This window comes from Meriones unguiculatus, chromosome 12, assembly GCF_030254825.1.
Source record: "Meriones unguiculatus strain TT.TT164.6M chromosome 12, Bangor_MerUng_6.1, whole genome shotgun sequence".
In the NCBI taxonomy this organism is placed as follows: Eukaryota; Metazoa; Chordata; class Mammalia; order Rodentia; family Muridae; genus Meriones; species Meriones unguiculatus.
In genome coordinates, this window is record NC_083360.1 from 66,176,071 (window position 1) to 66,752,786 (window position 576,716).

Consider the following 576,716-nt stretch of genomic DNA (forward strand, 5'->3'; position numbering starts at 1 on the left):
TATGCAAGGGCTTTACCAATGAACAGGTCCACCAAAATTATATAAAGATTTGTTTTTAACGTTTTATTTTTTTTTTAATTGAGTATAGATTCCTGGAGCCCTTAGACATCAGGTGTCTGATCCCTTGGGACTGGAGTTTTAGATGGCTGTCAGCTGCTGTGAAGGTGCTGGGAATTGATTGCTGGTCGTCTGGAATTACAGCTACTGCTCTTAGCCTCTAAGCCATCTCTTCAGACCACTACCTACTTTCAAATTTTGGATTGTTAGGTCTCTTATTGGTGATTTGTGCCTCTAACCCCAACACTATGAAAGCAGAGAAAGGATGATCACCGGTTCTTGCCAGCTTGGTCTACATAGTAAATGCCTGGACAAGCAGGAGAGCCTGCTTGCCATAGTAAGGGCCTGTCTCAAGTAAACAAACAAACAAATGAGATTGGAGTGGTAGAACTTGTATGTGATACTGAGGTATTTTCTGGACACAGGCTTTCATTGTAAAAATGAAGCCCAGGCTGATGTTAAACTCTATATTGTTGCTGAGGATGACTGCTGATCTGTATGCCTCCACCTCTCAAGTGCTGAGATTATCAGACCTGTGCCACCACCAATCTGATCTTAGAGGTCCTTATTTTTAATTATTTTAGTTCTTATATTAGGTCATTTGTCCACATGCCGAGTGGATGTCCTAATGTGTCTCTCCCAGAGGTGGGATCAGCCTCATTTTTGCACGTAGGTATCTAGTTGTTCAAGCATTACATGTGATGGGAGCTCCACCTCACAGCTTTTGCACTTACGGTATGGGTTGTCTCTGCATACTTGACCTGTTTCTATGTCTGTCCAGTGCCAATTCACATTGTTTTGGTTACCGTAATCTAAGATTCCAAGAATGGGGCTTGTAATACTAACACTCAGGAAACAGCAGAGGGAGAGTCATAGATTCCAGGCTAGCCTCCACAAACTAGCAAGACCTCATCATCGCAACACATACACGCACACCACATTACTTACCTATGAGTGAGTGTGTGGGCCACATAGGGAAACCCTGTCTTAAAACAGACGAGCAAGGTGGTGCATGCCTTTAGCTCTCTGGAGGTAGAGGCAGGCAGATCTCTGTGAGTTTAAGGCCTGCTTGGTCTACAGAGTGAGTTCCAGGACACACAGAGCTATGTAGAGAAAGCCTATCTCAAAAAACCAAAGAGAAAGAGAGAGAAGAGGGGAGGAAGGGAGGGAAGGAGGGGGAGAAAGGATAACAGGAATGAGTCCTGTGATCTGTTTTGAATTGTGTGTTGCTTGGTGGTTAAATAGGATCTGGAACTTGGGGGCATACCTATCCCCCGGTCTTGGTTTCTAAATTCTATGGCCTACCCAAAAACCCAAGCATTCTCTAGCAAATTTCACTCATTCCAGATTTGGGGCAGATACACAACAAAGTAAATCTAAAATATTTGTTCCAGAAGGAAAGTAATATCTCAAAAACAAATGGACTTATGTTAAAAAGGCAAAGGAGTAAGGGTTTCTGACTGATTATGAGGAAAGCCATGGAACCAATTCAGAATGTGTGCTGGTCTACATAACAGCTGATTTGACCTTTTAAAAATTAGTATTATATGTCTGCTTGGTGGTACACATCTGCCATCACTGTAGCATTTAGAAGATGAGGCAGGAAGATTAGGAGTGTGAGGTCAGTCCTAGCTACATAGCAAGTATGGAGGCTTGTCCCTTAGTTTCTATGAGTTGGTTTAATGAACACTGTAGATACCAAGTTCCATAGATTCTCCAGTCCTTTATGTAAAATAGCATAACATTGAGTGCTTATATAGTGACACATCTGACTTCATATGTACTGCCTAATACAGTATAAATGCTACGTGAATAGTTTTTTTTTGTTGTTTTTTTTTTGTGTTTTTGTATTTTTAGAAGTATAATGGCAAGAGAATGTTTACAAATGTTCACTATTTGTACAGGTTTTTTTTCTCAAATAATCAAGATAAATGTATCTAGAAATGCAGATATCATGGATATAGAGGATCACTGTACAGAGGAAAAGGAAACACCAACCAGAAATGGTGTGCATGCCTGTAGTCCAGGACAACGCATGCTTCAACAGGAGGATCAATAGTTCAAGGCCAGCCTCAACCATAGAAGGCATTGAGGCCACTCTGGACTAGCTGAGAATCAGTTAGCCAGTCAACCCCGGTGGATGGGTGTTTCTAGTTCCAGTATCTGGGAAGTGAGACCCTTTCTCAAACAAAACAACAATAAAACACAGAAAGAGAAGTTGTAGAACAGGAAATGGGTTCTAGTGTCTCAGAGAGCTGTTCCTTTTTAACCTAGTCTTGGAAATAGAGAGGGAGACACAGAGGCAGGCAGACAGAGACAAATAGAAACAGATCGACAAAAACACAGAGACAGAGGGATGAAGAATAATTTTCAACACAAAGTTCAATTTTAAGTGCAATCTCTATTTTTTCTTTTTTGTGTGCTCTCTTTTTAAATTTTTATTTATTTATTTATTACAGTTTATTCACTTTGTATCTCAGCTGTAGCCCCCTCCATCTCCTCCCAGTCCCACCCACCCTCCCTCTTCTCCACCCATGCCCCTCCCCCAGTCCACTGCTAGGGGAGGTCCTCCTCCTCCCCTTCTATCTGACCCTAGCCTATCAAGTTGTAATCGGTTGGCTGCATCCTCTTCCTCTGTGGCCTTACATAGCTGCAATGCCCTCCCAGGGGGAGGTGATCAGAGAGCCTGCCACTGAGTTCATGTCAGAGACAGCCCCTTCCCCTTACTAGGTAAGGAACCCACTTGGAAACTGAGCAGGGGGTCTAGGTCCTCTCCATGCATGGTCCTTGGTTAGAGTATCTGTCTCTGAAGGACCCCCTGGCCCAGATTTTTTGGCTCTGTTGGTCTCCTTGTGCAGTTCAGGTCCCCTCCAGGTCTTTCTATCTCCCTTTTCTTCTGTAAGGTTTCCTGCACTCTGCCCAAAGTTTGGCTATGAGTCTCAGCATCTCCTTCCATGCAATCTCTACTTACAAGGAAGTAACTAACATCATGACACTCTTTATCCACATACACAAAAAGGAAAGTTGGAAGCCCCTTGGAATCACTTCTGTAACTTCTCAGGAGCAAGAATTGCTATGGATCACTCATTCTTTGGATCAGGGACTAACAGACATTCTTACAGTGGTGTAGAAGATCTGCCATATTGCTTGTGTGTCTCTGTGTCCATGTTTCTGTCTTTTGAAGAATCGTGTCACTTAACCTAAGCTGCACTCAAACTTGCTGTATAGCTGAGGGTAGCCTTGAACTTCTGACCCCCATCTCTGGCTTCTGAGTACTGGGATTATAGGTGAATAGCACTGTGCCTGAAAGATCTGGTATTTGATTGTTGGGTGTTTTATCTACATGGATGTCTGTGCAGCACATTTGTGCCTGGTGCTCTCAGTGGTCAGAAGAGGGCATCAGATCCTCTGTAACAGATATAATAATGTTTCTGAGGTGCTTTGGGGGTTCTAGAGGAACACAGGTCCTCTGGAAGAGAAGTCAGTTCTCTTAACCACTGAGCCGCTGGCATATGTTTATTAATGCCCTAGATGACAGAGAAAAATGCAAGACTGAGTATTTTCAAATATGAAGATTCACTGTGTGTGTGTCTTCATGCACAGGTGTCCTTGGAGGCTAGAAGGGGCATCAGATTCCCTCAACCTAGAGTTATAGGCTGTTGTGAGCCACCTAACATGGGTGCTAGTAAACAAACTTGTCCTTTGCAAAAGCAGCAAATGCTCTTAACTACTGAGCCATCTCTTCAGTTCCTGAATGAATCTTATGTGTGACATTGAGTCCATATATGAAGGCAGCCTCGTCCCTATGTCCCCATGTATTTCTTTCTATGTCCCCATGTATTTCATTTCTCTTTTGAGAAGAGGATGAGATCTGAGACAGGGTAGGGTGTCTCACTGACCTTGGAACTGACTAATTCAGCTGGGATAGCTGACCAGCAACCTCCGGGGATCCGCCTATCTCTGCCTCATTTGTCCTGGAGTTATAGATGCATATCACCCCACACAGCTTCTTAGGTAGATGCTGGAACCCAAATTCAGACTCTCATACTTGTGTAGTAAGCACTTCACACACCCGGGACCATCTCCTCATTGCCTAGTAACTGTTTATAACCTTGGGCAAACTCTTGCTCTTTATGTGCCTTAGTTTCCTCAAAATGAAGACACTACCTTCTCCGTAGCACTCTTGTCAGAGATCAGTGCTTTAACATCTGAAAAAAAAGAAAGAAAAAAACAAAACAAAACAAAACAAAAAACTTGAGTTCTTGGGATGCAATAGACCATCAGTGAATGTTGGCTTTTCTCTTTGTGGAGTTTGAATGAGAATGGCCGCCATTGGCTCATATTGTTTGAATACTTGGACCCAAATGCTGGAAGCACTAGGAGGTGTGGCCTTGTTGGAGGGAGGTGTGTCACTAGGGACAGGCTTTGAGATTTCAAAAGACTTGCACCTTTCCCAGTGTTCTGTCTCTGCCTCCTACTTGTAGAGCAAGACGTGAGCTCTCAGCTGTCCCTGCTGCTTGCTAATGCCTTTGCTCTACCATCACAAACTCTAACCCGTTGAAACTATAATCCCAGTTTTAAGCACTTTCTTGTATAAGTTGCCTTGGAAATGGTGTTTGTCACAGCAGTAGGAAAGTAACTGAGACACTCATCACCACCGCCATCATTCCATTATCCTAGTGCTGTTGATTTTGCTTATGTTAGCCTTTCTGATAGCAATCAACCCTTCCTCCTTTTCAACTACCTGGTTTAAATTTAACAGCCTCTGGGATCTTTCCTTAAAGTTCTCAAACCAAGTTGGCCTTGCTGCAGAGAAGAGATGGAAGCTTGAGCTTGGTGTTGAGCAACTGTTCTGCATTTGTGCAGAGATGCTGGACAGCCCTGGGGAGTTCTCAACATCTTTCCACAGATTTGTGTTATGCACCTACTTCACGGTAATCTAGGCCAGAGGCAGGAAATACAGATAAAAAGTATTGATCTTTGCTTTCTGGGAATGTCTTATCTAATGAAGGAACAAACACATAAGTAGTCAAGAGGGACCAGACGGTGGGAGCCTGTAATCTCACTACTGAGAAGGCTGAAGCAGGAGAATCACAAGCTCAAGACTTATCTAAGCTATTGAGTGAATTCAAGGACAGCCTGGGTAATTTAAGAGAGACCTGTCTCAAAATAAACTTGCAGAAAATGGGGGAGTGAGACAGGGACTAGGGCTGAAGTTGAGTAGAAAACTATTTGTTTGGGATGCATGAGGTCCTGGATTTGGGTCCAAAACTAGGAAGAATGGAAGCAAAGAAGGGAGGCAGGCAGACATAAGGAGGTATATATAACAGAAATTTAAAGATAAACTAAATATAGCAAAGGCAAGAAATAATTCAAGTGTTGAAATCACTCCCTTGTCGTCCACGGGCCTAAAACCATTTTGAAGTACTTTCTGTCTTCAAAAGTTTCGTCCTTGTGCTGGAGAGATGGCTCAGAGGTACTGACTGTTCTAAAGATTCTGAGTTCAATTCCCAGCAGCCACATGGTGGCTCATAACCATCTATAATGAGATCTGGTGCCCTCTTCTGACCTGCTGGCACACATGCAGACAGAATACTGTGTAAATAATAAATCAATAAATCTTTAAAAGTTCCATACTTGGGGCTAGAGAGATGGCTCAGCAGTTAAGAGTATTTGGCTGCTCTTTCAGAGGTCCTGACTTCAATTCGTAGCAACAGCATGGTGACTCATAACCATCTATGATGAGATTTGGTGCTCTCTGCTGGCATCTAGTTGTATATGCAGATAGAGCATTCATATGCATAAAATACTTAAAGTTCCATTCTGACTAAACAATTTCCTCTAGCTATCATTTCCTTGAGATTTTTCATAGCGGGGCAGTTGAGATACAGTCTTTCCATGGCCCTGGCTGTCCTGGAACTTGCTTTATAGACCAGGCTGGCCTTGAACTCAGAGAACTCTTATCTCTGCCTCCGGAGTGCTGAGATTAAAGGCGTGCACCACCACACCTTGTTTACAAGAGACACTAAAATGACTTTTCATTTTAAGAAAGAAAATTATTTGAGCCAGAACTCATTCCCGCATAAAGGTAGGAGAAGTCTTAAAAAAAAAAAAAAAAAGCAAAAGTCTAATTTTTCATATGTATGTGTGTATATCTGTATTTGTTATTTGAGACAGGGTTTCTATGTATTCCAAGACAGACTTGAACTGAAAAGCTTCATGCTTTAGCCTTCTCAGTTCTGAAATGACAGGCCCATGCCGCCATACCAGGCTAAAATATATATATTTTTTGAGACAGGCGCACTTTGTAGACCAAGCTGGCCTCACACTCAGAGATCTACCCGCTGTTGGGATTAAAGGTGTGTACCATCGCACCCTGAAGAAAGAAAAGAAATGCACCCAGGTGTGGAGGTGCATGACTGTAACCCCAGTACATGGAAAGTGGAGGCCGGGCAGTAAGTATGAGGCCAGGCTCATCTCCCATGCTAAAAATAACCTCTTCTGTATAAATGGAAGTTTTCAGTAACTCCATTTAGGGAGCCACCAAGGATTTCTAGATTGAAGTTTCTTCAAATATTCACACTTGAGAGGAGCAGCAATTGTCCCTTAACTAAAATATCATTTGTTCCCAAGGTTGCATTTGCTAGTAAGACTCAGACCCTTTGCTCTAGGTGTCTAGTCTGTAACTTTCCAGGAGCAGCTGACCACCCCCAAATATACTGTGTTTCAGCGCCATGCCTTTCCTGTCACAGTGGCCAGAGAAATCCCAGTCCCAGTCCCAAGAGATCCAACATCCTCTCACAAACACACATGCAGGTAAAACACCTGATTTACATGCAATTAAAAATAACTAAATCTTTAAAAAGACAGTCTGAGTTTATTGATCCCAGTCTTTTCCATTATTTTCAAGTTTGAGGTTTCAAGTTTGAGGTGTGAGAGGGACACCTCAAATTTGCAGTAGACAGTATTTTCTTCCCATTTTTTTCTGCTTTCTTTTGTTTTTCTTTCACCCTTTCTTTAGTGGGTGTGTGTGTTTCCTAGATACATACAGAGGTCAGAGGTCAATTATGGGTGATGGTTTTCTCCTTTCCCCTTGTTTCAGGGATTAAATCCAGGTCACTAAGTTTGTACAGCAAGCAGCACTTTTTTTTTTTTTAAAGATTATTTATTTCATTATGTATACAATGTTCTGCCTGCATGTACATCTGGACACCAGAAGAGGGCACTAGATCTCATTACAGATGGTTGTGAGCCACCATGTGGTTGCTGGGAATTGAACTCATGACCTCTGGAAGAGCAAGCAGTGCTCTTAACCTCTGAGCCATCTCTCCAGCCCAGCAAGCAGCACTTTTATCAGTGTGACAACTCTCCTGTATGCTCCCTCCCTTTCCTTTGTCTTTAGACAGGGTCTCACTATATAGGCCTGGCTGGCATGGAATCTGCTGTGTAGACCATGCTGGCCTCAAACACGCAGAGATCCACTGACTTCTGCCACCTGAGTGCTGGAATTAAAGGTATGCATCACCGTGCCTGGGTTCTTTTACATTTTAATTTATTTATTTACCTATTTTGTTGATTTTTGTTTTGAAACATGGTCTCTATATGTAGCCTTGACTGTCCTGAAACTTACCATGTAGACCAGGCTGGCCTTGAACTCACAGAGGTCTGCCTGCTTCTGCCTCCTGAGTTTGGGGATTAAAGCGTGTGCCAATACTACACTCAGATCTTTCACATTTTAGAATGCTTCTACTCAAGCTCCCTTTTCTTTGGGCTCTACTTTCCCCCAAACTTTTCTATGCAGAAGGAACACCCCATATCCCTTAAGCTGTGGCTTTCCATACACATGACTTCCTTCTGAGTCATATAAATGCAACCTGCTTTTTGATAACACTTTACTTCTCTGGGTTTGTCCCTCTTTGTTTTCTCCTTCAGTGCCAATCCTGCTTCCCTCCGGTGTTTCCTGGTCTTTGGCAGAGTGAGTAAACATGAAGTGGTTAGGCTACCTTCACCGAGCCAGCTTCCAGAGGTAAGATATGTCAGTGTTAGCTCCCTCACAACCCAGCTTCAACATTCCCCTGGACTGGAGACTGTGACACTTACTAGTTCCCAACTTTCGGAACATGTCTGTGGCCACTGAACCATTTAGACCCACCCAGGGTGCTGATAGTAGCCTGTTCACTGGAGCTGCCCCCGTGTCCAGACCTTCCCAGTAAGAGAGTGAGTGATGTGTTCTCACGTAGGATAACCTTTGGCTGCTTTGCTTGTGTTCTCTGGGGTAAAGATGAAAGATAATAACAAGAAGCTGGACCTGAAACCGCCTTTGCCACTAACTTGAACTTCTGTTGGTCTTGGGTATGAGATGCATTTGGAGATAGTCTATTTGTTTCTGAAAACAATGTAAATGTGTACCAAGTAAAAACAACCAGACCTGACCCTTCCCCATTATTGCAATACTAATCTCACTTGCTCTACTTTATCTAAATACTTTATCTCTAAGCGAGTTTTATTTCTTTGTTTGTTTCTTTGTTTATTTTGAGTTTGATCAGATTTACCTTTATAGGGTCCCAAGGTTTAGGAACTCATAAAGTTGTTACCTTTCAGGGAGTTCTGTGCCCTTCTGCAGTGAATTCTCTCTCCCATCCCTAGGCAGCCACATACATGCTTTCTTCTATAGATTTATCTTTGCCAGAATGAAGCCGTGGTAGTCTTTTATAAGCCCACCTTTTAAGACATAACTTTTGGGGGCTGGAGAGTTGGCTTGGTGATGAAGAGCACTGGCTGCTCTCCCAGAGGTTTTGTGTTCAGTTTCCAGCACCGGCATGGCAGCTCACAACTGTCTGTAATTCCAGTCACAGGAGATATTCTCACACAGACATACAAACTCTAGCTCAACATGTACCACACCCAGACTCACTAAGTCACAGCGATTCTGCTGCACAGGTCGGTAGTGAGAAGTAGTTTTGACTGTTTAGCTGCCACCATGCTTACCCCCACCATCCTCCTTCCGAGCCGGCTGCCCTCTTTACATCCCTCTGCTCAATGGCCAGGCTCTCTAGATGTCCCACGCCCAAGGGGATGCTGTCCTACTGCCCATCCTCTTCCCCTGCTCCAGCTTTCATGTGTCTCATCCCCACCCTCTACAAATCTCTCTAATCCCAATGTGTTCTTAATCTCCCAGCGCGCCTTGTCAGTGGCCAGAGCGGTGTCTTTTCAGATATCAATCCTGCACCCTGGCTCAAGTCAAATCTAAGTCCTGTTTCTCCTTTTATCTGATCTTTGGGCTAGTAACCTACTTTTTGAAATTGTCTTCATTTCTCCCCACTCTTTCATGCCCTGATTTCCTTATAGAGATTTGGCTTTTTTAACTCTCCGTGCTTGCTAGCCTTCACTAAGTCCCCTTGGGGTGAGAGAGCAAAGCCTCCATGTCAGTAGTTTGCAACATAACACAACTTGCCCAAGTTGTGTTGGTATTGGCCAAGTATTTGTCCCAAGCTCTGCTTTGCTTCATGGATTTTCTTTATTCTAAGCTGCAGGCCAAAGAACAGTCCCAGTTGTGGACATAACAGGAAAAAAACATAGTCAAACCCCAGTTCAGGTATGACACAAATTAATTCCAGTTGGCCCTAACAAGTGACAGGCCAAGACCTGTCCCGTAGGTTTGAAAGTGTGTTAGCTAGCCTCAAACTCACAGAGATCTGTTGGCCTCTGCCCCACAGGTGCTGAGATTAAGGGTGTTCACTTCAATTTTTATCAATTAAAAATAAATTAATTTTTGCACTTTTTTATTTAAATGAGTGTCACTTTGTGGCTCTGCCTCATCTGGAACTCACTATTAAGCCAATTTGGTTTCAAATTTTCAGCAAGCCTCTTGCCTCTACATTGTTTGTGCTGGGGTTATAGAGAACTGTTATTACATCCAGCTATTGGATTAGGTCTTTGAGGCCCAGAGCAGTCTTTTTATTGGTCTTATCTTATTCACCACTTAATATGAAGATGCTTAAAACTTTCTTGTTAAATCTTTGCAAGCCAGAGCCAGTTAACAGCCCTCTCTTCAGAAGCATTAGACCAAAAAAAAAAAAAAACAAAAAACAAAAAACAAAAAAAACCCAAAACAAACAAACAAACAAAAACAAAAACAAAAACAAAACTGAAAAGCAGACCTTTTCTCTCCTTCCCTGGTTATTTTTGAGACAGGATCTCTTGAAGCCCAAGCCAGTCTCAGATTCACTGTGCAACCAATGATGACCTTGAACTTTTGATCCTCCTGCCTTCATCTTCCAAAGGCTGAGATACAGGTGTGTGCTACCGCACCCAGTTTTTATGCTGCTGGGGATGATATCCAGGGCCTCACATACATGGCAATGAAGCTTGCTAGACAGGCATCCTACCAACTGACCTACAGCCTCAACCTCAAAACCACTTATTTTTTATTTTTCATCCAGTCCTAACCTTGTAGTTTTTCAGCACAGATTACAATCAGAAGAGAGACACTTCTAGAAGCCATCAAGGGCTTGTCAGCAAATAAGTAGCAGGCACCTGACCTGACAATCAAGGTGCCTACTGCAGCTGCAGTGTTTCCTAGCAAGGGGCTGCTGCCACCTCTCTCTCTTCTCTCCTTTTTCTCTTCTTTCTTTCTTTCTTTCTTTCTTTCTTTCTTTCTTTCTTTCTTTCTTTCTTTCTTTCTTTTCCTTCCTTCCTTCCTTCCTTCCTTCCTTCCTTTCTTTCTTTCTTTCTTTCTTTCTTTCTTTCTTTCTTTCTTTCTTTTCTTTCTTCTTTTCTTCCTTCAGTCCTTTCCTCTTCTTCTACTTCTTTTTCTTCTTCTTCCTCTTCTTTGTTCTTCTTCTTCTCTTTCTTCCCCATTCTCCTCCTCCTCTTCTTTGTCTCTTCCTCCTCCTTTTCTTTTTTGGTGCAGGGTTTTGTACATGACACATATACACTTTACCACTGAGTAATAACCGGCCTTCTCCCTCATTTCTGAGCCTAGACTCTCAAATGAAAAGCAAAGAGTAAGTTATGGGGGTGCATGCTGTCATCCTACCACTCCTGAGGCAGAGGCAAGAGGAGCATGAGCAAGTAATGGGTTTCAGTATGACATTTTCAATATACATGTTTTAATTATTGCTCTTGTTGCTGTAGCCAAATAATCTGACAAAAGGTTATGCCATGGGGAACGGGCTTACTTTGGGTCACAGTTCATAGAAATATAGTCCATTACAGAAGGACTATTACGTGGTAATGTGAGCATAAGGCAAGCTGGTCAGGGGCTGGTGCTCCGCTTGGTTGCTTCCCTTTTCATTCAGTCTGCGACCACAGCCTGCGGGACCTGTGCATACTCAGGGTGCGTCTTCCTTCTTCTGTATGTCCTTGGTGATTCCAAGTCCAGCCGAGGTGACAAAGAAGATCAGCCTTTATATTTGTCACCGTCCATTGCTCTCATTCAGCTCCTCACCGACTGTTAGATTTGGCTTTTTAAAGAATCAAAGTTCAGAGTGAAAGTATACCCTTTTTACACACTTCTTGAAAGTGCCCAGTATGTCTGTGGTAGGTGCTGGGCAATTTGCATATCTGAAAAGTTCCCTGCTGGGGTTGCTGTTGCTGGCCTTATCCTGAGGATGAACCACCAGCCTGAGCCAACGGAGCAGCATAGACCTCCAGCCAAACAGGAAAATGCAGAGAATTTCATTCTTGATCAGGCACGTCTTGCCTCACTTACTCAGGTGCCTACTATTTTTTTTTCCCCATAAAGATTCTGTGATTTGATAAATTTCACCCGTGGAACCAGCTGAGCTAGATTCTATTCCTATCTGATTATTCTATTCCTATCTGATATTTGCTTACGTAAATATTGCTGTACAGTAAGTAAAAATTCCAGAATGTCATGGGCATGTTGGCTTGCTTACATGATGACTCTCCAGATCCTGGTCTCATGACTCTACCAGTGATTCATATTTAGACCAAAGGTTCAATAAGTAAACTCACCGCCCCCTCCCCCCAAGATATCAGAATTGAGAATGAAACTATTGACTGTGTTAAAGCATCAAAGCTCAGTCTCAAAATTGGTTACCTGACAATATCTACTGATGTTAAATTAGTGCATTATAGTTATTGTTAGCATCAGGAAATTTTTAATATTTGTCAGCGGACCAACACCGGTGTCACTGGAAGGTTCTCTAACTTTAGTGTTCTCTGCCACTCACTCACCCACAGCTCACACTGTGTGTAACGAGAAGGTGTTAAAAAGGCTAGAGTGTTAAGGCGGAAAATGCTGGGCTTGTATATTGATCCTTTCAAGCTGAAATCACTTAAGGAATGTACCCTCATAGAGAGCCATTCGGCCTTTCCCCTATATGCAGCAAGCCATAAGGATTCTTTGGCAGACAGCTTGAAATGTAGTAGGACATGTGTTTAGCATGCTTAGGGTCCCAGATTCTCTCCCCAGCACCACAGAAACCCAAACCTGAAAATTTTGGTGGGAGAAGAGTGTCCTTGGCATACCAAGACTAGAGAACTAGAGTATGGTGATGTGAACTCAAATAAAGAAGTTCTTTGTGTAAGCTGAATCTTCTATTGGTGCCTATATCCTTCTGTAACATATTTCTCTTATTAGCAGCCCCTAGATCAGTGGTTCGCAACCTTCCTAATGCAGCGACCCTTTAATACAACTCCTCATGTTGTGGTGATCCCCAACCATAAAATTATTTTCATTGCTACTTCATAACTGTAATTTTGCCACCGTTATGAGTTGCGATGTAAATATATGATATGCAGATGGTCTTAGGCAACTTCTGTAAACGGTCATTTAACCCCCAAAAGGGTTGTGACCCACAAGTTGAGAACCGCTGACCTAGATCCACTGTCTACTCTCTTCATAAAGTTATCGCTTTTAGGCTGGGCATGGTGGTTCATGCCTTTAATTCCATCAGTGCAGGCGCATCTCTGTGAGTTCAAGGCCAGCCAGGTCTTATTTCAAAAAAAATGTTATTGCTCTAGTGTAATACAAACATATCATTCTTTGAGAATTTCTCCAGACTTCACTCCCTTGTGAAGACCCGCAGGCACATGTGAAATTAACAAAATTTTTATGCTTCTCTCCTGTTGGCTTTTGTATTGATTGGAATCCTAAATCTAGCCAAAGACCCTACATAAGGACCAAAGGGGGTGAAAGAGCTTGCTCTCTCCCACAGTAGTGGACTTTGATCTTAAACCTGAGTTGTTTCAGACAATATGCACTCCAGTGGAGGGCTGGAGAGATGGCTCAGTGGTTAAGAGCACTGGCTGTTCTTCCAGAGGATTTGGGTTTAATTCCCAGCACCCACATGGCAGCTCATAATCATTTGTAATTCCAGTTCCGGGGGCCCAAATGGCCCTCTTCTGGCCTCCATGGTCACTGCACACTTGCAGTGGACAGGCAAACATGTAGGCAGGCAAAACAACCATGCACATAAAAATAAATAAATAGCTAAATAAATAAATAAATAGAATAAAATATTTAAAATATTGAGGACATGGGGGCTAGGGAGGGACGAATCAGTGGTTAAGGGTGCTTGCAATGCAATCACGAAGAGCAGAATTCAGGTCCCAGAACTCAGGTGAGTCATTCACATGTACAGTCATTCACCTGGTGAATGAGAGTAACCCGGCTCTGAGGAGACAGACGCAGAAGATCAGTACTGGGGTTTGCTGGCTACCAGCCTAGTCAAGGAAATGCAAACCCCAAGTTCAGGGAGAGACCGTGTCTTAAAGGTAAAGGCAGAGCGTGGTAGAGTATACAGTTGACACCCTGTTGGAGCCTCTCCACGCTCAAACAGGTTTGTGTAGCACTCCCCATGTGTGCATACACTCACATGGACACCATCTTATGGTAATCAGTCTTTAACAAAGTATTGAGGACCCTGATTAATCTTCGTTTATGGGGATCTAGCATCTCTCTTTTTTACCTCCCTGCCTATCATCTGTCAACATTTTTACAATGCTAGGAATTCAACCTGAGGTATTTAATGCCTATACATGCATAAACTCGTTCTATTGGGTGTCCATACATCACAGTGCACGTCTGGAAAGCTACAATGCACATTCCTTAAAAGAGAGAGAGAGAGAGAGAGAGAGAGAGAGAGAGAGAGAGCTGGATGTGGTGGTATATGCCTATAAATTCCAGCGTTTTACAGGCCAGCCTTGGCTACATAGGGCCCTGTCTCAAAAAAATTAAAAACAAAAATGATGCAAACATTTAGATAAAACATTTTGACCATGTGGACCACAATTGGAGAAAATTGGCACATATTATAACTCCTTTATATTATTAGAGTGGGTGGATGTGGATAGTGTTTTTTGGGGGGTGATTACGAGCATGTGATGCCACATGCAGCTTATTTTCACCTAAGCTATTGGGAGTAGTCAAATATGAGCACCTGAGAAGGCAGTTCTGTTGCTGGGCAGTTGGTGTTCAATATACAACAGCGAGGGCGACATGAACAGTGCCTCTTTCTTTTGTGGCTCTGGCCTGCTCACTCTTGCTAGATAACTGACCCCAGAAGAAGGTGGCAGTGTAGGCTTTCCTCCCTGGGTTCCTCCCTGGAGACAGTCAGAAGTGGCTCTAGAGAAGGAAGAGGGGTTAATGAAGACGCCAGGAGTGGGTTGGCCCCTAGGGAATAAAGCTGAATTTCCTGGTGAACATGAGGTGGAGACCCAAAGCTTCTGCCAGCCGTGGAGACAATGGGTGTGTGGGTGTCTCTGGAAGAGAAACACCCAGGAACTGCTTACAGGTGCTCCAGCTAGGGCAGAAGGCCGGCCTGCCCGAGCAAGGAAACGACAACCAGTGTAGATTGCTGCAGAAACGCTCGCCTGGGGAGTGGGTGGCCCAGGCTGCTTTGGATGGGTCCAGAGAACCTGTTGCTACAACCTGGAGGAGGGTCTTTCTATCCTAGCCAGCAGCGAGTCGCGTCTGGTAGAGCCATCCTGCCTTCAAGAGGAGCAAGAGCCTTCCTCAGGTGTGTGAACTGGCGTCCCGAGCGCAGTGAAGCAGAACTCCCTTGGAGTCCAACTGGGTCCGGGTCTCCGTTCATTTCTCCATGTTTTACATTTTTACGCCCTAGTGTTCTTTACACAACCTGGACGCACGCGGATAAGCGCGACCCTCAAGGCCTTTGCCACCAGCTCGGCACCGGAGAGAGCTGGTGACTTCAGTCCCTGCTTCCACCCCGCCCCCGCCCCTACTGCTCCGGTCCTCCGGGGTCCTCTGCCGGTCAGGACCCGCCCCGGGTGGGCGTGACCGCCGAGCTCCGGGACTCCCGGGGGCGGGGCCGGGGCGGGTCTGCAGCGCCGGTGGCGGGCGGGTGCAGCCGGGGGCTGGGGAGGCCGGCGGGGAGGCGCCGCGTCCGGAGGAGGCTGCCCCGCACCGCATAAAGTGGCAGACGCGCGGTGTGTCCCGCAGCCTCTCGGGCCGGTAGCCACTGCGGAGAAGCTGCTCCGATGCTCCGGAGCGGCCATGGGCGCCCCGCACTGGTGGGACCAGCTGCGGGCTGGCAGCTCTGAGGTGGATTGGTGCGAGGACAACTACACCATCGTGCCTGCCATCGCCGAGTTCTACAACACGGTGCGGGACGCGGGAGCCGGAGGGCAGGCGGGCGGAGGAAGGGGGCTGTCCCCGCGGCTGCGGCGCCTGGAAGCAGGCGGCTGGGTGACCGTGGATGTCCCAGGCAGGAGTCGCTCCACGCCCCTTCTCCGGGCGCTACTTGCAGCTCCTTTTCTGCACCCTGCTCCAGTCCCTATCCAGGGCATATGAGCGCCTCCAGCTCTTCCTGTCATTTTTCTTCTTAAGGCTCCATTGTCTTGTTTGTCTCCTGTAGTCCGGGAGCTCAGGGGTCTGCGTCAACCCATTCTTCCACTTTGGGTCATTTGGGGACGTGAATCCACCGACAGGGGCAGCTCCCTTCCCCCCTGCCTGGGATCTTTGTGGCGTGACGCACCTGAATCTCATTGTGCGTTTTTGCGCTGAGTACCTGCTTTGGGTGCCCTGGGAAAGGGGAGCCCTTGGGCGCGTCCAGGAGCTGGGCTCACTCCCACAAGTTAGCATGTCCTTTCCACTAAACTATGACAATGTTGATCGAATTGTTTTAGTCCAGGATCAAGTTAATTGCTATCAGTTCTTTTTCTTGTTGCTTTTGGAGTCCGGTTTTGAGCCAGCTCCTGCTGGTGACAGTGATATTTGGGAGTGATGAGGGGTGGATTTTCTAGACTTGCCTAGGTCCCTAGATATGGACAAAGCGGAAATTTACAGAATCCTGGGATTTGGGGCTTTGTGAGAGGGAAAGGTTGTCTCTAGGAGAGGAAATGTCTCTGCTTTTCCCCTGTGCCGGTTTCTCAGGACTCTGGTACCCAATGTGACTTTGCATGATCATTTTTCTGGCTTATCTTTTTTGCTGTTCAGACACAGAAAACAGGAACTCCTAGTTTGAGTCATTGTGAGTTTGAGATTGTTATTTAGGATTTTCTTTCTTTCTCCCCCCCCCCCTTGGATTTCTGAAAAGAACCAAGAACCAGGCATTATTCTTGCCCCTGGTCCCTTTTATTCCCCCGTCCTTTACTTTTGATCCCCCACCTCCCCGTTCTTGTTTGTATTGCTCTTTTATTCCCGCGGCGAAAAGACTGGGCTATTGATCGAGCAGCAAGCTGTCATGCCCACGCGCTGGTATGTCTGGGGCTACGACCCAGAATTCTCCACCGTGCCTCACCTCAGTCAGTGCTAAAATACAGGGCTATCATCAGCCTCAGCATCTCTGCTTCTTGTTATATAGCCGGGTCAGCGGCTCGAGGGACCCAGACCTTTGACATGCAGAGACATAGGAAAAGATCTAGTTAGCGGAAGTGGCCATACCTCATTCTTATACAACCTGGTGGGGTATACTGCCAAGAAGTATACTCGGGCGCCAACAGAAGGGGCTGGAGCAGGGCAGCGGGGTTGGAGGGTAGGGGGGTGGGGGCTGGTACTTTCAAGGAGGAGAAGCATCAGTGGTAGCAAGTGAAGAATTGCTGAGAAATATTAAAGATTTTACCAGAGTTGAAGGAACGGCAGGTTCTTGCACACCCACCATGGCAGTTTCTGTGGAGTGTGCAGCTTCTTAGACTCGGTCAGCCCTGTCCTAAGGTCCCCCAATGCTCATGTATAGCTGCTCTAAGCCAGCCTCGAAAACTCCTCAGTGCTGGAGTGGGGGGGGCATTGACCTTCCTCTCCCTTCCTTCTTCCCTCCTCTTCTCTCCCCTCCCCTTTGGCCTCTCCTCGTCGCTTTCTCTTTCTGACAAGGGTCTTTCTGTGTAGCCCAGGCTGACGTTAAACTAGAGGTCCTCCTATGTCAGCTTCTCAGGAGGCCTGTGCATCTGGCTGCTGCTTGTTCATTTCAGTCTCACCCACATTGGGGCTGTATACAGTGAGTACCCAACTGTTTTGTAGCAGAGCTGCAGTGTTTGTGGCTGCTTCATCTAGCCCAGCTACCTGACGAACTTTTTCCTTGGGATTTAGAAGCCACTGCATTTTCTCTGCAATGTGGAGGGTCACAGAGAAACAGCTGGTCAGCTGGTTGGTGAGCGCCAGCTTCCTCCAAAGCGTTTCCTTCTCACGGTGGCTCTGCTGACCTGGGGGAGCTACCCCAGGGCTTCCCTGAGCCTTTCTTTCTTTCTCATGCATAAAGAATGCCAATGAATTGTTGATGCTAAACCTCTCCTAAGGTAGTAAGACAGCTGGTTTCTTTCTCTCCCCAACCCCCCTTTGGAGACAGGGTTTCTCTGTGTAGCCTTGGCTGTCCTGGACTCACTCTGTAGGCCAGCCTGGCCGCAAACTCACAGAGATCTCCCTGCCTCTGCCTCCAGAGTGCTAAGATTAAAGGTGTACACCACCTTGCTCATCTCATTTATTTTGTTTTAAGACAGGGTCACCCTATTGCCCAGGCTGGATGTTGTAATATCTAAAAAAAAAAAAAAAGGCTGTTGGGCTATCTAATGTTTATTATTAGCCCTAAGATTATCGCAGTATCATTTAACCTGCTAACACAAAAAATAAGACACAGGCACCTGTTAGATTTATAATTGCCTTATTTGTCTTGGGCCGGGCAGATATTTCACCTACACTGTCTCATATCCTCACCATCCATCTCCCAGCCCCCTCCAATGCCATCCACCTTAATCCTCCTCATCTGAACTATCTTCCATCCATAACCATACAAAACTTGCTTGTATTCTTCATCTGGGGCTTTTCATGCCATCATTGGAGTCCTTCCTCCAGGCCCACGTGATTTCTTCTGCATGCTAACCCATTGTGGTGTCCTCCTTCTTCCTCTCTTCTGTCCATCTGTCCATCTGTCTCCCATGATTCTCTCTTCGCTGTAAAAGGCCAGGAACATTAGCCACACCTACCCCATTCTACCCTGCCCAGTTATAGGCTGTCTAATCAGCCAATCAGGTAGGTTTACACAACAAGACTAGGTGTGCCCAGATCTTGAGGGGTAGTAACATGCATCAGACCAACCTCCAACAATTTACCTTTTCTGTCTAAATAAAAAGGCCATTTTTTTACAGTAAGAATAATTATGAAATGATTATAAAAACTAATATATATATACATAATGTCTAGTCTAAACGTATTTGGCAATCTTAAAGAAAATACCTATCTATGAGCGTCTAAGGTTTTGTACCTAAGTTATTTTTATAGTTTGTATCTATCAACCTAAAAACTTCTATCTAGACCTAACACATATTTTTAATTCCTAAGCAACTAAGCTAAGTGTAATATTATGACTATTTGGTCTTCAACCCCATTAGAGAATAGAATTAATTACTTGAGTAAATAGGAAGTACATGTTAGCAGCTTCCAAAAATTAGAAAATTGACAGAGACAGATGGACTTGAACTTACTGTGTAGCCCGTAATGTGTAGCCCATACTGTCCTCAGATACAGATCCTCTTGCCTCTGGCTCCAGAACACTGGGATTTCCGGCATGTGCTATCATGCCTAGCTTAATTAGCTATTTTGTAAGACATTGATAATTACTATCAATTTTGAGAAAAAAGTTAAAGGAGTTGAAAAAAAAAACACAATTGACAATTAAAGCAGGAGAGGACTTGGGGAGGATTTAGAACCTTGTTAAGGAGTCTAACTGGGTAATAGGTGACTACTAAAACTTTAGTAACTACTGGCCACTCTTAGCTGTTTGCTGTATGTTGGAGCGCCATTGCGTACTCTGCCATCACCACAGCCATCCATGGGCCATGTATCCATCAGCTAAAGAAGGGAAATCAGGGCCCACTGAGGTTATATCACTTGCTGAAGTAAAAAAATGACAGAGATGGAGCTACCGCTTAGCCCTTTGGACTCTACCAAGAGTTCTCTTGTAAATAAGCGCAAATGCTTCCGTAAGAAGCACTGCGCAGATGTGTTAGGTCTAGAGAGAAGTTTTTAGGTTGAAGTATTTATGTGCTTAGCATAGTATATGTTGTTCAGTTGGTGCATAACTTTTAAAGTACCTCTATTGGAACCAGCCTATTTTCAGAAGAACACACACATTTGCTTGATTTAAAAAACAGTTGGTTCCAGCCAGGTGGTGGTGCTGTACATGTTTCATCCCAGCACTCAGGAGGCAGACACAGCCAGATCTCTGAGTCCGAGGCCAGCCTGGTTTACAGAGCAAGGTGCAGGCCGGCAGAGCTCTACAGAGAAACCCTCTCGTGAAAATCCAGAACCCCAAAAAAAAGAAGCAGTTTGTTCAAAGCACTTTTTGATAGAAAAGTAATAATATGATCATGGTAGTCTAGAATCCGGATGTTACAGAGAAACATAGTATCCTCTGCTTCTTCTCAGACATTTCCGAGGCATGTACGAAGCACATGGAGAGGCTAAGGAAGTAAGTCAGAGGAATAGTGCTTGGCTGGCAGGCACGGGGCTTGGGTTATGTGCAAAATATGAATATTGCATGTGCAACACACTCAAAATTGTTTTTCAGTTCAACTGAAATCACAGTGTATAAACCGCATGGGCCTTGCTTCTTTTCTAAGTAATTTTTGGAGATGGTCATTTGTGCGGGTCTTTGCCAATGCCACGGCCAGCTGAGTAATGGTCCACGTGAGGCAAGAAGGAAATCCGGTTCACCAGGACTCAATATTGGGTGTTGGTTCAAACTTGTAGAGTCTGACACCAGGTAGTCTATTTTAGGCATATTTATGTACAGTGAAATTCATAAAAAGTTTCCGGTCTTGCGTGCATGAGGAGGCATAATTGCATGGAAACTCTTCTCAAAGTACCTGTGGCTTCTTCCTTGAAGGTGGGTCCTATAGATAGGATACAGGCATTATCTTAAGGCCTAGGGGAGGAGCTGGTATGGTCTTGGTCATGTAGATAGCACCAGAGGTCATCTTGGCTATTAGCCACCACTGGTCCTGTTTGTGGGTGTCTGGGGGAGCCCCTGGACACACAGATAGCACAAGTATTACCTAGCCTATTAGCCACCTCCATTCCTAGCCTTCTGGGTGGAAAACAGGTTATGCATGTCTTCCATTGAAGAGACAACCCTGCACGTTTAACATTCCTGGATTCCTGTCTGGGCAAGGACCTCTGGGCAACCAGCAGTCATACTGGCTACACAGAGCTATGTCCCTCTTCGTATTGTCTGGGTCATGCTCCCTGTAGTGGATTGGCCACAGTTCTCTTAGCCAGTTAAAGTCTTCTCAATGAACATTCGAGGGATGTTTCTGGATGCTTTATTGTTTTCATTTTGGCTTTTGAAGAGGGATACAGAGAAAGTCTACACATCTGAATATGTTTTTTTTTCATCTCTGGGAATCAACCCTAAGGCCTTCTGCATGCTAGACAAGCATTCTGCTTCTGAGCTATAACGTGGCCCACACAGATGTGTTTTACAACTCTTAATTCTCATTGGAGAATTGTTGTGTTGAGGAGAATGTTCATTGTTTTTTTTTCTGTCTTTAGTTTTGAAATACAGTTTTACCAGTCACTAGTCCTGACTGGTCTGGAACCTGCTAATACATAACACACAGACCTAAAACTTCCAGCCATCCTCCTGCCTTAGCGCCTACAGTACTGGGACTGCATACATGTAAACACGTCTTTACTTTATTATATTTATTTTTTTTCTTTAAAAACACTATCTCATGTGGCTCAGATTGAGTTCACACTCCTTATGTAACCAAGGATGACATTAAATACCTGGTTCTCTTGCCTCTACTCCCCGAGTGCTGGAATTACAGGTGTAAGTAGTCAGGTCTGGAGGATGTCCACTGTGAATGCTGATCCCTATGGCCAGATGGTCCACCAAAGAGAGGGCACACTTTCTTCCACTCTGTGACTGCCGCCTCGGTCTCTCTGTTCATCCTTGGCTTCAGACCAGCGCGGGTATCTCTTCCGAGCTCACTCATCACTTTAACCTAGCGTGGTGGCACACACCTTCATTCCTAGCACTCAGGAGGCAGAGGCAGGCGGGACTCGGAGAGGTCCAGGCTAGCGTGGTATAAACAGCAAGTTGCAGGTCAGCCAGGGCTACACTGTTCTAAAAACAAAAAGAACTCAATCTTTCCCATCACTTGTTCACCTAGGATACTGTTTTCTCTACCTACAACCTTTACTGGGTTGACTGATGTGGGTTTGTTTGTTTTGATTTTTAAGACAGAGTCTTGTCTTTAGCCTAATGTGGCCTAGAACTCACTCTATAGTCTAGGCTGGCCTTGGACTCAAAGAAATGATGGTCTACCAGATGCGAGCCAACATGCCTGGCTCCTTTGGGAGCTCCTACCACACAGGTCCTTTGGAGAAAAGTGCAGTCTGCTTTGTGACCACTGGGTCTGGTCTTTAAAGGCTCTGGGCTGACCAGTGACTTGGGAAGCAGAAACCAACAGGTATTGAAATAAAGTGAAATACATGCATAAAACCAGTCCATGGCCTCTTACTTCCTCCTCTGTACTCAACTATCTCAAAAAAAAGAAGGCTTAACTTTCTTTATGTGTCCAAGTCTGGGTCTTCCTATCTCATGAACAGAATATGTCTGGCTGAAGGCCTGCCTTACCATTTACTGCTGTGTGCCTGTCACAGAAACCAGATCTGGAAATAGTCACTGGGCATTGGGGTTCATAATAGTAGCGTATACAACCTGATGAGTTGTTGTTAGTACACTGCATGGGGGAGGGGGTGCACTGTGGGGCTGGGAGGGGAGTTGCGAGCAAACATCTGAGTGAACACCCTAAGTATCTTGCTTGAAGATTTTAATTAATGTCAAAAACATTTCCACTTGCTTATTTTAATTTCTTTATATTTTATTTCATGTGTGTATCTGAGTGTTTGCTTCTTTGTGTATCCATCATATGTGTGCAGTGACCATGGAGGCCAGAAGAGGGCATCAGACCCCCCCCCCCCCCCCCCCCCCGTCTGGAACTGGAGATACAGAAAGAAGGTGGTGAGCTGCTGTGCTGGGAACCTAACCTGAGTCCTCTGCAAGAGCAGCACTCTTAACCGCTAGCTATATCTCTACATCTATCTGTCTGTCTGTCTGTCTGTCTGTCTGTCTATCTATCTATCTGTGTGTACATGTGGAAGTCAGTTCTCTCCTCATACCGTTTGGGTTTAGGGATAGAACTCAGGTCCTTGAGTGTGGCAGCAAGCAACTCTCCTGCCCAATTTTCTTGTATTTTTAGAAGTGGAGGTCCTGTGCCTTGGAAGACCCTCTGAGCCTGGCAAACCAGGACATGCGGCCACTCCACAGACAGGAGTGGGACAGTGCAGTGGAGGACTAGGAGTCTGCACACAATTGAGACGCACAGACGATACGCTTAGCCAGGGTGACACCTTAGGCCGGTCCCAAACCTACGCTCAGCAAGCTCCTGCCGGTGCCTTGGTCAGGGCTCCCTGCTTCTATGGGAAAGGCTCATTCCGATGCATCAGAACCAGAGCAGGGTGTGTCCTTGACATGACTTTGGAACAAAGGCTGGATACGAATCCACGGAATAAGGAGCTCTTAAAGAAAACAATGCGTTTTGAAATTGTAATTTTCCTTAGTTAAAAAAAAAAAAAAGCCCGTAGACAGGGATCAAATCCAACCTTCAAGGGACAATTCAGCGGTGAACTTAGAACAGGCTCCCTTTGGCCCGACTATGCTACAGCCTTAGAGACCCACATCGCCTTGAAGGAGTGAGCTTGTTTCTCTGTAGAGACAGGGCCACAGAGTCTGCCTTTAGCCATAACTCATTTGTCTTTCTGTATTTATTTTGGTATTCCTTCCTCTTTTTGTTTTGAGAACAACCACCCTCTAATTCCGGCTTTTCCTTTCCTTATATTGATGTCTTTAAAAGGAATGGTAGTAGCCAGCAAGCCTTGGTAGTTAGGCTGTTCAGAAGTTGAAAAAAATGTGATTTTGGTGTTAGCAGGCAGCATAGATCAAAAGAGTGCCTCGAACAGTGCTTATATGTGGACTTAAAAATAATGTGGAGTGGTGGAAAATGCCTGTAATCCCAGAATTTAACAGCCTGAAGCAGGAGATTGCTATGGCTTGAGACCAGCCCAGGCTATACTATGAGACCCTTCTCAAAAGCTTAAAAAATAATAATGCAGGTACAGTAAAGAAACTCATGCCTTCATGAATAGCATATGAACGCATTTATGTGTGACAGGAGTGTTCCTTGCCTCTGGTAATAAGACTCTTTAGAGCCATGTTAATAGACAGCTTGGCAGTCATAGTTGCACTTGGCTGAAGCAAGGGCTATTGATAGGCCTTCGGGTGACGAAGATACACTGGAGTAAAAGTCAAGATGCATGCGTGATAGAACAGGACATGTTGTAGCACACCTGTAACTGCAGTACTAGGCAGGTAGAGGAATCAGGAGTTGAAGGTTATCCTCGGCTACCTCGTGAGTTCAAGTCCAGTCCGAGCTGAGATCCTTCCATAAACAAGCAAGCACACTGTATTTCCCAGCCTTGTAAAGGAGACTCTAAGTTGGTGCTCTTTCCCCTGAAAAGTAGGTAAAACAAAACAAAATAAACAAAACAAGAAACCCTCCTGCTATCTCCACCAGTGTACAGCAGTGAGCCAAATCCATGTGCACCAAGATAAAAAGGTTAACAGGATGATGGTGTTGCAATATGGGACGCATTTTCTTTTAGTCATATAAATGCAAAGAAAAGGATTGAGGGTTTTCATCCAGAACAGGTTTTATCTCTGGGAAAAAAGGTAGAAAGGAGTTTTTAACCTCATAGGCTGTTCCTGAGAGGAGGTGCCTGTCCACAAACATGAGGGAGAACGATTAAGCTACAATTCAATTTCTCTACTCCTTCTCTGTCTTTGCTTCCCCTTCACCACCTTCCATTTCATCTACTATTCCCCCCACCATATCAAACTCAAATTTAAGTCACGTGATAAGGCTTTGAGAGCACAGTTCTTCGATACCAGTGAAAGGAAAAGACAAGAAGTGCCTGTGTGAATGGCACAGTTGGAGGTGAAACCTGGGTGGGGCAGTGGGAGGAGGCTGCTGGCTGGCTGGCTCTGGGTAGTGCTGCTAGTAGCCAGCCTTGGAGACTTTCTGAGTCTTCATATCCTTAAGGCAAGGGATGGCTTTGAAGACCTTTCAGCTTCACACTGAAGGGTAGCTGGCTCTTTAAAATGTTCCACTAGAAGTGAGAAGCTGTGCCCAGAGCATGAGCAGAAACCTCTGTATGGAGTAAGTCCTATTTCACCTTTTTTTATTTTTTTAATTTCCAGGTGCTGGGGATTGAACCCAGGGCCTCATGCATGCTGAGCAAGGACTGTACCCTTGAGCTTTATCCTCAGCCCTCACTTCTTTTTTGTTTTAAACATGTTTTTTAAGTTATTCTTTATACAATAAAAAAATCATATGTATGGGTATTTTGCCTATACTGAATCTATGTACCACGTGCATGCTTTGTGCTCATAGCTGCCAGGGAGGGTGTTGGGTCTTTTGGAGGTGGAATTACAGATGGTTGTGAGCAGCCGCTGGGAACTGAACTCTGGGTCCTCTGGAAGAGCATCAAGTGCTCTTAACTACTGAGCCATCTCTCTCACTCCTCACTTAGTTCGTATAAATGAGAACAGTTCTTTCTCTGAGCCTGAGAAAAAGAACATTTACTCAGTTTCACTCAAGGTCGTCAATAGTACATAAAGAGTCTGTTTTCTCAGTTTATTATTCTCTTATTTCTGTTCTTTCTAAAATCCTGTATCATCTCCAAGGGGTGCCCGAGTTCTGAGGTTTGCTAAGATATTTTTCTCTCTCTCTGTATGCGCGCACATGGATGCACGGCATATGTGCATGCACATGTGTGTGTGTAGGCCAGAGTTTAAAGTTGGCTGCTGTCCTTAATCCCCTTCTACTTTATTGTCTGTGGGACCCAGAGCTCACTGATTTGGCTTGACCCACTGCAACCAAGCCTGAAAAATCCTCCTGTCTCTACCTCCCTAGCACTTGCATTAAAGCGTGAAACCCAGCTTCTCACGTGGGTGCAGGAGTGCTGGGTGTCCAGGCTTAAGCCCTCCTGCTTGTGCGGCAAGCACCTCGATGACTAAGCCATCTTCCCAGCCCCTACTGTGACCTCTTTTATTGGGATGGTACCTGTGTGGTTTCTGAGCTGTGTGTGTGTGGGGGGGGAGCCCTTCTGCCCTGCTGTCTGGAGTTCAGGTGCCCACATGGTTCCTTTGAGCCGTCCTCAAACTCACATTTCTATATTAGCCAACAGGTGTGGTCATGTCCTTTCTTTGTGTGTGTGGATGTGTGCCTACTGTAGCACGTATGTAGAGGTCAGAGGACGACTTAAGGAAGTTGGTTCTTCCCTTCCACCAGGTGGTCCCGGGAACTGAACTCTGATTGTCAGGCTTAGTGGCAAGTGCCTTTATTCATTGAGACACCTTGCCAGCCTTGCTCTCTTGATCTTTCAATTTTGAGGCAGGGTCTCACTAATTGGCCCAGGCTGGCTGTTAATTCACACTGCAGCCTAGCAAGGCTTACTTGTGATCCTTTTGGCTCACCCCCAGAGTATCTGGGATTATACGTATGAGCAGCCAGGCCTTGCTCTTTTTATTTTTTAAATATGTATTATTATTATTTAAGATTTATTTGTTCTCTATGTGTATGAGTGTTTTGTCTCCATGTATATATGTGTATTACATACATGTCTAGTGCTTGAGGAGGTTAGAAGAGGGTGTTGGATTGCCTGGAACTGCAGTTAAGGATGGCTGTGAACTTTCATGTGGTTCCTGGGAACTGAGCCAGGATCCTCTGTAAAAGCAGCAGGTGCTCTTAACCACTGAGCCATCTCTCTAGCCTTTTTATTATTTTAAGCATGCGTGTGTGTGTGTGTGTGTGTGTGTGTGTGTGAATGTAGTGCCTTCTGAGGTCAGAGGCATGGTATTCTCTGGAGCTGGAGTTGCTGCAAGAGCCACCTAATGTGGGTGCTGCGAAGCCTGGTCTCTGAAGCAATGGCCCATGTTCTGAACTGCAGTCACTTGTTTTGTTTCTTGAAGTCTCTCGCCTCCCACCTCACCTCCAGTGTTAAAGCCCATGTAGACTTAGAGGTTATCTTTACATTCTCCACGCACAGGCCTGGGCCAACAGCTCCTCATTCAGCAACTGGGGACCACGCTTAGAAAGCTGACTGTCAGGGGAAGGGAGGAGAGGAAGGAGGCGGCGCCCTTGGGCCGAATGTCCCTACCGTTGTATACCTACTGGGATGGCCTGACTTTAAAAATGAACAACAGAGTATAATACGGTCCAGTAAGGGCACACTGTTGGTGGGGCTGTAGAACAAAAGCGAAACGCCTCAAAAGCCCACTGGTGAGAGCACAATTACAAAAACACTGGTGCCAAGTCCGCCTCTGCTCCGATAACAAGTACCTTAAATCCAGCCATTTACAGCACCACAGTTCTGCAGCCTGAAAATGCAGCCTGGAGCCAGCAGATCAGTTGTCTGAGGAGCTCATGGCCTCTCTGCTGCTGCCTCTTGCCTTTTCTTTCTGTCTTCCCACCCTCCTGCTCCCCTTCTTCCTCCTTTTGATCTATACATTCATTTCATTTGACTTGTTTTTGTGGTGATTCTGGTGATTTGAAGTCAGGGCCTTACCAATGCCAGACAAGCATCCTACAACTGAGATGTACTGAGCCAGGTTGTTGAACTGTGCTTTACAGCGTGGCTTGTGAGCACAGATGTGGCTAAAAACTAAGACTTGTCGTATCTGTGACATTTACACTGGGTTTAAAAGAATGTGGACTAATTAATCGTTATTTTTATTCAGGGCATATTTTCCTTTATTGATTTACTGGCTTATTTTTTTAAAGATTTATTTATTTTTTATTTTGTGTGTATGGGTGTTCTGCCTGCACGTTATGGCTGCGCATTGCATACATGCATTGCCCATGGAGGCCAGAAGAGGGCATCCGACCCTCTGCCCTCTGGAACGGAATGGGAGGGAAGGTTGTGACTTTTAACATGGGTTCTGGGAATCAAACCCAGCTCATCTAGAAGAGTAGACTGTGCTTTTAATTGCTAAGCTATCCCCCCGGCTCCTGGTTTGTGTGTGTGTTTGTTTGTTTGTTTAGGTTGCCTATATTTAACTAATCAAATTCACTCCTTCTAGCCTCAGTTTCCCAAGAAGCTGGGATCTAGGTACAAGCTGTCTTGCTAGGCTAATGATATTTTAGTAGTGATTACAAATTCAGACAACAATATTTATACTATGTTACATTAGATAAAACATTATTAATTTTTTTTAAAAAAAGAATTGAGTGTTTCTTGGAGACATAATAGATTTAAGTGCAAATAAAATTTGCAAGTTATAATACAAATTTCTCTCTCCTTTTTTCTGGGCTGCTAGAACAGTTTCATAATGCAGCACATATGACCTAGGCTCATTAAGTGGCTGAATCTCTCCTTGAACTCCTGCCCTTCCTGCCTCCGTCTGAGTGCTGGTATCACTAGCCTGCGCCACCAGGCCTGGCAGCTCTCCTGCTCTCATGACCCCGAAGCATATAAACTTGATTTTCTTCTAATAGCTTTTGATTAGGGTCAGAAAACTGACCGGGTAACTGAGAGGTACCTTGGAAAGATTGATTTCCTCGTGTGGAAAGCCAGAGTTGTTGGTTCTTTGAATCAGGAAAGAAGTTTAGGACATTTTCACAGCTTGAAGCATTCATGTGTCCCCACCCCACCTCCCTGTTGATTGAGTCCAGGGTTTGATGCTAGGCCGGGGCTCTAGCCTACAGGATGCTGATTACAGTCGCTTCTATGATCATAAGAGGCAGCAAGGAGCCTCCTACATGGTCTTCGAGACGTTCTGAGTCTCTGTGTCCCGTCCTCCGCACTCACCCCTAACCCCACCACGCTTGCGCTGTGTGTCTGCAATTTAAAAAAAACACAGCGCTTGCGCAAGATGGCACAGTCACCGTCACTCCAGTGTGCCGGGGACACACCTGGAACACACAGCTTTACTTCTCTAGGCTTTTTCTTAAGGCTAATCTTTTCGTGCTTCTCTCCCCTCCAGATCAGCAACTTCTTGTTCTTCATTTTACCGCCCATCTGCATGTGCCTGTTCCGACAGTATGCGACGTGCTTCAACAGCGGCATCTACCTAATATGGACTCTGCTGGTGGTAGTGGGTAAGCGGAGTCCTGTGAGAGCAGCGATTGAAAGGGAGGAAGTAGGACCCCGCATATTTCCTGTCCCCTCTGAACATGATGTTTTGTAAACTGGAGTCGCTCTGACGTCTTAGCCACTGCTCCCCTGATGCCAAAAGAACTCTTGAGTGCTGGCCTGATAACAAGGCTGCCTGTAATTGTCACATACCGGCGCTCAGCCTCTGTGGGGTAGCCACTGGTGGTGTGCCAGCGTGGCTCTCTGAGAACTTCTGAAGAACCTCTGAAACAATTGAAGTCCGATGAGATGTGGCTCCAAAGGACTTAAAGAAAAATATTTAGACGCTGGGTCCCTCATTGTTCTGTGAAATACTTGTGTGATTCCCGTTTCCTCTCCGGCTGTTTGGGAATTCTTGACAGGGAGATAGTGTCGACTTTTATTTACTGCCTGTTATCGTGAAGGTTCAGAGGACGGAGACAGAGTGTGCCTGACTGTGGAATTCTTACTGTTGTAATGTGCTGACGTTTGAGCCCAACCTGAAACCCTCTTTCCAGCCTCTAGGTCTGCATTGAGTTTCTCTTTGTTTGTTTCTTTTCTTTCTTTCTCCACTCCCCCCGGCCCGTCTCTGTCTGTCTCTGTGTCTTTCTCTCTCAAGAGTGAGCTCGTGATTCCTGTAGCACCTGAAGAATGGCTATCCTGAAGCTGTCTGTTTGGCATTAATCTTTATTTTTTTTTTTGTTGGTTGTGATTGCTCCTAGGAATTGGCTCTGTCTACTTCCATGCAACTCTTAGTTTCCTGGGTCAGATGCTTGATGAGCTTGCCATCCTTTGGGTTCTGATGTGTGCTTTGGCCATGTGGTTTCCAAGGAGGTATTTACCAAAGATCTTTCGGAATGACAGGTAAGTTTGTGTTAAAGGCCTTTGCTAGATGTGGCTGTCGATGTAAGACACTCATCAAGCAAATCACTGTGTGAGTGGGCTCAGCTAGTGACAAGCTCAGCACACACTTGCTTATCATCCACCAGTTTAATGATGCGACTGTACATTTGAGCCGACAGATAAGAGAAGAAATGCTTGGGGAAGAATGTACATTATGTTAGAGACTAAAAAGCCAGAGATCTCATTTGTGTGATATGAGCAAGAGTGAAAACGCTTCCAATGGAAGAGAATCTTTTTTGGGTTTCCTTTGGTTTCCTGCTAGAATGTGTCCTCAAGTGTAAACCAATCCACCAGGTTCATACACATGAAGCAGGTTTTTGCTGATGACTGTTCTTTAAGATACAGAGGTAGCTTTAGATTGCATCATATTGGCTTTTTGTTTGTTTCTTTGTTTTTTTTTTATTATAACACATACAGATAAACACCATTGTACACTCTCTCTCTCTGTGTGTGTGTGTGTGTGTGTGTATGAGAAAGAGAGAGACTCAGAGCTGGAAACCTAGAATTTCAGGAAAGGGTGCATTTCAATAGCTATTGTGTTAGAATTACATGTTCATTTGTTTGATGATTTATTTATTATTTATACAGTATTCTGTCTGCATGTGTGCCTGCAGGCCAGAAGAGGGCACCAGACCTCATTATAGATGGTTGTGAGCCACCATGTGGTTGCTGGGAATTGACCTCAGGACCTTTGGAAGAGCAGCCAGTGTTCTTAACCTCTGAGCCACCTCTCCAACCCGATTTTATGGTTATTAAGCAAGTATTTTGAACACTTATTTTATGCTATGTGTTTTTTCTCAACCCTAAGATAAACAATAAACAGGGCAACAGTGTCTTCCTCTAATGCTCCTCCACCGAACCCAGGCTGGGGTGATTGCAAATCAACACACAAATAAGGGTGATGAGTGTCACGCTGGGAACGGGAGCTGGTGGCCTAAGCCAGTGACGGCTATGCTGATTTCTAGTTTGATCAGAGGGAGCCCAACTGGGAAGCTATGTGAGGTCAGTTCTCATTTGAAGGCAGAGAGAAGATCAGCCCACTGAAGATGAGAAGTGAACCCAAACGTGTTAATACAGATTCACCTTCAGGATACTCTGTTTTGTCAAAATACATATAGAATATGGATAAACAGTTGATCTATAATACATATAGAATATGGATAAAAAATTGTAGTCAGTGAAGCAAGCTATGCCTGTCCAGGGAAGAGTTATATCAGAACAAATAAAGCAATTAATGATAATTTCTGTGCGTGTTGGAAAGGGGCAGGAGCTATGCAGTTATTAAAAATGAAGATTTCAGGGGCTGGAGCAATGGCTCAGTGATTAAGAGCGTGGACTGGTCTTGCTGAGGACCCAAGTTCAGTTCCCAGAACTCATGTCAGGTTGTTCACAATTGCCTGTAACTCCAGCTCTGGGAGGTCCAAGACCTCTGAGCCCCGTGAGCACCTGCACTCATACTTATTTAGATAGATATAGTTATTTAGATTTACTAAGCTCATCTTCAACTACTAATCTTATTTGTAATTTTCTGATTAGTGTCAATAATATGTTTGAATTGGATCACATTTTAAAAAAAATAATTCACTTATTACTCATAGAATTTGTGTTTCTTCCTGACATTAGCATTCTGTGATTCTGTGATATGTTTAATGAATGGCAGTTTTAAATATTTATTATTACTTTTACTTTATTATCTGTGCATCTGTCTGAAAGTATGCCACATGTGTTCATTTTCTATCGAACCAGAGAGGATGGTGGATTTTCTGTAGCTGAGTTGCCTGAAGTGGAAACTCTGTTCCCAGTTCAGTTTCTCTAAAACAGCAGCAAGTGCTCTTAACGGCTGAGCCAGCTCTCCCGTCTATAAGTCATGTTTTTAATTTTGGTTCTTGGAATTGAATTTCGGGCCTTGAGGATGTTAAGCAAATAGTTTGCGTTGTATCTCCTGGGTCACTTTCTAAAAATACAAACAAGCAAACAAACACCAGCCACCACCAACAAAACAAAACAACACCAAAAAACAGAGAGAAATCGCATTTCTTTAGAGTATATTTACATCCACAGTGAAATTGAACAGCATGTACAGCTCTTCGCATAACTTCCTTGATTCATTATCAACACCAGCTCTCAACCAAGAGGTGCCTTGTTACTGTTGACCAGCCTATAGTAATACACTTTTTTTTTTTTGGCTCAAATTTCAAAACATATATGTGAAGTGTTTTACTTATTTTTATGGCATATCATTCATTTACTCTCATTTTATTTTCTCAGCTGCCTCTTGGATTTTAGAATTTTTTAGTAATTATTCTAGAACATAGAAACACACATTAGTAGCTAATCCAAGTCTGCTCTAAAATCACACAAAACACGCTCTCTGTGTTGTGTGATATACTACATCAAGGTATGTGTAAGTATCATTACTTACTCATACATGTAATTAAGAATAAAATAAATAGAAAAAAAAAGATTGTTTGTTTTTTGAAGCCTGAATCAGAAGAATATTTGTGGCTACAGAAAACACATGGTACAATTCTGTGTGCATGTGATAGCCTACTTTTAGGATCAATTGAGTGGATTCCATACACGCATACATATATCCGCATATAAAACAACATACATTTACTATTATTTTGATGTACTTATTTGTATTTATGTGCATGTCTGTCTAGTGTGTGCATGTAGGCCAGAAGAGGGTACCTCGTCCTCTGGACCTGGCATTATGATGGCTGTGAGCCGCCATGTGGATGCTGGGAATAGAACTGGGCTTTCAGGGAGAGTAGATAATTGTCTTTTTGAAATGTTTGTTTTATTTTTAATTATGTGTTTATGTGTGGGAATGTGCACATGTGCATGCAGTTGCCCGTGGAGTCCAGAGAGAGCTGTCAGCTTCCCTGGAGCTGGAGTTACGTCCAGGTTACTGTGAACTGACTAAGGTGGATGCTGGGAACGGAATTTGGGTCCTTTGTAAGAGCAATATGCATTCTTGACCACGGAGCATCCGGCCCTCATGCTTTCATTTTTGTTGTTGTTGTTGTTTCGCTTTTTTTTTTTAAATTACAGTTTATTCACTTTATAACCCAGATGTAGTCCCCTCCCAATCTCACAATTCTTCCCTCATTTCCTCCCATGCCCCTCCCCCAGTCCCCTATTTATAAATGGGAAAAAAAAATGAGAAAGAGCAAGTTGGTATTAGAGCTTTATCTTACCTTCTAATTAGAAGAGAAAAGTATGCTCTAAGGTCCCTCCATTCCTTCTTTTTTCCCTGCCTTTTTTTCTGCCTATGTCTGTCTGTTACTGGGAACTGAACTTAGAACTTTGCACACACTCTGCACCTTAACTACAACCCAAGCTGCAGAAAGTGTGCTTAATAATGTGCTCATTGTAAAGTACTATGCTGACCCACCACAGGATCTCCTGTAAAACTCAGACCATCTCAGGAGAAGCCACATAAGTGCAAGGTAGAAACCAAGAGCATACAGCAAATGCCACAGGCAGTTTTGCAGGTGAGAACTTTTAACTTTACCCACCAGCTCCTGGGGTGCCACTGCTCACCTCTGCTGTTGCACTCTGCAAGGCTCAGGGACTGACCTATGGGAATGAAGAAACGACAGACACATAGACAGAAAAGTTGGGATCCGGAGCCATGGGTCTGATGGAGATGTACCCATAGCAGCAGCAACTTGGAAGTTCTTTCTTTTTTATACATTTGAATGAGTCAGGGTTACTGTATATATCTGAAGCAGGAGGCAGATACTGTAAACAGCTAAGCAGGAGTCAGGGCTACTGTATACAGCCAAGCAGGAGGCAGGATTAGTTAATCTCGGCAGGAGGTCTTTGTACAGGAGCAGTCTCAGGCTGTAAATACAGAGAGGAGGAAGCCGCTGTGGACATATTCTGCATGTAAGTCAACATCCACACATGGACCAGGGGAAGCCTTTGCCATTCCCATGAGTCTGAGTCACTGTGGTCCTAATTTGACCATGCTTATGTCATCCACACATACACTCAGAACTTCATCAGCCCCTTATACACTCTGGTGTGTGTTAGTTTCTGCATTGAGATCTTTCAGGTATTGGGATCTGATTGAGAAACTGAAGAAATGAGAAAAAGGATTTTCTCTGTTTGTGGCATTCTGTAGTCCCAGGTTGAAATTCCAATCAGCAGTTTTTACATAATGCTTTGAGTTTATGTCCTAGGGCTGCAAAATAAAAATTTTTTAAAAGAGAAAACAAAATTAAAAAAAAAGTATATAGACTATCTTGCTTCACAGAGAATGAAGATTCTTCTGTGCAAGAAGCTGCTATAAAACACAGTAAGATGTACATTCATAAGATGTCCTAATTGGGTTTCAGTTGCTCTGATGAGCACCATGACCAAAAGCAACTTGGGGAAGAAAGGGTTTATTTCAGCCTATAGCGGGATTCCATCGTGAAAGGAAGTCAGGGCAGGAACTGCAGGCTGGAAGCAGACTGTGGGAAATGCTGCTTTCTGGCTTGCTCCCCAGGCTCACTGTCAATTACTTTCCTTACACCTCCCAGCACCCCCTGCCCAGCAACCCATAGTGGCTGGGCCCTCCTCTCCCACACCAATCACTAATCAGGAACGTGCCTCCAGAGACAGACCAGTCAGTGGGATCACCTTCTCAGCTAAGGTTTCCTCTTCTCCAATGAGTCTAGTTGACAAAAAAATTAATCAGCAACAAAAGGCAATGCTATCTATACAAAGTTAGTATTCATTATACCAATAGAATACAATTGATAGGTTAGGAAAAAACAGAGTCTCATTTTGCTTAGAAATCCCAGGACTTTTCAGAATATACACTTAACTAATGGCTATGAATACTTTAAATTTTTTCATTTTCAAAGTAAGAAAAAAAAAGGGTTATTATAGGCTAATGTAATGCACTTCCCAAAAAACCTCTCGTATGTGCTTTTTACGATCTCTCTTTACAAAACCTAGAGCCAGCTCTCTTTTGGATTCTACTTTATTTTTAGTATCCTGAGTGGCTAGGAACAGGCTAGGCCCTGCCTGTCTCAGCACACGGAAGGCTAGAAGCCTACACTCTCTGGGCCTTGGTCCTCCCTTATGAAGCAACAGGGCCCCGTGAGCTCCCTGAGGCCCTTCCCAGGCCTGGTGTTGCAGCATCAGGGATAGCAAGGGCTGGCTGCTCTAAGTGATTTACTTTCCGATGGCTGACACTAGTCCTAACCATCTTAGGGGACATCTCAGAAGTTTGTGGACATGGTTTCATCATTCAGAAAGTCCGTCTCAGTTTATAGGAATAAAGGTGACATTACCAAGTACTAAATATATATAAACAGGATCAGTGAAGGTTGAAAACTGCTGTTACTCCCTTAAAGAGGAGTAGATAATGGTAACAGTAACAGCTTTATTACGAGATTATGGTCAGGAAATTGGGTTGCTAGATTTGGGTTTGGACACTACAGAGTAGAGAGGTACTAATGGTTACATTACTGTGTGCTCTGGCATGGGTCTATCTGTGCTGGTGGAACCACCAGCCATCACAGTTTAGGACACACACCCTCAGGGCCTCTGGTGACACTTGCTCGGGCATGCTGGGCTGGCCAGCCACGTGGCCTCTGTTTACTTCAACTGGTTGCAAAATTGTGTGCACGCACAGGATGTCCTCACCGTCCGGGACATTCCTGCACTCCCTCTGGACCCAGTGTGGGGAGGTGTCTGTGCCTGTCTCCCAAAGCACAAGCCTTTAAACTATTTGGCAGTATTATACAGAGTCTTTGGGGAATTATAGTGGCTGTTCAGCCTGCTATTCTTCAGAAGATATTACCAACAATAATATTTGTTTCTTTTTTTTTGTTTGCGTTCTGTTTCATTTTGAGACATGGTCACACTCTTAGTCTAGCTGGCCTCAACTCATAGCAATCCTCCTGCCTCAGCCTCCCAAATGCTGGGTTTACAGATATGAATCCCAATGGCCAGCTCAACAACAGTGATATTATTAACGTAGTATTTATTCTGAAAAAGGTGGTGATAATGGGTCTTATGGGCACATTACGTGCACTGGGCTTTGTATTAAGCACTGTAGTGCTCCCAGGAATGCCACAGGTGCTAGCAGTTCAGTTTCAAGTGGGAAAATCTGGAGGAGTTAAGCTTCTTGCGAAGGACCCGCAGCCACTGAACAGGGGCCAGGGTTTGTGAGTGCATTTGTCCATCTGAAACATCTGCGCTTTTAATTACTGTATTCTTCCCTCTAACCTGTGCTTGAATCCCAGCCACTGGGTATCGACTACCATACCTTGGAACCTTATTTTCTCCCTCCTCCCAGCTTCTCCTTTTCCTTTCTTTCTTTCTTTCTTTCTTTCTTTCTTTCTTTCTTTCTTTCTTTCTTTCTTTCTTCCTTTCTTTTTAGAAACAAAACAAAACCAAAACAAAATAACAACAATAAAAACCAAGGTCTCCAGTGTCCCAGTCTGGCTCCAAGCTTGCTAGCTGAAGATGATTTTGATCTTCTAATCCTCCTGCCTCCTCCTTTCATGTACTAGGATCACAAATATGCAGGACCACACCCAGTTTTTGAGATGCAATGGATGGACCCAGGGCTTCGTGCATGCTAGGCAGGCACTATGCTACTTCAGCTACATCTCCAGCCTGTGAACCTCTGGTTACATGCTTCCAATTGAAGGGTGTGTGTGTGTGTGTGTGTGTGTGTGTGTGTGTGTGCAAAACAATGTACAGATGTGGTGTACCTCGAGAAGAGAAGGAAACACATGGGCTTGTCCTGTGATAGCAAGAGGAGAGGGAAGGAACAGAGACAGACCAGCAAAAGGCCCTGGCCTTGCTGTGTCAGGAGCTTTCAGGGAGAGTTGCTCAGGGCCCAGAGGACATGTGCCTGGTATTGGTGGGGGCTGTCCTCAGGCTGGACAGACAGCTTTGCTTCCGGTGGCTGAGTTCTGGCCTGTCAGGAAGAAAACACGAGTCTCTTGAGATTTTGCTGCCTGCTTCCTTTCACATACATCTGTTCCCCTATGGTTTAGAGCTACAAAGCCTGCTCATTGCAGTTAGAAGGCTGGCAGCTTGATCAATGATTTCCTGTGCCTTGATGGTAAATGCTTTTCTCCTTTAGAAGATGCATTTGTATTTTGAAGGACCGATACCCTTTGATTTCTTTATAATAGAACTTCATTCCGATCAGTTTCCTAACTGTGACCTGTTCCGGGGCTCTTGGCCAAAACAAATTCTGCTAATGACAGAAAACAGAAAGTACAGGAAAATCATGTGCTCCTTAATTTAAGCCGTGGATAAGGCCTCTGAGAGTGGCTAGGCCAGGGCCTTTTTTGCTCTATACTTCAGGAAACGGGGTTGCTGGAGAGAGGAAGAAGCATGTCCAGGATCACGTCGCCACTTCTGGCTGGCTCCACTTCTCTGAAGGCTGTGAAGAGAGTGTTATTGATCTGTCATGTTAAAATCATGTCAAGATAAACTTCCAGTTTATGACAGACCTACAGGCTGCCAGGAAATATTCATCTTATTTGAAGAAAATTTTTTTCACAAGACTTTTAGTTTTGTAGGCTGGGCACACAGGGTTTTTTTTTTTTTTTTAGTAGTAATGTTTATGCTTTATAAATGTCTCATAAAAGTCATGCATATTGACTTGTTAGAACTCCTTGGGGCTTAATGAATTCTATGATGTTTTTTCAGTTCATAGGCATGCATATTCCTGAGTTTATCTTTGTAAAGGCAGGGTTGAGTAGCTGCAGCGAAGAGCTTAGGACCTGCAACACCTAAAATGCTTCTGATCCTTCACAGGGTCTCAAAACAGGCGATGTAGCTGAGGCTGGTCTTGAACTCCTGATTCTCCTGCCTCTACCTCCCAAGTGCTGGGATTGTAGTCATGTGCTACTGTGTCTGGCTTCTACAGAAAGGGCTTGTCAAGTCCTGCAGAAGAACATCTGAAGACACACAGAAAGAAGAGCAAGGAAATCATTCCCAGTCTCTCCCCCAGAGGTTGATAGTGGTTTAACCATTTTCACAGCTAACTGTTTCCAAAGTCTTTGATTTCCCAACAGTCAGCTCCTAGAAGTAGAGCAGACGGCTTTCAGCTCTGGCTCATTTTTCACCTAACAATACTTAATGTAGAACAGGGCTTCTCGATCACTGTGGGTCACAACCCCACCACAAATCAGATAATCTGCGTATCAGATATTTACTTCACTACTCATCACAGTAGCAAAGTTACAGTTATGAGGTAGCAACAAAAATAATTTTATGTTTAGAGTCCCGACGACGTGAGAAACTATTAAAGAGTTGCAGCCTTAGGATGGTTGAGAACCACTGTGGTAGAAGTTCTCAATGTGCACAAATAGTGCTGGCTGCAGCCTCCCCAGCAGTGGCAAGCAGTGGGAGCATACTCGCCCAGCATGCGCAAGGCCTTGGGTTCAATCCTCAGCGTGTGGTCAGGGGGGCATGTTAAACAGATGTTTAAATGCTAATGCATTTTGTTTAACTTCCACCGGTTTAGGGGCAGGTTCAAGGCGGCGGTCTGTGTCCTGTCTGCGGTTACAACATGCCTGGCGTTTGTAAAGCCCGCCATCAACAATATCTCTCTGATGAGTCTCGGGGTTCCATGTACTGCGCTGCTCATTGCAGAGCTGAAGAGGTGGGTACCATTCGCACAGTCTTACGTTGCCTGGGTAACCATCTTCTTCTGGGAAGTCGCAGATGAAGACTTCAAGTTCAGATGAAGAAACATTTTTTTTAATTTGTTTTTTATTCTTAATATATATTTAAAAAATCTCTATGTATTTTATTTTGTGTGTATGTGTATTCTCCTGAATGTATGTATCACACCATGTGTGTGCAGGAACCCTCAGAGATTAAAAGAGTAGTCTGACCCCCAGACCTGGAGCTGTGGGTTGCCTGATATTGTACTGAGGCCAAACCTGGGTTCTCTGGATAGAGCGGTAAATGCTCTTGACTTCTGAACCATCTAGATCCTGAGCCCTTCCAGAAATACTTTCTGGGGGCTAGAGATGCGGCTGTGTGGTTAAGAGCACTGGTTAAGAGTGCTTATCCTTGGCTTTCTTGCCAGCACCTACATGGTGCCTCCCAAGCATCCAACACCCAATCCTGACCTCTGCAGGCACCAGGAAGGTACGTGGCACACATACATTCAAGCAAAACATTCATGCACACAACATTAAAATACTGGAAAAAGCCAATTTTTTTTTTAGGTATTGTATATGGGTCTTCTAACCACTGAATACATATGAACATTTTTTCTCATTTTAAGATTTGCTGAAAACATTTGTTTTTTGTTGTAGTTACTTTAAAAACGTATTTGAATCCAGCCGGGCACTGTGGTACACACCTATAATCCCAGCACTCAGAGGCAGGCAGATCTCTGTGAGTTCAAGGCCAGGCTGGTCTACAAAGTGAGTCCAGGACAGCCAAGGTTACACAGAGAAACCATGTCTCATAAAACAAACAAACAAATAAAAAATGTATTTTTTTTCCAGACAGGGTTTCTCTGTGAAGCCTTGGCTGTCCTGGACTCCCTTTGTAGACTGGCCTTGCACTCACGGAGATCCGCCTGCCTCTGCCTTCTTGAATGCTGGGATTACAAGTGCCTACTACCGCGCCTGGCTCATACTACTCTTGTTATAAGCTCTGAATGTCTGGATGTTTAGAAACCAGCTCCTGCTATGTAGCTGAGGCTGGCCATGCTGGGGGCTTACTCATATCGATCTTCACATCATAGCTCCCTTAGTGCTGAGATTATACGTGTCAGATACCATGCCCATGAGTGACTTTAAATTTTTTTTTTAAATGCAGCATTTTATGTGTATGGGTGCTTTGTATATATGTCTGTGTACCACTTGCACACCTGGTACTTGAGGAAGCCCGAGGAGGAAGGCATCAGATTTCCTGGAACTGGAGTTAAAAATGCTTGTGACCCATCATATAGATGCTGGAAGTTGAACATGGGTCCTGTGGAAGAGCAGCCAGTGCTCTTAACCTCTGAACCATCTTTCTAGCCCCCGAATGTTTTTTTTTTTTTTTTCCAGACAGTTTCTCTGTGTAGCCCTGACTGTCTTAGAACTTGCTCTGTAGACCAGGCTAGCCTCGAATTCAGAGATCTTCCTGCCTCTGCCTCCCGGGATTAAAGGTGTGTCCCCCCCCCCACACTGGGTTTAGGCTGTTTTTCTTACCTTTAGTTTCTGATCTGCTGAGCTGCTTACCTGACTCCTGCAATTGCAGGAGTCACAAGTTTCGAGAGTTCAAGTTGACAAACCAGGTTCCTTACCTGTTTTCCCCATTCCTAGTTTTCTTTGTAGTGTTTCCAGTTGTCCTAAATAGGAGTACACTGTCCAGATGTCCAAGTCAGAAGCTATCTTTCCCTGGACATCTCCTCAGGTTTCTGTCATTGTTCTATTTGTTGGCAAGGCAATAGCAATACAATTCAAAGTTTTTACACACATCTCTGCTGCCCCGTAAGTTGAGGGTATCCTCCCCTGCCCCCCAACATGCACGTTTGAAGCTTCCCCTTGTCTGTTCTCTACCATTCTGACTTCTTTGTCTTCATTTGAGCCCAGGTCCCTCTAGCTCCAGGCCCTTGGTCACACTAACCTGTTTCTGACTTTTGGTGTGGTTAACTGTCCTGGTCCTTTAGTTTGGGGCTCGGCCATTTATGTGTACTCGTATTGTCCTCCTTTACAGCACTCACTGCAACCATGATTAGAAAGTAATTTAAGAAGTTTTGTTCAACTTCTGCTTGACACAGAGGGACAAAGCGACACTGCATAGACATAGCTCAGCTCTTTTTTGTTCCCTGCTGTAACTCAGTTACTGCCCAAATCTCAGTAAGGAAAAGGAAAGGAAAGGTTCCCTGCTTTGATAATATTCCCAGAAAAAAGGGTGCTCTTGGCCCTCTGTGCATTTCCTTCCAACGTCTTCCCTGTTCTCACATGACATGTCAGGTCCAAGCCATTCTCTCATTGTGCCTTGCTTTGCCTGGGGGGACAAAGAGGAAGGACTGTTTTATCGCTCTGTTTCTCTCTAGCCTTCCTTCCTGAAGGTGTCTGGCCTTTAGAGTTTCAGTGTCTGGACCCTCCCTCAGCAGGAGAAAATGAAAGTTTATTCTGAGTCAGGGTCATGACCTGATATTGCTGAACTTTGGGATGTTTAATTCACGTTGCCAAGAGACTTTCCTGCATTTAAACTGCTTTAAAAACAACCTTCTATGGGGCCTGGAGAGAGAGAGGCTCAGTGGGTGAAAGCTCTTGTAGAGGCTTTCGATTCCCAGCACCCACGTGATGGTTCACAGCCATTGTAATAACTCCAGTTCCAGGGGACCGGACACTCTCTTCAGGAGACTTTTCGAATCAAGTCACGCACTTGGTGCATATGTACACACGCAGGCAAAATGCTCAGATGCATAAAGTAGATACATCTAAAACATTTTTTAAAAAAATGATATTTAATAGAAAGGTATCGTTTTCTGATTCTAAGAATGATTCTTTTATTCTTAAGAAGCACCTTGAGAATACAATAGAGGAGGCTGGGTGTGATAGTACATGCCTTTAATCCCAGCACCAGGGAGGCAGAGACAGGAAAACCTCTGTGAGTTCAAGGCCAGCTTGGTCTGCAATTTCAGGACAGCCAGCCGGGCTACAGCATGCGAGTCTGTCTCAAAAGCCAAACAAAACAACCGCCACCCCACCACCACTAAAGGATCAATAAGAGAAGAAATAGTGGGCACTGCTCTCAGGATTTTGTATTTGAAGCCCAGTCCTGTTGCATACATTAATTCCGTACAAGTTTCCTTCTGAAACTTGGCCTCGCATTGATATTCTGATGAAAGCCCTGACAATGAGGCCAAAAGCTAGCAAACCGGGGTTTGGACAGTCCTGAGCTGACCTGAGCTTCCTGACCAGCAGCTGTAGCAGGACCTGCATCCTCAGGAGTAGAGGGAGGCACTGCCTTGGGCCCCTGGCTCTCCACTGATTTCCGTCTCCTCTGCCATCCCCCAGTCACTCAAACTGGCACCCTTTCACTGCTTTCGCTGACACTGCCCACAGTATCTGTCAACCATATCACTCTGTTTTGGTGTGGTCCTTAAGCAAAATTTCTAAATTTAAATGGATTGGGTGTTCATGGAAACTTTCTGTAAAAATAATGATTTGTAAAAAAAATTTTTTTTTTTTTTAGTAAATTTTTGTTTCGTTTTATATGAGACATGGTTTCTCTATGTAGTCCTGGCTGTCCTGGAACTGGCTTTGTAGATCAGGTGGACTCAAACTTAGAGGTACATCTGCTTCTGTCTCCTAAGTGTTGGGATCAAAGACATCCATTACCATGCCTGGCTTATTTTCCCTTTTTATTACTTCCCTTCCTCAGCCTTAATTCTTTCCACTTTCTTTCTTTTTTCTTTTTTTCTTGTCCCTTGATGACATTTTATTATACAGCCCTAATCTGGCTTTGGATGAGTCTGCAGTCCTAGGACTTGGGAAGTGAGAGCAGAAGACTACATAATGACTTTGAAGCCAGCTTGGACTACAGGACGTGTCTCAAGAGTTTGAGGCCAGCCTGGTCTACAAAGAGAGTCCAGGACAGCCAAGGCTACACAGACAAAGCCTGTCTCTGAAAAACTAAAGCAAAAAAACCAAACCAAACCAAACCAAACTAAATAAAATAAAATAAAATAAAATAAAATAAAATATTTTACCCAAATTACTGGAGTCCAGCTAAAATTGTCCCTGCACTTTTTAATTTTATTGATTCATTCAGCAAGCATTTATTTAACCCCTGCTTTGGGCCAGGAACTCTTTCTAGACACTAGGTATCCATTGGTGAAGGAGCAGGTGTCGTTCTTACTGTCTTTGACCTTTTATACATGAAGCAAATCATTGCACAAATAATATGCAGTTTCAGCTTTTGATAACAGGGTTCAATGACAAGATGCAATATGAAGATATGGCCATGGAGAGGGCGCAGTTCAGGAAGTATTGAAATTGAGGCGGGAGGAGGCCATGAGCTCATGGTAGATGCTCTTTGGAAGCTTTGTTTTACTCACAGGAGGACTAGAATGTTTTTTGTTTTGTTTTGACAGGGTCTCAATATGTAATCCTGGCTATTTATAAACCAGGCTGGCCTTGAATTTATAAAGAACCACCTGCCTCTGCCTTCCACATGCTGGGGTTAAAGGCATGTGCCACTGCACCTGGCTTATTCTCTCTCTCTCTCTGGGTGTTTTTCCTGCATGTATGTCTGTGTGCCACATGCATGCCTGGTGCCCTCAGAGACCAGAGAGGGTGTTGGATCCCCTGGAACTGGAGTTACAGAGTATTGTGAGCCTCCATGTGGGTGCTGGGAATGGAACCCAAGTCCTCTGGAAGAGCAGCCAGCACTCTTAACCACGGACCCATCTTTCCTGCCCCTTAGTTTTTGTCTTAAATGTTGGAAGTGCTTAAGGTTGCTGCTGGTGTGTGGCACTAGTCAAGGGTGGAGTCTTATGGAGGGAAGGCATTTCCTTGAAGGTGACTTTGGGACCCTGTCTGGTCCTGTGTCTTTGCTATCTGGCGATCATGAAGTAAGTAGCTTTGCCTGGCCTCATTTTCCCTGTCCTGTTGAGCCAAGGGCAAAAGGGCCAGGGGGCCATGGCTTGAAACACATAAAACTATGACTCAATATTATTCTTTCCTCTTTTTAAGTCACTTGTTTCAAGTATTTTGTTACAGTGATGGTTTACTGGTAAGGTTTTTGTTTGTTTTTTCAAGACAGGGTTTCTCTGTGTAGCCTTGATGTGCTGGACGCTTTGTAGATAAGGCTTGCCTCTTGCTTTGTAGATCTGCCTGCCTCTCCCTTCCTGAGTGCTGGGATTACAAGGCGTGCACCACTGTGCCTGGCCTGGTATTTTTTTTTTTTCCTTTTTTTCTGTCAAGTTGGCACAAGCTAGAGTCATCTGAGAAGAGGGAAACACAATTAAAAATGTTTCCACCATGATGGCCTGTAGGCAAGCCTCGGGGGCATTTTCTTGATTGACGATTGATGTGAGCGCTGTCAACCCTAGGGAGATGCAAACCATAAAGAGCAAGCCAGTAAGCCGTGTTCCTCCATGGTCCCTGTTCAGTTTCTGTCTCCAGAGTTTTGCTTTGAGTTCCCACTTTGGCTTCTCTCCAGGCCTGGAACCTGGGGGTTGTAAGGTGTAATAAACCTTTTCTCCCCAGATTGTTTTTGGTTGTGGTGTTTTGCCACTGCAATAGGAAACAATCTAGGTCAGATGGAAGTTAATGGTTTCTCTGTGACATGGCCCTTTATTTGTTTTTTTTTTTTTTTTTTCCAGAAATACTTTTCAAATGTGGCATTCAACCTTCCTGTGAGAGAGCATTTTTTGTTTTGTTTTGTTTTAAAACAGAGCCTGTGAACTGCTATCTTATCCCGTCTTCACCGAAGCTTTTGCTTATGTTTCCGTCAGGAAGTCGGAATAGTGGTGGCGTGTTGGGCACTTGACAGCTTTCCTTTTCTTGGCTGCTGAGCCCCTGTAAGACCCTAACTGACTCAGGAGTGGTCTACTGAGGACAAAGGTCCTGGAAGGAAGGTGTAGAACCTCTTCAGCCCCCAGCCGTCAGTGGGTTCACTGGACATTCTTCCCCAGGAATAGAAATTTTCCAATTTAGGAACAGTTCCATAAGGAGGAAAAAGAACTGTCGCAGGTTTCTCATAAGCAGAAGGACTTATTTCAGAAGAATGTTAGTCTGTGCAAGAAATATATATATATTTAAGATTTCTTGAGAGTTTTTTTTTTTCCCCAGTACTGTTTCAGTGCTGAGGACACTGTAGAGAACAGCTCTGTGTCAACAGAGAACAAACAGCAAAATAGGTGTCAGGAGAATTACATTAAAGGAGGAATGGGCCAGGCAGTGGAGGCTCATGCCTTTAATCCCAGCACTTGGGAGACAAAGGCAGGAGGATCTCTGTGAGTTCGAGACCAGGCTGGTCTACAGAAAGAGTTCTCTGTCTTAAAAAACTTAAAATTTTTTTTTTCGCTGTATTAGTTATCTTTCTATTGCTGTGAGAAAATACCATGAAAAAGGCAACTTATTTTTTTTCTTTTATTGAAAATAGATGTTCTTTTAAAATAAACACTGTTAAGGATTTATTTATTATCTATACAGTATTCTGCCTGCATGTGTGCCAGAAGAGGGCACCAGATCTCATTATAGATCGTTGTGAGCCACCCAGTGGTTGCTGGGAATTGAACTCAGGACCTTAACCTCTGTTGGCTCTTAACCTCTGAGCCAACTCCCCAGCCCAAAATAGATGTTTCTGTGTACAGAATATTCTGATTACACTTTCCCCTCCTCCTACTCCTTCCAGTTCTTCCCGGCATCCCCTTCTATCCAGATCCACACCCTTTCTGTTCCTTGTTAGAGGACAGACATCTAAGGAATGATAACAAAATAAAATACAATTAGAGAAATAAAAAACAAAGACACTGGGATATGACAAAACAGCCAAACGAGAAAAAGACCCAAAGAAAAAGCATAAGAGATTCTTGTAGATAGAGAGTCATGTAATCTCACAGGACTCCTATAAAAACCCAAAAGTGGAAGCCATACTATACGTGCAAAGGCCCTGGCTTAACAGTATGTGACAAAGACCCTGCAAAGATGGGCTCGTGCCTGTTTTGTGTTGATTGTCTACTGCTTGGCACGGGACCCCACCCTGAAGAGCATTTTGTTTCCCCATGTGAGACTCCCTTGGAGAAAACTAATTTTTTCTTTTTAGAGTTTTAAAAGTTATTATTTAAAAGTTTTTAAATTTAAAAACTGTATTTTGATCATATTCTTTCCCTCCCCCAAGTCCTTCCAGATCCTCACCTGCCCCCTACCCACCTAACTTTTAAGTTCTTTCTCAAGAAACAAGCAAAAAACAAACAAACAAACAAAAAAACCCAAACACCTCAGTACAACAAGTGGCTATCAGTTGGACTTAGCTTTTGGGTGAGGCATAGAGGAGTGTGCTCACTTCAGCTCTAGGGCACCATCTGCTGTGCACCCGTGCAGGCCCTGTGCCTGCTGCCACAGTCTCTGTGAGCTCATATGTGCATTAGTCCTGTTGAATTTAGAAGGCCTTGTTTCCTTGGTGTTGTTCATCTCCTCTGGCTCTTACAGTCTTTCTTTCCGCATCATCTTCTACACAGTTACCTGAGCCCTGAGGGGAGGGATGTGATGGAGACGTCCCTTTTAAGGCTGAGTGTGCTAAAGGCGCCCAATCTCCAAATATTGTCTGGCTGTGGGTCTTTGTATTTGTGAGTCTCTGATTGCTGTAGGAGGGAGCTTCTCTGATGATGGCTGAGCAATGATTCTCATAGATGGTATCTATGAGAATAGGAGTCAGGAGTCATTATATTGCTACCTTCCTGGAGCAGGACAGGAGTGTTAGGTTTTCCCCTAGGTTCTTGGGCAGTCTAGTCTCAGGTTCTTGTCTATGTAAGCAATGTCCACGGAAGCAATGGCTTCCATCTCGTGGAGATATTGGTTGGCTATTGCCACATGTTTTGTGCCACTATTATGCCAGCGTATCTTGCAGGCAGGTCATTTGTGTGGATTGAAGGGTTTGTAACTGGTGTGGTGTTTCTCTCTCTCCGTTGGAAGCACACAGAGCACCTCCAGTGTTGTGAATACTAGTCCACAGGAGTGAAGGTTCTAGGTAGGCAGCTTGACTCGTGTGTGTGTGTGTGTGTGTGTGTGTGTGTGTGTGTGTCTTCAGCAATAGGGCCTTACTATCAGTGTGTAGAGAGCCAAGGCAAGCCTGCCTCCAGTGACATAATTCCTTCAACAAGGCCATACCTTCTAAACTTCCCAAACAGCACCACCATCTGGGGACTGTTTTAGTCATCCAACGAGACAGTCTCATTCAAACCAGTACAGGCTGCCTGAATGATGTCGCACAAGCACTCGAAGACAAACGAACTGCATTGCTGTGTGAGGTCAGGGCACCCCTGGCAGAGGCAAAGCAAGTGGGAAAAGCCTAGGGTCCATTCGTGCTTCGCCACAGTGGGGTGTTTGAGGAACAGCATAGCTCTACCGTAGCAAAGGTGGTGAGGGTTGCAATATGGAAAGAAAACAAAAAGGAAGGGCAAGCCCACACACCTGGGGCCACCTTGTGGCCACTGTGAATGCTTTGGCTCTCTCTCTCATTAAAGCCCGGGACTTTTTTTGCCAAGTGACTACAAGGACAAAGGTGAGAGTGGGTTAGAGAGGAGGAGATGATGGGGGCCTGGACCCGCATGGCCGGAGGGCAGACCAGATGTGGGGTCTGCGGGCAGGAAGAAAGACTAGCTGTTCTGTATCTGTATTAGACATCAGGGTACCCTTTCAAGATGGTGGGTGGTTCTACGCATCTGGAGTCAGGGGCCAGGCCTGTGTGGAAGATAAGATTATGGAAGTCCCGTGTGTACATGTGATATTTACTTCCGTGAGTCTGTGTTCAGAAGGACGCCAATGCCTAGAGCTGGGGTGAATGAGACCTTTTGGAGACACAGGAGAGGTAGCTAGCAAAGCATGTGGAAGCCAGAACCGACAGACCTTCTCTCTCCCTTCTCCCCTACAGGTGTGACAACGTACGCGTGTTTAAGCTGGGCCTCTTCTCCGGCCTCTGGTGGACTCTCGCCCTCTTCTGCTGGATCAGTGACCGAGCTTTCTGTGAGCTGCTCTCATCCTTTCACTTCCCGTACCTGCATTGTGTGTGGTAAGTAAACTCCCGCCCTGGGGTGACGGTGTTGGCACTGGTGTCCTCCCTTGCTGCCGGGGCTGGGTGCAGGTGGGTTCAGGGAAAGGGCATGGAGGCGATCTTCCAGGCTCTTTCTCTCTTGCGTCAGACATTTTAAAAGAAACAATGAAAGTGAGATAGAGTGTGAAAATAGCCCCGGGGAGCTGGTTTAGCCAGAACTAACCGTCGAAAAGACCTAATTGTTATAGGTTGGCAGCCTCTCCTTAATTAGTACAGAGAACTGAAAACGGAGACTGCAACCCGAGCAGGTCTGGTAGATGGTGGGGGCGGGGGAGCTGGCGATTGGCTGGTTCTCAATAGGAACCACGCCCTCAGGGCCCCTGTGGCCAGGTGAAAGCCACACGGGCCCGCTAAGGACAGTCTCACCTGTTCTTTTTCCGGTTACAGGTAAAGCCTAGGGGACCTAAAGTCTGTTGTTGAATAGCACTCCCACAGTTTGGTCAGAAGGAAGCAGAGCATCTATAGATTTGGGGAAGCCTGGGAATGACTCTGACGTTCAAAGAAAAGAAAATGGTGGTTCCAAAAAATGACGTACAGAATCCACACTCGGGAAGGGGAGGAAACGGTGGAAAGGTGGAAGGTGTGGCTCGGTGGTAGAGTGCCCACTTGGCATGTACAAGCGCCTGGGCTCAAACTCCAGCAGAAAAGGAGGACCTGGGATGGGGAGGGGCTTTCTTCCTAGGAAATACTTCAGCTCCAAACTCAGGACAAGGCAGTGTTTCTGTCCTCATGGCTGCTCAATACAGAGCGGGGCAGGGAATAAGATAAATAGTTGTCTCGTTTCATGGTAGATTGGGAGCATCCTGGGGAAGTTCTGTAGGTTTTTATTAACCCACAGCCAGAGCCATCTTCAGCTCCCAGTGTGAGCTGGGCATGGTGGTTCACACTTGCCATCTTTGCACCTGAGAAACTGAGGCAGGAAGTCCACTACAAGATTCAGGTTAGTATGGACTACGCACGCAGTAAGATTCTATACACCCCCTCCCCCCCCACAGCACGCACGCACACACTTTCACACACCAAACAGGAAATTCTTTGCTCAAGTGAACTTGAGCTTGTGTGTACACACAGAGCTGGAGTTTGGAGTTGGAGTGATTTTAATGTAGATTTTTAAGGAGGAGGGTTAAGAGGTAGTGAGGTGCTCAGTGAAGAACACAGCATACCCAAGCATAGGTGTGGGCTTCTCCAGGGAGAATTGCCACGCAGTTACGCTGAGAAGTGTAAGTTTTGGAGGCTTCTAGAACCACTTTCAAAGGACCAAACCAAATAAAATATACAAGCTGAGGCGTTCACTCACAGGATCTGCTTTGTTTTTCAAGGTTGAACCATCTCTTCTTCCCCACTATGAAGTGATTTTGCTCATGTAGGGTGGGTGTTTGGCACATGCATGTTGTAGCCTGTGTGAGTGTGTGTGTGTGTGTATACCTATGCACTCTCATGTGTTTGCTCTCTGCATCTGCCATGTGGATGCCAGGAATCTAACTTATCATCAGACTTGACGGAAATGCCTTTGCCCACCTAGCCATGTTGCCAGATACATACACTAAAATTTTTTAAATTTAATTTTATTTGTATGAGTGTTTTGCCTGCAAGTGTGTCCCTAGGCCACATGCCTGCAGTACCCAAAGAGAACAGAAGAGGGAGTTGGGGCCTCTGGTACTGGAGTTAGAGGCAGATGTGAGCCATCAGGTAGGTGCTGGGAGTCAAAGTCCTCTGTAAGAGCAGCAAGTTCTCTTAATCAGTTAGTCATCTCTCCACGGAGTGATTTTTGAATAATAGTTTTAAACAGCACGGACGTATAGAAAATGACTCTCACAGTCCTACTCCCCAAAGAAAGATATTAACAACCTGAAGTATATTTTTGCAGATTTTATAGTATATAAACACATTCCTCAAGAAAGTTCTGTTCCTCCTACATTGCTGGTGAAAAAAATGAAGGAGAAAAGAAATGAGAACCTAGGTCTGGCGGCACACGTTTTTAATAGCAGCAAGGTTGGAGGCAAGCAGCGTCTATGAACTAAAAGCTAACCAGGTCTACATAGTGGGTTCTGGGCCAGCCAGTGCTACATAGTTAGACCATGTCTCAAAACAAAACAAAACAACAACAACAAAAAAACCAACAATAAGGAACTTTTTCGTCTTCTATCTATCTACAACCAGATACCCACGAGTCATTCTGTTTCTAGAAAACTACAATGGCACCTTTCTGCATGTGATGCAAAATTGTTCTATTTTTAAAGCAAACTCTTATAGAGCATGTCCAGCCAGTGAGTGGCCCCAGGCCCACATGCGCCCACAGACCTCCCAGGATGGGTGTGAATGTGACCCAACACTGTTGTCGATGACAATATCCTATTACATTGTAAAAGTGTTAGCTAAGCCTGTGTTTAGAGCATGCCCACCCCTCTCCTTTAGGACAGCAGTGTCCTAAAGTAGAGCTTTGTGCTCGTTGCACACAAGAGGATGACTTTGAACTCCTGATCCTTTTAACTCCGTCTCTTAAGTACTGAGATTCTCTCTGGGCTTGTGGAACTGAACCTAGGACTTCACACATGCTAGGCTAGTGCTCTGCCAGCTCAGCTCCTTTCCGCATCTGTCTGTCTGTCTATCTATCTATCTATCTATCTATCTATCCATCCATCCATCCATCTATCATCTATCTATGAAGCTTTATTTTGTTCTATTTAGTACTTCATTACATAGATGTTCTATAATTCACCTCGCCAATCTGTCTATTAGTAAGTGTCAGGGTCTTTGTGTGTACGAACGGTGTGTGTGTGTGTGTGTGTGTGTGTGTTGCATACATATGAATGTGCAGGTATGAATGAACATGTCCATACATGTGAAAGCTGTTAGGTCTCTTCCTGCTGAAGGGTGTGGCTGGCATACCCTGCCTTGCCTTGGGATAGGCCTCTCCTCTCTCAGAGGCTCTTCACTGTATAATCTAGACATTTTGGTTCCACCTGCCCCTTTTCTCCCTCTCCCCGCTTTTCCTCTTTTTCCCCTTCTTGCTCTCTTTTCCTGGCTTCCCATTTTCCTTTCCCCACCCCTTCCCATGCTGTTCCAATAAACCTGCATTTATATAATATAGCTTCACCTCTCCATTAGCTCATTACGTTTTTTTTTTTTTTTTTTTTTATTTCTTTATTTTATGTATACAGGCGTTCTCTCTGCATTTAGACCTGCCAGAAGAGGGAATCAGTTCACATTCTAGATGGTTGTGAGCCACCATGTGGTTGCTGAAAATTGAACTCATGACCTTTGGAAGAGCACTTAACCACTGAGCCATCTCTCCAGCCCCCTAGCTCATTCATTATGTTTTATTTAATCAATCAAAAGCCACAGCAGGGCATTGGTTATTTTTCTCTATTGCTTTCTGCTTTCTTGCCTTGGAGACAGTGTCTGTCACTGAACCAGAAACTTGCTTTTTCAGCTAGGCTGGTTATCTAGCAAGCTCTTAGGATCTGTTTTGCTGTTCTTCAGTGTTGGGATTTCAGGCACACACAGCCATGCTCAGCTTTCTACGTGGATGCTGGAGATTTGAACTCAGATCCTCATGCTTACAGAACAAGAATTCTTCCTTCCTTTGTTCCTTCCTTCGTTTGTTTGTTCTTTCCTTCCTTTCTTTTTCTTTTTGGTTTTTAAAGACAGGGTTTCTCTGTGTAGTCCTGGCTGTCCAGGAACTCACTCTGTAGACCAGGCTGGCCTGGAACTCAGAGATCTTTTTTTTTTTTTAAACAGATTTTTCTGTAAAGCTTCGAGTGCTAATTTTCAGTGAAAAGCACAAGCTGTACACATTGCCGAGGTGAGAAGCGATGAGCTGGGATCTAATTCTGGGCTCAGCCATTTCCACCTTGGTACTTCTGGTTTCGTCCTTTTCCTTTAGTTTTTCTGGGAAGGCCCTAAATGTATTTGGTCCAATCATCTAGTAAGATATATATATATATATATATATATATTTTTTTTTTTTTTTTTTTTTTTCTTCTTGAACTGTGGCTCTGGCTGGCTTTGAACTCATGGTGTAGCCTTGAGCTTGTGACACTCCTCTTTTTTTTTTTTTTCAATGCAGTTTATTCAGGAACATTGAACAATCCTCGGACCCCGGGGAAAGCCAGCCCACAGCTTAAATAGCCTCTGGGTAGCCAACCCAGGCGTGCCACGGGGGCAATGCAGATAGGTCCACACACACGGAAGCAAGCCAGATCCTCGGCCGTAGCCAAATGTGGAGTTGTTCGTGACAGAGAGCACTCACCATCGGGAAGGTGGAAGGCGGAAACCAGCTCCATCTTTAAGGCGCGGCATTCCGCAGCTCTCTACAGTTCCCCCTTTTTGTTTTAGACGCATCAGGCAAGAGTAGAGGTCTGATCTCTGATATTAGTAATAAATTGGGACTTTGTACAGATGTTCATTTAGGTGTCATCCACCCAAAGAGCATCAGACCCGTCCGATACCTTTTTCTCAGAGGCGGGACCTGGGGCATCAACCCGCATGCAATCAGACATGCTCTTCTCTGGGTTCAAAGCGGCTGACCCTGAGTGCAGTGCTTAGCCTCGCATCCTGAGCGTATCATTTTAGCTTTTTGTGGTATCCAACCATGCTTGGGGAGAGTGTCCTGCTTCAATGGCTGTAAAGGCCTGAATGATCATGGCTGCATCACACTGTTGTGAGACTCTAATCTTGCATATATACCACAGGCAAACCAAGGAGACCAACACCAGAAGGCCTGCTAACGCTCCCATGCCCGCCCATTCCTTCAGATGATTCATGGCTGCAGCAATCCATGTTGATAATCTGTGGCTAGTCCTGCGTCCGCTCCGGTAGAATTTACTGTGACAATGGCCACTCTCAGCTGCTCCATCGTAGTATCGAATTCTCCAGTCCAATTACCTAAAATATAGCTCGACAATTGTTTAGACAGATTTGCAGCACAGGAAAAATTCTCATGTTGTATGCCAGTGACACAAAGTCCCGCATACTTTCATTGACAACCAGGTTGAGCGATTTGCCATAGGGTATCAATTTGCTCCTGCAAGAGGTCAATCCTCTGATTGAACACCATCAAGCTTCCTTTTAGTTGAGCATTAATTCCTTTATGTACAACTAAGGCATGAGCTACATTGGCTAAATGATTATTCAGGGTCTGAGCAGTCTGCCCAGTATGACTCATGGCTAATGCCCTGGTGGTAGCTCCAACAGCCACCAATGAGATGGTAGTAACAATGGTGGCTGTAGTTCCAAGATCCCTTTTCTGTCTGAAGAGAGTCATAGCGTGAGGGGCATCAATGGGCACAGGTACCCAGTGAGGCATGCGAGTAACCAGGGCATACCTAAATTTACTAGCATTCCAGCATTGGGCAAAAAAGCAAGTATCATTACCATAATTACTTGGCTCTATCTGGCTAATAATGAATAAAAATGGGGGATATAGACAAACAGGTGTGGGCTTATAGGAAATATTATGAGAAGCCTTAACCCCTCGTTGGAACATCCTGCGTCAGTTCTAGAGCTAGCAGTGGTGGTGTCCGAGGTCTGAGTAGGTTCAGGAGACCATTGCCCCCAGGGGCGAGACGTGCTCCATGCCAATTGACTAACTCCATGTTTTCCTCCAATTTTGAAAGTCATTTAAGGTTCTTAAATTATTTTTTTCCCTTTTTTCTTAAATTTTTCATCAATTACACTTTATTCATTCTGCATCCCCCCATAAGCCCCTCCCTCCTCTCCTCCCAATCCCACCCTCCCTCCTCCCTCTGCTTGCATGCCACTCCCCAAGTCCACTAATAGGGGAGGTTCTCCTCTCCTTTCTGATCTTAGTCTGTCAGTTCACATCAAAAGTGGCTGTATTGTCCTCTACTGTGGCCTGGTAAGGCTGCTCCCCCCCCCCCAGAGGGAGGTGATCAAAGAGCAGGCCAATCAGATTATGTCAGAGGCAGTCCCTCTTCACATTACTATGTAACCCAATTGGACTCTGAACTGCCCTGGGCTACATCTGTGCAGGGGTTCTAGGTTATCTCCATGAATAGTCCTTGGTTGGAGTATGAGTCTCTGGGAAGTTCCCTATGTTCAAATTTTCTTGTTCTGTTGCTCTCCTTGTGGAGACCCTGTCCTCTCCAGCTCTTACTATTTCCCAGTTCTTACCTAAAATTCCATTCACCTGCCCAACAGTTGCCCATCCGGCTCAGCATCTGCTTTGATAGTCTGAAGGGCAGAGGCTTTCAGAGGCCCTCTGTGGTAGGTTCCTAGGTTGTTTCCTGTTTTCTTCTTCTTCTGATGTCCATCCTCTTTGCCTTTCTGGATGGGGATTGGACGTTTTAGTTAGGGTCCTCTCTCTTGCTTAGTTTCTTTAGATGCACAGGTTTTAGTGGGTTTGTCCTATGTTGTATGTCTATATGAGTGAGTATATACCATGTGTGTCTTTTTGCTTCTGGGACAACTCACTCAGGATGATCCTTTCCAGATCCCACCATTTACCTGCAAATTTCATGATTTCCTTATTTTTCATTGCTGAGTAATATTCCATTGTGTAGATGTACCACAATTTCTGCATCCATTCTTCAGTTGAGGGGCATCTGGGTTGTTTCCAGCTTCTGGCTATTACAAATAAAGCTGCTACAAACATGGTTGAGCAAATGTCCTTTTTGTGTACTTGAGCCTCTTTTGGATATATGCCCAGGAGTGGTATGGCTGGATCTTGAGGAAGTGCTATTCCTAGTTGTCTGAGAAAGCGCCAGATTGATTTCCAGAGTGGTTGTACAAGTTTACATTCCCACCAGCAGTGGAGAAGGGTTCCCCTTTCTCCACAACCTCTCCAGCATGTGTTGTCACTTGAGTTTTTGATCTTGGCCATTCTCATGGGGTGACACTCCTCTTGAGTTGGCCTCCCAGAGTGCTAGAATTACAGATCTGAACCATGATGCCATTTCAAGTGGAAATGTTTTGTGTTTTAGGACAATCTTAAGACTTATCATACCTCTTTTGGCTTGGTTGGCTGTCTCACCCTTTCTCCGTCATATATGCCCTCTGGATGAAAGTGACAGCGTGGAAGGTGGGTGGCCCAAGGAAAATTGCTGTGTCCGGCTCAACTTCTCTCTCTTTTTCAGGCACATCCTCATCTGCCTTGCTGCATACCTGGGCTGTGTGTGCTTTGCCTACTTTGACGCTGTCTCAGAGATACCTGAACAAGGACCAGTCATTCGATTCTGGCCCAGCGAGAAGTGGGCTTTTATTGGTGTCCCCTATGTGTCCCTCCTCTGTGCCCACAAGAAGTCGCCAGTCAAGATCACGTGATGGCAAGGCAGTGGTTGACTTCCCTACCTATTTCCCTTCATGCACTGGGCTTCGTTTGCTAGCAGAGGTAGCCAAGGGGGTTGAAGAATCAGTATGGGTGTGTCTCTTTAAACTTCTGTTCCTTTGGACTCTTACTGGACCATTGTGCCTAGGAAGGAGGGTCCATCCTTTTTTCCAGGTTGGGAAATGGAGGGCTCATGGACACTAAGAGTATCTTACTCAGCATTCCTTCCAGGCACGTAGGCTTGATGAATGTCAGTGGCAAAGTAGTTCTTTGGGAGACCCGGGGTAGCCCAAAGCTTCTTGCTGGAGAAGGTAGCTTGTTGTAGATCTCACCATTCCCAGGCTCTCTGATTATGAAGGAGTCAGCCCCTCTGATACACAAGACCTTCTGAGTTTCGATGGAAGGTGCCAGAGCAAAGTTCATTTTGTGGGGAAAAAATTGTCCTTCAACAAAACCAAGCGGACAAAATGCGCATGGGGGTTGTGGCTAAGGGAGGTGGCTCGTCAGTTGCACCTCTGAGCTTTCCCAGGTTTTCCACATGCTTGTGAATCCTTCTTCTACTACCTCTGCTGAAAGATGGAGCCTTGTCTTCAGAGGGCAAAGCCAGTAACACCCTCTGTGCCAAAACCTACACTCCGCTTCAAGCACACATTAGATCCTGACGTTGTTTCTGCTCTTCCTGAAGTTCAGCAGCCTCAGACCCTCAGAGAACTGTTCTGGTGTGAAGAGTCCACACACAGCCCCCTCAGCTTGCCACTTGAGCTCTGCGAGAGCACCAGAGACCCATGTCAGTCACCGAGGCAGCTCTGGTTTTGACTGTGGCACACGTGTGAAGCTTTTGGAAAGTGTTTCGTGTTGGAAGCTTCCAGTATGGTGTTACCTCCAAGACTCTGACCCCATTTCTCTACTGTTTTCCAGGGCATGGGGGCCTCCTGGGAAATGTAGCCTCCTGGGGATATGGGTCTCCTGCTGTTGCTTTCCCAGTACCTGGTGCTAACAGGCTTCTCAGAGCACTTGACGGTTGGCTCTTCTCGATGCTGGGCAGTCACTGCACTCTGATTGGCTGGTTGGGGGTCGAGGGTGGGCAAGGGGAAGACTCTGGCCTGAATGTTTTCTCACCTTCCTCACACTGTCTTCACTGGGCTGACTTGAGGGTATGAGGTAGGATGGGGTATCTCAGGGATGTTTGTAACTCAGGCGCCTTCTGCTTTCTGACATTCCATTGTGGGGAGTGGGGCAGAGCTCAGGGGGTGGGGGTCACACCACTGTCCGGAGTCCGGAGAAGCTAGCTGTTTCTAGCCCTTCCAGGAACTCTTACCCTGTTTAGAATCTCACAGGGTCCAAAGGGGAAACTGAACTTAGGGTTTTTAAATGAATAGATTTCATTCTACTTTTATGGCTTTGAAGCTTTATGAGTAACTTGTATAAGTTACACAAGTCATCTGATTGGTGATTTCCAAGGCAGAAATACTTAGTTTTGAGTGATAAACTAACTTGATGTATGTTATTTTACTGTAGCTTAACATATATACAAAATGATTTTCAATTGAATATTTGTGGTAACCTAGGGATTCATGGACCAGAACTCTTGCTGAGTCCTTTGGTTTTTGAGTCTAGACTTTTTCAGAGGCAAAATCAAACCATCCCTTATTTCCAGTTCATCTTACCAGGCATGGGGTCTATTGTTATCTCTTTTACACTAGATAGATGGCCTGAAGATGACACCTAGTTGCCTTAATCTGGAAGGGCTGCCTGGGGCTAGAGAGTTGGTTCAGGAGTTAAGAACATGTGTTGCTCTCCCAAGAACCTGGATTTGATTTCCAGCATGCACATGAAGCTCAGAACCTGTAACTCCAGTCCCAGGGGATCCGATGCCCTCTTCTGACCTCCAAGGGCACCGGGCACGCATGTGGTGCACATACATACAGGCAGGCAAAACATTCATACACATAATGTAATAAGTGAATACATTAAAAAGATGGCTATAGGAGAGGATTTTTAGATGCAAAATTTAATTTGTCCCAGGGGCCCTTTCATGACAGTGCTGTTGTCCTCAAAGTCAGGGAAGAATCATTTCTTTTTATCAGGGAAAGAAATCTTTCCCTTGGGCCTCTACCCACACCCCTAGGAATAGGGATAAAATATTGATGGATGTACTTGAACACAACTTGGTGAAAGGCAATGAGCACCCGACTCTGTGACTCAGTGGGCAACTTCTCCAAGCTTGTGCCACTGTACGTGGCTTGGGATGGAGTTTATTTGGGGGCAAACAGAACTTTATTTTTTTCTTTTGCCTGAGACAGAGCTTTGCTCTTTTTTTGTGGCTCAGGCTGGCATCAGTACTCACTAGCCTCCAACTGATGGTAACTCCCAGATTCGGTCTTTCAAATGCTCGGCGTGGTTATAGCTGTGAGTGACCACACCCATCTCAAACAGAAATCTCTACAGCTTGCCAGCATAGGCAGACTAATCAAGGGAGTGGATATATATGAATCTAATTTTGAGCTGGGCTTTGGGCATTGTTCATATTTACATTAAAGCTCTACATGTTCACAGGAAATGGGACGCTACAGAAAAGCAGCAGAAGAAAAAGGTCATTCATACCTCTATTGCCTCCGAGCATCCTTTGGCCAGTATTTTGGCTCTTGGGTGTGTTTCCTTCCTATCCTTTCTGTCCAACTACAGCTATAATTAGATGTCATTTAGACCATTTATCCTTGAATGGAATACACATGCCAGCGTTTTCAGGGAGAGCTGGCATGGAGTACACTCAAGCTGACTTCCTCTTGGATGCTGATTGCTGGATTCTGAACTCACTGCCGGAGCTACCTTTTCCGTGAAGCCTGACTTGAGTGGCCCCTGAGACAGGAAATGATTTTGGCTTTGCGATGTGGCTGGCACTTCACATTTGGAACTCTGAGCCATAGTAAATGGCTGTTAAAGCTGCAGCATCATGGATTTTAACGTGTTGAGCGTGGTCAAAACAAGCTGAGTTCACTAGCTGATGTGCAGACTAGAATCTGCTTCCTCCTGGGAGAGTTGACCTTGATGAGTGATGTCATGGCCACTGTTACCAGTGTGGGTGTCAGGCTCTGTTCTCTTCCAGATTTACCTGAGATCACAAGACATAGGAAAACATGAATGTGATCATCTCTGTCAGTGACTTCACAGTTTCCATCCATCATTGAGTCTTAGAGTCTTAGAACTCTTCTTTCTTTAGTATCCATCCCGTGATGCCAAAGCCAGCTCTTCAGAAGAGCTTTGTCTGCATCCGTTTGTGTCATGATCCATGTGAGGGAAGTCGGTGCCTATCCAGTGAAAAGTGCCTGAAACAGTCACGGTGGCTCAACAGTGTTGAGTGGAAGGACGAAGCTGGATGGTTGTCAAATGTGGGCTTTGTAAAAATAGAACGCCACCTATTCTGTTAACCAAGAGATTTCTCAGGGGCCTGAAGCTCTCCTCACAGTCCTCCTCCCCCAGTCCACCCAGAGCCAGCACTGGGATTTGAACCTTCTCTGGGTCTACTTCCCTCAGGTCTGACAACTAACCATCTCTGGGGACAGGCAAGGCCTGGAGCTTGGCTACCAGGACCTCTCTTACAGCCTCTTTCTCCAGCTGAAACTGGATTCTTCCAAACCAGGGCTTGACCTGGGTACTGTTGGTTCCACTGGCCAATGACACATCTTTGGCCAGATTGGGATTCTCAATAGATTTTATAGACACTAATCTCCTACAGACTTTAAAAACATACCCCTTGCTTCAAAAGGCTTAAATCTTTTCCTGTCGAGTCAGATCTAAAACTATTTTATAACCACAATAAGTAGAACAAGCAAATAGAGTATTTTCACATACATGCCGTGTTTTATGCTTTAGGTAGGGTGTGCCATGGACAGGTGGAATGTACCCTGGCTGAGGTAGTATTAATCATTGCTCTGGGGGAGGGGGGATTTACAGACCTTTTGCACTTTATGCTTTATTGTGAAATCTGATAACCATGGTTAATATTAAAGCCATTAACTGGCATTTTCTGTGAATAAACATGCGTATGTATCTATTTCTGAGATGATTTCTTTTTTAAACATTATTATTATCTCTGTGTGCCTATATGTATGCACATCTGTACATGTATGTGTGTACATGTACATTACATATATATGCACGCATGCATGCATGCACGTGTGTGTGTGTATGTATCTATATGTGTATGATCTGTATGAATGAAAGGCAGCACTTACTTTGGAACAGGTCTCTCCTGCCTTTATGCGGGTCCCAGGAGTTGAACTCAGGTGGACAGGCTTGGGTAGCAAATGCCTTTACCCACTGAGCCTGTTAAACCGTTTGCTGTTCACCCCCTCACCCCCTTTAGACACAGGAAGCACAGACTGGTCTTGAAGTCACATATAGTGAGGACAACCCTGCACTTCTGATCCTCCTGCCTCTACCTCCCAAGTGCTGGGATTCGGGGTGGTGGTTTGCATGTGAGTGGCCTTCATAGGCTCAAATGTTTGAATACTTGGACCCCAGTTGATGAAGCTCTTTGGGAAGGAGTAGGTATGGCCTTGTTGGAGCTGTGTCGATGTGGGCAGGCTTTAGGTTTCAAAACAAACAAACAAACAAACAAACAAACAAACACTATTCTCTGTACTTTTTTGCCTCTTGCTTGTGGATCAAGATATGAGCTCAGCTGTTCCTGTCATCATGTCTTGGCTCCATCATCAAGGATTATAACCCTCTGAAACTGTAGGCCCAACTGAATACTTTTATAAGTTGCCTCGGCCATGGTGTTTTATTTCAGCAATAGAAATAAATAGCCACAGTGCCTAGATCATCAAAATTATTTCTGAACTATGTGTAATGAAAATTTATTTTTTCCTTCTTTCCTCCCTCCTCTCCCTTCCTTGAGACAGGATCTCATATTGTAGCGTAGGCTGGCCTAGAGCACTTTGTAGCCCCGGCTGACCTCAAACTCTCAGTGATCATTAATTATCTCAGACTCCTGAATGTGTGAATTACAGACAGGAGTCCTTACTCTGAACAAGACTGCAAGCTCATGGGCTGTGAAGCTTGGTGTATTTGCCCGAGTCCTTTTGTAAGAGGTTCGGGCATTTGTGACCACACATGCTTCAAAGTTAATTGCTGATTTCTTCTGGGCTGTGAAGCCAACACACCAAAAACGTTTCAAGCACAGAATACCAAACAGCAGCGTGCATTGCCACATGCACATAATTTGCCATGTACAACCTCACTCAAATGACACTTCCTGTAGTCACTGGAGGTAACGTCTTGTGACATTTTGAAACTGTCACCAACTTTGGCGGCAGCACCTGCATTTTCCTACCTGCTTACTGTCATTAACTCTGTGACAGTCATTTCAACTTAAAGATTCATTGGTCAACAAGGTTAAATAAGATGACCAATATTATCAAGATCATTACAGTGGGCCCGTCAGACTTTCCCTGGTTAATGGGAAGAGACACTGGGGGCCCTGATGTGATGTCTTGTGATGTCTGATGAGGCTGGGCCTTCCTTCTAGGGTGAAGTGCCTGTGTGTGATTTCCTGGGGAATGCCTCTCTATGAAGAGTCTACTCTGTGGTAAGACTAAGCAAGGATCTGTTTCTGAAATTGTTCCCTTGATCCTAAAAATAGGATCTTCATTCTCTTTTGAAGTTGGGCAGTGGAGACAGGAGCTAGATAGTAGGGAGAACAGCTGGGGACACTTCCTGCGTGGGACAGAAGCTGGGAAGGGTGAATGGTCTGTGTTCAGGAGACAGTGCAGAGTGTACCCTCGGACATCCTTGCAAGTTCCAGGACAGCTAGGGCTACAGAGTGAGGTTTTGTTTAGAGGAAAAAGAAAGAGAGAAAGAGAGAAAGAACCAAGAGAGGAAGCAGACTGGGTACGGTGGCACATACTTTTAATCCCAGCACTTGGGAGGCAGAGGTAGGCAGAGCTCTGAGTTCAAGGCCAGCCCAGTCTATAAAGTGAGTCCAGGACAGCCAGGGCTACACAGAGAAACCCTGTCTCAAACAAACAAAAACAAACACACACACAAACAAAAACCCGATAAAACAAAACCGAGACAGAGCGAGAGAAAGAGAGAGAAGAAAAAGAAAGAAAAGCATAAAACCCCAAAGATGTGCATTACATTACCTTGCCAATATGAGGAGCTGGTGAGAGGGCTCGCTGGGAAAAGGCACTGTTGTCAAGCCTCCTGACCAGAGTTCAATCCCCAGGATCTATGTGTGTGTGTGGGAAGACTTCTCACACACACACACACACACACACACACACACACACACAAACACACACCAGCAACAACTAAAATGTAATTTAAAAAAAGACTCTAATATGAGACCAAAGATTTCAAAAAATAAAAAATGAAATCATATGTCAGAGAGGCTCCTGTGCTCCCAACTCCACTGTAGCACTATTCACAATTGCCAGGACACAGAATCAACCATGCAGAGGAGGCTGCCCACCATGAGGTGGACAGGAAAGAGCTTTTGAGGAAAGGGCTACAGACAAAATATTTTTCCAGGATGCACCATCAGTGACTACTTCCTCCAACTGGACCCCAGCTCCTACTTTGCACTGCCTCCTGAAGGTGCCATTAAATTATGAATCTATCAGCATGTTAATTCATCGATGAAGTCAGAGCGCTCATGATCCAATCACTCCCCAAAGTCCCATCAGCCTGCAGCCAAGCCTTTAGCATAGGAGCTTTCAGATCAAACCATAGCAACCGTGATGGCTACTGACCACTCTTCTGCTCCAGGTCTTTGAGACACTGTTTTAGTTTTTTTGTTTTGTTTTGTTTTGTTTTCAGCTTTTACACTCAGGGACATGCAGTACTGTTCTTTACGTGCGTGCCTGGCTTATTTCGCTTAACATGATGTCCTCCAGTTCCTTCAACTGCCACAAATGGCAAGATTTCATTCTTTTTTCTTTACTTTTTTTCTTTTTAATGGCTGAGTAATATTCTCTTACGTTTATGTCACCTGATGGCTAGCTAGTGGGCCATCAGCTGACGCTTGGGACTTCCTTTTGTGCCTCGAGCATTTTGTCTCAGCTACAGAGAGCTGACTGACACAGAAGGGTGGCGTTTGCAGTAGCACATGTGGATAGTGACACAGTCGGGACATTTCTAATGTGCCGTCGCACAGCACAGTGAGGATAATTTACAACAATTTGTCATACACTTTAGAAAGAACTGGGAGAGAGGAACTGAGTCCTCAGGCCCCCAGCACAAAGGAATGTTGGATGTTCACTCGGATGGGAGTGCTAGATACCGTGGTTTTGTTGCCACATGCCATATCATGGCATTATCATGTGTTAACATGCATTATCATGGCGTGTTCCATTAATATGTACAATTATGATATGCCAATTAAGGAGGACTTCGTATTACATTCAGAGATTTTCAAGGACTAAATAAGACTGGGGAGGGGCAGGCCAGAGTGTCCTGGACAAAGAGGGAGCTTAATTTTCTGCAAGGCTTCTTTCTAGGTTTACAGATTAGACACTCCTTAACATGGACTGTGGTTTGGGATTTGTCCTATATTCTGTGTTTCATATATTGTCATATATTCTAGTTTCATACTGTTGAATTTTTTTATAATTTAAAAATACAGCATCTGCATTGCATTGCCTGCTCCAGGTAGGTTAGATTTTCCTTTCTGCTCCCCCCCACCCCCATTGTTTTTGGAGACAGGGATAAGCTGTATTGCCCTGGCTGGACTAGAACTCTTGGCCTCAAGTGGTCCTCCTGCCTCAGCCTTTGGAGCAGCTGGGGCCTCCTGGACCACGCCTCTGCCGCTTTTTAGGGTTCTGGTAGCCCCCTCCTCCCTTGTCTCAAATGGCAATTTTGTCTCTGACCATCTGGCCAGTGACCACCAATAAAAGTGTGAAAATGACTGACTATAGGGCCAGAAGCACAAAATGTTAAAATAAGATGATAGATAGATAGATAGATAGATAGATAGATAGATAGATAGATAGATAGATAGATAGATAGATAGATAGAATAGATAATAAGGCACTGATGGTGTTTTCTACTCTGAGAACAAAGCGAGCCTAATAACCGCGGGGCCTGCCGGGTGGAAACTAATGGAGTATTTGCGCCACCGTGTGACTCCATGTGGTATTGCAAATAGTGGTGCCTGCTTGTCTCCAAACTCAATGTCTCCAAAGTCTGACAAATTTGGCAAGCCTTTTCAGGGCCCGTGTATGTTTCCTTAGATTGTTTACAATCATATCTCTGCCCTCATTTCCCTCTTAACTTCCATCAGCAACTCATTTTTAATGGCCTAGAGTATTAGATCTTATTAAAAATTTTAGAACCTGCTCAGCGTAATAAAGCAAATATTTTTCTGCATGTAAAATCGACTTAATATAGATGTGATCTAGGGGAAGCTTTTGTCTGTCTGTATGTCTGTCAGTCGGTCTCATGCTTGTCTAGCTCACTTTGGCATCAACCTCAGTATTAATTACTTTATGTATGTTCCAGGATGACCTGCAATTTCTGATCCTCCTGCCCCCACCTTCTAAGGCTGGGCCGAGGGTACATGTGTGGGTCGCTTGGTTTATTGAGGGGTTTGGTTGTTGTTGGTTTTATAATATTTGTTTATTTTATGTGTGTGAATGTTTTGCCTGAATGTGTGACTAGTGCCTTTACGGGCCAGAAGAGGGTGTCAGATCCCCAGAAACTGGAGTCATGGAGGACTTGGGGGCTGCCAGGTGGTGCTGGGAATGGAACCTGGTCCTTTGTAAGAACAGCAAGTGCCCCTTAACCGTGGAGCCATGGCTGCAGCCCCCAGGAGGAGCCCCCTCTTCCCCCACCCAGGCTGCACTTACACATGCTAAACACTTCCACACCGATCCAGTAAAGACCGAGTCCTGTGCTGGGAACGGAGCCTCACTTTCGCTGTTGCTTGAGACACCCAGCAGCCTCCGCTGAGAGCTCACACGGGCTATGAATCCTGGCCTGGCCTGGCCTTCTTCCTGTGTGTTGTGTTTTGAGCTTTCTGACTTGGTCCCCTTAAGAGAATCTTCTGAGAAGAGTGAGGTGGCACATGACTTTTAGCACTCAGGAGGCAGAGGCAAGCAGATGCCTGTGTGTTCAAGGCCAGCCTAGTCTACACAGTGAGTTCTAGGACAGCCAGGGCTACACAGAGAAACCCGGTGTCAAGAGAAAAAGATAGGGGTTTTGAAGGTATAATTAGTTGAAGCAAAGACACACTGGATTCAGAGGGACCCTAAACACAGTGACCGGCATCTTTTTAAGGCAAATATTTTCCTGCATGTAAAACTGACTTAATATAGATGTGATCTATATTATATTATATTATATTATATTATGAGGACACTTTTGTCTGTCTGTCTCTTTGTCTGAGAAGAGAAGGAGATTTGGGCACAAGAAGGACAGGGAAAAAGTCACATGACCATACAAACAGGAAGCAGTGCACCTATGAAGTCGCACTTGGTCTGGGTGACTGTGAAGGGGGAACAGCTTTTCCATCTACTCCAGGGTCTCTATAAAATGCTTCCTACATCAGCTGAAAATGTGGGATCCCCTGCCCACTGTTAGACTCTCTATCAAAATTGATTTGGAAAAGACAGCAGTCTTTTGATTTGCCTCTCCCTGATGGCTAAGGACGTTGAGCATCTCTTTAAGTGTTTCTCTGCCTTTCTATATTGCTCTACAGAGAATTCTCTGTTTAGCTCTGTAACCCATTTTTTAATTGGGTTGCTTGAATTATTTCTTTAGTTCTTCATATATTGCGGATTTAAGGTAAGGGCATCATGAACCCTAAACCACCCTTTTCCTCTTTTCTCGGGGTCTTTTTCCAGGGAGACCCCACGGACTCCTTGGGATCTTTCTAGTCCTAAGGGGTCAGGAAACCTGGCTTCCAATGAGAAGCCAGAGCTTTCGGCTCCTACGGCTGGCCACTAGGTGTCACTAGTGGTCGGATCCGGTGGAGGAAGGCGGCAGGTGGCAGCGGGGAATCCGGAGAAGGGGGAGCCGGTCTGGAACGGTTGGAACCTGGACAGTGTGAGGGACGCCCTACGGCCTCCTGCATTGCTGGGTTATCCTAAGAGAGCTCTCTGCCTCTCTCCTGCTGCGATCCAGCGGAGATCGGGAGTGATCTCCCCGGGCAAGGGGATTGATTTCAGTGCTCAGCCCAAAGATGAAGGCTTAGCTTTCTCCGAGGTCGTTCACAGCCTCGGTGAGTGAAAGTCTCAGAGCAGAGGTGAGAGAGGGTCTTTTCCTCCTCATGCGCACAGCCGCGGCCTCTGGTGTGGCTCATGGCGGGTGGGGGTGGGGGCTGCCGTTGGCCGCCGTGCTTGTGCCTCAGAAAAGACCTGCCACACATTTGGCAACTTTTTACCCTTGCCTCTAAAATGATCTTTTAATTTCCTGCTCACCGAGCGGACCGTCGGGCCTCACACAGCCGCTAGCCGAGTGAATACGTGGTTGACAGGGATCATCCCCAGTTTTCTGGAGCCACAGAGACAGGGCTGAAGCGATCAGCTCCAATTGGCTGCTCTTAGCCTGGGTCTCCCCACATGTAAAATTAGGGCGGCACCCACCTTTCAGATGTGTGATCATTGATTTTTTACAAACGCTTGGAGGGATCAGGCCCGTCCTGATGGCCAGACATCCTTGGTTTTAGAGTATGTTTGGCCGGTAGACTTTGAGTAAAGCAGATCCCTTGATGGCTGGAGCTCACTAATCAACTGAGAAAAAAAGCCTGGCTTCCTCTGAGCGAGAGAAACCTTCCCTCACACACGCTTCTTGAAGACACCAGCCACTATGTGGCTCCTTCTTCCTCGCTGGACAGTATCAACTGTTCTGGTCTCCAGTGGAACCACACAGCCTCGGCTCTTTTGTGTCTCCGGGCTACCGGGTCCCCTGCAGATTCTAGACTTACCAGTTTATGTAAGTGTGTGAGAAGTTTTCTTATAATAAATCCCTTTTCTGTCTCACAAAAAAAAAATCACGAGTTCTGTTTCTCCGGCGACCCCTTACTATCCAGGAGTATTAACTGGAAAGTAGAGTTTTAAACCAAAGTGACTAGTGCCTCATGCAACTAGTTCTGTTTCTCCGGCGACCCCTTACTATCCAGGAGTATTAACTGGAAAGTAGAGTTTTAAACCAAAGTGACTAGTGCTGCAAAACATGCAGCATCTCGTTGGTGCCTCTTGGCGATCCAGCTGAACAGTGGGCCATCTCTTGCTCAAACCTTAAAACGATGCCTAAATCCATAGACTCAAGGCGTTAGAGATTACCTTGGAGGCGCATTGGACAGTGTCGCATTAAGGAAATAAATCAAAGTACTCCGTCTTCGAGAGTTTGAGCAAGAGTGAGCCCAAACTTGAATTCTCAACTTCTCCCCCTGTGTCTTCTCTCTCTCTCTCTCTCAAACTTGCAGTCTCTGGCTTGTCTGGAATCTGTCTATTGGGTGTCTGTGTACGCCTGTATGAGGTAGGATGGCCTGTCCCTTTGTCCGTGTTCCCAATAAAAGAATTTTGCTCTGCATTTATTGAACAGCACAGAAAGCGTCACACGGTAAAGGAAATCTTAACAAAGTTTTACAGGGGATTAAGTCACTGACTCCAGCTGGCTCAGACAACAAACAGTAATCTGTTCATGCTGTTTGTCGGGCTAGACTCACATGTTAGTTCCAGCATTTACGAGGTATTTATTATACAGGTTTCCTTTCACTTGTTTGCAGTTTCCAGCAATTTATCACCATAACACACACATATACACTCATGCGTCCCTCTTGGTCAAGGCATGGAAGAACATATAACTTAAGATTAACGTTATACATTAGCTTAGGTTGTAAAAGCTGATGATGTGGGAAATCCAAGGCATGCATGGTTGGTTTTTGCATTGTTCTCTGTCTCTGTCTTTCTCTCTCTCTCGTTTGTTTTTTTCAAGACAGGGCTTCTTTGTGTAGCCCTCACTGTTCTGGAACTTGTTTTATAGATCAGGCTGGCCTCAGACTCACAGAGATCCTCCTACCTCTGCCTCCTGAGTGCTGGGGTTACAGGCGTGTGCCACATCGAGGCAGGTTAAACAGACAGGCCGAGTATTCAGTAGGCTAGCACTCTTCAATCTTAAATGACCTCAAGATGTGTTGAGGTCAAAGTCCAGCAAAAGTTGCAGTGCCCTAGAATGTAAGAGATAGGTTTATAAGACCACATTGTCACATCTAAGGAGAGAAAGCGCTCTTCCTGTGAACTTGGACATGCATTGGCCAATCTTCCAACATTTCCTACTATGAATAGATTGACCACTGGGCTTCTGTTACATTATTCCTTCGAGGGGAACACTTTCCTTGTTTCTCCCTTAACCCCTGGCTCCAGTCTCTTGAGCTTTGGAATGTGAAGTAGATGGCTGTCTCTCTTCCTTGTCACAAGTTTCTTGGGGTTGGTAAGAGTGGGAAGCAGCAGCTCCCTTCTCCTCCCCTCACTCATATTCCCTATTCAGTCACATGAACATCAGAGCATGGAAGATGAGGGGGTGGGTACTTATACTTTTTCAGATATAGACTTTTTTTTTTTTTAAGACAGTGCTTGATAGCAATTAACAGAATCATTTTTAGCAGATTTAAGAACTTTCCTGTCCCTCATGCACTTTGGGAATCTAGAACACTTTTCTACAGTTAACTTCTCCCTATTTTTAATTAGCATTGTAATAAAAGCCACACAAGATCACACTCAGGTCCCTTTAGGATACTAACTGATACACCTCAGGTTCCAGGGACCACGTAACATATGACCACACGTAAGAAAGCTCCTGTTTGCTGCCCTCTAGTTTCATGGTTCAGAATTCTGCACACGTTTCTCTTGCTCAGGCCTTCTGAGCCGGGTGGTTTTGTTTTCAAAAATTGTTAAATAATAACATGTTTATGTGCCATACATGCATGTTCTAAAGGTCCAAAGAGCACCATCACCAACAATATACAGGGACTGGAGAGATGCTTTAGTGGTTTAGAACACGGGCTGTCCTTGTGGAGGACCCACGCGTGTAAAGGGGATCTCACACCGTATCCCATTGATGATTTGTTTTCCCCCTCGTCATTTGTAGGCTTCATCTTACTGATGTGTGCAGGCATAGTTCGCCCAGCCTCCCTAGCGACTAATTCTCTCTTAGTAAATGTAGCAGTGTCCCCATTCCTCACTGTCAACAGAACGCAGCCTCTGTTACTGTGAGCAGTGCCACTCAAAGCACTCTTAGATGTCCCCTGGCACAAAAGGACAAGATGTTTTCAAGAACGTAGAAAGCAGTCTTTCAACGGCTGGCCTGCCAAGGGCCAGAACTCCATAAACCCCGCTGATCTAGTGAAACCCTGGGCATATGCCTGATTGCTCCAACGCTGGATGCCAGAAGTTCCCAAGACTCGACTCCCTGTCACTTCCTTCTCATTCCCCCTGATTATGAATCAGCCAATTGTGTCGGACTGGGAGGTCAAGTTCCACCACTGAGGTGACACAGTCACCATCCTGCATTAGGATAAAAGCTAAGTGAACGTGGACATCCTGCCCTGTGTCCTTGCTTGCTTGGATTCTTGTGTTTCCTGTTGCAAAACTAAACCTCCTCGCTGAGTTACTTTCGCTTGGTTGTTTGTGCCACACTGGAAATAGTCTTTTTCTAACGTTCTTTACTTGAGACACACCGTTAGAGGATAAGATATGTATATCTTTCACCTTACCCACAAATACAGATTTGCTTTGTTTTTATGAAAAAGTGGTGTTGTAAATTATTCAAAGAACAGTCAGCTGCTCTTGACAGAAAATGGCTTCTCAGCATCGACTCCTCCACTCTTCCTTGGCTGGATCCTCGCATCTTCCCCTTTGTCTTGACCAGGTATTATAGTTGTCATGGTCTGGACTCATGGTGCTCCATCCCCTGTGTTTGAATTCCTAACGCTGATGCTCTCAGCCAGCCTGCCACATACACTCTAGCTGGATGTGTGAGGATTCCTCAGGCTTTGTCTTTCACGAGTCATCCTATGTTCCAAATTTCGTCTAAAAGAATTATCATTATCATTATTACTATTTTGTTGTAAACATTGGGAGATGTTAGAGAATAGGGACAAGGCAAGGCAGGAAGCCATCAATTGATTTTTTTGTATGTCTGGCATCCATGCTGGCTTCATGTCCTAAATTTGCTACTTCTGGGCAAATTCTATCTTTGGAGAGTCTGTCTCTCTCTGCTCAACAGGGATAATGAATGACTGGCTCATGTGGATGCCCCGAGAATAAACAGATTGAACAGAGCATCTTAAAATTGACTATCCATTCATTTGAATGACTGGAGGAGTTTTTTTTTTTCTTGTTTTTTTTTTTTCTTTTTTAAATTGCAGTACCAGGAAGCACCCAGATCAATTAAATTAAACTTTCTGGGTGTGGAAGCCCAGCCATCAGTCTTAATTTTCCTATATTCTCAGTGTTCAGCCAAATATGTGACAGTGAGACAGTGCTTCTAATAACCATTCAATGAGCAATAGCTGATTTTGGGAATATAACCAAAAGTTGACCAAGAATCTCTCAGAGCTAACAGACCTTAAGAGCCCAATTCATTTTCTTTTGAATGAATTCATCCAAAAGTATCTGAGCCTTCTCTGTGAGCCAGGCTCTGTGCCCAAGTGTCCCTTTCCAATTCAGAATAAAAAGCTCCTTTTATTTTCAAGAGAAAATTTAAAGACCAGAGAGACACAGTTTATTTATAAAAGTGCTTGACGCTTGCCCCAGTTGGCTTTGACTGTCAACTTGACAGAACCTAGAGTCACCTGAGAAGGGAGTCTCAAATGAAAGCTTGCCCAGATCAAATTGGCTTATGAGCATGTCTACAGGGGATTGTCTTGATTGGTAATTTATGTAGGAAGGTCCAGCCCACTGTCGGTGGCAGCATTCCCTGGGCAAGTGGTCCTGAGCTATATAAGAAAGCTGGCAGAGCATGAGCTGCAATGATCCAGGAAGCAGCATTTCTCTCTCTTGCTCCGTGTGTGTTTTCTGTTCTTCCTTGGCTGTGAGTGGAGCTCCTGGGTCAAAGATAACGCAGTGTGCAATAGCAACACGCCTGTCATCAAGTTCCTTCCCTGACTTTCCACAATGATGGACTATAAATTAAAGATGAGATAAACCCTTCTTTCCCCTAAATTGCTTTTTGTCAGAGTGTTTCACTCCCCGGGCAAGTTGTCCTGGGGTGTGGAGGAAAAGCAGCTGCGTGAAGCTTGAGGAGCAAGCCAGCCAGCAGTGTTTCTTCTACGTTACTGCTTCAGTTTCCTGCCTTGGCTTCTCTTGACAATAGTCTGTGTAACGTAAGTAGAAATAAACCCTTCCCTCCTCCAGGCTGCTTTTGATCAGTGTTTTCCCACAGTAACACAAAGTCAACTGGGACAAAAACTGGTACCAGAAGTGGGTTATTGCTGTGACAGACCTGACCATGTTGTTTTGGAAGTAGTGTTGCGGTGCTTAGAACTCTGGGCCAAGAAAGTCATTGAGTGCTCAGTCCTTAATGAGCTGTTCTCTGGGAGGACGGAAGATAGTCAGAAGAGTGGTGTAGATGGTGGAAGGCTGGCTTGTTTCAGAGTGCCTTCAAAACTTTATTGGTGCCATCTTGTGATATTTTCAAATTAAGAATTGTTGCAACAGAAGCCATCACTCTATGAGGATAATAAATGCTGCTTAGAGCTGAAAAGTCCACCATGATTAATAAAAGTCCAGAATATTCGAGATCCAGATCTTCTGAGAATTGTTTTTTTCCTTGTCGGCACACAGAAGCTGTGGTCCAGCACAGGGCTCGGGCTACATGTCACGTTGGCAGCTGAACTTAGTACTGTGTAGGGGTCACCTACCACGGGATTGGTTTTGAAAGCACGGACGGATCATGGAACCCAGCTGAGGCTTCGCACTATGCGGTGAGGATTTTAGCCTCCTTGAAGAGAGGCCGGGGGAGGTGCAGGTGAAGGCGCAGCTTCAGTTGCAGTGGAAATCCCAGAACCGGAGGGGTCGTGAAGAGAAGCTGAGGCTTGGTGCTGTCGGCAGGGTGGGAGTCCCTGAAGAAGCTGCCGGAGAAGATGCGGCCTCAGTTGTAGTAGAGGCCTGCTGTACGTTGGCTATGCTACCCCCTGGGATGACCACCAAGGACAACAGAAAGTGTCGAGTAGAGCCAGCCCAATTCCATCAGACAAGATGTGTGTGCTTCAGATGGCAGAGCTGGAAACACGGAGCCAGTCAAGCCCTTTGGAGCCCAGAAAATCATAACTGAGCCCCAGATGTCAGACACTGAGCTCAAGATGTGCAGATACACAGATGGAATATTTATTTATTTATTTATCTATCTATTTATTTATTTTCTTAAGTCTGGTTATTTTTATGCCCTGTTTCTTTCCCTTTGAAATAAGAAAGTATTTAATTTGTTTCTGATTTTGCAGAAACCCACAGTTAAGAGACTGGGTATTTTAAAGAAACTTAGAACTTTTTTGAAGATGTAGCTTTTAAAGTTATACTGTTTTATACTGTGATATTAACATGAGATCATGAGGATAAACAGGAAAGAAAATATTATGGCTTAGTAATGATGTGTTTGTGGTGTCAAGTCGGCAAGAAGTAAATTGTGCTGGTTAGTTTTTGCCAACTGGACACAAACTAGTCACCTGGGAAGAGAAAAACCTCAAGTAAGAAATTGCCTTATGAGATTAGCCTATGGGCAAATTTGTGGGGGGTATTTTCTAGATTAATGATTGGCGTTGGAGGGCCCAGGCCGCTGTGTGTGCTGCCATACTTGGGTGTAGTCCTGTATTGTATCAGAAAGGAAGGGATCAAGCCAGGAAGCAGTATCCCTTCCATGGGTCTCTGTTTAAGTTCCTGCCTCCAGCTTCCTGTCTTGAGCTCCTGTCCTGGTTTCCCTCAGTGATGGCCTGTATCCTGTAAAATGAAATAAACACTTTCCTCTTTTAATTTGCTTTTGGTCAGTGTTTTATCACAACAACAGAGTGTAACATAATCCCTTAAACAAGCTCATGAATGGAAGGCTTTGTTTGGGCATTGCTGGTTAGGAAGGCACGAATCTCACAGATGTCTTAATCTGTTGACTTTGTAGCTGAAAGAGCCAGGAGGAGAATGGGCCTGATTGGAGGAAGTAGGTCCTTGGAGGGGGTGACACCGAGGGATCTGGTCTGTCTTCCATCCCCCTTCTCTGTTTTTCTCTGCTTTCCAGCACCTCTACACTTGATGTACTTGTGTGTCCCTATGGCTCACAGCGACGGTAACAAGTCGTTCTTGACAGATACCTCTGATGCTGTGACAAGTGACAAGTCCTTCCTCCTCCTATTTGCTATTTCCTCTGTGAGGAAAAGCTGACAAGCATCCCTGTATGTGCACATTTCTCTCGTCAGCTTGACACAGAAGCCATCTTGTTATGATGCATGGGATGAAACCATTAAGAGCGGGAGCAAAACCACAGCCATAAAACAGGCTCTCTGAAGCGAGGCGTTTGCTTCTCGATCTGCTGGAGAGCAAACAGCAGTGCAAGTGTGCAAAACACGCCAAACACAGCTAATCACATGGAGTTCAGGCACCCCAGTCCCCTACAGGTGATGGAGAGGAGGAAGAAAACCTTTAAGCAACTACTTCTCAAGCATCCCTGTGCCATAGGGCTACCAGGCTGATTTGTGATGTTATTTTATCCAGCCTCACATCCTGCATTGCTAATTTTCCTAGATGTTTTTTTTTTTTTTTTTTTTTTTTTTTTGAAGAGGTGGTTAGGCACACACTCCTAGGATCGGTGCCTCATCTTAGAGAAGGTTTTGGGTTCAAAGACAATGTTTAAAAACAAAACTATATAACAACAGTATCTGACTGCCATGGACCGTCAGAACATCTAATTGACCAAAGAGGAACCATGGCAGCCCTGACTGTGGATGGGCAGGCACACAGGGCTATGTTTGAATATTCTCACAGGCTGTAGAACTCTGAAATAACAAAGAGAATCCGAGGCCACCTAGTCCAACTCTTTCCTTTTTATAGATAAAGACAGTGAAGTGGTGTATTTTCTACAGCGGCCAAGACAGACTGAAACCTGAATCTTTCAATGCATTAACATGGCTACTTTTCAAAAGACAAATGGGATGGACATTGGAAGTAGGAGGAAACAAGAAACAGGACAGGAGCCTACCATAGAGGGCTTCTGAAAGACTCTGCCTAGCAGTGTATCAAAGCAGATGCTGAGACTCATAACCAAACCTTTGGCAGAGTGCAGGGAATCATATGAAAGAAGGGGGAATTAGTATGACCTGGAGAGGACAGGAGCTCCACAAGGACCTAATATATCAGGCACAGGGGTCTTTTATGAGACTGTTTCTCCAACCAAGGACCATGTATGGATATAACCTAGAACCCCTGCTTGGATGCAGCCCATGGTAGCTCAGTGTCCAAGTGGATACCCTAGTAAGGAGAACAGGGACTGTTTCTGACATGAACTCAATGGTTGGCTCTTTGACACCCCCCCCTGCCCCTGAGGGAGGAGTAGCCTTGCTAGGCTACAGAGATGGACATTTCAGCCAGTCCTGAAGATAACTGATAAACCAGGGTCAGATAAAAGGGGAGGAGGACCTCTCCTAGGAGTGGACTTAGAGAGGGGCAGGAAGGAGATGAGGGATTGGGAGAGAATGAGGGAACCGGCTACAGCTGGGATACAAAGTTAATAAACTGTAACTAATACTTAAAAAATAAAAGAAAAAAAGAAAAAAAAACATGGCTACTTTTCTCTTAAAATGCAGAGGGTACAGCACTCAGTCTAGCCAAGGCCCTTGTGTGTGTGTGTGTGTGTGTCTGTGAGAGAGAGAGAGAGAGAGAGAGAGAGAGAGAGAGAGAGAGAGAGAGATGAGGCAGCACCAGTTGAAAATGAAATGTGCAGGGGCTGGAGAGATGGTTCAGTGGTTAAGAGTACTGTCTGTTCTTCCAGAGGACCTGGGTTCAATTCCCAGGAACCACATGGCAGCTCACAACTGTCTGTAACTCCAGTTCCAAGGGATCTGACACCTTCACACTGATGCACATAAAATTAAATAAAAAAAAAAAAAGAAAATGAAATGTGCATTTGATGCACGTGAACAGCACAGATGATTGTGGTCCATGCTGATATTTCTGTCTATGCATGCTTTGTGCATTGATATGCTAATCTACCCTCCCTCCTCTTTCTGCTCACCCTAGCTACTTTCCTGTCCCTAAAAGACCCTCTTAATTTCTTTCTGTTCCCGTTTCCTTTCCCTGACTCAGGGTCTACTGTTTAATTTCTATACATGATCAAGAACATGTGATTCTTCCCGAGTTTGCCTCATTTTACTCAATATAATGTTCTCCAGTTGCATCCATGTTGCTGAAAATGACATGATTTAATTCTTTTTCATGGCCAAGTACTATTCCATTGTGTAACTATACCACATCTTTATTCACTCATTGCTGAAGAGCATCTGGGTTGGTGCTTTCTTTTGGCATAATGTCCCCGTCTGATAGTGCTCTGGAGTCAGGGGACCTGGAACCTGATTTGTCAAGTGGGCAGGGTAAAGCAGTGCCAGGGATACCTCTGATAGAGGGACTTCATGCTGTGTGCACTGAGTGGTGTGCAAGAATTATTACGCTTCATGCTCTAGGATGAGAGAGGTCAGAGAGGTGACCTTGTGAGACCTTCCTGCTTGCTCAGTCTGTCCCCTGCTGGCCACAATGGCCCTTTCTCCATCTCTCCATGGCAGACATCATTAATCCACTATAATTATTCTTGCAGAGCCAAACTCGGTATCAGGGTCCTCCAACCAACTGTGTGGGCAGCCACTTTGGGGTGTAGAGTTAGCACGAGAGGAGACATGTTTGCAAGCCTGCTTCTGAGTGAATTTATCTGAAAGCAATTCTAACTATTCAGGTGGCTCCTGCCTGGAATCCCAGCACTCAGGAGGCTGAAGCAGGAGGTCATGGCGAGTTTGAGGCCAGCCTAAGCTACACAGCGAGTTCCAGGCCATGCTGGAATGGGTTGCAGAAAAGATCCTGTCTCAGACAAAAAGCAATGAAAAGCAATTGTAAAACCCATGTGCAGCGATTAAGGCTCTCGTTGTGGAGGGAGCAGGTACAGAGTTAGGGCTCAGAGCCGCCCTGCCCACTCGTGACATGCTGGCTGCTGAAGAGCACGGGAATCTCCTCTCTTCACTGTATTTCCCACTACTCTGTAAGTGTCAGGCACTTTCCCACCACTGTGGCAAAGTACTTGAGGGAAAAATCAGTTTAAAGGAGGACATGTTTTGTTTTGGCTCATAGTTTCAGAGGGATCAGTGCATGGAAATTTGGCCTTAATTGTTTCTGGGAGGGCAGGTCATTGTGATGCAAAACTGCTCACTTAATGGAGGCCAGAAAAGGGAGGGGAAAGGATGAGGTGAGGGAGGAGAGGAAAAGAGAGGAGAGAGAGAGAGAGAGAGAGAGAGAGAGAGAGAGAGAGAGAGAGAAGAACAAGATAAGCTTGTTCTTCTAAGCTGCATTGGGAACTAGGCCTTCAGCACTGGAGCTTTAGAGAAACATTTCAGTTTCAACTTATAGCAGTGTGTATGCATGACAGATAAAGCAAAGGCCTCATCATCCAGTGTGGTCCATTGACACTCCCTGGCAGCTTGTCAGAAGCTGGCCTTGAGATGTGTTCGCCTATGCTTGCTTTGCGTCGCTTGTTTTTTGTTTGTTTGGAGAAGGTCTCACTACGTAGCCCTAGTTTACATGGAGCTTGCTATGTAGACCAGGCTGGCCTTAAACTCACAGAGATCCACCTGCCTCTGCCTTCCAACTGCTAGGACTAAAGGCGTGCACCACCATGCCTGCCTCTCTTCCCTCTATTGTCCTTCCATCATTCATGTTTCGTAGCATGGGCTCCAAGACCCAGCCTCCAGGATTCCTTCCACTGCTTTTGGTGGCTGTGGGTGGGGCTTGCCATCATTTCCCACTCTCACTTTCATTGTCTCCACCGGCTTCCTGCTGGCTTTGCAGAACACGCTGATATGGCTCCCCCCATCTAGCTGCGATGAATTTGCTGATTCTGTCGGAGTCCATTGCCGCTCCGCTCTTGTCATTTCTGGGCCTGTGGTGAGGCCTGGGCCTGCTGCCCACATCTCTGGCTCTGAATCACAGGCAATTAAGAGGCAAGCACAGAGCAGAATGCATGAGGGGACTTGTCTGCAGATAAGAGACTGTTACATCCCATTGTCCCTTTAATTGGAGCTCTTTCGCTTGTTCTGGGATCTCTCACACACCCTTTGGATTTCCCATGTAAGTGGGTACCAGTGGCTAAGTGACAAGTGTCAGTTACACTAACCAGATGGCACACACTGCTGTCCACCGTCCTTATCTGTAGACATAGTAAGGCTAGATGGCTGTTATCCTGCTAGGTTCATTGTCAGCTGTCAAGTCAGTGGTGGATCTGTTTGATTCTATTCTCTTGGCATTTAGAAGAGCGGCGATTAGAAGAAATGAGAAAGAGTGTCTCTTAGTCCATCAAGTGAATAAGCAACGACCTGTTGAAATGGTACCATTTGCCTCCACCGCCCTCGTCAGTCCATTAGTGCGTGACACCGGGCACCTCACAGCCATCATCCTTGGCTTCTGCTGGCCGCCGGTGTTCACAAAGGCAGGCCTCTTCAAATCCGAGTAACCGAGTCTGTGGATAAGTTGTCTGTCTTTAGACACAGTAAAGATTCTGTCAGCATCTCCATTTAAGAAAAGATCAGTGAATAACCTGACAAGTTGGGGGGGGGGGGAGAGAGAGAGAGAGAGAGAGAGAGAGAGAAAGATTGGCTTCTCCTGCAAATACTATCAGAGTTCACTCTTAACCACTTTTTGTATAAAACTACATCACCCTCCACTGTGTCATAGAATAACTATTAACCCCATGTGGATATTTTAAATAAATTAATCATGAAGGAAGGCTTTAGTACCCAAATGCATCCTCTGCACCGTTACAAGTGCCCTAGAACCCCCTGGGCCTAGAAGTAACAGATAAAGGCTATTTCCACCACTGCGAAGCGTTCCTTTAGATGCTGCTGACAGAGGCTTGGTGGGATTTATGAGACTATAGTCTTCTGGTTCTAATGGGACTTGGTCCAAAGCTCATTTCTTTTCTGAAGAGCTGAAGGACCAAGCATGCCACTTGACTGCCCTGAGGTCTCAGCTCCTGAGGCTCCTGTTGAGTGATCTGAGAGCCTCCCAGCAGTGTGAGGATGAGGCGGGACAGTCCTTCTGAGAGAGCCCGCTGTGTCACTGCATCAATGTTTTTTACTCATGTAGGACAGCCTGGTTTCAGGGAGATGATTGCTATGTAGATGAACTCAGGGTCCCTGCATTACCGAGGAGGTATTTTTTCCCCTGTAATGTATTGGCTTTTACTAGCGTTGACAGGAGAACGGGTCTCATCTCAAAGGGAACAAGAGAGTTTTTGTTGGCATTAAACAGGAGTGACCACGACAGGAGAACACAGATTTGTTTCCCTTAGCCCCATTTTCCAGTGTTGTAACTGCTTCAGGATCTCTCTCTCTCTCTCTCTCTTTTTTTTTTTTACAGAAACAGACCAAAAAAAAAAGTTAGAAATTGAGATCTTTTTCAAATATTGGGTTGGTGGGTTGCAGCAAAGTGGGGAAATCTCTGTTATCCATTCTTAGCTTTTGAGTTGGTGGAAGCTGTAGGCCTGTTTATATATCCCAACAGGATTTACCTAGTAGTCACAGGATGTTAAGTCACAGGTAAAGGTGAGCAAGAAAGTCTCTTTAGGAGTCTAAAAACAGCTCACGATAATTTGATTCTCTCTAATAATCTGTCTGCCCACAGTCAGCCAATCAGCCCTGTAGAAGTCCTAATGCTGTGGAGACCTTTTCTTGGGAACTTTAGTCTAGTCCACCTGCATAGCTCAGGAATGCACGTTGTAAATTACCTTCTTTCTCTCAAGCAGGCAGCAGTGGGCTGTTGGACATGAGTGGAAGTATTTGAGAAAAGGTGGCTTGGTGGCCAAAGCAAGGCCTTCTGGGTGTTTGGCCTCCTAGCACTTAGAGCACCACGGTCCTTTTCCGTCACGTCATTTCGTGTCACTAGCCTTGCCAGATGATGTGCCAGAGTCACGGAACAACTTCAAAACATTTGCATATTGTTTGCATTTTAATATATTGTTTTCATCGGGTGTACATGTGTGTTTCTGTGTGGCGTGTGTTGCAACTGTGTGCTAGGGGAACTGTGTCCAGGGGAACTTGCAGGGCAATTTCCACCCCGTGGGCCCCTGAGGGATTAAACTCAGGACATCGGGACAAAGGTGCAGCAAGCACCTTTAGCCGGTGAGTCATCTCCTCTGAAAATTTGCATACAGCTTCAAATGTCCCCAGGCAGGCCACTCTGCTCCTTTTTGTAAGATCCCTTGAGAACCCACATGCAATCGGATTTATCTTCAATGGCTGTATCTCTTGCCTTTTCTGATACTATTCCGATGACAGCTGGCTCTCTGGATCCCCCGTTTCTGTTCTCTGTTCAGCCTGGGCCAACTGGTACATCCTCTCCCTGAGACTGGGGACCAGCTGCAAAATACACTATTTTGCCAGCAGAGGGCAGCATCACCAAGAACTTCTTTGCAACCTAACCGCGTGGGCGGGCCGTCAGCCTGGTATCTCTCTGTTCCCCTGTCCCTCTTCTCACCTCGCACAGAAGGGATATTTTCAAAGTGACTCTGTTGTCCCAGCAACTGATGGCCAGGAGGGTGGCCCGGAAAGCTGCAGCGGCATTGGCTGAAGGCCCGCCTACTCTTTTGACCGGGTCTCTACACAGCCTACAACTGGCAACTCTCTGGCCCTGCAGGAGGTGGCTGTCTGGGAGGCCCATGGCAGCTGCCCGCTCCTCAGACTTTGCTCGCAAATCTCCCCCAGCCCGTGTGTTCCTGTCCCTAAATGCCTCTTTCCAGAAAGAACCTGAGTCAGTCTCTTGTCATTAAATTAGTTCTTGCTAAACTGTGACGGATGTCAAAGCAGCTGGTGAAATGATTATATTCTCCCTGCCCCCATGCTAACAGGCAAAGGCAGGTACAGCACAAGAGGGAGAAAGAGGGAGAAAGCTGTCAGAAGTTCAGAGCAGGGAGATGCTTCGTTTGGACAGTTGAACATCCAGCCTTCCGGGCAGAGAAGAGTCCCACTCAACGCCCTGTCTGAACAGCCTCCAGTCTTTGAGTTTAACGTTGCTTTAGAATGAACCACCCTCTCCCTCTATTATCCTCCCCCCATTCCTTCCCGGCAAAAAAAAAAAAAAAAATCCACCCTTTGGCTTGGTCTGTGTGGCTGTGTGTTTACAGAAGTCATGGATCTCTGAGGAGATTTTCTTGGTCTAGACTGAGTGTTCTGTCCTGGGGACACAGGAACTTCCTTCCTTCCTTCCTTCCTTCCTTCCTTCCTTCCTTCCTTCCTCCCTCCTTCCTTCCTTTCTTCCTGTCTGTCTTTCTTATGTATACAGCTTTCTGACACCGGCTCTTACCTGGGTGAGCATATACATTCCAGTTCTTCTTATTCTCAAACTTTCAGTCTGTGACTCTGGACCCTCCTCCTGGGGCTCACAGGGGCTGGGGCTTCTCTCTGAAACCTGTGCAGGTCACTCTCAGTGGTTCCAGGGTCTGATTTATTTGGGACTCTCCCGTGGTGATTCCACTCTTGCCCATGACTCGGGCCCTGGGTTGAACTTTCTTAAGGATATGTGATGTATGTGAGATCCAAGACAACACACAGAGCACTTAAAACCCCAGAAAACTCCTTCTCTTTCAGGATGCCAAGTAGGCTCCAGGAAGCCATGGGGTCACTTGCACCTTCTTGGTGGGGATGAATCAGTTAGCAATGTCCCCTCAAAATTCCTGTCAAATATTGGGTGACAGAAAAGGTACTACCTTAGAGTGCTTATGAAACTCTCCTCAGTTACCAGCAACCAGACAGGAGAGCAGAAATGGACAGGGTGGGAGGTGGCTAGCTGATATAGGGATGTGTCCCTCTGTTCTTGGCTTCTCTGACTCCTCTCCTCAGGCATCTCCTGTCTCTTCCTCCCTTGTCAAAATCATCTTCCAAATTGAAGTACAAAGAAGAGTGACAGGGATGGGGGTGGTGGTTAGAAGGGAGTGAGGAGGTGGGAAGATGGGGCAGAGGTGTGTGTTGGAATTACTTGTTTTTATGCATGCTCTAGCTCCCACTATGATGCAGAGACCTGTTACATTTATAATAAGCTTCAAGCATCATAACTGGGCAGATAATTATCTATTCTATTTATGCTAGCCTGGCTGTTGTGACTTTCTTAACCTGCTTAAACTCTATAGCCTCTCCTTTGAGATCTACTTTATCTTTTTTTTTCCAGATTTCCCTTTTTATTTATTTATTTTTATTTATTACAATTTATTCACTTTGTATCCCAGTTGTAGCTCCCTCCCTTGTCCCCAATCCCACCCTCCCTCCCTCTTCTCATTCCATGCCCCTCCCCTAGTCCACTGATAGGGGAGGTCCTCCTCCCCTTCCATCTGACCCTAGCCTATCACCTCTCATCAGGAGTGGCTCTTCTTCCTCTGTGGCCTGGTAACCAAGTCCTTTATCATTTTGCATCATAGCCCACCAGTTTTCAGTTTAACCCATTTCCCTTGTTCCATCACACATGTCAATTCTAAGTTCACAGCCTCATCAACTTCCTTTTTAAAAATTTTTATTATTAGTTACATTTTATTACCTCTGTATTCCAGCTGTATCCTGCTCCCTCATTCCCTCTCAATTCCACCCTCCCTCTCTCATCTCCTCCCTCCCTCATCTCCTCCCTGCCCCTTTCCAAGTCCACTGATTGGAGAGGACCTCCTCCTCTTTCATCTGAACCTGTTTTATCAGGTATGAGATCTACTTTAGATCTTAGTGTAACTGTAGCTCCTCTGTTAACACCTGCTATTGCCTTTACCATATCAGAAGCCATTTTGCCTCCAAGTTTCCATTTTGATTATAAGGTAAAATAGAGTTCAGGTTTTCTGACCCTACCTGCCTGAGAACAGAATATAATTCAATAGTTCAATACTTACTGCTTAAAATAAAACAACAGATCATACATGCGTGTTCTGCTTGAGTTAAAGGTAAATGTATGTTCTGTTAGAGTTAAGAAGGAAGCGCCCTGCTACATTCCTTTCTCCTGGATTGGTGGGGAACTGGAAAGTCCCTAAGCCTGTATCCTAGCCAATCAACTTAAAACGCTTTGTCTAGCTACCTAGATGCAATGTACTTGGAACAAACTTGATTATATTTAGTTACTTAAAATGATGTAATGCTCCATCGTAGTATCGAATTCTCCAGTCCAATTACCTAAAATATAGCTAGACAATTGTTTAGACATATTTGCAGCACAGGAAAAATTCTCATGTTATATGCTAGTGACTCAAAGTCCAGCATATTTTCATTGACAGTCAAGTTGAGCAATTTGCCATAGGGTATCAATTTGCTCCTGCACGAGGTCAATCCTCTGATTGAACACCTAAATGAACATCGGTACAAAGTCCCAATTTATTTCTAATATCAGAGATCAGACCTCTACTCTTGCCTGATGCGTCTAAAACAAAAAGGGGGAACTATAGAGAGCTGCGGAATGCTATGCCTTAAAGATGGAGCTGGTTTTCGCCTTCCACCTTCCCGTTGGTGAGTGCTCTCTGTCACGAACAATTCCACATTTGGCTAAGGCTGAGGATCTGGCTTGCTTCCATGTATGTGGACCTATCTGCATTGCCCACGTGGCACGCCTGGGTTGGCTACCCAGAGGCTATTTAAGCTGTGGGCTGGCTTTCCCCAGGGTCCGAGGATTGTTCAAGGTTCCTGAATAAACTGCATTGAAAAAAAATGATGTAATGCTGTCCCTCTTGCTTCCTATAGCTGGTTACCTGGTTGTTACTTGGTTTTGGTTTTTCCATATAAAAAGCTTGCCTTAGAAACATAGGTGTCACAATCTGGCTCCCAAAAGCAGATTGCATCCCTGACTGGTCAGTCTTTGTTCCGTGTTCAGTAAACTTCCATCAGGGTCAGGGTGTGGCTATTCCTGAACCCTTAACGTGGCCTATAACCTAGCCACGTGCACCATGCCTTCTAGTCTAGCCCCAGCTGCTCTTGCTCCATCTCCATTCTCATGGTGACCCTTCATGGCCTGGGGACCTTCTCCCTGCCTCCCTCACTTGGGTTCCCTGATTGGGAAAAGAAGTCCTGCCTACTGTCTCCTCTGCCCAGTCATAGGCTCTTCAGCTTCTTTACTAACCAATCAGAGATAACTGGGGGGTAATTTTTACATAACACTGAGACGGGAGATTCCTCAATAGCAATGACCTCGCCAGAATCTGTTAGCATTTAGCTTGCAGTTAACAATACAAAGACAGGCCTTAATACTATGTGAGCAAAGGTCACCTCTATGGGGGAGGGAGTGGGCAGAGTGGGGGTGCAGTGGAAGCTCATAACTTTGGAGAGCTTGGTGCTCCTGTAGAGCACCAGAGTTTGGTTTTTACTGTGCTGGGAGGTTTATAACTACTTGTAACTCCAGAGGGGATCCAGTACCCTCTTGGGCCCCCATGAGCACCTTCAGACGCTTTCTCCCCTACACATACACACAGGTTAAAAAGAAAAGGAAAAGATGGATTGTTTTCTCTGGCCACCCTTTTAAGATATTAGTTTGTAACGGAAAGCTTCTGCCCAACACAGGCAGGGTTCCACTCTCGGCAGTGCTCGATCCGCAGACTCTTCTCGCACCCCCAAATTATTCTAAGGCAAGTCCTAGCCATTTCTTACCAGCATGTCCCTGCTGGTGAAGCACTGTGGTGGCAGAAGAGTGTCCAGGCTGTTTCCCTCTCTGATGTGGTACTGCCCACTTTTTCAGGCCCCATTTCTCTTAGCTTCCCTCCCTCACCACGCTGAACTGTGCCCCCCTGAAGAATACTTTGCCCCATCTATTGCTGGGAATATTTTTTTTCTCAGACCTCTCATTCTTCTGCTGTACCTCAGGGACCATCCCTTTTCTGGAACATTCTTTGGACCCTCCCCAGATGAAGCCAGCCCTCCTGTGAGAGACAATGGCACAGAAATTCTTATTTACAGCAATTCTAGGCAGTGTGTATAGCTTGCCACACCCTCGGCAGTGTTCTAGGAGGCTTTCAATGGACATCCCCGATTGAAGCATGTAAAACAATTAGAGGTTATAATCAGGGAAAGGGAGGCAGAGGCGTTCCAGCTGCTCAGTACGTAAGTGGCAGAGCTGGAATTACAGGCTCAGGCAGTCTGGCTGCTTACTCAAGTTCAAGGCTGTATTTGATGGCCATTTGCACGTCTGTAGTCTGTGTAGATAGAAACAGGATTGAGGATTTACTCTCTTCTGCACTCTAGGGTTGAAAGCCTACCTGGCTGGACCGCACATTTGTTGCTGAAAGCGTGTAGAGTGACGTAGGGCTCTGTGTGCTATTGTCTGGAGAAATTTCCAGGCATTGGCTTCCTAGGTCCTGCTGTAATCCCTTAGCTGACGAGACTCTTAACCTTTTTGTTAATTCCCAACACTAGTTATGACCTTCTTCAACAGAGGCAGTCTGCAGCTCTCACCTGGCCAGGGCTCAGTTTTGCATGCACTGTTTAAAAAGCTTCCAGGTGCCTCTGATTTGAATACAGATGCAGCCTCGTGGTCGGCCCGTCTTGAACTGGAGAGACAAGACACCAGAATGAAGTTCTAGCAATGAGTCAGAGATGGAGGAATTTGAGGATGCTGAAATGGACGGGTTTCTCTCTCCACCTCCAGGCTCTTCTCAAGACCATGCCAGGTCAAGGGTGAGAGACCAAAAGATAAGCAGCAATTGTTAACACTATGTAGAGTAGACGCGGTATAGCAGTAAGTTCCCTGAGGGGAGAGCTACCTCGCTGCATTCTTTCCCGCCTTCCCTGTTCTGGGTACGTGACTTAACTACGGCTTTGTTCAAACCACCCAATCAGACCCCTGTAACTATGCTTCTCACTTCTGTAACCGCGCTTCCTGCTCCCGAGCCCTATAAAAACCCGTCACCCCAACCGAGAGGCGCGCAAGTCTTCCGAGAGACTTTGTCGCCCCGGGTACCAGTGTACTCAATAAAGCCTCTTGCTGGTTGCATCCGAACAACTGGACTCGTTGATCTTTGGGTACGGGGTCTCCCTGATGGAAGACAACCTTTGGGGGGTCTTTCATTTGGGGGCTCGTCCGGGATTTGAGACCCTTGCCCAGGGACCACCGACCCAGCGTCGGGAGGTAAGACTGCCGGCTTTTTGTTCTGTGAGTCTTGTGTATCGTTGTGTTAAACGGTCTATCTTTGTGAGTTCGTTTCCAGGGGGTTCGAGTCCCCCTGTGGTCTGGACTTGGCCAGGTCATCTGTATCAGACGGAAACTAGAAGGAGCCGATGGGCTCGGACTTCTTTTCCGTGCCTCCTGGGAGACGTCTCAGGAGTGCCTGGTAGGGGAATCATTTGCTTCCCCGTCTGAAAGGTAACCCTTCTTGGGTTCCCTCCTGTCTGGAAACACGAGCCGAATGGGACTCTTTGGGGCGACGCCCCTGAGAGAAGGCTACATGCTTCATCTGGGAGATGGAGGAACCGGACCTCCAACACGGTCTCCATCTGAATTTTTGTTTTCGCTGTACCGTGCGGTTTGTGTTGTCTTCTGTCTGCATGATTTTTGTCATAAGTGTGGTGAGTGTTGTTTGTCTGTCTACTTTTTGTTTTCTGTTCTGAAAGGCCTCACGAAATTTGTTTAAAATGTGTGCCTATGCGCTTTATTAGATCCATAAGCGCATATTGTATAGGTTGCCACGTGGTCTAAAGTGTCTCAGTGTCTCGCCGCCATCTTGACTTCACCACGTGATTTTATAATGTAACCGCCATCTTGGTATGGGTAAAAAAAAAAAAAAGAAAGAAAAACCTTGGTCAAATCTCATTTCCTTCTAGGTTAAAAGGATAGCTTATTTTAAATTGGTATTGGTTTTAAAAATTAAATTGCTTGCACTGGTAAATTCTGGTTTTAAAATCTGGTTTTAATTTTAAAGATTATGTTTATGGCTTGTGACTTCTACAAAAGGGGTACTTTGTTTTAATATTGCAAAAACGGGTTTTAAAAAATTGTTTAAAGTTTATCAGACATTTGGGTATGACAATGACTGAGAAAATTGCAGTTTTTAAAATGTATCTTATGGAGAGCTGTTTGTTTGATAAGCTGCTTTGTTTATAAAAAACATGTTTACACCCTGTTCTTTATCTTGAGACAAAGAAAAGGGGAAGTTTCACCAAGTTCCTTAAAGCTTGTTCTAAGTTCCTTAGAGTTTGTTTATCTTTATGTTATCAGATACAGGAAAGTTATTTTAAAAAAATTTGGCAGTTTCAGAATTCCTCTTTATAATAATGTAACTTGCTTTTGCTTTGCCTATAAAAAGCAAATCGTACGTAGACTCTGGGCTTCAGCAGGATCATGTCAGAATGGAAAGGATTTTAGTGAGAGTTTTTATGTTGTCTGAAAAGCAAGAAAGAGAGCAAAAAAAGTAAGCATGTCTGGTTAAGCCAGAAAAGAAAAGCTAGAAACCTGAAGGTATATATAGCATGTTGCAGAAGGTTAGTGGATGTGTTATAAAAAGCCAGAGAGTTAATATGATTTAAAGAAAAACTGTATTTTAAAATGTCATACTTCATTTAAAAGGCTGGTGATTCCTCGTTACAAAATGTTTTTTATGCTCTTTTAAGGAAAAAATTCTAGCTGATAGGTTTGGTATGGCTAAAATAATTACAGTTTAAAATTGTTCTGTTATGCAGTTGGTTCTAAAGCTTGTTTGATTACTGGGAACTTTTGGTTGTGGGGGATTATGGAAGCTCCGAAGTGTTTGTTGTATCATCAGCACCTAATGGCCATGTTTGGTATTGTCAGTCACAGCCTGTGCTAATGCTAGCACATGGCCAGCCGCCATGATGGTTCAGCAATGGAGAGCTCGTAAAGCTGTAGTTTGGCTGCCATATTTGTTTAAGACTTCCAGCTGAGTTCAGTTACACGTGGCCAGCCGCCATGCTGGTCCGGAGATATGTTTAGTCATTAGTGCTAAATGCAAAGCTTTTTAATGTTCAATTTTAATGCAAGTGGTAGGAGCAGCAAGATTAGCTAGCCTCTCTATAAACTGTATCCGATTAAAAGGTTTGCTTTGATTTTAGTTCAGAAAGTACAGATTTAAAGTCATGCTAAATACTGCAGTTGAGCCTTACCTAGTCTCTTGTCTATTTGTCTTAAAATATATACTTCTAGGACATGCATCTCGAAAATATGCTAGAATCAGAGATCATAGCATTCTGTTTTATAGGACACAGTTTAGAGCAGATGATAAAAACAGAGTAACTCGGATATGCTGGCCCTCAAGCTTGTCAGAAATCTGAATTAGGCATTTTAACATGTGTAAGCTTATTGTGACAGGAAGTCCCGCAATCCTGGCAGTAGCTCCCCCAAGGTCTCCGAGAAGATTTGGGCACAACGACAGATGACTGCAACTCTGGATTGTGGTATGCTAACCACTGGGCAATACTGCCTCAACTGGCCCACTGTTAGGGCCCAGCCAAAACTGTGGACACCTGGAGTCAATGTTTCACATTGCTAAGGGCGAGGTGAGGCCATTCTCTCGTTTCTTTCTCCACAGAAACAGTCTCTTATTTTATGTGCCTGGCAGAACTGCGTCTGTTCAGGATGCTGAAACACAGGAGCCAGGGACACTGCTTAGGTAATGGGCTAACTAGTCATCCCTGTCATTTTGATTGGCACATGGATTGGTATTTATTTAGCTTATAATTTATCCTTCTCAGGTCTCTGAACACCTTGACGGCTATGCTAAGCTTACGGTAGCTTTGCAGCTAGAGAAAAGACAATTAGATCGACTCTTAGCTCATTGATCAGCTCATTAGCTAGAACCACAGAGTACTAGATACCTTATTTAGAAAAAAAGACAGGTTTGCCTTGCTCACAGGACTCATATCTTAAGATAAATAAGTGGAGCTTATATAGGGTCTGAAAATATAGGAGTTTAGGTTATAAAAATCTAGAGTGTTATTATTTAGTTTAAAAAATGTTTCAGGGTTGATAAATTCAAAAGATTGGAGAGTCTAAGTAGTTTTTTTAAGATATAATTATAAGTTATAAAGAGATAAATATTTTAAAGCAGATTAAAAATGGGAAATATTTTAAATTTCTCCCCCCTCTTTGCTACTGTTGTGCTTATGTTATAAAATTTTAAAAGTTCAGAGTTTTGGCATTGATCAATAGAGTTCTGATAAGTTGATGAAGCAATAACTGCTTATTATTCAGTCACCAGGTTAATATTTTAATTTCCTTTGTTGGCTTCTAAAGATAGACTAAAGGTGCTTCTCGTTATTTTAAAAACATCTGTTTAATGTGTGTATCTGACCCAAAAGTCATAGCTTTTAGTATGGTATTCTTAATATCTGCCATTTCTGGGGTAGATTTTGACACAGAAATATCCTAAACCTATTCCTTCTAGTTGCTTTGTTAAGGAAAGTCCAAGCATCCAGGGTTTAGCACTAAAAGCCAGTAATATATTTCTGCCTAACTTTCCAGTGTAAACATAAAAGTAAAAGTGAAAACTAAAAGTATATGCTGAGTGTATAAAAATGGCCAAGCTTCATTCGTGACTAATTACAAACAGCTATGCCCACAGAAAAAAAAATGTTACTGTGGACACACTTAGGTTGTGTATAAAGGTTATAAAACAAACAGCTAACTGATACTCATTCAGTGGGATGCAGTTTTACCTGTTACTCTCAAAATGTTTGATTTGCTGATATGTTACTTTTCTGAGTATTTAAAATTATGTATATTTCCTTTTGTGTACTAAAATTTCATATGAGTTTCAGGATGTGACCTGGATCTGGCATAGCTCAAAAGGATCGCAGATGAGACTTTCCCTGATCTTTCCCATTTAATAGACAAATTTTAACTTCTGTCTCCAGTCTGAATTTGTCTCAGCAGATCTTCACCTGTTTAACTCTGTCCGGGATCAGCTGTGGACTGCAAGCTGAGATCTGGACTTCCTGGAAACTGACATGATTGCTCCCTGCCTCTTCGGGTGGATCAATGAACCAGATGCTTGGGACTTCCCCATTGCCCAGCCTTTGACTGGCATTTCAGCCTTCCTAGCCCCTGATGCCTACGGTCCAACAGTCAGCTCGAAGAAGCTCCAGAAGACGGATCTACACCCAAATCCCCCCTAGCAGGCTGAAATGCTAAGTCAAAAGGGGCTCCCTGGCATTAGCTATTGTCTCGGACATCTGCTTAGCTGAAATGGACACTAATATTGCAGCAACTGGGCTAAAAGCCTAGAGAGATCCTGTAATAGTTCTCCTTGGCTTACTACCCCTATATCCACCCTGAAGGGACCCCAGATCCCATTATAAAAAAAAATAAATCTATAAGATACAAGGGGTCATATCTGGAAGACCCAAGATTGGGTCGTCAAATGATCATAGGAAAGGGGGAAATGAGAGACCAAAAGATAAGCAGCGATTGTTAACACTATGTAGAGTAGGCGAGGTATAGCAGTAAGTTCCCTGAGGGGAGAGCTACCTCGCTGCATTCTTTCCCGCCTTCCCGGTTCCGGGTACGTGACTTGGCTCACAATCTGCCTTCCCGCCTTCCCTGTTCTGGGTACGTGACTTAACTACGGCTTTGTTCAAACCACCCAATCAGACCCCTGTAACTATGCTTCTCGCTTCTGTAACCGCGCTTCCTGCTCCCGAGCCCTATAAAAACCCATCACCCCAACCGAGAGGCGCGCAAGTCTTCCGAGAGACTTTGTCGCCCCGGGTACCAGTGTACTCAATAAAGCCTCTTGCTGGTTGCATCCGAACAACTGGACTCGTTGATCTTTGGGTACGGGGTCTCCCTGACGGAAGACAACCTTCGGGGGTCTTTCAAAGGGGAATGAATGTCATTTTCATTGTGGTAAACTATTTTTTTTTATTACCCCTGAGGTCCATCACAGCCACAATTGCCATGGATAGCATGTCCAGGTGAGCACATAGGAGGAACCAGATACAGTCAAATGTGCGTAACCTTCCCTGACCTGAGTCAGTGGCAAGGACATGGCTCATTGCTATGGGAGGCAGGCAGAGCTGTACGCCTCCATCCCAACAGTTTTGTGACTATACAATGTAGAAAATATAAATAGATAATAACGTTTATTATTAAGACCTGTAAATATTACAGCAGTATAACCTAACCTGCTATCACAATCAATAAAAGACACAGACATGTGTCGTATTTTAAAGAAGCCATATTTCATCTGGGGCAGGGCAGATATTAACCTCCTCAACTACCCTTTATCTCTTAGTCTCATATCTTATGCCAGTTGCTCTCATCATTCCTACCTGGGCTAATTCTCATCCACAATCCATGACTACTTGTACATGCTCCTTATCTGGGCTGGTTTCCTCCATCTGTGCTGATCTGGCCATGCTACCCCATGGTGGCTCTTCCTGTTTCTCCTGTACCTGTCTCCTCCTCCTTCCTGTGATCCTCTAGCCCTCCAAGCTCCTGAACCTTGGTCATGCCTCCCTAACTTCTGCCCAGATGCCTTGATTCTGACACAAACATGGAAGACCAAGACAGTGCACCCACTTCAGAAGCCAGCAACAACATTGTAATAGGCCTCAGGAAAAGCAATCTAGTTGAAGTGCAAGACAAAACAAAAATTAGGAAAATGTCCAAGGACCTTACAGAGGAAATCGACAAATGCCTTAATAAAGACTGTGAAAACACAAGCAAACAGATGAAGAAAACAATGAAAACAATTCAAGATATGAATGTAGAATTTGACAGAGAAATAGAATTGCCAAAGAAAAGCTAATGCAAAATAAAACTCAAAATGAAAACCTTAGGAACTGAGATGATCTTCACCAACAGATTATAAAACATGGAAAAGAGAATTTCAGGTCTGACAACAAGGTAGAAGAAATAGTTAGCTCAGTCAAAGTATATGTTAAGTCGAAAAGAATAGAGGCACAAAATACCTAGGAAAAATCTGAAACAGTATGAAAACACCAGGTCAAAGGCACAGAAATATTTTTAACAAAATCATAGAAGAAAGTTTCCCCAATATAAAGAAAGAGATGCTTACCAAGATGCAAGAGGCACATAGAACACATAGAACACCAAATAGAGAGGACCAGAAAAGAAACTTCTTATGACACATAATAGTCAAAAATACTAAAGGTACAAAAAAAAAAGGATATTAAAAGACCACAGATACCAGCCCAGACTACTACACCCAACAAAAATAGCAATCAGAATTGACAGAGAAAGAAAAACATTTCATTATATAAAAAATTTAAGTAATTTCTGTCCACCAAGCCAGCTCTACAGAAGGCATTAGAAGGAAAACTTGAGCCTGAAGAGAAGGTTAACTACACCCAAGAGGACGCAAGAACAAAACAGCAAAAGAGAGACAGTAGAAGAGAGACACTTGAGTGCCTGCCCCAGGTCCCATGGTGGGTGCCACTTTGATGAAAGAATGTGTAATGGAGATATGGGAAAGAGGGAGTACGTGGGAGAAAATGCAAAACCCAGTGGTTTGTGCACTGTGGAGACAGGTGAAACTGGAGACTCAAGGGTGATGAGGAACAGGCAAATATGAGGAGCCTGTGCAGCCAACTGGGGCCATAGTGATGTCTGGGCCTGGTCTGTGCTGATGTCTGTGGCCCAAATTACCACCAAAGGCCACGTGGATGTCAGTGATCAGGTCTGCCACTTGAGATCATGTGGATGTCTGAGGGCCATGCTGCCACTGGGGGACATACTGACTTGCATTGCACTTGAGGCCATGGTAACATCCGGGTCCATGCTTCTGCCTGAGGCTGTGTTGGTGTCTGAGCATTGTACTGAGCTGGCCCTGTCCCTTGTGTGTGATAGGGAGAGCTGTCCCTGCCCCTCACTGGTCACCACACTCAGGAGAGCTGATCCTGTCCCTCACCTGGGCAGCATGGGAGAGCTGGCCCCGATGAAGTGAGTGCGGGAGAGCTGTCTCTACCCCTCACTGGCTGTAGTGCTTGGGAGAATGGGCTCTGCGTCTTGCCTGGGCAGCACAGAAGAGCTATCCTTGGTGGCAGCAGTGCAGGTTAGCCAGCCCTGTTCCTCGCCAGCTATCACGCTTGGAAGAGACCACCTCTACTTCTTGTCTGCTGTGTAGAGGGAGAGATGCCCTCCCTCTCCACTGAAGCGGGCAGGTGAGCTGGCCCCACGGGCATGAGAGCAGGAGAGCTGTCCCCACCCCTCGCCTGGGCAAAAGAAAAAGCTGGCCCTGGTGGTATGGGCACAGGACAGCTGGGAGATGAGCAACTCAGCTTCCACCCAGGCCTAGATCCAGGGCTCCGAGTTGGCTCACCCCAATATCCACGCAGTCTATGAATTGCTGGAGCACTCGAAATGGCTGTTCCTGTAGATTCAAAGCTGCAGGGTCTCCATGACACTGGGCAACAATGAGATGTCTCAGAGGAATCCCAGTGAGGCGCCAGTAGTGACTGTGTCAGAAGCCAAAGGCCTCTAACCACACCAATGGGTGACCCAGTGAACATTTGCAAGCAAAGTTGTATAGGAAAACGACTCTACTGTATAATGCACTATGACACACCACAGCTTCCCTGGGGAGGTGTTTTTCCATTAGTGGGGGAGGACACAAGGGCAGAGGGTAGATACGACAGGGAAATGAGTGGGATTTGGGTTCATGAAGTGAAATTCACAAATAATCAATAAAATTGTAATTAAAAAATAATAATCCCCAAACAGTTAATCAAAAGAGGGGAAAACACACCACCACAATAAAATAACAGACATTAATAAGCATTGCTCATTGATAATGGTCAATATTGGTGGTCTTAATTCCCCTGTAAAAAGAGTAAGAGATTGTGTTAGAAACAGGATGCATATTTCTCTTGTATCCAAAAAATACACCTCAACGTCAAGGATAGACATTACCTCAGGATAAAAGGATGGAAAAAAGTATTCTAAGCAAATAAAATTAGGAAAGAACCAGGTGTAACTATTTTAGTATCTGACAAAATAACTTTAAATAAAGACTAATAAGCAGAGATAAAGAAGGACACTACAAACTCCTTCGAAGAAAAATCCACAGAGAAGATGTTGCAACTCTAAACATCTCTGCACTAAACACAAGACCACCCAGCTTCATAAAAGAAACACTGCTATAGCCTAAATCGCATATTGGCCCTTACACAGTCATAGCGGATGGCTTCAATACTTCAGTTTGAAAGAATACAGGTTTTTAGTTAGGGTCCATTGCTGTGAAGAGACACCATGACCACAGCAACTCTTATAAAGAAGAACATTTTATTGGGTGTCTTAGAGTTCGGAGGTTTAGTCCATTATTGTCATGATGGGAAACACGGCAGCATGGTGGCTCACAACCATCTATAATGTGGTTTGATGCCCTTTTCTGGCAGGCAGGTGTACATGCAGATAGAGCACTCACATACATAAAAATAAATAAGTAAGGAAAAGAAACATAGAGCTAACTAGAGTTCCGAAAGGATAAAACACAAATGGCTGAGAATGCTTTAAAAAGTTCAACATCCTTAGCTATCATTAAAATGCAAATTAAAATTACTTTGAGATTTCAACTTATCCCTGTCAGAATGTCCAGGATTAATAAGTCAAATGACACCCCATGGTGGTTAGGATTTGAGGAAGGGGAGCACTTATTCCTTTCTGGTGGAAGTGCAAACAGGCTTCACACTAAGGTAGTGTGAAAGTTCCTCAAAAAGCTGGAAACCAATCTTCTACAAGATCCAGCTACACCACTCTTGGCCATAGATTCCAAAGACTCTATATTTTTCAACAGAGATATGTGTTCATCATGTTCATTGCTTCTCCACTCATAATATCCAGAAACTGGAAACAGCCTAGAAGTCTATTGACTAATGAATGGGTAATGGGATTCTGGTACATTTATACAATGGGATATTATTCAGCTATTAAGAACATTTCAGGTAAGTGGATTGAACTAGAAACAGTCATTCTGAGTTGGGTAAGTCAGACTCCCCCCCAAATTTTGCATGTTTTCTTTTATATGTGGTATTAGAATATAAGCTTTAGAGATGGGTATTTCAATTAGAATATTTACAGAGGTTAGGTAGCTAGTAAGGGACTGTGGACAGGCGAGGAGGTGGGTGGGAAGGAACGTTCCAAGGGGGAGAAATAGAATACAGTGTTATAAAGAGATAAACGAGAAACTGGAATAGGAAGATCAAGCAGTGGGGTGTGGGAGGGTAGGGCAAAGGTGAAAATATGGGAAGGGACAGCTAGCCCTTCTTGAAAAGCTAGATGGAAACACCACTGTAGAAGTGTCCTAAAATGCACACTTAAGTAAAAGGAATTTAAGTGGAGTCATATAGTAGGGGAGAAATTGCCCTGAACTAGGCAGCATATGCCACCAAATAAACCCTTAGTGTAAGGAACAGGCTACACCTTGCTGAGCCATTGACCAAAGGGGCCCCTAGACCCCCCCAAACATCACAGTTTTTTGCCACCCTTCCAATTTGATGGTAAGGCCCCAACTGCTGAAGACAATACTTGCATTTGTCATTGAATGTGGAGGAATTGAGATGGTGTCCAACTGTAAGATTCACTCCCCGCCCCCCGCCCCCAACTAGCATTCATGGTGCTGCTGGAAGGTGCTTTGAATGCTACTCGAGAAGAAAAGTAGTCATCAGTATCATCCAGCTACAAACCCTGTGACCTACAACAAGATATACTAGTGCAATTGTGGCGTACATAGTGTAAGAGTGACCAACCACCTTTTGATTGGATTTAAAGCCCACTTCATGAGATGGAACCCATACCCAGCTAAGGTGGCCAGTATAGAGCACATGAGGTCCTTGTGTGCATGGTTTAGCGCTGGGGAATCCAGGAATGTTAAACATGCAGTTTCCTATCCAGAAGGCTGGGAATAGACCTCGGCAAACAGCCTGGTCACTTCTGTGCTGTCCCTATGGCCAGGCAACACCTTTTTATGTTAATCTCGGTCATCCTCCCTAGATCCTTATCTTGAGCATTGTTTCTCAGTTAATTTATAGGACCCATCCTTATGGAAATGTTACGAGTACTTTACAGATGGGACTGGAGGTGGCTTATAGCCTGGTGACCTTTAGAGTTACCTGTATGACTGTGACCATACCAGATCATTTCCCTAGACCCTTAAAATACCTCATGTAGTCAATCTACAGAACCCCCTTTCTGAAAGAGGTCACACACACTTTACAAAGAATTTCGATGAAGCTTTGCCTTCAGCTTTATTGTGCACACAGGATTGAGTTAATTATCACCAAGAAACTCTTTTTTTTTTTTTTTTTTTACCCAAATTGTGCTATACTTAAATACACCTAAAATAAATTGCTGGTGTTAGATTATTTTTTAATCAATTAATTAATTAATTTCAAGACAGCGTTTCTCTGTGTAGCCTTGGCTGTCTTGGACTTGCTTTGTAGACCAGGCTGGCCTTGAACTCACAGAGATCCCCCTGCCTCTGCTGGGATTACAGGCCTGAGCCACCATGCCTGGCTGGTGTTAGACTCTTGAAGTTCAAACTAACAACGTCTACTGAGCAGTACTGAATTGGACTTCCTTCTTTCCTCACAAGGACCGACACTCTGTTGACTGTGGTGTTTGCAAAGACCCCGGGCCAAAAACCTGAGACTAGATAGGTTATGGGCCTGGGGAGACATCTGACGCTCTTCTTCTGGTGGGACACAGCTATCAGACGTGTTGCTTAATGACGTGTTGCTATAGCCATAGAGCAAGAACACTGCTCAGCCCTCATCGGAGAAGCTCCTTCTTACAGTAGACGGTGATTAACACAGGGATCCGTACCTGGACAATGTGCAGAGAGTGACAGACTTGGGGTCACTCATCCCGAAGGGTATATCTTTACCAAACTCCTTCCCTCCGGGCTCAGGGATCAGTGCAGAAGAGTAGGTGGAGAGATTGTAAGAAACAGAGGTGGTGGTGAATGAGCATCTGCCGGACACAAGAGCGCTGATGTGCATAGAAACTCCCAGAGACCGTGGCATCATGTACCAGACCTACACAGGCTCAATCCAGGCAGGGTCCCAGCACTGAGAGTGGACGTGGGTTCCCACCTCTAACCGGGAAGCTATTTTCATTTGATACCTTCTGGCAAAGAAAAATCAGTTTTCTACCACGGAGTGGGCCTGGGTGTAGCGATCACATTCCAGGGCAGGTCCTATGCCTGGGAATAGTTGGCTAAAACAAAATGGACTGTCTTTCTTTGCTTGTTTGTTTGTGAGATCTTTGTTTTGTTTTGGTATTGTTGTCTTATTTGTTTTCTGTTTATTTTGGGTTGATTATCACTTTTTATTTGAGGGGGAGGGAGGGAAGATGTGAAGTTGGGTTAGAGAATAGAGGATCTGGGAGAAATGAGGGGAGGTAAGATACAATTAAGATTTGTTGTATAAAATAAAAAAATATATACAAGGGCAAGATTTTTAAATTTAAAGGCAGCTTTATTTGGAATGAAAATATCACATATACTCTCAAAAAGAAGAACCTGATATTTCTATTTCAATGTCTTCAAAGGCTTGAACTCCATTTGTAAGGAGAGATAATTTTAAAGAGATGATACACAGGGAAGATCAGCTAAGAAATCCCTCAGGGCCCTTTCCAACTAAGGCCCTAGAGAATATTTTATGATCTGGAGCGGTGCGGGCATTTGAACACGTACCATATAAGAGGCAATAAGAACTGGCAATATTTGAGAGTGGAAAAATTGCATAGTCTCAAGAATAATAACGAGAGCTTTCATCATGAAACCGTTATTCTGTGCTCAGCACAGGCATAAGCATTTAATTCAACCATCCTGGAAGTCAGGTGTTAGGAATTCACATTTCCAGACTATAGGAGAAAGTTGTGAGCCCAGGCAACTTAACTCCAAAGCATGTGCTCTTACCTGAAGTGCACGCACGCATGCAGTATTTTATTTTCATTTTATATGCACTTTGTGTTTTGCCTGCCTGTGTTTCTATGTGAAGGGTTACAGACAGTTGTGAGATGACATGGGGGGAGGGAAATCGAAGCTGGGTCTCCAGGAAGAGCAGTCAGTGCTCTTAACCTCTTAAGCCATCTCCCCTGCCCAACTGAACTATGATTTTAAATCTGGCTCCATGAAGCAACACTTCAGGAAGACTGATATCTTACTTCCTGTATTAAGGATTTTCTATTAGCCAGCAATACCCAGAACCTTCCACATGAGGTAATGAGGGCGTGGCTAGCAATGGCCAGAACCATTTGTGGAGCATCTGGTCATGGGCAAATAGAGACAATTAGAGTCCTTTATAACTCTGAAGCTCTGGGACAGTATTATATAACCCAGAACCCTCAGTTTTCAGGGCTTTCTTTATGAATACACCTTACTGTATATCATATATTACATTCATTTCTCTACGTGATATGTCACTCTGAATATAGCAGCAAAGGGAGGAACGCCCCGGAAGCCACCTTCTTCTCCTTTACATGTCTTGCGTGTCATGACATAGATGATAAGAAATCAGGTGACCCAAGGCTCAGGGATCATTGTGGAATATGGGGCAGAAAGAAGGATATGGGACAGAGGTGGTAGAAATTTCATCTTCTGAACACAACAAGGGAGCCGAATGTGTGGACCCATGACGGCTGTCATAACATGCAAAACCTGAGCAAGCCCACACCAGGCCAAATGTCATCATGGACCAGGGATGTGGGCATACAACATCGCCCGGCAGCAATTGTTAGCTGCTTGGAGACAGAGACAGTAGTAGACCAGGATCGTTCATGAAGAAAGACCATACCTCCATGGATCTTTGGGCAAGGTATGTCTTTCAGGATTAAAAAAAAAAAAGGACAGAAATCTGGCTGTGTAATGAAGGGGCTGGGCAAAGGAAGGGGTGGGGGAGGGTATGATCAAAATATGGTATGTGAAACTTGCAAAGAAGTAAAATTGTTGCAATAGAAATTTAAAAATTTTTCAGTCTTTCTGAGACACAGTGTCATGTAGCTGAATTGGCTTTGAACTTACTACGTAGCCAGGGATGACCTTGAAGTCCCGATCCTCCTGCTTCCACTTTCCAAGTGCTGGGGTCATAGGCGAATGCCACCATGCCCTGATCTAGAGCACAACTTTGTCTATTTTTAATAACGAGACTCACAAATTGACCTCCAAGACAGGTAACAGTGGCTTTTAGATTTTATCCTTCCAATATATTTAATTAAAGCCTAGTTTCCTAGGAGCAGATTTCTTAGTGAACAAATGACCACAGACACATAAAAGCTAGGGGAGACTGGCAAACGTTCAAGAAGAGAAAGATACAACCAACGGTAACTGCATGCACCCAGGTAGGGTCCCTACAAGGAAACTCCCACTACTGCATGTTTATTTCATGAGATTCTGTGTGGAGACTTGTGACAGGTAAGGCTCAACCCCCCTCACCCCCAAAAAAGACCCCACACTCTTTTTGGAGTCAATTGTTTTATTGTTATTATTTTTACACTGAGGAGGACTTAGTTACACAAAGTGTATTTCAGTAAGTTGGTTATCAGTAGTACGAGCATGAGGAGGCAGACAGTGGAACACGAAGGAACGGCCTTTCTCAGGGTGAGTGAGACCGCATGACTGAAGCCCAGCCCTCCAAACAGCCTATGTACAGGTGCAATCCGAATTCCAGTTATGTGCAGACGGAGTCCTAGCCTAAGTGACACAGGGTCGCTGTACATCCAGCCAGCCGGCGAAAACTGCTCACAACAAACACACAAAATGACAACAATGGCTTTGCACTGGAGTCTTGAGGGGTGAAGGTGAGGGCTGAGATCCTTCTTTAAAATGCAGGCAAACAAAGGCGGTGTGAGACCCTGACTTCGGCTAAAAAGATCCTTCACAAAAAATGGCATTCCAATATATTTGGGTTCTTCCAAGATAGATTCATTAAAAATGCTAAAACTTGTTTTATTCTTTTGATGGGCGTAGTGATTGTATGTGTTTATGGGGTGTAATATCCTGACCAAATCTGGGTCATAGGCTCTGTTGTGCGTGAAAAGGTATGGGCGGCAGTAACTGATTGTGTAGCTCAGAACAGAAGATCCTGACTACATTTTGATATTTTAAACACAAACCACTTAAAAGACAGGTTATACTTTGTAGGGTATATATCTATTCTATTTTAGATAAATAAATCAATGATATTTTATATTTAAAAATATGCAAATAATAAACACATAACTTATTTTTTTCTTTAGTGCTAGCAGTGTCTTCACTGAACCAGAAGGGTAGTGTTGCTTATCTTACTTTTTAGTTATTTTTAAGACGGGGTCTCATGTAGCCAAAGCTGGCCAGGAGCTTCCGATCCTCCTGCTCTACCTACCTCCTAAATTCTGGGATTGCAGGAGTGCCGTCATGCCTGGTTTACCAGTGGTAATTTTTTCATGCACCTCTCTGTGTTTGCACTGTGAAGACGGAAGCTGTTGCTTGTGGAGACTTATAGAAACAACGTTAGGTAGAGGGGCCATGGTGGATTCTGTGCAGAGTTCAACAACAGAAGCTCCCTCTATTCTTGATGGATAGTCTGACTCTTTGAGAGCCTTGGGTTTCCACATGGCCTGGGATAGAGGAACATCACCGACTCTGCATTCAGGTATTTTTCTTTAGGGCAACTTGCCTGTTTAGGCCTAAGACTGATGAGGTTGCTTAATTTAATACATGTGGTCTTATGTAGTTGACTTAAATACCTTTTGTGGTGCATTGTTCTGGGCCATTATGTGCCTTTCAGTCATTATCTTAGCTCTCACTCCAACTGTATTACAAAGCAAAACATTAAAGGTTATTCGTGAGAACATCTATGCATATAAGTATGTGAACAACCCACCACGCCCAGTCAGAAACTGTATCTTAACAGAAGAGGAAATTAACCACCCACTGCACCATAAGGCTGTTGTTTTCACTTGTCCTCCCAGGGACATATACAAAATTAGGTATATTATCAACAGGTTGTGTATTGCCATTTTTATAAGGGAACTTCTTAGACCCATCATATAATTACATAAAATCACAAAACACCCCAATTTTTCCACACATATTTGCTAATCATTCACTTTAATCTCCACGTGGGTGAATCTTGCTTAACATAGCAAATGGACTCCTGGAAAAATAACCTAGGATTTTTTAAAAGGAAACATTTTCAGTGTAATAGTGCAACTTGCTATTTAAAGAAACCATGCAGCGAGCTACTTTGAAAATGAAGAGTGCTTCCATGAAACGAGTAATTTCTTTGATTTTCAAAGTTTCATTAAAATATACACCTAAAATTTATTAGTAGACTAGGGTTGTCTATAACAGTAGTTGTAAGCAATAAAAAACAGAACAGAGAAACTTCATTTTACAATGAACAATACATAGAATGACTCGTGGACTGTTTATTGACTATATTCAGAAGCCCTGAATATATGCATTATTGGTATTTTATGGCTTTAATTAAGACAATTGTCTCTTATGAAATACTATAAAGTGCAATATTAAAAAAATTAAAAAACCCAAAAGGCATCCATTGTCCTTCAGCGTTATCTGATGATAAGAATTGGAGACTCACTGAATTGACTGGCAAGGAATCATCTGCCCTCGATTTGTGCATGCAATTTCATTCTGGAAATGATCTTATTCTCAGATTCGGACTTATTTCACTTTTTTCTTGTTTGTGTGTATATAACATGAGTTAAGAAAATCAGTACTCTCTTTTGGCAAGCTGAGTATTTAAGAGACTTGTCAGTGTCCAAGGCCTTCCTTCCTTATATATATATCTATTGTAAAGAAATTGTGACGGAAAAGAAAATTTTTTGGTGACCAGTTTCCTGGTCAGGAAGTGACCTTTCTGTTTCTATCACCTACTGCAGGAGGAAGTAAAGACATGGTGGGACTCAGAACAAGAGGTGCTCCAACCCTTTCTCTGACTTCCCATGTGAAATGAAAATGTTACTTCCTCTTGGTCTCAGTGCAAGCAAACCCAGAGTCTGGGAACGATCTAACTGGCTCCTTTCCTTTTTAGCTTTGGGACTATGGAACAAAGATGCAGGAAGAGCTGTGACCTTGATCTCACCTGTGCTCTATGATAATGCTGTGCCCCATGTTCTTCTGGACACCAGACAACCAGTCCCCATTGGTCCCTTATTCAAGTCTGCTGGTCCTTGGAAGGCATTTGTATTATTGTGCTTCTCTGCAGTTATGGGTTCTGCCTGCCATTCAACAGCAATTAGAAGGGACTCTTCCAGGGAGCAGTCATGCACAGAAAAGTTGTTTTGGGAAAACAGTGACAGCAGCAGGAAAAAAAAAAGGAAGAAGAGAAAAAGGAGGAGGAGAAAGAGGAGAAGGAAGAAGAGAAAGAGGAGAAAAAGGAGGAAGAGGATGAAGGAGAAGAAGAGGAGGAGAAGGAAGAGGCGAAGGAGGAGGAGGAGGAGGAGGAGGAGAAGGAGGAGGAGGTGGAGGAGGAGGAAGAGGAGGAGGAAGAGGAGGAGGAGGAGGAGGAGGAGGAGGAGAAGAAGAAGAAGAAGAAGAAGAAAAAGAAGAAGAAGAAGAAGAAGAAGAAGAAGAAGAAGAAACTACCCAAACAACAAAATATATTTAAGGACGCTTCTGATGAGAATAGGTAGAGGGTCCCACAGTGGAAACTTCCAACCATGCCATGGATAAAGATGAAAAAGTGCCCAAAAGCTGTTGTTTTCTACCACAAGGGAGGGGGCAGCCAAACAAACAAACAAACAAACAACCCAGGTGAAGTCATCAGCTGGAAGGTCTTAGGGTTAAGCCAGATGGGGACCTTTCTGTCACTGTTAAACACTGACCTTGGTTACACTAAGAACTCTTTGCTGATATCCCATGATGCTTTACGACTGGTGGTCCTTTGTACTTTACTGACCAGCAGATAGATTCCCCTACTGAAATCAGTCCTGCACTCTTTCATCCTTTGGTATTTATTAATTTTCCAGTCCAGCCCATCAGTCTTTCGGAAAAAGTGCTTTGGCTCGGGCAATAGGCTTCTCCCTTCAGTCCCTCACTATACGCTGTACACTAACTTGAGCCCAGCTGCCTAAGCTTTCAGGAATAGCTTGGCCTCTCAAAAGCTGGTTAGATTTGTCTGTCTTTTGTGTGGCCCCCTCTCCCACTCTTTTCTTAAGATCACAAGCAAGATTAAAGACTTTGGTGCCATTCAGGTAGTTCGGCTTGAGGCTGATTGTCTACGTATGAGAAAGACAAGTGGATGCATGCTGTCTGGGAGGTCTAGGTGAAGAGCAAGCTACTTCCAGATGTAGCGAGCGTGAGTACATCTGTGATTCCACAGAAGTCCGTGTCCTCCTGTGGCTGAGGCACCACAGCCTGTGTGGACCCAAGGTGCCCAGTGCCATGAAAGAAATATTTCAAAGGTGCAATCGTATGTGCTGGATCTGAGCTGGCTGTATTTCCTTTATTGCTTTTCTTGGTAGCTATGTATTTTAAGGAATATGGAGCTGTGAGATTAAAAAGGATCACAGAGATCCAGAGGCAGTGAACTAAACTCAGACAGACACTGGGGCAAGGCACAAGTACCTTTCTTTCCGGAGTCCTTCTTAACGTGCGATTTTCAACCCAGGACATGTATAAAGTCTAGCAATTGTTTAAAAAGTCTGCTATTTGTAAGCACATTAAAGATACCTTTCAGTTGCTTCCTTAGAAATCCTACTACAAGTAAATGATTTTTTTTTCTTCCCCCTCTTTTGATTTTTGTATTTTTCTACCAACTCTCTCTTAATGGGAAGGTCTTGCCTGCTAATTGAAGAAAATGTTGTGAAGGAGGCAAGGGAGTTGAGGATGGTTAGCTTTAAATTTTTTTTAGGACAGGTGTGTGTGTGTAAGCCACTGAAATTCCCCTACATGCTTCATTCAGACAAGTCTCAGGCCCTATCAAATGCTCCAATGCAACGATCTCAATAGAATACTTCATACTCCATCTTCCCCTCCGTTTGGTCAGCAGCTCTAACAGTTTTCTCTTCTGTGACCAATTTTCTGTTAAGGTGGTCTGGGTCTGGATAACCTTCTTTTGTAGGCCCTATCTAACTTCACTTCAGGTCAAAGAGGCATTTAAAAGATGTGGGAAGTGGTGGTCATAGGGGAGTCGGTCAACTTGCTCTGGCCAGGAGCAGGTGTATGTTAATGTTACCAAAATTTAATCATCGAGGCAGCTGTGTTTTGCTGAAAGGCCTCCAAACCACCTGATTCATGTCTTCACTCTAACATAAACTCTAATGGTCACTGTCAGGTGACACCGTGAAAGGCGTTGAGAACCATGTTCCTTGAATATAAAACAGTTCTTGCCTCTTTTCATAACACTAAGAGGCTTCAGACATTCTTCCTCATCTGTGGAGCTGAGACACAGCCCCATCCCCGAGGCCCTGGACACGTACTCTGCTTCGCTGACTCTGCCTGTCAGCTTTAGGACCTGGGAAGTTTAATAACACCATTAACCTCATGCTTCATGCCATCAGGAACTGGCTGGGTCCAGAGAGCAGGTGGGTATGTCACAGGCATTCTGAGATGCCAATCTAGGAATTTCTATTTTAGAGTCCACTGTCTGAACCAAGTTTCTCTCCTGCTCCAGGGTTGCCTAGGGCTATAGGAGAGGTGACAGCAAGCAAGACTGGCTTGGTTTTCTGTGAGCAAATCGCCCCATTTGGGGACAACTCCTTTATTTTAGGAGGAGTGGTAAAATTTTGGCTTGAACTTTTGATATTATTTTATACCCTGCTCCAGATAAACAAAAGGAAAGTAGTCTAATATTTTTCTCCCATGCATCTTGCTGCATATTTTTGCCTCTCTGTAAGCATTAGGGATACAGCTGGCCTTTTCCTGTTCTGTGGGTTGTGATAGTTGAGTGGTATGCGAATGTTTGTGTGGATAGATGCATAGAATTAAAAAAAATCCTTTGCTCTTAAATGTTCACTTTGGTTGCTGTGCCTGAGTTTTCTTTTCCTTTTGACGGATGCTCTTTGCTTTGGAATTCCAAAAGTGATGGAGCCAAAAGGGTGATGATGTAATTGATATTGTATGTCATCAGATCTGGTATACTTGCCCACACTGATGTACAAGAAGGAAATTAGAGATGACCTGAAACCAGCATGTAGAAAGCAGCTTAACAATGACTGAATGATTCCAAGACAATATATGGCCACATAACCCACACTCTCCTCAGTGAAGGCAGCAAGAGCCAACGGGGGATGGAGCCTGCAGCTCTCAGTGATGGGGAACACCATAGAGGTGGGGCCTGGCTTTGGGAATGTTGTCTTCTCAAAGCAACTTTTCATTTAACACCACCACAGTCCCAATGAAGCAGAACTCCCAGCTCTTAGGCACCTGGAGTGCTTCTGGGCTTCTTGGTGAGGAGGTGAGAGGAGCAAGGAATAGTAATGGTGGGACCAGACATTCTGTGACCTTCCTTACTTTGTGGTCTATTTGTAATTGGCTTAAAAAAAACTATCCTTTTAAAGCAATAAACCAACCAGAAATAAGAATTTATCCAACAGTCATCATGCTGTCATTCAAGAAGCCAGAACAAGATCTGAGATTTTGAAACTGAAAACTCAGGTTTCCTGTTTTTTCTTTCTACAGAAGCAGCATAAACGCTTGCTTCATACAAAGGCCAACCCTCAATGAGTGGGGTGTGGATTTCTCTTTCATCACTGAAAACCCAACTTTGCATTGTTGGGGAGACTTAAAAGCCAGTTTCTTAGATGGCAGACCTTTTGATTTCTGTGTCCTCAGGGGCCTCCACTCTGAAGTGCCTTTTGCTTATGAGTGAAGAGAGGTGATGGGCTTGGCTTAGCCTGCTGTTGCCATGCTCTGTGAATGAATGGAGGGTTTGTGGAGGGAATGCTGAACTTGACCTGGGGTATTGGGTTACTCAGTTTTCTAATTCAGCTTTGAGTCCTGTGTTCTGCCTCCCTATGTTAAAAGCTGTTCACCAAATAATCAGGAAAGGCACAGTGACAGATCAGGACCTGAATGTGTGATGACTTTCTTCATGCATGATGCATGCCAATTTCCACACAGGGGGCCACTCTCTATTTACTTTTCCAATTGATTTGTAAGGAGAAAGCATGGTTTAGGGAAATCGAAAACCTCCGAGTATTTTTTTTTTTTTCAATTTAATTGGTCCTGCTGCTGCCCACCAGTCTCATTTTCTACTGCAATAAACTTAGGAAGTCACACAAGATGTCAGCCAGGGCTTGGGGACACTCGGTGAATGTGATGATCCCGCGTGAAGCTGAGGAAAATCAGTAAACCGTAACACCAGAGTGACTGCTTCAAAGTGGTGTAAAGGAACTATGGCAGATAGTCTCCCCTGAACTCTGAACATTAGAGTTCCAGACAGGGTTATGGTGGGAGGAGGGGCAAAGATGATACATGGGTCTTCACCAAATCCATGACACAGGAAACTGTTCTGGGGAGCACACCAAAATGGGTAAATACTTATGAACAAAATGAAACCCAAAACCAAAAACCTGAACTGCCTCAACCGAGCACTGTCAGTCATTAGTTTGTATCTATTGGGAACGATTCTTAGACTCCCCCCCAACCCCCCGTAAGCATTAGGGAGCCCTTTGTGGCCACACTGGGAAATGCTCTCAGGAGCTCTGCCCTTGTGTCCCCCATCAGGCGGCAGCTCCCGCTGAGCACCTCTGTGGGACGGTGTTTCTCGCCACACATCTCAGCTCTCTTGGACTGTATCTGAGCCCTTCGCATTAAAGCACGTCAAATGACAATAACGGCTAAGATTGCCCTTGTTCTTTTGATGATAATGGGCCATGCACTGGAATGTGATAGGCTCAGTTTGTATCATTTTGCTGTCCTAGAAAAGCACTAATTTGGTTTTTCATTCATATCATCTACTTGCATGCTATGGCATTACAAGAAACGAAATGAAACAAAACAAAACAGCCTAACCCTCACCAGCTCCCCCTTGGTTGCCACCCAGTCTGAGTTTTACCTATCTTACAGAATCTCATGTGTCAAAGAGCACCCCAGGGGGGATGAACATACGGGGTTCTTTTTGGCTTATAAGAGTATTTTAGAGGTTATAACTGGGGCCCCTGCAGACACCCTCTATTAAGCCCTCCTCTCTGCAAACTGTTTCACTAAATTCAGTACATCCAAAGCAAGCTGGAGATCACAGCAAAGAGGGCTTTGCCTGCTGACGCTGTGAATTCACCTTTTGCACTTGAGAGGCAAAGCACAAACTGAAGGTTGGAGGTTGATGCCCCTCTTTAAATAGGTACTATAAATATGCTAGAGCTATCCCTGAAAAGATGCATTTGCACTTAAATATATATGTTTTTTTATATATAATTTTTCTTTCCATTGTGTACAGTTATATATTAATCTATAGGTATAGCAAGAGAGGTATAGTACAGAAACAGGCAGGATTTGTATGCTCATGTGTATATATTTATAATATTTATATGTATGTATAGCCTCTGTCCTCTTTTGCGTCATCACAATGAACGTACCTCCGACCAGCGAGGAGTACCTGTCAGTGGTGATGGAGAGACGGTTCTCTTTGTCTCTTACATGGAGTCATTTCAGCAGGCAAGGGTGAGGCGCCTGGAAGTGAATGGCCCCATGAGAATCCATCCTTCCTCCAACCCTCCAAGGAGGGACACTTGCCTCCCAGGGCTGTGTACAAGCTGTCTCTTCTCAAGACTGCAAGGAGCCTGGAGCCCAGAACCGGGAGGGACCATCCATGCTGTTGGTTTAAGATATGGCTTTTCCATTAGATGGAGACAGGGCACTCGAGAACTCTGTCTTCCAGGAGGACGCTGACCACCAAGAACACGAAGTAGAGGCCGAACATGATGAAGCCGAGGATTTTGTTCATCCGCCATTTGCAGAGGGCGATGGAGAGGATGACGAAAAGCAACATGATGAAGAGGAGGACGATGGCGCAGAAGAGGCCGTTGCTACTGACAGTCACTGGCTTGAATCTGTGGATGACGGTGTAGAGGAGCCAGGGCAGTGGGAGCCTGAGAGGGAGAGAAGCAGGCAGGAGGTGTTGGACAGGGAGCAGCCAGGTGTGGTGAAGAAGCACCAGAAAGTAACCGTCTATGGCATGAGGAGGATGACGCCTTCGGGTCACCAAGAGAAATGACTGGACTGGGAAACTATGGAAAGATGTCAGGGGGACCTCTGGAATTTTGACCAGTTTCCTGACTCATATGTTCTCTAGTGGACAACATCCAGGTTTTGACTGTTACAGGTGACCTCTGGATTTGATCTAAATTCATTTTTGTTTTCTTTCTAGGGGAGGTTACAAAGTGCTTCCAGCCTAACAGGGTGAACCAAGATTTGCATGGGGTGAAGGGAGGAGAGGACAGCAGAAAAGGGTACAGGAATGAATGAATAGTGAAAATGGAGAAGAGATACTCTAATTTTCAGAATGGAGAGAGAGAAGCAAGGCCTTCTTTGAGAACCTAAGATGCAGTGAGGTTGCATTTTGGTAGTAGGGACTGAGGCACAATGTGGCAGACTGAAGTTTATTCTGAGAAAGATGGTGATCATTTACCAGAAGGGTCTTAGGCTGGGCATAGCGGCACATGCCTTTAATCCCAGCACTCAGGAGGCAGAGGCAGGCCTATCTCTGGCCAGCCTGGTCTACATAGTGATTTCCAGCACAGTTAGAACTATTTAGTGAGACCTTGTCTCAAACAAACAAACAAACAAACAAACCAAACCAACCAACCAAGCAAAAGAGCTGTACATTTATTATGAATTTCAAAACTTTATTATAAAATTTCCCACCATGTTTCTTGCTTTGATCTGTCTTGAAATCTGACAATAAACATTGTTTCCTAGTCAGAGTTCTGACTCTGATAAACATGAGGAAGAGGAATTCCTGGCAAGATACAGGTGTTAGTTGACTGGGCCTTGCAGGGAAAGAAACAGGGAGGAAAACATCTGGTTCCTGCGGTGTGCGCCCTCTGCAGGCCGGTCTGTGGCATGCAGCCAGTTACCAGCTGAGTATAGATAGGAAGGTTCAGCCAGCTGTGGCCAGGGACGTAGCGGGGAGAAAGTAACTGTTTGAATCACAAAGTTTTTGAATGAAAAAGCAAAGAGGACATAAGCATTTTTTTGAAGCCAACAGCCGGTCTCTGTGAGTTCAAGGCCAGCCTGGTCTACAAAGTGACCCACACTATGCATATATTTTGAATTCCCAGGCCTAGAACATGCAGACACCCAGGGTTGCTATAAAGACTTTGGCAAAGCTCATGTGATTGACACCATGGCTGGTGAGGTCAAAACAGATCTTTGCTCACTAGAGCCTGGTGGGAGATGCTTACTTCAGTGGATCTTGCTGGGCTAGGGCAAACCAAAACACTTTATCTCCATTAAACTTCGTCTTATAGCTGGATCTTGAACATGTCCTAAAGGCCATCTGTTAAAGGTTTGGTCTCCAGCCTGAGGCTCTTGAGAGGTGACAGAACCTTTAGGAGGTAGGGTGAAAGGAAGCTAGGCCACTGGGGTCATGACCTTGACTGGGATTTTGGGACCCTGGCCCCTTTCTGCTGCTTTCTTTGCTACCTGGCCACAACTGAGGTACACAGGCTTTCCCTGCCATGTGCGTGCTGTGATACCCTGGCTGCCCAAAGCAACAGGGACAAGAGGCCACAGGTGGACACCGCTGAAGCCATAACTCAAAGGAAACTTCTCCTTTAAGGTATAGGGCTTAGATAATTTGTCATTGGGCAGAAAGCTGAACAGCCCACAGTCACACAGGTACATACACACAACTGATCTTGGTAAAGTTGAGACAGGTGGCCATTTACATAGTTTGTGAAGCTCTTCAGGGAGTGACATTTCCACACCTCCTGATCTGTCAACTCGAATGTCAGTGATCAGTCCTAAGCAGAGAGTGAGCTAGAAATGCTACTTTATTAAGCAAAATGATCATTTCAGTCTTATTTGAGTGAAAAGTTGGGGATCTTTTTCTAATTTCTAGCAATAAGGAACTAGTTAGATCATGAGTAAGCCAATGTAATGTTATGTGGCTATTTAAAACCACAAGCTTAGAGACTGGGACTACAGAGCAGCTGAAAGAGTGCTTGCCTAGCGTGCAAGATGCTCTGGCTTCAGCAGCATTGCCTAAGACAGATGTGGTGCCTGTAAAGCCAGCACCTGGGATGTGGAGGCAGGAGGGTCAAGAGTTCAAAGTCATTCTCTGCTTCATAAGCACTCTGAGGCCAGCTTGAGACCATGACCAAGCCAAGCCAAGCCAAACCACCAACCAAACCAAACTAAACCAAACCAAACCACAACTGAAGGAGTCTGGTAATAGGAATTCTGCCTCCTGGTCTTGGCAGATGCGGGTCTTATCCATAATTCCATTTCTCAGAGACTGTCCTTAGCGGTCTCTGTAGGTGGGGTGCTCTGAAGCCTGAGAAGTAGATAGCAAGCTCCCTGCAACCTTGGGAACCAGATAGAGGACTTTGTGTGACCTTGAGTGAATTCCTGCATGCTTTGCCAGGTGGCACAGATGTGTTGCTACTGTGAAAAAAAATTGTTTGTACCCTTTGCTTGATAAGTGTTGTTTGCATGTTCAGTAAACTGAGACTTGATCAGGAATCTGCCGTCTCCATTCTTCTTGTCTCTGCCCCCCAATTTCCACTCCCTCTTTCAGGTGGACCCTGTTCGACTAGTCTGCAGGTCGGGTCACATCGAACTTATCAAGCCTTACAGTATTAAGAAAAAACTTATGGTGAAATTTTAATTTAGTCTTTCTTCTCCCTCTTTCTCTCTTTCTTCTTGAGATAGGGTCCGGTGTAACCCAGGCTGTCTGTGAATTTGCTATTTGGCTGAGAATAATACCGGACTCCTGTTTCCACCCCTCACCTGACATCTATTTATTGGACTGCTTGGATTAAATGCAGGATCTTGTATATAATTTTAACTAAAAAAAATTAAGGGCACACATCAAACCAGAAATGCAATTTCAATCATGCAAAATGTACATATTTTGAGTGGTGGTAGATCATCACTGATTTCAGTTGTCTTCAAAAACCCTTATCTACCACTTATATGTGTAAAAGAAAACGTTGGCAGGACTATGGAGAAATGTTACATTCACTATATTGTTAATGACACACTCAATCTGCTAATAATAACAACATAAAATTGAACAAATTTTGAGAAAGATTTTTTTTAGAAAAGAAATATATAAACCATATCAGTATCCATGAAAATATAGAGATTAAAAACCTTTAGCCTGTTGATGCTGCTTTAAGGGATTTATTCTAATGAAATAATTAAAAGAGAATTTTCTACAAAGAGGTATTCATAAGATACCTATAATAGGGCTGGAGAGATGGGTGGTTAAGAGCACTGTCTGCTCTGCCAAAGGTCCTGAGTTCCTAGCAACCACATGGTGGCTCATAACCATCTGATCTGATGGTCTCTTCTAGTGTGCCAGTGTACATGCAGATAGAGCACTCATATATGTAAAATAAATAAATATTAAAAAAGAAAACAAAGCAAAAATATATTTATAAAAAAAAGATACCTATAATGGCATAAAGCAAAATAAAGATAAGATCTACTAAAAGACACTGGTTAAACTGGAATGCAAAAGGATGAAACACCTGAAGTCTGAGTGTTGGTTCCAAGTGCTACAAAAACACTGAGCAGAGTGGATCTCGTGGCCTTCCAGGTTACCGGGAGAAGCCATTTCATGCCAGGCCTATGTGGCTCTAAGTTGAAAAAGGTAAGTGCCCTCTGAGAGACTGCAATGGAATATTCTCCAAGAAAAATTATTAAGTATTTTCAAAAGAAGATCAAAAAATAAAGGGCTTTTGGTAGCAGCACTAGGGGAGATTTTTTGAGAAACTTTCCTTTGTATAATATGAATAGTTTATATAATAATTTAGTAACAATGACAAAGAGCATGTTGTAATTTGTTAGAGTACGTACCTGGAGAAAACACGTTTATCTGAATATGAATACTTGTTAGATTGTGGTAGACTTTTTTCTTTTTTACACTATCAAACACTCTCCCTTCACCTTCTTCCTGGACCCACTCAGTTGAACATAAATTTGTAAGCAGCAGAGCTGACAATGGAGTTTACTCCAGAACAACCTCTGTGAAAACACCCATTTATCTGTTCATTTTACAAGCACTTTTGAGATGCTTCCATGCATTAGATAATGGGCCAGGCTTTGGTGAGTTTGTTAGGGAGATGCCCAAAGGGCTTACAGACTGGCAGAGAAGAAATAATCATAGTGAGAATATAATACCCAGAGTAAAAAAAAAGCAGGAGTCCTGGGGATTTGAACAGACACTGGAAAGACAAGTCAAGAGTTTCCGGTAGACAGATGAGGAGGCTCTTTAGTGGGCAGCTAGCAAAGGCACAAGGCCCCAAGAGAGGGCACCTTGGTGACTGACAGCAGATTCAGACACTGGAAACTCATAGCCGTGTTTCACTCTGAGATAAAGAACCTGTCCTCAAAGACCCTATCTTAGTCTCAGCTACCTCATTTACCAGCTGCACCAGCTCTGTGTCCTCCAGTTTCAACATTCAGAGACAAGGTTCATAATACATTATCTATGTGATAGTTGTGTGTTTTAAGTTGCTAACTGTAAGCACTATATGAACAATGATAAATATATGTATAATGGCTTAATGAAAAGGAACAACAAGATGTTCATTGAGAAAGTGGATTCATTTTAGTTAATTTTTCACTTCCAGGTTCAAGAGCCCTATTACCCTGGGAAAATAGAGACCGTGTAACTTAAGGAACTTAAGTTTCTTAGAAGCTGATAATCAGGGTCATTTGTCAAATACTTTTGACAAGTTATATGAATGGTAGAGATAACAGAGTCCCTGCAAATCTGGCTCACTACAGATTATTGCTACCAAGAACACCTGTTTGCTCAACCAGGAGAATGGAGCTCATTTTATGCCTTTCAAAAAGCCTAGGCTGCCCCTAGTTTCCAAGCAAGGAGACAGGATGTCAACACTGGTCCTGAGTGTGTCCCAAGCTGCCTTTGAATCCAATCTTACATGGTCATGTTAGTAATCAGAGAGTGGAAAAAAAATACCATGAAACTATCAGAGCATCCCAGCCCTACCTGGACAGTGCACATTCATAATTTGTGGTGAGTGAAGTTATGTAAGTAAAATTCTTATTTTCTAGAACATTCTGTATGTAAGTATGTGTTTCTGCGGGTTTAGAGATAACTTAGTTTTTATTAAGTTCCTTAAAAATAGAAAGTTAGCTGGTGAAATGGAATGGCGCTTCCGGGCCTAAGTTTCAGTTGGAACTTGGGTAAGTTTTTGGTTCAGAGAGGCAGCTCACGTTCCTACAGTTTCTAGGATGACAAAGACAGGTATGACAAAGAACTGGTATACATGCTTATACTCACCCCACAGTGATGTCAAAGATGTTGCTTCCAACAGAGCTGGACACAGCCATGTCCCCCAGGCCCTTCCGGGCCACTATGACACTGGTGATAAGATCAGGGATAGAGGTCCCGGCAGCCAAGATGGTCAGACCCATGATCTCCTCACTAATGCCGATTGTCTCTCCAACCTGAATGTCACAGCAGGGAAAAATATGAGTGTTGAAAGTCCCAGAGCCCCCATCACTATGGGACCCCTTCTTAATGGGTCCCTCCTCTGTTTTAGGATAAGTGCTGATATAATAAAAATGAACAAGCCATAATCACTGAGAAGGGAAATAATTTGCTCTGCTTTAACAGCCACACCCAGGAAGTTGGCCAGACTAATAATAGAGAGCTATAGAGACCCCTGAGTGTAGCCACCATACTGTATCTTCTAAGACAGCGTAAGAAAGGCTGCAGAATTCATTTGAAAAGCCAATGGACTTTGTACCTAATGGCACCTGACAGTGCCATTGAGTCCCAGGGCTCTTCAATCTACTATTGAGTGTTAAGATGGTGTCCCAATTTTTCTTAATACCTCCACTTACTTCTATCACTCTAAAACTCCTGTAATTTCTACTGTTTCCACAGGGAACTTGACACAAGCTTGGAAATATGAATCTAAGTCAACAAAACAGTTATGCAGAACCAATAGCAATAAATCAGAGGACTTTGGTCCCAGAGCTGCCTTAAGGACTTCACCAACTGGTAAGTGTTCCCTGATTCTTGAATTCTTAGCCATCAAGTATGGATGATAATCATTACCTTACAACGAAGTTGTGGGCTAAATGACAGTCTTCAGGAAAGCCCTTGTAATGGTGCACCATTACTGAAAAGTGAGAAGGTACAGTATTCTATTTAATTATGGTCTTTATTTAAGACCTGAGTTGTGTTTGGATGGTTGGCCTAGCCTCAGCTAGAGGCTCCATCCATCCGTCCGTCTGTCCGTCCGTCCGTTCGTCCATCCATCCATCCATCCATCCATCCATCCATCCATCCTGGGGATCAAACTCAGGTCATTTCATTGCACATGCTGGGTAAGCACTCTACCATTAGGCTATGGACCCAGCCATGGTTTCTTTCAGACAGCATCTTATTATATAGCCTAGGCTAGCTTTGAACTTGGGATCCTCTTGCTCCTGAGTTCTGGCTCAGTGACTGTAAGCCACCACAGTTTTTTTGTTTTGTTTTGTTTGTTTTTGTTTCTTCAGCACCTTGTGTTGTGGGGACTTTTAGCATTATATGTTTTCTGGAGCTGGCGAATTACTGCTCTCAAAAATTTGAGGCAATATGTCTAAAGACAAAAATGTTTTTCAATAGATTATGACATCCAGAGATGTTTTTTGAAATAGTTTAGTGAGTAAAATAACAGAGAAATAAAGGATTTTAGATAATAGAATGCTTATTTCTAAATCTCCTTTTTGATTTATAAGTACATACTATCTTGGTTCCTGGTAACTGAAAAGCACAGTAAAAAGTGGGTTTTATTTTGATAGTCTGCTCCAAGTCTATTGAGCTGACTTAGTCCTCCAGGCACACAGACTCACTGCCCTCCCTCCCTTAGAAAACGCATTCCATGGCAGGAAAAGACACTTGCCACCAAGCCTATAACCTGAGTTACATATCCAAGACCCACATGGTAGAAGAAGAGAAACAACTCAGCCACTCTCTTTGCTGCTCTCATACACAATCATAAATGTAATAAAAATTTATAAAAAAGAAAAAGTATTCTACATGCAAGCAACGCCCTTAGTGAGGATTATATTGCGTTAGAATATTAGGTTATAAAAATTGCTCTTTGAGTTGCTGACTTGGCTTTCTTAAAAATTTTGTTAAATGGGGGCCTGGTGAGATTGCTCAGTGGGCAAAGGTGCTTGCTGCCAACCCTGATGACCTGATCCCCTACATGGTGGAGGAGAGAGGTGACGGCACACTGCCCTCTGACCCCTGCCTGTGTGCTGCGGCATGTGTGTGCCTCTCTCTGCCCAAATACATAAAGCAAATGAAAAAAAAAAGTGAGATAAATTCTGTCTAGCTTAGGATCAGGGCAGAATTTATAACCACTTCTGCAGCAGTCCTACCACAGTGTAGGACTCCCACCGCATTATACTGCATTTCTGTGTGATGCAGTGTCCTCAGGCAATTAGTGATCAACTCTGAAAGTCACTGAAGATGTTCTCTGTCCTGCAGCATCGCATAGTCTTCTAAGATTTAATGCTAATGCAACAACACACAAGCCCAATCCCTCTGAAAAGCGTGCACGTCGCTTTCACCTTTAACAGATGATAAAAGTATACACACACCAAGAAATTGTTTCCCAATACATTTCTTGATTTTTTTTCCATCAGCAAATGTTTGACTTGTGCATTTGTTTTATAGGGCAACATTTCTGGGGTTGTGTAGGAAATTTCTTGGGCAAGAAGAGTCCTAAGAAGAAACAGGTTAATCTGCTGTGGGCTCTGAGCACCTGCTTGCTACATGACCAGGTTGAGCCTCTCCCTGGGAAACGGACGTGTCCAGTTTGCACAGAAGGGTCTCCTTCACTCTGATTTTCACCCTCAGCATGTTGCAATTGCTTTCACACATTCCTAATAATTTAAATTCATAGAGGGAAAGCTGCCGCAGCGATCATTTAAAACCACACCATTGATATTTGGAGTTTGAATGCCACTCCCAACAGGCGGGAAGCATGGCGGTGAGGTCAAGGACATGGTGTAACTCCTTTCAGGTCTCAGATGAGGCTAGCCTGCCTTGACTGCTCAAGTGCTCGGACTTCAAACGTGGACCACAATGCCCGGCTGCTGGGGCATCTTTCTCATCAGTTTTAGACTCGATTCCTTTATCTGCAGATTGTTGATAATGATCATGTCCCCTCATAGCATCCAAATCTATGTACAAGATTAAAAACAAAAGTAAAAGGACAAAGGGACACAAACTTCTCACTCAACAGACAGTTCCCACTCTCAGCTGTGAGTATGGAAGCCCTGGAATCTCACTCTCATGTTTTCAAGCAGTAGTTACTGAGATCTTGTTTTGGGATCAGCATCTGACTGGTACTGAGTGAAATAAATGTGACAAAAATGACATACATCATTACATTTACAACTTGAAGCTCAAGGAAGAGCATTTTTGTCTTCAGGATCTTTCTTAATAACTATTGTTAAGTGTTGGTGAAGGCTGAGGAGGTGGCTTAGTGCGCAAGACCAGTTATTGCATAAGAATGAGTGCAGATCCAAGCGTCCGTGTGAAAGGCCTGTAACCCCAGCATGGGGATTGGTGGTGGAGACAGGAAGAACACTGGGGTGTGCTGCCTTCCAGCTTAGCTGAAAAATGGCAAGCTATAGGTTTAGTGAGAGACCCTGTCTCCGGGTCATGTGAGGTAGGGAATGATAAAGAAGAACCCAGAAGACTTCCTTCCTATGACCACCACATGGACTCACACACAAGTGCACACATGCACATAACACACACACACACACACACACACACACACACACACACACACACACACACACACACAGAGCTGGGGTCAGCCACACTGATTTGTTTACTCAAAACAAAATAAAGAAAATAAAGACACTGAGGTAGGCAGAATCTTGACTTTCTTCCCAGCCCTGGTTGACCAGGCTTTAGGTGACAGCAAGAAGCAGCCAGGCTTGCCCTCCTCCACATAGCTGTCTGACAGCGACGCTGATTTGATTTCTGACCACAAAGATAGGCCTGGAGAGTAGGAAAATCCTTTCCTGAAATGTGACTTGTCTGTACCACACTCAGTATTGTGACAGTTTCAAAAGGCAAACACATTGATTAACCGTTTGACACTAGAGTGGAGATAAAGAAGGCAGGTGGGGGCCACTGGCAGTCTTACCTGGTGCGCCCACCAAACCATCAGGTAAGAGAAAACTGCAATCCAAGTGATGGAGCCAAAGAATGTGATAGGGAAGAACTTCCTGGAAGCCTGCCAGACAATCGGAGAAGAAGAGTGTCAGTATTGCCCTCTGCGGTGGGGTGACAGCCCAAAGCCAAAGCCTTTTTGCCACTGGCATGATTTCTCCCACATTTCCTACTTCTTGGTAGGATTAGCAATCAATAGATGCCATCTACTCCTAATCAAAGTGGGAGAGGAAAATTAATTTCTGGAAATTAAAATTGGTGGTAGCTGAATGGATGTAGAACTGGGAAAGAAATCTTTCTCTCTCTCTTCCTCCTCCTTCCTCTACTTCTCTCTCTGAGATAGGGGATCATAGCCCAGGATAGCCCAGAATTCACTATGTAGCCCAGGTTGGCCTCAAAGCCCATCTTCCTGTCTCAGCATTCCACGTGCTGTGACATGTGCCACTGTGATGGACTCTGGAAGCCACCTGAAAGAATGTCCGTTCATGCCCCTAGCTAAATGCCCAATGCCCTCTGCCCCTGCCCTTTATAAGGTCTGGATTCTTTGTCATTCCTTCTGTTAAACATCTTGCATCCTTCTTCTATCTCTCCCCTTTTCTTTAGTTTGCTCCCATGTTCTTTGGAATCAGGACCTCAGAATCTACTGCTGGCAAACCATGTGTCATAATAATCTACATGCCAAACCTCTTATGTGACTGAGCACATGAAACGAAATGGGAAGGATTAGGAAGGTTGAAAATAGGTTCTTCATCTTAGAGTCCCACAAATCATCAGGAAAGCCACCACCACAGATGGTTGGTGATGGCTACTCTCTAGGACACTAACCACACACATCAGCTCAAGTGGACAGAGGTGGAGGTGGGGTCAGGGTGATCTCCATTAGGGAGGGGCAGATCAGCCATCATTCTCGGGAATGAGATCTTTCCTGTGTGCCACTCTGCTTTCCACACTGGCCTCTATGCCACCTTGGGCTCATACAGTGTGAGGACACTCAAAGTTCCCTCAGAACACCAGGCAAAAACCAGACACTGAGAAATGTAATCTTTCAGGGCTAATAAGATAGCCCAGTGGGTCAATGCCTGCTGCCAAGCCAGACTACCCATGTTCTATCCCTAAAATCCAGGTAGCGAAAGGAGAAAACCAACTCCTTAGGCTGTTTCTGATCACGTGGACTAAATGAGTGATTAAATAAATAAATAAATAAACAAATAAATAGTTGCTGCTGATTCCCTTGATGGAAGACATGGAACATGCTTAGACATCAGACTGTTGTTCGAGGGCCCACCGCCTATTTTTTTAATTAAATTTTTATTTTTATATTACTTACATTTTATTCACTTTGTATCCCAGCTGTAGCCCCCTCCCTCCTAATTCTACCTTCCCTCCCTCATCTCCTCCCATGCCCCTCTCCAAGTTCACTGACAGAGGAGATCCTCCTCCTCTTCCATCTGACCCTAGCCTATCAGGACTGGCTGCATTGTTTTCCTCTGTGGCCTGGCAAGACTGCTCCCATATCGGGGGGGGGGGGTTGGCCAAAGAGCCAGCCACTGAGTTCATGTCAGAGACAGTCCCTGTTCCCCTCACCAGGGAACCCATTTGGATACTGAGCTGCCATGGGCTACCTCTGAGCAGGGGTTCTAGGTTATCTCCGTGAATGGTCCTTGGTTGGAGTATCAGTCTCAGAAAAGACCCATGTGCCCAGATATTTTGTTTCTGTTGTTCTCCTTGTGGCACTTCTGACCTCTCTAGGTCCCACTATCTCCCTCTTCTTTCATAAGATTCCCTGCACTCTGCCCAAAGTTTGGTTAAGAGTCTCAGCATCTGCTTTGATACCCTGCTGGGTAGAGTCTTTCAGTGGCCCTCTGTGGTAGACTCCTGTCCTGTTTCCTGTTTTCTCCTTCTTCCAATGTCCATCCTGTTTGTCTTTCTGAGTGAGGATTGATCATCTTACCCAGAGACCTCCTTCTTGCTTAGCTTCTTTAGGTGTACAGATTTCAGTATGTTTATCCTATTCTACAGGTCTAGTATCCACTTATAAGTGAGTATACACCATGTATGTCTTTTTGTTTCTGGGATACCTCACTCAGGATGATCTTCTCTAGTGCCCACCATTTGCCTGCAAATTTCATGATTTCCTTGTTTTTAATTGCTGAGTAGTATCCCACTGTGTAAATGTACCACAATTTCTGTATCCATTCCTCTGTTGAGGGACATCTGGGTTGTTTCCAGGTTCTGGCTATTACGAATAAAGCCGCTATGAACATCCCACCACCTATTCTTGCCAACACTTCATTTCAAAGCTTTCCATGGTGAGAAAACCACACTTTGCGCTTTGTTTGACAATTTCATCCGGTTTTGTTAAGGGCAATGGCTTCTACAGTTGATGCAGACAGGGCCAGTTTCAGTTGTATGAAGAGCTGAACCGGGGCAGTGGCAGGGTCCACTCTGTCACGGCACTTGAAGGCTCATCCGAGGAAACAAACGAATGAACTCGTGTGTGGCAGCCTCTTACATATGAAGCACAGTGCTAGGCTCTACGGGTCCAGACTAGGCTTGCATCATTCTCTTTGTCAATGTCAAGCTTTGAGTAAGTCATTTTTATTATCATTTACATAGTCCATAGACTACTGTTTGTTTGTTTGTTTTTTTCTCTCTCTTGAAATGAATGTTGCTTTGGAGGGGAGCATTCTCTGGAATGGATTGTAAGACCAAATGGGCATGCTCAGTTGGGAGAGAGCATCATGTCATAGACGGCAGGCCAAATGTCACCCTTAAATGCTTCCTTATGCTCCTTCTCTTTCCTAGAAGGGAAGTATTTTGGATAAGGACTCTAGTCTCTCTTGCAGCGCTGAGCACTTCAGTGGGTGATGAAGGAACCCACTCCCTTACCCCCCTAAAAAAAATAGCTTATGCCTTCTCTTCTCAAGGCAGATTTCTTGAAGGCTGGCAACTGGATTCCTGAGATAAGATTCCCCCCGCAGACTAGACACCAAGCCTGTCCAGGCAGGGCACTGAGCTGACTGGCCTTTTGAGCTTTTTTTCCTTCTGACTGTGAGTCATTATTTTAGGATTCTAAGTGGGATGCAGGTTTCAGCCTCCCGGGGTCATTCTCTGTCACAGGAGGAAAAGGGCAACTCTTGCTACACAAGGCCACCCCTGATTCCAGCATCAACCAGATGAAGATTCTGAGTGTGTCATGAGAAGCACAGACAGCTGTTATCTACTTTCTGCTGAGGTATCTATACCCTGTGCCCTGGAGTGTCTTCACAGAATCTTCTATTTCCAGTGTATTCATTTGCTAAATGTATACTTATTGTTTATTGTTCACTTAATACATTTTAAAATTTCCCTTCTGTATGTCTGCTCACTGAGATGACACCATCAATCAGAACTGAAAGACTCTCACTGAACTGTAGAACATTCCCAGACAAATGGACAAGGCCAGGGGTGAGACTGGGGATGTAAAGCAACCAAACGCAAATCAACCCATTATGGAAACCCGCCCAATTTGATATTTGGCACTTAAGATTCTTAATTAGGATACCAATTAATAATTAATTGGCATCAAAAAGTAGCAAACATTGAATTAGAGACTTAGGTAAAAAAAACAAACCTCTTAAAAACAAATATTCTCATTAAATATCAAACATCATTTACTAGGACCAGGTGAAGACTTGGTACCTACTCTGTCTCCAGATCTTCAACTAGGGATGAAATTCCAGTTGGCTGACAACACAGCATGTGTGCCTAACACGTCTCTTTTACCAACCCTTCCTGAAGAAAGCAGGGGCAAGCGGCTCAAAATACACCCAGCCAGAGGCAGAGCTTTATTCCCAACGTCAGAAAATAATAATAATAATAAAGAAGCATCCAGGAAGCAGAGGCCGGTGTTCCAGCTGTTTGGCCATCTGCCTCCCCAGCCTCCCATATTGTTTTTGCCTCGGAAGTTGCAAACCTTCATGCACCAGTAGTTTGGCTAATTGTTTCTCCGTCAAACTGCCTTATCAAGCCCTGGTCTCACAACCCAGGAAATCACTTCTCTCATTTGGGTCTGGACCATTCTCCTCATTTGGACTCCATGGTTTCATTCTGGACATCACTGCCCCGGAGCATCTGTACAGGTATTAGGTTACCAGTCTCATTGGAAGAGAGAAAATAGCCCTGGAAGCCAAGGTCTAACACATTAGGTTATGGTCAGTGATGGTGGCTCATTCTGACATCTGTTAGGATCAGCCTCATACCAATTAGCAAATGAACAAATTGTGTCCATGTGCCGTCCATTTTGTTTCCAATGTAATGGTTAGGTACCTAATTGACAGCTAATGTTCCCATTAGAAGCTTTTACTTGAACAGTGTGATACTGGCTTGAAAAAAGTCACCGGCTGGCTGAGCAAACCGGCCGTGTCCTTGCTGTTCTAAACTTAATAGTCACTGCGCACCCACTCCGTGCAATGTTCTGAAGAATCCACTCTAGGTGGAAGGGAATGGGAGCCTTTCTATGTAGCCCAGCATAGTTTCAAATTTATAATTGTCTTGCCTTGGTCTTCTGAGCAGCTGTGGTCACAGGAATTGACCACAAATCTGGATTGAAGCATACATTTTTACACTCACGCATTTACTTATTATCTGTTCATTCATTCACTTATTTGATGTGTTTGTGTGTATGTGTAAGGGTCTGAGAACAACTTGTAGGAATCTGTTATCTCTTTCTATCACGTGAGGCCTGGGGATCAAACTCAGACCATAAGGCTTGACCATCACGTTCACCTGCTGAGCTCTTGTTAAGCCCTGAAGTAAACTTTTGCGTGGCTGTGGATGTCTGGTACGGTGGGAGTCTTGGCTCTCCTCTTAGCAGCTAGCTGTGATTGAACCAATCACCAAATCTCCTTGAGTCTCAATCACTTCATTCTTGCTACATCACATTTGGCTTCTGCTGGATAACCAATAAAGCGTTGGTGAACCTGCAGACCTCCGGGTGGGTGTTCATGCTCCTTCTCAGCTCTAACGAATCATGTTTTCCTGTCTCGAGAGATGGGCCCCTCCTTCGTATGAACACCCACCTCAGGCCATGAGAGAAAATAACATCGGGTGTTTTATTGTTTATTATCTTCAATTTCCATCAAAGGTATATTTCTAATCAAGATTTATACTCTTCCCTTTTCAAACAAAGTTGTTAATTCAAGAAAACTATAAGTGTGAAGCTCCTACTTAACATCTCAGCTGAAAGTATGTGTGATCTAATAAACATGGCCATAAAATTTGCATAGAAATGATGTGAGAATGAAAACAAGTGGGAGTAATATTTATTCTGAAATTAGAACTACACGTGTAGTGAGAATTTTGATTTCTTAAAAAAAAAACCCCACTTATGTTATGCGATTTTTTTTTTATCCCAAGTGTGGGATATGGGTACTACTTCAGTTTGTCTCCTACTCTAGGAGGAGCATGGTTTTTGCCAGCTTCAGATGGTTTAATTCTGGGGACGCTGGAGAAGGTGTAAATGGGAGGGCCATGGGAGGGCCTGTGACGGTTGCTGTTCCTCTGCTGCTGTTCCTGCTGCTGCTCCAGGTCTCTGCTGTTGCTGGTCCACAGTGTTTTTGGTCCCTGTGGTTCTTGGTCCCTGCTGTTGCTGGTCCCTGCTGCTGTGTTTCCTTTTGCTATTGCTGGCTTGCTGGATTGGCTAGACATTCTGTTGTTGAGGACTGGATTCGTCCTTAGGAACCTGATGCCCTTTATTCAGCAGGGAGTAGTCTAAAGAGGTCTACATTTCATCTCCCCTTCTTTCTGGCCTACCATGTTGGGGGTTTGGAAGGGATTAGAGTGAATTAGGATGGTAGATACGAGAACCCAATAAAAAAATCTGAATGTATGCTTACAATCATGCTTTCCCTGTAATTATTGGTAAGGTTTAGTATTTTTCATATCCATGAGGAATTTAAAAAACTAGTGAAGAGACAAAGCTGGTGGGCCCTACAGGGGAGCAAATATATGTTAGTTATTTTTCCTATTCTTTTCCCTCTCCCTTGATATTACCTCCAGTGACCTTTGTGGACACATATAAGGTCTGTGGTAGGACAAACAAACAAGCCAAACAACAACAACAACAGCAACAACAAAAAACATTAGTCTGCCTCTCTGAATAAATGAGCTCTATTTCTCTACTCTCAGGTCTGGGCTGAGAGTAAGTGTATGTTGGCAATGAAGGAGTACAAATTCCAAACTAGACCTCAAGAGGGTTTTGGAGTTTTCATTCCTGTAGCTCTTGGTCTTTTGCTATCTGTGACTAAGTCCAGGCCAGACTGCTTAAAGATTAGAGACCATGATCAGTAGCTCTCTCAGATGAAAGGCTCCTATGGCAACCAGCCCCAGGAAAACTGTCCAACCGGGCCTACCTCAGATTTCAGGTCTTCAGAGTCACGGGCTGAAACACATTTGTTTTAAGCTGTCTTTGAAATGTGTTACAGCACCAAAAAGAAAATTGACATAAACAATCTAATAAAACGCCTCTGTAATAAATGATCAGGAAACATCTTGATGGCTTGGGTATCTACTGGCACGGTTTATTTCATTTGGCCTCTTGTACGGGCAGGGAGGGCCACCTATCTTCCAACCAGTATGCTCTCAAGTCTAAGCTGCGACTATCATAGACAAGCTGGGTACACAGTCACCTTCAATTTACCCTATGGTATTGAGGCTGATCAACTGATTTATGCTTTTTCTCAATCACAGAATGGCAAAGCTGGTAGAGAATCTAGAGATCTTAGAAACCTTTATTAAGAGTGGACAAAAGTGGGGTCCAGAGGAGCGCATTTCCCAAAGTTGCTCAGCTTATAAGGTAGGACATGGAGAACAAACTACCCGCATCAGGGGAGTGGAATGAAAATGATCTGGAGTAGAAGACTTTGGCTTGAGTCTCCTTTTACTGTTGCTGTGAAACCTTGCTTTGAGTTATATGTAAACGTCTCAGTTAGGGTTACTATTGTTGTGATGAAACACTATAAAGCCCTTCTCTCCCATTTCCCTGCTTTGCTAAAACTCATTACATTCCTAAAGCGAGCACCAAGGTCTATTCCCTTATTCGGACACTTCCCCCTCTTGAGGCTGACTACCAAGGTCCAGCTATCAAAGTATTTAAGCCCAGCAATCAACAGCCCCTTTGGCTTATCTAATTAACATGGCCAATTAAATTAAACACTTCATCCTAACACAGGGTTCCCTTGTAACTTTATAAACTGTCATTTTCTTATGGGCCACTCCTGTCTCCTCTCTATCCAGAGGCAGTCCTTTGTCCCATTCCCCTCTGGGACAAATATCCCTGCCTCCTATCCCTTGATCCCTTCCCCTTTTCCTTCTTCCTCTATGTCCTGTCCCTGTCTCTGTTCCCTTCCCTTTGTCCCTCTGGGGCAAATAAATCTCCTTAGTGCTGAGAAGTTGGTCTTTGGGGTCCTGGGCTGATACTTTTCCTTTTACCAACAACACATGTATCCCTACCACAGATGTTTCCAGAGATCCCACGATGTAGTTTATTGAAAATATTGGTGCAGAAGCTGATGCATGATAGGTACGTGTGAGTGTGTGATGTGAGTGTACCCTTTTCCTCTCCTTATCTTTTCTACCTCTAGTGCAAAAATTCATGATTCAAGAACCTAGTTTACCAACCCTGGAAGGGAATGGTCCTTTGATTAGCCTACACATACTAGGGTGGTATTGCATTCACAGCCCTTGACATCTGACAATATTAAACAATAGTATTGGTTATAGTGATGACAATAAAATTGTAGAAGGAATACCATATATGTGGGCATTTGCATTTCTTTAAATTATTTTTTAAAAATAATCCACATAAGAAAATTCAAGGAAATACAGAGTGGCTTGGACCTTGAGGTATACCTCTTAAGAGAAAACTGCTCCAGTGGTTCCAAGTTTGACATTTTTCTCATTAAGAGGTTTATATGGCACATGACTGGCATATTTTAGGTCAACTAATTTTTTTAAGGTTTAATTTTCTAAAAATTGTGTATCTATGTATGTTTCTATGTTGGGGTTTGTAAACACCTTGTACAGGTGCCCTCAGAATCCGGAAGAGGGCATCCCCAGAGCTGGAGTTCCAACTGGCTGTGAGTCTCTTAATGTGGCTTCTGAGAACTGAACTCAGGTCCTCTGCAAGAGCCACATGTGCTCTTAACCACTGAGTCATTTTTCTTGCTGCTAGGCAAACTCCAACCCTCCTCCCTTTTTTAAATGATAGGCTCTCTCTACATATCTCTGGCTGTCCTAGAACTCACGATGTACATCAGGCTGGCCTTGAACTCACAGATATCTACCTGCCTCTGTTCCCCAAGTGCTGGGATTGAAAGCATGTGCCACTCTGCCCTTTTAATTACAGCTCATTCTTGGGTGTGTTGGCTAAGAAAGTATAATTGAATTTTCACTACAGAACTCCAGAGACAAGGGAAGCAAGGACCATGGAACTTCTGCCTTATGCTGCTACAACCCTCACTCTTGGAGGTCTGATCTCTTGTGTAGGACATTGGACTATCCTGAGGCCATCATGCTGTGAGGAAACAAATTGCAGAGACAATGTTTGGGTAATCTGGTAGACAATCCTGCCTTCAATGCATCTCTGCCTAGGTGCCAAAAACATTAGCAAAGAAGCCTCTAGATGAATATGGTCCCCCAGATCTAAGTCACCCCCTAACCATCCAAATCTTTCCAGCTGGAGTCCTGGGCTTGCTGGGGCAGAGAAACACCATCCCCAGTGAACCCTGCTTCAATTCCCATCCCCCAGGATCCGTGAGCAGAAGAAAGATGGCGATTGCTTCATATTTTTAAGTTCTGGGGTGGTTCAAGTTTGCTAGTGACTCAGCAATCACTGTGACTGAAGTCTCAGGTATGTGTGAGAAGAGACATGCCTCCACGTCACCTCACCTTTCCCTTCTAACACAACTGGAGGTAGACTATGGCGGCCACCCTGCTTTTTACAAGGCAGCTGTCTGGACAGTGGTTCACTCACAGGTTTGCGGACATCCGGTAAGGTGATCCAGAGAGGGAGGACGATGGGCAGAACAATCAGGAATGTGACCTGCTTGCGGGTGTTGGATGGCCAGGACAGGCTGAGGGGCTGGTCATCCTCTTCCTCAGCAGTCTCTGTGGCCTGCTGTAGAACAAGAGGACACAGATATAAACGGGCAGAAACAAGGGGAGTCATGGGCCACCAATGGCAAGACTGCAGAGCAAGCAGGGGTGGGCCAGAGCCCTACTAGGTCTTTTTCAAAGCCACCCCAGCTGCTTCCCCAGGCGTTCTTTTTGTAGGAGCACCCCATCTGTCACAGACTGAGGCTCAGGAACAAACAGTCTTTCACCCCGCCAGAACACTGTAGACTTTCTTTTCGTTCTTTGGGTACCTTATGGCTTTTCATATTTATCAATTGATTATTTAACATCAACCATAGTTACTACTCATGCCTTTTTTTTTTTTTTTGGATCCATCTGCTTTTCATATTCAACTGTACGAAGTAATGGGTTTGTTATTGTATTTGCATACATGCATATAATACATTTTGATATGATTCACCTTATCATTCCAAAAGATCTCCCTTTATGAACATTTTATGATTAACAATATTTGCTGATCTTTTGGCCTGTGACCCCATTTCCTTTTCCCTTGGGCTATGATTCAGAGACCTTGAGAGGAAGGACAGAGGTGAAACATTAAAATCCCTTGCTTCCCCCTTTCATCCCTCTCTCCTCTCTTTCCCTCCAACCTATATTCCCCAGACACACGAAGCTCACTTCAGGAGCAGTTCAGCGATAATCCTGAGAGGTCCTGGCTACCTCCCATCCACCCAAGAACCCACTTAGCAATTTCTGCATGGGTGTTCATAACTTTCTTAATCAACTGGGTGAATTTTAGACCATTTCACTTGTCGTTAAAGGCAAGTTTTATTCAGACACACGTGTCAGGACTCAGAGAAATGGGGTTAAAGGCTGGTACGGCATTGACCCTGCCTGGCATCTCAGAGGCAGGGTACAAGTTCTCAGTCTCCAATGTGGCAGTGTGCTGCCAGCGTTTTGGTGGCCTCTACCGCAGTCAGCAGCTCTGAAGCCCCAGGGGCAGAAGAGACAAAAGGTGGGTCTGCCCAGCAGGATGACCACTGGTCCCTGAGATGGGGACCCAGAAGCACCACCATGGTACTGCTGACACCACCTAGCCCTGGCCACCCTGCTTGTTTAGAAATGAAACAGCAGCAGCAGGAGTAAGCCCCGGATCTAAAAATCTCAAGAGGAGCATTTGCAGTGACATTTCTTTAGGTACCACAGAAAGCTTCTTGCAGGCTTCTAGCACCAGCAGTGGTTCCTAGCCACCTCATCGTCCTTGGATGAGAGGTGACCCACAGAGCAAACCATCTCCTATGGGCCCACATACCTACAGTGCCATGTGGACACAAGAATGATAACCATGGGCAGTGAAGACTGAAAAGGCTGGGGGCATACTGAGTGTTCTTCCAATGAGGTTCTTCCTCATATAACCAAATGAATGACTTGCCCTTCCACACCTGGGAGTAGGTACCAAGAAGTGGGCAAGGAGAGCTGAGGTTCTCTACCAGCCTTCATGAGCACCTCATCTCATACCAACTACTGGTTTAACCCAACAGACGACTGGCTGTCCTGAAGACCAAGAAGCTAAATCCAATGAGCTCACCAAGCTCCTCTTTCTTCCTGGGCAGTGTCCCCTCCCAACTCTGTCCCTACCCCCATCCACAATTTAGCAACTTCTCTACACTCCAAGCTATCCCTCCACCCCTTTTTTGGGAAAAAACCAAAAGCAACTCTTTATGACTCATATCATTTTAATGACACCAACAGATGGTGACATTTCATCAATAACCCTTCTGCTTGTAACCTACGGATTAGCTCTTTTCTCCATCTGCCAAGGTCACCAGGCAGGCAGCGCCGCTGGCAAATAGCAGAAAGTGATTGTCTGTTTGGATGCCTAAGCTCTAAACACATGGGTGTCCAGTGAAAACAGTTAGCTGTGTTGTATGGGGTCCAAGGGTGACATTTAAGGAGGCTGTTGCTAGGGCAGGAGTGGACTAGGAGTCTGTGTCTTAGGCTATGCCAGCAAGAATCTTTACTTTTTATGTGTTTGGGGGGTGGTGTGGGGGAACAGGGCAATTCCTGCTGCAAGGAAGTGAAGGGGCCTAGAACCCTGGGATGGATGTGAGGTGCCTTAGGATCAAGCTCTCTGAACACCTCAGAAGAAATTCTTTCTGTCTTCTTGCCAAGGAAATCTCACTCTGGCTCAATGGGCAACAGCTTGCAGGCTGGTTAGAGACACAGCAGAAGAACACGCTGTTCCAAGTTTAAGGCCTATTTTGTCTTTGCCTGAGCAGAAGGAGCCGCAATGCTAACATTAGGTTTGGCCCCAAGCAAGAGGCCGTTGAGGTCAGGACAATGAGTTTCAACTTTTACTAGAGCTATGGCATGCCAGCTTTGACCTTGTGATGACCCACTCCTAAAGTGTCTGAAGAGTTACCTAAGAAAACAAGGCAGGGAGAGCTGGCCACAGCTGTCTACGCCAGAAAGAACCTAAGCGATTTTTTTGATATAAAGGCTTAACATGGCTTCTTAGCTGCTGGTGTTCCCTATGAGCCCTATAAAACTAGGCTAGTGACTAGCTCTTCAGGACATTATAATTTCTGATATAAAATAACCTTACAGGAAAACACCTTACTCAGTGAGAGTTTATACCTGTAATCCTAATACTCTAGAAAGCTTGAGGATTCCAGTCTTTATGGCCAGTCTGGGCTATATAGGGAGTAGCAGATTAGCCTGGGCTGTACAGAGAAATGCTTAACGCGCGCACACACACACACACACACGCACACACACACACACACACACACACGCACCACACTCACACCTCTCCAAGTAGCTTCCAAGTGACAAGTGATGGGTCGTGCACTGGCCCTCAGAACTAGCAGGATGTGGGGAGCAGGCAGCAGAGTCAGAACTGGCAAGCTCCAGTTTCCAGATTTCTCAGGCGCCCTCTCCCATCACCTGAAGATTCCTGAGGGCCTTTACATATGAAGCTAATCTTGAAAGTCTAGGGGTCCTGCCCTCAGGGCATCCTGCATTTAAAAGAAGACACAAAAAGAGATGATCCCAAAGCACCTGCTCTCGGCCTCTTGTTGGTTCTGCGGCATCAGGCCTTTAGCATCTTTGCATCTACACTGTATGGATTCACCAGTCCAGAGGTTACCTCTGAAGCCAGAACACTATTTCTTAGAAGGAACTTAGCTTCTCACTTTCGCCTGTGAAGAGCAGGTACCGGATTCCACTGTGAGGGCAAACCATTCTCATACAATCTCTTCTTTCAGGGAATTAAAATTAAAACAAAACAAAACCACCCAAGAACGATCTGTAAATAAGCTACTTTTAGATTCAGCCTCACTGGTTAGTGGCAAAGCCTCACCACCAGGTCACAGGGAGCGGCCTCAGGATTGCCAGGGTCGGGCTCCAGCTCAGCTCAGTTGAGTTGTGCTTCAAATCAGAAGCAAAAATCTTCCTCCCTTGTCCTTTCTCACTTCACTGCCTCTTCCCACTGGCAGTTCCTCAGTGTGGCATTACGTCAGCCCTTCAGAGTCTGCAAGGCTCAAGAGATGGCATTCCATCACCTGCAGACACGACTTTTAAACCATGTCATCATGAGGCTGAGCTTTTTTTTTTTTTGTCCCTGCTGAGGGACTACCTCCCTGAGGAACTGTCAGTCAAGCTCAAAGATCACAAAAGTCAACTGTTGTTAAGCACTGGGGTGTTTTTAGCAAAGGAGCTTTAGGCACCAAGGGAAGCTACTCCAGAAGTTGGAAGCACCCTCACATTCGAGACCATCTGTCGCGGTTGACGGATGAGGCCCCTGACATGACGTGACCTGTTGAAAGAAGGTCCCAATGCCAGGCCAGGCCTGAGTGACCCCTTTCCTCTCCATTCTACACTGCCTCCTATTTTCAGTGCTACAAAGCAAGCATTTGTGACCTGTGACATGAGGCTTCCCAGCTTTGTTTTGTAACAAATCCAACCTATTGTGGGTATGAGCCTTGGAGCTCCTGGGTTCAGCTATACTGTCTAGTTAACGATTTCTAGAGACCTGCCTGTCTCTGGCCCCCCACCCACCCCAGTGCTGGGGTTACAGATGTGCACCACCACATCTGGCTTTTACTTGGATAATGTGGATCTGCTCTTAGATCTTTATGCTTCCATGGCAGGTACTTTAGGACTGTGCTATCTCTCCAGCCCTGGAACCTAGTTTAAGAATACAGTGTTTCTGGCCTCTGCAGGCACTGCACACTCTCTCTCTGTCTCTCTGTCTTTCTTCTTCCCTCCTTCCCTCTCTTTCTCTCTCTCTCCTTCTACCCGCCCCCCACTTAAAAATAAAAAAATTTAAAAGCCCAGCTGTAGCAAACACTAGCACTTAGTGGACATTTTCCTGTTCTTGTCTTGAGCCGAAAACAGATTTTTTTTAATATTTTGAATATCTTACATTAAAAAAAAAAGAGTTGACCCTGCCAGTTCACATCCCCTCCATTTTCTCTGTGCTGTGTAGCATTCCCAGCAGCACTCAAGGGACAGGAGGGGAAGTTTGGGGGCATCGACAGGAGAAGCTGTTTCCTTAGCTCCAGGCTCTAGGAGGAACATTTAAAAACGATCATTTATCTTATCATCTACAACTTAAGTGTTGCACTTAAGGCCCAGGGAATACCTCAAAAGAGGGGGCGGAAAGGTTGTAAGATTCAGAGGACCAGGAAATCTGCTGGTGAGACTGTGTGTCCCAGAAATGACAGGGAAGATTCATCCATGATGCCTCAACAATGTGACTGCCAAGAGAAGAGCTGAACAAGGGCAACACCAATAGACATGCTGACAAGGGAGAGGAAATCTCACGGGGCCCCACTCATAGACAAAGCTGAGAGCAGGAGAAATCGTCAGTCCCTAATCAGCTATCCAATACCAAGTGGACGCCCCTGAAATCACATATACACAAGCAACACTGAATGGACTGAGCAAGTTGTATTTATGTGTCGATGCACATACACGTATGTAAAAATAACAAATAAAAAGAGGTCATAAATTTGTGGGAACATGCAAGATTTTGGAGGAGGGTGAGGGAAGGGAGGAGTGGTCTAATTTAATTTCAAAAAATTGAAAAGAAATGAAATGCAGGCACTAAAGACACCAGTGAGGATCAGGCTCTCAGACACAGGCAAAGAGGACGGACTTTGCCCTCTGCACCTGCTTTCCCCAGGGTCACTGATGGGGAAGGTGACAGCTAAGCCCAACAATGAGATTTTATGTGGGCTTCATTGCTTAATGCCACCCCAGACTCCCATAACTGTGGATAATCCCATTTTGGCTAGCTTTAAAATGGATATCTAGCGACACTGTAGAAAATGAATGAAACCCTTTACAATCATAAAGCTTCCTGAGACTAATGTCAGCAAGGGCTGCTGAAACGGGAGTTGGGTCGGTTTCAGAGTCCATCATTAAGTGTTTGAAGGCCGTGATGCCTTTGGGGAAGGGCGTGCACAAGAAAACAGCACCGTCTTTCTCGTGGGGCCACCCCTGTCCCTTTTCATGCTTGAAGCATTAAAAAGAAGCTCTTTGGTAACATGCGTCATCTCTCAAAGTAGGTCTCCATAGGAACCGGTGAAAAGGTGTGTGGGTGTGGGCAGTGAGCCTGGAAAGTGCTCCCAGAGGACATCCTGATGGAGCCTTATCTAATGACGGGGCAGCTGCAGAAAGGCTCAGTCGACACAGATCCACTCTTCATGTGCCTCCTATGAAATAGGAAGTCAGACAGAAAGCTGTTAAAAGGTGAATCTGGTCCAGAAGGTTCCTTCACAGCACTGGTGCTGTTGAAGACCTGCTTGAAATAATTCACGAAAAGGACTTAGAACAGTGTTTGGCACACAGCAGACACTCAAAACATGGCTGTTATCACGCTTACAAATAAATAGTCGAGAAAATAATTTCTTCTAGGAGAAAGAAATTTGATTAGATGAATTTTAATATAATTTCCAACAATAAAGTCCTACAATTCAATTATTTGATATGAAAGTGGAAACTGCAATGACTTCCCCCCATCTGTTCACTCATCCAATATTTATTGAGCATTTGTTGACTGCACTGATACCAACAACCTAATTTTTTCTCTCTTAGTTAAAATGGATAAATAGAAGGCTCTGTAAACAAAAGGGAAGGGGAAGTTCCACAGCTCTGAGGAGACCCAGAACTTTATTCAGTAGGTAGCTTTGGGATGGCTTTCTATTGAAAACTAAGCTTCTAAGTAGATGATAAGACTCATAATATTGTGACACCTTGACTCTGAGCTCTGTGCAGACTTAAAACGACACCAGTGCTGAGATTTTTAAGGCAAAATTACCCCACATGCACAGTGACTCTTTAAAAACAGTCAACGGTTCTACGGTCAACAACTGATTGGCTAGTAGAAAGTGCCTTGAGACAGCGTGCTCCTTGTTGTGTAAACACCAGCCTACCTGTGGCAATGGTGCAAGCTGGCTGGCTCCACTCTCCCACCAAATGTTCTGGCCAATTCTTGGAAGCTAACATACTAACAGGCATCCTTGCTGACCGACTTCAGAAATAGAACTTGGGTTATGGACAAGACTGACCCACTGTCCTGACTAGTTTTAGTCAACTTGACACCAGCTAGAGTTATCTGAAAGGAGGGAACTTAAATTGAGAAAATGCTTCCATAAGATCAGGTTGTAGGTAGGCTCCTTGTAAAGCATTTTCTTAATTAGTGATCATTGGGAGAGGGCCCAGCCCACTGTGGGTGGTGCCGTCCCTGGATCCTATAAGAAAGCAGGCTGAGCAAGCCATGGAGAGCAAGCCAGGAAGCAGCACCTCTCCATGACATGCCTCAAGTTCCTACCCTTCAGGTGTTTCTGTCCTCATTGTTTTTGATGTTGACCTGTTATATGTAACTGTGATTGAAATAAACGCTTTCCTTCCTGCTCTTTGGTAATGGTGTTTCGCCACAGCAATAGTAACCCTAACTAAGACACCCGCCTAAACATTAACCATTGGCTTATGGATCATTTTAGTTTCGTAGACTCGAAAATCTCCTCATCACCATGGGACCCGAACTTTTGGTATTTCAAAATGTAGTTTTTGGACATGTCAAACAAGGTGTGCTGAGTTATGTTCAAAGCCATCTCAAAGTTCTGCGATGGTTCTCTGAAGAACTCAGCCCTCCACGGTATAAAATTTCACTTGCTTTTCCTCTGTGAAAAGGCAACCAAACCAAGAAAGTCTTGAAGGAGAAAAATTTTTAGAGCAGGTGATGGTAAGCCAGACAGCTATATAGGAAAACTCTAGTTTTCAGAAGGGAGGCATTGGGTCCTGGATAAATACAAAACACTGCAGATATGTCAAGACCTCCCCTATGCAGGGAACTGTGTTTGGAAATGGAAACCCTGAGGAATTAGTTATGGTTAAATGAGGTTGTGAGGATGGAGCCCTGATCTAAAAGAGATCATAGAGTGCTTGTTCTCTGGAGTGTCCCTTACTCCTAGGCTTCTCTTTCTTCTTTTTCTGTCTCCCCTTACTCCTGCAGGTGCGAACACACTGAGGAAAGGTCATGTGAGGGCTCAGTAAGAAGCGAGAGAGAGTGAGAGAGCACAAGAGAGCAAGTGAGAGAGCAAGAGATGCATACACACACACAGAGCAAGAGAGAGAGAGAGAGAGAGAGAGAGGAGAGAGAGAGAGAGAGAGAGAGAGAGAGAGAGAGAGAGAGAGAGGTGCCTCGGCCAGAGGTCTGAAACTTGTAAGCCTTAGAACTGTGAGAAAACAAGTTCGTGTTACGTAAGTCAGCCCATCCGCGGCGTTTTTATGGTTGGCCTGAGCAGACTAATATGATGGCCATACAGGTATCTATCCATTTCCAGCATTTCATTGTGGAGTAGATGCTTTGGCTTGGAAAGAAATTGTGTTGTTTACTTAATTTAATCTGCTTTTCAACTGTCCTTTGCAAACTCAGTTTTGAGCCTTAGAACAACCTACTTTTGTGTTCCGAGAGTCTTGCATTCGTATTTTCTGCCAACATCCCTTATTCTCTGTAATTTGTCCTTAGCCTCTGGGCCCTATCCCTTGTCTCTTATACACAAAGTAAGCTGAAAAGAGACTGAACCAAACTCCATTCCTTTTTAGAAGAGAAGCACCATCTGAGACATTTGCCTTGCCTTCTGTGTGGATATCCTGAACTGACAGAACTAATCTTTAACTAGAAAACAGATTTCCTTAAAAAACAAACAAACAAACAAACAAACAAACCCCAACACATTTGCTACAGGTGATAGGAAGGAATTCACTCTCCTTATAATGACATAATTGGTCTGCTTTACATACAGAAAAAAAATTCCTGCATCAGACACTTAGCACATGAAACACCAAATAAAGGTCCCCTGAGCAGTGGCATCCCCCAGATTTCATCTTGCGCTTGTGCTGAACGGAAACCAAGGTTTCAACATATATTGCTGGGAGTGATGGTGGAGCTGCTGGGAGTGATGGAGCTTCAGGAAGGCAAGGAACCATTTCTTTTTTTTTTTTAATTCTTTATTAATTACACTTTATTTACTTTGTATCCCTCCTGTGGTTCCCTCTCTTCTCCCGTCCCAATCCCTTCCTTCCTTCTCCCTCTGCATGTATGCCCCTCCCCAAGTCCATTGACAGGGGAGGACTTCTTTTCCTTCCTTCTGATCCTAGTCAATTAGGTCTCATTGTCTTCTTCTGTGGCCTGGTAATTAAAGAGCAGGCCAATCAGTTCATGTCAGAGGCAGTCCCTGTTCCTATTACAATGGAACCCACTTGGATACTGAACTGCCATGGGCTACATCTGTGCAGGGGTCTTAGGTTATCTCCATGCATAGTCCTTGGTTGGAGTATCAGTCTCAGAAAAGACCTGTCTGCTCAGATTTTTTGGTTCTGTTGCTCTCCTTGTGGAGTTCCTGTCCTCTCCAGATCTTACTGTTTCCCACTTCTTTCCTAAGATTCCCTGCACTCTGCCCAAAGGTTTCCCATAAATCTCAGCATCTGCATTGATAGTCTGCAGGGCAGAGCCTTTCAGAGGTCCTCTGTGTCAGGCTCCTGACTTGTTCCCTCTTTTCTCCTTCTTCTGATTTTAATCTGTTCTTGGGTAAGGTAAGTGTGACAGTTAACTTTGATTGTCAACTTGAGTACGTTAAGAAATGCCTAGGCAGTGGGACATGGTAGCACATGCCTGTAATCCCAGAACTTGGTGGATGTGGATCTCTGTGAGTTGGAGGCCAGCCTGGTGTACAAAGTGAGTCTAGGACAGCCAATATTACAGACAGAAACCCTGTCTCAAAAAAAAAAAGACAGAAAAAATGAAAGAAAGGAAGAAAGGGAAAAAGGAAGGAAGGAGAAAGGGAGAGAGGAAAGAAAGAGAAAGAAAGAAGAAAGAAAGAAAGAAAGAAAGAGGGAGGGAGGGAGGGAGGGAGGGAGGGAGGAAGGAAGGAAGGAAGGAAGGAAGGAAGGAAGGAAAGAGAGAAAAGAAGATGCCTAGGGCCAGCCACTAGCACATAGAACATTAGGAGAGGAATACAATAGAGGAGAATGTAAGTTAGAGAGGAGAAGGAAGGAAGCTAGAAGAGAGAAATGAGGTGGATGTGAGTATATCTTATATGTTCTTATATACTTAATTGACAAGGTTCTCAGTGAATAGGGTGTGATTCTTTGTCAATATTCAAGTTTAGGAAGACCGTCAGGAGCCTTAACTTTATATCTACTTCATTCTTAAACTATGTTAAAAGGGCTCAGTTATCTGTAAGGGGCTGGCCACTGGGAGTGTGAGTATGCTCCAATGAGTATTTGGGCAATACAAATTGTACTGGGTGTATATTATTCTTAATTTCTTCCTTGAGGGGAAGGGCACAAGGGGAAATGAGAAGCCTGTGTAACTGGGGTGCACAGTGTGAAACTCTCAAATGCTTAAGAAAAAATATTATGTTGGAAAAATAAGCTAAAAGGCCCCTGAGTGAATCTTGAGCACTTGGTAAATATTATCCAGGTCAAGAGATACAGGAAACAGATCTCAAGTTTTCACTAAAAAAAAATAACTGACAGAAAAGTATTATCTACCCTGGAAACGGCCTGCTCAGCAACAGCCCTTAAGCTCTGCCTGTTTTGTAGTTACTGCTGAGTTTTCTTCTGACACAAACGGTTTCTTTTCTACGGAAGTCATCCAGCCAAATGCACTGGGATTTTGACATCCCATTGCCTTCCCAGTGAAGCGCGGCCCCTTCTCCCACTACTGCCCTCTGGCCTGTGTCAGACATGGCGACACAGTCCACTCCCCACCACTTCATGGTTATTAGAATCCCCTCGCTGTGCTCGACGGGTGTTCCAAGAGACAGACAGCTTCACTAACAGGGGAGAATGAAGCTGCTTCCAAACCTCCATGGTGCTGTACCTGTTCTCCTTCACAGGCATCCCCGCTGATTAGCAGGAGAGTGTGAGGTCCCTGTGCTGACCCCCACCACTGTGGAAAGAGATGTTGGCTGTTACGTTACCTTACGGGTAATGATTTTTAGAAGAAACTGAAAATACGGATCCCAGGTACCACCTGCATGGGTAATTTTGAAAATTCCCAAGACACCTGGCAGTCTGAGCTACTTGCTTTATCACGCCTTTCCAGGGAGCCCTCAGATCCCAGCAGCGCCAATCTGCAATAAATGATAAACCTTGAAAATGGTACTTTGTTTTTCTAAAGCACCCTTGGAAACTTAAGTTTAAGAGGCAGGAGATATTTTTAAGCATTTAATTTCTTTTTTAAGAAGAGATTTAAACATACAGTCGCTTCTATCACATTTCCTCTTTCCATCCTTTAATTAGTCACTGAATGGGGATTGCAGAAATCAGGTCCTGAAAACTCTACTGGGTTTAGGGAAGGCAGCCCTGGGAAGAAATACGTCAGACCTGAGTTCTAAAATGCAAAAAAGATGGCTTTAACACAGTAAGGTGATATTCAAATTATAAGCTGAGGAAATAAGAACAGAGCCTGTATTTTACAGATCCTGTGTCTGTTTTTCATTCTCCACATCATCCATCCATCCACCTGTCCATCCACCTGTCAATCCACTGATCCATCCATTGATCCATCCCTCTACCCACCCACCCAATCATTCTTATATGCATGGATGTAGTTTTCTTACATGAATTTCCTTACCCATGGATATACTTAGGCCACATCCAAAACAAAGACAATTAAGACTTTCTTTCTTAAGGAGAGGGAAATATCAGGCTAAATGAAATCAGAGCCGAGAGCAGAAAAATAAGTCGCTTTATGGTGCCTTTCCAGGCATGGCCACTTTAATCCCAGTACTCAGAGGAAGAGGCAGGTGGATTTCTGAGTTCGAGGCAAGCCTGGTCTACAAAGTGAGTTCCAGGACATCCAGGGCTATATAGCAAGACCCTGCCTCAAAGTAAAATAAAAAGCAGGCACAATTTACACCAGGGAGCTTTTTAGCTAGAGCCTGGACTTTGCTGAGTGTACCTGCAGGATTTATATGCATCATAGCAGCAAGGACGGCACTGCAGCTAGGAGTCAGCATTACAGGGCGTGTGGCCAACGGCCATCACGTGGGTGTTGTCTAGATTGGCCAAACTGAAACGCAGCTAGGAGGTGTCCACGACTCCTCAGTTCTGGGGCTCTTACCCAGGGCCTCATCACACAGGCTCGGCAAGCTCTTCCACAGACTGGCAAAATTAAGATCTAAAGATCCGTGCTTCGGGGAATTATCCACACTGGATATTTGGGCGGGGGGGACGGGTGGCAACTCATGGCAGCTCCGATCTACTTCTCTGTGCAGCACTAGGACAACATGGGAAGAAGAGAATCCAAGCTGAAGTGTGCGACAGGCCGTGTCCTCTGTGGTTGCATGGACTATCATGCAGAAAGTCCTCTGCTGCACAGGGCTTGTGTTCTCCACGAGAGCATCTTTCATACGCTCTTCTCAGCCATAGGTCACAGAACGTTTGTGCTGGAGAAAGCTCTGAGCCAAGGTTGTCAAGGTTAGCTCACTGGCGACTCAGGGTTTTTAATATAGCATCTCAATTAAGGAGATGCGCTAAGCTCTCAGGAGCATACCAGCAATGAGTGTGCTTCATGGGCTTAGGAGTCCTAAGAATGAAGCTGGGACGCACACTTGTCCTGGAATGTGATAAAAATACAACTTAGAAAGACACAAAACTAAGAAGACGGAGGCACTGAGCCATTTCTGCAAGTCTGCGCCAAGAGGCCTGAGTGCAAATCTTGATTTATTTTTACCCTGGAGCTGTAACCCTGATTCCACCAATCACCCAGTCTCCCCGGTCAGGTAACCTCAGCCTTCTCTATAGCGCTTTCCTGCTTCTCTATGGTCAGTGTTTGTCATAGCTTTTCAATTCTGGCTCGGACATAGCTCCGAGCTCCAGCCACGCTTTACCCTATAACCAATACTTGGTCAAAAGCCTTGTCACCTGTACTACTTAATAGCCACCGAAAAGAATTTTTCTAAGTGTTACCGACTTTAATGAATCCCTGTGAGGTGCTCCCTGCCCATCCAGAACTGTTTAAAGAACAACCTGACATTGTAAGATAAGCATTTTTAAGGAAAGTTACCGTTTCACAGATAAGGAATGTGGAGAGCAGAGAGGTTTGGTACTTGGTTCTAGGCCACACATTTGGCGAGGAAAGGACTGGGATTCGGATTCCAGCAACGGCCTGCCACCGTTGCTTGTTGAATGACTAAGGGATACCCATCTTCATCACCGTCATCATCATCATCACGAACTGGAGGATGAGTTTGAACTTCTGATTCTTTTGCTTCCACCTCCCAAATGCTGGGATTACGGGCATCCCCTTTTTGTGGTGTTGGCGGTGGAAGCCAGGGCTCTGTACACGCTAGGCAAGCACTGTACTTACTGGGCTACATCACTCCTCCCAATCTAACCCATTATTATTTTTGTTGCTGTTGCTCTATTTTTTTTTTTTTTTGACCAGGCAACACAATTAGTTGGTTCAAGATGCAAAACGCACAGAAAGGAACATGTTGAGAAGTCTCTGGAGGTAACCGACATAGCCCAACAAAGGCTTCCCCGCGGCTGCCTTCCTTTTCCCTTCAGCGCATCAGACAGCGTTTCGTCCTATCTCACAATCTAGGATATGCTTTGGCACGGCGCCTTTTCAACTTCACAACACACACCGAGGATCGTTCCAAGCCCGTATAGGAGAGCTTTCTCTTTAAAGACTACAGATGGTCTATATTGGGCACCAGCGGCACCCCTCCCCCGCGCTCCACAAAGGGCTAGACAGTAAATATTTCAGGCTTTGGGGTCCATATGGTCCCTGTTCCATATGCTCCTGCTTCCCTTTTCACAAAAACATTTTGAAAAATGTATAAACCATTCTAGCCTTTTGGGTCAGATAGACACAGCCAATAGGCCACACGGGCTTATGGGCCCCCAGCATGCTAATCCCCAAGCTTCTGGGTTCTTGACTCACTCTTCGGTGTCTGCTCTTTTTCTATACCCCCTCCCCCTTATTTTTGTGGTGCCTGGCATGGAACCCACGGCCTGTGCATGCTGTGCAACTGTTCTACTACTGACCTACATCTACAACAAGCCACCTGGTCACTCCTTGAACAAGATAAGCTATCTTCCTAAAAAACATCCAAAAGTTGCCATTGCTCCCTAAATCCTTCTAGGCTCCTCGATCTCAAGAGGTGGAAAGCATGTTTCGTGACACACACTTATCTCTCTGACTTGGTCTATTCCAGTACCCCAAGGTCCATTACTGTCCCCCTTCCCCCTAAGACCTCTCTGCCTCTCTATTGCCCTAAGTGCAGTCTGATGCAGCCTTGGGGACATTCTGGTAGTGCCAATCACCTCTGATGTCCACTGGCTTGTTGCTGCCCAAGAAGAACCAACATTCCACCATCTAAAGGCCAGCCTCCCTGTTCTGCTGTTTCCTTCTCTTGGCTCCCTCTGTCTCCAACCATGCCAAACTCATTTTTGCCTCCTGCTGCTGTGCCTTTGGCAGGCTCCTGCCACAGGTTCACACTCAGTTTGAAGGACACCTCTTCAGCAAGGCTGTCCAGAGGGCTCTGCATTCTCCTGTGCCGTTATCCTCCTTTGCTCTCTGTGACCCTGTGGCCATCAGTCTCAGCTCTGCTGGTACATGTGGACAGCTCAGTGCCTAGTACATTGTCTGGCCCCGATGAACACTGAGAGCTTTCTGATGTGATGGATGGGTGAAGAACCTCAAGCCAGTTTACACTTCCTGGGTATTTTTCCTTAGCTATTTTTTTTTTAGTCTCCAGATCTACCATCTTGCTCAGCAATCACTAAACATGAGTTTTTGGAAACCTGCACAGGTTGCCATTTAATTTCTTTCTTTCTTTCTTTTTTTTTTTGAGAGACAAATTCCTACCATCCATTATACCTGGCTCAAATGTTATGTGTTCTACAGAGTTTTCATATCTTCCCCAGCTAGGATCCATTTATTTATTTTTTTGGCATGCTCCCAGAGCACTGTGCACAGAAACCTCCATGATCACTCTGGGCCATGACTAGCTACCAAATGTTTGTTGGCTGACTTATTTATATCCCTAATAGTCCCCCAAATCTATGCCTATACAGGACCTTTTCACTCTTCTACAAGGAATCCTTCAAGGAAGGCGTGAAGGCTGTCTAGGCAGCAAGTTTGGGCAGATGAGGTAAGTAGCAGAGCAAGCAGCTCTATGCCAAAGGCACATTTAGCTTTCACCATAGCACCACTGAGGTGATATTTTCAGGATTTGTGCTTTAAAGTGGAGGAGGTGGGAGTGAGTGCCGGGTCAGGCTGGCAACTCGCCCTGTGGCTTTGGGATGCACCAGCAGGTCACCCTGTAAGCAGCTGTAGTGATGGCTTTTTGACAGCCCGGCTGCTCTCCAGTCGAGCAGCACAGCACACAAATCCGCCCATCTCCCTGGGGCATCTCTACAGACGGGAGTCAGAGAGACTTTCGCTCCCCGGCAGCAAGGTCCTCTTTTGAAGGGACACAGATGTCCCCTGGCCAGCCAGATGGAGTGCCATGGTGATGAGGTATCCCTCTGCACACCTGTGACTGTGCCAGCCCCAAGGGCAGCCAGCTGTCCTTGGGGGCCTGCCTCCTGCCACCACATGCTGCTTATCCATGTGGACATAAGCTGCTCTGCCAGATCACTACTGAGATGACGGGGGGGGGGGCAGCCCAGGGCTCTGGGTGAGAAGGTGGAAATCAGAGGACACAAGGGCAGAGAGAGCTGAGCTCTCCTCACAGAAATGGAGAGACTCTCCTAATTTACTCTCAAAGATGATGGGCAACAAGGAAGAAGCAACACGCTTTTCCCAGGGGGCAGAATGCCCCCGTTGCAGAGGGTGTCCTCATATAAAGGAAGGAGGTGCTAGAACACACTGGCTGTAGGCTTGGTTCTCTTCGTGCGTCCTGTGTAACAGCTCATTGAGGAAATTCTGGGACATGGCTGGCTTGCGATTGGAGCAGCCTGGGCATTGCATTTACACAGGCCTGAGAGGCAGTCTCAGCTCACTCCTTGCAGCGAGGTAACTCAGTTAACCATTTCATCTCATCCAGCCTGGCTTCCTCAACTACACAGCGGAGGTGCTGATGCCTGAGCCTTATGGTGTTTGACAAATGCTAGGTGTTATTATTACTTGTAGGAAGAACAGTTCATTGGTTGTAGTTCAAAGAGTATTGATTTCAACCACAGAGATAAAAGATCTCACGAAGGTGTGACGACTGCGTTTTCTGTTACTTAGCACTGAATTTAGAAACACAGCCATCACGCATTATCATATATGTTATCATATATCACATATGTGCCTTTTTTGCCCCTATACTTGTATATACCTGCCCTCCCCTTCACCCTTGGGTAGAGAATTTGTGTGTTCATTCAATGTACACAGAGGTTGCCCCATGTGAGGTCCTGGGAAAGACACATACACGAATCAGCCCTCTCTTGGTGTCCACCCAACTGGGAGCTGGGCCACCAAGCAACGTGTACTGTCATGCTCAGCCATCCTACCGGGGCATCTGCAGCTTCGATGCTGTGGGAGAGGTTTCCATTCTGCACAGGTTCTGAAGCTTCACTCGATGGTGTCATTTCGACCTCTGTGCTCGTGCTGTTGGGGAGCTCAATTTTTTCTACGGCATAATGTAAATACAGAGAAAACAATCAGAATTTATGGGTATAATGGGCCATGTTATAATGAACTTCTAAAAAGGTGATCAGAAGGTGAGGGGAAGGCATCTGAGACCCGAAGCTGGTGTTAGGCACTGGCAAAGGGTTTTCACCATTCACCCAGTACTGCCTACTGTGCTGTCCTTGCCCTTTCCATAGCTCTGGCTTCTACTGGAGGCCCTATGTGACGGACCATGCGAGGACACAGATATATATTTTTAGACATTTAGATACAGACCGTGAGCTATGTGGCTCACCCCTGTAACTGTACCCCCATGCAAGGGACACTGGCTAGGGTAACATGTTCTAGGCTATAATCTGCCATGACTGGGTTGCCATCTTTGAAAGGCCCCTTTTCCTCTAGGTTGGGACACCTCCTTTATGAAGTGAGTGGTTCACTGTGGCTAACGGCCAGCCAGGGTCCACTGCTTTCAGCTCTAATAGTCTCAGTCGTAAACTGCCAGTGCTGGGAGAGGAGGAGGGAGGCAGAGGAAAGGAGGACTTGGCCACCTGTCTCTTCTTACAATCCTGAGAACACTCATAGCACATTCTGCACTGAGTGTCCTGTTCCAAGAAAAGCAAGAAGGAGCTGAGACAAGGAACACGGCCCAAGTCTGCGACACTCCTGAGAGCGTGAGCTAGAGAGAAACTACAAATGCAAATGCAGTCATGTTTTTCTAAGACAGGAGAAGAGGCTCGAAGACCCTCATCAGGCCTTGGGACTGTAATGCTGGGAACCAGACGGACTTGTGTTTTTATTCTCACTCTACAGCTTATGCTGTATGTCCTTCAGCAAGTGCCTCAACCTCTGTGGCACTCAGTTTCCTCACCTGGAGAAGCTAGGTGGTGCTAACAGTGCCACTACTGCCATTAATGCTACTGCTGCTTCCACTGTCTTACCTGCAGAGGGGCAGGAAAGTGCATGTAAAGCACCCAGAAAAGAGCCCGGAAAAGCCAGAAATGAATGGGCTGAACCTCTCTCACTGTAATTGCTTTTTTTTTTTAAATAAAGTAAATTTTTCTTTATTTTATGTGTATCAGTGTGAAGGTGTCAAATCTCTTGGAGTTACAGAGAGTTGTGAGCTGCCATGTGGGTACTGGGAGTCGAACCTGGGTTGTTTGGAAGAGCAGACAGTGCTCTCAATCACTGAGCCATCTCTCCAGCCCCGCAACTGCTTTTTGAAAGCTATTTTTCCAGGGCTAAGAGAAGCACCTCTAGGTGACCAGTGCTCAGGCTCCATTAGGTTCAACTGGAACTTAAGATGGAGTGAAACAGAAAGTCTCCCATTGACACTGGAAAGATTGCTCAGCAGTTGAGAACATTCACTGCTCTTTCAGAGAACTGGGTCTAGCTCCCAGCATCCATATTGGGCAGATCACAACTGTCCTTATCTACAGATCTAGGTGTTTCAATGCTCTGTTATGGGCAACATGGGCACAGGTGGATACATAAAAATAAACATAAATGTTTACAGTAAAGCAAGAAAAAGAGTTGTTGGCATCAGCTCTGTTCAGGGTCAGCAGGGAATGCTTGTGTGGTGTTGAGTCAGGTGTTAGGGTTGGTGGCTGGACAGCAGTCGGCTGAGCGGTGCTAGATGTGAGCAATCACAGGATGCTCATGGAAAAACAGAAGTATTTTTCCCCCTAGCAATTTCAGAAAGACCAAATATTTCTGTCATTAGTGTATAATAAGATAGAGCCTCAGATCTCAGCACTTGGTAGGTAGATGCAGGAGGATAATCGTAAGTTCAAGGCCAGGCTGGGTTATATAGCGAGACCCTCTTATGGCCCCCAACAGAAAGAACTCCACAGAAATGTTTGGTCTGAAGTGCTCAAATACTGCATATCCTAGGGAAGTGCTCACGAATTCAGTTGTGGTATCCTGAGGCACAAGTGCAGGTAGGGAAAGTGGAGGAATATGGGCTTCCCTGATCCAGCCATCATTGATGGTGTCAGTGGTGTGGGATGCTCTGTTGTCAGTAGCCATGCCAGAGTATGTCCGTTTCATTCAGTTATTTGAACTACAACATACTAAGCACCTGGGGGACAAAAAGCCCTCATACACCCTTAGGAACAGATCTCTGAGGCCAAACTTGATTCCAGAATCACAGGGTACAGGGATCCAAAAGGGTTTTTAGACGCTCCAGGGTAGACACAGACAAATAAAACCGTACCTCCCAGGCACGGCCTCTAAATTGAGTGTGCTTTTAAACCACAGTCTTTATTGTCACAGAAAATATGAAAATAATCCCGAGGTTAGTTTGGAAAGCATAGATTTCCGATACACACTCCTTTTGTTACCCCATCAGCAGGGCATTCTTTGCATTTATATGTTGTGGATGATTAAATGTAAGCCTACAGTCATCGGTCTGCAAAAGGAGGTCTGGGAATGAACCTAGCCACACAAACCTCCTGTTCCAAGCTACTTCACCCCACAAAAGAAAAACCAACAAGCAGAGTAGGAAAAGTAGCCCTTGTAACTGAACCAAAAAAATCACATGCAGAGTTTAACCAGGCAATAACTTTTCTTGTTGACTTTACATTACAAAACCAAAACTCTTCTCATTATGAAAAATGTGCCCAGGTTCAGGGAAAGAGAGAGGATCAGACAAAAACCTGTAACTCATAACCCAGTCCTAGTTAACATTTGAACTGATTCCTGTCCACTTTCTCCATAAATACTCAGTTGACTCTTGACGGTTCTTTGGCTGAAATGTTGCCTGGGCTAGAATTCAGGCTGGTAGGAGAGGCAGGAGCTCTTCTTCTATGGAGTATTTTGAGGGCAAAACCGTTGAGATTTGTCTGTAGATAATTTTAGTCACTTGGGCAATAGCTTCGTTTACAGCATGGATCCAGATTAGGTTAAATTTAGTCTGAATTTAGAATCGGGAGCTATATTATAGTTACAGACAGGAGAAAAGGAACATGATGCCCCAAGTTAAAATAAGACGCCTGAATGTCACAATCTGGTCACACAGGAGTTCTAGAAAAGTCAGCCAAGATAGACCTAGGCTGATTTTGCCTAACTTTATTTTTTGGGGCCTGTGGATATGTGTGTGGTGTGAGTACGTGTGTACATGTGTTCACATGTCTGTGTGTCGTACATGTGTGCACATGTGTATGAAAGCCAAAGGCTGAAATCCACTTTATTTATTGAGGCAAGGTCTCGTGAGGGAGCCCAGAGTTTGCCAGTCTAGCTAGCTATCTTGCCCTAGGGAATATTCTTACCCTGGCTCCTTCGCGCTGAGATTATGGGTGGGGTCACCATGTAGGTGCTGGGATCTGGACTAGGTCCTCAGACTTACGTAGCAAGCACTTTATCTGCTGATACATCTCCCCAGTCCTGATGCTGCTGGAATTCTTAGGAAAGAGGAGATGATATGGATTTAAAAGGACTCTGTTGGGGTGAGTGAGCGGTGATTTGGGGGTGGGGGTGGTGCTGTGTCAGAGCCCATACAGTCTGATCGCCAGTCAAATGTACAGAGCCAGGACTCTCACCTCTGGCTAAACATTAATGACTTGGGTATGTCTCTTTCTCTCTCTTCTGTGGCTTTCTGAACCCTGTCTCCCGACAGAATACAATTACTATGCCCTGGGGATGCCCCTTGTGTTATTGGAGACATACATGTGCTGTCCCAGGGAGAGAAGGGCTCATTTCATTTTTCAGGAAGGGCTTGAACTGGCACGGGGTCAGGGTTTCCCCACACAGGTCTGTCTGTTTCCCCCTCACCTGCAGTCCCTCCAGGGAAGGACAAAGGATAGGCATCTCTCACTCACCCACGTGATTGGCAGCCCCATTCTGCCTCTCATTCTCATCCACTTGGCATTTCTTCTTGGCGATCTTGTGGAGGATTGAAGCTTTTTCTCTGAACCTCCCTGAAGCAACAGAAAGTGGCAGGAAAGACAGAGAGTGAGGAGGAAGAATTGCCAAAGCAGGTGTGCGGCCTCTCTGCTGACGCTGCGCTACAGTGCCAACCACACATTCCGGCCAACCCAAATGTCCTTCAACCTATAGGGAGGGAACTTTCTTACCTTGGTGGATGCTTCAGTCCGGTTCTCTGAATGCTGCAAGTTGCTGGGCCACGAGGAGAGGTGTGACATGGACCTCTTCCTTCCCTCCCAGGTACTCACAAAATGCACGAGAACACCAAGCACCCCCCACACCACCCCTACCTTCGAGACCCCAAACGAAGACCCACAGCTACTTTGGGAATTAAATGCTCATCCCAGATCTGCTTTGGACAATGGCTGGGGAGGAAAGCCAAGCCCAGCAGTCCTTCGGCTTGACTTTGGTTTTCAAGCATTTGTCATGATTGCAGCTTCCAAAGGAGCCAGGGACAGACATCACAGCTCTCCAGATAAGCTGAGTCAGCTGCAATTAAAGCACCAAGGCGGCGACTGATTCCATTTGGGGATTTAGGGCAAAGAATGATCAACCGAGCATGTTGGTGATGAGACACTTTGGGAAAGGTGCTGGAAAAAAAATACCATGCTCAAAGCAATCACTGTAAACAGCTGTGCCACAAGTGTAGAGCCTCATGTCTCCCTCATTATTGACACAATTAATGGGTAAATGCATGCGACAAGCACACAAAATTGGCATGCAAAGTGAAGCGATTAGGGACACGAAGCACATGTTTCTTTTTAAATCTTTGATTTTCTTCCTTGGGAATATTCAAGGTACAAAAGATGCTCATTTTAAACCGATTTCTGCCTAGATTCCAGCATGATTGTGTTCCTTACAATACCCTCAGCCCCACAATTTCCTACTGGGCTTTTTTGTTGGCTGTGTTACCTAGCAGCGTATTATCGGGGGGGGGGGGTCTTATTCTACTTTTCAAGTTAGAAGGAAATCAGATGAAAAGATTTCCCTTGGAGACTACCTCCTCCAAGGCTGGGCATGGTGGGTGAGTACCCACAGCTCTCTCTTCCCCATGTATGGGAATCATGGCAGCCCACAATGATGACTTCTACCATGGGCTCAGAGCGACAGATCATGTGAATGCCTACGTGAAGGTGATGCAGGATGACGTCATTTCTGCTCACAGCATCATTAGCCACTACCCTAAACATTTCCTCCCTCCCTCCCTCCCTCCCTCCCTCCCTCCCTTCCTTCTTTCTCTCTCTCTTTCTTCCTTTTAGTGTTTTGAGAACATTATAAGCCCCTGAATTTAAATTTACCTTCTGTTTTAATCCATTGTATTTAAAAAAAATTTCCTAGTTGGGAGGGCATATGTATGCTGTGACACACATGTGGAGATCAGAGGACACTTCATGGGAATGAGTTTTCTCTTTCTACCATGTTCTGGGGATTGAAGTCAGGTTGACAGGTTTGGTGGTCAGCCCTTTATCCACGAAGCCATCTTGCCAACCCCTACCTAAATTTCTTACCATACAAAGGTGTCACTCTAGGCAAAGAGTTCCCTGCACAACTGTGCTCCCAAAGGCATCAGGGGGCAACGAGAAACAGAAGGTATGGTCAGAATGTGGCTTGTACTGTGTGATAGCTAATTTTGATGGTCAGCTTGGTTGGCTAAATGATATCCCCCACTTCTGGTGTCTGAGTGCATTTTAGAATTCTTGCCTTCTCAGTGCTCTGCTTCATTGATGGATTAGACACGTAAGGAGGCCAGCGGAGGTGGTGGGAACTGTGGCAGACAAAGTGTCATTGGAGGAGTCTGTGGCTCTGAAGGGATAGCTAGGTCCTAGCCCTTTCCTGTCACTTCTCTTTGCTTCCTGGCACTACAAAGTGAGCAGCCTTTGCCACAGGTTTCACTGCCACGATGTTCTGTCTCCCCTGGGATCCAGGCAAAGGATCCAGGTGATGGAGAGCCCAAGCTCTAAAACCAGGAGCCAAAATAAATCTTAGCTCATTTTAAGTTGTTTTTCCACAGAACTTCGTCACTGTGATGGAGAACGGACTAACTCAGATGCCGTAAGGGATGAAAAGGAAGGATGAGAGGATGGGCAGGTGCTCATCCTGGAAGGCGATTTGAACTTCTCTGTTTTTATTTAATCTCCATGGTAAACTGGGGGAAGAAAAGGGGGAGGAAGAAAAGACATTCTGGGGACTGGGAAAAGGAGGAGGTGAAAGGAAGCATGGGAAGGGAGAGAAAATTAGAAATATAAAGGAGGTAGGTAGGGGTACAACTGCCTGGAGGTGGTCCACCAGATGCCAGGCACTTCCTGGCTGCCCAGTGGTCTTCTCTGAGCACTAGACAGGGAAGAGGGTGTCCGTTAGGGCCTTGCAACCTTACGCCAAAAAAGGTTACTTTTCATGGAAGACAATTCAAAGGAGTCTCCAAATCATGTGTTTTGCACCCAGGAGAGGCAGAAGGGGCTTCTGCAACTTCACTGGCGTTTCCACTAACAAAAATCTTCCTGCTATGGTAGTGATCCACCTTTGAGATGATATCACTTTGTATGTCTACGAAATAAAGAGATCAGCTACATTGCTTTGAAACTGTGTATAACACAGTGACAAAGTAGAGAAGGCTGCAGAAGAAGCAAGCCAGTGTGAACCAACCCAACCCAATTACTGCCCTCAAGTCACAAATCACAGCAGAGAAGATGCACAGGAAAGCAGCTCTCACGGATTGTTCATGCTTGCAAGATTCCTTCCATGGCTTATATACGCGCCAGGGAGGAATGATTTAAAAATGGACTCCTAACATGTCTGGCGGAAGCCACTCATTTTGCCACAAAGCATCTGTCAACAGACAGTTGGAAATACCTGGTGTAGTTTTCCTAAATTCTGCAGGAACTATGGCAGATACAAAGGGGAGTGACGGCGGTGGGGTAGAGTGGAGTGTTAGGGCTCTTAATCATGTGAGCATCAGTGAGGGTTTTACTTGCGTGTCACTGTTTTCTTTCCTGCAGCATGTCTAGTTTTCTGTGCTATTAAAAGACGGTCCTTTTCTCTTGGGGCATGGGCCAAGCAAATCTCTCAAGGTTGGGCAAGGAATTCTTCAATCCCTTTCCTTCGCATCCTTCCCCTGTCTTAAGTCCTACTGTTCTGACCTGGGCACTATCTCATTCTGAGGGCTGACGATGGCAGGCACCCTTTTTTGAGAGGATTTTGCCTTGAAGTTTAGGTTTTAGCGAGGCCCACCGTCAGCACTCAGTACACACACTCTTGAGGGTGGAAGGCAGGGCCCGACAAAGGAAGGCATGCTCAGTTCAGCTTGTTGATTGGCGCTCGAGTTTCAGGGAATCCTCTAAAAATCACCTCTACGTGTGAGGCACACGTGTGTGTGGGGGGCACGGAGAATGGGCGTAAGAAACAACCATGCTGCTTTGTGTCTGGCAAGAAAGAATCAAGACACCTTTGACTACTTTTCAAGGTGAGCCACAGAGTGATTTTTCAGCCCGATTCAAAGCAGCTTTAAAAATATCCCTGCTGTGGTGCAAACCCTGAAGGTGTTTGTCTTTTTATACAGCTACAGATATTTGTATACTTAGAAGCCCCGGAAATAGAAAACTCGGCTGGGATCGTGAGGCACCTACGTCAAACCTGGCACACAGTCTTAGTATAGTTTAGTTTGATCTGAAATGTGCAAGCGTACCAGCTGAGCGTCCTCACAGGAGGGTGCATTGAGGGGGTGGTCAGAAAGCTCGGAAGGAAAAGATGGGAGCTGAGAGCTTCCTGGGAATGAGGAATGAACTGGGGAAAAACAGCCACGCAAACCCATGGCTGGATCACTCCGAGGCAAAGCAGAAGCCTCAAGCTCTACTGTGAGATAACCTTGAGGTCTGTTCATGTCGGGGAGGTAAACATGGCTTCTGTCCTGCCATTAAATGATGGACACAGCGCTCCCCCCGAAATCCCTTCACATTTTCCCCAGAAAGCCTGTCAGAGGCAAGTGCCAAAAGGAACCCTTTGGACTTGTGACCAGATTAGGTCCAGACTGTCACAGCCTGAGCACCAGGATTGCAGGGAAAAAAAAATGGGGCAAAAGAGACAGCTGTGAAGGGAGCCAGCCACTTGGAGAGAGAGAGAGAGGAAAAAAAAACAACGGGGGGAGGGTTGAAACTTGAAAACAAGTCTTTTCAAGTCTATTTCTGTGTTTTCAATTCTGTCTTTTCTGTCTCTTTCTTTGAAGTCCAGGGCTTGGCAGGCGGCTTCGAAAGCCAAAGGTCACCTGAGCTCCTATCCCCACACCTGTCTATTACTTCTTTGTCTTTCTTTATGAAAGCTCAGATGGATCAAGCACACAGGCCCTCCTCATTCTGACAAGGCTTTGCAGGAACCGAGGGGTGCCCTGGGTCAGCCTAAGCACCTCTTTCTCCTATGCCATCCATCAGCAAGTCAGCTGTTTCTATTTTCACATTACGTCAGCCCACTTCTCCCTCCAGCCCTCACTTCCTGAGTCCCACCAACTACTCCCCACAGGAGCAATTCAGCCAGCTGGTGTGTCCTGTCCCTTCTCCCCTTACCTCTCTGTCACCCTAGCACCGCCAGGGATGGATAAATTAGGTCATGTTAATCCTTTCTAGGGTGAACAGTCTGCAGGGTATCTCCAGATCAAACTGAAGGGCCAGGTCCTTACAGCCGCCTGCAGGGTCCCATCACCCTGACCCTGTGCTCAACCCCCCTGCTCTACCCAGGTTACTCCCTACCTCTGTTTCCTAAGAACACTGTGCAATCTTCCACTTTGGACCATGACACTGGCTGGCCTGCTCTGTGCAAAGGTGTCCCCTCAGAAACCAGGGGCTCACTGTCACATCTCCTAGCATCTTCTCAGATGTCACCATTTCATACCCTGGCTTCCCTGAGCACCCCCTCTCTACCATTTCCTACCCCCCAACTTCTGTCCTCTAAAGTGGCTATTTCCATTATTGTTATTACTGCTGTTGATGTACTGTTTTCCACTGGTGGAAAAGCAGGGTGGGGGCAGGGATTTTTACTGTTGTTCCTCCTTGCTCCACTCTCACCACCCAGTAGAGCTCAATAAACCTCGAGCTCATCGTCTGTAGGCAAGTAGATAAGGTTAGACTTCCTTCCCATTGGCCATCACCTACACTCAGTCTTATTAGAACCTTTCAAGGTTATGGCTGTGGTGGAATGGAGAGATCTTCCAAGCCGACAACTTTCTACTATTGATAATTAGGAGATAACTGGGATATACTGAGTACTTGTAGTCCAGGGATTAAAGGCACAGGCCAGGCCATTTGTTCTCCAGCCCTGTGAATTTCCAGGGCCAATGAGGTTTGGGGAGTGTTGTGAAGAGCAGGGGAGAGAAGGTTGGGTCCTTGCTCCTCCTTTTCTGTGTGGATCCTCATTTCTGAGGGGCTGCCCTGAAGGCTCTGGTTCGGGACTCACCCTGACTTCAGAATCATTGGTTGGTCCCATGGCACTTGGCCACCAGTCAGTCCTGGCCACACACCCATTTTCACCACTAGAGAGTAGACTTCACTGAGAAGGCGTCTTCTCCCAGCCATCTTCTGCCCCTCAGTGATGCCCAGCTTGGGGGATGGAGAGACGGCTCAGTGGTTAAAAGCAACAATGCCAGGCTCATCAGATGCACAGTGTACGGAACTCTCCCTAAAAGCTCAAGCCGCTCTTGGAAATCTTAAGCAAACCTGCGCTTTGATTGTGGAGGTGTTTGGAATGTTCGCCGGGTACCCCAGAGCCATCAAAGCCTGGATTAGTTACGAGCTGCACTCACTGTAGAGGCCTTCCAGACGTCCGGTGTGTGTCGTGCACACGAGGTGTGTGTGAATGTGCACGTGGTGTGAGAGTGCATGTATTCTGTGCGATTGTGTGTGTGCACAGGTGTGTGCATGAAGCTGTGTGTGCACGAGCACGTATGCATTTGTGCCTGCCTGTGTGTGTGAGCTCAGGGAATAAAAGTGAATGGCCCCTTGGCACAGAGACCACCTAGCAGCTAGGATGGACAAATGCATCAATTTACAAACTCCGTGAAACAGTAATTTTTTAAAGATCGGGCCTGGCTTGATTTTTATTCTTTAAAAATAAAACGTTAGGGGCCGGAGAGGTGGCTCAGAGGTTAAGAGCACTGGCTGCTCTTCCAGAGGTCCTGAATTCAAATCCCAGAAACCACATGGTGGCTCATGACCCAATCATAATGGGATCTGATTCCCTCTCCTTGTGTGCATGAAAACAAAGCACTATACATAAAATAAATAAGTAAATTAAAAAAATCCTAAAAAATAAAAACTTAGATACTTTTTAAAATTTAAAGACAATAATTTTATCTTAAACAAAGCACAGGATTTTGATTCACTCCTGAATCTGTTTTTGAAATACAGCCTCCAGGTTATATCCCTCACTCTGGGAATACTCATCATATACACCCTCTATTATATACTACGTTGATATTAATGAAATTCAATTATTATTATTGAGTTAGTTGTGACTGAACGTCATAGTGATCAACACAATTCACCTGTCAATACATTTACAGGTATGGCCATAGGAGTAGCTCTGTAATGAATGAGAATGCATACATTTGTCCAATATGAATTTCATATGTTATATCCCTGAGCTAGTTTCCTGTAAACACACTGAAAAATGTTTCCATCAGTTTACAAATGCTGGTATTTAAATACTGGCATTTTTGCTCTTAATGTTTCCAGTTTACAGACTTTTCTCTCACAGACGTATCATCTTCACTTTTCAGTCTCTGCCTCCTCTCTCAAGTTCAAGGTCATGACACAGTCCCTGTGGGACCTTCAGTTCCCACTGGCATTGCCCTCTCACCTTCCCCTTGCAGGCACCCCACTTGGAACACCTGGCTGTGCTGGTGCCTGTGTCGTGACCTTTGCGCCCGGTGTCTGTCAACATTGCTCGGTGAACCTGCCCTTGGTTATTTTGTGCCTCCATATGACCCGATTTATCTGTAGCATTTCGCTTCCTTTATCCCATCCTCAAAATCATCTTTAATTTTCAAAACCTCTAGGAACCTCTTCAAATGTCAGTAACCCTCAGAGCTCCTCCTGGCCCCTCTCCCCCATTCTTTCTTCTCCCTAGAGGACCCAACTGCTTGCTACCTGAATGCCCACAAGTCCTGAAGCCCAGATCCCTGTTCTCCAGAAGGCTGACTGACACCTTCACTCAGGAGTGTCTCTGACAAACTCAAGTGCTCCAAATGTCATGTGTCATCCTTCTTCCTGGGAGTCTGCTCTTCCACCTGTGCAAACCATTGCTGATGTCTACACTATAGCTTCCTGCCCCCTGGAGGACAGTATCTTAGCTCTCTCTTTCCAGGGCTAACACCCCATCAATGCCAAGATTTTTTGACTCTACCTTTGAATCTTTTATGCTAAGGCCCCTAGCATCTTCCTTGGATTCCAGTTTCCCTAGTGTCTCCTGCATCTCCATTCATCTTCCACATGGCTCCCAATGCTCCAGAAACTAAGTGCTTTCTCTTACTCTGCCAGACTCCATCGTGGGCATCCTAGTCATCAGAGACCCTTCAAGACATTTTCCTTTCCCTAGCTGGAATTTGGGCATCAAGCACAGGACTGTCCCCCAGTGCTAGCCTTGTTCTAACATTGGAGGCTGGTGGATATGGTATCGTTACTAAAAACAACAGAAAAGGGGTTGGCAGGAAGGATGTTGGATTGTTGTTTCAAACCCAATTCTGAGTTTATTTTAGGAGGAAAAGCCCAAAGGTACGTGGCAGAAGCCTCAGGGTACTGTGTGCGTAAGCTCACACTTTTGGTAGATTTCCAAAGTTTAGCAGCATTAACAGATCATGTTGTCGTCTGAAAAGTGGTATTTAACGAAATGCAGGGGAAAATTTGAAGTTAACAAGAGAAAGGCCCTGTGGCAGGTCTACCACAACGTTTCAGGTGAACTAGGACCCCTGGAGAGGCCTATCGGGAACTTTCTCTGTTTCAGGAATTTTATTCTGTGACCATTTCCAGCTCTCAGGGAAACAGGTCTCAACGAAGCCTGATTCTTGGATTTGGGTTTCTGAGTTTGGTGGGCTATAGATGGACCCTTTAAAATTTTTCTTGGTTTCCATCTCCTAGGTCCTTGGTGAGAGCTGAGAGAGTAATGGATAAAGAGACAGTACTGACAAAATAGGCTACACATCCATCCAGGGGCTCGCCAGCATTTAACCCAAGTATTTTCTAACAGCTGGTGTGACATCTTGCCCCAGGCTGCTCATTAAGGCTTGGACCTGGACTGCATCTCTGCATATTGGTGGTAAGAACCCAGAATCTAACAAAATTCTCTTTCTGCTGATGTAACATAAAAGATGTTAGATTTGCTAAAACTTAACCTGGCAGTAGTTAGTATTTTGTGCCTTTTTTTTTCTTTTGTGTAATTTGTTGTTACATGTATTTCCTGTGTATAAGAGTTGGCACTTAATTTGAATTCCTGGTTTTTCTGGTTTTGTTTTTGTTTTGTTTTTCTGTTTTTCATTCCCCTCCACTATACACTGCAGTCTAGTACCTGCAAATATCATGGATTTGCAGCAGAAATGCCAGCCCAGGCTGGAACTTCTTAACTCAAGGCATAGAGGCCCATGACTGAAATGAGACAATTCAGTTCATCTTAGCATTAATCACAGGAGATTATCCATGCTTAACTGAACATGCCAGCTTCCTTTGGGAATGGTTTTTCTTTATTTCCTTCCTCCCCTTCTTCATTCTTTCCTTCCTTCCTTTCTCTCATTTATTTATGAGCACAGGCGTTTTGCCTGCATCTCTGTTTGTACACCATGTGTGCGTGGTGCCCATTTCAGCCAGAAGAGGGCATCAGGTCTGCTGGGATGGGAGTTACAGACAGTAGTGAGCCGCCATGAGAATTGAACACAGGTCCTCTGGAAGACCAGCCAGAGCACTTAAGTGCTGAGCCATCTCCCCAACCCTCTTTCTCTCTTTTCAGAGAAAGACAGAGCTCTTTGTGTTTTGGAAGAATAATTAATTTAGAATAACAGTATTCTGGTTTGACTGACGAAGGCAAGGCAACCTAACATCCTGAGTTCTAGGGATGTCAGAAACAGACAGCGTGCAGCATCCACAATTTGCCTTCTGCTGCCATTTAACACCTTCTGCATATGCAGAGCGGCAAAATCAGCCTGAGCTTGCCAAGTCTGATCTTTCTGCTTTTACTGCTGACAGTTTAGATCAGGAAAATAAGATGCAATGCATTTGAGCAGCAGATGTATTCACATAGGAAGAACTCCCTGGTCCCAGTCTTCAGTAGGATGGCAGCTTTGCCCACAGGGCTGGCTGGTCTCTCTGACAGACCCAGGACCCGGCACGAGCTGCTTAGCTTGGTTATGCACGTTTGCTGTTTGTCTTCTTAAGATCCAGTCCCAGGGAGACACTTGCCAGAATACATCCCTGAAGAAGTCATGGTGAGTTCAGACATTTGTTTTCTGGACGAAGCCCAGCCTTCCAGAAAGCATCTGTTCAAGTGCCCCCCAATTCCCTGGACATGGAAAGTTGGCCTGGATGGATTTAACCATGAACTGGAATGAATGAAACGTAACACAGTACTGGAAATGGTGTCTGTGCATGGGCTCCTGCCTCGGTCACTGGAAGGTGGAGAGGGCAACGGTGCTGTGCACAGCCTCCCTCACGGGAATGTAGAGAGGTAGCTGCAATGTGCTTTTCAGACTTTCTGTGAGGAGGTCAGGAGGTCTGGAATGAAACTAGAAAACTGGATAGCCTGTGTAGAGGAATGGTCTTGTTACTTAACTGTGGGGGCAACCACTTTCAACCAGAGCTGTTCTTTGGCTTTAACTCAACTCTGCTGAAAATTCAGGTCTCTAAAACAAGAAGGTAGCTCCGTTACAATGTCTATTTGCTTTGCAATGGAGTCAGGAAACATCTCACTTCAAAGGGACAATTTAAATCTTGCCTTTGAGGCTCTCCTGGGCACTGCAGATAGGAACATAAATTGGTGAGGCCACCCTGCACACATGTAGCCAATGGGCTGAGTTTTCTTTATATGGGTCGCCTGGCGAGTGGATGGGGCAGGGCTGTTTCTAACGTGGACTCTATTGCCTGCTTTTGGATCACTTCCACCTGGCAGGACTGCCTTGTCTGGCCTCAGGGGATGAACATATGCTCAGTTCTGATGTGACTTGTTGTGCTGGGGAAGGTTGATATGGGGAGAGGGGGATGTTCATGTTCTAGGGGGAAAAGGAAAAGAATGGGGAAAAGGGGAAAGAGGGAACTCGGAGGAAGGGAGGGAGGGGGCACTCTTGGGATGTAAAATAAATAAGAGAAAATAAAAATAAATTGAAAAAATTGGTGAGGCCATTACTCTGAAAGTGTCATGTGTATGCATACTCTTTGATCTAGCCTATCTGTTAGAGAATATTTGTATTATGTATTTGTATTATGCAGCTACCTGTGGGTTGTGGCCTCTTTGGGGACTGAATGACCCTTTCCCAGGGGTTGCCTAAGACCACCAGAAAACAAAGACATTTACATTATGATTCACGACACCAGAAAAATTTAAGTTATGTTTGGGGGTCACTATAAAATAAGGAACTGCATTAAAGGGTCACTGCTTTAGGAAGGTTGAGGACTGTTGCCAGGATAAGAAAATTATAGGGAAGAAAGGACACTCCCTGGCCTTCTCTTATGGAGTATCTCTTTTTACTTTTGTGTGTATCTAATGTTTTTATAAAAAATAGTTTTAATGAATTTAAAATTAACTTGTGATTAACATTTCTACTCTGGTAAAAGTTTGGATTACTAGTGAAAAGGGAATATAGCACCTTCTATTCTTTTAAAGGTCTAGCAGCTCTTCTACTTGTGAACTGGACCAAACAATACTTAAGATTTTTGCCTTAGGTGTGTGACCCAGGAGACACCCCCGCTTAACCAGTGACAAGACCAGGATTTTAGAAGCTGCAGTGAGTGGCAAGCCATCGAGTGATGTCATACTTCCTAAGGGACAGTCATGTATATAAGTGACGGGTATGGGTGTCCATCATCTGAACACTCTTCTCCAGAGAGGGGACTTGTACCTTTCTAAGCTAGGCCACCCTGCCTTTGGGTGTGTCTGAGAAGAAAGACTTTCCTAGGCTGGGCTGAATTTTCTCTTTGAGTTGAGGAAGGCTGAGTTCTTTCCCTAGGCATGACACTACCACCAGCTGGTCCCCAAAGGACCCGAAGTCCTCCCTTCTGACAAGATAGACACTGCTTTCCCATGACAGATGGACCACGGGCTCATTCCAAGAAAGAGGTGAGCTAGCTGTTCCTCAACATCCTATCATCCCAGTAGGATGTCTGGATCACTCATCAGCATCTGGATCCCTATCTCCAGACGGCTTTGAATGTTCCTAGCCTGACACAACCTCCTGGTCATGAAGGCAGCAAGCCCCCATCGTCCTTGACTTCTGCTCAAGCTTTACTTTCTCCCATCTCAAGCGCCTCCTTGTCCAGAAGCCCCTTCTTCATCGGCAGCCTTTGAAACAACCTCCATTCCCTTCTTGCTGTTGGAGCCTCCTCCTCAGCCAGTAACCCCACCTCCTTTACACCGCAAAGCCCAACTCACTCCTCCTTTTAGTTTCCCTGTAGGTTTTAGACCTTTTCATCATGGTTTTCTCTATTATTACTCTTGCTATCAATGTAACAGGATCATGGCAAGAGCACACAGGAGAGCCCCACCCTCCTCAGCCCCTTCCTGCCACAGTCCACACATTTCCAGCCACATTTCCCTTTCTGTCGCTTATCCCTCCACTGCCTTAAAGCTGACATCACTGACCCCTCACCACCTCCCAAACTGGCCTTTCTACCAATGCGATGCCCTGTTTTCACTGTCCCACTCATTGCTACTCTCATCTGACAGCCACCCCCCTTTTAGAATGTGATCTTCCCTTGCTTTTTTGGGACAGCTTCCTCACCCGGTGGCCTTCCAACTTGGGCCGTCTCTTCCTTTGCAGATTCACAACTTTGGAGTCACTAACACCCAGTCTGCTGCCATCTTTTTCCATCTACAAGTTATTCAGTTGTATAACTTTAAAGAATATATGTATGACTTGCAAATTTTACAACTATAGCTTTGTCTGACAGCTCTTCCAAGCTCAGCCTTTTAGAAAACCCTTCTCAGTGTCTCTGCTTGGTTGTCTCCTGGAACTCCCAGTTGCCACGAGCTCTTGATTTCTCACACATAGCTTGCCTCCATCTCAACCTTCCTAACCCACTCATAGGCATCTGAAACGTGAGATTTCCCTGTCATGAGCCCTCAAGTTGCCTATCCTGTTTTCATAATCCTAATGGTTTATGACTTAATTATTAAGGGCAATAATTTGCCAAGTTTTTTTTTTTAAACTACATTTCCAGTTTGTCTTGAAACTTGCCATGTGCTAAGGCTTGGTTCATAGTTAGGAATGGTGGAGGAGAATTAAAATTGTAAAGATCTATTGACGTTCGGGGAAGGTCCCTTGAAATAAAAAGAAAATATGTATCTGAGGGGAAGAGGTGCTTATCTGATGGGGTTGGGCTGTGCATGCCTGAGGGTGTGGGGTGGGGCTATGAATACACGAGGGAAAGCAGGGCTATGGAAGCATTCTGACCTTTTCCCTATCTAGGGCTATGGATGTGATCCTGGGGCTTCCGCAGGAGATATCTGGGACCTTGAGAAACCCTTAAGGCTCCTCAGGGTGTTGAAGCAGCAGGTGGGTGGAAGGAGCTTGGGTTTTGAATTATTTTAGGGTTATCACATCTTCCAGGTCCTACACTTGAGAAAACAAAACAAAACAAAAAACCGAACTTCTGCCTGATTAAATTATTGTTAATCTGGATTTTCTGCTCTTTATTGTTGAACCAAACCTGTCTGATAATACCAGTGTATATGACCCGATCATACATATTCAAGCAATGATTAAAATGCATAGGAATGGCAGCAGATAACCTAAGGACTCACTGCCATGGTTTTACAGGATGCATGTGGGGCATCGGAGAACACTGCTGAACAGTATTCCAAAACTCAGCTGTCTCTGAGAGAGAAGTGTGCTAGCTCACAGCTAGAACACTGAACGGCTGAAGGACTACGTGAGGGCTTGGTGCTTTTGTTTCTCTGAAACAATGTGTTTTGTTGTTTTTTGTTTGTTTGTTTGTTTTTAATTTAGCCACTTATCTAGTTTAGGATCCCATGATTCATGAAAAATATTAATAGCTTCTTAGTTAGGTAAAGGGACTGTTAGTTGCCATGAAACAGGCTTTAAATTTCATCAGGAAAAGGTCTCCATAATTTTTGTTGTCTCTGCCACAACTTTTTCTATCTTTTACTTACACAAATGAACAATGACTGAATACTTTGGTGAAATCTTCTGTTCTGAAAATGGCTTTGTTAAGTGGCAATGATTTCAGGACAACAAGATGCAGGCAGTTTTGGCCATAGAGTATGGCTTTCAATGATGTCAGTCAAGGTAACAGTCCAGCAACCTCCTGGTCTCTATAAAATGATGATCTCCAAGGAGCAAAAATGGATTACTTATGTATATTGCCTTTGCTTTAAGTGTATTATATAAACCAAGGCTGGGGAGAGCAGGTCATTTTGTGATTGAGTGCTTGCCTAGTATACTTGAGACAATGGGTTCAGATAGAAAAAAATATGTTGAGATAATTTTTCGTTTTTACATTTTTTTTTTCAGGGCAGGAAGCTTGTGCCACCATGTGTATCTGGAGATCAGAGGGCAAATTGATGCTCTCTTTCCAACACGTGGGTCCTGGCATGTCTCAAGACAACAGACTAGGCAGCAAGCGCCTTTACCTGCTGAGCCATCTCGCTGCCTTTGAACTAGTTTTATATGTTTGCTTTCAGAGAAATGTTAAGGAAAGAAGTCACAGTCAATGTATTGAGAATCCTCCGATGTGAGAATGATATGAAATCTGGGTGTATGCAAATAAGAAATAAATAATGGATTACTGACTCTAAAGATCTGAAGTGGCTCTTCCATGGATATGCAGTGTTGTTTTCTGAGGAGACAAGAAGGTGGTATCTCTTCTTGCCCTCCCCACCGCCCCTTCTCTGTCTCTGTCTCTCCTTCTCTCTCTCTCTCTCTGTGTGAAGCTGAGGTCACGGAAAAACAATTAGGGTTATTCAGTTGAATTTCCATAGATGCCATTTTCTAAAAGCAAATACAGTCCCTGGGAAAAGCAAAACTTATGTCTGTAAAATACTTCCTATACAGTTATTACTGAGGCAACACATTGGTTAGATAGTTTATTATCATGGGAACAGGAGTGTAACTGCGGAGAGTGTTTGATTGGGGTAGACGGGGGCTTCCGGGCCCCTGCCTGCTCTAGGTTCCCAAAGCTGGAAGATGGACCCTGCTGCTCTCTCCAGACTTACTGTCTAACAGCCTTCACCTCTCATGTCTCCCACTAGCCAGAAGTTCTCAAGAAGACTGTCTTTGATAGCCATAGCTCCCAATCCTGCCCTAGCACCACATCTATCCTCAGGCTGATGAAGAGATGGCTTAGGCTGTTGCATCTGTTGTTGGGGTACTTTGTTACAGAGACAAAGAAGAAACCAAGGTGATGGTTGACAGGAACTTGAATGGCAGTGCTCCCCAGAGGTACCTGCATAAGGCAGGGCTTTGTTGTGACATGTGTTGAGTTCAGGCCCTCCATCATCACTTGCTGTCTCTATTCCCAGATGATTCACTTTGCTCCTCTGAACCTCAGTGTCTTTGAGTACTTAAATATTTCTATGAGCCTTGATTTTTTTCCCACTGTCATTACAGCCTACCCCTGTGGTCATGCTGCTGGGGGCAAAAAACCCACAGGTCTGTACCAGGCACCTCACAGCACTGGAGTGGCCTCCCCTCTCATCTTTCTCTCAGCCCAGTCAGTTGGTCCTTGCCTTCTTTCTTCTCTAGTTTATTCCATATCTACTGACCTATTAGGGTTCATTCAACGACCACCTTCTCCCTTCCCCACTGAAAATCTTCTCCCTTCCCCACTGGCAGACATCTTTTCTACACCATCTTCTGAACTTCTCTGGTATTTACCATTTTCTTCTTGTGCCTCAGTCATTCTCTATTACTGCTCCCTCTTGTCTATGAGCTTCATGTGAACAAACTGCCTGCTCTTCAGTCTTGTTTCCTCAGAGGGCCCAGTAGGATGCCTAGCACAAGTAGGTATATAACTATAATACACCAACTGTGTGTAGGACAGTTCTGTGTGTTTAACGTCTCTATTCCATTCTTCTCTGGAAATGAGATGGCATGTATAATGCATCTTTCCATTTGATCCATTGAAGGAGGACAAAAAGGATTTGCTGCAAGTAGCTATCATACATCGTATCCAGAGAATGCCTGTAGATAGTTACAAATGATGACTCATCACATGAGCCAACATAATAAAGCCTTACTGGGGGGATGGTCACAGTGCTAAACTGGAAAACTGCTTAAGTGGAGCAGAGGATTTCCCAAAGGTGTTTGCCCCAAACACTCCATCTTTATTACACTCCCTTAAATTGCATAGCATGGAGGGTCATAAATCCCAGTTGTGATTATTATTTGAAAGTGAGAGATGAGAAGCCCTTGAGAATGTCTATTGTCAGGTATGAGGGATCTAAGCTGACTTTGCATCTCTTTGATAGAATCCAAGAATGAGGTTTAAACCAAGTTTGGCTTGTCCTGACAAATAGTGTGGTCTGGTAGGGTTGAACCTCTGTTCCACAATACCCTTTATATTGGTACCTCAAAGGGACTGCTATGTGTTTGCAAGACTATTCACTTTTAGGGGTTTCATTCCAGATGAAAGGTCAACCTCAGGTAGCATTTCCAGGATTGTCCCACAAGAAGATCCATGGAAGAAAGACTTCTCCGAGCAAAGAAGCCTGAGAACCCTGCACACCTGAGCCTTCTGCATGATCCTCTGGTGTCTGACAGGACAGCCAAGGATCAAGAGTCACCTGGGAAAGAAATCCAAGTCAAAAGTCTCTTTGTGCTTTAACTATGGCTCCCTTCCTCCCTCGATGTTGAGATATACCTAGTAACATTACAGGGGACTAGTTCATGGAATGCTGCCGTAAGTATTATTTGCTGATCATAACGGGAACACATGTTTAGCTAAGAATGAGACAGTGGGAAATACATGAGGGGAGAGAAAGTCGAAGTAATAAAGAATGTTAAAGGTGATCCACAAGGCCACCAAAATGCAAGTGGTGAAGCTTCCTAATCTAATTATTGTCCTCATTTCTTAGTCAAGTTCTTGACTTTTGTCTTCTTCCTCCAAATCCCAGTCATCAGCAAGTAACGTCACCCGACTGCAAGGGCCACTGCTGCATCTCCACGTGATCTAATCTGGGGGAGCAGCGACGGAGGGAGAGGCTGCATGACATTTGCTCAGATGGTTGTAGAAAGAGGAAGGGAAGAAACAGAAAGAGAGAAAGGGAGAGTGAAGAGACAGGGAGACAAGAGGGAGTTGGGGATGGTAGGCCATGGGCAGGGTGCTGTAAAGGACACAGTGGAGATTATTGAGAGGCCAGCAGAAGTTAACAAACCCTCTCCCCGAAGCCAAGAGTCAAATAATAGCCAGGCTAGGGGCTCCCTTCAATGTGGAGAGGACTCTTTCTATCCCCTGGTAGAAGGGCACTTGTCCTGATAGGCAGCCTTATGTTCTTGGGCCTCTCGGGTTGCTGACAGGACTCTGTCTGGATCTTCTTAGTGGCCAGATGACTTAGTCACATTGCAGTGGTTAACCAGAAACCCATAAGAGCAATGGAGAAAGGCTAAGGAATGTACAGAAGCCAGAACTGGAAGGGGCTGAGAAGGGGTTTTCTCTTATCTAGGATTGTTAGATGGTCCACTTTGTGCATGTGAAACAACTAGGAGACCTTTGGCAAACTAAGGCAGCTAAGCTGAACTCAAGATATGCAACACACTTGGGGATTTATTGTGCTGGAAAGACATGGTAGGTACCTTCTGATTGCTTGTATCAGAGAAAGAATAAAAACTCCAAATGTTTTTTTTTTTTTTAAGAAATAAATATTATGTATCCTCAAAATGTGAAGATATGTTTGGAATAGCAGCTAGTATGAGAATACAACCCCTTTTCTAAGAATTCAAATTTTCAAATTGTTGTTCTATGATGCTGTTCCAGAATTAAATAATTACGAAACGTGATTTTTGCCTGGGACAAGGTTACTTATTCTCTGAGATAGGGGCCGGAATTCATTAGTAAGTATATTTTAAAGTAAATCTCAACTTAGGAAATTGCTCAGGTGACTCACCCAACCTCACAGAGCGGGAGCTTCACATATACAAGCCTGGTGCCTGAAATGGTGGCTCTGGCCTATCAGATGCAGGTTCTTGAAGCTGAGTTGGCAGGGATGGCCTGAAGGCACATGTCCACAGCATACTGCCTGAGAACTGGGTTTTAGGCTCCTTTAAGGTGTATACACTACTTTAGGTCTTTCATTGCTTTTGCACAAACAATAAATCTATCAGAACCTAATCTCCCTCTGAAATGCAGGGCATCTCGGGAGAGTGCTGGGGAACGTTTCTGGTATGTTCCTGTGAGCATGTGGGTGTTGGTTTGTGCTTGCATTGCTGACACCATTTCTCTGCGTGTGTTATATAATTGGGATGGTTTGATTGTTTGAATGGAATAACACAATTACCCATGGTATTGCACGTCTCTAATTCCAACTAAACACAATGGCAAAAACTAGACAAAAATGCAGAACTCAAAAAACAAAAACAAAAAAATTAAAAAAAAAAAAACAACAAAAAAAACCACACAATGTTACTGAGGTCATGCAAAGAAGAAAGTAAAGAGGTTAGAACATGGGCAAGCAACAGACACCGTAAATGAAAGAAGGAAAAGAAAAAGCCAAATGGCATACAATTCTGAAATCATTCTTACCTTCTTCAGTCATTGTGTCATAATATTTTAGTTTTCCATATGATCCAAGTTCTACAACATCACAGTAAAAGACACAAAGATAAGGAACGAGCTATAATGCAAGAACTTTGTTTTTACACATTCTTAATTAATCAGACTCAGAGTTACACTGTCAAATTCAGCGATCGTAACTATATGGAGATGTGCAAACACGAGCCATGTGGCAGACGGCTCCGCGGCCCATTTTCAGAATCACTGAAGATATATTATTCAACTGAGGGTGGGCTGGGCTGTGCATTATAGATTAGGACGTATTAGTTTAACACTCAACAAAACAGAATACTCGGCAAAGGTGCTTCGGCCCAGGCCTTGCCTAACCTCACAACTTTTAAAAAGGTGACACACTCCAGGAGAAAAGGACTGAGCAAGAACAGCCATCTAGAACCGGAGAACCTTGTAGACCACTGGCCGTGTTCACTACATGGCTTTTCAAAGCCCCCGATAGAATCATTTCTTAGAGAATAAGGAGGCGACCTGGAGAGACGCTTTAGGAACGGCCCAGTTTTAACTCTCCTGTCACCGAGAATCTCATATTTTAGATAAAACACGGGGTGTCATGCTTGCAGGATGCTGGACAAGCTGCCAGAGGCCCTCAGGGCACTGGGAGTGCCAGTGAGGCATCTTCCCAGGGAAGCCCACCTGGCTTGGAACAAGTGAGAGAGTAGCACAACTTGGGGGTCAAGGCATGGCCTGCTGTGGAGCAAAGAGCAGGGGCAGGGGACCAGTTTTCTGGCTTGTGAATGTAGAAAACCCTGAAGACCCATCTGTACTGGAGATAATGGCGAGTCAAGGATGTTAGGGTCAGCTGGGGACACACGACTAGGTTAGGAGAGAGGCTAGGGATGTATTTCTTTTTCTTTTCTTTTTCTTCCTCTAGTTTCAAAACAGAAACTTTGATTTATTTATTTATTTTTTGTTCTTTTCAAAATCCCAGATTATTTTGAGCAACGTTGTAAGAAGATTAAAACTGTTGTTCTTGGTCATTATAACATTCTCCCCATAAACTTCAAGAGATTAATTAGACTCTAGAGACACTTTTGTGACTCCACAGAATTTGTCTATGGTCCACTGCCTTGGACAGATGCTGAAAACTCGCATGTGAAGCCACTTGTAATTGATGAGTCTGTGTGAGATGCAGGAGCCTGCCTGAACCAGATGACAAGCATTCCTGCATTGGATATTTATACCATACATTCTCTTCTCTATATAGTTCTCTCTCCATGTCTAATTTTATCTAAAGCTATTTTAATACACCAGTGTAAAATTATGATTGTGGGGAGAAAAATCGCCCCATCTAAAAGTTTTTACGAATCTCATCTATTTTTCTCTTTGTTAGAATCATTACAAAAGATGCAGGTGCCTCAATGAGAAGTTGAATTTTATGTAAATAAGAATTTGTGTGTTGGTGTGTGTGATTTCTGGGTATTTCTTTTAGAGAAATATTTTTTTTCTGTTATTTTAAAAACATTTGGTGTACATGTGTATGTATGTGTGTTTACATAAGAGTAGAATTCTTGTGGTCTACATATTTCATAAATATTAATCATATGTTCATAGTGGCTTTATGAAATAGGCATGTCTGTGTGTACTCTTGCGGTAAATTGATAAATTCTGTCAGCCAACAAATAGTTTTTTTTGTAGGCTCCCTTCCTTTCGCCAGGTAAAGCAGAGGAATAAACAGCTGGAACCCACCATTATCTGCTCAGGAAACAGGATGTGGTGGCTCTGTGTTTGCAAAGTTGCCTGTCACCCGTGTTCTCACTGTGTTAGTGGGTCCATCTTTTCAGATGCAAACCTTTCTGTACGCACACACCCATTTCCACGCGTCGATCCCAACCCGTGAAACATTTGTTTGTGGCAGGTGATATTGTTTTGAACTTTATCTCTAGTGGAACCATGTTTCATAAATACAATCGCATTATTTAATTGTCACTTTATGGTGACACAGAACAGGAGCTGTTCACATAGAACAACCTCAAACATTCTTTCAATATCTAGATTGTTTCTGAGATGCTTCCTCAGATGATGAATGGTACACAGGAACGAGAACAGGACACACTTCATGGGGAAAAAAAAATAAGGCAAACAATGGGGAATGAGGGCCATGAAAGGCTGTACAGCGACAGTTTACATGGCTAGTCAAGCAGTAGGAAGGAGGAAGCCGAAGGAAATAGTATCCACTCATGCAGAGGGGACCATGTTTTCAGGAGAGGATCGAGGACGTAATCAGCTGATTGAAACATAAATAGTCTTCGCCGTTGGTAGGCATGGGATGGTGAGATTGTGGGTTCAGCAGCCACATCCCGAGGGAATCAGGGCAACATCTTCATGAGCCAGACAATCCCATTCCCTGATCCTGGGGTTGTGGGTCGTGCAGGATGAGGGATGCAACATGCCAGCAGGACAAACACAGTGTGCATGCAGAAGCCAGAGCTCCTCACATGTCTGGTTATTGTCCTAGAGGACAGGGATGCTGCACCCTGCCCACCTACCCCCGAAAGTGGCCTCAGCCACTGTTTGTTGACAGCATGTGACCAGGCCTAACCTGGCTGTAAGGGCCCAGAAGGCATAATGAAAACTCACCTGTATAAGAATTTGACTTCCCAACCACCCACCACTCAGTCCATGACACCTTCTCAAGCCACCTTCAACTTGTTCTTTTTCAACTTGTTTTTCATCTATCTATCTATCTATCTATCTATCTATCTATCTATCTATCTATCTATCTATCTATCTATATCTATCCTATCTATCTCTAGCTGTATATCTATCTCTATCTTTCTATCACCCATTTACCTCTATCTGCATATCTACATATCTTTCTATTATCTATCTAATCTTTTTATCTGCATATCTATCTTTTTAGCATCTATCTTTCATAATCTGATTATCATCTATCTATCTATCTCTATCTATCTGAATATCTATCTCTTTCTATCATCTATCTAATCCATCTTTATCTGCCTATCTATCTATCTATCTATCTATCTATCTATCTATCTATCTATCTATCTATCTATCTATCTATCTACTTTTCTTTGTGTAGCCCTGGCTGTCCTGTTACTTTCTCTGTAGACCAGGCTGGCCTTGAACCCACAGATATGCTTGCTTCTGCCACCCGTGCTGCAATTGAAGGTGTGCATGACCACTACCCTGCTACCTTTAACTTATTTGGATTAGGAACCAACTGAGAGTCTCTTGACGAAAAGAGAGAAGAGGCTTGGAAAGCTTAGAAGGTCACTGTTTGGTCCCAGCTATTAGCGTTCACTGTAGCCGTTGAACAAGAGGCAGCAGGGACTGGAAGAGTGGTGTGTTATCCTTGTTTCCATTCTGGGAATCACCTAATGCCTCTTCTTGGAAAGGTTTCTCTAAGAACACCATGTGGCCTGGTGGGGGTGGGGCATGTAGTCCAAACCCATTGGTTTGTGTTTAGGATGAACCTAAATCTGACCGTGGATGCTTCCTAGCACAGTGCTATACAAACTCACTGATGTATGCTTTCAAGGAGCTTAAAAAATGATCACTGATGTTCCCAGTACAGAGCAGAGCTGAGGACCCAGGATTCGAATTGTCTATACATCCAAGGAACTGAATGCTCCATTTTTTCTTTTACCACCCTGATCCAGGCTTGTCAGCAATATCCTCAGCTGACTTTAAGGTTCTGGCCTCTGAGCTCTTGTCTGTACTTGACACTGAACAAAATCAGAGTAGGGGTTTTGTTTCCAATTTTTAAAAAAGAATCAGTGAGTAAAAATTAGTATTTGGGGCTCATGGCTTCTTCCTTTCTCAAGAAAAACATGGACACAGGTTTACCCTTCCTCACTTTATTCTGAGGCCTTTGGCATTTTTCATCCCAAAGCTTCCCCCAAACCTTAGAGATAGGAACAACAGAAAAAGGACTTCTCATGTCTGCGTTTTAAAATTGAGGTGTGTGAAATGGAAGGTCAATAGAAGGGTCTATGCTGAGTTCATTTGATTTGAATGAGAACTAGAGGTGGAGAAATAGCAAGAACACACATTTATTATTTAGGTGTCATCTGACAGAAAAAAAATTAATGACTAGTTCTTTATTCTTTTCAAAGACTTAGCTTCATTTCTGGGTATGGGTTTGACCTTTTCATGACAATCTGAAAATCAAGGCTTTCTTAGTCTTGACTGCAGTTTCTTGGTGAAGCTGTCCAGCGTTTATCAAGATGTATGCATGGGTACTGGCTTGCACTGGAGGGTTATGTTCGGCATACAGTGCAAGGGAGAAAATGAGATTTGAAGATGTGATCTGCTGCTTAAGAGACGTGTGACTCAGAGCAAGGCATGTCCTCTCTCTGAATGCTGGCATCCTCCGCTGTGGAACTGCATGGGAATTGCTCCATCCTACAAACACAGTGGCACTGAAGGGCATGCAGGATGACCCACAGGAGGCAGAACATGAGAGGCCGTCATTATTGTAAGTGCCACAAAGATGAGAACCCCTAGGATGTGGAACAAGGCAGTGAGACGACTTGGGACCTTATCCAAGCTTGTGAAGACAAATTCAATATGACCAAGAGGTTTAAATAGAAATTTGTTGTTCAATAGCAAAGGATATTCATCATGTTGGGGCCAATATTTAAAAACATCTCTTCATTAATTCTGCACATCTGCTCTCAGGTTGAAGGAAAATCAAAGCACAGACCAAAAGGAGAGAGAGGATGTGAATGTGGTCCTTCTTCATCTGACTATCAGGACAGATAGGAGCCCGGACATTTTTCCCTTTTGAGCATTTGCCAGCGAGCTGGTTTCTGGCTAGCTTGTCTTATGTTGGGAGCAAAGACACTATCTCACATTAAATCTGTCTAAAACAGAAAACCCACATCCTCCCACCACATGCTCAGCTCTCCTCACTTCAACAGATAAAAATATTCAAATGCACAGCTCTGCAGCGACAGTGACATTCAGGATGCTTTGGTGTGTTGAGTTTTTCTGGACCTGATAAAGCCAAGAAGGTCAACACTGATGCCTGAGTTTTTCAACTGTGGCCATTAAAACATTGCTAGAGAGCTTAAGAGGCCTTCTGAGTAACACTCAGTGGACAGCTCAAAGACAGGTTCTACTAGTGATGAGCTGAATATCCCTGCCCCCTTGTCTCTGTTCAATGAGGTGGGGCACTGGAGGAGGCAATTATTTGCTAAGAGTGTTTTCATAGGATCAGATGAGTTGGTCTATAAAGCACTTTGGATCAATTATAAACATCTTTAGCAAGTGGTCTCCTTCCATTTTCTGCTGAAGGTCTAGCAAGAATCTATGGAATTCAGCTTAGTGGAAAGTAGTTAAATTCCATCCAAAGGCTGGATATTTTTGTGGGTGGCTGTGAGATGAGCACTGTGAGATGTGCAAATGAAAAACGAATTACCTATAATTTTTCCCCTTATATACAGAGACTGGTAAAGGATGCCCTGGAAAACTTCCAGAAACATGTCTGTAATGCATTAATTTAGCCTCAGAATGAGGCTGTTTTGTCTATCCTAGAAATCTGGGTACTTCCTTTAACCATGAAGTAAATGTTTGCTTTGAAAGTTTTATTTATTTCATATTACTTTGGGATTTTAAGACAGTGACTCATGTTGCCCAAGCTGGTCTCAAACTCACTACTTAGCTGAGCTCAGCCTGGAACTCCTGATCTTCTTGCGTCTACCCAAGTGTTGAGATTAGAGGCATGCATCCGATATCCAGAGAGAATGTTTCAAAATGGCAGGATGAAGGTTGATGATCTGTAATTTCTCATCATAGATAGCACTGGCACTGTTTGTAGATCTTATGATTACTCTGTGGGATGTTTGGAATAAATTGGTTACTAGTATCTTTTTTTTTTAAAAAAATGTGTCCTTATTTGAGAAATTTTCTTCACACTAAACATAAGTTCTTAGCTAAAATATATTTTCTAGTTCATTTTATTTTGGTTGAATTTTTCCTTAAAAACCAATTTGTATGAACTACCAAAATTAACGGCTTTCTTAAAAGTTTTTTTTTTTTTGGCCATTATCCTTATGTATCAAATGTTCCTGGCCAACAGAAGTGATATTTTATCTTTAAAAAATTTTATATTAATTATAGTTTATTCACTTTGTATCCCAACTGTAGCCCCCTCCCTCATCTCCTCCCATGTGCCTCTCCAAGTCCACTAATAGGGGAGGTCCTTCTCCCCTTTCATTTTGACCTTAACCTATCAGGTCTTATCAGGACTGGCTGTATTGTCCTCCTCTGTTGCCTGGCAAGGCTGCTCCCCGCTCAGGGTGAGGTGATCAAAGAGCCAGCCACTGAGTTCATGTCAGAGATAGTCCCTGTTCCCCTTACTAGGAAACCCACTTGGATACTGAGCTGCCATGGGCTACATTTGAGCTTTGTTAGAGAAAAACAAAACAAAATCCAAACTACTTAAGAGATGGAGGTTAAATGAGGAAACAGCCACGAATCCCACTTCCTACTCAAGTGAGAAGGGAAGGAATATTTTAACCTTCAAATTCAAAAGCTTTCAAAGCTTTCTAAGTACTGACTCATTACAGAAGCTCTGCATGGCATTCTGTGGGAGACTGACAATCGAGATGAGCTTCTCTAAGCGGCTCTTCAACAAGTACACGGTACACAGGTGCCTGGTGACAGCTGAACTCAACATGTGGCACATATATGTCACACAAGAGGTGTTAGCAGAGAGGGACTTTGCCCCATGGAGAGTTCTTTCCTCACTCAAATCTTCCAAACCTATGCCGAAAGATACTTCTTTTTGTTCTATGAGATTACAACTTCTCACTTAGGTTTTTCAAAGCAAGGCAAGAACTTGGCAAATGAAAATAAAGAGCTAAATTTGTTTGGGATGGGTTCTCCTGAAGTCATGAATTGTAACTTAATTTCTAATAAGATGAAATCGGGAGTTGGGGTCTTTCAAGATGAGTTCAGGCCATGAGAATAGATTCTTCTGGAATAGATGCATGCCATTACAAAAAGAATCATGGGAGTGGTTCTCTCCTTGCTTTTGTGAGCAACATTCAATGCCGCCAGAAGACATGTGCTAAAGGTGCCATCTTGAAAGCACAGAGCCAGCCCTCACCAGACACCAGATCTCCAGACCCAGGAGCAACTGAGCAACACAGTTCTGTACTTTGTAAATTACCCAGTCTTAGGCAATCTGGTGAAACATCACAAAAAAAACCAGGGACAGTAATCCTATATTAGCTACTGAGTTCCAATTAGGATGTATAAACTGGATGGACACACACACACACACACACACACACACACACACTCTCAGCCCTTTGATCTCTTACAGAGATTTTCATGCTCTCTGAATCTAGCCCTTTTGTGAAATTCTTACTGTGCAGTCTCAACCAAGCCTCCTGGGTTGTTACCACCAACATTTTTTTTTTTTTTTAAATTTCATTTTATTTACATTTGTGTTTTGTTTCCATGTATGTCTATGTGAGATTGTCAGATGCCCTGGAACTGGAGTTTCAGACAGTTGTGAACTGCCACATGGATGCTGGGATTTGAACCCAGGTCCTTTGGAAGAGTAGCCAATGCTCTTAACCACTGTGCCATCTCACCAGCCCTATCACCAACATTTTTTTTGTCTCCTCATTCATTTGCTTCCTGGTTCATGTACATATGTAAATGACTACTGTAAATGAAGTATTCACTTAACCTTAATACGAGTGGGACCTGCATAACAAATCTTGACTTTTCGAGTGTTGTCGACAAATTCAAAATTTAAAAACAACCTATTAAATTTGAGTAATATTTGGCTCATCAATTTTGTAACTCTTGCTTTAAAATCATATTGTTTAGTCCAGTCAGGTGGCTGGGCCTAGGCGGTATGCTTGCCAGACACTTTTCTTCAGCGGTCTAGACTTGCTTCTTTGTACCCCAATCAGGACTTTGCTGACTGAGAACTAGGCTGACTCTTGTGACGGCTTCCTCTGGGGTACTGTAGGCGTCCACACTGGGAAACCTGAGCAATGACGGCACAATGACTGGTTCCCTCTACATTCCGGGTACAGCTCCACCACCGTGCGAGTGGAGAGCAGAAAGTGACATTTCTTACTTGGTTTTAAATTTTATTTTGGGGGGGTGGGGAATGGAAATTGCTCATTAGGTCTAACTGTCCTCTGTTATTTTGCAGAGTAATACCTGGATTAGGCAAAGCCTAGTGGAAGATTTTGAAAGCTAGGTTAGGCTCACAGGGGGGAGGCGTCAACATAATTAGACGGGAATTAGCAGCCTTGAACAGTGAGCAATAATGTGTGGTCATTACTGTAGATCATCCAGATGGCTCATCATAAAATGTCCGTGCAAGTCCCCTGACGTTCCCTAATTTTCAGCCAGCTTCTCTGTGGTGTTGCTTAGCAATGTCAAAGTGCTTGCCGAGCTCTGTCCTCTGAGGGGCTGTCTCAGCTCATATTTCACCATATTTCACATGCTCTGGATGATCAGGCAAGAAAAAGAGGCCCTGGATGTGTGGTTCTGGGAAGGGAGAAGGGACAGAGCAGAATAAGCATTTTCCTGGGAAGAACTTTCTTTCAGAAAACAAACAAGCAAACAAATAAAAGGAAGCAACGGCTATCCTAAGACCCAGCCTAACACAAGCATAATTGGAAAGACGCCCATCTCTTATGAGCATCCTTTTAACTGAACCATCTCAGGCCTCAACAACAACAATCTTCAGATGGTTTCACACCCTGACATGTTGCTAGAGTGTGGTTTGTTCTTTTTTTCCCAAAGCCAAGGTGAAAAACAGGTGATGATACAGTATGATACCTCTGTGCACAGCTCTCAGGTCTGCCCTTCCTGGCCAAGAGGTGTGTGTGTGTCAGTCCCACTATCTAATCTCCCTGAAACTCAATTTGCATCATCCTGTAGATGGGAACAATCATAGCATCTTGTAGAATGGTTGAGGATTACAGGTATTTATTGGTTTTAAGAACTTGTTTGGATCTTCTTTTTTTAATTTTAATTTTATTTTTATTAATAATAGTTTATTTACTTTGTATCCCAGCTGTAGTCCCCTCCCCCACTCCCTTACCCCTCTCTCTATCCCACCCTCCCTCCCTCTTCTTATCCTATGCCCCTCCCCTAGTCCAATGATAGGGGAGGTCCTCCTCCCCTTCCATCTGACCCTAGTCTATCAGGTCTCATGAGGACTGGCTTCATTGTCTTCCTCTGTGGCCTGGTAAGGCTGCACCCCCCTGAGGTGGAGGTGATCAAAGAGCTAGCCTGTGAGTTCATGTCAGAGACAGTCCCTGTTCCTATTACTGGGGAACCCTCTTGGACACTGAGCTGCCATGGGCTACATCTGTGCAGGGGTTCTAGATTATTGCCATGCATGGTCCTAGTATCAGTCTCACAAAAGACCCCTGTGCCTAGATTTTTTGTCCTGTTTTTCTCCTTGTGGAGCTCCTGTCCTCTCCAGGTCTTTCTATCTCCCCTTCTTTCATAAGATTCCCTGAACTCTGCCCAAAGTTTGGCTATGAGTCTCAGTATATGTTTTGATACCCTGCTGGGTAGAGTCTTTGAGATGCCCTCTGTGGTAGGCTCTTGTCCTGTTCCCTGTTTTCTCCCTCTTCCAATGTCTGTCCCATTTGCCTTTCTGAATGAAGATTGAGCATCTTACCCAGGGTCCTTCTTATTGATTAGCTTCCCTTAGGTGTACAGATTTTAGTATGTATATCCTATATTATATGTCTAATATCCACTTATAAGTGAGTATATACCGTGTGTGTCTCTCTGCTTCTGGGATACCTCACTCAGGATGATCTTTTCTAGATCCCACCATTTGCCTGCAAATTTCATGATTTCTTTGTTTTTAATTGCTGAGTAGTATTCCATTGTGTAAATGTACCACAATTTCTGTATCCATTCCTCAACTAAGGGACATCTAGGTTGTTTCCAGATTCTGGCTATTACAAATAAAGCTGCTATGAACACAGTTGAACAAATGTCCTTGTTGTTCTAATAACACATTTCTAAAATGCAGTCTTAACAATTTTTAGGGGCCTGGGAGGAGGTTTGGAAAGCTAAGCTTTTCACTGATAATCTTTGAAGCTCTTCCCTTCAAATATCTTGGCTACATTTTTACATCTCTGTACACTGAATGGTTGTGTTTACAAAATCAAGCAAAAGGCAACCTGTGATTCGGTTCTACCAAATATAAGGGCTCTTAGATGCGTTTGATTCTGGCCTTAAAACTGGTAAAATATTCAGTTCTCCTGATTTTTTTTTTTTAGACTTCTGAGATGGTCCATATAGATGGTCCAACATATTTCATAAAAATATAGATTTGAGTAAGATCTATGGCTGGGGGAATGGCAGCCAAGGCATGCTGGGATTCTCAGGGGATTGTGTAGAGCCTTCAGGCTCAGGGATATGTTTCCCAGTTCTGTCCCCATTTCTGCTTGGTCCTCCCTGGCCTGCCCTATTTGAGGTCTGTGTGTTCTTCTGCAATTCGGTCTTATCCGAATTCTGCTCTCCTGATTTTTTATACCACTTGTCAACCCCCAGCATTTTCTTTGATTTTTCTTTTTTAAATCAGGGTAATCTTTTCAAAAGACAAAACAAAACCCTAGTATTTCTTAACCCTACACATACTATCTTCTTGTTTCTGGAACTTTATTGAATCTCCCAATTTATTCCCCTCCTCAAAACCATGCTTTGAGGGCCCCTCCTCTAGGCCTCACTCCCCAAACACCCCTCCCTGCAGCATAAGGCATTTTTCTCTTGTTTGCCTATGTCAAGCACTTGCTTCTGCTGTTGTGCTTGGCAAATCTTTCCTAACCTGTTTGCTTTACACCCTTTAGGGCAAGGAGCCACCTTAATTCCGACTCTAGCAGAGTTCTGGGGAGCTCTGCAGGTGAACAACAATTAAATCCCCATTTAAAGTGCTGTCTCCTTCCAGCCTTGTCTTTGGTACTTCTGCCTAAGATTCTTTTACCGCTCCAACTCTGCAGGTTCTATTAGTAATAGAACATCCATGGGGAGGAAGTCTGTTAAGGGCAGAATGTCCATGGCATTACCCTCAGAACTCTGGTTATTGCCTCTACCTTGGGAGGAGTTACATCATGCAAATACAGGGGCAGGAGTTCCATCAGGCAAAAGGGACATAAATCAGAGAGACTTCAGCACACAGACAACACCTAGGAAGTGGGAGGGAAGACCCTGCTGAGAAGCATAGATCCTGCACCCTGGCTGGAGAACAGGTGGGCTTGCTCCCGAATTTCTTCCCAGGGCTTGGCTGGACTCAGTGGTTTGTGCCACACAGAGAATCTGAGTTAAAGTACATCCAGATATTGGACCAGCACAGGCAGGCCTCTACCCTCTGACACATGATTAGAGAAAGTATTCAAAGGTGGGGGATGGAGGATGGGAGGGAAGAAAACAAAACAAACAAAATCTCATCATCCAAGAGAAAACAAAGGCAAAGGGTAAGACAGAATGTGAAAGTTGAGAGAGGATCTGAGAACAATGCTTCCAAGGGTCAGAAGACACAACAGAAAAACAACTAATGAGAGAAACAAGCATCCTTAGAATTCTTTATGCTATAGGACAGTATTGCCCTGGCTGCTATTTCACTACATACTTAGCTCCTGACCACAGAAGAAATAAGCAGACCACATGAGGACAAACTTAGAAGACTTGGAGGAAGGCAAACATGATCCTCTAAAATTTCATCATCTATTCCAAGCCTAAGTCCATTCATTAGCACCATTTCTTTAAACACTGTCTATGTGACAAAAACCATACATACAGGAGGGGGCTGAAATATGTTTCACGATAGTCTATTATATACCTGAAGTTAAGCAGCAAATTTGATGATGCAAGAGGCAGAAAGAAGTACAGTAATCTTATAGCTCCAGTGGATTCTAAGGGTAGCCCGGGAACGAGTAGGCAGGATTTAAAAATTAGTGCAGTAACTGCTTTTCTAGTTTTTTTTTTTTTTTTAATCATCGATATGCTGGAAATAGTTTTTTTTGTTTGTTTGTTTGTTTTTGTTCTTTCTTCTTTTTAATGTCTGCTGACTATACTAAGATACGCATTCCGGGTGAAATTCAGAGCTTTCAATGAAAACAAGTAAAGGACCATGCCACATAATTTCCTCACAGTGGCTCTAGCTTTGCAGCTACTGGACATCTTCTGCCCAGCTGGAAGGTGAATGACAGAAACTCAGCCATGCTGCTGTTACAAGGGAAAATACTGAAGAGGAGAATCCAAGAATTTATTTTGTAGTATTTGGGACTGAACCTAGAGCCTCAAGCATGCTTATCTGGTACTCTACCACCGAGCTAGTCACACCCTTAGAACCCCTACAGCTTCTAATTTCCACTCGAGCTCTTACTAAGTTGTCCTGGCTGGTCCCAACCTCCTAAAAAACTGCGTTTGGCAGTTTGAATAAAAATGTCCCTCCTATATGAACACTTGCTCCTCTGTCGGCGGCAATATTTGGAAAAGTTGTGGAAACTTTGAAAGGTAGTATTTTTTTTTAATACTTATGAGTGTATTTTACCTGCACCTACACATGCGTACCACATGTGTGCAATGCCCAAAGAAGTCAGAGAAGGACGTCAGACCCACTGGAACTGCAGTTACGGATGGGTATGAGCTACCAAGTGGGTGCTGGGAACTGAACCCAGGTCCTCTGCAAGAGCATCCAGTGCTCTCAGCACTGAACTATCTCTCCAGCTCCTGGGAGGTCGAGTGCTGATGGAAGAAGCACATCATTGGCGTGGTCCTTGGGTATTTACAGTCCTCTTCCTTTTCCCACTGCTGCTCTCTCTCTGCTCCCTGCTCCTGCCTCCATGCCTGTTGCGTTCTGCCAAACCTCTCTCTCACAGGGAAGAATTTTCTTCTCAAATAGTTTTTTGATGTGAGAGCCTCACCACTGAATTCAACTCCCGCTGATGACAAGTGTTTTGGCCTAAAGGGTTTTTAAGTTAAAGCAGAGTTCCTTCCATCGTTAGTTATGTGGGCATGAAAACTGCGACTCTGGGAGTCAGATGAAAGTAGCTGTGTAGACAACAGCAACTCTGTTTCCAAAGGTCAGGCTCAACCATGGCACTTGAGCTGGCCGTCCAGAGGTAGTCTGGGGCAAGCATGGGCAAACAGTACCCCAGAAACTTGGGTACAGTGAGAGTTCCCAAAAGAAAATGTTCTGAATAGGGTTGCCACTCATGCCAGCTTATGAAAGAAAAGTGTTTTGTGAATGAATGCGTAGATGTGTAGAGCACTCTGCCCCATCAATCTGATTTAGATCTGAGAGCTTTACATAAGCAAAAAGGTGTTTTTTTTTTAATTAAAAAAAAACATGCATGTATGAGTATGTAGAATAGTCTCATTTGAGGACAAACAACCTGTAAGGGACCATGTGGCTTAGGTGAAGGCATGATTTTAATGACTGACATAAAGAAGCCAGACCTGGCAGACTTGATTGTGTAAGGTCAGGAAGGACATGAGCTTGAAGCTCTAAATTCTAAATGGGATCAGCTTCCCTAGAATAGTGGCTGGCACTTCCCAAATGGATGGGACAAGGAGAAAGGGTCAACTCCCTCCTGAATGCAGGCATTCAGCTCAAATGCCTTTCCTTTGGAAGGAAACCTTGAACAGGCTATGCCACAAATGATATTCATGTATGCATCTGCATTTTGAAAATGCCTTTTCACCTTCAGGATTGCCTCTGTCGTTTGCCCCACCCCTGTATCCAAGGACTGTCTGGAAAACTGCTTTCATCTCTTAGACTCTGAGTCCTCCCTTATAAAAAAGCGGCCATTGGAGAATTCCAAAGAAGCAAATGAGGTGCAACCTTGTGCTTTATAGTCGGTCTCCTTCATGCTACGTTTAATCTCAAATGCAAGCAAAATAAATTGTTGGCCAGTGAGAGGAAGAGGGGAGAGGAAAAACTATTCCCATACATACTCAAAAGCATTTATTTCAGGAAGCCTACCCACATTCCCTTATGCCCTAATTGATATTTACTTATAATGTGTACAACACAAGGAGTGCTTCTATTTTAATCATTATGATGTTCAAATAGAGACATAGCGTATTATCTCCTAAAAAGTGGGGTTAGCCAACATGTCCTGCTCACAGCCTGCTCTCCTCTATCTGGAGATTTAAGGTTTTTACTACTATCATCTTATTAAACTGTAGCCAGTGGATTGCATTTTCTCCTCTAGGGAGTTTTCTCCCTCCTGTTGCCTATTCACTTCCTTGGCTGAGGCTGAGTGCAAACATTTTTCTTGCTAATTTAAACTGATGTATAACTTGGGACAGAAAGAAAGGTTATGCTGCTGCTTTCAGGGACACCTCCATAGTTTGAATGAAACAGGCATGAAATGACTTTCTTTGGGGATCAAATGAAAATTTGTAAAAGCTCATTTCGTAGCTCCTTTGCTTTAATAAACAGAAGCCGGGAGAAATAAACAGCAGGCTCCCGTGTCTGGTAAGACAAAAGAAAACCCAGCAGGAGAGGGAAAGTTGAATCTTCGTGTCAGCTCCTCGTTGACATTCACATATGTTGGAGAACTGGAAGGTTCTGGGATACAGACAGATGGCTCCGTGCGGAGATGACAGGCGTGTGCGACTGTGGACAAGAGTCCTGTGTGGGTGCAAATGCTTTAGCTCCAAGCCAAGCTTCAGGCCTGGGTGGCTGCTAGCAATCACAATGTTTTTGAATGTGTTTCCTCAGAGACATAACACTTCTACAATCTTAACACCCCTGCCGAGAGAATCCCACAGATGACCATCAGCTGTGTGAAGGGGAGCAGGGACTCAAAAGTTCCAGTCTTGAGGCCAAGGAGATGGCTCAGTCAATGGAGTGAGCACTCCCAAGCCTGAGACCCGAGTTTAGGTCTCTGGCACCCACACAAGCGGGGAGGAGCAGCTGATGTCTGAGTCACAGAGCTGAGATGGACAGAACAGAAAGACCATGGGGGGCTCACTGACCAGTCACTCCAGACAGTTGGGTAGCTCCAGGTTCAGTGAGGCCCTACCTTAAAATTAGGCTGGAGAGCAATAGGAGAAGACAGCCAACATCAGCCTTTGACTTCTATAGGTACACACACACACACACACACACACTCACTCATGCGTGCATTTGCGTACACAAATACACACACAGAAAACATGCGAATACACACAGACATACACACACAGGAACACAAATGCATACACACATACACTGAGACACACAGACACAGGCACATGCACTCACACAGACATACAAGGCACATATGCAATACCCTCATGTATACATAGGCACACATACATGCATGTGCACACAGGAGAACAAAGACACAAGAGGTACACACACAGGCATGGGCTCTTCTTACTTAGTTTACATACATTTACAAATCAAACTAGGAGGTTTCACGCAATGTCTTTTTGGGATTTCAATCAGGATTCTGCTGCCTTTCGAGTTTAACTTGGAAAGGACGGACATCTCCCTATTTCATTGCCTTTTATTTTGGTATTGTGTATAACCAATTATTTTGCCACAAAATAATTTGTTCAATTATTTCAGTTATTTTGTGTCATTGTTGTTTGCCTCTGTTCTTTCACTCTTACTGCTGTGCTATAGGGAGGCTACGTAGGTAGACTGAGAAGCCAATGTAGGCTGTCAGGAGTTATAATCGTTCAAAGACTTAGTTACTCTTCCATGTGGGAATTTCTTTGAATAACAACAACAAAAACTCTGCTGTTAAAAAAAAAAAGTATACTACAGGGAAGACTGTGAAAAAAAGTATTCACTTTTCATTTGTGAAGCTTTGATATCAAGACATTCCGGAATTTAGGACACTGATGCCACCTGCTTACCACCCTGAACCATCGGGCTGGCATGTAGCAATCAGAGAGAAAAAAAGCAACGAGGGCACAAAGGGTCCCGTTGAAAGGCATGGTGTGGCCAGTCTGCAGGAAGGTGAGGCGGCTGTGCTGCCTGGAAGAGATCTTGCACAGGGGAAATCTGCCTAACTGCAAACAAAGAACTTGTCCTCTGGGTAAGGCGGAGCCAGCTGAAGGCACCCCATCACAGCATTCTGAAGGGTCTGTCATGAAAAGCAGCCTCAAGGCGTCTACTTGGGGCTCCTTTGGGACCTGCTGCTGTCCTAAACCTCCTCAGCCTTGTCTCAGCTAACGACGTTTTCATTGATGGCCAGCTCACAAGGCAACGGTGATTTTACTTTTGTGCTCGGGAAGTATTTACTGTACTTACTTCATACATATTGCTATGACTAATAAAACTGTCAAAAATGAAACAAATGCAAGCCCAATTTTTAATCTCCACAGAATGAAGAAAATACTGGACTTAGAAATGGGTCAGAGCAATGGAAGAGGCTCTGCTTTTGTGCCTGAAGATCACCTTAACCCCAATTCATGCTCTGGGGTGTGTGCACTGAGTGACGGGCTCAGACAACCAGCTTCTTAGACTTGTGAACTATTTTGATTTGTAAAACCAAGTCCATGGAATGCAATAGTGAAAGGGCCAGTTTTAAAAGGAAGGAAAGGAAAGACAATGAAAAGAGAAGAAAGTATTTGGAAGGGTTTTGGGTGCATGAGGAAGTGAGAAGCGGAGTGAGGCTGTTTCTCCCTGTAGAAGCAACGGAAGGAAGGGTTCCTCTAACCACCCAGCGAGGGCAGAGCAGAAGTGCGTTATGAAGGTGCCATGCAGAAGGCTGTGGAAACAAAGGGAGACAAAGCACAGAAGGTTGCTTCTTATTACTATAAGATGAACAACAACTGAGTAGAACTTTGTCCATCACAACAAAAGAGCCCTTTACCAGAGCATAACAATACACAAAGTTGTTCAGCAGAAAAAGTTATAAAAGCCAGTGTTCATTCTATTCAGCCAACAAATATATATTGGGGTCTGCTTGAACCAAGCTTTGAGGGTAGAACCCTGCTTGTCTCAGTCCTGTCCTATTGCTCATGTAAGTGGAGACATGGTTGGGAAACAATAAATTAATGTAATAAGTGTTATGGAGGGAAAATAAAAGACCGGGAACTGTGATTTATTGCCATTGTTTTATTTGGATGCAGTTTTTAAGGTTAATTAAGGCCTCTCTGATTAGGGTGCATTTGGGAGCTGACTCCACGGAAGAGAGAACAGGAGACTTCTGGATATCTGGGGGCAGAGGGAATGTGCGGGAAAGCCCTGAGAGAAAAGTTTTCTTGGAGTTTGTAAGTGGCCAGAGGTGTATAACAAAGAAAAAAACAAGTCAGAGAAGAGAGAAACAGGTAGTGACAAAGGGAGATGAAGGGAGACAGAAGGGGAGAGGAGGAGCAGGAACAGGAGAGAGGAGGAGGGAGGCAAGGAGGGCTGGGAAGAGGGGCAGTTAGGCGGGACACAGTAGACCCTGCTTAGGCTTTGTACAGAGGTGGGTCATGACTTTGTTGCTTTCCTGTTGCTGTGATGAAAACCAAAAGCAACTTGGGGAGGAAAGGGTTTATTTGGCTTACACATCCTTATTGCTGTCCCTCACTGAAGAAAGTCAGGACAGGAACCTGGAGAACCTGGAGGCAGGAACTTAAGCAGAGACTGTGGAAGAATGCTGCTTACTGGCTTGCTTCCCATGGCTTGTTCAGCCTGTTCCCCCCTTTTATTTATTTATTGAAAATTATTACAATTTATTCACTTTGTATCCCAGCTGTAGCCCCCTCCCTTGTCCCTTCTCCCACCCCTCCTCCCTCTTCTCCCTCCTATGTCCTTTCCTTAGTCCCCTGAAGGACCTTCTCCTCTTCTATCTGACCCTAGCCTATAAGGTCTCATCAAGGCTGGCTGCATCATCTTCCTCTGTGGCCTGGCAAGGCTGCACCCCACAGGGGGAGGTGATCAAGAGCTGACCACTGAGTTCATGTCAGAGCCATCGCCTGCTTTACTGCACAGTATCATATATCTAGGGGCAGTCTTGCTTACAGAGGGCAAGGCCCTCCCACATCAGTTGTTAAGAAAATGCCCCCATAAACTTGCCTACAGGACAATCTGATATAGATATTTTCTTAATTGAGGTTCTCACTTTACAGATGACTATTCTAGAGGTGTTAAGCTGACAAAAACAAAAACAAAACAAAACAAAACCACCTAACCATTACAATATATATTCTAAAAATGGCCCAGTGAGACCAATGAAATAGGTAGTAGTATTCTTATTTTACAGATGAAGGCTCTCACACAGCTGGTAAGGAACAGAACTAGGTTTGGAACCACAGGGCCTGGGTCTAGTCAGTCTACTTTGCTATGAAATCCAGAGCTAGACTTATCCTGTGATGAGTCAATGCCCACAGGAAGCAACCTGTATCTCCTTGAGTACTGTCCATAATCTCCTATGTTTGTTTGGTACCCTAAGTACTGTGTGTAATCTTATATGTTTGGTACTATTCCTCAGCTAGTACACAAGTCCCTAGGGGAAGGACTTTGGGAATTCTCCAGTATTGGTATAGATTAATGTCCAACTGGTCAGGCCACCAAAATGATCTTGGCCTTGATATATCCAGAAAATGGAGGTGATGGTGTTTGCATGAGTTTATAGACAAGTGTTCAGAGAGTGGAGTCTCCTATCGCTAATGACAATTATATTGCATTCTGTTCAGCAAAATAACCTCCATTTTAGTCAGTGCCATTTATTGTTATTTTTAAATAATTTTGCTGCCTGTTTGGCCCAGGAAGGAATTTTTAAAAATTTGTCATGTATTTAATGCTGATATTTTACATTTGGAACATATACCATCATCATGAACATCCAGGCCAATCTGTTTTAACTTGTCACTCCAGCGTGCGTATCCTTGAGTCTTTACCAGTCATCTTTCCCTGTGGTGACTTTGTCTGATCAATTGAAAGAACTGTAGTACCTCTTCCTCTTTGGAGAAAGATGGTCACCTGCCCGACAGACTTTGCCTAGAGAAGCGAGTCTGGGCATCAGAAGCCCAGGATTGGCTCAAGACAAACTGTGTAGTTCTCACTTCCAGGAAACACAACTAAGGCACCACAGGACCAGCAGACTGTGCAAAGCTGGGAGCAGGAAAGCTGCACCGTGTTTTCCAGTGCTCCTTTTCCTACACCTTTATAGTCAGAATTATTTTTCATTGTCCAAAAACCAGAGGCAAAGAGAGTTTTTCTCCTTTCTGGAAAAGCAAGCACTTCAAGTCTTTCTGAGTTACAATGACAGTAGCAAGAATAAGTGGCAAGAATAACAAGAATAAGACGCCAATGCTGTCTTCCAGACCTCCACACTCCGCTTGTCCTTGCCAAGCACACCCTACTGTTGCTTCTGGATCCTCTGGGCATGGGGTGGTCACATAGCCCTGTTCTGGCTCTACTGTGGCAAGTGGAACAGCAGTTGCACGAATCCTCATTGTGATTTGCTGATTATACCTGCCCTCCTAGGATACAGAAACGATGGTGGGGAGTTTGCCACCCTACAGTGCCACCCTACAGTGATGACAATGAGGGACAACAGTATAGATGGACGAATGAAGAAGAGATGGGCTCTTGAGGCTGGGGCAGGAAGAATGGAAGTTCTACGCCAGTGTGGGGAGCTCTTTCTTTCCTTTCTTCTCCCTCTCTCTCTCTCTCTCTCTCTCTTTTTCTTTCTTTCGATGGGGAGAAAAAGAGGAATGTGATGTGACCAGGATCCTAAAGGTAGGAACTTGCTTTTACTACTGGGCTCTGGCTAAATAAGAGTAATGAAATCCTTAAAGAATTTTAAATTAAATGGAGTCCATTACATGACACTGGACTCATTAACAAATCACAATTGATAGTGGACATGGAGCACGCCTTCTGCTCCTGATGAGTTACTGCATTGGATCTTCACCACAAACTTTTGATAGTGGCTCTCTCAGCATGTCCTTGTACATCCAAGGAAACCAAGTCCTGAAGAGGCTGCCTAACACTCATCACACAAGTGTGCTTGTGGTGTAATAGATGATCTATGCTAACAAGGTCCAGTGGAGGTCCAATGGGGTCAAGTGATTTGCTCAGGCTCTCAGGAAGGATCTGAGCACAGATGGTCTTAGACGTGGATCACACACAGCCCAGGTGTACATGGACTATGATTTCATCCCACGTTTGTTTTCCAGTGTCATCACTAGGTCATGAGCTATTCCAGAAATGCCTTGTTGGGTTGTGGGGGTTTCCACATTCTTTTACTCCTCAAATATAAATCTAGCTGAACTTTGCTTTTTCCTTCTTTTCTTTTTTCTTTGTGGTACTGGGGATTGAATTTATGGCCTTGTGTAAGCAAGACAAGCCACCTCTCACTGAAACCTGGAAAGCAGAGATATAGGGTTCCTTTCCTGACGTAAACAATCTCCATGCCACTGTAAACAGGCAGACCAATGGTAACTTTGCACATGAGAGAAGAAAAAGAGCTTGGACATAAGCTAAGAGGAGAGGAGGGTTAGCTGCGGAAGTATGAGGCATGGGAAAGTGAGGAAGGGACTTTAGGCCTTGCTGTGAGGGAAGATGTGTGGGAAAGCCAAATCTTGTGAACTGAACTGAAAATACAAAGTCCAGGGATGTGCTGGAGCCCCAGGATTCAGTCTGTTGTCAACACCAGGAATACAGTGAGCACTGAGTTAGACATGAAATGACACAGGAGGCTGATGGATTGAACACACTGTAGCCCCCCGGCCTCTTGTGGAGACAGTCTCTTGCCTGACACGTGTTCCTACCTAGAGAAGGGGGTTTGAGCATCATAAGCTTACAGGAGTGGCTCAAAACACAAGGCCAAACAAACTCGGAGCAAGGCAGATAACGTTTCAGATCCTGGCTCTGCCGTTCTGTTCCTGCAGGTTACTTTTAGGCAGTACCTGGCTCCTCTTCCCTCTCTGCCCCCTGCATGATGGAGAGGGTCTGGGACAGGGTGAAACTCTGGTTCACACTGAGGTCTTAACAGAGTGCCTGGGCTGCAGGAAGCACCCTGCAAAAGTGCATATTTCATTATCAGATACATCTCAAGAAGAGGGTGTTTCCCACTGCAAAACATTCCACCCAGCATCTATGTTTTAGGTCAGCAAAGATGGCTTGTTTAGAAGAGTGTTTACAGAAATCAATATAGAACAGCGACTTTATTAGAATGATCAATTCAGACAGTTGTGGTATAGTCTCAAAACCTGAGAATTCTGGTTCCCCAGGACTTTCTTATGAAGGAAAAAAAAGTTTTTTGGTCATTTCCCTCTTATTTTTCTACCCTCTTTTTGGTTTTTGATACTGGGTTTTACTTCATAAAAATTGGCCTGGAAGCAGCAGCTATTCTCCTGTCTTGGTTTATTTTAACGATCTTAAGAGCCATAGGCTGAGCCTGATGCCTGAGAACAATGCATGCTCATAGTTTTATGTTCCTACAAAGACACAGGTCAGCTTTGTTTTGCAAACTCTCTATGGCTTGTCTTTCCAACACAGTGTGGATTGCTTCTAGCACACTGAACGACCATGAACAGGTAAATAAAATAGCCTGTGCTAGAATGGTAGATGGTTTCAAGCTTTCTGGCATTGCTCTCTTGAGAGGGGGAGCCTGGCCCAGCCTTTGTAATGGTCAACTGAGGGATGTAGTGGAAGCAAGGTTCTGGGACTTCCAAGACTGGGTTTCCCGGAAGGTCTACTCTTAGAACCCGTAGGCATCAAATGGGACATCTGGCTATATGTATAAAGCCAAAGATAACATGAAGAGTCAGAGATCTCAGTGAGCCTAGACTTCCTTCAAAAGATTACATGTGAGGGAGGACCTCCTGGACCTTCCAACCTATTTGCTGGCCAGCTAGATACCACTAAAATACCTTCATCAACGCTATATGAAGCAGAGAATTGCCCAGATGATTCCTGACCAAATACCCATCAAAGCTCCAGGTCCTGGATGCTTTACGATACATCAGTGAAAGGTGGCTATACACACACAGTTGGATTGTGGGACTCAGGCCTAAAGGCTAAACCAGCCGCTGACCAAGGGTTCGCCAGGGCTCGTCAATCCACCTGTGTAACACAGATGTGACTGGGAGATATATGTGTCCCTACAGGCCGTCTGCTCTAAATCTTTTCAGTGAAACTGAATACTCCCCCTTACGAATGTTGGCTGCACACCAGTGGTGTCAATGCGCCTCTGAGGACCAGGAGCATCAGCGAACTTTCCAGATATGGTGGTTGTTACCACGTTCGTAGGGGTCAGTCTGGCAACGGAACCAGAATGTTTCTATATTCTTCAAAGGTTACAACCTGGCACAGGACATGGGACTTCAGGTGATGAGACTTAAACTAAGAGAGGTGGCTATTTCTGAGAGAGTAGTGGCTTAAGTTTTTGGCTGTTCTTGAAATGGAAGGTGAATGTGATGTGTGTGTGTGTGTGTGTGTGTGTGTACGCATGGCAGGGTGTGGGGTGTGGGGGTGTCCCAGAGCAAGCGTTTCTTGGCTGTGTGCAATGGAGCAATTTTAAAGCTTCAAAGTGCTTCTCCTATTTTCCAATCACTCAAGTCCAAAACTGATTACGGGCTCTCAGCATCTCTCGCATTCACGCTCCGGGAGCCCTTGTCTTTCAGGGAAAGGTTTCACCTTGAAAGCTGGTGCCCAGATTCAAAAGGCATTTCTTGCTACAGCAGCAGGAGCAAACAGCTTAATTGCAGCTTAGCGCCACAAGGACCAGGTGTTTGGGAAAATCACTGGTGGCCCAACTCCGAGACAGCCCAAGATTCACTTTCTCTTATCTCACAAAAACAAAACACAACCTCCTCTCTAAGCAAAAAACAAAAACAAGCCCTTTCTGAAATGGAATCCTTCAACTAAAGAGATATTTAGACTGCTCAGGCCTGTGGATAAAGACCACACACACACACACACACACACACACACACACACACACACACCATACACATGCTCACTTACTCACGATAGAACGTCTCTAAAAGAAGCCCCAAGTACCTGAAAACAATGGTTTCCTTGAAGGAGGATTAGAGAGTTGGAGAAAAGAAAAGGGGAGTGGACAGTTGATAGAGGAGAAAGGCTTTCCTCCATAAGAACCTTTTGAACACCTAAAAGTTTGAAAGCCCCAAACACTGTATGAGCTCATCACAATAATGTAGGCAAAGAGCCCCAAACCTATTTAGCATGCTGGCAGTGTATTGCGTTCTCTGTGTACTCATGCCTTTATTCTTACAGAAGCTTTACAGTGCAGGCATCATTATCATTCTGATTTTACAGATGAAGAAACTGAGGCGGAGAGAAGGAAGGAAGCTGTTCAAGGTCACATAGCTAGTATATGCAGGGGTGAGATCCAGAACATCCGTGCCTGGAGCCTTTCTTCGTTACTACATAATAGTGCCTTGTCAAAATCAAACTCCTCAGCAGATGGCCATGACAGATCCAAGGCAGAAATGATTGTTTTCTTTCCTTTTCTCAGTTGCTTCTTCAGGGCAATAGGAGTAGAGAAGATGGTGTCTCAAAATAACCAGTGAACAATTTATTGACAGCTTCAAGCCTGAATGGCTTTTGGGGGCTTTAGGACTGTAAATGATTTTGGCCAAGTTGACTGGCCTGCTTGAACCTTAGTATCAATGCGCTGGATACTCTGCTAGGTTTAGGGACAACTGCTGAATGACACAGCACCCATGGCTCTCAAGAACCTATGCGTTAGGAAACAACCAGAGGGACTGCCATCGGTGCTGTAAAGAAGCCAGAAAGGGTTTTTCCCTCATGCCCGGGTGAGGGGGAGAGGTTCTGATCTGCGCTGGATGGTCTGAGGGCTGACGAGTGGAAGGGAGGTGAGTGAGGGAAGGTGGGAGAGGAGGGGAGGGCAAGGAGAAAGTTCTGGTGACAGGAACAGTAAAGATGGTGAGACTGGCGAGAACAGCTATCTGAAGATGGGGGTCCCACATGCCTTACATAAAACAAGTCCCTCTGAGTTTGGAATGGGAAGCATATCCTGGGGACTGTGTGAGGGTTTCGTAGTTTTCCTAAGAACCCCGGCAAGCACTAAAGGTTGTTAAGGAGGGGCTTATGTAACCTTGTTGACTTTTAAAGATGATCTGGTGGAGGCTGTGCGAAAGGAGAAGCTCTGAAGCCGCACAGGAAGCAGGAAGATGGCTCAAAGAACATGGCGGCAAAGGGTCAGCATTAGGCACAGTTGGGATCTCTGTTGGTGGTACAATATCCCATGGAAGGAAAATGGTATTAGTCATGCAGTGTTCTGGTGGAACATAAATTCACAGGGGTGAGAATGCCCTCTTGAAATGTCCAATAAAGAGAAGTGCTACAACAGATGAAGAAGCCACATTCTAGAGAGAGACCCTGACTTGCCCAAAGTCACACGACTGCATGGCGGCAGGAATAAGTGAAAATAATTCCCTTATTTCTTTTGCTGGGGATGAAAGAAAAGAAGGCGGGTGGCTGTGTCTAATTCCCTTATTAACTGGACCACTGGGTGTTCAGGGTAATGGTATCTCAGCTGTTCCCACGGGGAAGAAGAGCTTGTGTGGTTAGAACCAGGAATATGAAGCCTAGCTTCTTGGGGAGCATCACACTAACTGAGTGGCCCAGTGGTAGAACGGGTGCTTTGTAACGGAAATGCTCAGTGTTCTTATGTGAGATGTGACCTGTGGTTCCACTTACTAATATGAATGAGAGGCTCATGTCCAATGGGACAGACAGAGGAGCCAGTCTTTTGGTCCCTCGCTGTCCTTTATACCATGTCATCTTGAGTGCCTCCAGCTTGGAAAGGCCTCAGAAGAGGCTGGTTTTTGGTAAGACCGCTGACATATGTACTATGACTGGCAATCAGATCTCTGGGGTCTGTTTAGTGACATGTGCCTACCTCCTGCTCTACTCTTCCCTCAATCCCTGTTAGCTTCTGTAGGCCAGATGGTAAAAAAAAATTCGGGGGTGGAAGGATAGTCTCGGCTGTATCTGAACTTCTCGCTTGTGGCAGAGCTCTGGTTACTTGTTTAGTCACGCCAGATAGATGTCTATCTGCTACAAGTAACACTTTTAGGATATGTGTACAATCGAAGAAACAAAGTATATTTGGCTTTGTAAAACTGGAAAGACATAATATTGGATTCTTTATAATGGTTCTTACAATCACCCTGAGATGTGAACCAGGTCTTTTGGGTCTCTGGTGACTGGTCCCAAGGAGTTATGCTGGGTTCTTTCAATGCCAAAAAAATAGTACCATTTCACTGATCTTTAGAGATCACCATTCCCCAAACCATTCACAGCCCTCCCCTGGAATACAGTTCTTTTTTCTATTTTTTTTAAGGTACACAATTTATCCTCACACACAACTTTGCATTGAAAGTGATAAAGGAAAATACTAGACGGAGGGAGACCTTTCTGCCCCCTGCCTCATAACCAACTGTGTTCATGCCAGAGGCATCAAAAGACAGAATCAGCCCACGGAACTAATATTCTGCTCCTGTCATAAAACCACCCCGCCATCAACTGAGTGGCGGTGAATAAAGCACACAGAAGAGTTAGGCTTCACCCGGTGATATTAACCAAGAGGAGCCTGACAGGTGCGTGTGACCTCAGCATGCATATGCATTCTTGAAGCCAAGTCTTTCACATCCCCAACACAATGCTCCCAAGGCAAAGCCTGACTGTTACCTTCTGCCAGTGGATCAAGGGTGTGTATCATGAGCTGGAAGATGCTATTCCTCATGAGACTGTTGTGGAGGGAGGCGGAGCTCCCACCTCGCTGGAGGCGCGGCTTAGCCTGAACAGAGAAACCAAAGATGCTGTTAGTTCTCTGAAACGAACGTCGAGCGCATCACAGAGAAGAGCCTTGCCCAGTCTCTGGTCACTCATTTATGTTACATGGTCATAAACAGTTGAGCCAAAGAATTTCAAAGCACATTTCAAATGTCCCAAAGTAATGGCTTTTCTCTGAAATGAATCAGTTTCGCCCACCCTCCCCCACTCCCTTTTAACAAAAGAGATTAGTACCAGGCAGGCAATGTTTGGCATGCTTCATACTGCTCATTCATTTCATTCTCAGGATAGTCTCATGAGATCCATCCTGTCAGCACTAACTTTTGGCAGACCATGAAATCTCTGAGAAGTAAAATGAGTTTCTGGGTCACGCGGACAAAGATGGAGGTATGAATTCCAGGCTTGCTTTTCTTAAAGACTCTATAACCAACCTAACAGCCAGTCTTTAAAATTTTTGGATTGTGTTTTGTCAACAAGATCTTTGTTTATATGTATCTATGACAACAGACTTGTCTACACTCACATCATCTTACATGTTTTCTGGGGTTCCAATCTCTATCCTCTGATCCAGAAAGCTTTGTGGTCTATGTTAAGCGAGAGAATGAAAGAGAGAGTTTCCTATTGTGACTCCATCAAGAGCCTTCCTGGCTTCCAGGGCGCCTCCTTGGCACAGAGTCCTATAAGCTGTGATTTTTGCCCCAATAACTGGACCTGAAACACCGAGTTAACTTCAAGAGATGGGGTTACCAACAAGCTTGTATTTCTTTCTCCAAAAGCAAACTGTGTTAAATCAAACTGAAGCCACCCAACCCCTCTTCATTTAGACAGCTTTTTAATTCTAACAATGGCTTCCTTCTTTGTGGTTGATTCTGCACTGCTGTGCCCAGAGACAGCCAAGCCTTATCGACAGACTTATGGTGGAGGGCTGCTATAAGTATATTAATTTCTTTTCTTTTCTGAGGCAGGGCTTCTCTGTGTAGCCCTAGAGGTCCTGGGATTCATTTTGTAGTCCAGGCTCTGCCTGCTTCTACCTCCTGAATGCTGTGACTACAGTTATACACCACCATGCCTAGCTTAGACTACTCTTTTTTTTTTTTAATTGAAATTTTGGTCCAAAAACTGGACAAGGAAATTTTATGTGGTCTGATAAAATTAAAACTCTATTCTCTGATTTTAATTTTATTTCAAAATAAAATTTTATTTTAAAATGAAAACATTTTCACCAAGCTTTCCAAACTTCTCCATCACAGATTTCCCATCAGAGACTCCATAATTGAACATATTTGGACAGGCTGATGCCTTCAAGAACAACTCATATTTAGACTCCTCAGACTTAGGTCAGACATCATCCGGTGATGTACAAAAGTATCAGGGTCATTTTAACCACTGTGGCATTATTTCCGAGTTACTGACCCTATGGCTCTTACTCCAGACAATACTTATTAAGGGTCATGGTTCAAAACTTTGGTGGTAAACCCAAAACCCTTTGTAAGCTTAAAGTACAGGTAAAATCTCAGAAGGAGAAATCAGTAGTGATTTTATTATAATTGATATTCTATTCAAGCTGTATTCCTCAGCCAGCAGAATCTGGAGATGAAGGAAAGAGAATACCGGTGTCTCAATGACGGACAACATTCTGAGTTCTTCAAAAGTAGCCTGGAGTTTGAGCTGTACCTTGGTCTTGAGTCTAGTATATCCTCTGGGCACTCAGTGAATGTCATGTCTCTGCTCTGAGTGCTAAGGAGAAGAAGTATTACAGGGTCCCAAATATTTTCATGACTTAAAAGCCTGTAACATTTTAAGACGCATTGTGGCATTTAGTTATAGGGGATTCAGATCAGCAAGGCCCAAAACATTCTAGGGACAAAGGTAGCAGACTTAGAGCCAGTGGAAGTGTAGTAACAGTTGAACACAAAAAACTTATAAGGTCATTTCCTTGCCAGGCAGCACGATATGAAATGTCATGTGTTAATTGGAAAGCAACTGAAAAATGTGGTCCTTGTTAATAATTTGTCATAATAACCACTGCCACTACGGTTGTTATTCTGGGAAACCACAAGAAGTCTGTCGTGTGTATCTTCTTCATTCCTGAATTATGTCTATGGAAGACACCAAAGCATTCTTTCGGGTGGTGTTGGATACACTGAATATATACATCTCAGAGCATTTCAGAGGAGGTGTGCATGCAGACACACAAAGAAAACAGTTCTCAAGCATTAGATTCCACACCGTCCCCACATATCAGCCAACATCCCTTGGAATGGAATTCAGACATTTCTTATCCCTTCAACACCTAGAAAAGTTTATGTCCAATGGAAGAAATAATTCATGATTTTGAACCATAAGGTTAGAAATATTTTGAGTGAGTGCCAGAGATAAGTTGTTACTAATTGTAGGAGAGAATTATACAACTCTCCACCAGTGTGTCAAACCACAAGTATTCCAAGGGAGAGGAAGATTTTCAAGCATAGAGCTCCCTTCCCACCCCTGCCACACACTCTCCACAGGCACAGGAACAGACAGGGCTACTGCTCCCTACCGGTAAAGATGGTTCTTCCTTGTCTCCTGCTGTAGACGACTGCATAAGAGAAAAAGGCAAAAACAAAAGACAAAGAAATAAATAACAAATTCCACACAGGATTTACATTTAATAACACTCACCAATGCAGAGACGGCTATTTCTGCCCTCATAGGAGCTGAGTCAAAGTAGGTGCACACAGTGTAAATTCCTGACAATATTAATGGTTTATTTAGGTATGTGACCCATTCCCTCGGAAAGTAAAACTTGGATGTCCAACTCTGATGTCCAGTAATAAAGAGCAGTGAAATAAACCATGGCCCAGTCATGCAGTGGAATATCACACAATCATTAAAGAAGATGAGATAAATTCACACATACTGAAATGAAAAAATATATTAAGTATAAAATATGTTTAAAACCATATTTATTACCTCACTTCATCAAAGAGAAGTCAGTAATATCTTAGCATATGTAAAGGAAAAGATTCTGCAAGACTTAGAGTCATGAATGGTTATTGTAGAGTGATAGGATTACAAGGAAATGTCACTTTCCATGTTTTGAAGGGAGTTTATATCCGCTGCCCCACATACGGTTAGTGAAATAATACCTGAAGAAGTCAGGCCACTGATTAGCACACATGGAACCCAGACAACCCACCATTTTACAGGTACTATTCTAAAAACAGAAATCTCTGTTCACGTAGGACATGTTCAGTAGAACAGAGGGTACATGATGATTGTCAGCCTGGAGAGAACATCACACAACAGGACACTGGTGCGACCCAACTGGATGGCTTTGCTACCCAATCTCAAAGGGGATTTCCTTCTGACATAGAGTGGGGGCCATTCTGGGGCTTTTCTAGTGCTTTGTGAGTCACACATGCTTAGATCACTTCCCCTCTCATTTTACCCCAACTGTGGGTGGTTACTGTAAGAACAAACCAGAACCTGACTATCCCTCCTTGCTCTCCTGTGGTCCACAGGGAGCCTACGCAGACAGGAGCCTGTGGGAATAATCACACACGTGAAGAGGAGGGGGCGTGGTGCTGTTTAAATATCTTCACTAGCTGCATGCTCTCCAGTTTTAGGTCATACCACGCACATCGTATAAGGAATGATATGCTTCCATTTCCCATATGCAATGTGTACCCGTGTGGGAAAGATGGAGAGGATCCTTTTAAGTTAAAATAGCCAGCTATGGGCCACTTATGATTGGCATGCTCAGAACCTTGGAAAATGAAAAAAATTGAATCCACAGTTTGTTCTCATGTGTGATATAACAAGATAGCTTTTAATCTTTAAAAATATTTATTTTATGTGTATGGGTGTTTTATAGGCATGTATGTCTGTGTGCCATGTGTATGCTTGGTGTCCTAAGATTTGAGTGTGGGGTCCTCTGGGACTGGAGTTATAGACAATTGCAAGTCGCAATGTGGGTGATTGGGACTGAACTGGCATCTTTTGGAAGAACAGCTCTTAACAGTTGAGCCATCTCTTTCTAGGATGGATCTTTCTGATTCATCTTTTCATTTCTATGTGTGATATATTTTTTAAGACATACAAATTTATTATTTAATAAGGTTGATATTAAATATTTCATAGACATTCAACCAAATATTTTATAATCTTTAATTTTGTTGAGATACTTTTTTTGGACCCTGGAATCAAAGCAATGTATGCGTCCTTCTGTTTGTAAACATCATTATAGGTCCATGTAGAACTTGTGTGTGTCAGATACAGATAGACAGAGAAAAAGACAGAGACAGACAGACAGACAAGTTCTGGGTTGGTGTAATTTCCCAGAACAAAACCTGCAGATATCACTAAATTTGCTATAATTTCTTTTTTTGGGATTATCTTTCTGTGGCTTCTTGAAAAATACTACAGGAAAATATCTTTGATGCCCTAGTTCCCAAGAACAAGATTGGAAATGGAAGTGGACTGGAAGTTGTCCTTTGATTTCTCTCTCTGCTCTGAAAGGCACCCCGTGAGTCCATTTCTCTAAGGCAGGTTCTTTGTTCTTCCACATCAGACAGCTCAACAAATGGCTCCACATTCTAGAGAGTAACCCTCTGGGGAAATTTCCCAGGGCAGTGAGCTCAGCCTTTGGACATACTTCGAGACTAGCTGTCAGAACACGCCTTTACAGTTAGCAAATTTATACCTTGTGGCTAAATAGGAAGCCAATAACTATGAGCCAGATTGATATCCCAGTGATACCACCGAACATGAAAGAACAGAGTGCAACTGAGGAATAATGAAGAGTGGGCTTCAGAAAAGCAAATATCCTCAGTCAAGTGTTTGATATTTCAAAGATGTATGTAATGAAATTATTTGAGAAAGAAAAATAAAATCCCAAACTACATTTTGGTCTGAATGAAATAATTTTTTTTCTTTTTTACCCCAGTGACTTCTTTTTTCTCTTACAAGCTAGAAGGACCATAAAGTAAGTAAGCTGAAGGAACAGGCCTAGCACACCGATTCCCCAAAGAACAAAGAGTATACAGTCTGGGGTCTTTCCAAAGCGTCCTACTGTTTAATGTCAACATAAGTTTTTTCTTTCAAGCGTGATTTGCAGACTTGACTAGGCATCAGGTTACAGCATATTAAATGTAGGTGACACACAAATGGCAGGGGAGTCTGTTTGGACTGACCTGCCACTTTCATGTAGTCTGTTGAGAAGTGTGACGTGTGATCAAGACTATCTCCTACCCCATGGTGATTTCCTGTGCTCACCTTACTCAGGTGCGCAATCCTGACAGCATGCTACTGATTAAGTTCAGTGGTAAAGGGGCTTTAATGACACTGAAAGAAAACAAATGACAAAGAAATTGTGTATAGCTGTATGTCATGTGTATGGCTGACTTTGGTGTCAGAGATTTATTTTCGGGGCTATCGAACCCCTTAGGAGTTTATTGTATTGGATGTTAAAGATGACTAATAAGACTTCAATTTTTTTTTTTCAATACAGGGCTTCTCTGTGTAGCCTTGGCTGTCCTGGATTCACTTTTATAGACCAAGTTGGCCTCGAACTCACAGAGATCCTCCTGCCTCTGCCTCCCAGAGTGCTGGGATCACAGGCCTGTGCCACCATGCGTGCCCGCAATCTCGGCATTCTTATTGTGGATTTTTTTTTAATCTAAATTTTAACACAATCCATTGTCTCTTGATAATATATATCAATATCATCAACTTGGACTGCACTAATTTGAAAGCCCCATTTTTGAGGTCAGTTCAAAGACTGTGCCACATACAGGTGAGAACTGGGTAGCCAGTCTGCAGCACACAAGGTAGTTCTCCAGCTTATTTAGGAGGCTACGAAAAGGACACTCTGAAGTTTCTTAGGCCAAAGCAGGACCCTCTCTCCTAACCAGGCCAGGGCGTTAGAAAGAATTCTGCAATTAAATATTTTCTTTAATATAAATGGGCCCTTCCGTCATTATTTCGCATTAGTCCTTTGGTGGCTGCCTTGAACTTTAGCAAATTGGATGATGCAGTATCCGATGTCTTCCTTAGAAAAAATGCTTCTTGTGCATGGGATTATTATTATTATTATTATTATTATTATTATTATTATTATTAATTCACTTTGTATTCCAGTTGTAGTCCGCTCCCTCCTCTCTTCCCAGTTCCACTCTCCCTCTCTCTTCCTCCCCTGTCCGTCTCCCCTAGTCCACTGATAGGGGGCATCCTCCTCTCCTATATCTGATCCTAGCCTATCATGTCTTATTAGTTCTGCCTGGATCTCTTCCTCTGTGGGCTGGCTAGGTCACTGTGCCAGGGGAAAATGATCAAAGAACAGGCAACCATGTTCATCTTAGAGACTGCCCCTACTCCCTTTACTAGGGAACCCACCTGGAGACTATCTGCCTATGGGCTACATCTAACAGGGGGTCTAGGTCCTCTCTATACATGGTCCTTGGTTGAGCCATCAGTCTCTGAAGACCCTTCTGGGACCAGAATTGTTGGCTTTTTTAGTCTCTCTGTGGAGGTCCTGTCCCCTCTAGGTATTTCTATCTTCCCCTTCTTCCACAATACTCTCTGCCCTCTGTCTAAAGTTTGGCTGTGAGTCTCCCCATACTGCTTTTATTCCATGCTGGGTGGAGTCTTTCAGAGGGCATCTGTAGTAGGCTCCCATCCTGTTCCTCCTCTTCTACTGCTTCCATTAGTTACTTATAATTGTTTTGAAGGTGCTCTGATCCCAGAGAAGAAAACCTATACCCCATTTGGAAAAGTTTTAGATAGAAATTCCCCTCAAGTCTTTGGTGCATCTCCTTTTTCAGCTGGCCCTAGGAAGTCATTGGCTGGAAAATGGCTTCACTGTAAGGCATATGCAGTTTTGATGTAACTCGGTATACAGCTTTACCGCTCCCCCACTCTTTTCCTGGCATGTGAAAATGAAGCAAATGTTGCCTAGTCTAGCTGCTTTGAACCACACAGTGAGATATACCTGTGATTCACTCAGGCTTGCAATTACCTGCACATTATACAACCAAGTAGGTCACCACAAAAGCTTCATATGTCAACAGACAAGTCTTAAAAATGAGAGGTGGTTTTCCCAGCCAGTGACTAGGCACAGGATATCAAGGAGACATAGGAACTTTCTGAATGATGCACCAACAATTATTAACTTCTATTTCCAAAACTGTCTACCAAGCCCGAAATATTCCAAAAGAACAGGCGGCACTTAATAAAGGACATCTAGACAAACTTAAAGGTCTTTTTTTTTTTGTCATAAATGTGACCCAAGCCATATAGTCTAGTAATTAAAATGTGACTCTAATATTTAACTGACATTAATTTTAACATCCTAGGATTGAGAAGGCTCACCAAGAGGAGGTTTGACTGACTGACATTCATTAAAAATGGTGTATCCTTTTTCTGTCAATGTACTTTTCTGTTATAAAAACACAGTTAGATTACCTTTCCTGGATAAAGATGAATAAACCTCAAAGCCTATTGGGAAGATGAGGTAACAGGTGCAAGACCTTAAACTTAAAATTAGGAAAGAAAGACGTCCCACCCCTCTAGACAGAAACCCATTTCCTGTTCTACCAAGCACCAGCATATTCCTCAAGACACAGCACAGGGGAAGTTAAGTAACCGTTTAGCAAAAGAAAAAAAAAAAAGATGAAAAGATCCAGATCACTTTGGACTGTGTACTCATACCAATCCTTCCAGGAAGTAAGATTTTTTTTTTTTAAATGTGTGGCTGAAACTGGTAGCCAAGGATGATGGAATATCCCTGTCACAGTTCTGCTTTACAGAGACATTACATGGGAGGAAGGCTCGAAATGATCCAAGTAAGAAACGTTATCAAAGAAGCTTATGTTCCATAAGGAAAGCCTTTTGATCGTCTGTCTGGATAGATCATCTCCATCATCACGAAATATGTGGAGGAGCAGAAAGAGATCTGAAAATAGATAAGGCCTGAATGGAGGGAGCAGAAGATAAACTGAACAGTTAAAGAACATCATTTTTTTTTTCTCATTGGACAAGAGAATAAGTCAAGTCTGCTGAGAAGTGGCTATCACATGGAATTCAGGGCCAGTGTTGGTGTTTGTGTTTTTTTGGCTTTTTCTCAGCTGTAGGACCTTGAGGAAGTGACCTAATTGCTCTATGATTTAGCTCCTTCAACTGTGAAATGGGGTAAGAATACAGAGCTGTGACAAGACAAGGGATAACAGCTTCAAGTAGTTCAAGGCCGTGAATTAGACTTGGAAGCAGGGTGGCTTCTATGGGAAGCAGGCATGTTCATTGATGAGGGTGGAGGATGGTGACTTAAGTAGGAATCTAGGGCAGGACAGACCACTTAGCCGTGTCCTAGCTTGGTGTCTGTGGAAGCAAATGACACAACTAATTCTATTTTCTTGACTTGGCTCCTGACCTCATCCCTATATCTTCTGAAGGTCATAGCAGGTGAGATCAGCAGCTCATATTTTTTATGCCCAAGGCTCTCAGGAGGTGGAAGACTGAGAGAAGATAGAATGCAGACCAGAGGCCACAGAATCTCAAAATTTGATCATTCTCTGATGTCTTCCCATAGGTAAGGCTATTGTATAATTCAAAGGCTGATTTCTGTATCCCCCATATCTGTTTGCAATCTTTGTTCTGAGAATTTTCTGTCTCAATGTTGGGTAAACATTGTTCCCCTGATATGCCAATAAAGCGGCTTCCAGCCAATCACTGAGCAGGGGAGAGAATAGGTCTGGACTTCCAGCCATCCAGGGGAGGGGGAGTTAGGAAAGGAAACAGGTGAATCAGCTACAGGCAGAGAGATGTCCACGGACCAGGAGAGAGAGCTCATCAAAGAAGCTATAAAGTGCAAGTATCTCTGGGATGCACGCTAGGAGAAAGCCAGATTAGCTCAGAGGGTTAAGAACAGAGTTGAAACTGCTCAGTTCTTGTGCTGTGAAGCTTGTTTAAATAATATAATAGAGTCTCAATTATTTGTGAGATAGCCATGTTAAGAGAGAAACAGAGAAGCACAGTTTTATAAAAATAACTTTAACACTTTCTCCAGTAGAATGCTGCTCACACAGGTGGAAAAGGAAGTATAGGACCAGAAAGCTGTGGGCCCATCTTGAATTTAGGCTCTGAAGGAGCATTTTCTTCTCTGGCTAGATTCTCCGTTAGAGGTTCCCACAAGCAGGAAGCTATTCTGTACACAGATGACTCATGAGACTGTCTGGTACAGGCAAACATGGGAGTGCTGGCTGTCTCTTAAAAGCCATGATTTGGCTAAAGAGGAAAATAAAATCCCATCACAACTTAGAAAGAAGCTTACTGTGCAAGGGGCAGACCGTTATTCTAGAGGTGAGAAGAGGCATTGCTTGGACTAGACTACGATCATTAGGAAATGTAATTTGGGAATGATCAGTAAGTAAGGCAGACACCAGGGTAATGCTGGGATACAGGCCTGGACTATTATCAACAAATGTATAAATTGTTTATGATTAATGTTGCAAACTGTTGATCATACATGATTATCAGAAGCACTTAACAATTATGGACATTGACTCTTGAAAATCCACACTTCCTTCTATATACCTGTTACCTATCAGTTATATCTATCTATCTATCTATCTATCTATCTATCTATCTATCATCTATATATCAATTATCTATCATCTATATATCAATATATCAATTATCTATCTATCATCTATATATCAACAATTATCTATCTATCATCTATATATCAATTATCTATCATCTATATATCAATATATCAATTATCTATCTGTCATCTATATATCAACATCTATCTATCATCTATATATCAATTATCTATCTATCATCTATATATCAATTATCTATCTATCATCTATATATCAATTATCTATCTATCATCTATATATCAATATCCATCTATGTATCTATGTATCTATGTATCTATCTATCTATCTATCTATCTATCTATCTATCTATCATACTTCTATCCTATTGTATATCCTTATGTATCATATATCCATTACTATCAACCATTAAGTAAACATAGACTGACTTCTTTACTCAATTAGTAATAATTATTGTTGTGTATGTTCACACATCACAGCTTAAGTGTGGAGGTGTGGAAGATGACTTGTACAAGTTTGTTTTTTAACTTTGTCCCTGGGGACTGAAGTCAAGCCATCAAGCTTGGTGTAAGTATCTTTACCTGATGAACCATCTGGCTGACTCTCTTTTTTTTAAACATTTTTTGTTTTTAATTTTTTCTCATAATTTTTAATTTTTTTATATTAACTGAAGTTTATTCACTTTGTATCACAGCTGTAGCTCCCTCTCCCAATCCCATCTTCCCTCTCTCATCTCTTCCCATGCCCCTCTCCAAGTCCACTGATAGGGGAGGTCCTCTTCCCCTTCCCTCTGACCCTAGCCTATCAGGTCTCATCAAAACTGGCTGCATTGTTTTCCTCTTGGTATGGTAAGGCTGCTCCCTGCTCAGGGGGAGGAGATCAAAGAGCCAGCCACTGAGTTCATGTCAGAGACAGTCCCTGTTCCCCTTACTAGGGAACCCACAAATGGTGCTGGTCTAACTGGACGTCTACATGTAGAAACATGCAAATAGATCCATATTTATCATTCTGCACAAAACTAAAGTCCAAGTGACTCTCTTTCTTGAAAGATGAAAATAGAAGCCATCCTAATATTTTCTTCTTGCTTTCCAAATAGTCATCTTGTACACACTCCACCAATCTTTAAATAGGACTTCTTTAAATACCTTTAGCAGAACTGACAAGCTATAGTGGGTGCATCAAGACCCAGCTCCTCCACAGAGCCTCCCAAATACCAGAAGTTGTAAGATCTTTGTGAACAGAATTCACGTCTGTGCTTTCCACGGTCTCTGACTGTGGCAACTTAAAACGCAACCAGGTGGCATGCTTGAGCGAATCGCTCAGGTGCAACAGGAGCTGTGAGCTTCTGTGTCAGCAAGAGAAGCTCCCCGGCTGCCGGTGACACCGCCGAAATTAATAGTCATGGTGATTATTTAGGCCCACTTCTTCAATGACTACTTAATCTTTCTTATTAAGTAGGTACATGGAAGACAGTTATCTGTGCTTTACAAATGGAGAGTGAGAGGCAGGAAGGGCCTCGGGCTGTTTCTGTGCTCAGGATATGCGGCACCAATGCCAAGTCATTTAATTTAGGAATTAACAGTCCATCTACTACTGCTGTCTCTTGCCTTCTGCTGAAAAATCCAGATGCTGCTAATTTACTTTATTGTATTGTTTGAGCAATTCTCATAATTGCTAATGAACAATTTTGATATGCCAACCAAATGCAGTCTGTTAGTATTGGTCTGGTATAAAACAGGCACATGGGTCTTGTCTAGTTAGGAACCCAAAACACAGTCATACATTGTCTCCATTGCTCTACTTTATCCATTTGTAGTGCTGAAGATAAAACTCAAGGTCTCACATGTGCTTGACAAGAATTCTACCACTGAGCTGGACCCCTGACTTCCTTCATTTTAAGAGTTTCCAAGAGGCTGTGTGTGTGTGTGTGTGTGTGTGTGTATGTGTGTTTACAGATGGTGCATACATGTAGCTGTATGACTAGAACTTCACACAAGGCGCCTTCTATTATCATTCCCAATCTCATTAGTTCAACTAGATTAGCTGGCCAGGGAGCTTTTCAGGGTTCCGTTTGTTCCCACATCCCCAGAGCTGGGGTTCATGCTACTACCATCTTTATTTTTCATATGGGCGCTAGGGATCTGAACTCAGGTCTTCATGCTTGGGCAGCAACCACTTTACTGACTGAGCCCTCTCCCCTGCCCTGATTTCTTCTAAAAGTCCAGTAAATGCTAGTGATGGACAAAAATTATGTTACTCAAATTAGGCACTCTTCAGTGAACACAGGTATTATTTATGGAAAGTACAGTCTATGCCAAATGTATATGAAATACCTTACCAAATCTTTAAAAAACAATAAGTGATATAATCATGTCGATCCCCTTTACTAGAAAAAGATCCCAAGACTGGGTGGTTTATCCAAATTCCCATGGCCAGTGCAAGGCACAACTGTGATCTGGAGCGTTCTTGAGCGTTATTAAACAAGAAAGTAGAATTTTCCTTACAGTAACCCGTGAAGAAAGTGGCAAGCAGCAGAACTCCAAATGCAGTGAAGATATTAAGAACTGTTTATGAACTTGGACTTCTAATGGAAGCCAGATGATGCCAAGTTAATTGTTGGGAATTTAGGGTGACAGGTTTTATTGGTATTCATTACATACACATTTGTTTTGCTGGGAATTGTGAGCGAGTGCTCTGGAGTAGAGAAAGTATAGAATAATTTTCTTGTCATTTTTTTTTTCTCCTCTAGAATTATAATCTAGACTTCCTCACAACTGTCACAGTGTTTTTAAAATGTAATTTCTGTCTCTGGCAGGTCATGGAGGCACTTTATGTGACCTTCACAATGTAACAAGTGCAAGCGTGTTTCTTCGTAATCAAGTCGACTTGCATTAGGACTCAGTAACTCAGAAATAGGTAGGAAGAGGGGCTGTCTGGCCGGCTCGCTCACCCTACAGCCAGAACCAGAGCGTGCTCTGTATATTGTTCATTTAGGAGCACATGGGTGTCTAATCTTCAATGAATTTCTGGGACTCCGAAGACTAGTGCTGTTCCTATGTAAAAAGCTATGAAATAAGCTCAGAAAACGAAGTAATTAGCCTTAATGTTTGAAGCACCACTAGAGACTATGAGTATCAAGATATGAATAAAGAAAACTATTTATTCATTCAACACTATCTATTTGGCAATATTTATCGCACTCTTAATACCATGCCAGGCTGCTTTGCAGGCTCTAGGATTTTTAGGTGTGACAAAAACTGACAAGAGTCTCTGCTCTTACGGACCTCACGCCAGAACATGTTATAAAATGAAAGAGAAAGGGTGGGTAGTAGTTGCAGAGCTTAAAATTAAGGTATATTTGCAGATATGCCAAGCAGGTTACATAGAATCTAACCACCATGTCTGTAATTGTACTTTGCGACTGATCTTTAATCCTGGACTTAACACTTACTCTCATTTGGGGAGATGTTGGTAAAGACAATTAAATATGAAGAACACGACTTTGCCTATGGAGGTATAAAAGTCATTGTACAGCAAGATTCATGGATTAAAAGGAACCAGATGCCTAAAGCACTGATATAAGTGAAACTGAAAACATTTCAAGTGTCACTTAACTTTTCATATCAGTGTTAGCAAAGTTCCTTGCTAACATTTTTTAGAAACAAAAGACTACAGGGAAAGCTGTGCACTGCAGTTAGTTAGTGTATGCAGTATAGAACTTTTCATAGAGACTTAGTAAGGCCAGGTGTTCATCCTTCACACATTAAACTCTCCATCCTACAGATGCTGCTTGCGCCATGCCCACCCCTGGTTCCCGTGGCACGATACAATGTCCACAAGTGCAGCCAAATTAGAGACACCCTGGATTTCAGTTTAGGGATTTCCAGAAATCAAAGAAATACAACGCAGTCCAATTTGAATGCTTAATTGTAGTGAAAATTTTGGTTTCTTAAAAAAGCCCAGTTATGTCACGTGAATGCGTTTTTGCTTCACTCTCAGGTGTGGGATAGGAGGCGGCTTCAGATTGTCCACAGCCACGAACCATGGTTTGTCTTCTGCTCTGGCAGGGGTGTGATTTTGCCAGCTGCAGACAGTTTATGTTTGGAATTCTGGAGGCTCTTGAGAGGGCATACACTCAAGAGCCTCTGAGAGCGCCTCTGGTGGCTGTTCCCCTGATTCCCCACTGCTGCCTGTCCCTGCCCCTGCAGGTTCCTGCTGCTGTTTTTGTTATTGCTGGATTGCTGCTTGCTGTTATTCTGATGATGAAGATGGATATTGTCTCAAGGAACTCAATACCCCTAACCAGCAGAAAGTAGTCCGAAGAGGTCCACATCCCTTTCCCCCTCTAATCTTTCTCACATACCTAGTGTTGGGGGGTTCAGAAGGGATTGGGATGGAGAAGTGTGGTAGATATAAAGACCCAGTAAAGTAGCCAAAAAGCCTGGCTACACTTCATAACAGCAGTGTTAACAAAAACACATGCTGGAGAAAACAACGAAAGGCACAAATACCAGGCAGAACCGGTGGCACCTTTTTTTTTTGATATAATTTTTTTATTTTTTTATATTAATTACAGTTTATTTACTTTGTGTCCCAGCTGTAGCCCCCTCCCTCATTCCCTCCCAGCCCCACCCTCTGTCTCTCATCTCCTCCTTGCCCCTTCCATCCCCTCCTCCCCTTCCATCTGACCCTAGCTTATCAGGTCTCATCAGGCAGGACTGGCTGCAATGTCCTCCTCTGTGGCCTAGCAAGGCTGCTATCCCACTGCGGTGGGGGGGGTTGGGGAGGTCAAGGAGCTAGCCATAGAGTTCATGCCAGAGAACAGTCCCTGTTGCCCTTACTAGGGAAGCCACTTGAGTCTCCAACCAGGGACCATGTATGGATATAACCTAGAACCCCTGATCGGATGTATCCCATGGCAGCTCAGTATCCAGTGGCACCTTTTGATCTGCTCTTTTGTTTGTGGTTGAGGCCAGGAGGCAGCTAAAGCCATTTCCACCACAGCTGTGAACGGAAGTGAGACACAAGCATGTGGTGTTTTCCAGTATGCCATTCACCCTGGGCTTACTGTCTCCTCTCTAGTGTGTTCTGCAGTGTTTATCTCATCTCTCTTTTCCATCATGGACCATCCTTTTGACAGCACACCTCATTTTTATTTTACTTTATCTCTCAGAATATGATGCAGTGGTGTTAGAGGCTCAGTAAATGCATGCTCAATAACAGATAACATCACCATCACCGAGCCACATGCTCATCTATGATAACTAGTGGGCTGACATGAAGCCCATGGACTTATCTTCCTGGGGTCTGTGCATTGCATAAAATATGTCTATCCTGTATTATACAAATAAAACCCGCTTATAAGTGAGCATATACCATGTGTGTCTTTATGGGGTCATACCTCACAGAGGATGATCTTTTCAAGTTTACCCATTTGCCTGCAAATTTCATGATTTCCTTGTTTTTAATGGCTGAGTAGTATTCCATTGGGTAAATGTATTACAGCTTCTTTATCCATTCTTCAGTTGAGGGACATCTGCGTTGTTTCCAGTGTCTGGAAATTATGAATAAAGCTGCAATGAACATGGTTGAGCAAACGTCCTTGTTGTACGGTGGAGCATCCTTTGGATATATGCCAAGGAGTAGTGTAGCAGGGTCTTGAGGAATGGCTATTCCCAGTTTTCTGAGAAAGTGCCAGATTGATTTCCAAAGTGGTTGTACAAGTTTGTACTCACACCAGCAATGGAGAAGCATTTCCCTTTCTCCACAACTTCGCCAGCATGTTTTGTCACTTGAGTTTCTGACAAGTTTAAGATGGAAACTCAGAGTCATTTTGATTTGCATTTCCCTGATGACTAAGGACATTGAGCATTTCTTTAAGTGTTTCTCCAACATTTGAGATTTCTTTATTGAGAATTCTCTGTTTAGCTCTGTATCTCATGTTTTAATTGGATTATTTGGGGTTTTTTTGGTGTTTAATTTTTTGAGTTCTTTACATAGTCTGTATATTAGGCCTTTGTCATATGTAGGGTTGGTGAGGATCTTTTCACAATGTTTAGACTGCTATTTCATTCTATTGACATTGAAGCTTTTCATTTCAAAAGCTTTTTGAATTTTTTTTCATAAGCTTTTCAGTTTCAAGAGGTCCCATTTATTAATTGTAGATCTTAGGGCCTGAGCTGTTGGTGTTCTGTTCAGGAAGTTGTCTCTTGTGCCAATGACTTCAAGGTTCTTACCCACTTTCTCTTCTAGCAGATTTAGTGTATCTGGTTTTATGTTGAGGTTTTTGATCCACTTGGACTTCCTGTTCATTTTTGAAACAAATTTCAAACAAATCTTTGCATAAACATAAATTTTATCTGGGATTTATGCTAAGCATACAATTTCTGGGTATTATTATAAGACCACTTTTAGTTTTAAGAGGATCATTACACTATTTTCCATAGTTGCTAGCTGTATCATTTTACAGTGTCACCAGCAATGATCAGGGTTTTCTTCATTCTGGCCAGCATTGCGTATTATCATTATTTTTTTTTTAGATAGTTATTTGTGGTATTACTCTGGCTTTCTTGAATGGTTTTTATGAAGAACATCTTTTCATATGCTTATTTGTCAACTGTAGATTCTTTTCATTGAACTGTTTGTGCACATCCTTCGCCTGCCCTCTACCTGGATTGTTTATTTCTTTTAGTGTTATATTTTGCAAATTATATGTATACTATCTGTAAACTTTGTCAGATTTGAAGAATATTTCTCCTATTCTGTAAATTGTCCTATTAGACTCTATTTTTAAAAAGATTTATTGACTTATTATTTATACAGCATTCTGCCTGCATGTGTGCCTCTGCACAAGAAGAGAGCACCAGATCTCATTATAGATGGTTGTGAGCCACCATGTGGTTGCTAGGAATTGAACTCAGGACCCTGTGGTTGCTAGGAATTGAACTCAGGACCTTTAGGAAGAATAGCTAGTGCTCTTAACCTCTGAGCCATCTCTCCAGACCCCTGTTAGACTCTAAATCAAGTTTTTCTTGTGTCAAAACAAATTTGTGATATCAAATTTTCCTTGTGTGATTTTTAGATGGTCTGTCTTTTTCTTTTTTGGAGATGGATGCTCAACTGTTATTATGCATGTTCAGTTTTGTGTTTGTGTAGGTGCAGGTACATGTGTGTTAGGGTGTGTGTGTGTAGGCCAGAGGACAACTCTTGGGCGTTGGTTCTCCCTTGCTACTCTGTGGGGTCTGGGAATGAAACTCAGATCATCAGGTCTGCGTGGGAGTGCCTCTATCTACAAAGCTCTCACACATTCTAGAGAGGAAGGTGAGTGTGGTTAACAGACTCACCCTCAGATTATAAAGGTAGTATGTGTGGGCTGGAATTAGAAAAACACGAAGTCTGAATTTAAACCGTCTGCTTCTCCTCCCCTCATGTGTCTGCCCTGCTTGACAGGAGTGCTGAGGACTGAGTCTACAGCCTCCTGAGTGCCGGGTAAGCACAATGACGCCTACTCTTAATGACCAGATTCTCTGGGTCTGTCACTCTCTTTGCATTCCCCAAGTAGACATAAAACACACTCTGAATCTACCTTCCTGGCATTATAGTAAAATGTAGTTAGAAAGCATAACCCCTGATCTTCACAGGAATATTTGAGGAAACCCAGAGCTTTAGTCATTGATTTTGCTTTGAACAAAACGTACAGGGTTTAAAAAACAAACTTTATTATTTTCAATGACATAAATCGTTCTAATCTTATAAGATGGGATTTATCCTTATAAAGTATAAAAGGAAAACCAGCGATGAAGTTGATGTTTGACACTAGGATAGCATTTCATATTTGCTGAAAATGTTGAAGGTTTAGCCTTGAAAAAAAAATCTGGTTCCAGGCAGTGGCTTCTGTCTCCCAGGGCCTGTCTTATCTGTTATCTGTCAATAGAACAACGGAAATTGTGTGCAATTGAAAACAGACGTAGCCCGGCAGGAACAGAAATGGAAAGATGTGTTCTGGAAGGCCTTCCTGCCTTACTGTCACAAGTAGCCAAGAACTGACCAGTATTACATCAGCAGTGTCTTCGCGGTCAGAGAGTCAGCACTATTTCAGTTCTGGAATTAAAAATCCAGGCTGGAAGAAAATGACGCAAAAATCTCCTAATGACTGGTGGTCTCAAGCCTCGGCTCACCCGTGGTGGATCTTTAAGGTGGTTTCAGGAGCTTGGAGGAGCGGCGTTCACACGCAGGTGCTTCCTGCTCAGGCAGAACCTCACGGGCTGAGAATAACCATCAGGCTGGGTGGAATCAGCCGTTTAGCCAGTGGTAGCAGTGCTGGATGTCTCTGGACAGGACTCCAGTAAGCCGTAAACAATACACTGGTGCTGTGGGCTGATCAAGGAGATCCAGTCCCAAAGCAAAGGCTGTACTAGTGTCGACACTTCTCTCCAGATTATGTGTCTTCGGTCATTTTTTAAAAATTTTATAATGAGAAATGCCAATCCAAGGAAAATTTCAGAATAGCCATGTTTGGGCCCCTTTAGCAAAATCACTGTTATTTTCTGTACCTGTTTTATTAACATGGGCATTATTTTTTTTTTCCTGAAGAAGTTAAAGCAAATGATAGATATCATAATATCTTTAGCCCGGAACATTTCACAGGTTTGTGTGAGGGGTGTATGCATGTATGGTAATGAGGTGTGTGGGGGGCACAACCTAATGGTGGTGCTGTTTATTTCTTGCCAACACTGTCAGTTTTGTCTCATACTTCTGTCCCGTCTAGTTACATAACAAGGAACAACACCACTTGTTAAGGCTTCTTTCTTTCCCGGTTTTTATACTTCCTCATGAGAACAGATAGTCAAACGCCACTTAATCCATTAAAAAGTTTGCTTTGACATAAGCACTCTGTTTTAGAAGGGTTTAAAAATTTTTTTTATTACAATTTATTCACTTTGTATCCCAGCTGTAGCCCCCTACCTCATTCCCTCCCAATCCCACCCTGCCTCCCTCAGGCCCCTCTCCAAGTCCACTGATAGGGGAGGTCTTCCTCCCCTTCCATCTGACCCTAGCTTATTAGAAGGTTTTAAAATTGCATTTACTTTATTGTGTGTGTATGTTGATGGGCCTGCCCTTGCCATGGTGCATGTGTGTAGGTCAGAGGTAACCTTGCAGGAAGTTGGTTCTTTCCTTCAACCCTGTGGGTCTTGGAGCTCAAACTTGGGTCCTCAGGCTTAGCAGCCAGAGCCTTTACCCACCGAGTCATCGGTTGGTTTGACATAAGTACAGTTTTACTGACCAATGTTTGGTATTTACTTACTGCTGAATAATACTATTCCCAAAGTTATATATATAAACATTATATCCTTCCATGACTTTTTTTTTTTTTTTTTTTTAAACAGGAAAGGAGCTAGTTTGTTACAAGGGACATAGAGGCCTGGAAATGTGTAACGCCTTGCCTGTGACTTGCCTCTAAGGGCAAGAATAGAAAGAGGCCACTGCTCTATATTCTAAATCTGGGGAAAAGAGGATTGTGGAAGTTTTAGCCTGGCTAAGCGTTGAGTGCATATGAATTTTCAGGGGACAGAAGAACGAATGTACAAAGCTTGCAACAGATTCTAAAAACTGTCCAGACCAACCCCTCAAAGGCTAAAAATCATGAGCTTGATGGTTTCAAAATACTTGTCCTTTGGAGGCCGGAAGATATACTTCCAGAGGTCACAAGGGATCACTGCTCATCGAAGCTTGGAAAGGACCCTGCCAGCCCATGGGATCTGGCTGAGGTGAGGGAGAGCAGAAGGCAGCATGGAGCATTCTACACACAGTCAAGTTCTCAATTAGTTCACACTCTTCAGGAAAAACCTGGAATGTCGCTGCAGATGGTCTTACTCTCTTCAGTGGGCACAGACTGGGCAGGCTGCCATGGTCTGCTCTGGGCATCCGCCACCTCTCGGGACTCTGTTCTAGCTGCTGCCTCTCGGCAGGCACTAGCAGCTTTGAGGGCAGTTCACATGTGGTTGCACTGGGCTTTGAAGACACACAAGAGGGAAGGCAGACTCCCTAAACAGCCAAGAAAACCCAAAACACAAGAAAAAACTGAAGGCCTCCCTTTTCACTTATCCCTCCTCATCGGTACCAAAGGGACTAAAACAAGGATTTAGAGAAACACCAAGCATCATGTTAGGGTTTTCCCCTGGCTTTAAAGGAATTAGTACTTTCCCTAGAATCTCTTTTTGAGAGTTAGAAGGAAGTGAAGCTCAAAATGATGAAGTACCAGGACTGGGTTAAGGCCAGCCAGTGACTCAGCAGATGAGGCCGGAGCTCACGCTGTATCTGCTGAGTGCAGCTTCCCACCCAGCCCACAGTGTTCGTAGATACACAGCACCACAGGCCAGCTGGAGATGGGACCAAGAAGGGTCAGCCTGCATGGTGGGGCAGTCAGCTTGTCCACCTTTGTGCTACCTTTGGTTGAAAAACAGACAGAGAGATAGATCTTTAGCACTTAGCATTTGAACCAGTTGATTTACATGGTCTCATAAAATATTTATAGCGTTCTGAGCGTCACTAATCCCATTTTACTGTCAGAGAAAGAGAGATATGAGACCAAGGTCACAGACGTGGTACCTGGTGAAGCTAGGGTTCACATCCAGCTATGTGGCTAAAGAGTTGGGGTTCTCTGTCCTTGCAGGGTTGATACTATGGGACAGGTAACCTTGACCTTAATAAACCATTAACCTTTCAGGAGGGCACAAAGTCACAGATCGTTGAAAGCACTTCACTGCATGAAGAAAATGTTCTTTTCTCCGAGGGAATCCCTTCAATCCAGTGCACACATTCTTAGCAAGTTTTGTGGGAAATCAAATTTTAGCAAAGTGAATTTATTATTATCAGCAGATATTAGTTTACCAGGATAATCTTAATACTTTTAATGCTTTTTAGCTCTTCTGCTTATTAAATTGGAGATCCATGCACAATCGTTTAAATATATTGGAGGACCTGAGGGAATCTTGGTTTTGTTCTTTTTTTTTTTTTTTTTTTTTTTTTAGTAATGGGATAATTATTTCCCAATGGGTTTGATTTTTGATATTTGAATTTTTTCCTTTTGTGGGGTGGACAGGGTCTCACTATGCAGCTGTGGATAGCCTTGAACTCACAGAAGTTTGCCTGCCTGGTCTCCTAAATGCTGGGATTAAAGGTATGTGTCACCATACCTCTCTTGATATTAGTATTTCTATAACTTTTAGGTATTAAGCATGTAAATGAAACACGGTAAGGCTGGGGAGAAGACTCCGTTTGTAAAGCACCCACCACAAAACATGAACACCTGCATTCAGGTCCCCAGAACCACCATGAAAAGTCAGGCATGCGTGATGGTGAGTGTGGTTAAGTGCTGCTGGGGTGGGGCTGAGGTCTCAGGGCAGAGATGGACAGATCTCCCAGAGTCACTGGCTAGCCAGTTTGGTTCAACTGATAAGCCTCAGGTTCGGCGAGGAAGCCTTTCTAAAAAATAAAGGTGGAGAGCTAGCAAAGAAAAACTCCTAACATTTAGCTCTGGACTCCCCACGTTTGCATGCATAAGTGCATATGGATATAGTAAAAAGTACATATGCCACACACTGTATATGTATGTATAACATATTATACTATTTGGTGTTTGACGCATATATATTATATAACAAATATATGTACATCAAACACCAAAATACTGTAATTCAGAAGGGTGAAGCTGAGGGTAACACTAGAAAAACAGTGCATTCAGAGGCCTCCTGCCAGTTCCTCTGTCTGTGACCTCCAGTTGGATACCAGAGCGAGGTAAGCCTTAGAAATTACACATGTAGAATGTAGATGGATGCTACCTTAGAAGACTGATTACTTATTCGGTTACAAAAGGCAACATATGTACAGTCCTCTCCCTACAGACACTCAGTATACATACATGAGGCATGAAATGACAAGAATCTCTGAACTTGGTTTCCAAACTCATTGTGGCTAAAGGCCACATTGGAATGTCTACCTCAGAATGAATCTTTCCAAAGCTTTAGCTTAAAGTTTCAGTTTCATAAAGCTATGGAGAAAGGGTAAGTCAGCTGTTATCTTCTGATAACAGCCTTACTGGATGGACTTGTAGGTCATATTAGCAATGGATCTAGATAACCAATTTCCATTATTCACACCAACAGCATTTTGTCTTAGCAAATCTCAGCTCTCAAGTAAGGCAGCATGAATAGACAGTTATGTGAAAGCTCACCTTAAGACCTTCATTCTAATCTAGTATAAACTTAGCTGTAATGAGAATCAATCCAGTTTGTAGGCTTGGCTGAATGCATTCATCCACAACTAATTCACAACAGGAGCAAACCAATCTTTAAAACATAAGGCATAGGCTGCAGAAGAAAGGGGAAAAACCAAGAGAGGGGAAACTTCTTGCTAACCTGGAAAACACACATATTTATTCTGTAAATCAAACCTCAGACTGTATGTTAAAAGTACAATGTTAAATTGATTTATAAGCTCCTCCATGCTCCAGCACAGTAACTGGAGCTTACTAGATGAAAGAACAAAATTTAGCATGCTTGTTTCTTTCAGTTGTTCACCTGGTCAATAGAAAATGCCTTTCTTGATTCTATTTGCATTGGGTAATATAGAGGCACATATGGGTCAAAAGTGCTCAGAGTACATGACTGTTGAGTCTTGAGCCACACTGAGACATCTTCATCATTTCCTCCAAGCCTCAGAGAATCACAGAGGAGATTCTCTGAGGAGGCAGAAAGAGTTCAAGAGCCAGAGGATGGGAGGAGGTGCTGTAGGATGCTGACTTCTGGACATGACATGGCTATCACACTCACGAACACATAACAGCAGTGAATGGCTACCTGCAGAAGACCTGAACAAAACAAGATCCGGTAACATTCCAGAATGGTGAGGGGAAGGGACTCATACAGCTCCACTCTCCCCGGAGCTGCTAAAGGCAGTTCACAGCAGCTGGTGGAGGCAGTCACCGCTTCAGTGAAGCCATTAGTAAGAGGCCTTGCTCAGATAAACAGCCTTCACCCTGCTCATGCAGTCAACCTGAAGTAAATGCAGTGGGGTGAAATACAGAAAAAAATTTAAAAAAGACACAAAAACAAAGAGAAAAGACTTGCTGAGAAGAAGGGTTAAAAGGGAGGGGGAAGTAGATAAAAGAAGTTAATGGAGGATTGAAGTACACAATACTTGTGTATAAAATTGTGAAAGAAAAATAAAAGAGAATAAGAATAAATAAATAAGAGAAAAGAAAAACTTTCTGTTGGAGAAATCGCAAGATAAAATTATGATCCTAACATATTTAAGCTGTCAAAAAGCAGGATGTCTTCTGCATCTTTAATTTGCCTGGAGCTTTTCCATGGAAGCATCATCGGCTTCATCTGAAAATGGCTCTCCTGCTGTTCCTAATCCACCGCCTCTGAGGATTCTCAGCAAGGGGAAGATCAGATCCAGTGGCAAAACTAAAAGCTTTCCCCTGTTTCACTGTGAAAGTTGGGTGTGTTTCTGTCTGTACTGATGGGCAAAACTTCTCCATATCCTTGGATTTATTTTAGGTTGCTGAATTATTTTTTGAAAGCACTGACTAGAATTTATATTTTTTGATGATGAAGAGAACATATACTCTCTGGGAAGTATAGATAGGTCCTGAGGCAAACATAGGGATCTGGTGAATGTTTCACTGGCCTCCTACACAGTTGTAAAAGGGCACCAGAAAAACCTAAAAAATCAGACACCAAACCAAACCATCCAACCAACAAAAATACCAAATAAAGTCAAACCAAGCAAAGAGCCCAAAACAACTTCATAATACAGAGACAAATGACATTAACATTAAAAATGGTGTAACACCAAAACCCCCATCATCAATGCAAAAAATTAATGATTTTAAATAAAGAGAGCCTTCTACCTCTGTGCTTGCATGAGCCTTCCTTGCTCACCTTAACCCTAATCTGGACCCTGGTTCCAATAAAGCTTCATAAAACCATGAGGCTAGACTGACAGGTTATACTTGTCAATTCATGTTTTCAAAATATTTCACTGAGTCAAAGGGAGATTTCAAGCTCTATTACATTTTGTGCCTGAGTGGCTTGTTCATCACCTAATAGGTACAGCCTGGAGTTGTATATTTGATTCTCAGTTTAAGGCATGAGCTAATGAATCTGTTTCATGGCTACCAGCATTTGATTTTAAAAAGATGCCTTTGACTCATGTGTAGATTGGAAGGAGAATGATAAAACACAATGGTGATAATCAAGAATGCTAGTGATAAGAGTAACACACCAGACTACAGATTCTTTTGTGGTCCAACTCACTAAGGACCACAGATAGAAGGATGGCAACCACTGATCTCATGTGTCACATAACTTCCTCCCATTGCCTAATTCCTGAGATTCCTCTTGTCATCCTCCTGCCTTACTGACTTCTCCTAAGCCACATGAAATTTACTTTGGTTGATTCTTAAATGATCCTGTATCCTTCAGTTCTCTTAATAAATCTCTAGTCCTGACTTTGCACACTCAGAATATGTAGCTCTGTCTGTCCATCTGCCATGTCCAGTCAGTGTCTATTGAGCATGACAAACTTAACTTTCAATGGATGTCAGAAGAGTCCTCTGTGCTGGTGGGATTAGTCTCATCACTAATTTGGATGTTACAAAATATTTCATTTCTTTGTGTTATGATTCTTAAACATTTTTAAAGACTTTAGATTTTGTATGTGTATGTTTCTGTCTGTATGTGCCCCACAGCATTCAGGTACTAGGGGAGGTCAGAAGAAGGCATTAGATCTTGAACCTGGTTTTATAGGTGTTTATAAGCCACCTGATATATGTGCCAATAATTAAATCTAGGTCTTCTGCAAGAGCAACAAGCCTCTTAACCACTGAGCCATCTCTAGACTCTTGAAAACATTAAAAAAGAAAAAAAAAACAAAACAATTAAAGTAACTCATGTGTTGAAATGATTAAAACAATTCATGTTCATTGGGAAACTTTGACTTTTGACTCCCTAAGTCCAAATATATTAATCTGCTATGTCATATCTAGGAGATGAAATGTCACTAATCCTGTTTGGCTGTTTAAGAAGAAGAAAATCTCTTGATTCCTATTTTCCATCTTCCCCAACACTTATTTTATCAACAAGTGCCACAGATTCTATTAAAATATCTCTCCATTTTTTTTTCTGAAATAAAATCAGCACCTAAACTAGTCCTAGAAAGGACATAGCTCCCACAAGTGTAGGGTAGAATCTACCCCCGAAAAAGAAACGGGTTGGGGAGGAAGGAAGGAGAGTATAAATAGGAGTGCTCAATTTCCTTATAGACAGGGCCACTAGCTTGGCTTTGGGAAGGCAAAACCTCACAGCGGTGACAACTGCTTTATGTGCCCAGGCTTCCCGGGTAAGACAAAAGTTAGAAGATGTCCCAGTGTTTTGGCCTACGGCACACTTCTATCCTGTCAGTTTTATGCATCTATCTGGATATCTGGATATGAGACAAAAGGAGGGAATGTTCCAGCAGGCACACAGATAGACGCCAGGCCTCATGGCTCTTGAGGAGACCACGATGATTTCAATGGCACTGTGTCTTGTTTTGCCACCACCTGGCAAGAATCTTGAGTAGAGAGGAGTGTCCACATACTCAGTATCCATGGCTGAGGCCAGATGGATGCTGCAATCACAGGATCAGTTTCCCAAGCCAAGAGCATATTTCTCTGGGAGCCAACTTCAGTTATACGAAGTCGACTTAACCTGTAGTTATGGCAAACTGGTCCTGATTCCACAAAACAAACAGAGATTGTCTTGACAGCTGGATTGGATTTTGTTATTCTATGGTTTTCCATGTTTTGTGACTGCAAGATCCTGCTTCTAGAGATTGTATGTATCTGTTATTTTATTTTATTTTATTTTATGAATCTAAATATATCCAGCAATCATCTGCCCACTTATAAAAAAAAAATCAGTGAATCTGGTTCAGTAGCTACTGATCAGTGTGCCATTTGCATATCAAATGTAAGCTGCCAAACCCTATTAAGAAGAAATTTTCTTCTACATGTTAACTGTTTTAAAGATCATAGAAAATGGGCTTTACTTATATTGGCATATTATTAATTCAGGGGACACTAAAGCATAAAAGTCTTATATTGAATCTCCCCTTCCCACTGAAATGTCATTTTCATTAATATTACTTTCTGAAATGTCTCTAGCTAATTTTTTTATTCATTATCACCATTATTTATGTGCGTGTTTATGATGTGTTGGGGGCATGTGTGCCAAGGTCTATGTGTGGGGTCTGGGGACAAATTTTGGGAGTTGGTTCTCTCCTTCCACTTTAGAAGCTTGGGGTAGAATTTAGCTCATCAAGGTTGCACAGCCTGTGCTCTTACTACCCGAGCCCTCTAGTTTTGTGTGTGTGTGTGTGTGTGTGTGTGTGTGATTTTTATCTTTTAATTAGCACACATGAGGTTTCCTTGTTTACTTTTGGTGGATCTCTACCTCCTCTACTGTCTTGGCACGGTGCTGCTGCTCTACACATCGCCATCAACATTAAATCAAGGAGTCCCTGGAGGTATCTACACAACACAGGCTATTTCCACAGCTCTTGACTGCCCATCTGAACTAGATATTAAGACTTTATTGGTTGCAGGCCATAGAAAACTGAACTTAGGTAGAAGACAGGCTTCTGAGGGCACTCTGACGTTTATAACTTTAAGTTAACAGGTACTAAGTGCTTGCTAGAACAAAACAGAAGGTATATATTTTATTTAAGTTCACTTACTGAATCCTTACAACCAGCCTGTGAGAGGAGATGGAGAAACTGAGGAAGTGGATAATTAGATCTGTTGCTCAAAGCAGATGACAAGGGTAAGAGCTGGGAGCTGAACACCGGTGGGAGCACCTCAGGTCCTGAACACAGAGGATATGCCTCGTGTTTGAGGGTCTGTGCCCTCAATCAGCAAGGTGCCCTCAACATTCGCGTTCAGTTTCAATATGGTTTTTGTTTTTCTTGTTTGACCCCAGCTTATATAAATTTTCATGCAAAATAATATGACTGTGAAGTAATAACACACGTGTGTTTGGAAGAGCACGGATTTTCAGGTTTCGGGTCCTGAATGCTCGTCTCTGGTTGCTCGTACAGAATATCTGCCAGCAGTTCTTGTTTACACGGGAGCTCCTCCGAGCCTGTGACTACATTCGTTTTTCTCATTCTGCGAGCTCCCAAGCCTAAAAGCATATCTACCTAAACGAGGGCTTTCTCTCTGTGCTAACCGCAGTGAAAAATTTCAGAACAAATTACGAGCGAACATGAAACTAAACAAGGAGATTAAAGAGAGCTCAGAACTTGCTGGTGAGAAACCAGCCCACTCTTTTATTATATCGTTTCGTAAAGTTCCTCTAAATCGGTGGTTCTCAACCTGTGGGTTAAGACACCGCGATCGGGGTCTCATATCTGATACTTACATTACAATTCACCACAGTAGCAAAATTACAGTTATGAGGTAGCAGCAAAATAATTGTATGGCTCTGGGTCACCACAACATGAGGAACTGTAATAAAGGATCGCAGCTTTAGGAAGGTTGAGAAACACTGTCCTAGATGCTCCCTGAAGAGAATATATTAAGTTTTCAAGCTGGATACTGTAGAAGCAGTATAAAGAATTAGAGCAGCTAGCCGGCCAGACACCTTGGTGTATTATAAGTGCTACTCCTAGAGGTCACACTTAAGTGATAATAACATAATTCTATTTACATTCACCTGGAAAAGTCAAGCTAGAACTTCCACCGCATTAGGAATTTCATATGCTAGTGGTTGGCTGTAAAACAGACATAACTTTTTTTTCTTAACATCTCTGCTTTCATTCACTGTTCAGAATTGTATTAATAATAAACCAGGGCTATAATATTCATAAAAGTAAGTTTAGAGCATACGGTTGCATGAGAAAATGGGGATATTTCATAATAAACTCTCCAAATATAATAAACATAGTATGCCTTTTCAACATGATAGCAAGAATAAATGTACTTAAAAAATGTGGTGCCAAAGAGCCAGGCCCTGAGTTTATGTCAGAGACAGTCCCTGTTCCCCTTACTAGGGTACCCACTTGGAGACTGAGCTGCCATGGGCTACATCTGAGCAGCTGTTCTAGGTTATCTCCATGAATGGTCCTTGGTTGGAGTATCAGTCTCAGAAAAGACCCCTGTGCCCAGACATTTTGGTTCTGTTGCTCTCTTTGTAGAGCTCATGTCCCCTCCAGGTCTTTCTATCTCCCACTTCTTTCATAAGATTTCCTGCACTCTGCCCAAAGTTTGGCAATGAGTCTCAGCATCTGCTTTGATACCCTGATGGGTAGAATTTGATTACCTCCCCCTGAGGGGGAAACAGCCTTACCAAGCCACAGAGGAGGACAGTGAAGCCAGTCCAGATGAGACCTGATAGACTAGGGTCAGATGGTAGGGGAGGGGACCTCCCCTATCAGTGGATGGGAGGGGGAAGGAGGAGGGGCATGGGAGGACATGAGGGAGGTAGGGTGAGATTGGGAGGGGATGAGGGAGGGGTTATAGTGGGGATATAAAATGAATAAACTGTAATTAATAAAGATATAAACAAATTAAAAAAATTAAAAAATGTGGTGCCTGCCACTTACTGGCTGCAGCACTTGGGAGAGTGAGCCCTGCACCTCGCCTGGACAGCACAGTAGAGCTGGTGCTGGAGGAGGGGGGCATGGGTGAGCCAGCCTGAGTGTGTGATAGAGGCAGAGCTGGCCTCACCACTCCTCTGCTATGAGGTGTCTTGGTTGGAGGTAGAGGGTTAAGGGAGTGGGTTGGGGGAACAGCCCTCTGTCCCCTCACCTCTCATCACCTGTGGCAGTCGGGAGAGCTGGCCCTGTCCCTCGATGGCTGCAGCATTCAGGGAGAGTGGGCTCTGCACCTCACCCAGGCAGCACGGTAGGGCTGGCCCTGCTGGAGGGGGCTCAGGTGATCTAGTCCTAAGCATGTGAGAGTGGGAGAGCTGGCCAGCCGCAGCACTTGGGTTCACACCTTGACTGGGCAGCAAAGTAGAGGTAGCTCTGGAGCGATGGGTGCAGGTGAGCAACCCCATAGGGTTACCTAAAACTTACTACGTATTCAACTGCTAACTGGTTGCTCCTCCAAGATCATCGCTACTTTATGAGCGAATCCTCACCTATCCAAGATGGCACTGTGTAAACCTTGTCTCCCAAATTATCCCTGATTGAATAATGGAAAGGTTAACTGCTCATAGCTGGGCAGAGAGAGAAGTGGAAGACAGGACTTCCTGGGATAGAGAGAAGAACTCTGGGAAGGGGAAAGAGGAAGAGCCTTTTCGCCAGAAGACAGGAGAGGAGATGAACATGACTACAGTCCTGGAAGGCTGGAGGGGGCTAGGTGGTTGGGCTAGGCTTAACTTAGATGAACTAGTTGAGAGTCTGCCCAGCTAAGCTTTGAAATAGTAAAAGGTCTTGGCATCTTTATTTATTTATTTATTTATTTATTTTTAGAAATTTAATTTATCTTACTAAGAAAAAAATAATACACTAAAACAGTGTCTTGCTCTGAAGGCTTTGGTGGCCTGGAACTCACCATGTAGTCCAGGCTGGGTCAAACTCCTGACAGTCCTCTGGCTCCTCCCCCAGTCCTCCTGTGGCAACCCCTGGAGCTCTGGGATTACAGGTGTGGACTATGCCAGTCCCATGCTTAATTTTTTTTAATTACACTTTATTTACTTTGTACCCCCCTTTTAGTTCCCTCCCTCCTCCCCTCCCAACCCCTCCTTTCCTGCCCCTTCTCTACAAACTCCACCCCCCCCAAGTCCACTGGTAGGGGAGGGTTTCTTTTTCTTCCTTCTGATCCTAGTCTGTTAGGTCTCATCAGGAGTGGCTGCATTGTCTTCCTCTGTGGCCTGGTAAGTCTGTTCCCCCCTCAGGGGGAGCTGATCAAAGAGCAGGCCAATCAGTTCATGTCAGAAGCAATTCCTGTTCCCATTATACTCTAACCAAGTACCATGCATGGAGATAACCTAGAACCCCTGCACAGATGTAGCCCATGGCAGTTCACTCTCCAAGTAGGTTCCATAGTAATGGGAACAGGGCATCTTTATTTTTATGGTCTAAGGGCCACCCTGGGTTTTAGGCCTTTCCACCAGAAGACAGAAAACACTGGTCTTCTATAACACTGGAGGCGATGAGAACAGGAGACCTGACCCTACCTTCTGCCGATAGTGACCTTGGGTGGCCTAACCCAGAACAGTGCTGGAGAGCTCACCCTGGTGGTGTGGATAAGAAAGAACCTATGCAGGGTGATAAATACGGGTCTGCTTGCATTTCTCTACATGTAGACACCCATCTGTTGAAGATGCAGTCTTTTTTCCATTGTATGGTTTTGGCTTCTTTGTCAAAAATCAAGTATCCGTAGGTCTGTGGGTTTATTTCTGGGTCTTTGATTCAATTCCACTGATCCACCAGTCTGTTTCTATGCCAGTACCATGCAGTTTTTATTACTATCGCTCCATAGTACAGCTTGAGATCAGGGATGGAGACACTTCCAAAAGATCTTTAATTGTACAGGATTTTTTTTTTTTTTTTTAGCTATTCTGAGTTTTTTGTTTTTCCATATGAAATTGAAAATTGTTCGTTCAAGTTCTGTAAAAAAAAATTGTGTTGGTTTTTTGATGGGAATTACATTAGATCTGTAGATTGCTTTTGGTAGGATGGCCATTTTCACTATGTTAATCCTACTGATCCACGAGCATGGAAGATCTTTCCATCTTCTGATATCTTCTTCAATTTCTTTCTTCAGAGACATGACATTTTTTTTTTCATATAGATCTTTCACTTGTTTGGTTAGAGTCACACTAAGGTCTTTTGTGGCTATTTTAAAGAATGTTGTTTCCCTAATTTCTTTCTCAGCCCTTTTGTCTTTTGTATATAGGAGGACTTCAGATTTTTTTTTTTAGTTACTTTCATATCCAGCCACTTTGCTGAAGGTGTTTATCAGCTGAAGGAGTTCTTTGGTAAATTTTTTTTTGGGTCACTTATGTATATTATCATATCATCTGTGAATAGTGATACTTTGACTTATTCCTCTCCAATTTGTATTCCCTTGATCTCTTTTAGTTTTCTTATTGCTCTAGCTAGGACTTCAAGAAATGATGAAGAGATAAGGAGAGAGTGGGAAGCCTGGCCTTGTCCCTGATTTCAGTAGGATTAATTTAAGTTTCTCTCCATTTAGTTTGATGTTGGCTATAGGCTTGCTGTATATTGCTTTTACTATGTTTAGATATGTGCCTTGGATCCCTGATCTCTCCAAGACTTTAAACATGAATGGGTGTTGGATATATCCAAAATGTGCTCAACCATACAATAAGGACATTTGCTCAACTTTGTTCATAGCAGCTCTATTTGTAATAGCCAGAATCAGGAAACAACACAGATGTCCCTCAACTGAAGAATGGATACAGAAATTGTGGTACATTTACATAATGGACTACTACTCAGCAATTAAAAACAAGAAATTTATGAAATTTGCAGGCAAATGGAACTAGAAAAGATTATCCTGAGTGAGGTAACCCAGAAGCAGAAAGCTACATATGGCATATTCTCATTTATAAGTGTATATTAGCCATATAATATAGGATGAACAAACTAAAATCTATAGTTCTAAAGAAGCTAAACAACAAGGAGGACCCTAGAGAAGAGGTTGAAAGCTCATTCAGAAGGGCAAACAGATAAGACATTGGAAGTAGGAGAAGATAGGGAACAGGATAGGAGCCTTCCACAGGAGGCCTCTGAAAGACTCTACCCATCAGGGTCTTGAAGGAGATGCTGAGACTCATAGCCAAACTTTGGGCAGAGTGTAGGGAACCTTATGGAAGAAAGGGGAGCTAGAAAGACCTGGAGGGAACAGGAGCTCCACAAGGAGACCAACAGAGCCAAAAAACCTGAGCCCTGGGGGAGCCTGCAGAGACTGATTTCAACCAAGGACCATACAGGGAGAAGACCTAGAACCCCTGCTCAGATGAAGCCCAAAGGCATCTCATTCCCCAAATGGGTACCCTAGTAAGGGGTACAGTGGCTGTCTCTGACATGAACTCAGTGGCTGGATCTTTGACCACCTCTCCCGGTGTGTGTGTGTGTGTGTGTGTGTGTGTGAAGCCTTGCCAGACCACAAAAGAAGAAGATGCATCCAGCCCTGATGAGACCTGATAGGCTAGGGTCAGATAGAAGGGGATAAAGATCTTACTTATCAGTGAGGGGCACAGGGGGAGAAGAGGCAGGGAGGGTGGGACTGGGAGGAGACAAGGGCATGGCTACAGCTGGGATACAAAGTGAATAAATTGTGATAAATAATAAATAAATAAATTACTAAAAATAAAAGAAAGAACCTAGGCACTGACCAGCTCAACTACCCAGATCAGATCTAGGGCACTGAGTTGGCCCACCCCCAAATCCATATCATCTGTGAATGACTGGGACACATAAAAGGGCCTGCCCTGCTGAACCAGAGCTGCAGGATCTCCATGACACAGGATAGCCAGGAGCAGTCATGGTGAAGATCCAATATCGATGCTGTCCCAGAAGGCAGAGCTCTTGAACCTCACCAATGACTCATTACAATGAACATTTGCAAGTGAAGATGTGCGGACAGAGGGATATACTGTAGGACACACTGTGACATAGTACAGCGTCCACGATGAGAGGTCTTTTATGCTTTGTGTGTGTGTGTTTATTGGGGGGGGGGTTGCAAACTTGAAGGGTAGATATGGGGGTATAGAGAGATGAGCAGGAGTAGGGTACTCACAAAGAATCAATACAAAGTTAAAAAAATGTGGTGCCAAAGAGGGTTAGGTACGAAGGAGTAGAGTTAAGGAATAAAGGCGGGAAGGATAATGGTCCTGAGGCTGCAGAGAGTTCAGCTTGGAGAGGGAGGCACTGCCAATGGTCCAATCACCCAGGTCCAAGCATGCCCATACCTTACTCCTGAGTGTTCTACACTTCTCCTGAAAAGAAGCCTTCACACCCATTTCTTTAAATCATTAATAACAAGACTTTCTAGGGTTATAAGGAGCCTCTAAGGGAATTCTTTTTTTTTTTTTCTTAAGATTTATTTACTCTTATTTTTTGTAGGTATGAGTGCTTTGCCTGCACACCACATGCATGCAGTGCTCATACAGGCCAGAGGAGGGCGATAGATCCTCTTGGAACTGGAGTACAGACCGTTGTTAGCTGCTTGTGAGTGTTGGGACTTGAACCTGGATCCCTTCCAGAAGAGCAACCAGAGCCATCTCTACTGTCCCATCTGAGAGAGTGTTCTTGTTTAGTCCTTTAGTTTTATAGGAAGGAAATGATCTCTGGGCAGGTGGTGGTGGGAGGGTGGGGGATGGGTGAGTTTAATGTGCAAAAGGCACTAGATCTAGGTAAGATGATTGGCTTGGAGTCTTTTCTGCTTCTTCCTACCCACGTGACATTGGGAGCTCCATTGGCTTCCCTGGTATCAGCTTTCCCCTCGAGACCATGAAAAATGTCCTATAGGACACAGGATGTACCTCTTACGTTAGTGCAATTTCAAACAGAAAGGAGCGTAGCTGCGCCTTCTGTGCTACCTAGCCTAGATCTCATTCAGACACAAAGACACACAGGATTTGAGCCAAAATGCAAGGAATTCTGGCCATTTTGTGTAACCACAGTCCAACGAGAGTTTTCTAGTGCCTAGAAAACTACCTGCTTCTTTTCCTCATGAAGAGAAAAAAACAGCTGGGTTTCTCGCCTGCTTTTGGAATCCCCTTGCAGATTCCAAGATGTGTGCTTTCACCCAGCAGGTCATGTCTGTCCTCTAAAATTGGCCTTGCCACAGATGATCACAAAAACTGCATCGTTCCTGGCAGCGAGCAGGGGGTGTGGTGGGATGTCATCTGGAGACCGACAGATTTCCCTCCCCCCTCTTTTTCTTTTCCTTCAGAGAGAAATTCCTCTCAAGCTCTGTATGCCTGACTTCAGCATCACTGATGTCAGGCCAGGTTTGTCTTTGAAGAAAGGTCATCACTGTGAGGGACAGATAGGTGTGGATCTGTGCACAGGGCCTCAGATTGGGGTGCGGGGTTGACAGGCACACACGGCACAAGAAGCTTCCAATTGTAACGGTGTGCACCATCAGATGGGAACAAGAGAGAAACACACTTTCGTCTTCCTTCACAACCTTAGTGCTTACAATGGAAATAACGTTCTATGGTCTGAACACGCAGCTTTAACAAAGCTTTCAATCTGTTCTCTCATACACACACACACACACACACACACACACACACATACACTCACACACGCATGCAGGCACGCACACATACATAACCCACCTTGAAGGAAGAGTGTGAGCAAAGCACTCATGCCTACAATCAGCTGGTCCCTTAAATGGAGTATTTTTCTTGGTCATCTCTCTGTAGAAGTCTAAATGTCATCCTTTCTTTACTGACATCTTTCAATATGAGTCTTCCAAGATTTTCCCATCTAAAATTAATTCCTTTTTCCATGCTACCATGAAGATTCTCTCTAGTGTCGCAGCGGCGTTCACAGCCTGCTTTCATTAGCAATTGATTTCCATATTACTAATTTGAAAATCAGGATGCCATGAACTCTTCATCGGTAAGATCAGGGATCTATGTCTTGCCCACAGAAAATGAGTATTTCACACAGCAACACAGAACTATCGAGTTTTCAAAGCGATCTTAAAAAAATGACATAAAAAAATCTTTGTGTTTATGCGCACACATGCATGCATGAACACACATGCATTCATGTGCCATGATGCACACTTACGGGAGTCTGTTCTCTCCACCTCGTGGGGTCTGGGGAGCAAACTCAGGCTGTCAAGCTAGGCAGGTGCCTGCCTTCTCAAAGAGGCATTTCACTGGCCCCAAACCATGGCTTTGATATCAGAGGACTTACAGATGTCGTCTGTGAGGCTTTCCAAATAGCATTTATTGAGAAATTCAGTGAAAGAGGATTGGCTCATAAGTATGTCTTTAAAATGAGAGAAGTAAGGAGTGCTGGGCAGGATGAGGAAGGTGTGGCTGTTGATGACTATGTCATCCTGTGACAGATTTCCCCGAGAGAGGGTGGAGCTGCAAGCTCTGCTCCGGTTAGTAGGGCTGTCTCTGGTGTACCTCGTAGGGGACAGGAATGGTGGTCTTCAGATGTAAACAAGACAGAAACACAGTACTTATTGATTTTCTCCCCTTCTCCACGGTCACCACCGTGAAAGTTAATTAACAAGTAGGGCAATGTGAACACATACAAACAAAAGAAGTGCATTTTCTGGGCATGCTGGTGAGTTTTTTTTCTCTCTCACTCTCTCTGTCAACTTGATACAAACTAGATTTGCCTGCAAAGACAACCTCAACTAAAAAAAAAAAAATAAATGCCTCCATCCGAGTGACCTGTAGGCAATTTTGTGGGGTATATTTTTGAGTAATGATTGATGTGGGAGGGCCCAGCCCACTGTGGGCGGTGTTACTCTTGAGCAGGTATTCCTGGGTTATATGAAAAAGCAAGCTGAGGGAACCGTGAAGAACAAGTTAATAAACAGTGTTTCTCCACGGTCTCTGCTTCAGTTCCTGCCCCCAGGCTCCTGCCTTGGCTTCTATTTAGTGTGTGTGAGCCACACAGGAGCTTTCCTCGCCACGTTGCTTTTGGTCTTGGTATTTTCTCACAGTAATAGAAAGCAAACTAAGACACTGAAATAATTAGAGAGAGAGAGAGAGAGAGAGAGAGAGAGAGAGAGAGAGAGAGAATAAGATTTATTCTCAGCAGGAAAGGGTAACTACCAAATTAACTAGAGAGCTCTGTCTCTAAGTGTCACCTCCTCACTTTCAGGTGAATGTAGGTTGCTCATAAGAATCACGAGCTCCTATCATAGGCATGAAAACACTTGATTCACAAGCAACTAAGGTTTGCAATAAGCGAGATGATAAGGTGCCTCAGTTAAGCTGTTTAAGACAAGCTCACAGTGCACATCCGTGTAGGATGGTGAGCTCTTGAGCTGGAACCCCCTTTTCCCTTCACAGTGTAGTAGAAGGCATTAAAGGAGGAAAAAGATAAGACAAAAAGCCAAGTAGCCAAGACAGAACCACTCACTTGTTCTCATGGCTAAAAACAGCACTAACATTAACTTCCACACCAACAGTGTATCAGGCATACATAGCCATTAGTTCATATGAGAGTCATAACAACCATTCAAGTTACCTACTATGGACTTCGTTTTATAGGTGGGGAGTTGAGGTACCTGTTCCCTGCTCTAACGTCATCCAGGTAATAAATGCACTGCGGTGGGTGTTTAATTTGAAAGAAAATCTGCCAAATTGGGATAATATAATTCAAACAAGCTCTATAAAATAAATCCATTGAAGAATAAGGAGACTCGATGAAGAGATTAAAAGCAAAACAATCCTAAAAATAAAAAGGAAACCTCTAAACATCTAAAGAAGTTGGATGTTATGGATGAAGACAACAGGAAAACACAACATGAAAGCAAGGGACCAAATCAAGTAAGTTAGGTTTAGAGCCTGCACAATATAACACAGGATGCTTTGAAGCAAGGAAGCAGAATGAGGTCATCTAAGGAGACCAGAAGGAAACAGGAGTCAAAGGGTAAACAATTTTTTAAAGATTTATTTATTATTTATACATTATTCTGCCTGCATGTACATGCCAGAAGAGGGCACGGGATCTCATCATAGATGGCTGTGAGCCACCATGTGGTTGCTGGGAATTGAACTCAGGACCTTTGGTAGAACAGCCAGTGCTCTTAACCTCTGAGCCATCTCTCCAGCCCAAGGGTAAACAATTTTAAAGCAGGAATTGGATTGGAGAAAGCATCATTTAAGTCTCCTCGGCAGAGAAAAAAACAAGGCAAACATACCACTGGCATGGAGGGACAGCTAATGAGAAGGCATTTTTTGAAGACTGAAGGGCTAGGATTGGCTATTGAGCTTCACGCTTCTGAAATATCTATAAAAAGTGTTGATCAGCATTTTGGTTCACAGACAATATGTTCCCCACATGTATTGGCAGATTGGGAATGCTACAAATAGGGGAGGAAGTGACTCAGTTTGTTGTTGTTTCTTTCTCTCTTTTTTATTTTTAAATAAAGTTGATTTCATTCAAATTGTCTCAGGCTAGAGATACTTATTTCAAACTAATAGAACTTAGTAAATTTTACCCTTATTGATTAAGAATAAGAACTGATAAGAAGATAAGAAGATGTGAGCATTGTATAGGAAAGTTCAAAAGTCAAGGGATTGGTCAGCTCAGTTAAAAACTAGAGAAATATCAGTGGTGTAACTGTAGGACCTCTAAACTGGGTAAGTGGTTAGAGGTATGAGGTTAAGGCAGAAAAATGTTAATAATCTAAGAATGCCAAACTGTGTCTTGAGGTGGGAGAGTAGGGTGGGGTTTTGTATTTTTATAATTAAACGGTGGAGACTGTTAAGCTTTTCTTTTGTCGTCTCCCCCCCCCCCCGCCCCAGATAATATAGTTGATCTGCAGTTGGAACAAACATATACAAAAATGGAAGATAAGAGAGCCACATGTCTACAATAAAGGGCACTAGGGCTGGTGGGAGTACTAGGTGTCAACTTCAACGTGGGTCTTCTTTTGGCATTTGAAAATCACTCTAAGAAATAAGGTCTAGGACACACTGATGTTTGAAGAGAGTACAACTGGATCAAAGGCTTCACTGGACACAGATTTTTATTTGCTCACCAAGCTCAGCATGTCTAAGCACACGTGTTTCTTTGGTCCAAGCATTGTCTACTTATTCCCAGTGGCCTGGGATTCGACAGAGAAGCATAAAAGTATCTGGTGCTATGATTTGACTACTGGCACTGAAAGAGAGTGTTCAGTTAGGACAGTTTGCCAAGGTACATCTTGGATGTACCTCAGATAACAGTGATATAGTCAAAGTGGAGTACATTTGCAGTAGGCCTCAGTTGTCAGCTACTATGTTCAGTGTGCTAGCGTAGCAAGTACGTCTTAAGCATCATGGTGAAGCAGCACAGCCTGCAAGCAGGAGCTGGATCCTACTCACTCTGACAACTCAACTTCTCTAAACCTTGGTTTTCAGCGGCAAGACAGAAAACTGTTTTATCTCACATGCTGATTTGATATACAGAGTCTTGGTATGTGGTGAGTACTCAGTACTTAGTGTGAGACTTTGTTTTTGGAAATTCTTATTGTTAAACTTGATGTTTTACTTTTAAACATACATACTCATTTAATTTTTAATAATTTTTAATTTTTTTGAGAATCTCATATGGGTCCTGTATTTGAATCATTTTCTCCTCCCTCCCCTCACTCCAACTCCTCCTCTGTCTCTGCTCATCTTGTCTTTTTCTTTTTCTTATTTTTACATTTTTTTTTACAATTTATTCATTATATATCATGATTGAAGCCTCCTCCCTCAACTCCTCCCAGTCCCATCCTCCCTTCTTCTTACCCTTATCCCCTTCCCCTCTTCCACTGAAAGGGGGAGTTCTCCTTCTCTGCCATTTGCCCATAGCTTGTCAAGTCTCATCAATACTGCCTGGATCCTCTTCCTCTGTGGCCTGGCAAGGCTGCATTGCCAGGGGCAAGTGATCAAAGAACAGGCAATCGAGTTCATGACAGAGGCAGCCTCTGCTCCCTTACTTGGGAACCCACATAGAGACTGAGCTGCCAATCAGTTACATCTGAGCAGGGGGTCTTGTCCTTTTCAAATTCATTACCTCTTATCCTTTAATTATTATTGTTACATATAAATATATAAACACAACTTCTTGAGGCCATTTAGTTTTGTTCATGTGTACACATGTTTAGAGCTGACCACTTGGTATTGGAGAACCAATCTGGGGGCTCTGCATTCCGTGGACACCCTTATATCCACGGATAAATGTAGCTTGCATGCCTGCTCAGAATAATCTCTTTCTGCGATAGACAGAGAACATCACAGAACACCAACCACAAGCGGTCAACATGCAGAGAACAACTGAGTGTAGGCTGCTTAGCCCAGAGTTACAACCTAACTCCTACACCTAAGGCTCAGGGAACATTTTGGAAGAGTGGGTGGGAAGACTGTAAGAGCCAGAGGACTCTGTCAGATTGTGTTTTCTATGTATGATGGGGACGATGTCAGCAGCATGGCTGCTTGAACAAGGCTTGAGCAATGACACCATCAGTTGACATGCCAATGTGGATGGGGGGAATCTCACCAGATTCCACCCTAAGATGAAGAGCTAATGGCAATTAATGTGGCGAGAGAAGGAGACTCAGTCAGCGCTCGCTTTGGTAACAGGCTCAAGAGCTGAAAAAAAAGTGTAGGAGATGTTAAAGCACCTTCTTCTGACAGAAGCAACTGTTACGAACTGGGTTACAGGGGTATGTGCTAGCCATAAAGAGATGGAATGATGGAATCATTTAGTCAGTTGGACAGAGAGAACCTCAAATGTATTCCTGCAAAGACTCACCCCAGGGTTGTTTAAAAAGCGCTCACAGGAGCACAAAGCTGGGCATAGCAGTGAGTCTAGCTGTCACTTCTCTACGTCTCTGGCCCAGTGTAGAGCCTGGCCTGTGGTCTTGTAGCCATCCCCAATAATCTGCTTTACCTACCATCCTCCCACTCTGCTGAGACAGCTTGGATTTCATAATTAGGGAGCAGCCTAGCCTGTGGCTACAAGCAAAACTAGCTGGCTAAATGGGAATTGAAACTGTGACCTTGGCCTCATTAGAAACAGCAATGTCCTTGCCTGGACCACTTTCACACAAACAATCTGGCCACCTTCAGAGAGAAACCCAGCATGCAAACACTCATGGATCAAAATACACAAATAGCCCTGACTCACAACTAAAATAAAAACTAGTTCACGGGTATCTTACAAATCGGCTTCTAGTCTAGCGTGTGCCAGCACCCAGAGGACTTCTGTGAATCCTGCTGGCAGGCTTCAAATGTCCCTGAAGTAGAGAGAGCTGTTGCTGCCATTTGCATTTGTAGAAACCTCATAGTTAAGCAGTCGGTTTGCATTGGTAGTATCTACATGCCTCAGAGGTAAAGAATGTGCTGCCACCTAAAATATGAAAATGAAAAAATTAGCACCGCTCCAGAAAAACAAGCTCAGGTGGGAATGTGACAGGATCAGGTCTGAAGCCTTGATCACTTCATTTGTCTTGATCACATTCATTCGTTACAGTAGTACCCACTCTTTCAAGGACCATATTACTTAGTTGGATTCCTGGGTCTATCTGATGAAAAAGGTGATGGAGAGAAGTTAGCTAACTAACCAGTCCAGCTGTGTCTGGTGAGTGGGATGAGTGGGAGGCCTCATTCAATAGCTACCCACTAACCCCGTCACTTCCTGTCAGTTGGGCTCCTGGGAAAAACTGACATTAGGAATTAAGGGACAGACAGCCTGCTGCACGGACACCCACACCCATCTTCAGGCTTCTCTCTTCATTTTCCTGATTTTCTTTCCATACTGTTACTTCTGTGAGGTTAAGTCTTTGGAAGAGTTAGAAAAAAAAATCAAAAAGTAAAAAATCCAAAACTAAGACCAAACAAACAAACAAAAATCTGACGTCCAACAAAATATGCAAAGCAAAGCAAACCAACTATACAAAACCACCAAATAAAAAAAAACAACCCTTAAAACAATGAACAAACAAACAAAACAAATTACCACTAACAAAACCACAAGATACCAAAATGGGAGGAGCCCTGTAGATGATACAACCAACACATTTGTTTCACAGATGAGGGGACCCAAGGGTGAAGCCAAGGTTCTTCACGAAGGTTCTAAAATATTATTGGGTCTTCCAGCTGAAGACTTGTGTCTTCCGTGTGCTTCCGTGTCCACATCTGTTCTCAGTTCTCTATAGGCTTCAGCCCCTCTCCCTGATTATCCTAATTTCTCCCTTTCTTACTATAAGAATATAATATAATCATCAATATAAAAAGAACTGAGTTTGACTGAGACCTTTTCACATATGTGGTAATAGCTTGTTCTTTTTCACCTCATCTGACCTCCCCAACTTTCCTCTTCCTTCTTCTTGCTGGGTTTCCTCCTCCCCTGAGATAGTCCTTCCTTCTGCTTTTGTTTTTGTAGCCCTGGCTGTCCTGAAACTTGCTACATAGACTAGGCTAGCCTCTACCCCAGAGAAATCCTACAGGCTCTGCCTCCTGAGAGCATGTACCACCACACCTGGCTTTCCATTTTATGTTATGACACATGTATCTCATGACCCTCTCTAGTCTAATTAATGTAGAAAGACTAATATCATTTTACAGGTCCCTTTTCTCTCAGAGGTTATAACTGTACTTTCTTTTGCTTTGGAGAGAGTAAGTTTCTTCTAGCCACGGCTTTTAGTTGAATGAAGGAAAAAAAAAAAGAATAGATTTGACATTACCTCAACTGGCTGAAGAATGGTCCCCATCCTAACCCCAGAAATCTATGAATTCTTTCTGTGGCAAAGAAGCCTTTTGTATGTGGTTAAATTAAGCATTTTGAAATGGGGGGGGGGAATGACATCAGATTATCTGGTTCCTAGTGTAATCATAAGGTCTCTTATATGGGAAGCAGAATTAAGAGAAGGGAAGGTGTGACCATAAATGCAGGGCTGAGGTAATGGACTTTGATGATATAGAAGAAGATACAGGCTGAATCTTGAGAAAAGGGAGCATGAGTAGAACCCTTCTGAAGTGAGTTTTACCTAAATGTATGTTTGTGTACCAGGTGTGTGCAGTGTCCGAGGGAGCCAGGAGAAGGTAACAAATACCCTGGAACTGGAATTGCAGATGTTTGTGAGTGTTGGGAGTCAAGCCTGGATCCTTTGGAAGAGCAGCCCGTGCTCTTAACTGCTGAGCCAGGACATAATCATAAACGTTCCCCACCTCATATTATCCACTGCCCAGCCGGCCAGCCTTGGACACATACATCTGTACTGTAGATGATTCCACCGAGGATCCAGGGTTAGGTAACACAGAGACAAGAGTAAATAAGATTGTCTCTCAGCAGTCCAGTGAGAAGTTCACACTCTCCAGCCCTGCAGACCAGTGGGTGCCCTCTGAGATACTTCAGGTTGGGCCGCCTTTGCTCATGGTGTCTAGTGCTATTCATTTTTACCTTCTATCCCTGAGCAGTTCTGTTTCATCTGGGGACCCATTCATATATGTGCCATCTTTCATGCCCAGGAATACACTGAATGAAGGAGACTATAGAAGCTGGCATATCCCTGCCTAGAGTACAGAATCCTCAGAATCTGCAACTCAGACTAGTAGTTACATTAGTTAGCTTTTTTTCTTGCTCCAACATAAGCAGCTTGAGAGAGGGAGGATTTTGGCTCACATTTCAGAGGGTAACAGTTCATCATGCTGGAGAAAGCAAAACAAAGTGGCTCTGCCCGCGACAGTGAGAGCATGTGACATTGTTCACATGCCATAAATTAGGAAGTAGCCTGAACTAGGAGCAGGTGGAACCTTGAAAGGCTCATCCCCAGTGACCTAATGTTCACATACAGCCACAGATACCTATGAATGTAGCTCAACAGGAATCATAGTTTGCTTAAACAGGAAATGTTCTTTTGAAAAAAAAATTTTTTTTCAATTCAGTTGTTGAAGTTTTCAAGCATGAATTTTGTAGAGGCCCATGTTTTTTTCATAGTGTGAAAAGGTTGCCTCCACAGCACTGAAATTACCACCAGAAGAGGAGGGAAAAAATGCTGAAATACTAAAGCTGTTTTTTTTTTTTTTTTTAAATCTGGAAAACTGATCTTTATAAGTTACCCAAATGATCATGCTGATAACTTGGATTTAGGGGCATTCAAATATCAGTGGAATCATGCAGCTGAGTTTAGTTTTGTTCACAACCTTTTTTTTAAAATTATTTATCTATCATCACTGTATGCTTTGGCTTAGCACAGGGCCTGGGATTTAGTGGATATGCAATATACACGGAGTAAGAACATTTCTGTGGCCAGCAGCAGGCACTGCATCTGTGTGTACTCAGCCTCACCTGCAGGTCTTTAGAGCTGCAGCCTGATGTGGAGCTATTTTGTAGGTGATCCCACCTGTATGCCAAGCCTACAGATAGGAAAATTTAAAAATGAACCCTTTTTGGGCATAATTTACATGCAAGCAACCCATCCATACTAAATGCACTATTCCATAAGTTTCAGCAAATGTCAAGGGGGTGTAACCACTACGCTTACGATATAAAACATTTCTACCATTTCAAGAGATTTCCTCATGCGCCTTTGTAAGTCATCTCCTCATCTCGTCTCAGGACGACTGGTCTGCCTTTTGTTATCGTAGTTTTGACTTTTCTAGACATTCATTTAAATGGACTCACACAGAATGTAAGTTCTTTTTCTCTCCTCTCTCTTTCTCTCTCCAGTACTAGGGACCAAGTTCAGTTTGCGCATGCTAGGCAAGTACTCTATCACTGAGGCATATCCCCAGCCCTTAGTTGTTTTTCTGACAGGTCTTGCTACAAAGCCCAGGTTGGCCTTGACCTTGGGAACCCCTCTCTCTGCCTCTGAGTGCTAAGATTATGGGACTGTGTCACCGTGCCTCAACAGACTGTAGTCTGTGATGCTTGGTTATTTCACATGCTTTTGAGATGCATCCATTCTTCTGCTTCCCAGTGTTCACAGGTCTATTCTTTGCCTTGGCTAGACCATCAGCTTGGCGTAGTCTTGATATCTGTGGTGATGTCTTATCCCTCAGTGCCTGTGTGCCCTGGGGAAGATCAGGGATTCTAAATCATAGGACTGTCTGTCATGTAACAGACAAGTCCCACCACCTGGAGAAACTGCCCTTCTCACTCAGACGACTTTCTGCCTACCCTGTGGTCACGTGAGGAATGTACAGTTCACCACCCATCTTCCTTTCCTTAAACATCTTCTCTGTAGATTTTATTTCTGGTAATAACAAAGGGGTCATGACAAAATGTGGTGAGCCGTTTTCCTAACAATGTCCGTTTGGTAGGCCTGAGGACTTGTGCACTGGCTGGCAATGCTTTGGTAGGTGTAGATCCCCTTTGGATGTACCCACAGTGTCCCGAATGACTTTATCACCCTCGTTGTGCCTTCCCATTGAGATCCAGCTGCCTTGTTAAGCCCACGACTCACTCCTGAACCGGAGACAGTGAAAGGGATCTTAAAGACAATGTCTGAAGCATGCACACGTGGGATCATTCCTTCATTCCCTCGGGCCCCCATTTGGAAAGGACACTCACTCTCGATATGGACACTTGCTTATTGACTTTAACCTAGTTACAATGATGGTTCAAAACAAGTAATGCAAACAGAACAAAAAATTCAAGTCATGCCTAAACATTCCACTAATCTCAAAATTACAATTTAAGGAACTCATGCTTTACAAAACAGCTGGAAATTCAGGAGCATGTTAAAGAAGTATCTATTATATACCTCACCAGTCATTTTGGCACAGGGGAAATTAGGTAAATAACAGTCTTATTTTTCTGGGGTCTTTGGTAACCTTCACTTTTCCTAAGGAGCCTCAGAGAGAAAACTGAAAGATGATGAGGCTGTAGAATCTGCCCCTCTGCTCTATTTCTCTAACAGTGCAGGAGATGCTTTTAAGGAAAGATTGAGTTCCGCTCGGACACCGATACATATGCACAAAATATTTTCATGAACGTTCAAAAGTGAGGGATAAGTTGAACAAATGTTAAATTATGGCCAACACACTCCATTTCCTACGCAGGGAAGCTTAATGAATTCTCCCAAGAGAGCATTCCAGCAGAAATGGCCCCAAAGGGAAAAGGTCTCAGTTTTCTAGAAAATTCACTCATTTAAAATTTTTAGACTTAGGGGTGGATAAAGGAGGTGTCAGCGAGTCTTCACCAGCAAATGACGGATTTTCTTCCTGGCACAATGAGCTGCAGCCGTCTCAACTCGTTCAAAGGCGGCACAGAAAGAAATCTCCTGAAGGCTGGCAGCAAACGGGCTTCAGCTCCCCCACCGGTTACACCCGGTGGTGTAGGGTCTCCGAAACGCTGCCCTGAGAGCATTTCTGAGTTCATATATGGTTGAGCTCGGCGGAGGGGTACGGAAGGAGCACACCATAGGTTGGAAAAACCACAGTTAACATTCCAGGCTGAAGGGGCAGTACTCGCTTGTGGTGTGGTGGGGAAGAATCGCAGGATGAACTGTTCCTCCTGGTTGGATTTTCAGGGTAAGTGGACACTTTCAGAACTGTGTGTGGCAGCCCTTCGACTGGTGGCTCCAATGCTGCAAACTGGATTGTGCTTCTCTCTGAAACTGGGTGTGTGTGGGGGCACATCATTTCCTTGGTGAGAGAGAGCGCTTTCATAGAAGTCAAATTGTCATGTCGGTTACCACAATGCACAGAATACAAAGTCTTCGTGGTTGCCAAGACTACAGCCAGCATAAAAAAATGAAAATAGAAACACTAGAGACATACCTGGGAAGCCCGGATTGCTATGTGAGTTCGCCCCCTACTTGTGGCAGCCATAACCTATATTTCTGTGGCCTTCAAAACACTGGTGCTGTCTTCTTTCATGTTTTTTTTTTCCCTTAATGTCTCATGTTTCTATCCAAGTCTTTGTTTTCATTCGGCTGTGATTATTTTTATTTTGTGTAATTAAAGATTTACTGTCCTCTAACAAATTTTAGTTTTCAGTTTTATTACATAACATTTCTCAGCTTAACAACATCTTCTTGAAAATGTCATACATGAGCTAGCAATGCTTCCATTGGGGGTGGAGAGATGGCTTCATAATGAAGAGCGCTGGCTCAGAGAACCCAGGTTTGACTTCCAGCATCCACAAACATCTGTAACTCCATTTCTAAGAGGTCCAACAACTCAAGCACTAAACCCAAACGTGTGAAGCACAGGCACACACGAAGGCAAAACACACATGCACATAAAATAGAATAAAATAATTTAAAGTTATTAAATAATGCCACTCTTAAATGAAGATAAAAACTTAAGGAAACCCTGATCTCTGACATAGGAAACAACCAGTCCATTTAAATAGATCATTATAAAAAGAGGCAGAACATTTCACTTTGTTTAAAGAGCCACTTATTTTACTTTTGTATGTGCATGAGAGTTTGCCTGTATATAAGTATAGGCACCATGTGTGTCCTGAGGTCAGAAGATTATACTGAATCCCTTGGAACTGGAGTTACAGATGGTTGTGAGCCACCATTGGGGTCCTGAGAACAGAACCAAAGTCCTCTGAAAGAGATACAAGTGCTCTTAACCGCGGGGCCGTCTCTTCAGTCCCCAGGCAGAACACTGGTGAGTGCCTTGATTCTGGAGACCTTCCATGAAATGTTTTTTCAACCCTTCCTCCTATTTACAGATTCCTATTTTTTTCTATATGGAGATCATCTATGTGGCTTACATATCATATAAATCTATGTGATTTATATGCCTTACCTTCAGAGACCATCAGAGTCACACTGCTCCTGTGTTCCTTATTTGTGTGCAAATCCCCCCCCCCAGATCAGCTGCCTCTTTTGTAGCTTGACACACTGCTCTGCCATCCACTGTCTTATTCTGCCTATTTGCAGCAGTGGTCCTGGGCATACCTGTTCTGTTGTCCCTGCCATTACCCCAGCTGCTCCACCTTGTGGCTTCTTACCGGCATGGATCCCTTTCCAGCCCCCAGGGTTTGCCATGCTGACCTGCAGGGCCTCTTTCTTCCCCGGGCTTCCTTCTATTGGGGTGACTGTCCACATAGGTTTACTGAGTACTTGTCTTTGGCACGTGATGGTCTGTAACCCTGCGTTTCTAGGAGTCTGCCGACCCCTGAATTCTAAGGATTACTCCTGTCAGTTCTAGGCTGTAATTCTAGCTCATTCTCAGATGCATCCTTAAATAACCAGGAGTAGGTAAGTGGGGTCATGATGAGAAGAGTCCATTTACAATTGGAGTATTAGAGACATATTATTTTGGCCCAGGGAGCAGTATACTTGTTCCATTTTAAGTGTTGGTTAAGCTTTAAGTAGACATTCAGTCTCCTTTTCCCCATAAGCTTCTATTGTCCTCCCTCTACCTCCATAACCCAGTTTGCTCCATTTCCTCGCAGTTCCCTGTCTGTTCTCTGCACAGCTCCATTTTTGACCTTCCATAGTCTCTTGTTTAATTAATGAATTAATGTTTGTGTGTGTTAGTACGTGCCTGGGTGTGCCAGAAGAGGGTGTGGCATTTCCTGAAGCCAAAGTTATAAGCAGCTGGGAAAAGACTTCGCGTCCTTTGCAGAAGCAGTAAGAATTCTTAACCTCTGAGCCATCTTTCAAGCGCCCTCCTTCTACCTTTATTATGAAAATCACCATGCCTTTTCCCAGTCAGCCCTTGGCCAGCACTGGCCCAAACTACTGAAGAATGTTCAGTTGAGTTGAGGACTTGGGAAGTAGAGAATAAAGCTGAGCATAGCATGTCAGTTCACACACTGAACCTTTGTGTCAATTCACAGTGTGAAATCGGACCTTCTCACTTAGTAGGTTCATATGGCAGTAGCAAGGAGGTGGAGTCATTTGGAGAGCTCACAAGAAAACAATAACACTTATTACAATATGCTGGGTGGCAAATTAATAATCCTATGAAGTAGCCACTAATATTATCCCCAATGTGCTGCCAGAAAAATGGAAGCTTGCAAGAGCTAACTACTCATTTTCTCCTCATTTCCCCATACCCACTGTTCCTCCATTATTCCTGTCGCATAACCCAGGAGAATAATCTTCAGTCACTGTATCAGTGGGCTCCTGACCTTGAGTTTTCTGTTGGTTCAGCCAGGGTGAGGCACTAACATGAGCGCCAGAAGATCCAACTGGGAAAAGAAGTCAGAACATTGATTTTTCCCAACTCCTTCCCTGGTAGCCAGGGACAGCCAAAGGCTGTTATTCTCTCCTCAAGATCTCAACTTCTGTCCAATAAACCTCTGTCTCTTATGTTCCAATTCAATCAACAGAAGGACCCTAGAGTACCACGGATCCTTGGCGTTTTCCCTAAACCCCACCATTCTGAAATTCGAATGCATGGAATCTCAGAATGTTCATATTTGCAAAGAGTTATTTTGGGTATAAAGAGATTAGGAGGAGGGAGGTCAGTGTCTAATATGGCGGTTGTTCTGTTAAGAAGACAGCCTGAGCAGGAGAGGAGGTAGTGAAAAGAGTCTGTATACAACATTATAGGTCGATGGGAGGGATTATCTCTGATGTTCTGTTCCACACTAGAGTGACTGACTGCAGCTAACATCAGTTCATTGTGTATGTCAAGACAGCTGAAAGAAAGGACTTTTATGTTCTCATAACAAAGAAATTATCATTACTCTGAATTTATCATTACAAAATATCTAAATATTGAAACATCACGTTTGTAACCCACAAACATGTTCTAGTACGTGACAATCAAAAATAAAAATGAAATAATAAAGAAGAGAGTTGAGCGAAGGCAGACAGAACAGGCTGGACAATCAAGGCAGAGAGATTCCAAGTTTTCCAAGGAACACCAAAGACCGCTGGAAACTAACAGGAGGCAAGCTACGGCTTCCCTTTGGGTTTCAGGCAGGAGTAGAACCCTCTGGCATCTTAGTTTTACTACTATCTAGAGCTGTGAGGCAACAGACCTCTTTTGTAAGTCATTCTGTCTGTGGTCCTTTGTTATAGTGTAAGAAACATTTTGTGTGTGCTTTCTACTGCCCACCCTCACTTTATGGGTAAATCTTGTACTGGGCTGTTATCCAGTCGCTAGTGCCACTAATGTCCAGTGCTGAAGGCCTGCCTTCTGTGTTAACTGGCAAAGCTTTGATGAAGAGGAAGTACACGAGAAAGGTGATCTCCGAAGAGGTATGCAGATATGCAGAACGGTGCAAGTGAGAGTCAGGGTCCCTGGAGGTTCAGGGTTTCCAAAGGTGCTCACAGCTTCCCATGAAAGTTAGCAGATCACCAGGTCGGGGTGCAGGTCCCCACCTTTGTGAACATCAAGGCCTTGGACTTCAGGGACTGTCCTCATTTCTAAGGTGGACAGTAGGAGATAGTGAGGGAACTAAGTCCCTTTTAAATGCAAATAGGCTATGTTGTAAGTACCATTTTTTTTTTCCAATGAAAAAAGAATAAAAGGCAGATAAAAGGTGTAGAGCTGAAGGTTTCCTGTGCCACAAAGCAGCCCCTCAATGTTCTCCTCTCTGGACCTTCTCTGGCCCCTGTCTTTAGCATCCCAGTTCCTGCCCAGGTGAGCAAGCGACGGAAGCAGCTGTCTGAGTAATTGCTGCTCTACCATTTCTTCTTAAGGATGCCACTATTTTTAGCAGGAGTGACTCATTCAAACAAGTAGGTACCCAGGGTGGGGATGTAATAATTTAACCTCTACGTATAGGGGTGTTTATATCCATCCTTAAATTTTTTTTTCTTTCTCTTGATATTCACTACAGGCGAGAGCACCAACAAAGATATATACATTTTTTTTTTCTTGAAATTGCAGCATATTTGTGAAACGGGAAAATTCTAAAAAAAAAAAAATGTAGCCAGAAGTGAAGGTGAATAAAAAAGAGAACAGTGAATGTACAGTGGGGTTCCCAATCTTCCCCAGATACAGGCTAAAAGTTGATGAGCGGCCAAGAGTGGGGACACAGACTGTTACTTTCTCCTTTCTCCTGGAGAACGGGGAGCACATCCAGAAGCTTCGGGTTGAGAATCGCTGGGAGAGGCCTTTAGGCTGACTCAAAGGCTCTATTTTTCTCTTCTCAGAGAGAGGTTGTACTGGCCCCCCAAGACAACCAAATGCACCACCCTGGCCTGCACAAAGCATTTTGAAGACACTCTCCTGTACTCTTCCAACAGGCTTAAGAGACTGGCCACGTTGTTAGCAGTGTTACATCATAATAGAAGACAGGCTGGAACCTTGGTCTCTCTGAGCTCAGACATCCAGTAATTCTGGCCCCCGTTGGGTACACCTAGCACATCAGAGCTCACAAAAAGTGATTCTGCCGCAAAAGCCAGTCTCATTTCCCCAGAGCTTCCCACGTGGAATTCCCCGGCCCCCTCCATCTATGTGCTTTGTCGGTTTGCTAGATGAAAGTATGCTAGACCTCCAGCCATTTCTGGTGCTCAGATGTAACCTCGCTTATGACTGCACTTCATCCAACACGAGTCAATTGACCAAGATCACGTATTTTATCTCAGCGTATTTTGCATAGTTATTATTCAGCCGACATGCCCCCCCTAACAACCAGGTAGTCTGCTGTGTCTACACCACAGAGTGTTCCATATAAACATGTCCTAGAAGACTCTGACACAGTGCTGGGCAAATCTTGCATTATCATTCTTTGCATGGGTAGGGGAAAAAAAGGCAGAGTTAATTATAAAATTAATTACTTCAAAAGCAAGAATTAAAAATGAAACATGTTGGATGAATTCAGCTCGGTATTTCTTGCCGATGAGTAGACTGTTACGTTTTAGCCCTCATGTCAAAAGACCCCCATAGGCGTGGCTGATTCCTCATCCTTATCTCCTGTGAATACACACATATATTTATAGTAATAAGAGGGTGCTGGGTTAAGAAAGTCCAAATAGAGGATGTAGCAAGAAATCAACTTTTTAATTTTCTAAAACTTTAGTTATACTAGCACAGTTTGATTTCTCTCTAAGGAACTTCTTGAGTACAAAGCCACCAACAATAAAAGGTTAGAGAACCTCTCTTTGTAAACATCCACCATTTCTGCCAGTGACAGACACTTCTGTCTTCTGCCAACATAAAGCCTATCATCCTATCTGATGCAGATTCCTAAGGGTGTATTTTGTCAAAATACTGCTGAGGGTTTTCACACGCTTCTACAGATGGCCACATGTGGTTCCTAACCAGACCTCAGCCGTCCCACCTTGGCCCTGATGTTCATCCTGCTCTGTCCTCCAGAAATCCTTCCTAGCTTTCTTTCAGCTGAGCCCTGCATATCCCCACAGCAGCGTTCAAGCCTTTTCTGCCCTTCCAGACCTCTGACCACACCAGCACTGCCCAACAGGAACGCACTGGGGGCCATATATGTCACTCTTAAATTTTAGTTTAAAAGGTGATGAGAAACAGGTGAAGCTAGTTTTCACCTTATATTTTACTTGCTAAAACACATCCACATTATTATAATTTTAGCATGTCGTCATTATACAAGTTAGTGACAATAGGGGAGATACTGGCGCCAACAACTCTTTAGATAACAAAGCATACATCATCTCAGCGCATCTCCATTGGGATGAGCCGCATCAGTCCCTCATTCTGGAAAATGCAACGCTAGACCACACGTATTTAGAAGACAGGAGTAGTGCCAAGCACAAAGCAGGCCTCAAAGTCTGCTTTTCCAACCTGTCTTCTCTAATTATTCTCATTTCTGTTAGGGCACGTAATACTCCTCGTGCCCTGTGCCAGCCACCCTCCAAGGCACGCACAAGCCTCCTCTCCTCGAGACCCAGGAATGCACTTTGATTCTCTCATAGTACATGAGATACTTGTGGCCTCTGAGCCTGGAGCAGTACCACAGTGCTCCTGTCTCTGGACATGGTGTTACTACTACCTGGGATGCTCTTACTACTTTTTTTTTTTTGGAAGAGAACACCTGTTCTCAAACACCATCCTGTCATCTCCCACCTCTCAATTTTATTTAACGCCTATTTTCTGACCACTGTCCATTAAATTTATGTCGTACTCTCATGATTAATGTGTTCATTTATCTCATTGATGGATGAGTGGTTTCATGCAAGCATGCACACGTGTGTGTGCAATCCACATCTTAGTGATCCCACATCACTAATAAGCAACCATACTATAAAACTGTTCTAGAAACAGCACATAGTATATGCTAAATAAAAATATGGGTTGATCTTTACTTTATTGACCAAAAAAGCTTTTGATTACAATAGAGTCTACACTCAGGATCTTCCACTCATGCAAGTGGCTAGGTAGTGCATGTATTTATCCATTGCTTGGAGTAAGAGAAAAGATGGATCTCCACCTGTGCTATCTCATTAAGCCCTATGACCACCCTGAAGAGGAGATATCATTACTTCTACTAATAAGTGCCAAAGAAAAGATGAGAAGAAAAGGGCTCAGAGTCCAAGAGATTTGTTCAAGGTGTCATGACCAGTGAGTGCCACTAGGGAAATTTGAGCTCAGGTCTGTTTCTGAGGATGCTGTTTGTGTCCAGGCCTCAATTCTAGCAAAGCTCTGAACCAAGAGCTTTGGATTACTACAGACAAACTGTAGCTGTGGACACTGGTCATCCAGAGCAGTGGTTCTCAACCTGTGTGTCACGACCCCTTTGGAGGTCAAACAACCCTTTCACAGGGGTCACCTAAGGCCATCGGCAAACACAGGTATTTGCATTACAACTCATAACAGTAGCAAAATTACAGTTATGAAGTGACAACGAAAATAATTTTATGGTTGGGGGATCACCACAGCAAGAGGAACTGTCCTAAAGGGTCACAGCAGTAGAAAGGTTGAGAAGCACTGCTCTAGAGCACCGAGAAGCACAAGGTCCAACCTCGTGCCGCTTCGTGTCCACTGTCAACCAGGACAAGTCCTTCCCTGCTCTGTCAGAAACGAAGGTGAGTGGCAGAAGATGCTTCCTGATGCAGGTAAATATACCTCCGAGATCAGATTTACATCTATGTCTTGTAGCCTCTTGGCCCCTCAGGAAAACAACAAAAACAAAAACAAAAAACCAGAGGCACCTGGCTTTGTTTCACAAGGATTTGATGCTTTCTTCCTGGCTGTTTTGCCTGCATGTCTCTCTGTGTACCACATGTGTTCCTGGTGCACACAGAGAACAGAAGAGGACATCTGAATTCCTGGGGATGGAATTATAGATGTTTGTGAACCACTGTGGGGGTGCTGGGAATTGAATTGGAATCTCTGGAAGAGAAGCCAAAGTTCTTCACTGCCATCTCTCCAGCCCCTCTGCAGGGAATCTTCTACTGACGTGTCTTATTAATCTCTAGATATCAAGATCCCTGTTTTTATTCCCTGAAATGAATGTAAAAAAATCATGGCGGAAACTGCATTGCATAGAATTGTTAAGGATGAGTGAAAGCATACTCCAATAAAGAAAAATTGTTTCCTAGTTGTCTGAGGAACTACAAAGCTCCCGTCATGTTTAGTGCAGGAGTTTTATAATTTTGGCTGAGAAGATGAGGCAGATGAATGAGAGCTGGATGGTTCAGAGGATCCGTATTTCCTTACTTGCAACGATTCAAGAGAACAGCATGTACCAGTCATGAAATAACACCTTCTCTCTCCTAACAGACTCCCCCTTCCTCCCAGGGTGGCAGAAACCATCAGGTTCTGTCTGGTGCTGTACATTTTGTCCTTTTCCCAAGGTGACAGTGTGTGGCGCTTTTCAGGGTTTCAGAGAGTGAATTCTCCCAGGGTGGGGTTATATTCTCTCCCTCTCGCCCCCTTCTTCCCTCTTTCCCCCCTCCCTCCCCTCTTCTTCTCTCCCTCCCTCCCCTCCTCCCCTTCTCTCTGAGACATTTTATCTCTTCAGAGGCACAGTGTCCAGCATGGCAGGTGCCATTTATATGCACACTCTCAGAACTACACAAATAACAATTCTCATTCTTTCTCTGAAACACTGAAGAGGAAGTGCTCAGTACACATCACTAAAGACCAGGCACGCTTTAGTTAATGTTCCCAGGGCCTGTTTCTTTCAGGAGAGATACCAACGAGTCTGTATGCCACTATTATGAGAAACTCGATTTCCATTTCCTTTAAAAACATGACTTACATGATTTTATTCTAGAAAAAGAAAATAAACTCTTGAGTTAAGCATTATTGTGAAAGGAGTAAATTGCTGACTCAGTGACAGAGATCTTGCTGAAGCCCTTTCCACTCCAACTTGTCTGTTGCCCTCCTGCTCCTGCCCCCACCATTTTCCCCTCAGGCATTTTAAAACAAATTATTCAAAAGGGAATGACCCACGACTTACCCTGCCCCACTCAGATATGCCCTGCCCCCCACATTTCTTGTTTTGGTTAATGACCCATTATCTGAGTTTGCTTTCTAATACTGTGAGAAAATATCGTGGCCAAAAACCACTCGGAGAGGTAGAGGCTTATTTGGATCAGAGGCTGCAGTGTGTCATCAGGAGAAGCCAAGGCAGGACACTGGAGGCAGGAACTCAAATGGACACGACAGAGGAGTGCTGCTTAGTGGCTTGCTCTCCATGGTCCACTCAAACTGCTTTCTTGTACCTTTCAGGACCACCTGCCTAAAGGTGGCACCACTCAGAGGGCTGGGCCCTGTTACATCAGTCACAGAATTGCCTACAGGACAATCTTCTGAGGACATTTCCTCAACTAAGGGTCTCTCTTCCCAGATGACAACTAACGAGCACGCTCACTGTGGACCCAGAAGCCTAGTGTCCTGAACAGCTTCGTTGTCACTGCCTGAGTCGACAGCTGCCATAGCATGGTACTTCTGCCTCCCACTGTCCTTCACACTCTGTCCTCCTTCTCCATGCTCGCCTCTGCCCTGAGTGCTCAGGGACCCTTTAGTGATCTCTTGCTTCCTGCCTTGCTGTTCTTCCATATGCCCTCTGCGGCAGCGCCAAGGCTCTCTGAACTGACCTCTTCTCCTTGGAAGCAACACTGGACCAGACTGACAGGGCAGCACCTTGAGGGGCCCAAGAACCTATGAGAAAGGTCTCCTCCTCTGGTGGAGTCTCATGTTTAGCTGGTCCCTGCCAGGGCTGTTTCACTCTTCCTGCAGCCTCCAAGCTCTGTATCTTCCTGCTCTCTCTCTCTGCCTGGAAACGTTTTCCTCCATATTGTCAACCCAGGAAATGGACTAAACTTTTTACAAGTTCTGATGGTTCTCCAGGAAGCCTTCTGGATCTGTTCTCTCAGTGTCCCCTGGGTCCTGACCTTATTCAATACTTATGTTTGGTTTTTAAGACCTTAGTTTACATATCTACCGGCCATACTGGAAGTTCCTAGGATATAGAAACTGCTTCTGATTCATGGTTGCCTCCTCGGCACACTCCAACTGATTAAAATGGGCTGAGGAGAAGGAGCAGACCTGGCTCATAGGGTTCAGGGCGAGATAACCGTTCTCTGTCCCCCATCTTCACTGCCCAGGCAGCAGGAGGGAGATGAACTCTATTATCTGTATGGAATAAGCCTTGTGGACTTCTAAGGAACATTTCTGACTTCCTGGAGAGAAACTCTCATTCTAGCCACTCGTGGCAAGTCTTACTGTCTATTGGGATGTTTTGTTTTTATCCACAGTGAAGGTAATCCTCCTTATTTTATACGAAGGGTAGGGCACATTTTAAAAGAGTTTTTTTTTTTCTGCTTTATGTTTCTCCGTAGCCTGTCTCATCTTTGAACTGTCTCTTTAGTCAGCCACCCCACTTGCAGCTTGAGCTAGCAGTGGGCTGTTGGGGGCAGTACAGACAGACAGCCACCTGGTCCTGCAGAACCAGTTCTCTCTGGGATTTCCGTGTCCTCATTTCTTCTTTTTCCTGATTCATACTTTTCTGGAGGCAAGATGCTCCTCAGGCAGCACAACAAAATAAATAAAATTATGAAATAAAATAAATAAAATAAAAATGGTGGAGAAAGCTGAGTGCACCAATACTGAAGCTTTGGCTATTCTTTTCTCTTTCTTTCCTTTTTCTTTCCTTCCTTCCTTTCTTTGCTTTTCTTTTCTCCCTTCCTTCCTTCCTCCTTCCTTCCTTCCTTCCTTTCCTTTTTGTTTCTTCTCTTTCTTTCTTTTCTCTCTCTCTCTCTCTCTCTCTCTCTCTCTCTCTCTCTCTCTCTCCCTCTCTGTATAGATGTGCGCTTTGGCTGTTTTTATCTTTGTTCCCAGTAACCACAAGCATTTCAGATACATAACAAGGATCTTTATATCACTAAGTGGGAGAGATAATTTGGTTTTATTTTCTAGAGTCTCAGTATGTCAGTCTTTATCCAGAGAACGGGATTATTTGCTGGATGTTAGAGAAAGGAGTGAGAAGCAAGGGCTTCTACAAACAACTTCTTTGTGTAAAGGGAAGAGACGCTGCTCCGGTTCCAGGAGGTGATTTATCATCATTGCTTTTGCCTAAACCCGCTAGCTGATTTCACTGTTGACATTTCCTGTGCTCCTCTCTCTGCCACAGGTTAATTGGAACTGGGACTTGGCCAGGGGCCTCTGAAACTCATTATCTGGTATCAGGGATGTGCTTTACCAGAGATGAGACTATAATTATAACAACGCTGCCTTCAGTGATGGACATCCAGAAGTCTTCCCTGACTGGGACTCAGTTTCTCAATGTCTAAGACAACACATGTGAAACTATGTCTTCTGTTCCCCCTGGTACTGACAGTAGTGGCCTACGGATTAGAGATAACACAAAGCAAGGTTTTCAGTATTTTGGATGCCTGTCTGGGGGCAGCACAAGAAGTCAACCTGTGTGCGAATAAAGGGGCCAGCTCCCCACAGTAGCAGTAAGAAGTCATTTGTTGCTGTCTCTGTCTCCTCAAAAGAAAGTTTTACCTACAATGGTAAAGGGGAACACCTTCAGCAGAAAACTAGAAGTCTGCAGCCTCAGCCTCTGTTGCCATGGAACAGAGAAAACAACAAAACAGTGACGACGATAACAGGCCATTTCCACAACACAACAGAAACACCACATTGTCACAGCAATTCCCAGGTGGGAGAGTCACACAGTAGGGAGGGCTAGCTTTAAACACAGGGGCACATCGGAGGAGGCATCATCTCTATCTGCGACCAAACATGCGCTTGTAGCTGACCTTAGATCATTACTGTCAGGACTAATTCATGCTATTCTAAGCAGGTGACACGAGATGTGGGAGAGTTTTGAAGGTAGGTCATTGGGAAACCCTCGAGAAGTCACTGCTTACATCCTTCCTCCTTTAGCTATTGACTGTCTCAGAGTGAGATAGATTAAAAATCAAAACAAAGCTGAAAGAAGCTGTTCCCAAAAGGTTTATTTACTGGAAAAGAAAAAGATTGAACAAAGAAAAGTACGTGAAGTCTGCAGGAGGGCTCTGAATCCATAATGAAAATGTACTCCAAAACGCATTCTTAGCATCATTCTGATAGAAGACACTATACAGGATATTTACTAAAGAGAGGAGCTAGTAAGGCATACTATGAAGACCTTTTAAAGAACAGTAAATTAACTATTGAGTGCTTCTCAGCTATGCCAGACATATATCTAAGTGCTTCATTGAAATACTACAGGCAAAAGTCCCAAGACAAGGAGATTAGGGCTTGGCGGGAGAGACAGCTAGCTGAAACAGAATCAACCATGAAACTGGCACTAAGAAACACGGAGCTATTTGCAAGCAGACACTGGAGCAGAGGGCAAGGAAGATGGTCCTGGCATGGGCTTACGAGGGATGCTGCGGATACAGATCATCCTGGCACAACTTTAAGAGGGATGCTGCACATACAGAGCTAGGAGGGATGCCATGGTTGCAGAGCTGCATCTTAGAGGATGCAGATGAACTGACTGTGTTGGAACTGATAAAAGCTTGAGGCAAGTGAGTGGCACTTGGCCTCACCAGAGAAAATAATTTTTAAAAAGTAGGGTCTTGTATTGTAATCTTCCCACTTCTGGGGTGAATATTTTAGAAAGCTGTTGGTGATGTGATGCACAGGACTCCCAGAACGAAGCCACAGTCCTGAGCACATGGGATACACACTTCCTCTCCCGACCCCAACTTCTGCAGCTCCTCTCTGTGTCTCTGGCTCCTTACCGTCTCACCTTTTGGGGAGTAGACTTCAAAACTCTAAGATTATGAGCAAAAGAAACCTTCTCCTTAAGATGAAAAAGGGGAGTTCTTGATGGAGGGAGACAAGGAATTGCATTTGGAAACGATTTGCAAAGGGTCTTCTGGAAATTCAAGCTGCAGGATCTGTTTGGCAATCCTACCAAACGGTCTCCAATTACTCTTCCCAATTTTATGCCATTTCACTCATTTTTTAAGTGCCCAGGAGAAAGACAGAAACTCTTCCATGGCCTATTCCAGTTACACTATAAGAGGCAGCACCCCCAAATTTAATGGTAGTAAGAATGCTGCCCTGGAGGAATGCCCCAACCAGCCAAGGCCCTTCTTCTTGCACCCTTAGGACATCATCCTTAGAGGAAACTCTGGTTCTTTCCTAATGGAGCCTTCTGGACCAACAGGATCAAGAAACATGACCACGCTGCTCTAGGAGAAATGGCATTTTTTTTTTGGGGGGGGCGAACATGTTGCTGAGAAAGCAGTGCTTTTCAGGAACTATTGCCAAGATGGTGACAAAAAAATCTATAAGGGGACATCCAAATCTATCTGATGAGTAAAGTGGTCTTTGATGGTTTGGGACTGGGTTTCAGGGTGTTGAATTTCTTTTAGGGTTGTTGAATAGGAACCTTCCCCTTATAGAAGCCAGATTGTGAAAAGAACCCTAGAAAAACTTGATGCCAGAAGATGGTAGGATGACAGGGGTGGAGAGCCAAGTTCTAGCCTGATCTGTGGATGGGTGGGACAGATTCACTGTGTTCTGGGGTGGAATATATAAAATGGACTGTTACCTGTTTTTGCAAGCATAGCCCTGAACTCCCTAAGAAAATGTGAACTATCTTAAGAATTCATGGCATCCACTTGGAGGTGAAACAGTAAGGGAGAAACAGAAACACAAAACCTTTGGCTCACTTGGGTGGCCATACGCCTTAGGTGATGGCACCTGGATCACATTCTTTGCATGTTCTGGTGTGTCTCAGGTCATGTACCTTAACTTGTTTCTGAGCTTCTGTGTTTTGGGTCTCCTGCTCACTTTCCTGTCTGGGGTCTTGCTTTGCCTGTGGCACCTGATCTTTGCCTTGCAATCTTCTCACCAAGTATGGCTCATTTTCTCACCAGTTGCTAGTTCCAGCTCTCTTGATCAGCACCACCAATTTAAAGGACTGGTTTGGATCCCTGTTGCTTAAGTAACAAAATGCTCTAATCGGGTGTCTTCACCTCTGCAGAGGACCCACACCATATCCGACAAAGCTCAGGCTATGTAAATATGAATTCAGTCAAGTAGGACAGTATATGTGTGTGTGGTCAACCTCTCACAACTTGTGTGTCTTCTATTGTTTATGCATAAACACTCTGTAGTTCCCAATAGTTTCTCCTTGCTTTTTCCATTTCATTAAACTGCCAGGCAATATTTTAGTATGTTATTGAAAGAGGCCGCTTTCAGTGGTGGGTGAAATGATTTCTAAAAATAACTTGCAAATCAATTTGCTCAGCTTGTAGAAATCTTGATAAAGAAAGGTGCTATTAAATGTGTGGAATAAAAAGGCCCCTATTCAGTTTGAGGCACACTACTAATACTCTGTGAAAATGCCCTGGGTGCAGAGAAATGCAGCTTGGGACTGAATAATCCCAGCTTCACAGATAACTGACTGTGTGGCTTTAGGCAAATCATAAAACCTCTTTGGAACATCAGATTCTTCAGTTGTAAAGTGAGGAAATGCTTTCTCTCTCATTGTATTGTGGCAATACATGTTTTTGTCAAACCTTGCCATGTTTTTTCCAAAAGGTGATTTTTTTTTGGTTTATTTAGTCTAGTCTTAGTGTGACCGACACAGCTCTGATGGTTTGACATTATCATTAGCAAGCGGAACGAGTGAAAAAGTCTTGGCCCAGGGAACTACTAGGCTCCTCTTTCAATGCATCAGAATAACCTTAAAAATATTCATTATATTGAAGGGTAGTGTGACATAAGACGTCGTGTTCACCCTAGTTTACCATAGGTCAGCTCACGTAGTGGAGGGGGACTCACAAATATGGCACAGCGGATACAATCTTCATATAAACAAAAGCTTTTATTTCTGGCTGTGCTCGTGTGAAAGGCTTTCAGCTGTTCTGATGCTTCCTTCTACCCAGCATCTAACCTTTTTCTCTTTGCAAACAATGCCTCTACAGTCTTAGAGAACCTCATTGTGTGATTAATTCAGTGTGTCCAAACTGGGATAACTGATGAAGAGAGAATGGTTAAAACATTATTGCCATGAGTTTTTGTGAGGGTGTTTAGAGAGAACAAAGATGTCTGTAAAAGTGAGGACAGTAAGTGCTAGGGTACTTGCAAGAATGAAATGGAGCAACATCCATGAAGGTGCCAGCTTCTGTGTGAAAACCAAGCACCTGTCCATCTGTGGACTGCTGCATGAATGGAACCTTTAGTTGGCACATAAGGTATACAGTGGGTACTGATCACTTTATTTTGTTAGTGCTCACGAACTACTACAGAACATAATTATTTCTTCTCTGGCTGCTGATGTCCCTGCCTAAAGCCAAGGACAAAAATAATAAAATAAAATAAAATCAACAGATAGAAACATTGGCTTTATGTAGTCAAACTTTTACCCTTTAAATATCTGAAGGAAGAAGAGCTTTAAAAACACAGTGGTCTCCACAGTCAAGTTCATTTGGAGGACAAAATAAGCACAGGACACTGACAAGACAGACAACTGAAGTCATCCTTTTGTCCCTCCTGAAAGGTCAGTTTTGTTTTTGAGTTTCTTCTCAAACAAAGAAGAGAGTGCCACAATAAGAGGGATTGAATTTTTAGAGGAATGATTTCTGAGGCACACTCTTTTTTTTTTTTTTTTCCTTAAACCAACTTCCCTTATTCTTCTTCTCCCTACCTCTCTTTTGGTTTTACTCATTAATAAGAATTAAATTAAGTTTGGGTTATATTTTTCACTCAAGGAAAGTATCTTAAAAAAAAAAAAGGTTTGTTTGGAGGTTTAAACAATAGTCAATGATAATCTTTCTTAAAAGATAAACATTTAAACCATTTTCAAATTTGGAATTTTCAAAAATCTTACCAGTAAGGAAAAATGAACTACGTGAATTTATAAAAGAATTATAATTCCCATTTAAGTATGGCTAACCAGATTGCTGTAAACTAGTAGTTCTCAACCTCTTTGGTCATGACTTCTTTGGGGGTTCAAATAGCCCTTTCACAGGGGTGGCATATCAGCTTTCCTGCACATCAGATATTTGCATTATGATTCCTAACAGTAGCAAAATTACAACGAAAATAATTTTATGGTTGGGATCACCACAGCATGAGAAACTGTATTAAAGGATCACAGACTTAGGAAGAACCAGCCCTCTCAATAAACAAACAAACAAACAAGCATACATCTAAAAAAAAAAAAACAACCTAAAAAAACCCTGGTAGAACTGGAGAGACTGCTCAGTTGTTTGTAGCTCTGACTTCTCTTCCCGAGGACCTGGGCTTTATTTCCAGCACTACAGGGTAGCTCACAACGATCCGTAACTCCAGGCCCAGGAGAGTCAAAGCTTCCTTCCAGCCTTGGTGGTCACCAGGCACACACACGATATACAGACGTACAAGCAGCTAAGACACACATACATAAAAAATAAAATAATAAAAGACACCTCAAACCATTTCACTGTTCATCCCAGATAAAGATATTTTTAAAACATTAGGAAAATAATAAAATCTGCACCAAAATACTAGATGAAGTAGTAAATACCGGCTTAAAGGTATTTGTTCCTACACAATGTTATTTTAGCAATTGCTTTAACAATGTCCCACACAGTTTAGACACACCAAAAAAGGTGTTCTATGTAATGAAAGGTCTACATTGAAGTTTTACAAAGTGCACTGAGAAGAGCACACACTCTAACAGAAGATTTATTTTCACTTTCACATCAGCTTTATTCTGGGAAAATCTATTTTATAATTTTTTTTTTTTATTTTTAGGATTGACTGCTTATTTTACTAAGGATGAGAAAGCTACAGGAAATGAACACGACAAAGTGTTTCTTAAGATAAAGACTGACCAAAGAAAAGAACTTTGGGCAGGTGAGTGAGCCCTTCACAGAGCAAAGTTTGAAATGTATATATTGAGAAACATATTTGAAGCTGAACATATCTATAGTTTTTTTTCTTTTACCTTATTTCTTGTACATGTACACATGACACACGTACCTATGGAGGCCATAGGACACGATTTGTGGAATCTGTTCTCTCATGTGGGTTCTAGCGATTGAGTTCAGCTATTCAGACTTGGAAGGAAGAGCCTTTACCTGCTTGGTCACCTCGCCAGTCTGGCATGCATTTAAAGGCAGGTTTTAGACTTGTCTCATGAAAGAATTCACACACACGCAGAGACACATTCTAAAGTCATACCAATGTTGGTTAGATAGAGAGATCCGTAAACCTGTATTTCCCACCCCATATGAACCAACCCTATGGAGACAAGAAATCGGGGGAGGCGTCGGGGTCACGGATGCCGGAAGTGGTTAAGGGAAGTGTGGAGTGCCGAATGGGCGTGGTGGCTAGGAGGAAGCTACACCCGGATCTCATCAAGCCGACTTCCTTCCATCAAGGGAAAGATAGAATAGCTTATGTGGAGAAAGCAAGTGGAACCAGAGAAAAGTCCTTTGAGGTCTTAAATTTGGGGAAAATAAGTGGTCACCCCGCCATGTGTTTGTCCAAGAGTGGCCATTTCCAAGTGCAAGTCGGGGGCCCGTTTAGGACCTATTTTGATTGCTAAGACTGGAGGGCTATGCTACTGAACCCAATGGACAGAGGCCCAGGGAAGCTGCTCAACTCTGCAGAGCATGCAGCCAGCCCTCCCAGCAGAATCCTACCCCCCCAGAGGCCAAATGTCACAGAGTGAAGCCTGCAGCCAACTTGTTCATGCCCTCGTCACTCATGCTTCCCTTCAAACTGCTCAATTACAGATGGCGAGCCTTTTATCAGACACTTAAGTAAAGCCCTCAAAATGTTAAAGTCAGAGTAAAGAAGATATAAACATCAACCTAACAATAAAAACATCCAAAATTAAAAAAAAAAAATCAGAGGCACCAGAGATCATGAAAAAACATACAAAGAGAAATTATGGTAAGTACAACTAACGGGAAATGCAATTTGGCAACACCCAGGAAAGCAGAACAAAGATGGGTCCTAGTTACTCTTTGTGCAGGGGCCTTATCTCAGAGAAACTGTTAGCCATCACTGGACATGTGTACACATTACTATGTACTAGCATGACTGAGCAGTCACAAACACATAAAATCAATTCAGCAGTTTACCAAATAAATAATGGACAGATTAACTGCAGTCTATCCCATAATTAATACTACCAGTCACTTAAAGCAAATGGTATATAGGAGGCATTTAAATGTAGATAAGCTTCACAAATATGATAACGACAATGTATTGAAATGTCACACTGTACCCTGTCAATATGGACAATTATGTGCCAATTAAAAACACTGCAGAATCCCACACTCAGGAAGATGCCATCTATTTAAAGCTGAAGATCAGGCAGAAACTTTATGTCCTTTGAATCATTCCTCATCTCCATAAGCAGATCCTTCTAGCTCTTTGTCAGACCATGAAGGAAAGCTCCCTGAAAGACAATAATACTTGAAAAGGTGCAGAGAACTTCAACTAGTCATATTTTATTTCTTTACATGCATTTTGGACTTCCTAGTGCTTGTTATATATACATATATATATGTATATATAATATATATTATATATATAATATAATATATAATATTTTTAGTATGCCATAGATTATATTAAATACCATCTTTAGAAAGAGAAAAGAGAATATTGTACCTAGTAAATGGTGTGATCTGGTTCAAGAAGTAAGAATATAATTTAAAAAATGTAATAGTTACAAAAAAAGTCCCAACATGTATAGTGCTTATTAAATGCCTTAAAATATGACATATCTGGCTGGAGAGATGGCTCAGCAGTTCAGAGCACTGGCTGCTCTTCCAGAGATCCTGGATTTGATCACCAGCATCTGCATGGTGCCAGAAATATCTATAACTCTAGAATCAGGGTATTTGATGCTCTCTTCTGGCCTCCATGGGTATTGTACAGATATACACAGGCAAACCACCCATATGCATAAAATAAAAATAAAGGAAAAGTAATATACATACATATATATATATATATATATAAAACATAGAAAAAAGTAGAATTTATATGTATTCTTTAAAAATGTCATTTAATTTCAAATACAAACTTAAATTTAATCACAGTGGTGTCACTTTAGAATTGAGTTTTCTTTTCTTATAACATGAAATAAATTGGCCCTGTGCCTTTGAAAGTTACATGGGCTACATGCCAGAAGGTGTGACATGCCCACTTATAACGTTACACCAACCAAGAGTTGAGATAAACTATTCATTGCTATAGAAGATAAGCATTATTTTTGAGGCAGTTAGCAGTTATGGTACATTGTATAAATGAGGGAAATTAAGACAAATACACCCATCAGTACTTTGAGACTTCACTGATGAACTAAGCCTAGAGGCAAGTGGCTACATCAATGTTTTTAAAACTGTAACAACTTCTGCAATTATTTAACAAATACATTTTTCTCTGGCACTACAGAACTCAGTTGGAATTTGAGGAAGTCTAAAAATTGTCACTTAGTATTTAAGTGATAAAAACAGAATTGAGAACTGGGTAAGTGAACATTTTAATTTTGTTATACCAGTTTATCTAAAATTATCATTTTATTCATTTGGTTGCAAATGTTGTATTATTATAACAAGTAGTGAAATATTTAAAAAATACACATGACTAGTTGAAATACTCACACTCATTATTTCAGTAAAAAGAGCCCTAAATTGACACAGCCAAGAGTTATTTATTTTATTTCTTTTTTTAATTTTCCAGAGGCTTCAAGTACTCATTCAGAGAAATTAGCTTCAGGAATAGAAATAAGTTCACATTTAAAAAAAAAAAAAAAAACAGGGCTGCAAATTTCATCAGGAAAAAGTTGATTTCTAGCATAATTGTACCTTTATGGTATGAATCCTGTCAGAGTGGAGCATTATACTTCTGAAATCTATAAATGGATATTAAAAACATGGCCAGTAACAAAGCAAAACAAAATGACTAAAAATGGTTTTACTAAAACATTTTAAAATTAAATGCTTATTCCATTTTTCACACTAGTTACTGAAATCATTTTATTGAAATAATTTGAGTTTTTTCTCAATTTAAATTTAAATTTTAATTAAATTTAAACTTTCTCATAGGTTCTTAGGAGGCAAAAAAAATGCTTAGGTAGATGTTTACAAGAGTCAAATGGAAACTGAGATTCCTGAATGAGCTCTGTGAGAGCTGCTTCAGTGGTGCACAGTCCTGAACTCATCCTGCCCATCACTGGTGATGGCCAAAACCCATCCCTCCCTCACCTCACTTCCTTGGACTTCCAATGGGCCATGAGATTCCAGAGAAGAAGAAACCAAAGGAGATGTGATCTACTTAGAGCACACAGAGCAGGGAATGGATGCCCTATACCTGAGACATGGGATTCTGCTAGAAGGGAAAAAAAAAAGATTACTGCCCAGGTGCTGTGCATGTACAAGGTGGTTGTGTGGGGAATTTGTCCCATTTCACTGGTGCCGGGTTTCTATTCGTGTCTAGGTGAAGACCCTGTAGGACAGAGAGGTGGCCCAACTTAAAGTCAAGAAACAGTTCAGAAGCTTTTAAAAAAGTAGAGAGCTGCGGAATGCTGTGCCTTAAAAGATGGAGCTGGTTTCCGCCTTCCACCTTCCCGATGGTGAGTGCTCTCTGTCACGAACAATTCCACATTTGGCTAAGGCTGAGGATCTGGCTTGCTTCCATGTATGTGGACCTATCTGCATTGCCCATGTGGCACGCTGGGGTTGGCTACCCAGAGGCTATTTAAGCTGAGGGCTGGCTTTCCCCAGGGTCAGATGATTGTTTAAGGTTCCTGAATAAACTGCATTGAAAAAAAAAACAACATTCAAAAACGGAGAAGCTGGCCCCACCGTCTACTGCTACGGAGATCTGAGCGTCACGTTTTGGTGTAGAGCTGCAGCATCACCTGTAACAGCTTTGATGGGGGATAACTACGGTCACATCAGGCAAACACTGTTTCATTCACAAAGCATCACGGTGCATGAAGCAGTCTGCTAAAACATCCCGCAGAAGCGGTCTCACCCCACCTAACACTACTGTAAAACCACTATACCCACAGCACGATCCCTCTTTTTCTAAAAGTGCGACGTGCCTACAAGTGCACACGACAAACACGAGAAGGATGCAGGAAATGAATGCCTATGATAAGTTTCAGGTGGTGAGAATACATGTGATCTTCATTGTTTCCATTTCTAGAGTTGCAAACATTTCTCTGTCTGTGTGTGTGTGTACATGCATACAGAGGCCATAGGATAACTTCTGTTGACAATCTTCATGCTTCTCTTTTTTTCTTTCTTCTTTCTTCTTTCTTTCTTTCTTTTCTTTCTTTCTTTCTTTCTTTCTTTCTTTCTTTCTTTCTTTCTTTCTTTCTTTTTCTCTCTTCCTCTTTCTTTCTTTCTTTCTTTCTTTCTTTCTTTCCTTCCCTCTTTCCTTCCTTCCTTCCTTCCTTCCTTCCTTCCTTCCTTCCTTCCTTCCTTCCTTCCTTCCTTTCTTCTTGAGACAAGATAGCATGTAGCCCAGGTTGGCCTTGAACTCTCTTTAAAGCCAGGGCTACTCTAGAACTACTGATCCTTCTGCCTCCACCTTCCAAATGCAGGGGTAACAGGTCTACATCACCATTCCTCCTTTCCAGGGCTCTTTTTAAGGCCCTGCTTTCATCTTCAAAAGCCTCAGAGTAATACCTCCAACTTTCTCTGTGGCTCTGACGGGATGTCTCTCTTTTACAAAACCCTTGAGATTTCTTTGGGTCTACTTGCATAATCCAACATAATCTTTCCATCCCAAGATCCTTAACTTAATCAGATATGTGAAGTCCACCATATATATATATATATATATATATATATATATATATATATATATATGGTGGCCACTAATATAAGGCCACTAATTCCCAAGCTTTGGGATTAGAACCTGTACAGGGACCACTACCAGGACTATTATATGAGCAATTTATGCCATTTCCCCAAACTTCCTCCCAGGGAAAAAGGTGACCTGCGCCATCATGGTAGAAGGAAGCAGTGGGAAGTCAGGTGGTAATCTGACTTAGACAAGATGATACAGAGTTCCATTTTAGTGGCTGAGACATTAGGTTAGCCAGTAGAAACGGTGGTTAGAGTTGTAGGGTGTCTCTAAGGCAGAGTTGCTCAGACATGCTGGAAACCATCGTTAATGAAACAAACAAAAGATCCAAAGGACATTGCCTTCATTCAAAGGATGAGACTAATTCCCACCCCAGGGGCAGGTCTGTAAGTCCCGAAGGATCCTGAAATGTCTCAAACACTAGCTCACATTTTCCTTCTCGGAAATCATCTCACAGTGTGCACTTTCCATCTTGCAGACAGGCTCTCTTGCAAATGTACCTCCATCACTGTTATTTGAAGCAAACTCTACTATTCCTCCTATTTTGTAGTCAAACCAGAAACCAGAGGAGTTAAATAACTCGCCTAAGATCCCACAGACAATGGCAGAAGCAGAGGTTAGCACTAAGCTGCTTCAATTCTGAAGCTGAAAAATTTTCCCCTCACATTTTCTTGCTTTGGTTCTGATCGCTGAGGAGAAAGGACCAGAACTCTCCAAGTCTCCTGGAAATGAGCTTTGGTCCACACTTTGGTCTACTTCACCAGATGTTTGCTCAACACCCTTTGCAGTGAAGTCTCATTCCTTTCTACTCTTTTCCAAGAAACAATGCCAGATGCCATATCAATCCCACTTAATTACATTCATTCCCCCAACTTAATCTAGTTTATATAATTTAATCTCACTTTTGCACAAGTCAAATCTGGAATCCTTGAGTCAAATTGTGTAACAGCCTCAGATAAGCAAGGAAAGTGGAATGTTCCAGGCACCTATGCAGTATGGAAATCAACGGTGAATTATCTAGTTAATAGAGTATGCATCTTTTATTTCTTATTCTACCTACAAATTCCATATGGCATTAAGACCCAATTCCATAATCTCTCTTACTTTATTTCTTTTTTTCCTTTCATTTATAATTTGATAGTTTCATATACATATAGCTTTTGTTTGTTTGTTTTTGAGACAGGGTTGCTCTGTGTAATCTTGGCTGTGTCCTGGACTTGCTTTGTAGACCAGGCTGGCCTTAAACACACAAAGATCCACCTGCCCCTGCCTCCCAGAGTGCTGGGATTACAGGCATGTGCCAAAGCACCCAGCTACATATAATGTATTTTGATCTTATTCATTCCCAGTCTCATTCCCACTGAACCTGATTTTCTTCCCAACATCTTATTTCATTTCTTCGTAGGGAGGTAGAATTAATAAAACCTGTTCACCACTGGGAGATTTTATAAGGTTAAAGGAAAACCTCTACGTGAATTTGCTTTGACTTTTAATACAATGGTAGTAATCACAGTGACTCATAGCCTAATAAGTTTGTTTTTCTAATGAATGAGGAGTTGAGTCAAGCTTTTCCTAGCAAATGACTGCAATTCCTTAAATTTGGTTGTTCTAGATAATTAGATCACTATCTTGTGGTGGAGCAAGCTATTCATTTTCTCTCAGTTGGAACGAGAATATGTTGAACTATCTACCCTGGTTACCTTAATGAACTCATCGACTACATTGATATTGAATATCTTTATCAGAAACAAGCTATGCTCTCTCTGCTTTTTGGACACTTCTGAAAGGGAAACAATGGACGATGTAATGGGTTTAACTGTCAACTTGACAGTCTAGAGCTGCTTGGGAAGGGATTCTCAATGAAGGACTGTCTAGATTAGGTTTGACTATGGACATGCTGGTGGAGGACTATCCTGCTTATTATAAGGAATTGAGGCAGGAAAACCCAGGACCTGTGGAGAGGACCACTGTCCGGACAGGAGATTCTGACCCATGTAGGAGTGGAGAGAGCAAGCGGAGAGCAAGCACATAGGCATTAATTTAGTGTTTTCTGCTCCTGACTCTGGCTGCCATGTCCTAAGCATGGGCTCTAACCTGGAATTGTGAGCCAAATAAGCTGATTTCCCCCAAAATTTTCTTGTCAGGTTGTTAGATACCAAAGCAACAGGAAACAAATCCAAGACCGATAACTATTTGTTAACCAACAGAAGACTTGTCCATTTTGTCTATTTCCCACACAGGTAGTTTTTAGCGTGACTCTATTATGTCTGAGGCTTGCTAGGCAGGAAACAACAGAACCAGTCAACTAGCAGATTACATCATAAAAGCTAAGATAACAACTGATGTCTGCATGTTGCCTCACCTACAGGTACATGCTTCTTAAACCAGTCATTTTTAACAGCACGAGGGTGTGCTACGCTTTTATAATTTAAATGCTTTATAACTGATAAAGATTTTGGTGTTAAGTTGCATTCTTTACCTAAGTAAATTTATTTTGAATGTAAACCTGCCTAGCGCAGCAGTGTATTCCCAGCACTTGGAGAGGCAGAGGCAGGCAGATCTCTGTGAGTTCGAGGCCAGCCTAGTCTACAAAGCGAGTCCAGGATACCGAAGGCTACACAGAGAAACCCTGTCTCAAAAAACCAAGAACCAAAATAAACAACAAAAAAGTGAAGTTTGGGAGCGAGGAGATGGCACAGCGCACAGTGGTTCCAAGCACTTTCTGCAGCTCTACCAGAGGACCAGAGCTTTGACCCCACCCACCCACATCAAGAGGCTTGCAAATATTTGTTACTCCAGCCTCAAGGGATTTGATGTCTCTTCTGGTTTCCATCAGCACATGGGCACGCACGCTTGCACATACATGGACATAAAATAAAATAAATCTTAAAAAGAGCAAACTATATATCATACAGTAGCAAACTATATATTCTATTTCTATTACTCAAACACAGTATTTCTTAAATAGGAGGTAAATAAATACACCAACCTAGTCATAGACGTATGTTTAACGTACCTTGTCTGTGTAGGGTGGACCTTACAGGAATTAGGGGAAACAGTGAGGAGTGAATATGATCAGAATACATTGTGTGAAACTCTCAATGATTAAAATACTATATAAAAGCATAATATTATAAATATACCTCTACACACTTTATTTATATATTTTAATATTAATATTAATTTTTAGGATAGAAACAAATACTATGAAGAAAGTCTAAAGCATCTCTTCCTTGAGTGTATGTGTGTGTATATATATATATATATATATATATATATATATTTGTATATATAGAAGAAACTCATTTGTATCAGTCAGAATTTGGAGACAAGCTATAATATGGGATGTTCTAACAAAGCTAGGTGAGGGGACCTGTTAAAACAGACCGTGATCTTAATTCACATCAAAAGTTAAGTGACATTTAAGTAAACCCTGAAGATATTGTTCCTATTTTATAGATGACAAGACCAGAGCTCCTGGAGCTCAAAATGAGTCACTCGAGGATTATAAAGTGGTGAATTGCAGAATAAGAGACTCAAAGAGTAAGCTCTTCCCACCATATCCAGTCCTTTGCCTGGAAGGAGGGGCGTGTCTGAGGACCTGAGTCAAACACTGATAATCCTTCTCCATCACTTATAATCAGGTCAAGGAGGTGAGAAGCACCAAGTGATGTGTCTATACGGCATTCAGAGAAACTAGGTAAGTGTGCTTTGGGATAAGTGACTCAGAGAAAAACGGTGTTTGTCAAGTGAGCTCACTGCAACTTGGATTGTTAGGAATGAGTCTGGGAATGTGGGAGTGATATCACTGTTGTATGCAGAACCGGAGAACTTGAAGGGCAGAGGGAAAATCATCTCAAATAATAGTGTGATACCATTCAACAAAAACGTTAAAAAAAAGCTGAGCTTTGGGTCACTGTGGATTGGGGAAGACACAGGCTTGTTAGAAATTGCCATGGCCACTTAGACAGTTTTACGTGTTCCCCAGTGCAGTAAGTGGTATTACTTAGTGCTCTAGACTCTTTAAAAATGAACTCTTTATTTCCTTTAAGTATGCATAGTATCAGCTTCCAGTGTCTGTGCTTTAGGATATTGCTGAGGGATGTGTGCTCATATTTTTAAGGAGGCCCTGTATCTTTACTGGGAAGCTATACAGCTCTCTAATGTTTGGCAATTGAACTGTGTTGACACTGTGATTCTGTGCGGTGTTCATAAAGAAAGTGAGCCTCTGCTGCTGAAATATGGTCCTTGGACCATACCATGCCTTTACCTGGAGCTTGTTAAAATGCAGTTTTCAGGGCAGAGGTGTGAGGGGTCTCTGGGATGCTGCCTCTGCAGTTAAGTTTTCTAGTGACTATCACAGCATTGAAGTGTGAGCCAGAGGACGGAGACACAGACAGAGAGCAGTAATAGTAAGAAAGAGGTTGGCTTCACGCAAAGAAATACAAAGGCTTAAAAATGTATAACTTCAGATGACAGGGAGACAAAACACAAAACAAATGAGAATATATACCCAAATAATGGTGAGACACAAGAAATGATTTATACTTTCCTGACTGATTTGTACTTTATATTACTAACTTGCCTTTTAAAAAATAAAAATGAGTCTAGAGAGATTGCACAGTGGTTAAGAACACTTGGTACTCTTGCACTGGACCCAGATTCAGTTTCTAGTACCCTTATAGCAGCTCACAACCACTGGAAGTCCAAGTCCTCTTCTGGCCTTCACAGGTGCTGCATGCTGTGTGTGTGTGTGTGTGTGTGTGAGAGAGAGAGAGAGAGAGAGAGAGAGAGACAGACAGACAGACAGACAGACAGAGACACAGAAACAGACACAGAGACAGAGACAGAGACAAAGAGAGCACCAATCTATCTTTTTCTCTTTCAACAAGGTCACAAAGATACAGGAACGGACATTTTCAAGACTGCCAGCTGAGAAAATACTTTTATGACGACCAGCTCCGTTTTCTGAACGATTATTTTCAGTGGCTTTATTTTAAGCTCTGCTTGGGATGATCCCAGCAGTGTCTCTCAGGTTCAAAGAGGCCCCAGCTGCTTTTGAAATGACTCTTCCCCTGCATGCTCACTTGGAAAATTTACCTTACACGTGCTCATTTCTTGCAGTTCTCCCTCACTCTGGTGATTCCCCCTTTCAGCACACAGTAACAGGAATATGATTCAAAATCCCAGCTTCAGTATTTTCTAGCTGTTGGGGTACTTGGGTAATAAAAAGTAAAAAGCCCACAGTCCTTCAAATGGGGGGGAGTGAGGAGCACTTTAGGACTAAGCGAAATAATTAACACCGAGCATAAAAGGAGTCTTAAAAGTTGACTGATTCATTAATTTCCTCTTTAACAACTTTGTAACATGCATTCAGGCTGAGGACATGAATGACTTCAGCCATACTCCCTTATTTGGGATATTTTGAGGTACCCTACAAGTTAAGTGCTACCATAATGAAAAGGTCAGAGGGAGGGAAAGTATGTGTATGTGTATACACGCACACATAAAAAATAAAAATGTATATATTCACACATATAATCATAAGTATTTGACTGTAGTGATATAATGAAAATATCTCTTGACTCCAAAAAGTCTCAACTTTTGCTAGGCTTTACAGCCAAGTGGCTTTGAGGTCACTTAAGACTATGTACTTAACAGCCTGCCCTACTGCACCCTCAGCCCATTTAAGTTCAGCTTGCCTGAAAGAGAATAATGTAATCAATTTTACTAAATCTTGAGTTTCCCATTCCACCAGCTTTTATAATCCAAGCTAAATTCTCAGACTTGATCTTAATTTATAATCTTTTCTATGCCTGAATCAGGATAATGTGTGTTGTAATCATTTGCTGAAATCAGCCAACCAGCAGAAAGCAACCTTAATACATCAAATAGTCACCATAAATGTTAGAAGCCATATGTGGATACAGGTTGATAATATTTGCTTACGGTTCTGAGTGCTGGGTCATTTTTGCTGTGTTAAAGAGTTCTGTAAAGAGTCCCTCATTCTGAAGGGAAATGGGCACACAGTATGGCCTCTAACCAAGAAGCTATTTGTAACTGATAGCTTCTGGAGAGGAAAAAAAAAATCTGTTTTCTCCAATGCTGTGATTCACACAGTGAGGGGAGGACCTCATGCTCAAGTGTTGTCAGTAAGCCAATGCAAAACAGGCTCCCATGTTTATTTCTCTGCTTTTTTTGTGCATTTTTTGGTTTGGTAGGGTTATTATTGTTATTAATTATTATTATTTTGTGTATATGTGTTTGTGTGTGTGTGAGAGTGAGAGAAAGAGATGGAGACAAAGAAAGAGAGATCATGAAGTGTGTGGGTAGGAGGGGGAGTCCTGGGCACAGAAATAATATCATTAAAATATCTTGTGTTTAAAAATAGTAAAGAACCCTTCATTTGTTCCCCATGCCATATTTCCTGTGTTGTTTACTAAATACAGAGCAAAGTTCTTTGTTTGGGTCAGATAGAAGACAGGAGGAGAAGCAGAGAATTCTAATTTGGTCTGCTCTTGTTCAAACTAGTCCTAGAGGAAGCTGCTTCATTTTCATTCCTTAATGAGCTATTGACAAATAATAGGAGGACCAAATTTCACTGTAGGGGCAGGAACGGTAATGGAGTCTTTCCAGGTAAAGTGACAACACTTCCTGGATCTGAGGAACCAATAGGCTTTGGTCAGGATGGCTGGAAGCTTCTGGACAGTGGGAAGGACACATTTGAGGGCTCAAACAGGAGAATGAGGTCACATGCTTAGATAAACCTTTAGCTAACTGAAAGTGGGTAGGAGATGAGCTTGTGGGTAGAGGGTATGGGCAGCAGAGAGAAGGAAGCAATAATGAAGGTGTCTACAGAGCCTAGTCATGCATGGGCCCTGTGAGCCTTTCAGAGAAGTTTCACTTCACCCAAAGGGTGGTGGGAAAGGTCAAGGTCAAACATGATCCATGTGACAGCTTGGGAAGGTTGCCCTGGCTACATGACTGGGGTCAAGATTGGAGAACACCAACTGCAGGCTGTGGACTGCAGGGTGGTGGTTGACTTTGAGGTTTCTGCAAGAAGACAGGAGAGAGCAGATTCCATCCTGAAGTAGGTGTGTGGAGATGGACTGAGGCCAGCATTTGACTGGAAGAGATTGTGTGATGGGATAGGTACCAGTAAAGTCCTTAACACATTCTTAGTTAAAAGTAACTAAAAATAAAATCCTATAAACAAACACTCTCTGGGATCCTCCTTTCCTCTCTCTGGAGATCTACTAACTACTTCAGGCCAAGGGAAGATTAACTTAGTGGTACTGAAAACTACCTGTCTCTTTTTAGCATTTCTCAAAGTAAGATCTAAGGATTTTTTCCATTAAATATAAAAACTATGTTTATAATACTAAGATGCTATATTTGGCTCACTGTAGCTGCAACCGAATAGGAGGTAAAGTGGTGAATTGTATTTTTATTAAATGTGCAGATTTTTTTTTGTCATTTCTTAATACTATACAGGAAATGTATAATTCATTTTGTATGGGGTATTATACGTAATGCACAGATGATTTAAAGCAGATAGGGGAACTGTAGGTTATAGGCAAACATTATGTTATATAAAGGACTTGATTCTTGGTATCAAACCTCTCTCAGACACCAAGAGACAACTACATTTTCCTGTTTGGTTTTCTTCTTTCAGGAACACACAGAGTTTTCCAAAGGCTGTGTAATATGTGATGATGTCATTGTTCTCATGGCTGATACCCTGAATTAAGCTCCAAATGTCCTGAGTTTTAATTTGTAGTATGGTAAATACAGAGAGATAAAATTCTATAAACAAAAGCTCTTTGGGAACCTCAGTGACATTTAAGGTGTTTTAGGGATGAAAGCCTTCATCAAAAAAGCCATTTAAAGGCCAGCCATTACCTAGAGTATGGAAAATTGAGAGAAGGCAAACAGTGCTGATTGAAGAAGCTGATTTCTAACTTAGCTTTGTTGTCTCTTCAAATCAGAGCCGCTGCCTTTCCAGCACAAGGATAAAGCCTGTAAGTGGAAATATAAAATCTATGTCTGCAATTCAGAGGATTCTTTGTTCCTTAAACAAAGTTAGAAAACAGAGCAAGTGAGTAATACCCAGAGATCAGAACAAGGTCCGTTGTGTGGGCAGGAAAGCAGGGGGCTGTGATGTGAGCAGGTGGAAAATAACACAGAGATGAGAAGCGATGCAGTGGCCACCCGGAGCCCGCACTGAACACAGTCCTTATGGACTAGCATCTCGAGACCTCTTACCACTGTTATTTTTTTTTTGAACACTCTTTTTCAAAACTAAGGGCAATGTACTAACTAAGCCAGCATGTTCCAGCCATCAACCATACACCATCTATAGAGGACAGGAGAAAGCATATGCTTTCTGCCCTGAACAATCCTGGGGTCTCCATCCTTCCCAGAAGCCTCTCTCAGAAACCAAGGGACAACCACGTTTTCCTGTTGGGTTCTATTCTTTCAGGAACACACTGTTTTCTAGAGCTGTGTGATATGTGATGGTGTCATTGTTCTGATGGAGACTCTCGGCATGAAAAGCCTGAGGTAGGTCAGAAGAAAAGCATATGGATGTACAGGAAATGATCCAGGAGACGGAGGGCAGGGCAGAGTCCAGGCTGAACACTAAGACTCCATGGACTTTCAGGAAGGTGTTTTGTACCTTATTTGACTCCAATAACGTACATTCAAAGATCCAAAAGAGTAGGAGCTACCTTGGTGGTGAAGGTGCTTCCAATGTTTCAATGGAGTGATTTTTCTAAAGTGTTAGACAGCCAACTCTAAGATGCCCCATCAATGGGCAAGATGGGGCAAGATGGACTCACTCTATATGTAAGTGAGTACGTGAAACTCCTGTTTCTCATGAAACCCTGGAGTCAGTTACCTACAAAATCTAGCAAACCCAGCCTGGTCTCCTAGGAGAGGTATGTGACAGGATCTGGAGTGAGAAGCAGAGTTAGAGAGAGAAGAGACAGAGGTCTTGAGTGCTACGACAGGGTTCAGCCCTCAACTGTCTTTCAAATCCGTGTTCTGCTGTCTAGCCTTTTGTTAGGAGGCTCCAGTCACAGAGGCCTTCTCAGCCTTTCCTGAACATTCCAGCGAGTTCCTGTCTCACTGCACTGTGCTATATTTGCTGTCTTGTTAGCCTGGAATGTTCTTTCCCAGTCCAACTTTTAGGTTGGATGATTCTTTGTCCTGTGCATTTAAGATGTTTAAGTGGGTGGAAAGATGGCTCCATGAGTGAAAACACTTGTGCAAGTACGAGGACCTGATTTGGAATCCCGAGTGTACACGTAAAAGCTGAACATGCAGTCCAAGTATCAGTCATTCCTTCGGGGAGATGGGAAAGTGAAACCAAAGAATCCCTGGAAGCCTGTGGGTCACTCAGTCTGGCACACACAGTCGAAAAACAGCACAGAGACTGCCTCATACAAAGTGGAAGATGAGGACAGAAACTGGAAGCTATCCTCTGAACTCCACAGTATGCCATGTCACAGAGTACCCCCCCCCCCCACACTCCTGGCCTCTGTATAGCAAAAGTCACTAGCAACCCCACCCTTGGCTGTGACAATTAAAACATTCCAAAAGCCAAATGTCCCTTGAGAGCCAAAGTCACCCCTGGTTAGGAATCACTGCCCTAGATATCTGCCTGATTCAATCTGTCACTTAATTTAGGTCTGTACTCAAATTTCACCTCCAGGGAAACTTTCTCAAGACCCAGTCTAAAACAGAAGCCCTCCCTCCATCTGCTCTCCCCTGTTCCTATCTTATTTTCTTCCTATTATTTATCACAACCCATTGTTACACTAGATATTTTGCTGTGTATCTACTTGTTTCACTTGCTACTTAAACCTACTCATAGAACTGGGAGATGTTTTGGTGAAAGAGGAAGGAACAAGGTACCGGTACTGTTTCATGACTCCAAAGATGGACGGAGGGAATGAGAACTTCCTACAATTGAAGAAAAGGTTCAATTAACCTGTTAAAAATTGCATCGGTCATTGTTTACATTATGATAAGGTTTTAGGGATGCTCTAATAGAGGTACACTGTCACCCACTCTCTTGAAAACGGTGCTTTGAAAGCAGAAACAAGTTATTGTCAAGCATTTTTTGTGAACAATGTACACGTTTGAGACCTAAAATTTCAGTCATTTCCCACCATCAAAAGGCAGTGTTCCCAACCAATATTTACACCGACGTCTGCTCGCCACAGGGCAAAAATCATGCTGATTGTTAGCAAACTATCTGATTAGAGGCCGGCCTCCTTTTCCTCATTCTTCTAAGTTTGAAGTGCGTTTCTCTGAGGTCTATCTAAGCAGCACCACCACACAATCCCAGCAGGTCAATAACAATCGCGCTAGCCCTGGCAATCGAAGTCATGCTCTGAAGTCTTTACTTAATAGCAAGACCGAGATCCCCCTTGACAAAGCCTTGATGCCATCTTCCTGATTCCTTAAAGCACACTGGACTCATTTCTAGGATGCTGACTCCCCTTGGAAGGAACTTCAAGTGCTGAAGAGAAATCATAAGTGCCAAGTAAGTTTCACATTTTGGGGACGCTAAAGGCAGCTCCTCTTTGACTGCTGGCAGATATTAAGAACAATCAGAGAATCCATCCTCCTAAGACTGGGGTTTAGTCAGCTATTAAAAGACATTTTATTGCAGCGCAGCTCCTGAGAACCTCCAGGGAATAAGGACTTCTAAACACATTAAATATAACTTCTCAAAATTAAATAATTCCATGCTCGCATGTAAGTGGATGGAAGTGTTTTGGTAACACTTTTTAAAGACAATAATAGAAATATAGAACTCTGGAGCGAATGAGGAAGGGAGGGAATGTGTGTGTGTGTGTGTGTGTGTGTGTGTGTGTGTGTGTGAAGTGCTACTGACATATGCTCATTCCTCAGCAAAAATTTACATCCGCACAACTGAAGGTGGGTGCAGGTATGACAATTTGAGACCCTGAGTATCCCTCAAGCTTGCTTTTTCCTGGAAGGGCTCATGCAGGACACCTGGAGGCATGAGGGCTATGCAGCACCCCACCTTTTAAAAACTGACTGCCTAGTCAAAGGCTGACAGGACCCCTTCCCTTCGCGGGTTATCCTGATCTCAAATACATCGGCTTCTTCTTTATTGTTTTTAGTCTTGTCTTTGGTTTTTCACTGTTGGTCCTCTGGGGGACCATCACTCATCTGTTTCCCATCAGTGTTTGAATGGAGCGGATGGATAGTCATCATTACTTGGATAATTTTTACAAATAAATTATTGTGTATATCTAAGGTATATAACACGATGCTATTATGTACTCATATCAAGTGAAATGCCTTTTTCCTTTTTTTTTTTTTTTGACAATGAAACAAAGTTAACCTGTGTTACCTTGCATGATTTCTCTTCTTCCTGTGGAAAGAACACCCGGACTCTATTACACTACTTGTAAAAAGATTGCATTAGATATATCTGTCGTATTTTATGTGCACGAGTGTCTTTGCATGCATGTATGTACATGTACTATCTGTGTGCCTGGTGTCCTCAGAGTCCAGAGGCATCTAAATTTTTGGAACTGGAGTTACATATGGATGGTTGTGAGAGACTATGTGGATGCTAGGAATTAAACCTGCGCCCTCTACAAGAATTACAAATGTTTTCTATCAATAGAAGCACCTCTCCAGCTCCTGCTCTATTGTAATTATTTTTTTCTTTTGGAGCCAGGCTGCGACGGTTAGGGTTAGTGCTAATAGACTTGAGAGAATCTAGAGTCACAGGGAGGCATGCCTGGGAGGGGTTATTTTGAATATGTTAAGTGATGTGGGAAGGCCCACTCAGTGTGGGTGGGTCCATTCCTCAGCTGGAGAGAGGGAGCTGAGCGCTGTGCTCATTGGTTCCCCTTTGCTTCCTGACTGATGTAATGTGAGCAGCTATTTCATGCTCCTGTAGCCTTGACTTTCCTGAACTCTAGCCATGTACCACAAACCAGAAGAAGCCCCTTTTCCCTTAGGTTGCTTTTGGCAGTATTTTTCCCCCCACAGTATCAAGAAAAGAAACAAAGACACAGTGCACCTCACTGTAGCCTAGGGTGGATTCAAACTCACTGCAATCTTCTGGCCTGCCTCAGTCTCCCAGGTGCTGGAATTAAAAGAATGCGCCACCACAGCTGGTCTTTAATATCCTATTTTTAACTGCAATTATCATGTTGAAAATTAGGCTTTTAGGCTTGTTCATCCCATATATCTGCTGCTTTGTATAGAGACAGAGAATAAACAATGGTTGGTTATTGGAAAGATGGAAAGGGAGGAAAGAGCTGTAGGTTGAAGGGCACAAAACAGGCTAAGATTTTGGGTGAAAGGAGGTTTAGAAAACCCTGCTATACAGTGCCTCAGACCCTCTGTTCAGTTCCACCCTTACAGATAGCAGACAGTACCACCAGAAAATGAAGATGAGGACTTCTCGACATTTGGCCCCTGTCTTAGTGTTTTTATCGCTGCAAAGAGACACCATGATCACAGCAACCCGTATAAAGAAAAACATTTAATTGAGGCTGGATTACACATTTAGTCCATTATTGTCATGGCAAGAAGCATGAAAGTGTGCAGACGGTCATGATGCTCAGGAAGGAGCTGGGAGTTCTGCATATGATCCGCAGGTACCAGCTTGAGCACATATGACCTCAAAGCCCACCTCCACAGTGACACACTTCCTCCAACAAGGCCCCAGCTACTCCAGCAAGTAGTGCCACTTCCCATGGTCCAGGCATTCAAACACATGAGTCAATGGGGGCCATATCTATTCAAAACGCCACAGTGCCAGTCTGTATTGTTCTGAGACCTTCAAATCTAGTTTTGTACAGAGTTCCAGATATCTAAGAAATGACCTTTAGTGCATAGTGAGTTGGGCATTTTGTATAGTATTTTCGAGACACACCAAGTTCCCTTTGTATTTTGCTCTTAGGTGATGCACTGATAGACAGGAAGATGATAAAAGAGAGCAACCCTGCCCTTCACAGTTAGCACTGTAATTGTGTAGCTGGACTCCAATTTAGAAGGTACTAGCAGAAAACACTCATTACCCGACTCTGGAGAAGTGTATTTATCATTAAAAGGCTGCTGTCAAAATGTTTGCTTTGGAGACCAGTAAGGACATTATAGCAATTTAAAAAAATCTGTTTGTGTGATTATGTTTTAAGGATTTTAGCAAAAAGAATCAGCACAAACTCACTGCACTTGAAGGCTCAACTGTTCAACAACATGCTTATGTTGAATGGCTCAGCACCTTGCTCAAGATTCTATTATTATTTTAATTGCTCAAAAGAGCCCCCTCCTCTCTCTCTCTCTCTCTCTCTCTCTCTCTCTCGACTAAAAACTCCAAAGCCTCTTGCAGTGACCACGCCATTTTAAGCAATTCCATACAAGAGTTGTCAAAGGTTTAGCTTTAGCTTTTCAGTGCTTTAACTAAATGAAAGTCCTGCTAAAATTTAGTTGCAAGAAGAAAGTGCACGTGAGTTGTAAGATCTAAGGTGACCAGGCTGTATGAAGGTAAGTGTAAATTGGGTATCAGTTGGATGTGTGAAGTGTGTATCAGTTAGATTCAGCCAGGGGTATCTCCCATGGTTATAACATCACTGTCACTTGGATAAGCACCTTGGCCCTTACTGCCAACCAGGTTTTGGTATTAAGGACACAGCAAGACTAGACCCAGAAGTGGAACTCATGTATGTCTAAACACTTGTGTCCAATGTGGGAATATCTTTCTCTCTTTTCATTAAAAGAAAAAAAAAGGTGAATAATTTGAGAGAGAGCAAGGGGGTTTATGGGATGCATTGGAGGGAGGAAAGGAAAGGGGGGAAACTATATTATATTGTAAAGAATTAATACAAATATTATTTTTAAAAAATGGTGACCCATTTTTACTTCTCTCCAACGTGGGCTCTTTGGAGTATGATGTCAACTTATTTCCCCCATGACTCTTTCCAAATTTATACTGGCGTTTTGCTTTTTGAAATTTTAGTGCTGGTCTGAGAAAGTGGGACACATTTCCCTTGACATACTTCAAGATATATGAAAAGGAAAGACCCATCTGCAATAAGCTGTTCAACTGAATATTGGCAGAAAGCAATCAAGTCCTCCGCAGAGTGGATCTTACCCAACTCTCCTCCGCCCACACTTCACATGACACCCCAAATGTGAAGGCTCATTCTGAATCCTCCTTCTGGGCACGAAATACTAAGAGTTGATTGACTAGTGGAACATTCAGGTGCATAGCTTGCCGGCCTTGCGTTTGCAGCGACAAGATCCTATGTCTTGGTTTCCGGCTCTGTGCTTTGGGAGGGAACAGCTTCCTATTGCTTAGTACACTTATTGCAGCATTCTTATCACCAAATTAGCGGACAAGGAAGTATGGCTAACCTCTTAAGACCTTTGGGACAATTACCTAACCCATTCCAGTCACTTTAGCGTCTGTATGATTCACATCTGAAATGCACTGTTCACTATTATCATTTGATTTACGGGTCCTTTGAAGGCATTTTATTTACTTACTCTATTCAGGGCTGGAGGGCATAGGGCAAAGCATGTGTGTGGAGGTCACATGATAGCTTTCGGGAGTTGCTTCTCTCCACTGGGTGGGTTCTGGGAACTGAACTCGGTTCCCTGGGCTTGGCAGCAAGTACACTGAACTCACTGGCTCAGTGAGTTCTTTAGTCAGCTCCCAGATAAGATGAGCTAATGATCACCTTGTAAATCGAACTTTGGCTTATTTCCTTATGGTCAGGGTATTGTAGTTTATAGAAATTCTGCTCCTCTGTACTTTTTTTTTTTGTGATGGCCTTGTAAGACAGTTCTAAAAACTATGGTAACAATTTTGGCTTGTATGATAAAGAGGAATCACCCATAATTAAGATGGCAAATCCCTGTTACATCTGTCTAATCAGGGCATTTGAAGGTCATTTGTGTTTCGTATGTGTTATCTGTCACAGACCAGAGCATATATTTAAGGCCATCTCACTACTATTTCACGTCTGCTCTGCCTTAGATCATCGTGCTTCCTGGACCTTCACTGTTGATGGCAGCGGAAGCTGAGACACAAGAGAAACTGGCTTTGGTGAGGATCTTCATTACAGCCCCCACTGATGGGAGGAGAAATAGTCTCCAGTGAGAAGCAGTTCAGGCAAAGAAGGGATCCGCCTAGTAAGCCGTTGAGTTTAGGGGTTTACAGAAACTTTTCTCCTCTCCCTCTCTGACTTTCTCCCCCTCCCCCTCTGTTTTTTTGTATCTCTGTCTCTCCCTAGCTCTGTAGGACATAGGGTCTCGCTATGTAGCCCAGGTTGACCTTGAACTTGAATTTGCTGCAATCTTTCTATTTCATCCTACCAAATGCTAAGGCCTTTTCTTCATTTTGTAATTAAGGTAAATGCTTGAATACTTTTTAATCTATTTTCATTTTATTGTGGCTCTTTTAGATAGGGCCTCACTATTTATCCCTGACTAGACTTAGAACTTGCTATGCAGGCCAGGCTGACTTTGAATCCATCTGCCTGCCTCTGCTTCATGCATGCTGGGATCAAAGGCATGGGCCACCACTCCTGGCTTACTTCAAACCCACAAACAACAAACCACCAGTTTAGAGATGAAGTAAAATGGAGTTTAAACCCAGAAAAATTGATAAAAACTCCTTGATGACTCAGAAGACTTTATCCCATATTATCACTCATGCTCTGTGCCTATAGCTTTATCTGTCAATATGGCTCAGCTTGGTCACCTAGGAAGGGAATCTCAAATGAGGGTTACCAGGTCAGACTGGCCTGTGGGAGATTGTCTTGATTGCTAATTGATTTACCAGAGCCCAGCCCACTTCGGATGACATAATTCTCTGGGCATTCTGTCTTGGGCTGGATAAGAAAGCTATAAAAGCGGGCGCAAGGCAGCAAACAGTGAGTCTCCATGGCTTCTGCTTCAAGCTCCTGCTTGAGTGTCTACCCTGACTCCCTTCCATGATGGACTGTGACCGGGCATGTAAGCCAGTTAAACCCTTTCCTCCTGTAAGCAGCTTTTGGTTAGAGTGCTTTGTCACAGCAACGGGAATCAAACTGGATCCAGGTTCTCTTTAGCACACACAACGGAAACTGTTCAGAATACGTGCCGACGCATGGACTGTTTTGTGACATAGAGCACTGTACTTAAGCTTTCTGGGTCTTGGTCTTCGTCCAAGACAGTTCTCAAGTTCCTGTGGATCCTAGTGGAGCTCTGTGGGGCCAGGGAGGACACATAAATGAAGAGTACAGGCGGCTTGTTGCGAGAGCTGTGACCAAGAAATGCAAGCAGTCCTTACACTGTATCTTCAAAGACCCCCAGGTGTGAAAGAAAGGTCTGATCTGAGGGCTTCTGAGTCATCAGTTTGACTTACTCTGCATTAAGGTACCGGGTATTTTGAACAGAATCACGGAAGATGATACACAAATGTCAGCGAATAAGTAAAGACGGAAGTATCAGTTTGAGGCAGCCCTGTCTGAAAACGGAAGCGTGGAGCTACACAGTGAACAGGCAGATTGCAAGATCGGAATGAATTCCTCACCGGCCCTCAAGGGTTGTTAAACTACAGACCTGTCGGAAGCGGGCTGTGGCTGACACTCATCCACAAGTCATAGTCTTTACATGTGACTTTTCAAAGTCTGTGGTGAGGAACATCTCATACTGAACACATGCTTTGTGCGCCAAAAGGAAGAAGCTAATAGGGAAAAACCTCTGTCACATTACCTGCTATAGTTTAAGATACAGCATATTAGTGACTCAACAGAAAACACTGAAACAGAGCTCATCCTGGCTTATTCTCTGTTGTTCTGAAATAGCTCTCCCTTTCCCTTTTATTTTCGGTGTGTAAAGCGGTGTGTGTGCGTGTGTGTAGAGTAGTGTGTGTAGAATGGGGTGTGTGTGTGAAGTGGTGCATATGTATGTATGGAGTTGTGTGTATATGTAGACTGTTGTGTGTGCGTGTGGTGTCATGTATAGGGTGATCTGTGTAGAGAGTGGTGTGTTTGTGCATAGAACGGTGTGTGTTCATAGTGGTGTATGTATGTATAGAGGAGCGCATGTGTGCAGAGCGGTGTGTGTGTGCAGAAGAGGGTGTGTGTGTGTGAGTGTGTGCGTGTGTGTGTGTGTAAGGAGTGGTGTGTGTGTGTGTGTGTGTGTGTGAGTTGCATCTCTGTATTTACCCACTGCTAATATTATCATGCTTTTATTGTCTTCTTTTCCAAAATAGAGTGCTTGACACAAGCACTTATGTGTAGCCATAATTCTTCTCTGGTTTCAGACCTTTCTCTCTGACTGCTATATTCCATGGCAACTGTTTCCTTTTGTAAATCTTAAAAACATTGCTTGTCTTGGAATGAAGGGAATTTAAAATCTTTTACTGCAATCTAAAACAAAACAAAAAAACCCAAACCAAAACAAACAAACAAACAAAAAAACAAAACAAAACAGGAGAAACAAAGGAAAAGGAAAAAAATGTTTTAAAAATAGTACCTAATTCAGATAATTTCCAACTCTGAAAAGTTCATTCTAAAAGTACACTCATGTGGGTTATATAGAAAACAAACACCAAACCTATATATTCATACAGACTCAGCATGATGACCTCAGCTGGATCTCAGGCACATATCCTTTATGGTATAAATATTCTGCAAGCTGATCTCTGTTGACTCTGGCTAGAGAAGCTTTTGTGTGCATCTGGAATTGTTTTTCACTTTGCAGCTAATGTTTTGCCTTAATTGGAGTACCAACAGCAAAAGAAGGAAAACACAGAGACAAAAATATGCTCAATAAAAAATAAGCAAACATTAATGTCGTCTCCCTGTTTTGAAAATGAAGTTTAAAAGCTTTGCTCATGAAATGATAATAAATTTGATGAAATCAATGAGGTTAATTAAGAAATTAAGTAATAAATGGAAAGAAATCCTAACCAGCACTGAAACAGGAGGCTCTTAAGTGTGCATTCGATTTCCATGTGCCAAAGACTTGTATCTCCTTATTCCTACTACTTCCTAATAAAACATTTTATTAAGCAATCATTTCTACTATAGAACATCTTCATTTTGAGGGTGTTTATCTAAGATTAATCTTTGCATTCTTAGGTTTATTTTTACTAAAATTTTATGTCTGTGTATTTATAGAGAAAATGTTGGTTACCATATTCATATAACTGCATAGAGGAAATAATCACTAGATTAATGAAATTTCCCTTCCTTCCTTCCTTCCTTCCTTCCTTCCTTCCTTCCTTCCTTCCTTCCTTCCTTCCTTTCTTCCTCAGAGAAATAGGCTTCGTTCCTCTACCTAACTCCAGGGCACCCTTTATTCTTCATCTTCTAATATAAGATGATTTCCCATAAAACCTTTCAAAATTCCTCCCACCCCATTGGCTACACAGTCTTTTTGAGAGGAGAAAGCATTGTAGAAACCAGCAGCTGCTCCTCGGCTTTGTGTGTCTGTTACTTTCACAGTCGGGATCAAATCACATGGAAATTGTAGAGAGGGTCTTAAGACATTTCATGTGTAGCATGAGGGCACAGCGAACTAAGGAATCCTGAAGCAGATTAAATCAGACGCTGATATCTATAATGTCTCATACTCTAGGACTATTGACATGATATAAAAACATTGCCTCTCAAGAGGTAATTTAGCTGAACCGTGAACATCAGGTTTGAGACATATATATATTTTAAATAAAGATATATTGCCTTCTTTGGTACAATTGTATCTGTAACAAAAAAGGTGAAAACAGTTAATATTTGGTTTGTAGTTCTTATGCAATATCTAAAACTGAATGACACATGAAGGTAGGCATCATGGGGTATTTCATGAGGAAGAAGCAGCATGCCCAGATGCCCATCAGGACAGAAATGTGAATTGGGACATGGGTTAGTTATCAGAGACATAAGGATATTCCAGTCCCATCTTCTAGGCTCTTGCTCTCATCTTTAAAAAGCCTTTGCGATAATACAGTGTGAGTATCAGAATCACACGCAAGCAGAACAATGGAGAAGATGACTTCCAAAGAACCTTCAAACATTCTTCTTACCGAATCTTGCTGGGAAAATAAAGGAGAAGAGAAATGTCAAAGAAAGAGTTTCTAGAACATTTAGTGGTACTAGAATCAGGTAAAGGCAGGATGGGAAGACAGGTTTAAGTGATGTTGTTAAGGGCTATTTTCCTGCCCTAATAGAATCTGGAAGGTCACCTCGGAAAGTAATGAAATCTTTTCTGCAGTGCAATAAGATTGTTCAATTTTTAATTCAAGGAAAATCCCAAAGCAAAAAGCACATAAAATACAGAGACTTGGGGGAGGTGGTGATAAAATTATCATCAAAATTTAAAGAGCTGCCAATCTAAGCAGTGCATACGGATCCATTTTTAAATAAATTATATTGTTTTTGAAATGACAGATGCCACTTTTATCATGCCCATTTCTGCAATCTGATTCACAATGAAGCTGCAAATAGCTTGTGACAATAATTTTCAGTAGTGCTTTATCTAGCCCTTGTGTTGTTTGCTCTTTCTATTTTTGTTGCACAGTTGTGAAGGAGTTTTAGTTTATTTCATACTTTTACGCAAAAACAAAGGAAAATAAGATGCACCAAAAAGAGTGAGCCCACAGAACATCTGGTACACCTTCCTCGTTTTAAAAATAACACTTAATGTAGGTGTTTCTAGTCTAAGTATTCTACCACTTTCCGCCTAATTCACAACCCAGGCTTTTCCCTTGCTCTCTGCCGCAAATTGCATCTTTCATCAACTCAGGATGACTTCATCACAGTCTTTCTGAAATAAGACAGTTTTGCCATATGCCTTTGGGATCTGCTGTAATACTACAAGGGACCCTAGGGGAGTATGAGGGCTATTATCGCATCTCTCTCTAGAGATGGATCAAAGAGTCAGACCATTTACTGTCCTGTTCACGGGATACCCCCCCAAGCTTAACTTGAAGGAAATTTTTGTGCATAATTAATAATAGAAATTCAGCCATAGTCAAAGAAAGAAAGAAAAGAAACCTCAATACAATGAAATTCATCTTGAAAAGCCTTCCACATATTGTTGCTAGGATAGAAATTGGCATACATGGCTTAAGTAATTCAACAAGAACTTTTTAAGTGTTTACTCAACATGTAATCTGAACATGTAAATACATAATGTATGTATGTATACACATTGTATATATATGATCACATTTCATATCTTTTGTGAAAACATCTGGATTATACACACACATACACCCATGTGTGTATATATATGTATGTATATATATATGTACATATATGTTTATATGTATATACACATCTATGTATATAGCATGCATATATATCTGTATATATGTACATATGTTTATATGTATGTTCATACATATGTAGGTATGTATATATGTACATGCCACATACATACATAAATATATATGATACAATTTGATTTATGATTTTAGGCATGCCACTGAAAATAGGTCAGTAATATTTCCAGATCTATCTTTCATGATGTTTAGCTCAAGTTGCACACAACTGTGAAGAACATGAGACATGATGTCAGTTCTATACTGTGAACTACTAGAAGTATTCTGGTCACATGAAAGCATCCACAGGAATGGGATGACGAGAAGACAATTATCTGAGGCTGTTTAGTATCAGTGATCCCCAATATGAAACATTCCGTCCATGAGGGAAGCTCTTTCAGACTAGGAATGTTCTACCGGGAGGCTGCTTAGGAAGGACTCAAGAAGTGAACATCCATTCACCATGGGTGAGGTATGTGTTTAGTGATACCAGCATTTCCCCCACACAGATCATTTCTTAGTGACACGTTTATTTACATTTTCCTGAAGGTACTTGATATTTAGATGTATGAAATGTAATCCAACTCATGATTTCATCTGACTTGTAGTGCATCCTTAGTGAGGTTTAGTATCTGCTATATGCCTATGCTTTAATTTGCCAAACAGTCGAACTGGTAAAGACACAGTTAGTATCCATGAAGGACGATGACAACTCTCTGAAGGTCGAGTTCTTAGAAGACTTCTGTGAATGATCCAGAGCCACAATATTTGGTGAGCACAGGGTCACAACTGGCTACATATGTGGTTAAATGTACAGCTTTGAGTTGCTCAATCAAACTCTGGGGGTGACGCTAGAAAGAAGAGAATGCCACTCCCACGTAGCAGCATGTGATAGTGTCTGATTTTCCAACATGATAAAATTTAGCAAGTTACTTCCTTTGAGGAGGAAGATTTCAAAGTTAAGATTAAATGGAAGATTCACTAAGTGTTTGCGAAACAACTGTGCACAAGTTTGTTCCCCAAACAATGAGTTGGGAAACAGTGTAAAGTATTTCAGCAGTGTAGAATGCAATGGATTTTTTTTTTCTTTCTGTGGGGGACTGAAGGGTGAGAAAAAAGTCCTTTTATAAGGTCACATTATGGACATGGGGTCATACATGTCATTCCCCTTTCGGCCAATGTCCACACGGCATTTATGAATGGGGAGCACTGTGCATATACTCAATCCACTTACTTCAGATGCTTTTACTCCTTATATCATTAAGTTCAGAAATCATTCAGTCTTCATTTAAAGCAGGAGATAAAAAAAGGATTCAAGTCTTCCCAGGCCTTCATTTGTGACTACGTTCCAATTTTTGTATATTTAAAAGTTTAAATTGAGAGGACATACTTTAAACACCCAAACCTAGTTAGACTATGTACTACTAAAGTAAAACCAGCCAGCAAGCCACAGGTTTTAACTTAAAAAATATTTTAACGAGTTCAAGGGCCTTCCCTGGTGGGCAATCCCCCATCCCCAGCATCTTCACAGTTCTCGTCTGCACCACTGGATAAACCTGTCTTACATTGAGGTTATTTTTACCCACTGTGGTATGTACCATGATTTTGCTTCCTCCTCCCCTACAGGAGCATTCTGCAATGTCTGGAGGTACTCATGGTCCTTCTGACCAGAAGATGAGTGTGTTGTTGGGGTCATGTGAATGAGGTTGGACACGGTGTTGAGTGGCTCAGGGTACTTGGCACAGTGCCCCATGACAAAGAAACTATACCCAGTTTGAGAGAGTCGCGACATCTACCTTGCACGCCAAACATCTAGTAAGTAGTTAATTTCACGCTGCACATTTTAACTACATGTGATCCAGTCAGGTGTTCTGCTCCCCTGCCCCAGCCCCCAACCACAACACACAGTTAAAACAACCAGTGCCAATCCACACACGCCTCCTTCAGAATGAGCGACTAGTTTAGGTGAGAGAGTTTGGCTCAACATTTTGTTTTCACTATATTTTGGCTTACGATGGAATGTGTACAATCTCTGTTGAATGTTTTGATAAAGTTCTCGGATTTGGAAGTAAACTGTCTACAAAAGAAGCCGTGTTTCCAGTTTCATTTATACACACCATGACGTTTTATTTCATTTTACTTGGAGAACTTTTTCACGAACACATTTTTTTTTTTCTGTTTTAAAGGAAATACCACAAACGCGACGAGATGGTATATGAATAAAGACTGCAGCATCAGCAATCTGAAGAAGGGGCTGTGACTACAGTATTTACGGGCTGAGCGCCTGAGGGGAATAGATTCATTGCGTCTGTCACATCTCCGAACTCTTCTTACAGGAATGGGTGGGAGAAACCAGAATGCACAAGAGGGCACTGAGTACAGCCTGTCACAGAGCCTGGCCCTCACCGGCAGTCACACCTCAAGCTGAAGTTGCTTCTGGGGTAACAGAAGACTTGAGAAAGAAAAGTCTAGCTACCATTGTGTCCTGGCAATTTATGTTTGGATTAGAATGGTGTGGGGCAACCCCCCCCAAAAAAAATAACCCCAAAAAGTTCTTATGCTTTCAGTGTACCTGCTGCTGCCCTTATTCCTCGTCCTCCCCAATCTTCCACTCTTCTCCTTTAAAGGTGGCCTCATCACATAGGCCAGCCTATCACCTTCACATTTGTGGCAACCCTCGTCTCTCAGCCTCCACAGAGCTGGGACCACACCCGGCGACACCTGTTTCTTAGCAATGTGGGTTTGTGAATGTGGCCACTGCTTGTCTTTAGACTCGAACACAGCTCTGTCGTTGAAATAAAAATAATATGGGGCTATCTATGTTTATTGTTAACCTTATAATTATTTCTGCAGCATTATTTAACCTGCTATTATCATCAGTAAGACACCTGTTAGATTTTATAATTGCCTTAAAACACCCTGGGCTAGGCAGGTAATTCTATCTATGCTATTTCAATAATCTCACCATCCACCTTCCAGCCCCATCCAATGCCATCCTCCTTAACCATTTTCATCTGGGCCATCTTCCATCCATAATCTTAGAAACGCTTGCTTGTATTCTTCACCTGGACCTTTCCACACCATTATTTTGAGTCCTTCCTCCCAGCCCAGGTGCTTTCTTCTCCACAATAACCCATGGTGGTGTCCTCCTTCCTCCTTCCTGTCCATCTGTTTCCTGTGGTTCTCTTGAACCCAAAGCCTAGAAACCTTAGCCACACCTACCCCATTCCGCCCTGCCCAGACTTTAATCAACCAATCAGGTATAATATCTTAGGCAGGCTTACACAACTAGGATATGATCATCCAGGTAGAAACCAGATCTTGAGGGCCAGTAATCAGCAACAAAATAAAAGCATCAGTTCAACTCCCAACACAGCTCCAAGGAAACCACAACCTCACCAAGGAATGAAAGAATGAAGAACCATGTGTCTGCATCAAAGTTTCTGCTTTGGACTTTATAGCACTCCTCCCAGCATTGGGGCAGGCACAGGTAGGCTGATCTCTGTGAGTTCAATGCCAGCCTGGTTTAAAAGGCAAGTCCAGGACAGCCAAGGCTATACAGAGAAAATCTGTCTCAAAAACAACAAAACTTTAGAGCATCCCAAAACTCATTTTCCTGGAATCACCCACCTTGTGACAAGAATCAACTAATATGTATGAAAAATCCCATACAGAAACCAACCTAGGGCTGGAGATATAGATCAGAGGTTAAGAGCACTGGTTGCTCTTCCAGAGGTCCTGAGTTCAATTCCCAGCAACTACATGGTGGCTCACAACCATCTATACTGAGATCTGGTGTCCTCTTCTGGTGTGCAGGCACACATGCAGGCAGAATGCTGTATACATAATAAATAAATAAATCTAAAAAAAAGAAACCAACCTAAAAAATAAAATACTTCAAAAAATTACATAGGACTGTACTTCCACTCAACAGGTAGATTTCTTGCTGATGAACTATGATTGCCTGGGAGATACTGGGACTTCGAGAATATAACCAAAAGGTTGTCAGAATCTAGTTCCAAAACCAAGGCACCATCTTCCTCATATATTAGTATAAATTTGTGTTATTCTCATGAACATCGTTTTTGCTGTAAAGCTTAAACTGCTATGTGGTTCCAAACAGCAGTCAGGAGGCCCAGAACCCCTCCTGAAGCTGGAGAAAGAACAGAAGGCCTTGGTGCCTGACAACCTGAGTGATCTTCTCCAGACTGAAGAGGGAGTGATGTGAGGCTGGCTAACACACCCATTTGGCATTAAACATCCTCTTCTCGTCATGAGGATGACTCACTTCAAATCAGTGCAGGACTCCTTCTTCACATATGCTTCGCATAGATGAATTCATCTGCAGTTTGCCAACTGTTCTATAGAATAATTTTGTACCCTGTGGAATCGATCTGTTTACCTCAAGGCAAATCAACGTGATATATACTTTCTTAAAAAAAAATAGAGACGGAAAGTTTCTGGGCTAGCTTTAAAGTTCTAATAAAGGCTCTTGGGCACATTCTGCTTCCTTTTTCCTGTGAGAATGAAGACATTTCGTTTACTGCTTGGTGCGCGGCAGCTCGTCGAGCGGCCAAGCTTCCCTACCCTCAATCCCAGCATGGTTGTGCTTCGTTCCATTTTACTGAGCCTTCTCAGTATTTTGGGAAGAAACTTTGCCAACAGTGAAGAAGTTAAGATGGTGCCTCATGTATTAGGCAAGCATAAAGGGGAGTTTTGTATATCCACAAGCCTCACCACGGCTGTGTTCTCATCAAGAAAAGCTGTTCATCTTTAAATGCTCTACTTTCTACTTTTAAGTCGCCACCCCCCCCCCCAAATTAGACATTCCTATGTTATAGACCTAAGAATGGGGATCTCTACAGAGTGACATTTTTATTGTCCTCACAAAATAAAGTACAAAGAAGGTGTCAATGTAAGCCGGATGGGTAAAGAACAGCCTCACTACGCATGATGTCATTTCACAGGAAAGCCTGACCATAATTCTTACACCCTTTGCCTTTCTTTTCTCCTCTGTAAGAAAAAGTTCCATCGTCCTCTGTACTTTATGATTTATTTATTTAGCTTGTATTGTCTGTCTCCTCTAAAGTATGAAAACTCCAAGAGGGTGGTGGGCCTTTGGACTAACACTTCTTTTCTTACAGGAGTGTGAGCAAGAGAGCAAAGGCAGGCACAAGCCGGCTGGATTCTACCGTATTCAAATAACTTTGTTGCAAACCCATAGCTTTTATAAAGTACACATACCTTAATTATTAAAAAGAGGCAGTTTTTTTTTTTTGAGAAATACCTCATATCCACACAGTCTGTTTACTTTAACACTTACTTAAAAACATGGCTAATTACTACAAAAAACCAGAAACAATACACACAGGCAATTCCCTTCTACCTTCGGGTAAAGTGGTTGTTTGCAGTGTTAACGGCACAGTCTCAAATTCATCACAGGGAGAGGAGCAGTTCACCCAGAAGGCCTAGATAGCTCTGGGAAGCAGGTGAGAGAGCTCAGAGGCAGGACATCTCTGCTGCTAAGCCAGGTGAGGGTGTGTGTGTTTGGAAGACACATCCAATCCTTGGCACATCAAATCCAGCCCAGACCTGGGGCATACAGCTACTTTGCTCTTTTGTGTATTTAAGGATTTTGGAAAAGCAGATGGCCTTTCTTGAGTTGCTTTGTGTGACTGACATTTCTAATGAATTACCGACAGAAAAATTAGATGGACTCACTCCCAGATGGATCATTGCAAAAATGCCAAATTCAGAAGAAGAGTATCTCACAAATCCAGACAAATGGGCATTAAGGAGGCTGAGTTGGCTGCGCTTGAATACAGCACACTGGCATTTCCCAGTGCTCCAGCTCAGGGACTATCCTTTTCATCAAACATTTTTTTTTATTCTTACATTTTGTTACAGCGAAAAATATCTTAGTTGCCACACGTGTAATTATAGAAGATTTTGCACTGTAGGGGAAAGTGGGTCAAACAGGTAAGTTCAATTTTTAAAGACTGCAGCATGGTTCAAAATGTAAAAGGCTGCTGATTTTACATTGTTTGCATAAAAGGGTTCAGCTAGAAAAACTTATGATAAGGAGGCTCCAGATATTAGGAGGTTCCTTAAGTTTTACACATCCTGTGAACGGCAGTCTAAATGATCCTGCTCACTGAGGAGGTGAAGGGCATCCTGAACCAAAATCTCTTTGTATTTGTTTGACCTGAAGCTTGGACTTAAAAAGCAAAGAAATACACCAATAGTGAGCCTTGCTGTTTATAAACCAAATGGTAAAACAACTGCCTACCAATGCCCAGAATGCTGCTCCACAGGATGGCGTTAATTTATTTAGTGGAAACATGAAAAAATACCTACTTAACACATTGATTGTGGATTCTAATACCCAAGAGGTTCCCTGTACAAATACATTGGTGTATATTGACACTAGCTTTGATATATTTCCTAGTGCTCGAATTGATAAAAAATATACATACTATACATTTGCCTTAAAGGCTTTAGATATAATACGATTTGACAAATAACTCTGCCTGTATGAGTACATTTAAATTCACATTGAACAGTGTTTTAAACCACCACTTCTTATCCCTTCTATCCTTAAATCATAAATATCTTTGCCTTTGGTCATAAATGTTTCTGACAATGTAAAAAGACTCATTTCCCAGGAATTAGATGTGTATGAAGCTGTCACAGTTTTCTATGCATTTTGCAATTATTCTTAATATTATTCTGACTGAAGTGCTGTTGATTCGTTGTGAGTACATCTTTTGAAACAAGCCCACAGAAGGCAAACTAGCATGAGCTATTCTGTCACCAAGCACTTGTCACCCTTCTTCTTACTTACTGTCCAGATGTTATGCCACTGAGCTATGCTCAGGGAATGACCTAGCTAGTGGAAAAGTACAGATTTTGTCATCATGTCTCAGTCTGAAACCTGTCTCTGCTGTGAGAGACCAGCATGAAACACCTCCTCAGAGCTTCAGCGTCTCCATCTGTAAAATGTGTTTTGTGTAGGGTTCTATGAGAGTGCTATGGATTGAATGTGTCCTCCTTAAATGCGCACGTAAGCTTTAGTCCCAACATGGCTGTATTTGGAAGCAGGAACTCTGAGGAAGCAACTTAGTTAAACAAAACAGTGAGGGTAGATAGAGACCTGACCCAGAATATTTGATGTTCTTATATGAAAAAGACACTGGAAACATTCATTCTCTCTCTCTGTCTCTCCCTCTCCCCATCCCTCCTTCTCCCTCTTGCTGAAATGAGGGAGCCATCCTCAATCCAGGAAAACAAAACAAAACAAAACAGAATCACCTGGCACCTTGGTCTCGGACTTCAAGGTACAGAACCATGAGAAATAAACTCGTGGTACTTAAGACACCCAGTTCATGGTATTTTGGGATAGCAGCCTAGGCTCAGATCACACCTCTGTTAAACACTACTAGCACATGACTGACTCTAAGTAAGTGACTTCAGGCACCCGTACTACACTTCTCCCCACACCCTATCACTGGAACTATTGGGATCAAACCGGCCTCAGTGTGCTTGGCAGCAACTTCAGAAATAACGCAGTGAATACTGTATACTTGGAATTAATATATTAAATATCACACGATTCATGTGCTGCAATTACTTTATTAACACATTCAAAAATCTAAGCATGTCACTAAAGTCTATCATCACTCTAGTTACTAGCAATAATACAATTGTTACTGAAAACAGCACTAATAACGATGAAAATGAATACGCGAAGTTTGTTGTCATCAGTCCATTTAAATGAACATGCTTTCAGTTTTGACACAGTGGACACAGTGTCCTTGAATGAAAGTCTGTGGAGGCTGGAGAGCGGGCTTGGTAATTAAGAGCATGTGCCAGTGTCAGGTGGCTCACCACTGCCTTCAACTCTATCTCCAAAGGATCTGACACTCTCATCTGGCCTCCTCACGTGCACGTTCATGCGTGCATGCGTGCCTCCAGCTAAAATGATTGTCTTGGCATTCTATAGTCTTTGCCTCATAGAGAAAGACTGCAAAGAGGGTTGTAACTCGACAAAGCTTGAATGACACTTACAGAAGAGGAGAATGTTCCCCACACAAGCTGCATCCAAAATGGAGAGATGGCAAACTCAGTTGCCTAAGCGCTTGTGGAGAAAGAGCAGCAGCCCAATACCTATCAGCTAACAGTAAGGGGCACTGAGCTGTCAGACCAATGGTCTCAAGTGTGCGGGCTAGTTTTGCAACAGGCACCTGTGAGTCAGTTTCTTTAGCTACTTCTACATATGCTCTATGTGGTCTGTGTAATGGATAGAATAGCATCTACCAGGACAGTGAGAACTCGGGAACAAGAAAAGCACCAGGGTAGTGTCGGCACACTGCAAGTACACAGGTGATGCCCGCCACCACCATTTTATACCCACAGAAAAAAAAAGGGACAGACTGAGACAGCTTACTCAGCCCAGAACCCGACCGGTTATGTCTGCTCCCCAATCAGTCCAAGTGGTTAAGCCTTGCTGGCCAGCATCGATGAGACAGAGGTTGTGATATTAACTTCCACACACTCCAATTAGCTTACAGAGAAAACCCTTAGGTATAGCTTGGATTGGCACAGTACCCCGAGACCACTCATTGCAGAAATGCTAGAATTAACTGGGTTTTTTAAACAGCATGAGAACACCTCTCCATGCAATTCCATCAGGGCTGGCAGCCCTTAATGAGGCTTCAACAGTGTGAGGTGCACATTAAGATATAATCCTAACACCAGCCTGAGGGATATCTCTTCCCCACAGCTGTTCTGGATCTTTTTTTTTTTTTTCCTCATCCACCCACCCAGTCACATCCCTTATACAGAACTCAGGCCTGGCTGTCTCAGGGTAGACCACTGAACACCAACCCTGGCAGTTAGGGTCGCTTGTCTTTCCAGGGCCAGCTGCCTTCGCATCTGTCTGTGAGGTTGGAGGAAACGCTGAGAGCAGAAAAGGTGAAAACAATACAGCCTCGCTACTTGAAACGAACAGACAAGAATTCCCAGTATCTCAACTGCCATTTTTGTACGAGCAATTCGGCCTGTGACTTTGTCTGAGGACAGGGCCCTTGGGGGTGTTAGGTCGTGGCTGTCTGCATGTGAGCGGGTACCTGGATGAGCTTTATGCGTACCACATGTGTGCGAGTGCCCAAGGAAGCCAGGGGCACTAGATCCCCCGCACCGGGAGTTATAGGTAGTGGTGATGCTGCCTGATGAGGTGCTGGGAATCAAACCCAAGTCAGGTCTCCGGCCCTGTGACTGCTACGTTTTTTTGTTTTGTTTTGATTCTTTTGATTTTTCATTTGTTGGTTTTTGCCTTAAAGACTAATTACAGCCCCGAGTAAACACTGGGCATACGAGATGCTGTTGCCCAGGACCTTGGCTGAAATTTCCAGGCATGGTGGTCTCTGGTTTCTGAATCTGCAGAATGAATTTAACAGGGAATTGTAGATCCAGAGCTGTGAGTATAGAGTATTATGGGTCAGCTCTCAGAATCTTTCCATGTAAATACCCCGTGGGAAATTTTCCCCTGCCTCACTGTTGCTGTTCTGGAGACATCAGGCTCAAAGCTCTTGACTCTTTCAGCCCAAGAATGCTTCTTGGACAATGGAGTCCATTGCCATCCAGCTCCTACCCCTCATCCCTCCACCCAGGTACTGTTTTCAGTGTGATCACTGCAGGAAGTCATGGAGAAGGCTGCGTTTACCCCATGCAGCAGGGCAGCTAGCTCGGCACTCAGCTCCTCGACTGCCACCCCGGACCTGCACAGGTACTCAGGAAGTAGTGAACAACCGAAAAAAATATGCATAGGGGAAATCTGCACAATTACATACTTCTGCAGTGCTTTTCATATCCCTCCCAAACGTTCTCGACATTAAAATCCTATGGTTTTGTGGGTCGAACGTCTAATGCTATGAGGGGGAGTGGTTTTGTCCTTGACTGGCATCTCTTATCCACTTCTGATTAAATATACGTTTATCAAGTGCCAACAAGGCAGACACAGTCCTACCCTTCGGAAACTTAATGCAAAACCCAGCCCCCAACAAATACATACTGTGGCATCATGCAGGAAGTTCATGAAGAAAAGGAAATGGAACAATAAGGAGGTGGAAAGGGAGGATCCTTTTATTAGGATGGTGCTGGCAAAGGACACTGAGGAAGAAACACTGATGTAGACAGGAGAAGGGCAGTTTAAGCCATGCCAAGGTGATACTAGGATTAAAATGTGACAAAAGTACCATGAAAAACAGAGAGGATTATATGGGATCAAACTAGTCTAGAGTTTTTAGTGCATGCTACCAGGAACGTGGTAACTAATATATCTAGTAAACTGAACATGCATTATGTGTTTGTGTGTGTGTGTGTGTGTGTGTGTGTGTGTGTGTTTATGTGTGTGTGAACCACAGCCATGTGTGGAAACAGGAGAGTCTTAGATATTGATCCTCACCTTCCACCTTGTTTGAGGCAATGCTCTTTGTGATTGTTGTTGTTTGCCACCGGACTGTGTGTGCCAGACCGGCTGGCTCAGAAGCCTCCAGGATTCTCCTGTGTCACCTACCATTTTGCCTTAGGACCACAGAGATTACAGGTGTGCATCACTGCACTGGGCTTTTCCATGAGGATTTGAACACGGATTGTCACACTTGCATGGTAACCACTTTATACACTAAGAAATCACCCGGTCCTTTTCTACAGTTTCAGTTGGAAGACTCAAAATATAATATTTGATCAATGCAAAAAAAAAAAAATAGCAAGCACCAGAAAGAAGCAGAACCTGGACACATAGGAAATAAGATAACGCATTTAAACACCAAACATACCCATAATTACATTAGATTAGAGTAGACTAAATATTTAAAGATAAAGATTTTAAATGACAGGTTACAAACAGAATCCAATCACCTGTATAGAGCTTACAAGAGACATTTTAAATATGACAGAGTGGAAAGTAGAATAGTAGAAAATTACAGACAAACATTAAGAAAAAAAGGCCTGGCTTACTATAAACCATATCAATGATCAGCACAGCATGACACAAAAATCTCACAGGTGCAGTGGCGGCAAGACATTCTCGGTAGCAACCAACAGGTTTCTAATTGGACTTAAGACTTAAAATCTATTCAACAAGACAATTACCATGCCTGTTCCTAGAAACCTAGGTAACCACTCAGTGCTAGTGAAATCATGGTTATTGGAAGAGAATCTACAGCCGCTAATTTACAAAACCAGCATAATTCTTAACAACAACCTATAAACAGTTGACCTTTTACCCATAGATAAGTGTGGTCTTCAGCCCTCATCAAAGAAACTTCTCTTTTCAACTGATAGAGACCATTACAGAAAAATCACAACCAAATCAGAATGAAGAGTTGTGGTGCCCAGCCCATTAAATACATCTACACCTAAGGCTCAGGTGTGGGTTGCAGAAGAAGGTGTGGAAAGAACATAAAGGATCAGGGAGCTTGCTGTGAGGTAGTGTATCACTGCAGCATCAGAAGCTATAGAAGTCTCACTAACGTGAGCTCACAAACATGAGCTGGACAAGAATGATACCAACAAACATGCGAAATTGGATGGGGAAAAGCCCAGAGGCCTCAACCCCACAGCGAACTCCCGCCAACCAAAGAGAGCTGAGAGCAGATGAGGTGGTCCTCCCCAGGGAAGAGCACACCAACTGGTTGTTCAACACTCAACAGTCAGCCCTGAAAATATGGGCTAACAGCTATATCTAGGAATACACACACACACACACACACACACACACACACACACGTATACACACACACAAATACAGACACCAATGTAATGATGAAGAATGAGGAAGGGTATGTTGGAGGGTTTAGAAGAAGGAGGGAAGACAGAAATGCAATTAAATTTCAATCTCAAAAATAAACAACAAAAGGAAGTTCAGCTTAGCAATATTAAAAATGAATGAAGTAGACTTTAAAGCCAGAGCAGTCATTACAATCAAGAGGGCCATTACACAACAATAGGGTTAGCCCAGCATGAGGACTTAATTCCTAACTTATAATGTATTTGACAACAATAGAGTCAAAATATACACAGCAGAAATACACAGCTGGAGAAACAAGCACAGTGAGGCCTTCTAGAAGGTGACAGGAAGAGCATAAAGACGCCAAAGCGGAATAACTGAAGATTTATTTGAATTTATCGCATGAGCAACAAGGGTACCCAATGCCTTTTCTGCTTTGTAACTTTGAACCAAGGTCTTTGTCAGATCCACCAAGGCTCATCTGTGAGAACAGCAAGACAAATGGAGTTCTGTGTTCCACATACCTAAATATGTTAGCATAATAAATCAAGCTAAGACACTGTCAAGATATGCTCTTCCTTCCTACATTGATGAACGGACCTGGGCAAAAGAAATATAATACTATCATTAACACATGACTAAAAATATCAAAGATGGCAGAATATTAAAGATGATAATATTTAATTATTATGGTCTGTACCCAGATGTCCTGCTGTCCTGTTGGGCATGTTTGTGTAACAAAATTAAGAGAGAATAAGTCATCAGTGATTACATATTTATTTAAAAAAATCTAATACCTTTATATTAGTAAGCCTCTCATCATAAAGAGATTTTAATTTAGCTGATAAATTCTGACAGTAATGACTTAAAAGATAAAAGTAACATGTAATTACCCTCCAGATGAGTAAGTTTTATTTTATTACTAATTTTTATATCCTGACTGCAATTTCCCCTTTTCATTCTCTTCCCAGTCCCTCCCTCCACCTCCCCTCTGCACCCCCTTCCCTGCCCACTTCTCCTCTATTCCTCTTCAGAAAAGGGTTGGCCTACCATGGATATCAGCCAAACATGGCGTATCAAGTTGCAGTAAGACTAGGCTCGACTATTTAAGGCTTGACTGAGGCAACACAGCAGGAGAAAAAGGGTCCCAGGAGCTGTCAAGAGTCAGAGACAGGCCCCAATCCCACCGTTAGAAGTCCCACAAGCAGACCGAGCTACACAACTGTAACATATACGAAGAGGGCTTAGGTCAGTCCCATGTAGGCTCCACGGTTGTCAGCTCAGTCTCGGGGAGCCCCTAGGAGCCCAGGTTAGTTGCTTCTGTACGTTTTCTTGTGGGATGAAAGAGTTTTGACATATTTTGTTTAAAAAAAATAAGCTAGTTTTTGCCGCTTAAAATGTAATTTTTCTTTGAAAAGTTTCATTATTGCATATTAAAATAAAAAGAATGATACAAAGTAATTCGTAAATTTAAAATTTTCAAATAAAAATTCTTAAGTAAAGCTGAAATTTGATTTCTGAAAATTTTACTTGGTTTTGTAAAAATTGAGCTTGCTTTTATTTCAAAGATGTAGGGTAAGGGATCTAGAGAACTGCTTTTCTGGAGGAGACTGCTACAGTAAAGATGTTACGGTAAAAATGAGCATTTAGAGTAACAAATTTCAAATGATACTGTCCACATCCAGCATGCACTTAGGATGGTCTAAAAGCAATAGTGATTTTAACCAAGCAATAAGGCAAGAAAAAGAAGTGAAAGGCAAAAGAGTTGGAAAGACACAAATAGAGACAATGTCAAAGGTGGTAGCCAATATGACTGTACATGTGTGTAGAGAGAAATCACACAATTATCTCAAATAAGTTACTTGAGTTACCATAAATAGCAAATCAACTGCCATATACTAACAAAAACAAAATAAAATTTATTCCACTTAAGGTATCACAAGCTGTGTCTAGAAATGAACTTAATTAATAACTTACATGGCTTCTGCACAGAGAATTGTCTTATTCAGAGAAAATGAAGCTATTTAGATCAAAGAAAGGGCACAAAATATTTATGAACAGAATGTGTTGTAAAGAAGCCATTTCTAGAGAAATTGTAGGCTGAACTTAATCCTACTTAAAACTACCAGACACTTTGAAAATTGACAAACTAACTTCAAATGTATGTAAAAATTTCAAAAGGCCAAGAAAGTTCTGAAGAAAAAAGTTTATGAATGTGTACTAGGGGTTGGAGAGATGATGGATCAGTGGTTAAGAGGACTTGCTGTTCTTTCAGAAAACCCACGTTTGGTTCGTAGCGTCCACACCGTCACTTACAGCTCTCTGTAACTCCGGAGGATCCGATGCCTTTCGGACCCCAAGGACATTACCTACATGTGGTTCAAAGACATACATGCAGGCAAAACACTCATACACCCAAAATGCGAATAAATAAAATATATAAAAAAGAATTTTCAGAAGAACCCGACATGGCGCTCCGGACAGCTGAGCCAACTGTCAGTCGGAGCGAGGGGCCTAGTGTCGCCGCCATGAAGAAGGTGGTTCAGCAGCTCCGGCTGGAGGCAGGGCTCAACTGTGCGGTTTCCCAGGCAGCTGCAGACTTGAAACAGTTCTGTCTGCAGAAGGCTCAGCATGACCCTCTGCTGACTGGAATGTCTTCAAGTGCAAATCCCTTCAGACCCCAGAAAGTCTGCTCCTTTCTGTAGTCATACATCTTGAGGTTTCTCAAACCACTTTTCATGAGCCAGTGAATATTGAAGATAACTAAATTTGAAGTCTGCACAAAAGCTTCTCTATCGCATGGGCCGTAATATACTCCAGTGTTCTGCTTGTCTGTCCTTAACATCTACCTCTCTGAATTTTCATGGATTTCTGTTTTACAAGGTTTAACTAATATCCCAATTTCTATTATGATGAAGCTAGCATGGTATCCACACAGGGATATACAGCTTGAGAAGCCAGAAACAGATTCCTATCTGTCCACACTATCAATTTATGATAAAGGAGAAAGTCACAGTGAGGAAAAGCTAGTTTTTCCACTACATGGTGGTAGGTCAATCTATCTCACTTCACAAAGTTCAGCTGCAGGTAGATTACAGACCCAAATGGAGGAGGCAAGGCCTCACATCAAACAGGACTGAATAAGAAAATAACTACCGAAGAAGGGGGGATAGAAGGACATAGAAGGGACAGGAACCCCACAAGGAGATCAACAAAGCTAAAAATTCCTGAGTTCAGGGGGTCCTGCAGAGACTGATGCACCAACCAAAGACCTTGGAGAGGACCTAGACCCCCTGCTCAGATGTAGCCTACTGGCAGCTCAGTCTCCATGTGGGTTCCCGAGTAAGAGGAGCAGGGGCTGCCTCTGTCATGAACTCAATTACCTGCTCTTTGATTATTTGGCCCTGGTGATGTGGCCTTCCCAGGCCACAGAGGAAGAGGATCCAAGCAGTCCTAATGAGACTTGATAAGCTATGGGCAGATGGCAAAGGAGGGGAACTCCCCCTTCCAGTGGAGTAGGGGAATGGAATGAGGGGAAGAGGAAGGAAGGGAGGGACTGAGAGGAGTTGAGGGAGGTAGCCACAATAATGAATAAATTGTAAAAACATAAAAAATTAAAAAGAAACTAACTACAAAAAGTCTGATATATTGAATTACACTAGAATTATGGATTTTATTATTTAAAAACCATCAAGAGAATGAGAAAGTTACAGTGGAAGAAAATATCTGCAGAGTTCATGTCCCACCAAAAAATAATATTCTGAATATGCAAACACAAATCAGTGAGAAAAATATAACGTGAACATTTTACAAAACACATTCAGCTATGAAGTTAAGCAGCCATCAGATAATGTACTCATTGAGGAAATGCAAACTAAAGTGAGAATGAAATATGATATATCTCATGAAACAGCTAAAATAAAAAGTAGAGACATCAAATATTGACTCATGAAGCAACAAGAGTTAATAGAAGATAAACTGATTTAATTATATTCAAAACCCTTAGGTGATATTTATTAAGTTGAATTCATCCATATCCTAAGACGTATTTTGACATGTTTCAACAGAAATGTAGACAAATATATATTAGAGACATGTGTGTCCAGACTGTTTACAGTTGTATTGTTTCTAAGAGCCAAAGGTGGGAAACAACACAGGTATCCATGGGGCAAAGAGTGGAGAAAACAGGGATACCCTACAATGCATCACTACAAGACCGTGATATGAAATGAAATACGGTCACACACAGCAATATGGGTAGACCTTATCAATAATGTTGAACTGAATTTAGATCAGAATATGCAGAAGAAACAAAACCAGACTCCTTTCTCTCACCCAGCATGAAAACCAACTCAAAATGGATGAAAGACTGTAAGACCCAAGACTCTGAACCTATTAGAAGAAAAAGTAGAAAAAAATATTTCAAGACATTGATAAAAGACTTTCTGAATAATACTCAAGGAAGGTAAGATATAATGCCAACAACTGATGAATGTGTGAGGTTCTCCAGTTTAAAAGACGGGGTTCAAGAGAAGAACAGAATTGGATCCATTGTCAGGCAAGGGTTTACTGGAACTGACAAAGACAGGTTGGAAGGAAAGCCCCAGCTTAGCCCAGGGAGAGTGGAAGGGGTCCATGGGCACTGGACAGCACCTAAATTAGACAGAGATATCATATCTTCTCATAGCCCCAAGGACAGCCCTGGATGAGGGGCTAGACCTAGTCAGTATGCAATGTGGCAGCGGTTACTTGTCCTCTTTAGGGCTTTGCTACATGGAAGGGCAATTCTCAGGATTGAGGCTGGGTGAGGATTCGGCTCTTGAAGAGCTGTAGGGGAGAAAGGCTTGGGTGGGCATGGCCTGTCAGCTCTTACAGCCTCTGTGAGAAAGTACATCTGTATCCAGAGGGTCTGGGCTCTAACAGAGTGGTATCTTAAGAAATTCAAAAGCTTCTGTACAATAGAGGGAATAAGTGAGGGAAGAGATAGCCTATGGAATGAAAGAAAGTTCTTTTTTTTTTTTTGCCAGCAACACACTTGACAGAAGATCAATATCTAGAATGCATAAAAGAATAGAAATGTTAAATAACAAGAATTAAACAACCCAGTCAATAAATAAGCTAATGAAAAGAGCAGAAAGTTCTAAAAAATAAAATCTTCAAGTGGCCGATAAACATGAAAGAAACGTTCACCATCACTAGCCATTATGGAAATGCAAATTAAAACTGTAATGAGATTCTATTCCACCCCACTCAAAACAGCAGCCATTAAGAAAACAACAAAAACTTGTGCATATGCAGACAAAAGCAAACCCTTGAATGCTGCTGATGGGAATGTAAACTACACAAGTTTGGGACTGATATAGTGTTCCTCAAAAAGTGAGAGGGATTCCAAAGCTGCACATCAACGTTTATTACAGTGCTGTCCATAAGAGCTAACTCACCGAATCATCAACAGAGGAAGACATAAAGAAAATGTGGTATATATACACAATGGAATTATTTTAGCCATAAAAAAACAAAGTTGTGTTGCTTTTGGGAAATTTTGTGGAACTGGAAAGAGTCTTGGTAAACAAATTAACTCAGTCTGAGAAAGACAAGGATTGGGTTTTTTTTTCCCCTCTCACGTGGGTCATAAACTTTTATATAGATATATAAAAACCATATGTGTATAGATGACATGAGAGTAGGAGAGTGAATAGAACTACTGGGAAGGGGAGCAGAGGAAAGGGAGTGGGACATGGAGGAGGAATACACACAAAGAAAATGTACTTAGGCATCTGGCACACGTCTGTGATCCCAGCACTCAAGAGAGGCAGAGGCAGGCGGATCTCTGTGAGTTCAAGGCCAGCCTGGTCTACAAAATGAGTCCAGGACAGCCAAGGCTACACAGAGAAATCTTGTCTCAAAAAAACCCAAATAACAAAACAAAAACTTCATCAAGTGGCAATTAAACACTGAATAGTTTGTGAATGACAGTTCAATGGAAAGCTGAAAGGGACATGGAAATTGTTTGATGACACAGGGTGGAAAAATACTCCTGATTGTTACAGGTGGACATGCAAGTTCAGTGTGCTCAGTTTTTGTACATTTGAAACTTTTCATTACAAAAGGAACAACAATAACGTATTTGTTGAGTCTTACAATAGCCGTGTGATGATTTTACAGCCTTCTTTCAAATTAGATTTACTGGCTTTATTTGAAGTATACAGACACTGTTAAAACTGTCACTTAGGGAAAACAATTAAGATTCTAAAGGCTTTTCCTAGCACCTGGTCTCTGCATCTTAGGTTAGTCTCCAGCGGGATGGCCTTGGGGCTATGACTATAAGTACCTCTCAGCCCTCATTCTGCCCTGTATTCTTGCTTTATGACACTGGAGAGGGACTCCACAAATTTCCTTTTCTTTACCTTCTGGACTCCTGGTTCTTTTAAAAATGAGATGCTTTGATAGTCTGCAGGGCAGAGCCTTTCGGAGGCCCTCTGGGGCAGGTTCCTAGGTTGTTTCCTGCTTTCTTCTTCTTCTGATGTCCATCCTCTTTGCCTTTCAGGATGGGGATTGAGCGTTTTAGTCAGGGTCCTCTCTCTTGATTAGTTTCTTTAGATGTACAGATTTTAGTAGGTTTATCCTATGTTATATGTCTATATGAGTGAGTATATATCGTGTGTGTCTTTCTGCTTCTGGGACAGCTCACTCAGGATGATCCTTTCCAGGTCCCACCATTTACCTGCAAATTTCATGATTTCCTTATTTTTCATTGCAGAGTAATACTCCATTGTGTAGATGTACCACAATTTCTGCATCCATTCTTCAGTTGAGGGGCATCTGGGCTAGACTTATGGCCAACTATTGGGCAGAGTGCATGGAATCTCATGTAAGAAGTGGGAAATAGTAAGATCTGGAGAGGACAGGAACCCCACAAGGAGAGCAACACAACCAGAAAATTTAAACACAAGGGTCTTCCCAGAGACTCATACTCCAACCAAGTACCAGGCCTGGAGATAACCTAAAACCCCTGCAAAGATGTAGCCCAGGGCAGTTCAGAGTCCAATTGGGTTACATAGTAATGGGAAGAGGGACTGCCTCTGACATGAACTGATTGGCCTGCTCTTTGATCACCTTTCCCTGAGGGGGGACAGCCTTACCAGGCCACAGAAGATGACAATGCAGCCACTCCTGATGAGATCTGATAGACTAAGATCAGAAGGAAGGAGAGGAGGACCTCCCCTATCAGTGGACTTGGGGAGGGGCATTCGTGAAGAAAGGGAGGGGAGGATGGGGCCAGGAGGGGAGGAGGGAGGGGCTTAAGGGGAGATACAAAGTGAATAAGTGTAATTAATAAAAAAAATGGGATGCTTACGGGAGAGCAGAAGTTTATAAGAGGAAGCAGGAAGTTGGGATTAGTTCTGTGCTTTTTACTTCCTGTGCATTTATTTCCTGTTTCCTGAGCCTTTCTGTTTCACCCTAGGGGTGACAGTGTCTCTTTGCAGCAGCTGAATCAAGTGCACAGATTTCCTAACACTCACGGGAGCGGTTTTATCACTCTGTGCTGTAAACACTAGCTGAGCCACTGGCTCCTCTGAGTTTTTTGGTTTTAGTAATTCTAGTATCTTCCTTTTGTTTCCCCAGTCCCTGGAGTGGCAGCTGCTGCCTGCAATTTCATCTCTCTGGTACCTTAAAGTTCCCTTTCATTTGAGATAATTAACAGCTCTCTACCTAGTTAACAATTCTTTATGGGAGGCCTGCCTTGTTTAAATAGCAGGTGTAATTTCTGCCTCCTAATTGGATCCAGACTGACAGACCTTCAAGAGTCACATTCTGTTCTTGCTTGCTGCTCTTGTGACTCCACATAGAATTATTGATTATCTTTTTATATCGGGCACACATTTGCATAGAAAGTCAACAACCTCTTTGTTTTTACTGCAGCCATGCTCCCACTCTAGGCACACAGAACAATTTTATCTGTTGGAAAATTCAGTTATCTCAATTAGCATTTTAAAACACGACCGCTGAAAATGAAGCCATTAAGCTTAAACAATATTGTGGTTACCCAGTATGTAAAATGGGATAACCTGAGCTAAAAGCCACACGTCTCTCACATGTTTACACCGTTTCTTGCAAGGCTTCTCACTGTCAATGAAACTGATCAGGTGTTAACTTGAGATTCACAGATCAGAAAGCCAACTTCCATCTTGAATTAATTTCCATTAAAGTTCGGGTGCCACTCAGTATGCGGAAGCTACCCAGGAGCTGCTGAATTTACAAGTGAGTGAGAGGAAAGAAAGTTGCGCAGTGATGAGTGAATACTGCCCAGAGCCAAAAGCTCCACATTGGGAGTTTAGTCACAATGCACCTTGAAAAGATGGGCAGGCATTATCCTCGGGGAAAAAATTCAATAAACGATAATGAATTCTCCTGGATTAGACTAACTTCAAATGAAAGACAAGAGATTGGCAGCTCAGCTCCTCCATATTAACAGTCTGTTCTCAGTGTTCCATCTTTTCTGAGGTCTTAAAGACAGGAAATGAGGTCCTCAGTTGTATAGAAATTCCACTAGAGCTTTCTTGACCCAGTACATATTCCTCAGCTAGAAACCTGGGGGAAGACCTCACTTTTTCCGTTTTCATTGGGTCATAAAAAGACACATAATCGACTGTTCAGAAAAAAAAAGAAGTCCTGAACCGATTTGGAAATGCATCCACCTCTGACAGTCTAATTAACAACAGAAAATATACATGCACTGATTGCCCTCTCCAAAGGGCAGATTTGCTAGTGTGGCCCTGGTGAATATCCACAGCACTCCTACAGAATAAGCATGTTCTCTGCTACCTTTTCTTTTCTTTTTTTAAAGTTATTTCTCGTGATGAAAAGACTTAGCTGTCTGTTTTTCTAGGGGAAAAACAAAACAAAAAAAAAAAAAAACAAAAAACAGGTCACAACTCTGTTCTTTTGAGAAACAAAGGAATTCTGTATTTAACACCTCTTTTACAAAGTAATAGCCTGCAAAAAGTTGTATTTCCCTTGCAGGAATCAGCGTTGAAAGAATCTGCTGATGAAGTAGTTAGGGCTGAGCTAGCTGATTACTGCTGAGGTGATGTCATGAGGTCAATCCGTTTATCACTTCTGTTCAAAGCATGCTTGATCATGCTCTCCTTTGTAATTCACCTGATAAATTATACAGAATTTTAGTAGGCTGCTCTTTTTAAGGAAACTATTTAAACTGCAGGCCTAATTTCTTGAATTTTTAAAACAGTCATCTTTCACTGTGTCGCAAGTTTAACTGTGAAGAATGAAATGTTTTCCTTCAGTGGCATTTCTCAAGCTTTGTTATTGTCGTAGGACAGAAGACAGAGTGTGTTAGCTGTGGAGGCTGGGCGGAGGTGCACAGATCAATTTCCTTGAAATTGAGACTGCATCCATCACAGTTTTCCTATATTAGCTGCTGGGGAAATTGTTTCACTGCTGCCCTTTTTTGGTGAGGTCTCAGCTTCAGTTCACTGCTTCCACTTACGCATGTTGCTGCTGGAGCAGAAAACCTCATCCTCTTACTGCAAACGGGATGGTAGACCCACTTTGTGATGCTTTTGGTACACCCTGTTAATCCGTCAACACATTCTTCAGCAATCAGACCAAATTTCTCGTCTGTTTCCCAGGACCAAAGCCTTCCTCCCTCAAGTTGACAAGTCTTATTTGTGCTCCTGGGAAGTTGAAAGTTACCATCTTTAGTCCAAGACTGTGCATCCTTTACCTTTTTTTTTTTTAACTTCCCTGGCATATGGGGGTTGGGGGGGACTAACTGTTCTTGCTTCTTCCCAAAGTCAACCCTTCCCCTTGTGTTTCTGAGTCTGTCTCCTCCAGCTATCTCATGATGTGGCTACACCTCAAAGAGTGTTGGATTCTGTGCAAACAAACAGGCACTCAGAGATCTCCTGGTTAGGTCTAGGAGGGAAGGACCAGATGGGGCTGCTTAGCCTAAGAATAAATGCCCCAGGTAAAAGGAACTGCCAGTCTTGTTTCTGCCTACTTGCTGTCTGTCACATGGGAATTCAGATCTCAAGTTGCCACAGCAGATTTTCCAAAACCATAGAGAAACCTGGATTTCCATACGAAAACTGATAACTCCTAAATGTTGGCCACAAACTTAGAAGATTGAACAATAAGGTACGTGGGTGAAATGAATACCTCATGGGCTCCCATCATATGTTTCATCTTTTGCCTAAAAATTCACTTAGCTCAGCTTCCCACTCAAGTACCATGTGATTTTACTCACATTTGCCCAACATCCAGCTGGAGATTGTTGACATCTTTTCCACAGCTAGAGCTCTCTCCTTATCCAGTTTTAACACATCTTCCATTCTACTGGATACGTACTTTCCAAGGTCACCAGTAAGAATCTAAAGACCCATGCCCAGGCTTAACTGTGTGTATGCATATACTGTTGTTGCATAGAAGCTGGGGACTTGCTAGACATGCATCATCTCATTCCTTTCCCAAGACCTATTAAGCCAAATTCTGGGGCTGACTATGAACAGACAAGCGCTCCCAGTGAGGTCGACTGCCCTCTGTACCTGCCTAAAGATGCCAGGAAGGAGAGTTTATCTTTCCCTCTATCTTGCTGTGAAACTTCAATTCTCTCTTCTACATCCTAGGGGGAAAAAGGCTTTTTGTAGATGAAATACTTTTTATTCTTAGATTTTCACGTTTTATCAGTTAACTTTTACATATAAGAACCTTGCATGTTAGGAAAGTAAGTCAGTTTGTTTTCCTCATTCTGTCAATCTTAGAAATGTAAACATCAGTAGTAAGAGATGTGTCAGAGTTGGTACCTACTTGGTTTCCTGACATAAATCACAGCCTTTTCTTTCTTTCAGTCTTTTAGCAATAGTATTAAAAAAATACTTATACCCATTTAGCAGAATGATATTAGTAGGTTCTTCTCTAGGACCTAGTACCTATCTAACCATACGTTCTTGGCCAGATGATGGTAACACATGAGTTTCATCTTGAGGAGTGGGACTTATAGCCAATCAAAAAGTAATTGGTTACTACCACCATTGAATAAGTAGGCATGTTTTGCCAAGCCAGTCAGTACTGTAGCTCACAGGATTCACAGCTGGGGATGGTTGATGATTACTTTTCTCCTCCAATAGTGTGCATAGTCCCTTCCAGCACTACAAAAGCTAGCCAGTAGGAATGAAGCTTCCAGGTCAGTATCACTCCTAATGAGTTATTGCTATACTCATAGGTCAATACATCTCTCAACTCTCATCTGAGAAGTTTTTATTTCCAATAGATGGTGATTAACACAGAGACACACAACTGGCCAAGATGCAGAGAATGAGACTTCAGGATGCTCAGAACTAAATCAAACATTTATAATGCATGTTTTTTAAGGCTTAGGAATGCTTTCTGGACTCTGTGTGTGTGTGTGTGTGTGTGTGTGTGTGTAGGTGGTATAGGAATCAGAGGTGGTGGAGGACTACAAGAAAACAGTGTCTTCTGAATACAGCGGGGTGGCTTCACAAAGAGCTCACTGCGTTGTGACAGCATACCCCAGACCTGTGAAAGCCCACGCCAGAACAAATCCCATCATGGAGATGACAGTTAGACACAGAATCCCACCCCTAGCCCTGGAACTCCTGGTGATTGTGAGCTACTGAGAGGGGGAGATACAGTGCTTTCTGAGAGTGTAGCCTCTGGGAGGCTGAGCAAACTCTTTCTTGGATCTATACATTTTGGCAGCACAAATTGGTTTTGTTCTTTTTGTTTGTTTGTTTTAAAGGACACCAAGTTGGGTGTGTAGGGAAGAAGGATGGATCTGGGAGGAGCTGGGGAAAGACAGTAAATATGAAGATCTTCAAGAATAATAAAAATTAAAAACTGCTTGTAATAATCAGCTTTATTAATGACAGAAAAGACAGAAAAGACCAGGGAAGAAATCATCCACAATGCCACAATCCTACACTCCATAATATGTTTTCCTTTTAGCCTTTTTTTTTTTCTTTTGAATGCCATAGCACACACTACTTAAGTACAATCCCTTTTACAAAGGCAAGCACAACTCTGTGAGGAGACTCAGGGCTCCTTGATTTTCAACCCGTGGTGATCCCAACCTTCATGAGGTCATATGTGAGGGATAGACTTTATGTGCCTTGTGCTCATCAAATTTCTAAGTAACTTTAAAACAGATGCAAAATGTAAAAAAAAACTGAACCAGCTTCGCTGAGATTTTTAGGACTACCACAGAGGAAACGTCTACTCCTGATGTGAAATATTCAATATGCCTTATAAAACTGAGCACCTGAGGCAATCTATCTAGAGATAACATCATAGACTCAGTGAGACTAACTGTAGTAGAATTCAGTAACAGCAGCCCTCCATTACCATAGCTGTGCTGTGTCAAATGAAATTGATATCGCTTCCTAAATAAGGAAAAAGCACTCAAGGACAGGCATTGAGAAGATTTTAATTTTTATTTATTGATTCAAGGAATTGTTTATCCCTGATTCTGGCATTTCTCTCACACCCAGTCCTTCCTTAACTTCATATTCTGAAGTTAACACTGGAGAGCCCTGAGAAAGTCATAGAAGACCAAGCTCGTGCTATTTCTGTCCAGCAACACTTATAGAACTTACTTTGAGGGTCTGTTTTAGCTGCACTTGTTCACCTGGCTGGTTTGCCTGACTGCGAACAAGGTTTTTTCCCAAGGTGTTCTTAGTTTCATGTGGGCAGCTGAGGTAACTTCCTGCATCTTTCCTTCTAATGGAATTCTAACACTGAAATCAACAGTTTTGCTTCACAGCCCATTTTTTAAGGGGCAGAGTAGGAATTCTTTCTTTTTAAAAAATTATTTATTTATTTATGTTAAATCCTCATTACAGGCCCCCTTCTGTCCTCTCAGTCCCTTTCTTTTTTAAAAAACTTTCTTTAAAAATTTATTTCTTTTTTTATTAATTACAGTTTATTCACTTTGTATCCCAGCTGAAGCCCCCTCCCTTGTCCCCTCTCAATCCCACCCTCTGTCCCTCTTCTCCAGCCATGCTCCTCCACCAGTCCAATGATAGGGGAGGTCCTCCTCCCCTTCCATCTGACCCTAGCCTATCAGTTCTCATCAGGACAGGCTACATTTTCTTCCTCTGTGGCCTGGTAAGACTGCTCCCTCTCTGGGAGAGGTGATCAAAGAGCCAGCCCATGAGTTCATGTCAGAGACAGGCCCTGTTACACTTACTAGGGCACCCACTTGGAGACTGAGCTGCCATAGCTACACCTGTGCAGGGGTTCTAGGTTATCTCCACACACGGTCCTTGGTTGGAGTATCAGTCTCAGAAAAGACCATTGTGCCCAGATTTTTTGGTTCTGTTGCTCTCCTTGTGGAGCTCCATTTCCCTCTAGGTCTTTCTCTCTCCCCCTTCTTTCATAAGATTCCCTGCACTCTGTCCAAAGTTTGGCTATAAGTCTCAGTATCTCCTTTGGTATCCTGCTGGGTAGAGTCTTTGAGATGTCCTCTGTGGTAGTCTCCTGTCCTGTTCCCTGTTTTCTCCTTCTTCTGATGTCTATCCCATTTGCCTTTCTGAATGAGGATTGATCATCTTACCTACGGTCCTCCTTCTTGCTTAGCTTCCTTAGGTGTACAGGTTTTAGTATGTTTATTTTATATTTCTTATATCCACTTATAAGTGAGCATTTACCATGTGTGTCCTTCTGCTTCTGGGATACCTCGCTCAAGATGATCTTTTCTAGTTCCCACCATTTGCCTGCAAATTTTATTATCATTTCATATTCTGTTATTTACAAGAAATAAAGTTTCACAGATAAAGAACCTCTGTACTTCCTCCCTAACTCAATTCTCAATCACATCTCTCCATCACCACTGTGAGTTTGTTATTTATTATCTTCATATTTCTATGCAAGTGTGTGTTTGTGTTATACATATGTGTGCATGGGTATATAAACCCATCTGTGCGTATATGGAGGTAAGAGGGCATTGGGTGTCTTCCTCTGTCACTCTCCATTTATCTACTTCTGTTTGATTGGTTTTTGAGACAGGGTCTCACTATGTAGTTCTGGCTGTCCTGGAACTCACTATGTAGACCAGGCTGGTCTCAAACCCACAGAGGTTTGCCTGACTCTGCCTCCTGAATGCTGGGATTAAAGGCAAGACCCACCATACCCTATTTCTCCATCTACTTTTTGAAACAGGGTTTCTCACTGACCCTGAAGCTTACTTTGGCTAGGTTGGCTGTGCAGGGAGCCCTCAAGCTTTTCTTGTATCTTTTTCTGAAAGCTGGCATTGCAGGCTGATCATGTCTGGTGGGTTATGCCTGGCTTTTATGTGGATGTTGGACATTCAAACTTATGTCTTCCTGTTTGCATAGAAAATGCTCTTACTCACTAAGCTAAGTCCCAAGCCTCTCCCCCGTGCACTGTTATATCTTTACATTTTTTTCATTAAATACATTAATGCATATATTATGTAAATTTGTTTCTATAAATAATTATATAAAATACATTCATGATTTACCTTTTTTTGTTCCTTTGTTATATTATGCAATTTCTTATACACACAGTCAGCTTCCTTAAGTCTCCAATTCCTAATATGTAAAACAAGAAAAATAACCCTACCTACAAGAGTAAAATGTTTAGCAGAGTATTCAGCAGGTAATAGGTATTTGGGAGAAGTTAATTACAAAATGTTCTTATCTGACACAACACTCTGCCTTTCAAGAGATTAGCTAAAGCAAATTCTTGCCTTATCTGAAAACTCAGTTTTACTATGTCTTTGGCAAATGCCAATATTTCTACCTGCTTTGTGTGACACAGAAACAGACCAGGCATGGAGATAGCACCATGGACTGATGTTACACATGGCATGATACAGATATACAAGTGCATGCACACACCTCACACAGAGCCGCTGTGTCAGGAACTCATGCAAACTTGTCTGTATCAAACCATTTGGTGCACTAACACTCAAGGTTGGCTTCTTCATCACCTCCATCTTGCACACGAGGAAACTGAGGCACGCAGAGTTTAACAAATTGTCTGAGATCACAGAGCTAATAAGAGGTGCCATAACGGGATGCTCTGAGCAAACAGATTTGCTCCTGAGCCTCTGCTCGCTGACGCTTGCTGCTTCTAACCTCTTTGCCTATACAGATTTTTCTATTTTATGATTTTTCCAAAGGCTACAAGCTCACCGAAGAGATACATATGAAAGTGAATGTCATGCTGCTGTATAGATTATCTGAGGAATTATTTACTAAGAATAAATCCCCAGAACTGTGTGCAATGGAAGCTAGCTCATGCTCAGCCCAGGTGGAGTAGAGAGAAGATTTTTATGCAGGCTGAGTCCCACCAGATCACGTGAGCACCACAGCAGGCATGTTTTCCAGGCTGAAATAAATGCTTTACTAAATGGCAAAAAAAAAAAAACCAAACAAACCAAAAACAAAAACAAAACCCTCTACATTTTTATCACAGGGTTTTATAACTGGTCTTCCACTGATACTGTGTGGTAGGTCATCTAAAAACTATTGATATACCGGTGGTAATTTGAATGAGAATGGTTCCCAGAGGCTCACATATTTGGATGTTTAGACCCCGGTGAGTGGAACTGTTCAGGAAGGATTGGGAGGTGTGACCTTGTTGGAAGAGATGTGTCACTGGCGATGGGCTTTCCCGGGCCCAATCTCCCTCTCTCTCTGCCTGCAGATTGCAGATCAGATGTGAGCTCTAGCACTGTGCCTGCCTGCCTGCTACCATGATGATCATGGACTTGCCCTCTGAAACTGTGAGCCGGCTCCTAATTAAATGACTTATTTTTAAAAGGCATTCATTGGTCATGGTGTCTCCTTACAGCAATAGAACTGTAATTTAGAATGATTCACTAAAATTCTAGGCAGTTACAGGAAGCAGAAAAGGATGCCAGGCAGGTGCCAAATGTGGATGGGTTGGGTCAAAATCAGAATCTTTCCCAATTTAAACTGATAGGTTTTTGTTTGTTTGTTTGTTTGTTTGTTTTGTTTTGTTTTGAAGGGTTGAGCTGTCTCTTCATCTAGGCATACCGGGCCTGATTACTTTTTGTTGTTCCTTTGTTGTTGTTTTTAACAACATAACTCAAGAATGCCCCAGCTTCCTGGTATCACTGGGTTGACCAGAAGGAGAAAATATCACCAGGTGAAGAAGGAAAGAAGACTAGTTCAGCCTGAACACATATACATTTGATAGACACTTTCATACCACAACAGGTTGTTAAAAGTGGTATCAAATATAGCCAACAACCAAAGATGATTTGGGTTGGTTTGATAATATCTTCCACACAGGGAAACTGGCCTAAGAAAATGTGCTTTTTATGTGTTTTGGAATCAATTAGTGAATATGACTGCAGAGAAGCAAAGTGCATGCTTTTTGCTTTCCAATGGAGAGGACACAGGAGGAAGCACACCTATGTATATAAGAAACAAAAACCCCCTCCCATCTCTGCAGCATCCATCTCTCTAGGGACATTTGGTTAAGGGATGAGACACATCTGATCAGCATAATCAGCTCCCAGAGCTATTTCCAGACGCCATCAATATGCCCCCACGATTCCCATGAATCAGCAAAATCAATGTATATGTGTGTTCCAAATATTGACCCAGTTCACCTCTCTCTTTTGCTCTCAGCTCTGGTTGCTTGGGTGAGAAAAGGTTTTTCAACCCAGCTTCCCTGAATCTGCAGTCAGATTCACTAACTGTTTCCAAAACACATACAAGCCATACTTCTTTAGGCCAGTTTCCCTTTGTGAATGACATTATGAAACTAACCCAACTGACTGGTTGTTGGCTGTGTTTTATATTGCTTTTGATACAACCTGCTGGGCTGTAGAAGTGTTCACCAAAGGCCAACATAGTCAAAGGTTTAGTCCTCAGCCTGCAGTAGTACTGGGAGCTTGTGGAACCTTTAGGCAGGTGCTTCTCTGTGAGTTGAAGGCTAACATAGTAAGTTATAGGAGCCAGGTAAGAGTGTGTCTGAAAACAAGCAAGCAAACAACAAGACGAAACAAAACAATACAAAACAGGTTTTCCTCTGTAGAAGGAAGCTGGAACACTGGAGAAGTGCCTCAAGGGGAAAATCGGGATCTTGGCCCCGTCTTGTCTCTCACTATGCTTCATAGCTGCCTGGCTCCTCCACAATGTGCTTCTGCCATGACAGACTGTGCCGCCAGTGGCCCAAAAGCTACTGCAGCCAAACAACCATAGGCTGGAACCACTGAAACCAGACTCCAAATTAACCTTCTCTACTTTAGTTCATCTTTCTCTAGAATTTGCCATCATAGATGGAAGGCTGACTAACACAGATTCGTCTTTTAAAAAGATGGACATGTTACATTAAATGAATAAGACAAATGCCACGAAAGATTTTTTTTTTAAGAAAACAAACCACCAAAGCAGTCTATTATTGCTTGTGAGATAAGAGAAGTAGAGGAGCATCATTCGGGAGACAGATTCAGCTAGTCATCCTGTGTAAAGGTGGTCATTCTTTTTTTTATAAGGAGACAACACACGCATTGCAAGACCTGCACAAGAAACTGGGCATGGTGACACATGCTTATAATCCTAACACATTAGGCAGGAGGATTGCCACAAGTCGGAGGCTAGCTTGGTTTATATAATGAGTTCAAGGTCAGGTGGTATGGCACTGTGTCTCAAAACAACGGCAGCAACAACAAAACTGGGAGCACACACATAGATTAGGTTTAGGGTCACCAGGCTTAGCAAATAAAATTCATGGTTATTAAGAGATTTTGCATGGAAGAATAACAATAGGCTTTTTTTTTTATTATTAGGATGTTTGTCCCGATACTTTGGACATTACATATGTGAAAAAATTATCCAGTATTTACTGAAAATTCGAACTTTCTTGACCATCCGGTATTTTTTCTAACAACCTTATTAGAAGGGGCCCTATAGACTTATAGGCCAAGTAGCCCCAGTACACATATGACCATTTGGGGGCCTGGTAACATTGTTCTTCTCTCCCAGTGTACATTTTTTCACTGAAGTGAATGATGCTAATGGAACCACAGTCCAGTTCTCCAACTTGGAATCAATGTTTGTGAGAAAGTTGAGTGGAACATGCCAATTTGGAGAATGATTTATGTAGTTTCCAGACCCCCTAGGGACTCAAGGCAAGGCAAGAAGAATTCCAGTTATCCATGAGTACTGATGCTGCCAAGTAGACTGGTGCTTAATGAGAGAAACATCACCCAGCAATGACTCAGACATTAAAGGCAATTCTAACTAATAGCTCTTGAGGCTGGTTGGAGTGTGATGCCATACTGGGTTCCAGAATGCAGGGAGATTTACTGCGGAGACTGGAGAGACCTCAGGGAACAGTAATTTCTGTGTCCCCTCTAGCTATCTAAAGAACACTTTTACCTAAATACCTTTCTGCACAGCCAATAACATTTCCAAATTCAGCAGAGTTCGTTGCTTAACTAACTCTTTTTTTTCTAACACCACTTGTCCTTCTATGATCCTGTTCAACTAGGGACATCACAGCAAGACTCCAGCAGTCCTCGCTGAGCACCCAGAGCAGTCCCAGATAGCCAGTGCCCATTCTGTGTAAGATGGCTGGAGACCTCAGTCTCCACAACAGCAAGAGGGTCTCGACTAAGCAATTCCTGCACAGCCGCTTCTTTTTTGAATTGACTCTCCTTGCTGGGTAAGCTATGTGTCTAAAGTGCAAATATAAGGAGGTCACTTCATTTATTAAAAACTGAACTGCCTTGCTTAGAGAAAACAATCTAAATTGCCTCCGGGCAAACACACAAGTCCTTCAAGCGTTGGCTTTGCTCTTTATTTCTAGCCTCTTGGCCAGAACAGTCCCCAACAAACAGACCCTTTTTAAATGACCAGCCATCATCTAATGCTCTCCATACCAAGATGGCTTTGCACAGACTGTTTTATTGTACCTAATAACCTCTGTCTATGCTGTCTTCAGAAGACTCAGAGCTTGTGTGACTGTTAGCCATGCATCCCGGAGGCCTCTTTCCTTCTCCGATGTGGAAGCTCCTTCCTGTTTCCTAGTCCACAGCATGCAGCATGGGCCTCTGTTAGGGGGCTTTCCACCTCGTACTGAATTTATATCATTTAGGATTGGCATGAGTGCAGGGACCATGCTTTTCTCACCTTCCAGCCCCCGGAACTCCCCACAAGCACCGACTGAAATAATTACTGCAGGATACACTACTACAGCATATGCTGGTAAGCAGCTCCTGTGCAGGCCTACTTTCTAGACCCCACATCTATTTTAAATTTCTAATGCTGACAACAACACTTATTTATCTCTATTTGACAGTAGGAAAATGGAAGCAAAGATGGAGGGGGCTGGCCCAAGTGTTGCAGCTAGAAACCCTAGAGGTTTCAATTCAGCTGCAACTGTGAAGACTTTTACACATTTCTATGCTCAGTCTTCTTTGGAAATTACTGCCAGGAACCTGAGGGCTGGGGCCTGGACAATCTTATGGAAATGCACCAGTTGGTTTTTCGTGTACAGCCAGAGTTGAGAACCCTGGATCAACCACTTACTTCTTGCAAAATATAGTACTGAGAAAACAACAAGAGCTGAAGAACGTTTGGGTGGGGGTGGAGAGAAACCCAAACACTGGCAAGCTGACTCAGTAACTTTGAGTCCACGGTCCCATGGGTAGCATCAGCATGGCACCCTTGTAGGTGAACACGGTGTCAGGCCCACCTGACACTTGCCACTCCAAGTCCTTTCTGAATGTTGCAGAAGAGGCTCTGTTTCCTTCCCTAGTCAATGCACCATGGGGGATAGAAGGTGGAGATGGTGGGAAGGTGGAGATGGCTCCTTTCCAATGTGGGAGACAGAGGCAGCTCAGGGCGGGTCCCACATTTCAGAGCATATGCAATGTCTTCCCACCCAATCTCCACAGACAGGTCGGGTGCTGCTCCTCTCTACACCAGCTGCTGCTTTGGAAAGAGAGCTCCTTCTCTCCCACAGATGAGAATGTACAGCACTTTCCATGTAGTCGAGAGTTGTCGAATGGCAGAATCTGACCTTAAAAAATGTTCATCTGATGAGAGTATGACAGGCATCTGGTTATATGGCAGCAGAGCTGGCTGCTTGCCAGGGAGGAAAAAAGAAAAGGCCTGGAAACGAGGCAGAAAAGACTCAGTTCAGGATCGCATGACAACCTAAAAGGGTCTTCCTTAGCAAATATAAAAGACCTAGGAAAGGGGAATCACCCCGTATCAAAAGGATCCAAGGTGGCAGAATGATGAGGGCTCATGAAGCTATGGCAAGATTAATTCTGATCCAGAAACTGATGGATTACAGTGGGATCCCAATGAGAAAAGGCAAGGATTCCCCAACAGTTGTGGCAAAGAAGTTGCTGTTTCTTTCAGGGTACACTGTCAAAGCGACTGTCACAGGAAGCAATGTTGCCATGTGGCATAGGATACATGGTAGAGCAATCCTGGGTCTCAGCCCCTGGCTAGACTCCTTTATAAGCGTCTCTTCATGAGAAAAAGCTTTGTCACCCCACTAGGCTCCAGTTTCTCCACATACAAGTACTCGTAAGAAATACTTCCCCCATATGTTATGAGGAAAAAGAAATGAAAAACTTACTTCAACAATAGTTGTCACTTATAAAGGGTGCTCTGCCTAGTTTTATGTTTACCTGACACAAGCTAGACTATTTTAGGAAGAGGGAAACTCAGATGAGAAAATACTCCCACCAGACTGCCCTGCCGGCAAACCCTATTTATTTATTTATTATTACAATTTATTTACTTTGTATCCCAGCTGTAGCCCCCTCCCTCATCCCCTTCCAATCCTGCCCTCCCTCTCTTTTCTCCTCCCACGCCCCTTCCCTAGTCCCCTGATAGGGGAGGTCCGCCTCCTCTTCCATCTGACCCTAGCCTATCAGGTCTCATCAGGACTGGCTGCATTGTCTTCCTCTGTAAGAGGTAAGCCCTGGTAAGGGTGCTTGTCCCTCAGTGGGAGGTGATTAAAAAAGCCAGCCACTGAGTTCATGTCAGAGACAGCCCCTGTTCTCCTTACTAGGGAACCCGCTTGGAGATTGAGCTGCCTGGCATTTTCTTAATTAGTGATGTGGAAGGAGCCAGCCCATTGCTAGGGGTGTCATCTCTGGGATGGCAGTCCTAACTGCTGTAAGAAACCAGACTGAGCAAGCCCTGGAGAACAAACCAGTAAGTAGCACTCTCCCATAGCTTCCACATCAGTTCCAGCCCTCAGGGTTCTGTCTTGACTTCCCTTGATGATGGACTGTGATGTAAAAGTGTAATATAAAATGGACCCTTTTGGTCATGGTGTTTTATCACTGCAATAAACCTTAAGATACCAGTTATATATATGTGTGTGTGTGTAGTCAGTTCAGTTACTCTCCCAACAACCCTAGGCGGTAAGCACTATTACCACACCCATTTTACAGATGAGGAAACTGAAGTGCAAAGAAACTAGATGTCCTCCCCAAAGTCAGACAGATAACTAGCAGCCAGGCTGGATTCTGACCCTGGATAATTTGATACCAGAGTCTTTGAGTCTGTGCTGAGACTGCAGTTCTATGCAGAAAGTTCTCTCTAGGGATTAGCAGACAAAATGAGGACAAATGGCAGATGCCAGAGAGATGGAAATGGCAGGATCCTTAAGTTGCAGTTTTCAAAGGAGGCTCCTGCTCTCTCAGATGCTGGCAGAATTTAGAGCTCGATTCACTTTCACCTCCTGCTCTTTTTTATACTGTGGGTTGGTAAAGAAAGGCCTCATAAGAAGATCCAGAGGACATCTCTTTGAAGCCCTCAAACCGGCGAGGGCTCCTCTGCACCGGCAAACAGAGGACAGGGGCAGTGGTGGAATCCTTTCTCAAACACGAGGGCTCTCAGCCTTAGCCCAGGCCCCACAAGGACAGAGGCTCCAGTTTCTCAGCTTCCCAAGTTCGAGCAGTTTAGCAACCCTGAATTTTATCTTGTTTGACAATCAATAAAGTCTTTTAAAAATAGATTTAGCTCCTATTCCATAGAGTTCTAAAGGTAGAAGGGAAGACATAAAGAACGAGGGGAGAGAGACCCCTTAAGTGATCACAGTTGCTCATACAAATCAGTTCCATACACTAGCACTTAGGCGTCATGATGGCACAGGAACAGTGTTTTCTCTAAAACGTCATCTTTCTATAAAGTGGTGCTCACCTTTGCTTTTCAGGGTAGTAATTAAAATTCTATTACAGTGTCATCTTAACCTCTGATGCATCAGCATCTTTCAGTACTTCCTGGAGTTTAGAATTTCTCCTCTTCTCTGCCAGTGTTTGCTTACTTAAGCCACCTCTTTAGGATACATGATTCCTTCTAAATGACTGTCTCACCAAAGGTATGTAATGGTGAGAGCATACACCCAGGGAGGGGCCAGGTGGGTATCCCCCTTACTACATAGAGTGGAGAAAATGAGTTCCCCAACTTTCTCTGTTCCAGGCTCCCGATTCCTTACCTTCCTGACTGCGACAGACACAGCAGCTGTTCTGGGAGAACAGCCTGGAAATCTTTCTCAGAGCTGTAGCCTGCCACTCCATCCCTCCCAATTCATTTGCAAGCACTCCATTCCTTCGTGAAACACTTGCTCTCCTTAAAAATAACAGAGCACGTTCTGTTTTCTTTAACTAAGTCCAGAATGACACAAATCTCTGTCCTTCGGTGTGGGTATATAAGGACCAAAAGACTTAGGAAGGCAGCAGAGCCAGCAGTTAAGAACATAAGCTCTGAGCTTGGATGCTTGGACTTAAATTGTGGTCCTGCCTCTTACTTGCTTTATAACCCTAGGCTAGGGCCTTAATCCCCGGTTACTACATAATATGGTTATTATAGGATTACATGAGATTATGTATGTAGAATGCTTACCGTAATACGTGGTCCATAATACTGAATGAATGTCAAGTTCTTGTGCTACGTTCCTATAGAACCATAATCTTTTATAGCATTTATCACTCGGTATTGATTAATCCTCTTGGCTACAAACCTAGAGGTTGCCTACTAAATGTGAACAAAAAGCACAGGAATATCACAAACTCCAGCCAAAGAGATTCAGGCACAACTCTGAAGGAAAATTAAAAACTATTATAATTCAACAAAGTGTAACTGTATTGTGGTGCATTGTAGAAACAGAGCGTGGAACAAGTGAATGATACAGAACACCGCAAGAGATGGAGCTGGCCAGGTCTGCCCTAGGCCACTCAAGGATAGAGGAAACCTTGGCTGAGAAGCTGCTCCATTTTTCTCAGTAAGGTCACCCCTGCTGTGGGCGAGTCTGTCAAGCTATTTTAGCAAAGTAACACTTCCGAAGCCATCTTGATGGAATCATCTGGCTCCCCATTTGGTTATCTGTATAAACCACTGTGTTGGACAGAACAGTCAACTTGACAGCTTAATTTCTCATGGTAAATTAATAGATGGTCACCCTGATTATTATAATTTGCTTTCTATGTACTTGCCTACAGGCCAATAAAGTACAGTCCACTCTGCTGGAGATGTAGCTATGATTGTGTTTTAGGGGCCCTAATTGGATTTTATAATATAAAGAGCAGTCATAATGAGCATGTTAGTATGGGTTTATACTGTTTGCAGTGACTCATACAATCAGGCATACAGCACTAGGGTGAATACTAAATTCCTGAGAATGGTAAATTGACCAAGTTACTCGCTCTCTGTCCCCAGTGCCTGTGATAACCTTGAAATCTGAGCATCCAAACACCACGATCTGCTTCCATCCCTGGGAGTTCCTGAAGTACAATGATCATTTCTAGTCTGGTTGTTCCTCCAAAATAGGCAGCTGAGTGCCAGGCGCACACACAGTTGACATATAATAAATATTTGATGAAGGAATCCATCAACACACGGATATGTCCTTCTTTAGAGCTGTTTAAAAAACTAAAGAAACAAAAGTGAGAAGAAAACTATTCTCAGGGCAATCTACGTAGGGTATGAATTATTGGCTAAATATTCTACAGTGATTCTCTGGACAAACTCAAAGCTTGGCTCTTGGTATTCTAACATTGGGTATCTCCTTTCTCCCCCCCCATACTAATATGTTCTTTAATTTCCACCCTGTACTAACACATTACATTATAGTACAGGGCAAATTTGATGAGCCAATACTGATCAATCACTATTATTAAGTGAATCATTTACACGATGATTCACAGTCTAGGTTGTGTATAGTTTTCATTATTTTTAATTAATTAATTCTCTTTACATCCTGATAGTAGGCCCTCCCTCCTCTCCTCCCATTTTCCATCTTCCCTCCCACTTCCTCCTATCCGCCCTCCTCTACTCCTCAGATAAGGGGAGCCTTCTCCCCACCAACTCAGACCAGCACATCAAGTCACATCAGGTCTGAGTGCATCTTGTGGCCTGGCAAGGCAGCCCCACCAGGGGGAAGTGATTGAAAAGCAGGCCACAGAGTCCATGTCAGAGACAGTCCCTCTCCCCTTTCTTAGGGACCCATATGTTGCCAAGATATTTGGTAGCTTCTTATACCAGTATCCTGTATTATTTTCAATTAAAAAAAATCATCGAAAACCTTGAAGCTTACAACATCTACTTAATGTCTCACAGTTGCTATAGGTCAGAAGCCCAGGCCTGGCATGGCAAAGAAGGGTCCTTTCCTGAGCCAATCACAGTATTATGTGACAACTAATTTTCCTCTGGGAGGCATTAAAGGTTATTCAAGAGGTCAAGGTTATTGTGGAACTGACAAACCTATTTTATCCGTTTTTAATTCAAGCTAGATTCTTAAAGCCTTGATTTGAGCCTGTTTTCTCAGGGAAAACATTGCATTTCTGTATCCTTGTAGCATATGCTCCCAGTCAGGGAAAACTCTGGGAGGTACGAAGGACCAGAAGTGCCTAAACCCAAGACTTAGAATCCATGCCTTGGTCTTCCATCGTAGCTTCTTAAAAATGCAAATGCCTGAACATTCTGGAGTCATCCAATTCCCTATTGAAACACCTGACTGGCTGGAGTACAAGTATATCATCCCAGAAGGGAAAAAATGTGCCTTGTTTATTTCAGTATCTGAGCTTCCAATAATGGTCTCTATCATGTGTCTTCATATACAGAATAAAAATGTGACTTTCCCATGAAAATGAGCAGAGCAGCACAACATCTAACCGAATGAAGACGCTTACTGACATTTTAGCATGTTCACTGATTCGTAATCTCTTGCAAAAAGAAGAGGAACATATAAAGCAATGCTTTTTGCCTTCTCTTCTTTCCTTTCTTCTAAGTAATGTTAACATAAATTCCAGGAGGCTATATTTTTCTTTGCTAGTAAACAAACAGAAACCAGAAATAATCACTAAAATAGTTGAAAAACTAGTTTAAGGAAAAGACCAGACCAAGAACTGAAATAAAGAAATATAAACATAAACCCAACGAGCTAAATGGGATTTTTTTTAGACTCTTAAAGCCATGTACAGTCCAGCAAAGACCTTGACAAAGTTCAAGACCTATGAACAGAAGTGAAGAGTCTGCATCCCTGAGCCCATGTTAAGGTAATTTTAATGTCAAACAGGAACTTTACAGAATATGGAATATGATCTACCAGTAGTCATAAGGTCTAGACAATGGTCTACACTACACTGGTGGAGAAGATCCACACAGGGAGGACCCTGAAACCCCAGTTGCCCCATCCCACTATCTTATCTATCTATCTATCTATCTATCTATCTATCTATCTATTCATTGCTTCTTCACATAAGCAGGACCTCAGCCTCCCTCTGGAAAAAGCGGGCGTGACCTATCTGTGGTAAGGCAAGTTGTGCTTCCTTTTTAAACTAGAACTGCTCCATACGTAATTCTGACCTTTCCTTATTTGTTTCCATTAGGTCTTCAGTGAAAAAGAATAAACCAGGAGTCAGGATATAATGTGACTTAAAAAAAAAAAAATCCTTCTTCTGTCAAGGAACAAAAGAATGTGTGTGTGTGGCTTTTTTGTGTTGTTTTGTTTTGTTTTTTTCCCCGGTTAGGTTATGCAACCAGAAGGTCCCAAGGGAATCGTGTTCAATGAGGTTGAATTGTGCAAGTGAGGGGCTGAGAGGAAGAAAACATGTCAGAATTTCTTGCTTTAAAAATGGAGGCAATTCATTCTAAACAGTCTTAAATTCGGTACTTCAATTAAGACAGTTATGGTACTTCCTTTTCTCACTTTTGTCTGTCAATAACTCTAGCATGCTGGAAATGAAGCCTAGCGTTTTATTCTCCTACAGAAAAGTTATTTTTTTTTCTCTCCTTGACTCAGCAGCTCATCCCATCCTGCAATGCACCTTTCCTGAGGCTTCTGCAATGAACCACAAAAGTGCTTGCACTGTTCTTTCACGTGGGGGTGGCACAGCAATTGGTATGCGTCCTATTGATCTATGTGAAGACACTCTTGCCAAGCAAAGAGAAATGAAGTACAGTTGGCTTACTCTGTAATCCTGCCATTTACAAAGTAGATCTAACAAAAAAACCAAACAAAACAATGACAAAGGGGTCCTTGGACCAGGAATACAAAACATGCTGTTTCTGTTTCTTTCTGATTCTTGCTAGCCCTGCCATTTAATGGTAGCTTGGCATACTTCAAATGCCAGGAGACTTTCTGGTCTCCAGGGTAGATGTCTGAATGGCTAACAAGGAGTGCATGGCACTTTAGCCAAGAAACATCATGATCGCTGCCCCTATTTAATGATGAGACTGGACCAGACAAGATCAAAGACAAGGTCCACATTCCCCACCGAGACCCTGCCGGCCTTTCAACTGCCAAGGGATTGTCACCTCTGAAATAATCCCATAAGCAGAGCTACGAGAAACGTTCCTTAGTCATTTCACAAAAAAACAAAAATAAAAATAAAAGAGTGATGGAAAGGAAATGGCGTCACTGCAGCCATACGGAGACTTTCAGCACCGGATGAAAAACTGAGCATGCAGAAGCAGACAACATAAACTTTTTATTTCCTTTTAAACAAAGCACAGTCTAGTGGTCTTCTCTTTGGTGCTCGTCAATTATTCAGTAAGTTTTGCTGAGCGCCTAGTGTTTGCCACCCATACATATCTGTGAACAAAACAGACTTCTGCCCCAGTGAAACGTGTACCTCACCAACTTCCATACATCTACTATAATCCCTGAGGTTCCTGGAGTACGGGTCGAGAGAGCTACTCTAGAGCTCCATCACCCTACCTACGAATGTCCTTCCATATAGCCTGTGATCTTTGTCTTAATGGGATAACGGAACCTTTTCTACTTGGCTTCACAAGCAGAACAGATTTTTTTGTAATTCTGTCTGAGCTGCAGAACTTTATTGTGGTCACTGTTGGCTTGAATGACAGATGATCTGTATCATTTTCAAAGGCTTTTCAATCAAATGTTGGAAATCTGTCAACTTCTATTTTACTGATTAAACAGAAGCAAAAGAGATAACGCCCATAAACCCTTGAAGACATCTGTCACCTAAAGCAAGGGCTGCTGCGGTACCAGACTTCTTCCAGGTGATGCTCATCAGCCCAGCCCTCCCATTCGTGTGTAGAATCTTCACCTTGTCCCACTCATTCGGGCACACCATGCCAGCAAGTCTCCCTTTCCTCACATCACCAGATTTTCCCTCTGACATGCCATTCCCATCCTGCTATGCTATTATTTTCCACTTAAAAAAAAAAAGATAAATTAGGTATGGTGGTTCATGCCTGTAATCCATTCATTCAGGAGGTTGAAGTAAAAGGGTTTCCCGAGAGTTCCGGGCCAGTCTGTGCTATCGAGTAAGACCCTTTCACAAAATGAAATAAAATAACAAACAAATCAACAACAAAAGCTCCTGAAATTGGCTGGAAAAATGGCTCAGAGGTTAAGAGCACTGGCTGTTCTTCCAAAGGTCCTGAGTTCAATTCCTGGTAACCCCATGGTGGTTCATAACCATCTATAATGGGAACTGGTGTCCTCTTCTGGCCTTCTTGCTTGCATGCAGGCAGAACACTGTATAAATAATAAACAAATCTTTTTTAAAAACTCCTGAAATTATATTTCCTCCTCATGTCTACCTGTTTGTTTGTTCCCCACTGTAAATGCCTCCAAATCTTATTCCTTCGTTTCTTTTTAAGATTTATTTTTATTTTTAACTGTAAGTATGTGCGTGTGAGCATGTGCACAGGAGTATAAGTGCTTGTGGAGTCCAGAAGCAGGTGTCAGATTCCCCAGAGCTGCAGATATAGGCACCTGGGAGCTTCCCAACATGGATGATGGGAATTGAACACAGGTTCCTGAAAGATCAGTACATGCTCTTGACACTGAGCCATTTCTTTAGTCTAGCCCTTCACCTTTTAAACATGCTCTGCAAGGTTTTCACCTATCATGTTATCAAAATTGCTTCTGTCAAGTCACTAATGACTGTCACGTTGCTAACTCCAATGTTTAAATCCCCCCTCATCCAACACTGTGTGATACAATCACCCACTTGAGATACGTTATTCGTTGGCTTTCTGATTCCCTGAGTTGCTTTCCTTCCATTTCCTGCTGTTTCCAGGTTCCTTTAATGGGTTTTCACTTTCTTCTCTCAGTGCTGAGAAGACCTCATGACTCACTCTTTAAACTCTATCTACATTTAGTTTTAAATGATTTTTATTCCCCTCACAAGTTTATGGAGTGTCTGTGATCTCTAGATTAATATAACTCTAGTAATTTCTGAAACTGTGCTTGTGGTTTGAATTTCAAATTCATATCTGCTGCTTTATATTCTCTTAAATATTTAATTTGGCTATATAGATATACAACTTAAATTTAAAATTGAGCTTATAACACTCATTGGAAACCTGAGTCTCTGGCAATGTTTTTCCCAAGTGAGGGCAGTTCTTTCTGTCACAGGGACAAAAAAAAAAAAAAAAAAAAAAAAACCCTCACTATCATCCTTTACCTATCTCCTCTTTCTCCTTTTCTCTTAATTTGTGTCAAACCCATCAAAATATTAGCTCTACCTTCAATATGTATTTCAATATGTATTTGAATGCTTCTTTCTACCTGTTTGTTTCCTATCTTTATGGTCAGGCCACTATTCTCACTCCTGTGGATGATGGCACCACTGGCCACACATGTGTCCCTGTGTTCTCACTGCACAGCCTGGCTCAATAACCCTACTGCCTCTAATAAAGGAAGTGTGAACATGGCTCTTCTATATGTTCTCGTGGGCATGTTCAGCATTCATCACTGTTACCCACAAGTATCATGAGAAAGTAAAGTACTATTATTCTTGTATGTTGCTAAGGTTCCTCTCATCCTTGTCGCCACGGGAAGTCTTATTGCTGTGATTAGTAGCTCAGCTTATGCTGTGCATTGCCCAGAGGTGCATAACTAAGGATGGACTGAAACTTGTGTGGTCTCCTCTAGGCTGTGAGTCCTGGCACACACTGCATCTGGCCACCTAGAGAAGGCACCTTTGGTCTGTGCAAAGATGCCTACTGCCCATCTTGAAAATCTATTGAAAGACTCCTAACAGACCGGCAGCTGACATTGTGCACATGGAAATCAACATGAGCTCAACTTCCTCCCCATCAAGACTTATAGAACATTGTTTCCTACTTCTTTATTTACGGGGTGGGAAACAAAGCAAGCCAACTTGTCTGAATTCCAAACATGGCAAAAGCAAACAGACTATAGCAAAAGGTCTCAAGAAGTTGATATAAGAAACATGAAGAACTGATCTTCTGGTCATGGGTCTCTTGGCTTTATACCTTGTTTATGTTCTGGCCATCAGAATAAGGACCTTGGGGATTAAATTCATGCACACATACATTAGCCTCTTGAGACTATTACTGAGCATTTAATGAAGACACTCATACTAGAACAACCCTTCCTGAAAGGTCATTTGAACTCTATACTAAAATGTGCATACGACTGTCCTAACCCAGCTTCCTAATATACCCACTTAGCACCTCTCACTGTCTCTTCCTGTCTGCAGTTTCGCTTTGACATGAGCTTGGATGGTGAAACATCCCCATTACCTCATTAATATTCACACTACCCTGCAAAGCAAGAGGAAGGCCATCTGCTCCCATTTTTTGATGTAGAAAACTGGGGACAGATAAATGCCTATGTAACTCATGAAGTGTGGGAGCAGCAAGATAGAAGAACATAACAATATTTAGAGGCAGGTGGGGGAGCGGAAATTTAACACCGACCATTCAGCGTGCCAGTAACGCGCAGACCAGCATTTGTCTCCCAGAACTGCGCAGATCAAACACAGAGAGGAACCATTCAGGGGGCATTACAAATATTAAGGTTTTTTTTTCTTTATGACAAAAATAGATATTTAGAATCTCTATAACCTAACTCGAGGGCTTTAAGCATTTTAATAAGCGGCCCCATGCTGGTAATATTTTTTAAACAAGCTATTCAACTACAAAAGAGTCATCCTGCTATCCACATTTGCAAGAGGCTAAAGTAAGATGGAGGTTTGGCACTCATGGTATTGTTTTGCTGAGAATAAAGAACCAAAGCATACCCTGGGACTGTAGAGAGGAAGGGAGCATTTCCTGGGCAGCATATGGCAGACGTTCTGGTCTAAGGTAATCACACAACAAACATCACTGGGAATCTCACACGCTTGAGGCTAACGCCACCAGAGATGAAGAGATAGAGCTGGGTGAAATTTTATCCCAGTTTGTCCACCAGAGAAGCATGTGGGACTCTTTCCTAGTTTTTTTTTTTTTTTTTTTAATTCTTCCCACTAAAGCACAACACTATTTTGTCTCGTTCTATTTATTTCTCTAAGTGTATGTGACTTGCAGGGAATTAACACATCAAAACATATGTTTCCTAAGCCTGCTATCACATCTCACCTTCACTTAAGACTTTCAAGGTCAGAGCTATTTATGGCTTTCTATATAACTGGACTTAAAATAAAAGGCAGCAGAAAATAGTAGATTTGCAATGGTCCTTCATAGTCAGCCTAAAAAGAGCAGCCTGGCTCATCTGAATGCCATTTAAATAAATCAGCTTCTTGCTCAAGGCTACAGAATTCCACCTACCAGGCCACCAGTTACTATGCAGCTGACGCAAGCGAGACTCCAGGGAGAAGATGTTTCCTGGGCCCCTAGGAAAGCACTAGAGCTTTGAAGCAACTGTGCATTAAAAGCATAATCATATGGTTAAGTTGTCACTGCCCTCAGATTGTGCACTCAGTCCGGTTGGTGGAGTTACTGCTTGCTCATGCTAGGCAACGGCACAGGAGATCATTTCTGGTATTGTTTACTGTGAATAGCACGGATAGCTTCAAAGCCTTATTCACGAAAGACGCAAATGTTACTAGGACCTGGAATGGGGGGGCTATGTGTATGAGGGGGAAAGCAGGCAGGTGAGCCTGAAACTAACCATGATGATTACACAATTCCAAACATCCTAAACAATCTCATTTCGTGATCTCAACCAAAATGAAAAAACAACAACAGCAACAACAACAAAAACAACAAAAAACCAAAGGGCTAATGTTAGCAGATGAGGCAAAAGCCCATGCTGTGGCCGAGGGGTGGGGCTTGCTGCAGGGATGGCTCAGCAGGAGCACTTCCTTGCTACACAAGGACTGCCGTGAACAGAAGAACTTTTAAAAATGATGTGGAGAAACTGTAGGAGGACTGGGGCAGCTTACATCTGTAACCAACATTTGGGGTTAGAGTCGGCATGGCCGTTTCAGGTGACAATAGCTTATTATTGTAGGACCTCGTTTCAAAACAGCAAAAGACAAAAAGAAGATAAAGAGGAATTAGAATTTTCTAATTGCCATTGGTAAAAATGCAAAATGGTGCTGGAGCAAAAAGAGAATAGAGTTCCTCAAAATGTTAAACAGATCATGTTAGGGTATGGACCAGCCATTCCATTCCAGCTGGATGATAATGCAGTGATACTTTTGTCTTACGGGCTTCTTTCTAGGGTGATTAAAACATTCTGGAACCAGCAGTGATGATAATACAATTCCAAACATCCTAAACATCTCTACAGTGTATGCTGAGATGCATATGGTGGCAGATTCATTTTATTTCAAGGAGCTCTTACTTTAAAAAGTCAACTGAAAAGCACAATAGAATGCTTAGGGCCACAGCTGAACAAAGCAGCTTAAATAACTGAGGTTCTTCTTCACATCTGAGGGACCTGTCTTCACATCTGCCCTCTGATGGGGAATAAATGACTTGTAATGAAAATTGTTTTTTTCCGCTGTAGGAAAACTGTCATTTACCACTGGCCTTAGTACATGAACCACTACAATGGTTAGCATGAGTAAATACTTATTAGCACCCATATTAATTTTTGGAATATTAAGTATCTCTTGCCTTCCTTGCCACGGCCCTGGGCCAGGCATCAATTCTGCAAATGTAACTCAATAGTTACTAAGGGAAGGGGTGTGGCTTAACCTAAAGCAGAAAACTGATACCAGTAAAGCAGCATAGGAACAGGTACAAGGACAAAAGAGGCATCAGGATTAAGTATTGATGATGTATATGGCAAAAGTAGACAGAATTTCAGCGGAGACATAGGAGAGCTCAGAACAATTTCATGGTTGACAGAGACTCAGTTTCATAGACAAGGAAACACACTTTCTTAATCTTCTACAAACACAAAGAGAGGGTCCAAAATGAAGATATGATGGTTAAGGATTAGTTAGGCAACTGCATACTTATATAGCTGCAAGGGAGGCACAGTAGGGAGGGCCCATCACTCAAAAAAAGGGGGGCCTGAAGTAGCAGGAGGCAAACAGTGAAAGCAAGAGAGAACTGTGGGAGAGTAGGCTGGCATAAAAGACTCAAAGCAAGAGAGCTGGAGTCTAGCATGTAGCTTGTTAGTTGCAAGACCTAAGCTGGGCTTGGCTGAACGATTACCCTATTCAGTCTCATTCAAAATTCACAAGCTCTCTGCAAAGGAAATTACCCTATTGTTTTTAAACATATGGATAAGGAAACGTAATCCCAAGAACATTAAGTAGTACATCCAAGATCACATCGCCATCTTAGTCCTAAATGTGTTGGTTCTAATCATCATACTCTCAGAAAAAAGAATGATGGGTTTCAGGAAAATGTTAAATGTTTTTTCTCTGTCTGTCTCTGTCTCTCTCTGTCTTTCTGTCTCTCTCTGTCTGTCTGTTTCATGAGACAGGCTCTCACAAGGAAGCTCAGGCTAGCCTACAACCCCCTTTGCAACCCAGGTTGGCCTAGAATTCTGCATCTTCTCGATTCAGCATCCCAGAATGCAGAGCTTACAGGTGTGTGACATCACACCCAGGTGAAACATGCTTCTCCCTGTGGTATGCATGCCCAGTTTCACCAAACGATGACAGAGAAAGTGCAAAGCAGCACGGGCTCAATCGGCTCTTTCCAAGAAAGTCTTGTGGGCAGGTAAGGAAGCACCGAAGCCCTTTTTACTCATTCCATAATCAGCTTTCTTAATAGGAAACTGCTCCAAGGAAGGTAAATTCAAGTCTTCAGTATCTGCTCATCTCTGCTGCTGATCAACCTATGATTACAAGGAAGTACACATCCATGGATTCAATAGAAAATGAGTTATGTCTGTATTTTTGTGGAAAATAACTTATGTCTGTATCGAACACAGACATTTTTCTTGTCATTATTTTCCTAAACAGCACAGCCTAAGAGCCACTTACATAACATGCTGCATTAGATATAGGTAGCTGAGAGACAACTGAAAAAATAGCAGAGGCTCACATAGATTCATCGCAAATACTAGGGCATATTTTGTGACTGTACCTATTTATTTCCCATTAACAGAGAAGCACAGTTGAGAGAGCTGCTGGGGACATCAGACATAAGCCAGCCTTTCATTTCCAGAGAACAGATGCTTGGTGTAAAGCGCCTGGTACAGTCTTACACAGCCAGGGTGTGAGCTAAAAGGCATCCCGTCTCTCTAGGCTTGATCCCTGCCAATGCATGGTTCTGAGTGCAGCTGGTAAAGCTGTGGCCATGGTACCACATGTGGCCCGATGCTCAGACTCCTCCCAAACCACCAATTTTACAGGTGTGAGATCTGTGTCTGCATTATTTGGTTCACAGATCGAACACTTCACGGAAAGGAGACCAACCTAACAGTTGTAGCTTCAGCTCTCTCAACAGAATTCTGCTTTTCTTTGATTTCATAACCCATGTTTCTTTTTCACCTCCTGGCAAGCTCACAGGAAAACAAGTGAAGGTTGAGGTTCTGCAAGCTTACAATATAATCTTTACTCTTTGCCTTAGTCTAATTCTTACTGTGGTGATGAACATCATGGCCAAAAACAATGTGGGGAAGGAAAGTGTTGGGTTTTGTTTGTTTGTTTGTTTGTTTTGTTTTTTGTTTTTTTCCCCTCCACCTCACAGCTTGCAGGGAAAGGAAGTCAGGGAAGAAAGTTAAACAGGAAACTGGAGGCAGGGAACTGGTACACAGACCATGTAAGAACGCAACTTACTGGCTTTCCCCCAAAGCTTGCTCAGCTTGCTTTCTTATGCAGCCCAGGCCCACCTTCCCCAGGAACGGCACCACCACCCATAGTGGGCTGCCCCTCCCATAAGTTATTAATCAAGAAAATGTACCATAGACCTGCCTATAGGCCATTCTGATGGAGGCATTTTCATAATTAAAGTGACTTCTTCCTAGATGACTCTATCATGTGTCAAGCTGACCAAAAACACCAACCAAACCAAAACCACAACCACCACCACCAACAAAAAAACCCCTAACCATCCTAACTATGTTAGAGTCACAGAGCAGCACACATTTTGCTGAATGCTGGCTTCTTGGGACTCTTATACATGTTTACATTAGGTACAGCATTAGTTACCCACCCTGATGCAGACAGTGTGTGTGCTTAGGAAAGAAGCCACAAAGACGCATGGAAGAGAAGACTCTCAACAATTTTAGGAGCCCCTCCTAGTTAAAATTGGCGTGGTTTCACTTGTACATAATGATCTCTTTGCATTCGTGACTATGAAACTAAAGTCATAAAAAGGAAAATACGGTGGTAGGACGCAAAGGAACCGCTAGCCCAAAGAGCATCTTCTGTTGAATTAAAAAGAGCAGGCAAGATGGCTCAGCAGGTAAAGGTGCTTGCTGCCAAGCCTGATGATCTGAGCTTCCAACAGCCTGGAATCCACACAGTGGGAGAGGAAGTCACTCCTACAAGTTGCCCTCTGCTCTCTCTCTCTCTCTCTCTCTCTCTCTCTCTCTCCACACACACACACACACACACACACACACACAGAGAGAGAGAGAGAGAGAGAGAGAGAGAGAGAGAGAGAGAGAAAACAAGAGAGTGAGTCACCAGCCATTCCTTGGGAAGCTACAGTTTCCTGTTGAAGCACAGAGCTAGTCCTGTGTGTGATTTCTGGATTTATTCATCCCTTATTCATCCCTTTGGTCAGACAGATAGCCTTGACTACTACACAGCTAACACGGCTTTGCAGAGCAGCCCTGTTGAGAAGAAGGGAATATTAAAAACAAACAAAAATCAAAAACACACACAAAAAAATCCTTTCTAACAGGCTGTTCAGGCACAACTCCTTATTCAGGCACACTCCTTATTAAAGGAGTGTTTCTGATGAATGGAAAATGAAAGCAGCGGAGAAGTAAAAGCGAAGTGTTCTATTTATTAGGTTTTATTTTTATATGTAAATATGCACATACCCATGAATGTGTGCACCACTGTATATATACTGAATTGTTATACCTGGCTCTGTGGCACAATGGACTTCTATACACTCAATTTTAGGGGTAGGGATATATCTTAGCGGTAGAGCACTTGCCAAGCATATGCAAGTCCCTGAGTTCAATTCCCAGGACCTCAAAAACAAAACAAAAAAAATTTTTTTTTAAATTTTAAACATGACTCATGGTAAAAAAAAATTGGAAGGTACTGACTTAATAAAGTGGCTAATATGGGGAGTGGCTCCAATTTGGAGGTGGTTCTAATTTGTTCCTAATTGTCCTGAGAAGCACTAAGGTCTAAGAGTCAGCATGTACTTGGGAGTCAGGCAGATACAAGTTCAAATTCAGTTTAAATGTAAACCTAAAATCATCTATATTTTCAGATCCTTTGATCTGCAGCTGGAGATGATAGCTACTTGCCAGTGTTGAGATGGGTGAGCACCTGCGAGGAAGTGCTGTCTAGTTTTCAGATCCTCTCTGCCCTTGACTCTGGAAGGCCAGCAGGGCTCAGCAGTCTCCAGCAGCATGGGGAGGCAGCTGCAGCTGCCAGCAAGGGTATCCATTGCCAGAAGCTTCAAGTGCCAAGGAGGCCCAGTGTCCTGCAGTAAACTTTAAATGACTTTCCTCCATGCACACTGTCCCCCATCTGTCCAGAAGAGTTATCTCCCAAGGCATGCTTAAGTTAAATTACAGCTTAATTAAGTTGATTAAAACATTCAAGTGAAACATCACATGTAAAGCGGTAAATGAGAGGAGTTAGGTGATGTGGCTAGTACGGGTCCTCTGTTAGTATAAACATACAAGATTGCTAGTTGGCCTGGTTAGGATACTCAACAGAGAATTAGACATTCTAAATAGAGAAACAGTAAGCTAAAACATAGATATCAAACATACTAGATATTCTTAATATATTAGACTATCTAAATCACAGTTCTATTTCTCCACAGAGAAACCGAGATCTTGACTGACACAAATTTCCCCAAGGTCATATGGCCAGGGAACACATGCCAGATTTGGAATCTCTGTCCCAAGGTTTCCTCTTAAGAATAATTCAGCAAAAGCAAAAACAGCAAAACAACAACAACAACAAAAACAAAAAAAAAAGAAAAACCAAAAAACCAAAAAACCCCTTCCTAATGGTATTTAGGTATGGAAATGGGAAAGAGGAGAAAGCTAAAGTTAGGATTCTCAGCATACATTTGTAAGAGATCTTCATGTTAGTCATCAGAATGAACTTTAAAAGTGACACAAAAGACATCGGAAACTGGCAATCCACACAAGAAAAAAAAATCTAACTTTTCATAAGCATATGTTTCAAAGCAGATCCTCCCAATTAATCAGAGAAATGCAAATAAAAACGAATCGAAATTCTAGATTTCACCTGTGGAATCGGAAAACACGGAAGCATGTAGCAATGTGGTAGAAACCTTCAAAAGCTCAAAACCTCTGGTGCTGACCATCTTCTTTTATAGAAACTCATTTGTAATCTGATGTCGCCACGCTTTTACAGCATTAGTGGAATAACGCAATAAATAATACAAGATGATAAAACTAACGATACCTAACATATTACAGTAAGAAGACCCGCTCTCCACAGGGTTAGAACCTTTACCACCGTGTGAAATCACTACAGTCAATAGAATTTTAAAATTGTGCACGCCTGATATCCTTTCAGTTTGTATAAATATGTAGGTATGCATGCATACAAATCTGCGCATGCGCACATGCGTATGGATGAGAAGTTGGGAGGCATACAAGCAAAAGTTATGTTTGGATGGCACAATGGAGAGATTAGAAGCTTCTTCAGATTTTCCATTTTTAGTGATCTTATTGTTTCCGGCCTTGTACAATGAGTATGTTATTTCAGTGTCTGGTTAAAAAAAAATACTATTTAAATGGTGAGTGTAATTATTTAAAGTGTCCCCACATGACTTCCTATTAGAATAGCCTCTGAAAATTAATTTGAGCCAAAATTTTGCCATTGGTAGGATGTTTGTTGATGAGGGTCTTTTCTTCCATTGCCAGGATGCACTAACCCCCCTGAGGGTACATTATTAAAGTTTCATGTCACTGTCACTGGTTACATACTCTGTCTTTCAAAAAACCTACAGGCTGAAATGAATTGCTGGTAATATGATGGATTAAGTATTCAGAAAATCTCTTCTCAACATATTACACCCCCAAATACTAGATAACCTCCCCAAACAAACAGAATTCCTCAAATACGAGACAACAACAACAAATACTGAAGTACGGGTATAAATTCTAGAACAGTATATGGAAAATCTAACTTAGGAAAAAAATAACACCAAAAAAAAGGGAGGCAAGAAAAAACTATGAAAAGAAACAAGACCAGACAATAGAAAGTATAAAGGTAGGAGAGAAGAGTCCAGTCAAACACTCTGAACCTCCAGTTCAAAGAAAATGACTGTCAGTCTGCAAAGAAACAAAATGTAGCTGCAGTCTGACAGAATTATTAGAAATCAAAGAATAGAAAAATTAAACCTTCCAAATGCCTTCAGGAAAGAGATTAACACAACAAGCCCATTCTTTGTGTGTGTGTGTGTGTGTGTGTGTGTAAGTACATCGTGTGTGTTTTATAGGGGACAGAAGCCAGAAGAGGGCCATGAGTTTCTCCACCATCACTCTCTGCCTATTCCCCTTAAGAGTCTCTTTTTGATCCTGGGGCTTGCATTTTCCCCCAGCAGGTTGCAAGTCAGCAAAGCCCAGTCATCCTCTTGCCCCTGCCCTGCTGGGAGCTGGGCTTAAAGGTGTGTGCTGGGAGCTGGGCTTGTTACTCCGGTGCTGGGATCTGAACCTCTGGACTTACACAGCAAGAGCTCTTAACTCTTGCGCGGTCTCTCCACCTCCACCCTCCAATTTTTGGTGAAAGTTAAAAATGCAGATGTGTAACTGTCTGGTTCTATCAAAAAAGGTGCAGGAGAGGAGAGGAGGAGGCAGAAAAGGGGGAGTGGTGGAAAAGTGGGGCAAGGAAACTGCTTTTCTACATTGCCTATGTACTCAGAGTTTAAACCAGACAAAATCAGATTAAGAGGGGACAGTCAAGGGCAATGTGGAAATATCCTTGACCTTTGGGTCTCCTAAAAGGTCTCACTCATTGTAAATCACACCTAGTTACCAACTAGTTAATAGAAGAAAACAAAACAAAACAGAGACAGGTTATGTCCCTTTCTAAGTAAGTACATAACTCCCTTAAAATTCTAGTTGATTACAAATTTGTGACCCCTGAATTTCCTTTCTGTTAAAAACGATGATCAGTTTTTCACATCTATTTAGAAATATATCAGCCAGGTGCGGTGGCATATGCCTGTAATCCCAGCACTCGGAGAGACGGAGGCAGGCTGATCTCTGTGAGTTCAAGGCCAGTCTGTGCTATGAACAGGACAGCCAAGGCTAACTCTGTCTCAACCCCCATCCCCCAAAAAGAAAGAAAGAGAAAAAGACAGACAGAAAGAGAGAAAAAGAGATATATCCTGCCACTGTTTCTGACACAAACTTAACGACTGGCTCCTTTACTCCTTCCCCCTCCCCGAGGGAGGAGCAGCCTTGCTAGGCCACGGAGGAGGACATGGTAGCCAGTCCTGAAGATACCTGATAAGCTAGGGTCAGATGGAAGAGGAGGAGGACCTCCCCTAGCAGTGGACTTGGAAAGGGGCAGGGAGGAGATGAGGGAGGGAGGGTGGGATTGGGAGGGCATGAGGGAGGGGGCTACGGCTGGGATACAAAGTAAATAATCTGTGATTAATATAAAAATTTTTAAAAAGGAAATATATCCTGCCTAGTTTGGGGGTGCACACCTCTAATCCTAGCACTGCAGCACCTGAGCAGGATTGGGGTTGCCAGTTCAGCCTGGGCAACAGGAAGACAGAAAGGAAGGGAGGGAGGAAGACAGGGAAGGTGGAAAGAAGCAAAGCCCTTTAATTTATGTACAATGATCTTATCTCCCTTGAAGTCTGTAGTCAGCTTTACTAATTCATATGCTGGGTTTGGAAGGGCCTGAGCTTTCTAGAGCATTCTGAATTTTAAGCAAGCCTTGGGCTACACATGAGTGTTTATAAAATTATTTATGATTTAATGAAGGAAATACTTACCATGTAAGGAATATTTACAGTGTTTTAATTCTGAATGTTCCCCCCAGAACATACTAACAGTTTCAACCTCAAAAAAAACTCGTTATCACCTTCCAGGAGCACTCAGGTTGAATAAAGCAAGGTGTGCCCGGACTGCTAGAGTGTAGCTTCCCACTCTGCCTCTTTCAGAGTCTTTATTTGGATCGCCCCGGTGATTAGAACTCAGCTGACTTGCTGTCAGATTACTGTGCCAGGTCTAAGAAGTTAAATACCATGGACAGCTGCTTTCTGGGCCGGTGACAGCCCAGAACAGTGACGCATCAAAACCAGATCTCAGCGGCCGAGCCAGGCACTTCCTACAATGTCTGCATGTCCTGAAAAGAGACAGCTCTACACCCAGTACCATTCACATTTCTGACTAACCCACTAGGAAAGGGCTTGGAGAAGAGGGTACCAGACATTATAACTAAAAATGCCTCAAACAGAAGTTGTGCTTAGCACAGATATTTCTAAGCCTCTTCTAAACGGTCTCCTTATTTCAAGCAAAATTCTGGACAGTAAAATTTCAGGACACTGGCTATTACGAATAAAGCTGCTATGAACATGTCCTTGTTGTGTACTTGAGCATATTTTGGATATATGCCTAGGAGTGGAATAGCTGGATCTTGAGGTAGCATTATTCCTAATTGCCAGATTGATTTCCAAAGTGGCTGTACAAGTTTACATTCCCACTAGCAATGGAGGAGGGGTTCCCTTTTTCCACATCCTCTCCAGCATGTGTTGTCACTTCAGTTTTTGATCTTAGACATTCTAATGGGTATAAGGTTATGGTGGGATTAGGAGGGGATGAGGGAGGGGGCTACAGCTGGGATACAACGTGAATAAATTGTAAAAAATAAAAAAATTTAAATAAAGAAAAAAGAAAAAAAACCTAGTTGGTTTCATTGAAGTTTACGATAACACACAAACCATAATTATTCACTGTACATTAACTAGGTTTGTAAATATTATAACATGGCAAATACATTCCCCTGAGAGGCACAGCAACCTGCTTAACCCAGTGAGCCACTAAAGTAAATTCAACCTTCAAGGAATGCTTTTATGAATCAAACCTGGAATCACTTATTCTGAATAGCTTTTCATTTAAGAATGCAACAGTAAAAGAAAGAAACTAGCATGTACTGACCAAGCCACATTTGTCAAGGACTACGGTTCGCTCAATGCTTAAACTTTATGTGTTCATTTAACAATTTTCTCAATTTTTAGAAAATTAATGTTATTAGTTTCATTTTTAAAATTAAAAAGCTGAGGCTCAGAGAGTTCTGATAACTTCTGTGAAGCCAACTGGGATTGTTACACGGATGGTGTTTAAAACCTTTTCCTGATACCCAGAGAGGTCAGGAAATGGCTCCAGGTACTTGTGGGATAGGTTTCATGGGAGGGGAGATGGATTGCACTGGTATAAGGGGTTAAAGGGGAGTAATGAAATAGAAAGGGTTAACCTAGAGTAGGTGAATAGCGAGCAGAGGAGGGAGTGTAGAGAGGATAAGTAACATTAACAACATTTTTAAAGGACACACAGAAACCCACTGTGTAGCAGCTTCCTGTTATAATTATAATACCCATACCATAATTATACCCATACCCATACCCATAATTATAATACCCATTAAGAGATAAAATGCCTCCGATAGACACCACCAAATAAAAATAAAAAGTCCACCACCAGAGAAATGGGTTATTTATCTTTTTTTTTTTTTTTTTTTTTTTTTTTTTGAGTTGAAAGCCAGAAAGGTTCCACAGACCCCAAACATCACATGCTACTTCTCACCCTCTTGGCTACCCGGCACGGCTTGACCATAAGACCCTGTTTCATAGAACACAGTGAAATCAAACTTGTACTGATTTGGAAGCTTTATCTCTGCTAGTTAGTTTTCACGGCGCTGGAAGAGGTAGGCTACCAGTTTTACTCAGCCGCGAGCCCTGTAAGTGACAGTAATGACTGGTCCGGCAAGACACAAGCACTGGTGTGATGATGGCATGCATACCATGGGAGTAACTAACCACTTAAAAAACCCTGAATTTGACTTACCCTCTACAAGATGAAAACTATACCTGGCACCATTATCCGGCCAAGAGCCTCTGTCTAGATAAATGAGAGGCCCCAAAGGAGAACTCGCTATTGTTATTTTGCTAAATGGGCAGGGTATTAAACCAACACCTAATGACTCATTATTATACCTAAAGATCAATACATCTCTCAGTCGTCCTCTGAGAAGCTTCAGTTTGCAGTAGACAGTGATTAACACAGAAGCCCACAACTGGCCAAGGTGCAGAAATTAAGAGACTAAAGAATGCTCAGCCCTAAAGCGAGCATTTATACTGTATTCCTTTCTCCCAAGGCTCAGGAGTCACTGGGAAGAGAAGACAGAAAGATTGTGTAAGAGCCCGAGGGAGTGGATGACTACACGAGAACATGTCTTCCGAACACAGAAAGGCACCTGCATCTATGAATTCACAGCTGTTTTAAATAGGGTGGTAGTCATCGCCAAAAGTAATTTAACAAACAAACAAACAAACAAACAAAAACAAACCCTGAAAAACACACACAGGGCGGCAACCCTCTAAGAATCCCCAATTCCTCCACAGTCACAATCCATTGCTTCCTGGTACAGATATCCATCATGGGACCAAGTTAAGATTTCCAACTTCCTCACTGAAGTAAGTCATTTGAATGTTATTTCATTGCGTTGAGCCCAGAGGAGTTGATTCTGTAGCAAGAACCATCGGATGATTTGTGTGACATTATCTAAAATGTGTTTTCTTCACTTTCTCAAGTTCTCCTGACCATAATTAAACAACAACAACAACAACAACAAAAACAGCAACAAGATGAGTCTGCATGAAAATATGTTAGTATCTGTTCTCTAGATTCCTAGAGGTCGGGTACACCTTCCCACAGAGATGTTGGCGGGTTACACCCAGTGTAGGGATTTTGTGCATATCCAAATGACAACAGAGCAGTGGCTCCTGCAGGAGAAAAGTACTTTTCTGGTCAAAGTGAGCTCAGTACACCAGAAGGCAGAAAGCTACACTCACATCAGCCCTGCTGAGACAGCCGTGCTCCGAGCTGGAGAGCAAGTGCTATAGGATTCTGAAATCAGGAATGTGATAAGGGCTGCAGCTACTTCGAAGTTCCAGCAGTGATTCCAAAGAGAAACTGACATGCTACAGTTTTCTGAAGAAAATCAGGTTCTTATGAACCACCTCACTAGAAAATATATGATTGTGCCCAAGTGAGACTCGGTGCTATTAAGGTTAAAAAAAAAAAAAAAAAAAAAAAAAACAACCAAACAAAAAATGTACTTCAATTTGTGATCAAATGCTAAAAGAAATGATGATGATTGAATAAATTAAAACTGTGTGGTGTGAAAAGACAGTAAGAGAATAAACACATGTGGAAATATTTAAGATTATAACCACTGACTTTATGATAAAATTAGGCATACTCAGAATTTCCAAATTAAAAAGAACACAGAGTTAAGATATGAAAGAAAGGAATTTCAGCCCAAATGGCTGACTTACAAATGTTCGGAAAAGTGAAATGACAATTATCTACTTGAGCAGGTAAAAACTCTGCCAGGCCCCCCTCGCTGAAGAGGTTGTGACTTGACAGAGTGCACTCTGTAGCCTACGTTTAAAAAGTTATTTCCCACGTGCCTGAAACCAGCTGCATCCCTACACCCCACTCAAGGCAGAACACAAACTCTGTGAGTTCCAACATTTGCAAGCGTGGCCAACACAACTTTAAGGCAAATGAGTGTCTAGGTAATGAAGGTCCACGGTAGCACTGCAAACAAAACACAACGACGATCTCAACACACAGGGTTCCTCTCTGTTGAGGCGCCTGGGTGATTTCTAACGTGCCAGGTCACTTCCTTGCTTCTCAAAAACAGGGCTTTTCTTGAGAACCATCCCATACTCTGGTTGAAAGAGACAACAGCCAATTAAGCAAATCACTCAGAGAGGCTTGAGAAGGGGCTGAGGGACATACTTTTTTTTTTTTTCTACTAAAGTACAGCACAGAGCATAAAGCGCGTCCCTGTCGGATGCCGTGAAGGGCATGTCATCAGCCGTCACAAGAGAATGCATGCTTGCTATCTGTTGTGCTAAACAAGGACACACTGAAATCGATATTAGAAGAATCAGACAATATAAACACATCTTGGGCCAGAGAGCTGTCTCAACAGGCAAAGGCGCTTGTCAAAATTTCTGGTGACCACCGTTTGATTCCCTGAACCCACACAGGGATGGAAGAAGAAGCAAACTCCACAAAGTTGTCCTCTGACACATATGGAGTGGCGGGTGCCCGCACACGCCGCGCACATGTGTATGATAGAAGTGATTAAGACTTTTCTCCTTCACGCAGTTTTATGTATATTCCTTCTCCTGTTTACGTAGATATTACGTAGATACTAGTGATTTTTTCCCCCACTCCTCTTGTGCTCTGTGGCTACTACAGAAAACGGTGATCACCAAAGCTAGACTTTAAGGGAATTATGAAAATTTAACTAAAATAATATTATTTTTCTTCTTTTTGTGATCAAATCTCCTATGGCCACTCACACATCTGTTTTTGTTTTTGTTTTTGTTTTTTTTTTATATATATATGAAACTTTTCATGTTTCATATGCAAACATGAAAAGTTTCTGTATGTACTTGGATTTTCTGTCTAAAATCACATTTAAAGATGATGTTTCTGTATTTAAGATATAAATCAGAATACTGCATAATTATGAAACTACATAAAAATTCATTGATGCTGTTCATCTATTGTTTTTCTTCTACATTTGTATTTTTTCCAGGTCTATTTCTTTTAATCTCTTTCCAAATCTGCCTCCTAATTCAGCAACATTACCTCAGAGTCTCGTGTGAAAGTACACTGAGTTGTGTTTATTGTGATGTGCAAAAGGCTTACTACACCACGGAGGCAGGTGGCAGGGCTGGCCAGTGAATTCCTCCACAGTGGGTCCCCATTCCTTTCAAGTAAGATCGTGTAGGTCAAACAAAATAGGTCTGGGGGTGTCATTCAGTCTCAGAATGCTTGCCTAGCAATGTGGAGGGCACTGGGTTTAATTCCCAGCACCAGGGAGTAAAAATGACTTAAAGAGAAGAGGAAACATAGCCTCTGCAGTGAAGCCAGGCTGCCGTCAAGCTCTGGCTGCTCTTGGAGGGTACGGCTCTTCCGAAACAAACTTCCTCCCCTAAACATCTTTAAAGAGATGGTACTTGATCACTGTCACATACTCATCTAAAAACAAAACCCTGTCACTTGCCAAGAATATGCCCGTAAAAATTTAAATTGCTCACAAAATCACTAGGTCTGTTTTCCTAAAAGGAAGCCAATGCTGAGTGTGCCCTGGGATGCTTATGTAACCTTTGCTTACATTGCTCTTTTTGACTCTCTAGTAGCATGGAAGCTTGTTAGACATGTAGAAGAAAGTCCCCCAAGTTATATATTCTAATGTCATTTTCACTGGCTCTCACAAAACTGCAGTATGCAATCAGTTACCCACTATAGTCCAAGACCATTATAGTTTTTTTTAAAAAAGCTGCTGATTGTTAAAACATCTGTACTTGGAACTATGCCTACGAAAAACATTAAGTAAAGACTACTTCCACTGACCTTTGCTTGGGCTTCTGGTACTGTCACCTTGACAACTTTATTGCGATTTATCATTTGCTTCGCCCATCTTTCTACTTGGACGTTGAACTTCATGAAAACCACATAGGCAAAATAAGCTGTTAAGAGGAGTAAGCTCTCCCACCACATGATAACGTTATCCAGGAAAAATATGATCAACATGATCAAGTCAACGATGTAGAAGGACACATCCCGAAAGAGCGGCCACCATGTCAGGTTTAAGATTTCTCTAGAAAACAGAGCACACATGCCAATAACAAAGAGGATATTGAACACTGCGGAACCTACGATGGTGCCTATGCCGACATTGCTGTGAGCAATGAAGACCCCTATGAGAGACGTGAAGAGTTCTGGGGCTGACCCGCCTGCAGCCATGAAGGTGGCTCCAGCCACGTCATCAGAGATGCCCAGTTTTTCAGTGATGACAGTCAAAGAAGGGACAAAGAACTCATCGCAGACGATGGCTAAGGCTATGAACATGTAGATCATGCCAATGACGTGGAGAATGATGGCACCTTTCCTTCGCTCCTCCAGGGAAAAGATGTCCTTCGGGTAGTCTCCCTGGGCATGCTCAGTGCTGTTCTCGGCTTGGTCTTCCTGAGAAGCAGGTGGCTGTGGGGTGTAATCGCGGATCTTGTCATTTAGGTCTAGGAGAGTTCTTTGGCGGTGACCCGGTGCTGCTCTGGGGCCACCCACTTCACTGGCTTCTCCTCTGTGGCTCCGAGAGTCTGTGTCAGTAAAGGCACTGATTGAAAATGGGACAGTGCTCACAGCCACCAGGCCCATGACAAGACCAATGACACGAATTAGCTTCAGTTTTTTCCTGGCATTATAATGTCTCCTGCAGCCAGTTGGTGACTCACGGGAACACCATTTCTCCAGGAGCCTAGCTGTGGTGCTTTGGTGCAGATCCATCCCGGCTCTTCTGGTGGATACAGTGGTCTTCACCTTTCAGACTTGGCCAGATGGCTCTGTCATGCTGTTTCCTGCTTCCCAGTTAGTGGTGCTTGTGGGGTACTTCTACAACCTTTCACCATGTAAGCTGAAATAAAAACAGCAAAGTAAGTAATTCATGAAATCTTACCTTTCTATAAAAATACCTTCGCAGATATAATAAAATCTAGTCCTGTTTATGGGTAAGTTACTTAAATTCTCTGTGCCTCGGTTTCTTTATTTTGTATGTCTCTTTATTATTATTACAATTTATTCAATTTGCATCTCGGCTGTAGCCCCCTCCCTCATCTCCTCCCAATCGCACCCTCCCTCCCTCTTCTCCCTCTATGGGCCTCCCCTAGTCCACTGATAGGAGAGGTCCTCCTCCCCTTCTATTTGACCCTAGTCTATCAGGTCTCATCAGGACTGGCTGCACTGTCTTCCTCTGTGGCCTGGCAAAGCTGCTCCCCTCTCAGGGGGAGGTGATCAGAGAGCCAGCCACTGAGTTCATGCCAAAGACTGCCTCTGTTCCCCTTCCTAGGGAACCCAACATTTTCTAAAGATTTCTTTTAAGTATGTATGTCTGTGTGTGAGTATGTGCACAGGTGAGTGCAGGTGTCTTTGGGGTCCAGAAGAGGTCCTAGGATCTCCTGGAGCTGGAGGTACAGGCTCTTGCGATCCACCCAACATAGGTGCTGGGAAACAAACTCTGGTCCTTTTCAAGAACATTATGTATGCTTAACTTCTAGACCATCTCTCCAGCCTTGGGTTTCCTTACTTAAAACTGGGAACAGGGCTAGAGTGAAGTGCATGCATAGAACCGTGGGTTTGATTTCCAGCTAAACACACACACACACACACACACACACACACACACACAGGGGTGGGGTGGGGAGTAGGGGAGGGAAGAAGGAGAGGGAGAAGGAGAGGGTTATAGACAATTAGAGTCCTTGCCAATCAGAATTGCTTTTAGTGTGTTTTTTTTTTTGGGGGGGGGCGCTGGGTATCACATCCAGAGCCTCAAACGCTCCCTACAGTAACCCTGACACTGAACTACATCCTCACAGATTGCTTTAGGATGAGTTAAAACATAAGTCACACTTGGAAGATATGGTGTCTAGAATGGACTCCTAATCACATATGTATGAAGCCAAGGAAATATTTCAACGGAGCTGATGTTCGGTTCAGACAGCTGAGATGCGTGTAAGTATGAAAATTTTATAGATGAAAGTCAGTTTATCCATTTGAAGCCATGCAACATCCTCTGGTGCTGAAACGGTCTCAGCCCTTTCAGAATCAAGTTCTTGACAACTGACTGTTACCCAATATGTTTTCCTCTAGAACAATTATGTAATTCAGTGCATTTTCTGATTGAACTATCATTTGGAAAGGTGTGGGCTGGGGAGGAGATAAGACTGCTTTCCTGTTCTCATCACAATCCCAGGATGCTATTTTATTTTTTATCAGAGTGTCTCATATCAGATCCAGAAAATCTGCTCTTTAAATATTTAAGTTTCAAAACAAAACAAAACAAAACAAAAAATCAGAAAACAGAAACAAGAAAACGTCCTGGCGACACGAACAAGCCGTTTTCTTAAAGCATCGAAACACTGTTTTCAACAGGAGCTTCAGACAACAGCCAAAACCCTCTAGTCTTATCGGCTCAAGCAAAGCCCGGCGCCGTGACTCGACCAGTAGTCTATTTCAGGAGACCAAATGTGTATTTCGTAAACAACATGTAAGTTGCAGCACCTCTGCCGATAAAATCCTCCCCCAACACCTATCCTTTATGGCAGATATGCAAAGCAGAGTTTTGATTCGCTACTCTACGGAAGAGGTAGGTAAACTACCCTACAAGGACTGCTCCTACAGTCCAGATTCCCTTTCTAAACAAGCCTTTAAATTTCCTGTTTTGGTTTGGTTTGGTTTTTTTTTCCTCGGTGCCAATGATTTCACTTTAGGAGCATTCGCCGAGATCACGTCAGGTATAAAACAAGCTAATTAAACACAGTCCACTTAGGCACTGGGCTTAGCTGTAGCAGAACAGGACAAGCATCCATGCAGGCGGAGCCGCAGCTGCTCCTCAGATAACCCTGGTCCATCAGAAGCCCGGCTGCCTGCAGATGTCTAAGCCCCCGTGATTAAGCGACTCAACAGCGCTCTAGGGATTGTCAGAGTGCAGGGTCAGGGCTAGCCTGGGTTGGACTTCCAGGGTGCAAGATCAGCTCCGGGGCTGAAAATCCACTGCTCTGCTCTCTAGGATGTGGCCCCAGCTGCGCCCCAACTTTCCCTGGCGTGATGTTAAACTTTTCTCATGGAGGGTCAATAAGAAAAATAAAACGAAAGGGTAGTTACCCCGCCTGCCAGCCAGGAACTGCGATGCCTCTCGGGGAGTGCTTGCTCCACTTCTCCCGGGATAGCTTGTGTGTGTGTGTGTGTGTGTGTGTGTGTGTGTGTGTGTGTGTACCAAAGTGAGGCTCTTGCTGGTGCCAAGCCCGGGTGGGCCATGCAGGGGCTGGCAACCCGCGCCCCCGAGCGGAGAGAGTTGGCTAACTCACGAGCTGGGCCTGGGGCGCCACCTTCACCACGGGGCCACCTGTGAGCCTGCGGCGCAGCGGCGCGATGCGCGCGACCGGCTTGGGGACCCGCGAGCTAAGCTACCCCAGAGCTGCAGACCCGGAGACCCGGAGATCGGCACTTACCCGCACCGGTGAGCGAGGCTCTCACGCCGGGTCGCTCGGGCCGCGCCTCCGCGGGCCTCCGCCTCCAGCGGCCAGGGCCCGGGCTCGCGCTGGCCCTTGCCTTCGCCGGTCCGAGCTGGGCTCGCGAGGACACTGAGCCGCGGCGAGCGGTGGCGAGCCGGGCTGGCAGTCGGCCCCTCCCTCTCGGCGGCGCGGGAGTAGCCGCAGCTCCGCGCCCTCCCGCCTTGCGCGCCTCCTGCGCGGGCCACGCCCGCCGTCTCTGCCTGCCAGATTTCTCCGCAGTGAGGACCGGGTCAGGGTGTGCAGGCAGGCAAGGGCACAAAGGAGAAATCGCACAGGTCCGTGCCGCACCCGGTTCCAGAAGCCCGAAAGTGCTGTCAAGTTTGGGGGTCACCTAGAAGTAGCCATCTCCTCTCCAATTATCTGCAGGGATGGGGGGGGGGTCTCTCTTTAACGTGGGAAGGTGGGAAAGATGGTCTTTAAAAAGGTACAGGCCTTGGGGTACAGTTCTCGGCTGCAGCAGGAAGTGAAGCTTCTGGTCTGCAGGATGAGACACTGAAGGGTCTTTAGTAGGCAGGGTAACCCTTTATTACCTGTGTGATGACAGTACCCGCAACACTGGGTTGCTTTGGCGTCCCTGACAGGACTCATGTTTTCCCTCTGGATTTCCAACCCAACGGTTCTTCCTGCCTTGTTTGCAAAGATTCCCTTAACCAGGAGAAACTGAGTCCAGCTCGCTGGGGATCAAGCCAAGGGTCTGGACCAATGAGTATAAGGCGAAACAAACTAGTTGTTGAGGGAAGTATTTTTTAACTTGGTAGATGAGGAGATCCATGCCTGGGAAACCTTAGAGGTTTTCTGTCCGTTTGGACCCCTTGGCTCTGCAGCCCATCAGAGGTTTGCTTAGACCTGGGAGGTGGTCTTGCCAAGTCCAGGGAAGCCTCAAGCACCTAAAGCTCTTCATATTTCAACAGAGCCAAGACTATTGTCTTACTGGGACATTTAAATTTTCATTTGGAAAGTCCTGCGCCGAACTTAAAAAAGAAAACAAACCTTTACTTATTGTTCTGGAAATTTCAAATGGGCACAGCTGTAAGAAAAGCATACAGAAAGCCTTTATGGGGCCATCATTGCCTTGCAAAATTATTGACTCCTGGCCAGGTGTGTTTTTATGCCTGCCCCGTTTCCAAGTGCTCATGAAACAAATCTTATACCGGTACCTCGTTTTATTCACAAACACTTAGAAGAAGGAAGCAGTTAACCAATATTAAGCCTGTCTCAAGAAGGACTCCAGAAATGGCCCAGTTGGGCTCACATTGATCATGACGAGTCAACGTGAACATCAGGAGATTGTTACAGTTGCTTCAGGTTATCAACAGACGGTCATAATGTTTCCATAACAACCTAACAGATTGGTGACTGTTGATGGTAGAAAGGGAAACAATTTATTTCACAAGAACACTTTAGAAGGAAGAGTACAATCATGCATTTATTCTATCTTTCTGTACAAATGGAACCCGAGGGCACCCCATTTATCTTCCACTTCCCTTGTTTTTGACCTTATTGACTGAAATCCCCATCTTCCCCAGGCAGCAGATGTGCCTGGGAACAGGGAAGTGAGAATAACCTGTACAGGTTCTGCTTAAAACAAAAGCAAACAATCAAAAAAGCTTGGCATGATGGCCATAGCCTGTAATTCCAGGGCTATGTAGCAGTTTCCTTTGGCATTCAAACCTTTCATCTTGGATGGAAATTTAAAACACAGGATGTGAAAAGGGGATCAAAACATCAGGATATATAGCATGTTTACATGGAAATGAAACAACTGGGTGTTCTGAGGGAATGTGCAATACTCCATCTTGCAGGGAAACTGCTGAAGGCCTTAAGACAGGAAGTAAACAACTTAAAATTGCTTCAGGAAGTCCCTGAAACTGGCCAGATTCACTAGGCCCCTCCTCCTAAGAGTACATAAGCAATAAAGACATGCACCAACAAAATCTCTCAGATAAGCATAGCTTTCTAGAAAGAGGCTTAGACCAGACCAGCTACCTGGAAGAAGAAACTAGCTCAGCAACTTGAACGATGCAGAGATCTGATGAAATGCCTCGAAGAAGCAAAGATCAAGCTGCCTTGAAAGAAGCTCAGAGCAAGTGAGTAATGAACACCCTCTGCCCTATTAAGCTGCCTCCAGGCTGTGGAGGATGATCCAGGTATCTAGTCTTAGTGAATTGTCACCCATGGTGGACTTTTGGTGATGTAGTTGTGTTTGAGTCATCTTTATTCCTACAATTAGCACTTGTCCATATTCCTGTAAGTATCCCCAATAAAGCTCATTGGCTCACCAAGTTGGACTTTAGTGGTATCGGTACTTTGGTCTGTCATTAGTTTCGTATTTGGGGTCAGTTGTTTGCGCAACACTTAAAACTCAAAAGGCCAAGGCAAGTGGATCTCTATATTTGATCAGTTGTGTATTTCTGTGTTAACCACGGTCGAGTATACAAAGAAACCTCTCTGGTGAGGCCTGAAAGCTACATTAATCAGTGTGTAGGGAGATGTAAATTTAGAAGGCCATTTAATACTGTGCTTATTTTAGCAGAATAATAATGGATGCTTATGCCTTGGGACTATAAGCTTTCCAACCTTTTTTTTTTTTCCTAGACTTATAGCACCAGGAAGGCGTTTCCTCCTGTAGAGAAAGCCTTAAATCCAGTCAGAAAGCAACTGGTTACCTCCATAGCATTTGTGCCACCATTGCACTCATGGGCGTTTAGTGCCACACAAATCATTATTGTAGTTCGCAGAGTTCATAGCTGGGTAAGTCTGTTGATGGTATTGTCTCCCTGGAAGCCTACAGAGCACTTTCACGTGCCACGAGAGCTATCCAGCAGTAAGGAAACTGTCTAGTCAGTACTATTTGATTTCTCCAAGTCCAAGGCACCAAAAGTGCACAGTGCCTTCAGCAATGGGGTTTTACCATAAAATTTTGGTAAGCAACCGAGCGCAAAGGCAACAGCATTTATTGCTTTAGTGGTCACCACAATACTTCTGACAAATAGCCGGAAGGGAAATATCGAACAACTGTCACTGCACTTTTTATTTGGCAGATTTTTTTTAAGTAGCCATCTCTATCTAGTGCCATTGAAATAATTAGCAATCTTTAAAACTCCTTTTAATTTAATAATTTAAAAAACAAAGCAAATCGGGAAAACCAAAACTCAAACACAACTGTGGTAAATCATTATAAAGTGGAGGTGAAGAGAGAGAGCAGAGTCCGTTTAACTGCCCCTTTCTTCCCACATACCGCTCGTTTCTGTCCACCTTTTATTACACTGTCTGGCTTCCGCGTCACCAAAAGCGTAGGCTGTGAGGCCACAAGCAGAGGAGTCAGGGTTCACAGCGTTAGCTGTTCCCAGGCTTCCCTCATGCCAGATGGGAAAAATCCCCTGCTGAGAGTTAGCAGCTTCCAGACCACAGCCTTGACATTGCCCCCTTAAAAGAGCCACTGAAGTCAAGAATCGGCCTGTGCATTTCAGCCTGCACAAATATGATGAGTATCTGTGAGATGAGTAATCAGCTGCCGAGTGTTACTTAAAGCCAATCAGGAAGGAGCAGCTTGTGCTGTGGTAACAGGAGACTCAGAGAGCCCAGGGGCCTAACACATGGGCATGGGCTTGCTCTTACACAGCTGATCCTGGTGAATTTTGCTGTGTCACCCTTGTTCTGGGTTGCTGGTTGTCCGAAGTGGGAACACTGCTATTTAAAGTCATGGGAGTCATAACTGGCTTTTAAGGCTTTAGCTTGGAAGGCACCCGTCATGGCTGCTCACTGCTATTTGGCTGAAGCCAACCACGTAAACAATCTACAGTCAAGAGAGCAAAGAAACAGTTACTCTGCGTTCTTGGAAGGATGGAAAGATATGGTACCCGAGCACTTGTGCCCTATCAGGCAACAGGCATGAAAATTAAGCACAAACTGGATTTTTCACCGGAGAAAAAAGCTTTTATTTATCTTTTAGTTCTACTGGATTTTTAAATCAATTATTGCAGTTATCACTTTGCAGATGAAGAAACCAAGGCCCTTTATGATAAAGTAATTGATGAACATCAAACACCTCTCACTTGGGGTCAACTTTGTCTCCAAAGTCAGAGTTCTTAGCAGTTAGTGTATTCTCCTATTGAGATGATATGACATGTTCAGGCAGGTCCATGCCTTTCTGTCTGCACTAGTCGGTCCACAGTCAACAGCAGTCCACACGGTTTAAATATCAAAATGTAATCCTGGCACTCTGCAAAGACGTCCTCCTTAGGTCTGTAACCTGAGCTGCCTTTGCTTTCCATCTTCATCCTGGACTTTTATTTGGTTCGCCTTTCTCTTCCAGTTCAGTGAGAACTGCAATAGTGAAAGCACCTAAGGGGCGGAGGGGCGAGTTTAGGATTTTCTCCCTTTCACAGAGGGCATCGAGGTAGCACTTCGCCCTGATCCCCAAGATGGCTTTCTTCTGCTGCTTAGCTCTTAAGTGAGGAGAAATGATGAATAGCTACTATTTTTACAAACAGGAACAGGATTTTTTTTTCGGCTTTTTCAATGCTCGGGAAGCTAAAAGCCAGCCTCTCCTTTCAAGCCCAGCTTAGCCTCTTGGCTTTGTGAAAAAACACCAACCCGGGGCACAGCGCTGAGGCAAGGACCCAGAGAAGGGCAGGTCTATTGATTTCAGAAGTGACTTGGAGTCTAAAGTCTTGGAGAGCTTCCTGGTTCCAGTGGGGGGATTCCTGAGTGACCTCCAGGGTGGCCCTTTGTCTCTCAGACCCTCGTTGGCGGGAACTACAGACAGTATTGGTAAGGGAGGGTGCAGGAGAAAACCTGGGGCCAGAGGAGCCCACTTACAAATATGTGCCTCTGCTGCCTCCGTCTTATGGGCCATTTGTGGTTCATCGAACTCCAGTTCAGAATCGGAACATAAAACGAAAGTCACAATACTGAGGGGAGTCACGGGCCTTAGCCTTAAACAAGACAAGCGTCACGAGTGTGCCTTTGCCTCCTGGTTGCTGAACTAAAGTATTTGTGTTGGTCAAGTCACAGCTCTGGTCTGAACAACACTAATTGTTTTCCCAGGTTGGGGATACCATGTTGTATAGCTGAGTATAGCACCTGCCTCCAACATACTTCCCCACGAGTGATAGGCTTGTGAGGGTAGGACTTTCCACACCATTTCATGTTCACAGGCCTCTGCCCCCACGCTGGGGTCACAGCTGGATTTATTCACCTTTTCAGCAACTATTTTTTTTTCTTAAATTTTAGCCTGAGGTTTATTGATTTTTTTTTTTTTATTTATATGCATTGACGCTTTGCCTGCTTCACACATGTATGTCTGTGTGAGGGTGTCAGATCTTGGAGTTCCAGACAGTTGTGAGCTGCCATGTGGGCGCTGGGAATTGAACCCGGGTCCTCTGGAAGAGCAGTCAGTGCTCCTAACCGCTGAGCCATCTCTCCAGTTCCCTCAGCAACTTTCTTGACAATAGCGGATAGTTTTTCTTCCACCTGCTGCTCCTTTGTCTATTCTTCAGCTGGTTGGGAATCAAGATGACAAGACAGGTGACAGTCAAGGAATCCTGCAAGTAATCCAGATGTAAATTCAAGGACTTCATTGATAAACTGCTGTTCCTTCTCCCATGACTCCTGCTTCCTGGATCTACTGTCCTATTCACTGCATTTCTCTGTTTACTGGAATGCAGCCCAGTGTGTCTTGTAAGGGGGTTAGGAAGAAAAATGTCTTTAAGTCTCCACAAGCCTAGCATATCTAGCTGTAAATTTCTGCCTTAAAATGGTCCTTTCTTGGAAATGTTAAGTTCTTTCTTTTGGAAACAGGGTCTGGCTAAGTAGCCTAGCCTGACATTAACCTGTGGATCTTAGCAAGTGTGCTGCGATGGTCACAACAGCTTTTTAAAGGTCTTTCTTCACTGCTATTGGATGTCTCATTGCTGTAGAGAAAGGCGGTGCCATTTGGACTTCTGGTGATTTGTGATGGTATCTGTTTTATCTTTGGTAAGATTTTTAAATTCTTATATTCATGGTGTTCTAAAAGTTGTACTATCCTTGCAGTGAGTCAGGTGGGTATATTTAAAAATTATTGCATTGATTTTTTTTATTGGAAATAGATTTTTTCAATATATTTCAATTATGGTGTTCTTCCAACTCTTCCAAATCCGCCCCACCTCTCCACCCACCTAAATTCACATCCTTTATCGCTCTCACTAGAAAGCAAATAGGCATTTAAAGAAAAAAAATAATGAAATAAGATAAATTAAAAAATAAATCTGAATGGGACAAAACAAACAAGTTAACAGAAAAACAAAGAGGCAAGGAAAAAAAACACAAGAAACTCATACAGATACAGACACAGACACAAACACACTCACACAGACACAGATACACACACACACACACACACACACACACACACTGCTGCACAGAAATCCCCTAAAACACATCAGAAACTATTATATATAAACAAACCACCTATAGAGTAAGAGAGAAAAAAAAACATTAAAAAATAATCAGAAAAAGCATTATGAAACAAACAAACAAAAACAAACAAACAAATGAAATCAAAGCAAAACAAAACCACAAGCTGGCATAACCATTGAGTTTGTTTTGTGTTGTCGTCCCAGTGGTTATCAATTAGAGATAGCTTCGGGGTTAGGGTTGGGGGCTTGTGTCCACTTCTACTCTCAGCACTGGGACTAAACAGACCTGGGCAGGCCCGGGGCCTGCTGCCACAATCTCTGAATTCACATGTGTGTCAGTCCTGCTGTGTTTAGAAGACCTTGTTTCTGGGGCTGGAGAGATGGATCAGAGGTTAAGAGCACTGGCTGCTCTTCCAAAGGTCCTGAGTTCAATTCCTAGCAACCACATGGTGGTACATAACCGTCTATAATGGTATCTGATGCCCTCTTCTGGCACACTGTATACATAATAAATAAATAAATCTTAAAAAAGGAGGAGGAGGGCCTTGTTTCCTTGGTGTTCTCCTTCCCCTCTGGCTCTTACAATCTTTCTGCTTTCTCATCTGCAGGGTTCCATGAGCCTTAAAGAAAGGAATATGATGGAGCCAGCCCATTTAGGATGAAGTATTATGCAGTCTCTTACTCTCTGCTGTGGGTCTCTGTGTTCACATATACTGCAGGACAGAGCTTCTCTCATGATGGTTGAGTATGACACCAATCTATGAATGTAGAAGATTGTCTGTTAGTAGAAGAGCAAATTTGGTTTTCCCCTAGATCCCTGGCCGACTAGTCTCAGGTTCTTGGCCACACCGGCAGTGTTGGGGATAAGTTCCATCTCATTGGTATTGGATAGTTAGCTCTATAAACTTTGTGCCACTATTTCTCTAGCGCATCTTGCATGCAGGTCACCACTGTAGATTGAAAGGTTTGTGGCTGGATTGGCGTTTCCCTTTCTCCTTTGGTAGTGTGAAGACTAGTACCTGAAACACTAGTTAGTAGGGAAGAAGGCTCTAGGTAGCTGCCAGCTCAACTTCTCCATGTTCAGTGAGTTGTGAAGGTGTTGCCTTCATCATTAGGGCCTTACCATCAGTTTGTGGGAAGCAAACAATAGCCTGGGTGTGAGGGCTCCCTTGGGTTCCATTTGACCAACAATTCAATTAGATATAATCTGTTCCTAGAGCTGGAGTTTTCATGCCCAACTGAGGCTCAATCGACCTCATTATTTTGTGATTCCATTTAAATCACCTTCATACCAGCATTTATTTTGGGAAGCTTCTACTGTATTAAGCTTCCATGGGACCCCTCAAATGGCCCTTTGTTTTAGCTGTCTCTTCCCGAATTTTCTTCCTTACCCTCTTCTTCCCTCTCCTACCTATTTATCGTCCCATTGTCCCCCTACCACACACTCCTTGTTCATCCATAATTGTCTCTTCTATTTCCCCTTCCTAGGTAGACCCATTCCTTCCTCTTCTCCAGTCCCTTATTCTACCCCCAACCTGTAGTTATGTGAATTGACTTATCAAAAATGTAACAGCTAACATTCACAATATAAATGAACACATACCTTATTTATCTTTTGGGGTCTAGGTTACTTCATTTAGGATGATTTTTCCCTCTAGCTCTATCCATTTACCAGTAAATTTCGTGTTTTCATTTTTTTTTTAACAGCTGAGTAACAGTCCTCTGTGTAAATGTACCACATTTTCTTTATCCATTCAACTGTTGTCAGAGATGGAGTTTTTCCAGTTTCTGGCTGTTATGAAGAAGGCAGCAATGAACATGATCAAGCAAATGCCTCTGTAGTAGGATATAGAGTCCTTTGAGTCTATGTTCAAGATCTGTATAGGTGGACCTTGAGGTAATTCAGTCTGCTTATATGGTAGGTTGCATTTATTGATTTACATATGTTGAACCATCTCAGCATCTCTGGGATGAAGCCTACTTGATCATGATGGATGATGTAGTCTTAAATTCAGTTTGCAAGTATTTTACTGAGAATATTTGCATCTGTGTTCACAAGGGAAACTGGTCTGTAATTATCTTTCATTGTTAGTTCTTTACATACTTTGGGTATCAGGGTAACTGTGACCTCAATACAAACTGAACAACATTCCTTCTGTTTCTATTTTGTGGAATAATTTGAGAAGTATTGGTATTAATTCTTTTGTGAAAGTCTGGTAGAATTTTTTTGCTAAAACCATCTGAGCCTGAGCTTTTTTGAGGAGGGGTGCTCAGAGACTTTTATTTACAGCATTGATCTCACTAGGAGCTATTGGTCTATTTAAATTATTTATGTGATATTGATTTAACTTTAGTAGGTAATATATTTCAAGAAAATTATCCATTTCTGTTAGATTTTTCCAATTTAGTAGAGTGAAAACTTCCACTTGCTTGGTTAGAGTTATCCCAAGATATTTTATGTTTTTTTGAGGCTATTTTGAAAGGTACTGTTTCTTTGATTTCTTCCTCAGTCTGTACATAGGAAGGCTACGTTCTTGTGTATTAATTTTGTTGGAGTTTTCCTTCTTGCACTTTCAATAGGGTTGGATTTGTAGATAGATACTGTTTGAATTTGTTTTTATCATGGAATTTCTTCTACTTTGCTTGAAAATTTTGCTGGGTATAGCAGTCTGCAAAGGTGTCTGTGGTCCCCTAGAGTCTGTAGAACATCTGTCCAGGCCCTTCTAGGTTTCACAGTCTCTGTTGAAAACTCAGGTATTATTCTGATAGGCCTTCCTTTATATGTTACTTGTTCTTTTTCCCTTGAAGCTTTTAGTATTCTTTCTTCATTCTGTACATTTAGTATTTTGAGTATTATATGTCATAGAGTTTCTTTTCTGGTTTAGTCTATTTGGTGTGCTATATGGTTCTCATACATGGATCAGCACCTCCTTCTTTAGGTTAGGGACATATTATTCTCTAATTTTGTTGAAATATTTTTTTTTGTGTGTGTGTGTTTTTGACCTGGGTTTTTTTCTCCTTCCTCTATTCTTGTTATTCTAAGGTGTTTTTTTTTTTTAATAGTGTCTCAGATTTCCTGGATGTTTTGTGCCTGGATTTTTTAGGCTTAACATTTTCTTTGAACAGGAAGTAGTCATTTCTTCCGTCTCGTCTTCACTGCTTGAGATTCTGTCTTCCATCTCTTGTATTCTGTCGATGAGGCTGCTGACGTTCCTGTTCAAGTTCCTATTTTTTTTTTCATTTCCAGTATTTTCAGTTCTTTGCATCCTCTGTTTGTGTTTTCACAAATTCCACAATGAATTTATTCATATACTCTTTAAGGTCTGTGATCATATTCGTAATAGCTGTGTTGAAGTTCTTGTCTTATGTTTCAACTATATTGCATTTCCTTGACACCAAATCAAACTCTGACCCCCATCCTGAGACTATTAGTTTTCTTTGGCAACTGCAACAGATACTACAAAGTTTGTGTCTTATAAAAACATAAACTTGTTATCAGAATTTTGGTCAGAATGAGACACTTTTTTCCTTGAGGGTGTATCTTGCTGATGTAGCAGGCTGAGTTCATATTACGTCTTCACTTATTTATTTCTACAGTGTTGAGTCTAGAACCCAGGGCCTCCCATGTATTAAGTAAGTACTCTACCAGACAGCTGCATTTCTAGTGCTGACTTTTTAAAAAAGATTTATTCATGTATCTTATGCATAGGAATGCTCTGTCTTCCTGAACACCAGAAGAAGGAATCAGATCCCATTCCAGGTGGTTCTGAGCCCCCTTGTGGTTGCTGGGAATTGAACTCAGGACCTCTAGCAGAGCAGCCAGTGCTCTTAACTGCTAAGACAGGCTCTTATTTTTCTTAATACAATCTGAAATTAAAATTTGCTATGCACTTCACTTATATTTGCTTGTAATGTTTTAAGTCTGCCTTCTCATTTGAAGTTGTGTATGTGTTTTCAATGTTTCCTCGTGTTCTTTCATGTGTCATTTACACAATAGGATCACATTTGTATTTGAGGGTTTGACAACTCCAGACAAAAGTGTTGATTGATTGCTGAAAATGCATATACGCCCACAAACTTAAACTTACACATACTTTCTCTACTGCATAGATAAAATAAATTCCATAAAGCATATATAACCTTGGTTCTATAATAAGTTGCATGCCCTGTTTAATATCTTCAAAGCATGTCTGACCCATTCTTGTGTTGTTTTTTTTGTCTGAATTTCATTATCAAATTGTTTTTTCAAGGAGGGTTTGTATCACTGCTGTATCCCTCTCCGTCTTATTTTTTGTTTTAATTTATTTTCCTTTTTATGATGGAGTTTCACTATGTAGCCTAGGCTGACCTTGAACTTGTAATTCTCCTGCCTCTGCCACTCAAGTTTTAGGATTACAGGCATGTACTACCATGCCCAGCTGAGAACTTTCATCTTGATAAACCGTTTTGCTTCCATTTTAAGTGGACAATAAATTTACTCGAATCACTTATAACTTGCCCACGACACCGAATTGTGGATACTTGTCTTCCTGCCTTTCTGTCATTTAGTGTTTCTGGTATAAAGAAACATGTTATCTCAGAGACCTGCCTACTGGCATGGCATGGGATGCGGGCGGGGAAAGATGCCCAGAGACTTGCTTGTTTCCAGCCCTCTACACAGATGGGCTGTAGACACCTAGAGGCTCGCACGCCACCACGCCACCAGCCACGTGTCCTGCCTGCAGCTGGAACCACTACAATGTGCGTGTATGTAGTGGACAGATTAGATAGAAAGAGAAGCAAAACAGTTTGAGCATTATGGAGAGAGGCAGAACTGGAGATGTGAGGGTGGAGAGCCATAGCCTGTTGTGATGCCATAACCTGAAGCCATAACCTGAAGCCATAACCTGAAGCGATGGTGAAGTCCCAGCCCAAGCTGCCATTGAGGGCCATGTCTGGGTCTGTGACCATTCAGCCGCAGTGGTCAGTGTCAATTTCCATGGCTCATATTACCACTAGAGACAAGGGGGGGTATACGTGGTCTGGCAGCCTCCTGGTACCACGTAGATGTACAAGGGCTATGCAGAACTGGCCCCTGCCCTCACTGGCAGCAGCATTCCAGAGAGAAGGCCCGGCGCCTCACACAGGCAGCACAGTGGAGCTGGCCCTGGCACAGGGGGGCGCTGGTGAGCCAACCCCACTGGCATGAGTATGGAAGAGCTGACCCCATCTCATCTGTCCATTGGTAGTTTGGACACGGATGTGATGCCCCACTCCTCTTACCACCTGAGGCAGTCAGGAGAGCCGACCCAAGGGTCATGAGAGCAGGTGAGCTGGCCCTGTTCTTAGCCAGCTGCAGCACTCAGGAGAGAGGGTCCTGCACCTTGCCTGGGCAGCATGGTGGAGCTGGCTCTGGGGGCGTGGGTAAGGGTGAGCCAGCCCTGAGGGTGTGCAAGCCAGAGAGCCGACCCTGCCTCCGGCCAGTGGTGGCATTAGGTGGCCAAGCCAGAGCAGTGTCGGAGAGCTCACGCAGGTGGTGCCGGTAAGGGAGAGCTGGAGTGCTGACCAGCTCACCTACCGCCCACGCTCAGATCCAGGGTTTTGAGTTGGCTCATCCCCAAATCTACATCCTCTGAGGACTGTTGGAGCATGTAAAAGGGCTGGCCCTGCTGATCCAAAGCTTCAGGATCTCCAAGCCACAGGGCAACAACAGGATAGCTAGGAGGAGCCCCAGTGAGGATCCAACATTGATGGTGTCGCAGAAGCCAGAGACCTCGAACCAGACGAATGAATGAACATGTGTAAGTGAACATGTGTGGACAGGGAGGTATTCTGTGGGACACACTGTGACACACTACAGCTTCCACGACGAGATGTTTTCTATGCTTCGTTTTGTCTTGTGTGTGTGTGTGTGTGTGTGTGTGTGTGTTTCTTTAAGGGCAGATTGCAAGGACAAAAAATGGATATGAGAGGCTGGGGAGATCAGTGGGACTGGGGTGCATGATGTGGAACCCACAAAGAATCAATAAAAAGTTTAAATAAATAAATAAGTAAAAACAAAATAAGATAGAAGTGAGAGAAATTTAAAAGCAAATGTAAACTTCAGACAGGAAGAAAATTTAATTTCTTATTAAAGACAAGAAAAACGGAATTCATAGCTCATTAACATAAGTCTTAATTAAAATGATTTCAAAGTGCTAAAGTTAGTCATAATTTTGGAATTATATGAGCTAAATGGAACACAGTGGTCTGTGTGATATTTTAGAAGTTTAGGGAGAGGAGAATGCAAATTGTCTCTTGGATGTCTGTCTCTTCTTTCCTTTCTTTGTTTCTCTCTCTCCTTCCTTCCTTCCTTCCTTCCTTCCTTCCTTCCTTCCTTCCTTCCTTCCTCCCTCCCTCCCTCCCTCCCTCCCTCCCTCCCTCCCTCCCTCTCTCTCTCTCTCTCTCTCTCTTTCTTTCTTTCTTTCTTTCTTTCTATTTCTATTACTGGTTCCTGGTATTTAAAAAGAGAAACTTTTTTTGGTTTTGTTTTAAAAACTTATTTATTTTTTTAATTCTTTTCTCCAATTTATTTTTATTTTTTCAATATTGGTTAAAGTTTGTTAACTTTGTATCCCTGCTGTATCCCGCTCCCTCTTTCCCTCCCAACCTCACCCTCCCTCCCTCCCTCATCTCCTCCCTGCCCCTTTCCACTGATACTGGGGAGGACCTCCTCCCCTTTCATCTGATACTGGTTTATCAGGTATTTTCAGGACTGGCTGCAAAGTCCTCCTCTGTGGCCTAGCAAGGCTGCTCCTCCCTCAGGGGGTGGGGAGGTCAAAGAGCCCGCCATTGAGTTCATGTCAGAAACAGTCCCTGTTCCCCTTATTAGGGTACCCACTAAAGAGAAACTTTTATCTCTAACTTTTTTCGCCTGACAAATCTAACTAATAAAACCACACCCCTGTTAACACCCTGAACAATTTGTTGGATCTTCAATTCTGGTTGAAAACACATTTTCTCATACTGTTGTTTTTTGTCATCCTGAGGAACAATCATTATCATACACATAGTGTCACTATGTCCACTATGTCTATTTTCCCCTCCTTCGCTTTCCTTATTAAAAGTCTCTCATTTTCTTCCATTATTTCATTTTGCTCATGGGACTTTTCTAAGAAAGCTGCATTGGTTTGAATATAATCTATCTCTTCTAAAAACTTGTGTTGAAACTTAATCCCTTTTGTGGCACACGAAGAAATGAGACCAGATGGGACCTTTAGGAGGTCCTACGGTTCTGCTCTCATGAATGGATTAATGGACAGAAGGGCTAATGTGTTATCTCAAAAGTGTTACAAAAGCCTTGGGGGCCAGGCCCCCATACAGTCCTTGTGTCTTCATGTGATGTTTTATGTGACATCTGGGATTCGGAAAACAAGAAAGCTATTGTCAGATCTGGCATCTTTTTTTGATTAAATTTTTATTTTTTTATATTAATTACAGTTTATTTACTTTGTATCCCAGCTGTAGTCCCCTCTTAACCTTGAGCCAGAACAGTGAACCCCAACAAACCTGTTCTCTTTCCCATCAGCCTCCTCTGTGCTATTGAAAGATTAGCTGCAGAAGCAGGACACAGCTGTATATTCTACCACTTAATCTTTTTAAACTTGTTGGTGGATTTTTCTCTTCTTTCTGTTTTCAATACAGATTTTGTTTCCACTGGTTTTACTCTAACTGATTCCCTTTCTCAGCTCTTTGTCTTTTATATCCTGTTACTGTTTCTCCATTTCACTTTCTTTTAGCTGTACTTTATTTAAGCTTCTTAAACTTAAAAAAAAACCCATCATAATGTATTTTTCTTTGAAGTAAATATTTACCTGATACTTTCCTCCTTTCTTCTTTATATTTTATTTATTGTGTGTGAGTGCACCCACACACATACACACACGTGCTCTGAGGAAAGGTCAGAGAACAAGGATAGTTGGTTCTTTTTTCTCTTCAGCCATATATGTCCTGGAGCTCCAGCTTGCTCATCAAGCTTGATGGCAAATGTCTTTCACAGCTGAGCCATCTAACTGGCCCTTCTGGCTTTTGGGTTTTATAATTTCTTTTCTGTATAGTATTCATCTTTCTTTTACCTTGGGCTTTTCTTTTTCCATATCTTCTATGTATTGTCACATATACGTTTTGTGGAACATATGTTGTATCTTTTAATTATTATTCATCTTGCATACTAATAAATTCTCTGTAAGCCCAAACTGGCTCATGAAAAGCATGGGAGAGGACTGAGGGGGAGTCATCTGAGATACATACCTGAAAGATCAGAACCAGTGGCTGGACCCTTTCCTTGAGTCTGATCTCAGCTTAGACCTTGGTCTTTCCATGCCATCAGTGGTAGTGGAAGCTGGTCCAGAAGATCTCTGAATGCAGTCTCCCTTTGCCCTCACCGTGGCAGCCCACACGGCACAGACACTTTGTGTTTAATGATGACATTATGCTGTCCACTAAGCAGTGACCCAACTCCTTGATTCTCTCTCCTCCGTCTCCTTTATGTCACATCAGTTTTCTTTTTAGTGTTCTGTTTGGGTTTTCTTTGGCTACCATAACAAGACACCACAAGCTTGGCGCCTCAAACTAATAGAAATGTATTCCTTCACAGTTCTGGAAGTGAGAAGTCTGAAACCAAAGTATTGACATTATCCTGGCTTCGGGGAAAAAAAAAATTTTTTTTTTACTGTCTTTTCCTAGCTTCTTGCACCTTTCATCAATCCTTGTCATCCTTTGCAGATGAATCTTGCCAGCTCTGCCTCCTTCCTCTTGACTCTTCTCTGGGTCTCTCTGTATTGTCATGTCTTCTTTCAGACATCAATCATTGGATTTAGAGTCTGCTCTAAATGTAGAATGACACTTAACTAATTCCATTTGCAAAACATTTCTTTTTTTTAATTTAATTTAATTTTTTATTTTTATTATTAGTTAAATTTTACTCACTGTGTATCTCAGCTGTATCCTCATTCCCTCCCAATCCCACCCTCCCTCCCTCATCTCCTCCCTGCCCCTTTCCAAGTCCACTGATAGTGGAGGACTTCCTTCCCTTTCATCTGACCCTGTTTTATCAGGTATCTTCAGGACTGGCTGCAAATTCCTCCTCTGTGGCCTAAAAGGATTATGTTCTGAGGTGGCAGGGAACACTGGTTCAAAATGAAGGGATATTGTTCAATTCATTGCACATGGAATGCAGGCCAGGGTTGAAAAAGTAAGGTTGCTTACATTCTGATTGTTCCAGCCTTGATAATGTACAACGGCATGTCCTCTTCTCACTGTTCATTGCTGAAGTCCCAAGGTATCCGCTCTCCCAACTCTTCGCCTCTGAGGTGGTGTCCTCTCCTTAGTATTTGTTCTGGTCTTCAGTTAGATTTTCAGGCAGGAGAGAAGACTTCTCATAATTACAATTTACTTTGCTAGAATATTACTGAGCTCAAGAATATCATCTATTTGTTTCTTACATTCTCTCTTCATTTGCCCAAAGTACCATTACAGTTTGCAAAAGAATCTTCAATTTTAGTTTTGAATAGAACAGTTTATTTGGTCAGTTTTCTATGGAATTATCTCCACAATAAGATTTTCTCACACTTTTGCTATTGGAGGCATTTTGGTGAGACGAATGAAGAAATCTCCTATTACTGGATGACTACCTTGTTCAAAGGTTGGCACCCTACGGCCTTTTATGTGCTACACATAGATGATGGTGGCAAGGCTAGAGAAGCCTGGACAGAAAAAGAAAGAAGTAGAAAGCTTGTCAGATACTCTTTAGTGCGGCCTTAGCCGGTATGCTACCAGAGAAGGAGGTGGAAGTCTTTCGCAGTAGTTAAGAGGATGTTATTTGGTTTGTTCTCTGGTGCCATAGATGTAGCTCCATATCTGCAGCTGGCTGCTTGCTAATTTGTTATACCAGCAGTTGTCTCTAGAGACTGGCAGTTTGGGGTGGCGTTATGAGTTAGGCTCCAGGTGGTTGGTTGTGTAAGGCCGTGGTTCTCAACTTATGGGTTGTGACTCCTTTGGGGGAGAATGACACTTTCATAAAGGCTGTCCAAGGCCATCAGAAAACACATATGTTTACACTATGATTAGCAAAATTACAGTTATGAAGTAGCAATGAAAACAAACTTATGGTTGGGGGGTCACGACAACATGAGGAAATGCGGTAAAGGGTCGCAGCAGTAGGAAGGTTGAGAATCACTGGTATGAGGCATCATAGTGGGTCAATCTCCAAGCACTCAGGCAGGCTGTTAGAGACTGGGAGACTTTTGCTTTTTATTTTGGCTGTTTTGTCTCTACATTATGTATTGGTCATAGTTCATTTATCAATTCTTTCATTACTCTCTTTTCTTACTATAAAACTACTGGAATGGGTATCATTATATACAGTTCAGGAAGAAGACTGTCTGCTCTGAGTATTTTTTGTTTGTTTGTTTGTTTTGCTTCTTGGAACTATCTAGGAATTCATGAAGGAATGAGTTTCTCACACTCAAGTCAATGGGGAGGATGAGCCTTCACTGATAGTGTACTTCCATAGATTGATATGCTTATCTCACTAACTATCAGTGAGTCCACCTGACTGCTGGTCCATAGAAAAAGCCAATGGACTACTAGCTTTATCTTGATGAAAGCTTTTTAACCAAAGTACTGAGGAAGAACCATTATCTTTAAATATTCCTCATTCTTGTCAGTCATCCATAGACCAAGTTCATAGCAGAGAACAGTAGTATTTTGTTAATAATAATTCCCTTATCCTCTGTAAGGAGAGACTCAGGCAGACTTAGGGGCAATAGTTCATGACCATATTTCTTGTTCAGTGTTGAAATACTTCTGTACTACCTGGAGAATTCATTATAACAACAAGGAAAAAAAGCATTAGGGTTATTTTATAAGCATCATGTATGAGTGCTCTTGTTCAAGGGAAATGATGTAGGCCATCATAGCAACCCTTGATAAATGAGCCCCCTGTCATGCAACATCTAAGACTCATAGCTTTGGGAATAAGTGGTCAGTCCTGGACTCAGTGTAGGTGTATAGTGAATTCTTGACAAACTCACTGCTCTTTGAGAGGATCACATTGAATCTTAGTTGTTACTGTACTTATGAATAGTTTGAGTTCTAGTCAGAAGATGTTGAATGACAATGTTCTTTCATATGGGTACCTTCTACTAGAAATTCTATAGGAATTTATAATACAATATTGACATCTAGAAGGAAGGACTCACAAAATCTGGAGGTGCCTTTCAGTATCTGCTGTATGTAGTAAATAGGAATCATTCAGATGTTGAGAAAAATAACAAAAAAATACAGAATTAAATAATTGAAAGATAACTGTTGAACTAATATTTTATTACATTAGAAAATATGTTATTCAAATCTGATGACTTAACTAAGGGAACTTAGAGGCCACTGGTGAAGAGAACATTAAAAATAAGGGAAACAAAGCTGGAAGGCACTGCCGTGAGTACAGCATTTCTTGTGTAAGCACGAGGTCCTGGCTTAGGATGTCTAGCACTGAGCTAAAAGCTGGGCAAGGAACTCCAGATATGGGGGCTGGCTAGATAACTCACTGGGCAGCTGCTCTAGCTTAAATGGAGAGTTGTAGGTGTTGTGAGAGATCCTGTCTCTAAAAATGAGGAGAGTGACTGAGGAGAACAGCCTGAACCTATGCCCTGTGGATGAACATAGCTACGCATACTACGTAGGCATGCGCCACACTCTCTGAAAGAATTAAGAGAAACATTCAAAAGTTTTTTTGGGGGGAGGGAATGAAGTAATTTAAAATCCTTAAAACAGTGCACAGTTTGGGGCATGAATATTTAATGAAACTTAACAATCGAACGTTGCAGACATGGACACCTAACTCTACTTGTAAACTTGGTTTGTTAGAAATGTATTTTCTGACATGAGAGCACTACTTGGAGAGGGATGAATCAAGATGCTAACATTCCAGGAATTATTGATGCTGTTTCAACTGTGCTGGGTAAGTACATGGAATAAATTCCTTTAAATGAAAAAATTCAATACTTTGAAGGGAGTTGGAAGTTTGTTTTTTCTTTAATCTTGAGAAGCTGACAACTCAATGGCTCCAAAATTTGGTGCAAGTCTTCGGTTATGTTGGAGAAAAATGGTTTCAGTCAAATATATTGACATAAAACCTTTTGATCTTCATATAGATATCATATCATGTTATGAGAACATCTGAGGTTTTGACTATTGTTTTTAAAGATCCTGCATGTCTAAATCATCACTCCATCTCTTCTGGTTTGTGAAATAAATCAATTAAATGGATGTGGGGTTTTTTTGGTAAATTTACATTTACTTTATATAACTTTACATTATTCATAAACAAGGCAGTAAGCAAATATTTCTAAAGCTATGAGAAATGGGATTTTTAAAATTAGAGAAATACTGTATAGTCACCTAAATTGAGAATTTATAATGTTGAAGCTGAAAAGCAGTTGGAAATTATATCATTATTAGAAGTCATAAGATGGTTGAATATTTAAAAATGTTCAAAGAGCTGAACTTTAAAATATTTTTATTGAGATAAAACTCATATCATCTTTGAAAAAAGAGTAATTAAGTTGTTTTAATGAAGAAATTAGATTTAGTAAAGAAGAAATAATGTTGACAATGAACTATGGTCTGGAAGACCTGAGGGGGAGAGTTGGGAGTTGTGACTTCTCCCATAGCTGTCTCTATCAATTCTGTCTCCTCCATCTTGTCTCTCTTACATTTTCACATGACTTGTAAGGCCAACTCATCAACTTCTGTCAAAAAGCCAACTGGGGGTTTCATAGGGATTATATTGAACTGATAGGTTGATTTCTGGGGAACTGTTGTCATAACAATATAAATCTTTCAATTTGCAGAGCAGAATTCTTTCTACTTACTTAGGCCTGCTCTAATTTCTCCTAACGATATCTTACAGATTTTCAACGTATACATTTTGTGTCTTTTTAGTGGCATTTAATTCCAAGTAGTTTATTATTTTCAGTGCTCTTAACAAACAGAATTGCTTTCTTAATTTAGTTTTGGACTGTCCACTGTTGGCATGTAGAGATATGTTGAATATATACATACATATATATATGTATATATTTGTATATTTTTATATACTTCACCTTACTGAACCCATTTATTCACACTAATAGATTTTTTTAGAGAATCTTGTAGGGTTTCTTATCTTTAATATCATTATTTATAATAGGTAGTTTAATTCTTTATTTCTAGTCAGAGTAACTTAATTTTACTTCCTAATTGGTGTGGTTAGAACCTCTGCTGCCATACGGAATAGCAGTAATTAATAAGAGCTGCCTTGTGATTTCAGGGTGAACACACAGTGTTTCATTATTAGGTACAATGCTGCTTACTAGCTTACAGGGATGGCCTTTGTCCCATTGGCTAAGCTCCCTCCTATTTCTAGGTTATTGAATATTTTAGCATAAAAAGATAAGCTTGGATTTATCAAATATTATTTATCTATCTTATACGGTGATTGTAGTTTTGTCCTTTTTCAATTAATATTCTATTGATATAGTATGTAAATTGACTTTCAGATATTTGGAGATTTCTTTTAAATAAGTGTCACTTTGTCAGAGATGTCAGTGCTTTCTTTAACTTTTAAAGAAACGCTTTCATGGTTAAACTTGACATAGTTATTTGACATACTGATTGAAGACATGACACTACTGTATTATTCTTTTTGGCAACAGACTATTCTTGACATCTGTCAACATGATACGTGATGGAATGATGTCAATCATGGAATGGCCTTATATAGAAGTTTTGTAGAAACTTTTATCGTAGAAAATATTGACATACATTGATTCTGTCATTCTTCATATTGACTTGTGCTTTTTACTTGTATGTTTAGCAAGGACACTTGCATTTTACACTTAGGTTGTTAGTAAAATCAGACAAGGGCATACCATAGTTAGAACCATTCTTATCTGCTCCACCTGGACACAAACGTGACCAAAAGACTTTAATGCTTAGTTATTCATCTAAGGACAAATCCACCCAACAGCGCTATCGGCACAGAATGACTTTATTTAAAAACTACATTCCAGGGGCTGGAGAGCTTTTGCAGAGAACCCTGGTTTGGCTTTTAGCACCAACATGGAAGCTCAAAAGTGAAACTCTAATTTCCAGGGACCTGACACTCTTCTGGCTTTTGTGGGCACCACAGAGACATGGTATTCAGATATGTATATGCAAGAAGACACTTATACACATAAAATTTTAAGAATAAACAAACAACAAAAGCCTACATCTTAGGAAACTTACCAAGAACGTCAATATATATGACTGAGTCTGTAGGTCTATGCTCCAAGAGAATTCTGAAGCTCAGTGAGATATCTTCAGTCCAGTTTCCTACCAAAAAAAGTAAAGCAAAAAGGTTATTGCCTCACTTTCTTTTGACCTTGGATTTTTAAACCAAGGTAATGGTTATAACATGTGGGCTATTACTCATACAAGTTCAGGCTAAAGAATGTTAGTTGTTAGAAATTTATATATAAAATGTAAAATAAAAAAATCCTGAAATTTAAGATGATATAAAGATAGAGGTATGTGGTTCAGAACATTGTATCTCAAGTTGAGATAACTCGACATGCTGAATACTGTGGACTAGAAGGGTTTGGAAGAGCCTTGGAGGCAAGGTCTTCAGCACTCTCCTCTCTTCCCATTCATTCCTTTTCCTTACTCAAGGCAATCCATGAAAGTTAGAAAGGCCCCTCTCATCCTTCTCCCTGGAGACCACTGTCGGTCAAGACCCTGTCAAGACCCTGCCCCCTGTTTGTCAGGAAGCAAACCTATACAAAGAGACCAAGGGGGATCCGGGCAGACATGTTTTACTGCAGCTACCTCTAAGCTGCGTTTCCTCAAAAGCACTGAGTGTCCTCTAGGACCCACAAGAAAACTGAAAGCAGGATAAAGGCTGCCATCTCTGCCTTTATTTTTTTATCTATTGCTTTCATTTTGGTTGAGTCCTGTTCTACTGTGAATAGGCAGGTGGAGTCATCCGACCCAAAAACTAGAGACATCTGACCTCTTTCACGATCCTCCCAGGAAAAAAGCACAAAGAACAACTGAGTCATCTCACTAGTTTCCAGTTATTCTATATTTTTATTAATTTATTCATTTATATCCCGATGGTAGTCCCCTCCCTCATCTCCTCCCGGTTCCACCCTCCCTCATCTCGTATCCCTCGTATCCTGTCTCCTAGTCCTTAGAACAGGGGAGCCCTCCTCCCTTACCAACGGACTTCAGACTATCAGGTCTCTTCAGGACTGGGTCCTCTTCTTCTGTGGCCTGAGAAGGCTGCCTCACCAAGGGGGAGTGATCGAAGAGCAGGCAACAGAGTTCATGTCAGAGACAGTCCTTACTCCTCTTACTAGGGCACTATCAGCTACATCTGAGTAGGGGGCCTGGGTCTTCTCCATGCATGGTACTTGGTTGGTGCGTCAGTCTCTGCAGGCTCCTCCTAGGCCAAGATTTGTTGGCCCTGTTGGTCTTCTTATGGAGCTCCTGTCCTCTCCGGGTCCTTCTAGCCCCCCGTCCCCTCTTCTATTAGACTCCCTGTACTCTGCCCAAAGTTTGGCTGTGAGTCTCAGCATCTGCTTCGATCCTCTGCTGGAAGGTTCCTGTCCTGGTCCCTCTCTTCAACCACGTCCAGTGTCTATTTTGTTTGCCCTTAAATAAAATTTTAGTTTTTGTTTTTTTTCAACATTCTGTAAAGAGCCCCTGAATAAGCAAGTCGCCAGATCCTGTTTTTGTTTTTTGTTTTCCTAGTTCCTGTCTTAAAACTGCTGTCACCTTAGACTCCAGGGACAGCAGAACCTCACAGATATATTGCCTAACCCCATGATAAGGTGTTATCTCAGGGAACCGTCAAGCCATAAGGACCTTGTAGATTCACTTTGTAGAAGCAGGACTGAGACACTGTTCAATCAGAGCACAGCTTGGCCAGTGCTGCCCAGTTATGAATAGCATTGCTGTCTGCCCCAGTTCCTCTTCCCTTTACACCTAAAGTTCATACTATATCTTAAACATGGGATGAGACTCTTGATTTCCATGACAGCATATTAACTAAAGTCCTTCTGAGCATTTCTGCTACTTCATTGCTGCCATCAGTGTCAGGACCTTATTTATTAGAGACACCCTGTTACCTCATGCTGGATCTCTCGCTAAGGACTTTGTCTATGACCTCAAGGAGTTACAGTGCTACCTTAGGTTATCCACTTTGACCAGTCTAACTTCTACATGTCTGGTTATCCATTGAGGATGGTCTTTGCTACTTTGTGGGTTCTTCTTTTTCGTACCCTTTAGTCCCCAGGTTTCACCTCCTAACCTTAGACAGAAGCAAACAAGGAGAGAGGGGAGAGAGGAATTAGGAAAATTCCTGAATCTAATTTCTTCCCTTTTGTTTCTTCTTTGACCACAGCTACTAACAAACCACAGCCGACCACCCTAACTTACCAACAATCACCAGCTTACCTCTTGAGGGCCCTCACATTTATGGACCCTCTGAATGTTCCCAGAATTCCAAATGTCACACAATTGCAGAAATTATCTGCAGGTGGAAAAACCATGCTTCTGCTAGAGCATGAGGCAAATCATGACAATCCAAAGTAGCCCCACATCCCTAGATTTGAGATTAAAACAAAAGCACATTCTTAGGATGTTTCTGTGTTTTTTTCTAAAGAGACCAAGATTCCAGAATTCTCAAAAATGGCGCAATAGTCCATTCTTTATCTGACCTAACCACTAAAATTATATGAAGTTTTTCGTAGGTCTTTTGGTTTTCATTGTTGATGGCTTCCATGACGCATAAAACTTTGTGTATGTTTGGGGCTAGACAGGTGGCTCAGTGATTCAGAGCATTTGATGTTCTTGCAGAGGAACTGGGTTTATTCCTCAGCAGCCACATAGAGTAGTTCACAGCTGCTTGTAACTCCAATTCCAAGGCATTCAATGCCTTTTTTTTTCTTTTAGTCTCTGCTGGTGCCAGGCACAGACACATACATGAGTGTGCATACATACAAAAAAGCAAAATACTCATACATATAAAATAAAATGAATAAGCTTTTTAAAAATATGTTAAAATTTTTTGAAAATAAACTTTCTTATGCCTTTCTCTTGTTAACCTGTCTTTTGTTACAGTGCCATCCTTTCCTTCTTTGCTATGAAGACCGGGCGAGTCATGGGAAAAACCAGACTCCTCAGGGATTGGTGGTTAGACAGCTGTTGGTTAACAGGAGGTGTGCTGTGGAATGGTCTCTCATTTCCTGGTAGTCCTAGTTTTCTCACCTTCAAAGTAAAGGCTCTACTCTGAAGTTCCTTCTGCTCTGAATTCCTAAATAGAAGGATTAAAAAGATACGTATATCTATAAACACAAAATCAGATGTTGAAGCAGACGCGAAAAGAGAAACATTAGAGGGAAATGCAAACTTTATACTGTGTCTCATATCTTGTTTGACATTTTCTTTTATGCATAAGAAGAAATAGAACAGGCACTTAAAATTGCTACAGCATGTGGGTCCTGGAGGATCATTTTTGGAGTTTAAAAAACAACAACAACAACAACAAAACTCTGTGACCTCAATCTTGAGTTTTTGTGTCCCAAGACTTGAGTCAGCAAAGTTGGTATTATACCAGAAACAAAGAGGAAGAGAAAGGCATCGAGTTTGAAACAGATGTCTCCAGAGAGCAGCATCTTCTAACTTTTCCTGGTAGTGAGGGGCATGGTCTTCTAGTCTGGACACTTATCACAAAGGCTTATTTTGCTTTTATCCCATCCTTTAGGGAGAACTGATATAGTAGAAGAAAATGGATCTATTAGGAAGAATAGACTGGAAAGAAACCAGGTACTGTAGGAGGCAGATGAAATGAGTGTCTCAAGTAGACTTGTAGCTGCAATCAAATCTAAATATAAAAGAGTTACTATGGCTACAAAGGTGGTGTGTTTGAATATAATGGTTATGAAAGTCTTTTTAATGCTAATTGCAATTGGAGGAAGTCTGTCATTTCAAAATGCACACAGTTCCCCCACTACTTGTTCTTTTATGGTTTCCTGGTGGAATCTGTTCTAAACACAACTATCACCTTGTGAGACTGAAAGCTCTTTGAGTTCCTTTTGATAAAGCTATTTTCTGCCAGTCCCACCATGTGACCCTATTCTTCATTTGTGGGGAGTAAGAGCCTCAGAAGCCTTGTTATTGTGATGAGGAGTGAGTATGTTGATTCATGTGAAAAATCTTTCAAGTTGTCAGTGGTTCTTTCTGGATAGCTAGGACAGTCAATCAGCTCTAAGCCACAGCCTTCCTTGTGAGGGCAAGCAAGACAGACAAATCCAATTCTGTTGTTCAAGAACTTCTGTGAGGAATCATGCCAAGAGTTCTTGCCATATCTTGCATTCTTTAAGAACTAGCAGGGGTTGGAGAGATGATTCAGCAGGTAAGAGCGCTTGGTGTTCTTCCAGAGGTCCCAGGTTCAAATCCCAACACCAACATGGCAGTTCACAAGCATCTCTAACTATGGTTCCAAGGGATCCAATGCCGTCTTCTGGTCTCTGTGGGCATTAGGCACACAAGTGGTGCACAAACATACATGCAGACAAAACCACATAAAAAAAATAAGACAGGTGGTGGTGGTGCATGCCTTTAATCCCAGCACAACAGTGGCAAAGGCAGGTGGATCTCTGTGAGTTCAAGGCCAACCTGGTCTACAAAGTGAGTTCCAGGACAGCCAAGGCTACACACACACACACACACACACACACACACCCTGTCTCAAAAAACAACAACAAAAAGGAAGGAAGGAAGGAAGGAAAGAAGGAAGGAAGGAAGGAAGGAAGGAAGGAAGGAAGGAAGGAAAAGATGAAGAAATAGCCACTGTTCTGAAGACATCACTTCAAGTATTTGACCATAGAACTCTTTGGCTCCAGAACGATGATTGCAAAGTTCAAGAGCAATCTTAAACTGAATGGGAAATGAAAACCATTTAGGGAGGCTATTCTGCTTGGGCCACAGTCAGGGCTTACTGGGGATGTGCACCTCCTCCTGAGTATCCTGTCTCTGCATCCATTCATGGTCCCTGGTTATGTAGCAATAAATACATGAATTGTAATACATGTACTTCCTCCCTTCTGTTTCATTCTCTCTCTCTCTCCCTGTGGGTGTGTGAGCTTGAAGGGGTGTATGTTAGCCTCAGGCTTTTTTTTTTTTTGAGAGAGAGTCTGTCATTATGTTGGAGCTTGCGTAGCAGGCTAGGTGGATTGCTCAGTAACTTCCAGGGATTCACTGCTTATCTCTGCCTAGTCACTGTTAGCATTTTAATGTGGATTCTAAGAACCTAACTCAGTCCTTATGCCTTCTTGACACGTACTTTGCCAACTGACCTATCTTCTTAACCTGAGTTCACACATTAGTAACTATGAGCATGTATCACTTTAAAGTTTAACATTGTCCACAGCATTATCTGGGAAATAGTATGATTAATAAGACAATTCCCCTTCTGTACCCCACTCTCCAGTAAAAGAATCATTAATCTATTTAGAAAAAAAATCCCCAAATGTCAGATCCTGTTGACCTTTTTTTAAATCTCTAAGGACAGGTTAAATATTCTGGGACATAACGTAGCAAAAAAGAAACAAAAAGTGAAAGATTTTAAGGACTTAAATTTGTTTACTTGCCTTAGTGGCATTTTTTTTTTTTTTTCAGCATACTAGTTGACAGCCAGTAGAATATTTCACAGTAAAACATTAATCAGGTCTCTGGGGCAAAGAACCCAGACTGCTGGCTGAACCATGCAAGCAGCAAAGAGAATTTTAGCTCTAAGAGTCCTGGAGAAGGCCACTCAAGGCAGAGTCTCAGAACAGGTTCACAGGGAAGATGGAAACAGGTTGAGGGAACAAGGACCACAGTGCGTCACAACCAGGCTACCTGATAGAGCCAATGGGCAGGCCTTAAAAATGTAACATATTAATAAACTTCCTGTTTATAATGTCTGCTTAAAAACTCTATGCGAGATAGAAAAGAACATCATGAACTACAATGAAAAAGAACAGCACTAGAAAAAAAATAGAAACTATATCAAGAACATGAGCTGACTAGGTATAATTAATAGTCACAAGTCAAAAGGCTGTTGCGTTATACATCTTCATATTCATGAAGAAAGAGGCGCTCTAAGTATCCCAAGATGCTAACCTGTTGTAATATCTGGATGATGAGAATTAAGTTATTGTGTCCAACAAAGTAACCAGATATAAGAAAAAAAAACTATGGCAAAATTCATTTTTCTGTGTATATATAAAAAATTTTTAGAAAGCAAAATGAGCAATAAAATGTAATCATTACCCCACATTACAAACTACTTATCAACAAATACTAAATACAGCATTAAAAAGAAATGTGAAACATAGGAAGAAATGTACTATTTATGTAAAACTTAACTAAATAAAGAAATGTACAAAACAGTATGTCATATTTTACTTCTGTTAAATTCAAAGGTAGTGCATGAAGAACTTGCCACACACACACAGAAGGATACACTGCAAAGTCTCACCCCAGTGGAAGGTCCTCTTTCAAACCTGGCCATGCTGACATCCTATCCTGGGCCTCCAGCCAGCTGAACTGTGGGAACTGAATTGCCATTGTTCGTGAGCCACCTAATCTACAACACTTGGTTACAGTAGCCAGTACTGACTAAGATAAGGTTTTAGAAACTTTACTTCATTTGCATTAATTGAAGCTAAGTTTTCAGGAGTTTAGTTAATATACAGTATGGTTTTTTGTGATATTGGTCAGTTTTCTTAGATGCACTTATCTTTTTCTCTCTTCTGTTGTCATTTTTTTTTTTTATTTAAAAACTAAAGTGACCTTGGTGTGACTCTAACCAAGCAAGTTGCAGACCCATTTGAAAAAAAATTTAAGTCTCTGAAGAAAGAAATCGAAGAAGATATCAGAAGACGGAAAGATCTCCCATGCTCATGGATCGATAAGATTAACATAGTGAAAATGGCCATTCTGTGAAAAGCAATCTACAGATTCAATGCAATTCCCATCAAAATACCAACACAATTCTTTACAGACCTGGAAAGAAAAAATTTCAACTTCATATGGAAAAACAAAAACCCAGAATTTCCGAAACAATCTCGTACAACAGCATAGTATCTGAAGGTATCTCCATCCCCAATCTCAAGCTGTACTACAGAGAAATAGTAATAAAAATGACATGGTATTGGCATAGAAACAGAACAGTGGATCAATGGAACGGAATAGAAGACCCAGAAATAAACCCACACACCTATGGATACTTGATTTTTGACAAAGAAGCCAAAACCATTCAATGGAAAAAAGACAGCATCTTCAACAAATGGTGCTGGTCCAACTGGATGTCTACATGCAGAAAAATGCAAATAGATCCATATTTATTATCATGCACAAAACTAAAGTCCAGGTGGATAAAAGACCTCAACATAAAACCAGACACACTAAATTGGTAGGAAGAAAAAGTGGGAAAGAGCCTAGAATTCATTGGCACAGGAGAAAACTCCCTGAACAGAACACCACAGCACAGGCTCTAAGAGCAACAATCAATAAATGGGACCTCATGAAACTAAAAAGCTTCTGTAAAGCAAAGGACACTGTCATCAGAACAAAACAACAACCTACAGACTGGGGAAGGATCTTCACCAACACTATATTTGACAGAGGGCTAATATCCAGAATATATAAAGAACTAAAGAAGTTAAACAGCAACAAATCAATTAATCCGATTAAAAAATGGGGTACAGAGCTAAACAGAGAATTCTCTATAGAGGAATATAGAATGGCAGAGAAACACTTAAAGAGATGCTCAATGTCCTTAGTTATCAGGGAGATGCAAATCAAAACGACCCTGAGATTTCCATTACCCATCAGAATGGCTAAGATCAAAAACTTAAGTGAGTCAGGAGCCAGACACAGAGGCCCTCTGAAAGGCTCTGCCCTGCAGATTATCAGTGCAGATGCTGAGACTTATGGGCAACATTTGGGCAGAGTGCAGGGAATCTTATGAAAGAAGTGGGAAACAGTAAGATCTGGAGAGGACAGGAACTCCACAAGAAGAGCAACATAACCAAAAAATCTGAGCACAGGGGTCTTTCCTGAGACTGATACTCCAACCAAGGACTATGCATAGAGATAACCTAAGACCCCTGCACAGATGTAGCCCATGGCAGTTCAGTATCCAAGTGGGACAGGGACTGTCTCTGACATGAACTGATTGGCCTGCTCTTTAATCACCTCCCCCTGAGGGGGGAGCAGCCTTACCAGGCCACAGAAGAAGACAGTGCAGCCACTCCTGATGAGACCTAATTGACTAGGATCAGAAGGAAGGAAAAGAAGACCTCCCCTATGAGTGGACTTGGGGAGGGGCATGCATGCAGAGGGTGGAGAAAGGGAGGGATTGGGATGGGAGGAGGGAGGGAACCACAGGGGAGATACAAAGTGAATAAAGTGAAAAAAAAAAGAAAAACAAAAATAGTTTAAAACACAAACAAACAAACAAAAAAAAAACAGACAAAAACTCAAGTGACAACACATTCTGGAGAGGTTGTGGAGAAAGGGGAACCCTTCTCCACTGCTTCTGGGCATGTAAACTTGTACAACCACTTTGGAAATCAATCTGGCACTTTCTCAGGCAATTAGGAATACTGCTGCTTCAAGATCTAGCTATATCACTCCTAAAATATATCCAAAAGTTGTTCAAGTACACAACAAGGACTTTTGTTCAACCATGTTTGTAGCAGCTTTATTCATAATAGCCAGAACCTGAAAATAATCCAGATGTCCCTCAACAGAGGAATGGATACAGAAACTGTGGTACATTTACACAATGGAATATTACTCAGCAATTAAAAACAAGGAAATCATGGAATTTGCAGGCAAATGGTAGGATCTAGAAAAGATCATCCTGAGTGAGGTATCCCAGAAGCAGAAAGCATACATGGTGTATACTCACTTATAAGTGGATACTAGACCTATAAGATAGGATAAGCATACCAAAATCTGTACACCTAAAGAAGATAAACAAGAAGGAGGTCCTCTGGTAAAATGATCAATCCTCACTTAGACAAATGGGATGGACATTGGAAGTAGGAGAAAACAAGAAACAGGACAGGAGCCTACCACAGAGGACCTCTGAAAGACTCTACCTAGCAATGTACCAAAGCAGATGCTGAGACTCACAACCAAACCTTGAACAGAGTGCAGGGAATTCTATGAAAGGCAGGGGAGTTAGTATGACCTGGAGAGGACAGGAGCTCCACAAGGACCAAATATATCTGGGCACAGGGATCTTTTCTGAGGCTGAGTCTCCAACCAAGGAACATGCATGCATATAACCTAGAACCCCTGCTCAGACTTAAGCCCATGGCAGCTCAGCATCCAAGTGGGGTTCGCTAGTAAGGGAACAGGGACTGTCTCTAACATGAACTCAGAGGCTGGCTCTTTGACCTCCCCTCTCCCCCAAGGGAGGAGCAGCCTTGCTAGGCCACAGAGGGGAACATTGTAGGCAGTCCTGATGAGACATGATAAACTAGGGTCAGATGGAAGGGGAGGAGGACCTTCCCCATCAGTGGACTTAGAGAGGGGCAAGGAGGAGATGAGGGAGGGAGGGTGGGATTGGGAGGGGTGAGGGAGGGGGCTACAGCTGGGATACAAAGTAAATAAACTGTAATTAATATAAAAATAATAAAGATAAAAAGAATTATTACCTTTTGTTTCACTTTTCTGGTGTTTTAAATTTATTTGTTTGATAGCTTTTGTATTTATTTTTATACATATTCAAAACCACAAAGGGCATTATTATTGCCGTTTTTATATTCAATGTACCATTTGTGTTTCGTTTGCACATTTCTTCTTTTATTTCTAGTTTTATTCTAGCTAAAACCTTTTTCTTTGAATAACTTTCTTTGGTGTTCCTCCTCCTCTATGTCACCAGATCAAAATTTTGTTATGCTTGAAACATTCTTATTTAACCTCCCATTTTGAAGAGTAAATTTGTTGCACATAGTGTTTTACATTGAAAGCTGTTTTCTTTTGTTATTTGTAACCTATCACTTCATCCTCTGGTTTCTAGAAGTTCTGTTGAGAAATTATTCTGGATTTGATTGTTAGTGTTAATATTTTTAATGGCAATATACTTTTCTTTCAGATGTTTCATGGCATAGTCATTTTCATCCATTTTGGAAACTCTTGGTCATTATTTCCTCATGTTCTTTCATTTTTGTAACTTAATTAAATCTATTTTAGGCCTTTAATATGTATCTTTTAGATTTTTTCAAATTTTCTATTTTTTTTCAAATTTTCTATTTTTTAGGGTTTTTTTTCTAGCTATTTCTTAGTTACCTGTCTTCTACTTTACTAGTCCTCTTCATTGCTTTCTCTAACCAGAGTCATATGCTGTGTTTTTAATTTCATGTGTTATGCTTTTTAGTCTAAGAATTTCCATTTGAGCCTTTTTATAGATTCTATGAAAAGAATCTTTATCATTATGTCTGCTTTCTTCAATGTTAATAGATCATTGAAAATTTTTGTTATCTTCATTATAGGAACCACATGTAATCCTCTATGTGCTGTCTAATTTTTCTCTAATTTTAAGTTATATAGTATCATCTTTTAACACAGCCTGAATACCACTGTTCTGGAGTCAGTTCTGGAGTGAATAAAAGGAAACTTTATCACCTCACTCCTTTTCTCTTTCCAAGATGTTAGTCCTTGCTGTGGTCTGAATGCTTATGTGTTTGATCTCGAAGATCCTCTTCCCCAATTAATATGTTGAAACTTAACCACCAAATTGATGTTCTTTGGAGGTGGTGCCTTCAGGCAATGTATTCGCTGCTTTTCTATTGTGATAAAACACCAGTGCAACTTAGAGAGGGAAGGGTTTAATTGGCTTATGATTTCCAGATGTATTTGAGTCCATCACGGCCAGGAAGCCCGGCAGCAAGAAGCAGGCATGGTGACTGAAGCAGAAGCCGAGGGCTCACATTTTGAATCACAAGCGCGAAGCACAGAGACTGAACTAGAAAGGGCTCGGGTCTTTAAACTCTCAAAGCCTGCCATCGATGACATACTTCCTCTAGTGAGGTTAACTCCTACACCAACCCAAACTCTACCACCAACTGGCAACCGTGTTCAAGTGCCCAAGACGCAAACGACCATGGGAGGTGATTAGATTAGAAGAGCAGATCCCTCACCGATAGCATTAGCGTCCTGTTGAAGAGACCATAAAGAACTTTACTCACCCTATCAGGACAGGGAAAATGTACCACTTCAGTGAATCAGGAGGTGGACTTTCAATGTATGTTGCCTTGAGCTTGGGTTTCTCAACCTGGAGAACTGAGAGATGAACTTCTGTTGTCTACTAGCTACTCAGGCTATTTGGTGTGGCCCTTGAGCACCAAGTTTTTCTGGTTCTAGTTGCTTTAGAAACTTTTAGTGGGAACCAGAAGTTTTACCTTTAAGATAAACTCCCTTCATTTAAGTGAAAACAGGATTACTGGGATGGTAGGCAATCTGTAACCTGGGAACAAGGAGCTGCTTCAGACCAATAAAGCTACAAGTGACTGAGTCAAGTCAGTGAAGAACAGCAGTCAGGCACTAACGTGTTAAAAGTACCCACTTTGAAACCCAGTGCACCCCAACACCCTGGTAAGTGTGTGGGTGATACGAGCTGACTTTAAAAACCATTAGTCCTTCAAAGTCCACTTGGTTTCCCAGTGTTACTACTGGGCACATCCTACACACTTTATCATTGTCACCACCTTGAGCATGACCTTGCACTTCAGCTGGGCTCAAATCCAGCATACCGTGCAGCTGTGAAGCATAAGCATCAAGTTTTCAGGCCAAATTTTGGATCTAACATGGCTTATAGTTCATGATGCAAGAAGCTGTGTCCCATCCTTCCGGACCCTTGCCCTTCCCAACCACCTCCTATATGTCCTCATGTGAGAGGTACTTGTAAGTCCCATTTTTTGAAACAGATGCCCTAGCCCCACCAGGTGTTTGAGATACATTCATGGTCATCAATGTAAAGCTTCTTGTTCTCACACTGTACTCTCAGGTCCAAATGATTGTGGTGTAGCCTGATGGCTCAACCCTCAGTGAGAAAATTCAATTCTTTGGTGTTTACTGACATGGGAGGCTTCACCAAGCAGGATTTAGCTTTGGGCTCTGTTACTTGTTTGCAGAACACCCAAGGGCAAGCAAACACACTTTTCCCAGCAGTACCTTAGGGTTTTGCCATTGTAAATGGGTCTAATGTGATATGACAAGACCTGAGAAATTGGATGTGAATTTACATTTTTGAATATGCTTGTTGTTTCACACATACATTTAGAGTATGCAGCTCCTTTTGTAGCTTTTATTTTTACTATTTAAGTTTGAAAATGATGCCAGTTTTTTTTTATATCTTTGATCAATTTGTTTTTCTTGGTGTTCCATATTGCATTGTATATTGGTGTGTTTATCAATATATACCAATATGTGTTACACTTACAGATACAAAGACATAAGTGAGGGGGTGAAACCATAGCCTGCACTCCTTATCCTCGGCAGAGAGACCCTAAAAGTAGAACCTCAGTGTTGTGACATACAGAAATGGAGAATAGTACTGAGCCATATTTGAGAATAAAAAAAAAACGCCTCTAATGGCTTTAAGCATGCATGGTATTTCCTTATTTTCTGTGTTTATTTGGCTTTTCTGATTGTTCTCAATGGGAATACCATCATACTCTCTGATATCTCACTGTCCAAACTGAGCCACGGGATCATGTCATTAGGAAAGATAAATTTAAAGAGAATCATTGGCTGACAAAATATCAAACTTAAAAAAAAAGGTTCTGTTCTTGAGAGCATGTGGCACCAGCTAACAAAGCAGGAGATGGAGGTGAGTTTCAGATCCAGTGTAAATAGGAGTGTTCTTCCTATGGAAGCATGAGGTGTCAGAGCACATTTCTACCTTAGATCAACTCAGACAACCCCAAGCACTTGATCACCTCTAGCCATCACAACCATCCAGCTCTTGTGTTTGGATCTACGCATGCCAAACAATCTTAAGGTAATTGTTTAGCCTTCCCAGAGAGTTGAGAATGCTATTCAGCAGCTGTGACTCTTTCAGTTCATATAGCAGTTATGTTTATCTGGGTAGATGGTCAAAACTAATGCACAATCTTTGTGACGAACCAGTCTCCACTGAACCCACATTGCTTTTGAGAAAATGTCTTCATTGTTGCTATGGCTCCCTTTCTAAAATGCTGTCATTATTTAGGGTTTAGGTGTCTTTTGATATATGTAGTTGCAGATTCCCTTCTGTGGAAAAAAAAAAAAGAATCCTCTGTTTAGAAAAGTCTTGCATATGATGTCTCAGTTTCTACCTAGAAGGTGAGAGATAGCAAGCAGCAAACACTCAAAAGATCCTGTGTGAAAACTGCTTTCAATACTCAGTGGAAAAGTGCGGACCTGAAGTGTGGAGAAGATACAGTCAAGAGAGTTCCACAAGATTGTGCCTTAGCATAAGCGGTTTGCAATTTAGTAGTTGGGGGTTGGGGGGGATATGCTGGCTCCTTTGAAATGGAAAGCAAAGTTGTAGACTGGAGCTGATCTGAAAGGACTTCCTGATAAGAAAAATCACTACCAACACTGGGCAAACACACAGAGGGGATTTCAGTTCCCAGGGTAAGGGCTCTCTTGGAACTCATTTCAATTTTAAGGGAATAATCAGATGATTAAGAGTGGGAAGAGTGTCTCAAGGGGTCCTTGGGATTCCTCTACAATCTCTGTATGTGGCACTTCATTTTTCTAACTCAATTCTTCCTTTTCAAATCTGTTATGGAAAATAAAATATGGCCTCTAAGGATATATTGCCTGTGCTAATGGCATGATCACTGTGAGGATTTTGAGTTCATTGGATGAGCTTTGGGATACCTTCCCTAAAACCTGTTCTTGCTCAATTACTAGCTCATTTAAAATGCAGTGCTTTACTAATGTTTTTAAATCATTGGCGGAGTAGTATATTCTTTCTCCCTTTTATTTTATGTGATTCCAAATGTTTCTAGACACTAAATAATTTTTTTAATGTTAGAATCAGATGTATGATGTAGAACCCAGAAAAATATTTCCATGTATAAAACTGCAAACATATGCTTTCAGTTAGAAGAACAACCTAAGTTAAATTAGAATCCTAAATTAAAGGAGATATAACATTCTCAAGGTTTGTTTTAACACACACACACACACACACACACACATTTGTGACATGTTAAACAAGTGTGATCTGTTATATCCCTAAGGCTACATTGAGCATTTTACTTCTTAACATGTCAAGTCCATGAAATCATGCTGGATTATAAAATATAAAGCTATAAAAAGAGCATGAGTGGTCAATGTCATTAAAAATGGTATAGAACTGCATGTTTAGACAGGTGAGATTCTCTCCATTCTTAATAAGAATTTGTTGTATTCTTAGGTGTCACAGTGCTGAAATCACAGTTGTGGTGGCTTCTTCATTCCTCATCTATGTGTACTTTCCTTCTAGAAATACTTGACATGTCTTTACCTTCTGTCTTTCTCTCTTCTGCAGACTTACCCTCCTCAAGTTCCCCTGTTGGCAAGTGGCTTTTTTCTACATGGTTGATCATTAAGACTTTATGGACCTTCTAGTCCACAAGACTTCTGAGCCCACTACTGCCAACAGGGAGGAAGAAAGGCAAGAGGTAACCACTCATTCACCCTGACCCAGAGGTAGAACATATAGTTTTCAAATGTGTTCTGCTGATAAGAGCTACTCAGGTAGTCCTACCTAAACTACAAAGTGGGCTGGTACTTCCAAAGTTCCTCCCAAGGGGAATATATAGACAATGTCTAATTTCCTTGCCAAGGTTCCAAAACAAAAAAACAAACAAACAAACAAACAACAACAACAACAAAAACTGAGGCATGCATCCACACAGTTCATTTTGGCAGAACCAGTGACTTTATTGGACTTAATTTAAAAAGCATAGGTAAAGGGTTACACTTATGGGTGTTCCTCCTCCATAAGGCCAAACAAGAAAGTCTTTATGCCACAAGAATGAGGGATTTCCTATAGCCACATAGATGGAAATCCCTCTCCACTTGTGTCTCCAGCTTAAATACTCAACCCCCTCTCTGAAATCTAGGGCAGTTAAGGCAGAGTTGCATACAACAGGTGGTAAGAAATAACTAAACACTCAAGTGGGGATCTTATGACCCTCTCCACACTTCTATGAAGGGATAGAAACAGTGAACCAGTCCAGCTGGGGTAATCCTCGTGCAGTTGAACTTCCAAGATAGTTGTTGCCTACCTCGGAGGACAGTCACATACAGCATTAGGAAGAGCAATTCCTGGTTGAGCAGTTGCCCTCTAGGACATTTCAATGGTGTAGGAAGGAAAGAATGCTTTTTGGGTGGCCGCTACTTATCACCACCTTACCATAATAAACCACTAGCCTGAATCACAGTAGTCCTCAGTCATATTTGGAGAATAAGTAACCAAACATGTATGAACACAGTGGTTCAAAGTAGCTTATGATTAAAAAGTATTATGAGTGTTTCATGTTTGGTGTGCACAGTGTGTAGAGGCAGCGACCCCATCATGTACTAGGTACCTAATTCACACAGTCACAGAACAGTCATCTAGGGAGTACTGTGCTTTCTCAAGTTCAATATCACCATGCAGGACGTGATGACCACCCTCACTGCTGCATCTCTGGGTCAGTGTGCTGACATAGATCATTCCACAAATGCCTCGACACAGATGGAAGAAATGACTATAGTAAATTATTCTTGAGGACCGCAGATGACATACTTTCATTTAAAATTTGACTAAGATAATATAGTGAAACTATGTCAAGATTCAGTGTGAAGGTGAGTCGCCCCTCCCTCTCCTTCCACCTTCTCCCACTTTTTTCTCCCCTCTCCTTTCTAGAAGTGTGAAAGGGATTAATTTCTGACTTAAGATATAAATATGTATGGTATAGAAGAACCTTCAAATCATGCTAGAATTGGCTGCCTTTGTTTAAAAATCTACCTTTTCCCAGTACATCCCTAAAGAAATCCTTTAAATGCAGCATTCATGCTTTCTGCAATAGGAAGGAAGCCTGTACACTTTAGACCATTATTGTGTTTACATAAAGAAGTCGTGTTGGCATAATGTTCTTGTGGAATGTATACAATTTACCCTTGTTCTTTGAAATGCTAATTTCTCTACCCCACTATATGCTTTCAATCCAGACATTGCATTGTGATGCTTATTCTAAGCATCACCTGTCTCAATTTTTGTAAACATGCTACCATTTGTTCACTGTATTGCCAATAAAACAACCAGCCAATGCTGAACAATGGAGAAAATAGGGTGGGACATCCTGGTCCAAAAGGGAGGAAAAGAAGTGAGTGAAAGGAGGGTTCTGAGAAGGGGACCTGGAAAAAAGAGGATCTCAGGAGGAGAAGACCTGGAAAAATCAGGAGAAATGAACTGGACCTAAGATATGACTAAAAAGCAAGCATAATGTGGGAAATCTGAATGGGAGGAAGCTATACAGGCTTGGAGGTTTAGGATGGAGTAATTATTGTCCAGCATTGTGCTCTAGGTTGATTAAATAAATCCTAGTCTCTGTGTAGTGACTTGGGTACACAGCAGGTTTAGGAATAACTTCACTTTAGCTAAAAGATAAATCAAAAATAAATATTAATAATACACAACAAAGTCATTATGGATTACTCTTTTTTTTCTAAGATGTTACATTTTGGGGAAAATATTTTTATTTCAAATGTCCAATGTATTTGGATTTACTTTGAAAATAATTTCTTACTTTTTTGTTGAATGAGTTGTGATAGATTGTAGGAGAACTTCAATGCAGGTGTGGAATAAAACAATTTTATCCACATATTTCTGTACCCCTTTGTGTGATACAATTCCCCAGCCCCCAAAATGTGAGTATTGAAACACAGAATAAATTGGTGTTAAATCTGATGTGGAAGGATGGATCAAGTTTGATATCCAGAATAAAATTTTACCTCAGAAACTTTGTAATCAAAATTCTGTATCTAAAAGGTACAAATAAGTATAGTCACTTCTGTTGGTTTTCTAGACTTAGATATGGTGGTGGAACTCTTTATTACCATTCAGCTTTCAGATCACATGGTACACTTTTGTCATTTGTGGATGGACTTGGAAGGATAGAAAGTAACCTTTTGAGACTTTGAGATCAGTTTCAAGAAAACACCAACTCAGGAACCCAGTTTGAATAGTAGACAGTGTAGCAAATACATAATAGTATGTTTTGTGGTCCAGGTCATCATTTCTAGAGGTTTACACCTTTTAAAATAAAAGGCCCACTTTAGAAACTAGCCATGCATTATAGCTGTTGCATTCTAGAAGTTGTGCTCTCATAATCTATTGATTGAGAAATAAACTATTGGTTATACCTGTTATGAACTTAATGTGCCTTAACTAGCTTTTCATGAGATTTATTTGCATTGCATCAGAGTATTTGGGTAGCATATTATCTGAGGGACATGCATCTAGACTGGTGGACCTTTTAAGGATTTATCACTCTAGATCAGAGAGCACTGGCTGAGATTAAAAATACAGGGTTGGTGGTAGCCAACTTTTGAGTCTTTGTGAAAATTGTTTCTTGTGAGGCTTGAGATCTTTAAGTAAAATTAATTTTCTTCAGGTCCATCACTAATCTAGTTTTACATCCTCCCTATGATGCCTCATCTTTTCTTAAGGGAGGGAACCTCTGATAACCCAACTAGAGAAGACTTAGCACTGACAGGTATCATGTTATGATTCAAGGCTGATATTCTGAGGTACTAAGAAACTGATTAGAATAAATCAGGGCATGTGAATTAACTTGGTTATTTACTGACAAACAACCCACTTTGCAGTATCTCTGAAATAGTGTTTGTTTTTAGTTAGGTTTCTATTACTGTAATAAAAAAAATCATGACCAAAAGCAACTTGAGGAGGAAAAAGTTTATATTTCCACATCAAAGCCCATCATCAAAGCATGTCAGGACAGGCACTCAAGACAGGAACCTGAAAGCAGAGGCTGTGGAGGGATGCTGTTGGTTACTATTCAGGCTGGTCTGAAACTTGTGGTCCTCCTTCCTCAGCCTCGTGGCAATAAGATCCAGTGCTAAAGAAGGGCCACTGAAAACCTTTTTGGCCTACTGATCTTTAAAAAATGGTGGCCTGGCATCTTTGTTAGGGTTTCTATTACTGTGACAAAACACCATGACAAAAAAAAAAAAAAAAAAAAAAAACCTGGGGGAAAAAGGGGTTTAGCTCTTTTTCATTTCCATAGCACAGTCCATCAGTGGGAGCAGGAGCTGGTATAGAATCGTGAGGGAATGCTGCTTTCTCCTCCCTCTTACTCAGCCTGCTTTCTTATACCATTCAGGACCACCACTCTAGGGTTGGCACTACACAGAAATGGGCTGGGTGCTCCAATATCAATCACTAATTAATAAAATGCACTATACACTTGCCTGAAGGCCAGTGTTATGGAGGCATTTTCTCAGTTGGGAGTCTCTCTTCCCAAATGACACTAGCTAGTGTCAGGTAAAATAAAACTAACCAGTACAACTGGGGACCTTGGAGACTTGTTTATTTTCAATCCCAGAGAGCTTCTTTTTTTTCTCTACTTTTTTTTCTTTTCCAACAATTTTAGATTTACCACAAAAGTTGAAGAATGGTCCAGAGGCTATCAGCACACCTTAATGAAGTGCTCAGGTGCTAAGGCTTATGTGTGTGTCCGTCTTCTTGTGCGTATATTTCTTCACCACAAACACTTCAGTGTTTGTTTCCAAGAGTGAAGACTGTTCTTACATAGCTCCAGTGCAATCTTCAGGGAGAAAAAAAAATTCATTGGATCCCTTCTACAAACTAATACTTGTGCCCATTGTCTCAACAATGCCCTTTATAGCATTATAAAATCCAGGATCAGGTTTCAGAGACTCAGACTTCATTTTTCCTGAAATAGAATTCTATGAATAATTAGTAATAACCAACCCACCAAGTGCCGGAGAGGAACTGACAAGATGGAAGCAGCAGAGACTTACCTAACCTGGGGCATAGGGTCTGAGTTCAAGGCAGAAGGTGGAAGCTTCTCATCAGGCTCTCAACGTGCCTCTGAGTAAGCTATGTTGTAGCTTCTGAGCCTTAGGTCATTTCTTTGACCAGACACTTGAGGAAGAAATTATTGCTTATAAAGAAATACAGTCTGAAAAACGGATGTTTTTAGATACTCCGAAGCAAATTTCTCCCTGAGTAAGAAAGGCTTGCCTGTTGACAGGCATCTGAGCAAACGCATCAAAGTGAAGGTGGCTGATGTGACTGAGACCACTGTGTGTACATGCCCACTGAAGTCTGAACTGCTTCCGTTGCTGAAATGACCTCTTTCTTGTTCTTTGCTGTCGAACTAATATTGGTTAAATGCTTGCATGATATTATTTTGGATGCTCTTCTACATATTCAGAGGATGGAAAGTTCTGATGATGAAGCATCTTCTCTGAATGTGATACCAAGACAAACATTCAAATCAGAGCAAGGAGAGGCAAATTTGAGCAGATGGTGGGACTTCAATTTGTGTTCAGTGACCTCCTCTAATCCTGGCTTCACCATGAGCTCTGGGTGCATCTCGGTCCCTTCCACACTGTCTCTCAGCTTTGCTCTCCCTGCTCTTCGCTCTTCCTTGCTCTATTCTCTTGGCATCCAGAGTTCTACTCTGCAAATAGTGCTTTTCTCCGAATGCTCAATGACTTCTCCCTTCACCCCTCACTTTCTGCAGTCTGTCCTATCCTACTTCATCAGGTACACGAGTGACGCTTTTCATCTTCCTTGGTTATCACCAAACAACCAAGGGCCTCTGTCATGTATCATAGTGGCAATTCCGTAGGTCCTTTGAGAAACAAGCTCTGCTTCAACTTTCCTCTGTCCATTCCTACAATGCACCTTGGCCAGATTATCACAAGAAGTTATTACCAACTTTAATATTCTAATCAAGTTAACCCTTTGTTTCTAATCACTGCACCGATGTTTTAGATGTATGGTGTGTAGGCTGAGTTCACGGGTGCTTTCCAGCAGATGCTAATCTGAGGTGGTTGAGGAGTTATCTTCATTTCCTTTTCTGATTAAAGGTGTGACCAAACCTAACACTGAAAAGGGCTTATTCGCTTTATTTCTGTATTCACCTGATTCCAAGAGTTCACTTTCATACATTTTGCAGTGTCTGGGGTGAAGACTTTCACTCAACATGCATGCTTAATCTGTCCTCTTTGCCCTATACCTCCCCCCTCACCCACTCCCATAACCAACACACAAATCAGAAGCGCTCATTAACTGCTGCTTTACAGGCAAGGGAATAGGATTTTTTTTTTTTGGCTCTTCACGTCTGTTCCCTAGAGGTATTCTTTGTGCTTATTAGCAGGATGAGGAAATGCTGTCTATTTAAAAGTGGTCCATGGAGGGTTAAGCATCCTTTCAAGGATGTATGACAAACTTTAGAATAATAGATGTGAAAGACATGCCCAGACTCTTTCCACCAGCTGATTCCTGTTTTTCTCCAACTCTCATCCAAATAATCCCCATGTGTTCACCCCTTCTGTCAACTGAACTGTCTTCTTGGATCCTTCAAAACAGAGGCAGCAAGGGATTTTTAAAAAAACAACTCTAGCCTGGATGTTGTTTTTATTATTTGATATAAAATTGTTTTATGATGATTAAATTACAGGTAGACGTTGTGGTGCTGTGTTGGGTGGATATATTTATCCTGAATAGGACTCAAATATGATTTAAATATTTTTAATAGGAGATGATGTTGTTTTCATGGCAATTCTGGTGTAAAGTCACAATAGAGAGGGTCGTTTGTCTCAATTCACATTAGAACTAGATAAATCTGTTCCTGTCTCTGCCCTTAATTTTCCCCCATCACATTTAAAAAACTGGCTGAAAACTGGTTTAAATGTAGAGATTGTGTGGATGCAAAGGATTTTTTAAAACAAAGAGATAATGAAAATAAATAGTGCCTGTGGTGAGCATATATGTGGAGGGGAGGAATGCTGTCCCATTCCTATCATCAGCTTCTTCACTGAGGATGTGAAGGAGAAAAATGAGGCAAGGGAGAGTCTGCTGCTCAGGGCTGGGGAAGCCTTGGCACCATATTCTCTAATTGCTTTTCAGGTTTGTGTTAGCAAATCTTGCAATTATCTCCTGACATCATTGATGGATGCCCAGCAACCTTCTTTTGAATTCCCACACTGCCCAGTCATCCTGTCTATGCTCTTTTTCCTCATCTCTGCCTTTGATCATTAACCCTTTTCTATACTCATTTTGATCCCTTCACAAGACCTGAAACCTGACTTACCTGTCTCATTATAATGACTGTCTTCTTCTTGACCTTGAAACTTTTAGAAAATGACAGTTTTCATAATGTTTTGTCTTCTCTGCCTTTCTCTCTAGCTCTATGCTCTCCCTCAAGTCTTTCTCCATTTAAGGCTAAGCACTTGACAGTTACTCCAAGCACTTTCACCAATGAGGATCCTCTTCATTAATCATTGCCCACTTCAAGCAGAAGTTCTATGACCAAGGCTGGTTGCAGCACTAATCTAGGCGTATAAATGCAAATACTTAGAAGGCAGTTTGACATCTTGTTCATATAGCAAAACAATAGTAGTATGCTCTTCCCTAAGGCTTATGACCACACCAGTGGCAGGCTTTGACCAACTTTACAGTTCCAATCACAAGCTCCATCTCTGGAGTGGATCTCATATTCAACCAGAGAGTGTTTGTTACCCCCATAGCAGTCAGACTGCTATTGCTCCAGTATGCCCATATTTCCCAACAGACTGGCGCTGTAGCTCACAGGACTCAGATCCTGATGACTCCCCAGTCTCCTAGCAGGCTGCATAGCATCTTCTGGTATGGTGAAAACCAGCCAATAGAAATGAAGCTTTAATTTTAATTCCAGTTTGAATTCTCTACATCACACAACCATCAGGAATGTCTTTAGAGCAGGGTCTTGCCATCTGGCTCTGGTAGCAACCAAAATAAGTTGCAATCGTTTTTATCGTTTTGGAGGCTTTTTGGAGAGGGGAGGTCTTCCCTGACCAACATCTCAGAAGGAGATTTCTAAGATCTGGCACTGGGATTGTTATTTAGTAATTTAAAGTTCTAGGGACACTATCATCTATTCTCAGGGTACCTCCCTCTCTTTGAAGTTTTTATAAATTATATTTTTAATTAGTTCACAATATAGGATTCCATAGGCTTTTTAAAATGCCTCCTTAGTTTTGGTTAACCCTACTGACCACCACCTCACCTTGCCTCAACCACCTCACCTCCCTCAACTCACCTCCCCCATTCTCCACAGCCCTATCCACATTAAAATCTGTGCCACCCCTGCAAAGCTTGAGGGCCATCACAGAAGAGGGGGCGGGAAGAATGAGAGATGATAAGACCATCCTCCGTGACTAAGGCAATTAAGTGACTCACTGTTCAAGACTCTAGCAGAGGGCCTAGCGTACTGCAAGGACTCACAAGTTGGTAAATTATTTTAACAGCCAAATTGATGGCCCTTCCAATTCTTTAGCCTCACAATTCTTTATGGCCCCTGTTTTAATTACTTTCATCCTGAACAGCTTCGTCCCAAATGGTTTCTGAGAAGACCATGAACTCCAGCTTTTTGTTTGACTATCTGCATCTGCTCCTGAGCCATTTTTTGCACAATATTAATTTCATAGAATTAAAACTTATGATGTTGCCTTTTTCTTTTAATGAGGACTGAGTAGGGGAAAAAAGGCCATATGTGCAATGCAGAACATAATTTTAATTAAAAAGAGAAAGATGAAGCTTGATATTGAGGGCCTGTTTATTTCAGTTTCTATTGTGACAAACACCAAGACCACAAGCCACTTTGGAGAAAAAAAAAAGTTTATTTCAACTTAACAGCTTTCACTCTATCATGAGAGTAAGTCTGGGAACTCCAGGCAGGAATCTGGGATAAGGAACTGAAATATATACCAGAGAAGAATGCTGCTCACTGGATTGGTCTTCATCGCTTGCTTTGTCTGCTTTCTTATACTACCCAGGACCAGGAGTGTACAGTGAGCTGGGATCTCCCACATCAGTATTTAATGAAGAAAATGCCCCACTGCTTACAGACCACAGTGATGGAGTTACTTTATTTCCAGATATGTCTAATTTCTGTGTCAAGCTGACAATATTTTTATGCCTTATTTGGACACATGTAATACATGAATCTCCAGCATAAGTCTTGGGAAGTGCTAGTCTCTGCTGACTGATCAGCATTTTGTAAGCAGAGAGGCTTTTGACTTTTACTACTTAGAAAACTCAGGGCCTTATTTTCCTTTCACCTTTAAAAAATAATTTTTTTTCTGACTTTAATTCTTCTAGTATGAATGCTCTTTTCTCCCCTATTTTTGATCACATCAACTTTGAGGTTTTATAGAATTTTGGTTTCCCACAAACTTACTTTTTCTTTTTATCCCCATCCTCCTTTTCATTCTCTTCTTTTCCCTAATTTTCTTCCTCTTCTTCCTTCTTTTTCCCCTCCTATTTACTGTCCTTTGTAGCTACTCCTTTTTTAAATGAGAAAGAGAGAGTATGCTAATCAGTTTTTGGTCACTGTGAAAAAATAACTGAAAAATCAACTGAAAAGAAGAAAAGGTTGATTTTGATTAATAGTTTTAAAAGTTTCAGTTCATGGACCTATGGTAAGGCAGAACATGGTAATTGGGAGTATGAAAGAGGACAGTAGGCCGTATAGGGATATCTAAAGTCTAGTAATCACAACACCCCTTTGTCAGCATTCGACAGTTGGTCTAACTTACTTCCTCTAGGCCTTACCTCCAAAAGATTCAACCACTTCCCAATAGGTACAAGTCAGTGAACACATAGTGGGAATATTGGCCTGATAGGAGCATTTAGGATCTAACCTATAATCAAAATAAATAAAACCTAGAATATTAGTCTCCTTGGACCACTCCCAGGAAGAGGGGAAGGAAACAAGTCTTCAACAGAACATTCTTTCTAGAAATTCCAGCACTTCTACAGCTCTCTCCAGGGCTTCCGTTGAGGCCTTGAGGTCACATTGACATAATGAGTACACTGTCATAATGTTTTCTAAGTACTGGATTTTATGGCTAAAGGAAGTCTTTACTCCGTGTTTTGCTCCCCCTAAAAAGAGTAAGCTGTTTTCATAAATACTCTGGTAATAGGAGGTCTTTTTAATGACTTTTTATAATATCGTGTTCTATGAGTTTATTTGCCCTGAACCATTGTACTGAACTTGGACATCTGTTGTGCATTTGATTCTCCAAACAGTGTGAAGTAAGTATTATTATTGCAAAAAGAAAAAAAAAAAAGGCTAGGTGTAGTGGCACATAACTTTTATCCCAGTACTTGGGAGGCAAAGCCAAGCAGACCTCTGTGAGTTCAAGGTCATCCCACTCTCTATTGTGAGTTTCAAGACAGCCAGGGCTGTAGTGAGACCCTGCCTCAAAGAACAAAAACAAGCCAACATTACAGTATTATTATTGTTCTATTTCACAAAGCAGGAAGCTGATTCTTAGAAAAAGACAGCTTGGAGGATCTTAGATAGTGGCCCCAAGCTCACACAGTTTCTCAGTGGAAGGACCATCATGACTATAAAGCCAGTGAGAGGCCATGCTGCGAAACTCAAATCACCAGTGTCTATGTTCCCCTTGTGAGAAGAGAGTCCATGAGGTGTGGTTTGAAAATGAGCTGTTTCAACCTGTAGCCACCCAGCTAATTCCTGGGAAAGGTTCCAGGTCCCTGGATGCTCTGTTCCAACCTCTAATCACAAGCTCCTCAATTCCAGGGGACCACAGTCCCAGCCTTTGGTTCATGTCTCTACTGTGGAGGAGACCTGTCAGACCTCAGGAGCATACAGGATCTCATTTTAAAATGGCAGTGACCAGCCCGCATAGTGTCTATGCAGCTTGAGCTCAAAGACCACAGAGCTGAGTGAGTGAGTGAGTGAGTGAGTGAGTGAGTGAGAGCTACTGACTTTCTGGGAGGTCTCACAGCAAGAGGAGGGCTTCTGGTTTCCTGAGGAGACATGCTGGCCCTCTGAATCATACAAGCTAGACACTCTCCAATCCACTGCCTGTGGGTCTAATTGGGACACAGGCACCTGAAGAGAACTTCGGGCTATTCCCTAAAATCCAGCAGTCCACAACCACACCCACCCTCAGTGGAGGGCTGCTCCAGAAACATCTTCTGCATAGGGCTCACAGGGGATCAGGAACAACCATCCAACAACAGAGACAAACAGATGGCTAAAGGGCAGCTTAAGAACACAGCCAACAAAAGCCAGGGCAATATGGCACCTCCAAAACCCAGTTGTCCCACTGCAAGCAGCCCTGGATACCCTAACACAACTGAAACACAAGAAAATAAACTCAAATCTATGTTTTTAAAGATGATTGGGACATTTAAGAGGAAACAAATAAAGCTCTTAAAGAAACACAGAAAAATACAATCAAACATATAGAGACCCTTGCAGAAAAATATCAATAAATCACTTAAAGAAATAGAAGAAAATCCAAACAATCAGGTGAAGGAAATGAATAAAATGGTTCAAGACCTGAAACTGGAAATAGAAACAATAAAGAAAACCCAAAGAATAGAAACACACAAACACAGTACAACCACCAACATCAAAATAGCAGGAGCTAGCAATCGTTAATATCTCTCAACAACAATGGACTTAATCCCCCAATAAAAAGACACAGGCTAACAGAATGGATGCATAAACAGGACCCATCATTCTGCTAAATACAAGAAACACACCTTAACAACAAAGATAGCCATTACTTGAGAGTAAAGGGCTGGAAAAGGTTTTCTAAGCAAATGAACCCAAGAGGCAAGCTGGAGTAGCCATTCTAATACCCAATAAAATAGACTTTCAACCAAAATTTATCAAAAGAGGAAGGACCACTTCTTACTTATTAAAGGAAAATTCCAAGATGACATCTCAATTCTGAACATCTATGCCCCAAATACAAAGGAACCCACATTTGCAAAAGAAACATTACTAAAGCTTAAATCACACATCAAATATATCATTCACCAGGGATGTAGGGATGGTTCAACATATGAAAATTCATCAATGTAATCTACCATATAAACAAGCTGAAAGAAAAAAAATTGCATGATCTTTTTAGATGCAGAAAAAAACCTTTCACAAAAATCCAATAACCCTTCATGATAAAAGTCTTAGAGAGATCAGGAATACTAGGCCCATACCTAAACTTAATAAAGGCCATTATAGCAAACCAATTGCCAACATCAAATGAAATGGAGAGAAACTCAAAGCAATTCTACTAAAGTCAGGGACAAGACAAGGCTGCCCCCTCTCTCCATATCTTATCTTCAATATAGTACTTGAAGTTCTAGCTGGAGCAATAAGTCAACTGAAGGAGATCAAAGGGATACAAATTGGCAAGAAAGACATCAAAGTATTGCCATTTGCAGATGATATGATAGTATACTTAAGTGAACCCCCCAAAAAAGATCAGTTGTCCTCCTGTATATAAATGACAAAGGGGCTGAGAAAGAAATTAGGGAAACAGCACCCTTCACAATAACCACAAATAGTATAAAATATCTTGGTGTAACTCTAACCAAGCAAGTGAAAGACCTGTATGACAATAACTTTAAGTCTCTGAAGAAAGAAATTGAAGAAGATTAAGAGGATTTCAGAAGAGGGAAAGATATCCCATGCTCACAGATCAGAATATTAACATAGTAAAAATGGCCATCTCATCAAAACAAACTTGTAGATTCAATGAGATTCTCATCAAAATACCAATAAAATTCTTCACAGACCTTGAAAGAACAATTCTAAACTTCATAAGGAAAAACAAACAAACAAATCCAGAATAGCTAAAACAATCCTATACAATAAAAGATCTTCTGGCAGTATCTCTATCCCTGACTTCAAGCTGTATTACAGAGCAAGAGTAATAAAAACTGCATTGTATTGGCATAGAAATAGACTGATTGATCGGTGGAATCAAACTGAAAACCCAGAAATAAACCCACACACCTATGGACACTTGATTTTTGACAAAGAAGCCAATACCATACAATGGGAAAAATAAAGCATCTTCAAAAAATGGTGCTGGTCTAACTGAAAGTCTACAAGTAGAAAAATGCAAATATTTATTTATTCATGTTTATTACTCAAGTCCAAGTGGATCGAAGACCTCAACATAAAACCAGAAACACTAAATCTATTAGAAGGGAAAGTGGGAACCACCCTTGAACTCATTAGCATGGGAGACAATTTCCTGAACAGAACACCAACAGCTCAGGCTCTAAGATCAACAATCAATAAATGGGACTTCGTGAAACTGAAAAGCTTCTGTAAGGACAAGGACACTGACAACAGAACAGAGCTGCAGCCTACAGACCGGGAAAGGGTCTTCACCAACCCTACATCTGACAAAGGGCTAATATCCAAGATATATAAAGAACTCAAGAAATTAAACACCAACAACCCTCCCCCACAAAAAAAAATTAAAAATGGGGTACAAAACAAAACAGAATGGCAGAGAAGCACTTAAAAATGCTCAAGGTCATTAGTCATCAGGGATATGAAAATCAAAAGAACTTTGAGATTCCATTTTATACCTGTCAGAATGGATAAGGTCAAAACCTCAAGTGACAACACATGCTGGTGAGGTTGTGGAGAAAGGGGAACACTCCTCTATTGCTGGTGGGAGTTCAAACCTGTACAACCACTTTGGAAATCAGTCTGGTGCTTTCTCAGAAAAACTGGAAATATTACTACTTCAAGACCCAGCTATACCACTTTTGAGCATATACCCAAAAGATCATCACCATACCACAAGGACATTTGCTCGACTGTGTTCATAGTAGCCTTGTTCATAATAGCTAGAAACCGGAAACAGTATAGATGTCCCTTAACCAAAGAATGGACAAAGGAAATATTGTGCATTTACACAGTGGAATACTACTCAGCTATCTAAAACAAAGACATCATAAAATTTGCAGGCAAATGGATGAAACTAGAAATGATCATCCTGTGTGATATAGCCCAGATCCAGAAAGACACACAAGGTATGTACTCACTTATAAGCAGATATTAGCCATGTATTACAGGATAACAATGCTACTAATCATGGACCCAAAGAAGCTAAGTAATAAGGATGGCCCAAAGGAGGCCCTCCTTGAATATCACTCAGATCTCCATCTGAATAGACTAGACAGTAGAAGAGGAAGTATAGAGAATGTGGAGAAGAAAACAAGAGGGGCATCAGATCTGGGAAGAGTGGGGAGGAGAGGTTTCAGGGCCTGAAAAGAAAAAGAAAACTGAAGGCAGAGAAGGGCATCACTGAGACAAGCTGGAGACCTGAGAGAGGGTACAAGATGTGCAGATAAAGATAGAGACTGAGGGAATGACCAACCAATGCCTGGCCCAACCTGATACCCATCCCATGGGAGATAGACAACTACTGACACTATTAATGATACTCTGCTATGATTACAGACAGAGGCCTAACTTAACTATTCTTTGAGAGGCCTCTGCAGCTGCTGATCCAATCAGATGCCGAGGCTCACAGCTAAGCATCAGGTAGAGCTCAGGGAGTCCAGTGGAGGAGTGGGAGGAAGGCTAGAAGGACCTGGAGGGGACAAGAACACTGCAAGAAGACCAACACAGTCAACTAAAGTAGACCCATGGCAGCTTACAGAGATGAAAGCACCAACCAAAGAGTATGCATGGAGTTTATCTAGGCCTCCCACCCATATGAAACCAATTGGCATTTTGATCTTCATGTGGGACTCCTAGTAAGTTGTCTATGACATGGACTCTGATGCCTGCTTTCAATCACTTTTCCCTTGTCAGGCTGTCTTGTCTGGCTTTGTGAATGAGGGTGAGCTCAGCCTGATGCAGCTTGATATGCTGGAGTGGGTTGGAGGCAGGGGGGTCCTCCTTTATGACAACAAGTAGAAAGAGATAGGGTGAAGAGGGTGGGAGGGAGGGACTGAGAAGAGAGGAGGGAAGGGGCTATGATGGCGATGTAAAGTAAATATATAAATAAAATAAAAAAAGGACAAATTACCTCAAATTACACAGAAGTGAGTTGAGACTGTTGTACATCCATTTGAGAATTCAGTGTCCAAGTAGTCATTAGAAGATCTCCGGAGAAAATAAAACTCATTGGTTTTTTTTTCCAGGTTTCTTCCACTTTAGCAGACAACAGGGACCCATGAGATTCATTTGACCAGCTCTGAGTATGCACTCATCCAGATCCATTGAACTCCATCATTCTCTTGCATCTTGCAAGTCTGAGTCTAATTCAAGTCCGTTGATTTTATGGTCTCTTTTGAAGGTCCGTTAGCCTCACAGCAGTGTCTGAAATGCCTCTTGTCTACTAGAACTTTAAATAAAGTAGTGATAGTTGCAGTATGGAATATTGAAGAAAATAAACATGGTGTATTCAAGCACGTCCTCATATAAACTTGAAATCACGCCAGTTCAGACAATCATGTCACAAATGTTCATTAGATTTACAATTATAAAGTTATAATTGATTCATAGTTCTTTCATTTTCCCAAACTAGGAAATTTTAAAATTGATCTCCAACTCCAGAGACTGAAGAAGCAACCACTGGGCTTGCATAGGTCTACACTAAGTCCTCTGCATATATGTTATGGTCGATAGCTTGGTGTTTTAGGGGCAAATCCTGACAGTGGGAGTGGGGGTGTTTCTGACTCTTTGGTCTGCTTTTGGTCATCCTGTTCCTCCTACTGGGTTGTGTAGCCCAGACTTGATGTAAGAGTTTGTCCTGGTCTTGCTGCATCTTGTCATTACCTGTTGTTGTCCCTGGAAGGCCTGATCTTTTCTTGGTGGTGGGAGGAGTGGATCGGGGGGAGAGGGGATATGAAGGGGGTGCTGAAATGGAGGGAAAGCTACAGTTGGGAAATATTATATGAGAAAAGAATATAATAAAATAAAATGAATTCTGGACATCAATATAATAAGATAAAAACATTGATCTCCAACTAGGATGAGATAATGTCTTCAGGCTTAACAGTGGTATAGAAGACAAACTTCTTTTTTAAAATGAGACAAACAGGAAGGGACAAAAGATTTCTGATAAAGGGGAAAGATTCCAACCACCAACACACTAAATATTTGTTTTTCCTCTGAAACAAAATTATTGATTTCCAAATAAAGAAACCATTTTGGGGCAAGACATGTCATTCAAGTCATAATTGCTATTTTTCTGTGTGAGTCATAGACTACAATGTGCACAATAAAAATGTTAGCAATTCCAGAAGCAAACATTTTGCCCAAGACACATGAACAATATTCTAGCATCATGGAAAAGATACAGTTGTTTACTTAGCACCAGTCAGATATCTGGGTTTGCTTGTGCAGCAGTTGTAGAAGAATAGCGCACTTAGATCACACATTCCTGTTCCGGTTGTGTTTTCATAATGAATTACTGAGTTTGCATTTCTTTCTGAAACTTTCTTCCATGTTGCTTACCTTCCCCTCTGCCTCTGACTGTCCTCTTCAGGTCCTGGGTTGATTCCATATATGCTTATTTGTAAATGGGCTGAGGTTATGTGTCATTTTTAATATTAAACTTCTGAAATCTTTATATACCGTAGTATCTATTTAGTATATTTGACGTCCGCAGTTGAGATGTTATGGGCTTCACCTGAATTTTCATGTTTCAGTGTTGCAATTTGTGCACGGTTGGGCATCTCTTTTGGTTTTATTTGGGGATCTTTTTCAGCCGTCTACTTTTGAAGGCTCAATCCCCAGAGTAGAAAAAAACCAAAATGCTGTAACAGCAATAACATCAAACTGTACAAGAGATGAAATACTCTTAAAATTGATTAATGCCCACTCACACATAACCAATGACTATACAACAGAAACTGCCCAACCTAATGCAGAGTGTGCTGTAAAATTAAAAAATAAGATGGATGAAATAGTAAGAAATAGTAAGTCTGAAGTAATGGAAAGTGGTAAGGCAAAGGGAAACTGTAGGGCGAGGAGATATTCTATATAATGGTAAGGGTAGCTTCCCCTCTATGGGTGTCCACTGTTCTAGCAAATGCTGTGCTTAGTGGACGTATGAATAAGGTGGTCATGGTGACTGGGATCAAGGCTGTGCATTAGCTTAGAAACCTAACTCCCGCTTGTGCAGAATGACCTGTTCTGCATGTGACTATGGATTACCTAATCTGGTAACGGTAGCTGTCAGGTAGGGTCTTGACACATCACCATTCTCCTGGGATCTCTCTAGCTACTCAGTGGCAAGTTTCTTACATTCCTTTTCAATAATGGAGATGGTGGAGATTCTTCTTCAGTCATACTTGTTGGCTTATGAATTTGTCTTCTTCTTTATGATGTTTTGGCGAGCATGATTTTCAGGGATGTTCAGAATGCCTTATCCACCATCATAACATTTGGTGCAGTTTGAGTCTAACTGAGCACTCAATTGCTTCAAACAAGTACAGGGGATCATTACTATTGAATAACTGGTCTTACAATACTATCCTACCCCCACCTCCAGAAGCAGTTACTATAACTAAAAGGTAGAATAGAGTACTAAAGAGTCCATTGTTAATGTAATAGTTTTAAAAAGAACATAAAAATGGAAGAATTTTATTATTTAGAACACAGACTATTCCTTGACTAGGAGACCATTACCTGTCACTGGCCAGCAGTGACACCTGAATACCACATGAGAGAGGGATGGGGAGAGAGAGACAGGGCGACACAGAGAAGGACACTAAGTCTACATGCTGATCAAAGTGTCGATTTAATGGACATCAGGTTAACACTTAAGTAGGCAAAAAAGTATAAGCAGTTTCTCACATAGGAGCTTTACTTGGTCAAAACATAGGAGAGCTCACTCAAGGCTACACAGAGCTTGGTGTCAGGTTACTATGGTTGTACAGAGTTTCTCAGGGTCAGAGCAGTCTCCTGTAGGACCACCAAGGTCAGTTTATGAGAGACTGGACTTTGGAAAATAGCCAAGAGGCTGAATTCCACTGCTCAGATGCCATTAACTAAAAGTTTGCCATTAACTCCAAAAGGCTGCCACAATTCCTCCCTTTCAAATTAAAACAAAGGGACCATGCCTGTCTTAGGTGGGGGTGATTCCCAATAAATATCTTACCCATCATAGGAGAATCCCGTTTATAGGGGGATTTCCGTGTCTTAGGTTGGTAAATATTCGATCACCTAGAACCTGTCATTGACTAACTGGCCCATCACACAGGAAAGGAGAGGTAAAAGCTGACTTTTGAGCTGGGCAAGCCAAGCCCCTACCTGGGGGGAGGGAGTCACAGCATGCTGCTGTTTCAATGGCATTAAATCTAGCTTGGCTCTGTTGAGCTAAGTGGACACATCTGGCAATAACAAAGATGAATAATACCAGACCAGCCAAACAAAGTGTGCTAACATGTACAAGAACAAAAGGGGGACTGGGCACTAAGGCCCAAAGGTGTAATTCAGCCTTCACTGGATGAATCAGCTGCAGCAGGATCAGCAATTTTGTCACTTGGGGAATGGTCTTGTTCCTTGATGAAATTCACTTGTTGCACCATTCTCTCTGGCAGCCATCAAGCAGCATCTTTAACCTGCAAAAAACACAAACAGATCCTCGTCCCCAAATTAAAATGGGATCGGGTCCATGCCATGTATTATTCAAGGGGTCCCTCCATTTAACCATGGAGGTTTCAGGGCGCAAAAAATGTTTAGCTGCAGATTTGCCATGTTTGTCCAAAGTTAAAAAATTTAAATTGAGCTCTGGATGAATGATGAGGACATAATTCCCCCGTTTTTGTCTTTTGTAAATATATCTTAATGGTGGCATGGGCATGTTTAATTATGCCTTGGCCCATAGGATTATAAGGAATACCTGTTACATGCTTAATATTTAATTTTTTTACAAAAAAATTGAAAGGGCTTGTTGGTATAAGCTGTTCCATTATCAGTCTTAATTTGGTGTGGCATGACAAGAACAGCAAATGCATCCAAACAATGATCTATAATATGGTGTGCAGCTTCCCTAGAATGCAAGGTAGTAAAAATAAATCTTGTATATGTATCAATAGTTACATGAATAAATTTTAATTTTTTTAATTTTATAAAATGAGTCACATCCATTTGCTATAGCTGACCTGGGGTCAGCCCTCCAGGGGTTAACCCCAAGATGAGGTACTGGATGGAAAACATCACAATTGTTACATTTTTTAACAATTTTTTGGGCTTGTTTTTTGTCAAGCCATAAGTTAAATGTAAAGAGTGACTATTAAGATGATGTAATTTATGAGCCAATTGAGCTTTTAGTATAGGTGTTTCTTAAGCCAAGGTTATTAAGGCTTTATCAATAGTCTGGTTACCTAAAGCAAGAGGTCCAGGCAGGCCAGAATGGGCTCTAACATGAATAATAGCAAAAGGATTATGACGAGCCTGAATAAGCCTTTGAATCTGAGCAAACATTTGACTAGCCCAAGTGGTGGAAAGAATCTGGCCTGCTGTTTTAGCTTAGGAATAGCTTGAGCAATATCAGTACTATCAGTACTTAAGTACTATCAGTAAGCAAATTAAAAGGCTCAGAAAAAATGTTGTAAAACTGTGTGGATAGCCATCAATTCTGCAAGTTGAGCAGATAACCCTGGAAATTGAAAAATAACTTTTTTGTCTATTAAAAGGATAGCCAGCTTTTTCTTTAGCATTACCATCAGAAAAAATAGAACAAGCATTTTTAAGGTTTATTTTTAACTATAATAGGAAAAATAACACTATGTAAAGTAAAAAATTGAATAATCTTATTAGAAGGGTAATGATTATCTAGTTGTAGCCAAAGAAAGTAACCATTTATCTGAATTGATATAAAGCCAATTAATTTAAACTTTGCTATATGGCATAATAATCTTGGAAGGCTCAATTCCAAAGTAAGCCCTTGCCTGGGTGTGTCCCAACACAATGACTTGGGCAATAGCCTCATAATAAGGCAAAGTAACTTTATTGGGACTAGCTGACAAGTGGATCCACAATAGAGGATTAGATTGCCATAACAATCCAATAAGAGTTGACTGTGTTTGAAATACAAGTAATAGGAGAGGACTATCTGGATCCCAATGTGTTACAAATTGATTTTTTAAAGCCTTTATTATTAATAATAACGTATCTTGAGCCTCTGGAGTTAATTTTTGGGAGGAGGTAGGAGCTAAATCCCCTTTAAGAACATTAAACAATGGCATAAGCTGTCTAGTAATTAAGTTTAGATATGACCTAAGCCAATTTATATCCCCCAATAATTTTTGAAAATTATTAAGAGTCTTTAATTTTTTTAATTTGTACTTTTTGATGCTTAATAGCCAGAGGAAATAAACCCTAAATAACTATATGAAGCTCTAGTTTGTACCTTTTCTGGTACTGCTGTCCCTGGAATATACATACCTACGAATAAAGGGATAGAAGAAGAAGCATGTCCTCTCAGAATTACACCCAGCCTCACAAAGAATTCTGATTCTCATCTTGATGTATTTGAGTTATGTTGGCTTAAAGGTCTTGGTGCCCAAAGAAAGAATTATCCTATCATTGGATAGTACAGAGATTACAGTGAATTAAAGCACTAAACTATGACCAGGAAATATACTTTGTGCCACTGGACCAGTAATGATATAATTTTGATTGTAATTATGTTCCTGTTTACTCCATACAAAACTTCTTTCTGATACTTCTCCTCTAAAATTTCTGATACCTCTTTATTCAAAGCACTGCTCAGAAAGTACAATTATTTTTGTGTGTGTGTATGAAACATTATAATGAAACCCATTATTTGTGTGCTAACTCAAAATTCATAATATAAAAGTAATAAAATCTTCCAGATCACAAAGCTTCCAGATCACAAAGCTTCCACCGAGGCTTGCCATAAGCTCTCTAGCTCTGAGCGACCCTCCTCTTCTATAATAAACGATGCGGTACATGATGGCATCTCTCATGATACCATATTACTTCTTACATGTACATATTATTATTTTTCCAGATTCCGCTTCACTTCTCCCAGAAGATTAGGGGTTGCTTGCTTGCCCTTCTGCACACTCTCCGTTATGGTGTTTCTCCAGTCTTGCACCAGACCATGAGCACTCCTGTCACCAACCCAAGGCAAAGGATGATGAAGCAAAGATAGTCCAGGTAGAGGGCACCTTTAATTTGAGGTTGCATCCTTTATGCTTTCCTCGTGCCACCACTCTGATTCTGCTTTGAAATTAAAATAGCAACAAATGAGAAAGCTTTCTGAAATCTTTTGGAGATTGAAAGTTTATCCCTAGCTATAAGAAATTACGTTTAGTCCTCTGTCAGATAAAGGGTTGGTGAAGATCCTTTCCCAGTCTGTAGGCTGTCATTTTGTTCTGACGACAGTGTCCTTTGCTTTACAGAAGCTTTTCCGTTTCATGAGGTCCCATTTATTGATCGTTGATCTTAGAGCCTGAGCTGTTGGTGCTCTGTCCAGGAAGTTGTCTCCTGTGCCAATGAGTTCAAGGCTCTTTCCTACTTTTTCTTCTAACAGGTTTAGTGTGTCTTCTTTTATGTTGAGGTCTTTTATCCACTTGGACTTTAGTTTTGTGTAGGGTGATAAGTATGGATCTATTTGCATTTTTCTGCATGTAGACATCCAGTAAAACCAGCACCATTTGTTGAAGATATTTTCTTTTTTTCCATTGTATGGTTTTACAATCTTTGTCAAAAATCAGGTGTATGTAAGTGTGTGGGTTTATTTCTGGGTCTTCTATTCAATTCCATTGATCCACCAGTCTGTTTCTATGCCAGTACCATGTAGTTTTTACTCCTTTTGCTCTATAGTACAGCTTGAGATTAGGGATGGAGAAACCTCTAGAAGATCTTTTATTGTAGAGAATTGTTTCAGCTATTCTGGATTTCTTGTTATTCCATATAAAATTGAGAATTTTTCCTTCAAAGTCTGTAAAGAATTGTGTTGGTAATTTGACGGGAATTGCATTGATTCTGTAGATAGTTTTTGGTAAGATGCCCAGTTTTACTATGTCAATCCTGCCAAGCCATGAGCATGGGAGACACACATCATATATACTACTTATAAGTGGATATTAGACATATAATATAGGATAAACATACAAAAATCTATACATCTAAGAAGGAGGACCCCCGGTAAGATGCTCAGTCCTCACTCAGAAAGGCAAATGGGATGGACATTGGAAGAGGGCGAAAACAGGGAACAGGATAGGAACCTCCCACAGAGGATCTCTGAAAGACTCCACCCAGCAGGGTATTAAAGCAGATGCTGAGACTCAGAGCCAAGGTTTGGGCAGAGTGCAGAAAATCTTATGAAAGAAGGAGGGAGGATAGAAAGACCTGGCAGGAACTGGAGCTCCACAAGGAGAGCAATAGAACCAAAATATCTGGGCCCAGGGGTATTTTCTGAGACTGATACTCCAACCAAGGACCGTTCATGGAGATAACCTAGAACCCCTGCACAGATGTAGGCCATGGCAGCTCAGTATACAAGTGGTTTTCCCTAGTAAGGGGAACAGGGACTGTCTCTGACATGAACTCTGTGGCTGGCTCTTTGATCACCTCCCCCTGAGGGCAGGGGGTTGTCAGCCTTACCAGGCCACAGAGGAAGACAATTCAGCCAGTCCTGATGAGATCTGATAGGCTAGGATCAGATGGAAGGGGAGGAGGACCTCCCCTTTCAGTGGACTAGGGAAGGGTCATGGGAAGAAAAGAAGGAGGGAAGGCAGGATTGGAAGGGATGAGGGAGGGGGCTGCAGCTGGGATACAGAATGAATAAATTGTAATAAATAAAAATAAATTAAAAAAGAAATTACATTTATCCGTAAAACTCCAAAGTTTAAAACATAGCTTCCACATCAGTTAATTCAATGCTTTGGGAAAATTGTTCAATATATACTTATTCATTTGGGAATTCATTAATAACTAAGTTCTTTTTATTGGCAAATAAACGACATTCTAAATTTTCCTTATTCAGAAATTTCTATTTACACTAAATTGTTGGAACAGAAATGTAATTATGACTTAGGTTCTGGTTCTTTGCTTTTTAGATAATTCGATAAAAGAGAAAAGCTATTATTCGGCATCACAGAACTATGCTGGGCTATTTGTGGCAAGATGGTCTTGATGCTATATGGGTGCAAGGAACTATGTGGGGGAGGGGTTAAAAGTACAAATTTCTGCATCTTTTTCTAAAACTTCTTCCCATTGATTGAACATTGCCCACTGGTGATATATATTATATATTTTGGAGAGAAGGTGGTTTTTTTGTTGTTGTTTGTTTTGTTTTGTTTTTTTGCTTGTCTGTTTGTTTTTTGTTTTTAGGATTTAACAGTAACACAGCATTTGTATGTTCAAAAAGATAAATTGCATTTTATCAGATGATGTAAACTATGTAATTTATAATGTTTCTATTTTAGTCTCAACTGTCAAGTTCATTGCTAAATGTAACCTCAATTATATTACCTTATCTTCTCACTGATTGCTGATATAAATCTCTGCCTTTCTTCTCTTTCAGATAAAAAATACTCTCTCTGGAACATAAGCAGGAAGGCAAAGGATACATATTTTGATAACTCATGCTTGGGCTTGCTCATCATCCTAAATAAATATGACAAATTCTACTTTTTCACACTTTTAAACAGTGGCCTAATTTGCTCAGAAAATATCTGATGAACTCATATGGGACTCACAGTAATCACTTGGTCATTTTATTTTTGGATAAAGGAAGCTGGCTGCAGGTCTTGATACCAGCTTTGGAGCTGATTGTCAGTGGACCTGTCTTTAATAGAAAGGCACAATGTGAATCTCACAACTCTGAATGACTCTCTTGTGACCAAATTTATTGTGTAGGACCAGACTGTGCTACAATCTTTTCCATTAGAAACAGGTTTTCCTGAATTTAGACACCAGTTGACTTTTGATAACATTAAACGTATACAGAAGAAGAGGTTTAGTCTGTAGATTTGCTAAAATTTTAGCATAAAATTTTTATGCTAAAATTCAGAGAGTAAATCAGTGGGTTCACCCTTTGGCTCTGCCAGCTTCTGTGCTGTTTCTTGTATAAATGACCAACTTAGTTTGTTTCCTCAACTATAAAATGATCAAGATAGTCACATCAGTGTGGAGAATAAATGTCATACAAGAGTGTAGGAAAACTATTATACAGAAGTGACATATATATATATATATATATATATATATGATGCATGCAGTATATACAATGTAATATGCAGTGTTTTGTGTGTAAACACCATTATGCAGTATGGTATTATGCTGGTCTCACTTAAGGGTTGGCTACTGCTAAAACTTTAGACCTATTGAAATAGAGGAATTTTAGTCCGCCAACATGGCTGCTCTGACAAGGAATTACATCCAAAGACCTTCTAGGTATCTGTGATCCAGCTAGAATGCAGACATGCCCTGGATTACAGTACGATCTGGCTGGAACACAGACATGCCCTTAGTATATACCTTTAATACCTAACATTGAAGGTAAGGTTAGTTTGTAGAAGGAAGCATCCATGTCTGAAAGTGATGTCTAATTGAGGTACAGACAAAATGACATATCAGAGAAAGATTTGACAGAATGAGTCAGAGATAGGATATTTCCAACTCTCGTGAGAACAGAGAGGAAAGATGTGACTTAAAGGAGAGCAGAGCAGAGGAATAGAAAGAGGATGCAGTTTTACTGGGAGAGTTTTACGGAGAGAGGTTTCAGAAAGAACAGGCTAGACATGGCTGAAGATAGAATAAACCAGATAATGAGAAAGAAGGAGAAAGAAAATTGGAATTAATTGCTAGTTAGTTTGAGGCCAAGCAGAGCAATTCAATGAGAAGCTAAGAGAAACCAATTTGAACCAGTCAGCTTAGAGAGGAGTTTGAGCCAGAACAGCTGAGTTGAACTAGCTAGACAGAGTTCAGAAAGAACAAGAAAAGGGCCAGTTATTCAGCGATAAGTCTCAGAGAGTGAGAACATTCTAGGCCTAGATTAGATTGTATGGAGGCTAGAAGCTTCTACAACTAGGCCTATGTTACCAGATAGAGGCAGTAAGCTTCCAAGATGACAATTATATCAGGTGAATAAAAGCTACTTTTACAAATTTTATATATATATACATATATATGTATATATATAGCATTAAAAGTAGATATTTTATTTTTAAATTTTTGTTTATTAGTTTGTTTATTTATAGTTCATGCCATAGCCCATCTATGGAGGTGAGCAGATGACTTTGTGGAGCTGGTTAGCTCTTTTTACCTTTACATTGCATCCAGAAATCAAAGTGGGGTTGCCAGTGTTGAGTAGCCAATGCCATCTAGCAAGCCCCACAAGCTCTATTTTTAAAATTTACTTTCTAGATACAGTCTATGCTTTCTCAGTTATAGTGTAGTAGATCTGATGAAATGTAAAAAAAAAAAAAAAAAACAAACTTCTAAAACAAATGGTTCTTTTATATTATTGAAATTATACTGCACTTCAAGTTCTTATAGGCAATAGAATTACATCTATGTATTTTTGTGTTCCTCACTTAGCCCGAGGATCTATTCAATAGAAGATGTTCAATAAATGTTGACCTGGAATAGTCTGAAATCTGATCAGCTATTATTCAGAGGCTCTATTTTTTGAGTTCTGTGGATGCTGCAGACACTGAACCTTTTTGTTTTATAAATAAAAGATGTTCCTGCTTTAAGGTGAGTACAGACAGGAGATGGACATGAAAATGGACAAATGATTCTCAGAGATGTGGTACTTAGGGCAGAGGGTTGCTAGGCATGGGATGAGTAGAGAACCCTCAGGAAAAGTGATACTGGAAGCAGGGTTTCTGGTAGCTTGGCCTTACAACTTAACCTTCCTGCTTCTCTGTGCTTTAGAGTCAACAATAAAATTAGTTACTATGGCAACAACAACAAAAAATACATTTGAGGGCAAATTGCCCTTGAAAAAATCAAGAAAGATTACACATAATAATTTAAAATACACCTCTATTTTATACATGTGATAGATGTCTGATGATGTAAAGCATCTATTGAGAATATGATATTTTATATTTTCTGTTAAAATTATTAGTATTTTGTGATACTCATTTCAGTTAATTAAAGGTGTATATAATAAGGTTATGTTGAAAAAAATAGAAGCTAAGGATTATATTTTAACTGTATTGGCCAATGGTACTATTTTTTCAATATACAAGTAAAGCAATAATGAAAACAATTTCTATGTATTTTCAAGAGTATAATTTATGCTCTGTGTAGGGGCACATGCCTGTATGTCCAGATCCAGTAAGGCATTAACACAGGGTCATGGATTCTCGGGCAGCCTAGGTCGTGTAGAAGACCTTGTCTTGGAGGGAAAGGAATTCATTTAGCTCTGACTATGAGGGAAATTCACTCACTGATTTGTAGGCTGGGTCTTACACATGCATCTATTTTTACAATATAGACTTTCTGTCAAGAAACAAGGCAAATGCCTTTATTCCTCTGTCTGGGGATGTTATGACTCTACAAAGACCTAAGCGTAGCTGTCACACATAGTTGTGAAGATCAAAACACTGAGATGAGATCCACGAGCAATTGAGGATACTAAAAGCAAATGTCTCTATAACAGATTCAGACACAGAGACTTTCTAAAGCACTTCTTTCAAAAAGAAAAGAAAAGAGCTGCTTATGTGAATTAAGCTTAAAAGGCACTTTATTGTTACACACCCAGAAAACTTTGCCTGGGAAAGGGGCTGTCCGTATAACGCCTTATAGGCAGATGTGATGACAGAAGGTTGTGCTCCCAGACAAAGGCCTGGCTTTCAACTCCTTCTAAGCATCCTCCATGAAAGTACACAAATGCTGGCACACAATAAAGAACTTAAAAAGAAAATCCTTTAAGTAGTATTCAGATTTGAAATGACACTATCCCTAACAGCAGAATAAGGAATTCCACTTCCCAATTCTCTTTCTCTGTGGTTTATAGCTTTGTGTGTGTGTGTGTGTGTGTGTGTGTGTGTGTGCATGTGTGTGCACATACATGTGCAGACATTGGGTGCCTTCCTTGACAAGTCTTTACTTCAGCTTTTTATTTAGGTTTTGGGAATCCAAACTTAGGTCCTTACCTGCTTATACAGTGGCACTTGACCAATGGGGCCAACTCCCCAGCCTGACATTTATTCTTCTATTGCTGAATAGTATGTGCCAATTTATGTTTACCCAGTAAGTACTTAATAGACACTGGTACTGTGTCTAGTATTTCTCCGTTGTATAGGAAGTTTGCATTCCTTTTTTTTTTAATGTAGATCTACTTCCCAAAGTGTCAATACTATTTTTACATGCCTATTACTGGTGTGTGAGGGATCCAGTTTCCTCACACAGACATCAGCATTTGGACAGTAGTCCTCCGACTACAGCATTGGAGTACAATCCTGCATATCTTGGTGGTTTTAACTTGCATTGTGCTAACAAGCAGTGATGCTGAATATTGACACTTTTTAAATCATATTTCAAAGCCATTTATTATACTCAGGTTAAGAATTTCTGTCCGATTTTAAAAATTACTTGTCTTTTAAGTTTCTCTGACAAATCACTGAGTAGTTTCTTCGTATTTTCTTGAAATTCTTTGAGTTCCCTTGTAAAAATTATGTTAATTCTCTTCTTGTGACGCCATACATATTAATGCCTTTATGGTTGTTTTTTTTTTAATTTTTATTTTTTACAGCTTCTCTCTACTAGGTAAGATGACAGATAGTTACCTAAAGTTCTAGATGCTTCTTGTTATATAGCAGAGTCTATGTATTGGGGGATTGTGTGCTTATTTCAGTCTTTGCCGTTTTCCCATGAGTCTGTAGTTATTGACCATGTCAACAGCATACATTCACTGAGGACTTCACTCTCTCAGCACTTTCTCTGATATACTGTGCTCACGCCCTGCAATTTTCCACAGCCAGAATCATGCCACCTTCAAATAAAGACAACAGCCTTTCCTCCCAATCGGAGCTCCTCCGTTTTTGCTGTTTCCTCTGTTACACTGGAGAAGTTTCTAGTATAATGGTGAATACAGCTCATGGAAGCTATTATTCTCTCCCTGTTACGGATTTGAGACACAAACAATCCAATCATTGTTTTCTCTTTTTAAAGTTATGTTTAAAGTCAGCTGAAAGCAATGGATTCTGTTATAACATTTGTGTCCCCCAGCGCGCACACACACACACACACACACACACACACTGCCTTCTCCTAAACCCCTGTTCCTTCCTTGTTGGTCCCCATTCTCCCCTACACTGGGGTTTGTGTTGTTCTTTATCAACTTGCAACTTTTTCCTTCTGTTCTTCCTTCATGAAACTTTGTTACATGAATGCCTGAGGGAGTAAGTCTTGGCTTTTGTGCATTATCTGTGGAGATCATTTGTTTTCCTTTGTTCTATTAATGTTATGATTAATTTGGGAGCATTAAACTGATTCTGCATTCTTAGAATTGATCCTACTTGGTTATTTCATTCCTGACTACGAAGCTGAATTTCTTTGGCTCCTGGATTGCTTGTGTGCTGGGTTGATCTGTGGTTTTCTGTTCTTGTGACATCTTGTCCATATTTGATATAGAAGTGATACTGGCTTCAGTGAGCTGGGAGACCATCCTCTATATTCTGAAAGAATTTTTAAAGGATTGGTATTATTTGTCCTTTAACACTTGATAGCATTTGTCAAAGAAGTGGCCTATGTCTGGGCTTTGCTTTGTGGAAAGATTTTAATTATGAAGTAAATTTACTTTCTAGAAATTCTATTTGTTTTGGAATCAGTTTTGGTAATTTGTGTTCGTTGGGAATTTGTGTTTTCTAAATTGTTTAATTTGTTGGCATGTAATTGTCCTAACAGTTCACTGTAACCCTTGTTATCTCTGTGGAGCTGCTAGCGCTTCTCTTTCATTCCATCTTGATCATTTGCATCCTCTTCCCCTATCTCAGTCAGTCTAGGTCAGTGTGTTGGTTGCCCTTTTCTATTGCTGTGATAAGACACAATGGCCAAGGTAAATTATATAAAATTGAGCCTATTTCAGAAAATCAGAGTCCATGATGGCAGAGAATAGGCATGGAGACTGCAATCGCCGGGAGCTCACACCTTGAAATGTGGACATGGGGCAGAGAGTGCCCTGGGAAGCCCACCCACCAGTGACATGCTTTCACCAGCAAGGCCACACCTCAGAATCCTCCCCACATATCCATCAACTGGTGACCAACTACACAAATGTCTGAGACTCATGGGTGACATCTCATTCAATTCATCTCATTCCACTCCCTTGCTCCCATAGTCTCATGGCCACATCATAATGTAAAATGTGTTTAGCATAATTTCCAATGTCCCTATTGTCTTTGACAGTCAGAGTATCTCATTTAAAAGTTAAAAGAGCTTTCAGCAACTCAAAGCAAATTCTTAATCATAACCCCCTATAAAATCAAACAGCAAATTACGTATAATGGTGCAGAATATACATTACCATTCAGAAAGAGAGGAAAGGGGGCATAGTGAGGAGATACTGGACCAAAGCAAGACAAAAACCATGAGGCCAAATACCAAATCCTATAGCTCCATGTTTGTTGTCAGATGCTTTAGAAGGCTTTGTCCCTCTAACTCTGTTTGTAAGGCGTCTCTCCCTCTTGGGTGGGTTCCACTTCCTGTGTACACTTTATCTTTGTAAGATCTCTCACAGTTCTGGCATGCCTGACGTCTTGGAGTCTCCATGAAATCTGGGTTTCACTCTCACAACTTCATGCACTGGCCTCTCAGAGGCCCTCGCCCTCTGAGAGCCTCTCCACAGGGACTGCCCTGCCACATACTGCCTGACCTTCGCATCTTCCCTTAACCACAGAGGAAGGTTTCGCAGCCCCTTTATCCATGAATCTGCATGAGTCTAAAGCCTAAACCACACGGAGAACATTGTTGAGTTTGGCAGCCCACTTAGGATGAACCCCAGTCCCCCAAACCACATTTTAGCCATTTTTGTTAATTCTTTAGGACTTTTCCTTTCACAGGTTGCAAGCTTAGCTGGGTGAGATCTTGTCCTGAGGGCACAACTCTTTTTATTTCAGTGCAGATCTGGCCCCTCTTTAGTGATACAAATAACAGTTACAGCCTCTCTTCCAGCACAAGCCTTAGCTGTAACATTAAGCATGCCACTGTCCCTTTACCTTCCACCGAAACAAACAAACAAACAACAACAACAAAAAAACAGTTTATGCCTTTTTTTCCCCAAAATAACATTTTTATTGATTTTTTGGGAATTTCAGGTCATGCACACTGATCATCTTCCATGTCTGCTCCCCGCCCTTGTGATCTCCCCACCCAAAATTAAATTAAATTAAATAAAAACAAATCCAATTAGTGTTATCCTAAACTTCCTGGAGCATGGTCAAACTCTCAGTGGCCTGCCCCTTAAACAGAACTGAGTCATCCCCAGCCCACACCCCAGCCAAAAGCTATCAATTGTTGAGAGATAACTTCAGCATCATTATCACACTGGGCTGCCTCTGAGGGCCCGGTCAGCATCCATAGGCCTCCCGTGGCCAGCGGCTGTATTCACGGTCTGTGCCCTCATTGCAAAGCATGTGAAGCCCATGATCTGTGTATCAATGATTGCAGATACATAGTTGAGAAAGAACAACGTGGAAGGCTTCTGTGCGGCCTCCTCTCCCCGTAAAAACGTAGCAGCCAGAGCAGGAAGCCATTGAAGGCAACTCTTTATATAGTTTATGACTTTTTAAAATATAGCCTCAGGCTTGTTCATAGGAGGAGGCCGGAATGAAACCGTTCTTTGCCAAATATCACAAGCGTGCTCTTCTAGCCCAGTTGCTAATATTGTTCCCCCCTGTAATTTCTTGGGCTGAGCCTTCACTGTCCAAACAGCCCTCGGCACCAACATTTTCCAAGCTCCACTTGGACGGATATATCAAGCTCTAGTTACAGTATTCAAAAACTCTCTAATTCAAAACCCCCAATCCTCTACGTACCTCAGAAAAAATCCAGCATGGTCAGGTCTGTCACAGCAACAGCCCATTTCCTAGCAACAGCTTCTGTATTGGTTACATTGCTACTGCTGTGATAAGGGGCAGCATGACCGAGGTAACTTACATAAGAAAGGGTTCATTTGGGCCTCGCAGATTGGCAGGGTATGGCAAAGCAGAGGCAGGCACCGCCGAGAAAGCACATCTCAAACTCCAAGCAGCAGGCAGAGGGCTCTGGGAATGGCGTGGATACTTTGAAACCTCAAAGCCCACCCGCAGTGACATGCATCCTCCAGCAGGACCGCACACCTCCTGACCCTCCAAACAGCCAGCAACTGGGGGCCAAGTAATCAAGTCCCTGAGATACACAGAAGACAGTTCATTTAAACTTCCACAGTCAGGATTTGTTAATGTTGATAATTTCCCCCCCCCCACACACACTTTTAGTTGGTTTAAAGTTTTTCTTTTCCCATTGGAACATTCTGCTAAAAAAATAAAATAAAATAAATTTTTTTCTTTCCTATTTCCTTTATTTTATTTCCTTTACTGTTTACATCCTCTGCTTATCCTGGGTTTAGGGTGTTACTTATTGCTTATTGATCTGAGATATTTTCTTTTTTCTAATACTGGCATTTAAAATTACAACTTTTCTAAAACAAGTTGCTTTATAGTATACATTGGACAAACCCTGACTTCGAGTAAATGATTTGTTTGTATTAAGTTCAACAAATCTTTAATTCATTCTCTGTGATTTCATCTTTGGCTTGTGTGTCGGCTTGAGGTTAATCATCTCTTTCCTAAAAAAACATTCTATTACAGTATTTAATTTAAGTGAGGTCCATGCTCTGTGTTTTGTGGCATGTCAAACTTTCTGGTGTCTACATTGCACTTAGGGGCTTACTATTAGAACTTGTACATTGTCTTCTTGGGGTTCTCAATGAGGATCTCAGTCTTTGGGTACATTGCATGCCACGTCAGGTTTTTCCTTTGAGATCTGAGGGGAGCTCCTGTGACTCCACAGTCCTTGCATTTTCTAAACTGCAAAATCAGCCTCACAAGGACTATGTCCAAGTGTGCCGCCAGCTTAACCGATAGCTTGCACGAGGCCTCTGAATGTCTGGGAAGCTGCATGTGGAAACTGCTTCTCTCGTTGGTTCTATGGAGCTAAGCATGTCTTCCTACAGCAAAATCTCTCACATGAGTTACAACCACGAGCCTTAGATATGTGACACCATTTTACTTCCAGAGATAGGATGAAGGTGTCCTAATTATTGTCCCGACACAAAGTACCAGATTCTTTGGTGGCCATAATCTTTTTAGCAGCTGAACTTGTCTAGTCCCCAACTGCATAGGTGCCCCTTTTCTAGAAAAGCTACAAGCTTTTCAGATCTCTCCATTCTTCTTTTTGCTCATGGTTTTCACTGTAAACTTGGCTAAAAGTAACTGGCAGCAGCTATGTCCTAGCCTGCTAAAAAAAAAGAGATTTCCACTTTCTCCACTACATTAAGTTGTCTGTCAGCTTTAAACTCAGTATCACTTCCCTCAAAGTCACAGGATATGAGCAGAATGTTTTTCTCAGAATATAATATGCATGGCCCTTAACCCAGTACTGAGAGTACTGCTCTAACCAACATCTCCAAATTTCCCCAAATTCCTCTCACAAACCTATGCCACAGGCCTATGGCCCACACCATCAGGTACAGCTACAGCCCCAGTTCTCTGATATGAAAATCCTATTAGGCTTCTCATCACTGTGACGAAATGCTTAATATAAGCAACTTAAAAGGAGGAAAGATTTATTTTGGCTTTATCTTAGGGTCACTTGGCTGCATGTGTCTAGTTCTAGAGTTAGACAGCACAATTGCAGTGGTGGAGGGTCACATGACAGAGCTCTTCCGGCATCCAGGAAAAAGAGAGCAGCCTGCTCTAGTTGTTTTTCCCCTTTTTGTCTGGGCCCGTAGCTTTTGGGATGGCATTGCTCACACTCACTCAGGCCCCGCTGGAAACTCCCTTATAGAAATGCTAGGACATAAGCTTTACTAATATCCCATCAGCTTCTTAATCGAATGGAGTTGGGAGCCGAGATCAACCATCACAAAGTTTCATTGGTGCATGTAAAGGTCATTCCTTCTGCAGTCAGTGAACGGGATGCGTAAAAGCCAGCTAGAGCCTTTCGGCTGATGGTGCTGGGTCATTCTTTCGTATCTTTATTAATTATATAGAGAAGATAATAATTGACCTTTTAGGAAGAATTGGCTCCTGTAAGGTTTGAACTCCTGAAGGCAATATGAAGCTGTATTTTAAGGATTTTGATTCTGTTCCTAATAATGGCACATGAACACATGAAGTTGTCTGTCGACTTTAAATTCAGCATCACATCCGTCACTCAAAGTCTCAGGACACCACGAGCAAAATGTTTTTCTCAGAATATAACATGCATGGCCTCTAACCCAGTACCGAGAGTACCACGCTCACTTGAAACCTCACAAGCACAGTCTTTACACTTTTCTGGCAACATTCTGGGCTTTTAAGGTCTCACCAAAACTGCCCAGTAGGCTCCGTTTCCTCAGACTACAAAACTGATTTGCTCTGAGCCACAAGTCACCCCTCCTTATATCTATAAAAGCCTCTGTTCAAAGAAAAAGTGTTCACTGCTTGCTTTAAGGACAGATGGTCCAGTTGTGAAGTTCTGGAGTCCTGGACCCCCTTGAACATTTTCCTGAAAATGACAGATTTTAACTTAGGGCAAAATTCTTTACAAATTTATATATGATTTCAATTACTATAACTTAGCACACTAGAGATTTCCCTGCTTCATATAAATGAGGTATAAAAATGATGTCTGCCCAAGAAAAGGGAGAGCAGAAGAGTATGAGAGGAATATTCTAAACATATAGCATAAATATGTATGAAGAGTAAAAACTAATTTTAAAAGAATCATGTCTTTTGCTTAATTTTCACCTAAATAAATTGAACACTCTGATGAAAGAAAGTCCAAGCACTCAAAAACAACATTGAAAGTGGAACTCAATTCTGAAGGTTTAGTTTAGGGCAAAAAAAGGTCGTTGGAAAGTTTGGGGGTGATCTTGGATGTGGCAATATGTATGACTTCCACCCAATTAGCTCTTCAAATGTCTATCTCGATGACTGGGAAATTTAAAAGTGTTGTAGATCTCAATTGCCTCCGTTGCCAGACAAGGACAGACTCGTTTCCAGACACTCCAATTCCCGCAAGGTCTTGAGATTCATCATGTTGCATTTCTCTCCCTTGCTTCATTTCTTAGTCCTGAAGCCTGAAGTCACCGTCTGCCCGCACTGCTGGTACTGTGGAAGGAACCACTAAGGCGGTGTATTCTCAATCTTCATCTTGACAGTTTAAGCAAACAGTGTGACATGTGTTTCTCCTCCATGTTGGGTTGTCTTCGGGGTTTCCATCTGTAGTTAAGTTGCTAAGACGTTGTCAGCTCCTATTTACAAGAGTGCTTCTAGGTTGTTTTATTTTTTCTTTTCTTTTTTTTTTTGAGTTCAATTTAGTTAGCTTAGTTAGCATTTCCGTGTCTAATTTTATGTTCTAGGTTAACAAAATATTTACCTCAGCCAACATAGCTTTTCTGTTTATATTTGACTCACATCCACAGTGGTAAGGGTAATGTCTTGAGTGGAAGGTCCTTACTGAGAAAAAAACGAATCATGAACGAATACTTTCTTCACAGAACAAACTTTCTTTTCTCCCTCAGAAACCTAAACTTTCTCCTGATAACTCATTCAGTCAGTGCCTTCGGAACTCATCCTCCAGGGAACCAGTGAGTCTCCCTGGCAAAATCATTTATATTTTGCTCTCATTTCTTCAAGAAATCATTCAAAAATGAAGGGAACAAAGCTCTTGCTCTGATGAAACGAGAACTTACTTGTAAGTGGATGATGACAAACTTCTCAGTTAGCTGGCAGTCTCTGGCTGAAACGCATACCGATGAGGATGGCAATGAGTCATGATGGCATAGAGAGCCTCTTTGTTCATCAAAGGGACAACCCAGATGAGTTATCAAGTCCTGCAGGGGCTCCATCTGTGCGTGGAATAGCAAGATGATCTGCCCGCGGAAGTTTCCTTGGCAAAGAACCTTGTCACCATTTTGAACACAGTGAGGGCCTTTGAAGTTTCAAATCAGGGCTCAGGGAAAAGGGGGTTCTTCTTTGCAGCATCGGCCTATACCCAGCTGCTCACTGTCAGCTATGGCAGCCGAGATTTAATGCAGTGGCTTCTCGATGAGAGGATGGGGACTACCATTCTTCCACAAATGGGCATAAGAATAGGAGAGGGACTGAGGAGCATGGTGCTTCATGGGAACTAGATGTTGCTTCCGATTTCTTTCTGTCTCAAGTCCCAACGTTAATCCCACCATATCCAAAAGTGAGCGTTCGCCAAGGCTTTTCCAGCTGTGCTTGACAGCCTGTCTGATGCTTTAAAATAGGGCAGGATGCTCATCAAAACTTCAAGATTTGATAGAATCCTAATTTAAAAAAATACAAAACCCCCTGACTATTTAATACATTTTCAGCAGTATGATCTTTCTTATTGGCTAGTGTCAACAAATTTGGTTATGAAAGTTAAATCTAATGACAAATTATTGTTACTGTATTTTCGTTCCTTTCATACTTTCCAATTTTTGCTAGTTTTCACATAAATATAGACAGGTGTTTATCACTGTAAGTTTCCGGGTAGACTCAATAGGAAATCCATAGACTGTGCTAAGAACCTAAGCATGTAAAATAGCATTCTTGTCAGCCCACATTTATTTACAATGAAGTGACATCTCAGTTGATGTGCTGACCTTAAACATATCTTTTAAAGAGAGAGGTTTGTGAAATAAGAATAAACTTGAAATGAGAGAACTGATTGCAGGTGTGTGTGTGTGTGTGTGTGTGTGTGTGTGTGTGTGTGTATGAGTTCACAGAATGATGCTATCCGTAAGGGGATTTTGTCAAGAATCTCTGACTGAATTCTTTAAAACCTACCTGTGGGTTAAGTCAAGCTATTCTTTTAACCCAGTTGTAATTGGTCTTCCAAAATCCTGATTCCATGGATGAAGATGCTTCTAATTTAGTGAAGACCACTACAAAATGGCCTCATAAAACTTGCTGCTGTGATAACTAGGCAAACTGTAACAGTATCCCTCTCTCTCCTCCCTTTGCCTCTCCCCCCTCACCACTGCCATCAGGAAGTTTTATTTTTAACATGTAGACTTATGGGCGCCTTGAAACACAAAGTGAATCATACTTTCTCCATCAGTTGTTTCTAGAAGATTGAGGACCTCATTTGCAGCCCACCAAAAAAAACCCACACTGAGCCAATACTTTTGAAATGTTGATATAAGGTGGTCCAGGCCATAAGCTGTCATCTGTTTTTATTTATTTTCAAGGAGGAGTAGTTGTTGCACTGGAAGAATTATTTTTATTTATCTTTTGAAAAGATAAAGTAAAAACTCAGTTCAGAGTGCAGTTTGGGCAATATAAATGCTACATTGCTTGAAATATTAAGAATGCCTTTCTTTTCGAGACTCATATCAGTATAGACTGTCATATTGACAGTCTCGAAGGGCCTGAGGTTGAGGGTAGGGGAAAAGTAATGTTTTTTTCCTCTTTATTGGGACCCAGTGACTGCTGGATTTTTGTGTCCAGTAGGGAAATCCGAATAAAATGATAGTCTGTAAAGACAGAGATGGCTTATGAGGGAGATGCTATTGGATTTTACCTATAATTTTATGGAAAATGAACATTTTAGTATCCAACTTTTATAGGAGAAAATCATTTTTACTGGTGGAACATTCTTATGGTAGTTCCCTTACTTTCAGTGAAGTCCTATATATGAATAATTTAGAAACTGAGTTTGAATGTGGAACTGACCAGTGGCTGGAGTAATGAGTGGATAAAGTAGCAGTGGTCAGGATGAAGCTATGAAACACAAAGTGAATCATACTTTCTGAAATGGCCGGTGGTGACCTGCTCAATGTAAGATGGCAAGCGAGGAGATCTTCACCACCAAGCGAAGTGTGTGAAGGCTTTCTGGAAAGTTCTGTAAACAGGAAAAGGAGTGTGGAGAGACTGGCTTGCTTGTGGATTCTCAGACTGGTCCTTGGCATCCTACTCTGGATAGTAAAGGAGGAGTGATAATACACTGGAGTTAAAGTAGCCAAAATTCTGGGCCATGGGTATCCGTAGCTTCATGCTGTGCACTTGATTTAAATCAACTTTCTTCCCATCTCACCTTCTTGTCTGTATTTTTTATTACCATTCACATTCAGTGACATAGATGCTCATTTATTTGTTTCTATCATGTGAACCAGTGAGGCTTGGGGCTAGTTACCTTCAGGGGTAAGTAGAGGGAGCAGCGGTTTTTGACAAAGACTCCTACCTTTCCGAGCCACAGGTATGTTGGATCCTGTGCAGAGGCACTTAGGTAAGGCACATCCAAAGTGTTCTAGGGAAGGATCAACAACACTTACTTACTGTCCTATATTCATGAAAGGAACATAAAAATACTTTATTGATGGGGAGAATTCTAGTTGCAAAGCAGTCAAATCTGAGGTGCTGGATGTCAGCAGAAACCTGGAAAAACAGCTACCTGGCATCTAGAGACCCTTAAATGGGAAGTGGGAGCCCAAGATGCTAGGGGAAGTCAGGATTGGGTACCAGTTTTCCAGTGGAAGTGGGGCTTGGGTCACCCCCATCCAGCTTACCATTCGGTGATCAAGAATGAATACTTCAATTTTGGGAGGGTGAGGAAGAGTAGTGCTGGGAATTGAACCCAGGGCTTTACACATGCTAAGCACATCCCCAGGTGGAAATGATTCCTGTTCATAACCACACACATCATCTCTGAAAATCACCTTAAATTGCCTCTTGGGGGAAAAGGAGGCTATGAATAATGAATTAAAGCTCAAATAACAGCATTGTGAAGCTGGAAATGTCCTCATCCCCTAACCCGCAACTTACAGTACTAAAACCACATTGTCTTCAAAATAGTCCCACCTAACAAATGGTACGGCAAGACTCCGTTATTCAAAACACGTTTGGGCTTCATCTTGCAAGCCACCTTCAAAACCATTCATCACCCATAGGGGAAAAACATTCTTTTTGGTGACTTGACATTGACATTGTCTCTCACTCCACTCGTTTTTAATCTGCGTTCACTTAGAGGGGACACAAGTACTGAATGGAATTGCAGGCAACACTGCCAACACTAATTTACTCACTGCCCCTCCCCCATTTTATAATTTATTTTTGTATAAGGCATATCATTACATTTGTACATAACACCATCTCACCACAAGTTGGAGCAATGTCCAGGGAGTTTCCTCAAAATGGAGCTTCAGCAGAGGCAGCTGCTCTCAACATCGGGCTCCTCGGTACATTTGCCTTTTGTCCTGCTTTCCTCAGGGTTAAATCATGAATATTTCTCCATGTTATTGCAACTTCTGAGAAACATTATTTTTAATAGCTGTTGAATAATTCAACCTGTGAATGTTCTATAATTTATTTGGCTATTCTTTTGTACATTGATGGTGTTTATAATTTTTAATAGAAGCAGTTCCGTGTAAATTTATCACATGTTAATCTTTGCCTTTATCTCTCATTTCAGGGGTTGTGGTTCTCAAAATTGGAGAGAAGTATAAATATTTTGAAGGTTTTTGATTTATCTTGTCAAGTGACTTTCTTAAAATATTGCATAGATGCAGGATATGCTAACAGAAAGAGTGCTTATTTCGCAGTTGTTGTGGTTTTCCTTATAAAAAAATTACATTACTGTTATTAAATTTAGGTCTTTATTTACTAAATAAGCATTGCATTGTTTTCCTCTGAAGCTTTTGTGTTCTCATTATTTTAACCTTTAGTTTTGCTAACTGTAATTGTGATGGTCTTGACTGTCAACTTGGAGATTTAGAACCGCCAAGGAGGGACCACTTGGCTATATCTGAAAGAGTGTTTCCAGAAGAGTGAAACCTCTGCCTCAAAGTGAGTGGCATCTTCTAATGGATGGCCAAAATATGAAAAGGTACAAAGAAAATGCAGTGCCGCTGGTCTGCCTTTGGTTCTTCTTCCTAAGCAAGAATGTCTATTGCTACTGTTGCCAATTTCCACTGACACCCGGTGCCAGCTTCTTTGCTTCCCACTGTGGACTGAAGACCAGTGACTGTCCAGGTCTTTGGTACTGGATTGGTACTTCTGAGGCATCTCCCTTCATGGGATTTTTCACTTATTTTCTTAGTCCCAAGTCTTTCTAGTTTATAAGTGGCCATTGTTCAACATTAATTAAAGATGTTGGAATAATTTGTCCAGCTGGTATTTTATAAAGATATCTAATAAGTCTCCTTTTACCTCTCTCCCTCTCTTCCTCTCTTTTTCCTCCTTCACTATCTCTCCATTTTTTCTTGTAAAGAACCATGTCTAATACAGATTTTTGATACCATGAGTGGTTCTAGAGGAACAACACTGAGTTATAAGGATGGATTTCCCTAAAAGTCTGGTAGAATCTGGAGCTGGCTTTCAGATTCTACTGCACCTAGTACTTTCTGGTAGTACGACAGCCTTAATTGTCAACTTGACAAGATCTAGAATCACCTAAGTGACAAGCCTCTAACTCACCTTCGAGGGAGTGTCTGGGTTAAGTTAGCCTCTGCAAAATTGTTTTGGTTAGGGTGATTAAGGTGGGAAGACCAATTCGTCATCAGTAGCACCATTTCCTGGACTGGGGTCCTGGATTGTATAAAAATGAAAATAGTGAGCTGGGCGTGGTGACACAAGCCTATAATCCCAGTTCTCTGTGGAGGCAGAGGCAGGCAGATCTATGAGTTCAAGGCCAATCTGGTCTATAAAGTGAGTCCAGGATAGGTAAGGCCACACAGAGAAACCTTGTCTCAAAAACAGGAAAACAAACAAACAAACAAAAACAACAACAACCAAAAAATAAAAAAGTAAACTGAGAAAAAAAATGTACATCCACTGTTGTCCTTTTTCTGTGGATTCTATTTGATCAGCTGCTTCAAGTTCATGCTGCTTTGACTTACTGACAATTTCTTGCTCGTTTTGCTTTTGTTGGGCATTTTATTACAGTGGCAGAAAAATAAAGACAGAAAATTAGTGCCCATAAGTGGAGCTGATGATTTGTTAAATCTGGTCATGTGTTTCTCCAGCCTTTGTAACAGGTTGCTGGGAGCAGTGTGGAAGAGTTTGGAACTTAAGGCTAGAAAACCACTTAAGTTCTGTAAGTAGAGCATAACAGACCATTCTCTGAGCGCTCAGAAGGTAAAGTGTTGAGAGAAGCCCACCTCGTGGGATTTATGAGAGGAACAAGGATTCTACCAGGAACCGGAATAGGTCATTTGTGTGACTGGCTAAGAATCTAGTTTCATTCTGCTTCTGTCCTGAGAACTGAGGTGAATTGAGAGAGAATGGACTAATTTGTTGGGCAAGAAGAACTTTCAAGACAGGAGTTTGTTCAGACTGGTTCTGAGAGAGCAGATGTAATCGGTGAAGCGATCAAGCCACTAAAGAGAGCTCTGTGCTGTAGTTCTGAGAGTCCTGAGAGCAAACCCCACTCACTGAAAGCTCCGTCTTTGAATGGGATAAACATTCATTTGATGGACTGTTCCCTTGAACCGTGTGCTGAAACAAGCCTCTTCTCCCTTGAGTTGCTTTGGTTGGATCATTTGATCACAGCAGCAGGAAAGGAAACTAAGAGAGATAGTGTGAAGCTCTCTGATAACTTACGGTGTGAACTGTTTAAAGAATTATACAAGACAAATGCCTTTGACACTCCTGATTCACCACTGTGAGAAACAAGGAATTAGCGATGTGTATATAAAACCTTTGAGCATTCCTGTAAAAGTAATGAATGTATAGATACTGGTTGGTTGTTTCTCTAGATAAAGTAATGAAGGGGGAAACAGCTAAGGAATGTAATTCCCCAGCTCCAGTGTGCATAAACAATCCCAAGGCCTCTTAGTGTGTCCTGAGAATCTTCCTTCTTTCAACCATATAGCTGAAGCTGCTGAAAACCAAACGCAACAGTCTCCATGTGGCTGGCAGAATTAAAGCATAAATTTAAGCCTCAGCCTTGAAGGCTCTCTGCAGGTACAATGAGGGCACCAATGGGAAAAGAGAGGGCTTTAGGACTAGATGTATTGGAAGACTCTGATAAGGCTGAGGACACCGAATCCTCAGATTCTGAGGTGTTTATCATGCCTGGAGAAGTAGTGTTCCTATCCTAAGCAGCAGATAGAGCCCCCAACCCAACCCTCACTACCACCTTCTATGGTATTCCATTCTTCACTCTTGGTGTTTATTTTGCCTTGTCAGGATGCTAACAGCTTATCTGATTGGTTAGCTGAAGGATGATCAAAAGATGGCCTGCTGTGAGTGAGCCCAAGATTCTGATATCCCTTGATTTAATGTTGGTAGAGGGATTGAGAGGTAGGTTCAGGGAAGCTGGAATGCTGAAGGGGATTTGCTATGTAAAGCCTACACCTCTGTAATGGGGGATCCATAAAATATATACCCTTCACTAATACTATAAGGAACAAGTCTGTGAGAGGAGCACCAGAATCCCTGAAGAGCTCTGATCCAGACACTCAGTTGGGCAACTTAAATGCAATGGATCTAATTGGATCCCAGGGTGGAAATGGCCAGGTGCCAGCACTCAGTCACCAAAGGCAAGATGAGCATACTGACTACTATGGACGGCAGAGGCAACACAATGGTCTGCTGACTTAGGAACTATAGAACTGACTAATTAACCATGTTCCCAGATGTGATAGGAAGCCTATAAAATTCTTGCTCAATTTTTAGAAGCAGAAAATTCCAGAGCAAATTAACGAAATGTTCTCTTGAATCAGTAACAGAGAACCATAGCTCTGCGACTATTCCCAGTCATGGGCTGGTTTAAAGGAACAAGAACCCTTTGGGTGAAGGGCAGGCCAGATGCCTTGGAGAAGAAACTGCTAAACTATTTTAACACAACATCTTACTGTCAGTCTTTCTCCGGTACTCTGCCAAAGAGACCCATGGCCTTTTACCAGGGTAAGTGTACATCTGAGAGAAGGAAATAATCAAGCTTCAAGGCCCACTAAATGCTGGATCTGAATTGATATTGATTCCTAGAGATCTTAGTCAGCATGTGGCTCTTTAGTTAAAGAATAAGCTTATGTAGGTCAAGTGATTGATGGTTCTTTGGTCAAACAATGATTCACAGCTGGTCCAGTGGGTCTCTGAACTCATCCTGTTGTCATTTTTCCAGTTTCAGAATACAGATGTGAAATAGGTATACTTAGAGGCTGGCAGCAGCCTGGCCATATTGGTTTCCTAACTGTGAAGTGAGGGGAACTGTGGTTGGAAGGCCATTAGAGCTGCCACTCACTGCCAAGGAGAATAGTGAATCAGAAACAGTGTCGTGTCCCTTGAGGGATTTTGGAGATTTGTGCCACAAATCTTGAAAGATTGTCCCCATTACATCCCAGTTTAGTTCTCCCCTTTGTCCTATGTAGAATGTAAGTAGATTGTGGAGAATAACAATTGATTATCATAAGACTAATCAAATGGTGACTCCAGTTGCAGTTGCTATGCTCGGATAGTTTTTTTTGCTTGAGCAGATGAACATATCGTCTGGTACTGGTATGTAGTTATTTTATGAATGTTTTTCTTCACATCCATCCATAAGGACAAGTAGAAGCAATTTGCTTTCAACCAGCCAGGCTAGTAGTTGACCTTCATAATTCTCAAACCCTGAGTCACAATTAATTCATAGGGATCTTGATTGCCTGCCTCTTTTCAGAGCATCGTGCTGGTCCATTATGCTAATTACACTGAGTAAGCAGGAGGTAGCAACCGCTCTGGAGCTTTTTGCAAAATATTTATGTTCCAGAATATGAAAAATAAATCCAGGCAAATTCAACAGTTCTCTACCTTAGTAAAATTTCTAGAAGTCTACTGGTGTGGAGCATGCTGAGACAGTTCTTCTAAGGGTCTGTTAGTGCACTTGGTCTTTTCTACCACAAGGAGCTTAGCGGGCCTTTTAACATTCTGGAGATGGCACATTTCTCACGCAAGTGTGTTAGTCTGATCCATATATCAAGTGACTTGAAAAGCTGCTAGTTTTGAATGGGGATCAGAACAATAGAAGGCTCTTCAACAGGTCTAGGGTGCTTTGCTGGCGGCTCTGACACTTGAGCCATATGATACAGCAAACCTGATTTTTTTTTTAACACAATCTCAATGTTCAATTTTACCAATAAGAACTCGGGAGCCAGATGTTGAAGTGAAAGCCTGCTAGCTCAGACAGGCAGAGAAAGCAGACATCTGACCTTCCTCCACAGCTGACATCCCAAAAGGAAGCTATCTTCCACGATATCTAAAAATCCCTCAAACATGTCCATTCTTTCTACTTCTTGTGTGTTTCCTTATCAGTCCTTCTGACTTCCTCTTACTCTCTTTTTTTTTTCTTATGTTCATTTCCTGTCAACTGGTTGCTTGCTCCACCTCTTGAATTATGCTTTACTTTTATTTAATTATGTTCAAGCAGAAAGCTCTTGGATTAAAGGCATGTGCTAGGGCTAAGCCACAATTAGAAACGGTAACAACACAATCTCAGGGTTCACAGTGTGATCAAATATTACGGTATTTGAGGTGTGTTTCAGTGGTAGATGGGGATGTTCCTCAGAGTGGGAGCATGCTCTGAAAAGTGAGTCACAGCCCTTGGGACTATGGAGCAAAGCCTTTCAGTCACCTGCAGACAACTACTCTCCCTTTGAGAGATACCTCTTGGCTTTCTATGGGGTCTTAATGGAAGCTCAACACTGGGTAATGGGTCACCAAGTTAGTACATAATTTTAGACACCAATCGTGAGCTGGGTTTCATCTGATCCAGTAAGCCGTAAAGTTGGGCATGTACCGTTATCAAACCAAAGTGGTGTGAATGCCATGTGTCCAAGCAGGACCCGAAGGTATGAGTAAGTTATACCAAACAGCCCTGATACCTCTGGTTCCTACTTGTGATCATCATGCTAAGTATCAATTTGTCCTCCTAGTACAGAATGCTTCTTTTAAAATTACCATCCATAGACTTATAGAGTGCCTTATGCATCATCATCGTATTATAAACAACATTGCTTCTGACCGAGGAACTCACTTCAAAAGAAGTGTGGCCTTGAGCCCATGCTCATGCAACTCACTAGTTTTATAATGATTCTCACCATTGTGAAACAGACAGATTGATAGAACAGTAGAAGGGCCTTTTAAAGATGCTATTATACTGTCAACGACGTTGCAATAGTTGAAAGGGCTAGGCCAGTTTCCCCAGAAGGTTGTACATGATCTGAATCAGCATTCAACACATGGTCTTATTTCTCCCATAACGAGGATTCACAGATCTAGGTATCAAGGCATGGAAATGGGAATGTTATTCCCAGGGACCCACAACCATTTTTTTTGTTCTTATTTATGTGACTTTTATTCTACTAACTTGGTTCGAGATGGGGAAGTGCTTTGACCAAGAGACTCAACAACCGTTTGAATTGGAAGTGAACTCTTTCTCCTGGCTGCTTTGGGATCCTGATACCTCAAGTCAACAGTCTAAAACAGGGTTACAGTGTTAGAAGGGGTGATTGATCTATTCTACCAAAAAGAAACTAGACTAGTAATCCATAGTGGAGGTGAGGAAAAAATGTCTGGTGTGAGGGAGATCCTTAAGAGCTGGTGTTCCTGGGTCCTGTCAATGGGAAACTCCAGCAACACAACTTGGGCAGGACGGCATGAGTCACTACTGGTAAAGGGAAGGACCTGTTGAAATGCCTGCTAAGAATGTAGGAAACACAGAACTGATAATAGACGAAGGTGTTTATAAATATCAGCTACAGTGGCATAGCAAGCTCTATTAACAAGAGTTGTGACTGCTATGAGTATTTCTGTTCCATTTTGTAAAGGATATGTTGTGTACATGTGTGTGTGCATGTGTGTGTGTGATATGTGCAGATATCAATAATATCTTCTACTATTCCTTCACTCAGTACTGTTAATGTCAGCACTTAAGTGTTGTTAAATCCATGTTACCATGTTTAAATGATGGAAGATAAGCATTCTTCAAGGAACTTGACTATTGCGCGTGAAAGAAGAAGCAGTGTTTGGTGGGTTGTATACGGCCTACTTATATCACATTTGGTAGAATTATGAACTGTTTAACACCTTAATTTGAAAAGAAATGGTGACACAAAGAGATGTGGCTGTGTGTTCAAGCCATCACGAGGTAGACTTGAGATAGTTGGCCTTGTCAAGTTGATGAGATTTAGAATCACCTAGGAAACACATTGCTGGGACTGTCTGGAGGTGTTTTCAGAGAGGGCTAACTGAGAGGAAAAGACCGATCCTCAGAGGAGGTAGCACCTCCCAGATACGAAAAGGTCAGAGGTAAAAACAGAACTTCCTGTCTGCCACTCCTGGTTCTTCCTGGGTTTTCATTGCTACTGCTCTCCATCTCTGATATCACATTCATGCTTCTTTTGGCCTTCCACTGATGACTGAATACCAGTTCTACTCAAGAGAGCTTCCAGGTCATTGGTGCTGGATAGGGACTGTCGAGGCATCACCTTTTCTACCACACCTATCACAATCTTCCTGGCACAAGAAAGGGTAAAATGGATGACAACACTGAGTCTAAGAGAGGGCCCTCATTTCCCTTGCCAGCTGCAGCTCCCTAGTGTTTGCTCCTTCTGTAGCCGTTTTCTGAAGATCTAAAGAGACGAAGGATGGGAATTGCTTGAATCAAACAAACAAACAAACAAACCAACAAACCTGCTTCCACATTGTCTTTACCAAAAAAATAAAATGCTTTCTAAGGAGATGCAAAAGCCAATGCACAGGTTGGAGATTTGATGTAAATGATCCAAAAGCAAGCCACAAACAACATTGAAGAGTATCTGGGAAATGTTACTCTTTAGGCTTTCCTATGCAGAGTAGCATGACGTTAAAGGAAACAGCTGACCCAAAGAGGCATCATGGAGCTAATTCATGTCAGGGTTATCTTGGTTCCAAAGATAGGCAGAATGATTAATAAAGAACAATTACTCTGAAAGAGAAACTGCTAAACGTATTCTCAATTCTAATTTTTTCTTCATGTCAGCATCTTGGTGTGTGAGTCTACGCTGAAGGAGAGAATGGCCTCCAGCATCTCTGGAAACATCCTCACAGCCTTTGGGAAGAGCAGGAAGATCCACAGACATATGACTGGATTGCCTTAAATGGCATGACCATTATGGAGCACCTCTGTGGCCAGGGCTTGCGGTCTAGAAAATTGTTTAACCAGGGGGTGGGAAGTACAGAGCAGAGGACATTTTCCAAGGGAGAGGGAACAATGCTATGGTTGGAAGGTGATCAGGGGCCTAGACAGGCACCTGATGTTCACAAAAGAATCATGGTTGGTTTAATGTAGATGCTGCTGCAGAAGCACAGGGCACTTTGCAACTCAGACTTCTACTCATCTCTTATCTGTTTTTCTCCCAGTTTCCCATGACCCTCAAATTATTCTAATTGCACTGATGGAGAAAAGAGTTCAGAGTCCTGAGGTGATCATGTCTTCTAGGGCTAATTAAGTACTTAAGCTTGAGGATAATTTAAAAGTATCATTTCAACCTTAAGTAGGTTCTTTCCCCATTTTCACTCTGTAAACAAAGCTTCAACTAGGTTTTAATTTTGTTCTGAGAAATGATTTTTATAAGAACTGGTGTTGGTTCTTAAACACTTTTTTAATCAAGTACAAATGTCCTGAAAGTTCTGCTCATAAACCACCTTTCATTTCGTTTGCCAAAATTTGGTATTCACCCTAAATTGCCTTTCTTGTTCACTGACAAAAACAAATGATGAGTACATAAAACATGAAAACCCAGTGTTTTCAGCTCTTTTATTCAATATCTCCAACCTTAGGTGTGCAATGTGATTGGCCTTGATATGGACTTATCACATCTTGGAGGCACCACCAATATTATTTGTATGCATTATCATTTTGATTCTGCATTTTTTTAAATTAAATATGCCAGTTACTGGTGACCTAATAGGTATCCTAGAGCAATAGAAATAGGAAGTATTCAGTAAAAGTAGAGCTCTAATTTGGCTATATCCACTTTTTAAAAACTGAATTCATTCCTTTACTCATTTTACATCCGATCACAGCCCCCTCCCTCCTCTCCTCCTGACCCTACTCTTCCAACTTCTTCTCCCTCTCCCCTTCCCTTCTCCTCAGAAAAAAGCAGGCCCCCTTAAAATCCTGCCCTGGCCCATCAAGTCTTATGGGGACTTAGTACATCTTCTTCTACTGAGGCCTGGCAGGACAGCCAATTAAAGAAAAGTGATCCGAAATCAGGCAACCAACTCCATGTCAGATATGACCCATGCTCCCCTGTTTTGCTAGGGGACCCACATGAGGACCAAGCTGCTCACCAGTTATATGTGTCATGGGCCTAGGTCTAGTCCATGCTCTTTGGTTGGTACTTCAGTCTCTAGAAAGCCCCTATGGGCCTAGGTCAGTTGACACTGTTGGTCTTCTTGACCAGTTCTTGTTCCCTCTGGGACCTTCTATCCTTCCTCGCACTCTTTCACAAGAGTCCTTTAGGTCGGCCTAATGTTTGGCTATGGGTCTTGGCATGTTTCATTCTGCAGCTGGGTAGAGCCTCTCAGAGGACAGTCATGTTAGGCTCCTGTCTGCAGGTATAGCAGAATATTATTAATAATGTCAAGGGTTGTTTTTCTCCTATGGGGAAGATCTCAGGTTAGGCTAGCCATTGGTCATTCCCTCTTTCTCTCTCCATCTTTATCCATGCACATGCTGTAGGCAGGGTAGATTTGGGATTGAAGGTTTTGTGAGTGGGTTGGTGTCCCCCTCCCTCCACTGGAAGTCTCTCCTGGCTAGGAGGTGGCCCCTTCAGTCTCCATGTCTCCTGTAGCTGGGAGTCTAAGCTATAGTCATCCCCATGTCCTCCCAGGATTCTACTCTGTTGTAGGACCCCAGCTTGTCTCAGAGATGTCCTCTCCACCCCCTTGGTTTTCCTTCTCTTTCCCTACTCTCTTGCCTCCCAGCCCAATTCTCCTCCTATCTGATCCCCCACCTTTGTTCCCCTCCCCATACCCTCTCCTATCCTGTTCCCTCTCTTCATCCACTTTCTACATCCATTCTATTTCCCTGTCAGAGGGATTCCAGTATCTCCCTTGGGCCCTCCTTGTTACTTGGCTTCTTTGGGTCTGTGTATATCCACTTTTTGATGTATGAACTAAGAATGTCATTGAAGCAGACTCATTTTGGATGACCTGGATTATGATTTGCCTAAGTCTGGAACCTGGTGCCTCTGTATGCATGTATGTGGTGGTGACCTGAGTTTCTGGTGGTCCACTGAGAATGCAGGTGGAAAGGGTTTAATGTTAATGGTAGGTGTATTAGTCAGGGTTCTTTAGAGTAACAGAAAGTATATATATATATATATATATATATATATATATATATATATAAAGATCAAGTCTCCAGAAATTTCTCCGTCCAAGAGGATGGATATCTTAGCTGGTTTTCAATAGGCACTGGAATCCTGAAGAAATAGGTTCTAATGCCAGTGTAGGAATGGACTTGCTAGCAAGGTGAGCACAAGTAGGCAAAGAGAAGGCTTCCTTCCTCCATGTGCTTGAACTTCAGAAAGAGTGGCCCAGATTAAAGGCATGTGTCTTCCTACTTCAAGTTAAGCTAAAATCCCTCACAGCTGTGTCCTCCAATTTTGAAGTTTAGTTAATTCCAGAAGTAGAGAAGTTGACGACCAAGAATAGCCATCACAGCAGAGCTGGGCAAAAGAAACAAGGAAGTTTTGAGCCTATGAGAAAAATTGAGCATCTACAAGCCCAAGAGCCTATTCTGTCTCTCATCACACCCAACGTTGTGACTCCAGAGTTCCACCAAAGAACCTGATGGCCTCACAAAGAACCTGATGGACTTGCACATACTCTGCATTGAGGAACTAAAGAAGCTGAATAGGTCCAATGTCCTGTACCATGAAGACGAGTCAAGAAACAAGGACTTCTGGCCGTGCATCAATCCTCAAAGTATAGAGATCAAGCTTCACTTCGGCCATTCACATCCAGCATTAATGTCTATCTGGAATAGCCCGAGACGAGTGTATATTCAGACAGAGGAGAGAATTCTGGGATGAGCCTCTACCTTGGGGATATCATTAATCTGTTTGTGTGACAGCTCGCAGACTGTGTTTCGGGCTTATTTTAGAGGAGAAATGTTTTTTTGCATAGCCTGAAGATATAAATCAAAGGTAAAGTGCTTGCCTTACACATACAAGTGATGTCTTGGCACTCAGCACACACAGAAAGCAAAAACAAAATCTTAGCATCTGGTTGGTATTTCATAAGTAATGATGATGATGATGATATAGAAACAGCATTCTAGGATTAATTTTTCTCAACATTTAGCCATTACTCGAAAAGAAATTTAACTCCTGTCCTCAGTAGTTTGTAAACCATCCACTGACCTCCACGTATTATTATCAATTTGCCATCACATCTAACATGCATTTAGTGACACTGGCATCTGTCTTGCTGTCATCTTTACCATTAAGTTTTCATACAGATGAGTGTTCAAACCTCTATTAGTGATGTTTCATACTGTGGGTATCTTTCTGTATCTTTCTTTCCTCTTTTACTTCTAATATTACATTTTGACCTTAGGTTCACCAATACTGAGTTAAAGTATTTTTCTACTCCTTAAGTGTTTTCTCACTTAATTATCCCTTTATTCACTGAGTTCCACCCCACTGTGTTCCTAAACCTTTGACTGGCTAATTTTCCTTCTCTCATGTTCTTCATATCATATCTCTCTCTCTCTCTCTCTCTCTCTCTCTCTCTCTCTCTCTTTCTTCTTTTTCCTTTTTAAAGACATTTATTTTGAATGCTCTATCTGCATGTACACCTGCATGCCAGAAGAGGGCATCAGATCACAGTATAAGATGGTTGTGAGCCATCATGTGGTTGCTGCAAATTGAGCTCAGGACCTCTGGAAGAGCAGCCAGTGCTCTTAACAGCTGAGCTGTCTCTCCAGCCTCATATCATCACTTTCTTTCTTACCCAGATATACCACTTCTAGGCATTTATCCAAAAAAGGCTCAAGTACACAATAAGGATATTTGCTCAACCATGTTTGTAGCAGATTTATTTGTAATAGCCAGAAGGTGGAAACAACCAAGATGCCCCTCAACTGAGGAATGAATACAGAAAATATGGTACATCTACACAATGGAATACTACTCAACAAATAAAAATAAGGAAATCATGAAATTTTCAGGTAAATGGTGGGAACTAGAAAAGATCATCCTGAGTGAGCTATCCCAGAACAGAAAGACACACAGGGTGTTACTCACTCACATAGACATCTAACATAGGATAAACCTACTAAAATCTGTACACCTAAAGAAAATAATCAAGAGGGAGGACTCTGGCTAAAATGATCAATCTCCATCCAGAAAGGCAAAGAGGATGGACATCAGAAGAAGGAGAAAACAGAAAACAAGTTCAGAGTCTGCCACAGCAGGCCTCTGAAAGGCTCTGCCCTGCAGACTATCAAAGCAGATGCTGAGACTTATGGCCAACTGTTGGGCAGAGTGCATGGAATCTTATGAAAGAAGAGGGAAATAGTAAGATCTGGAGAGGACAGAAGCCCCACAAGGAGAGCAACAGAACCAAAAAATCTGAGCACAGGGGTCTTCCCTGAGACTGATACTCCAACCAAGTAGCATGCATGGAGATAACCCAAAACCCCTGCACATATGTAGCCCATGACCGTTCCGTGTCCAAGTGGGTTCCATAGCAATGGGAACAGGGACTGCCTCTGACATAATCTGACTGGCCTGCTTTTTGATCACCTTCCCCTTAAGGGGGAAGCAGCCTTACCAGGCTACAGAGGAAGACAATGCAGCCACTCCTGATGAGACCTAACAGACTAGGATCAGAAGGAAGGAAAAGAAGACCTTCCCTACTGGTGGACTTGGGGAGGGGCATGGGTGAAGAAGGAGGAGGAAGGGAGGGATTGGGAGGGGAGAAGGAAGGGAACTACAGGGGGGATACAAAGTGAATCAAGTATAACTAATAAAAAAATTTAAAAAAAGAATTATTCAGCAAAGAAAAAAAAGGTTATGAACCACCAATATGCTGTTTTAGCTACGCATCTCTTTCTTACTCGATCACAGTTGCCTAAGAGGATATTCCAACACAGTTTTATAAAACAAATTTTTGTTTGTGTGTGTGCACACATGTGCATGTATGTTCATATGCTTATGCCATGGTGCACGTGTAGAGGTCAGAAAAACTTGCAGGAGCTGGTTCTTTCCTTCCATCACACGGGTCCAAGGCATTGAATTCAGATCATCTGGCTTGGCAACAAACATCCTTAGAGCCATCTCAGCAGCCCCTCCAGGCCCCAGCACAGTTGTCCCAGTACCTATTGACACTATGACAAAGCCCAAGCCAGATTTTGGAGAGGTCATTAAGGAGCCAGTCTTTTCTGATCTAATCTCAGAGATGACATTGCCTCATGACCACTGTATTTTACTGCAAGCAGGTGACGAGATCCAGGCCACAGCTAAGGGGAAGAGACTGCACAAAGGCATGAATGAAGAGAAACAGTGATCACTGGAGTGTATCTCTGAAGCCTCCCACAGCACACAAGTTGCCACAGGCCCATATCTCACCTATGCCAATGGGTGATTTTCTGTCACTCTGTTTCTTGGCCTTTCATTGGTATTTGGTCTAATCAGATATTTTCTTTTCAAAACAGTGTGCCACTAGGTTTCTGTATCAGCATGTTGGTTGGTCTTTCTTCACAGAAGACTCGTTTTCTAGTGACCTCTAAATGTCGGAACTCCTCAAGCCTCTGTCCTTGGTCCTCTCCATATCTACATTTATAGGTCATTTAATTCTATCCCATGGCTTTTAATAGCATCTACATGCTGACAAGTCTCAACTCTGTGCCTCCTTCAGTACATTTCTTATTAGTTCCAGAATCATGTATCCTATACCTAACTGCTTACTTAACATTTATTTGCACTGGAATGTCTGATAAAGATCTCTAACTTCAAATATGTGGGAGAAGAACTATTGATTTCTCCCCCACTCAACTTTTTTCTTCCTTCATCTCCTACCCCAACATCATCCCCCACTGCTCAGCGAATACTTTTGACTTCTCTCCTTCACTTGGCTAATCATTTTTCCTTCAAAAACATATTTAGAGCCTTTTTTGGCTGACCCTTTTCCATCACTGCAGCTGGCATGTAAGCCACCATTAACTCTTACCTGGACTATTGCAATAGTCTTTTATTTTTTATGTCACCCTGTCTTGGCCCCTTCAGGATAGCTTCCAAAAGACTCAGAAAGATAAAGCATTTTAGAGGACAGATCAGATCAGATTTGTGCCCTAGTTAAAACCTTCCAAAGGCTTCCCATTGCAAAGAGAATGAAATCTCGACTTGGCTCGGCAGATGATACACAATCTGTCTTCCCTCAAACTCAAATTCCTCCCTTGGGCCTTTAATTTGTTCTCTGTATTGACACAGACAGACCTTCTTTTGTCCCTTACATATGCCTAACTCAGTCTACTCCAAGGTTTTCTTGTCTGCTGCCCTGTCTCAAGAGCCCTTCCTTTGAAGAGTGGCCCTGTTGTCTAATGCAGGTTTTTACAACTCTGCTTCCATAGCTACCGTGGCTAAATTAATGCCCCTTATGTCTGTATCACAATGCAGACTGCATCTAATTTTCTTATTTTCCCAGGCACTTATTAGCATTATACTTAATTTATTCCAGTGTTTTGTGTTATTTTCTCCTCTTACAGAAATCTTACGCATCGAAAAAAATTTTAAAAAGTCCTTATTAATCACATCTTCTTGGTGCCTGAAACAATGCTCCAATTGAGGCAAATATCCTGTAAGTGTTTGATGACTGACTGTCTGATTCAACCAACAAATGCCGAACTTTCACTATCTATGTGTTCCAAAGCAGATCCGTGACTTTGATTGTTAAGAGTGACTAAGAACTGAGGAAAATCCAACTAAGTCATCAGCGAAAGGTCAACATTCAATTCATTTATAAGCTTATTTCATTCAACAAACATTAACTAGATGTATTGTTTATTTTCATGGCCAAAGAAACTCCTGGTTTAATTTTGCACTTGCAGCAGCTCCACGCGCTGAACTTTGGAGAACATAAACTTGTAGTCCAGTGACAAACACCTGCTAAGTGGCAAACCAGAGATTGGGTCCTGCCTGGTTATAGTACTGCTTCCTCTTAAGAGCTTCCCTAAAAGCTAACATTCAGCCATTCTGAGCCCACAGTCCGTCTGCCTCCATAGATCATGGGAGGAAGTTGCTAGTCAAGACGAAGAGGAGCAACAAGACGGCAAGAAAAGCATTGCCCGATTTCCCTCTGATTTCTCCAAAGACAGCCCACTAAAGGGAGATTCTCTATTAATCATGCCCCCACTCTTCCTGTTGCTTCCATTTCGGCCTGTCATAGGAGAACGTTTCTACAAATGGTGATTGACGATCACAAAACTAATTTTCAGACTCCTATGTACATTTGACTGATGGGCAGAGAGGCAAGTGGAATGGGAAATGTTGGTCTAAGGCGGGTTAATTTGAGAGATCTGAGAATGACTTTATCACATTAGCTTTCTGGCCAGTCATCAGTCATTTGAGCTGACTTTGCTTTGTAGCAAGGGATCGCTTTGTTTACTATCAATCCATGCATTTGTCCCAAGGCTGCACCATCTGGAAGAAAGACCTTTTCCAAGCTGGAAACATGTAGCCCCTCTCCCAGAACACTGCATATACCAATGTGTGCTGTTCTCACTAATAGATCACAACAGCTCCCTGGGTGGAATGGCTGTCAGGGAACAGGAGATTCGATCTTAATTAAATTAAAATATTGTGGGACAGAGACTGGGTAAGGAGAGGCCATTATTATAAAAGTAACAAGCCATGGTGACCTTGTTGCGCGCCTGACACTGTTTGAGGTGAATTAAATTTATTTTCTTGATTCAGGCTTGTAACAAATATGCAAGTAAATACTGTTAGTTTTGTTTTTATATGCTCAGGATTAGGCTCCGCATAAATAATAGGAACCCAGGCATTATTATACAGAACGCAAATGACTTTCCCTCTCACAGGCCACGTGGGGTTAGTTTGGTGGCTTCAGACTATGGCTCACACTGCCTTGCCATCCTCCACAGAGAGCTTCCATCTGATGGCCCAACAAGGCTCCTGCATCACCAGTTTCCATTGCCAACTACTTGCCCAGGGATACCAAACACCAGGAGAAAGCAGCCCAAATTCCATTCTCTTATAGACACCTCCTGGAAGTTACACAGACACCATTTCTACTTGTAACCAGTGACCGCAACTTAATCTTACAGCTATGCTCATATGCGGAGGAGACTTGGAAGTAGCCTATCCTGTGTGTCTGTTTACCCAGGTACATTCAAAGCTTACGTCACTGTGGAAAAAGGAGAGGTAAATACTGAAAGGGCATTGATTCGGTAGGATGACCCAATGAAAATGAGAGCCCAAGGCTGTGTGTTTCCAGAGGCTGTACCTTCCCTGTTATTCTGCACTGCCTTCCGAGCCCATAGATAGCTGAAGTGAGGAAGCGGTTGTGCCATGTACCCTGTGGTGGCCTCCGTTCCTTTCTGAAACTCAACCTTGTGAATGCTGCAGGCTGGGTCGGAATGATTTTCTCACATTTTGTCTGCTCCCACGGCATCATGAACTTTTGTATAAGCATATCATATGTGTTATTTTATAAATAAAATACAGGCTAATAGGTAATGCTCGTCGCATGGATTACTGCTTGGTAAAGAACAGTTTTGTTTTACATGTGTTCAAGCAGGTATGTAGCCACTGCATAGGCAGACAGATGATTAGATAGTTGGAGACCCAATGGCTTTCCTGATGGAGCATTTTTTTTTTCTCATTTGTGTAAATATGGCCTACTTTCTTGGTGCATTGATTTCCCTTCTCTGGTAGAAGAAGAAAGGAGGAGAAAAGGTCAGTGAGAAGAGAGAAAAACAGGTTGAAGTATATTAATTATTCAAGAAATATTTTCACCACATTCCTGGTTTCTCTCTAGTGTTAATGTCAAAACCAACAGCTGTTTTTGTGCTCATTTGTTTATTTGCTTGATTTTTGTTTTTTGTTTCCCCCAAATGGACCTCCTAGAAAATCTTCCCAGCATGCCACTTTGCAGACTCAAGCTCAAAGTACTTTTACAGAACTTAGAAATATTTGGCAAAGCAGCTACTGATTTTATTAGGTCAAAGTTTATATGCTTTCTCTTTATTCCTTATTCCTTCTTACCTTAAAATTTATATTTTAATCTCCAAAATTTGAAATAAAAATTGAAAAAAAAAAAAACTCTTACAAGATAGTTACAAGGCAGTATTCCAATTAAGTCCTAGCTGTTTGGACTCCATAAGAATGAATGTCATAATATTCCTCATGCAAAACCCCAGCAGAACCACTGGCACCGTTTGAATAAAAACATTCAGCACTAAATGACTTCATCAGCTTCAATCTCTGTGCTCAGCAATTCCGAGGAAATCAGCAGCTTAACCAGGGATTTTTTTTTCCTTTTGCTGAGCAATTGGGGGCCAAAAATAAAACAATATTACATCCAACTGCAGACAAACAGAAATCTGAATACATTTCCTATCTTCCTTGGGCCCTCTGTACCCAATGAGCTCAGCAGAGCCTGAAAGACATCAAGATGTTTCTCACCGTTAAACTGAAGAATTATCCAATAAACCCTGACCACATAGCCAGTTCTGCTGAGTGAGAGTGGGGGTGAGGGAGGTTAGAAGGATGTGAATATTTTCTAACCAATGGAAAGAGCACGTGGCACACTCCCCTGACCTTTTTGAATGCAGAAAGACGATTTATCTGTGCTAACTGACATGTGTGGGTTACCGGTACCCTCCTATGAGTACGCATGGGGGTGTGTTTGTAAGCACAACACACATTGTTCTGTCAGTCATTTTCTTCTTTCAAACTTGTGTCCAAACGCAGATAGACCGTGGAACAGTTTAGGCAGGGATATAACATTAATCTTTCTAGTCAGTCAGAAAGGGGAATGTTTTCCAAACAACACAAATACACCGTGCCTAGCTTTGAATTATCAGCTTTCTTAGCATACTGGGTTCTCTTAAAAGGAAGCACTTTATGAAAGTGTATAAATCATTGTCATCTCCAGCATAGATACAACCATTGATTACTAATAATTTCATGTAACCCTCATACCAACCCTTAGAGGGAAGTGCAACTGATATTATCACCATTAAATAGATGACTAATGTGGAGTGTTGGAGGTAGGCAGCAATTTGGTCTCTGACCACAAAGCCACTGAACTGTAGAGCCAGGATTTGAACCCATGTCGCAGACACCATATCTTCCACCCACTAAAATGCTTCATTAGACTTTGTCTTTTGAAACTGAATGCCACTTTGATATATCTAGCATCTGTCTGCCTCAATTTCTTAGTCTCCCGAATGGGAAAATAATTTCATAGCATTAGGAAGTGTGAATATTAAATTACATGTAGGGCATAAAATGTTCCGTGATGCGCCTTTTTATACATGCTAAGATACTGTCCTGTTTTAATTCGAGGGTTGCAGATAACTGAAGCATCCTTCGTTTTTCTTAGTAAGTAAGTAGAAATTATATCCAGTGAAATTTATGGCAGACTAGCTTATTGTGGAGTAAGCTTTCTTCATTACAGTTGACGAGGACACTGACATCCAAGAACAAAGGCATCTTAGGGTGTCAGCCTGGGAGGACTGACTGGGGGGAAATGTTTTTAAAACCGCTGATGTGTGTCCTAGTGTGACTTCAGTGGATTCTTACCTCCTCTTCTGCTTTTACTTTTCGATACCTATAAAAGTAAAAATTAAATGTCTATCCTCTAAAATGTTTACAATTTATAGCCTATGAAATGTATGGTGTGCTAATTAACTTACTCGTCAAATTGACAGAAGCTAAAGTCATTTGGGAAGAACCTCAACTCAGACAATACCTCCGTCATATGGGCCTATAGGCAATATAGCCTGTAGGACATTTCCTTGATTAATATTGATGTGAAAGAGACTAGCCCGCTCTGGGTGTTGACACCCCTGTGCAGGTGTCCTGAGTGATATAAGCAAGCAATGGACAGAGGGTCAAGCCAATAAAAAATGTTCCTCTCTGGCCTCTGCTTCAGCTACTGCCTCCACATTCCTGCCCTGCTTGAGCTCCTGCCTGGGTTTCCTTCAGTGGTGCACTGGGATGAGGACATGGAAGCCACATAAATAAACCCTTTTCTATCCAAGTTGCTTTCGGTCACAGTGTTTTTCACTGCAAGAGAAAGCAAACAAGGACACATTTTTGCACAATGCATGGCTTTGAATTGCCAGTTTTAAAAGAGGCACAATGTACATAGAATAAATTTATAAGAAAAACTGAAGAAGCAAACCCAGAGCTATCACTTTATTTAAATATTATTTAAAGCAATGTTTTTTTGTTTAAAGAGAAACTCTGGACAGGATCAGGATCAGGATCAAATAATTTTTTCCTTATTATAATTTATTCACTTTGTATCCCAGCTGTAGCCTCCTCCCTCATCCCCTTCCAATCCCACCCTCCCTCCCTCCCTTTTCTCCTCCCATGATCCTTCCCAAAGCCCACTGATAGAGGCGGTCCTCCTCCCCTTCCATCTGACCCTAGCCTATCAGGTCTCATCAGAACTGGCTGCATTGTCTTTCTCTGTGGCCTCCTAAGGCTGCCCCTCATCCTCAGGGATGGTGATCAAAGAGCCAGCCACTGAGTTCATATCAGAGACAGTCCCTGTTCCTCTTACTCGGGAACCCACTTGGAGACTGAGCTGCCATGGGCTACATCTGAGCAGGAGTTCTAGGTTATTGCCATGCATGGTCCTTAGTTGGAGTATCAGTCTTAGAAAAGACCCCTCTGCCCAGATATTTTGGTTCTGTTGCTCTCCCTGTGGAGCTCCTGTCCCCTCCAGGTCTTTCTATCTCCCTCTTCTTTCATAAGATTCCCTGCACTCTGCCCAAAGTTTGGCTCTGAGTCTCAGCATCTGCTTTAATAGCCTGCTGGGTAGAGTCTTTCAGAGGCCCTTTGTGGTAGGCTCCTGTCTTGTTCCTTATTTTCACCTTCTTCTGATGTCCAGCCCATTTGCCTTTTGAATGAAGATTGAGCATCTTACCCAGGGTCCTCCTTCCTGATTAGCTTCTTTGGGTGTATAGATTTCAGTATGATTATCCTATATTATAAGTCTAATATACAGTTATGAGTGAATATATACCATGTGTGTCTTTCTGCTTCTGGGATACCTCACTCAGGATGATCTTTTCTAGTTCCCACTGTTTGCCTGCAAATTTCATGATTTCCTTGTTTTTAATTGCTGAGTAGTATCCCATTGTGTAAATTTACCACAATTTCTGTATCCATCCCTCAGTTGAGGGTTGTTTCCAGATTCTGGCTATTATGAATAAAGCTGCTACAAACCAGAAATAAATGTTTGTGTTTAAGCTCCCCAGTCTATGGTATTTTGTTATGGCAGCATAGATCTTAGCTCTTGTTCTAGTTTGCTTTCAGTTGCTGTGATAAATACCATGACCAAAAGCAACTTAGGGAGGAAAGGGTTTCTTCCAGCTTTCTCTTCTAGGTCATAATCCATCATTGAGGAAAGTCAGGAACTCAAGGCCTTAGCTTGAAGCACAAATCATAGAGGAATGCTGCTTATAGCTTGTTTCCAAGCTCACATTTCAGCTAGCTTTCTTACATAGCCTAGGCTTACCTCTCTAGGGACTGTTCCACCCACAGTGGGCTGGATCCTCCTACATCAATTAGCAATGAATAAAATATCCCCACAGACATGTAAATAGGCTAACCTGATGGAGCCAATTCTTCAACTGAGAGTCCTTCTTGCCAGATGTGTTAACCTGACAACCAAGATCAACCAGGACAGCTCCCTATGCATTATTTAGTTCTCTGTCACTAGATCTGCTGAATTAGAGTTTAAAAAATTTTAGAAATGCCCATACAAAATCTGATTTTTGAGACTTGATATATATATATATATATATATATATATATATATATATATATATATATATACACTTTGAGACCTATCAGTCTCTTCCCTAAATAGAACTTGTGTTTTCTCTCCCTGGGACAGTGAACCTTTTATTTTAGCCATAGAATAGTAAGGGCACAGTGGAGCATGATTTGGGAAAGAAATGAAACTATATTCTATATTACCATACTCATACTGTAGTTTATGAGTGCTTCTATACCCCACCCTTTTCTTTCTGACTGACCCATAATGTAGCTATAGTTATAAATTATATTTTGGTCCCTGTACTCTACAAAAACAGAGCTGGGGACCAGATCTCCAGTACAATGTCCGCTGCTGTCTGCTACTGACAGTGGGAATGCTTTCAAAGTCTTTCAGAGTGAACCATTACTGCATACAGAGTTCCCATTCTCCCTGGGCTGGCCTTGTGACCCTTAACAGCTGTCTGGTATGTCTTCAGTCTTCAGTGCTGACTGGGTCACTGTAGAATTTATTTATTTATTTATTCAGCCAGTCCTGGTATGTATGGTAAAGAACATTGCTCATCTTGTCCAAGAACAACTGCCTGAATCTCTCTGTGGGAGGTGGGGTCTTTTAGTGGACAGAATTATTCAAATATTGAGACAAACCTAAAGATACCAGTACCCAGAAACCTGGCCAGATACCTATTGTTTCCAATAAGTTCACAATGAATGTACTCGCTATCCTTGTTACTTTTCTATTGTGAAGGGACACCAAGACCAAGGCAACTTATAAATGAAAGCATTTAGTTGGGGGCTTGCTTACAGCTTCAGAATGTGAGCACATGACCATCACAGTGAGGAGTGTGGCAGGCAGGGAGGCTGGTGCTAGATCAATAGTTGTCCGTGAGTTGGGAAAGAGAACAGGGAGACTGGTGATATACCTCCTCCAACAAGGCCACACCTCCAAATCCTTCCAAAACAGTCCCATTAATTAGGGACCAAACATTAAGACATATGAGCTTATGGAGGCCATTCTCATTCAAACCACCCCACTCCCATTCCTCCCACTGATCTATTTCAAGAAGTGGATTTGGGTGTCAGGCTTGGGTAACAACTTTGCTATTATTAAACACATGAAGTGGTTGGAGAAAAACACTGTCTCTTACGAATTTCAGTTGTCTATTTGTGAATGGGCAGAGAGAAAACAGACAATGAATAAGACTTACCTCAAGAGATAAATCTGCAAGAATAGTACATAACAACTACCTAAAAATGTAAGCCATACTTCAAGAAGGCTTAAAGGAAAGGAGTTCTGTCCTGCTCTACATTCCTTAGAGCTTAGTGTGTTGAGATCTGCTGAATTCTCTTAATTTAACTCTCCTGAAAAACCAAGTCCAAATGACGATTCTGGGCAACTTGCACTTCACTGAGGGAAACAAAAGGACAAGGGAAAGAGCTGGGAAAACAAACAGTCAAACAAAACCCCATAAGGTTTATGCAGTTCGTATCTGCATCGTAAGTCTTCCTCGGCTTGAATTCTGACTGTGCACACAGGGGGCAGAATAAAGCAAAGGTGCACCGTGATGCCATGTTGATTTCTAGCATTCTTGTCTTCCTAGCGGTCAAACCTTGCCCTAATGCTTGAGACAGACTCATTTACTCACTCCGCCAGTACCCAGCTGGCGAACACTGACTGAGCACCTGCTGTGACAACAGACTGTGGGCAAGTGGGAATGACCCAGAGTCATGCTGGCAAACACCATTGACTCTGAGTGATGGAGTACTGGGAGAGTACAAGACACAGCGACACTAAAAGAGGATTCAAGTTTACTGGGTGGAAGGAAGGCCTTGGGGTGGCACCTGAGTTTTAAAGAGTAAGAAACAAGTTTCAGAGAAAGGGCTTCTCTATATCAGATTAACCCTGACCTTAAATCTAGATAATCTTATATAATCTTATATAAGCCTTATATAACCTTATATAAACCTACATAATAACTAAACAAATGCTTCTAATGGAAAAAGCCTTTAACAACAAAGAAAGTCCTTATCGTCATCATCATCCACAACAATGGAAGTACCAGACAGCTGTTAAGTTAAGGGTCACAAGGCCAGCCCAGGGAGAATGGGAACTCTGTATGCAGTAATGGTTCACTCTGAAAGACTTTGAAAGCATTCCCACTGTCAGTAGCAAACATCAGCGGACATTGTACTGGAGATCTGGTCCCCAGCTCTGTTTTTGTAGAGTACAGGGACCAAAATATAATTTATAACTATAGCTACATTATGGGTCAGTCAGAAAGAAAAGGGTGGGGTATAGAAGCACTCATAAACTACAGTATGAGTATGATAATATAGAATATAGTTTCATTTCTTTCCCAAATCATGCTCCACTGTGCCCTTACTATTCTATGGCTAAAATAAAAGGTTCACTGTCCAGGGAGAGAAAACACAGGTTCTATTTAGGGAAGAGACTCATTGGTCTCATTGACATATATATATGTCAAGTCTTGAAAATCAGATTTTGCATGGGCATTTCTAAAAATTTTTTTAACTCTAATTCAGCAGATTTAGTGACAGAGAACTAAATAATGCATAGGGAGCTGTCCTGGTTGACCTTGATTGTCAGGTTAACACATCTGGCAAGAAAGACTCTCAGTTGAAGAACTGGCTCCATCAGGTTAGCCTATTTACATGTCTATGGGGATATTTTATTCATTGCTAATTGATGTAGGAGGACCTAGCCCACTGTGGGTGGAACAGTCCCTAGAGAGGTAAGCCTAGGCTATGTAAGAAAGCTAGCTGAAATGTGAGCTTGGAAACAAGCTATAAGCAGCATTCCTCTATGATTTGTGCTTCAAGCTAAGGCCTTGAGTTCCTGACTTTCCTCAATGATGGATTATGACCTAGAAGAGAAAGCTGGAAGAAAAGAAACCCTTTCCTCCCTAAGTTGCTTTTGGTCATGGTATTTATCACAGCAACTGAAAGCAAACTAGAACAAGAGCTAAGATCTATGCTGCTATAACAAAATACCATAGACTGGGGAGCTTAAACACAAACATTTTTATCAGTTTTAGAACATGGAAGTATGAAGTCAGGATTTTAGCTTGGTCAGTTCATGAGGGAGTGAGTCAGCAGGGGGAGAGAGAGGCAGGAAACACACAGGAAAGCTGAGAGAATACTATCCATATCCATATATATGTACTCTGGTCTCTTTTTCTCTTCTTATAAAGGCCCAGTCTTTTCACAGGTCCCCATTACACTGAGTATTGAGGTTCTGACATATAAATTGGAGGGGCAAGACACAACATTTAGTTGATCTTAGACATAATTCGGGATGAAACAGAGACGAAATACAAGGTCCATCCTTTCTCACTCACACGGGCTCCTTAAAGGAGGGCAGAAGTACAGACAGTGGGAGGTACAGTCTGCTTCTCAGTTTGTGCCAATCTACGGCTTCACACTGATGTGAAATCTCAGACATAAGATTATTACAGTGGTTATGGTAGTAGCATTCTACATGTAGCTGGAGGAAGTCTGTGAGCCTGACAATGTCCCATATGTGACCTCTTCCAAGAGGAGATTGTACAAAAACAGTGGAATTGAGCCCAAGAGGTGTGTGAGTGAAGCTTCGTTCTGAGCTCTTTGTGACATCTGCACCTCAAATGTTCCTCTATGTCCCAGTCATACTTTGAAAAACTTTTTATAGATATATCCTAGAACCCCTGCTCGGATGCAGCCCATAGTAGCTCAGTATCCAAATGGGTTCCCTAGTAAGGGGAACAGGGACTATTTCTGACATGAACTCAATGGCTGGCTCTTTGGCCTCCCCCTGCCCCCTGAGGGAGGAGCAGCCTCGCCACAGAGGAGGACATTGCAGCCAGTCCTGTAGATACCTGATAAGCTAGGGTCAGATGGAAGGGGAGGAGGACCTCTCCTAGCAGTGGACTTAGAAAGGGGTAGAGAGAAGATGAGGGAGGGAGGGTGAGATTGGGAAGGAATGAGGGAGGGGACTATGGCTGGGATACAAAATAAATAACCTGTGATTAATATAAAAAATAAGAACTATTAATAAAAAAAGAAAAACTTTTGGTTCATTTTTTTTAAAAAAATTATATATTTGAGTGCTATGTCTGTGTAGCATGTGCATGTCTACTGCCTGAAGAAGTCAGAATAGGGTGTTGAGTCTCCGGAACTGGCATTATACTTGTGAGCCACTCTATGGGTCCTGGGAATCAAACTCCAGCCCTTTGCAAGACCAAGTCCTTTTAACTGCTGAGCCATCTCTCCAGCACCCCTTCACATATTTTTACCAGTGAACTGCATGGACCTGGAGCCTCGCTACTTCAGGCGCATTGAAGGAGCATCCTCACCAGCAGCACCGAGATCCTGTCAGTCCTGTGGAGTCACAGATGTAACGTCAGATCTCCTGAATCAAAGGCTGCAGTATGGCAAGGTTCACAGGCAACCCATGTCATGCTGAAGCTTCAGGAACACTGCCCTGTAGGACGGCTGTGGGTGTCTTTCCCATAGCTGACTGTAAGAGGACATTCTGTAGTCACTTTCTTGCTCAAATCCATCCTAATTGCCTACCGCTCACCCCACATATCACCAAGACCAGTGAACAACACTTAAATGTTTAAAAAATATTTTTAAATAAAGAATTCAAAAAGAACAAAGTGCCAATCTCTATGAGTTTGTAGCCAGCCTGATCTACGTAGCAGGTTGTAGGGAAGCTAGGGTTACATAGTTACTGAGACCAGGTCTCAAAAAACAAGACACAAACAACAACCAGTCTTTCTGTCCCTGATAAATAGTGGTTCTCCACTCCTCCATCACTGGTGAGAGTGCAACTTATACAACCACTGTGGAAATCTGTAGGTTTCTCCGAAAATTGGGAATAGATATACCTCAATACCCAGCTACATCACTCCTGGGCATATACCCAAAAGATGCCCCACCATACCACAAGGACACCTGCTCAACTATGTTTATAGCAGCTTTATTTGTAATAGCCAGAATCTGGAAACAACCTAGATGTCCCTCTACAGAAGAATGAATAAGGAAAATGTGGAACATTTTTACAATGGACTATTACTCAGCCATTCAAAACAAAGACATCATGCAATTTCCAGGCAAATGGATGGAACTACAAAAGACCATAATGAGTGAGGTAACCCAGACCCAGAAAGACAAACATGGTATGTGCTCACAAGTGAATATGAGCCATAAAGAACAGGGTAATCATATTATAATCCGCAGACCCAATGAAGCCAAGGAGGGCCCAAGGGAACATGCTTGAATCTCACTCAAAAGGGAAAATTAAATTAGACATCTGAAGTAGATGGAGGGAGGGAACCATGCATGTGTGTGGGGGGGGATCAGGTGTGAGGAGGGCAGGGGTTGGGAGGCAGAGAGGAGGACTGGGAGAAAGAAGGGAAATAAGTGGGGCGCATCTTTGGGACAGGGGGGTCTCCCGGAGTCTATGGGGGTGACCCTGTCTGAGACTCCTAGCAGCAGGCGTTAAACAGCCTGAAGTTACCATCTCCTGTAGCCAGTGGAGGGAAGGGACATGAATCCACCCATAAAACCTTCAACCCAAAATTTGTTTTGCTTACAAGAAGTGTAGGGATAAAGATGGAGCAGAGATTGAGGGAATATTAAACTAGCCCAGCTTGGGACCCACCCCATGGGAGAAAGCCAATCCCTGTCACTGTTAATGATACTCTATCAGGCTTGCAGACAGGACCCTAGCATAACTGTCTTCTGAGAGGCTTCACCAGGAGCTGATTAAAACAGATGCAGACACCCACAGCCAAACAATAGGCCAAACTTGGGGAGTCTCATGGAAGAGTGGGAGGAAAGAAAGAGGGAGCTGGGGAGCTCAAGGACACCACAAAAAGACCTACAGTGTAAACTAACATGGGCCCTTGGGGGCTCACAGAGAGTGAACCAACAACCAAAGAGCATGCAGGAACTGGACCTAGACCCCATACACACATGTGGCAGATGTGCAGCCTGATCAACATGTGGGCCCTCACTAACAACATGAGTAGTGGCTGTCTCTGACTCTGTTGCCTGCCTTTGGATACCTTTCCCCTAGCTGGGCTGCCTTGTCTGACCTCAGTGGGAGAGGATATGTTTAGTCCTGCTATGACTTGAGCTACCAGAATAGGTGGGTACCCCTTGGGGGTCTTTTTTCTCTGAGAGGAAAGGAAGGGTCCAGGGATGGGGGGCATGAAGGTGGGACTGGGAGGAGAGGAGTGAGGGGGCAGGGATTAGGCTGTAAAGTGATGAAAGAAAATATTTTTAAAGGAAAAGAAAGGAAGGAAGGAAGGAAGGAAGGAAGTGGTTTTCAGCCCGTGGGTTACAACCCATTTGGGGACTTTAAATGACCCTTTCACAAGGGTCACTAAGACCATCAGAAAACATGAATATTTACATTATGATTCATAACAGTACCAAATTACTGTTATGAAGTAGCAACAAAAATAATTTTATGGTTGGGGGTCACCACAACCTGAGGAACTCGATTAAAGGAATGCAGCATGAGGAAGGTTGGGAACCACCGGCTTAAAACATGCTGCAGGCGAGAGATACTACTCATACATTGGAGTTTAAATCCCTCATGGAAGCCTCCCATTTCCATCACTGCCTTCACGGCCAGCCACACCTCTCATCACTCCTGACTCTTCTGTGTTTTCTGGTCTCCATCCACAGCACACGGGAGGGGGGGGAGGGATGTCCTTATCTTATACTAGCTGAGGCCTTCTTTCCTGAGCTCATCTGGCTCACTGATACCTAGCTAGGTCTACTTGCAGATCTTAGCGTTAGCATTCAAGGCCCAGCCTTCTGTTATTTGCCCCAGGGTCAGGGTGGGGAATGGTCTTCCCTGCTTCTGTGGTACACTTACGTTGTCTTTGAACTCTGTTCTTCTCAAACAGGCTATGAGTGTCTTTAGGTGACTGGCACTTGGCAGGTGCTCAGTTAATGAGTTAGAGAGAGGTGCCCGGCGAGCTCGCTCCAGGCTGTCCTGTGGTTGGATGAGACTGTTTGTGCTCCACTCCTGTCGTCTCTCCGGCAGCACCTGCATTTGCGAGCAACTATTTTCAAGGATGAAGCACACTAGGAGAGAAATTAGAACAAAAATACCCGAGGAGCATCACGTGAACTCCCTGAGGCCTGCAGCTCCCTCTGTCAAACCAGATACTGATGTGTTCAGTTCTCGAACACAATACCAAATATCCTACTAGTTTTATATCGGCCTCTTTTCTCTTACTTTTATGATACAAATATTCAAACTGAAGTTTTATTACTTAGATATGCTTAATTTTCATTAGTGATCAGATTTGGAGACCTGTGAGATGATTTTAAAGATTTGTTTTTATTCTTAAAATTTGTATTCGTATGTTTGGGTGTCTGTATGAGTGCTTGCCTCCTGTGGGCAAATATGGAGGTGAGGGTGTCAGACTTCCTGGAACTGGAGTTATGGGAGACTGTGAGGCACCTGACGCTGTTGCTAGGAACCGAACTCTGGTACTGTAGTACTAGCTCCTAACCACTCCGCACTTCTTAAGCCCTTCCGAAATGATCTTAAAAGACTCTCCAAACCATATAATTAGCATTATCATATTGAGGATTCTTTTTTTTTTCCCATCTGTGATGGTGGATATAAAAAAAAAATCATGTACAAATATTGTGTAGTCAGCTTTCTTTTTGTTAGTTGTGTTAGCAGCAATTGTGTATTCTTTGTTCAGTGTGATCCAAAGAGGGCAAAAAGTTGGACAACCACAGTTTCAGAACATTATTAATATCCCCCCAAACCACTAGGCTTTACCCATAAATGATTAAATGTTAAATTTCATGTCATGTGAACTCTACTTCCGTTAGATTTGTATGTTATTAAACATATGCTTCACACTAAATTTGAATCAAATATGTGTCTGAGCTTAGATCTTCCATGTGACCAGGTTCTGTTAAATTTTTGGCTGCAAATTCTGGAGCCTGTCTCTAGATACATATGCTAAGCTTTTAGTCTTTGATTTGGATCTTTTTAGCCTATGATAGATCTTTTCTATGGAGTAGGTTGCATTTTTATCTGCCTGAGTTGTTAGAGCTTTCAAATGGGCACCACACCTAGCCACCATGTTTGTGAATACAAATGCTCAATCACACAGTTTGCAAGACAGAAGTGCAGGGAAAGGCTCTGTAAGCTAAGAGAAAATGTGCAGTTAGGAAACAATCTCGGAAAATGCTATGTCTTTAATGTGGTTGGAAGTTATTGAAATACAAACCATAGGAGATTACAGCGGATTGAGTCATGCTAAGTTTTTTGTATAAGGAGTCTGGACTTTGGGCCAATAGGGATCTAGGAGATGGGTTTAGGAGAGAAGGGTTCATACCACATATAGATCTTAGAAAAGGGTCCATTGACAAGGCGTTGAGAAACCTCCCACACACATACATTGTCAGCAGAAGGGTCTGTTAAGAGCTGGTTGAAACATTGCAAGTGACAAGTTTCAAGAATCTAAAGGGTAAAAAGAGAGATTTGAAAGAAAGAAATTTTGAGCCAGAACCCAAAGCATAGATAGTAGAGATACAGTGAAGCAGAGGAAAAAAAAAAATAAATGGCTACTTGGTGATTCTTTGTTGAAATCTGATATACTATTATACTGATTGTCAAGACTGGCCTTTCTGAAAAAGAGGTTGGCATAAGGAGGAAGTTGCATTTTGTTTGGCATATGTCAAGAATTAAGTTTCGTAGCAATCACAGATTGATGTATTGCATGAAAAAACTCATCCAAATACATAGGCAAGTCACTACCAATCTACTGTGAAAAGCAGTAAATCTGTACCAGAGAACATGATCTTCTCATTCAACAAAATGTTCTTATACCTAGCAAAGTATCTGACATAAGTTGTCAAATTATATTTGTGCAATGAATGATTAATCTCATTTCTAAAAAGCAATAGTCTTGCTGGCACAGAAACTCTCAGAGCATCTCTCTGTCTCTCTCTCTGTTTGTCTCTGTCTCTCTCTCTTGATGGGTTGGACACACCCCCTCTTAACTCCAGGTTATTTCTGTTAGTGTTCAAAGAAACCTGGAACTCTTCCAATTCTTTCTTCCTCCTGGTCCCCTTAGCACTACTTTCTGTCTTGACAGATTTACTAGTTTTTAATATGCTATTTGTGGCCCTTTGTGACTGGATTCTCCCCCTTAGCACAGTGGTTCTCAACCTCCCAAATAATGTGACCCTTTAATGTACTTCTTCAGGTACTGGCAACCCTCAACCATAAAATTATTTTGTTGCCACTTCAGAACTGTATTTTTGCTACTGTGATGTAAATATCTGATAAGCAACCCCCAAAGGGATTGAGACCCACAGCTGAGAACCCTGACTTAGCATAATGTTTCCAGGGATCATCCGTGTGGCGGCATCTATCAGTACCTCATTCCTTTTTAACAGTACTGTGCAGAGCCTGGCGTGGTAGTACATGCCTTTAATCCCAGGACTCAGAAAGCAGAATCAGCCAGATTTCTGTGAGTTCAAGGCCAATGCAATCTACACAGTGAGACCCTGTCTCAAAAACGGAGCAAAGCAAAACCAAAGAATACAAAAAGGAAATAAAACAAAAAGCAAACAACAAAACCAGGTAATATGATACTATCTAGCGGTGATCCATTGTTTGGCTATGTCCCATTTTGTCTTCTCATTCATCGCTGAGTAGACATTTGCAAGTGTTTCCACTCTAGCTAGTCCAATAACACTGCTATGAATATTTGTATGCACATTTTGTATGGATAAGTGTTTGTGGTTATATTTGGGATTGGTCAAGGAACAAAGTAGTTCAGTGGTTAATATTGCAAATTGTGACTTTTTGAAGAACTGGCATCCCTCCTCCCCCCAGCTTGCTGCACCATTCTCCATTCCTGTCATCAACACATGTGGATTTCAACTCTACATCTTTACTAACCCTTGTGGTTTTTCCAATTGATGACAGTGGTAACAAACATTCTAGTGAGGGGAAATAGGATGATGATGATGATGATGACGACTGTCATTTTGTCACTTCATGCTCTTTATATATGTATGTATCTCTTCTTTTTGGGCAAAGACCTGTTCAAATTATTAGCTAATATTGTGTTTGTGTGGGTGTGGGTGAGCAAATGGGCGGGTGAGTATACCATGTGTGTGTGTTTACATGTAAGAGTTCAACCTCAGGTGTTAGTCCTCAGGTCTAGCTGACTTGTTTTTTTTTTTGTTTTTTTTTTTTAAATTAAATTTTTATTTATTTTTTTCCAATGCAGTTTATTCAGGAACCTTGAACAATCATCTGACCCTGGGTAAAGCCAGCCCACTTTAAATACCCTCTGGGTAGCCAACCTCAGCATGCCACGTGGGCAATGCAGATAGGTCCACATACATGGAAGCAAGCCAGCCTTAGCCAAATGTGGAGTTGTTTGTGACAGAGAGCACTCACCATCGGGAAGGTGGAAGGCGGAAACCAGCTCCATCTTTCAGGCGCGGCATTACGCAGCTCTCTACAGTTCCCCCTTTTTGTTTTGGACGCATCAGGCAAGAGTAGAGGTCTGATGCTGACTTGATTTTTAAGGCGAGGTCTCTCTCTCAGCAAGCCCCAAAGACCCATCTGTCTCTGACGCCCCAGGACTGGCATTAAAAGCTTGCTCTTCCAGGCCCTGCCCCTCCCCTGGGCAGCACAGTAGAACTAGTCCAAACGGGGATGAGCTGGCCCCGAGCGTGAGTGCAGGAGAGCTGGCCCTGGTGGAGGAGGTGCAGGCGAGCCAGCCCTCTTTGTCTAGCTGTTAGTGGGGTTATCTGCTTTAATCTTGACTTGTGAAAGTTCGCTGTGTACTCTGAATGCTAGATTTCATGTGATATATTGTCTCCACTTCATGAGCTGTCTTCTCACACTCTCTTGATAGTTTCCCTGACGTACAGACAATTGGAACTTGGATAGCCTGCCTTGCCTATTGTTTGCTTTGATGCTTGTGTTGCTGATGACACATATAAGAAATTATCGCCTGAATTTGAGAGAGAGCTTTGTGGTTAAGAATACTGACTACTTTTCCAGAGGACGAGGCTTTTAATTCCCAGCACCCACACAGCAATTCACAACTGTTTGAAATTTTGTTCCAGGAGATCTGACACTTTCTTTTGAGGGGATTTTGATGACCTTTTTTGACCTTCATGGCCACCATCCATACACATGGTACACAGGCATGCAGGTAAAATAGCCATATGCATAAATAAAATAATAATAAAAATAAAGAAATGGAAACCTAATATCAAACTATTCTACAGCTATTTCCTTCCGAGTTATACAGATTTAGCCCTCACTTTTAATACATCATTTGATCCACATAGAGAAAACTTCTGTATCTCATCTAGGGTGGAAATTTGACCATTCTCAGCTGTGGCAGCACCATGTTGAAGGAACATTTTTTCCCTCCATCAAGTGGTCTTAGAATGCTTGTAGAGTATTTATTGACATATATAATATATACTATGTATACATATATATTTCATTGCTGGATATTTTATCCCACTGAAATATTTATCTTTAAATAAGCAGTACCACATCTTTTTTTTTTGTTGTTGTTGGATGTCTGTAGTAAGTTTTGAAATTCGGAAGTGTGAGCCATCAAACTTTGTTCTTGATTAGTTTAATAATCATAAGATATATATATATATATATATATACATATATACACCTTTGAAGTAACTGAATCAATAGGTGTTTATTTGTACAAATGAAAGTTACACTTAATAATTTATGAAGAAAATGAAGGGAGAAGCTTTCCCACTCATTACCAATCCACTGCTTAACATATACTATTTCCTTTCAATTTTATAAGCATATCTATAGGTACAATATGTAAATACATATATAATACATACATTCATACACATAAACTGACATAAATGTTATATCTTACCTTTCCCCTACACAACATATAATAGAAGTTTTACATGCTGCTAGATATTCATGGGAAACATCATTTTAACAGGTGTATTCTGTTAGATGGAGGCATGATTATTAGTTTCCTACAGCTGGAGAAAAAGGCTATTTTTAGGCTGGATGGCTAGAAATAGAATTACTGGATAAATACACATTGAACCCTTTCGTTTATATTCTTACTCTCCCATTTTCTGGGGAGAACCTTGGATTGTGAGTCTTTTATCCAGATGCAAATACCTTGCCTGTTTTATTTGCAGAAAAATTTCTCCTCGTTTTTGATCTGATTTGATGCTTTTCTTTTTCTTTCAGATGCTTCAGATTTCCCAGTGAAATAGATCTCCGTTTTCCCCTTTGTATTTTCTTTAACTTCCTTTAAGTTTGGTACACCCTTATCTACAAAGGGACTGCAAAGATACCTATCTCTCCCTTCCATTGGAATTTGCTTATTTGATTTTTTGGGGTCTTTAATGTTCTGTATTTTGGGGAACTATCTAATTTGATTTTGTTCCTGGAAATTCAGTCACACTCTTTCATATACTATGCACTTTAAACTAATATCCCACAAGACTAATCTTCATCACCCATTCTTTCTTTTTGAGTTTATTTTTCATTTTTAATTTGCACCTATTTTGCCTCCATCTAAGTTTTATCATCATATGGTCAATTTAAAAATACCATTGGAATAGGGAGAAAACAGGGAACAGGACAGGAGCCTACCACAAAGGGCCTCTGAAAGACTCTACCCAGCAGGCTATTAAAGCAGATGCTGAGACTCATAGCCAAACTTTGGGAAGAGTGCGGGAAATCTTATGAAAGAAGGGGGAGATAAAAAGACCTGGAGGGGACAGGAGCTCCACAAGGAGAGCAACAGAACCAAAAAATTTGGGCATAGGGGTCTTTTCTGAGACTGATACTCCAACCAAGGACCATGCATGGAGATAACCTAGAACCCCTGCTCAGATGTAGCCCATGGCAGCCCAGTGTCCAAGTGGTTTTCCTAGTAATGGGAACAGGGACTGTCTCTGACATGAACTCAGTGGCTGGCTCTTTGATCACCTCCTCCTGAGGTGGGCAGACAGCCTTACTGGGCCACAGAGAAAGACAATGCAGCCAGTCCTGATGAGACCTGATAGGCTAGGGTCAGATGGAAGAGGAGGAGGACCTTCCCTATAGTGGACTGGGGGAGGGGCAGAAGAGGAAGGGAGGGCAGGATTGGAAGGGGATGAAGGAGGGGGCTATCGCTGGGATACAAAGTGAATTAATTGTGATAAATAAAAAAATAAAATAAAAAATAAAAATACAAGTGGTGTTTAAACTAGATCACATTAGACTTATAAGTTAATTTGACATATTGCTGATATTTTCCCAATTATAATATCATATCTCTATTTTTATGAACCACAACTAAGCCTTATGATTTTTTCCATGTGGGTCTGCTGATAAACATGACCCTTAGGTCTTGTGTCTCGTTAAAATTACAAATGAGACAATGTCACTGTTTCTCTCTTCCAAATATAGTCTCACTGATTTGCAACAAATATTCCAGTGTGTATTTTGTTTCACATAAGTACCTTTGTCACATCAGCTGATGATCTGGAGTGTTACAGTTACATGATGATATGATTTGCATGTTGTTATCATGCTGCTTCTTCATTCACAGTCACAATGCCTCCTTTTTAAAATACTCCTTAGAGACATTATTTCATGAGAGAAGGGACACAACAAGCCTTCAGCTTGATCCTCTTGCTTCTGTGGGTGCCCCTGGTGCTCCCTTGCTCTTCAGAGGACGACTGGCTGATTGTGTAAGATAAATACTCCTCTTGTACTTGGAGCATCCCTTTGGTACTCATTTGCTAAAAGATGCTTTCAAATAATGAAGTTTGAACTCTGTTAGTATGTGGACATTGTCCTTGGAAACCATCACACGTGGTTTCTGCTCCCACATGACAGCACTATGTGTGTGTGTGTGTGTGTGTGTGTGTGTGTTTGTGCGTGCACACGCACACAGGAACATGCCTCCTAATTTAGCAGATATTTCAACCATTTGTAATATATCTCCTGTTTAATTTCTTGCTGAATTTTATTTTCCCTCAGAGCACTAGGGATTTTTTTCCATACCTATACCTCTAAGAGGCATTGGATTGGCATTGTCATTTGCTGCAGTGAGTGACATCTCTTCTTGCTGTGACAGTTCTGGCTCTATTGAACACTGAAAAGCACTCTGTCAGTCCTTCTCCTCTGGCACACTTTGAGGGTTTAAAGCCATTCAAGAAGTTTCCTGTTTCTTTCTCACCTGGTTCATGTTTCCCCCTTTCCAGTCTATAACTCCATCTGTCATCCCTTTTTCACCCATGTTGCTCTCTTGAGCCATAAGAAGTCCAAACAAGAAGTGCATAGTCCAGCTGTGAATGTCATACAAGCTGTCAATGTTTCATCTCAAAGGTGTTCCCCCAAAACACAATATGAATCTGGGGCAAAGAAACTCAGCCATACGTTGTCCAAGAAAAGACCAGATGAGGCTCCATTGTCAGCCTCAGAGTCAAATGCCTTGTCTATGTCTATTGGAAAAAACTCAGAGGCAACCATCAAAATCCTACCTAAAAGGATCCAATCACACCACACAAAGGTCCTGCTGCCAGTGGAGCTATCCTGGGCGAAAAGGATCATTTAGATCTTAAAGTTCACTTCTTCCCTGCTCAGGACCCCAGGATTCAGCTGAATAAAGCCATTCACAGCTTTTTACCCAAGAAAGGGCAGCATTGAAGGGGGGAAAATTTTACATCAAATGAAGATTGGAGTTACATTTCCATGGTGGAGGATGGAGGTTATTGGTTTTGGTTTGGTTTGGTTTTTAGAGTTGTAAAAGCACATTTTTACTAGAGATGTCCAGAAGGCAATGGAACCTATTGTAGCTTCTATGGGGGGTAGTGATTTCACCACACAGGGGGAGTTTTGTGGAAACAATGCTGCTTTCTGCTGGTTCCCTTGGAGTTCAGCTTAACTAGCAGAGAGACCCAAAGAGACACAAGTGAAGGGTGACTGTTAGGCACCTCTTCCCTCATATAATCTCTTCAGAACATCTTGCTTCCCTGTGCTTCAGAAGATAATGATGATGTGCAGCTTAACCTAAGTTTCGGAGATGGTGACTAATTCTTATTGATGTAGATCTCATAGAAAATAAATGGAGGGACAAGGAAAGAGCTAGGAGCGCAGTCAAATGACTCGTGAAATTTGGGCAAAAGAAAAATGAAGATGCTAAGGTATATGTAAGGCAAAAAATTATAATTAAACATCATTACTTATAGTTGATAAGAAAACCTTTTTCTAAAGTCCAGTATACTGGCAAAAGTATATTTGACTATTTGTATTTAGCTGTGTATTTTTAACAGTCCATTGATTTGTGCTATTATCTTTCATATCAGACCTGGAGAGTAATCTGGGACTTTTAACACAGTTATGCAACATGGAATATTAAGACCAAGGTTATATTAAGCAATATTCCATATTCATTAAATCAAATAGTTTAGAGATAAATTTTTCTTCTAAGGAAACACATTATATACTTAAATGAAACCCACCACCATACAATTACTGTGTGCTAATAAAAATAAACAAACATTTGAAAAATTATCTGATAGACTTGCTATTTCTTACAGATTGATTCATCTTTTAATCTAATTAGCAGGGTAGATAAAAACAGTAAGTTCTGAGACAATTCTATAACTGTCAGTGAGTCAATCAAGGTACAATGACATACATGTATGAAAGTATCATGCTAAAACCCATTCTGTATGCTAATTAAAGTATTAATAAACATTAAAAATGAGTTTTGAACATGGGTTCAGTAGTAGAACATTTCGCTAGTTTGTACAAGGTCCCAATTTTGATCTCAGAATTGCATCATCATCCTCTTCATCATCATCATCATCGTCATGTCAAGTTTTATATTTATTCATATAAACATGCATTTTTCACTTGGAGGAACTGTTTAAGCCTCTCACCTGAACGTGTGGGTTTTTGTTTTGTTTTATGTTGAGACAGTGTTTCTCTGTGTAGCCCTGGCTATCCTGGAACTTGCTCTATAGACAGGCTGGCCTCAAACTCACAGAGATCCACTTGCCACTGCCGCCCAAGTGCTGGGATTAAGGTGTGTTCCACCACCGCCTGGCTCACCTGAACATGTTCACGTGTGTAATACTTTCTTAGGTCAACATACAAGGTGGTGGGTTTCACCGTGGCATCACTCTACTTTGCTTTGGTTGCTTCCTCTCTCTATTGCTCTCCCTTGTTCCTCTTCCTCCCTCCAGTTAGTCCTGCTGGCTTACTGGCATGTATATTCTATTCCTCCGATTCTGATTCTGACTGACCTTAAAATCCCTTCCTCCCCTCTCATGATCTCCTTTCTAGTTTCATACTCTACATCCTCATAAGCACATAAATTCTCACACACTTATAACTTTAAATCTGACTTGCATAGATGAAAGAAAAACACGTAGCATTTGTCTTTCTGAGTCTGGCTTACTTAATATAATGACTTCAGTTGTACCTGTTTGCCTGAAAATGTCATGATTTCATTTTTCTCATTTTGCATCTTTATCGTGTTTCTTTAGCTGTTCAACTGCTGGCACATAGGTGGGTACCTGAACATGTCTTGATCAAGTTTGAGCCTGTTTTTCCCTAGAGACAGCAAGGCTTAAGCCCACATTTTCCCCAGGGAACCCGAGGGGAACATGGCCAGGCAGGCCTTTCTTCTGCTCTGGCATTGTTTGGTACTGTCATCTTTGTTACCATGCAGACAAGAATCTTCAAGCCTCTCTAGAAGGACATTTATTATTTATGTCGAGTTAGAATTTAGTGGGATAGGAGCAAATCCTTTTCAAGTGGTTGAGAGACAGGGAGAAGTCGAGTCCGCAGACAAAATAATGAAACAAAAGTGAACTAAAGTGACCTAAGAGTGGCAAACATGGACTTTAAACACACTTGATTCATCAGCTTTTATTTGCATTGGAAAAGCATGACATCATAAATAGAATGATATCATAATTTGAAGACTATGACACCATGATTGGAAGGCTTATGACACCATCAGTAGAATGGCATGACATCACAATCAGAAGAATATGACATCATAATTGCTAGAATGTGAGGTCATCAATGTAAACATTACATCATAATTGGAAGTGTATGTCACCATACATAGAATGACATTTTCAGCCAAAGAAAATACAACCAAATGCTTTTACATGCATCTGTGCTTCGTGAACACCTGATCTGGGTTAAGAATTCTGAAAACGGATAATTTACTTGTGTCACTAAAACACCTTATAAGCCATATCACTCAGTAGGAAATCACTGAAGGGAGCAGCCTTTTTTTTTCCTTCTAGTTTGTCCCTACGCTTCTAGACCCATAACTGTCAAGGGAGCCGAGAGCTCTCCTAACAATTGCAGACGTCCTACGATGCTCTTTACAAAAGCAGCTATTTACTATTCTGTTTTGACTTGAAGAAATTCGGTAAAATCTTTTTATGTGCCCTATTTATTTTCCTAGACATTTAAATTTTTCATGCCTACATGCTCAATAATTCAAACAGATTTTTAAATGGCCAGGTTTTACTTCCCATAGATTACCCTTGGAGGACTAGGAGTTTAAAAGAACAGCCATGAAGGACCCCAGGCCTCCCTCCAGCTGTGCACACACAATGCTGTCCCCACCAAAAAGTAACCCTGGCTGCTCCACAGGAGGCACCCAGGGGCATCCTGACAGTCTGTTGGAAATAGGGCGCTCCACACAGCCAACTTTAGAGCAACGGGGCCACCTAGACTCCAGATGGGGAACTACTGAACAGAAAAGGCCGTTTGGGATTTGCCGTCAGAAGTTCTATGAGCTCTAGCTTTCAAGAGAACAAAAAGACAAGAGGACTCACTTGAGTTTCATTAGGTGACCAACGATAACCCGACTACATGAGGATTTTCCCCCTATAGACTGCATTAAGTAAAAGCTCTTAGTTATAAACATGTAAATGATTTTGATTATTGACTTTTCTATCTTAGGAGAATGTTGTTCTAAAGAAGAATGTATTAAAGCATAATATTCAGCTTGGGAGTTGACATTTTTTAAATATCATAACAGAAACGGAAATATTTTAGTGAAGCCCTAAAAGTTTTATGGGCTTTACTGAAGTTTTGTGTAAATAAGCCAGTCTTGCTTTCTTGATGATCCAATGAAAACCAGGCGTTTTTAAGTCTCTTATTCTTTATGTCCTGAAAGGTGTCTAACCAGACAGAGGACTCCGAATAGTTCTGTTCTCCATGCCTTTGTTTGATTGCCCTGTACAAAAGGTGTCACTTACGCACGGCAAATTGCTCCCTAAACATCTTCACTGAGTTGCTGTTGTCTTTGTCTTTCTGTCTATCTGTTTTGAGGTACTGGGGACTAAGCAGACATAGTCTCACATGTGCTATGCAAGCACCCCCTGCTGAGCTAGATCCTCAGCCCTTGTCGCTTCTTAAATATGTAACACCATTCAGTGGAGGTGGTACCCCAGCAGAGATGAAGGAAAAGCAGCTAACCCTCTGGGAAACTTCCCCGACCGAGCCTCCTGCCGGTACATCTCACCACATACCAAGGAGAGAGCCCTTTGCCATTTCCTCCTCCTCCTTGGAAGATGCACCATATCACTTCTGCTGCCCATGGTTTAAGCAGCCCCAAGCCCACACACATTCACCTGGAGATGGTGAAATCGCAAAGTAGGATGAACCCTTGGAATGAAGAATACTGTGGTGGTCCCATTTGGATGATGCCAAGTGCTGATCATGCCTCTAAGGGGAAACATTACTAGAGGTTGGGATCGTTTCTCAAAAGGAAGATGGTAGGAAAAACGAGGATGAAGAGAAACAACCTTCTTGTCACCTTGTTGTACCACAATCATCCCCACCGGGGCAGCAGAGTGGCTGAGGATTGCTGTGCTCAGGCAGGGAGAGGTTTGTCCAGCTATTTTGCACATAGCAAAAGAGACAGCATCCAAGACGCCCTCTTTGGTCAGCTCACGAGAGAGAGAGCTCATTTAGAGCAGTTATGCAGCTGGGTCACAGCCAACCTCATAGACTGGCAGGACTCTTTTCCAGAGCCCTGCCATGATGGCTGCTTTCAGAAGGCTCCCTCACTCCACTTTTGTCTTGCGTCTTGCTTCTTGCTCCTCCTCTTTCCGTGTCTTATGCTCTTGAGTTGCTAAAACAGTGTCATCATCAGATCTTCATCTGAAAGGTGGGCAGGGTGGTTATACAAGTCTTTGTACTCGTGTGTGTGTGTGTGTGTGTGTGTGTGTGTGTGTAGGGACAGGGGGTAGAGGTTTCATGGGGTGCTTTAAAATGTCAGTTGTTTGTTTGTTTGTTTGTTTGAGACAGGATCTCTCATTGAACTTGGAGCAAATCAATTAGACTAGACTAGCTGCCACATGAGTTTTAAGGATCCACTTGCCTCTACACCCCCATGCTGGGATTACAGGGGCTGCAGTGCCCAGATTTTTATGTAGGTGCTCGGGACTGGAACCCAAGTCCTTATGTTGGTGCAACAAGCATGTGACTGAGCCTCTGAGGATGTTGGTGTTAACAGTGATTGGGAGCACCTGGGAGGATGGTGCCATTAGCCATCTTTGCTCACTTCAAGGCTTAAGCCACAGCAGGTCCTATCGGCACCCATTCGGCTGGAGTTTAGTTTATTTTTAGTCTTTATCTAGTTATTTAGATAAGGCCTTACTCACACTGGCCTGGAACCCCTTGTGTCGTCTGCTGGCCTCAAACTTGTGGCCATCCTCCCAACTCAACCATTCCCAGACTTTTGGAGCTTAAATTTTTGAAGATGGATTTGCAAAAGGCCCCAGTTGACGTCGCCATAAATCCAATCAGCTATTATGTGCATCGTTGCTTCAAAACGGAGCCCTTACAATTCCTTTTCAAGAGCTGTAAGGATCGCGTATCATTCATTTCAAGATAAATACCTTTCATTGCCCGCAGAAGGTAATGTTTCAGGGCTGGGCTCAGGATGAACAAATGGGGAGAGGAGATTGAATCTCTAAGGCGCCGTGAAGCCACATCTTCACAGGAACGCTCACCAACTCCAAGTCATCGCTATTCTGTGTCCACAGAGCCCTTGTGGCCTGCCTTCTCCTCAGCCTCCTCCGGTTCCCTTGTCTAAGGGAAAGGATCAGGTCTGTAGCAGCAGTAAGGGTAGACCCAACCTGTGTTCCTCTGACTGATTCGGGTTCATTCTTCATGCAGGCCTTGAAGGTCACAGGGAGTCAGTTCCCCAGAGATTTGGTCCCAGAACACACCCGTGCATCAAACGTGACATATGAAAAAAATATTATATATACATATATAAAAATATCGATTTTATGTATAAAATATCCATTTTATATATATAAAGAGCTGGCACTGCCAACCCCATGAGGGACAATGGTCCTACTGTCCCCTGCAGATGAGCTACAAAGAGTATCCAAACTTCCCTGGTCTCCATCTGTACATACCCTCCTCAGTCAGACAAGGGTGTACACATGCCTAGTGACCTTAGAACACAGAGGAGTCTGGGAGAGAGTAGGCCGCTGTTAAGATGCTCATGGTTGTTGTTTATGTTCTATATGGAAGCACAGATATATTTTCTTAAAATCTAACATACATGAGAGCTTTCGACATTGGCAAGCATGATCATTAAGGGTAAACGTTTAACTTCTAGAAGGGTAACCTCGCATGCACGAACTTTATTTCTAACACTTCGGTTCCTGCTTCAGCTGCGTTCCAAAGTTTATAATATCCGTCGTTGAATCCTGTTACTACCTTTAAATATTAACCAGCGAATGCTGAATTTGGCCATTGGGAACTGGAAATATTTATTTGACAGTGGGGATATCTCAGCGGGAGGGGGTGGCGCCCCCCAAACTGTTTTGTTCACAGAGAGCTAATTCTTAGAGGCTACCCCAGTATCCAGGTCGTCGGATCCTGATGACATGATGGTCCCTGCCAGTTCCCCTTAGAAAAGAAGACTGTGTGTCTTCTGTTTAGTGTCAGAAAACGGAAGTAAATAGACTTTGAGCTGGCCTTTCCTAACAGAGATCTAATCGTGAGCTACACACATGAACCCTTTTAAAGAACTTGGCTGGGGGTTGGGGAATTTCCAAGCTCAACTTCCGTTGGCCTGCAGTCTGAGCAAGACACACATCTGTTCTTTAATTGCTCAGTATTTCAAATCAAAACAAAGTCTTCCGCGCGCGGAAAAGGCTCAGGTTACCCTTTGTGTTGGAGAGTCAGTCTCCTCTTCAGACTGGGAGGTAGATTCCCTGCATCTCCCACACGGCACCCACAAACGCTAGTGCTGCAGCAGCGAGCTGCGACCACTAGATGGCGGGAGAGAGCCGAGCTAGCCCTGGAGGAGGCGCTGCACCCAGCAAAAGCAGGACCACTTTTGTTTCTCTGCTTTTTCTTCCGGCCCCTTTGTTCGACTTCACCATTTTCTATCTCCTTTTCTCTCCGCGAAAATTATATGCCGCCTCTCATTCAACACCCTTGTGAGAGAGAGAGAGAGAGAGAGAGAGAGAGAGAGAGAGAGAGAGAGAGAGAGAGAGAGAAAAGTCTTGAGCCGACGGGGTTTGGATCTTGCAGCTCTCTTTGCAAGGATTCTGGATGTTCCGCGCCAGCAAAGCCCTATTGCCCAGCGCAGACATGCTCTTTCAGGTCCTTCCCACAATTTTTAAATGTTCTGTCATTGCCCAGGTGTTCACTTTATCCCTAGACTACAGCTCAGCTCCGAGTAAACTTGGGGGTGATGCAGCGCGTATACATTAATCACCGGGGTTGCGGAGGGCAGCCTCAGACGCGGAAATCTGAATACTCTCGGAAGACTGGTTTAAGAGAAATACTCCGTGGTGTGAATGAAGGCCAAGCCGATTGCCCAAACCTGCCATCTCTCCCCGTATTGCATCGGATAGGCAATTCACTGAACCGAAAGCAAAAAGAAGAACGGAGAGAAAGAAAGAGGAGAGAGAGAGAGAGGGAGAGAGAGAGAGAGAGAGAGAGAGAGAGAGAGAGAGAGAGAGAGGGAGAGAGAGAGAGAGAAAGGAAGAAAGAAAGAAAGAAAGAAAGAAAGAAAGGAAGAAAGGAAGAAAGAAAGAAAGAAAAAGAAAAACAACAAAAACCAATGCAGAGAGCATTGGAGAAAAAACCGGAGAGTTTTCCCAAGGCATCAGGAAGACTGCATCAATTTTATACTGCACTTAGCCACCTCCTGCAGAAGCCGAGGGAAGAGACGGGGCCAGACCTTGCCCGCCCCCCAGTGGAGAGCAGAGGGGAAGGCTGCTCTAGCCCGGGGAGGAAGAGGGTATCCCAAGCCTCTTTTCACACCATTTAGAGGTCTATGATCCCCTTGGGCAGATGGCGCCAATAAAGTTAATGGGATTTAAGCTCAACAAGAAAGGGTAGGCAGCAGGGCTGCGGCTTGAGAGAGAGAGGGGGCCCTCCACCCAGGAGGAACTAAATCTTCCGTTAGATCTACCAGAAAATCAGAAGGGGCCTCACCTGGTGGCTTTCATCAGTACCTCCGCCTTTCAGGGCCTGCTACCAAAACATGCAGAGGAGAGGATCCCGTTTAGTTAGAAAGAACACTCCCCCCCCCCCCCCCCCCCCCCCCCCGCTCAGCCTATACAACTGTTTATTGTTGCTTTTTTTGTGTCCGGGGCCAACAGCTTAAAAGCCTAAGGAGGAAGCACGTTTCAGTGCTGTGATGAAAACGTTTCATGGTGGAAGGACCCAAGCAGGTAGGTAGGAAATCCCTACTCTGTCCCACCCGGCTCCTCACCACACGTGTGGCAAAGGATAGCAGGATGGGCCCAGTTTCTCGTCTCGCTTCTTGTTTCACGGTGGCACTAGCATGATTAATGGCTCTGGAGGGAGAGGCAGCCAAAATCAGCTGTTTCAGCTGACCTTCGCTGTGAGTTTTCGGGTCGAAGTGAAATCCAATGGGGTGTGACTTGAATCCCAAGAAAGTCTCCTGAAAGTGGACTGCCGGGAGCTCCGAGAGGAGTCAAATCAAAGACACCCCCCCCCGCCCCCCGCCCCGCGCGCGCGCCGCCCGCCTCTGCTGCTGCTCCGAGCTCACAAAGAGCCTTCCTCTCTCAGCTCCACAATCTGCTGCTGCGAAGGCCCTGCTGCACCTGGCCAGGGGCAAGGAGCTATTGTCTTCCAGAGGTGGGCCCCCCTGCTCACCCCTGGAACTGGCCTTGTGCCAGGGCCCTCAGAAGCTAAGCTGGCTTTGTCCTGGGGACCCTGAGCTGGTTGCACAGAGAAAGTGAAGCTTGGTTGGAAATCTCTCTGAGGAGGGCTAGCCTTTCTTCCCACAGCCAGGAAGCAAATTCTAGCTCCCCCGCTCCACCCCAACCCCCCCCCCCATTCCTGACAACCTTCTAAACTGAAAAATGGGGCACACTCAAAGTTTGAGCTGGGGCATGTGGATGCTGTTAAAATGGGTAATGTCTACGAGAAGCCAGCAGGATTTCTAGAAATTTCTAAAATGACACACTCAGCTCAAAACTTAAGAGGTGGAGGGAAAGTTTCTGGCTAGGATACAGTGCTAAAAGCACTGGCCTCAGAGCCTGACAGATTGGTACATCCTAGTCAGAGCTGAGATAGGCAGACAAAGCAATTTTGATTCCTCCAAGGCTCTTTTTTTTGGGGGGGGCATCCATCTTCATCTCACCCACCTAATTCAGTGTGTTCCGTGTTCTTCCTAAAAGATCAGTGGGCTTTGTAATCATGAAGCCCGTCAAAGTCGGTTGAGCACTTCACCTTAATCACATTTGAAAGGTAGGCATGCCTATGAATGAAGAAGGGGAAGAAATACTGTAAGAGCCAGAGCATGGGAGAGAGTCGTGTGAAACACTGTCTTCCCCTGCTGATGTCAGAGCAAGGGGCAGGGCACACTCCAGAGAGGGGATTCTGGGCCTTACGGCAGTTGTATTTTTAATAGTGTTAGGAACTGCTACATCCTTCTATAAGAGAAGGAAGTCTAGTTTCCTTCTTTCGCACACGGATGTCTGGTTTTCTTTGCATTCTTTCATAAAAAGACAATCCTTTCCCTAGCTCATGTCCTTAGCTCATCAGTCGGCTGCAGATGCCTGGATTTATGTCCAATCACTGGACTCATGTGTGTGTGTGTGGGGGGGGGATATTCTGTTATTTCAAGCCCTTGTTGTCTTTGGATACATGTGTGCTAGTGTATGAATACATGTTCGTGCGTGTGTGGGCCCCCCCCCCCCGAAGTTCACGTCAGGAGGTCCTCCTCAGTTGCTCTGCATGTTCTTATTTGAGACTGGATCTCTCATTGAACATGGAGATTGCCTTTCGGCCCATCTGGCCAGTGAGTGAGCTCCAGGGATATGCTTCTCTCTGCCCTTTGTGCTGGAGTTACAGATGTTCATAACCATGTCTAGTTGTTTTTTACTTTTTTCTCAACCTGGGTCCTGAGGATCTGAACTCAGGTCCTCATGCATAAGCAGCCATGCCCTCAGATCCTCCATATAAATACATGTAATATAAATATATATGCAATATATACCACACACACAATGCTTATTATGGTATAATTTGTTTTGCAGGAAGCACGTGGGTGCCATGATGCACATGTGGAGGTCGGAGGACAATTTGTAGGGGTGGGTTCGATCAGGTTGCCGGCTCCTGGACTTGTGCATGTGCCTTTAACAGCCGAGTCATCTTTTCAGCCCTGCATTATATTTTGAAGTCAGGTAGTTTGATATCTCCTGTTTTGTTCTTTGTTTGCTAAAGATTTGTTTGGCTATTTGAAAGTACAACAGCCATCTAGGAGCCAGCCTTTCCATAGACCCCAGACTAGAAATTTACAGTTTCTTAAGAGCAACAGTAAGCCTGTTTATAAATGAATGTGCAATATTTCCGCATGTAAAGGTTTATAAGCACACTTACTTGATAATGGTTCTTGTCTATCCTACCCATCCATCCCACTTATTCATCTAGTTGGTGAAAGTTCCAGGGGCTGGAACTTGTGCCTCAGGCAGGCAAAAACAGATCTCTCAAAGGCTCCATGGTTGGTTGACATAGGATCAGGCAGCAGCACCCCTAGTTGTATGCTCAAATAAACATACTGCAACTCAAAAGCATTTAACCTACATTTACAGCAGTGTTATTTGAGACAGCTAAAAACTCCAAACAACCTCCATGTTGAGCAACTGATGAGCTGATAAATGCATAGCACCACACAATGCAGTATCTCACATTAAAAAGGAACAGAATACGCCTTGTTACAAGATGGGTGAACCTTGGGCATACAACGCTGCACGAAAGACCTGGGCACAAAGATCTAAAGGTTTCCAACAGGCAAAGCCATGGAGGCAGACAGGAGGAGAGGAGCAAGGAGTATGGGGCAGAGAGGAATAGGGGCTGACTACTGATGAGAAGAGGAGGGGGAGCAAAGGGCTGTGGGGGCAGCTGGGATAGTAGTCTGGTGATGTTGAGAATGTTCTAGACTTGGTTTTATGGCCATTGGAGCCTATGGTTATACTTAGGAAGAGCTGACCAAGCAGTACAACTTTTAAAGAGTGAATTTTGTGATACTTAAATTATACTCACATTTTTAAAAAAATCCAACAAAATAGATGTTCAAAGGGAATGAAAACAGCACAGGGTCTTGCTTTCCGAGAGCCCTCAGCCTGGCTGTCAGTGAGGCCCGAGCACCTACCAGGGTAAGGGCAGGTGTAAGGGTGGCTAGACCTTAATGCCCCATCTTAGCACCTGTCCCTTCTGTTTAGAGAGGGTCTTGTGCGGAAAGCATTGGAGAGCTTTAGCCAGATTTCCCCAGGTCTGCTCTCCCCCAGCCTCGGCTCTGGCAGCCGGCAGTACAGCACAGCCAGGATGCTCTCTGCTGGGCTAGCCCCAGGCTCCTGCAGCACCAGGCCAGAAGTCTGCACATCCTGCCTAATTTAAGTGGTAATTTCCTTTGGGGGTTTCACTCAAGTGTAGCCCTGAGAGGACCTGTGGCGAAGAGCTTTCAAGAGGAAATGTTACCCTCAACTTCCAGGAGCTCTTTAAAGACCTGGAACTTTTTTTTTTTCCTCAAGAGGGCCCTGGGGATGGTTGATTAACCCAGGGCGGGAGTGCTGGCCTCCCAGGCTCCTCCAACCTTTTGAGTGTTCGACAGGGACTCTGCCAAAGGCAGACTTCACACTGTAGAACCGCAGGAAGGAGTTAGGACAAACAAAAGCTGCCCTTTAAACTAGTTTATGACTTCACCGCTGAGCTGCAGGCCTGCATAGCTATCCTGGGGTGCCTGTGGGCCTGGTTGAGGATGAAAAAAAGGAAGTTTGGGGTATAGGAGGGAGAACTAGCTGGGTCGAAAGGACGAGACTTGTGGTTCCTAGTGTCTTTGGTGGGTTTCTTTGGTGGAGTCGTTAATAATAAATAGTAACAACAACAAAAGTAAACAATAACATAATAATAAATAGTAACAACAAAAACGTATTAATTTGGGTCCTCCTTTCAGTAATATGGATGAAGCTTGGCCAAGGCAGGTTGAAAGAGTTGTGAATGTTGGGCCAAATCCTACCTGCCCGTTCACCACTCGGGCTGCTTGCACAATGTGCAGTATCTGTGTAGGGAATCATAGAGGGGAGGACTCAACACAAGCGATGTGTTTTCGGGAACACTGCTAGATGAGATTATCATGAAGACTAGACCAAGAGCTTCTGCAAAGCACGAAGTTCTGGCTGCAAAAGAATTTGGTTCAGAGCAGCACAGGATACTCCAGAGGGTATAAAGGAAGTAAAATTTATAAAAAGAAAAGAAAGAAAAACAATGGCAAAACCAGCCACAAACCTAGCCCTGAGGGGCAACAGGTTTGAGAGAAACTGGGTCAAAAATACAAACTAAAGGTTTACTCTATTTTCTCTTTTTCTTTTAGATGTATGTGTTTTTGTGGTGTGGGAGTGTACATGGGTGTGTGTGTGTGTGTGTGTGTGTGTAGATTTCTGGTGTCTTCCTGGATTGATTTTCTACATATGTATTGAGGAGGGTATCTCACTTGAAGCAGAGCTTGCAAGCCGGGCTGGTCTAGCGAGCCAGCTCACTCTGAGGGTTAACCATGCAGTGGAGATTACATGCCTACCCAGCGTTCAGGTGGCTGCTGTGGGTGCCAACCCTGTCCCTCAGGCTTACTCACTAAGCCAACTCACCCGCCCCACTTCATCCCATTTTTTGAAAACTAGAAAATACAAACACACCCCACCATCTGACCCCATCACTCAGTCACTACTCCCGCTATTCATCTGCCCTTTAGTGCAGGGTTAATTCTGTATGGTTTGCAGTCTCGGGCTTGAGCTCTAGGACCTAGCTCACTGTGGTGCCTGGCTGCTGCTGAACGGTGAAGGGTCCATATCTTCTCCCTGTTGCTGATGTTTTTGTCATAGTTTTTATACACTGTCTTTGAAATTTCCCCATTTGTAGTGTGTTCTAATGTGAGAACCCCTGGAAAGGTGCAACTGTGTACCATGGAGTTCCAGAAATGGATCCATGTGTCTAATACCATAAACCGAAGTCAAAGCTTACCACCTTTGATTCTTAAAATGGACCCAGAGATTTATGTGATGCAGACAGAAAGTTTTCCATGGGGAACAAATATTTGACAAACGCACCACAAATTTTAAGAAAGACAAACTCAAAGTTAAGGTTTCAAGTCAGCTGCTCATTCACTGCAAACAGCCTGCTGAGCTCACACATGCAGTTTAACCATACAGGAGACTAACAGGCGAGGAAACTGAAGGCTTAACTACCATGTCCAATGCCCACCCAGCCACCCCTTATGCTTTCTGGGACCATTGAACTCTTAAGCTTTATGTCCATCCTCATCGCTTGCTGGCCTTTACTGTTTTTACATTAGTTGTCTTCATGTTTAAAAGTGACAGCTCGTGATTCTAGAAATGGTTAAAGATCAGGGAGTTGGAACCCCTAATGAAAGGGCAGATATATTATTTTAAAGTTTCAAAGGTGGGAATCATAGAAGTAGAAACGATAAATATAAAATACTTGGTGGAGGAAGAAGCTTGGATGCTGAATCTTCCCCTTCCGATATTAAGGTGTCTAGACGCGTTATCTGAGATTGATAGATGGGAGAAAGGGAGGTTAATCCTCTTATCTAGATTTATGGAGAGAACTGCTTCAAGAACCCAAAACAAACAGATAAAAGAGGTTGAATCTCCATGAGGGCAGAGGAAGAAAGCCAGGAATAAGAGGCTCCTGTTCTGAGACCCTTAATGTCTGTCCTTACTGATTTGTTCCCAGGCATATGTATGGCTGTAGTGGAATTTTTTTTTTTCCCAAGCAAGAGGCAAACTATTAGGAGTTAGCTTTAAAAACACATCTCCCGTGGACGCACCCATCTCACATAGGCTCACACATCTGTTGCACTTGGGCTACACGTTTGGATTTGAGCCGTGTGAGAACAACTGAAAACGGGTCAGTCAGGCCATTCATAAGGTTCTCAGGGTGGAAACAGACCAACCAGCTCTCTGGGAGGATTTTGGCTGTCCTTTACTATGGAATTCAGAGTGGAGTTTCTCCTGAAGGTTTTCAAGATGATGCAGTGTGATTACAACCTCAGTGGTATCATTGGAATGTGTTAAATCGTAGTTTTCGTTCCCACTAGAAAAATTGTCAGCCCAAATTGCTAGTATCACACTCAAGTGCACATTAGAGAAATAACTCCGCAAGACTTTGACTCCCTGTTTGATCTAGAGATAGATTTTAGATTAGGATATTTGGAAAAGAAAATTTTGTTTTGTAATAATAGAAGTGTTTACTTCTAATTTTAGAAAATTTAAAATTGCATTTCAATTAAGCTATCAAAAATGATTAGATAACAATGTGCTCAAAAGTCTAATATATATATATATATATAATAGCTAATCAGCACTGTCAAAGACATCTTATATTTGTATTTCTACAAAAATAAATGGCTGTTATAAATATGACTAAATGCAGGTATCCATTATTTCCTGCCAGTGTCTAACCCCTGAGGCTGATCTTACAATGCCTTCAGAGAGCTCAGTGGAAGAAACAGCCTGACTGTTGAAATGTTCTGTCTCTGGTAATTCAGCCATTAAGTAACTAGGCTCAGAAACCCAGGTTTCAATTTTGCTGTGATAATCATTGTTTGTTTAATACAAAAGCAGTAATCCCATTAAAAATAAAAATGTATGAAAAGGTGAAATAGAGCAATATGAATAGCATTAAGTGTTAGTTATGATTAAAAATGAAATAGCATTGTAGTTTTTGTGTGTGACACAGTGTGCCTGCCCATCATTCCATGTCATTAGACAGGCTAATCTCTCAGACTTCTGTCTAAAAGACCACACAGCCCATAATTTCAGGATATATCTGAGTTACATAGTCGTAGTCTGGTGTCTAGTGTTCAGTTTTGTTGTTGTCGTCGTTTTGTTTGTTCGTTTGTTCGCTTGTTTGAGATAGGGTCTCACTATGCAGCCTTGGCTTTCCTGAAACTCATTAAGTAGACCAGGGGGCCTCAAAGTCACAGAAATCCTCCTGCCTACCAAGTGCTGGGTCTAAAGGTCTGTATCACCCGGCCAAGTGTTCAGTTTTTGAAACATGGCAGAAACCCAGTTTTAAACCGTGAATTTCTAGGCTCTCTGATATGTTCTGTCCCATAAGAAAAATGAGAAACCCAAGAGGTTTTATGTTTTATGTTCTGGTTGATTGACAGGCAGGTTGTAAGGTTCCTGTTCCCATCCGTATCCTTAGCCATGGACTTTTAGGATTGGCAGGGAAGTTAGATAATTGACCACCTACCCTGAAATGGTTTCATTCTTTTTCACATGTCTCCAAAGACCCCGTCAGCTAATCTGCAACTGTCTGTTTCTCTCCCTTGTTTCAACACTGAGATGACCAGGGGGGGATGGTGGCTTTCATGGTTATGAGCCCTCAGGGACAGTGACTTTTAAACTGTCCCTGCATCCTCCATGTGCTGTACACTGGACTGCGAGGCTCTATTATAGAGTTCTATAATAGCTGTGCTTTTCGAGTTTATGGGGAAAAGTAGAATAGTTTTCATTAAAAGTTTTGTCCTATACTTACTTGAACCCTTGGCAGTTTGTTAAGCATTTTCCCTAAATAAATAAATAAAAAGAAATTAAAGATAAGCAATGAATAACGGTTAGTAGAAGTGAAAAACTTCATGGGACTCTGTTATTCTGGTTCCATTACTATTTTTACTATAATTATTTTTGAGATTAAATGACATGATGAGATTGTTTTCTTCCCATTTCCTCCCTCCAATTGCTCCCCTATGCCTTGCTCTCTTTCAAATTCATGGCTTCTTTTTCTTTAATTGTTATTTTACACACACACACACACACACACACACACACACACACACACACTCCTAAATAAATAATTACAGCCTGCTCAGTCCCCATAATGTTATCTGCATGTATGTGGTTTCATAGCTGAACAGTCGGTGTTGGATAACCAGCTAGTGCCCTCTTTCCTGGGGAAGACTATTGCTCCCGTTCTGTTCTTAGCATTTCTTAATCACCTGTAGCTCTCTGTCCAGGGGTTGAGGTCCCAAGTGCTTTTCTGCTCCCCATTAGCATGTCTTTTGTGTTATGGTGTCGCCGTTGGTCAGATCATGTTTAGACAAACTTCACAGACGTAGCTTCTCTCTCCTCTGATATTTCTAGGAGACACAATCTCACAGCAAACTTTCTGGTCCTCTGGCTCTTATGGTCTTTCCATCCCTGAGCCTTCAGTGCAGAAGTTGTGTTGTAGATATATTGGTTGGATTTTGATTACTTATGATTTTCTGTAAAGTTGCAAAGAGAAGTTCGATGAGGGACCTAACTCATGCTAACTGGGCATGACTCTCTGTGCTAGACTATGGGTAAATAAAATTGGCAACATGCCTTGTACGGATCTTTCGAGATTCCAGTTTATAAGTCTGAGTTTAGAAACAGTCTATTCTGGGATCCTGTGAGGGGTGATGGCACCGCCTAGGGCCCTCTCCACTGATAACTAAACTCTAAGGAGGCCAAGGGTGGCCAGCTCTCAGTGAGTTACAGCTCTGCTAATTCGGGACTTCTGCCAACATGCCTCCCCACAAAGTCCTGGCATGTTCTGACAAAATGCTCCAAGCCCTGTAGCGTGTTCCACAGCAGCACACACATTCTCTAAACCCTAGGCTATAGCCATAGCTCGTCACAGATGGCACATTTCCCTATGGCAGCTATCTCACTTCTCAAGACCCCGGTTGACAGAGGCTGCTGTTTGTACTGTGCCCACGTGGAGGTGAAGGCATAGAGGGTGAGAGTCTCATCCGTGGCTGTAAAACTCTTAAGTGCCGCTTTCTGTAATGTTGTTGTTTAGGATTTTTCTCCGGGACACTACCAGTTCCTGATTGAATGTGATACTGGGGCCCCTGAGAACTTTCCAGCATGGGCTTTTGAGACTAATACTTGACAAGTATTGATAGGGCTGTTACGGATTAGGCCTGGCTGTGCTTCACACTTTAGCCTAGCAGATGGCTCCATCTTTAGCAGCAAGTGAATAAGCTAGGTGTTTACATTCCATGAGCGTTCACTCTCTCTCAGCTCCACCTTTTCTGATTTCTCCTCAATGCATACCCCAAGGCCTAACACAGGGTAATCCTGCTGTGTCTTCATGACTGCCTCGATGGACTTACCAAGTCAGGAATCTATAGATTTAACTCCAAGGTAGTGCTGGTGAAAAGCCACTGATTTCACTCACATAAAGGTAAAAAGTTGAGAGAACATGAATTTATCTGAGCTGGATCTTCTGGCCTTGAGGGCCTGCTTGCAAGGACGCCCCTTCAGTGCTCCATTCAAAGCACAACCCAATGTTCATGCTAATTCTACTATGGCTGTTTCTAAAGCACGTACCACTGACGGAAAAAAAAAAAAAAAAGGGAAAGCTTCTCATTTTTATTGTGTTCCTGGCCATTTCAAGAGTCATTTCCTTTCCTTTCAGGGAGATAAAGAGACATACATTATGTGGGCAAAAGACGCTGTGTTCTGGTCAATAACACAGGCCACAGAGGTCAATGGCTTTAAGCCAAGCCTGGCTGAAATATGCTGTAAATTTTCAAAGGTGGGTGAGGAAGATTTAGAGACTAGTGTACGTGGGCTGAGAGGAGGAAAGACACTGGGCAGAAATGACCCTCTAAAGAGAACAGTATCAGCCCCATAAAATCTTACCATAAGTCTCTACAGGATCCCTGGGATAGGGAGAATTCTGCCCACCCAAGTTTTACTTTGCAACAGAAACTAATTTTTAAAAAACCTTGAAAATAAATCTTGGAGGTCAGCTCATCCCATGAGACTGAAACGTGAACCACTTTCAATGATTGTCCAGCTCATCAGTATCTTCAGTGTTAATGAGCAGACTTGTCGGCGCAGCTCCAGAACACTTCCATCTTATCTGAGAGATTAACTTCTTTCTCAAAGTCTACTCTAGGCATCATGTTAGTGTTAAAACATCATTTACTCACTCTCTTCCAATGCCCCACTCAACACCTACTTTTGGAAGCCTCTGGGTTTATTCACCAGTTGTTACGGAGGATGGAGAGTGAGTGCCTACATTTGAGCATTCACACATGTGTGTATGAGAAAGAACAAGAGTGTCCTGAAGAAGAGAGGGGCGGTGTCATCTCTTAGAAACACATTTGGCTGGAAGTACCGTCCTACAACACATGGAACGTTCCATTCGCTGGAACCACATCATGTTTTTAAAAATGAAAATGAGTAAGCACGTTGTGGGTTAGGAGATACTGAGTGAATACGGCTGCTTCAAGGTCTGTTTCCATTTCCACACCATGAATGGTAAACACAGAAACCACTAACAGGAAACTGGTGGTAGGAAGTTTAATCCCACTCAGTTAGTAGTTCAGTTGTGGTTGTGTATGTATGTACATATTTATGCAAACAGCAAGGACTTCCTTCAAAAGATGAAATGTGAAAATATTGGGATTTGAAAGAAGGAATAGTTACTTCAGGGGCTTAAACATTCTTGTCCCGTGTTGTATTTACTGTCTGACTCTTCACATTGGATGGTGTCTAGCAAGCCTTCAAATATCCTTGAGTAGTTGTTTAAGGCATGTGTATATTTTACTTCCTTTTCCCAACCCTTGGAGAATCTGAAACTCTGTAACAGCAAACATCTGACTGCATGGTCCCAGGCAGCAGAGCTGGGGGAGGAAGAATAGTAAGCACTGACCATGCCTTTGTAAATGGCTGGGTCCTACTGAGCACAGTCCACCTGTTATAGGGCAGCACTGTCCACCTCCCTATTACAGGGCAGGTTATGCGAGAACCTCAGAGATGCGGGTTCTCTGAGCATTACCATTGTAGAGATGAGGAAACTGACACGCAAGCAGGCTAAGCAATTTGCCCAAGGTCATGTGGGGAGTCAGTGGCTGATTTATGATTCTGGAGGCCATAAATCTCCTCTCATGGATTTAAAACGAACTGCAATTTGAGTCGTAATACAGGCCATGGGTACATTTGCATTGGCTCAAAAAGGATATAGGAATTCCTTGGGGGCAGAGCCAGATTAACACGGTTAAATAGCACGCTGTGTTTTTAGTTTAACCTAGCTAACACAGTTGCCTTGTCATTTGCGTATTTAGAAGCGAGACGTTCAGAATCAACTCTCTAAAAGTGTTTTAAGGCCACCAGTTTGTCACCAGTAAGGTCCCCACATGGAACTGTACCGGGACAGTGTCGTCTGCCTCCCAAAGTTCCTCCATATTCCCAAGAAGAATCAAATGTAAAAGAAAGAGATGCTGGTTTTGCCTCTGAAGCAGGGCAGGGAAACTCCGCCTCTTCACATTCTAGCCTTTGGAACTGATGGGTCCAGGGCAGTGGGCTCTCAACCTGTGCGTAGTGACCGTTTGAGAATGCATGAGCCTTCCACAGGGTCACTAATTCCAGAAAACAACGATACTTATGTTACAATTCCTAGCAAAATTACAGTCATGATGTAGCAACGAAAATGAGTTTGTGGCTGGGCATCACTATAATGCGAGGAACTGTATTAAAGGAACACGGCATCAGGAAGGTTGAGAACCACTGCTCTAGAGAAGCTTGAGGTTGCAAATAAAATTAACTGTCTCAGTCACTGGTCAGAACCAAAGAATGACCCCAAGTGTGCTTCCTAGAGAAATCTAAAAAAAAAAAAAAAATATCAATATCAGGAAGTAAATTAGAACAGAATGAGAAACAGATCGCTTAGAAACTGAAGCAGCTATCAACTGTCTGCAAGAGTTGGGACATTGATAAATAAAGAAATGCAGAAATGCACAAATAAAGAGTTAACTGTTATGGGGTATCTTCAATGATGAAATTTACCTCATTAATGCTTTTAACACACACCCCCAAGTATAGTGCACCACAAATGTACTACTCACAAAATAATTACAGGATATATAAAAATATTAATTTATAGTATTCCATTGGGGGAACACTCCATTAATGGGACACTCACTTAAAGTTGTATGATAAATGCCTTTTCTCACTACATTAAAAAGAACAATTAAACCTGGACTTTCATGTACTCACTCCTAATTACTTTCTACCCTGGATAATTTTATTTCAGAGTCTGCGATTCTAGCTCTCTTTCATAACCTGCTCCCAGGAGGGGCATTGTAGGGAGAACTATTTATTTTCATTATGTTGCTCAGATCGCTTTTCATTGGTTCTCTTTCTTCGCTGTGGTTCTAGCCATCTCATTATTGTTTCACAACATATAGAGTACTTTTGAGTCCTGCAACTATCCCAAAAACTGTTAGCTGACAGCAAGAATTAGGCAAAAAGGCTGAGAGGGCCTTCTTGCCTCTTCTGTGAAATTAAGCAGAAGACAACTTTGCAGATAGCTCTCTGATGACATGTATGTTATATATGTTGTGGCTGACCAAAGCTATAGAACAATGTTATTTCCAACATTCTAGGTTTTTCAGCATCTCCAGTAAGGCTATCGTCTCTTTTTAGAAAGTTTACCCTATTCTAACCATTGATATGTAAAAGCTACTACTCTTTGTTCTTTCGTCAAAATGAGGTTAAAATTCTAGGTGAATGATAGGAAGCTGTGAGTTGAGAACATAATGGTGATTAAAAAAAGTCTACTCTCAGGATGCTTAATCTTGACACCGTGTTTTTCTAAACAGTTTAAAGAGTTTGTGATTTAGCGGAAGAAGAAACTGAGAAGGAATGATTCGACTTACTAAAACAAGGAGAACTTGGAAATCATTGTCTAATCTATGCTTGGAAAAACTTTATACCCAAAATCGGATCCCCCTTTCCTCAGTAGGTAGGTATTTCAAAATATCGGCATCATTCGCCTTAAGACTTACCTGCCGGTAGCACGCTGTGTGGGTCTTTCTGAAGCTGCAGGGCCCCCGTGTTTCTGTTTCTAGTAGACCAGGAGGGATGTCCACTGCAAGGTTACACATGTGCAAGCACCAACAAGCCACATTTGAATCCAAAGCTAAATGCTTCATTTCCCTTAAGCCTCTCCACCTAAGGGAAGCAGGAACAGGGTCGATAAACTCTGTGCCATAGTTTCAGGGGAAAGTGTGTTCTGAATGGAGATCTCAAGGACACAGGTTTTTCACTTGAAGGGAAAGGATCCCTCATTTCCACTTGCTCTGCCTTTCCATATCCTGTCCATAATCTCCATCTACTGCAGACGACCTGGCCTTTCTTCACAGAATGTGCCTGATCAGTCAAATGGTGCTCATTCAGACACTCTTCTTGGAATAAAGAATGAACATGCCTACATCAGAATACTAGCATGTTGAACATGGCACTGAGCTGTCGCAAACAGCCCCCAAAGACACAAAAAAGTTGCTGATTTTGGCTGGTGCAACGTCTATCCATCAGAAGTAGGATATCTTTGCCGTATAAGAAAGGTATTAGTACGTCTGAGGTCTTCCAGCACAAAAACAAATGGAGGGAAAGAAGAAGAGAGGAGAGACAAAAGGGGATGGGGTAGGCTACAGTCCAGTGGCACAATCTGTGTGACACACACAGTGGCAGCTACAGTTGGAAAGGATGATGTCCCCTGGCTTAGTGTCCCCTTTGAGGCTGAGGGCAGAACTCAGTGATACTTACTCTGCAGAAGTAAACAGCCACTGAACAGTTTGCATCTATCACCGTGTGGAACACCTGGAATGCTTGCTTGAGTTAGAAATTATTGTCCGTAGTTTAGAGAAAAGGAAATGGGCACGCAAGACTTTCACAGCAAGACACAAAGGCAAGGTTTCTCTCTAAAGCCCATGTTTCCAGTCTTCAGTTGCTAGTATGGGTGGCAGAAGCCCTCCACCATCACTGTGAGGATAGACAGGGTTGAATCTGTTCGCTCACTGGTGACTTGGGCACTAAGAAATGTCCATCTTTCCTGAAAGAGACTGCCACACTCCTACTCCACACCAGCTGTGGCTTTGGAAATAGTGCAGAACCACAGGAGCCCTCTACGGTCTGAAATTTTCCTCAGGTACGGAAGCCTGTCACTTGTGGGCACTGACTAGTTTCAAAATAAAGTAGCTAGGATCCAGGACAGCCACAATGTTTGGTGGTCAGTGGTAAAGCTGGTTAAAATTGCTCACTCCCTCCTTCCCATGGTCAACCTCCCTTTAGTGGCTCATGACTGGCTGAAAGCAAAGGCGCTTACCCCATCTCTAACCCCACCCCCCAGCTCTGTTGTTAGGGGAAGCTGCTCAGTTGTTTAAATGGAGCCCTAACTAATGAGTCTGATCCCTGCCTATCACCAGCTCATTTCAACCTGTTAAACTCGTTAAACCTCTGCTCCTCATTTAGCCAAGGGTGACCAGTGTATCACAATTTCAACTAAGTGTGTGCAGTGACTGAATGGGCCTCGAGTTTCCCACATTCCCTTAGTGTCCCATATGAAGAGTTCAATGACTACTGTCCGAAGCTTATTCAGCATGAGGGGAGCGCCCTCTGATCTGTCCTGAATTCAACTGAAGGCTTTAAAGATGAATGAAAGCAAACCGCTGGCTCCACAATTTCAAATGACCCATTTCGCTCTAGCCATAAATCAGCCCAGAGGTCTCGAACGCAGACAGCTTCCAGACAGGCCAGGTCATCTCCCGAGTTAACGAGATGGCGTGTTCCAGAAACAGTGCTTACTTTTACCAGCAGATGCCAGCACCTCCTTTTTTTGGATGCGAAACAGTCTGGGCTTTGGGCGCCTCACATTTTGAAATAAAAAAAAAATTTAATCAAAAGCAAAAAAACAATGACAACCACACACACACACACACACACACACACACACACACACACAGAGAGAGAGAGAGAGAGAGAGAGAGAGAAAGAGAGTTGCATGCACACAAAGCTTGCTCCAGCTCTCTCTCTCTCTCTGCTTTCACTCCAAGTTTCTGCCCAGTTAATCACATCAAAGGGAATTCTCAGGAAGAGCTAGCTGTCTTTTCATTGTTCTTACTGCTATGCTGTTTGTGCGAATGTGTACGTATCTAATAAATGGCTTCTCTCTCCCCATAGAAAAGAATTTTCAAAATGTAAAACAGGCCAGGGCTATCTGGTTTCAAATTTTAATGGGCTCTCATAAAACCACTGTCAATAGTGAGGTCCCAGTCAGTGTTTTACAACACTGACAGCTTTGCAAATACTGTAACATATGTAACTCGGGCCGGGTCAATACATGGCGGGGAAATCAGGCTGTGAGATGGTCGAGCTGTTCATTCTGACTGTCTTTACAATCAATCAGTCAGACCAACCGAGCCTGCAGAGACACTCACTGATTATCGAGAAAGCTAAAGCAAATGCATTTGCCTCGCTGTCTGCCAAAGCTCATTCAATAGCTAAACCTCTGTCAAGATACAGATGGGCGCCATCTTTTGAAAAAAAAATATATATAATAAGGTTATTAGAAATAACTCGGGTCCATCCAAAAGTGAGCCTGTGCTTTGGCTGCCAAATAGAAAAAAAGAAAAGAACAGAAGAAAGAAAAAAGAAAGAGAGAAAGAAGCAAGAACAAGAGGAAGGATTTGGACAATGTATTCTAATAAACTCCGCTGGCTGCATTTGCAGGCTGACCCATTGAGAAACAAAAGTTTATAGGCTTTGGTGGCAGGCCGCAGCGAGGATCATTTCTGTGTCATTCCATCTTCGGTCCCTTTGTTGCTCTTCTTTGTGTGTGTGTTCTGTTTTTTCTTAACATTTTTTTAAATTTATTATTTTTTAAAATTTGGTCTTAATTCAAAAGAGTGTAAACAGCCGCCTTCTAAAATGTATTTCCTGTTTGTGGCCCTATCCCTTTTTATGCACCCAGTCTCATTAAATATAGTTCCTAACTGTGAAGATAAATGTCTTTAAAAAAAAAAAAATACCCAAGTTCTAGAAGTAAGATGGCGACTTCCTAAGCCCTTTCTTTTAACTTGCATGAGTGACTGGATGTATTGTGTGAGCACAGTTGCTGACTCCATTCTTTACATCTCGCCAGCTCATCCGTGACTGCTGGAAGGCTAAGTGCATTGTGCGAGGTGTCTCATCCAAATGTCTTTGAGTTGCTAGGTTTGGGCCAGGACGCTCCAGTAAAACTGAACAGAGCCTCCCGGTCTTTGCCCGCACTTGATTCAAATCACATCTGTGTAGAATGAATTACCTTCACGAGCTTTTCTCCAAAGGCCTCTCTGGTGGTAATAGAGATAAGAAAACAAAAGCTACTTATCAGCACTTGCAGTTAGAGAGAAAAAGAAGAATTTAAGCAAAATAAATCACTTTGAAGATGCAGTTTCCACGTTCATTGAGCTGCCTTAAAGATGGTAGTGATTAAGGAACAGTTGGGTCGGTGAGGAAATACCAGTAAAGGTGGGCTCTCAGAAATTTAAAAGGTTTATTATTTATCACCCTAAACTATTGACTTTTGGGCTTTACGAAAATTAACCACCCTTGATTAGAATTTTGGAGGGATTGAATTAGAGGAAGAAACTCAGCTATAAACTTGGTTTTCTTAAAGATAGAGGAATCTGATGCTCGTCAGCAAAAGGGAAAAGGGAGGAAGCATATGTGATCATTTTGGGAGGAAATGCTAGACAAGGTGTGACGAGGCTGTCAGATGCCTTCATCTCTATTGTGCTGGAGACTTAGAGCTGTCTCACCAATTCTTCCTTTCAAGAAGATTCTCAAGTAATAGGACTTCCTGTTTTCACTGGAAGGCAGTCCAGTTAGAGACCCCATGTCCATTCTTCCTTGCGGCTAGGAGCTATCACAGAGGAGATGGACAAAGGGTCATGCAGTGACCCCTTACTTTCCCCTCTATCCTTCCCAAGGGTTGCGATATAGTATGGATGGTTCCTTACCACCTTTGCGGTTTTAGGGTGACCTAAGTACCTGATGAAAAGGAAGAAGGCAGTTGGATACTAACCCAGTAGGACCTTTCCTGCACTTTGGACTGCTTATCAATTTTGATCCTCAAAAGAGAGGAATGGAGTAGAATGCCTGGCCAGTCAGCACAGTCCTGGAAACACAGAATCTGAGGCCTGCTTAATCATAGTTTGCTTTAAAGTTTTTCCTGAGGATTTGTAGACACATTGAAAGTTGTGTGTGTGTGTGTGTGTGTGTGTGTGTGTGTGAATGTAGTGGTTAAGAGAATAGATTCTAGGTGGAGGTTGAGTTTAAATCTAAGTTGATATCTTAATGATATGATTCCCTAGTACTCTGGGAATACTAGGGAATCTCTTTTTGGCTCAGTTTTCTAGCCCTTAGAAAAGAAGATGATAGTTCTCTCACAAGGTGCTGGAAGGACTGTATCCATTAATCTATATAAACAAAGTGGTATGTGCCTTGCTACTGTTACTATAAAAGTTAACTTCTAATCTATTTAAGCCATTTGATCTCCGAGGAAGCTGTCAAACCATTGTTAAAACAATGGCATAAGGGAAAGTTTGGAGAAAGGAAGACATGTCACCATTTTTAGGAAAATCATATTTTTGTCAGTTTTAGGATGTTCTTACAGTAAAATCCATTTTTGTTCAACAAATATCCATGAGTTATGTTCTAAGTGTCCTGCATTTTCTAGATGACAGAGAAGAATGACAAAACCCTCTGCTCTCACAAGGCTAGCATTCCACTAGAAGAGTAAAGGGAGGTCATGTGCAGGGTGGAATCAGCTATTTAGGTGAGGTCTCTCTCGCTGTGGGGCCACAGCTCATATTATGTCTTCTGGTAACTAGTTTGGAAATTTTAAATGTCACAAGAAAGACAGTGAGAATAGAAAGGTGAGAACAGAGCCTCCTGAAGTTATGATTACTATGAAATCTTTCTGGGCCAGTAATGATTTGCATCGTGGAAGGCCATTGCAGCCTTGGGGTGTCTACTCTAAAGCAAGCCAGGAGCGTTTTGAAGCTAGAGGCCTGACTGAAAGTGGCATGGGGAAGTGTCCAGTTAGACTCTGACTGCTGTCTCCCATTGCCGAAAAGGCACTGGATCCTCCACAGGGCGGCTGGCGAGTCCTGGTCTAAAAGTGTTACTTCCTCTTGGAGAGCAGACTGTACTGGGAACTAATTTCTGTGACTTTCCTGAATACATTATTTGTTTCTTTGTAGTGTTTTAAATATATATTTATTTCTTCATCATTTTATTTTCTAAAACCCAGAGAGCTTTTGATTGGGGTGATGCTGAATCTGCATCAGTGTGCGAGGCGTGCTGACTAACACACGAGTGTGCTATGGCTCCCTTTATGTTATTCACTTTCTTGACAAAATATAGGCTTTAGTGAACAAGACTTGAAACTTTTTGTTCAATTTATTCTTAAGTGTTTTACTTTATGGTACTATTGAAAATGGAATTGCTTTAAAATTTTATTATCTTAATTGCTCCCTGAATATATAGAAACACAACTGATTTTTATATATGGACTTTATATGTTATGTCCTTGAAAAGTTCCCTTGCTTTAATAGCTTTAGAGTCTTTAAACATTGTCATACATGAATATGTTCTCTGTAAATAAAACGTGCTTTTTTATTTTAATCAATAATACTTTTTCTCTTTCCTTACTGCACAGACTCAGGCTATTAGAATAGTGTTGTATACAGTTTTTGAGAGAGATTATCCTTATGTCTTTTTATCTTGGGCATAAAACAATCAAGTATTTGTCATTGGAAATAATATATGTAGTCTTCTGCTGTTTGTTTTCTTTCTGGCTTTATCTTAAAGGGCTCCTTAATAAGAATAGTGTATCATTTTTATTAATGCTGGCTTTATGACTTGTAAAGTAATTTCTGTTCCCCTACAAACCTGGTAGAATTTCTATAACATTTTGTTTCAGCTTTTTAAATATTTAGTAAGTTTGATCACTGAAGCTAATAATTAAAACTTCAATAAAGGTATATTAAAGTTTGGTTTTCGCTTTGTCTTATTTGTTTAGCTTTGAGACAGGCTCCTACTGTGTAGCTTCGGATGGCCTGGAAATTTCTATGTAGCCAGGCAGGTCTCTTACTTATAGAGATACATCCTTGCCTCTGCCTCCTGAGTGCTGGGATTAAAGGTATGTGCCTGGCCAAGTTTTCTATTTTTTATTGCATTAATTTTTAAAGTTTTATTTAAAAGGTGTGACAAGTTCAGCCAAATTGTCAAATTTATATTATTGTTTTATTATCCCTTTAAATTATTGGGAGGGGTCTGTAAAATGTCTCTTTCAATTTTTTTTAAGTTTATTCAACACAAAGCAATCTCCAGCTTCCCCGACCTGTCTGATTACATCCAAAAACAAAGCCACCTCTAAACTGGAATTTGATTGCTGAGCCAGCCCAGGCCTCGGCTCTCTTGTCAACACCAGATTACAGCTCTCCTTCTGTAGATGTCTGTCTGCCTCCCCTCTTGTGAATCTCGTAAGTTGCTCACCCTCTGGACCTTTGGGTGGAGGCTTGCCAGTCTCTGGACAGGAGTAGTACTGGGTAGCGGGCACCATCTCTGAAGGTGGCTGAGTAATCTTGTAGTTACTGGATCTTCTCATTCGTAAGAGCAAGCTGCTCCTTTATGTAGTGCTGAGACTTGAGGGACCACCTGGCCTTCATTGTGTGAAGGTTGGGCACCTTCCTGTCTGCCAGGTTTGGGCATATGGGCATCTCTCTTGGTAACCACTACCCCTTCCCTTAAAAGGAGTTCACAGATGGCAATCTGGTTCTTCTTAGGCATCAGCATTGGCTGCTGCAGAGTCCAAGGCAGAGATTGGAAAAGAGTCTCTTTCAATTTTAACATTGGTAATTGGTGCTTTCCTTGGATTTTCTTTATCACTATTAGGTTTTTATGTTTAGTGATTTTTTTTAACAAATAATCAAGTTTTTCTATTTTTTTTCCAACTCTATTTTATTAGTATTAGCTAGCGCTAGAATTCTTAAGACCTTAACTTTAAAAAAAACATATCTTAAAAAAAAAAAAAAAACAAGAATAATTTAAAAAAAATGAACAGCCATAGTTTCCAAGACCAATTGCTAAACATCATGGTGGCTGGGTTACACCGTTCTGTGTTTGTAAAGACAATCCTAGCTTATGGCTTTGCTACCAGCTCCTCCATCAAGTTCCCCTAACGTCCAGACAGTAAATAAGTGCTCTTTGTGATCTTACGCAGAGATTCTGAAACTTCCTCCAGTCACATCAGTCTCATTAATTATTTCAAGACGTCAGACCAAAACAGGTATTGGAAAGTGGCATTTCTTAAGCAGGTAGGTTTAGTTGGGAAATTTTTGATATCCTAAGAGCAAATGGCCATAAAAATGATACTCATATTTTTATTTAGTATTACTAGTAGTGGCAATTTAATAAGTAGTTACAATTTCCTTGGTCTTTGGCTTGCTAATTTACAAAATGGAGGTCATTGGCTCTCAGGATTACCAACTGAACTGTTGCTGCCACTCTTGGCAGCTGAGCTAACACAGTTCTAATCACACACCTTTCTAATCCCACTTTCAATTAGTGATTTTCATCAATTCTAGGATGCTTAGGTCTTCACTTTATTCTCTCTGAAATCCTTGTTTCTCACAATCAATGGTTTATCATAAATAAATTGGATACATGTGGTGATATATATAATTCTGATGTGTGTTTATTATTTAGATTTGAAGAATTGTGAATTTGTAATATGGTAATATATGGGCTAGAGGATACAGCGATTCAACAATGTACTTTGTTTGCTATTAGGAAATACTGTATAGTGAATAAAAACCTTGAATAAAAGCAGAGAGTCTTAGGTTCTTTTCTTCTCAGAAAGGTAATAAGGGGGCTAGAGTGATAGTTCAGAGGTTAAGAGCACTGGTTGCTCTTTCACAGGATCTTGGTTCACCTCCTATCACCCACATGATGACTCAGAGCTCTTTGTAACTCTAGGACACAACACCCTCTTCCCGCCTTCATAGACACTGTCTTAAGATTTTATTGCTGTGAAGAGACACCATGACTGCTACAACTCTTACAAAGAGAAGCATTGAATTAGGGTTGTCTTACAGTTCAGAGATTTAGTCCATTGTCATCATGGAGGGAAACATGGTAACACATAGGCAGATATGATGCTGGAGAAGGAGTCAAGAGTGCTATATCTGCATCAGCAGGCCGTAGGAAGTTAGAATGGCACACTGGACCTGGCTTGAGCTTCTGATACCTCAAAGCCCACCCCCAGTGACACACTTCTTCCAACAAGGCCACACGTACTCTAATAAGGCCACACCTCCCATAATTCCCTTCTTATGAGTCTATGGGGGCCATTTTCATTAAAACCACAGCAAGCACTAAACATTCCTGTAGTTCACTTGCACAAACACATAAAATAAAAATAAAATAAATGTTTTAAAAAAACCAAGGTAGTATGTATTTTTATTGTCAAAATAATTGATGCAAGTATAACAAAGAACACAAATAAGTAAATTACTCTGATAATTTTAGACTCTAAACTTTCCCTATGGGAAGGCCATCTATTCATACAGATGATACACTTTGCCCACTCAAAAAAGCAAGTACTTGAGACAGGATTCCAGCGATGATGGAACACAACACAGTGAGGAAAATGAAAAGGCGGTCTTCCGATTTCCTTTCCCTGGTAAAATATCAAAGTGTATAAAGGCTCTTCAGGGCAGGAAATATCTTTCTATGGAAAAAATTTAATTTCTTCCACTACCTAGAGGGAAACAGCTTTTAAACCCTGGGTAGAAGAAAGACGTCAGAACGGGATAACATAGTTTCATATGAAACCTACAGCCACAATCTACCTATAATTATCACTCATGCTTTTTCAAAGTTTACTATCTGTTGTGGTTGAATGTGACTGACCCTCGGCATGCTCATGTGTTTGAACACTTGGTTTCCGGCTGGTGGCACTGCTTTGCAAAGGTGTGAAACCTTTAGGCCACAGGGTATGCTAGAAGAAATGGGTTCCTGTGGGTGGGTCTTGATGTTTTATAGTACAGCTTCATTTCCCGCCATTCTATTTCTTGACTGTGGATTCAAAGTGACTAGCCACTTATGTTTTTTTGTTTTTTGTTTTCTTTTTGTAGCCATGACTTCCTCACCTTCAAAACAGAAGCCATTATGTCATGCATTTTGTCACAGTGTCAAGAAAAGCAATCAATATACCAACCAGTACACTGAGTTTCCTCCCTTACAGTTTTCCACCAAAACGGAATTAATCAATCTTACTTTGAAACGCAAGGAAAAAAAATACATTAGAGTTTGTTCTTTGTGGCACATAAAAGGAAAGCAGCCCTCAAACAGCCCTGGTTAGAGAGGTGCTGTGTTAAGAACTGACTGACTGCAGGATGAAATGATCCTATCTATCCTGTCTATCAAGAAGGCAAAAGAAAAAGAGTCAGTAGAGAGAAGGAACCCTGCCACACTGGGCTTTCAGTTGTTGCCATATCTTAAATAGACCATTGGTCCCCTGATAGACAAGGCCAGAGGACAATGCAAGCAAGGTGCCAGAGAGCAGAAGCTGAACAGCTTTCTGTTACAGGGAACACCGCTCTATGATTTGCCATGCTCACAGCGGTAAAGGCACCAAGAAGCCTGGGTTTTGAAGCAGTGTGCATGTTGCTGTAGAACAAATGCTTGTGGAGACTCAGTCTGCACTGTGATGGTGTCTGGAGTGAGATTTTGGTGGTAATTAAACTCACGGAGGCATAGCCCTTACAGGCATAACTAATGCCCTATTAGGAGAATTCCCTTGCTTTTTCTGCGACATGACAGTCCACTAATAACAACCCCAAGGCCAGGAAGTGGGCCTTCCTAGACACTGTGCCTGTGGTACCTTCATCTCAGACTCTCTGTCCTTCCCAACTGTGGAGAATACAGTTCTGTTGTTCCCGTGTCGCTTAGTTTGCGGTGTTCTGTTACAGCAGAGCAAAGTGACTAAGAGGACATTGTTTGCCTAGTAAGCCATGATGAAAGTCCTTGTCTGGGGTAAGCAGAACAAAGTGTCACAGACCACTGCTGAGGGTCCTGATTTTAAACAGAAGCAGAACAAAATGGCTTCTTCCATGCCAGGACAAGTGTTTCTCAAAAGCCAAGTATCAGGCTGGGAGAAAGTTCAATCAGTAAAGTGTGTGAGGACCCAGCTCCCCTCAAACCCACATGAGAATCTGGGTGTGATGATCTATAGTTGTAGTTCTAGCATTGGGCAGGTAGACATAATTGGATCCCTGGGGCTCTCAGGCCAGCCGGCCTAGTCTTCTTGGCAAGGGCAAGCTCCAGGCCAATGAAAGATAAGATGGATAACTCTCAAGGAATGATACCAGAGGCTGATCTCTGGCCTCCTCAGGCTTGTGCAAAAGTGTGCGTGCTCAACCCCACACACATGTGTACCCAAGTGCACTCATATCCATACACACATAGCAATACATATAAGGCCAATTATAAACACCCAAGAGGCAGAGACAGGAGAATCATTGTAAGTTTGTGGCCCTTTTGCGCTACCTGGTCTACACAGATAGTTCTAGGCCAACTGGGGCTCTATGGCCAGACCCTGTCTCTAAAAAACAAAACGAAGGAAAGTCACTATGCCTTAGGAGTGTTTAATGTATACTGATGTATAATTAACCATCCACATTCTACGTACCTCTAATCCCTGCAACAGAAAGATCTCTAGAAAACCAGTAGGGATGAGGACATTTAAATTTTAGATTATGGTTTGTTTCTTCCTGTCTTTTTCTGGAATGCTCACAGTGTGGCTTGACAATTGCTTGGTCCCCAGATATTCAGGTGGCCTAGACATGGTCTGGCAGTGGGAAGAGTTTCAGGCCTTCCCCTCAGCTTCCAGACTTGAAACCTTAGGGATCAGAGACCTGGAGGGACCTTTGTTTGAAAAAGTACCATTGTCTGATGAGTTTCTGTACTTATCTGCAGCTAGAATTAGGGCCAGGTAAGTTTGCAAAAGAAGCAGAGGCCTCTCAGACTATGGGTTTGTGATTAGAGGGGCAGGCAGGGGGACACTTGGAGTGGACTGGGCTGTTCAGTTGTCTCTTTTTTTTGTCTCTACTGTGTTCCTTTAGTTCATGAATCACCTCTGCCGTTTAAAAATCACTTGATCTTCTTGCTGGAGTAGTGGTCTTGGTGGGGAAGTAGCCAGCAGAGTTAGGCCTTGCCTGCTGCTGCAAATATTGGCTGCTCTTCTGAGCCTGCTTAGGAGTAGAGGACGCGGGTGGGTTGAGCAGTTCTGTCTCTTACCAATGGGAATTTATCTGTATTTTTATCGGCCATGGGCTCATTGCAGGGAAGTCACTGTGCCCTCCTGATTCTGTGTTGGCAAGTGCTAACTCTTTGGGAGTACTGGCTGTTAGCACATGTGATATCCACAGCTGACAGAAGACAAGTTGTAATGTTAGCTTCTTTTAAAAGAATTTTTATTTTGAAGTGTGTGTGTGTGTGTGTGTGTGTGTGTGTGTGTGTGTGTAGATCTAGCTGTCTGGGGAGGCCAGAAGAGATCACTGGATCCTCTGATCCTCTGGAGCTGGAGTTACCAGTAGTTGTGGGCCATCTTTGGCAGGAGTTGAAATTGTATTCCTATTCTTGCTTGTCAGTTTGACTATTATTTGGAATTATCTAAAATCTAAAAGCAGAGGGTACACCTGTGAGGGACTTTTGCTTAATTTGAAGTAGTATCTTCAGATCTTCCAGATCTTGAGGCAGAAAGACACCTACCACCAGTCTTAAGGTGGGAACACACCCCTTTGATCTGGGCCTCATGTTCTGCTGGAAGCCTGTATAAGGATGCAGAAAAAGGCTTCTGCTCTTTGCCTCCTTGCCCTTTTCTTGCTAACAAGTCCATTCCTTCATTGGCATTATAGCCTACTTTTTTGAGATTCCAGTGTATACTGAAGACCAGATGAGACATCCAATCTCAACGACTGAGAAACTTCTGGATTCTTGGACTTTTTTTTTTTTTTTTTTTTTGGCCATTGTCAACTGTTGTTGGACTAGCTGGACCACAGCCTGTAAGTCATCCCCTTTTTATACACACAGAGAGATTCATTCCATAAGTCCTGTTACTATAAAGAAGCCTGACTAATACAAGCCTCAATGAGAATGAATTCTTAACCTTCAAGTTATCTCTCCAGCCTGTATTGGGTTCTTGAGGGCATTGTTGTCATTGGACATCTGGCAATGTACGTTGCTGGAAGAGATAACTTGCCTTAAATCCCACCATTACTGCTGGTTGTTTTCACAAGCCTCACCTTTTAGTCACCAAAGGGAAATAGGGAAATGGTATGACAATATGCTGGCAGATCTTCGTGACAAACATTGTCCAGCTCCTAAATGTTAGCGAATCTCCCTGGGAGATTCTGTCCATAAGCCTGTTTCTTCATCATCATGTGGTTACCTGTGATTTAACCTTCTGGAGCTGAGACACATGATGTGGATGGCCCTATGCTGGACACCAGTCATGTCTGTGCCCCAGTCACAGGCTGGCTGGGCACAGGATGTACTCAGGTCCCAGTGCTGGCTCTTCGCTAGCTGAGTGGTACTAAACACAGCACACTGTCTTTCAGCCTCAACTTGCTTCTCTTAACTGAACAATGAAGGCCAAACACCCACTCTGTCTACTTCACACACTTCCCACAGTATCAAAAAAACCCTTGTTTTACACTCTGTGGAGATGTAAGATAAGTGGATGAGGTTAAAAAAAAAGCCAATGCTGTGAAAACAGAGTGAAGTGTACAGGGTATAGAACTGAAAACAAGCTTTGAAAGCTTTGAAGAGCAATCATGGGAAAAGCATAATTTTTATGCCGCTTTGAGGCCTTGTTCTAGGAGATGACTCTCTGAGATGTAGTGTTACTAATCTATGTACCATAAACATACCCCATTTTTGGTATATAAATTCTTCATCCCCTCCCAAAACCCAAGGAGGTATGGTGAAGAATTAGAAATCAGTGCCCTAGTGTGTCATGGTCTTACACCCCAACACTTTATCTTGCCTCCTTCTAATTCACTTTTTCTTGCAAATGTATGGAAAACATATGAAACACAAATCTCAGAGCCACAGATCAGCAAAGCACAGGAAGAGAGTCAGGGATTGAGGGAGGTGGGAGGAAAAGCAGGAAGCCTGGGAATTGGCGAGTGGAAATGACAATGTACAAGGAAAATCAATCGTCCTGAAAGTCCCATGTAAGAAGAAGGAACCAAGCTATAAAAATGGAAAGTGGGCACCTCAGGTCCAATCAATCAGATGCTGGCAGACAGGGCTTTAAAGAATGAGGCTGTTATCACTAAAGTTCATTTGACAGAGCTCAGGTGTGAGACCCACGTGATGAGCCCTCTTATCCACAGTCATGAAAACAGTGCCTGGGTGATGGATGGCCGTGCTCTTCTCACACACCCGATTTCAAGAACTGCTGATAAATGTGGGTCCCCCCTTTAGAGAAACTCCACGTCATTGTAGATTACCCCAGTGGTTGGTGCACAGTAGGCATTCAATAAATGTATAATGAGCAAGTGTGTGATGAATAAGGCAGACCCAATAATGTCACTCTGTGTTTTCATGACCGAAGGGTGCCTGTCCTCTCTTATTTTAAAATGGTGCTTGTTTATTTATTATTTGTACTTAATGAACAGTGACTGTGCAAGAGATTGTGCAGGGAGCAGGGGAGACATCTCAGCCATTAAGAGGGCTTGTTGCTCTTGCAGAGAACTCACTTTGAGACCCAGCACCCATGTAGGTGGCTCACAGCAACCACACAGGTGCACACAGCCCACTTTCTATACAGACTAGGCATATATGTGTATATATAATTTTCAAAATAAATTTTAAAAATCTCACCCAGTCCCCCAAACAGCTGGGGAGCACATGACTATTCCACTTTGAGAAAAGGAGAAGTAAGATTTAAGGAGGCCATTCTTAGAGTCCTTAACCTAGCCTTTGTTGAGTAATGTGCAAAGTCCATTAGCCTGGTGAGCTGGGATTAGGTTAACAAGTAAATGGAGAAACATCTTGAACTTCAGTTCATCGTCCATAGAATATGGATATTATACATACTTCCAGGGATTGCACAGAAGAGTAAACAATGAGCAGTGAACCTATATCAACTCCAGCATTTGTCTCCCCAAAGCATAGAGACATCGGTATAAGGAGGTTAGGAGTATAGATAACTGTTCTGCCTGTTCTAGCACTAATAATTTCATTCCCTTAGGCCAGTCACAAAGCTCAGAGTTTCAGTTTATACTTGTGTTAAAAAAAAAAAAAAAAAAAAAAGATGGGGAAATAGCAAGATCTACCTCTTGGGGCTGTTGTGGGCAAAATAATACACACAAAGCCCTCAGCACTGGTGCTTACTAAGTGCTCAGTAAATTATTAGCTATGTCAGCTCTCCAGCCAATGTATCTGCTATTATTACCCAATCCCTCTGTTACAAGGTTCATTTGAGAGAAAGAAGTGCAGGCATTGGTGCATGTATGACGCCAGCAATGCTCTGCTTAGTTCATAACTCCACACGTTTCCGTGGGCCGAATCAAACAGGGATTGAAAAGAAATCACTGTAGTGAAGAAAGGCTTTGCACAAACTAGCTTCCTTAGTGCTCCTCCTCTATGTTCCCACAAAATCAAACCCTTGGCTTGATGAGAAAGATTGTTTTGAGTGAGAAAGCTTTCCTGACCAACGATAGCAGCAACAATGTCAAAGAAGAAATGGGATTCTACCCGTGAGAGGAAAAGGCACCCACCTCCCCACTCCGCTTCTTAAAACTTTCCTTCTAAGCCCTTGTGCTAGCAGCCTGGAAGAAGGACCACCATCCCTCTCTGGCATTCACATTTTGGAGAATCCCCTTCTCCTGTTGGAAGTGGGCTAGACTTGACAAGTCACTTCTTTTTAAATTATTATTTTTTATTTTTTCATTGATTAATGTATCTATTTACATCCCAATCAGAACCTCCCCTCCCCCTTCTCCTCCCTCCACTCCTCCTGTTTCCCTCTCCTCTCCAGCTATGCACCCCTTCCTTTCTTCTCAGAGAAGGGGAGACCTCCCATGGATATCAACCCACCTTATTAAGTAAGACTGGGTGCATTCTCTTCCTCTGAGTCTGGACAAGGCAGCCCACTTAGGGAAAAGGGATCCAAAGGCAGGTAACAGAGTCAGAAGTCAGAGACAGCCCTTGCTCCTGCTGGTAGAGGTCCCACATGAGGAATAAGCTGCACATCTCTTACACATGTGTGGGGCCCATATCCGTGCCTTGTATGCTCTCTGGATGGTGATTCCAATAAGGTGGAGACAGCGGTAGATGGCACAGAGAATAAGTGATAAAGGGCCGTATGATCGAACCCCTCTTCTGGAGCTTGCTCTGTGGGAAGCTATCACATGCCGGCAGTCACAAAGAGAGGACCCTATGGTAAAACAAAACAAAACAACAAAACAACAATGGAAGCTTCCTGCCTGCAGCCCTGTAAGTGAGCCTTTAAACCCAGTCTACAGATGATAGTCCTAGCCAATGATTGGACTGCCACTCCAACAAAGCAAATCTCCCAAATAACCCACTCCCAGATCGGTGACTCTGGGAATCCAGGATAAGTGTTTCCAGTTGGCTGGTTTCGGGCATAACTTGTTATATCACAGCAAATAGCTGACACAGCACAGCAGTGTATTAGGTCAGTGATTTAATTACATATTCATTTGTTCTCCCACACACCCATGGACTTCCGTGAACTTCTTACCACATGGCAGGTAGTGTAAGTATTCTTGAAACCCTAATTTGAGGAAGCTTTTAGTCTCATGGCAGGCAGGTTGATGATTAAAATGATAGATTATATGCTAAAAAATGTCATCATGTAGGGTTTTTTTTTCCATTATAATTTGTTGTGTGTGTGTGTGTGCGTGTCCACATGTACATGCAGTAGTGTGCCATGAGACATGAGTGGAGGTTAGAGGACACCTTTCAGAGTCAGATCTCTCCTTCCAACATGTGCGGGCCAGGAGTAAAACTCAGGGCACCAGCTTTGGTAAGAAGTACCTTTACCTTCCGAGCCATCTTATCAGCCCCATCATATGATTTTGAGGGAGGGGGTTTTGGGGGGTACATCTAACTTGCCGATGGGTAGATAAAAGACACCAAAGGAGTTGACACTTGACCTGAGCCTTGGTATTGAGGTGTGAAGTTTCCGTTTGGTTGGGCTAAACTATGTTCCCCAAGATGCCCTGTGACCAGCTTCTAGTTAGCACCCTTTGAATTGCTGTGACCAATACATGTGAGAGAATGATGAAAAAAGAACAAGCGTACATTTCAATTCACAGTTCTAGAAGTTTCAGCCCAAGATCTTTGGCTTAGTGGAGTCATTGAGCGTGTCACCAGTGAGTCAGAGCAGCAGGGCAGTGAGCAAATGGCAGACACTCATTGTGAACCGGACACAGAGAATGGGGAACCAGCTGGAGACAGGCTATAACCCTCAAAGCCACATTCCCAATAACCTACTTTCTGTACCTAGGGCCAACTCCAGAAGTTTTCAGAACCACCCCAAGAAGCAGCAATGGCTGGGGACCAACATTCTATACTTGAGTATGTGCAAGACATATATTTAAACCAAAGCAGTGAGGCTCTGGAAGATCCCATCAGAGAAGAGGACTGACATCAGCCAAGGCCAGGTATATCTGTTTGCCTCTGTGACTGTAGACAGAAGATTCAAGAGGAGACTCACAAGGAATGGTAGCCAAGAACTGATCAGTCAAGACAAGTGTTCACCATTGCACTAAAGCAGGGTTATGGTATGCCTTTTACAAAGCAAGTTACTGAGGGAGTAACCTGGGTGGCCTCTGAGGGTCCTAAGAATCAGAATGGGAGCATGAGATGTAGCTGCTTAACCCCTACTACAGAAATGTTTTAAATTAGTTTGTACTACCACACAATGCGTTCCAGATGCACGCAAGCAAGCTCTGAGGAAACATGAGGAATGGGTGGAATGTGTGAAGAATGAGCTGTTTAAGGTGACTGGGGCGCTGGCTGGTTTGGCGTTTGGCTATTGCTTTAAGCCTTCATCCATTCAAAACATAATGCAGCCATAGACAAAACAGCAATTAAAGATGTTTTCTAGAAGCAAGCTACAAAAAAAAAAAAAAAAAAAAAAAGAAAGAAAGAAAAGAAAAAAAAAAGCAATTACAAAGATGGAGTCCCATCCTTTCATTAAAAGAAGAATGAAAAAATCAGGTTCTTTCTTTCGTTATTACTGGCCAATCACTATTTAGTGCTACCTGGACCAGACAGCTGTGGTCCTACTTTTCTAGTGATCTGAATTCTCTAATCCCTAACACTAGAGGCCCTAAATCCTTCAGTTCTGTACCTTATTGGCTCAGTACGAAGATCTTAGATGTTCACAATTAACAGATCCCTTGTTCTCCTGCTCTCTTGCACAGGCTCACAGGCGTGTGCTTCGTCGTTTATCCCTCCTTTACTGAGTCACCCTGTGCCTTGTTGTCTAGAACTCAAATACAGACAGTACCTAACAAGTTCTTAAATGCTCGTACATCATTTTTGTAAGCTTTCGTGTCCCAAATAGGAGTCAAACAGGACATTCTAAATGAAAATATTAAGGGTTTTGGGTTGCTCATGGCTGGGATTGCCTCTACCTGCAAGAATAATTAAGAATAGAGTTGAATATCTGTGTGCGCATGCCCATAACAGTATTCATGTGCATTTTATAATGGTGTGTGAAGTAACCCCATTTGCTTGGAATTAAAAGCTAGTCTTGTTTAATGGTGAGTAGGTGTGGATATAAAAATCACTTCGGCATCCCGAGAGCCACTAATGTCTCTTAGTCCAGCTCAAACTATAAAACAAATAAACAAACAAACCAAACAAAACTTAATTGCTAACATTTTTCATTAAGAATAAATCCAGATCCTAAGAGGTAAAGGAAAACGTGCACTTTGAGGATGTTTTAGATGTCTCTGGAGAGTGAGAGATATTTGGTTTAATTTCACAGTCTCACTGGTAATGCCACTATCAACTCACTGTCCTTTGGTAAGTGGGAAGGTCAAGTTGAATATTCTGTGGGGGGGGATGAAAACAAAGAAAACGCTAAACTGCTGTTTTAAAAAACCAAGCTTCTAAATCCCCATAAAACAAGGGAGGCAGATTGTCACAGCGGTGTCTGAACGCTGGGAACGCGTGAAATTTTGAATACAAATCCTCCCCAAACAATTATGTTAACTGAAAAATTACTACAAAGAAGGTAAGTAGAGATGACCACAGACAAATAGAAGTGCCAAGGCTTTGTGTGTTACTAGGAGCAAAACATACTCCTTGCAGGTGTGAAGCATTATTTGAAAATTGAGATGGGGTAAATATCTCATTCTTTGTGTGTGGTTTATTTTCCTGCTTTGCATGTATGTATTAGTGAATTTGAATGTATTCCTTTACCTACAGGTGAGAATATTTTTAGCACGACCTAGTGAAGCATGGAAAACAGAATACACTGAGGCTTTTTCTTCCCCAGGCTGTTTCTTCTGGAATCACGATGAGTGACCATTTGTCAATAGTTCAGCTCCCAGTGGCAGTAGGAATGCATTTCTCCTCAGTGTAGGAAGCCACCTCTTCAACCTGGGTAACAATAGCACTTGATCATTCACACACACAGCCAGCTGCAAATAGCTCTTAATTTTTAGCATATTTCCCATTTCTCCAGCAGAGGTCATATCTCATCATCAGCGCCAGCACTCTTCGGTCGGAATCGGTCTTCTGGGTCCACGTTTTCGTCTCCTGTGGGCTTTCCCTCATAAAGAGCACTTAGAAGCTCTCTATTCATGAGTGTTCTGAGTCAGCCCTCGGCTGTGGGGGCAGCGCCAATGCAATTTATATTTAGTTCTTCCTGTGCTGCACGTCCTGTTAGCGGGAGGATAAGTGAGCCAATTGGAAAAGGTTTTGAACTCTTGGCGGATCTCATCACAGAGTGCACTGAAATGCTATAATCTGAATGCAATCTTCGTTAAGTATCTCCACCACCTGCTTGCCGAAAGCACAGCACAGCTCCGCTCATAATCACCGAGCAGGGGGCAGCATTAACTAACTTCATTAGACAAATGTGTCGCCTCCTTGAGTGTGTTCAGGAGAGTCAGCTGGGGCCACACCACACCGGCAGGGAACTTCTTAGGCTGACCTCAGGCCGGCATATCATTTACTCAGCCCACACCAGCATCCTTGGGCTGCCTTCCCCGCCCCCAAATAAATCAGGAAGAGAATTTTCTGGTTTGCCCCTCCCTCACGTATTTCAGAGAAAGCGTCAGCTTCCAGGCTAAGGAAAGAACAAAAGACAGCACAGTTTTTTGGTTTTTTTTTGTTTGTTTGTTTGTTTTGTTTTTTCTAGCCTGTGGCAACGAACAAGTCCCATAACCTGTCTCATCTTTTCATCTAAAGTGGAGATGGTGTGTTTATCTAAGGCATCCCGGGGGTGGTATGGAGACTGAGTGCGTCGAAACAGACAGCACCCACCCACGGTGGGTCAGTGGACCACGGGAAGCTGTTTGATTCCGAAGCGTCACAGCCTTTCTTGCACTTCTCTTTTTAAATCTTCGTCTGTGGAGCAGTTCCTAAGGTCCAGTCACAGGCTTTTTTGCAAACACTTTATCATGCAGACTTCACAAGCTTAGTACGACGGACGATATACTTTTCTTTTTCATAGATTAGAAAATTGGAGTTTGCAGCAGCTAATTTGCTTATTGATCGACATCTGCAACTAAGTGGATGGACTTACTGTACTTTATATTAATCTTGTTTTATAATTGCCTCCAGACTAATTATGACACAAATTTATGGAGCTGGATGGCAGTTCTAGATCACAGAGCAGGATGTGACCCGGCAGATGTAGGACTTTTGCAAGCATTCCTGCCAAGGCAGGGTTCTGCTTTTTATCTCTATGATTTTTTTTAAACCTAATTGATAGTTCTCTTCAAATGCCCTTCACAAACATTTAAATGTGCATGTTCTTCTTAGCAAGAAAACCATAGACGCAAACGAAAAATAGATTGCAGGGAGAAAAATACTTTGGATAGTTTCTGAAATTTAATTTAAAATTAAATTCAATTACTTTAAGTAAGCAACATCTTAAAAGATGGCTTTAAAGTCATCCCCCCCAGAAGCCACAAATATGATAATAAATGGTTTACAGGGCCTGTTTCCCCAGACATTCTTCAATCCCATTTTCTTTCCGTGTTTATAACTAGCACGGAACTGAGGGAATTAAAAACAGTCATCTTTCATCTTCTCTAAGACTTCTGTTTTAAACCTGAATTCCTGAGGGCAAAAGGGAATTCCCTGTGCTCTGCATCCGCCACCACCCTATTAACACACACACACACACACACACACACACACACACACACATACACATCCCCCTTATTCTTCCCAGAATGAAGTATATTTGGCTTTTCTCATCTTTTCTCCCCCCACCACCTCCACTCCCTCCTCCAAACATAAACATCAGAACTTGGCTCAATGACATTCTCTCAAGATCAAAGTCAAATAATAATATCCATGAAAGCCAAACTCATTTCAGTCTCTGTTCCCTTTCTCCCTGAAAGCCTGGGTCTCATGCCAGCAAAACACTAAATTTCCACCCTCTTCCTCCTCTCAAGATGAAACGCCACACACCCTCCCATCCCCTCTCCTCTGCTTCTTGTCAGTCAGACACACTACTGCTCTACTCTAGAAATATTTGCAGCAAATTTCAAATGTAAAAATCAAGGTTTAGTTTCTTTGACCCTTCCTCCCTCCCTTCCCCTCTCCCTTTCCCTTCCTTCTCTTATCTCTTCCAGTTAAGTGATTTCTATGGGACTTGAGATGATGATAAAGAGAAAAGAACCAAGAACTCAGAGTTTAGAAACTTGTGCTACAAAGCGAGTGGTGGGGAAGTAGGGATGAGAAAGTCATAGGAAAGTGACTTTGTATGCATTAAGTATAATTGTAGATATAAAAAAATATTTTTTTTTCATTTTCTGTGTGAGTAACCTTAAATTCGTGAAAATAATTTCAAAGTTTAGGATCGCTTCTAGAGCTTGTATATGATCTAGTTAAAATACTGACACAAAACTGCCTGGCCCTAGGGTCCTAATCCTGTGGAGGAGCATGAAGTCAGTGACACAGCAGTAGAAAAACAACCTCTACACAATGCCATAGTCCCATCTTTTCACACTTCCATTGGCTTGCTTCTTCAATTTCTGAGAAATTGTCCATATGACATTATCCAGCCCAAATAATGGGCCCAAAGCAACTGCCGGCAAGAGTAGACAATGAGCCCCGTTCTCTCACTAACACAAAGTAAGACTCCTTCACGTAAGACTCTCAGGCATGTCTAAGAACCCCCACCCTTAGAACAGGTGGATCATCTTTTGTCCTTACAGTGTGGAAGTCTCAGATCATGGTCATTCTTTAGGAACCCTTCCATAAATTTGCTGCTTGAACAGTTAGCTGATAGCAGAGGGGCAGACATCACATTCCCCTTTCGCTAAGATGACCTGAGAAGTTGTATGCAAATGAAAATATTTTTATTCCATTTCCTTAAGGAATGGAATTACCAATCTGCCTTAGTTAACACATTAAGAAAGAAAAAAAAATGCATGCCCCCCCCAAGTCCACTGATAGGTGAGGAAGGGAGGGATTGGGATGGGAGGAGGGAGGGAACCACAGGGGGAAATATAAAGTGAATAAAGTGTAATTAATAAAGAAAAAATATGCAAAAAAATGTGTAGTTAAGAGTGTAGCTCAGTTTGAGAACACATGCCTAGCATGCAGAAGAACCTAAAATCATCAACAACCTTAGAAGGACAAATAACATTGTGAGATTTGTAAAGCTTTATTAGAAAGTAAATAGTTCTGTGTACTCAATGGTGCATTTAACAGATTTCTAAATCTAAGACTGTACATTGAAGATGTATAGACAATAATAAACTAGTGGCTCTTCGCTCCTCTGGCACCATGTCTGCCTGCACGCTGCCATGCTCCCAACCAGGATGATAACGGACTGGAAGTCAACCCAATTAAATGTTTTCCTTTTATAAGAGTTGCCTTGATTCTGGTTTTCTCTTCAGAACGGTGAAACCCTAACTAGGACAAAAGGTAACATAAGTGTGTTGACAATAATAAACTAATCCTAATAGATTTCTAGATGTACTAGTTAATAGTGACTGTAACCAAAAATAAAAATTTCCCCCAATGCAGAAAGAAAGAAAGAAAGAAAGAAAGAAAGAAAGAAAGAAAGAAAGAAAGAAAGAAAGAAAGAAAGAGAGTGGTCTAGCTTTAAAAAAAAAAAAAAGAGGGGGTGGGGAGAAATAGAGGAAGATATCAAATTCCTAAACCAGGAAATCCCCTAGAGCCTACCTCCAGTAAGAAAGCTCATTTCATATTTTACGGGTTTTACCAGAAAAGCATTTAACTATAATAAGTAGTTATTTTAGTATTATTTCTTGAATGTTAAATTCATTTGTTGAGAATACCATAATACCATGGGATGAAGACTGGTCCCAGTAGGAATTATGAGCTATTCTAGGGATTATGACAAGAAATGTTCATATATCCATTATTAAAAATGGGTATGTTTTCTGCCCAGCAGGAGAAAGAAAAGTGCAGATTTCATTAAACAGATGAGCAAATTAAATCCTGAGTGTATATTCCCTCTGCATTGACACGCACAGTGTCTTGTCTTCTTATACGGTTCCGATTTGGTAATCTGAATCACCAAGTAGATTTTCTGCTATAATGAAGAGGAATACCAGGAAATGAGAGGCAGAATTAACAGTTTATGCGTGTAATACTCAGGCTTACTGTCATCAAACTTCATTATATTCTCCTACCCCTGCTCTGTGTTCAGCCTCTCGACCTGCTGCGGTCAGGGGGATATTACTAAATGTAGTGTAAGCAGAGTCCTGCAAACTGCTTATGAGTTTCTGCTTGCTCTTTCTCTGTATTATACCCGCAGGAACATGCCTTCAATAGTCTGCTAGGGGATGAAAGACACACAGAGCAGAGCCAAACCACGCTAGTCATTCTGGTCGAGATCATGTGTCAGCAAGCTTTCCATTGCTATGACAGAATACCCGAAATGACCAACTTATAAAGAGAAAAACAAACTCATTTTAGCTCAGTTTGGAGGCTTATTCCATGCTCGGTTGGTCCTGTTTGCATGGCAACACTGATGGAGGGAAGCCCCTCACCTTGTGACCAGGATGTGGAAGGGCATTATAATCCTCTTCAAGAGCATGCTCCCTAAGGCTAGAAGGCTGTCCACTAGGCATCACCTCCTAAAGGCTCCACTCCATCGCTTCCAAATAATGCTGCACACGAGCCTTTGGTGTATGTGTGTGTGTGTGGGGGGGGGCTTTAATAGCCAAGCTAGAACATCATCCTAATGAGCGCACAACCAACCATCCTTCACATGTGTACGCAGGTGCAAGAGGGCTCAGAAGCTCAGCCACACCTCCTAGCACACTCACCACATGCACGAGCAGGAGATGTTTATGGTTGTGTGGTTTGGGTCTATGACACTATTGGGATAATGCCAGTGTTAGATAATGGACATAAAACTTCAGTGAGGAGATGGCATCTAGATATCAAAATATATAGGTTGTATTATATGCTATAAGGAAGATCCAGCAGGGATATATGTTAAGAGGAAGTGGTAGGTCCATATGTAGGGAAATATACATAACAAGTAAGGGAAATGAAAAGGTAAGAATGAAAAGGTAAGATCACTTTGTGTGCCAGTCTCTCATGGAAAAGGAGCTTTCCTACAAACAGAGAATCTAAGAGTATGCATATCTCAGGTGAGTCCCCTAGCTCATTTTCTCCTAAACACAAGCATTTGTCAAGATGTTTCTTTAAGGCTCACTCTCTGTGACTTCTGCTGTGTGGGGCCTGACTGGGAGCTGAGGCATTTAAAAACCTAGGACATTCCACATTACCACCTGAATCTTAAATGTCCCCCGTAGCTCAAAGGTAGGGTCCCTAGACAGTGCCTGAAACCTTCATGCCATTGTCCAGCCTGTGGATGTAGGCCACCAGAGGCAGGAAACTGACACTCTTAGTTTGCTTTTTGATGAAAAGTAGCAGGTACCAGCTCACACCACCATGGGCCACAGTGCTCTGCTCTGCCCTTCCTGCCGTCATGATGTGTTCCTTGAGACTGTGAGCCCAAGTGTATGCAATATAGATGACGGCAGATGATGCTTGCCGGACAAGTTGCTTATTATGTACCAAGCGCTACACTCAGCTCTCAATATATCAGCTTATTGACCCTTAAACAATTCTATGTTTTTATGACTTTTCCTTCATTTTGCACTTGAGGAAACTCAAGCCCAGACCACTAAGATCTGGTAAGAGCAAACGGTTGAAGAGCCAGTTCATCACCACTCTGGCTCAGGAATTTTATACTGAAAGCTTATTGAACCAAACAGCAGGAATTAGGACTAGGGCTTCATACTTCACGAGGTGGGTTGTTGATCAACTTTGACCTGTTATGCTTAGGGAATGGCATTTGTTTGTTTGTTCTGTTTGCTCCTACTCAGGCTATTCCCACAGGAATAGACTGAGAGCTGATGGCTGTAGGTACCAGGATGTGGAAGGGACTTGTTGGAAAGGTTGGAAGGAAGTCAGTGTTAGGAACAAAGTGGGATGCTTTCTGTTACCGTCTTTCCTGCTCTCCCTTTTCTCAGATTATACTGATGCAATTTCCTTAGAGGTTCATTTGCTCACCTTATATATGTGCCAGAATATGTTCCCCTACGTCTGCCTTGAACTTTTAGGGCACTGAATTAAGCACTGAACTTAGAAACAGGCCTCTGAAAATCGAAACAAATGGGTGGTGAAGGTGTAACCCAGAAGTGGAGTGAGTTCCGTGTGTTGGGTTTTGGGCTTTATTGCTGTAACTGTAAGCACACATTCCCAAATGACACTCCACAGGGTTTGTGTGGTAGACACAGCTGTGGCTTTTACTAAGGCTGTGATCCACAAAGTTCCGCCCCGAGATTCATAGCAAGCAAGCAAACAAGCAAACAATGGGCCAGGTGGTGGTGGCGGCAGCGCATGCCTTTAATCCCAGTACTTGGGAGGCAGAGGCAGGGGTATCTCTGAGTTTGGGGCCAGTCTAGTGTACAGAATTAAGTCTCAGAACAGCCAGGGATACCCAGAAAAGCACTGCCTCGAAATCCCAAAAATAAACAAACAAAGACCAACCAAACCAAAACAAACCAAAACCCAATGAGCCGACAGATACTGCAACTAGAGAGGAAGCCCATTCTGTGGTTTAAAAGCCGAAGTCCCGTCACCTGTGAGATAGCCCCGCTCTGTGTGACAACGGGCCAGGGTGAGAATGAGGTGAGGGCTTCCAGGCAAGATGCCCTTGGACTTGGGTCCTGCTTTCTTCATTTTCTTGTTCTCTAGCACTAGCATAGTGCTAATATCTCCCACCTTTTCTCTCCATTAAATGTGACTTCAGGGGTCTGTGGACAACTCAATAAGCTACCCACTTTCATCAAATATGAAATGGAAGGGATGGTCACAACAGAAATCCTGCAACCCGGTGAATTGAACCAACTTGTTTGAGATATTTTCAAATGCTTCAACTATTCAATTTCAAAATAATTAAAACTTTAAGAAAACTTTAATTATCCAGCTGATAGTGTTTTTCCAACAAGAAATAAAATAAAGATATTTGACAAAAAAAACCCAACACCTTGAATCAACAATAGTTATTTTTTGTCTTTTGACAGTCTAATAATTCTGAACGATGGCCTCATTTGTCTTACACTGAAAACTAGTTTCATTAAATTTATGATTTGTAGTTGGGCAGTGGTGGTGCATGCCTTTAATTCCAGCACTCAGGGAGGCAGAGGCAGGGGATCTTTCTGAGTTTGAGGCCAGATTGGTCTACAGTGTGAGTTCCAGGACAACCAAGGGTACCCTGTACAGAAAAACAAACAAAAAACATTATTTATTCACTTTATAGGTTATTGATAATCTTTTAAGTATACTGTGATAGTCATTTTAGGTTATGTAACATAGTTTGTGGGACATGATAAACACTGAGGTATACCGTCCCCTTTATTTTATTTAAAAGTGTTACGAGTTTTAGGTCAGTGCCACCTTATAGCATGTAATTACGTACAATGATTTAACTATGTGGGTTCCTTCAGACTTAATAGAACTAAATCATTCCCAAATGGAAAGCAGAATTACGGGTTTTGCTGCTTTAAAACTCCAGTGAATCTGCACCAAACTCCTAGCATGAAATCTGTCAAAATGAACACTAATAAAATCTGCTGGTTCGCTGATTTTCAAGTCCGCACTCCAGTGAGGATCTGAAGGGGTGTGGTGCTCTCAGCATTTACCTAGCAGTTGTCTCTGACACTGCGTCAAAAAGTGCTTTTGTGCTCTGCTCAGCTTCGCCTTGCTCCCAGTTCTTTTCTGAACAAAATACAAATGGTTTCAGCACACTAACTGATTTTCCTTGCAGTACCCAGAGGGCCTGTAGTTCAACCCCTTCTTCAAGGATTTACTTGGAAAACCACGTGGAAACGTGGTGACTTCATGTCTGCCATTGTGCTATCACTTAAGTTAAACTTACAGATTTTTTTTAGATCCTTTTGGAACATACATGTTAGCCAGCTGATGGTGTTTTTTAGACATTGAGATTGTCTCAATGTCTGGGAAAGTACTTTGCAAACTAGCAAACCCTGAGTTAGAGTCAGGTGTGGCCATTTAGTAGGGAGGTTTTACTGCTTTTGTCCGTTCATGGTCAAAAAATAAAAATTAAAATTAAAAAAGGCTGCTATTCACCCAAATGTCACATACTTACCTGGGCAGCAAGAAGAAAAGAGAGATTTTTTTCCCCACTACAATTTTCTTTTTATTTTCCAGAAGCCCTAACCACAACAGACTTCTCTTAAGTTTTCATTGACTACAACTGGGGCACATGCTTATTCCAAGGGGAAAATAATGGAATTATTAGTGTCAGACAAGCAGAAAAATGGTTACCATCATTGGCTTAGACCAAGTACCATGACACAGTGTGATTTAAAGGTCTATTACATCCAGGATCTTTTTCCAAAAGCCTAACTTAGTTTTGGGAAGCGATCTTACTGTACAGTGCCTAGCCTTCTTCCTGGGATTACTTCCATATCAACAGACATTCTGAATATGAATTTGATTTCCCCTCTTGAACGTACTTATTATCATCTCCATGAAGAAAGGGAGGCAAAATAATCTCCAGGTGTGTAGAACCCTGCTACATGAAATTTCCTGTAGCCGCCTCCTTCTTGGCACCTCTTGATCATACTTGGCAAGATGAAATGGGAGGAAAGTCAGAGTTTTGGAATTAGACGGATCTGAGTCTGAAGTACAGCTCCATCACATTTTAGCTTTCTTAACTCATTGAACATCTTCACAACATCATTTTCTCACATGGACAGGGAAGATAAAGAATACCTGTTTTATCAATTTACTCATGCTAAACTCACATGATTAACATAAAGATCGAAGAGTTCTTCATATATGGTAGGTATCTAAGAAAGATGATGCGCATATTTTTATTTTCATTAACATGCCATGCATCCATTCATATGGTTCTTCTGTATCCAAGGCTGCCTCTAACTCTTTCATTTGGTTCATTTCTATTCCAGACTGGAGTGTGTGTGTGTGTGTGTACCTTCTCCAGACTTAAATCCCAGATCCTATCAGAAAATGTTTATTGCTCCTAGTACTACCATTGGTCTCTTGATTCAAAACTAGTAATGAAGAAAAGATACAGTAACCATAAATGACTGTGAAAAGAAAAGAAGGTAAGCAGAGTGAATGAATAAAATCAATGCATCAACAAAGTCCTATTACAGTTGCAGAGACTGTCTATGTAGGTAATTGCCATGAGCACCACAGGCCCCAGCATACGAAGGGCAATAAGGACATTACAGGAGCGAGCAAAAATAAACAGCAGTCAGGAGAAAGCAGCGAGTCAAAAGAGAGATGCTTTGATGCTATAGTTGCCTCCAAGTTGCATAGGAGACTCAAGTGTTATTTCTTAGTTTCAATGTTAGTGAATTTCCACTATACTGGGGTGGCTTTTCTTTGGTGAAGCTGCCCAAGGCACCTATGCTTCAAGAAACCCATCATTCATGCTTTTATAAGAATCCCCAACCGACTCAGGGAGTCCACCTTCCTGGACTTTAAAGGAATAATTTCTTGGGTCTCTCATTGCCCTTTCTTCCAGTGCAAATGTGAATAGATTACCCGGGGTATATAAATTATAAAACAATAAAAACAAACATACCTAATTTTTAGTTGTGTTAGCTAAAGTACTTTTCACACTAACCCTCTGAAGCATCATAATTTTAACTTGTATTATAAAGAATAAGAAACTTAGAAATAATAAAGTAACTAGTCCAAGATTACTCAGGGGATAGTCAGACAATTCAAATACACATTGTTCCTGCAGAGTATGAGTTTTTACCTGGTGTATTGCCCACTTTTATATCTTCGTTATGGTGTTTGGTATATGTAGTCCAATATTAGGGGATAGGCGGTTTAGCATTTTATTTGTGTATAGGTGGCGGGAGGCACACGCTATGATGTATCTGTCAGAACAGCTTGTAGGAATTGGTTTTCTTTGTCCACAGTGCGCACCCTTGGAATTGAATTCAGGTACCCAGGTTTGGTAAACATCTTTACCCGCTGAGCTATTTCATTGTATTTTGACAGGGAATTAAAAAACAAAACAAAACAAAACAAAAAAAAAAAAAAACGGTGAAGATTAAAAAAATATTTTGCATGTGAAAATAGGCGATTTCTTTCTTAGTCCATACACAGAAAATGTTATGATATTATGGGAAGTATGCTAGTCATATACCTGGTGTAAAGTGTAAAGTAATTTCCATAGTCTGTTGAAAGAGAAATCAGGAGGAATCAAGTAGAGGGCTAAGTCTATGATGCTGTTTTTAATGCCAGTGCTTTCCAGAAGCATTTTAAAAATTATTATGATAGCTAATAGCAGTCATAAAGTGCTGTATGGTTTTTAAAACACATTTATGTGATTTTTTTTTTAAATTTTGTCCTGGCAGTAGACATTTACAAAAATAAGAAGGCAAACAGTTGATTTAATTTAATAAGCAAACCTAAGGGAGAAATGAAGTTAATGGTTTGTCTGTACTCCATCGACAGTGAAGGATGGCCTCAGGATTAGTTTCCAAGCCACAAACCTGTTTTTGTGTCTTACTCATGTCTTATGATTGGGAGCATCACAGAATTGAACTTAGGGGAGATTTTAATACCTGGAAAACAGAGTAATAGGAAAAAGGCCTAATTTAAGCATGAATACAGGAGCTGTTTGTTAGTTTGTTTTGTAAATATCTTACACCGCTGTGAGTTTAAACTTATTTTTAACCTAGTTTTCCCCTCGAGTCAGTAGAGTATATAACACTGATTTACTAAGTGAGAGCCAAATCAGACTACTCTTAATGCAAAATAAACATGGGATAAACATCCAGACTACAGAAAATAACTAGAAATAGGAATAAGAATACAGGTCTCTCAAGATGGAAATAGCAAAAGGCATCAAGTAAAAATTCAAACCGAGGAAACTTAAATAACTACTATGTTCAGATATGCTCTAGCCTACCAGCAATTCTAGAAATGGGGTATTTTCATTGGAGGGGATGGGGGAGGAAAGGAAGGAATTACATAATATCCCATGCTGATGGGAATGCTGGGAGAGGAATATGCTTGCATATCTGCCAGGGTGAATCAGCACAGCCATTCAGAAAAGTTGTCTTTGGTGAAATTAATACATGCGTACTTTATATGCAGCAAGCCTGTTTTGGGGTTTATATCTTAGAAAAATACTGAATCTGTTCTGTAGAGAAAAATGAACAGGAATTTGTTGTGTTGAAGGAACCCCTACATTGGCGTATTAGGATGAGTAAAATATGGAAGGTGCATTTGGTAAGATGACCTAGCTAACAGCAGAGAGCAGATGTAGACACAGTGATATGAAGAAATCTTAAAGATAGATTTTTAAAAGAAGGCATAAAGCGTAAATACATTCATGCAAATTACAAACACATCTGCAGATGGCATTAGAAATGATCATTAGAGCTAATGTTGATGGATGAAGTTAGCTATGGAACAGCATTTTTACACAGCCCAAAGCATTCCCACATAAATTACCAACAAATTACAATGTAGAGAAACCTGACATATATTCCTATAAACAGATGATGAAAATATCACCAATTTGGGGCCCAGCCTATGTTATAGAACCCGAATATGATACACAAAAGCCCCCACACTATTAATTCAGTATTGCTTTTGTTTAAGGTTATCATAAACTGAGTTTTCCTGTGAAAGCATCAGGCAAACCTAAACTCAGAGATATTGATCAAACAATTGCCCTACACTTTCAACATAGATTAACTCCGGGGATCACCGAACCTTTTCTATTTTTTCATTTTCCCAGTGTGACCGCTGTGAATAAGTCTCCTTTCTGTGTGTCTTAGTTAGGGTTTCTTTTGCTGTTACAAAACACTATGACCAAAGAGCAAGTTGGGAAGAAAAGGCTTTATTTCTTTTATACTTCCATATTGTTGTTTATTATTGAAGGAAGTCAGGATAGGAACCCCAACAGCAAAGGGTCCTGGAGGCAGGAGGTGATACAGAAGCCATGGAGGGATGCTGCTTACTGGCTTGCTTAGAAAGCTCAGCCTGCTTTCTTATGGAACCAAGGACCCAGGGATGGTACCACCTATGGTTGGCTGAGCCCTCCCCCACTGATCACTTATTTTAATGCCCTACAGCTGGATCTGATGGAGGCTTTTCCTCAGCTGAGGCTTTTCCCTACCTGATGACTCTAGCTTGCATCAAGTTGACTCAAAACCAAGCAGTACATTGTGCTTTTCAATTCTTTTTCTAGTGTAATGAAAACAAAACAAAACAAAAGAATGAGAAACTTTCCCAATTGAAGCATGAAAGCAAGCAAACAAACAAATAGATAAAAGCAAAGAACAGAAGTGTTAAAGAGTACTCATGAACTTCACGTCTCTGCTTCCCGAGGCTTCTAATCTTCCATTTCATATAAGTTATATGTTCAAGCTCACTGGCATAGAGAAGGGAATAAATTCTATCTACCAACAACAAAGCTAAACTACCACATGGTCAAGGTCGATATCAAAGGAGGCCTGAGAATGAAAGAAGTGAATATTTAAAAAATACCTATCACAATATTTAAACCAATGGGAAACCCTGCAAAAGAGGCCTCAAGAGACAACAATAAAAAAACATTTCAGAATACAGAATTATCTTACCTGGGAGAGTAGGGAAGTCTGGGAAGTCTTCACAGAGCAGGTAATATTTGTGCTAAGCCTTGAAAGATGAGGAAGTATTTGCTAGGTGTATAAATGGTCAATGATATACCAGGCAAAGAAACAATAAAAAGTTGGCATAAGTCCCAAAGAGTTGGATTCATATTGGAAACCAAAAGCAATTCTTTGTAGCTAAAAGTGAAACCACGGTCATGGTGTGTGTGTGTGTGTAAGAATGGATTGGTAAGTGCTGAGTAGTAACAATGCAGTTGGGCCGGCCTCACTGATGAGTGCCACCAAACATTACGGAATTAACACCAATCATGTTCAGACCCTCCTAAACATGGTTGCTTGGAATTATAAATTGACTCATGCTCTTAATTTCTTTTTCAAATTAGCCTTTGTGGATGAGAAAAAGTACAACCCCTTTTTAAAGATTGCTTTAAAAGCAAACACATGAAAACTGTATGCATTTATGGGTTATGGGTGAAAATTCAATATGGACATACAGCATGTAATAATCAAATGTGAATAATGAACATGTCCAGCTCCTGAAACATATCACTTCTTTCTTCTTGGAACCTCCTCTAGTTCTTTATAACATATCAATTAAATCACTGTTGATAATGGGTAACAATAATTCAGCTGCTTAGACGAATAAGTTCTAATGCTCCAATGCACTCGTGGGATGTCTTAGTAATTGTTTTCCATTGCTGTGAAATTGACACCATGACCAAGTGTGGGGCAGGCTTACAGCTTGAGAAGTTTATTCCACTATCAGCATGCGGAGGACTGTGACAGCACTGGAGCAGACATGGTGCTGGAGAATTAGCTGAGACTTCTACATCCAGATTCAGAGAAGGAAGAGAGACTCTGGGACTAGCTTGAGCTTTTGAAACTGCAAAGCCCAACTCCAGTGGCACACCTACACACTCAAACAAGGCTGTTCCTCCTAAGCCTTCTTAAGCAGTGCTATTCCCTGAAGACTGAGCATTTAAATATGTTATCCTATGGGGACCATGCTTACTCAAACCACCACCTAGGGTGACAATAAGTTACAATACAATGAAGTCCTGGGACTGCAACAACATGGGTAGAATTGGGGGGGACATTGTGTTGTTCACTGGGCATATCTCAGGCACAGAAAAACAAACCCTGCCATATGTATAAGTTCTAACTTATACATAGACACTTAAAATGTTTATTTCATGCAAGTAGAAGGTAGAATAGTGCTCACCAGAGGCTCAGAAAGATGGGAGGGGAGACGGGAGAGGGAGGTTTAATAAAGAGTACAAAAACAATTGGCATAAAAGAATGAACAACAAAAATATATCAATATGTCTCACAAAGGACGTGAAAGATTTGTATCCTGATAATAAAGCATTGGTGAAAGAGAATTTAAAAAGTAGCATATAAATGTAAAGGCAGCCAGTTATGGTTTCAAAGAGCCAATATAACTTGATGAAAATACTAAAGCTGTGCGCTTATTCAATGAGATCCTTTCAAATTTTAAAATCTTTTTTTTGGTGTGGAAGAAATAGAAAAGTTTCTCTTTAATTCACATAAGACTATGAACAGTACAAAACAGCCAAACAAACTTGTAAAATAACTGTAGAAACTTAGCGGTTTCTGATTTCAAAATTTACCAGAAAGCCACAATAACCAAACAGCTTGGTATTGGTGTAAAATAGAAACAGAGAGCAATGCAACAGATTATGAGTTCCAAAGTGAACTCAGATGTCCATGACTGACCAATTGACTTGGACTGATACCAACACCAATGAATAGGGAAAGAATCATTTTCCCAATCATGGTGCTAGGATGACAGTTGGGATATCTTTATCCAAAATAATGATGTTGTATTCCTATCTCACATCAAATGACATGCTTAAGGGTCTGAGAGAGGAGCCTATAGGAACTTTCTATTCTGTCTGAGAACTTCCCCATTGTAACTTAAAGTCAGTTTTCCTATTTTACCCTAAAACCTAATCTAAAAACTAAATGTCCAAGGGGAGAAAATAAAAACAAAACAAAACAAAACATGAGACATTAATGGAGGTTACTAAAACAGTTAAAGTGAAAAAAAAGATAGACAGTAACAAGTACTGTTAAGGCTGTGAGACATCTGAGAATTGCACACATTGTTTTAGAGAACTGAAAAATACACAACCAGTTTGGGAAATATGTTGGCACACACACACATATATATATGTTAAGTATACTTTTAGCATATGACATGACTTTATCATATGACTCAGCAATTCCACTTCTGGAAATTTAACCAAGAAAAATAAAATTTAAAAAAAACATGTTCACAAGAGGCTTATTATACAAGGTGCAGAGCAATTTAATTTATAATAGCTTAATATTAGAAATAAAAGTCTACCTATCTTCTAGTGATCAGAGAAACCAGGCTGGTGTAAAAGCACACTATGCAGAAATAAATAAAACACAAGTTACCAACATGTCTAACAACTTACACAAATCTGAAAGGTATTGTTAAAAATTAAATAGAGAGGCTAGAGAGAGATGGTTTTTCTGTGAAGAGCTCATACTACTCTGGCGAAGGATCCCAGTTCAGTTTCCAGTACTCATCTTGGTTGGCCCACAAGGACCAATAACTTCAACTCCTCAGAATCTGATGCCCGCTTCTGCCTTCTATAGAGACCATATCCACATACACAACACAGACACATATTCACACATAATTAAAAGTAAAAATAAAATCTTTAAAGCTTAAATAGACACAAATAAACACATTTCATATTATTTCATTTATCTGAAATTTTAGACAGAACAAAACTAATTTATCATACAGCAATTTAATGATTACCAGGAGCCAGGGTTGGAGGGTTCTGGTGACTATAACAAGAAACCATTGATCATTTACAAGGCAATGTCAAAACTCCCCTGTACTGCCAGTCTCTCCTGGTCACTTCCGATGCTCTGTCTTCATCCAACTCCCTTCCCCTGTGAAAAGTGAAGTCATGAGTCCGGAAGTAGAGGGGACACTTCCTGTGCTCTGGAGGCACTGAAGCAGACAGGAGCCCTAAAGTTTCACCACGCCCTATCCTGTGTGCCCAGTTGTGCTGTGAAAAAAACCCTATTGTCAAAGTGTCTAAGGGTATTTAAGAACTTAGGAAGAAATGATGAGTGCTGCTGGAACAGTTCTTTATTCACACCTGGAGATCGCTCGGTAGGGAGCAGGGAAGGACGAGTGACCTGCAGGTAAACATTCAAATGTAACTTTTCTTGCCTTACTTGAAAGCGCTGCTGTAGAGTGACTTTGGCAGGTCCTTCGTCTTCCCAGACAAGCTACCTTGCAGACCTGCCCTTTGCAAAGTTCTCCTGTGCCAATTTCATTCTCTTTCCTCTTTTGTGGCGGAGATGGAGCCACACAGCCCAGATGGTCAGTCTGGGAATAAACACATGCCTTTTCAAAGACACAATATTGATTCCCTCTAGACCCACAATGCCCTCTTTCTTCTACTTCTTCTTACTCCAGTTCACAAGGCTTTAATCCGCACTGAACACAGCACGTTAATGTGGGTCAGAGGATGGGCTACAACTCAAAACCAACTGCTCTGATCCAGGAAGCTTCGCCTGGCAAGGCAGTGTTCCATTAAGCAGGGCTGGCGCCATTGTCCCTCACAAGGCTCTCACCAGCTGGCCTTGCTATGCTTGGCTAAGAATTAGACAAGGGAGGGAGGAGCTGGCTTGAATGAGAAGGGAAATAAGGGCTGGCTTGAAAAGGTGACACCCGAAGGACAAGCTTGACAGGACAGGGAACAGGCGCTAGCCTCTACAGAGGTAGTTCTCCTTTTGTAGGGGGACCAAGGCAGGCAGGAGAGAAGCAAGTCAACCAGCGCTGAAACAATACCGAAATGAGTGGAACACTGAAATGCACCCACTCCTAACAAATCTTACATGACCTCCGTGACTCTAGATCTAAGGAAAACATCCTGTGATGATGTAAAACTCAACTTTATCACAATAGTCTCACACAGCTCAAAGATGGTAACTGCCTTTAGAGTTTTCTTCTGGCAAGCTAAACATATGTCTCTGAGTGTATGTACACACATACAACTTTTTTTTAAGTAGAACATAATGTCGTCACCTCATAAGATCTTATTAAATCAAGATATGTGCATGTTGTTATTATTATGACAACCTTTGATGATTTGGAGTCATTATAAGAAATATCAATTACTTCTGTCTAGTACAGTCAGTGCTTGAGGTTAAAACTCTCATGGATTCTGTTGTAGATGATGCCCTACTAAGTAAATGGCCTGTCACGGTACCTGGCCCTGTTTTCTTAGCTTTTTCTTCTAGGCATGTAAGCTTTTAGAGTGCTTTCCTTTGCTAACGTTAATCGGATCTCTCTCAGCTAAGATCTCCTCTTCCACTTAGGGCAATCAGTTCTGCTAAATTAGGAGATTCCTAACTCTCCCCAGGTCCAAGTGAGAAGACTAAGGATTCAGCACTTTCCTGCACAGAAAAATACCTAAGCTATATGATAGTCATATGTAGACAGGGATCATCCCCACCACTGAAGAGTTGTGTGCAGAGAAAAAAACAAAGGGCAAAAGCATGAGCAAGGCAGGGGCTTGGCACACTGAAGAAGAGGCTCTCATTTGTTGTGGCTGAAATACAGGTGGCTGAGGAGTGGTGTGAAATGCAGAAGTAGAGCGTCAGGTAGTCAGGACTCTGCCCTTGAGCATACAACATGGCACTAATACAATTCCTAAAATTCTAAGAAGTTTTAGTTTCCTATCACATGTCTGAAAATATCTATCTAGCTTAATCATCCCATAAACTTACAAAACCTGGAGTATAACTATACCCAATTAAGAGATTAAGAAATTGAGGCTAGAAAAAAATTAAATACACGTTTCCTGTTCTGTCAGTGGAACTATTTGTATCCGAATACTAATCTACTGATTACCATTCTATATCTGACGTTCAAATTAGTGATAATTATTTTGTCTTAATTGTGTGGCCAGTGGGAATCCAGTGGGGGGGAGGGGGCTGAAGTAGAAAAGTCACTTGATAATACGTGTGCTAGAGAGCTAATTCTGCATGGTGAATTGCAGAAGAGAGAGGATGAGGAGAGCTGACTTAGCGTTCAGATTAAACACGAGCAGGACTCAACCCTCTGGTAGCAGGATGGAGAGATTTGAGGAAACTCTAAAAACATTTCCAAAGCAGAAGCATTGAGCCTGGAGGACTGTCTGGGTGAGTGAAAAGAGAAGTAGGGTAAAACCCTTGAGTTCCCGCACTGATGGATAAATGGTGCTGTGACCGCTATCTACACTGGGATGGTGTGACTTATTCTGCCTTTTAGGAAACAAATGTTAGTGTTACCATTTTCTAAAGGGTCCACCATTGAGGCTAACTACAAGCATGATGATCTCTGAGTTTGATCCTCAAAACCCGAAACGCCCAGGCGTCGTGGCACATGCCTGTGATCCTAGTACGAGGGAAGCTGCAACAGGTAGAACTTGAGAGTTCATCAGCCAGCCAGCCTAGGCTGTTTTGTGAGTGCACCAAGCCAGTAATAGACTCTGTCTCAAAACAAACCAAAACCAAAGACAAAAACAAATAGCCCTGGAGAACCGACATCCAAGGATGACCTCTGGCCTCCATGCACACCCACATATACAGGAACACGCATCAAAGAGGGCCACCATTAGACATGATTAGGTTAAATGAATTTTTTGATGAAGGCCTCCATATTATCTTAAAGTGATATTGTATATTGAGAGTTAGAAACACACACACACATACCTGCACGCACAGGCAATTCCATATGCGCTGGGATTTCCAGGGTGTGGCCAAATACCTTGGGCTCAAAAGAAATGGCCTAAAAATGGAAGTTTGAAAATATTTTTATCAAATGTTTTACGGCAGTGTTTCTGAGTCTACCACAGCCCTTTTCACTTGATACGTGTTGCTCATAAAGATATTTTTAACATTCTAAGCCACCAGCCTGCAACATTAGGTACAGAAGTGTTGTGGATGAAAATGAAAGTGTGTCTATCTCTGAGTGGAACTAAATAGCTTTGTGTACCAATTGTGAACCATTAAGTTCAAAGTGGTGAGCATTTGGGACCGATGGCATAAAACGTTCATAGACAGAATGAAAAAAAAAAAGGTGCAGGATTCAGTTAATTGTTTCGTATGCCTCTGGCAGGCTCTGGGGAGCCTCGGATGTCACTGGGGCAGATGCACAGGGGCTCGGAGTAAAGTCTCCCAGTTGGTTGGTAGTTCTGGTTCCACAGAAGAAATCGCTGTGCTGTTAGGCTCTTTGTACTTTGGTAGAAGAATGCTCCCAGCTCTCCAAGAGTGTGGTTTCTCAGTTATACAGCAATGCATTTGTGACCTTAAGTAGCTCACAAGGGTTTGGAAGGTAGAGCTGGGAATCCTTACTGCAGTTCCATTCATGGGGAACCACAGTGCAATCTGTTGACCTATTAATTTTCATTAGTGTGGGTAGTGGTTCATCTATTTATCAAAGACCTGTTATGACACTCAGTGTTGCTGTGCCCCACTTAGGGACAGACTCCAAGTCAACCTCTTTCACATTCTGATTTCACATTAACACATACCAACTAGTGTTTTAAATGCTTTACAGGTATTCATCTTCAACTCCTTAAGAAGCGACATAGGAAAGCAAGAAGTTTCCTAAGTTCACAGAAGACATTCTTTCCATCCATAGGGTACAAGAAAATGAACCATAGTACTTCCAACAAAGCTTCCCGAAGCTCCCACATGCTTCAAATTCATGTCGTCTTTAGTGCTTTCTAACAACATACTTCAAAAAGCAAAACACTTCACAACTTTGCTTCCCCTCAAATAACAGAACAGAATTCTGTTAAAATTTCTTTTACGTAAAACAAAAATAAATTAACCGTAATTTAAAATGTTGTCTATGTCCTTCCTGAAATACATTCCTCTCACCATCCATCAACATTCACGTTTTCTCTAAACAATTCAGAAAGTTATTCACTCCACACATTCATTTTTTTAGAGTGCCTCATACAATGCGTCCTGGTGGAGGATGCTAATTCTTCATTCCACATCACCCCCTTCAAGACGCTGAACCTGAAATCTAGAGTCCAGGTAGATATTCCTGTAAACTGCTAGACAATATACACAAAGTAAAGGAAAATCATAGGGGACATTTCCCTATCCTCAGGTTATAACTTCTCTCTAACCAAGATATCAAGCCTTCCAGAATGCCACATTATGTTTCTGGTGATCACTAATGGCTACTCTATGAACTTACTTCTTAACTATTAATAAGGCATAATTACTGATGCCCAGGGCAAAAACACCCAATGCTAAACACAGGAAAAGAAGAGGAGAACATAGCCTATTAAGCTTCCACGAATGCTGCGCATTGTTCCACGATTGTCTTATTTATTTGTAGTGAATCTCTTCAGCAACCCTGTGTGACAGGAAGCTGTAGAGAAGCCAAGTAGATCACAAACGTTCAGACAGCAGGCAGGAAGCAGAGCTGGGAAGGACAGAGACCCTCACGCCAATTGAGCTGCTCTTTCCGCTGCAGAAGCCTGCTGCACCTTATTTCTAGTGGAAACGAACGTGTTAAGAGGAGCGAGAACAACTCCTTCCTGATTTCTCATTATCACAAAACAGGAGCTTCTGTTGCCAGCCCCTAAATTAAAAGACAGTAGCAAACTGTGGCATTGGCAAAGTCTCTGGAAAGAAAGGAAGCCCAAGGATGAATAACCAGAATAATTATCCATCCACACACCAAATTCCATGGGCAAGGCTCAAGACTTCGCAACCTCTACTCTGAGTCACAGAATTCCAGCTAGAACATGAGCAGTTGGTTTATGTCCCAGTGGGTTGAGTTCCTGTGGGTCCTACAGTTGGATAGTTGTTTTTGTTTTCCACTTTGGCCCATTCACGGCGGATTTAACAAATCATGCCCAAGAGCAATGATGGCAATGCCCTTGACTCTGTTTAGGTCCCTCTTCACACGCTCAGCTGAGCTAGGAGCTGGAGCTGGTGTGCTGTAAGGGAATGCCAGTATGGCAAGAGAGATCAGGGTGGCTACACAGGGACCCCTGTGTGAGGATGGGGCACCAACTGCCATCTGTTGTCTTGCAAATGGTGTGACTTTATGTATCCACTCTCAACAGCTCTCGCAGGACCCCAAATTCCTTCTTTTGGTCTGCCCTTGAATCTCAGTCTGTTACTGTGCCTTTCTCCAATCTGCAGGAAAAAAAAATCATGCTTAACTTAGAAGTTCCATTCAATATGCAGAGGTGGGGGATTTGAAGGGTCTGTTTCCTAGTTAATTAAAATTAACTAAAATAATACCTTTGCCCTTTTGAATTTCAGCAGAAAAAAATGCTAACATGTTTTAATTTGCAGGACCGGGAAGAGAATTAACCCCTCTGTGAGCTGGTATCTCAACTCTTTAGGGCTTTTCTTCCCTCCCCTGAATGATAATTATTCCCTTTATGTAAGACTACTATGGGGAATTGCAGATTGGAAACTGGCCTTATTACTTTGCAACAAATATTGGCTTCGTTCTTTCTTTTACTTCTATGCATACCTTTTACACTAAAGATTATGATCTAGTATCTGAACTTTGTGTCAATTAAATATTATAACTTTGGAGCTGGAGTGATGGCTCAGTGGTAAAAAAAAACTCTTGTTGCTCTTGCAGAGGGCCTGGGTTTCATTTTCAGAACCCAAACTGTGACTCATACCATCTCTAACTCCAGTGTCAAGGTATCTGACCCCCTCTTCTAACCTCCATGAACACCAGTCATGAATGTGGCACACACACATACATGTATACAAAACATACATACACATAAATACACCGAATTTTAAAAATAATAACCTCAGTTATTCAATATTTAACTTGTCCTTTATTTCCTCTACATTACAATATTTCTCCCTTCAGTCTTTTAACCTATATGACCAAGAGGAAAATGGAAGGTGAAGCTATATATGGGTACTTCAAAATGCTCTGGTCTTCTAGAAGGGGACAAAACAGTGAGAAAAAGAAGAAGAAGAAGAAGAAGAAGAAGAAGAAGAAGAAGAAGAAGAAGAAGAAGAAGAAGAAGAAGAAGAACTTTGTAAGGCCATGTGCCTTGGGACCAGGATCTTTATCATCAGAACACGAGGTGTCCTGACCAAACTCTTTTCTAGTAGCTAACACTGGTGAAAATGACAGTAGCTAGTATTGGCTTACAGACCTCTCTTAAAGTATTAAACATGTTTAACGTCTCTGACTTGGTCTACAGAATTATTATCTTGTTATAATCTCTATTTTTATAGACAAGCAAATTGAAGCATGGAATATGTAACTAGTTCAAGATCATCTAGATGATAAGTTAGAGAGCCATGTGCGAATCTGGTGTCTTAGTTGCTTTTCTATTGCTGTGATAAGACACGAAAACTAAGGCAACTTATCGATGGGTTTATATGGGCCTCACAGTTTTAGAGAGTTAGAATCCATGACCATTATGGGGAATGTAATGGTATATTCTTCATTGTGTACACCTGTGTGTATGTGTGTATGTGTCAGAGAGAGAGAGAGAAAGAGAGAGCATGCTTGTGTGTATGGAAGCCACAATAAGTCCCCCAGTGTCTTTTTTTATCACTTTCTACTTTAACGTTTTCCAGACAAGGGTCTATCACTAAACCTGGAACTTGATTTTTCAGTTAGGCTGGCTGGCCAACATGGATGGGGAGTCACCCGTCACTAATTCCAGAGCTGGAATTACAAGGTTAAACTACCATGTCCAATTTTTACATGTGTGTCGGGGTTCTGAACTCAGTTCCTCATGTTTACACAGCAAGCATCTCATGATTCTTCCTAATAATTGTTCTAATCTTGAGGTTGGATTCACAGTGTCAGCATGGGGTTAGGACAGTAAGGCAGGACACACACAGAGAGAAACTGGGAAGAAGACACTATAATTCTAACACCGTTTTACATCACATCAGTATTTAACAAGTTAATGCTGTTTTATTTGACCTTTACATAGAAGTTGGGGTGCCATACTCTTCCTGGCCATGGAGCATCTTAAGTTCAGCCTATTGCTTGGAGACAGGAAACTGAGTTCCCCACTCATGAGCCTAACAAACCCACAGAAAGGCTCGGGAACATCATGCACATTCACCCAAAGACAAAACAGAAGCTTGAGTTGCTAGGGCACTCCTAGTGAAGGGCAGAGGGGGAGAGAGATGTCCAGGTACCTACAAATTATTCTGTAAACAGCTGGATTTCAGCAGCAGCAGGGGAATGGGTGCTGATAGACCGCCTTCTAGTCTTTACAGTTCCACAGAGACTCACACTACTTAGACCCTACATGATGGCACTCCACTCACGCTCGCCAAGGCAAACATTGTGCAGATACATTACCTGCCTCTGTCCCTCAAGGCAAGGGAGCAAGTCTTACCCTCTCCCTTCTAACTACCATCTGCTTCGGATACAAATCGTATCAGAGAATTGCCATTAATTTTCTCTCTTTCTAACCTCTTTTCCTAATCTCTATTGCTTGATTCATATCAAACATGCTAATTTTCTAGGAAAAAAAAATCCTGTAACAGGGAAAATCATACATAAAAAAGAATTGGAGTGGTAATAATAAATCTTCCAGTTACTTATCACTTCATCTTTACCAGCATAGATATTTAGTGATCTACATTACTTTTTCAACTATTATCAAATGAGAAGGTTTGCACTCATTGTTCTCTCCATTTTCATTTAAGTTGTGACTTTGAGACAATAGAGCTGGGATTTGAGCCCTGGCAGATGAACTTAGACCGTTCCTTCTCGCCTCTAAGTTTTATTAACTCCTCTCCTGTCATTAGTTTGGGCCTTTCACTCAGAAAGTAACTCAGCCAGAGCTGGCCAACGTCTATTCCTTTTTGAACTCAGCTTCCTACTGGCAGCAAATATTTCCTGTCTTCTGCCAAGATTCATTTCTGAGCCACCTTTACCCTCTGCTAGGCCCCACTGTGTTTCTACTGATCTCTGTGGAACACTTTAAATGCCAAGGCCACATTCATTCATTCTAGCTACAACACTTCTTTTTCTAGGGACACGTTATTTTCATCAGGATTAAAACAGCCTCTGCCAATAAATATTAAAAATCACCCAGTAGAAAAGAGCAGCTTATGAGGATTAGAATTTTTAAGCAGGGCTGGCTTCATATGGCTAACCCTCCCCTCCACCCCTTTGTGTGCTCACATATGGGTGTGCTTTCAGCATCAATCAGATTTGGTGTTTTGATCAAATCCATTCACATTAATTGTCTGTCCATATTGCTTCATGCTCTGAGTAGAATGCTTGGGGCAGAAGAGAACTTTGCTCCTTCTCCTGCCCTAGGGGGCTTCAGATTTCATGTGCTTGATCTTTGTTGGTGGCCAAGATGAAAATGCTTGCTACATATAGCAGCTTTCCACCTTAATATTCTGGGGCAGCCTTGATGGTGGGGAAACCTTAGCTACACTACCTCTGATAAAGCCACCACAGAAGCCAGGAATAAGCCATTTGGGGCTGTGGTCCTTCCTATGTGGTGATTTAACTGAGATTTTGGGAAAGTTAATTATTTTCACTGTGGATTGTGGTTTACTGGTTTGTGGTGTGAGACAGCGAATCCTAGCTTATTCATCTGTACAATGAAGATGATAAAACCTACCCACAGGGGTTGTCAGGAGAATGATGTTGCCACATAAAGTGTTTAATGCATGGTTTTGAACAGGAGGATGCCCTGAGCTTTGCCTGCCTCCTCCCTCCCCTCTCAGCCTGCAAGCCTGAATAGTAGGTGTGGTATTTGTTATCCATGTTTATAAACATCCCTAAAGACTGCGGGTCTTGCATTAAAAATCACACTTGCAGTTCCCAGCTAACTGAGTGTCCTTGGGACTGAGTTTCTCCACGCAAATGTCTTAACCGTGATTAAAAAAAAAAACCTAATTATATTTCTCGAAAAATGGTACATTTTTGTTGGACAAGTACAGAGAATTCTTTCAGCCCCCGAAGCTGGGTAGGAATTGCATGATATATGAATAGCAACTCTCAGTAAGTAATGATTTACAATAAATGCTTCATCAAAGAAAAGTCTAGGTAAACTTCATATTTCACCCTTCTGACAATGATCTACAGAAAGTTTGCATCTTAAATCAACTGGTGGTTGCACGCCAGATAGACGTGGTCTAAATAGATTTGTGTGATGGGGGATTACTCATCATGGAAAGGGTGCCCACTCTCATCGTGCCTTCTCACTGAGCAGTGAGTGCTTGAGCAGTTACAGAATTACAGAGCTGACCTCCTGTCTATTGCCCTTCACTTCCTGAGCCAGTCACAGAGGGTAGTTATCAGGTAGATCCAGGAGGTACAGGCAAGCAGTCAGTGCCCATGACTGGAAGGTCATGTCCTTAAAGGGCCCATTTCCATCTCTTTATTCTCAGCAGGGGTGGAAATGTTGTCAGGTGGTAGAAGAACAATCTTGGGGTTCCCCAGTTCAGGATGCTGATCATCTGAATGCTAGAAAGTGATGGAACATGCAGATTCTGGCTATTGGGGCAGATGGACCTATGATGGCTTGTTGGCGCTCATTGTGTGATCTGGGATGACTAAATTATATTTCTGCAACTCTCTGTTTTTCTTGCTGTAAAATGGTGGGTGACAGTTTCTATTTAAATATTTCAAATTAATGTACATTCAAGTGACAGTTACTGAATATTATTGTTTCATCTAATATGGCTAACATACGAGGAACCACGTTAAACACAGCGATGGGCTTTACACATTGTTTCCCCTTTATATGTAAGGAAATGGGGTGGAGAACTCTACTCACTGGCTCTTATAAAGAGTATGGAGTTTGTAAGTAGCAAGCACAAGATTGAAACTATGTATGTTATTTTGTTACTTTATGGCTCTGGTTTTGAACCAAATGATGGACTATGGCTTTGACATAAATAAAAAAGAATGGAAATACACGTGCGGGAGACACAGTTACGGGTAAAATGTGATACTTTTCCTCTTTTATACACAAAGAAACTTTCATGGAAAAAAATAGAATATGTATTGAAACAGGGAGGTTTGTGCATGAGAGAGGGCATAGAGGCAGAAAGGGAGGAAGGAAGTGTAAGTTAGAATACTGGTTTTTGAAGTTCAAGTCCTGTGACCCTGCTAGACAGTAAGATGAATATTATGATATCTTGGTATCCAAGAGCCAAAGGTACGTTTTGAGCCCCTTTCTCTCCCCATCCATTGGTTCTAAAAGCAATAAACAATTAAGCCGAATAAAAGGTGATAGTATATCTATCTCATAGTCACCAAAGAGCAAGCTGAAGTTCATTTGGACCTTTATTTCTAAAGGTGGAGCCTGCCTTGTCCCTGGTGTACAAGACATCTTGTCCTTACATCTGGCAATGAGTGGAGCATGGATGGCCAGAGAGTGTGCACCCTCCTTTCTGAGAAGCTGCCACTGGTCCTGTAAGGGGTCTATCAGCTCAGGTCTGTTTGGAGAAGGGAGGAACCATTGCACAGAAGGAAGCTACTTTTGATAGAAGAGAACAGAGATGGTTTTCCTCTGCTGCTCATGTCATTTTCTTTTAGCCATCCATCCTGAGAATAAACACAGCTGTTCCTGGGATATTAGAGCATGGGGAATCAGAAACAAGTCTACCTTGCAATGCTGAAAACAAGCAGCTTACCTCCCCTCTATACTCCCCAAAGAGCAACATCTGGGCTGGAGGGAAACTTACCTCTTTGCTCCATGCTGCCTTCTACCTTAGTGACCTGCTTGCTTCAAAGCCAAGACTTCGCTAAGCGTTCTCATATGGCATACACAGGAAGGCTAGTAGTTGGCGTATAGACTTACATATTAGCTAGAGGTGTCTCTTGTTCATGAGGTCTCTATGACATTTCTCCCAAGAAATGATGTTTCATGACACAGCACTATTTTAATTCAGGAAAAACAAATTTAGAAAGGCAATATCTCAGCAACTGTAGTTTTTAGACTATTATCTCTATGGCTCATCACAGAATATTGTATATATAGTATATACTAGCATATTTAAGATAAAAATATTATTCATATGAGCCTAAAATATCATCTCCATAATTTATCTGTCCAAGGAATTCTTTGGTTTTTCAGTTTGTAGAGGCAACCTCCTTTAGTAGAACATGTTTGGCTAAATACCAATGGATTTCATGCCATCCTCGCTACTAAAAAGGCCAGCACTTTGCTTCTCAGGACAGAAGCCCACCAGTAACACCAATGGCCCACCATGCTGCAAAACCAGCATTGCCTCACCTGAAGCCGAAAGATGCCTCTGAGCAGCACATATGACTTCCGCAGGACAAAAACACCAAGCATGTTTCCCTACTGTAAGCTATCAACCATTTAAAAAAAATTTTTTTTTTAGTAAAAGCAATCAATTTGGTATCCGTTCAAAATACACAATAAACCCCATAGATGGCTTAAGGGTATAGTTGTGGAACAATAGAATGACCCTCAGTATATTTACTATGAAAAGACACGTCAAGCAAGAATTTTATTAGACCCATTTTTCAGATGAAAAAGCTGAGAGTGGTGTCTTCAAGATCCCACTGCTGATATGTCTTGGAATTAATTCAGGAATTCAGAGTTGAGAGTCAACCGTCCTGGTTATAGCATGGCCAGGCAGGAATTTGAGACTTCAATGTGGTGTACTCAGTGATCATCATTAAAGGCCACGAAGGAGGCCGGATGAGGAGCAGACAAACCTTTCCTAAGATGGTCCCCTCTTCTATGGCCACTGCCTTCATTTGGTGGACCTTCTGCTGAGCAAGGTGTGGCCGCTACATACAATGTCCACCCATGCGCTTCTAAAGTCCTTCTGATTGTTTTCGTTATTCTCTGCTGCCACCTTGAAATCCTCCCTCACTTGAACAGTTAGCTGGCTCAGTTCCTTTTGTGATAAGGTCCTAACTACTAGAAAGGTGGTTCAATCTGTCTGGTTAATATTCATTCTGTGTTCGCTGAATTGTAAAACAGTCAATAAAAGCCCATTCTTGTTCTGGGCCCACAAGGTGAGTGACCTGTGAGTAGAAACACATCATGGTAGGAAGAACTGTATTAACGTATTCACAAATTTGGTTCTTTATAGATTTTAGACTAAGAAAAACTTGTTCATGGTATGTATATATGCGTATAAGGTATATTTAGATGTACGTGTGTGCTCTATCATGTGTACATGTGCACGCGGAGGTAAAGAAGAACTCCAGGTGTCCTCTTGCTTTATGTCTTTTTTCCCTTGAGACAGAGATTCCTGCTGAACTTGGAACTAACCACTTTTTGACTAGCTCGTGCCCAGCCAGGGCTCTCCTCACCCAGACACACACACACACACACACACACACACACACACACACACGCGCGCACGCACACGCACACACTTTAGCTCTTTGGGCTCTTGAGCTCTTGAACTCTTCCGCTCCATGGCCTTTAGCTTTTTGCTCTTCATGCTTCAGCTCTCTAGCTCTTGGGTTTAAGATGTTCATCTTGCCCTCCTGGGATGTTGGGTGATCTAGCAGGTCTTTTCCTCCTGGGCCACGAGCTGAGCTAGTGAGCTTTTAGTTTTGGGCTTTTGACCTTTCCTTTCTGGGACATGAGCTAAGTAGGAATGCCAGCTAGGTGATTTTTCTGCATCTCTGAGCTAGCAGATTTCCACCCCAGCATCTGGCTCCTGAGTCTTTATTGGTAAAATAGAACAGTCAGGATTTTCAATCTTTATAACAACACACACACACACACACACACACACACACACACACACACACACACACAGGCATGCACTCACACACACAGATACCAGCAGTGGAAATACAGGCACAGGTAATTGACCATAATTGTCATTTTATATGGGTGCTGGGGAACCGACCTCAGCTCCTCATGCTTGCACAGAAAGTACTCTTACCCACTGAACCATTTCTCCATACCAGGAAGTCCTTTAAAGAGAGGAAGAAGAAGAAGAAGAAGAAGAAGAAGAAGAAGAAGAAGAAGAAGAAGAAGAAGAAGAAGAAGAAGAAGAACTTATAATAACCTTGAACCCAGATGACTAGAGGCCAGTGTAAGAATACAAGCAACAATGTCCAACATAATACAGCACCACCAGAGCCCAGCTATCCTACCACAGCCCAGAATATTCCAACACACTGTAGCACAAGAAAATGACCTTAAATTCAAATTTGTGAAGATGATAGAGGCCTTTAAAAAGGAAATTAACTAATCCCTTAAAGAAATGCAGGTAAAACACAAACAGGTGAAGAAAATGAATAACACTATTCAAGACCTGAAAATGGAGATAGAAACAATAAAAACAAAAAACAACACAAAAAAACTATGACATTCTCTGAGGTGCTATCAAGCATTCAAGAGTAGGTCACCTAAATATTCAGGGAAAAAACCTGATCATGGTAAGAAGTTCCAAAGTATACACATGATGAAATCTAAGCTAGGGCTTGGTGGATAACTAGAGCTGGGAAATAACTATTTTAGATTTTGTAGCTTACGGGGCTCCTGCCATAACTGCTACTAAAGCTGTTGTCACATGAAACCAAGCGTCTCCACCGAGCAGCCAAAAAGTGAGAAAGGAGCGTGGATTACTCTGAGGCACCCTCCATTTGAACAATAGCTCTGCTCCCCACATCTTTAGCTCCTTGTCCGAGTGTTTCCTATCACTGAGATAACACTAGAGAGGGGCAGGGCATTTCTATTGACTAGAGCTCGGTGAAGCTTATGACCATTGTGTTATTTGGCCTTTTGCAGGGAAGCTGGGCTCATAACTAAGCACCAGTGACACTCCTTAAGAAGGAGAAGAATAGAGCTGACACCAGTCCTCCCAGTGAGTAATTGAATATGGACTACTACGAATTTGTATGCAAGACCACCTAAAGGACCCTTTTCTATTTTTTTCTTTATTGAACTATGGGGTGGTCTTCATTACTGTATTTCACCATGTACAGATTTAGCCAATGCCATTATTATATTTAACTTTGTAGAGCTGGAGTTTTATAAAGGATCTATCCCCATAAGAAATCAACTTGGTTTTGTATATGTGTTCATTTCAAAATGCAGTATCTTGTTTTATTAAATCCCAAAGAATAAGGGAGTATAACAAAACAAGCCAGACATGCTCCTATTACAAAGTTGAACAATGAGCTGTGAAGACATCATTTTCTTCTTTAGGTATTTCATAGCTGAAACTGGGTTGTTGAAACTAGGTTGATGAAAATGGAAGATTACTGAATGAGACAAACTTGAAAATAATTTCACTTGGGAAATAAAAACAGCATGGTCTTCTCTCCTTTTCAAGAATCTGATACTTGAAAAGATGTTTTTTTTTCTACTACATCAGCTTGTTAGTTATTAAAAAGTGATAATTTCCCAAACTATAGCTCTTGTTACTGGTTTTTGAGCATTAAAACTTTACAGTAAGTTTCCATAGAAGCGGTGGGCTACCTGAATGAAAGTCTGTTTAAGTTTTGTATTCATGCATCTGATAATTTCCTTAAAGAAAAAAAAACCCATCATTCCCTTCATTCTCAGCTAATCACAGTGCCCAGTGAATATGAATCTTCTTATTCTACACACTTTGGTGGGTCTATAAGCTATGGACACATTTTTTGCCTTTCTAAAGGAACTGTTAATGGAGGGCAAATAAGATAAATGTCATGGGCCAAGAACAGTTCAGTGTTTAGTAAGCAGAGATTGTTTTGTTTTATGTGTTCATTTTTCCATGATAAGATCCTGGCTTTCTATTGCCAGTGTTGTTTATGCAGTTCTTAATTAGCCAGCTCTGTTACGCTCTGGGCTGATGAACCAGGCAAGTTCTGATAACGTGCGCTAGGATTTTGCTCCCAGTGAGAATAAATGGACTCAGAACAAATGTGAGCATTGTTTTCCTAAGATCAATTTTAACAGCTTAAGATCAGGCTTTCTACGCCTGGGCTGTGTTCTAGGATCTTGAATGAAATTGATTAACAGGCTTCCTAGAGTGTTGGGTTGAAAATAACTGTACATCTGAATCCGAGGTCCGTGTGGAAGACTACAGCAATTAGTGATGTTTGCCTCGTGGGAAGGAGGGGGCAGCATGAGATATTTGGCACACGTGCCATCCATTTGCTAAATTTAATCTAGGGTCTCAAGCTTTAAAATCACTTGTCTTTATATAACTGTATATATGTATGAATATATGTACATATAAATTCGTCTACATGTAAAGTATGCACTTTATTGCAAAGTCTGAATGCAATGTGGACTGAAACAATGTGATTTTATATTGCACTAATAACTCTTCTTAGGAGCTGTATCAGAGATTTTTTTTTTTTTTTAGGGCATGTTTGTTGAAAACTTATTTCAGAAAGAATTAGTTCAGCCAGTTTGAAAAATCCAATCCTCAAGTTATTGAAAATCCCTCCTGTAGCACAGGTGAGTCAGGATCTTCAGAACACACTTCTCTCAATTCCCCTTCTTTTCTCTTCCTTTGGTCTGAGTCTGGGATACTATGATCCCCCTGCCTCACCTACTTTGTCTCTGGAGCTCCTGGGAATAGGGGAAAGAATGAGTCTCTGGTTAGAGATAACAGCACACCCCAGCATGGCCCAGTTCTGCTACCAGTGGTCTCTATGAATGGGTAATCTGAATGTGGTTTTTAAGGGACAATGGCCACCTTTATTCCACAACTCTACTGCTGAAGGGAAATTGCTTCTGCCATTGTTTCTTTGGGCAGTTCTGTGCCTCCAACACTTTTTCATGGTGGGACAATCTTCACTTGATAACAACCTGAAAGGCCCGACCCCATGGCTTCTGACTGCTGCACCAGCTCATGAAACACATCCCCTTACACATATTCGTATGTAGAATGGGTGCTACTTTGCTTCCATCTTCTTCCCAAGCGGAACAACCTGCTACTCACAGAAATCTCCAGGCTCCATCCTGACCCACACTCTAAACTGTGAAGGAGCCATTAGCAACTCCCTTACTCCTCCACACTCTATTGCACCAAAAGAGCCTTCCTTCTGTTCCCGATCATAAGAATGTCAGCTGGCGAGGAAAGGTACATGCCACCACTTTGCAAGGGAATCCTCCATCCATGAGTGACTGTCCCTTCCTATGGACACTGTCATTTGGGGTGAGGCTGGGGAGTTAGTTCCAGGGTTCTCTCAGTCCCACAACTCAACTTTCTAATACCAAACTGTAGCATGCTAAAGTCCCTTATACAAAACACAAGTTGGGGGACCCAAGATGGCGGCAACCAGCATGCACCATATCTGAGAGGCAGAGGATCTTAAACTCCGAAATTGGTGAGTAGAGGGGCAGCTGAAGCCGGAAAATCAACATTGAGGCTTCTTGAACGAGAGGGGATGTCACATGAGATGAGACCATTTAGATTCAGGTCACCTGCAGACTTCTCTGGGGACAGAGAGAGGAGAACATTCGAACTCCTTGCACTGCACTTTTTTGGGTTTCCCTCCTCCTCGGCAGAGCCTGCTCACAGTGCCAGAGACTCTTAGCACAGAACTCCCTGCCTGGGGACTGAGACAGTACTCAGTGGCTGTAGAGTCCCAGGCCCCCGGTATTATCCTTCTGGGGCTGGGTCTGTGAGCGACTGTATGGACTCCGCAGGGCCACTCAGCCAGTGACTGTAAGGGCCACCCAATTCCTCAGAGGACGACAACTGGCTGTACAGCCACCAAAGTCCAGCAGACCCACCAAGCCACCCAGGTACACCAGGCCGCCGGGCCACCTAGATCTGTGGACCACTGTTGTGGCTCCCCAGGACTTCCCAGCAGTCACCTGGACTGGCCTCCCAGTTCCGCAGCTACAGCTGGACTCCTTAGTTTGGTGGCTGCAGCACCACTGAGCAGACAGAGCTTGTCCTCCTGCGTTTGACCCAGCAGGACCAAACCTAAGAGTAGAGAATAGGGGTACCCCTGTGCTTTCCGATTTGACCTGCTAGAGAGTGAGTGTGCCTTCAAGAGCCTGCAGAGCCCCAGATCCAGGGTCCATCTAAGCTAGCAGTCAAACATCACACCCTACCCACCCACATACCCACTGTGGGAACAGAGGGATTCTTGGGACATTGAAGCCCCTGTACTGCATATCTACCAGTGGAGTTCAGGCAAATAACTCCTGGAGCTCAGTCAGAGTAGAATACCAGTAGCCTGTAGGCCACTGAGGTATTCAGGGAATTTGCACAAGCAAATTGCACCCATGATCACCACCAGCGCCAGCAAAAACCTTCATCGCCTGCAACCCCTTCGGTGCCTGCAAGGCGCCCCTCTCTCACACTCAAGGCTTCTACATTCTCTAGCACTCTGTCCTTCAAGGCCCAATTTCGCACACACACACACTTGCTCGAATTTGTCCTTCTGCGCCCACAGACTTTCCTTCCACAGGTACAGCTGAAACACCAATGCACACGCTGAAACTACTGAACTTCTCTAATCTTCCTGAAAAATTCTCCAGACACCATGGAAAGATGGTACCAGTCTGAACTGCAGAATCCAGGAACAAACAGTGAAGGTTACAGATAAGCAAATGTTGGCAAAAGAACACATCCAACAAAAATCAGGACATTTTGGCTTCACCAGCAACCCCCAAAATCAGTGGATACTCCAATTCATCAGAAACACAGGAAAATGACTGTAACTCTATGCTTATCCAGTTATTAGAGGCACATTAAGAGGAAAAAACAAACAAACAAACAAACAAATCTCTCAGAGAAATATCCACACAAATAGAGGCAGTTAAAGAGGAAATGAACAAATCTCTCAAAGAATTAGTCACACAAATGGAGGCAAATAAAGGGAAAATGAACAAAGCTCTCAAAGAAACACAGGCAAATAGAGCCAAACAAATAGAGGCATAAGTAGAGGCACAGTTAGTGACTTATAGAAAGGAAACAAAAAAATAGAGGCCATCATAGAGAGACAGGAATCCACTTTCAAACAGATGAAGGAAATGGTGCAAGACATGAAAACAGAGTTACAATCAATAAAGAAAATACAAACAGAGAAAACCCTGAAGCTGGAGAACTCTGGAGAAAAGATCAGGAACCATTTGATGAAAAAGAAGATTCCAGGCTCCAAGGTCCAGAAAATATTTTCAAGAAAATCATAGAAGAAAATTTACCCAACTTAAAGAAAGAGATGTCCATAAACATACAAGAGGCCTACAAAACACCAAATAGACTAGACCAGAAAAGAAATTCTTCACGTCACGTCACAGTCAAAATGCAAAATCTACAGAAAAAAGGAAAGATATTAAAAGCAGCAAGGGAAAAAGGCCAAGTAATATATAAAGTAGACCTATCAGAATCACACCAGACTTCTCATCAGAAACTATGAAAACCAGAAGGGCCCGGGCAGATGTCATGCAGACTTTAAGGAACTCACAGATACCAACCCAGCAAAGCTTTCAATCAACATATATGGAGAAAACAAAATATTCCATGAAAAACTAAATTTAAGCAGTATCTACACAGCAAACCAGCCCTACAGAAGATACTAGAAGGAAAACTCCAATCCAACAAAAACAACTACACCCAAAAAAACATAGCATACAGATAATTTCCCAATAAAAATTAAATGAAAACAAGCACAGAAACACAGTAACACCACCAACTCCACAAATAAAGGAACTAACATTCATTGGTCACTATTATCTATCAACATCAATGGACTCAACTCTCCAATAAAAACACACAGACTAACAGAATGGTTGTAGAAACAGGATCCAACATTCTGTGGCATCCAAGAAACACACCTCTGCAACAAAGATAAAAACTACCTCAGAGTAAAGGGCTGGAAAAATGTTTTTCTAGCAAATTGACCCAGAAAACAAGCTGGGGTGGCTATCCTAGTATCTAATAAAATAGACTTTCAACCAAAATTAATCAGAAAAGATGAGGAGGGGCATTTCCTTCTCATCAAAGAAAAATTCCACCAGGATGACATCACAATTTTGAACATCTATGCCCCAAATACAAGACCATCTACATTTGTAAATGAAACATTATTAAAGCTGAAATCACACATCAATCCCAACACCTTAATAGTGGGAGACTTCAACACCCCACTCTCACCAAGGGACAGATTATCCAGACAGAAGCTAAACAAGGAAATAAGGGCACTTACAGAGGCCCTAAATCAAATGGACCTAATAGATGTCTTCAGAACTTTTCACTCAAATTCAAGAGTATACCTTGATATCAGCACCTCATGGAACCTTCTCCAAAATAGATCATATAGTTGGTCACAAAGCAAGCCTCAGCAGATACAAGAAGATTGAAATAATCTCTTGTACCCAATCTGACCACCATGGTCTAAAGCTGGACCTCAACAACAAGAGAAATAGCAAAAAGCCTACACATACATGGAAACTGAACAACTCGCTGGGTTAAGGAAGAAATAAAGAAATTTAAGGCTTTCTAGAATTCAATGAAAATGAAGGCACTACATACCCAAACTTATGGAACACAATGAAAGCAGTGTTAAGAAGAAAGTTCATAGCACTAAGTGCCCCTCATGAAGAAATTTGAAACGTCGCATACAAGCAACTTAATAGCTCACCTGAAAACCCTAGATAAAAAAAAAAAGAAGAAGAAGAAGAAGAAGAAGAAGAAGAAGAAGAAGAAGAAGAAGAAGAAGAAGAAGAAGAAGAAGAAGAAGAAGAAGAAGCAGAAACACCCAAGAGGAGTAGACAGCAGGAAATATTCAAGCTCAGGGCAAAAATCAATAAATTAGAAACAAAATAATTCAAAGAATCAATGAAACTAAGAGCTGGTTCTTTGAGAAAATCAACAAGATACACAGCCGTTAGCCAAATAACTAAGGCAGAGAGAAACTGTCCAAATCAGCAAAATCAGAAATGAAAAGGGCAACATAACAACAGACACTGAAGAAATCCAAACAATCATTAGGTCTTACTAGAAAAGCCTACATGCCACAAAATTCGAAAATCTAAATGAAATGGACAATTTTCTTGATAGATTCCACTTACCAAAATGTAGTCAAGATCAGGTAGAAAGATTGAATAGTCCTATATCCCCCAAGGGATATAGCAGTCATCAAAAGTCATCAAAAGTCTCCCTTCCAAAAAAGCACAGACATGCTAAATCGGTTAGGAGAAAAAGTGGGAAAGAGCCTAGAACTCATTGGCACAGGAGACAACTTCCTGACCAGAACACCAACAGCACAGGCTCTAAGATCAACAATCAATAAAGGGGATCTCATGAAACTAAAAAGCTTCTGTAAAGCAAAGGACACTGTTGTAAGAATGAAACGACTGCCTACAGATTGGGAAAGGATCTTCACCAACTCTACATCTGACAGAGGGCTAAAATCCAGGATATATAAAAAACTAAAGAAGTTAAAAAGCAACAAATCAAGCAAGCAATCCAATGAAAAAATGGGGTAAGGAACTAAGCAGAGAAGTCTCTGTAGAGAACATAGAATAACAGAGAAGTCTGTAGAGGAATATAGAAAGGCAGAAAAACACTTAAAGAAATGCTCAATGTCCTTAGCAATCAGGGAGATGCAAATCAAAATGACACTGAGATTTCATCTTACATCCATCAAAAAGGCTAAGATCAAAAACTCAAGTGACAACACATGCTGGAGAGGATGTGGAGAAAGGGGAACCCTCCTCCACTGCTGGTAGGAATTTGTACAACCACCTTGGAAAGGGGAACCCTCCTCCACTGCTGGTAGGAACTTGTACAACCACCTTGGAAATCAATCTGGCGCTTTTTCAGACAATTAGGAATAGCGCTTCCTGAGGACCCAGCTATACCACTCCTAGGCATATATCCAAAAGAAGCTCAAGCACACAGCAAGGACATTTGTTCAACCATGTTCGTTTTCGTAGCAACTTTATTCCTAATTGCCAGAACCTGGAAACAACCGATATGTCCCTCAGTGGAGGTATGGATACAGAAATTATGGTATATTTACATAATAGAATACTACTCAGCATTTAAAAACAAGGAAATCATGAAATTTGCAGGCAAATGGTGGGATCTAGAAGAGATCATCCTGAGTGAGGTATCCCAGGAGCAGAAAGACACACACAGTATATACTCACTTATAAGTGGATACTAGACCTCACTTAGAAAGACAAATGGGATGGACATTGGAAGTAGGAGAAAACAAGAAACAGGACAGGAGCCTACCATAGAGGGCCTCTGAAACACCCTATCTAGCAGTTTATCAAAGCAGATGCTGAGACTCATAACCAAACCTTGGGCAGGGAATCATATGAAAGAAGGGGTTGTTAGTAAGACCTGGAGAGGACAGGAGCTTCACAAGGACCAAATATATCTGGGCCCAGGAGTCTTTTCTGAGACTGTTTCTCCAACCAAGGACCATGAATGGATATAACCTAGAACCCCTGCTCAGATGTAGCCCATGGCAGCTCAGCATCCAAGTGGGGACCTTAGTAAGGGGAACAGGGACTGTCTATGACATGAACTCAGAGGCAGGCTCTTAGACTTCCCCCTCCTCTCAGGGAGGAGCAGCCTTGCTGGGCCACAGAGGAGGACATTGCAGCCAGTCCTGATGAGACCTGATAAACTAGGGTCAGATGGAAGGGGAAGAGGACCTCCCCTATCAGTGGACTTAGAGAGGGGCAGGGAGGAGATGGGGGCAGGGGGAAGTTGGGATTGGGAGAGAATGAGGGAGAGGCTAGAACTGGGATACAAAGTAAATAAACTGTAATATAATATACAAAAATAAAACACAACTTTAGGCATTTGCATACAATCTATGCATATTCTTCAATTACTTAAGTGCAATGCAACTGCTTTGTAAACAGTTGTGATGTGCTTGTATGTGTGAGTAAAGACAAGAAAACATGTGCATGTTTCTACACATCTATATTCAGATGCGTTTTTCCAAACATCTTAAGCCACGATACAGCTATTCTGTAGAAGTGCAGGACTTATCTGACTGCATGTGGTTTATATACAACTGTTGCTTCTGAATCTGATGCTGAACCCAACACAGTGGGTGAGGCAATCAGAAAGGTCAAATGGATATAAAGAGGAGGAATGCAGGAGCCCCAGTCAGGCTCTCAAGTCAGGCTCTCACCATGCCCTAAGCTCCAATTTCAAATATGGGGACTTTAGTGAGAAGGGAATTCTGGAAAATAATTCCTGCTAATGGACATAGGACCAAGAGACGGCAGCCTGTCACAGCTCTTGCTGCTGTGACTCTCTCCTTCACCGTCCACTGCAGCCTGCTCACGTAGATTTGGTTGGGGGCATTGGAAAGTGGATGGGGACAACAGAGCTAAGCTCTTAGTGGCCGTGAGTGGGATCTAGTGCAGTTTTAAAGAATCCCTTCTAAGGGTTGGACAGATTCCTTCATTCTTCCCGCTGCAGCATTTTAGATTCAGGCTACCAACTTGCAAATCCAATTAATGGCTCAAGTTATGTAAAATGACATCTCAGTTGAATCTTAAGAAAGGAAATGGATCCCTACTGTCCTCCACGTGTAGGTGACTGAGCATTCCTCTCATCACTTGAAAATATGCGTACATGTAATATTAACTTGAAAATATACATGAGAATTTTGCTGGTATAGATGAAAAATGTAGGCTAGTGCCTTTTTAAAGTGTGTGCGTGTGTGTGTGTGTGTGTGTGTGTGTGTGTGTGTGTGTGTAGACCTGAGGTCAAAGTCAGATAAGTCAGATGTCCTTCCTTGATTACACAGTTCTTTTTTTTTTTTTTTTTTTTTTTTTTTTTTGCAACAGGGTTTCTCGCTCAACCTAAAGCTCCTCACTTCAGCTAGGCTGGCTATCCAGTGAGCTTCAGGGATCACTTGTTTTTATCTCTCCCTCTGCCTCTTACCCTGCCAAGGCTGAGGTTACAGGCTCGTGCCTGATTCTTCACACAGGTTCTAGGAATCCAAACTCAGATCCTCCTTTGTGCACAGCGGGCACTTTACCCAAGAAACCCTCTCCCCAGCTCTTTTTAAGTCCCCAGTGTTTTTAAGTTTGAAAAGAGTGTACAAAGAGAGCAGTGGAATGTTGTTTATCTTATCTGTATAATCCATCTCTTTTCTTAGAAATATTATGTTAAAATACTGTGTCATGTTATTCTTTAGCCTGATTTTATTATAGTATTAAAGAAGTTAAGGTTCTTTCCATGGAATACTGTTACTAAGAAAACTATGCAATATAATACACTTTTAACTATTTGTATGTGTAAGTTCCAGTTTGGGGGCTAAGACTAGGAAGAGATACTCTCAAGATATAAATGTAGACTTGTTGCAGTGAAACTTGTGAAAAAGTTTTTGAGATTAAATGAACTGCTTGTAAGATGTTCTCCACTTACTCCTACATGATTTTCCAAATGTGTTTTTATTATGAATTATTCTATATTCTATGAATATCTCTAGTCACCCTATTCATCCTCTACTCTAAATTTTTGAGGTGACTTATTTTCTAGATTTAACATAATTCTACTCATGTTTCAAAATAAACAAATAATGAATTGTATGTAATTTTTAAAACTAAAGCAATGTAAATCTTTTCTACAAGTAGTAAATAATTTCAATAATTAGAGAGTATATTTAATTCCATACAGTTACTGTAATTATATGAACAGCATCCCCAAACACACACACACACACACACACACACACACACACACACACACACTGGAGGGTGGGATGGTAGGAGGGAGGGAAAGAAAGAGGGGGAGGTATAGGAGTTCATTCCCAACTGTGAACTGCAGTTCTCTCTGAAGAAAAGAATTGGCACAAGGAAGACAGAAATAGGAGCATAGCTCTGTACCGAGTTGATAAAATAGATTTTGTATACTTTTTAAATGAACATGCACTGTTTGAGCATTTATGGAGACAAATATGATTTGATTAAAAGATAATGTAATCTCAATTGTAAAGGGCAAGGATGATGAATGAAAATAAATCAGTGTAAACATTCACAGCACTGTGTGCATGTTAGTTAGAGTGAGCATTCTTATTTGGACATGAAAATATTCTTATTATATGTAAGTGTGAAAAATAAGTGAATTTAAAAGTATACGGTGGATGGCCACCTGTTTATAAAATGTGCCCTCTGTCATCTATCTACCTATGCATTGAGCTAGAATGTGTCTGTCTTTTATATATGTATGTAGAGAAATTTCCACACAATAATTTATGGGACACACACCTTAAGCACCAGCACTCTGAGAGGGAGAGGCGGGTGGATCTCTGGCAGTTTCAGGCCAGCCTCAGCTACATGGTGAGATCTTGTTTCAGAGAGAAGGGAGAAAGGAAAAAAAGAAAATATTGACATGGCCATCATTAGGTAGAAGTGCAGGACTTTCTCCTCTCCCTATATTTCTGCTCCTGTTTTGCTTCATTTTTCTCCTCTCCTTTCTTTTCCTCCTCATTTTATCTTTTCCTCCCATCTATCTCAATTTTATTACTTTAAAAAAATGATACTTTTGCAGTTTACAAGCTATGAATACTGGTGGCACTCAGGAGGCAGAAGCAGAAGGATCTCTGTGAGTTTGAGGCCAGCCTGGTCTACACAGAGTTCTAAGCTAGTCAGTTACATGGTGAAACCTTGTATCAAAAGCAAAATGCTATGAACATAAATGGCAAGTGATCATAGCAATAATCATAACAGGGTTTTGAAAACCTACTATATGCCAGCTCTTTACATTAGTAATTTCGGTCATTCCTTCCACTCTTTGGCTGAGATGGGATAGATATGTTCTCTATTAGTGTGTTAAAGGCTTGGTCTGCAAGGACCACATTGAGTGATGGTGAAACCTTTGGAAGACGGTGCCTAGCAAGATTCTTAGGTAACTGGAGGTGTTATTTTTTTATTTTTTCTTTTTTTTATCTTTTTCTGAGACAGAGCTTCTCTGCACTTGTTTAGTAGACCAGGCTGGCCTCAAATTCACGGAGATCCACCTGCCTCTACCTCCCTGAGTGCTGGGATGACATGCGTGCACCTCTGTGCCCAGTGCAGGGGGGGGGTTCACTTTAGAGAATTTTGGCTTCCTATGTAAGTGGTTCTGTTTCATGTTCCCACAATGCTCTTCTGTCTCAACAGAAGCCAAGAGCAATGGGGCCAATTGACAGTGCACTATGAGCTTCAAAGCCATGAGCCAAAATCGCTCTTTACTCTTTAAAATTTAATTATTTAATATGTTTTTTTGTAGTCATGGAATGCTGACTAATACAACTGTTATCATTTTATACAGGGGGAATCCACACATACTGATAAGAAAGTGACTTATTCAAGTTCTTATTTAAACAACAGCAACTAAAACTAAATATATAGACCTTCAGACTCGATTTTATTTCCTCTGTATTACAAAAGAGATTAATTAAAACTTTTATCTTTACCTTAAAAATTAGGGATGTTAAATAAAAATAATGATGTTGAAAGGCCTGTCAAATTCAAATTTAAGTAAGAATATACAGAAGACTGTAGGCTAGTGAGATGACTCGGTTCTTTAGAGAGCCTTCTGCTCATTCAAAGGACATGAGTTTGGTTGTCAGAACTCTTGTCCGGTGGCTCATAACCACCTGTAATTTCAGCTCCAGGGAGTCTGAGCCCTTTTCCTGATGTCCCTGAGCACCAGTGTGAAATGGGCTTTTATTTGCCAGCAGTAATTGTAATGGAGGCTTACTTCCTGTTTGCTCACCTAAGTCTAGTCCTAGAACCTTCTAGTCTCTGTGTAATCCAGTGTAGGCCTAGAATGTTTTCAGGCTCTGAGAGTTACTGCTGAATAAGCTCACCCTTTCTAGCTTTTTCTGAATTCTGGCTGGCTGATTCAACTCAGCTGTTCTGATTCACACTCCTTTCCAAGCTGACTGCTTCAAACTGGCTTCTCTCACTTCTGACTGAATTGTTCTTCTTGGCCTCAAACTAATCCTCTGGCTCCTTCTCACTCTCTGGCTTGTTCTGTTTTCACCTGTGTCTAGCTTGTTCTCTCTGCAACCTGTCTCTGTACAACTGTCCCAGTCAAACTGCTCTCTCTTTCTCTCTGCTCTCTAAGGTCGCCTCTCTCTCCTGTCTGTTTTTGTGAGAGTTGAGCTATCTCTGACTCATTTTGACAAATATTTCTCTGATTTGTCACATTTCAACTAGATGTCACTTTCAGGCATGCCTGCTTCCATCTATAAACTAACCTTACTTTTATTGTTTGGAATTAAAGGTATGTACTAAAGGTGTGTCTGCATTCCAGCTGGATCACGTAGACCTTGAAGGTTTTTGGATGTGATTCCTTGCCAGACCAGCCATGTTGCTGAATTAAAATTTCTCTTCACACCTGCAAGCAAACTGATGCACACACACACACACACACATATATATGTATGTATACATATGTATATATACACATATATACATGCACACACATATAAATATGTATATACATACATATATATGTATATATACATATGTGTATATCTATATATATATGTCTCACATACATGTAACTAAAATGCAATACAACTTTTGAAAATGAAAAATATTTGAAAAACTATTTCTTATGCAGTTCCTTTCTGCTCATTTTATTTTAATTTGCCCCTTTGAGGAACTACAAATCATAAGTTCACTCATCACATATGTTCAAATACGACATGATCACATACTGTACTTATGATGAATGTACATACACACACATATACACACACAAACACACATATCCAAATTCAAGACCAGAAGAAAATGGATGTCTTCACATTAACCAAATATAATCTTTTATAGTTATTTGTATATTTGTGCATGTGCGTGTGAGTGTGTGTGTGTGTGCAGGTGCCTAAGGAAAACAGAAGAGAGTATTGGGTCCCCTGGAGATGTAGTTATAGGTAGTTGTGAGTGTCACAGGGTGTTGGAAACCAATTTTGAATCCTTTGGAAGAGCACCATGTACTCTTTATCACTAGGCTATCTCTCTAGCTGTACATTTATCATTTTTAAATTATTACATATACGTATATATTGGAAGGCATATGTACACAAATGTTTATGTGTGCGTAATCCATTTTTTTCTCAAATGAGACTATTTAGTGAGTTGTGGTGGTTGTTTTCTTCTTCATACATTAAGGTTTTTATAAGGACTTGTGGTCAGATACATACACACGTCCACGTATACACACACACAAATCCATATATACTTTGTCAACTAAAGCAACAATTCCAATTGTTAGTCTCCTCATAGATGCACACACACACACACACACACACACACACACACTAAATAAAAATAAAGTAAATCCTTTTAAATGGAGGTTATACTCAGATAATGTAAAGATATCCATTTTCAGTTTATTGGTATTGAATTTGGATATGTATGTTTATATGTGTATGTGCTTATATGTCATGCGATCTTAAAGTACTTGAAGGTATGCTATGCATGAACTTATTATTTGTAATTCATCAAGGGGGGAACAAGAATAAAATGAATGGGAAGGAACCACATAGAAACAATCTTTCTCTTCATCCTTCCATGGCTTATATCCCAGCATCATGACCAGGAAAGTGAAGGAATGAAGAAAACACAGATTCACTGACACCAAAAAGCAGGGATCTAGTGGACTGGCCCTCTGATGGAGAGGCTGGGAGTGCAGCATTTTTATCATATACAGTTGAACAGGGAATCGGGGTTATTACATAGAGGCAGTCAAAGAGGCAGGTGATTTCATACAATTGAACAAGGAGGCAGGGTTATTGCATACAGCTGAGCAATTGGAAAAGTTTGAGTTTTGAGTGTCAGTAGAGGAGTCTGCGTAGGGAGCTGTCTCTGGGCTATAAATGTCCCAGGTGGAGAAAGCTTCGGTAGACACTTCCCTGCACACACTAACAACATTCACATTTGAATTAGAGGAAGGTTTGGCCATCCTGCTGAGCCTCACCCAGGGGAAACTGCCCTTCCTACATGCTGTGCCCATATCAGCAACACACATTGACTGAGAACTCAACTCCCTACAACCTACAAAGCCACTGTGTCAGTTGAATCATTTGGGTTTTGTAGTTCTGGAAAAAGCTATTGGCTAACAGATGGAGCAAGACAGGTTCCACCCAGAAATCACAAAGAGGTTTCTGAATAAAAATCATCATAAAATCCTCTTCTACATCGGTGGTTCTCAACTTTCTAATGCTGTGACCTTTTAATTAATTTCCTTATATTGTGGTGACCTCCAACTATAAAACTATTTTTTTATTTATTATTTATTACAGTTTATCCACTTTGTATCCCAGCTGTAGCCCCTTCCTTCGTCTTCTCCCAGTGCCACCCCCCCCCCCGCTTATTCCCCTATGCCTCTCCATTGTTACTTCATAACTGTTATTTTGCTACTGTTTTGGATCATAATGTAAATACCTATGTTTTCCAGTGGTCTTAGGGGACTCCTGTGAAAGGTTTTTTTGACTCCCCAAAGAGGTCATGACCCACAGTTGAGAACCACTCTCCTATGTGGAGAGCTTGGTGAATGCCTATTGTACTATCTTCCCTTATTTGTTTTTAAATTTCCTCTCCTTTGTTAGGTCATTCTGAACAGCCTCTCATGTAGTTTATATTTGATATTTTTCATTACATTATTATTAGCCTAAGAAGACATGAAAACACCCAACCTCCATGTGACAGCATCAACTCCTTTCAGCTGAAACTAGGGCAGAGTAACTTGGGCCCAGCCCCTCAGCTGGAGTCATTATTGCCTCAGTTGGATCAACCACGGCCCTGACTCACCTCCTTCTGCTGATGCCCTGACTGTAAGCAGTTGATACTCTTCTGCGACCTCTTCTTCCATTTCCCCCTGGAACTCCTGATTTGGTTTATTCTGTCTACAGTCTAATCCGGATACATTGTCACTTCTTCGGGCTTACTGCTTTGAAGGCATCTCTTCTGCCAAGTACCGCCCAGTGCCCCTTCCAAATACCGCCCATGCCTTTCTAAATTTTCTTCTCTCCCTCTAAGGATGCACGTCATTTCTTCTGCATATCGCCCCACAAATCTCCTTCCAGTATATATCATAAAATTGAAGGTATATCACAAAGTTTGTAGTTGGGGGATATAATGAAACCAAAATGTACAGAATGTATTATAGTAGTCAAGTGTTGTGTAGCGCGCAACAGCATTTTTCTTCATCCAAATGTTCTACTTTTTATAATTCAATTTTAATTACATAATTTTCCCTTTCGTATTTCCCCTCATTATCTCTTAAACGCAGTCTCTTCTTTAGCTGTTATTGCTACACACGCGCACATAAACACACATACATACAAACGCACACAGATGTTGAGTCCATTTAGTCTTGCTTGTCTGTGTATGATTTCAGGGCTAACCAGTTAGTAAAGGATAAGTAATTAGGGGGGCACAGCCGTGGGAAGTCGAATTCTCCCTCTTTCAGCAGTCATTAGTTGCCTGTAGTTGTTTATCTAGGGGTGGGGCTACGTGAGAGTTCCTCTTTCCACATTAGCACCATGTCCACTATTATCGTTTGGCTCTTATTTAGGCTGCCATAGAGTTGAGGTATCATGACTCTAGATTCCCTGAGCCTTAGGTGCGGAGGTTGTGTTGTATCATTTGGGGACGGGCACATAATGATCTCTACATTTTGATCATGTATTGATTTCTGCGACGGTCTTGTGTCTGATGCAATGAGAAACTGCTTTGGTGAAGGCTGAGAGCTACTTTTACCTGCAATGGGATTTCTAGACATTAAAGTTTCCACAGCAGCCCTCCACGATGAGCTCTTTACCATGAGGTTTATAGACCAGGATGTTAAGGCCCAGATGTGCTGACATAGTGCCCATATTTCATAGCTCGTAAGTGGTGCAAGCGGGACCAAAGCCAAGTGAGCTCAGGGTTAGGGGCCCTGTACGCAATGCACCCAGTCCTGTTCCTGGAGCCCATGTAGTAGGTCTCTAATCCACATGCTCACTGTCTATTCACCAAAGGAGTCTGGCAAATATACTGTATTTCTGAAGAAGATATCCTCTGCTGCTTTAATCTCACCAGATCCATTCTGGATTCTTCATTGAAAAGTTTGACAGGAAAAAACAAAAAGCTCTGACCTTTACTAACAAACATAGTCAAACAAACCCAGTCCTCTGCTATTATCTTGGCTTGGATAGCAAACGTTCTCTTGACTAGCCATCTATTTGCTAAGAAGAATGATCACATTACAGACCCTTGGAGGACAAAGATGCATGAGTTGAAATTTGGAGTATATGCCAGGCATTATTCTAGACAGGTTTACTTTCATCATCATCATCATTATTATTATTATTTTTACCCTGGAAGATCAGCAAAAGAGATATGGGCACAGATAGGGTAGAGATCTTGAGTCAACAGCAAGAATGGCATGAGAATAGAATTTGAAATTAGGTTTAAATGGGAATTACTTGTATCTATAACACAAGAGAAATGACACTGCATGCCCATTGCCATTTATAGACTAATCAAGGTGAAAAATCTGTCCACTCAGCTTTGAAGGCTACAGCACACTAACTCTCACATCACAACTACACTCTGCCTTTGAAGTAGAACTGAGTGAGGACATGGGAACAAAATTCATGCTCCAAAACTTTGACATGATTTATCTGATCTGATATCAAAGTGGTACAGTAAAATGCAGTTAATAAGATTAATACACAAAGGATCGGTTTCCCGCGGCTGCTTTTAAGAAGCATTTCATGTAAACTATTTTGTGTTTCCATGGAAACAAAGAAGGGAATTGTCGTTGAAGTCAACAAGAGTTAACAGAGAAAAGGAGAAAAAATTGGTGGCCTTGGTTATTGTCAATAATTACCTAGGTAGCAATTACTACTTTTGGAGATTACGCAATTTTTGTAGGGCCACATTTCATTTAGAAGCCAAAAGCCTGAATTCGTTGATTGTTTTTAAGCCCTTTGTTTCTCACCAATACTGAACTATGTCAAGTATCTTTCTCCCATTTTGCTAGATGGACAACACCTAGCTAAAAAAAAAAAAAAAAAAAAAAAACTGCACAATTTGGTTAGCCTTAGGGAACCTACTGTTTATTTATTTATTTATTCAGTTCTTGTTGTGAGTGATTTCAGGTTTAAAGAAAAGTTAGCCAAATGTCCAGGAAGCAACTGTTTCTCCAAAGCAAACTGGAAAGAAAAATAGATGTTTCTCTTGCCCCCCACTAGAGGTAGGCAAATGGTTCAAAAAGGGATGCCTCTAAGGAGTGCCTGCCTCTCTGCTGAAGAATCTAGTTTCCAAAGAGGTAAAAGCCCTGCAGGCACCCCAGAGCCATGGAACTTCTGTGCCAGAGTATGGTGCTCGAGAAACATAGGTTAAGTGAATGAAAATGAGACAAAGTTGGTGACTCTAGTCCTTAAACCTTGGCATTTCCACAGAAATGCTCTTCCGGTTTCCCAGTGGGCTCCAGGCAGACAGAGTGGGATCCACAGTCCTTCAAAGAGGTGTGAGCTTCTCTCGTCTATCATCCGAGGGTGTCTGCTTCAAAGCTTTGTTGGAAGACTACTTAAAGAAAAAAACAAACATAACAAAATGAGGCTGTATTGTCTGGATTCAGTTGAAAATTTAGAGAATTTGAGAAAAAAAAATTCCAAGCACAGATGTGGCTAGAGATTTGTGAGGGACCTGAAAAGGGGCTTAGGAAAAATAAACAATAGTTGTTCACATCCTGAAGCACACATACAAGCAAGGGGGGTGCAATAGAAATGTGAACTATACTGAGCTCATGTTTGGCACAGGAGCTGGTTTTCCTGTCTTTGAGGCCATCACCAAGCAAGCTACTGCCTGGTTTCTGAGAAAGTTCCCAAGCCTTCCCAGGGCTAACAGCTTCACTATACTCATTGGTTGCCATGCAATTCTGTAAATAGTTCAGGTATCTGTGGCATGGGTCCCATGATTCCATGATTAGAACTCATGGACTCCCTGATAAGAAAATATTATGGGTCTACAAATGCAGAAAGAATGTGAGAAGACACGTGTGTGCAGTGTATGTTTCCAGCTTTCTGCAGGAATGGGTCACTAAAGGTACCTCGGTACCTCTAGGAACAGGGAAAGGAGAAGGATTTAAGACCAAGAAAGGGGTCTAGTCAGAAAGCATGAAGCATTGATGCCCAGAGAGATTCTGGACTCTGCTTTCAAGTGTTTTTTCAGGCTACGGACATCTGTTGACTTTCTGAGCAACACCTGCGGGGGAAAGAAAACCCTGTAATTCGGCCATCTGGTCACCTTCATACGCAAGCATCTGTTCTTGTGTGGCCTCTTCCTAGACCACAAGGCCAATGATGTGCATGTCCAATGCTTTTTGATCTTAGCCTGTTGTAATATATATATGCATGTATATATATATATGTATTTTACTCTGCAGCTCTGGATATTTGACTCATTTCCATAATCTTGTAAAATAGTACCCAAAAGTTCACTTTGGTATTTTCTATTCCACTTTATTTCCGTAATGCTTGTCGTGACCCACTAAATTAATTTTATGTCTCACTAATGAATTGCATCCTGCTGTTTGAAAGTGCTACAGTAGGATGTATTAACCTTGAGGGCAAGAATTTTAATCACTCTCTCTGTTCCTAACACTTGGTCACTTGATAAGTATTTGGTGAATAAATGAATAGTAAATGAATAAATTAAAGCTAATAATCTATGTTCAGCACACAAAACAAGAATATTAGCCAATGTGGATACAATAATTTAATTTTACTAATTAAAAAGGAAATATATAATGATATAACAAAAGGCAAGTGTAACTCTTCAGTTTTAGACAACTGGATGGATATTACTTTATCACTGATAGTAATAATAATAACAATAATAATTATGACTAATAGAACAATGTTATAAAACAACCAGAAATAATAATTTCATGCAGTGACAGCCATCTAACTTTTAAAAACAGTGGAAAACACATACTAGAGAAAAGCCTTTTTCAAAAGTGGTGCTAGGAAAATTGGAGAGTTAGATATGGAAGACCGAAACTAGATCTCTACCTTTCACCTTGTATAAAAATCTGCTCATAGTAAAGAGTAAAAGAGTAAAACTCTTAATTTCAAGACCCATATCTTTGAAACTACTAAATGAAATAATCCAGACTACTTCCCTTGTCTTTATTAAAAGACATTGTACCCTATCATGGAAACCTCACTGTGACCCTCAAGGAATAGAAAGTACTAGAAAAAGATCATTCTCTGCTCAGAAGAATTTGTTCTCAAAGCCGAGCCTGCCACTTTCTTACTGGGCGATATCTTCCAAGTTGTAAATTCTTTCTGGGCCTCAGCAGTAAAGAGTTACTGTCTCTACGACATAGGCCACTATACAGTAAAAGTTATGTATGCTACCACCTACACGACCCTAATAACTTCAATGAGTTAAGGAAGAACACAGGCTCAACTTAAAGTCATTCAGGCTTGTACTTTGCCTGCATGCTCAGCAACTTGCAATTAATCAAGAAAGTGATCAGAAAATGCTCCACATGGCCCTACCAAATAGTAAGCACTCTACAAATTGATGCAATTATTAGCTATTTTCATCATATTTTAAAATCTATGGCATGAGACACATAGTCTCTTTAGCAGAACAGATAAATTGCTCCAGAATAATTCCTTTGTATGTTTCCTGGTTTGTTTTTGTTAATTTGACACAAGTTTAGGTCATCTACAAGAAGGGAACTTCAACTGAGAAAATGCCATCAGACTGGCCTCTGGGTATGGCTGTGGTAGCATTCCCTTGATTAATGATTGACGTAGGAGGTCACCTCTAATTGTGTAATGGTGCCTACCTTGGTCAGGTGAGTTCATCTTCCTCCCCTGTGCCCTTGTAGGGAAGTCCCATCAGGAGGAAGTGAGCAGAAAGCAAGCAACATAGTCTGTGTCAGAGATATACTCCATTCCCCTAACTAGTGAGACTACATGAAACCTAAGGTGTCAATCAGACTTTAACAGAGAAATTTCGAATGGTGGAGAAGCACTTAAAGAAATGCTCAATGTCCTTAGTCATGAGGAAAATGCAAATCCAAATGACTCTGAGATTCCATTTTATACCCATTAATATAGCCAAGATAAAAAACTCAAGTGACAACTCATGCTGGCAAAGGATGTGGAGAAAGGGAAACACTCTTCCATTGCAGGTGTGAGTGTATACCTATACAACCACTTTGGTAATCGATCTGGCACTATCCCAGAAAACTGGGAATAGCTCTACCTCAAGACACAGCTATACCTGGGCATTTGCCCAAACGATGCTCCATTATACAGCAAGGACATTTGCTCAACCATGTTCATAGCAGCTTTATTTGTAATAGGCAGAAACTGGAACCAACCTAGATGTCCCGAAGAGTGTATAAAGAAACGGTGGCACATTTACACAATGGAATACTACTCAGTCATTGAAAACAAGGAACTCGTGAAATTTGCAGGCAAATGGATGGAACTAGAAAAGACCATCCTGGGATGAGATAACCCAGACCCAAACACACATGGTACATGCTCACTTACAAGTGGATTTTAGTCATATAGTACAGGACAGACATACTGCAATGCACTTCAGGGAATCCTACAGTACCCCTGAGATATGTGGCAAGACAGTTGCCTAAAGAAGTTGAGAGAAGCAGGGTTTTGCCAGCTGGTGTTCAACTCTATCTGCCTGTTTCTTCTGAGCAGAGCAACGGAAGGCTTTGAAGTCAAAGGATCCTGCACACTAACCTTGTTCTCCCACTTGCAACGCACGTGGTGAATGTAACCAAACTGAGAATTGGGTTGTCTTCTCTGTCATGTTAGGGTGCTCATGAGTTGGTGATGAAGGGCAGTCCAGCACCAAACAGAATGATGAGCTCAATGCTTTTTTACCTTTCTTCTGAGCCATTTCCTGTGAATGGTTTTACATCATTGTCTTATCAGTTTTGCTCAAATATCTACCCCATTTCCGTCTGTCCAAAAATGGAGGTAAGACTGTGTCCAAAGTCTCATTTCCCTGCATTTTGCTCGCCTCTACTCCCTTCCCTGATCAACTCTTATGGGCTTCAAATGGTTCCCATCCTTCCCTCAGCCTTATGAATTTCACAGAAAATGCTTGTCTGTCCCCCCAGCGCCCCTCCTCCCCAAAGTCTATCAGGCTTAACAGAAAACTCCCCAGAGGCCAATAAAAAGCCTGTGAGTGTCTAGCCCACCTGCGGCATCTCTTGAGTACACATCCTTCTGTCCATCCCTCGCCTTTGATTCCGGGCTTTGTAAATCTTTTACCACATGTTGTCAAAGCCTGGCAGATCCCCCAAATCCTTCCCTGATAGCACTCATTCTCTTTAAACAACCTGGCAGCACTTCTAAGTGAGAAAAAGCCCTAAAATAAAATACACTGTGTTTAGTCTCTAAGGTCATTTCCTGGCTTTGTCCTGCAGTTTCTGTTTCCTCTAACTAATCACCAAACGACAGACCTGGATTTATTGTGGAAACTACTTGAAAGTTGCAGCGAGCCTCTTAGGCCAGACTGTATACCCCCTCCATCACTCTTGCTCCCACATCCCAGCAATTTATCACTTGCTGTGATTTAGTATGGGACCTAAGGAGCAACTGTAGCAGGAGCCAGATCTTTGCCATCAGAGCCAAACAAAGGAGCCAAACACTATGGTCTCAGAACTGAGCATTGTGGTCATGATAAAGCCCATGGGTCAAGGCCTGACCCAGGGAGAGCCATGGAGAGAGATGTCTCAGGCAATCACTGACAATAGACCAGGAAGTCCATCTTGTCCTGCTTGTCATTCATTTTCAATCTTAAGTAGCTGCTGATTAATAATGATAGCTAGCTTAGAAGAATATTGACGCAAAGTGAGTTGCTTGGTTTCATTTATTTTTCCCAACAACTAAGTGAGCTAAGAACTTCTTTCAATCAGTTTTTATAGATGTTACAATGTGAAACTGAAGACACCCAGCTCACTGCTGAGTCCTTGGCCTTTGGTTTAGTTTTCCTTCAGCTACGGTGCACTTGACCCACAGGGCTGATCCTATAATACGAATGCTACCTGAGCCCAAGAGAGGTTTTAAGATCCCACACTGTTTGCTACATTGAACTCCCAGCAACCGTCATTAGCCCCAGTTCCAGAGAACCTAATGCCCTATTCTAGGCTCTGTGTATACTTCACACACATGGTGCACAGACATACATCCAGGCAAAACATCCATCCACATAAAGTGAAATAGAATGGACTAAAAATGACATTTAAAGTGAGGAAACTACTAGTAATTGTTAAGTAAGATGAGCTCTTTTAGGAAACCACAAAGGAAGAGAGAAAGGGAAACAGCAGATGTGTTATATCTTAGTATCTGATGCTCTGCCACCAATTGATGACTTCAGCCAGTTCAGAACGCTCCATACTCCCGCCAGCACTTCCTGCCATAGGAAAGCCCCTCTTTGAGGACACCATTTCTGAGATCAGTCTGTTGTTCCTTGGCCTCTCCACAAAACATCATGTGATCCGTGCTGTGATAATTTCCCTCTGCCTTAAATAAACACAAAAGAATCAAAGGCAGATGTTACTCAGGAGACACACACATACATGCACATACGCATGTACACACACAGACACAAACTTTAAAAGGAGAAAACAAGGACTATGTGTGGCTCAGCTCACATAGTCCTTGCCTAGTGTTCATGAAGCCCTGGGTTTGATCCCTAGCATCATACCATGTAAAACAGCCTCGGTAGCATATTCCTATAATACCAGCACTCAAGAGGGAAAGGCAGGAAGGATGAGGGTTCAAGAACCTTATGAGTTACAGTGAGTTTGAGGCCAGCCTGGTATACATCAAACCTTGTCCCAAGGGGAAAAAACAAATTTCTTTTGTTTGTTGACATGTTACATCATCAAAGAGTAGAGCACGCCAATAGGTTACAATTAAGGAACAATAACTGTTATGGAAGAATGTACTATGAGACTTCCTTTCTGAGACAGGGTCTCACTATGGAGTCCTGCCTAGTCTGAAACTTGCTACACAGACCAGGCTAATCTTGAACTAACAGAGGTCAGCTGGCAACTTCCCCCTGAGTGCTGAGATTAAAGGCGTGTACCACCATGCCCTGAAGATTTTATCTCTATCTCATCTATCTATCTATCTATCTATCTATCTATCTATCTATCTATCTATCTACCTACCTACCTAACATCTCTCTCTATATATATATGTTCGTATATATATATATATATGTGTGTGTGTGTGTGTGTGTGTGTGTGTGTGTGTGTATGTGTATGTATGTATGAAAATCACTAGGAATAATAATGCCTATCATGGCACTGTTTGAAGAGTAAGATTCACTCAAAGGAATCACAAGACTAGTCTACTCAATAGTCAGACAGAAGAAACAATCTTTTTCTGGGGACCCAGGGATCGAGTAGCAGTCTGCAGCCTAGCTAGCCTCAATCTTGAGATTTTGATATTTTGTACAAAGCACTTCAATTGTTGTGGAGGCAATAGAGTGATGTGAGCATTTAATAACCAGCCAGGAAGGGGAGCGCATACAAGGGAGGGAGGATAGGAGAAAAGAATAGGAAGGGAAAGGAAGGGAAAAGAGCAGTGGAAAGCATCCCTGGTTTGTGAACCTCTTGCAGTGTGTATTTATCTAGATGATCCCATCTAAAGAAGTGAGGGAACGGGGAGGCAGTAGGTATGGAAATGGCTTAATGCGTGTTTGCTGAGCTCCCATGATGACTAATTCAAGACAGCGGCATGATGTCAGAAAACAGTTAACAGTGTATGCACAGCTGGATCAGATGGGCGTGTGTCCACTGCTCTCTACCTACAGGTCCTCCAGGGAACTGACTCTTATCAGATGGGCCCCTACCTTGCCCCTGGGGCCTGACCTGAACTGTGAACACCTCCCACTAATCAACCATATGATTGAGTTCTTCAATGAGTTTACCTTGGATCATTTTAGATCCTTGACTTTGTCTTTTTCAGGTGGGAAGCAAGTCTATGTAAATTCCATTATTCTCCCTGTTACAACGATTTTGCTGGTTAATTGACAGACAAGGAATGCTTGCTTGTATATTTAGCCCAGAATAATTAAACCACCAGCAAAGTTTGTGGAGAAAAGGATGGTTATTTAATTAGAGGTTAAATAATGAATTATTAATTATTGAATTGAGTTAGTGTTCATTAATTAGTTTATAAAGTGCAATAATTACATCTTTTGTATTTTAATATGGAACTGTGTCTTATAATTATCTGCGAAGTCAATTATGTAGCCATTAGCGTTTTGCCCGAGGGTTATGTTACCATTGTTTTTTCTTCTCTGTAGACGTCACACAGTGGAGAATACACTAACTGTTTTCTTTCACAAAAATTCTATCCTGTTTACAGTAATATGTTTCACAACTTAGATCATCCGTCACTCATTCTTCAGTTAGTGGACAAGGAAACACAGCTCCTCATCATTTGTAGTCGGAGGAATCCTGTTCACAGGACTGCTCTTGTCATAAGTGAGGCATTTCTGGGAGGGGGCCGGGAGAAGACCACATGGAAGATTGAGGCAGGGGAAAGCAGGAGAGGAAGAGGTGAGAAGGCGCCCTCTTAAACCTGACTTCACCACCCCTCTCTCCTAGCGGCTGAACCACACAGGTGATGGTGACACAGGGGTCCCACGTCTTTCCCTACAGCAGATGTTTCCCCTTCATGGACCACCGACTCCTTTGAGAATCTGATGAAAGATACTCTCTGGATGGCAAACCCATGACACTTGCAAGGAATTTCAGAACTCATGGGTTCCTGAAGACCAGGTATGAAACCACAGGTCTAGATTTTCTGGGTTTAGAAACTCTGTGTGTTAAATAAGCACCAGAAGAGGTGTTCCTATGTCAGAAAAACAGCCCTATGGCTTTCTAAGTTGGAAATCTCTCTTAGTGTGACAAAAGGCCCAAGAGCAGCACGGTAAGGTGAAAAGAAGAGAATCAGGCTCTGGAAGACCTGGTCCTACACTGACTTAGCCGTTTAATTGATCTGTCTTCATCCCTTCATCTGTGCAATAGATACAATACCTACCTAATCTGTAGTGCTGCTAAAAGAAATATATTTAAAAAGTAATTGGAAGATTCTGGAAATTTAGATGTTGTAGACAAGACAGTTTTTAGGGAAAAAAAAAATTGAGATAATGGACAGATTTCACATTTCAGGTTTAAAAAAACCTGAACAATTGTTAGAAAAATGCTTGACTTGTAGTATCTGCTCTCAAAGTAATTACGTAGTTGACATTAGTAAAGTGTGAGTACCTAAGCCAAGGAGGCAGGGTTAGACGTCTAAACAAAGAGAACTCTAGGTTTTCAACTGGACTGGAACAGTCAGATCAAAGCTGAGAGAATTGGAGGCAAGAGGAGGTTTTAGCAGAGATCATCTAAGATTTGGAAACTCCCCTCAACCCTTTCAGCTTTACAACAGCCTTTTTTTTTTTTCCATGTGTGGCCAGCAGCATGGTCCCTTCTTTACAAAAGACTTTCAACCTGGCTAAAAATATATCTTAATTGTAGAAATATTTTTTGCAATTTTTTTAAAAAAACAGAAATTAATGCCAAACATAAGATTTTATTTTATACCAATTCTTTTTCTGGGAATTCATCTCGGATATAATAAAAGATTCTTTTATTTATGTTTACTGTCTCTTTAACTTTTTTGTTTAAAGCAGTTTTGCTATATAATATATGTTGATCATATTTTTCACTTTTCCTAACCTTCTCTCTTCCAACTTCATCTCTTACTCTTTAAAAAAAAAAAAAATTAAAGCTTTCAAGACAGACAAGCCACGAAGTTTTTAAAACAGATAAACTAAAACAACAATAACAAAAGCCAAAGCAAAAATCACACACACACACCACACACACACACACACACATACACACACCACAGTTTGTTTTGTGTTGCTCAACTACTCCTGTGCCCGGAGCCTACCCTGGAATGTGCTTAATATACTAAATAAACTTCACTGGAGAAAACTGATTTTCTCTTTTCCAACAGGTATCAGTGGCAAATAGCTTCTTGGGTAGGAGTGTGACTTTGTGCCCACTTCCTTTTTTCAGTGCTGCGATTTTGTCTGGTTTGAACCTGTGCGGGTCTTGTGTATACTGCCACAGGCTCTGTGTTGCTATGTGTATCGGTTCTATTGTATCTGAAGGATGCTGTTTCCTTGGAGTTACTCACCAGGTCCGTCTCTCACAATCTTCCCACCTCCTCTTCTTCATAGATCCCTGAGCCTTGAGGGGTAAGGTTTGACTTAAAAAAAAAAAAAAAAATCTCATTTCAATATGAGTGCTTCAAACTCTCTCCCTCTCTGTACATAGGCCAGTTGTGGATCTCTTTATTAGTTGTGGTCTGCTGCTGTAAGAAGCTTCCCTGATGAGGACTGAGCAATGCTCCGTTCTGTGTGTAAAGCAGTACATAACTGTCTATGTGCAAAGCATTACATTTGGTGTTTTACTCCTTTAGCAGAATAATACTTTTAAGTTTACCCTTAGGCCCCTTACTTAGCTAGTCCCAGTTTCCTGGCTTGCTGTATTTTTTAAGGTCTATGCTACATTTGTCTCACTGCATTCTTGAAGATACAATAAACTCAGCTACTGGGGAAAAAAATTGCTCACTCCTAAGTATTTTGGTATTTTTAAACTCAAGAACCAATTGATACTATTTAAAATAGGATCAGACCCAATAGCATAATTAACAGTGAGTGGCAAAATCATTTCCATGTTAAAAGAGATTGATTATACAACAAAATGATATTTGTGAACATGAGTTCAACTGAAATTCAAACTGAATTTATTTTATAGAAATGTCACATATTGTGACTTTCCCCAAACTAAAAGAAATCCATTTGACTACAATATAGTCGAAACATGCTGCATAATTACATTGAGAAAACATGTGCTAGAAAAGGTGTTATTCTATCTTTAGAAATTGAGGGAGGACAGGAATAATGGACGCAGTAATAAAATGATGATTGGGATTGAGTCCCTATTCTGGTTGTATTGACTTTGGGAAAATCGTTCAAGCTTTCAGAACCCCTGCGATGCCTAGGCATGCAAACCTTTAACCTGATGCCCACAATGAAGCTCTAGATAAGTGTGTTCAATGTGATGATTGAATAAGACAACATTTGTAAAGCACTTAGAGAGCTCAACACACAGTGAGTACTCAATAAATATTAGCTGTTATTGCCAGTGCTATTCATTTTGAATTGTTGAAAACTTAACAAAGATGTATAGGCTTGCTCAGAATGTGCTAACGCTAGAGAAAGAGGAGATCTGCAATGAAAATAGAGTTGCCCAAGAAAATTTTTATCAACATCATGAAAAAAAACATCTTTCCACTTTCAGGAAAAATTTAAAGAGTTTCACCACCAATCAATTTCATGACAAAATAGCTGCCTTTTTCCCTCTTGGAAATAAAAAATATATATATCAATAGTAGAACAGTTATGCTTTATCGAAAATTACTAAACTTATAATTTGTCCTAGATAAGAGTGATGGAGAACAAAGTGAAGGATAGAGGAATAAAATGATCTTTACAAAGGTCACTGGAAAAAGGAATAAAGAGAGAATGTGGGTATCTTAGGTATTAATGGTTCTCGCTGGACAGTTCTGAAAGCAAGAGATGTGTCTTCAGGGAGCTGTGCAAAGGCCTCCTCTCCCAAGTGGCAACAGTATTTCTGGTTTGATTCTGAAGGTGTCTGAGCAGAGTGCACAATGCAGCCCTCTACAGATGAGTCTCAATCCAGGGGCTTATGATGTGGGCAATGTCTTACAGACTAGTTTTCAGCAGGGTTCTGTCCCTCAGGGGATGTTTGGAGATGTCTGGGTATGATTTTGGTGTCTTGATCCCAGGACTGTAAAGAAGGACAGGCGAGGCTGACGGTAAGGTTTGTTGATGTGTGGCGGGCAGAGGCTCAGATGCTGGGGAAACCTCTCACAACAAACAGCCCAGCTCTTCACAACCAAAGATTATCCAGCCCTCAAGTTAAAAGTATGGAAGTTTAGAAATTTTGGCCAGGTACAATCTCAAAAAGTTGTTGTTAAACTCATGATCACTACAGTACCACTTTGAGTGGCTAGGTCTGAAAATACTGTAGCTGGCAGAGTTCAGAAAGAATGGGACCATTGTCCATTGTCCTACATTATGAAGATTGAGCCCTCCATGGTTTGAACCTTTTGGGTTCACCTTAGTTCTAATGTATGGCAAATGTTTTTCAATTAATTCACCCCCAAAATAGTCCTACATAATGGCAGGCACTGTCTCAATTCTGACTCTGCTATTGGCTAGCTGTGTAAGCTTGCGCAAATACTTCAATAACCTTTAAACACTATGAGCTTCCATTTCCTCCTCTGCCTTCCCTGTTGGGTGGAGATCATGAGAAGACAGGCCTCATGAGGGAAGAAGAAGCCCGATACCCGGCTGGCACAGTATATGTGTTCCTGAAACATTCCGCATCCTTCTTTTCAGTGATAAAATTGTTTTCTATCTAGTAACTTGGGTCTCCATTCCTAACAGCCTACTAAGGATCTCAACTGTTCGATGCACGTCCAGTGTGGGAGAAGAGGGGTGGGTATTGGTATCTGACTCTCAGTGCAGTGCTCTTTGCAGGTGGCCTTATTTAAAAAACAAAGAGTAAAACATCCCAGCAATACCATGCTGAGTAATAGTCCTTTTATACCCTCTTATATATGGTGTTCCCTTTCTCCACCCTTTTTTTTTCAGTGAGTCAATAAAAGTATGAGAGAGAGAAAGGTAGCTCTTTTTTCCCAAAATAAAAGTTGGAATCTAACACCACCAGTCTCTTCATTTGATTTGTTAAGGTACTGTTTTCACTAATAATAAACAATAATGAATTACTAGATTACAGAGCTGACATTATAGTGCCTGGAGACTAGAAGGAGCGAAGCATCAGGAAAGCATAAAATAGTTTCTTCTGTTAGAAGAAAACAGGGAAGAGAAAGCAAGAACGATGCTAGAGGGAACCATAACAATTTTTAAAGTTATGTGAAGACATTTAAAAGCAGGCTCAAATGTAAGTAAGAAACATGATCTGAAATGGAAATGGAAGCTCAACATAATACAAAATGTTGCAGGAAAAATAGGCTAAAAGAGAACAGATGTGAAAACTTAAATTAAAAAGGTGTGGGAGAAGGAGCAAAGAAAGAAAATCAAGGGTAAAAAAAATAAATAAAAGACAGAAGAGCGGGGAGGCACAAGGAGCTGCCAGACAGGGAGCTAAGGTCTAGCCTGTGTCTTAGCTCTGTCTGGTATGTCTAGTCTGTGACTTTGACAACACCAGGAACATCCCTGAGCCTTTGATGACGCCACTGAGGCCTGGACAAGACAAGTGGGCCTTCCCTGGTTTATAGCAGAGGTGTGGCATAGATCAGAAGGGGCTACGGCCTGGAGTGGGGCCTGCCGCTGGGGTGGGGCAAACTGGGACAAGGTGGAGTGAAACAATGGCATGGGCCATCAGACAAGGGAGAGAAGGAGATCTGGAGAGAGCAAGGAAGAACACCAGAGTGCAGAGGCTGTGGTTAAGAACATTTTTGCAACAGGTAACCCAGCTGCAGAGGTGAGAAGTTAGAAGGTCAGGCAAACAGAAAGGAAAGAAGACTGGCATTGTGCTAGTTGGTAGCAAGGTCCCCATTTCTGCCTTCACTGCCCAAGGATGGCTCCTTGGCCAGGCAATTTGGAACTCAGTGCGAGAGATGTGATGGCAATGCCCACACAGGAAGCCAACAGGCACCCAACGAAGAACTGAAGAATGTGGGATGTAGTGAACCTGAAAACAAGGTTAAAAGATTCGCTCCTATGTTGGAGGGCAGGGCAGGACTGAAAGTACAGGGAAGAGACACAGTGAACAGTGCTGTGGGACATGGAGCTTTTGACCAAGTTCTCAGAGAATCTAGCATCTCTTTACTTGGTATAAACAGAGGTTAAATGCAAGATTCTAAAGTTGTGTTAGCTTGTGGTCAAGTCTCATGTCTACTTCTCCGGTTTATGAGGTTGTGTAAGTAATACAACTTGTCTAACCTTTAATTGTAGAATAGGGTTGCGGGTGTCTTCCAAGGTAGCTATAAATTACAGTAACAGTGCACGCTTGGCATAATCCCAAGGACAGACTATGTGCCCAATAAGAAGCAGCTCCTTTATTCATTCAACACGTGGTCATGTTTACAGTCTTGTTGCTCTACATCAAGAGGGAAGAAACAGCGGAAGCAGGTCGGTATCTGAATGCTGTGTGAGAGATGTTTTTCCTCTGAAGAATGTGGGAAGTGGCTGGAGAGACATATGTAAGCCATTCAATGTGTAGTGATTGTAGTTTTCAGATGGGAAAGAGAGCTGGTTACAATGGAAAAAAAAAAGAGTCAAATGGGGGTTGTGCTATTGCAGAGGCTTCTGAACTTGTAGCAGTACACAACAGGTCCTTGCCAACTCCATCCCAAAGTGCGTCACCCACTTCTTTTGAACTTCCACCCATGACAAAGGCGAAATTCCTTAAAAATGCAGGAATCTGAGTTCCATTTGGTTCTGCTTCCCAAGATCCACTTTCGGATTCATTTTTGTTTGTGTGTGGCTACATGAAAATACATGAAGTGAATTGTTAGGTTCTAAGTAGTTCCAGAACTCTGCTAGCTAGATTTCCCAGAGCCACCGTGGATGCTACTGGTCAGAGACAATGCAACAAAAGGGAAGTGTCAGAGGTACATAAGACCACCTTCCAAGGCAAGCTGATCTGAGAAAGGAGAGGCAAGCCTTGATCCCTCTAGGCTACATGCAGAAAGCACTTTCTTCATGCACTTTGTAACCAAGCTCTCAAAACCAAAGTGGAGCTGAGATTTTTTTTTTCTTTTTTGTCCTCTTGTGGCAGATGGAGTCTTGGAGAGGCTAGATGAGTTTGTGGAGGGTCACACAATCTGTGATAAGGGGAGATAGATGTATGCATGTTCCCTCCTCCAGGTTACAAAGTGGCAACGCCCTGCTTTTCACCCCAGTATAATCTATGCACATGTGAAATAATTGCTTTTTCCTGCAGGAAGTGTCAGTCCTTCAAGCAAAGAAGAAAAGCATATGTTCCCGACACATGTTTTCACTGGTCTGGGCTCTGTTCTGCCTGCTGTGGCAATCAGCTTTTGCAAATACTGTCACTTACCAAACACAAAAAGCATGTGAATGCTCAGCCAGTGTCCCGGATAAACACAACCAGGCTTTCTGACTTGGAACATCCACACAGAACAGGAGCTTTGTTTCAAAAGGACAAAACGGGCCTTGTATCACCAAAAGTGTTGGTGGAAGAGAGATGGAGACCAGCAGTGGGGGAAAAGGAAAGACATGGACCTAACCCAACAAACTGCTCAGGGTCTGCCTCATGTTTGAAGGGAAGTTGATAGCGTTTGACGGTGAGGCTGCTCAGTCCAGCCAAACTAAAGATGGGTTGGGTTTGGAAACACTGCTGAAAGAGTTGGGATCGAGCCAAACAGCTAAGTAGCCAACTGGGGGCCCGAGAAGCACATGCACAGAAGGGCTTTGAGCTCTTGGCAAGAGGCCCACCCATCATTTCTTCCAAAGGAAGGAGCTGGCAACGGGTACTCCTAATCCCAGAGGCGCTTGACAGGTGGGGCTTGCTGCTGAGAGTGATTCTGCCTCATGCCAGTCAGGTACCAGACTCTGCCCTGTGGCCACACCAGCTCCTAGAGTTACCATGAGAAAGGAGAGGAAGCTGACAACTGGAAGGGGGAGGCTGTCATATTATGGCAGGCCGTTTGTCTGGTGCTTTCTGTCATGGAAAGTGTGGTATAGAGAGACTGTCCCTGGTGGGCAGTGTGCAGCAGGATTCAGCCAGGGCCAAGACAGCTCAGCCCTGGGGTCGTTTTCCAGCCTGCCAATCTCTTAGCACTTTCTGGAGAGCAGCCTCTTAGTACAGTCATATAATAGGCAAGGAAGAGATGATGAAAATCAATGGTGCTTGAGGAAGGCAAAAAAGGTCCAGTCACATTTTAAAATAGAATCACTAGTCTCACTCTCTTGTCCCCGGAGGAACTGTAGCATATCTGAGGAGGCATCTTAGATTCTGCTTCTACAATTTCTGAAAGAAATGGTAGAAAAGACATTTGGGGTTTATGTCTATATCCTACAATCCCCGTGACCAAGCTTCTGAATAGTTGTTTGACACTAGAAATAGGACCTAGGGAAGCCCCCTCTCTCTCTTACCATGCACATAAGTGAGAGAGCCTTTCTTCTGACTCTTGAACCTCACTGATGAGCAATGTGCTTATGAAGCCTCCCAGTACCCATTTTTGTAGTGGGAGGTTCGTAATAAGAGACAGTTAAAGGGTCTTTGAGTGAACAAGAGAAAACCTAGCATTTCTGCTGTGGACACAGCAGGATTTATGGGGCAGGGATGCAGAGTCATTTCCCAAGTCATCACTTTGGCTGGGCAATAGGAGGCAAGGATATTTAGAGGAAGGTATGGGTCCTCACTGGGTTCTTGGAAGAACTGCAGCTTTCCTCTCATTTAGCCAGCCTGGGGGTAAAGCTTCCTGCTAATCCAGAAGAGGGCAAACGAGCACTGGCTTATCACTATAAAAACTACAAAGCCCCAAAGAAATGAAAATTACTATTTCCTTCAGAATTGGAGTTCTGATTATCCTTTAAAAAACATAGTCTCTAATACTAGTTCATGCCAACACTTACTCACTGTGCTTGTATCATAGTCAGTGAAGCCAAAATGATCCCAAGCACTTATGCTTGCTTCTTGACTCGCCACTGAGTGGGCACACAGCTTAACCAGGCTTCACCTCATCAGCTATGATGTCTGCCGCAGAGCAGTCAGACTCTAACTGGAAGCTTCTCCAGAACTTTTTATTTAATTTCAGCTTGACCAGGTCCTTGTACAGTGTCTGGCACAGTCAGTACTCAGAATACTGGTATTGAATTCAATAATTTAGTTGCCCTTGGCATTGTATACAGACCATTCATTTGTACATTTAGCAAGTATATATACATATATATATACACATATAATGTATATGTATATATACATACACATACATATATGTGTATATATGTATATGTGTGTATGTATATATGTATATGTATGTATATATACATATACATATATACATGTATATGTATATATACATACATATACACATATACATACACATATAGAGAGAGAGAGAAAGAGAGGACTTACTCTGAATGAGTTTGTGACACTGGGTATACAATAGGAAAGAGATTTTTTTATAGCCTTGAAAGGACACTGAAGTCGATTATTGCAGAAGAGTAGACTTCTCTGACAGTACATTCAAGTTGAAAGAACAATGAGGATTAAAATGTTTAAATAAGACATAAAAAGCAGATATGCATAGTTACTATGTCCACACACCATTATTCTGGCTTTCTGGGTATACTCATCTTATTTTCATAACTCTGCAATGGAATAGCCTTCATTGTGCTTAATTATATGGGATCAGAAACCAAGGTGCCAGGTGCTTTAGGTTCATGTGATCATGGATCTTGGAAGAGAACCTACAACCAGAGCTTTACTAAACCAACATAATCCCTAACTATATCCTAAATATTTGTCCTCAGACCCATGAATAAGTAAATTCTCACCACAATCAAGAAAACTTCTCTTTGTAACAGAGAGAGATGATTACAGAAAACCACAACCAATCGAAATGCAGACTTCTCCAACCCCATCCCAGTGGCTACATCTACACGTCCTAACATCTAAGGCTCAGGGTGGAAGAGGGGTAGGAAAGGTTGTAAGAGCCCGAGGAACAGGGATTTTCCTGTGTGTCTGTGTCTCTTAGGAATGTCAGAAGCCACACCCATCATGTCTCACCAACATGACTGCCTAAACATGGGCTGGACAAGAGAAACAATAGATGTGCTACTACGGAATGGAAAGCCCACAAGAACTCAACCCTACACAAAAATTTATAGCAGCTAAGGAATGCTGAGAGCTGGAGAAATAAACTTCTGCAAGGAAGAGCATGTCAATTGATTATCTAGTACCAAATGGTCAGCCCAGAAAACATATATAAGTAACATCATACGGACTAAGCGGGATGTTGTCCATGCTGTGTCATGTACACAGCACCCTAACAGGGCCAACACATCCATGCTTTGGGAGATAAGCTATTGGGGAATAGTGGCCCAAAATAAGGGAGGAGACACAAGTGTCCCCTGGGAGGGGTGGTCACAAAGTGTCCTGACAAGGCAAGTTTGCTGGCACCCATTCTTCATAACATCTAACTACTTCTGAGAAAAGGGAGAAAAGAAACAAAAAAGGGAAGTGGGTGAGGAGAAGGAACGAGAGAGAAAGGGAAGACATAAAGGAAGGAAGGGCTGTAGGGAGGGAGAGCAAAAGGAATCAGCTTGTTCCTAAAAGCTTTCTGTTCCATTTGGTGGCTGGAACTCACAGCATAAAGAAGTACTTAGGGGGACATTGTCCATCCTTAAGCCACAATGGAAGCACCAAGCATTTGTCACGGACACTTAAAATTGGTTTTGTCAACAAAAATGCAAATTAAGCCCGTTTCTGTCTTGAAGCCATATGTCCTTAGGGATAGAAACATTTTCTTTTTCCTTTTTTTTTTTTTCTTTCTTTTTTTTCTTGCGGAGGATGCTGCTCAGGATTGGCTTGCTTACAGCTCGGAGTATGCTCAACGGTGATCCAGTGAGCAGTGACAGGAAACAGAGCCACCTAGGGAGCTGCAGTAGAGTCTGACATCTGCAGAGGGAGATGTACAAAGCTGAGAAGCAGTCTGCTGTCTACAGTGATGGGAGGGAAGGCTACATTGTAGGGGAGGAAGCTGTTCCACAGCAGTTCTTGCCTGTGGTCCTTTCCAGAGAAATCTTCTTTACTATTTATTTTTTTTAATGGTTTTCCAACTTTACTATCATCACCATCATCAATTAGTGTGTATGTGTGTGTGTATGTGTTTGCGTGTGTGTATGCACCCACGTGCGTGCATGCAAGTGCCATGTCAGGCTTGTGGAGGTCGGAGGTCAGCTTTCAGCAGTCAGTTCTCTTCTGCCATTTTGTGGTATTTGAGAATCAAATGCAGATTGTTGGGTTTGGGCAGAATTTCCTCTATCTACTGAGCCATCTTACAGGCTCCCTCTTCTTTTTCTAATCAAAATTGTCTGTCTTAAAACTGTTTGTCTTCTCTCTTTCCCATCTTGCAAGATGGCAGGTGAAAAAGGCAAGAAGCCTGACACAAAGGAGAGGAAACCTGCAGAGGGTGACCCGAAGTTTAAAAAACCCAAGAAGGGGAAGTTCCGTTGCAGCCACAACCCTTGTCCTGGTTAGAGAAATTGGCAGGTACTCCCATCTGCAATATATTCCAAAAAGGCCCTGTATGAAAGAAAATACTCAGCCACAAAATCCAAGGTTGAAAAGAAGATGACAAAGAAAAAGGTCCTTGTTACCGTCACAAAACCAGTCGGTGGTGACAAGAATGATGGTATCCAGGTGGCGAAGCTTCAAAAAAAAAAATCCCTAGGCATTATCCTGTTAAGCCACGGTAAAAAGCCCTTTAGTCAGCACGTGAAAAACAAACCAAGACCACACAGGGAAGCCTTATTTCTCAGAATCCGTTGTTTCTATTCCCACTTACATAACTCTCTAGCTCTTTACACCAGGTCTTCAAGAGACCAGGTCCTGATAATCTGTAAGAGCATGGATCCAGAGCAGCATGTGTGTGACCTGGGAGTGACATGGAGGTTCCAGGGCTCAGGTGATATGACACCGCACTTGAGATCATGGTTTTGGCTCCAAGTGTCACCTAGAGGCAAATGATAGACCTGCCGCTTTCTGCTTTCTAGGTCCCAGTGAGGTGCTGACAATTCGCTTAATCTTACTAAGCCTTAGTTATTAAAGAGTGAAAGATCAGATGGATTGAGTACTAGCACAGCATTGAGCTTAGTTCTGGGGAAAGTGAAAGTCAAACTGAATGTGAGCAGTTGTTATTATTAAAGGGATGAAAAGCAGAAACTAAAATTGGCTTAGCAATATAGGCTACTGGGTGGCTTATAAATAACAGAAATTTGAGACCGTCAAGTCCAAGGTCAAGACAATGGCCAACCGAGTGTCTGGTGAAGGCGTAAGATCCCTTTATCCTCATAGACAGCTATCTTCTTACCGTCCTTTCACAGAAATTATAGGAGCAGGAAGGGAGCTAAGCCTGCGGAGTCTCCTTCATGAGGTCAAAAGGGTTCAGTCCTGGTTGACTAATCACCTATCACCTGCCAATGGTCTTAGTTCCTAATAACCATGAATTTAAATTTTCATAATTACTGAGTGGGAGCACCATCAGAGCATGGCAGGAGCCAGGATCACAAAATGTTGTCCATGTACAGGTAAGAGCAGCAGCAGCCAGGAAAAGTAGGTTCTCGGTCAGTAGTTAGGTTCAAGCTGTTAATATGGAAAGGAAACAAAGGCACAGCCAAGATCCTGGGCAAACGACCTATCTCACCCACATTTAAAACGTGGGATTTGGATACAGGATGCCAGATTATGAAGACTAAATTCCACTTATTAAGCATTATTACATGCCAGAAACAGCACTAAGTACTTTAATAACTTGTTTCATTTTAATCCCCACAAAAGTGAGAGTTTAATTGTTAAGACCCTGTACTGCTTAGAAGGGAGTCAGGTACATAGCAGACATCTAGTAAATATTTGTTGACATTGAAATATTTCAGACATCCGAAGGCTACCCCCTTTGAATACATGTAACTCGCTTGGCGATTCAAACCTGGAGACAGTATCATGAGCATTTGACTTCTAACCACCTGAAGCATTGTAGAACACGCATATGTGATCAAATCTGGTACAAAGATCTGTCTACACTGGTGAAAAGCTTTTCTACGTTGGCCTAAATTGAAGGAAAGCAGCACGTGCCAATAATGTGTCAAGTGGGATATTATTTAGAGAAATTGCTTCTTCGTGTTTTTCAGGCACAAAGAGTTAGACTGAAAAATATTCTTCTTGGCACATGCATAACAAAGTAATTAAAGGAGTCAACATTCAAAACAAGGAAGTGAAAATCTGAAACAGGCATAGAGACAAATAAAACAAGAGCACAGCTTCAGCTAGGAAGGCAAATGCCGAGGAGGAGAACCGTCTCTGTAAGAAAAACTAGAGCACTTTGAAGTCATTCTTCTTGCTCCATTTTCTTCTGGGAATCTCGAGATTTCTAATGGAAATCAATTTTATATCAAAACTAGGCTTCAGACAACCCACCAGAAAAATTAGGCCCAGAACTTGCCATACCTGCATCTTGTTTTGGCTCTTAAATAATATTTTATCAGCAGTCCCAGGTGCTGGCTCTTTGGGGATCTAGTCCTCATTTGGATGGCAGATATCATTAAAGAACAAGTGTATGGAGAAAGGACTTCTCTGGAATCATTTAGCCATAGAAAGACAGTAAGATGGGCAGACAGCTCTACTTCACTTCAGAGAATTACTAACTACTCTTAGCGGGAAAGGAGTGTGTTTTCACTTTATGATATTTATTATTTCAGAGCTATCACATCACTCAACCAACAACTATCTTTGGACACCCACAAAGGGTTCCTATAATTCATAGTGTCACACCTTTCTGAGTACATTAAATTACTCAGTGACTCCATTAAATTACCCCAATGGCCTCATATCCTTAGAGTATCTAGTTCGCTCAAGTTTAATAATTAACCATTCCCAAGCAGTTTAGAGGAAGCTGCATTCATAAAAGTAGAAACACATCACTTTAATTCACCCCTTAATGCTCGTGCACACACACACACACACACACACACACACACACACACACACACATACACACACACACACACTCCAGGAAAGAAAATTTAAGCCATAGTTATCATATAAAAAAGAAGAGATTTAGCCCAAGATGTTGGTTTATGGGGAAGACATAGAGGCAACCCAAATGTGAGGAGGTTGTTACTGGTAAAATAGAGGGGTTGCAGAGGCTTGCAGAAGTCACTGGATGAAAATTAGATGGACAGCAAATCTGTCCCAGGAAATAAGCAAGGAGGCAAACAGCCAGTCAGGAAAATGGTCCATGTTCAAACAGCTGTGGAGTAAGGACCCACTTCGTTTTTCTCTCTGCCTACAATCTTGCTGTTGTGAGAAGATCAGTGAGAAAGCTAGTAGGACAGCAGCTGATGGACAGCACAGGGCACAGAAAATTCCAGGTGCCAGTCACCCTACGGAACTGAGCAGAGAAAGGAAGGGACATGGAAGGTACCTTCAACCGACCAAGAAAACACCCACACTTATGTTGGTTCTAACATCAGAATTAACACTCTCAGTTTAAACCAAGGCTAGCTACTTGCAAGACAGTTCGTTTCTAGACCTACAGGCTGCTAAGAATCCAGAGTGTTTTTCAATCTCTCTAGTCAACACGTCCATTTTAGAAAAAGACAGGAGTGGGGGTGGTAGGATCTGATGCTTTTCAAACATCACTTGACTTTATCTTCATAGCATCTTCATAAAGGCATAAAAGATCATACAGATACAATAACTGAATTTCACAGTTAAAAGAAACCAGAGGGAAGTGATCACGTGGCCTAGGATAGTACGGAAAGTGTATTCTGAACTTGGATCAACTCAATGGTAAGTCAGATTTAAAAATTTCATAGACGACAGAGCTTGAATATGACTAATGTAAGATGATGGCTTAGTGGATTGCATCTCAGTTTGTTGTCTGTTGTAATGATGTCACAATTGGAAAGACCAAAAAAAAAAAAAAAAACCTTAAGAAATACAACCTTAAATTAAACAGATTTAACAATAAATATACCTCCAATTATATTTCATATAAATGGGCTAAATGCAACAGCTGCTGAAAATAAAACAGCCATCTGACTGGATAAGAACACAAATACAAAGATGAGCATGGCGGTGCACACCTTTAATCCCAACACTCAGGAGGAGGCACAGGCAGGTAAATCTCTGAGTCTGAGGCCAGTCTGCTCTACAGAGTGATATTTCCAGGACAGGCAGGGCTACACAGAGAAACCCTGTCTTGACAAACCAAAATAAATAAATGATGCCCATACAACTATGTAGTTTTAACAGGGAAGACGAGAGTTAGTTTAGATGTACGAAGGTAGGAAGTCATGCTATGCAAAGACTAAACAAAACACAAACAATATGGTTATCAAACTGTCAGACAAAAACCCTACTAAACATATTAAAGATGGCTATATTATGATCAAATTCTAGTTGGTGCTTAATTTTTTTTTTTTACCCTGGGAATATTACTCTGTGATAGAGTAGCATGTGCAAGATCCTCAAGAGCCTCAGTTTGGTCTTTAGTGGAGAGAGAGAGAGGTCAGTCTAACTCAGTCTAGCTTTTGATGTCTTTAACATCAGACTTTTAGAATACATAAAATTTGACCCCTACACAAACCAAAGAAAGTAGTAATAATAATCACACTAATCTAGGATGTCTTAGAGACCTCAGAGGAGTTGATGGGAGATAAATCAATATGTATCGATAAGCTGTGCCTGTGATTAACAAGTTTGCCCTTGTGGAGCAGCACAGAGCAATACTGGCAGCCACTGCACCGTGGGTATGGTTCAGTTAACTACTGAACCTTCATTGAAATTCCCCTTACTGAGTGTCAGATGAAGGCGAAGCCATTCTTCACATCTGTTACCGTGCTAGCGCTGGGTTTGAAGTTTTTGATTGCTGTTTTGTCCATCTGCTTGTGGTCTTCTTGTTTTAGTTTAGAAGCTTTTGAAACAATGTGTGCTTATCCTTGATGATGTCTGATAGTGTGAAACACTGCAGACCTACTTCTAAGCTCCGGTACTGCGTACTATGCTTTCATTGTTTGCTGGAGATGTCTCGAGTTACCTGCCCTGGGCATGTTAATTTTCACACAGCAGAATCTTTTAATGCCTTTTTTCTTATAGATACTCTGGGTAATAATTGCTCTGGTTTCACAGGGCATTGTAAGAATAAATAGGAGGATATTTACCAAACATTCAAAATAGTCCTTAGCATATGGAAGCATTCACTTCAGATTACCTATTATTATTCACCAGTTTCAGCTCCTCTCAGATTTCAATGTTATTGATGACCCCGTAATATAGAGATCCAATCGATTTCTTCATGTTGCCCCATGGATATGTCTGAGCCACCTCAAGTCCAGAAGATCTAAGGGGAGGAGGTCCTTCCCTATCAGTGGACTTGGAAAGGGGTAGGGAGGAGATGAGGGAGGGAGAGTGGGATTGGGAGGGAATGAGGGAGGGGGCTGGTATACAAAGTAATAACCTGTGATTAATATAATCATGAAATTTGCAGGTAAATGGTGGGACCTGGAAAGGATCATCCTGAGTGAGCTGTCCCAGAAGCAGAAAGACACACACGGTATATACTCACTCTGAAAGGCTTTGTCCTGCAGACTATCAAAGCAGACGCTGAGACTTTATGGCCAACTGTTGGGCAGAGTGCATGGAATCTTATGTAAGAAGTGGGAAATAGTAAGATCTGGAGAGGACAGGAACCCCACAAGGAGAGCAACAGAACCAGAATATTTGAACACATGGGTCTTCCCAGAGACTCATACTCCAACCAAGTACCATACATGGAGATAACCTAGAACCCCTGCACAGATGTAGCCCAGGGCAGTTTAGTGTCCAAGTGGGTTACATAGTAATGTGAAGAGGGACTGCCTCTGACATAATCTGATTGGCCTGTTCTTTGATCACCTCCCTCTGAGGGGGGAGCAGCCTTACCAGGCCACAGAAGATGACAATGCAGCCACTGCTGATGAGATCTGATAGACTAAGATCAGAAGGAAGGAGAGGAGGACCTCCCCTATCAGTGGACTTGGGGAGGGGCATGCGTGAAGAAAGGGGAGGGAGGATGGGACCAGGAGGGGAGGAGGAAGAGGCTTATGGGGGGATACAAAGTGAATAAAGTGTAATTAATAAAATAAAATAAAAGAAGTAGCATTGACTACTATGCTGTATACTGTGACTTGCCAGAAGCCTTTAGGATTTTTCTTTTATGTCATGTACTAGAACTGAATTAAACATCATTTCCAGTTTCAAGGATAGCAAAAAAATAAATAAATAAATAAAAATAAAAAAGTGATTGACAAAAAAAAAAAGTCACAATCACCTTTGCCACTGTCTCCTCACCCTCAGTTCTTCTTTATTTGCTTGGCCTTTCTCCACCACTTACCAAGGAAACTGCTCGATGGCAGAGACATTCTCAGCCATCTTCAAACAGAAGGTGTGTGGGAGTGAGGAAGGACTCAGTTTTCTTTAAGAAGCAAGTCACTGGGAGTGACCATGCACCATCTAGTACATGGACAACACAAATTAGACTTGTTTTCCCTTCTCACTCCTTCTCCTCCTCCTTCTCCTCTTCTTCTCCCCCCTCCTCCTCCCTTCTCCTCTTTCTCCTCCTCTTCCCCCTTCTCTTCCTCTTCTTCTTCTTCTGGAGGGAAGGTCACCATGGGGGTGGGGGTGGGGTGGCCTGGGAGGACTGATGAGTACAGGAAGTGAGTGTGATCAGGGTGCATGATGTGAAATTCCCAAATATTCAATAAAAAGATTCTGTTGGAAAAGATACAGCAGAACACTGACATAGGGAGTAATGGGATCCCATTGACATTGCAACCTTAAAACTTTGTTCTTTAACGAAGGGGTTTGTTTCTAGCCCTTTGAGGTAGCCCCCCTTTCCTCTGTGGCCCCCTTTTCTTTCTTGCATCCACCTCCACTTATCCCCACACAGAGCCCCACTGTCTCCTCCCTTTGAATTTGGTGTGGTCTTTTTATCCTGTTCGCTTGTGAGCCTCTCTGACTGTCATGTCCTGACTGCTGTTTCCCTGCCTCCTGGGCATCATAAAATATCCTTGGATTCTTCACAGCAGACTGTTGAATCTGGAAATGGAGACTCTTGTTCAGATATTCTTGGCTTTCTCTTTCAGGCTGCTCTGTGAGGCCTTTGGGGCTTCGTGTTGTTTATTCTTGGAGACTTCCTGGAGAGTCAAAAATGGCTTAAAAACGATCACTGTGCTGTGTGTTGCCTAAGTGACATTCAATCGCCCTACACTGAGCTGAATTTCAATGAGTTTGTGCAAATGAATCGGAAACATATGGATTTCATCCTCCCTAGCTACCTCCACTGTTTTTAAAAGCAGGAACTCAGCATTTGGGTTTTGCTGAATTAAAGTGTTTTAAACTGAGATATGGCAAATCAAAATGAGACAGGCTTTTCTCTTTCATTTAAAAAATTATTTTTGCAGTGCTAGAGATTGAACCTGGGGCCTTGAGAACACTAAGCAAGTACTGTCCTCCTGAGCTACATTCCTGCCAGTGTGGCTCTCCTGTCCTTAATCGCCATCTTGTAAAGGATGCCATCTGACTTGGTGATGTGTATCTGCTAACTTTTGCTCAGCTTCACTCTCCTTGCCTTTAGATATTCTTTCTTTCCCATGAATCCCTAGCTATCTTCCTCCTTCCCTTAGCTACCAGTCTGATAAGTGACTGTTGGCCACCGAAGCATTCATGGCCTAGAGAGATGACAAAGGGTCACCTAACCAGAGAGTTCCAGCATGCAGCGAAGAGAGGCATAAAAGGAGTTTGGGAGAAGGGCAATCTTAGGTGCAGCTTACATTTTACTACCTTTTGTTTGTTTTCCTTCTCATTCCCTCCAAAGCAGCATTTTCATTTTGACTTATTTCCTTCTGCTGGCCTCCATGTCCAGCTCTCCACCCCACCTCACCACCACTATGGCCCGAATCTGCATGAATCATTTGAAATTTGCAGGCTGGAATCCAGTAAGTAGCCAGTATTGCAACTGTGAAGGCAGAGCCTTCATGAATGAGATTAATGTCCCATAAAAGAGACTCTGGAGAACTCCCTCACTGCCTGCCATGTGTAGTTACAGAAAAAAAAGAAAAAGAAAAGATAGAAGAAAGAAGAAAAGAAAGAAAGAAAGAAAGAAAGAAAGAAAGAAAGAAAGAAAGAAAGAAAGAAAGAAAAGAAGAAGGGAGGGAGGGAGGAAGGGAGGGAGGGAGGGAGGGAGAGAGAGAGAGAGAGAGAAAGAAAGAAAGAAAGAAAGAAAGAAAGAAAGAAGGAAGGAAGGAAGGAAAAAAAGACTACTGATAAACCAGTGAGACACATAAGGGGCCTCCTCTCCCTGGGGCACTGAGAAGATCTTAAGTGTTGTTAAAACTCTGCCAAAATCATTAGTGTTAATAATAAGTTTAGCTCTCATTATAAGTGCTCCTTCTCATGTTTGTTTTCCTGCAAATAAGCAAACATGTTGGAGGCTGGTGAATTCGACTCCCTGATTAGCAGCTGCTGGAGCATCCTCTGCTGCCTTGAGTACCGTCAGTCAAACAGTCACATGGACTGCCCTTCTATCAGCACCAGCCATTTTGAATACTTCGTGGATATCTTGAGAAAACCAAACAATGACCACAGCTGATTGCCCCAGCTCCAGAAGGCCCATCCTCAGCCTTGACTACTTTTAATAGTGCCAGACCTTTGGCTGTTACAAGCCTTGATGAACTCTGGATGACCCTAAGACAATTTCCATATAGGTCAGATGGGGTATGTCTTTCCTGGTGGTGGAGCAGAAAGACTGCTATGACTGGTGCTAAAGAGGCAAGGCTGTGATTGGTGCAACAAACCTTCATTTGCATGTGAAGTGTGCCAGTTGGTACAAACACCATCAATACAAGCCTCTCAGGATTACTTAGTGAGTTGGCTGGGAGACTCTCTGCTTTGCCGCCTCTGCTGCTTCTGGAAGAACTAAAGGCTTCCTTCACTAAGCTGTACAAGTGGCAAGGCAGCTGGTTGTGCAACCGCTGAAGAAAAGGCTGATGAAGCTTTCAGGACAGCAGCCAGGGCAGACAGAACAATGGGGCAGAAGTAGAGAGGACAGAAATCTGGATCTGAAACAAGCTAGAAGGCTGTGTAGAGTCAGAAAAGGGAAACTGCAGGCCTCGGTCACTGGAAGAAGTTGAGAAGGCTGCCAAGCCTTAGAGCCAAGGACCTCAGACACCACCGCCCTGGATCTCTAACCCTGGCCATTGTTAACGGTTAGGGAATCCTAAGACCTAGGCTTGCCCAGAAGCTACAAGGCCCGCTGCTGCCTACAGCTAAGGAAACTTGAACTCCCAGGCTGACAAAATTACTGTCACAGCTGTCGAGCAAAGAGTCTTGACACCCAAGGTGTGCACGAAAACTGAATACTGGAGGGCGGTGCCCGCTGCTGCTCCCACCTGCCCACAGCCTCTGCATGCCACTGTCAAACAGGGAGGAATACAGAAGATGCCAAGCACCAGCCAGGCACAGTAGCTGCTTGTCGGTCTACAGTCTCTGACTCGGTAGAACAATAGGAGCTCAGCCAGCTGGCTGCTAACTCCAGGACCCCAGCCCTCATCAGACTGTTACTCTGCAGGTGCCTCGGTCTCACAGTTTCCAGGCTCTAGAGCAGTAACAAACAGGTTTCTAATCTTGCAAGCCTCCCAGTGTATCAATTTTCTGTGACTCCGTTTGCTGCTTTCCGTTTCCCCGTTGTGAAATCTTTTCTCTCCATTCGGTGTTGCACATGCATGAGGAGTTTGGTGCTTTCCTCTTTCTGATGTACATCTAAGGTAGAGCCTCTGCTTTCTGAGCCTTCTGCTGCCCTTAGGCTGCCCCCAGCTCACTGTTGGTCTTGAGAGCACTGAGACAGCTCAAGGAAGACCTCAGCTGAGTGGCTGAGCTGAAATCTCTAACTGAAAGCACAAAGTAGGTGACCAGAACTGCGCAAGACTGATAAAAATTCTATCACGATTAAAAAAAGAGAGAGAATTGAGTGTTAAACTATTTATAAATAGATTTTTTAACGGATATGGCCCATATGGCAGTGAGACACTGATTAAATTGTCTTCACATTCTTAGTAATCGCATTAACTTTTTCGTTTTTAATTTTTGTTATTTTGAGACAGGGCGTTTCTATGTTGTCCTGCCTGTCCCAGCATTTATTATGTAGAACATGCTCGCTTTAGACTAACAGAGATCTGCCTGTCTCTGCCTCCAGAGTGCTGAGATTAAAGACAAATGTCTTCATGCCCAGCTGCATTAACTTATTGATAACGACCCAATCATAAAAGACAAATCAGAAGACAATTCTGAAAGTGGTTCTCTTTAATAACTTTGGTGAATTTGTGTCATTTCTGTTCAATCTTGCTACATTTTAAACTGCTCTGGGGGGAAAAAAAAAGCATAATTTTATCAGTTATGAAATGCAAAGCCAGAATGGAGATATTTGAGGAGCAAGCATGTTATAGATGCAAACACTCAGGAGGCATAAGGACTCATAGGCGTTTTGGGGTGCACATACATCTTCTTGCCATGTCCAAGTTTTATCATCTCAGAATGAACCAATTATTTGTGATCTTCACATCAAAGTGGGCTCATGGAAAACAGGAGAGTAACAGAGATGCGATTTTGCAAAATTTCTATTCTACAATTCACAAATTTAGGTTTCATTGAAAGAAAGGGGACTTGGGAGATAGTTCAGTAAGAATGCTCATTGTGCAATTACGAGGACCTACTTCAACACCCACATAAAACAGCTAGGCACGGTTCTGCACATGCAGAGGCAGTAGAGGCCAGAAAGGAGGAGCCTTGGGGCTCGCTGCTGGTTCTATGATGGACGCTGTCTCAAAGGAATAAAGTGGAGAGTGTTAGGGTAGGACAGTCAATGAACTTCTTTGGCTTCTGCAAGTGCACATGAATGCACACACATGCACACCATACACACACAAACACATACAAAATATTGAAGAGAAGAATGTATAGGGGTTAAAATGTATTATTTTTGATGTATTTTCTAACCATAACTCTTGATGTTGTGTTTAACTATTTTCTAGGCACTGACCCTAAGCGCTTTACAACTGTTAGTTGAGTATGATTTCTGTGGCAATTAATTCAGTTCATGGGCCACCATTTCTCTGTATTTATAGATAACGTAACTAAGGCACAGAAGATTACATGGCATGTGCTTGTTCACACTTTTAAGAGCCAGGGCGTGAATTTAAATCTGGTCATATCAAGTCCACAGCCCATATTCTGTTGTTGTTGTTTTCCAAACAGGGTTTCTCTGTGTAGCCCGTGACTGGCCTGGAACCTGCTCTGTAGACCGAGTAGAGACCTGCCTCCCTCAGCCTCCAGAGTGCTGGGATTAAAGGTGTGTGCCGTCACCAACCCTGCCCACATTCTTGATGTGTGTAGTATGTAATAGATACCTAATCTGGTGTGATCGAAACAGCAGAAATGTGGACTATTTGCAGGTTTAGAAGTTAAGATGTAGTGTCTGAATCGTAATAATAATTAATTATGTTCTCTTCTAGTGGCCATATGTAAAACGGTAATAGTACCTGAGCTACAGGAAATCGTGAAACTCGAATTGCTATATATCTATCCAAGATCCTAGCTTTTTATAATAATAATATTGAGTGTCATAAAGAGTTAAGTGTAGGACTGGAAATGCCTGTCAGTTACAGAGTACGTGCCTAGGATGCACATGGCCCTGGGTTCAGTTCCTGGACACACACACACACACATACACACGGTGCAGAGCCTAGGTTCAGTTCCTGAACACACACACACATACACACAGCGCAGAGAAGGGTAAATGTGGCCATGTTCTAACAATAGAATGTAAGGAAAGTGGCATGTGTATGTACTTGATGATGCTGATGAGCTAAGGAATTCGGTCTCCTTCCTGGTTTTCCTTTCTTCTAACAGGTTTGTTTTTTTTTTTTAAATCTACATCTGAATAATTTAAAGTTATTTTGTTAGAGACCTTACTCTTAGCTCAAAACACACATATTCTCTCTAAAGCACCACAGTGGAGGTTAAAAATCCAGCATTTACAATGCAAGTACATTTTCGTTCACTTAGTTGACATACAAAAAGCTATTTGTGTGTGTGTGTATGACAAATATTTTGTCAGAGAGTTCATGTTGTCAGTGAATTTCCTTCTGAATCACTTACGCTATTATTTTTAAAGCCTAAATTTGAGTGTGTGATAGTTTGTTACATTTATAATTATTAACTTTTTCCTGAATATTAGTGGCTCAACTTCTGTGATTTCATTGTACCTTAGTGTTTTAGTTCACTGAGGCAATGTTACACATATGACCTCTCAAGGAGCTGTACTGTCAGTTCCTCTCTTTAGTAAGGACTAAATCCATCCACCTATCTAAACCTTCCTGACACCGTCCTAGCTCCTTGTGAGATGGCTGAGAGTCAGGGATACGGATAAGAAGTAGAGTGATATTTGTTCTCTCAGCCCTGCAGTCTGTTCAGTGGAAACCTATTACCGCCTTGAATTTTTTTTTTCTTCCCACAAAAATACATTCATTCTTGATGCTGGCCGCCCACACATCGTCGCTGTGTTATTAGTATTCGGAACTAGGACTTTCTATTTGAGTGGGTAGTCATCCATTTCCTTTGTTTCATATGGTGCCTTTTTTAAAACATATGCCAGTAACTCCTAAAACTCTTAAAACTTCATGAGTGAAGCTAGCTGGTGGTGGAGCATGCCTTTAATCCCAGTACTCAAGAGGCAGGGGTAGGCAGATCTCTGTGAGTTCAAGGCCAGCTTGGTCTACAGAGTGAGTTCCAGGATATCCAGGAATAAAAAAGGAGAAAGAAAATCCTGTCTCAAAAAAAAAAACAAAAAAAAAAAAACCACCAAACCAAAACTATATGAGAGGGTGTTAGCTTCATTTTATGTGTGATTAAGAGATTCAAAGATATTGACGTCTCCCAGGTTATATAAATTGTGACTTTCAGAAGTAGGAGAGAAAAACCCCATCTTCAGAGTGCACTTCAGTGAGTTATCAAAACAATTCCCATGTTATTTTTCTATTTGGATTTTGTGTCCATCCTTCAAAAGTCCTTACCTTTGCCAACAAAAACTTTAAAATCTGACAAAAGAGCATTCTGCTTTAACATTGAATTTCCTGGTCAGAAACATCCTGGCTCACAGCTAGAGATTCTAAATGTTGGAAAGAAAGCAGTTAATATGTGACATTCTTTCTTTCAAGCTATAACTTTTCTTGTAGGTTTATAGTTATGAGTAAACTTTGGCATGCAACGTGGTAAATCTTAATTGGATAGAAGTCAGATCATGTTCTTCAAGCTATGTAACATCACACAAATTAACATGAACTAACTCTTTTTTAAAACTCTGTTACAAAGACCCCAATGAAAAACATAATTCCTCATTTATAAACCCTTTCTACCTGAAACATATTTTGTGTGAAATAAACATATATAGGACTAAGAGTCTGGCTATTTTTAGAAATGGAAACTGGACCTTGAAATCTCATATTTAGAGGCTCAAAGTGTAGTGTAATATAAACTTATGCCCTTCCATGCTCCAAATAAATTTCCCAAATAAACAGAAATATTTGGAAGAGAGTCAGATTCTTTATAACTTTGAGTATAATAAAGAAATCCTGCCCACTTTCGTGAAACCTTTTTGCAAGTGACATTAAGCGCTTTTTAATATACTAAGTATATTAAATGTAGTTTTCTGGCCTGATTTTCAGAATTCTATAAGCTGAAGTCCCTTTAAACTTATGGAATAATATTCAGTATTCCAAAAGTTTTAGAATGACTCAAAATACTATTGTATTTTATTTTATATTTCAAAACGCTGTTTCTCTGTGTAGCCTTGGCTGTCCTGGGACTCACTTTGCAGTCCTGCTGGCTTCGAACTCACAGAGACCCATCTGCTTCTTTCCCTCCAAAGTGCTGGAATTAAAGGCATATGATACACGGCCATGGCATGACTATGAGATGATATCAAATTATTATTTAAAGCCATTTATTTTTATGTGTGTGTGTATGTATGTAGGTGGGTATGGACATACCCAGAGCGTGTGTGGAGGTACAGAGGACAGCTTGTAGGATTAGGCGCTCCCTTCCTACCATGTGTACTTTAGGCATTGAAGTTGGGTCCTAGGGCACGGTACAAACGTTTACCCCACTGAGCCATCTTGCAAACCCAAGAGTCTTTTAATATGAATATTTTATAAATGCTACTGTAGGCACACACTCTCGTTTTTATTTATGAATCAGTGCTGTCTTACCCTAGAAATATGATTTTGCTAACTGTAGGCTGTATCTGTGCTAAGAATATACCATAGGCTGATAGTCAGGAATATTTGGTAGGCTGGATAATAACATCCTAATAATACCCACATCCTAATCTCTGAAATTTTTATGTTCACTTTAAAGATAAAAGGGGGATTTGTAAATACCATTAAGAATTCTGGCCGGGTTAACTCTTCTGTATGCCTCTCCTCTGCCCAGTGAAGGGGATGAGAGAGGCTACCGAGAGTTGGAATGAGCAAAATTCATTATGTACATGTATGAAGTTATCAAAGAATTTTTAAAAAACTTTAAAAATGAATTTCTGTTTTAGGTTGATTATCCTGAATTATCTGGGTCAAGTTCTTCTCAGGGGTCCTTAAGAAAAGGCAAAGACATCAACATTCAGATACAAACACATGTGGAAGACTTGAAAGAATATACATTCTTCTCGTGTACAAAAGCGATGTTTTCAGAATGAAACATACAGTTAGAACAAACCAGACTTCCATAGTTTTGAAAACATTGAAATCAAACAAAAATGTATTTTCTAACCACAGAGGACTAAAACTAGAAATCAATAACACAAGAGAAAAATGAAAAAAAAATTAAAATATTTTAAAATCAAAGAGGGTACTCTCAACAAAAAACAAATTACAGTAAACTTCTATAAATTTTGAGACAAGCAAAAACAAAAACACAGTTTACTGAAACTTATAGGATAAAATAAAGGGATGCTAAAAGGAAAGATTACAGCTTATTATTAATGCCTGTGATAAAAAAGCAGGAGAGGAGGGGGAGAAAATTATCAAACCAATGATCCATTTTTACACCTTTAAAAATTGGAAAAAGGCACACCAGTCCTACAGACTGTGAAAATAGGACCAAGTGAACAGCACAGTGGATCTACATGAAATGGAAACCAGAGGAAGACAGAATAAAAAGTTGCTTCTTTGAAAAGATCAAATATTCTTAAATTAACTAAGAAAAGAGGACTGGAGAAATAAGCAAAATCAGAAGTATAATAAAAGTAAGACATCACCACAGACTTTACCGAAGTAAAAAAAGAACTACGAGAAAAAAAAACTGTCAACATCTGTAAAACAACAAAATAGATGATAGATTAAACAAATCACAAATGATCAAAATCTTCTCACAAAGAAAGAAAAGTCTGAGCAGATTTTTGTCACAAGAGTTTAACCGGGGGTAGGGGGGGCATCCAAGATGGCGGTGCCAGGAGGACACTATTTCTGACCAGCAGCACAGCAGGGACTGAACAATGACCAATAAACATAAATGTGAGTCCTAAAACACCAGCGACTGTGTTTCCCAAGTGAGAGGAAACCCCAATGTGTGGGAATCAATCGGGTTCAGGTCACCCAGCTAAACCACAGAAAAGTTCCCAGTCCCTGCAGGTGCTCTGTTGCCAGCCCAGAGACACACACCTGCATGCTCTGATCACTATCTCAGACTGAACTGGGGGCCCCACAACACCAAAAACTGGGACTTCCAGAGGAGAGAAAACCCCATGATGAAGGAAGCAATCAGGACCAACTCCAGGTCACCCAGACAATCTCTGGAAAAGGTCCCGGGGTTTGGCAGACGCCCAGCCACCAGCCCAAAGGGGGGCACACAGCCGTCAGACTAGATACCTGCCTGCATGCCTGACTCATCACCCCAGACAGAACTGTGGGCCCCAGGGCACCAGAGAATGGGTTTCTCTCTCAGGAGGAAACCCCACAGTAAGGAAACATCAGGTCTGACCTGAGGGCACTCAGCCGACCTCCCCTGCCCCTGCCAACTCAAAAAGTTCTCAGGAAAAGTTCCTGGGTTCATACAGGCACCCAGTCGCCAGCGAGGCGGAGCCATGTGCCTGTGCCTGTGTGTTCTACTCGCCATCCCAGAGGGAGCTGTGGACCCCAAAACACCACAGACTTGTTGGGAAGAAACCGCGTGGTGGGGGAAGCATCAGATCTGACCTCAGGACAACGAGCTCCGGAAAAGTTTCTGGGTTCCCACAAGCTCCAGGCTACAGCCTCCTGCTGCATGTGTGAGTGTTGTGCTCACCTGCCACTGATTACTGCTAGGGTACTGGGGCACAGAGCTCAAACCTCAGAACTACAGAAGCCTGAGAGCCACTGGATCAGCCCCAGATACTGCTCCAAGGTACAACCAGTTATCCCTAGCTAAACTGATGAAACTGTGGGGCTCCCTGGTTCTTCAAGAGGGCTGCACCCAGCAAACACAGTGTGAGAGCAGCAGCAGCAGCAGCTCATTAAATTCAGAGCAAGAAACCCAGTGGCAGGGCATCTGTCTCCAGGACTATCTCCTCTCCTGGTGAGAGAAGAGCCTTCCTGACTACCAAGGACCACAGTTACCACACAGGTCCATACACCTGAGGTGAACTGTGGCAATTCCTGAGAAGCACCGCCACTTGGTCGAACATATCAAAAAAAACTGAGCAGACTCCCTTTAGAACACTACCAAGGGGATTCTCCCCATTCCAGAATTCCAGCAGGCACCAGAAATTAACAGCCAACACCTGAGACAGCTAGATGGGTAGAGGCCAGTGTAAAAGCACAACCAACAAAAGGCAAAGCAATATGGCCTCTCCAGAACCCAGTTATCCAGGGGCACATAGCCCTGGACATCCTGACATAAGTGAAATTCAAGAAGATGACCTTACATCTATGTTTATGAAGAGGATAATGGAGGAAACAAATAAAATGTGTGAAGAATTAGAGGAAGATAACGTCAAACAAATTATGGCCATCCATAAAGAAATACAGGAAGATACAGCCAAACAGCTTGTGGCCTTCAGAGAGGAAATAATTAAGTAATTGAAGGAAATAAACAAAAAAAGAAGAATGTTTAAACAAAGGAATTGAAGGAAAATACAGTCAGGCAGATAAAGGAAATCAACAAAACGGTGAAAGACCTGAAGACAGAATTAGAAAAATGAAAGAAAACACAAATGGAGGAAATCATGGAGAGGGAGAACTTAGGAAAGAAAACAGGAACTACAGAGGTAAGCATAATCAACAGACTACAAGAGATGGAAGAAAGAATCTTAGGTGTGGAAGACACAATGGAAGAAATTGATGTATCTGTCAAAGAAAATAATAAATCTAAAAAATCCCTGACACAAACCATCCAAGAAATCCAAGACAACATGAAAAGACAAAACCTAAGAATAATAGGAATAGAGGAAAAAGAAGATTCCGGTCTCCAAGGCCCAGAATATATTTTCAACAAAATCATAGAAGAAAATTTCCCCAATTTAAAGGAGAAGCCTATAAGAATACAAGAGGCCTACAGAACACCTATTAAATTAGACCAGAGAAGAAAATCCTCCTGCAACATAATAATCAAAACAGTAAGTATACAGAACAAAGAAAAAATACTAAAAGCTGCAAGGGAAAAAGGTCAAGTAACATATAATGGCAAACCTATCAGAATTACACTTGACTTCTCAACAGAGACTATGAAAGCCAGAAGGGCCTGGATGGATTAATCAAATGGCTTCATTGGATATCATTAAACAGTGATATCCACCCTCCTCACACTCCTCACACTCTCCCCAAAATAACCCCTAACCCATGCTATGAGGCAAAAGCTAGATAAAGATGACATTGTAAAAACTACAGAATAGGGGCTGGAAGCATGGCTCAGAGGTTAAGAGCACTGGCTGTTCTTCCAAAGGTCATGAGTTCATTCCCAGCAACCACATGGTGGCTCATAACCATCTATAGTGAGATCTGGTACCTTCTTCTGGTACACAAGCACACATGCAGGCAAAATGCTATATGTATGTATGTATAAATAAACAAACAAACAAATAAAACTACAGAGTAGTATTTCTCAAACATAGGTCATAGATGCAAATATACTTAATTTTGTATGTTTGTGTGTTGTGTTTGTGTGTGGTGTATGTGTGTACATCTATTGTGTGTGCGGTGTTTTTGTGTGTGGTGTGTGAACTTGTAGCATATTTGTGTGTGGTGTAAGTCTGTGTGTGTGTGTCTGTGTGTAGTGTATTTGTATTTGAGTTATATGTGTTGTGTGTGTATGGTGTATTTGTGTGTGGTTGTTGTGTATGTGTGCATGTATAGGTTTGTGGTTTGTGTGTGTGGTGTGTGTTTGTGTCTGTAGTATGTTTGTGGGGAGGAAGTATTTCTGTGTGCGTGTGTATGTGTGCGCCGAGTATGGGCACATGTATGTATAGGTACTCATGCCCAAAAGAGTTTTCTCCTTGAATTTGGAGCAAGGATGGTGCCCAGCAGGTCTGTCTCCTCCCCACACAGAACTGGCTTCACAAACACCCATTGTCATACCCAACTTTTTCTGTGGGTTCTTGGGATTCAAACTCAGGGTGTCGTGCTTGGGGCAGTAAATGCACTTTCTTGTTAAGCCATCTTCACAGTCCCAATACACACGAAGTATTATGAAATCAGATTAATTAACAATAAAATCAGATTTTTATCAAAGACCAATTAAAAATTTTCCTCAGAAGAAAGGTGGCCCAAATATATAAATGTTAATATAATTCACCATTGTAACACAATAAGTGACAAAACCCACATGACTATCTCAGTTGAAGGAGAAAAGGTATTTGGCCAAAACCCAATACTAATTCATGATTAAAATCTTTCCATCTTATAATAGAAGAGCATTTCCTTAACTTGTTGATGAGTGCTCTAGTTTGTTCTCTATGGTTGTGTTAAAACACCAACCAAAATCAACTTGGGGACAAAAGAATTTATTTGGTTGACACATCCTGGTCACAGGGAGATCCTCGAGAGATGCTCCAGCAGGAACTCAAGGTGGGAATCTGGAGGGATGAGCTGAAGCAGAGAGCATGAAGCACTTCTTGCTTGATTTCAGTGGTTCATGTAGCCTGCTTTCCGTACAACAAGGGACCTACAAGTGGTACCTCCCACGGTGGGCGGGGCCTCCCATATTAGCCACTAACCAAGGAAATGCCCAACAGACAGGCCCATCTCAATTCAAGTTCTTCTTCCCAGATGAGCCTACCTCGTGTCAAGTTGAACAAAGAAAAACAAACAAACGAAACAAAACAAAAACGAGCCAGCTCAGAGGACATCCAAGAAAATTCTTCAGCTAGCATTGCAGTTAATGGTGAAAGATGGAATTTTCTGTAAGAAATTAAAGTCAGCCATAAAAATACCGCAAAGAAATAAGCCCATCTGTATGTACAGGTGATGTGAATCTCATCATATCTGTTCTTAAGAAACACTGACATACATACCCAACATCAAATGACTAGGGAAATCTTTTTAGGCTCACAGATGCAATATTAACACACAGAACTTAACTGTTTTTGTATAAATTAGTGACGAGCAATCTAGTACACTGACAGAAGTGAAACAGACCCAGACCTGGGACAAGAAAACTAAAAAAAGAAGTTAGGATTTGTACAATAAAGAACACAAAGCATTACTGAAAGAAATTAAAGAGTATTTCCATAAGTAGAAGAGAAACTCATGTTTACAGACAAGATTTAATGATTCATTGTGAAAACTGACAAGGTAATGATAATATATAACTAGAAATGCAAGGGGCCTAAGAAAGTCAAAATAACTGTGAAAGATAACTTTTCACAAGCTGAAAAGTTATGGAGGCAGGGTGATACTTCAGTTAGATAGCTATTTGGACTACCGGAAAGGAATTTAGTGTAGAAAACAAACCTTGCATTGCTGGACAATTGTTTGGCAAAGGTGCCAAGCAGCCCAATGAGAAAGATTCTTTTCAACAAACATTTGTACTAATGCCACAAAATAAAAGCTCCGACTGGATCGTTGATATGTGTCACAAACTCAAGTGTAAAACATACAGAGTGAACACAAGAGCGCATGCTTAAAACCTTTGACTACCCGGGAAGTTCTTAGCTGTGATGCTGAAAGCACAAGCTTTAAAGGCAAAGAAAGGATAAACTGGGCATTTTCAGACTTAAAAGTGCTTTTGAAACCTCCTTAGGGAAAAGAAGGACGTAAAGGGTACACAGCTGTAATCCTAGCGCTTGGAAGACTGAGGCGGGGGGGGGGGGGGGGGCTTGGGACACAGCAAGACAGGAAAACAAGGAGAGAAAATGAAAAAATTGGAAGGGAGGCAGGGAATAGTGAGGAAGAAAGAGAGAAAAGAGAAACATCGGGGTAGGTAAAAATAATTGCTAATCATTTGCTGGGTAATGCAACTACATCCAGAATACCAAAGAACTCACTTCTCAGTAATAATAAGCTAGCCCAATTTAGAAAGTGAGCAAAATGACATATGAATAGCCAACAAGTACCTTCAAATGCTCTTACTATCATCAGGCATCGGAGAATCTGAAACCGCAAGCTGCTATCACTACCACCAGCTCAAATGGCTACAAGTAAAAAGAAGATCAAGGCCAAGTACGGTGGTGTATGTTCAAAAAACACACCCTCATCGTTGCTTGTAGAAATGCAAAAGGACACACGTGTTTTGCAAAGGGGTTGAGCAAATTTCTTTAAAGAGTTGCACACAGATTTTAGCAAAGGACCCCTCTTTAAAACCTAACAGGAAAAAAAAAATAACAGAGAAACAAAAGCATGTGCCAGGACTTGAGTATGATATTCAGAGAAGCATTAATAACCCAAACTGGAAACGATGCAAGTTCCTTACAGCTGATTAATGCCTACATGAAATGTGGTACACACTACGGTAGAATACTTTTTAACAAGAGAAAGAAAGAACCCCAATGCATGCTGAAATGTGAGTGAACTCCAAGCATTATAAGTGAAAAATGCCAGAACCATAAGGTTATATAACTATAATATTTTATGTAAAGCCAGCAAAGGTACAAACTGACCAAACAGAAAGTAGATTAATTTTGTCTAGAGCTTGGGAATTGATTGCAAATAGATGTGTGAGGAATTGGGTGGTGGTAAACGTTTCTGAATTTAAGTTGTACTGAGTTGATCATCTTGAGAACTTTATTTAAGAATCAGTGACTGTGCTCCCTGAAGACGGGGGAGAGGTGGGGCGGGAGGGGTCCTACTGTGGTGGAGCCAGCCAACTAACTAGCCCAGGTCAGGGAAGTACCAGCCAGGGGAGGAAAGATAAGCCAAGAGAGCAAGAAGAACTCGATGTTGACAAACAGCTTTTGTTGATGCCAGGGCAGAACGCGGCCATTGGTGGTTTCAGGCAGCAGGAATGGCTGTTTCAGGGAACTCAGAACGTTTCTAGAGCATACAATCACATTCCATAGCTTCGCGATAAGCCAGAAAATGGGACAAACTGGCAGAAGTTCAGAGAGGAAATGCCTTCTGCCAAAACGAGCCCCCTCCTTCCGTTCCGTGCACGGGCTGACAGAGTGGGCTTGAGTCAGGCCCTGCCCGCGGGGTCTCCAGACTGAGACAATGGATGTTATTCACAAGCCAAAGCTCACTGCAGCAGTATGACAGGCTGGGACAGGTTCCCAACTCACCCAGTCTTTCTGGTAAACGGCAGGAACACAGTAAAGAGTCCTGCCTTCGCTGTCACGAAAGAGCATGTGGATATTCACCTGGACTTAGGCGGGCTTGACTGGGAGCCAGGGGAAAATGCGAAGTGTCCCCCGTGGAAGCGGACAGTTAAAGGCCTCTAAGACAGGCTTAGTCCCTCCTTCAGCCCAGTGGTGTAGGCATTAAGATCTCCACCCAAGGAAAGCGAGGTCTCAAAACTCTCATGGCGACTTGTAAGACAGGTGATATTATCCATCACCTCTACCTGTAGGCGAGAACCTAAAGTGCAAGACTCAGATTCAGAGGCGCAGTCTGAATTCAGATGCACCTTGTTCTAGCTCCCCTACTTCACTATTCACCCAAGGCAGATTCTTTCCAAGGTTCGGCTTGTGCTCTCTGGTTCCTTGTAGTGGTGTGATAAGAAACCAGATAGAAATCCTCCTGGGAATTCTTTTCTTCTCCACGCCTGGAAAACTGACCCTCACCCCCCCAAAAACAAAACAAAACAAAACAAAACAAAACAAAACAAAAAAAACCTGCCTCGGTGCCCTTGAAACGCCGTTAACAATTACAACTCTAAAGGCTGCAGTTGGTGTGGGAATATTATTAACAAATGGCGTAAGAAAAACCGTCAAACATTTGCAGCCGCCCATGCCATTTGTAAATTCTAGGGAAGAGACCCGAGCCAAAAAAAAAAAAAAAAAAAAGGCTGGAAAGAAACAAACGCGGGTATCAGAAATAGAAAAGGAGCAGAACCATTGCTTTAGACATTTTGTTTTACTGTGAACAATAAGTGTTCCAATCAGTTCAACAACAACAAAAAATAGCTAAAAAGAGGTTTGTTTTGTTTTGTTTTAAGGCGTTTATAAGGGTGTGGGCTTCGTTTCCTCAGCCTTCAGATCCTTATCCTCTCATTTGGAGCAGCAGATGCTGTCATATAAGAAAGACCACCTGCTTCTCAGGGTATCTCTGCAACAAATAGCTTTGAGGGAGAGGATAGAAAGATCATAGGATGAAAAGGAAAGAATCAGAAGTGGAGGCAGGAAATTAAGAAGTTGGCTTAGCACGCATCTTCTGAATTATTCAACCACTAAAAAGCCGGCAGATTTCTTTTGACACTTGACTGTCTCACTCTGTGACTCTATCCATATTCCACTCTTTAGGGACCTGCTTTAAGAGAGCCCTGTCCATCTGCACAGCCCAGCTTTGTGACATATTTATCTTTCTTTGCAAAGTGGAGGCATAGAAATGTACAGAGCATGGGTATTAATTAAATGATACTTCGCTGTAGGAAAGAGCTGTGGTTTAAAAGCACCAACAGAGAACACTCTTTTAAAGACATGCTCTTTAAGTGAAATAGCTCACACTTCCTCCTTGGCCCCAGCAAATTGGCTTAGATAGTGTTTCTGAATCCCCAGGATTCTAGAAGTGTGTTAAATCCTTACTCAAAGCAACAGGTATGACTTGAGTCACTTGAAACTATGACCTCAAATGCTAATTGTTTGGAGAGATCTGGGCCCACATGTGCCAAGGAAAATAAGACATTAAAGAAACTATCCATATAATTTCAACCCAGTTAACATGCTCACCTGAAACAGCCCAACCTTAAAAATAACCACAGGAAAATGTCTGTGGTTTGGAAATCTCAGGAACAATTTGTTCTAGACGGGCTTACCTCACATAAGGAAGATTCTCCATTTATGAAACATCCAAACATTGTCATCTTATTTTTGTTACCAGTTTTAAATCTTATATCAAATATGTCATTATTGCTTTATTTCTTAGACAGTGTTTATCTGGTTATAATTTATTTTATTATTATTTCTCCCAAAGGATAAAACTACTGAATAATATCCTAAACACGAAGTTGCCTTCTGGATGCCCTGGGATCTTCACGTAAAACAATGGCAATGGGGTTGTTACAAGAGGCAATGCACTTGAGAAAAGAAAAATAGTTGGTTCTCTTAGTCTGTGGCAGCTGTCTTGATTCCTGTCTGACTTTTTAAATTAGTTGTTGTATTCTCTTGCTGCTGAGCAGCCCCGGTGGCTCATGTTAGAGTACTGTCTCAGGCAGTCCCCTAGACTTTCATATCCTACAAGCATGGATATCCCATGACTCACAAGAATGCCTTTTAAATTTGGACTCTAGATGGGGTTTGTAAGATGGTTACATGAATACTTGAGAACTCCACAGAAGAGCCGGGCATGATGAGGGGGTGCACAAGAAAGCAAGATGGGATAGTTTTCTTTGAGTAGGATAGATAAGTAAAGTCATCACTCAGAATCTGAGACATACTTCTGTTTGAAAATTACTTTTTGTTTATGCAAACTTTAATTAGTTTTTCCATGTTTTCATTTGTTAGTCCTGAAAACTCCAAGAGGTGGAGCCTCAGCTACTGTGATTTGGAGGCTCTGGATTACAACGGATGAACACAGTTGACCTCAGACAGCTCACAACAACTCCAGACATTAGGGCAGTGAAAACATCCATTGACAAATGACTTAACAATGACAGTTAATGAGGATGACCTCACATCCCAGTTCTGGCGTCAATCTCAGTTCCTTTTTCTCAGTTTTCTTCTTTCTTCCTGATGTAAACACCATGGCTGAAATAAAAACTACTAGGGTATATGGCTGGATTCTTTTTATGTCTCCTAGGCAGTGCTGATTTCCTTATGCCTATGTTGGATATTATTCTAATTTGAAGGTATCCAAAGAGGTCTCAATCCAACTAATATAATCACTTAAACTGACTCATTTAATACAAGACACTGCTCAAACCAGGAAGCTAGTCACCTAAGTCCTCTAGCAAGAGATTATATTGGCACAAACTTGCTGTCACAATACTCCTATGGCAATGACTTAATCCATCCTCTCATGAGCTTCCTCAACACATCAAGTCAGTGTTGCTGAGACTACATCACGATGACATGCTTCTGATCGGGGTAACGTGAGTTCTGTGTTTCACTTTTATTTTTGTTTGTTGAGGGATGTTGCAGGTGAATAGTGGATCCAGGAAGTGGGATCAGCTCAAGTAAAGCAGGACAGCATTGGCATAGACCAAACACATTGACAAGAACCTCCCCTTCAACTCACAAGTGTGTACAGGCTGGCACGTCTGAAGGGCCTGTCAAAGTACACTCTCTCTCCACTTATGGGAAAATAGGCACACCCCAACTGACCGCCCCATACTGTCCTAAAGAATCACGGCGAAGGGGAGCAAAATCTCAGGAGTCATCCAGATTTAAGGCATCAGCGAGACATGACAACAAATAAAAGCATAATCTGCATGGTACCTCAAAAACACATAGAAATGATTCCATTGAGACAACTGATGTAATGTAAGTATGGACTTAGGGTGAAAAAATAGTACAGCAAGATTCAGTTTTGTGGCTGTAGTAATTAAACTATCTTATCTAACATTAACATGGGCTATGTGTAGGGTCAAGAGAATTCTGTTTCCAAGTAACTACCAAACCAGTTAATGAAATTCCCTCTTTCTCTCTGTCCCTCTCCCTCCCCACCCCCCACCTACCCTGATTAACCCTGTCCTGGATGATTTTTTTTCCTTCCTCATGGTTTTCTTTAAAAGTTGTTTTCATTGGTATATATCTAATCTCTGTAGTTATAAGGATTGTAACATGATTATTATCAAAAGCTAACATTCACATGTAAGAGAATACACACTATAATTTTTTAGAGTTACCTCACTCAGGATAACTTTTTCCAGCTCCCCTGTTTCTTAATTATCACTGGTACCTCTTTGGCTTCAATTACATCATCCTCACCATGATTGTCACCATTGCTCTCCTGGGCTATTATATTGGGTAATGTCATGTTATAAAACTATGAAAATAGAATTCTATGCTTTTTGTTGGATTTAGTAAGATATGTTTTAGTATGTGTAACAATTATAGCATGTCATTTTTGGTTTAAGAAATTTTGACCAGAAGCACAGTTTTGCCTTCCCCGTTGACTTTCAATGTGCCATAAAATATTGTAGCAGTTTCCACTGTTCTTTTAGCTCTTCCTTTCACAGCACTCAGCAGATGATAGCATACTATTTTGGCTGTGTCATCCATATTTTTATTGTGAAATGTAAACACGAAAACTGAAAAATGCACATGCACAGTTTAAAAATGGTCCTGATGCCAATACTCGCATAATTAAAAACACTGATAAAGGAATAGAGCATCACTGGCATCCCCAAGTAACCCATGCCCCCTCCTTCCCACAGCACAGAGTATTCTGATTTTTACGCACCCTAGATAATATGACTGACTTACTTTGGTAGCTGTTTTTTTTATATCTGTAAAAAATCGGAGAGTGCTTCAAGAATTCTTTTCCTTTTGTTTTCTATTTATTTATTCATGTTTGCAGTGCTCCTGCCTTAACCTTGAGGTCTCGTGGCATACTATATGAAAATTATTCTTATGAATTAGATATCTTAGGGAAAAGCAGGTTATCTAGAGGTATACAAAGAACAAGTCAGTGGAGGCCTGCCTAGAAAGCTAAACCTCAGGATTTCTTGATTGAAGCTCTGTGCACTGCACCATAAAGTCATCAGCACTTATTGTCCATCCTTCCTTTTAATCTCTCAACACTTCCATTTGTCAGAGTAACCTTTATTACTGTTTATAAAGGAAGCCATTCCCGTAGCGGACTCTTATCTTCATGCCCCCTCTGTTCATCGTTATATTCTCACCACCTCTGAGTAAGTACTCAGAAATACTTGTTGTGAAAACCAAGCCATCTGTATCTACAGTTCCAGTCAATGTCATAGTAACTTCATGTGCCACTGTCTTCATCAACTTGACCCCACTTATTCAGGAAAAATATTCTTCAGGAAGATAAAGGTTGCAAATAACTTATTGTTTATTTTGGAAGCTTTTTATGAAGCCCATTTAAATTGCCCACTCTTCATAGACAGCATTGAGCAATGAAAATACTTGTTTGCTCTCTAAGATCTCCATATTCTTGATTCTCATTCTGACTCTGGTGTATCTACTGGTCCTGTGCAACTACACCATGGCTCCTACCCACTCCAAACAAGTCTCACAATGAAAAACCTGCCCCAAGCCAGAATTCAAGCCTCTGTAAGTCCTTGATTTACCTCTGAAATGCACCAAGACCCTGACCAAGTAGAAGATGCTGACTACATAAGCATCTCACCCTTATAATAAGAATGAACCCAGCTTTGTCTTAATAACCATTTGCTACAGGGAGCAATCATTGACTGATTGTTGGTAAACAAAACAAGCAAACCACAGGCAGAGTATCAAGTTAGACATGCAGTGAACTTTGGCATCACACAAACTCCTGCTGCTGCTGAAGTATCCAGTGTTGTGCAAAGAACAGCAAAGAGGCAAAGCCTTCCAGAGACATCAATTCATAAACACCTGATGCTTAAGAAGTCCTAAGAATAGACTCTTGGAACCTGGTAGGAATGGGTCTCAGCAATTCTACAAGAAGTTAAAACAGACACTCAGAACAACACTGCTTGACCTCACAGTTGCTTTCTAAGACATCAGAAAAAAAAAAAATCAGGGCACTGACAAATATGTGTCTTAGCCAACAAGCTCACAGCCAATGTTTTCAGCACCCACACTGGGAGTTAGGTAGGGTCTCATTCATCAATAGGGCATAGACAGTTCAGAGTTTGCCTGTATCACTATCATCACTACTCTCTTAGTCAGAAATGTTCAATGACATGCCTGCAGCAGCTGACTTATAACAAGATTAATTTAATTCATAGTTTTCAATGTGCCAATCTGAGTTTGGATTCATTGCTGTCAGCTCCTGGCAAGAGTGTTGGAGAGTAAGGTGTATATATTAGAACAAACTGCTTACATCTTAATCCAGGGGGGGGACAACAGAAAGAGAACTGAGCTCTAAAGTTCCCTTTAAAGCATTTATCAGTCATCTGAGGATCTCCCATGAGACCCCACTTTCTAAAGGTCCACAGCATTTCCAAGAGTGCCTCACTAGGGAGAAAGTCTTCAGCACACAGACCTTTGGGGAGCAAAGGTCCCCCAGTATGCAAACCAGGAAAGACCCAGAGTCGTCTCAGCATCAGAGGCATCAGTCCAAACAACCTAGACTCGGGGGACCTCAATTTGACATTTTTCAAATATGAGATGGGCATGAAGTTGTAAGAGCCAGAGAATGGTTTGCAGTGGGATGAATAATTGTTCCCTCAAATATGACCTTGTTTAATCTTTGCAGTTTATGAATGTCACCTTAGAATCAAAAGGGAGTTCAGTTATGACTTTGAGCTCTTTAGGTAAGAAGGGATTCAAGCACAATGTACCTGAGTCCTTGTGGAGGATCTCACAAGGTATTGGTATAAGCTGGGATCCTCTGATGCTTGGGATCCTCTTTTAACTTCGTTTCCTGGAAACTACAGGACTGAGATGCCTTGGTGAGAGACAGCCTCTGATTCCTTCCGTCTCTGATCTTTAAAGCTTTGTATAGAGACCATCTGACCATGCCAAGGCCACTTGGAACAATCTCTTTTTCGATTAACTACAATTAAATGTTTGGGACTGTAATTCCGTCTTCAAGGTCTTCTCACTGTCACCAAATACCTTCATCATGAAGTGATATTTCAGTTACTTAAGGACCCAGTTCACAATTCAGGAGAAATAACTTTGCTATACTGAATCAGTGGTGGA

At 42.4% G+C, this 576,716-nt stretch overlaps 2 protein-coding genes, 1 long non-coding RNA gene and 1 pseudogene across 7 annotated transcripts; 2 read left to right on the forward strand and 2 right to left on the reverse strand.

The window, feature by feature from the left end:
• The first annotated feature begins 15,398 nt into the window (after positions 1-15,398).
• On the forward strand, positions 15,399-58,731 carry Acer2 (alkaline ceramidase 2). Of its 2 annotated transcripts, XM_060365816.1 has the most exons (6): positions 15,399-15,649; positions 28,587-28,701; positions 29,437-29,578; positions 38,115-38,252; positions 47,210-47,347; positions 54,487-58,731. In XM_060365816.1, exons 1-6 carry the CDS (start codon positions 15,542-15,544, stop codon positions 54,671-54,673), a joined length of 828 nt encoding a protein of 275 aa, XP_060221799.1. In that variant the 5' UTR covers positions 15,399-15,541; the 3' UTR covers positions 54,674-58,731. The 2 variants fall into 2 exon arrangements, with proteins under 2 accessions (XP_060221799.1, XP_060221798.1); XM_060365815.1 differs by lacking the exon at positions 15,399-15,649 and having other exon boundaries at positions 28,461-28,701.
• A 38,559-nt stretch (positions 58,732-97,290) lies between these two features.
• On the reverse strand, positions 97,291-336,003 carry Slc24a2 (solute carrier family 24 member 2). 4 transcript variants are annotated; one of them, XM_060365817.1, is made up of 11 exons: positions 335,764-335,998; positions 332,111-333,170; positions 190,572-190,610; positions 187,928-188,036; positions 162,292-162,342; positions 144,250-144,348; positions 140,317-140,435; positions 124,187-124,330; positions 115,148-115,237; positions 111,262-111,428; positions 97,291-105,871 (listed from the first exon to the last, which is right to left on the reverse strand). In XM_060365817.1, exons 2-11 carry the CDS (start codon positions 333,041-333,043, stop codon positions 105,622-105,624), a joined length of 2,001 nt encoding a protein of 666 aa, XP_060221800.1. In that variant the 5' UTR covers positions 333,044-333,170; positions 335,764-335,998; the 3' UTR covers positions 97,291-105,621. The 4 variants fall into 4 exon arrangements, with proteins under 4 accessions (XP_060221800.1, XP_060221801.1, XP_060221802.1 ...); XM_060365818.1 differs by lacking the exon at positions 335,764-335,998 and adding an exon at positions 335,417-335,527; XM_060365819.1 differs by lacking the exon at positions 190,572-190,610 and having other exon boundaries at positions 335,764-336,003.
• On the forward strand, positions 334,121-365,865 carry LOC132646825 (uncharacterized). The gene is made up of 3 exons (XR_009585148.1): positions 334,121-334,264; positions 334,685-334,898; positions 363,104-365,865. It is a non-coding gene; the product is annotated as an uncharacterized LOC132646825 (long non-coding RNA).
• Positions 365,866-471,298: 105,433 nt separating this feature from the next.
• Positions 471,299-471,788, reverse strand: LOC110550455 (small ribosomal subunit protein eS10-like; annotated as a pseudogene).
• Between the last annotated feature and the right edge of the window lie 104,928 nt (positions 471,789-576,716).

Coding starts and splice junctions, on each gene's coding strand:
- Acer2 (XM_060365815.1), top strand. CDS start 28,476: ATGGCACAGTCACCGTCACTCCAGTGTGCCGGGGACACACCTGGAACA. Junction 29,579..38,114: donor AAGATCTTTCGGAATGACAG/GTAAGTTTGTGT, acceptor CCACCGGTTTAG/GGGCAGGTTCAAGGCGGCGG. Junction 47,348..54,486: donor CCGTACCTGCATTGTGTGTG/GTAAGTAAACTC, acceptor TCTCTTTTTCAG/GCACATCCTCATCTGCCTTG.
- Slc24a2 (XM_060365817.1), bottom strand. CDS start 333,043: ATGGATCTGCACCAAAGCACCACAGCTAGGCTCCTGGAGAAATGGTGT. Junction 188,037..190,571: donor AGGAAGAACCATCTTTACCG/GTAGGGAGCAGT, acceptor TTCTCTGTTCAG/GCTAAGCCGCGCCTCCAGCG. Junction 115,238..124,186: donor TACCGGATGTCCGCAAACCT/GTGAGTGAACCA, acceptor ATTGTCTGGCAG/GCTTCCAGGAAGTTCTTCCC.